Source organism: Cervus canadensis, chromosome 1, assembly GCF_019320065.1.
Source record: "Cervus canadensis isolate Bull #8, Minnesota chromosome 1, ASM1932006v1, whole genome shotgun sequence".
NCBI lineage: Eukaryota > Metazoa > Chordata > Mammalia > Artiodactyla > Cervidae > Cervus > Cervus canadensis.
Genome location: NC_057386.1, coordinates 49,077,235 through 49,601,327, shown reverse-complemented (window position 1 = coordinate 49,601,327; position 524,093 = coordinate 49,077,235). Strand labels below are relative to the sequence as shown.

General features: G+C 38.6%; 10 protein-coding genes, 1 long non-coding RNA gene and 2 pseudogenes across 38 annotated transcripts; 6 read left to right on the top strand and 7 right to left on the bottom strand.

Annotated features, from left to right (window-relative positions):
- Window positions 1–36,777: 36,777 nt before the first annotated feature.
- DHX40 (DEAH-box helicase 40) lies at window positions 36,778–82,332 on the top strand. 3 transcript variants are annotated; one of them, XM_043482451.1, is made up of 18 exons: window positions 36,778–37,030; window positions 37,886–38,053; window positions 39,444–39,589; window positions 41,007–41,126; window positions 41,329–41,556; window positions 41,780–41,846; window positions 42,761–42,892; window positions 52,775–52,874; window positions 55,104–55,190; window positions 55,328–55,510; window positions 59,879–59,959; window positions 60,579–60,736; window positions 73,723–73,837; window positions 74,766–74,874; window positions 75,543–75,637; window positions 79,135–79,204; window positions 79,523–79,751; window positions 81,049–82,332. In XM_043482451.1, exons 1-18 carry the CDS (start codon window positions 36,919–36,921, stop codon window positions 81,186–81,188), a joined length of 2,340 nt encoding a protein of 779 aa, XP_043338386.1. In that variant the 5' UTR covers window positions 36,778–36,918; the 3' UTR covers window positions 81,189–82,332. The 3 variants fall into 3 exon arrangements, with proteins under 3 accessions (XP_043338386.1, XP_043338394.1, XP_043338401.1); XM_043482459.1 differs by having other exon boundaries at window positions 36,796–36,970; XM_043482466.1 differs by lacking the exon at window positions 55,328–55,510 and having other exon boundaries at window positions 36,796–37,030.
- Window positions 61,976–89,136, top strand: LOC122450318 (60S ribosomal protein L7a-like). Of its 2 annotated transcripts, XM_043482605.1 has the most exons (3): window positions 61,976–61,980; window positions 70,426–70,430; window positions 88,251–89,136. In XM_043482605.1, exon 3 carries the CDS (start codon window positions 88,260–88,262, stop codon window positions 89,058–89,060), a length of 801 nt encoding a protein of 266 aa, XP_043338540.1. In that variant the 5' UTR covers window positions 61,976–61,980; window positions 70,426–70,430; window positions 88,251–88,259; the 3' UTR covers window positions 89,061–89,136. The 2 variants fall into 2 exon arrangements, with proteins under 2 accessions (XP_043338540.1, XP_043338530.1); XM_043482595.1 differs by lacking the exons at window positions 61,976–61,980; window positions 70,426–70,430 and adding an exon at window positions 70,023–70,029 and having other exon boundaries at window positions 88,240–89,136.
- A 7,222-nt stretch (window positions 89,137–96,358) lies between these two features.
- CLTC (clathrin heavy chain) lies at window positions 96,359–162,842 on the top strand. 3 transcript variants are annotated; one of them, XM_043482435.1, is made up of 32 exons: window positions 96,361–96,745; window positions 117,057–117,264; window positions 119,916–120,184; window positions 120,700–120,861; window positions 123,261–123,374; window positions 123,769–123,942; window positions 126,689–126,886; window positions 127,598–127,798; window positions 129,826–129,978; window positions 130,538–130,660; window positions 131,499–131,636; window positions 131,891–132,055; window positions 132,193–132,373; window positions 133,732–133,895; window positions 138,536–138,661; window positions 139,287–139,429; window positions 141,760–141,994; window positions 144,411–144,533; window positions 145,561–145,706; window positions 145,939–146,122; window positions 146,318–146,510; window positions 146,957–147,114; window positions 147,317–147,481; window positions 147,608–147,715; window positions 147,811–147,978; window positions 148,111–148,260; window positions 148,351–148,482; window positions 148,591–148,701; window positions 149,635–149,805; window positions 150,178–150,399; window positions 155,296–155,371; window positions 162,675–162,842. In XM_043482435.1, the coding sequence occupies exons 1-32, from the start codon at window positions 96,704–96,706 to the stop codon at window positions 162,707–162,709; spliced, it is 4,938 nt and encodes a 1,645-aa protein (XP_043338370.1). In that variant the 5' UTR covers window positions 96,361–96,703; the 3' UTR covers window positions 162,710–162,842. The 3 variants fall into 3 exon arrangements, with proteins under 3 accessions (XP_043338377.1, XP_043338370.1, XP_043338362.1); XM_043482427.1 differs by lacking the exon at window positions 162,675–162,842 and adding an exon at window positions 157,394–158,431 and having other exon boundaries at window positions 96,366–96,745; XM_043482442.1 differs by lacking the exons at window positions 155,296–155,371; window positions 162,675–162,842 and adding an exon at window positions 151,644–154,766 and having other exon boundaries at window positions 96,359–96,745.
- On the bottom strand, window positions 111,085–111,449 carry LOC122450359 (60S ribosomal protein L37-like). The gene has a single exon (XM_043482661.1). The coding sequence runs from the start codon at window positions 111,434–111,436 to the stop codon at window positions 111,143–111,145; it is 294 nt and encodes a 97-aa protein (XP_043338596.1). The 5' UTR covers window positions 111,437–111,449; the 3' UTR covers window positions 111,085–111,142.
- On the bottom strand, window positions 162,753–172,651 carry PTRH2 (peptidyl-tRNA hydrolase 2). Of its 4 annotated transcripts, XM_043482624.1 has the most exons (3): window positions 172,501–172,647; window positions 168,825–168,879; window positions 162,753–163,381 (listed from the first exon to the last, which is right to left on the bottom strand). In XM_043482624.1, the coding sequence occupies exon 3, from the start codon at window positions 163,379–163,381 to the stop codon at window positions 162,842–162,844; it is 540 nt and encodes a 179-aa protein (XP_043338559.1). In that variant the 5' UTR covers window positions 168,825–168,879; window positions 172,501–172,647; the 3' UTR covers window positions 162,753–162,841. The 4 variants fall into 4 exon arrangements, with proteins under 4 accessions (XP_043338559.1, XP_043338572.1, XP_043338564.1 ...); XM_043482637.1 differs by lacking the exon at window positions 168,825–168,879 and having other exon boundaries at window positions 172,510–172,651; XM_043482629.1 differs by lacking the exon at window positions 168,825–168,879 and having other exon boundaries at window positions 172,501–172,638.
- Window positions 172,652–172,744: 93 nt separating this feature from the next.
- VMP1 (vacuole membrane protein 1) lies at window positions 172,745–291,331 on the top strand. 5 transcript variants are annotated; one of them, XM_043482566.1, is made up of 13 exons: window positions 172,778–172,883; window positions 174,509–174,586; window positions 188,516–188,617; window positions 192,558–192,693; window positions 193,836–193,926; window positions 195,304–195,414; window positions 218,247–218,414; window positions 229,968–230,099; window positions 259,865–259,945; window positions 263,817–263,933; window positions 270,332–270,393; window positions 289,328–289,430; window positions 290,501–291,331. In XM_043482566.1, the coding sequence occupies exons 3-13, from the start codon at window positions 188,542–188,544 to the stop codon at window positions 290,642–290,644; spliced, it is 1,221 nt and encodes a 406-aa protein (XP_043338501.1). In that variant the 5' UTR covers window positions 172,778–172,883; window positions 174,509–174,586; window positions 188,516–188,541; the 3' UTR covers window positions 290,645–291,331. The 5 variants fall into 5 exon arrangements, with proteins under 5 accessions (XP_043338517.1, XP_043338493.1, XP_043338501.1 ...); XM_043482582.1 differs by lacking the exon at window positions 174,509–174,586 and having other exon boundaries at window positions 172,745–172,883; XM_043482558.1 differs by lacking the exon at window positions 174,509–174,586 and having other exon boundaries at window positions 172,747–172,887.
- Window positions 239,579–240,302, bottom strand: LOC122450329 (annotated as a pseudogene).
- A 14,333-nt stretch (window positions 291,332–305,664) lies between the features above and the next one.
- Window positions 305,665–328,311, bottom strand: TUBD1 (tubulin delta 1). Of its 9 annotated transcripts, none has more exons than XM_043482491.1 (9): window positions 328,230–328,311; window positions 327,006–327,222; window positions 325,108–325,255; window positions 323,296–323,512; window positions 321,868–322,099; window positions 317,732–317,896; window positions 310,073–310,213; window positions 308,172–308,355; window positions 305,665–306,355 (listed from the first exon to the last, which is right to left on the bottom strand). In XM_043482491.1, exons 2-9 carry the CDS (start codon window positions 327,175–327,177, stop codon window positions 306,253–306,255), a joined length of 1,362 nt encoding a protein of 453 aa, XP_043338426.1. In that variant the 5' UTR covers window positions 327,178–327,222; window positions 328,230–328,311; the 3' UTR covers window positions 305,665–306,252. The 9 variants fall into 9 exon arrangements, with proteins under 9 accessions (XP_043338426.1, XP_043338458.1, XP_043338421.1 ...); XM_043482523.1 differs by having other exon boundaries at window positions 327,006–327,178; window positions 328,230–328,274; XM_043482486.1 differs by lacking the exon at window positions 328,230–328,311 and adding an exon at window positions 328,045–328,217.
- Window positions 328,312–328,455: 144 nt separating this feature from the next.
- On the top strand, window positions 328,456–367,019 carry RPS6KB1 (ribosomal protein S6 kinase B1). 5 transcript variants are annotated; one of them, XM_043482331.1, is made up of 16 exons: window positions 328,462–328,678; window positions 336,351–336,400; window positions 337,424–337,544; window positions 339,096–339,164; window positions 348,757–348,904; window positions 351,020–351,077; window positions 351,263–351,337; window positions 352,518–352,618; window positions 354,397–354,487; window positions 354,669–354,759; window positions 355,321–355,428; window positions 355,766–355,828; window positions 356,023–356,100; window positions 359,305–359,412; window positions 362,175–362,287; window positions 363,205–367,019. In XM_043482331.1, exons 1-16 carry the CDS (start codon window positions 328,538–328,540, stop codon window positions 363,440–363,442), a joined length of 1,653 nt encoding a protein of 550 aa, XP_043338266.1. In that variant the 5' UTR covers window positions 328,462–328,537; the 3' UTR covers window positions 363,443–367,019. The 5 variants fall into 5 exon arrangements, with proteins under 5 accessions (XP_043338298.1, XP_043338266.1, XP_043338275.1 ...); XM_043482348.1 differs by lacking the exon at window positions 328,462–328,678 and adding an exon at window positions 329,224–329,322; XM_043482340.1 differs by lacking the exon at window positions 351,263–351,337 and having other exon boundaries at window positions 328,464–328,678.
- Window positions 355,631–355,780, top strand: LOC122425882 (annotated as a pseudogene).
- A 1,798-nt stretch (window positions 367,020–368,817) lies between the features above and the next one.
- On the bottom strand, window positions 368,818–379,451 carry RNFT1 (ring finger protein, transmembrane 1). 4 transcript variants are annotated; one of them, XM_043482380.1, is made up of 9 exons: window positions 379,314–379,451; window positions 377,639–378,090; window positions 377,370–377,446; window positions 376,156–376,256; window positions 374,506–374,659; window positions 373,604–373,762; window positions 372,872–372,937; window positions 370,463–370,564; window positions 368,818–369,689 (listed from the first exon to the last, which is right to left on the bottom strand). In XM_043482380.1, exons 2-9 carry the CDS (start codon window positions 378,039–378,041, stop codon window positions 369,555–369,557), a joined length of 1,197 nt encoding a protein of 398 aa, XP_043338315.1. In that variant the 5' UTR covers window positions 378,042–378,090; window positions 379,314–379,451; the 3' UTR covers window positions 368,818–369,554. The 4 variants fall into 4 exon arrangements, with proteins under 4 accessions (XP_043338315.1, XP_043338308.1, XP_043338324.1 ...); XM_043482373.1 differs by lacking the exon at window positions 379,314–379,451 and adding an exon at window positions 378,748–379,301; XM_043482389.1 differs by lacking the exon at window positions 379,314–379,451 and adding an exon at window positions 378,737–379,300.
- A 4,234-nt stretch (window positions 379,452–383,685) lies between these two features.
- LOC122450197 lies at window positions 383,686–395,547 on the bottom strand. Its single transcript, XR_006272076.1, has 3 exons — window positions 395,510–395,547; window positions 388,574–388,653; window positions 383,686–383,767 (listed from the first exon to the last, which is right to left on the bottom strand). It is a non-coding gene; the product is annotated as an uncharacterized LOC122450197 (long non-coding RNA).
- A 44,029-nt stretch (window positions 395,548–439,576) lies between these two features.
- On the bottom strand, window positions 439,577–440,475 carry LOC122450190 (SAP domain-containing ribonucleoprotein). Its single transcript, XM_043482410.1, has one exon. The coding sequence runs from the start codon at window positions 440,457–440,459 to the stop codon at window positions 439,827–439,829; it is 633 nt and encodes a 210-aa protein (XP_043338345.1). The 5' UTR covers window positions 440,460–440,475; the 3' UTR covers window positions 439,577–439,826.
- Between the last annotated feature and the right edge of the window lie 83,618 nt (window positions 440,476–524,093).

The following is a 524,093-nucleotide window of genomic DNA, read 5'->3' as shown; positions in this document are numbered from 1 at the left end:
AGATAAATGCAAATCTCGAATTATTTCTATCCACATGTGCCCCCCACATCGTACTAATATTTGGTGGCCATGATATTCTGACAGTCTCTGATTCTTGAAATCAAGTGTGGACTCTTCCTCTTTTTAAAAAAGTATCTCTCTTCTGCCACTGCGTTTTATCATTCTTTTTGGCTGCACTGGGTCTTCCTTGCTGTGCGTGGGTTTTCTCTGCTTGCGGCAAGCAGGGCCTATGTTCTTCAGTGCCGTGTGCAGGCTTCTCATTGCAGTGGCTTCTTCCGTTGCTGAGCACAAGCAGCAGACACATGGACCTAGCTGCCCCACAGCGTATGGAATCTTCCTGGGCCAGGGATCAAACCCAAGCCAGAGTCTCATCTTATCCTTAACCACCAGGGAAAGTCCTCTGCGACTCTAATACAGCTCTGGGACTTGATCTGACCAAAACACATTCTATTCCTTTTGCTTAGTAAGTCATCTTTCCTTGAATCTGTCAGAACCTGCCTGACTTCCAGCCTCCCTATCTTCCCTCTCCCCACAGACCCCAACCATCTGGCCTCTAAAATAAACCTCGGCGTCTGGAAGGCATCCTACCAATGGTCCAGGGACCTGGCACATCAAGTCGTACTTACCGTTAGACCAGCTCTGACTGCGTGCTTTAACTGGGCTTCTGACTTGTCCAAGGCCACATTTTCTGGCTATCAGTTCTAGACTGGTTATCAGTTCTACATCTCTGTCTGTTTCCTGGGCCTGAATCCTTGACTTAGAAACTTGTTGGGAACCTCTCTCTAGATCTGGAGACTTTGCTTTGATCTCAATCACTCCCTCCCCATTCTTCTCATCCCAGGGACTGGGTCCTCACTGTTGATCTGAAACAGATTGCCAGATATTTCTCCAGCAAAGATGCGTGTATGTTGGGTCAGCAGAGAATTACAGTTCAGGGTCTACAACCACGGTGAGCCATGTGCAAGTTCCTACAGAGCCAGGGAAGGAGAATACTTTTATAGAGGGAAAAACGGACAGTGAGAGTCAGTTTTCCATAGCCCACAGCTTTTCGCTGGCTGAGTCCTTGCCAGGAAAGAAGTTTTTTTTCTTCCTGTTGGACTCTGCTCTCCGCACAGGATGTGAGAGCTTCCTCATTCTGGCCTCTCAACAGGTTTCTGTTTATTATTTTTTTTCAGCACCATGACCTTACCATGAACACCTGACAGATAGGTGACTCTCGGTATTTGGAGAGCTATGTAGAGAAGCATTAAACATCTACCATCTGAGACCTTCCAACTTCTTCGTCTTGGGCCCATGCTTTCCTGGACTATAGCCTGCTGTCTCTTACTGAGGCTTCCAGAAAGTTCCAGCCTCTTCTGCTCATTTGTTGTTCTTCAGTTGCTCAGTTGTATCCAACTCTGCAACCCCATGGACTGCAGCATGCCAGGCTTCCCTGTCCTTCACTGTCTCCTGGAGTTTGCTCAAACTCAAGTCCATTGAGTCAATGATGCCATCCAACCATCCCATCCTGTGTCGCTCTGTCTATTGGTCCCTTTCTATGCCTATTTTACCTCAGCGGGGGGAACCCACTTACAGCCCTTCTCTACATCTCTGAGGAGAGCAAGGTGATTTCCTGTCCTGCTGCATTTTCTCAATACCTTAAGTTTCACTTCATGAAAAAGCTACTCGTTAAGAAGAGTAATTTAATTGGATGCTTGGAGAAGACAGCCAAGCTGGATTGTAGGAATTTTTATACTTCTTTTGTGCTATGTTCATAAAAAGAATTTATCCTTAACTTCCCTTACCATTCTAGATTTTGTTGTTTTTGTCTCTCCATCACCTTTAGTGTTGGGGAACAGACTCTTCCCATTTCTTAGGACTTGGAGTCACAAAATTCTGACAGCCTTTGTCTCAAAGGTTAACCCAGGACCAGGACCTTGCCATGAACTAACCAGGATCACTTTCTTCCCCTGATTGGCCAACCAGAGAGGTTGGCCATACCAGAAGGGTTGGCCAGCCTTTTCCCTAGGATTTGATGTGTACAGATTATTTTTCAAATTATTTATTATTTGTTTATGGCTCTGCTGGGTCCTCGTTGCTGTGTGGGCTTTTCTCTAGTTGCGGTGCTCGGGCTCCTCATCGTGGTGGCTTCTCTTGTTTCAGAGCGCAGGATCTAGGAGGGCAGGCTTCAGTGGTTGTGGCACGGGGACTCACGCTGTGCACGGGGAAGCCCTGACGTGTGCAGTTGTGGAGAGAAAGGTGGAGGAGTTGTGCTGTGACGTAGCCTGGGGCTGCTGGAGCCGTCTTCCCCACCACATAAAGAAAGGCACCCAGAATGAAGGTATGAAACCAAGATGTGAAGATACAAAGTCAGGGAATGAGCCAAGCCAAGCAGAAATGAGAAACGAGAGAAATTTCTAACTAACACACTCTCTCGTTTTTCCCAAGATGTGAACCAGTGAGCGGCTTTTTATTTTTGTTTTAGCTGGTTTGAGTTGAATTTTTGTCCTTATAATTAAGAGTCCCCACTAAGAGAAGTTTACTTGAAGATATTCACATATCTAACCAAAATCCATCTGCTGGAGTCCTGGGGGCTAATCTCTCCCCTATCTTCCCCTTCAAGTTCTAACCCAATGGAGAGGAGATGTAGGGAGAATTCTTCCTTATAAACTGTGCCGGGGGTTCCCTGGCAGTCCAGTCATTAGGACTCAGCGCTTTCACTACCACAGGCTTGGGTTTGATCCTTGGCTGGCGAACTAAGATCCCACAAGCTTTGAGGCACAGTTAATAATAACAGTAATATTAATAAACTGTGTTGATATAATGTGGCTTCAGTCTGAGGCTAAATTAGGGCTAATCTCAATTCCCCGAGTTCCTCTAGGCCCGTCAACCCATCTTTAGGGAGAGTGGGTCTGCAAGGAAGACACTCCCTTTACTGGCTTTGGGTCGACCTGCCTCAGAAATCCTGTCACCTGTAGGACAGAAAGTGAGAGTCGCTCAGTCGTGTCCGCCTCTGCGAGTCCATGGACTACAGAGTCCATGGAATTCTCCAGGCCAGACTACTGGAGTGGGTAGTGTATCCCTTCTCCAGGGGATCTTCCCGACCCAGGAATCGAACCGGGGTCTCCTGAGCTGCAGGCAGATTCTTTGCCAGCTGAGCTATGTAGAACAGAGAGCATAACAAACACAGCTGATGGTGAAGCTTCTGAACTCCCTTTTCATGCAGCGCTCCTGTCTCCAGTGGCTTGTCTTGATGTCACTAATTACATCAGTCACTCTTACTTGGTGCAGAAAAGGATGGTGCCCTCAGGGAACCAACCTCTACAGAAATCTTTCTTCCTCTGGAATGTGAAGGAGAGTCAGTCCCCTTCTTGGGTCCTTCTGTCCCTTCCTTAGCATCTCACGCTAGCTCCTCCCACATCATTAGGGCTGTGCCTCAGTCGCTTAGTCACGTCCGACTTTCTGTGGCCCGCCAGTCTACTCTGTCCATGGAATTTTCCACGCAGGAATATTGGAGTATGACAGAAAACCACAAAATTATGTAGCAGTTATCTTTCAATTATAAAAAAAAAAAAAAGGAATACTGGCGTGTGTTGCCATTTCCTACTCCAGGGGATCTTCCTGACCCAGGGATTGAACCTTCGTCTCTCGCATCTCCTGCATTGGCAGGCAGATTCTTTACCACTAGTGCCAACTGGGAAGCCCATATCATTCAAAGTACCTTTGTTTAAAACAATATATTTATTTATTTGGTAGCATTGGGTCTTATTTGTGGCTTGTGGGCTCCAAGGCTCCAGGCTCAGTAGCTGCGGAGTAAGGGCTTACTGGCCTCTCGGCATGTGAGATCCTAGTTTCTCAACCACCTATCGAACCTGTGTCCCCTGCATTGGAAGGTGGATTCTTAACCACGGGACCACCAGGGGAGTACCTCATTCACAGTACTTTACCCTCAGGGGTTGGCATAAAGCTCAGGATGGAACAATCAGAGTTGGTCCCTGGACTTTCTGAACTGAATGGAACTTTCTATGCCCCCTTCCTCAGATAACACCACCTTCAAAGTCACTCTCCTTTCTCCGGGTCTTCGTACAAGCTCTCCCTTCAAATGGAATGCTTTTCACTGTCATCTCACTTAAATAGCCTTTTGTCTTTTTTTGAGGCCTCTGATGAAATAAAAGTCACATTTTAGGGCAAGAAAAGAAAAATTTAAACATAAGATTTTTCTCTGACCGCCTGGGCCTCCTCCCTCCCCTTTGTGTATGTTGTGTGTCTGCATTTACCAGATCTCCTGCGGAGATAACATTCCTTCTTCATCTTGTAAAGGGTCCTAATGACCCATGACTTGCTTGGTACCTGCAGATCCAGATTGTGTAAACTGTCAACATGTCTTTTGATGTTTAACTTTTTGTCTCGCAAATGTATAACTGGGTTTTGACCTCTACTAGGTAAAACAGTCCTCAGAGCTTTCTGAAAGATTGTCTGTCTCCCAGATTGGCTCGAATAAAATTTTCCATTCTTTTCTTAGATTGACTGTTGATTCATTTTTTTCCCTCAACATGTCAAATATGACTTGCTCAACTTAAAGATGAGCTCCTCAAAGAGGTTTTCCTGACAGTTCTGTTGAAACTAGCTCTCTCTCAGGAATTCCCTGGCTGTCCAGTGGCTGGGACTCTGCGTTCCCCTTGCCAGAGCTCAGGTTTGATCCTCGGTCAAGGAACTAAGATCCCACAAGCTGTAAAAAAAGAAGCTAGGACTCCCACTGTGAGCTCCATCTCACCTCCTTATTCTACAACAGCAAAATGGTCACTGTGTTTACGTATATGCTGATGTCAGAAAGTATTACGTATAAGCTGATGTCAGAAAGTAGAATATATTTACAACTAAAAAATGAGATAAAGACGTACTTTGAAATATCTTTTAAAAATACACTATAAGAGAAAAATTGGGGAGGGAGATTCAAGAGGGAGGGCACATATGTATACCTATGGCTGATTCATGTTGATATATGGCAGAAACCAACATGATATTGTAAAGCAATTAGCCTTCAATTTAAAATGAATAATTTTTTTTAAAAAAGAGGGGAAAAATTATCCCAAACCTGGATTGGGGAGATGTTGCATTCCTGATAAAATGCTTAAGGAGTTTTCTGAAATGTAACTGGTTAGGACTTACTCTGGAAAAACCAATCACCTGTCCATTTAACTGAGTAGAGTGACCTAAATGAACATTCTTTTATCCTCAATCTATAGGCTTCCTGGGCTTCCCTTGTGGCTCAGCTGTTAAAGAATCTACCTGCAATGTGGGAGACTTGGGTTCGATCCCTGGGTTGGGAAGATCCCCTGGAGAAGGGAAAGGCTACCTACTCCAGTATTCTGGCCTGGAGAATTTCATGGACATGGGTTTGCAAAGATTCGGACACGACTGAGCAAATTTCACACTTCACATGGGCTTCCCAGGTGGCGCTAGTGGTAAAAAAAAAAAACCCACCTGCCAATGCAGGAGACGATTTAGTACATACACAAAATTAATTAACTGATTTTCCTATAAAACAAATAACATCTTATAGTATCTTTACTTGCTATATTTGTTCATAACTTGTTTCTAGTCTTTACCTCGAACTAGACCATAAGGTATTCAACTAAGCGCCAATAGGTCAGAGACCAGATGTATATTACTTATCTCCAGGAACAATTAGCATACTACCAGGCAAATAGTAGGAGCTGCCAGGATATTTGTTAAATATCAGACATAAGTGAGTGAGTAAAATTTTAATGTGTGCCCATTTACAGACTGGGCACATTTAAACAAAACTTAGTGTGACTCTCGTCTTTTCAAGACAAGTTATCCCAAAATGTGGCCCCTTGTTGTTTAGTTGCTAAGCCATGTCCTACTTTCCATGACCCCACAGACTGTAGTCCACCAGGCTCCTCCGTCCATGGGATTCTCCATGCAAGAATACTGGAGTGGGCTGCCATGTCTTCCTCCAGGGGATCTTCCTCCCAACCCAGGGATCAAACCTGGGTCTCTTAGGTCTCCTGCATGGGCAGGCAAGTTCTTTACCACTAGTGCCAACTGGGAAGCCCTTGACATGCTGAATATTTTAAGTTGAAGGAGTTTGAGAAAAACAGCAGAAGCAGGAAGGTCACGCTGATCTTCTTCTTGCCCTTCTCCCCTGAAGTGGGTTATAAAAGCCTCAGGTGAGAGGTGCCCTCCTTGTGCCTGGAGGAAAGAATCATTCTTATCTCTTGAGACAAGTGGATCTGAAGAAGAATCCTGACAGACAGGACTTGCTAAGTTTCCCTCAGTTTACAACACTTGCCTCACGCTCCTTATTTTATCATACTTCTTCCTAACTGCCCATCTCTTCCTATTTCTAAAGGGGAACAGGTGGCCCTCTTTTGGCATCTGCAGTTTGCATCCCTACCTCCTCAGTAGGTACTCTAAAGAAAGGCTTTTCATAATTAATAGAAGATGGGAGAAAGGAGGGAATGGCAAATAACTAGACATTTTTCTTTTTCATATTCCTTCTGTTTGAAATTGCACAAGGTGAGGAATTGAGTGTGCAATACCACAGAGAAAATGCTAAAGTATAAAGCCTGCTCCTCAGAGGCCTGCAGGGACAATCCTTTGTGCCCAAACAGATTGTCAATTGGGCACCAAAAGGATTCAGTGATTTGTCTTGGCTTTTGTTCCTCATTAGTGCCAAAGTGGCTAGTTGTAAGTCACTGACACCTCAACAGGAAAGGCTTCTCCATGTAACTGTTAGGAAACCATCAGCCAAAACCTTCTGCCCTGGCCAGGTGTGATAATAATCGCTTGCATGAGCTATCTCACAACGGGGGGTCCCGATGAGGAACACAGAACTGACACAAGCTGCTGCCAAGCAGAAGAATTCGGGAGGGTTTGTAAAAAGGAGGGAGGAGATGCCAGCTTATAATATGTCCTGCCAACCTCCCAGAAACCCTCGAGCTGGAAACCATCTTGACTGAGAGAGGTCCGCGCTACCAGGAAGGCCCTGGAATTGGACCAAATATGGGCCCAGGCAAGATGACTGGGCAGAGGTAACTGGAAAGACTAACCTCACCACCAGGAACCCTGAGACTGTGAGCAGGCAGAGCAGTTCCCTGGGCTCCCTTCCCCTGCTGCTCGCCACTTGAGCACCCCTTTCTAATAAAGTCTTTTGCATTGCCAGGATGTGTGTCTCCTAGGACACACATTTCTGAGTGTTAGACAAGAGCCCACGCTCAGTAACATAACTTCTAAAAGAATGCATTGCAAGTGACCTTTGTATGATTTCTAACTCACTTACTGCTCTCTCATTTAAGATGTCTTTTATTCTCTTCTAGATTGCAGCCATGAAATTAAAAGACGTTTACTCCTTGGAAGGAAAGTTATGACCAACCTAGACAGCATATTAAAAAGCAGAGACATTACCTTGTCAACAAAGGTCCGTCTAGTCAAGGCTATGGTTTTTCCAGTAGTCATGTATGGATGTGAGAGTTGGGCCATAAAGAAAGCTGAGTGCCGAAGAATTGATGCTTTTGAACTGTGGTGTTGGGGAAGACTCTTCAGAGTCCCTTGGACTGCAAGGACAGCCAACCAGTCCAACCTAAGGGAGATCAGTCCTGAATGTTTATTGGAAGGACTGATGCTGAAGCTGAAACTCCAGTATTTTGGCCACTTGATGCAAAGAACTGACTCATTGGGAAAGACCCTGATGCTGAGAAAGATTGAGGGCAGGAGGAGAAGGGGACGACAGAGGATGAGATGGTTGGATGGTATCACCAACTCAATGGACATGAGTTTGGGTCCACTCCATAAACTCCGGGAGTTGGTGATGGACAGGGAGGCCTGGCATGCTGCGGTTCACAGGGTCACAAGGAGTCGGACAGGACTGAGCGACTAAATGGAACTGAGATGCAACTTTATCAAAAAAAAAAATGTGTTGCTAAATCCTTCATTAGGTCTAGTAAGTGTTTGAGATGCAATAGGCCTCCTGGCATGTCTTCCTTCCTTTTGCCAATGAGGGTTTCCAATTACACAAATGTGGGTCTAAGGACACTGGAGAAGAGATTTTCAGCCTTGCACAATTCAGGCAAATGTTTAATGTCCAACCAAAGAGCTAATTCTACACAGGACAAAAATAGATGGAAATGGGTTATTTGTGGTTCAGCATGGCTTGCTTTTTGACAGCACATAACTGATTTCATTTTTATATCCTGCTCTCTTCTGTACAATGACTTAGAAATATAGAAATTTTCAAGAGTATCTGTTATTCTCAGTGGCACAAAATGGATATTTAAAAGAGCCTAAATGGAAAATAGAATGCAATTCACTATACTGCTGCTTTCAATATAATGTGAATCTTTTTTTTTTTTTAAGACACATACTGTTTTTTTCACCAATCATGAAAGAAATATATATTTATTGTGAATAAATATCTATCTATCTATAAAATATATGAAATAAAAATCATCAGTAATCCAAAACCCCAAAAGTAATGACTATTGACTTTTGGGGAGATTTTCTTTCAGTCTTCTTTCTACAGATAAGATCCATGTCAAGGGCATGAGACCTATGCAGTCACACAGTACTCATGTTCAGAAGAATCCTACCTTTGGCTTAAGACTCGTTGCTATCTTGGAATTATTAATGATTTTTGAACAAAGGGTTTCTGCTTTTTCATTTTGTACTGGGCCCTGCAAATGATGCAGCCTGTCCAGTCAATAGATTTTCATGCACACACACACACACTGATTATATACATATATATTACATGCATATCATGCTTCCCTGGTGGCTCAGAAGGTAAAGAATCCACCTACAATGCAGGAGACTCGGGTTTGATCCCTCAGTTGGGAAGATCCCCAAGAGAAGGGAGTGGCAGCCCACTCCAGTGTTCTTGCCTGGAGAATCCCATGGACAGAGGTGCCTGGCGGGCTACAATCCATGGGATCACAAAGGGTTGGACCTGACTGAGTGATAAGTATACAACATGCATATATACAATATATTTATTAATCTGTCAAAATATTTATAAACATTTTAAAATATTCACATAATATTTCATAATATGGAAACAATTTCTTATTTATGTTCCTATTTTTGGTACCTAGATTGTATAAAATTTTGTACTGTTATAAATAATGATGAAGAACATCTTTTCATATTATTTTAAAATATATTTCTAACTATTTCCTTAAAATAACATCCCAGAAGTAAAACTGAAGATTTGAATATTTTGGAACTTTGAATTAAAATTGCCAAGTAGCTTTCCAGAAAGATTACTATTACTATCCAAGTATAAGCAACTCTCCTTCATACCCTCAGCAGCAAAAAAATATTATTATTAAGAAATATTTGGTAATTGAATAAGCTAAAATATTATCCAGTTACCTTAATTTCTATTTCTTTGACTACTAGAAAAGGAAGTTTTAAACAGTATATATTAGTCATTTTTATTTATTTTTTTGGAATTGCCCCAGAATGCAAACTTCTCGAGGACAAAGGTCCTCGTGTCCTCCCACTTCTGCTTTATCTCCCACCTCTCCCTTCCTCCTCATCCCCGCTGTATACTCTCAGCTCCAACTGCACTGAATTTTATTCATTTCCGAGAAGTTGTCATGCTTTCTCTTCCTTCTGCCCCTCTAAACATTCTACATATGATTTCTGGACATCTTTTCCTGTAATTCTCTTTCTGGCTAGCCTCTATTTGTCTTCAGCTCTCAACTTAAACACAATTTCCCTTGAAAACCTCCCTTGAATCTCTAATTAGATTGGGTACGCCAACTAGAGACCAAACCTGCACTTCTTTCTTTCTTTTAATTTTGGCCAGACAGCTCAGCTTTCAGGATCTTAGTTCCCCAACCAGAGATTGAACCCATGCCCTCTGCAGTGGAAGTGTGGGGGCTTAATCACTGAACCACCAGGGAAGTCCTTTCTTCTAAACTTCTTATATTGGAATAATTTTAAATTTATAGAAGAGCTTGCAAAGCTAGTATAGAGTTCCCATATACTCTTCACCCAGCTTCTCTTAATAATAACATCTGGTATGTCTGGCAAAACTAAAACATGAAAACAGATAAGATACTATTAATTAAACTACAGACTAATTTTTTCACTAATATTCTTTTTCTGTTCCACGGTCCAATCTAGGAGACCATATTGCATTTAGTCATCACTTCTTTTTTAGTCTGCTGTACTTACATTTTAGTACTTAGTATATCTTATTCCAGTTGCTTCCCTTCTAGAATTTACATTCTATGAGAACAGGGACTATGTATCTTTCACCATTGTATCCCCATTTCTTAGTATTCATTGTAAGTAGAATATGACTGAGTATATGACTGAGTATAAAGCAAGACTTTTCTTAGAGAATCTCTCAAAAAAGGGAAAGCACCATCCACTTACGTTCTTACAAAATCTCTCATATTGTGGGACATTTTCTCAATTATTTTACTCAAAACCATACAACAGGGTTCAAGGAACACACATCAGCCTGAAACGACCTTATTAAATGCTAGAGGCTTAGAGATCTTCTGTTGGGATCAGGAAAAATGAAGGTAAAGACATTTTAAAACATTTAGTTATCTGCATTTTGGAGGTTGTGACCTCACTGTTGTGAGGCTGCATGTCCTTATAAACAAGGCTTTTAAAAGGGGGTGGGGTGGGGAGAAAAGGAGATGGAGACTGAGGGACAAAGACTTATTATAAAGTTCACTGTCAAAAGCTTTTGCAGCTATTCAAAGGAGGGAGTGGAGCACTGCTCTGATCAGAACTGCTGTCTCAAAAAACAAAAAAACAAAACCTGCTATCTCGGAGGCTTCCCTGGTGGTCCAGTGGCTAAGATTCCAAGGCAGGGGGCTTGCGTTCAATCCCTGGCCAGGGAACTAGATCCCACATGCTACAAGTAAGAGTTCGAATGCTGCAACTAAAGATCACACATGCTGCAGTGAATACTGAAGATTCTGTATGCCTCAACTAAGACCCGGTGCAGCCAAATAAGTAAATAATTAATTAATTAAAGAACCAAAACTTACTGTCTCCTGCCTGGAACTGCTACAATAGCCTCCTAAATGATGTCTCCTGAACTCTCTCTGGGCAACTACAATTGGCTCTCCATCAACGTCCAGAGTGATTTTTTAAAAATTCAAGTCCTGCAATAGTTTTCCAATTGATCTTTGAATAAAGATCAAAATCCTTAATGATCTACAAATCCTTGAGCACTCACTCTCCTGCCTCCCTCTAGCCTGCAAATCTCAGCTTCAAGCCTCACTTCCCGGATCTTGTCTGTCCTCCAGTATATGCTCTCGGCCTTCAGCTGAGCTTTTCTTAATAGCCCTTGTGAGAGTTATAGTTGTAAGTATAAACTCTGTGAGAGCAAGAGTTAGGTCAATTTTTTCTCATTTTTATATTTCCAACATCTAGCAAAGTACATGGCATAGGTAATCTGAATCACTTGAAATTAGTTGAAAAAGTGAATGAGCTCCTTCTGTAACAGTGAGTTATCTATACAGAGGTCTAAAAGAGGAACCTTTAATGTTTGTACTTTTCAGTTTCTGGGCACCCAGATGTTACTCTGAGTTTTGACATCATAAGAAATGACCATCTAACCCGGCAACAACCTTTCAATTTGATGATTCTGGGATCAAACACCTGTCCGGCTTAAGTAAAATCTTATTTGTAGATCCTCATTTTTAGATGTCTTAGCAATCAAGATAATAATCAGTAACCGATATATGCTGCCTAATTCTTTGAGAAATCTTTCATCTCTACTTAATTTCAATCTGATATTTACCACATGAGAATTTCCCCCCCGAAGCCCTCTCGGCCAGGGTTGTTTTTTCAGATATTCCAAATTCTTCCCCTAGCTAAGGACTTTTCAGGTGTCCTAAGAATGAGGTCTCACTTTCCAGCACTTGTAGCTGACACAGAGAAGGAACATAACTCTGTGCAGCATGCATTTCATGAAATCTCCTCGGAAAGCAGTTTTGCTTCTCTGACTGATTCAGTTCCATAACTTATGTACCTCTTCTAAGTTTGAGGAGTAGTCACCAGACAGTTGTGTAGAAGGAACTGTCAACTCTTTGTATTTCATATAACCTATGTGGGAGGTAAAACTGAATTAACAACAACTGTATCTCCCAGGGGTACAATGCTCTGTGCAATGTGCTTGGACAAAGTTATCAGAAGTTGTGTCTTGCTCAGAGAAGCCACAATGCTCTATCTCCGTCAGGCTATTTCTTTACTCACTGGCCACAGGCTTGACCCAGAGCTCCAGTCCTAAAGAACTCTCTACATTCCCTAAATGCCCCAGGCACATCTTTTTTCTCCTTCTTCCTGAAGGTCATCATAGTCGTCTTTTCAAAAGATCATAGAAATTTTTAAAAAGCCTCCCTTCCAGGGGAATTTACGAGAGAATGGATAGATGTATTTGTATGGCTGAGTCTCTTTGCTGTCTAGCTGAAACTATCATAACATTGTTAACTGGCTATACTCCAATATAAAAAAAAAGTGTAAAAAGTAAAGAAATAATTTAAAAACCTTCTCTTTTTTTCCATAACGATTATCATCCTGCATGGTAATAAATATTTTATTTGTTCCCAGAATTTGTCTACTTACTCACACTAAAATGCATTTTCCTTAAGGCGGGAATGTCTGTTTGCTTTATTCACTATTGTAGTCCTAGTACTTAGAAAAGTGCTTAACACATAGTAGGTGCTTAATCAATATCTGTTCATAAAATTGATGATGCCCAATCAATATAATAAAGAACATTTAAGATTAACTAAATCGTGCATAGGGTTTCATGCAGTTGTTCATTTCAAATTGTCAGACAAAATTCTCCAAGTTAAAATACACACACAACAACAACAACAGCCCATTACTTTGGGGAGTATATATACACGTGGAAGAAATGAGGTGCAGAATTAGGGACGTCAGACTAGAAGCACCACTGAGGAGTGAGAACTTGAGGCTAGTCTAGGTATAGTTATATATCACACATGCAGGTGGGGCCTTGGTTGCTAGAAATAATTGCCCTGAATAATTTCTGGAAGTTTCTGCCACTCCGGATCTGCTTATCTCCACTGTCCCCAGGGCTCAGCCACCTGGCTTGCTTCCTTGCCAGAGAGGTTAGAAGATGATAGCAGAATCAGTGTTTATGGGAATGGGGCGAGGTAGCTTCCCGGGATGAGGACTGGGTTGCAACAGCGGTTTCAGGAACCTGGTTCCACCTAGTTGGACCTGTGCAGGCTCTGGCTTTCCCAGGGTTTTCTTGGAGAAGCAGGTAACTCAGGAAATGCACGGGATTGTCTGCCCCTCTTTCTTGCCTTCCAACAGATAGTTCTGAGGCCCATACATCCTCTCCAGAGAGGTCCCACGTGACCGAGCAACCAGTTGTGTCTCTATGAGAAGCTACGGCCCTCTGCTCCTTACTCTTCCTTCCCTGGAACTGCATTCATCTTCCCTCTCCACCCATACCCTATGTGCAATAAAAATGAGCTCGCTAAAGAGGCTCTTGATAAGGTGAAGGAGGAGAATGAAAAGGCTGGCTTAAAATTCAACATTCAGAAAACTGAGATCATGGCATCCGGTCCCTTTACTTCACGGCAAATAGATGGGGAAACAATGGAAACAGTAAGAGACTTCTTGGGCTCCAAAATCACTGCAGATAGTGACTGCAGCCACAAAATTAAAAGATTCTTGTTCCTTGGAAGAAAAGCTATGACAAATCTAGACATCGTATTAAAAAGCAGAGATAACACTTTGCCAACAAAGGTCTGTCTAGTCAAAGCTATGGTTTTGGCCGTAGTCATGTACAAATGTGAGAATTGGACCATAGAGAAAGCTGAGCGCCAAAGAATTGATGCTTTCGAACTGTGGTGTTGGAGAAGACTCTTGAGAGTCCCTTGGGCTGCAAGGGGATCAAATCAGTCAATCCTAAAGGAAATCATCCCTGAATATTCATTGGAAGGACTGATGCTGAAGCTAAAGCTCCAATACTTTGGCCACCTGAAGCAAAGAACCGACTCATTTGAAAAGACCCTGATGCTGGGAAAGACTGAAGGCAGGAGGAGAAGAGGGCGACAGAGGATGAGATGGTTGGATGGTATCATCAACTCAACGGACATAAGTTTGAGCAAACTCCAGGAGATAGTGAAGGACAGAGAAGCCTGGCGTGCTGCAGTCCACGGGGTCTCAAACAGTCGGCCACGACTGAGCCGCTGAACAACAAAGCTTTGTCTCAGGCTAGAAAACCCAGGCTAGGGCATAAAGAAGAGGGGGCATTTGTCACAACTCAGTTTCAAAAACATTACACTAAATCAAGACATATCTTAGCTTTCAAATTCTTCTCTCATGTGTCTTATGGCAAAGAAAGTGTGTTTTTTCTTCAAAATATTGATAGTTAAAATAGTACTATCTAGGGGCTTCAATGGTGGTTCAGTGATTAAGACTCCAAAATTCCACTGTAGGAATATGGGTTTGAACCCCATTTGGGGAAGTTCTGCATGCCACAAGGTACAACCAAGAAAAAAACCCATACATACATATGTGTGTGTGTGTGTGTATATATATATAGAGAGAGAGAGAGAGAGAGAAAGTGAGATACATGAGAGAATATATTTTTAAAAATTCAATTCAGTTCAGTCTCTCAGTTGTGTCCGACTCTTGCAACCCCATGGAGGGCAGCACACCAGGCCTCCCCGTCCATCACCAACTCCCGGAGCTTACTCAAACTCATGTTCATCGAGTCGGTGATGCCATCCAACCATCTCATCCTCTGTTGTCCCCTTCTCCTCCTGCCTTCAGTCTTTCCCAGCATCAGGGTCTTTTCAAATGAGTCGGCTCTTTGCATCAGGTGGCCAAAGTACTGGAGTTTCAACTTCAGCATCAGTCCTTCCAATGAATATTCAGAACTGATTTCCTTTAGTATGGACTGGTTGGATCTCCTTGCAGTCCAAGGGACTCTCAAGAGTCTTCTTCAACACCACAGTTCAAAAGCATCAATTATTTGGTGCTCGTCTTTCTTTATGGTCCAACTCTTACATCCATACATGACTACTGGAAAAACCATAGCTTTGACTAGACAGACCTTTGTTGGTAAAGTAATGCCACTGCTTTTTAATATGCTGTCTAGGTTGGTCATAGCTTTTCTCCAAGGAGCAAGCATCTTTTAATGTCATGGCTACAGTCACCATCTGCAGTGATTTTGGACCCCCTCCAAAAAAACTCTCTCAGTGTTTCCATTGTTTCCTCATCTATTTGCCATGAAGTGATGGAACCAGATGCCAAGATCTTAGTTTTTTTGAAGGTTGAGTTTTAAGCCAGTTTTTTCACTTTCCTCTTTCACTTTCATCAAGAGGCTCTTTAGTTCTTCGCTTTCTGCCATAAGGGTGGTGTCATCTGTGTATCTGAGGTTATTGATATTTCCCCTGGAAATCTTGATTTCACCTTGTGCTTCATCCAGTCCAGCATTTCTCATGATGTACTCTGCATATAAGTTAAATAAGCAGGGTGACAATATACAGCCTTGACATACTCCTTTCCCTATTTGGAACCAGTCTGTTGTTCCATGTCCAGTTCTAACTGTTGCTTCTTGACCTACATACATATTTCTCAGGAGACAGGTAAGGTGGTCTGGTATTCCCATCTTTTAAAGAATTTTCCAGTTTGTTGTGATCTACACAGTCAAAGGCTTTGGCGTAATCAGAAGCAGAAGCAGATGTTTTTCTGGTATTTCTTTGCTTTTTCGATGATCCAGCAGATGTTGGCAATTTGATCTCCGGTTCCTCTGTCTTTTCTAAATCCAGCTTGAACATCTGGAAGTTCTTGGTTCATGTACTGTTGAAGCCTGGTTTGGAGAATTTTGAGCATTACTTTGCTAGCGTGTGAGATAAGTGAAATTGTGTGGTAGTTTGAACATTCTTTGGCATTGCCTTTCTTTGGGATTGGAATTTTAAAAAATTTTTAAATTACTATCTAGCAAAAGCCAAATAATCATAAAGTAAAAAATTGGTAGAATTTCAAGTGAAGACTGAAAGACATGAAGACGTGTTATTGTTGTCAGAAAAACTTGTCTAAAAATTTATTCATTCACTCAACAAAGAGTATAAAGCACTAATGTAGGCGCTGGAGATAACAAGTGCTGCAGTAGTGAACAAGACGTATGGACCCTTTTTCTGAAAGGAGCTTAAATACCTCTGAAAGAGACAAATGACAGACAAATAAGAAATACTTAATATAGTCTTTGACAACGCAATGTCAAGTGGTAATAAATGATATGAAGAAAAATAAAGAGCAGAAGATGGATAGAGTGATGAAATGTTCTTTTGGGGAGCATGGTTCGAGAAGGCCTCTCTGTGAAGGAAACCTAAGCTGAGACTTTCATGAAGTCAGAGAAGGATCCTTAGGGAAGTCCAAGGACTAGCACCCAGCTCTGCACACTCATAAGACATTTGTTGGATTAGCGTTTTTTTTTTTTAATTTTTGGCTGCACTGCGAGGCATGTGGGAGCAGGGATTGAACCCAAGCCCCCTACATTAGAAGTGCAGAGTCTTAAATAACTGAACCACCAGGGAAGTCTCAAGCTTTGAACTGAGAATAAATAATCAGAGTAAGGGAAAGAGAAAAGCTTTTGCCTTTCCTTTTTATCTCAAAATCGTGCAAGTCTGAACCTCTCCTAAATTCCTCTTGGTGGCTGGTGGTACTTTTTAAATTAATCAATATCAAAAATCGAAGCTACACCACTGCAAGATCGGTTCTAATCTATTCTAGCTCCATTATTATTATTTATTTATTCATGTACCTCATATGCATATAAAATGGTATATACTTTGAAAGCAAAGTCTATATTCTTCCAGCATTACATTCCCTGAAATATCTAGTGTGGTGCCTATCACAGAGTCAGTAAAAACCTATTTGTTGAAGTTAAATTTTTTTTTTTATTATCGTAAGTACTTCTGGGGACAAAAGCATCAGACTTCTTGAAATTCCTAAATCACAAATAAGTGTTTAGCCTCCTTGAAACTATTTATGCATGCCCTGATTAAAAAAAAAAAAAAAAAATGTGTGGCCTTGGACAGTTTACCTAACCTCTCCTCATGCAAGAATTTTAAGATTTTTTTTTAAGGTGGACCATTTTTAAAGTCTTTATTGAATGTATTATAATATTGCTTCTGTTTTCTGTTTTGGTTTTTTGGCTGTGAGGCATGTGGGATCTTATCTCCCCAATTAGGGATTGAACACGAACCCCCTCCATTGGAAGGAAAAGTCTTAACCACTGCACTGCCAGGGAAGTCCTTGGCGCAAGAATTTTAAAAAGAACATAAATCATCTAGTATAGGATCAAACACATGGTAGTACTTAATAAATTGTTGGAAACCAAGAAATAAGGAATTTTCAGGGTTGATCTGGATCAGGTTATTTGATCATGTAAAGAATGTGCTAGTTTTTTGTTAACAGCATTTATTATTCGTTATTTCCAATAATGAAATCGTGGTATTCTCACAAGACTCATTCTTCAATCAGCTTTACTGAGACATAATTTATATACAATAAAATTAATCAATTTTCAGTGTATGTACAGTCTTTAATGAATCAATACAGTTATGTAATCAACCCCACAATTAATATGTAGAATATTAACATCACTGTAAAATGTTCCCTTATACCCCCTTTGCAAGAAGTTCTATCTTTCTAACCCTCAGATCTGGCCACCATGATTTATTTTCATCAAAAGATACTTTTAATTTATTAAGCAAATATTTATGAAGGCTTTCTATTTGGAAGTCCTTGAGCAAAATACTTCATAGAATACAAAGTAAGATAGTTTGTGTCCTTAAATAGCTTAACATCTGGTCTAGTTTTATGCAATTTTGAGATTACTTGTCTACAAATAAGATGATACTAAGTTTCCACATGTATTATGGAACAGGTAACTTCATGAATGCCACTAATTATAATTTCTTTAGAAAAGGCACACATTCATGATTGCATGATGACCTAGATTACCATTTAAAAGTAAGCAGTTTTTAAAATTAAATAACATGCATTTTGGAAAAAAGTAGAACAATCCTAAGTGCACAACTTGATCTTTCCAGGTTATTTAATGTCAGCCTAGACCAGCTCTCTGACCAACACAGTAAAAAGGCAACATCCTGAAGCCTTTCGGTTTAGATAGAATTATTACATCGTTGAAAAAAAAGAGAAAGAGATAAGAGAAAAATGTTCTGCAAAGGCTCACAAAGAATTGTGGGGATAAGTAGTGAGAAAATGGATGGCCCATTAAAATTCATGAGGAAATGCCAGTTAAATTCCATGAATAACAAAGCGATTATTATGCCGGATCAGGTTTTCCTTTCATCATTACAGAAAGACACAAAATCATTATTGTGATCTGCCATGTGGTTTTCCTTTGTTGTTAGATGCTGGGACTGGCCTCTTAAATGTTTCCTGTTACCCAGGGGAACGGCCACAGTGGTGACGAACAGTGGCCGAAGCGCACATGGCTTTCTGTGGCTCTAACTGTCCATGCATTTAAAAAGACGAGCAGGATGGCTGGGTGGGCATTTTCTTGTGATCACAAGAACTGAGTCTGTCCTCAAACTTAGCGCCCTTTGCTTCACGCTTTACACCTGCCAGTTGCAGAATAGCTGAAGCTGGTGTTTGCGTTTGGAACCTCCTTATAGCCAATACAATGGGGACTGCAGTTAATTTCAGACATGCTAATGCAAGTGAATTGAGGAAGGGTATTAACATCAGGAGAAAAAACAATCTGAAAAATAAACCTTTAAAATGTGTATCAGTTCAGTTCAGTTCAGTTCAGTGGCTCAGTCGTGTCTAACTCTTTGCGAAAGATGTGTATAGTGGGGCCAAAAATGTATCCACAATGTAATTCCAACATGCAAAAAAAAAAAAAAAAAATGTTGCTCTTTATCTTCTCTGATGGACCGAATTTTTCCTGTAAACTTCTATACTGGGAGGGGGAAAACAACAACAACAAAAAAGACCCAAACTTTGAGCTTGTCAATTCTAGGCACCTTCCTTTTTTTTTTTTTTTCGGTTAAAAAAAATAGTCACTGTTTTTTTTTGGCCCCGCCACTAGAAGTGCAGGATCTTAGTTCTCCAACTGTACCCTCTGCAGTGAAAGCTCTGAGTCTTAACCACTGAACTGCCAAGGAATTCCCATAAATAGTTACTTTTGAATAATACATTTTCTTTTGGGTAGGTGCAAAAATCTTTCACATTTCTTTCCCCTTAACCTTGCTTCTCTTCCAAATAGTGTGTCTGGATGTACAGAAGGATTTGTGACCTTGTGGTGGGGAGGAGAGGAGAGGCCTCAGATCTCCCTGTGGGCTCAGGATGCAGATTTGTCCCTGGGGCAGAATGGCGCCTCTGTGGACTGGTGGCCATCGAGGGCCCCTTTGAGATGTGGCCAGTATTACATGGTCTTTGGGCAGTGTGCTGGTATCATCACTGGGTCTTCGGGTTAGGCCATTTGCCCTACACACTACAGCCTCTTAATTGTCCTAGACTCATCCTCATTTCTGTGCTCTCTCACCAGGATCCACTGCAGGTCACATCAGAGCCAGGACCACCGCTTCAGGCTGATCCATCCACCCACTTCTCCGTGTCATTGCTGAACAATCCACTGTATCAGCTCTTGTGTGTTGTTCTAAGTCGCTTCAGTCATTCCCGACTATGCACTCTAGCGTGCCAGGCAACTCTGTCCATGGGATTCTCCAGGCAAGAATACTGGAGTGGGTTGCCATACCCTCCTCCAGGTTATCTGCCCAACCCAGGGATTGAATCCAGATCTCCCGCGTTGCAGATGAATTCTTTAGTGTCTGAGCCACCAGGGAAGCCCATATCAGCTCTTAAGCTGAGTCAAAAAGAAGCGGGGCATGAGCCCTTTCACAAAGCCCTTTCGCTTTCTCCTCAAGCTGTCTAACATATCATCCTCCTCTAGAAAGTTGTCCAGAAGAAAGGCACCAGAACACAGGGGTCTAACTCTCCTTTCCGCTTTCAGAGCCAACATTCACCGTCCACTCTCTGTCTCTAAACAGAATTTCTCTATATCCTCCTGCTTCACTAGAAGGAGGTGGGCACTGAATGTCTCCATCTTAACGGCAGACAGGGGTGATCCTAACAGTGTAAATATCTTCCTCTGCAAGACAACCAGGAACTGGGGATTTACAAGATGTTTATTTTCCTCCCAATATTATTCCAATTTCTTTTTGAAGGAGCATGGCAAATGCTCCCTAATTATATAAGCTATCAGTTCAGTTCAGTTCAGTCACTCAGTCATGTCCGACTCTTTGTGACCCCATGGACTGCAGCACGCCAGGCCTCTCTGTCCATCACCAACTCCTGGAGTCCACTTAAATTCATGTCCATCATGTCGGTGATGCCATCCAACCATCTCATCCTCTGTCGTCCCCTTCTCCCGCCTTCAATCTTTCCCAGCATCAGGGTCCTTTCCCATCAGGGTTCTTCGCATCAGGTGGCCAAAGTACTGGAGTTTCAGCTTCAGCATCAGTCCTTCCAATGAATATTCAGGACTGATCTCCTTTAGGACGGACCGGTTGGATCTCCTTGCAGTCCAAGGGACTCTCAAGAGTCTTCTCCAACACCACATTTCAAAAGCATCAATTATTTGGTGCTTGGCTTTCTTTATGGTCCAACTCTCACATCTATACATGACTACTGGAAAAACCATAGCTTTGACTAGACGGACATTTGTTGGTAAAGTAATGCCTCTGCTTTTTAATATGCTGTCTAGGTTGGTCATAGTCTTTCTTCCAAAGAGCAAGCGTCTTTTAATTTCATGGCTGCAGTCACCATCTGCAGTGATTTCAGAGCCCAAAAACATAAAGTCTGCCACTGTTTCCACTGTTTCCCCATCTATTTGCCAGGAAGTAATGGGACTGGATGCCGTGATCTTTGTTTTCTGAATGTTGAGTTTTAAGCCAACTTTTTCACTCTCCTTCACTTTCATCAAGAGGCTCTTTTAGTTCTTCTTCCCTTTCTGCCATAAAGGTGGTGTCATCTGCGTATCTGAGGTTATTGATATTTCTCCTGGCAATCTTGATTCCAGCTTGTGCTTCATCCAGCCCAGCATTTTGCATGATGTACTCTGCCTATAGGATAAATAAGCAGAGTGATAACATACAGCCTTGACGTATTCCTTTCCCAATTTGGAACCAGTCTGTTGTTCTACGTCCAATTCCAACTGTTGCTTCTTGACCTGCATACAGATTTCTCAGGAGGCCGGTAAGGTGGTCTGGTATTCCCATCTCTTTAAGAATTATCCAGTTTGCTGTGATCCACACAGTCAAAGGCTTTGGCATAGTCAATAAAGCAAAAGTAGATGTTTTTCTGGAACTCTCTTGCTCTTTCTATGATCCAGCGAATGTTGGCAATTTGATCTCTGGTGCCTCTGCCTTTTCTAAACCCAGCTAAAACATCTGGAAGTTCACAGTTCATGTACTGTTGAAGCCTGGTTTGGAAAATTTTGAGCATTACTTTGCTAGCATGTGAGATGAATGCAGTTATGTGGTAGTTTGAGTATTCTTTGGCATTGCCTCTCTTTGGGATTGGAATGAAAACGGACATTTTCCAGTCCTATGGCCACTGCTGAGTTTTCCAGATTTGCTGGCATATTGAGTGCAGCACTTTCACAGCATCATCTTTCAGGATTTGAAATAGCTCAACTGGAATTCCATCAACTCCACCAGCTTTGTTCGTTAGTGTTAAAAAATTTTATGACCATGGAAGAGAGGAAAAAGAAATTTGTGATTTCATATTTTAGGCTGTTCGTTATTTAGACCTTTGAGGAAAATAGAATTTCAAAATGACTTTCAAAAATTTTCCAATTTGAAGCTTGAGATAGAGTGCATTCTTGTTCTTATTTGGAGAACTTTAACTCCATTTCTTTTTCATGTGGTCCTTTCCTCTCCTCTCTGTCTTTTCCAGATTCATTTAATTCTTCCAACAACAAAAGACTTACAGTTGCCTTGAATCTATGGATAGTTAGAAAAACAAATCATGGACACACCAAAGTTCCCATAGGAAGTGTGTACCTTACCTTTTGTATGCTTCGATTTCTTCTCTTCCTTTGAAAACTACTAAATATTGGTGAGAGGAGTGTTTTGGATGGTTTGTAATATGTACAGAAATACAGCCTTGGATCTCAAGGATCTTCTGCCTTCAGCTTCTCTGCGGTAGAGGGTCAAAGAGATAACCAGGAATGTGATATGGTACATTGTCTTTCCTATAAGCTGTGCTTACAACGACGTGGAAAAGACACTTTTGCAGTCTCCCTCCATGTTCTCATAACCAGTAAGATGTTTATAAATAATTATTTATTTGCACAAATAGGCGTATTTATAGAGATATTCCTGAGATGCTTTGAGAGTTTTTAATGTAAATAGTTCAGATACATAGAAAAGCAAGGAAAATAATAAACGTCTATGTTGTCGTTGTTCAGCTGCGAAGTTGTGTCTGACTCTTTTGAGACCCCATGGACTGTAGCCCGCTAGGCTCCTTCTGTCCATGAGATTTCACAGGTAAGAACACTGGAGTGGGTGGCCACTTCCTTCTCCAGGGGATCTTCCTGACCCAGGGATCGAACTATGTACTTAACAGCAAATCTTAACATGTTGCCATATTAGTTTCAGATTCTTTTAAGAAAAATAAAAATTACTAATATAGTTAAAGCAATCATTTCATCATCTCATTTCCTTCCCTACTTTACCACAGGTAACCAGTGTCCAGAAGTCAGTATGCATCCCTTGTTTTTTGTTTAATATTTTACTATACAGGTGTGGGTCCATAAGCAATGTTATTATTTTTTTGTGTTTAAAATGTTATTGAGACGGTTTCATGCTGTATTTAAACCTTTTTTTGTATCATGCTATAAGTGTGCTTTTGCAACCTCACTAATATAGAGTTTATTTCTACTATCTTATTTTGCATGTTCTATTCGTGTTTTTACTTTCTTTTCTGTACTTCCTCGCCTTCTATTAAGTTTTTATTTTTCCTTCACTTCTACTGGCTTGGACATTGCATATTAAAAAACATTAACCTTTATTTGCTATGGGAATAAAAAGAACTTTCTCTGGTAAACAGATAGGATTTCAGACTTATTTACATAATCATTTATGTGATACAGAAAAAGTATCAGAAAACAAACTGTGCTATTTTCTTAGAGGCTTACACATTTTGAAATACATCTTTTCTTCACTGTAATTATACAAAAGCTTTAAACTTTCGTTTTGTTTATTTTTTCCTTGGAGTCTTTCTCTTTTGGTTAGAAGTTCATGGTTGTCAAGTATATTTTCTTCATAATAGCAAAACTAACAAGAACTTAAGTTTGCTTCTCTTTCATATTTATATAACAATATATACCTTCTTTTTATTAATTCAGTGTTTACCCTTAAACTTATAACATGCACACTCAACCAGTCTAAGATATTGTCAGCCTCTTTCGAACAATATACAATCTGAGAAGCATCAATTCTCCGATCATTCATGTTATTATAGTAATTTGATTTCACCTTTTCAAAAACCCTCTCAACTTAGAAATAAGCATCTATATTCCTTTTAAATACTCAATTTAATTTAGATTTACCAATATGTTTTACTAACTTTTCTGTCCACAGTTATTACTTATAGTGAATGTCTCTTCCTGGTTTCATTTTCCTTCATAACGAAGTACAGACTTGAGCATATTTTAAGCAGCAATGAATTACTGTTAAACTATTTTAATATTTGTCTGAATGTACATTAACTTCAGTCTCACTTTCAAATGATACTTTGAGTATAGACTTCTTGACTATTTTTCCTTAACCATGTGGTGATCCCTGCCATTCTATTGTTTTATCTCTGTTTTATTGATGAGAAATCTGCTGATAATGTATTATTGTTCCCTTGTAAGAAATGTTTTTCATCTTGTTGCTTTTAAGATTTCCTCTCTTTCAGTTTTGTTCTATGTTTCACTTTGTTTAGGTGAAACATATGATATATGTTTCATATAAAACATGTTTCATCAATATTTGTATGTTTCATATGAAAATAAATGATTTTTTTTTCTTGCTTGAGCCTCAGTGATTACCTACTCATATATCGCTTCTTTTTTGTATTTTGTTTATTCTATCACTAGGGAGCTCCTTTTCAACAGCTACTGAGTGTTTGGGATTTCCCTGGCGGTCCAGTGGTTAAGAATCTGCCTCCCAAGGCAGGGGATGCAGGTTCCATCCCTGGTTGGGGAACTGAGCCTGCGCGTCACAATGAAGAGCTCGTACAGACAAAATTTAAAAAAGCAAATTAAATAAAAATAAATATATAAAAAATGCATAGGGTCTTTCATTCTAGCCTCGTATCTCTTAATTTCTTTTTCATATTTTCTATCTCTTAATTATGTGATTTCTTAAGCTCTATCTTCTACTTTATAATTTTCTCTTGACTTGCTTAAACTGTCCTTGTGCCTTTTAATGTCAAAGAAATACATTTTTAATTTTTTAATGCAATGTTACTATTTTTACAAATCTACCTGTTTGCTTTTATCATGTTCTCTTCTTTCATTATGGTTCTATTTTTTAAATCGTTTAATAATTTAAAACATTTATTTTATACTTTCAGGTTTTCCTGTTATTTCTAGTTCTTGAGACACTTTTCCTGTTTGTTGGGTTTCCCAATCTCTCTCCTGATGGTATGTTTCTTCATGTGATGTGTAATTTTTTGTTGTGAGCTCCTCATATTAGGGGATGTTTACTCTATGGAAATTCCTTGCACCTGAAAGGGTCCTCACAGAAGACCATCCCCACAGAACAGTTTTTAATTTTCTAGTAGATCTGCATTCCCCATTGGTTTTTGGCATCTAGGGATTTTTCTCTTTCTAATATTTTATCAAGCATCTGTAAGCTTTTTTTTCCATAAGGTAAGACTGGATCATTCAAATTTAATGCACTAGGTTGCTGGAAATTCCATGTAGTCAAAAAGATGGATTTTCTCTCTAATTTACAATTATGTAAAAGAGACATGGCTAACTTAATGTAAAGTAAAAATTACACATATGTGCAAAGTCTTATAACTATCAACTAAAATCTCATCATTTTAGTAATCCCTAGATTATTATTTTTTTTTAGTAATCCCTAGATTATTAAATTAGATTTGTTTCCTTTGTCTAAATTGTATTTCCTTTGTGTATATTTATTTTGTGACGAGATTTGTAAAGTCTCTAGACAGAGCTTGATGGCAAAGTAATGTCTCTGCTTTTTAGTTGCCTAGGTTGGTCATAGCGTTTCTTCCAAAGAGCAAGTGTCTTTTAATTTCATGGCTGCAATCACCATTTGCAGTGATTTTGGAGCCCAAGAAAAGAAAGTCTGTCACTGTTTCCATTGTTTCCCCATCTATTTGCCATGAAGTGATGGGGCCAGATGCCAGGATCTTAGCTTTCTGAATGTTGAGTGTTAAGCCAGTTTTTTCACTCTCCTCTTTCATTTTCATCAAGAGGCTCTTTATTTCCTCTTAGCTTTCTGCCATAAGGGTGGTGTCATCTGCATATCTGAGGTTATTGATATTTCTCCCGGCAATCTTGATTCCAGCTTGTGCTTCCTTCAGCCCAGCATTTCTCATGATGTACTCTGCATACAAGTTAAATAAGCAGTGTGACAATATACAACCTTGATGTACTCCTTTCCCTATTTGGAACCAGTCTGTTGTTCCATGTCCAGTTCTAACTGTTGCTTCTTGACCTGCATGCAGATTTCTCAGGAGGCAGGTAAGGTGGTCTAGTATTCCCATCTCTTTAAGAATTTTCCACAGTTTGTTGTGATCCACACAGTCAAAGACTTTGGCGTAGTCAATAAAGCAGAAGTAGATGTTTTTCTGGAACTGTCTTGCTTTTTCTGTGATCCAATGGATGTTGGCAATGCAAAAGTAGGAAGTCAAGAGTTACCTGGAGTAACAGGCAAGTTTGGCCTTGGAGTAAAAATGAAGCAGGGCCAAGGTTAACAGTTTTGCCAAGAGAATGCACTGATCATAGCAAACACCTTCTTCCAACAACACGAGAGACTACAAATGGACATCACCAGATGGTCAATACCAAAATCAGATTGATTACATTCTTTGCAGCCAAAGATGGAGAAGCTCTGTATACGGTCAGAAAAAACAAGACCAAGATCTGACTGTGGCTCAGATCATGAATTCCTTATTGGAGAATTCAGACTTAAATTGAAGAAAGTAGGGAAAACCACTAGACCATTCAGGTATGACCTAAATCAAATCCCTTAAGATTATACAGTGGAAGTGACAAGTAGATTCAAGGGATTAGATCTGATAGAGTGCCTGAAGAACTATGGATGGAGGTTTGTGACATTTAATAGGAGGCGGTGATCAAGACCATCCCCAAGAAAAAGAAATGGAAAAAGGCAAATTTCATGTAATAGGTAGTAAAGCCCTGAAGATGAAGCCTATTGTTACAGCACATATGTAAATTTAACAAATAGAAATAAAGTTAGTAACACGTTCGACAAGGAGGGCACGAACAGTTGGCCGAAAGAGCAATGGTATGAGATATGCAAAGCTGTACCCTGGACTTTACACTGCCTCTGTCTAGCTGTGTGGCTGAGGGCAAGTCACTGGCGCTTGTAAGGTCCTGGTCTCCTCATCTCTAAAGGGAGGTTGGGTGGGGCTGGTACCCTCTACATTTAAAAGTCCATAAATCTAGATAGTGCAGAGAGAAAATTCTGACACTGCTAAATAGCATGAACTGGGACAGAAACTCCGAGACAGAAACTGCTCTTTTCATTTATTTTTTTCCAGTTTTTCCTTTTTTCATTCATTTAGATTTCACATATAAGGGATATCATACAGTATTTTTCATTCTCTACTTGACTTACCTTATTTAGCCTAATGTCCTCAAGGTCCATCCATGCTGGCAAACATCTTATTTTTTTTTTTATTGAAGCATAGTATACAAAGTGTAGTATAACACAAGTATACAATATTGTGTTAATTACGTTGTACAGCAAAGTGACTCAGTAATCATGTGCTCAGTCGTGTCTGACCCTTTGTGACCCCATGGATTGTAGCTCACCAGGCTCCTCTGTCCACGGGGATTCTTCAGGCAAAAATACTGGTGTGGGTTGCCATGCCCTCCTCCAGGGGCTCTTCCCAACCCAGGGATCAAACCCAGGTCTTCCGCCTGGCAGATGGATTCTTTACCATCTGAGCCACCCGGGGAAGCCCATTCAGTTATACATATATACATACATTCTTTTTCATATTCTTTTCCATTGTGACTTAACACAGGATCAAGAATACAGTTCCCTGTGCCATGCAATAGGACCTTGTTGTTTGTCTACACTGCTCTTTTTAGATAGTATGTAATAATTGGAAAATAAAGTGAAAAAATTGAAAAACAAAAAGTTGAAAAAATTTCTCAAACGGAACCTATCACGGATTTTAACTGCATAATTTAAAAGTGTAAATCTCTACTTCTGCTACATTTTTCTCCCATGAAGAAATGATGCTTGAATAATCGGACATCTATATGAAAAAATAAAACCTTGACTTCCCTAGTGTTCCAGTGGTTTAGAATCCACTGGACAAGGGACATGGGTTTCATCCCTGGTCTGGGGCGATCCCACATGCCACAGGGCAGCTAAGCCCAAGTGCGCGCCACAACTACTGAAGCCCGCACCCTCTAGGGCCCATGTGCCACAGCTTCTAAGCCCAAGTATCTAGAGTCCGTGCTCTGCAATAAGAGACACCCCTGCTCACCACAACCAGAGGAAGCCCACTCACAGCAATGAAGACCCAGTGCAACCAATATTCAAATAATTGATTAAAATTTTAAAAAGAACCTGACCCATATCTTACACAAAGATCAATTTCAAAATGGATTATAAACCGAACTACATAACCTACAACTATAAAAACTCTAGAAGAAAACACATGAGAAAATCTTTGTGACCTTGGATGAAGCAAAGACTTCTTAGATACCACACCAAAAGTGCACACACACACAAATTTGGTAAATTGAACTCTATCAAAATTAAACACTTCTCTCTGAAAGATACAATTAACAAAATCAAAAGGCAAGCCAAAGATTAGGTAAAAATGTTTGCAAAGCATATATCTGATCAAGGACTTGAATCCAGAATCCATAAGGAATTCTCAAAACTTAATAATAAAATAAGTAACCTCTCCCTCCCATACACCAGTGGGCAAAAGATTTGAACAGATATTTCACCAAAGAAGATACACAGACTATAAAGAAATACATAAAATATTGTCAATATCATTCCATAGAGATATGCAAGTTACAACCACAATGACATCTGACTACTACCTATTAGAATGGTAAAACAAACAAACAATCAAATTGATGATATCAAGTCCTAGAAAGAATGGAAAGCAACTGGAATTCTCATATATGGCTGGTAGAAGTGCAAAATGGATCAGTCACTTTGGAAAAACGGTTGGCAGTTTCTTGTAAACATACATTATCATTTGACCTAGCAATTCCATTCCTATATATATAGGAATGGAAAAAATATAATTATTTCCATTATATAATGGAAAAAACAAAAATATAAGGACATTCAAAAATATGCATGCCAATGTTTATGGTGACTTTGTGCATAATCACCAAAAACTGGAAACAACATAAATTTCCTGAGTTAATGAACTGATAAATTGTGATACATCCATAGATCAAAATACTACTCAACAATAAAAAGGATTACATTATTAATACACACTACAACTGTATTCAACTATAGCTGAATCTTAAGGTAATTATGCTGAATGAAAGAAGTCAGACTAGAAAAGAGTACATACTGTATGATTCCATTGATATAATATTTTGGAATAGGCAAAACTATAGAGGCAGAAAACAAGTGGTTGCCAGCATGCAGAGGTGAAGGAAGTGACTGACCCACAGACGAGCACAAGGGAATTTCTTAGAATAATGTAACTATCTTATATCTTTACTATAATGGTGGTTATATACCATATGCACTCATCAAAAAATGCATACAGCTATACACCAAAAGAGTTTACCTGGTGGCTCCAAGGTAAAGAATCCACCTGCAATGCAGGAGATGAGGGTTCGATCCCTGGGTGGGGAAGATCCAATTGAGGAGGGCATGGCAACCCACTCCAGTATTTCTGCCTGGAGAATCCCATGGACAGAGGAGCTTGGTGGGCGACAGTTCACAGGGCTGCAAAGAGTCAGACACGACTAAAGTGACTGAGCATGCGGGCATGTATACACTAAAAATAATACTTTTTACCATGAAGAAATTAGGGCTCAATAAAATCTACCACATCCCCAAAGTCTTATACACAGGCTCTATCACAGATTTTAATGGTCATGTTTAAGAAGTATAATTCCTCTCTTTCTCCTATGAAAAAATTGTATCATAACTGAGAAATCAATGAGGACAATAAAACTTTAAAAGTTAGAATGTAAAATACTTGTGATACAAAATCTCTGTGCTTTGGAATAAGTAATATTAAATATGTACAGTATTTAAATGTTTACTTATGTTAGCAATTTCAATCTTTTTTACTTTTTGATTTTGTGAGTTGAATGTGAATAAAAGGTTTTGCTTTTGTTTTCTTCCTAGAGATATAGTACTGTTTCATTTTTTTCTTCAAATAATGTTGATGCTGGAGTTTCTCAAATAAACCCAGCTTGCCACCTTCAGGCAAGTGAAAGATTTACAGAGACGATCACCAGAGATAAAACATTAATTTCGCAGATTTCTCAATCATCCATAATTAATAATATCTTGGTCACCCTATTAGTGTCTTTGTGAGATTTCCTCTATCCAAAATCTTTCCCTGGAATTTACTGAAATCTTTCCAACTTTCAAAGCTCAGCTCAAATAGCATTAACTCCAAAAAATTTCTGATCACTCTAGCTAGTTTTTCCTCCTGTAATTATTTATCTCGTATGTGTATTTTAAGAGATTATACACATAATCTCTTATGTGTATTTTATGCCTCTGTATGGCTATTAAGAAGGGTGAATAATATGGCTGTGCTTTATAATACTTATTGAATGAACACACGAATGAATGAACAGAAAGAGTACTCTGAGCTTTTTTTAAAAATGTGTTTATTTATTTTTGACTGTGTTGGGTCTCAGTGGTGGCACGCAGGATCTTCATTGTGGTGTGTAGACTCCAGTTGTGGCACATGAACATGTGGGATCTTAGTTCCCCAACCAGGGACTGAACCTCCGTCTCCTGCATTGGAAGGCGGATTCTGAACCACTGGACCACCAGGGAAGTCCCTCACTGAGCTTTTGTTTCAAAGAGCTCCTGTTGTATTGATAGAATAATGGGAATGCCACATACTCATGCACGATTATTACATGTGTGTGTAAAGTATCAATTTTCATTGACAATGACTAAATGTGTCACAAGTTTTATTAGCCTCTCTATGAAATAAAATTTAAAACAAATTTCTCTGGCCATACCACACAGCATGTGGCAAGTTAGTTCCCCAACCAGGGATCAAACTCTTAATCCCTGCATTGGAAGCACAGGGTCTTAAAGACTACCAGGGAAGTCCTGCAATTAAATATTATTATTGATGAATGATTAATGACTGCTTGGTAAGTGGCCTCATGATACTTATCAAATCTTAATATATGTCCACTGAAAAAAGAACAAGGAAGAGAAGAAAGTAGGATGATGATGTTTTTTTACTTTTGAACTGAAGGGTTTGGTTCAGTTCAGTTCAGTCGCTCAGTCATGTCTGACTCTTTGCGACCCCATGGACTGCAGCCTGCCAGGCCTCCCTGTCCATCACCAACTCTCAGAGTTTACTCAGACTCATGTCCATTGAGTCGGTGATGCCATCCAACCATTTCATCCTCTGTCATCCCCTTCTCTCGCCTTCAATCTTTCCCAGCATCAGGGTCTATAAGTTCAATGGTATGGCCATCTAACTGTTTTCCTCCAAGTGCCTAAATCACTAACATCTACAGGAATGTTAATAGAATATATAACAGTGGCATAGGGTCCACTACCTCACTCATAGGAAAATTCTCTATTGTTTCTGTCTAACTCTGCCTGGTTTAGGGAGTAAGGTTCTTCTTCATGTCTCCATTCCCTGCAAAACATACAAGCTTCCCTCTCACTTTCCAGGCCTACATGCATCAGGACTGCTAAGTGACTAACTGGTCATAGTTTTGGCTTTTAACTTATTTTTAAAAGAGGAATGGTCCATACTTCAGGTGGCTCATCTTGAATGCCTGCTACTAGGACTTTCTAGTGAAAGATCCTCTTTCTCTTGGTTACTTTGAGGGCTCCTTATTCCTTCAATCAGTTCTTCCTTTCTCCTTACATTCTCTCTTCTCTCTGACCTCTTGAAGCTCAGTCTTACCTGCCTGAGAAAAGCAATAACCAGTTCTTCCAGCATGCACAGAAAGCTCTGATCTAGGCCTCTAGGTCAGCTGTGTACTTATATCTTTGTTTCTTCTCTGGTGAGGACTGGAGCAGAAGAAAAGTCTGGTTTACAAGAAAGACAGAAATAAAGGAGAGAGACACAGAGGAACAATCAGATTCATATTTGGGGATACAAATTTGTCACAAATGCAGATGTATTACACCTACTTTGATTACAAGTTTGTTCTCCCTCTTCTAGTCCTGCCTTCATTCTCAAGACGTGAACGTACTTTTTCTCCCTCATCACGACCTCTGTGTTTCAAGTCTCCTAAACACCTTGTAATTATACCCCCAACAATTTCAGTGACCGTGAATCATCACACATACACTGTATCAGCAGCATCTTTTTCTGATTATTTTCTCTCCTTTCATTTACCTTACTTGATTCTAATCAAACATCTCCAAGTGCATTAAGTACATTTTTCAGTGTTCTCTCTAATTCTTTCCCCACCCACTTACAGTCTGGCTCTTATCTACTTCTCTTTACCAAAACAACTGTTGGTTTGGTCAAATTCATGGATTAAAAAAAAATCCATGGACTTTGACACTATCGATCACTTTCTTTCTTAACTTTCTGTTGTGATTAACATTCAACATGTTGCCATTTGGCTGGTGTTTTGACTTTCTGGATTTTACTGTATTAATATCTGTGATAATTTTTCTTTCTATACCACTTGTTTCTTTTAAATTATAATCATGGTTCTCTACTCTCGTTTCTTTCTTAAAAGGATTTAAAAATTGTGTGTGTGTGTGTGTACGTGTGTGTGTTAGTTGCTCAGTCCTGTCTGACTCTCTGCGACCCCATGGACTACAGCCCTCCAGGCCCTTCTGTCCATGGGATTCTCCAGGCAAGAATACTGGAGCGGGCTGCCATTTCCTTCTCCAATTTAAAAATTAGATTCCATTTTTGTAAGTCTTTTTTTCCCCCTGCACTAAGGATTGAACCTGAGCCCTCTGCAGCAGAAGTGTGGGGTCTTAACCACTGAGCGCCAGGGAAATCCCTGTAAATATTGAATACTGAGGCTCCTTCCTGTCTTTTGAATGCTCAGAAGTACATTGTATGGATTCAAGAACATTTTGACAGACTGCTTATGAATCAATAGCAGCAAGGTGCAAGTCACACTTCTCACACTTTTTGGAATATTATTTCCTTCAGGTTTTTCTTGTGAGCCAAAGATAACAGGAAGTAGAGTCAATGTTGTTGGGAATGCTGACTTTTCTTTGCAGATTCAACCCATGTATTTTCTATTTTCAATCTGTACTGGTATCTTACTTGCCATTATAATTTGTAAACTCACTGAGCAGGAAATAACTGTTGATCTTTCAATACGAAATAACCCTGACCACATGGTTATTAATGGTAACATTTTTTTTTTTTTTTTTTGGTAACATGTTTTAAATGGCCTTGGTTTTAAAATCAATAGTGTTAAACAACATTTGAGCTTTTTCCTTTTTCTTATTCTTGGCTTGCAGGTTTTATTCTGGATCCTCTCATTAGGTGATTCTCATGTGAGAATGAAATAATATTATAATAGTTGATTTACAAACATTGGAAGAAAATATATTAGCCACCAAGATTTAGGTAATTCCATCTCCCATTACAGTATAATGGTTATTAGTGTGGCTTTGAAACCTAGTGCTATTACCTCTTTGTTTTGTTATCTTGGGCAAATATGTGAGCCTTGATTCCCATATATGAAAATTAGTGATAATTACTTTCATGGGTTTTTGTGAAGAATAAATGAAAAAATTTATATTATACGTTTGACTGCTAAGTGCTCAATAAATGGTAACTGTCATTGGTCTGAGATGATTCTGCTCATTTTCTTAGAAAGTGACTATTTTCTTAAAAAGATTTATTTCCTCATGGCTGCACTGGGTCTTTGCTGCTGCAAGTGGGCTTTCTCCAGCTGCGGTGAGTGAGGGCTTCTCTCTAGTTGCTGTGTGTGGGCTTCCCACGGCAATGGTTTCTCTTACTGAGGAGCATGGGCTCCAGGCTCTTGGGCTTCAGTGGTTGCAGTCACAGGTTCTAGAACACAGGCTCAGTAGTTGTGGCACGTGGGCCTACTTGTCCTGAGGTATGTGATCCTCCCGGATCAGTGATGGGACCTGTGTCCCCTGCACTGGCAGGCAGATTCTTTACCACTGAGTCACCAGTGCAACAAACAGATCATTCTGTCCTTTTTGAGATTGCACCTAAGTCAAAATCACTGCAGATGGTGATTGCAGCCATGAAATTAAAAGATGCTTACTCCTTGGAAGGAAAGTTATGACCAACCTAGACAGCTTATTAAAAAGCAGAGACATTACATTGCCAACAAAGGTCCATCTAGTCAAGGCTATGGTTTTTCCAGTGGTCATGTATGGATGTGAGAGTTGGACTGTGAGGAAAGCTGAGCACCAAAAAATTGACGCTTTTGAACTATGGTGTTGGAGAAGACTCTTGAGAGTCCCTTGGACTGCAAGGAGATCCAACCAGTCCATCCTAAAGGAGATCAGTCCTGGGTGTTCATTGGAAGGACTGATGCTGAAGCCGAAACTCTAATACTTTGGTCACCTCATGCGAAGAGTTGACTCATTGGAAAAGACCCTGATGCTGGGAGGGATTGGGGGCAGGAGGAGAAGGGGACGACAGAGGATGAGATGGCTGGATGGCATCATCGACTTGATGGGCATGAGTTTGAGTAAACTCCGGGAGTTTGTGATGGACAGGGAAGCCTGGCGTGCTGTGATTCACTGGGTCGCAAAGAGTTGGACACGACTGAGCGGCTGAACTGAACTGAACTGAACTGCATTTTGTACTCTTTTGTTGACTACGAGTACTACTCCATTTCTTCTAAGGGATTCTTGCCTGCAGTAGTAGACACAATGGTCATCTGAATTAAATTCACCCAATCCGGGTGAGTCACCATAGAGAAGGCTGAGCACCAAAGAACGGATGCTTTAGAACTATGGTTCTAGAGAAGACTCCTGAGAGTCCCTTGGACTGCAAGGAGATCAAACCAGTCAATCCTAAAGGAAATCAATCCTGAATATTCATTGGAAGGACTGATGCTGAAGCTGAAGTTCCAATACTTTGGCCACCTGATGTGAAGAGCCGACCCATTAGAAAAGACCCTGATGCTGGGAAGGATTAGAAGGCAGGAGGAGAATGGGACCACAGAGGATGAGATGGTTGGATGGCATCACTGATTCGATAGACATGAGTTTGAGCAAGCTGTGGGAGTTGGTGATGGAGAGGAAGGCCTGGTGTGCTGCAGTCCATGGGGGTCTCAGAGAGGTAGACACAACTGAGGGACTTAAAAACACCATCACCAGGGAAGCCCCAAAAGTGACTTATCATGCCCTGTATTCACCAATACCTTGCCTATACTACAAATGTATTTTTGCTTTTTTGTGGTTTCTTTGATTTGTGATAGTTTAAATTTCTAGCAGAATATAGGATGTTAGGAGATTCCTTTAATGGATGAGAGAAACCTGGGATGTCCTTCTACAGATTTATTCCTGTAGAACTCAGGTTTGGAGATACAAAGTTATTAGAAAGTTGCTCTCACTCAAAATCTGATAAACTTGCATTTTAGGAGATGTTTATCAGTCCCATTTAAGAGGAGTTGGTTTACATATATTTTTCATGAGTATAGCAAAATCTTAAGGTCCAATGACATCTTTTGAAGCCTAGTCAGATAGGAGAGTAGTGACCTCTAGTTAATGTAAAGTGATAATTTGAGTTGTCTTCGGCAGTAAGTACTGGTTAAGTCTTTTTCCAGTGGTCATGTATGGATGTGAGAGTTGGACTGTGAGGAAAGCTGAGCACCAAAAAATTGACGCTTTTGAACTATGGTTTGGAGAAGACTCTTGAGAGTCCCTTGGACTGCAAGGAGATCCAACCAGTCCATCCTAAAGGAGATCAGTCCTGGGTGTTCATTGGAAGGACTGATGCTGAAGCTGAAACTCCAATACTTTGGTCACCTCACGCGAAGAGTTGACTCATTGGAAAAGACCCTGATGCTGGGAGGGGTTGGTGGCAGGAGGAGAAGGGGACGACAGAGGATGAGATGGCTGGATGGCATCATCGACTTGATGGGCATGAGTTTGAGTAAACTCCGGGAGTTTGTGATGGACAGGGAGGCCTGGCGTGCTGTGATTCATGGGGTCGCAAAGAGTCGGACACGACTGATCGACTGAACTGAACTGACCGGTTAAGTCTAACAGCAGGAAGAGTTGGAAAGTCCAAGAAATAATCTTCTTGCACAGCTTTTGTTACAATTGATGCCACTTACAAAATTGCAAGTTTCTATAACAGAAAGACCTGCTTCACAAAGTACCTATGCTGAAAAAGTTACCCCACCTCAATCGTTGTATATGTGTCTAACTTTTCAGTTCTTGTGGTTTCCAAGGAATCAACAACCATTAAAATGAGCTCAGGGGACTTCCCTGACAATCCAGTGGTTTAGACCCCTGGATTCCAGGGCAGGGGGCACCGGTTTCATCCCTGGTTGCTGAACTAAGATCACACAAGATGCCCGTGGTGCAGCAAAATAAATAAATGAGATTAACGTCTCTGGAAATCAAATTATTCATCCAACCATCCAGCAATTTCAAAAAATATTGACAGCCCACTTTGAAACACTTTGCTGGGTCGAGTGTATCACAGTTTTCTAAAGCTGCTGCCCTGCGTCTAGCTGGGGGAAAGGAGAAGGAAATACACACGTAAATATAATTTAACATGCGGGGTCCTATGTATGTTCACAGGGTCCCCGATGAACAGCGTGGGGAGCCTAATTTTTGACACTACAGAACAAGAAGTTCAGGCGTGTCACTCAAACCCGTGTGCATTTGCAAGACATTTCAGGACGAGCAATTGTGGCTCAGCTCGTAAAGGATCCGCCCGCAATGCGGGAGACCTGGGTTCGATCCCTGGGTTGGGAAGATTCCCCTGGAGAAGGGAACGGCTAACCAGTCCAGTATCCTGGCCTGGAGAATTCCATGCCTGTATAGTCCCTGGGGTCGCAAAGAGTCGGACACCACTGAGCGACTTTCACTGAAGGTGAGAATATTGTGGAATGCCGAACGCTAGGAAAGATTTCAGCTCCTGACAAAGGGTCACATCACGCTAGGTGTGTGAAGGTTGGATGCGTCTGCAGCGACCACTGATTCAAAAAAGGCGTCTCCCGGTCCTTTTGCGCACAAGCGGAGACCCTAGACCGGGCCCTCCCGGACATCGGGGCAGGCTTTGCGCGCGGAACCGCAGCGCACGCAGGCGGCGGGCGGGAAACACCCGGGGGACAGCGCTCCGCTTGGCGCCCGGGCGGGAGGGCTCCTCGCGCCACGTCATCGGGCGGTTCCCCCTCCCTTCGCCCCAGTCGCACGCGCGGAAGTAAACACCGCGACGTCATCAGGGCGCGTCTTCGCCTCTCCCCGCCCATCTCCCCAGGACCGGTGGACGTGCTCACCTCCGCTCGGGGCCAGGTCTATGTCCCGGTTTCCCGCCGTCGCGGGCAGGGCGCCAAGGCGACAGGAGGAAGGTGAGCGTTCGAGAGACCTCCAGGAAGAGCGGCCTTCGGCAGGTTCCGTCGCGGACAGAGGTGCGGTCCGCGGGACTCCGCGGAGGCCAGCGGGAGTGGTAGCACGGGGCTTTGGAGGGGAGGTGGGGGGGGTGAAAGTCCTCCTGAGACAGGCGGAGAAGAGGAGGCTGCAGGCTGCAGCCTTCCTGTCACCCTCCACGCCGGAGGCGAACTTTGCGTCCAGAGAGCCACTTTGGACTGGAGAGGGGCGGTCCCAGACCTAAGTTGGGCGAAAACCCTGCTGGGGGGCAAAAAAGTGCACCCCAACGCCGGGACGCGTCCTGCTCTTAAATAGGCTCAGAAAGCCTTTGTTCTCTACCCACCCGTTCCCCCTCCCACCCCTCCGCCCCTCCGCCGGGCCGCCAGCCTGCCTTTGGGTACGGTATGAAGGGAGCCAGTTTCCAGGAGCCAGTTTCCATGGTTACCCACCACTTGGCCTTCTGGGATATCAGTCACTCTGAACGGGGACCTAACTTGAACCGTGAATCAGAAGCAAATACAGGTGGCTTTTCGTTCAGCTGAGAGTTTTTCTGCCCTGTTCCAGTTTTGGGGTCTATTATTTAATAAAATTGGGTTTTGTGCTTCTGGATAGGTATACCTGCAAATATATTGCCTTGTGCTAGGCTTACTTTGTCAGATACTTCGAGTCATGCATTAAGAAATGCTCAAGTTGATCTCACTAAAAAGTTGCTCCGAGCTTAGAAACACTCGCTCGCAAATGGGATGTAAGGGATTTCACCGAGAAGTCATGGGTTGATTCTTTCCAACCCTAAAATTCTATTGTCATTCTCTTTTTCAGTTTTGGGAAATTGAGATATCTTTACAGGCCTTTTAATTGTACATCCCCCGCCCCCCCGCCCCGCCCTGTCATTACAGAAGAGAAAGGATGCACATCACAGGAGGGAGGAACTACTCCAACTTTTCCCATTCAGAAACAAAGAAAAAAGCTTATTCAAGCTGTGAAGGACAATTCATTCCTTATTGTTACTGGAAATACAGGAAGTGGTAAAACAACTCAACTCCCAAAATATCTATATGAAGCAGGTAATTTTATTCTGGGATGATATTGGGAGCATTTAAAAAAATATCCTTTTAAAAGCTAATAGGACTTTGTATTACATAAATGCCTATCATTTGTTTTACAGTCCGATTCTTCTCTTGGCACACTGTCCTTGTATATTTCCCTTTTTTTTATAGTCTTATTTCAGATTCAGGAATTAGTTGAAATGGCATTTTCAGTTACCATAATAATTCCAAATAGAATTATAGGTAGATATTGATTCTCTGCTGTAGAGTAGGTTGTCTTGCAGTAGACTGTTGAACGTTGGGTATTGAAATGATTTTCAGGGGAAGGGATATATTGATATCTGTTGCTGACATTACTATTTCTGGGTTCTTTTTCCAGAGTGATATCAGATAACTGTCTTTTCCTTGATTTTCCCAACACCAAGCCAGCTAACAAATTACCCTTACAGTGTCTTTCCTTTCAATATGGTAAAACTTTATATCATTAGGTTGGTATACAGCAAAATTATGTTGGATATTAATAAAAATTTCTTAGCTTACATATTAACTTACTCTGATAAATCAGGTCTTTTAAGATGCTATCTGTTGGGCTTCCCTGGTGGCTCAGTGGTAAAGAAGCTGCCTGCCAAACAAGAGACATGGATTGAATCCCTGGTCTGGGAAGATCCCACATGCAGTGGAACTGCTAAGCATGTGCCACAACTATTGAACCCTTGCCCTAGAGCCCAGGAGCCGCAACTCCTGAAGCCCTCACACCCTAGAGCTTGAAACGAGAAGCCCATATACAGCAACTGGAGAGGCGTCCCTGTCGCTGAAACTAGAGAAAAGCCACGCAGCAATGAAGACTCAGCACAACCAAAAATAAATAAATAAATAAATAATTTTTTTAGAAAGATGCTGTTAAGACATACCACTGTTTTACATCCTATTAGTAAAGGAAAAAATACCATCAGTTATAAGATGCATTTCGCTTTCAGGGATACTAAAATGGTAGAACCTGTGAAAAGTGGTATATTTAAGCTTCTGTGGAAAAAGTAAATCTATTTTAGGAAGTGTGTGGAATTTTACGTCTTCCTAGAGGTTAAAAATTCTTGGCTTATTCTTTAGAGTAAATCTTAAGACTGAAATTGGAAAAAATCTAATTAAAATATGTACATTTAAATGGTTGTTAATATGTATTCTTATGTATGTGAGAATGGTTATTATATATATGTGTATGGTTATTGATATATACTCTTATTTTTAATTAATACTTAAATTTCCATGGTGCAAATGTAAGACAATGTGTTATTAATTTTGCAGAGTTTTCTTTTAGAAACTCTTGAACAGTTTGTATCGATTGAGCAGAAGCAGTTTAATGGGAATCAGTGGTTAACATTTTTGTGTTTTTCACCTCTGAATTTGGTAGGGTTTTCACAACATGGTATGATTGGTGTGACCCAGCCACGAAAAGTAGCTGCCATATCTGTTGCTCAGAGGGTTGCTGAAGAAATGAAATGCACATTGGGATCCAAAGTAGGATACCAAGTTCGTTTTGATGATTGCAGCTCCAAGGTACCAAAGTTCTGTTTGTGTTTAGTTAAGTAGTGTAAAGTTATAGAAAGAGTGGGAAAAGTTATGGAAGATTTTGACTTCAAAATTTCATTTGCATTTTAAAGAAACAAAGCCTCAGATTAGAATTAATTTGTATTGCCCATTATTAATGTCTTGTCCTGGGTGCCTTCCCTTTTCTCCTTTTCTCCCTTCTCAATTAGTTTTGTGACAGTTGTGTTGATTTTTTCATAGGATTCCCTTGTGCATTTTAGCTGTAACAGTTCTTGACATGTAACTTACATTTGTGTTCTTTGAAAAGACATTTTATTGTAGTAATATATACATAAAATAAGGTTTACCATTTTTAGTATTTTCAGATCACATTTAGGTAAACATGCAATGGCATTAAGTACATTCATAGTGTTTTGTAACCGTTACCACTCTCTATATTTTCTGAATATTTTCACCATCCCAAACAACAGTGCTGTATCTCCACATTCCCATCTCCCCCACCTCCAGAAGTCCCTGGTACCATCTTTTCTGCTTTACATCTCTATGCATTTCTATATACTTAAAATGTGGGATCATGCAATGTTGTGTCCTTTGTGTGGCTTATTTCATTTAGCTAATATTTTCAAGATTCATCCATATTATATGGTTGAATTCTTGAAGTCAGTGGAAAAATGACAGTTAACAAACTTATTGAGCAAATATTTGTTGAGCATCTTCTGTATTTACGGTAATAGTTCATAGCCACAATTTATATCCCCTCAGGATTTCTGAATCCTGAACCAGATGCAAAATAATCCCTGATTTGCTTATGGTCCCTAATAGGAATGGCTAGCAATAGTGGCACAGAATAACTCCCCAAAATACTGTCTTTGCATTCCTGGTGGTCCCTGCTGAGATTTTTGTTTTCTCCTTGCCTTGTTTTACAGATAGCTCGGGTTGTTGACTCCTTTTCTCACCTTCTTTTAATGCTAGTTGGCTGATCCTATTTTTGTTATAGGAAAATGGTCAGGGAGGAGTAGCATAAGAATGGTGCCGCCTTCCTTTTTTTCCTAAGTTCTCTAAAACAGCAGCTGAGACGGGGGCGAATCCCATGTCATTCTTGTTTCCCACAGCTTGCTCACCAGAGGTCACTGCGTTGTCTTAACCACTTTCCACTGACTTCATTGTATTTCCTTATTGTTGCTTTATCCCAGAACATTCCCCTTAGTTTTCCTGCCTGTGTAGGTCACAAGTTTCGTAATTTACCATCCATGTTATTAAAATATATTATTAGGCTATTTTATGTACTCTTTTATTTAGTCAGATTAATTTGATCCCTTGATGTCTGTACATTTGAGGGGAAAAATTTAATTTGCAGAACAGGAGTGCATTTCTGTGATTTTTATTTTTATGTGTATGTTAATATACTCTGCTGTTTGAACATTAGGAAACAGCAATCAAATACATGACTGATGGATGTTTACTGAAACATATTCTGGGAGATCCAAATCTTAGCAAGTTCAGTGTCATTATTTTGGATGAAGCCCATGAGAGAACTCTAACTACAGTGAGTATTTAACTTTATTGCTTATTTATTAGATAGTTTTATTTCTTTGGGGGTAGCTTTGTACCGTACAGTGAATTGCCTTCCCTTCCTTACATTTTAGTCGATTAAAATATGAATCCTTTGATTAAGGAGAGCAAAATCCTTAAAATAAGTTGGTTGTTATGTACACTTGTGACTTATTAGAAATTTACTTTTCTTTCAGGACATCTTATTTGGTTTATTGAAGAAGCTATTTCAGGAGAAGTCTCCCAACAGGAAGGAGCATTTAAAGGTCGTAGTGATGTCAGCAACAATGGAATTAGCCAAGCTGTCTGCATTCTTTGGAAATTGTCCAATATTTGATATACCCGGAAGGCTTTATCCAGTCAGAGAAAAATTCTGCAATTTGATTGGTCCACGAGATAGAGAAAATACTGCATACATTCAAGCGGTATTACTTGGCATCCTTTTTATGTCTTTTCTGTATCTGTGATTCTAGTTGACTGAGTAGTTTGATAATTCATTTTTTCTCTAGTATTTTAGCAGCAACCTTCATAGGTCCTAGGACTTTTGAGAATCAGATTTAATTTTTCTGTGGACCTGAGGGAGGTGGTGGTAGTGGTGGTGGGGACTTTATCTCCACTAGCACTTTATGCTTGTGTTTCTTGCCCTAGATTGTGAAAGTGACCATGGATATCCATTTGAATGAAATGGCTGGAGACATCTTGGTTTTTCTGACTGGTGAGCATTCAGTACCAGGTTTAAAAACGAGGGGAATATAGCACCACACTACTGTGTACTTTTGTTGGAAAATCTAGGCTCTACTCATTTTATCCTAGCCTTTTATGGTTATCTGAGTAGTTGTAGATGTTGTATCTTTTATTGGATATGTAAGATAATTCTACACTGCCCTGAAAACCACAAGTCTCCTTAGTAAACATATGTAAAATACACTGACCTTTTAGTAGGAAGATACTAAATGGTAAAATATTAATATTTTTATTACCGTATATAGAACTGTTAACCACTAAACAGTCCTGGATCTGAATGACTAATTTCATTATTTCAAAAGACATCCTACTGGCTGCTTTCTTCTTTGAGTGGTGGGATGGTACTGTGTGGTAGCAGTGCATAAGATGTGGAATCTGTGTCTCATAGGCATGCTTTTTTGGATCAAAAATAGAATAGTTAAATCTCAGACTGGTGTGATTCTTCAAGTAGCAGCATTCTGCTAACAGATCTGAGTCATTTCATGGCTCACCTCCTACACTGCCTGTACTAATGTCAGAAGTGAGACATTGTAACAATCTCTTAGCCTTTTTAAGGAATTTTAAGTATTTTTAACATCAAATGCAGTATCCCCTATGGTAATGATTAACTTTATTGACTCTTCTTCAAATACCATGTTAGCAAGATGAAAGACTTGATGACTGTAAATGTTTTTATTTCTTTAGAGATTTAAATTCCTTGGAAACTGGGATTTCTTGTATTTTTAATTTTATGTTGGGATTGGCTACAACTTGTGTTCATCTACTTTAGATCAAATGAGATATTTAAAATATGCAAAACTAACATAAATCTAGAAGGGTTTTTCTTTTTCATTCTTAAATAATTTTGCTGTTCAGTTGCTGACATATTTTCTCCCCTCATTTCAGGTCAGTTTGAAATCGAAAAAAGTTGTGAGTTACTTTTTCAGATGGCAGAATCTGTTGATTATGATTATGATGTCCAAGATACCACTCTAGATGGCTTGTTAATATTGCCCTGTTATGGATCTATGACAACAGGTAATTCCTCACTAGAACAGAAAATTTGATTTTTAAAGAACTTTATATTGAATAATCTATTGGATAATCACATGTTTACAGATACAGTGTGCAGACAGTAAGTGTTTAGGTCAAAGAATTTCACAAAGTGAACTCACCTTTGTAACCAACAGCCCAGATTAGGAAGTAGTGTTTGGAGAATCATCCTGCATCCCTTGAGAGACATATTGAAGCCTTTTCACATTCACTTTTCCAAGACTTTGGTCATCTATCCCCCTTACTGTTGTTAAGAGAGGTCTGTGTCCTCTCCCAGCAAAACAAAAATATTGTCATTAATTTTTTGAAATGAGGGCTATAATTCCTTGATAGTAGTACCATAAATCAAATCTAATTTGCCACTGCCACAGAATTTCTAGGAATCTTGTATATCCAGACATAACAGAGAGAGTGGATTGTTTTCTTTTTATGTAGCCACGCATGCTAATATACTTTTCAAGTATGATGTAGTTCTTTTTTAAGTTCAGAGAGCAAATTCTAACTCTGATCATTCTATTTGTTCATAATAAATGTTACTGAATGAGGTTTAGAATTTGTTTTGTATAACTATTGTATTATGGAATTTGACTTGTAATACAAAAGGGAAGTTAACCTGTAGTCTCCTATTTGGACTTTGACTGGGATTAGCATTTATGTAATGCAAACAAGCATTTGAATGTTTTTATATTCTATGTGTAGTTTTGTATTTGTTGAGTAGGTGGTTCTTATCTGTATATTAACAAAAGCAGTTCAGAAATGTATGTGTTGGTAAATAACCATAGACATACCATTTTAGAAATTCCTTTTGTGATGGTATTGGGCCCTCGCACTTAACATTGACATCTATTTTAGATTATTACATCTTGAAGGGAATTCGTAGGGTCATTGTTAGGTATTTAATTTGTTTTATTATTTTGGAGATTTTATCTACTAATTCTTTTATAATTTACTTTGTAATTGATAAGATAATTCAAAACCTGGTATAGTTGCTTTGTGTTAATTGTTAATAATACATACATACTTCTTCCGTATAAAGTAAAGAAGTCATTCTTTCCATCTTATTGCCACATTGAAAATAATTGTTCTTTATCTGCCATTGCTTCTTGCTTATCTTCCTGAGATTCAGTTTTTATACTATTAAAGCTTGCTAGTGACCTGTTCCTCAAATCTCATGGCATTTTTCTATCAGTTTTATTTTGATTTTGGGTTCATAATAAGTCTCCTTAAATGCTGTTGTGTAGGATAGTTATTTGGTTCTTCTGACCACTATTTCCATAAGTCTGTTGCCTTACCACCCTCCCTGGCTTTTGTTCCCCTCTGAATATGACTATTTTCTGAGGTTTCTTCCTTAGCTTGCTATTTTCTTAGAATTCTCTGTTTTGGAGAGGTTGGCTTCTAGGATTCACCTGTCACTTCTTTGTGATGACTCCTGAAAGCTGTCTGTAGTTCAGTCTCCTGCACTCCAGGCCTCCTGGGTCTCACAACGCTTTCTGATGTGTTCATCATCTCCTAGATCATACAGTCCAAGCGCGTGGCAACTCCTACAGGTTTTCTTTTGCCTTTATCTTCACCAGAGCCTTCGTTTTTCTTCTTTTTTCCCTCATTGCCATTAGAATTGGGATCCTCAGTTTGCTTTCCTGGGTTGTTAACACATCCAGCTAACTGATTTTCCCTGATTTAATTTGCCGTCCTACCTGCTGTGGTAAATACAATCTTCCAGAAGCACAGCTCTGATTGTGTCGGTCTCCTGTTCAGTACCTCCAGTCATTTCCTATTGCCAACTGAATTAAAATGCCAGCTTAATAACTTGGCGTTCATTTTCCTTCCAATATGACTTTAGCCAGCTTTCAGCCTTAAATCCCAGTGTATGTGATTTTCTTTGTTGGTGTGTATCAGTTCACTTCAGTTGCTCAGTTGTGTCCGACTCTTTGCGACCCCGTGGACTACAGCACTCCAGGCTTCCCTGGCTTTATCACCAACTGCCGGAGTTTACTCAAACTCATGTCCATCGTGTCGGTGATGCCATCCAACCGTCTCATCCTCTGTTGTCCCCCTCACCTCCTGCCTTCAATCTTCCCCAGCATCAGGGTCTTTTCCAGTGAGTCAGTTCTTCCAATCAGGTGGCCAGAGTATTGGAGCTTCAGCATCAGTCCTTCCAATGAACATTCAAGACTGATTTCCTTTAGAAAATCAGTGACTGGTTGGACCTCCTTGTAGTCCAAGGGACTCTCAAGAGTCTTCTCCAACACCACAGTTCAAAAGCATCAATTCTTCAGCACTCAGCTTTCTTTATAGTCCAGCTCTCACATCCATTGACTACTGGAAAAACCATAGCTTTGACTAGATGGACCTTTGTTGGTAAAGTAATGTGTCTGCTTTTTAATATGCTGTTTAGGTTGGTCAGAGCCTTTCTTCCTAGGAGCAAGCGTCTTTTAATTTCATGGCTGCAGTCACCATCTGCAGTGATTTTGGAGCCCCCAAAAAATAAAGTCTCTGTTTCCATTGTTTGCCCATCTATTTCCCATGAAGTGATGGGACCAGATGCCTTGATCTTAGTTTTCTGAATATTGAGCTTTAAGCCAACTTTTTCACTCTCCTCTTTCACTTTCATCAAGAGGCTCTTTAGTTCTTCTTCGCTCTCTGCCATCAGGGTGGTGTCATCTGCATATCTAAGGTTATTGATATTTCTCCTGGCAATCTTGATTCCAGTTGGCATATATAGGTAAATGGTAAAGATGTGAAATTGGGTTTGAGTAGAGCCATTACTGAAGGGTTTTGTTTATTTATTTTAGTTCCCTTCTGGTTCCAGGGCACTGTAAGGTGAGCTACTGGTGATCCATTATGATCATAACCATATTTATTGTAGCAGTTTATGACAGTGCAAAGAGGCATTCAGATGGAGCCAATGAGGTACTGAGTAATGGGTGAGATGGAGTTTGATGAAGTAGAGAGACAGTAGCAGGTTCCTGGGATCTAAGGCTTTCTTTATAAGCCTAGTAAATACAACATAGTGCTTAGTTTCTTTGTTATTGCTACTTTGGGTTGTGGGGAGAGACCTTAATACAATGTTATTTCTTTTATTTCCTATTAGCCTGAGGAACAGAAAGTTTGCATTTGGGAGTGAGGAGAGGGAAGAAGGGTTTCCTGCCTGTAGCCTGGAGTGAGGGGTTTCCATAGGTTTAGTGATGAGGTAGACATTATGAGGTGGATATTTTATATTTGCTCTTAACTTCTGAGCTAGCCGTGAGTGTGGCTGTTTTAAAGTGACATCTTTAAATATCTCCCTGCTTGACATAAAAAATTCTCATCTGTCAAATGTGAAGAGGTGCTGAGGTGTTCCTTCTACTACCAGGTCATACGACCCTGCTCACTGGGCTGAACTCCCCCTGACCCCCACCCCTTGTGGTGTTCACTCAGGCTCAAAATGTAAGAGCTATTTTTGATTTCTTTTCCTCTGGCAACATTTTTGTGATTTTGTGTTTGCTCCTTCCTGAACTTGAACTCTTGCTTTCCCTTTTATTCTCCCCCCTCACTGTTCGAAATTCTGCTATTTTGTTTCACAAGTGCAGCCAACTCCATAAAAACCCTTCCTGCTTTCCCTCCTCACAGCTGGCTTTTATCTCTTCTTTGTTTGAACCTCATTGTGCTTTACTGTACCTCTTGTGGCATTTAACACATTTAACTTGTGTTACGATTGTTTCATCCCCTCTATGAGATTGTGAACTTCCTGAGGACAAGTACTCTGTATTGAAAAAGTCCTAACTAAATGTTTGTTAAATTGAGTTCCAGGTTTTTCACTTTCTGCTTGATATTCTGTTATATAAATGTCTTGTACCAAACTCAAGAATAAGAACCTTATTCTTGTTTCTCTCAAACCTTTTCTCTCTTTTTACTTCCTCCTTTTTGTTCAGGTCTTGCATTCCTTCATGTTTGTTGTGCATTTAGGGAAAGCTAAGTGAAGTTGCCCAGTCGTGTCCGACTCTGCGACCCCATGGACTATAGCCCACCAGGCACCTCAGTCCATGGAATTTTCCAGGCAAGAGTACTGGAGTGGGTTGCCATTTCCTTCTCCAGGTAGGGAAAGCTAAACCCCTACTAAAATTTATGAACTGAAGTATACTTATTGCTTCATAAGTGACAATTATTTGCATTGAATTAGGCATTTTTAGCACTGAAGTAATTCTCTAATTCAGTGCAGAAACCTTTTGTGGAGGGTGGGAATCTTAGATTTTTTTTTTAAGTATTAAAAGCCATGGCTGTTTTTCTAGAAAAATGCACATATACCCGTATATATATATATGTATATATATATGCATAATCAGATTTCTTTATCTTACAGATAGAGGCTAAGTGCTGTTCCTGAGGTCACATGGTGAATCTACATTTGGTTACTGGTTATTTATTCAGTAGTGGAGGATCTAACAGTACATGTGTTTCCGCAATAGATGAAGAAAAGGAGAGGAATTTTACCTTGGGATGGTGTACAACATTTTAAAAGAGGAGAAACTGCTCATTTAGATTATTGCATACATCCCAAAATAGTTTTTTCTCTTCTGCTTACAAAACAGAGATACTACTTGCAATATGTCGAGTACCAACTGTCTAGGATAGTTTCCTTAAATGTTAAGATTAAAGATGTGGGGGAATAAGGCTAGTGAGTTTCACATAAAATCTTTTAGTCTATGTGTTTTCTCCCCAAATGAAAAATTTTATCTTATCTTAGAAAGAAATACATACTTTTTTAAAACAATAAAATCATCAAAGCAAGAAAAATAAACTTAGGTGCCACCAACATGATTAAGTGATAATCACTATTAATATTTTGAGGTATATTGTTCTGACTTTTTTTTGTTGTTGTTCTGACCTTTTTATTTATACATTTAGATATGTTTTATTGTTTAGATTTTTTTTTTTTTTAAGAAAAATGGGTTGATTTTACATATGCTCCTTTGTTTTTCTTTTCTGCCCTTTGTAGAAGTTTTAAAAGTACAGAAAAGTACCCAAAAAATGCATTTTCCACTATGCAGAATTAACCTAGATGGTTTCTCTCTTAAAGAAAAATTACTCAATTGAGGGAAAATGATACAGTTTGATTATAACGAATTCAAGCAGTGTACAAAATTACAAAGGTAAACTTAAAGAAATCACCTCAAACTCCATCCAGAAATAACCATCTTTAACATTAGAAAGAACATTATTCAGATCTGTGTGTGTGTGTGTGTGTGTACGTGTGTACATATAGAAGGATAAGTAAGTAGGTAGGCTGAAAGAAATACTTTTCAAGAGTGAGATTATACTATTAGTTGCTTTTTTAGAAAGTAATTTTGCTTGAATTTACTTGAAGGAATTGTTAACTTTTAACTTCAAGTAAATCTTTACCATGAGATAATATTTTATAATAAAAGATTGCTCTCAGTTTAAAAAAATGAAAAATATTAAGCTGAAGTTAATATCTTCCTTCTAGACTATATTTGGTGCTTACTTTGGCAGCACATATGCTAAAATTAGACAATATTTGATTGGAGATCTTATCTATTGCCTGATTTGAAAGATGAAGACTTAAGTACTTATATTCTTCTATATCCTCCCCTTCTGATTTTTGTCAGTTATTTTTACATTGTTCAGATGTATCCAGTGTTTATCATCAATCCTTTTACCATGATTTTTCCATTCCTAAACTACTTTTGATTGATTTTAGATTGGGTAGATTTGGTAGATTTTAACCTTTTTTTTTTCTTCTTCTTAATAGAAGGGATCCTGGGTGTTTTTGTTTTTGTTTTTTTGTAGTTCTTTTGTTTAAGAATATCAGGTTTTTGCCTTTATACTTGAGCTACATCTTGGCTGGGTTTTATGTTCTTGGGTTACACTTTCTTTTCCTTAGAACTTGGTAGACAGACGTTGTCCAGTTGTCTTCTGACATTGAGTGTTGCTGCGGAGAAGTCTGAGGCCAACCTGATTTTTTTCCCCCTCCTTGTAAGTGATTTGTTTTATCTGTCTGATTGCTTGAAATTTCCTATTTTTATCCTTAAAGTTCAATAGTTTCATTTAGAATATTTTTTTGGTGTTGGGTGTTTTATAGTAAAAATTTCCTGGAATTTTATGTGCTTTTTAAAAAAATCAACTTTTCATACAGTAAACTATGCCCGTTTAAAGTGTACAGTTTCATGATTTTTGAGAAATGTACATATCTGTGTAGGAGCTTCCTAGGTGGCTCAGTGGTAAAGAATCCATCTGCCAGTGCAAAACATGCAGGAGACGTGGGTTCAGCCCCTGGGTCGGGAAGACCCCCTGGAGGAGAAAACGGCACCCACTCCGGTACTTCTGCCTGGAAAGTCCCATGGACAGAGTCTGGTGGCTGCAGCCGATGGGGTTGCAAGGAGTCAGACACGACTTAGCAATTGAGTACACATGCACACATATCTGTTAACTACCACCAAAACCATGATAAAGTGGTTAATCTTTTGATCTGCAATTTTAATTATCATGTTAGAGTGCCTCTCTTCCATATATTTTAGCTTCCTTCCAGTTACTTTATCTTTTCAACTGCATTTACTGATTATCTCAAGCCTTTTCTCTGTGTCAGAAGTTTGATTTTCAGCTGTGTTAGTGAGGATTCTCAAGATATTTTTGATGCACCCAAAAATGACTTCCAGTGGGGGTAGAGTTTGAGCTGAACAGTGTTGTACTACTTTTATTTTGTTCCAGAATCATTTTAACCCCTTTGATTAACAGTTTCCGTTTATAGCTCTGTGTTCCTTTTATACACATTTTCTCTCTGTTTCTCTTATCTCACACACACACACACACATTATCTTTCAAACATGTTTCTGCTTTAGGAACAATTTGAAACAAATTTTATGAGGATGTTTCAGTTGGCCTTAACATATAATGTGGAACATACCTGTATCTTAGGAATGTTAAAGAGTGTTAAGTGGTCTAGCCTCAGTATCTTTATTTCATGGTAGATTTTGGAACATCTTTCTGCCTTTTTGCCAATCCTCCCTCCTCGCCTGTTAATTTACATCCTGGTACCTTATTAGGTGGGCTTACCTGGTGGCTCAGTGGTAAATAGCCAGGTGGAGGAGACATGGTAAAGAGCCAGTGTGAGAGGTGCAAGAAATGAAGATTTGATCCCTGGGTCGGGAAGATCCCCTGGAGGAGGGCATGGCAACCCACTCCAGTATTCTTGCCTGGAAAATTCCATGGACAGAGGAGTCTGGTGGGCTACAGTTCATGGGGTAGCAAAGAGTCAGACACGACTGAGGAACTAAGCTTGCACGCAGTGAAAGTATTGTTTCCCCTTTTCTTTGTGGAAACTGAGAATGTGCTTTAAGATACATGTATTTAACTTTCCCCCCCAACCTTTACAAAGAGACATAAAATTGGCATGTGTATACTTATGGAATATGGTGTTAAAGTATATGGGTGAAATGTAAATGTGAAACAAACCTGAGTCTTGTCAAAATAGCAGGTTAAGAATTTTTTAATTGACTAGTGAACAGTGATAAACTGAAATCTTGCTTGAATTCAAGACTAAAATTAGGTACTTTTAGAAATGAGTTAATTGAAAAACAGAGTTGATCATAAATATGTTCAGAATGGACATTTCTAATTTATGTAAACTTTTATGGTAATGTGAAACTTTAAAAGTAGAAGGATCTCTATTATTTATACCATGCATTTTAAAATTTATCAATTCATTGAACTTTATTGAGCACTTTCTGTGGTCCAGGCATTTTAGGTACTGGGGTGGGAGGGGAGTGGTATGTCTTGAATAAGAGAAAGTCCTTGTTCTTACAGAGCTACATTATAGTAGAAGACATAGACAGCAGATAAATGTGTTAACATATAATGTGAAATACTGGGTAGTGTGTGACTCATTTGAACTATCTGGAAGAAATGAGCTGCCTAAATCTAAGAAACACCTGAAAAATAATTTTTATCACTTATGTGTAAGTTGCCTTTCTAGCACTTTTTTAACTTAAGTTAATTTCAGAATGATGTAGAAGAGCAGTAATACTTGACTTGGTTTTAAACTTGCCTGTCTGTATGTGGATCTTGGGCAAGCCACTTGACTTCTCTTTAGTTCTCATCCATAAAATGAGATGGTTGGCCTAGTACATGATTTTAAAACTGCTTGTCTGTGTCATACCTTTTCTCCTTTGTGAGAGTTCAACTTTGGTCTGTTTTATATATTGGGAATACCTGGATCTTTGTAAGATTTTATTTGGAAACACGTTTTGTACTTTATTGAAAAATAGGTTTGGTTAAGATTTCCTTGGCTGCTGAGGAGAGAACAACTTGAAGTTGCTCAAGTAAAAAAAATTTTCTAAATGAATGTGGGTATATCTTGTGGAAATCAAATGCAACCAGGCATTTAAATTTTTTTTCTTTTTACAGTATATGTATATACTTAACTGTTCAGTATAAATATATATGTTAAAATATGTATATATACAGATACAAATACAAATTTATATATACAAATATAAATACATATGCTGATAATTTCTTTTCATATGCCGGTAGATTGACTTGTGTACTCCTTGGAGTGACCACTCCTGATTTGTGGAGATCACTGAAATAGACAACCTACCCAAATCTCTTGCTTGACCCCTCGAGCTTTAGTGACCTTTTCCTTCATCCCACCATGACCACTCATTTGAAAACTTAGCATTGTAGACTTTGTCAGTATCATCATTTCTGACCTCAGTTTTAAGCATCTTTCTGATGATTACTTCCTGTTTCTGCCAATTCACTCTTCGAATTTAGCAATTTTCAGAATGCGTCAAGACTGTTAACAGTTTTCACTTATCTCCTTTTACCTATGCTGTTATCGTTTCCTTGCAAACAGTAACTCTCTTCTATTCTGTTCTCTGCTTAACCAGGCAAGAGGGCAAGTCTGGCCAAATCCATCTTTCTACTTGTTTTGTACCATGTCTCTTAAGCCTTGGAGATTGCCACGCACCCAGAAATACCCTCTTGTGAACTGTTACAGATGATTCATTCTTTCTTCTCTTTAGACTAGCTTTCCTCTGTTATATTAGTCACTTCCCTATGGTTCACAAGTTAATTTTTCCTCTTTGCAAGAGACTGGCCTAATCAAATTGAGCATATCTCGGATCTTATTCCAAGAGATTCAAAGGAGAATGAGAACTGGTCCAGTTGGAGAGAGGTTTATCCTTGGCACCATAAACTATGGCCAGAGGAGCAAAGTTACTCTAACCATGACTGCTGGGGCCCACCCTTCAGAATGCATGGGTAGTGAAAATCAGGATGGTGTTACTTGTTTAGAGATGGAGTCATCTGAAAAAGGAGAAGGAAATGGCAACCCACTCCAGCATTCTTGCCTGGAGAATCCCAGGGACAGGAAGCCTGGTGGGCTGCCGTCTATGGGGTCACATAGAGTCGGACACGACTGAGGCAACTTAGCAGCAGCAGCAGCATCTGAAAAAGTAAAAACGGATTAACCTTAGTTAATCAGTCTTTAAAGGTAGAAAGGTTCTTAATCTGTATGCGTGGGTGGGTGTTAGAGAGCCCCCAGGCATCCTGGTATTGTTAGAAAATTTTCGTGTATGTGTGCATATGTGACTTTTAATGGAGACGAGGCCCACAGTTTTTAAAGTCTCGAAGGGAGCTATGACCTACTGCTGTGGGGTTTATTTTAGCAATAATAATCTGGTTCCATGGATCTAGATATCTTAATAGTAAAAGATGAGTAAAGAAATAGTTCTTGCTATTGTATTTTTAATTCAAGATAATTAAAGAGGTGAAGAAAACAACTTCTAATGGAAAGGAGTTTTTCAGAACTTGAGTTTGATCACATGCATGTTGTGAATTATTCTTTTCTTTTCATATATATTTTAGATCAACAGAGAAGAATATTTTTGCCACCTCCACCTGGAATTAGAAAATGTGTCATATCCACCAATATTTCTGCAACATCTTTGACAATAGATGGAATCAGGTATAACTTTTAAAATTCCTTTTAAAGCCAAGGAAGCCACTTAGTTAATTATAAAATATTAAGTTTGTGTCTCTGTGCCCTCCACCAGTTCCCCTCTCACCTACTTAACCTGTAATCACCCATTTTTGGTAATTATTGTTTGCTCTGAATAGGAAATGGAGTAGGAAGTGCATATAGTATTTCTGTTGATACTTTTAAATACTTGTACTTGGCAACTTGTAGCTTTCTCTTCCCAAATGTAAGATTTTGTGTAATGTTTCAAGGATTTCTTTAAGTGGGAGGCCAAACCTGTTTTTCTGTGTTCCTGTTACCAGCGTATACCCAAAATGATCTGATATTCCCTTCTGACCTGTCAGCTCCACTTCATATAGTTAGCTTTGTAAATCCAAGTGTTTATCTGGAGGTACTGTTTCTTGCTTTTCAGCTTTTTGTGAAATGAACTTTATATTTCAGTGTAATCAATGATGCCATCAAACTTTTGAGAAATTTTGTAGAGAAACACTTGGAAATTTTAAGTCTAGACCGATAGCTAAACGAGAAATTCTTTTAGACCTTTGAGCCACATTCCTTCTGGATGCTTATCTTTTAGCCAGCATATTTTATGTCCTTAACTAAGTCTGTCTCTGCCACAGGATGACTACCTGCCCCAAAGATTCTGTATGTTTCTTTTGGGTAAAATGGTCATCTAGATCTAAGAGGAAGTTTAATTTCCTCTGCTTCTCTCCTTAACTTTAAAAATAATGGTTTCACTAAGGGCTTAGGTGAGCATTTCTCTTGAGTAAATTAATCTGTAATTTTTTGTTTCCAGCCAAGGCAATAGTCATGAAATAGCATCTTTCAGAATGTTCCCTTAGTGAATGATAGACTTAGTACTATTCCTGACTTAGTTTTTTACCTGACTTGTTCTCCATTTAATTGGCTTAAAGTGGTGTTGTTAAAGGGTAAATGGAGTTAATTCTGAACCTGTTAGAATGATTTAGAGCTGATTTTCAAGTTTTTCATTTGTGGTTGTTGTTTACTCACTAAATGCATGTCTGACTCTTGCGACCCCATGGACTGTAGTTCGTCAGGCTCCTCTGTCCATGGGATTTTCCAGGTAAGAATACTGGAAGTGAGTTGCCATTTCCTTCTCCAGGGGATCTTCCCCACCCAGGGGCTGAACCTGCTTCTCCTGCATTGGCTGATGGAACTTTACCACTGAGCCACTAGGAAAGCCCTTGTTTTCTATGGGACAGCATAAGATTTACATTGAAAAGTGGGTAATAAAGTAGTATTTATTCTATATACAGTGTGGTGCAACCACCACCTCTATCTCATCCTAAAGATAAATAAATCTTTATTTTCATCACCCCCAAATAAAACTATATACTTGTCGTTGCCCACTTATGCCTCCACCCTAGCCCTTGGCAGCCACCACTTAATGAATACCCTATGTTCGATATTTCATATAAATGGAGTCATACAGCATGTGATCTTTTGTGCCTGGCTTCTTCCACTCAGCATGTTTTTTGAGGTTCATCCGTGGTGTAGCATATATTAGTACTTCATGCTTTTTTATAGCTGAATAGCATTCTGTTATATGTGTAGACCATAATTTGTTCACCCTTTCATCTCTTAGTGGTTAATGAGCATTTATGCTGTTTCTACCTTTTGGCCCTTATAGTGCCAGTGTAGAGCACTATGAATATATGTCTGCAAGTATTTGTTGAGTGGGCTTCACAGGTGGCTCAGTGGTAAAGAATTTGCCTGCTAGTGCAGGAGACGTGGGTTTGATCGTGGAGTGGGGAAGATCTCCTGGAGGAGGAAATGGCAACCCACTCCAGTGTTCTTACTTGGGAAATCCCATGGACAGAGGAGCCTGACGGGCTACAATCCACAGGGTCCCAAAGAGTGGGACACGACTGAGCACACACACGTGCAGTTTGTTGAGTACTTGTGTTCAGTTCTTCTGAGTGTATTCCTAGGAATGGAGAGTTTGAGTCATATTGTAATTCTACATTTAAAGTTCTGAGGACCCACCAAACCATTTTCCACATTGGCTGAACCATTTTACATTTCCAGTAGCAGTGGAACCAGTAGAGTTCCAGTTTCTTCACTTTCAGGTTTTACCCTTAACTGAAAAGTTGTTGTGTAGTTTTTAGTTTGATAGAAAAGAAGTACCCAAAGTGGTTAAAATTAGCAAGTCTTTCCATATTTTCTAGAAACTTAACTTTTTTCCATGCTCCTTAGATACGTGGTGGACGGTGGCTTTGTGAAGCAGTTAAATCACAACCCCAGGTTAGGATTGGACATCCTAGAGGTGGTTCCAATTTCAAAGTAAGTCTCTGTGTTAAGCCTTTTTGTTCAAAGAGCAGTTCATTAGATAATTTCTAATTGTTTTGAGAAAGAAAATGAATTACTTAGAAAAAAAATCACAGACGTTTTGGGGACTTTTTGTTGTTTTTTCCCTAAAGGAGCGAGGCGTTACAGCGAAGTGGCCGAGCTGGTAGGACTTCCTCAGGAAAATGCTTTCGGATCTATAGTAAAGATTTTTGGAACCAGTGTATGCCTGACCATGTGATCCCTGAGATTAAGAGAACTAGTTTGACATCTGTAGTTCTGACCTTAAAGTGCCTTGCCATACATGATGTAATAAGGTATGTAGACAACTTGAAAAAAAAGAAAAATTTGTTAGGGAGTCAGGTTTTTCCTCTGAAATTTTTTTGAAGTATTTGACACGTATAGCCCTCCATTTCAAGGTTTAACCAAACCCAAATAAAAGTTTTCTTTCCCTTGCTTTACCGGGATTTGATCCCTTGCTCATATTTTAACCTTGGCTTAATGGAGTGTTTCAGACTGATGTTTATTTGGATCATTTAGTGACCACTGTTTATCTGTAATGAAAGGTATAAAATGACCTTAATTCCACTTAGAAAGTGTTGTGTTTTATTTTTGGAGGGATTAGCATTTTTTATGTAGTCAGCATGGTACCAAGTACCATGAGAGGGGAATACTCTTTAGTAGGTTTTGCTTTCGCTAAGCTTAAATTCTAATGGGGAAATGAGATTTAGACACGAAGCAAAGAATAGAACAACTGTTAAATTTTAGTTAAATGTTGAACTATATAATTAGTATAGGACAGAATATTGTAGGGCCTTGAAATTTTATCATTATAAAATTTATGGTAGAAGAAATAGTGAAAGAAGAGTATTATCTTTGTCTTAATTTTGTTTTTAATTGCCTGGGGATGTTGAAGTGTCAGGAACTTAGGGAGAAGATGACTGCATTCTTTTCTGTTTTTCATGTATTCTTTAAATTCATAATAAGGGAAATAGTTACTAGATGCATCCAGATATGTTTTATATACTCTTGGAAAGCCATCTGAAATTGATTTTTTTTTAATAACACCAGAGTTATTGTAACACCAGAGATTTTCTAGATGAGAATAAAAATCCTAGAAAGAAGAAAGCAGATATATAAAATTGTTTTCATAAATGATACCTATGAGAAAGGCCATTTTAAAGAAATCTAATTGACCAAACAGATGAACTCAGATTGAAAATATTTATAAAGGCTAACAGAGCAGCATATAACCAAGAATAAATATATATTAGAAAAATAGAAACTATAATTACTCAATATCATCTGCACTGAATTATTTTTCCATCTTAAGTTTTAAGATTTAGAAAGTACTGAAAATTCTTAAAATGCTAGAGACCAAAAAAGACTTCTTTCCCCTCCCCTCTTTCTTTTTACTTGTAGTTTTATTGTGATATAATTGACATACAGCACTGTAAGTTTAAGGCATACAGCATGACTTAGATACATTGTGAAATGATCACCACAGTAGGTTTAGTGAACATCCATCATTTCATACAGGTGAAATATTAAAGAAATAGAAAAAAAATTTTTTTTCCTCACGTTGAGAATTCTTTCATATATAACATACAGCAGTGTTAATTATTTACCATGTTCTATCTCCCTGCAACAGAGAACCAGAATTTGAAATAGATGGTATAGTATTCATAGGTAACAAAAGAAAGTGGAGCTTTCGTTGTTACTGAGCTTCCCCATTCTCCTCCATCAAGGATGATTTTAGGGACTTTCCTGGTGGGTAACACAGTGGATAAGAACCTGCCTGCCAGTGCAGGGGACACAGGTTCAATCCCTGGTCTGGGAAGATTGCACATGTCATGGCGCACCTAAGCCAATGCGCCACAACTGCTGAGCCCACATGCCTCAACTGCTGAAGCTGGACACTCTAGGACCCGCGAGCCGCAAATACTGAACCTGTGAGCCGCACCCGCTGCGCCTGTGAGCTGCAGCTGCTGGAGCTCGCACGCCTCGAGCCTGTTCTGTTCAACCAGAGAAGCCCCTGCCATGAGAAGCCAGCACGACAGCGAAGAGGAGCCCCTGCTTGCGGCAACTGAAGAAAGCCCGAGTGCAGCAACGAAGACAGGACAGCCAAAATAAACGAATAAATGAAAATTTTTAATAAAGAATGATTTTAAAACTGAAAAGAGAAGAACAAGTCTAGATAGGAAGGGATGATGACTAGCATGGATTAGAAAATACTGAGAGAAACCCTAACAACCATAGATGAGGTTGTCTTGAGGCTTTAGACATTATTTCCACAATACTAAAAGAACTTGCAGATATAATGTCAGAGGTACTATAGGTCATCTCTGAGAAACTATGCAGAACAGGTTACCAGAAAATTGTGAGAAACTAAAAAAATAAATTTTCCATTTAAGAAAAGGGCAGGTTTTAGAAATAGCTGCCTGGTAAGCTTTACATTGATTCTTAGCAAATTCTACCATTGTTTATTGGAAAATGGTTTAAGAGAATGTAATGTTGATTTGTAATCATCGGTGTGAATCTAAATGAATCACAAAGAATACGTCCTCAAACCATTCCCTTTTCAATTTGAAGACAGGACCATTCACATAACAGATGCAAGAAGTGATTGAATGATAACCTGATGTCTCTTGTTTTCAACACAGTATTTAACAAGATTACATTTGACATCTTTGTGAATAAGAATATGACAGTACTGCTGAATTAGGGTATAGTCACCAAATAGCCAAACCCAGAAAGTATTGATTAATTTTTCACCAAGCCTTGATGGGGGTTTTATTGGTAGTATGCTGAATTTCACTTTTTCCTGATAAGCATTTTTAATGAAAATATTAAATAATCATATTAAAATCATGATTTCCAGATTTTTTGTAAAAATTTGCATACCTAATAGGTAGAAGATTAACACTGAGACTTAGAATGGTCTCATAGGCCAGAACCTTGGGCAAAAATCACCAAGGTAAAAGTCTGAAAGGATACATCTAAAATCCTATGTTTTGATTGCACATTAAAGAAGTTCAGTGTGGAAAAGATCTTAAGTTATCTGATCACCACAAATTTAACATGAGTTTGCAGTTATTCTGTTTAAAAATTTAAAAAAACCCTACCGCATAAACTCTGATTATTAATAGACTGCAGTGTCCAGATGATTGGGAATTATAGCATTCCTCTTCAGTATTGGTCACTGTACATTTGTAATTCAGTTTTGCATGTTATCATGTTTTATGAGGAGTTTGACAAACTAGATTGTTTCTAAAAAAAAGCTAATTATGTATGATGGGTTTCTTAGAAACCAGAGAATACAAGGAGAGTTTGACAGAATTGGTACTTGATATAATCAAGGGGAGAAATAATTGTACTCTTAACAAATCTAAAATGGCTCTTATGTAGATGAGGAAGCTGACTAGTTTGGTATTGCTCTAGGATTGGGGTCACAAAATCTGGTCCAGGCTCACTGGTGGTTTTTGTAAATAAAGTTTTATTGGGACACAGCCATGCCCTTTCATTTATGTATGGCTGCTTTTGCTTTAGCAGTAGAGTTGAGTGGTTGTGACAGAGACCATATGGCCTGTAAAACCTAAAATATTTACTGTCTTGCCTTTAAAAAGTGGCTTCCCTTATAGCTCAGTTGGCCTTTAGAAAGTTCTTGCTAACTCTTGCTCTAGCAGATAACTGGACTCGTTGATACAAGTTGTAGGAAAGCTGACTATAGAACAGTCAACCAGATTTTTGTTTATTTATATTGAAATAGAACTGTCAATCCTGGAATGGACTTTTTTTGTGTAAGATATTGGACCTTTTCCAAAGTGAGAAATTGGAGTGGATAATTTATCATCTCAAAACTAATGTCGGGAAAAATAATCCAGTGCCGATAATATTAAGTAATTATTGTCCTGGTGGGCAGGTGTATATTCACCTTGGTTATATGTTTCCGTGCTGTCCTTTGTGAATATTGTTTTTTTCCATATTTGAAGAAATAATTATCTTCAAGTGTAAAATAGATCCCATGCTCTAGAGGGATCTCTCAATAGTCATACTGACCTTTGTGAATACTGTTAATTGTCTTATGTTACTTAATGATAGTGTGGTATGTAAGAGAATGTCCTTACTTTCAGGGGACATACTCTGAAATATTTGGGGGTAAATTGGCATTGTATTTACAGTCTGTTTGCAGACAGTTCAAGAGAAAATAAGTCCATACATATCCATACAGACAAGCAAATTGGTAAAGTTAATTGAAGCTATTTATCATTGTATCAAAAACCATTTTGAGGTACTATTAAATAATTTGTAATTTTTTAGCCACTTTCAGTTAATTCTTCACTGTTTTTTTAAATTGTAATAAAAATTACAGACTGCAGAACAGAATAGACGATATTGGCTATGAAGAACCTTTGTTAAGATAAGTAGAGAGGAATCGTGAGAGTATTGTAGCTAAGGGGGAATCAAAAAAAAGGGCTTCTTGAATTAAATAGAAGAGTGATTCAGAAAAAATTTCCTCCTTTGTCGAATGCTGATTACCATCATAGAATGCTAAAAAGAAAAGAGATAGAAAAGAAAACTTGAAAAACAGAAGGAAAACCTTTTAAAGAAATTTTCAAATCTGTATAAAATCTTGCCATGTTCAAGGAATGAAGTCTCATTTTATGTATCACTTAAACACACAGGTTCCCCTATTTGGATCCACCTAACGAAAGACTTATTTTGGAAGCTCTTAAACAGCTTTACCAGTGTGACGCCATTGACAGGTAAACAACAAAAACCCTCAGAACAAACTGACCACAGCAGATGTGAATCTCGCTCTCTTTTAAAGGTTCTTAATACTTTCCTTTATCATCAGAAAGTGATTTGTTTGCATTGAATGGATTGTTTTCCCTGAAATTAGAATTTGTTCTCAGTCTTCCCTCACCACAATTCTGAAGTTACACCATAAACCTGTTTTTGTTTAGTATTGGTAGCGTGTAACACGTAATTTCTGAGTACCATTTGCATTGCCAGGCATCGTGCTGGGCACATCAAAATAATGAGCGAGCCAGAGTCCTCGTTCTCATGGCTCTGTGATGGGAGAAGATGTGGTAATTATCACTGTCTCATATCCTTAAGGACGTTTTCCACGCTTCTGTAGCATTGTGTGTCTGTTACTGTATTACCTCATCCTGCCTTGTTGTTTAGTTTGTTGGCTAGATGGGCCCTGGAGAGCAAGGAATTTTACCATCTTTATGCTTCTCTTATCAATGTCCACAGTGTCATATTCCTTATATTGAATTGAATTTCTAGAGGTAATTTAAAGTAGTCTAAATGTGTGTGTACATTTCACTTGTACTCTTTGAAGGCAGAAAGACTTAAGAACTTTTTCTTTCCATTAAGGAGTGGCCATGTGACCAGATTAGGTTTGTCTATGGTAGAGTTTCCTCTCCCTCCACATCTGACATGTGCAGTAATAAAGGCTGCTTCTCTTGACTGTGAAGATCTCCTGCTTCCAATAGCAGCAATGTTGTCTGTGGAAAATGTCTTCATTAGACCTGGTAAGAAATTTATTGATGAATTTTTTTAATTAATAAATTTTATTTTTTAGAGCAATTTTAGGTTTATAGAAAAATTGAGGGAAAGTACAAACACAGAGTTTTCCCTATTATTAACATTTTTCACTAGCATGGTACGTTTGTTATAATTAAAGAACCAATATTGATACATTATTATTACTGAAGAGTTTGGTGTTTGTGTTGTAAATTCTGTAGGTTTTGACAGATCTGTTTAATGACACATAGTCACCGTCAGAATATTGTGCAGAAGAGTTGCATTGCCTTAAACGTTTCCTGTGTTCCACCTAGTCACTAGTCACTCCTATATCCTTTCCTCCAAGCCCTTAGCAGCCACTGATCTTTTTTTTTGCCTTTTCCAATATAGTCAACTATATATTCTGACTATACAGATTCCTGTATTCCTGTGCTGGAAAATATTCCTTCCGATACCTTTTCAGATTGACTTCCTCAACAGTGTGCTTTTGTGGCTCCTCCATGTCTTTTGATGGCCTGATAGCTCATTTCTGTTTTTGGCAGGAGCACATAGACTTTCTCCAGTCATAGCACATGGAGCTTCTCTAGTTGCAGTGCGTGGACGTGGTTGCCTCCTGGCATGTGGGACCTTAGTTCCCTGACTGGTCTCGAAGCCATGTCCCCAGTGTTGGAAGGTGGACTCTTAACCACTGGACCTCCAGGGACGTCCCTGCTCATTTCCTTTCGTTGATGAATAACATTCTATTGTGTGGAGTTTGTTTATCCATTTTGCTATGGAAAGACATCTTGGTTGCTTTCAAGTTTTGACAATTACAGATAAAGCTGCTATAAACATTTGTGTGCAGGTTTATGTGTGAACATTGATTTTCAACTTACTGCCAAATTATATGATAAGACTATGTTTATATTGGTAAGAAAGTGCCAAACTATCTTCCAAAGTGTTTGCCATATTGCACTCCCACCAGCAGCGAGCCTGAGATTCCTGTTGCTCTACATTCTCAACAGCTTTTTGTGTTGGCATTGTTTTGGGATTTTGGCCATTCTAATAGTTGTGTAGTGGTATTTCATTGTGGTTTTAATTTGTAGATCCCTGATGACATATGATGTTAGTCATCTTTTCATGTGCTCATTTGCCATTTGTTTATCTTCTTTGGTGAGATATCTGTTCTGGTCTTTTTAAGTCGGATTGTTTGTTTCCTTGTGTGTATGTTCAGTTGCTCAATCATGTCCCACTCTTTGCGACCCCTTGGACTGTAGCCCACCAGGCTCCTCTGTCCAAGGAATTTTCCAGGCAGAATTACTGGAGCAGGTTGCCATTTCCTACTCTAGGGATCTTCCCAACCCAGGGATCAAACCTTTGTCTCTTGCATCTCCTGCACTGGCAGGCGGATTCTTTACCACGGCACCACTTGGGAAGTCCTTTGTTTTCTAATTGTTGGGTTTTAAGAGTTCATTTTATGTTTTGGATAACGGTTCTTAATCAGGTGTGTCTTTTGCAAATATTTTTCCCAGTCTGTGACTTGTTTTCTCATTCTCTTGACTTTGTCTTTCACAGAGCAAAAGTTTTTAATTTTAATGAAGTCCAGTTTATCAGTGGTTTCTTTGATGAGTCATGCCTTTGTGTTATATCTGAAAAATCATCACTGTGCCTGAGTTCATGTAGATTTTCTCCTATGTCATCTTCTAGGAACTGATGTCCTTTTGTTCCAGCCCCATTTGTTCGAAAGACTTCTTTCTCCATTGTAACACTTTCTCCTTTGTTAGAGGTCCTTTGAGTGAATTTGTGTGCGTCTGTTTCTGGGCCATGTCTTCTCTTCCACTGATTTGTTTTTCTATACTTCTGTGAATAGCACACTGTCTTGATTAGTGAAGCTTATAGTAACTCTTGAACCTAGATAGGGTTATCTCTCCAGCTTTCTTCTTCCCCTTCCTTCAACGTTGTTTTAACTATTCTGGGTCTTTTCCCTTTTCACATAAATTTTAGAACTAGTTTGTTGATATCCACAAAATAACTTTCTGAGACTTTAATTGAGATTATATTGAGTCTATAGATCAAATTGGAAAGAAGTGACATCTTGACAGTATTGTCTTCCTACCCGTGTATGTGGAATATCTGTTTATTTAGATCTCCGGTAATTCACTGAACATTTTTTTTTTTTATTACTGAACATATTTTCATTACCGTATATCTAGCCCTACAGGACATGAAACTGAAGATAAACGATTTTTTCATTTTGTTATTCTTTAACTTAGTTTTTTGAAGTATAGGGGGTATATAACGATCCTGGCTGAGAGTTAATTTCCTTTAACTCGTAAAGGAAGATAGTATGGTGAACCTTTGCCTTGTTATAGTACATTAGTAATATATTAACTTTTTTTTCTCCATGATCAAAAGAAATGGTAGTTCAACCCTTAAACCCTTAGAGAAAGGATTATTTTAAGGTTTTCAAGTCTTTAGACTTCTGCTTCTTTCCTTCTTAGCGTGTCAATATGGGACACAACTTAGTTCCTCATATGTAAGCTTTGCTGTCTTCTACTGTGTGTGTGTGGAGAGGGGAGGCACAACTTTCTTTTCTTTTCAAGGAGCTTCTGAATTGATAGTCTATCTTGCCTGCAACCAAGACTAACAGTAGTGTGCTATTTCACTGGCCATATCACTTTATGGCTTTCAGTGTTGGTTCCAGATTGGTTTATTATTGTGATGATTATAATGGAGGATAAATTTTTGTATGAAAATACTCTGTAGTCCAGTCAATGTTCTACTTATACCAAATAGATTGCAGTGTAGTATTGGTTTTTTTAGGGTGAGTTTATATGTGTGTGTGTGTGTGTGTGAAGGATAGGGAAGCCTGGTGTGCTGCAGTCCATGGAGCTGCAAAGAGTCAGACATGACTTAGTGACTGAACAGCATGTATATATATTTATATGTTTATATATTATTTGTGCTATTTACATTCATGTTATATTATGTATACATATATATGCACACACATGTGTATATTATTTAATTATACTATTAACATTTATTTTATGTTGTTTATTTGTATATACATATATGTACACACATATTTATATATGTATCATACTATTTACATTTATATGTATTTATTTGTATATACATATATGTATACATCTATATTTTATATATATTTATTTATGTATACATACATGCACACAGACACACACATCTATAATTATTTTATATATATATATTATTTGTGTATACGTATATTCAAACACACACACACATATTGTTTATTTGGCTGTCCCGAATCTTAGTTGTGGCACATGGGATCTTTTAGTTGCAGAGTGTGGGATCTAGTTCCCTGAGCAGGGATCAAACCTGGGTCCTTTGCATTGGGAGTATGGCATCTTAGCCACTGGACCACCAGTGTAAAGTCCCTGCAGTGTAGTTTTTTTAAGTATCAGAATTTTGATTCTAATAGTATCCTAATTGCAGTTTTTTTTTTTTCCCTAGTGAAATACTATATGCAGTAAATAAGGTTGGCTGGCTTTCGTTAGGTAGTATCAAAGCTAATAATACTCTTTTTAAAAACTATTACAGAGTATTGAAGTGGGAGTCAAGAGATCAGGATTCTAGACTGTTGGTCTGGTTTTTCTGGATTTCATTTTTCATTTGGAAAACCAGGGAGTTAGATTGAGGTGATCCAACTCTAACAGAAATGTTGAAAGAGTCGTACCTTTTATATAGTTTCAGCAAGTTTTTAACATTCTGCATTTGCTTTATTATTCTCTTTCTTTCTCTGCGCATGTGTGAAGTGAAAGTCACTCAGTCCTGTCTGACTCTTGCGACCCCATGGACTATGCCCATGGAATTCTCCAGGCCAGAATACTGGAGTGGGTAGCCTATCCCTTCTCCAGCGGATCTTCCCAACCCAGGAGTCGAACTGGGGTCTCCTGCATTGCAGGCAGATTCTTTACCAACTGAGCGATCAGGGAAGCCCTTAAAAGTGAAAGTTACTCAGTCGCAACTCTTTGCGGCCCCATGGCCTACACAGTCATGGAATTCTCCAGGCCAAGAATACTAAAGTGAGTAGCTTGTTCCCTTCTTCAGGGCATCTTCCCAACCCAGGGATCGAACCCAGGTCTCCCGCACTGCAGACGGATTCTTTACCAGCTGAGCCACCAGGGAAGCCCTGCTTGTGTACATATATATATTTATAAGTATTTATAAATATGCATTTTATTTCTTTTTCTGAATCATTTGAGACTAAATTGGAAACATTGTGCTCCCTTACCACAAAATATTTACATGTAATTTACTAAGAACACAGGCAAACTCTTATTTAACCACAGCACATTTATCAAAATTAGGAAAATTAACATTGATACCTGATGCAATACTATTATCTATTCCAGAGTTCATATTCAAGTTGTTCATTGTCCCTAAAACATACAGAAGTGGTTTTAGAATCACTAAGCTATACCATGGTGAAAGGCAGTCCTATATAACTAGAGTTCAATATTTGCTTATAGTTTTTCACTTCTTTTTTAAATTTTTATTGTTTATTGTTTTTTTTTTTTGTTTTATTTTTCTCTTTATTCTTCTTTCCTTTTTTTTTTTTATTTTGAGGTAAAATTTGCATGTAGTGAAAAGTATAAATGCTATGTCTGTAATTCAGTGAATTTGTGAAATACATTTACTAATGTAACCCACACTCCTGTCAAGGTCTGGTTTTATCACTCCAGAAAATTCTGTCAGTGCTCCTTATCAGATTCCATCCCACCTTCTTGCAGCCAGCCACTTTTCTGATTTTTTTCAGGTTACTTTTGCCTTTTCTGAAACTTCATGTAAATAAAATTATATAGTATGTGCTTTTTTGTGTTTGACTTTTTTTGGTCAACATATTATATGTGAGATTCATCCATATTTTTGTATATGCTTTTTGTATCAATGCTTTTTTTTTTATTGTTGACTAGTATCCTGTTGCGTACTACAGTTGGTTTATCCATTATCCTGTTGATAGACATTTGAATTGTTTCTTGTTTGGTGCTATTTATGAAAGCAGCTATTTTGAAAATTCTTATGCAAGTATTTTGTAGATATATATTTTTTATTTATCTTAGGTAAACACCTAAGAAATTGCCAACTCTTTTCCTGGAGTGGCTATACCATTTAAAAATCATATCAGTAGTGTTTGAAAGCGCAGCTTTTACTACATGTCCACTTAACATTTTGTTCCCAGTCATTTCTTTTTTTGCATTCTGTTACATATTAGTGATACCTCTTTGTGTTTTTGGTTTGTATATTCCTAATGACTAATATTTTGAGCACTTTTCCATGTGAGTGTTTATCTCTCTTTTGAAGTCTCTACTATGGTCTTTTGCCCATGTTTTAAACTTTTTAAAGTGTATTGAATCTGGGAGTTCTTTATTCTAGACTCAAGTTATTTGTTAGGTATGAGTTTGTACATATTTTTTTCCCAGTCTGTGGGTTTTTGGTTTCACTTTTCTTTTTTTTTACTTTTTATTTTGTATTGGGGTATAGCTTGATTAACAAATGTTGTGATAGCTACAGGTGAACGGTGAAGGGACTCAGTCATCCATACACATGTATCCATTCTCCTGCAGTCTGTTTGCTTTCTTAACAGTGTCTTTTGATGAGAGGTTTTGAATTTTGATAAAGTCTTAGTACATCAATTTTTTATGTGTGGTTATTGCTTTCTGCATGGTAAGAAATGTTTTCCTATCCCAAGATAGTAAAAGTATGCTTCTCTCTCATATCTCTATTGATTATTTGATCTAGAAGCTTTTTAGTGTCTAGCGATTAAGTTTAGGACAGTGATCCATCTGAAATTAAGTTTTGTATACGGTATGAGGTAGGGGTCTAGATTACTTTTTTTCCTGTGACTATCCACTTGTTCCAGCACATTTGTTGAAAAGATTTACCTTCCCCCATTGAATTGCTTTAGCACCTTTGTTAAAAAATCTGTGGAAGGTGTATGTGTGGTAGTCTATTTCTGGACTTTATTTTATTCCATTATCTATTTGTCAATCTTTATGTCATTTTTCAACTTTGTATAATTACGTAGCTTGTGGTAAATTTTGAAATCACTATTGTTTTGGTCATTCTATATTTTTTGCATCTCCGTATAAGTTTTAAAAATCAGCATATTAGTTTCTTCAGCATAAGCCTGCTAAGAATTTTGATAGGGATTGTGTTGAACCCTTTGCTGGCTTTTTGCCGTTTCTTAATATATCCTTGCTCTAGGGATTATAATACACATCTTTAATTTAAAATTTACTCAAAGTTAATATTTTATTGCTTCATGTGAAATGTAAGAAACCTTGGGATTGTTTAGTTCCACTTATTCCTCCATCATTTGTGCTATTGTTGTCATATATGTTATATTTACATACATTATAAACCTCACAATACAGTAGTATAACTTTTCCCTTAAGCCTTCATATATCTTTGAAAGAAGTCAAGAGAAGAAGAGAAAATTTGTTTCCATAGCTAGAAGTAAAATTCTGGGTTTTTAAATTCTTATTTAGAACCTCTATTTGTGATAGACTGTTGATTCTTAGTTTTGTAGCCCTTCAGGTTGTTCAGGTCTTAGGTTTTGATTATATGTTCTTTGTTTTTTCTTTTTTATTAAGTCCTTGAGGTGGTTTTTGGTATCTTGAAGGCTTTTAGTTGGGTTTAGCAACAACTTTATCACAGTTTAGCAACTTCAGGAAAGGAGGGACTTCCCTTTGCTTGCCTAATATTTGACCTAAGATATCTATGAACATAGGACAGTCTAATTCTTTAGAATATTGAGATAATAGCCAGTAGGAATGTCTTGTATTCTGTGCTTTGATGGGAAATTCTTGAGTAAGTTTTGCTTTTATGAAGCACTTGATGTCGGTGATGTTAATGGATATAAAGAATGAATTACCTAGAAAGCCCTCAACACAGAGATTTATCAGTGTTTTTAAATTCCAAACAATGAAAGTATAACTGTAAAGCAGTGGCCTTGTCTATTGTCTTTTCAGACTCAGGATTAGGTTTTATTAGGTTTAGCTGGGCATCTGCACAGTCTTCCAGAACATCAGGACAACCTCTGATTTTTTGGTAGGTTTCTCTGATCTTTCTGTTAAACATTTGGGTGGTCTCATATATGACAATTCCATAAGTAATATCGTATTCAGTGGTGAAAAGCTGAAAGCATTTCCTCTAAAACAGGTGCAAAACATGGATGCTCACTCTAGCCACTTCTGTTTAACATAGTACTGAAAGTCTGAGCCACAGCAGTCAGACACAAAAAAAGAAATAAAAGGTATCCAAATTGGAAAGAAGTAAAACTTAATCACTGTAGATGACATGATACTATACACAGAAAACTCTAAAATCTCTGCCAAAAAATTATTAGAACTAATAGTGAATTCAGTAAAGTTGTAGGATATATGATTAATATTCAGAAATCTGTTGATTTTCTATGCACATGAACTATCAGAGAAAGCAAGAAAGTAATCTATTTTGAATTACATCAAAAAGAATAAAATATCTGTTAATAAATTTAATCAAAGAAATGAAAGACTTATACTCTGAAGACTTTAAATTATTGAGGAAGGAAATTAAAGATAATATAAAGAAAGGGGATGATATCTCATGTTCCTGGGTTAGAAGAATTAATATTGTTAAAAAGTACACACTACTCAAAGCAATCTATGGATTTAATATAAGCCCTTTTAAAATACCTGTGACACTTCACAGAACTAGAGCAAATAATCCTAAAATCCATATGGCATCATGAAAGACCCTGTATTGCCAAAGCAGTCTTAAGAAAAAAGAACAGAGCTAAAGATGTCACACTCCTTAACTTCAGAGTGTACTACAAAGCTGCGGTAATCAAACAGCCTGGTATTGGCACACACACACACAAACCAGACACTTAGATCATTGAAACAGAGTAGAGAGCCCAGAAGTAAAGCTATATACTTACGGTTCATTAATCTGTGACAAAGGAGGCAAGAATATGCAATGGAGAAAAGACAGTCTTCTTTAGTAAATGGTGCTGGGAAAACTAGACAGCTACATACATACATGTGGACTGTATGAAAAAGAATGTATAAAGGAATGAAATTAGAATGTTTTCTCACTCCATGTGTAAAAATAAAGTAAAAATGGATTAAAGACCTGAAAGGAAGACCTGAAACCAAGCAGAGCACTCTTTAACATATATTGTAGCAATATTTTTTTGGATCTGTCTCCTACGGCAAAGAAAAAATACACACACACACACACAAGAATATATTTATCTTGGGCATAAAAAAGAATGAAATTCTGCCATTTGCAACAACGTGGATGAAGTCAGACAGAGAAAGACAGATGCTCTGTTATCACTTATATGTGGAACCTATAAAAAAGAAAATAGTGTGTTATTTGCTCAGTTGTGTCCAACTCTTTGTGACCCTGTAGCCTGCCAGGCTCCTCTGTCCGTGGGATTCTCCAGGCAAGAATCCTGGAGTGGGTTGCCCTTGCCTTCTGGGGTCGTCATGACTCAGGGATCGAACACAGATCTCCTGCATTGTAGGCATATTCTTTACCATCTGAGTTACCACATATGCATTTATGTAAATAAGAGAAACAGACTTACAGAGACAGAGAAAGAAATAATGATTACCAGTGAGGAGAGGGAAGCAGGGGCAGGTAAGTTTGGGATATAGGAGTAAGAGATACAGACTACTATGTTTAAAATAAATAAGCAAAAATGATATATTTTATTGCACAGGGAAATATAGCCATTATTTTGTAATAGCTTTAAATGAAGTATTTGTTCAGTTAGTCATGTCCGACTCTGCGACCCCACGGACTGTAGCACACCAGGCTTCCCTGTCCTTCACCATCTCCTGGAGCTTACTCAAACTCATGTTCATCAAGTCAGTGATGCCATCCAACCATCTCATCCTCTGTTGTCCCCTTCTCCTCCTGCCTTCTATCTTTCTCAGCATCAGTGTCTTTTCCAGTGAGTCAGCTCTTCACATCAGGTGGCCACACTATTGGAGCTTCAGCTTCAGCATCAGTCCTTCCAGTGAATATTCAGGATTGATTTCCTTGAGGATTGACTGGTTTGATCTCCTTGCAGTCCAAGGGACTCTCAAGTCTTATCCAACATTATATTATTAATATAAAGTATAATAGTAAAATAGTAAAAATATTGAATCACTATATTATTGTTCATCTGAAACTGATATAATATTGTAAATCAACTATACTTCAATAAAAGCCATTTTTAAAGTCTGGCTGCTCTGCTTCAGTTTTTGCTGGCCTGCCTCTATTGGTATTACACCAAGCTGTTAGTCTCCCCAGGTTGCTAGCTGATTGATCTGTTGTTTTTGACAGTGTCCTGGAGCACAAATTGCTACATAGGCTGATCTAAATAAAGTTAGACACCTTGGCAGGGGCATTCCTTGGCATCATCCAAATCTCATTCCTTGAGGCAACAATTGCTATCAGTTTCTTATTCATACTTAGAGAGACACTCTTCTTATATGCACATATGTGGCTTAGGCTTAATTTTTAAACCTAGGTCATCAAGAAGTTCAGCTGCTACAAAATGCAGCTTCAGCTTTTGAGCATGTAACTTGCTGTGATCTTGTTACATCCCAAAATATGTATTTGTTGTCCAGTTGCTTTCAAGTGCATATATAGTCTTTATAGGTTAAGCAGTTCTTTCTGGCTTGGGTCTTAGTCTTTGTAGATCACCCAATTTAGTTTATTGTATCTGCTCTGCTTAGACGCTCAGTTGTGTCTGACTCCTTGCGACCCCATGGACTGCAGCCCACCAGGCTCCTCTGTCTGTGGGATTCTTCTGGCAAGAGTACTGGAGGAGGTGCCATTTCCTCCTTCTGGCCCAGGGATCAAACCCACAGCTCTTCCGTCTCCTGCATTGGCAGGCGGATTCTTTACCACTAGTACCACCTGGGAAGCCCAGTTTATTATACTTACTGGTAAAACTGGCTAGTGTTTTCAGATCTAACGTTGAATGAAGATTTTTAAACATCAAAATGATGCCATCAAAATGTTGATGCCATCAACATTTTTAGTAATCTCTCTCTTGCTATAGTAAGCTGTGTACGCAATGTCTGCTAGTATAGATATTGCTTTAGAAGTCAAACAATGGAGTGAGGGCTCTTAAATGTTTTTAAGATGGTAAACAGCATTCCCTTAAAATGGAACAAATTTAAAATAACATTGTGTTGGTTTTAAATTTTTAAAAAATATTTTAACTGTGATATATTTAGAGATAAGTGGTACTTTATTACAGCCTTACTCCAGTGCTTCTGCTCTGAGGATTGTTGTTATTGAAACTCTTTCTATGTAATAGTTTTGTTTTCTGGTTGATTGTGTATAGAAAAGTATTGAATTATCTTCCCAAAGGAAGAAGTTAAGCTGATACAGTCTACAGTCTTGTTTTGCTGCTTCAGTTCCTTGTTTATGGTTTTTACTTCAGAGCATTATTTGTCTGAGGTAAAACTGATAATAGAATTTCATCTGGGGAAAGAAAAAAAATTAAAATGACAAGTCTACTGGGAAAGTAATTAAAGTTAGATAGTCAAACTGTTGTTCAGTCAGAGGATAAACTGGCTGAGACTGTCGGAACTGTGTGTGATAATGGTATTTTTACTTTTCTACATTTCCTGAGTTTACTTTGGGACTTCTGTCAGTTTTAATTTTAATTAATTAGGTTGTTTCTGAGGGAAGAGTTAAGGAAAAGAAAGAAAAATATGCTCTATATTTTCTCTTGGCTTTGAGAATAACGGGGCAGAGAGACAGAGAAGGTAGTAGCTGTGTGGGAAGGACAGCCTGAAAAGCAGGGGGCTCTGTGCATGTTTTAAAGTGTGAGCAGGCAGCCACCATGAGCAACAGAGGTCCAACACTGACCATGCAGAGTCAATCATCACAAAGTGTAAACTGAGTTTAGAATTGTAACCACTAAAATTTATTGTCCAACTTGTTTTCACCCCAAGGACTGTAACCTCCTCTGTCCGTGGGATTCTCCAGGCAAGAATACTAGAGTGGGTAGCCATGCCCTTCTCCAGGGGATCTTCCTGACCCCTGATCAAACCGGGGTCTACTGCATTGCAGGCAGAATCTTTATCATCTGACCCATTTGGGAAGTCCTTACTGTAGTTACTCTGACATTTTAATAAGAAATAGTAAGCCGTTTGTGTGAATAATCGTGGTAGGTGTTACAGCCAAACTGAATGTTTCTAGGGTCAGGTGAAGTCAGAGAAGGGAAGAATTGAACCATAAAGAGGCTTCTCTGAGGCTTCATGGCGCAGAAGTCCGAGGCAGCAGGGACTCTATGTTTATGTAGCAGGGGGTACCACCGTTCGAGGATGTCGGAGCCCCTGGTTGATAGGTAAGCTTGTCTCTCAGTGCTGGAGCCAACACATAGTTAATGCCTTATTTTAGTGCATTTTGTCCTTTGGCATAGTACCTTTAGATACTGTTAGATAAAATAGATACTATTAGATAATTAGACAAAATTAGATATTTCAGCTTAAAAAATCAATACTCATGACTGATTCAAGAGATGAGCGTTGTGTCTTTACCTTGACAGGACCATTTGTGTGGTCTGTGATAAATCATGTTTGCTTTGCTTTTGTCTCTAGCTGCTTCCTTCAGTTGTTACCCAGGTTACTTAGGTGGAAACTACTTAAAACCTGGGATGGAAGACTTTATATCATTGTGAGTGTTTTGTTTAATCAGATTGCATTCTTCCTAATACCAGGAACTGATGCTTTGCAGATTCACATTGTAGTCTGTGTAAGTGCTACTCCCTAGAATTCGGCAACATGGGGCCTCTGTTCAAGCTAGCTGTGGTGGGTATAATAGGAGCTGTGGCTCGATGTTGTGCATTGAAGGAAGGAGCCCTAGGAAATTTTGAGGAAAAAAAAATGTGGCCAGGGGACTCCGAAAGATTAGCCTGGGTAAAGTGCTATGTGGGGAATTTGGGCAATCAGAGAACATATAATTCCTGAGTGGGATTGGGTCAAAGTCACTAACAGATAAATCTCAGAAACATAAGGGTGAGCAAAAGAAACCAGACACATAAAGTACATTTATATAAAGTTTAAAAACAAATAAACCCTTTCATTGGGGTTAAAAGTCTGAATATGGTTATCCTTGTGGAAGGGACTGAGTAGTTATTGAAAGGAGAGTGAAGAAGGGGCTCTGGGATGCTGGTAATATTCTGCTTGTTGATCTGTCTGTTGAGTACATTGGTATGTTGGATTTGTGAATATTCATTGAGCAGTACACTTAGAACCTGTGTAGTTTTCTGTATGCATAATATTCTTCAGTATAAAATTACAAGAGAAAAGTTTGTAGTATTTCAGTTTTACATGTGTGATGGTCCTGTCTAATTGTCTATAATTAGGAATTGGATAAATAGGGGTGGGTTAAATTGTGTTATATCCTTATACCCCTGAGAAATACAATGTAGGTATGTTTGAGAATGAATAGTTATTAACTTATTAACTTATTATTAAATAAATAAAAGAAGTTATCAGAAGAAACTTAAGAAGAAAATAAATCATCATACACAATGCTTGTATGTATATATGTAGAAAATATCTTAAAGGACACATACTAAATAGTTAACAGTGGTTAGCCCTGAGGATTGACTTGTGGATAATGTGACAAAGTGGGGAACATTGAACTTCTACTTTTTTTTTTAATATGAACATGGGTTACTCTTACGGTAAAAACAAATAGTAAATTCTAAATACTCTTTTAAAGGTAAATCGATTAAGAGAAGTAATGTTGCTGTTCTGGCAAAAAGTCTCCAGAGTGTGATTAAAGAGGAAAAGGAATTGTGGGAGTAGTTAGAGGTTCACACTCCCCCACCAAAGAGTTAATGCCATTCTCCTTTATTCTACCTCAGAGGGTGAGGCAGATTTCAATAAGCTTGAATAAACTAAGCGAAGAAAGAGACTTGATGTAAAGTGGAACTAAACTTCCTTTCCAACTGTCGTTTTAGTTGATCCAGAGTACCAGAAGGAAGCAGAGCAGAGACACCGCGAGTTGGCAGCTAAAGCTGGAGGATTTAATGACTTTGCAACTTTAGCCGTCATCTTTGAACAGTGCAAATCAAGGTATGTGAGATAGTTCTTTGAACTGGAGAGCCTTAGTTTGAAATATAGCTTCAGTAAGAATATGACTTCAGACAGTAAGTTTCAGTGGGGATTATACTGACCTCAATGTATTTTTGTGAACATTAGTGAGATTTCTCTGTGAGGTGACTGTGACCGTCATTTATTGTGTCTTTCTTCTCTCCTTAACCTTTCCTGAAAACTGACCTCATAGAATTTTGGTTCTGTATAACTAGCTTAGATGAGAAAATTATTGGATATTTGTTAAAGCATATATGTATAAAAAGAAATCTATTTACAAGTTATTTTAATTCACTTAGAGGTGTATTAATTTGTTTTTTCATATTCCTTAAAGTGTTTTCTTATTAATTGGACAGGTCTCATAAAAGAGCGGAGAAGGCAATGGCAACCCACTCCAGTACTCTTGCCTGGAAAATCCCACGGGCAGAGGAGCCTGGTGGGCTGCAGTCCATGGGGTCGCGAAGAGTCGGACATGACTGAGCGACTTCACTTTCACTTTTCACTTTCATGCACTGGAGAAGGAAATGGCAACCCACTCCAGTACTCTTGCCTGGAAAATCCCATGGATGGAAGAGCCTGGTAGGCTGCAGTCCGTGGGGTCGCAAAGCGTCGGACACGACTGAGTGACTTCACTTTCACTTTTCACTTTCATGCATTGGAGAAGGGAATAGCAACCCACTCCAGTGTTCTTGCCTGGAGAATCCCAGGGACGGTGGAGCCTGGAGGGCTGCCGTCTATGGGGCCGCACAGAGTCGACACGACTGAAGTGACTTAGCAGTAGCCAGCAGCAGCAGCATAAAAGAGCTGACAGTTGCTTATCTGTTTCTAGTTGTATAATAGAAATGAGAATGTTGGACTGTCTTTCGCTTATGAAAGATACTTTTGATACACCAGTATTTTTGTGTTGCAGTGGAGCTCCAGCTTCATGGTGCCAGAAACATTGGATTCATTGGAGGTGCTTATTTTCTGCATTTCGTGTTGAAGCTCAACTCAGAGAACTGATCAGGAAGCTTAAACAGGTGATTGCTGTGATTTTTTTTTTTCTCTTGAGTGGCATTTTGGCAAGGCCTTCTGAGTTCTCTCCCCAAAACCACGTGTATTATAAGGTGTAGGAACAGGTACTGACCCTGTGCACACAACTCTGTTGTCCCTTATCCTTTTGGGAGGCTCTTTTCCTGGCCTTGGGTAATTTCCTCACATTCATGTGCTTGTCAGTTCTCAGCTGAACTCTTGAAGTCCTCCTGTATATCTCCAGGGTCCTCTGCAGATCACTTCTTTGCTGAACTTTGGCTGGGAATTCTAGCCATCCTGGTCTCTCTGGATTCTCAGCTCTGTCTGTTTAACTCAGGGAGTTCTCCAGGTTTCACTCCAGTGTTTCCTTTCCTCCACCTTGGTCCAGAATCTCTCTCAAGGTTGACTGTAGGCTGGAACAGTTGTTGGGGTTAATTCATTTTTTTCCTTCATTTATTTCTCAGACACCATTGCCCTTCATATAGTGCTTTGGAAATCATTATTTCACTTGTTTTGTCCATTTTTTTGGTTGTTTGAAGCAGAAGGGTAAATCTGGTCCCTCATATTCCATATCTGCCAGAAACAGAAGTCTTTAGAAATTTGGAGTTTTCAAACCAAAAGATTGTTTCAAATTGTTCTGTGAGACTTAACCACTATACATTTATTCTGTCAATAGCAAAGTGATTTCCCAAGAGAGACCTTTGAAGGCCCTAAACATGAAGTCCTGCGAAGATGTCTTTGTGCGGGTTATTTCAAAAATGTAGCTCGAAGGTAAGCACTAGGAGCTTGAGAGACGGATAGAGAAATATAACTGTATTTGATGACCATATTGAACTATTTAATGTTAAAGAAAGTTTGATTTAAGCTCTGTGATTATGATGACATCAGTTACAGTGAGCCTTCTCATAACTGTCAGCTCTGCAGGGGAAACTGCGGTGGCTGAGAGTGGGATACTGAAACGCACGTGGGGAGGAGGGAGTCTGTAGGACCGCTGTCCAGCTTGGGGTATTAGTGCCCAAGTTGAGGGACAGTGGTTCTCTTGCAGAGGAGTGACTCTTTGTGGAGTGTGAAAGCCAAATAGGTTGAGGATGGCGTCCCTGATGAAGGATGGTTTGGTGTGGACTGTCAGTTCTTGAGCAAGATTGGGCAAGGTAGTCACATGGGAGTTGTTTGGTTGTTTGAATGTCAGAGTCTGAGTGGAGGAAGGACATCTTTGTGGGGAAAGGGGTAAGAGTGGTGGTGATGGGAGATTCGTTATATACGGAGGAGTTGATCACGTAATTGAATACATTAAAGTAAATGGTGAAGGGAGTTAGAAATACTAAAAGAAAACAGGAATGAGCCCTGTGGTATTGATTGAAATTTTAGATATTACAGTTTTTAATACAGTTAAGTGGATGGATAGATACTGTAATAAAAAATAGGTGTTACTCTGTGTGTGAGTGTGTATGATATGTATTTGTGTGTCTGTAAATATTTATGTAAGCTAACTATGAGATGGACTAGGAGCAATAACTATAATAGCAATGAATATACTTTGTGCCCAGATGTTGTTTTTTTATTTTTGGCTGTGTCAGGTCTTAGATTTGTCACTTGTGATCTTTGTTGGATCACGCAGGATCTTTCATCGTGGCACATGGACAGACTCTCTAGTTGTGGCATTCAGGCCCAGCAGTTGCAGCCCGTGGGCTCAGTTGCTCCACAGGAATATATGTAAAGTTTTATAGGAAACCAGTTGTAACAATTAAGCTAAGGTTTTATTCTGATGAGTTTTTGGAATAACCTTTATGTAGGGAAGTACAGAAGAGGATAAGAATTTAACATTAACAGGAATTAGGAAAATTATAGATGAACTGTTCTAATTATCATATATTAGAATAGTGAAAATTATTTATACCTTTGAAAGGAGATGTAATATAATAAATGTAAAGAATGCTGTATTTAAGTCCAAAGACCTATGTTTGGGACTTGCTTTCACCATGTATTAGCTCTTTGATCTTGAGAAAGCTACCTTGAGAAATGTGGTATCTCAGTTCCCCTGACAGGGATCAGACCCATGTCCCCTTCACTGCATGGCTGATTCTTAACCACTGGACCACCAGAGAAGTCCCTCTGCACAGATTTTGACTTGGAACAACCATCTGCCACATAAAGGACCTTTGGAGAAATGGGTCTGGGAAAGTACACAATAAGCCCAAAACATCTTATTTTACCTGTAAGCAAAGTGGTCATCAGTGAAGGCGGAGGCCATGTGACCAAGTACATAGGAGCCAGTTTGAACAGGCCCAGGCTGATCAAAGATGGGATATTTTGACATTCGTAATACTGATAGTAATGGATTGAATAAAATGTGAAATCCTGGGCCTATAATCATATAAATTAATGAATGAATAAATTAGAAGTTTAATGACAAATGGAATTATTTACAGAGTTCAGCACCTCTTCAGAAAATTCTTGTTAATTACAAAGGGAAAAAGTAACTCCTCAGTGAAGAAGCCTGGCAGATGTTACCTAAATCAGACAATTAAAGTGAACATCAGAAATGAAGTAAATCAAAATCTTGTTCCTCCTGATAGGATGTAATGAAAACAGAGCATCTCTTCTGTGATATTCCTGCCACAGATCTGTAACCTGAGTCAAATCGTCTTAAAACAGATAAAATCAAATTGAGGGACATACTGCAAAATAACTAGCCTGTAATCCTTAAAGGTGTCAAGATCGTGAAGGTCAAAGCTAGACTAGGGGGTGTTTTCCAGAATGAAGGAGACTAAAGGACCATAAAAAGTAAAGGCAATACATGATTTCTGAACTGGGTCCTTTTGCTATAAAGGATATTGTTAGGACATTTGATAAAACTTCAGTGGGTCCTGAGAATTAGATCCTAGTAATGTATCAGTGGAGATCCAACCAGTCCATCCTAAAGGAGATCAATCCTGGGTGTTCATTGGAAGGACTGATGCTGAAGCTGAAACTCCAGTACTTTGGCCACCTGATGCGAAGAGTTGACTCATTGGAAAAGACCCTGATGCTGGGAGGGATTGGGGGCAGGAGGAAGAGGGGACGACAGAGGATGAGATGGCTGGATGGCATCACCGACTCGATGGGCGTGAGTTTGAGTCAACTCCGGAAGTTGGTGATGGACAGGGAGGCCTGGCGTGCTGCAATTCATGGGGTCGCAAAGAGTTGGGCACGACTGAGCAACTGAACTGAACTGAATGTATCAGTGTTAATTCCTGGTTTTGATGGTTTTATGATGGTTATGTATGAGAATATTCTTGATTATAGGAAACGCACACTCAGGTATTTGGGGATGATGAAGCATAAGATTGGTGACTAACTTTCAAATTATTCAAGTGAAAAGATTTTTGTACTGTCCAAATATGGACTATGTAGATATATATACAAATAATTATAATGCAGTCTGACCTGGGTTATAATAGGAATATACATGTAAAGTTTTATAGGTAATCAGTTGTGTGATTAAGCTAAGGTTTTATTCTGATAAGCTTTTGGAATATGGAATAACCTTTATGTAGGAAGTATAGAAGAGGGTAAGAATTTATAAAGTTAATAGGAATTAGAAAAATTATATAAAGAAAAGAAAGAAAAATTATAGATGAACTGTTCTAATTGTCTATTTTAGAATGGTGAAAATGATTTATACCTTTGAAAGGGGTTGTAGTATAATACAATGTAAAGAATACTGTATTTATGTCCAAAGACCTATGTTTGGGGCTCGCTTTCACCATACATTAGCTCTTTGCCCTTGAGAAAGCTATCTAATTTATTTGAATCTCAGTTTTGATCTTTGAATAAAGTACCTGGCTGTCAAAACTAGTAGGTTTATTTGATGCTTCATTGTGAAAGCATTTTGGAAATTCTAAAGCACAAATACAATATTATTGTTAATATTACTACTTACCAACCAGAAAGTTTTGTACTTAAGTAAAATGACTATAATAAGTTGTCTCATTAGTTTTTTTTTTGGCTGCACTGCATTGCTTCAGGGATTTTAGTTCCCTGACCAGGGATCAAATGCAGGCCCTCGGCAGTGAGATCACAGAGTCTTTAGCACTGGACCACCAGGGAATTCCCTGAATCGTTAGTTTTAAGATAAATTGGTAGAGAAGTTACAGTGACAGTTCAATATAAACCTCTCCACATAGTACTCCTTGTAGTAGGACATATACTTTTTCATTGTTAGTGCTCTACTCATTTAATTGTTTTTACTGTTCTTGTCTTTGATCCTTTGGTTTTTCGGTTCTTAGGTCTGTTGGGAGAACATTTTGCACAATGGATGGGCGTGGAAGCCCAGTTCACATTCATCCTTCCTCAGCAGTAAGTACCTTAATTTTTACTAATAGGAAGAAATTTCTTCCTTTTGTAAAGGAAGCTGTATAAATTTCTTCCTTTTGTAAAGATGTAGAAATAAGTAATATACAGATGTCTTCTACTTTTTTTCTGAAAAAAGAGATGTGAGGATATGTTTAGCATATATCTATATTACATAAAGGTGTTGGTCGATGTGTGCCTCTTGTTTGATTGAAGAATATAGAAATTAACTCAGAAAACTTTAGGCTGTTAATGTTTGGTTGGTCTAATCTGGAATAAGGCAGGTTATTGAGTTGTCATCCTTAAACAAATTCTTTTGTGTAGCTTCATGAACAGGAAACCAAACTTGAATGGATCATTTTTCATGAGGTATTAGTTACCACCAAAGTCTATGCAAGAATTGTGTGTCCAATTCGTTATGAATGGGTGAGAGACTTGCTACCCAAGTTGCATGAACTTAATGCACATGATTTGAGCAGTGTGGCCCGACGTGAAGTGAGAGAAGATGCGCGAAGGAGGTGGACCAATAAGGAAAATGTAAAGCACCGGAAGGGTGAGTGAATCACTTGTTCTAGAGCATAGGTGTCCAAATTCTCATATAGTTGCAGAAATGCTGTCACAGAGCTTAGGTTCCGGCTCTGTCTCCTCAGAAAAGCAAACAGTTGTCATGAGCCTCAGACGTACTTTGACTTCCTTCTTTCCTTCCAGTTAGTCATGTTTTTCTTAACCCCTTTGTCCAGGAGCATTATTAATAATATCTATTGAACTTTTGCCATGTGCTAACAACTTATGTAACCCCATTAAATTTCCACAATAACTATATGAAGTAACTACATATCCCTACTGTATGGATGAGGAAATACTTAGCAGTGTACAATAATTTGCTGAAAATCTCAAAGCTAATATTTGGTGAATCTGGATTTTGAATCCAGGAAATCTGATTCTGTGGCCTCTACTCAACCATTACGCCATACTGCTTGCCAGTAGTGCTTTACTATTTCATTTAAAAATTTTGTGAAATATTACCTCAGAACATTTTTTTTTCCCCAAGAGATTTTTTTTTTTTTTCTTAAAATGTTAGGCCCCTAGTTGCAGTAGTTAATATTACTACTCATCAACCAGAAAGCTTTGTACTTAACTATAAAATGACTAAGTCATCTCATTAGTTTTTGCTTTTTTGGACCATTTCCTTCAGGAGGCATAAACAGTTGTGGTAGTGAACTAGGGCAGAAAGGTTAATTCTCAGCTCACATGTAAAAAAAGCTTTTCAGCAAAACTGTTTGAGGCTGATGGAACAAATTGCATCATCCTTATTTAACATCAGTGGGAAGCAGAATGGGGGGAGTTTCCCCAAGATGACAGCAGTGTCGCTGGCAGTGCTAGCTGCTCGGTGCTTGGTCGCAGTGTCTAAATGCTCTGTGGGCTCGCTCACGGCTCAGTGCTAAAGAACCTGCCTGCCAATGCGGGAGATGGGGGTTTGATCCCTGGGTCAGGAAGATCCTCCTGGAAAAGGAAATGGCAACCCACTCCAGTATTCTTGCCTGGGAAATCCCATGGACAGAGGAGCCTGGTGGGGTTGCAAGAGAGTCAGACATGACTTAGCAACTAAACAACAGCAACCGTAATAACTGCACTACTTGCTTGAATTAGGGTCAATTTTTCTGACTTCTCAGGCCTCTATACTCTTATTTTTAACCAGAGACTTTATATCATTTCCTTTTAAAGGGCAAAATTTAATTTCCTCTTTCCCCCAGCTAAACATTAAAAAACCAGAGCATCTCTTTCTCTTAACATTTCTAATACCAAACTCAAAACTAAAATTTTATTGGATTAATTTGTAATGTTTTCAGATGGAATATCCAAAGAAGTCCTAAAGAAAATGCAAAGAAGAAATGATGATAAATCCATATCAGATGCACGTGCTCGTTTCCTCGAGCGGAAGCAGCAGAGGTCCCAGGATCACGGTGACACATTGAAGGAAACAGGCTAAGCAGTGAACCCTCCAATTCAGGAAGCAGGAAAAACAGCCAGAAACATGTTTCTTCTCTGCCGTTTATGCCAGACAGCACTACCAAGAGGAAGTGGTCAGCAGCTGTTTTTAAGCATACTAGTTAAAAGCAAATCAGAGCTCATCGGTACCAATAAATGGAATTTTCCAAGAAAAAATTGAGTTGCCATTGTCATAGGCAATTATATATGAAACCAATGAAAGACAATATATGTGGTATTTTCCTCACTTCAGTTTTGCTGGCCTTAACTGGTATCAAATGCTGTCAATGAGATATTTTCAAAGAACATTGAATTGTATTTAATCAGTGTGTATTCCATTTGCATTGAAGCATTAAAAATTATTTTCCTTAAATCTCTTTAAGGCCTTCTTGTTGCTAATAGAGTAGTATTATATCAGGTTATCAGGTTTGTGACCATTTCCTTCCGAAGGCTAAACATAAGAGGTTTTTACTCAGCAATACTTAGATGTCTAACCGTTTAATTGCTACAGAGCTTTATAGATATTTAGAGAAAATACTTAATCAATTAGTAAATAAGAAAATTGCCTATGGCAAGATTCTTTGTTGAATTAATATTAATCCTTAAGTTGACTTTTCTGGAATTATACAAATTCCTTTTTATATAAAAGTATATTGTTTAAAACAGTAGCTATAGCCATTAACCAAAGGACAGATGATATATATATGGTCTTTTTTTAGCTGTCCCTACGTACTTGTATCAGCACCACATATGTAAATGTGACAGTCTTTCAAACAGCCCTTCCACCTGGCCTATTGTCTTGCCTCCAGCTGCTTGGATAGGACCATTTAAACATTTATTATGCTGATCTTGAAATGGGATTTTCAAAGCAGCTAACTGTACATCACCAGTGTTTCAAATTGGAACCTTGAGGCTAGTTAGTATCACACTCAGACACACTCAGCACTTGCCCACTCTGTTGTTCACTGCCTTGTATTCTAGTTATTTGTGTATTTGTCTGTCTCCCCCACTAGATTATACGCTCCTTGTGGGCAGGGACTATGTCTTTTTCATCTTTGTATCTTTCATGGCACCTAACACAGTGCTTTGCACATAGTAGTCATTCAATGTCTGTTAAATAAAGCTATTAGTGTTCAAATTCAAAAGGTATCATAATGTGTTTTTTGTTATTTTTCGGTAAAATTTAAGAATGTAAAATTTTTATAGAGAACAGTCTTTTGCAGTTCTTTCCTTTGGCATGTAAACATTTCTTCTGTTCAGTATTAGAATCTTGAAGCCTTTATTGAAAAAAATCACATGAGGACCCAAATCCATGTTTGTTCTTGAAGTAAGGTGAGTGGTAATGGTTTCGTGGAACATTCTCAGCACTGTTAATTGGTCGTTTTGAATCTGCAGTGCTGAAGACACTGTTTCAGCATATTAGCCCTGTCATTTTCTCTTCCCAGGCATATGTATCAGTGTATTCCTTTGATGTGGGGATGTACGTGGATTCTTGGAATGAAAGCTCTTTACTTCAGTAAATTATTACTAAGCACACATTCTAAATCTATAGTGCATATCTATAATTTCATCAGTTTTCCCAGTAATGTTCTTTATAGCATTTTCCCCTAGTTGAGGATCCAGTCAAGAAGCATGTATTGTATTTAATATTCTTTAATATGGAAAAGGTGTCTTCTGTTTTTCTTCATCTTTCACATTTAACCTTTTTAAAAATTGAAGTGTAGAGAACTTGGGATTAAGAGATATACACTACTATACATAAGAGATAAACAATAAGGACATGCTGTATAGCACAGGGAACTATATTCAGTACCTTACAACAACCTATAATAACTGTACTCAGCATCTTATAATAACCTATAATGGAAAGGAATCTTAAAAAGTACATATGTGTGTATGTATATATAACTTAGTTACACCTGAGACATTATAAATCAACTACAGTTTAAAAGATAATTGAGAAAATAAACTGAAGTACAGTTAACCTATAACCCTGTTATTTCCAGGTAACATAGTGATTTGGTATTTCTGTACATTACAAAATGATCATCACAATAAGTCTAGTTACCATCTGTCAGCATACACAGATATTACAATATTATTGACTATATTCCCCATGCTGTACATTTCATCCCAAGATTCATTTATTTTTTACCTGTGAAGGTAACAAACCTGAAGATTGTATCTCTTCATCTCTGTCACCTATTTCACTCATCCCCCTACTCCTTCTCCTCTGCCAACCACCTGTTTATTCTCTGTATCTATGACTGTTTCTGTTTTGTTATGTTTAGTTTTTCAGGTTCCACGTAGAAGTAAAATCATATAATATTTGTTGATCTCTGACTTACCTTAATACCCTCTAGATCCATTCATGTTATTGCAAATGGCAAGGTTTCATTTTTTTTAATGACTAATATGCCATTGTAAATATTTGTATCACATCTTCTTTATCCGTTCATCCATCAATGGATACTTAGGTTGCTTCCATATCTTGGCTGTTGTAAACCATGCTGTGGTGAACATAGGGATGCATATATCTTTTAGAATTAGTGTCTTTGTTTTCTTCAGAAAATACCCAGAAGTGGAATTGCTAGGTCTTATGGCAGTTCAATTTTTAATTTTTGAGGAAACTCTTTAGTGTTTTCCGTAATGGCTGTGCCAACTTACATTCCCGCCAACATTGTAAGAGGGTTCCCTTTTCTCCATGTCCTTTCCTACATGTATTTGTTGTCTTTCACACTTAACATATTTGAATAACATTTTTGACATTTTTTAATAATACAGGTTAGTTATTTTATACGATAGAATGTCCTCAGTTTGGATTTCCCTAATGTTTCCTCATGGTTTTGCATTTGTTACTGGAATTCCACATAGGTGATACAGTATCTTTCCCAAGGCATCAAATCTGGAGGTATATGGTATTTGCCCCTTATTGGTGATACTAATTTTGATTAATTGGTTAGAGTGGTTTTTTTATTTCTTCAGTCTAGTTACTCTTATAATTAATAAGTAGTTTGTGGGAAGAATACTTTAAAATTACATGAAATGGCCTGTTCCTCATAAATTATTAACTCTCTGAATTTATCAGCTGATGATTCTTGCCTGAATCAGTTATATTCTTAAGGTTGCAGAATGGTGCTTTTTTTCCTAACTGCTTCATATACAAATGGTCCTTGAACAACATGGGTTTGAAATGCGTGGGTTCTGTTATACACTGCTTAGTTGCTCAGTCATGTCTAACTCTTTCTGACCCCAGGGACTGTAGCCTGCCAGAATCCTCTGTCCATGGGATTCTCCAGGAAAGAATATTGGAGTGGGTTGCCATGCCCTCCTCCAGGGGATCTTTTCAACCCAGGAATCGAACTGGGGTCTCCTGCATTGCAGGTGGCTTCTTTACCAGCTGAGCTACCAGGGAACCTGTTATACACAAGGTTTTTTTGTTTTTTCCAATTAATACCTAGTAGAGCCATGAAATTAAAAGACGCTTACTCCTTGGAAGGAAAGTTATGACCAACCTAGATAGCATATTAAAAAGCAGAGACATTACTTTGCCAACAAAGGTCTGTCTAGTCAAGACTGTGGTTTTTCCAGTGGTCATGTATGGATGTGAGAGTTGGACTGTGAAAAAAGCTGAGCACTGAAGAATTGATGCTTTTGAACTGTGGTGTTGGAGAAGACTCTTGAGAGCCCCTTGGACTGCAAGGAGATCCAACCAGTCCATCCTAAAGGAGATCAGTCCCGGGTGTTCATTGGAAGGACTGATGCTGAAGCTGAAACTCCAATACTTTGGTCACCTCATGTGAAGAGTTGACTCATTGGAAAAGACCCTGATGCTGGGAGGGATTGGGGGCAGGAGGAGAAGGGGACGACAGAGGATGAGATGGCTGGATGGCATCACCGACTTGATGGACATGAGTTTGAGTAATCTCCGGGAGTTGGTGATGGACAGGGAGGCCTGGCGTGCTAAGATTCATGGGGCCGCAAAAAACTGAACTGAGAGTATTGAATAATACATGTGTTCACTGAATCTGAGGATGTGGAACCACTGATATGGAGGGCTGACTGTAAAGTTATATGAGGATTTTCAACTGCAGGGAGGGTGGGCACCCCAGATCATAGAGGTCTTGAAGGGTCAACTGTATTTATTTAATGGCATTACTTTGTAAGGAAGAACTTTCCTTGAGGTAAGAATTTCCAATAAACACTTGGGTGCCAAAAACAGCATAAATCAAGGCAGAATTAGAAAACTCAGGAGATATCTGAGAGGGGTGGCAAACAGTCTTACTTTATTTGGTACATTGAGTATGTGTGTGCATATGTGTATGTGTATATATGTGTGTATATATATATATATATATATATATAAATATATAAAAGAGTAATAGGCTGAAAATATTGAAGACAGATTATGGAAGGCTTTGGAAGCCAAATTATGGAATTTGGACTTACTTGGTACTATATGGGCTTCCCTGGTGGCTCAGCTGGTAAAGAACCCACCTGCAGTGTGGGAGACCTGGGTTCAGTCCCTGGGTTGGGAAGATCCCCTGGAGAAGGGAACAGCTACCCACTCCAGTTCTGGCCTGGAGTATTCCATGGACTACAGTCCATGGGGGTCACAAAGAGTCAGACATGACTGAGCAGCTTTCACTTTGGTACTATATATGAATTTATTGGCAGGGAATGACATCATTACATCTTTGAGGTAATTGTGACAATGGTATTGATAAGAAAAACAGATTTCTACTGAGAGGGCTGTGAGAGAAGTATGAGAGGAATTTTGAATCTAGTTAAGGTGGAAAGAGTCTTGGAGGAAAGGTTGTGGTTACGGAAAAATTTGTTCTTGAAAGAGGGACAGACATTTCTCTAAAGAACACATACAGATGGCTAACAAACACATGAAAAGATGCTCAACATCGCTCATTATTAGAGAAATGCAAATCAAAACTGCAATGAGATATTAACTCATACCAGTCAGAATGGCCATCATCAAAAAGTCTACAAACAAATGCTGGAGACAGTGTGGAGAAAAGGGAATGTTCTTGCACTGTTGGTGGGAATATAAATTGATAACAGCCACTATGGAAGACGGTATGGAGATTCCTTAAAAAACTAGAAATAAATCCACCATATGACCCAGCAATCCCACTCCTAGGCATATACCCTGAGGAAACCAAAACTGAAAAAGACATGTATCCCATTGTTCATTGCAGCACTATTTACAATAGCTAGAATATGGAAGCAACCTAGATGTCCATCCACAGATGAATGGATAAAGAAGTTGTGGTACATATACACAATGGAGTATTACTCAGCCATAAAAAGGAACATATTTGAGTTGGTTCTAATGAGCTGGATGAACCTAGAGCCTATTGTACAGGGTGAAATAAGTCAGAAAGAGAAGGATGAATATCATACACTAACGCTTATATACGGAATCTAGAGAGATGGTACCAAAGAATTTATTTGCAGAGGCCTCAAACAGGCTCTGTGTCAACCTAGAGGGGTGTGACTGGGAGGGAGGTTCAAGAGGGAAGGAATGTATGTATACTTACCTATGGCTGACTCGTTATGGTTTGACAGAAAACAACAAAATTCTGTAAAGCAATGATCTTTCCATTAAAAAATTTAAAAAATGAGGATTCACCTATAAATTACTGGATAAAGTAAATGAAGATGAATGTTATCATAGAAATATGGGCAAAGAAGATGGTCAGTCATTTTGTAAAAGGAAACACGGTCAATAAATCAAACACTGAGTCTTACTAGAAATTCGGGAAATGCAGTTGAAAATGAGATCCCATTCTTTTCCATCATATTGGCAACAATTAATATGCCTGCAAAGTGTTGGCATAGGATAAATTGCTCTTAATTTAGAGGACATATTAGCAATATTTAGTAAAATTGAAGATGTGCACAACCTGTGATGCAGCAAGCCCAACTTTAAATTTATATCCTAGGAACTCTCTGAGAGTAGATAACCTAATTATGTTTCTAGTAAAATTTGACTCCTATAGATTTAGAATCAGTTTGATGATTTATGTTACATAGTTATTAAAATATTTCTAGTAGTAAAAAGCTGAAAATTACATACATAGCTATCAATAGGGAAATGTTTAAGTAAACTGTGATATGTTCTTATGGTCGAATTCTTTACATCACTGGAAGTGATTTTTGAGACTCTTGTTGCCTAACAGGTGTTACCTAAAGTGTTGCCTAACACTTTACATTCCTAATAGCAATGTAGTGAAGTACCTTTCTTACTGTACTGTATGAATGTGATCCCTCAAAAATATCCTTGTAAAACAGACAAGAAAGTGCCTCATTATCATCTTAATTTACATATTTAGATATTCTGCTCTTTTTTCTTAGTTTTAACTTGTCTACAAGAAATGAAATTAATAAAATTAACCAATATGAATTTGATAGGGCCAGATAAGATAGTATTTAACTTCCAAGGCATACAGTCTGTTGCAGCTACTATGCTATTGTAATATACAAGCAGCCATGGACAGTACATAAACAGATACGGCTGTGTTCCAGTAAAGCTTTATGGACAATGAAGTTTGAATCTCATGTAATTTTTGCATATCAGGAAATAGTCTTTTGATTTCATTTTTTTTACCACTTGCACTTTATTCCAGAAAAGCTGCTTTTCATAAGCCCATTCTGACTCAAATTATTTTAATTGAAAGAAAAGAACTTAATTTCATGAAATACTAAGGGGTTTTTTGGTTTTCACTTTTTTAAAAATTTATTTTTGGCCATGCCATGCAGCTTGTGGGATCTCAGTTTCCTGACCAGGGATCAAACCTGGGCCATAGCAGTGAAAGCGCCAAATTCTAACCACTGGACCACCAAGGAATTCCCAATTTTTCTTTATAGCAGACCTGACAGAATTGAACACGGACCACCAAGGAATTCCCAACTTTTCTTTATAGCAGACCTGACAGGATTGAATGCAGCAGGAGTTTAATTTGTTACAAAAACTTTGTTATCTTTATTCTCCCAAAGATTTTCAAAGTAACCTGTATTACTTTAAAGGAAACCTGAAGCTCTACGCCAGCCCTTCAAGATGCCAAAGGGAAAGAAGGCCAAGGGGAAGAAGGTAGCCCCGGCCCCGGCCGTGGTGAAGAAGCAGGAGGCCAAGAAGGTGGTCAACCCCCTGTTCAAGAAGAGGCCCAAGAATTTTGGCATTGGACAGGACATCCAACCCAAGAGGGACCTCACCCGCTTTGTCAAATGGCCCCGCTACATCCGGCTGCAGCGGCAAAGGGCTATTCTCTATAAGCGGCTGAAGGTGCCTCCTGCAATTAACCAATTCACCCAGGCCTTGGACCGACAAACAGCTACTCAACTGCTTAAGCTGGCCCACAAGTACAGACCAGAGACAAAGCAGGAGAAGAAGCAGAGGCTGCTGGCCCGCGCTGAGAAGAAAGCCGCCGGCAAAGGCGACGTCCCCACCAAGAGGCCACCTGTCCTTAGAGCAGGGGTCAACACTGTCACCACCCTGGTGGAGAACAAGAAGGCTCAGCTGGTGGTGATCGCTCACGATGTGGATCCCATCGAGCTCGTGGTCTTCCTGCCTGCCCTGTGCCGCAAGATGGGGGTTCCCTACTGCATCATCAAGGGCAAGGCCCGGCTGGAGCGCCTGGTCCACAGGAAGACATGCACCACCGTGGCCTTCACACAAGTCAACTCGGAGGACAAGAGTGCTCTGGCTAAGCTGGTGGAAGCCATCAGAACCAATTACAACGACAGATACGATGAGATCCGTCGTCACTGGGGAGGCAATGTCCTGGGGCCGAAGTCAGTGGCTCGCATTGCCAAGCTGGAAAAGGCTAAGGCCAAAGAACTGGCCACCAAGCTGGGCTGAGTGTACACTATTGAGTTTTCTGTACTGTACATAAAAGTAATAAAAAGGCTGCTTCAGCTGGTATCAAGAAAAAAAATAAATAAATAAAAAAATAAAGGAAACCTGAAAATACAAATAATACAGAACTCTAATGAAGCTTTGAAGATTTTTCAAAATAATCAATTATTTTACTTGTCCAGATAAATTCTAACATGTTTCTTAATCTAATATTCCTTGGTGCTCAGCTAAATCGTAAGAAGTAAGATGGGATAACCCAGAATATAACCTAACACCCAATGTGGTGCTTTTTGTATGTGGTTGATATTTATAAATGATGTGCTAACTCCAAGGTAAGTTGGCCTGGGCTTCAAATTAAATAGGTATTACAGTCGATAAATGCTATAGTAGCTTAAGTAAGGCAAATAGATTTTAAGGTGCATTTTTAAGTAAGGGTTGGACTTGAACAAAAAAGGAGACAGAATTTGTGTGGTTGGAGAGAGGAATAAGGGATAAACAATGGAAAGATGATCAGTTTCACCTTGAGAAGGGCTTTTTTGAAGGGTTTTGAGGTTTCCAATTCTGTAACTTGGGTTAAGATTAGATAGGTCATATGAATGATAATTTGAGTGCTACTCATTCTTACAGATAGGAAAATCTGAAAGTCAGCTTGGCCTGGAGTTTTCTTTTTACAGCATGCAGCACTTATAGACTGCTGTTTTGTGCTAGTTTGCTACTCCATCTAGTTCCCATTCAAGAAATGGAATTTTTAAGGCCTTTGCAGTAATGAGTATAATCTCATCTCTACATCTGATCTGATGGCTTAGCTTGATAGTCCCCAAATATGGAGACATGAAGGACTATTCATCCGGTTAGTTTTTATTCTCACCCTGTGGAAGCTTGAGTCACCAACTTTATATATTGATTTAGTTCAGTCACTCAGTAGTGTCTGACTCTTTGTGACCCCATGAACCCCAGCATGCCAGGCCTCCCTGTTCATCACCAGCTCCTGGAGTCCACCCAAACCCATGATTGGCCTAACCCAAAGAGACTGTTTTCATGCCTTTTGGTGCTAATAGGATTGGCTTAGAAAAGAAAAATAAAATTTAAATCAGTAAATATGATGTAGGAAAAAAATTTAAGTTGGCATATTTTTCATTACTGGAGTGTTACAGAATGAATAATAATTATATGTGTGTATACTGTACAACATTAAACTCAGTTATTTGGAATATGAGCAACAAAAGGAAGTAAACAAGTTTTGGGTTTATTTTACCTAATGCATTTTTACCACCATGACACATCGAGGTTTAAGGCATTTAAAAGAGTAATTTCTAGTGTGTTCTACATTTGGTACATATTCAGATCAGGCTACATTTGCAAGAGTACTATATGTATCACTTCACAGTGATGAACCTGAGCTCTTTAAGCTTCAGAATTGATTTCCCCATTTAAAAAAGGTTTTTAAAAACCTTTTCAGGGTCTTCCCTGGTGGTCCAGTGGCTAAGACTCTGCGCTCCCAATGTAGGGGGCTCAGGTTTGATCCCTGGTCAGGGAACAAGATACCACATGCCGCAACTAAAGATCCTATATGCCTGAACTAAAAAAAGATCCCATGTGCTGCAACTAAGACCCAGTGCAGCCAAATAAAGCCTTTTAACATTTTTTAAAAATTATTTTTAACTGTGCTGGGTCTTCATTGCCAAGCACTTTTCCCTAGTCGCAGCAAGCAGGGGCTACTCTAGTTGTGGTGTGCAAGGCTCTCGTTGCGCTGGCTTTTCTTGTGGTGCATGGGCTCAGGAAGGAGTTGCAGTTCCCTAGTTCTAGAGCACAGGCTCGATATTGTGGCTCATGGGCTCATGGGCTCATGTGGCTCCATGGCATGTGGGATCCTCTATGTCTTCTGCATTAGCAGGTGGATTCTCTTATCACTGAGCCACCAGGGAAGCCCCTTAACATTATTTTTCATTGTTATATACTGAAGGGTTTAGTAACTAAGTAAGTCCTGTTTCCTTGACTTTTCCTTGACTTTGAGTTAGCCAAAACTTTACCAAATGTCAGTCCTTAATATTCTCTTCTGAGGATGAGTTCATTATAATACCATAACAAGGCTGCAAGGCTGGGAAAGGTCAGTTTTCATGCCAATCCCAAAGAAGGGCAATGTCAAAGAATGTTCAAACTACAATTGTGCTCATTTCACATGCTAGCAAGGTGATGCTCAAAATCCTTCAAGCTCGACTTCAACAGTACATGAACCAAGAACTTCCAGATGTACAAACTGGATTTAGAAAAGGCACAGGAACCAGCTGTAAAATCGCCAGCATCCGTCAGATCATAGAGAAAGCAAGAGAATTCCAGAAAAACACCTGCTTCATTGACTACTCTAAAGCCTCTGACTCTGCTTTAGTGTGTTAGTCACTCAGTTGTGTCCAGCTCTCTGTGACCCCATGGACTGTAGCCCGCCAAGCTCCTTTATCCATGGAATTCTCCAGGCAAGAATACTAGAGTGGGTAACCATTCCTTTCTCCAGGGGGTCTTCCCAACCCACGGATCAAACCCTGGTCTCCTACATTTGCAGGCAGATTCTTTACCATCTGAGCCTGTGTGGATCACAAAAAATTGTGGGAAATTCTTATAGAGATGAGAATATCAGATTACTTATCTCCTGAGAAATCTGTATGCAGGTCAAGAAACAAGTTAGAACCAGACATGGAACAACGGACTGGTTCAAAATTGGGAAAGGAGTACTTCAAAGCTGTATATTGTCACCCTGCTTATTTAACTTCTATGCAGAGTACATCATGCAAAATGCCACGCTGGATGAATCACATTGCCACGAGAAATATCAAAACCTCAGATATACAGATGATACCACTCTAATGGTAGAAAGCAAAGAGGAACTAAAGAGCCTCTTGATGAAAGAAGAGAGTGGAAAAGTGGCTTAAAACTCAACATTCTGGCATTGGGTCCCATCACTTCATGGCAAACAGATGGGAAAAAAAGTGGAAACAGTGACAGATTTTATTTTCTTGGGCTCCAAAATCACTGCAGATGGAGACTGCAGCCATGAAATTTTAAAAGACATTGCTCCTTGGAAGAAAAGTTATGACAAACCTAGATAGCATATTAAAAAGCAGAGACATCACTTTGCCTACAAAGGTTTGTGTAGTCAAAGCTATGTTTTTTTACAGTAGTCATGTATGCTTGTGAGAGTTAGACCATAAAGAAGGCTGAGTCTTGAAGAATTGGTACTTTCGAATTGTGGTGCTGGAGAAGATTCTTGAGAGCCTCTTGGACAGCAAGGAGATTAAGCCAGTTAATCCTAAAGGAAATCAACCCTGAATATTCATTAGAAGGACTGATGCTGAAACTCCAATATTTTGGCCACCTGATGCAAAAAGCTGATTCACTGGAATCGGCTCTGATACTGGGAAAGATTGAGGGCAGGAGGAGAAGGTGACAGAGGATGAGATGGTTGGATGGCATCACCAATGCATTGGGCAAGAGTCTGAACAAACTCTTGGAGATTGTGAAGGACAGGGAATCCTGGCATGCTGCAGTCCATCGGGTTGCAGAGTCAGACACAACTTAGTGACTGAGCAGCAACAGCAGGGCTGCCTCCTGCATTGCTACTTGCAGAACTATCCCTGGAGTGTAACAGAATTTTAAAAGTAGTAGAACATGTTTGTGGGTCATACCCTGCTTTGGAAACAGTAACTCCAGGAGGTGAAAGGAGACAGTTGTACACATTTAGAAGGGGCTGGAGAGGGGGGAAGCCCACAACAATCATTCCCACCCCTGCATCTGTAGATCTTAAGCTTCTTTTTAACTTTTGTTTTTCCAAGTGAAAAGGAGGTTGTGACACAGTATCTGACTTTGTTGATCAGTAGTGTTGGTGCTATTCTGGGTTTTTCTGTCCCCAAAGCTTTGTGTATCACTATATTTGAACCAACTTTTCTGAGCTGACTTTTTAAGGTAATGTTCTGAGCTACTTCATTCCTCTGCTGGAATCTGATTTAACCTTTAGAAAACTTGGGAGGGGCCTAAAATATGCTAGACTCCAGATTGTATTCCCACAGGGCTAGACTTGACTGCTTACTTGGAACATGGTTGCTCCTGATGCAGAATATTCACTTCAGATCTTATTGCCATCCATGATACATTATAAAACTTGTCTATATAAATCAGATTTAGGACAGGCCTGGGCAGTGAGTGATAACTGAATATATGTTAAGATCCATTTTATACTAAAATAATGCCATCAAAGTTTTGTCTTGCTTTATAAATATCGTTTTGGGTGACTTGTTCAGGATCAAAACAAAGCGGGCACTGATAACTGAGTCATTTATTGGCCTTTGATATGCTCTTTAATCCTGCTGGAATTCATAGCAGTGGTCCTAGGGGGCTGAGATGTTTCTCAAAGCTGCTGTTTAAATGGCAAAACCACTTATCTTACTTAGGTAATGCTAAAGTATATCCTTCTTGATTTCATTAAAATCTGAATTTAAAATATTTGGTTCAGTGGGTTAAGTTTAAACTTCTGCTTCAAAATTAATCTCTTAATGTCCGAGAAATGCTTTATTTGTCGCTTCTGCAATGCAGTTAGTTCATGCTATTTTTAAAAGGTCAAGTTAAAAGGTATGGGCCTTAAATCCACCATTGCTTGCAGATGAAAAACTACAGAGGAATCCTACAAGGAAGTTTTTCTGATGTGTCATTCTCACTGATTATATATATATATATATATATATCGGTGTAACACAGGTCCTGGCATAATATTCAGGAGACAAAGTTTTCTTGTGTAGGTTTTGAGAAACTGGCACTCCTCAAGATAGCAGAGCAACAATGTAGTTTTTGCTATTTGCACTTGGTATAACTCAAAACAAGTACCTACTATTGAATATTCTGCTAAAAATACCTTCAAACTCAAAAGTATTTGACTATTTTATTAACATTGCTGCTACCTTGCTAAAACACTGGATTTCTGAAATCAAAAGCCATGACAATAACATTTATAGTCTTATTAAAAGACTTTGTTATAGTTTGATAACCTTATAAACCAGATAACAGATGTTGTTTTTCTCCCCCTATCTTCTCTAACTTAAGGTAGTGCCTGAAAACAAAGCCATTTAGTTACTGCTCAGGTAACCGTTAACAGTGACTCAGCCTCTAGGGCTTATAAACAAAGTATTGATAACCTTTTGTCCTGCTTCTACACATTAACAAGAACAGTGTACTACCATAAAAAGTTCTTTCATTACCTCAGCCAAACATCATTAGTCTTTAAAAGGCACAGATTTGGGCTTTGGTGTTTTTTTTTTTAATGTTTATCATCTAGTACATTTTTTTTCTCTTGAAAAATTCTAGATTTACTGAAGGATACAGTGTTCAAAATGAGCTGGTATAATGTAAATGATTGTGAAAACAAGGCATTCATTTCTGTGCGTGATGACACAGCACTCACTTTAACAATCTCAGTGCACTTTTGGTTACACATTCCACACCAAATATCCAAGCTAAAATCCATTGCTTTGTGGATTCTAACCGTATATTTAAAATTAGAGGTCTGAAAATGCAAGACTGTTATTAATAAAATTTTGGTCTCCGATTCATATCATAGCTCATTTGTATCCCGGATTCTGAGACTGGAAATATAAATTGATTCAAGTTACTGCTTTAACTGTATAATAGAGCAGCAACACCTTTAGATCTTTAATTTAAAATTTGCATACTTCCAAAAGATTCAAAGCAGCTCGTGTTTAAACTGGTTATTAGAAAGGTCATTTCAAATGCCACAGAATACAGAACATCTTCAAGTATTTAGCTTAACAAAACATAATGAAACTTTGCCAAGCATAAATATTCACTCTGATGACATGGTGGTGGGGCTTTTCTTTGCAGAATAGTCTCTGTCTGCAATTTTAACTGCCAAAGATTCTTGTCTCATCCTCAGTATGTGAGATATACTTTGGGGACAATATTAAAAGCAATTTAAATGATTAAGCAAATTTCTCTTAAGTAAAACTGCTTGACACACAAAATTACTGTCTACCTAATAGGGGTTTTATGTTTAACTGAAAAGGGCACTAAAAATAATTAACGTGTACCTGAATAGTTCCTCAAGATCTTTCTGGAAAAAGTTACATCTCTCTTAAAATGAACGGCACAGAACGAAAATTCTTTTATCCTTTACTGTATCTGTGCTGTTATGAAATATCATTATAGCTTATACTTTAGCAATAGAGTACTGGGAAGGTTATTAACCGATACTGAATACCGTAGACAGCTTTACGCAGAGAGAAGACACGATGCTTCAGCTTTGAGGTACTGGCATTCCCAAACACTGTTAACTTACACTGTTAAGGTGGTCCCACTGAAACACACCGCTAATAGTTAATCTCTTTCTCCAAGAGCGTATTTTAGCCACACTGAGAAAAAACCCAACTTTAACCTAAACCTTTGAGCCTCATTATTTGACATGGCTGGAAAAAAAGTCCTCCTGCTACAATTTCAGTCCTATTCTTGAGCGTATTTAGGACACTCAAAATCTCCAGCAAATTACTAGGCTACATTCATAAACACGTCTGCCAAAATGTCCGCAGAAACGTTAAGAAAGGCCATCACAAGGCCTATTTGAGATACCTCATCAATGGCCTTCACCGCCCTTTGAGTCAATTGTTTAACATCCGAAGAGACTATTAGCTCTGCTAGAAGCCAAGCGTCAGCTTCTCCAACCGTCAGAAGGGCAGAGAGGATTTTAAACCCCATTTCAATGCCCCCTCTTTGGGATGTAACCACCACCCACCCACCACACGGAACCGGGCGGGGGAGGAGGGCAGCAGCCTACTGCCAAGACCGCTCTGCAGGGAGGCCGTTTCCCTGAGTCACCGAGAGGGCGGGAGGCTGGGCCCATCTGCCCATGCCACGTCCTCTTCGTAAGGGACTCGATTTAAACAGACAGGGCACACAGGGGAAGGCAGCAGCACCGCCATTCCTCAAGGCGGCCCAACAGCCACCTCATTCCCAGGAGACGCCGCACTTCCCCAGAACTCGCTCTGCATTCTGGCAGCGACCAGCCGACCTTTCCCGACCAGCGTCACGTGCACCCGGAAGTACGTGGGTGGGACCTTAAGCGCCCACGGAAATGACGTTGCTCGCCCTTAGTCGCATGATGTGGCAAAATGCAAAAAAAGGTGGTGGAGGGGGAGGGAAAAGCAGGCGGCTGGGGAAAGTGATGAGGCAAAAAAAGTAGTCCCTTCGATGCCTCTATTTATTGCCTTGTCGCAGCCGTCAGCGAGTCCCTCGGCGCACTGCGTCCCGAATTCCTGCGCTCCGCGGTGCCGCGGCACTCCGTGGAGGGGTACATAAGGCGGAGGGGGGGTGAAGTGACTGGGGCGGAGTTCTGTTGCCGGGATCCCTCCGCAGGGCTCAGCCGTTTCCGGAGTCTGCGCTGCGCCCGGTTCCGCCATTGCGGCTCTCCCGGACCCTGGAGCCTCCGCCCCCGACCTGAGCTCTTTCGTCTGCCTGCCAGTTTCCTGCGTCCCCGGAGACTCTCCTGCTGAGCCCAGCCTCCCCCCTCCCCCTTCTCCTCCTCTCCTTGGAGAGCCCGGGCAGCCACTGCCCCGCAGCCCCAGTGACAGGAGGAGACCATACCCCGCGACAGCGCCATGGCCCAGATTCTGCCAATTCGTTTTCAGGAGCATCTTCAGGTGCGGTGGGCCGGGGCTCGTGAGGGCTGTGGAGACGAGGGAGGTCGGAAGGAAGAAGCGGGAGTCTGAGTCCAAGCCAAAAAGAGTAGAAGGGGGGGGGGTATAGGTTCCTGAGGTAGGCGGAGGACGGGGCACTATCTCCGAAAGCTTAAAGGGTTAAATGATTGATGTGGGGCTTGGGTGGCAAGGAAGCGAGTCGAGATCCGTGGGGGAGCGAGGCCACGCTGGGGTTTGAAGACCTCTCTGTCTTCGCTTCCTGGATGGCAAGGACTGCGCATGATAAACCCTTCCACCCCCCGGTTTTATTCAGTTCATTCATTTGGGTTCGTGGAGCCGGGGACGGGGGGAGTTGTACGGTGGTGGTGATCTCCCGCGTTTCTTCCGGAGCAGGAATTCTCTTCTCCTAAGCCAGCGCAGGGCTGTCACTTCTCATTGCTCTCTCTCTTTACCCTTTTCCCCCATCGTGCCTGCACCTAGGAGTTGTGGCGCGGGTGGGTTGGGGAGGAGCAAGCTTTTTTCCTTCCTCCCTCTGCGCCTCTCAGAGGGAAAGGCACCTTCCCCGGGGGTGGGGGAACGACAGCAGCTCCTCTCTTGTCTTGCCCAAGGCAATAGGAACAGGGAAGGTCACTGAAGGAAAAGGAGGAGGATAGAATGGGGGAATGTATTTATCAGGGTGGTGTCAATTTCAGAGTGCGTTGCGGGGGTGGGGATCAAGGTTCCTAGGGGGACTCGCCTTTTTTCACTTTCTTGATTTCTCTGCGAATGGTGCAGCTTTGATCCCCTCTGTGGTTCTAGAAAACAGAAAGGAGTTGTCCAGAGGTGATCGTGGGGTCTGCCGGAGGTTAGCAGGTAGTTGGCTTGGCGTGAGTACCTCCCTCAGGATTGCAAGGAATTGAATGAACCCTGGGGATACAGCACACTTGCCCTGAGATATGCAGGGTTATTTGGTCTGTAATTGGCTGCCTTTAGTAGGTTCTAGAGTTCTTCCCCATGGTGCAGTATCCTGTAGGCAGCAGACTGTCTTATCTGGCAGCTTGCCCATGGCGGGCCCAGGCAGGTGATCATTGGAGGACTTGACTGAATTAAGTCGTCTTTTGAGCTTCTGATTTTCCTGGTTCACCAATCCTTGTTTTACTTAGGCTGAAATAAATTTATTCATAAAGTATGTTTTCTTTCCAGTTACATCCTTAAAGAGTCCTGCCTCCCCTCAGTCATTTGAAGGACTAATTCGTAATGACAAGAGATGCCAGTGGTTTGACATGACACTAACACTAGTGATCTACTAGACACTTTACCATGAAATGCTATTTATTTTCTGCCATTGTTATAACGTATATAAAGGCTTCTTGCTATTAGATTTAATAGTCTGGCTGTCAACATAATTTCGTTTTTTACAGGTTATCACCTTTGCTTGCATCAGCAAGACTTCTTTTCCTTTGTCTTGAAATATAATGAGTAATCTTTACTCAAAAAAATGAGTTAAGTAATGTACTTTTGTTCAGTCATTTTTGGTTTTCATAACTCATGCAATGCAATAGAACACTATTTGACAGAAGGTCAAGAAACATTAAGTGACAGAATGGACCCAGAAATTATTGTTCATGCTCCATCAAAATTTTTGTTGCTGTGGTTACTACTGTTGAATGTGAAGGGTTAGGAAAATAATGTTTTTGAGTATGAAGGGAAAACACACCCTTGTCCTCACACTGAACTGCTTCTGGAAAATAATCTTCCTGCAGACAAAAGTATGTAAAATCATACACAAGAAAAGCAGTTAACAATTGCTGTTTGCTTTACAAAACAGAGGTATATCCCACTAGTAAATCTTGTTTCTTGACTAGTGGTAGTTTGAGCAATAGTTTTTTCTTTTCTATTAATGAAGAAACAAGATTATTGAATAACTCCAAAGGTTGTACTCCAACCTTGTCACTAATTGAAGACACATTTAATATAGGTCTCCTTTCTAAGTGGTTCATAGTTTTTGCAAATACTTGAGTGAAGCCATCTTCTCAACTACTTTGAAGAGTTGAGTGTAAAGTAGCTATGCAAATACACTTAAAGAATTCAGTCTTTCAATTTCTGGAGTAGTATATATAGCCCATGCCTAAGCTTAAGCTTGCTATGGTGATTATATACTCTAGCTGAAAATGATTAATTGTTCAGAGCCCCAATCACCAGCCTCTTTTAGAATAATATAATTCCTGACTTTTCATTTTTATTCATTCCCTTTATAAAAATTAATAAGGATTATTTTAATTGGCATCTTAGGTCTTTGACCTCTGAGCCTCTGCCAGTTTGCAAAATCTTTCTGAAACAATAATTGGGAACAAAAATTGAGGAACTTGAGTGTAGCATTAACCTGTGAAAGTGTCAAAGGGTGAACTTGAAATGAATTTATACTAACTACTTGGACCAACCGAAGGGTCTGTCATCAAGGGCTTAGAACTACATCAAATGAACATTAATATTTTAAGTTACAAAGTTTTTTTTTTTTTTTCTTTTTTAAGATGTTTAGGCCGATAGCAGTGAACAGATGAGTGTCTATTTGAACAAGATTTTGTTAGAATTGCAGGTTCTGAAAAAAATCCTAGGCTGTGTATAGAGTTGTCTGCAATCATCATTTCTTAGCTCATTTAGTATCTTTATGCTGATTGACACATTCTGCTGTATTCCCAGGTTCTTTGGGTCTGAATTAAAAATCTCCCAAACCTGTTCTTTTCCCTTTGATCCATAAATGCAGGCATGGAATGTGTTGTGAATTCAGTGGTGGGGGTTCTTGATAATGGTTATTTTGATTTGCAAAGAGAAAGCAGTGCTGAGTTACTGGGGTATGTCATATGCTTAACTCTACCACCTGGAAGAGTCATACTGCCTAGAATTATGTGGCAGTCTACTCTAGGCCACGTTTAAGGTGTATCAGGTTTTTCCGTATTTTCCTAATGGTCAATTTACTCAGCTTGTAAAGGGGTGTGGCTAATTCTAGGGAATGTGCTTTCACTCTGTTTAGGAAATAATTTAAGACATAAAATGCTATGTGTGTAGAATCACAGTCTTTTTCATTTTGGTGTGGAGTGAAGTACATGATTTCAAGAACCTTAACCTATATAATATTTGAATTATATTTAACAAGATGTTTTCCTGTCATGGTTACTGTGTGGCTTTAACTTTTTGAAAGCTACTCTCCAATGGAACTTTCTTCCATGATGAAAATTTATACTAGCTACAAAGGCATATTGAGCACTTGAAATGTTACTATTATGTCTGAGGGACTAAATTTTTACTTCTTTTCAGTTAGTGTAAATGTCAGTAGCTACGTGAAGCTATTAACGAGGACATTGGACTGCACAATTGCAGGCAATACTGATGTGCTTCGTAAGAGTGAAGATTTATTTGGTCACCCATATTTATATGTCTGGAACATTTAAAATTATTTATTTACTTTACTGCTTTGAGTCTTCGTTGTAGAATGCAGGCTTAGTTGCCCTGCAGCATGTGGGATCTTGGTTCCTGGGCCAGGGGTTGAACCCATGTCCCCTGCATTGGAAGGCGGATTCTTAACTACTAGTCTCTCAGGGAAGTCCCTTGGACATTGTGTTAGCTAACGCTTATTAATACAGAGTGTTGGTTGAATACTGTCTCTTTTGGGAAGTGGTGATGATGGACAGTGACTAGTGAATGGAAGGAGCAGCACTTGTAAGAGTCTGTTGTGTCCTATGAATGTAGTGGGTGCTTCCATGTCTTCCCTTAATATCTTAAACAGCTGGAGAGAGACTTAAACTCGTGCCCAAAGGAATACTGCAGAGTGAGATTTAAATCTAGGTCTTCTGACACTAAATATTTCAAAGAAAAACAATGATTGGCGTTGAGATGAGAAGTTATGCAGTATCCTGGTGTGCCTTTTTTTTTCTGTTGGACTTTGGTCTGAGAAGTGATTTCTCTACTGATTTAATGTGTGGTTAATGATGTGGTGTAGTAGACAGAGCAGGGGTTTGGAGGGTGTTGAGATCAGTGCCATCCAATAGAAAAATACAAGCCATATCTGATTTTCCAGTGGCCATATTAAAAGTAAAAAACAGGTAAAATTAATTTTAATGTTTTGTTTAACTCAGTGGACCCCAAGTGTTATTATTTCAATGTGTAATCAGTATAAATCTTTCAGGTGAGATACTTTTTATTCCTTTTTTGGGGGTACTGAATTTTCAAAATCTGATAGGTGTTTTATACTTCGAGCACATCTCAGCATTCATAAAGTTATAGTTGGAAAAACAGGTTTGCATATATAGGTTGTTCCAAACATAAGTTTGTCATAATTGACTTGATTATCTGTTACTGTTTAATTTTAATTAACTTAATATTGAAAATAAATTCAGTCACAGTGACCACATTTCAGGTGCTCAGAACTGCATGTGGCTTGTGGAATATGGCTGGAGTATTAGAGAAGCAGGTTAAGACTCGCCTTTTGCTCCTTTTTCTCTGTAGAATAGGTGTACTACCTCACAGAGTTATCGTGAAGGTCTGTCATGTATGTGAAAGTCCTTGGTGTATCACTGGAAGGTATTCATTGTCAGCTGTATAATTTCTGTCCAGTCTATTCTATTCAGACACCTCTCAGCCAGTGACACATATTTGTAGACTTAATACCTAGATTTTTGTGGTTTATAAATATTTGGTACTCAACCTGAAATTTGAATATTTACTATACATCAACAGTTACCTTACACTAAGGACAAAGTGGTGAACAGAACTGACTGCAGCTTGCATTGACTAGTTCGCAGAGGCTGTCCACATGTAATTGTAACCATGGTTGTTACTGAATGTTTGATACAGTGCAGGGTTTAATACAAATAGTAGTAGGACACAAAATTGATTCTGCTCTGAAACTACCCAAAAGAAAGAAGTTTGTACATTAATCATTTATTGTATCCCGTGAGTGCTCACATGTGCCATTGGTACATCTTTCATTAGTGTCCCTTGGTCAGATAGATGAGACTCCTAATAAACCACATCTGATAAAATGCCCACCTGGAATGCCAGTCAGGCCTTTGTTGGTGTTGTTTATTTGTCCTTATATAAAATGATAGTGCAGAAATGTGTGTTTGCTTAGATAGGAAATGAGATCTTAGTCCTTCATATTAGAAAGAGGCTATTTTTAAAAATTTATTTACATAGCTGTGCTTAAGCTACTTCATAAAATCAAATTGTAAGCCATAGCAAAGTTTAGAGCTCTAGATGTCTCCTCCCCACCCACCCCCCACTTCTTGGCCAAGCGCCTGAGGCTAATGCTCTTAACTATGGGGGGGTGGCAGGAGGCCTGGATCTGAATGTATTCTGCAAAATCCATCTGTCAGACTTAGATTTTTGTCCCTTCTTTTGTTTTACAAAAGACGTAATTTAAGATAGTTTATTCTGTTTTAGAGGGTGTAACAATTCATCAAATCTTAATTGTCCTGAAATCTACAAGATCAAAAATGGACCATTAGAGTTATTTGAACACCTATGGTGTGTCAGGAACTCTGCTAAATATTTTACCTTTATGATCTCATTTGATGAGCAAGAACATCCCTTCAGGTAGGTAGGGTTAGCCTTATTTTGCTGATGGGGAAAATAGAAGTTCATAGCAGTTAACCTATAGAGTCGCACACAGTGAGTGGGAGCTTAGACTTTAATATTTGCTCTTTCATTGTGGCATGTTGCCTCACTTGGTGACTGATATGTATGCTTTGTATTTGTGCTGCGGTGGTCTTTGTATACATTCTACTATTCTACTAGTAGGTTGTTTTTAGGTCAGTAGTTTTTATATTAAGAGAAAAGTAGGGGCCAGGTGAACCAACATCTGATTTTCTGTGCCTTTAAACAGTTATTTAGCTGAGGTTTTTAAAGGACCTTATCCAGGTTCCTGGTAAAAAGTTGTGCAGAATGATTGGGATCAGGTTAACTTGTAATATCCAAGAATTATCCATATCCCTTTCATAAGGCTGAACTTCTCAAATTTCTCTTTCTTTCCTTAATGACTGGAGAGTGAATGTGTTCCAGTCTGAAGCCACTTGTGAAAGCAGGAAACTTCTGCTTTACTATATTATTCATGTTTTTGTGTTTATTCTAGTGTAAAACTGGAGTGGAACTCAAGGAAGACTGCTGTGCTTGGGGAGGGGGGCGGGGAACATGGGAGTAGAGCACGCTCGTTCAGGTTGAGTAGCATAACCGGAGATGGGAAAGGGGTTAGAGATTCGTAGGATTGGGCTCCGGACGCAGAATATTAATTTTATTTATTTAATTTTATAAAAATTATAAAAAATTTATAAAAATTAATTTTATTAATTTATTAATTACTGCCAGTAATATTAATACTTCCTGTTCTGAATCATTGGGTAAGTAAGGGCTTTTCTTTAAGTTCTGAAGTACAGCAGATTTTATTATTTATTTATTTATGGTCGTGCCTTGAAGCATGTGGGATCTTTAGTTCCCCTACCTGTAAAAAAAGCTGAGCACCAAAGAATTGATGCTTTTGAACTGTGGTGTTGGAGAAGACTCTTGAGAGTCCCTTGGACTGCAGGGAGATCCAACCAGTCCATCTTAAAGGAAATCAGTCCTGAGTATTCGTTGGAAGGACTGATGCTGAAGCTGAAACTTCAGTACTTTGGCTACCTGATGCGAAGAACTGACTCACTGGAAAAGACCCTGATGCTGGGAAAGATTGAAGGCAGGAGGAGAAGGGGACGATAGAAGATGAGATGGTTGGATGGCATCACCGACTCAATGGACATGAATTTGAGTAAACTCTTGGAGTTGATGATGGGGAAGCCTGGCATGCTGCCGTCCATGGGGGTTGCAAACATGGAGTCGGACACGGCTGAGTGACTGAACTGAACCTGTGCAGGGATCAAACCTATGCCTCCTGCAGTGGAAGCTTGGATCTTAACCACCGGACTGGCATGGAAGTCCCCTGAAGTACAGCAGATTTTAAAGCCTGTTTTTGAAAGAGTAGGAACTGGGTCCATTGAAACCATTTTGTCACATTAAAATTTTTTAATTATGCAATATACCATTGTGGAAAATGCCTCAGATGTTTAATCCAAGCTCTGTCTTATTAGCTTTCCTCAACTTCCTCATTTATTAAATAATTAAAATAATACTTTTTGGCAGTTGTTAAGTTAGACTATAGTATGTGTTTGTATTTATATCATCATGCTTAGCCCATACAGATACTCAAATATTCATCCTTAGCCCTATGCTGGAGGGCCTCTTCATCCAGTAGAGCTGAACATATATGCTATGTGAGAGGGGAAAAAATGCCCATTTAGTGAGTTATTGAAGCCAGGCTCTTGGAGTTATACCAGACTCTCCTCCTCCTCCTTGTTTTCATCCAGTCCATTTCTGAAATAGGGAAGGAAGAATTCGAGGTCCTGGGGGTTGCAGTTTTTAATGACCCTTGAAATCATGTGAAATGAAAAATGAGAATTGGATTGAAAGTTGCTTTCATCTATTTCTGACCAACTGCTTATCAGAAAGAGGGCTTAAAAATGACTATTGTGGACAGAGGGAGGCAAAAGACTATCCATGTATGCTCAGCTTGACAAACTGACTTTGGGTAGATCTCATTATTTGAAAGATTAATAATTAGGGAAGACAACTGGTAGGCAGAAGATGGTTTACAAAATCCATCTCTTTCCCAGTTCCCTATAATATTTTACATTCTCTCCTACTGAACTGTGCAAATCTATGGCAGGTTTCTTTTTTAAACCATAAAATATTCCTCTGGAAAGAGTTTCCTTACATAAACAGTCTTACCAAGTACTCATATTACTGAGTCCTTTCACAGTTGCTTCTGTTTGAATTGAATATTACAACACCATTCAGTGAAGGCTACCATGGACTTGAAATCAGCTGCATTGGTAAGAGGTAACACCTAATAATTATTCTTCTCTGTATTGCCTCACAATTAAAACTGTCTGATGTTGTAAGCAAACATTTTAAATACTGCTTGAAAACCAGTCCATTAGGGAGATGTTTCTGGAGATTATAATCCAAAAAGAAGTATAAAACAACTCCTGATACATAAAAAGAAATTAGAGGCATGTTATATAAATTTCCCATGATTGCACCATAATGAATTTTTTAAAAGCACTGTGATGGAATGGAGATGACTTTTCTACTGCTAATGAAGACTCTGTTGTGTGACACATGGGTTTGAAGAGTTTAGATGGTTTCTGAAATGTGAAGAGTAGAAAGTCATTTCCAAGTTACTTTATACTTTTAAATGTCTATAAACTTAAAGTCAAATGACTACTTGAATTATATATTAAGCACATCTAAAGTTAAAATTAACCATTTTAAAACGAACAATATAATGGTATTTAGTATGTTCACAGTATTTTGTAGCTGATCACCTGTATCTAGTTCCAAAGTGTTTCATTAAACTGAAAGGAAACCTCATATCCATTAAGCTGTCTCCTTCCTCCCATCCCCCAAAACCATTAATATGCTTTGTCTCTGAATTTATCTATAAATGGAATCATACAGTCTGTGATCTTGTGTGTCTAACCTCCTTTGCTCAGCATACTGTTTGAGGTTTAGCCGTGTAGTATGTATTAGTTTAAGTACTTCATTCTTTTATGGCTGAATAATACTCCTTTGAATGGATATACCACATTTTATTTTTCCTGTCATCAACTGATGAACATGTGTTCTTTCTACCTGTTGACTGTTGTGAATAGTGCTACTATGAACATTAATGTACAAGTTTTTGTTTGAATACCTATATTTAGTTGTTTTGAATATATACTGAGGAGTGGAATTGTTCGGTCATATGGTAACTCAGCAGTGTGGGAGACTGGGGTTTGATCCCTGAATCGGGAAGATCCCCTGGAGAAGGAAATGGCAACCCACCCCAGTATTCCTGCCTGGAGAATTCCATGGACAGAGGAGCCTGGAGGGCTACAGTCCATGGGGTCAGAAAGAGTCAGGCATGACCGAGTGACTGACACTGTGACACTGTGATAAACTCTGTGTTTTAACTTTTTGAGGGGCCACCCAGCTTTTTCACAGCAGCTACACCATTTTACATCCCCATCAGCCACGTATGAGGGTTCCAGTATTTCCACATTCTCTCCAACAGTTATCAAAAGCTTTTTTGGATGACCAGGGAATAGTCTGCTTGGGAAAATGAATACCCTGTTTAGTGTTTTTATTTCTGTGTGTTCTCTTCCAATCTTTGTAGTTCTGCCCTCCATTAAATTGTGTGTTCTGCTTTAGATTGCATTTCCATTTTTTCTGAGATACTACCTGTAACCATCACCTGGAACCAGTCTTTGGTAGCATTCAGTTATTTTGTGCCAGCTAAATGGCATTTATACAGGAAAGGGCAAAACCCTGGGCAGTCAGATATATCTGCAAGATTTGGGGTATAAAAATTTCCCTGTATTTCCCTGCAGCTTGATTAGAATTAATATGTGATATTTCATCAAATTATTGGGTTATTTTAAAGAATGAGTCACATATAAGGTTTGAAATTTTCCAGTTAGCTGGCTACAAGTAGGAAAAATTCTTTGAATCTCCTGATAGTTTACCAAAGCTAGTAGCCTTACAGTTCCTGTCTGCAACTATGGTTCCTTCCTGAAAATATCACTTAAACAGTTTGGCATGAGTGACCAGAGTTAAAAAAAAAAAAACAACTCCTGAGAATGATTGCTTCAGAGATTTATATGGAGTAGAAACAATTGTATATGTTAAGTATGGAGTCCACAAGGGCATTTTTATTTGTTGCTTAAAATGTGTGAAGTACATAGAAAACACTGGCTGCTATACTGTTGATGAAAGAACTAGAGGAATGCTGCGTTTTCAGCATTTTTAAAATTTCCTATAGAAAACAGCAATTGCGGTTTTTGACGTTGTGCTAGTTTCCTGGAAAGGCTCAGCAGTTAACTACTGTCAGCATTTTCTTCACTGTGATTAATGGCGGTGAAGGTAGAGGATGTTTGGAGCTTTTAAAGGAAGTCATGCTGAGTGAAATCCTTGGGTAGGAAGTTAACCAGATCTTCAAGCACTTAAAACTATCAGTATTGGGTGACATCCAAGTATCAACAGGACTAAAATTGTTGACTTCTTTCCTCTGTAGCAGTGAAGTAAATAAAGACTTATTAAGTCTTTATCAAGATACAAGATTCAGGGACTTCCTTCTCTGTCTCGTGGTTAAGAGTGCGCTTCCCCTGCAGGGGGTGAGGGTTCCATTCTTGGTGGGGGAACTAGAATCCTGCAAGCCACATGGTGCACCTCCCCCTCCCCCAAAAAGCTGCATGATTCACTTACAGAAAATGTAACTGAAGTAGGACTATACCGGAGAGCAGGCACAAAAACTGCCTTGTCTGAAATACAGTATCTGTGCGTGTTTCCTTTACATTCTATTAAGATGAAACAAGGAGGAAGGAACCGGAAAGTGTAAAGCCAAGCACTAATTGTGAAACATAATCCATAATAATGCTGTCATAAACACAAAATTTAATATATTTTGATCTTCAGCTGATTCAGCTGATAAATGAGTTGTGTTCTGAGCTTACTAGTCATTCATTAGGAAGCAGACTCCCCGGGTGTGCTTATAAAGAAGCCTGTTTCCAGTGAATGTTCCTGTCTGATCAAATGTAGGAAGTGCTGGTTGAAATTAGTAGACACAAAGCACATTTGTCATTCTTTAAATTGTATGACATTTGTAGGCATAGACACAGTTGTGATTGATTGCTTAGACGGACGTTGTGCTGATGGAGAGTGTCATTTTTAGCTAGTCAAAGAATTGGACGTGGAAAAAGTAGTCTGGTTTTAGTTGGTTGAATTGTCTTATGGCAGAATTTTCTGCCCTTTTTAATACATGTATACTATTGGATTAAATATAGACATAGTCCATTTGGTTCCTTTAACAACGTTTTCATAGTTAGATCACTAATGTATTCTAATAGATGCTGACTCATCGTCAGTGGATTTCCTGATTTCCTTGATACGTGAAGAATTTCCAAGCTTTCTTTAGTGACAAGAATTTTGAAAAAAAGTGATTCCCACATTGGCCCTCGCTATGTAATGTTAGTAGCATGACATCAGAGCTAATCTGTTTTAGAATCGTTTGTCATGATACCATGGTCCCAGAGTTAAATAGCTGTAAAAGGATAGACATCTCTAAAACAAATGTGCCCCCATGCCATTCTAAGAGCTTGTGTGCTTAGTCTCTCAGTCGTGTCTGACTCTTGGCGACCCCATGGACTGTGGCCCGCCAGGCTTCTCTGTTCATGGGGATTCTCCAGGCAAGAATACTGGATAGGTTGCCATGCCCCCCTTGAGGAGATCTTCCCAACCCAGGGATCAAACCCACGTCTCCCGCATTGCACGTGGATTCTTCACCGTCTGAGCCACCAGGGAAGCTCTAAGAGCTTCCCATTTATTAAATTGCTTAAATAAACCTTTTATACGGCACCTAATCATGCCTTGCTCCCCCTCATACAGGGATAGACGCTTTCTCTTTTCTGTTTGCCACGTGGACAGTTAAATCAAGTATAGTTTCAAAACCAAGACTGGAAAATCAAAGCTTAAAGTGTTAAAAACTGGTGAGCATTTAACTTGGATTTCTGAATCTAATATTGCTGAAGTTAAAAAATTTGACCACATTTCTTTGATATTAATACAGTCTCTTTCAGAGTCAACATTTTTTAAATTGAGGATTCATCTTACAGTTGTACTCTTCTTTCCCCAAAAGCTTTTTGACATTGATGAGCATCTTAAAAATTGAGGCAGTGGTAGTTTTATCAGGCACAGAGATGGGCTTATCTTTTCCCCTGTTCTCTGAAGAAATTACATCAGTCCCTTTTAACCTGGGCCTTAGTTATTTGAATGTTTAGTGCTTTCTTAAAAGGCACCCAGAGTGAGGTGGTCTCTTCCTTGGACTTGTGGTAGCTTTGAACTTTGTAGACTTTTTCCGCTTAAGCCTCCTGCAGCTACCTGGACTCTGAGCCCTGCAAGTTGTAATTTTTTTCCTGCTTCTCCTTGTCTTGTCTGCAATCCTTATCTAGGGTGAGTGTGTCTTTTTGCCAGCTGTCCTTTATATTTTGCCAGATTTTAATTTAAAAGAAGTTCTCCCTTTCTCCTTGTTGGACTCGCAAGAAAAACTTCTGAAAACAGTGCTCTGCAGTAGAACTGTGCAATAATGGAAATATTCTACATTGTGTGCTTTCCACTATGGTAGTCACATGTGGCAGTTGAGTGCTTGAAATGAGATCAGTGTGACTGAGAAACTGAATTTTAAATTTTATTTACTAAGCAAAAGTAAATGGCTACATGTGGCCATATTGGACAGTGTAGCAAACCTCTCGGTTCTGATTGGGCAGATGTTATTCAGCTCCTTCACAGAGCAAAATCAAACCAGATGAATGGTTTGATTTTCATCTCTGCCTTTTGAAGTTATGGTCTTCCTTCCTGCCCTGCAGGTAAACTGTCCCAATAAAGTCTAATCCTTATAGCTTCAATTTAATTTTCAAGTTCTGTAATCTATAAGAGCATAGATTCATCCCTCTTTTAAAGCTTCAAAAAATAATAAATTTGCATATTTTCGTAATACTGGTAAGAGCATATACCCAAGTCATCTAGATTTTTAATGCTATTTTGCTGTATTTGTTTTAATTAAACATTTTTTAAAATTTAGGCTATTACAATGTTTCATAAATATTCCAGTATGCATGCATCTTTAGAAAATAAAAGCTTTTTATAATCATGGTATCATTATAGTATCCTAATAGTTAACAATTCCTCAGTGTTCTGAAAACCAATCCATATTCAGATTTCCCTTATTGTCCCTAAATGTTTGGTTCGTTTAAAGCAGGATCCATGCAAGATCTGTATGTTGCCTTCAGTTATGACTCTTGTAAAAAACATTCTAATTCTTACAGAGTTTGAGATTTACAGAAAAGTCGAAGAATGGTACAAAGATTCTTTGCACACTTTACCCAGATTTGTCAGTTCTTGGTTTTTTTTGTTACATTTGATTTATCCTCTCTCAGTACATTTTTTTTTTAACTGAACTGTTTGAAAGTGGTTTGTAGATATGATGCCTCTTGCCACTACATACTCCAGTGTGTGTTTAATAAGAATGACCAAATGGTCTTATACAGCCATGCTGCAGTGATTGAGGTGAAGAATTTGACAGACTACTGTTATCTCAGGCTCAGTTCAGATTTCATCAGTTGTTCCAGTAATGTTCTTTGTAAGAAAATTCAGGATTATGAATGAGTTGTCCTGTCTCTTTAAAAGAATACAGGTCATTTTTTTGTGGCATGTTCCTCAGTTTGCGTTTGTCTGATGTGTCTTCATGGTTGAATTCAGGTTGTATAGTTTGGCCGGAATACTACAGGAGTGATGTGTTCTTTGTAATGCTTCACATTGGGAAGCACATGCTATCGTTTTGACTCATTGCTAGTTATGTTAACTTTTGTCACAACCCTTTGATGAGGGTTGGGCCTAACAGTTTTCTTCACCATGTATCTCCTTTTCCCTTTGTAATAAGTGTTTTGTGGGGAGGTATTTTGAGACACTGCAAATACTTGTTGTTCCTCAAAATTTCATCTGTTTTTGTATCCATTGATGATTTTTGTCTGAATCAATTATTGTGTTGATTGCAAAAGACTGACTTTTAAAGAATTCCATCAGTCTTTTACCATTTTTAAGTTAGCTTTCTTTTGCAAGGAACAACTTCTCCTTTTTTGTTTATATTAGTGCAGAATCCTGGGTTTCATAAGTCCTTTAATCTGTAGTTATCCTGAAAAGTAATTAGCCATATATAATTAGTAAAGGAATGTTGTCCTTTTGTGTAAGAATATTTGAGCCTTTAGAACTGAGAGGCAGAAATGGCAGAGACTTTCATTCTTTAAGAAAGTTTTTTTATTTGAGGAGCTACAGTTTACTTGGGTAAATGGATCTGAAATAGTGGGGCATGGGCAGGTTAGGAAAAATTGGGAAATTTTGGTTTTGGAAATGTTTTGGGGGTTGGGGGCAGTGTGTGCGTGTCTCTCTGAACCAGATAGCTTCAACTCTTTGGCACACTAAGGGAGGAAGACTGTTCCTGCTTTCCACTTCACCTGTTTCTTAGCCTTGAGGTCTTTAGGGTAAAGAGAGTTATTGCTCCTGACCTTATGCCTTCTGTTTGCATTAGCTTCCCTGGCTTGCTCCCTAAACAAAGGTTTAGGAGACATATTTACCAGGTTTGCTAGAAAGCCTTAGTAGTACTGTTCCATGGTGCTCTTAAAAATAAGAATTGAAATAAAATTGGGGTTACTTGGCATGGATATGTTACATGATTCCATGTTACGTGATTTTTTTTTTTTTTTTTTAAAGCCAGAACATTTATTGCGCGACTAATTGTTGAAATCCTTAGGATGAACTGGATGCTGCAACAACCGCTTGCTTGGGTTTAGGTGTTGTTCCTTCACAGAATCCATGCCTGAATCTGCGGTATACAATTTTTAGGTGCCTCATTCGACCAGTCCTGGTGGTATTAAGTCTTTTAGCTTTAGCACTCCAATTATACTTTCTCTTTCGCTTGGCAGGGTAGCCACACTTGCCACAGGTCGACTTCTGAAGGTGATAGGCCTTAGAGCCACAGCGGCGGCACAGCGAGTGCGTCTTATTCCGACGCTTTCCAAACGGTGACATTCCCTTCGTCATCTTGCTTCTGCCGCCGAGACCAAAGAGTGTTCTGTGATTTTGAAGATTCTGGTCTCTGCCTGACTTTTAGTTCGGTAAATTAAAGAGCAAAATTGGACATTTTAAAGAGTAATTTCCTTTTCTCAAAAGAAAAAACAAACATGCAGTGTCTAGTTAAGCATGGAGAGACTAGTAATCTTTTTATCAGTAGTTCAGAGAAATTCACACCCAGAGTCTTAGCCAACTTCTAGCACAGCTGAATTAAACAGATAAAATGCAAATTCAAAAAAAGCTAATCTTGAGCTGGCCAGAGTACTCATGTGTTATATGTACTAGTAGTGTCTATTGAGGCTTTACTATGTTCTGAAAGCACTTCAATTAAATCCTCACAATTGTGGGAAATGTACTATGATCTCAGATGTTTCAGATGAAGAAATGATAGATATACAGAGATAACTGATTTACCTTTGGTCATTTATGTGGCAAAACTAGGGCTAAACCCAGACATTTTGGCTCCTATGATGAATCCACAGAACTGATTCTGGATGGCATTTGTAGTTTATAATCAGAGTTATACATTTGTACAGTAATTGTCTATTTGAATGAAGAACCTTCTGTGTTCTCTGGATTGTGGGGAATCTGAAATTTTTTTTTTCACTACAAAACTAAGAATGCAGTGTCTTTTTTCCCCTTGGTGTGTTAATCCAAATTGGGGGGAGAGGGGAGAAGGAAAAGGAAACAGGTCTGTGTCATCTGTAAAATATAATCCAGGGCATCCAGAGTGTTGGGTGTGCTGATTAACAGTAAATCTGTTTACAGTCAACCCTCCTCTCCGTGTCTGTGGTTTCCCACACTTATAAAGGACTTAACCAGCATCTGTGGGTTTTTGATGTCTGCCAGGGCACCTGGAACCAGTCCCCAGTGGGTAGCCAGGGATGGATGACTACTTATTTTTTAGAATCTGAACTAGATTTAAATGTCAAGTCTTAAACAGTAGTGCCACTTACAGACTAGTATGCAGAATCTAGCCTGGAAACTAAACAAATGGCAAAGTTTGGGTGGCTTTCTTCAAAAGGGAGCGATGGATAGTTGTGTGCTTTTGTGCATGTACCATTAGTGGTTTGTTTTTTTTCCTAAGGGAGACTAGTGTTTCTTTTTAAGGGAAACTGGAGGAATATATATATGTATATATATTTTTTTCCATCTGTGCATAGGATGTCTAAGATGGAAAAGTGTCCCTAATTGCTGGCGGGAGAGAGGTATTACTGGAAACATGGAGTGAGTGACTTTTAATAGTAGTTATACCCTTTTGTATAGGATGAATGGTCATATGCATGTCACAACTATTCAAAAAGAAAGCAATCCATTTTCTTGGACTGAAGGGTATTGACTCCATATCCTTATTTTATAAATAATTATAAAATAATAAAAATTATTTGAAGTTTAAAAAAGATACTTTATTATAGAAACTTCCAAATATATCCCAAAATAGAATATTCCCAACTTCAACAGTTGAGAGTCCCTTGGACACTAAAGAGATCAAACCAGTCAATCCTGAAGGAAATGAACCCTGAATGTTCATTGGAAGGACTGAAGCTGAGGCTCTAATAGAGTTAAGCCACCTGATGGGAAGAGCTGACTCATCGGAAAAAACCCTGATTCTGGGAAAGATTGGGGGGCAGAAGGAGAAAGGGGTGACAGAAGACATGATGGTTGGATGGCATCACTGACTCAGTGGACGGGAGTTTGAGCAAACTCCAGGAGATAGTGAAGGACAAAAGGGAAGCCTGGCATGCTACAGTCCATGGGGTCGCAGAGAGTCCAGCACAGCTTAGCGAATGAACAACAAACAACTTCAAAAGTGGCAATATTTTGCCAGTTGAGAGGATTAAAAAATGTGGACAGAGTTTGAGTATTATTTTGTATTCTCTGAAAACAGCTGCAAGTATGGAGACGCTTAATATTAATATGTTCTCTGAATTTATTAATGATTTGTTCCACAGTCTGTGATTCAGTTTCTGTGGTATATATATATACCATTAGACCTTTATAACTGACGAGAATATTTTATGGCTAGTATATGGTGTTTTGAAAATGAAACCTGTTTAAAAACATTATAGTGTTTTGGGTTTTGCTTTTTGTCTGCACTGTGCAGTTTGTGGGACCCTAGTTTCCTGACCAGGGATCAAACCTGGGCTTGCAGCAGTGGAAGTGTGGAGCCCTAGCCATTGGACCGCCAGGAATTCCCTTCATTGTATTTTAAAGTTTTAATCTATACAGATATTATTAGACACAGATATGTAGTATGATAACCCTTTTATGTGACCCCATTGTGAGAGTGCATCTAACCCAGAATTGCTTTGGGATGTTTTTCTTTTTAATATGCCCTTGGAAAATATGGGAAGAATGGGTGAGTGTTCTGGGTATTCTCACTGAGAAGTATCAGCAGTAAGGAAAAATTCTTACTGACCTTATTTGAAGAGAAGGGAGAAAAAGTAACTTTAAAAAAAATAAATTTATTTTCATTGGAGGCTAATTACTTTACAATATTGTAGTGGTTTTGCCATGCATTGATACGAATCCGCCACAGGTGTACGTGTGTTCCCCATCCTGAACCCCCCTCCCAAATAACTTTCTGTTACCTGATTGGAATAGGTCACTTATCCTAACAACTGGGAGAGGTTTTTTAGGAAGGAGCAGTTTCCTGTTTAGTTGTGTAAATGGGCATTACTTAAGTATGCTTCTTAAAACGTTTAAATGTGTAGATTGGTGAGGATTTGCCACCTACTTCTTATTTAATTTTGTTTTTTTTTTTAAATAAAGTGTAAATCTTTCATATGGAGTACATTCTTGATAGAGAAGGTTAAAAAATAAATATACACAGCTTTCTTGGTAGAATGTGTTTAATGAGAAAAAAAAGTAAAAGTACTACATAGATTGAGAAGTATCAGGAACTGCCCCCACTTTGCACCAAATCTTTGCTTTTTCTGCAAATAAAACAGTTCTGAGGCTGAAGGTCTCTGCTGGCTTTTGAAGACATTTCTTGCTGCATTTATCTGGAGATCTGGTAGAGAATAAAAAACACGTGTTTCTTGACTTACCATTTTCCCTCTTTATTATCTCATAGTGTTTTCTTAACAATTGTCTTCTACCTAACTTTTATGTGGACAGATAAAAAGGAATCTCTTAGAATCATTTAGTTCAATGTGTTTGTGGTTTGCATCCTTGTTATAATTTTACTGTTTGACTAGCACTGTTTTATTTTTACTTTCTCAGACACTGTAGGATTTAAGCTATGACAGCTGAGACTCAAAAAATTGCCTTTGGTGAATGCTTGGTAGTAACTTAGAAGCCTAGAATTCTTTGAAAGAGTAGTTTAGAAGATAACTTGTTGCTTATGTATATGGTTCTGGGAGCTCTAGGATCTACTGAAATATTTTTTTAATTGGTGGAAAGGTAACTCTCAAACTTGAGCCTGAGGACTGGTCTACTCTGAGATAAAGATGTATCCACCTCTTAGGAAATTAGACAGCCTGGTTTGCACAAGTCCTCCCTTAACCCCCACCACAAGTTCCCTTCATGGATTGTTGAGGACCACTTCTTTTTATCTTCCTCCATTAGTTCTGAAACTGAATGTCACTAAAAGTTAGGAAGAAATGAAAATTGGTAATTCATAAAGTTTTGTTGTAACCAAACTCACTTGTAAGTTACGTATCTCACAGCTTGTATACTTGCCTTGTGCTACAGCATATACTTGAGCTTGTACAACTAGTTAATCTTCCACTTTATTACCATGTTTGTGTTAATAGTTAGACAATTGCTTGGTTCCTTACCCTAGTATTCAGTGACAAAGTTACTGTAACTTTACTTTATCACTGTACCTGCAGTCATTGAGGTGTAAGAGGGAAGTGAAGGTACAATGTAGTCTCTTAATCTTACGTTGTATTCTTTTGAGATCCTGGACTGGTTATAGTTAAGCTCTATTAGCAGAAGAGTTTGACAAAATAATTTGTGTAAAAGACAGTTACCTTTAGGGTTTCCCAGGTGGCTCAGCAGTAAAGAATCCACCTGCCAATGAAAGAGACATGGGTTCAATCCCTGGGTCAGGAAGATCCCCTGGAGTAGGAAAGGGCAGCCCACTCCAGTATCTTGCCTGGATTCCATGGACAGAGGAGGAGCCTGGTGGGCTGCACTCCGTGGGGTCGCACAGAGTTGGACAGGACTGAGTGAGCATGCATGTACAGTTACCTTGGCTCAGCTGGTCCAGAAGAGAGTAGTGACAGTGATTTTTCTTTTCCCATGCTTTTAAATTTTTGTATTTTGTTCTGTGTGAATTTGTTACCTGTTGGAGGAAAAAAATAAAACCTTTAGGCTGGTGAAAGCTAAGAACGCCTTCAGGTAGCCTTTGAGTGGTCGTCTATTATACTACATTTAGTCACCTAGAGAAATGACCCATTCTGATAGAAATCTCCTTCTCCTCTTCTTCTCACTTACATATTTAACTAGTTTTCAAAGACGTGTCATCTTTAGATCTTGTATATTTGCTTAGCAAATTAATAGCTTCTGTGTCCACAAAGCAAGTCTGCTTCCATTGTTTTCCTTAAGTAGTTTCCATTCAGTAGACTCCATTCAGGACTCTTCCCAGGGCACTTGTAGCTTACCAGCCTAGCCCATACTTGCGTCTGTGATCGATCTTCTCCAAAAGCCTTTCATGCATAATCTCTGTTCCCAGTGCTACAGGAGCACTTAGAATTCCCTTAGCAGACCACACTTTTTTTTTTTAAGTTATTTATTTAGCTGTTTGGGGTCTTAGTAGCAGCACAGGGGCTTAGTTGCCCCACAGCATGTGGGATCTTAGTTTTCCAACCAGGGCTCTAACCAGCGTCCCCTACATTGAAAGGCAGTTTCTTAACCAGTGGACCACCAGGGAAGCCGCAGCAGACCACACTTTCATATTTCTAGGCCTTAATATGTGCTCATCCTTCTGTGGTGTATTCTCTAGTCTACTTCTGTTGAACACATTCACTCCCTTGCCTGTAGGCTTCCTTTGACTGGCTCTCTCTTACATATCTTTGTTTTGGCACTTTTTGCAAAGTATTGTAACTTACTTGTCTGCTCTGGCTGATCCAAGTTTCTTTAGACCAAGAACCCTGTGAAATTTTTAACTCTCTCATTTTATGGTATAATTTATCAATAATTTTCAGTTTCCTGAAGTCCAGTACATATGATCAAGTAACTACTAAATGCTAAAGGGGATCAGAGAGGACAGATCCAATAGTTCAGAGATCCCAAACCAAGAAACATTGATTACCTCAGGTTCCTTGACCCGTTAAAGGCTACCTCTCAGATGTAGCTCTTCCCTTTATATCTGTCTGTTCTACCTCTTAGTTGTAACCAGATGGTTATACCTCTCAAGTTACAACTGCAGGATTATAACAAAACAATTGAATGCCATACTTGTTGGAAGAGAGAAAGTCCATTATATTAATTGCCTCATTTGAATCCACGTAATGGAGTTGTCAGTGTTGACCTTGAAGTAGTAATAGTTAGAGGATTTGTATTGATGACAGCACATGAATATCAAGTCTTTCTAATTCACTTTGTAGCATGATTAATATTTTTTGTTTTTTTTTTCCCTCAGCTCCAGAACCTGGGTATAAACCCAGCAAACATTGGCTTCAGTACCTTGACTATGGAGTCAGACAAATTCATCTGCATTAGAGAGAAAGTAGGAGAGCAGGCCCAGGTGGTAATTATTGATATGAATGACCCAAGTAATCCAATTCGAAGACCAATTTCAGCAGACAGCGCCATCATGAATCCAGCCAGCAAAGTAATTGCACTAAAAGGTATAAACAGACTGTGTTTTTTTCTTAAAACTTTTCCTGTAGGAGTTTATTCAAATACAGTAATTAGGATCTTTTTTTTTTAGTATATTAAGTTTGGTTAAATAGATTTGCAAAATTAAAGCTGTTACTGTGTTTGATTTTTTTAACTATTTTCATGACTGACTTGGCATAATTCTGTGAGCTGTCTTACTTTCTACTCATAAATATACTTGGAAAATTTTAAGATTTAGATTAAATAAATTTAAGCTTTATACCTATGGTGTGGTAAGAGTATATTGAAAACGTAACCCCATTTACAGAAGACACAAGAAATTAGTGATTGGTTTTCTAGAGTAAAACATACTTTACTAATATTAGCAACTAAACATTGCAGAATTTTGCTGTGGTGATAAACTTGCTCTTCATTCTGTGTCTTTTTTATACATCAGGTTTGTGTTACATTTAAATTAACAAATTCTAAAACTGGCTTGAACTTATACTAGTTTTTAAAAGTGTGTGTGTATATGTACGTGGGTATTAACTTTTTGGAATCAATGGTGTTAGTTTATTCAGACTTAACTTTTTAATTGTTATAGTAGGGAACTAACTCTACAACCTGTCAGTCCAAACAGAGTTCGAGACCCTCATACTTTCTGGGAGTCTTACGTTAATTTTTTTCCTTTGAACTCTAGACTGAAAGTAGAATTGACTATTTAAAACAGACTCTTAAGAGAGCTAGGTAACAAACTATCTGAACTTGAAAGAGACATTTAATTGCCTGTTTTTTGGTTTGTTGCTTTTCTTCTTGGTAGGAGGAGGAAGTGTTCAGATTCTTAGTAATTTCTTGGTAAATTTGTGGGTGACTTGTTCCAGGTGCTGAAGTATTTAAATAGACTTGTTTTTTCCACATGATTTATATTTTGTGTTTAGTAGTAACACTGTTTGGAAATTAAATTGGTTGGGCGAGGGATGGAGTGGAAAGCATATTCAAATAAGTCACTGTTACATCTCCAAGATAGAAGTTGATCTCATCTCTGGGAAGGATGGTCCAGATATTACCTGGGATACTTGTTTTGTGGCAGTAGTCTGTTATTTGTAGTACATATTTAAGGTAGTAAGTTCCCTTCAGCCTCATTAAAGAATTTAAATTCAACTGCTTAACAGCTCTCATCCCTCTATTAAAAGGCCATCGTTTTAATTTTCTCATAATTCTTTTCTATTTTTAATGTTATTGTTATTTTATCACATTTCTTAATGCTTTCTTATGTGTGCAGATGGTGAGTTTTCTTAAATTAGATTGTATTAGTTATTGTCCTGTTCTATAAAAAGAATAAATTGAAAAAGTTTTCAGAGCCCCATACAGTAATACTATTATAGATTTGTGCCTGTATGTCTGCACTACACAGTTAAGCTGTCAACCCTTGCCCTCCTCCCCAAAACACCCCATGTACATGTGCTCCGACCTCTTTCACATAAAGAATAAAACATGGAATTAACTAGGGGTTGGGGAAGAAACAAAGAAAGTTAAGTCATTCCCAAATATGGCTTCCTTCTGAATCCAGTTTCAATTCCCTTGGTTTCTTTTTATAAACAGGACCATAACTCTCACAATTGTTCAAGTCTGGTTGTGGTTTACATATTGTGTGGGATGGGATAACATTCTTCATTTTATGAAAGAAGTTTTTACCCATGTAGTAATTAAGGAGGGTTGTGGTACAAAGCTGTATGTTTTGTGTCCCGTCCCATCCCTCTCTCCACCCCCACTCCCTTACTAGCTTATAATTTTTGTTCTTCAGGAGCCAAATTCTTTGAGGCTCAGGAATGGAGTTTTCCTTAGTCTCTAAGGACTAATATGAATTAGACAGCCTAGTGTTAGTTGTGGGCTTTGATCTCTGTTAAGTTAAAGCAGATCACTTTTTGGATTGTGATGGGTCTCAAATTATAAGTAGAAACCTTTGCATCTGACTCAATGAACTCTTAACATTCACAGCAAATTTCATCCATGTTTGCTGTTTTAACTGGTTGAAGCTTGAATTCTGGTCTTAACTCTAGTATATTAACATCTGAAACTGCCCTCCTCTGTCTCCCTCTCCTTTTCTGTAGCACCGCTACCTTCCCTTTGTATCTTAACCCAACATCATGTAGCATGCACCTCTGTCGGGTGTTACGATACACGGTAGAGTTGAAGTAGGTCCTCTTCCAAAGAAGTTTCCACAAGATCTATTTGAATGGGGGATGGCTGCTTCTTAAAAAGTAGGCGTTTTCCCCATGTGCTTGAATCAGATTTGTTTTTTCTGTGTACCAACCATTAAGTTTATGGGTAAGCATTCTTAATTAAGTATGAAGGTTACAACTTGTTTTTCATCATTAAGAGAGCTGTTCATTTTTAGTTGGGATTTAGAACTCTTTGGAAGTCATACTGTCTGTTTAAAATGTGTTTATTAGAGGTGATAGTTTTTGCTTCACGTTTAGGTGTAGGTTGCTCAGTCTCAGCTCTTCAGTGGTTGCAGCTCTGTCAGTGTGACTTTTGTAGATGTTATTAGTCTCACGCTAGAACCATTTTGTTTGGAAGTTAACAGATTTTGTTGCAGAGATAGTCTGATTTAGCTAGATACTAATTTATCCTGAGCTTTGCTTTCTTAGTGATTCATAATTCTTTCTTTTGTTTTTAGCTGGGAAAACTCTCCAGATATTTAACATTGAAATGAAAAGTAAAATGAAGGCCCATACCATGACTGATGATGTCACCTTCTGGAAATGGATCTCTTTGAATACGGTTGCCCTTGTCACGGATAATGCAGTTTATCATTGGAGCATGGAAGGAGAGTCGCAGCCGGTGAAAATGTTTGATCGCCACTCGAGCCTCGCAGGGTGCCAGATTATCAATTATCGAACCGATGCAAAGCAAAAGTGGTTACTTCTGACTGGCATATCTGCACAGGTAACATTTTTCTAGTTTTTAATAAAGAAAAGGTCTAGAGAATTTATGTGCTTGGAATGTAGTTTATTTTGAAATTGGATCTTCTTTGCCAATCTGACTCCCCCCCCCCTTTTTTTTTAAATGAAATAAAAGTTGCTGGTTTAATGCCCTTATACTGTCATACAGTTTTTTTTTAGGTCTTCTCTGTGGGTTGAGGGAGTGAGTTCGAGTGATTTGGAATTTATTGTGGATATTTACTGCAGAATGAGTACTCCTGTATCTTTCTTTTTTTAAAAAAAGATAGTGTAAAGAAATGGTTGTATGTGAGGCTCATTTTAAACATTCATGTTAAGCTTTAATAAGAGAATGTTTGCAACTAAATTTTAAATTAAGAAGTATCAAATCTACATTGAGAGAAAAGGAATTGTAAATCCTTCTAAAGATGATAAACTATTTTAATTATTTCACTAATTATTGTATTTGGAAGTTACTGGTTCTTTGGGACCCCAAACTTTATTCTGCTTGATCTTTTGTAGCAAAATCGTGTGGTAGGAGCTATGCAGTTATATTCCGTAGATAGGAAAGTGTCTCAGCCCATTGAAGGACACGCGGCTAGCTTCGCACAGTTTAAGATGGAAGGCAATGCAGAAGAGTCAACGTTGTTTTGTTTTGCAGTACGGGGTCAAGCGGGAGGGAAGGTGAGTTTTGCCTTTGGAAATTGTTTTAATGAGAATTTTCCTTTTGTCTTTCTGTTACTAATTAATTTGTTATCTGATTTCAAAATAGTCCTCTCTCTTTCTTGTTAATTTGTTTTTAACATTCAGATTTGTGGTGACTTACTTTGTTTAAATTATGTTTCTGGTGATACTTGTCTAAAGTGAATGTTTCTTAAGCAACTTGTTTGTATCTGCTGTTTATAGACTTTATTTCATTGTCTTTACCAAAGGCTTTCCTGTGCATTAAGAATCACTAGGGTGACTAAAATATACATTTGTGTGCCTTCCATCTAGAGAGTCTGATTCAGTAAGTGGAGCTCATAATGTGCATTTTAAATGCTGTAGATGACTAGATAGAGTGGACCACGATTTCAGTACCGTTGCCTTATATCAGAGCTTCTCAACCCTGACTGTCCGTTGAAATCCCTTGGACAAGTTGAAGTGCTTTGTAGGGTTCTTAGTTGCAGACAACAGAAACAGGGTATGGTTGATTAGAGCATAAAGTTTAATAATGAAAGTACAGTGGGTAGTTTGCATTTGCTAAGAAGCTTTAGAACCAAGCAGGGAGAATTAGGAGGAATAAGAGAGAGTGGGCAGCAGCCAGAAGCCCTGGCGCAGAGCTCTGAGGCCCTGCTGCTGCTGCGATTGCACTGCTGGATGCTCGCTTGGCCTGACTGCCCCTGGAAACATGGTCTGACTGCTCTTCTCATCACCACAGCAGATTCTCTGAAGTCTTAATATATTTCCCATGCTAAGTAGTTTTAAAAAACCAAGATAGAGAGTGCTTAAAATACAGTAACCAGTAACCTGGGCGGGAACATACGTACAGAGGTAGAGTTCTCCTAAAATTTCAGAGTAATAATCCCTAAACCAAGGAATGTTCCTACCAGCCTCTCAATAGGCCAAGGATAGAAAATAAAATTCAGATGCTTAGATCTGAATTGGTGAATTTTAAACAAAAAATCCATAGGCATTAGAAATTAGATGCATTAATTAAGACAGAAGGCTCTGACATTTTTTGATAGGTCCTCCTAAGAAAAAACCTTGTATATAATTTTTATAGTATCAGAAAACCAGTTTATAGGTTCTTGAGCCTACTTGATGTATTGTGCTATATGTTTTATAGTCGGCCATGGTTTTTTGAGGGAAGACAATTTTTTCAGTATGGCTAGTTATCCTAATTAAGGATGAGACCCTGTAACTTTCATATGGTTATCTATCTTGGAAACTTGAGTTACTTGTTGTGTAAGTCCATTCCTCACATGACTGAGCAGAACACATGGTACTCTTCCATTGACAGCATGAGCTCCCTCTCGCCATTGCTCACTGATGTGCAGCATCAGACGTTTTAAACCAGAATGTTCTCATCCAGATTTCTGAGGTGTATGTGATTAGAGAGACTACTCACGTTGGGTGTATACTTACTTGTAGTTAGAGTAGGTGTGGGCAAAGGGTTAGATTTCTATTTGGAAAATTTAATTATAATCGAAAGCCATGAGAATGCCTTTTTGTGGGTATTGTTTTACCATTCTTAATTTAAGGTAGATTGAGATGTAGTTGAGCTATTCAGCTGACTTTTTAAAATTGTTATCTTAAAGTAATGCATTTTATTCATGGAAAACTGCAAAGACAGTACAGACACATCCCGTGCTCTGTTCCTAGTTTACCTTAATGGTTATGTCTTACATAGCTGTTCAGTACATTTGACAGACCAGAAATTGACATTGTTATAATTACATAATTGTGTCATTTTGTCACGTACAGATTCAAGATACATACTATTCCATTACTACAAAGATTGCCTTCTTGCTACCCCTTTATAGTAACAACCACTTACTGCTCGCTCGCCATCTCTAACCCCTGAAAATCTCTAATTTACTCTCATTTCTGGAATTTTTTTTTTTTTTTAATTTATTTTTTTTATTATTATTATTTTTTTTCCAGTGGGTTTTGTCATACATTGATATGAATCAGCCATGGATTTACATGTATTCCCAATCCCGATCCCCCCTCCCACCTCCCTCTCCACCCGATTCCTCTGGGTCTTCCCAGTGCACCAGGCCGGAGCACTTGTCTCATGCATCCCACCTGGGCCATTTCTGGAATTTTGTCTCCACAAGAATGCTTTATAAGTAGAATCATATAGTATGTGATCTTATGAAGAGTAGCTATTCTTTCATGTGTTTCCACTGGACACTGTGTCTGAAAGTTCATTTTATTTTTTTGAAAGTTCATTTTATTACCGAGGAGTGTTCCATGGTATGGTTGTTACCATATAGTTTAATGTTCACCTATTGTAGGACATTTGGTTGTTTTCACAAATAAAGCTGCTATGGTCCTTTTTAGCAGTTGATCATAAGTTTTACTTTTCTCTTGAACAGTTACATATCATTGAAGTTGGCACACCACCGACCGGGAACCAGCCGTTTCCAAAGAAGGCAGTGGATGTTTTCTTTCCTCCAGAAGCACAGAATGACTTTCCGGTTGCGATGCAGGTATTTTAAGCAAAACAAAGGAACTTAAAAATTTGTCCTCTAAACACAAGTAATTAAAAAAATTCTACTGACAGTATAATTTAAGTGGTGCCTTTACTCAGAAATAGTGAAACTTTGTAAAGTAATACTCTTTTATGTAATATATAGACTGGGTTATCCTAGGTTCTTCAAAATTATGTTTTCTCTTTTATACTTATTAATATATTTGTGTTTTATGTAAGAGCTTGGGACATTGCATATTTGAATCTGCAATAAAAATGAAGAAACCATAAATACTGGTTTTTAAAGCCTGTTGTCAAAATCCTAGAATTTTACCATCTCTAAAATGGAATGGGACTAAATTTTCTGATTGTAGGTTCATTATTTTACTGAAGTATTTATTTTCTTTATACAGATCAGTGAAAAGCATGATGTAGTATTCTTGATTACGAAGTATGGTTACATCCACCTCTATGACCTTGAGACTGGTACCTGCATCTACATGAACAGAATCAGTGGAGAAACGATCTTTGTCACCGCACCTCATGAAGCCACAGCGGGAATAATTGGAGTAAACAGAAAGGGACAGGTAAGGGCACCTTCAAAACCCAGCTGGGTCGTCAAGAAAAGAGCGCTTATGCGGTTATCCTTTTTCCAAAAAGTAAATGGTAATTTTGGATGTCAGAAAATAATGTATGTCTAAAAATACAGAAGCATATATATATTATATACTACTGTATACTCTACAATCTCTCTTTAACACTATCTCAGAGAGAGGACTATTTGGCATACAGTATAGCCACCTAAGGATTGTGTTTGTGTCTCTATTACCAAGAGAAGTGGCTCTTCATGCAAAGAAATTGATAGGGTGACATCTGACGGATTGTATACTTTCTTTTGGCTGCACCCCAGGGCTTGTGGGGTCTCAGTTGCTTAACCAGAGATTGAACCCAGGCTCCAGTAGTGGCGAGTCCTAGGGCTGGACCACCAGGGAATTCCCAGGCTGTATACTTTTTATAGGGGTTTTCTTCCTATGTCTTTTTTCTCACCTCTTTAATTATTACTGAATGTTTAATGTGGGAAGGTGATATGTTACAGTGGCTATGATAGGTTTAGTGGGATACTTGAAAAGTTACCCAATTAGCTGTTCTGACTTGTCATATTTGACAAACCTCCTCATACCACCTAATCCAAGTGATCTTTTTTTCTGTGTTTTAGTGTTTTAATGTAATTTAAAATATTATACCTGGAAGTATCTTTTTCCCTTAAAAAAAATGATTAAATGTTACTAACCTCTCCTTTTGTTTGTTTTCCTCCAAATTAGTGTTTTTCCTCAATGGTAAATGAAAGCAAATAGGTTTTTTGTTTTTTTTTCTCCTTTATTCTATTAATTTTCAGAACATAGTATGTATCTGAAGAAAGAAATACTGTAGAGAAAGGGAGTCTCTCCCTACTTACCCATCCTCTCCATCAGTGCCACACCTGGTTAGGTGCTTCTGCTTTATGTTCCTAGATCTTAGGGAGCCCTCCTTGTGGCACTTACCACAGTGAGTTACAGTTGCTTGCTTAACTAGTTCGTCGCTGTTCTTCCTCAGGAAAGGGGCTTTTCTTTGTTTAATTGTATTTCTGCATTAGTCAGTGTCTGGCACAAAAGCTACTTTAAAAATTCAGTAGCATTCATTTATTGAGTTGCATGTGCCTCTCTTGGAAAAATCAGGAATGAATGTGTCTTTTGGTGAACTCGATTACTGATAATTTTATAATCATAAAGTTGTTAAACCAGGGATAACTGTTTTAGCTAAAATATCCTGAAAAATTTACCATTATATATTTAACATTCATAACTTTGATTATTGATTGTTTCCCTTCCCTTCTCTCCATAAGTTTTCTTTGCCAGCTGGTTTGAATAAGATGAATGTTCACAGTAACCTATAGGGCTCAGGGCTTTACTCTTTTGATCAGAGCCAACTATAGCTGGACCCAACCCAGTGCCTTGAAGGAACGAGTATGATTTCTGTGGGTTGCAAAATTAAAAGTGATCAAGATGACAGTCTGAACTTGGTAGAACTGAATACTTTAGAAGATACAAGAACCTTTTTTTCCCCCTGTACGTCTTAAGTACTGGTTTCTAGAACTATGCTAATACAATCTAAAAATGGGATAAAGATAAAACTATGAATTTGGCATTTGGGGAAGGCTACGGAAAGTACAGTTAGAAGTGGGTTTGTTCATCTTCATTATTTTTCCTAGGAAGTAGTATTAAAGATGAAAATGGAAATAACTATAAAAAGAAAGAATTCTTCCTTTTAAAAAAAGATGTCTTAATATGGGGTAGAGTGTCACATTGCAGATATAGAATGACCTAAGCTTTGGAAGATGGGGGTCAGATCTGTAGAAATGAAAGACTTATGGAGGTTAAAATTTCATTTTCCTCAAAGGGAATAATAGAACAGGCAAATAGATACTACTTGTTTGGTTATTGAGTTCTCATTTATTTAACAAATATTAAGCATTTACTTTGTGTTCAACACTGCCTGGTGCTAAAAATACAATTAAAGACAAAGATAAGTTCCTTTCTTTATGTGGAATAGTGACTGAGACACACTCAAATGAGAAATAATGGTATGAGAACTGGTCATTATGGGGAATAGAAGTAGTTTATAAGCTGGGGTGTATACCCAGATCTGGTGTTGGGGAGAGGAATGGATGCATGATGAAGGACTCCTTTTCTCTTTGGCAATTGACAGGAATTCAGCTTTTAAGCAAATAGATTGGCATTCTGTGACAGTGACTTACTAGGGGGACTGAGGGTAGGTAATTAATTGTTCTTCAAAAAGAAGCAATTAAGAGTTGCTCTTTGCTGGTGCTGCATTTATTAAGCATTTACTGTATACCTTGCAGTATATAAGGTGTGTGAGGATTCAGTGTCCTTTCCCTCCTTGAGTATATAACCTGAACTCTGGGAATGTAAATGTAATTAAAATTACTGAAAAGTCAGAGTTAAGAGGAATGTATCTTCAACTTCTTCCAGGCGAGCCTATGCCATGTTAAGAATGGATGGTAGCAAAGCAATTGGAGTTTGGACTGTATGAGATAGGGAGTTGTTTATATTACAAGACAGCTCTATTTTAGGAATCCCCAATTGGTTTAGTAGCACCCCTTAGTCTTCTCTTTTCTGCCCTCTTTTTTCTTCTTTTTTTTTTTTTTGTGTCAGCAAGAAAGCAGCTATCACAGTTTTATTACTTTGTCACTCAGTAGTCATCAGCATTAAACATATTTAGTATCTGATGCTCACGTGAACACATCGCAGCTGTTCATTAGATCTTAAATTGCAGGTTCTCTCAGTATGTGTGGAAGAAGAAAACATAATCCCTTATATCACCAATGTCCTACAAAATCCTGATTTGGCTCTGAGAATGGCTGTACGTAACAACTTAGCTGGTGCTGAAGAACTCTTTGCCCGGAAATTTAATGCTCTTTTTGCCCAAGGAAATTACTCAGAGGCAGCAAAGGTGGCTGCTAATGCACCAAAGGTAAGTAGTCATGAAAATGAAAATTGCCATGTTTGGATTGATGCCAGTGTGCTCTGTTTCTAATACTGGTACAAGTGGAACCAGCTTCCCACAGAGAAATGAGACTTTTTTAAGGATATGTTTTCCTGTAGAATGAGTTACTTCTAGATTAGTTACTTTTCTATGCTCTAGATTTGGTTAAAACAGACTGTTAGAATGATGTGTAGATCTAACAGGCTCTGATTTACATAGATGTAATAATGTTTACTTAGTTGGATCTTATGATAACTACTGATTTTATATCCTAAAGATTAAACAGATCTTGTTCAATTCATGGTATGAAGAGTTGTCTGAACTTGACCTGAATTTATCCTCATCATTTTTGTGTTATGTTGGATTAATACCTGAATTAATACCTTACTCCCTGACTGGTAATGAAATTTTTACTTAACCTAATGTGAACCTGGAATAATAGTTAGTTGTAACTATCCTCTTACACACTAGCATTATGATTAGGTTGGTATGTTTCTGATTCAGAATAATCTCATAACATTGAACCAGAAGTGTGATAGACATTGCCTGAATCTTTACCATTCAACATGTTGAAAAGTTGAGATTTGGTTTCAGTAGATGGAATCATGCCTTTAAAATTGACTTAACAGATCCATGGAGTTATTACGGTGATACTGAATCATCTTTAAAAGGAGTCCTTAACATTTCTGTTTCTTAAAGGGAATTCTTCGTACCCCAGACACCATCCGTCGGTTCCAGAGTGTTCCAGCTCAGCCAGGTCAAACTTCACCCCTACTTCAGTACTTTGGAATCCTTTTGGACCAGGGTCAGCTAAATAAATATGAATCCTTAGAACTGTGTAGGCCTGTACTTCAGCAGGGGCGGAAACAGCTTTTGGAGAAGTGGTTAAAAGAAGATAAGGTATATTAACTTACGTTAACATATTTTCACTTTGATTAAATACCACTTTAGCAAGTTAAAAACACAGGCTGTGCCAGAACATCTCCATCCATGAGTCATTGTTTGTAGGAATGGTGAAAGAATAGACCCTGCATGAGATTCATAGACGTGTTTTTTTTTGAAAATGGGTTTTTTTTTGTGGCATGTTGAGGGTAGCATATCTTTATTTTAAAAGGGAATCCAGGATTACTTGCTTGGTGGTTAAGCTTAGCATGAGACACTGCATGTTCATATTTGTCAACATGTATAAACTCATGAGGACCTAAGAATGTATTCCTGTTTCTCACATCCCACACTTGGGATGCCCAGTAGTTTCAGCCATACAACGTTGTATCTTTTCTTTTAGAACTTCCCAAGTTACAAAATTGTGGTATCAAATGCCAGTAACCGGTTTAGATGTGCAAGGGAAATAAATATGTTATATACAAAGTTGAATTGGTTAACAAGACAACAGGACTGTCTGATTAGCAGTGATATAGATTCCCAAAGTCATTTCACAGAATATTAACTGGCGTTACATGAAAAAATATTTAACTTAGTAGTTTCTTGAAGTTATTTAAATATGAATATTTGAAAACTGTTGTTAACCAGCTTTCTTTACTGTGGGATTTCTCTATCCATTTTATATTTGCTCAGTAGTTACGAGTTTCTTTTCACATAGAGCATCTAATAGTATTATGTTTTCTAGTGTATATTATGGAAAATGTCACCTATTTGTAAGAAAACTAATGAGTTTAAACAACCCATTAGTGATATTATTGCTTTCATACCACTATAGAAAGTCTTTCTCCACAAAGTGGCAATATTGAATTGTCATGTCTTAGGTCAATGTCAAGAACTGAGGTGGTACTATTTTATAGCACTCTGGGTTGTGAATAACTTTTAATGTTACACCTTTCAGCTTTAGTGTATGTTGGTAGTATTTCTACATTACCAATGCTAAGTCCTTGTTTCTTGACCCAGCTTCTGTCAGTCTTAGAGGATACTGGAGGATAGAACTTCAGAGTTGGGATGCTTGGACAGGAGTCTGCTGAAGACTGGTTACTAGCCACATAGTACTTGAGGTCCGTCCTAATTGTTTTAAGATAAGGGAGGATGAGAACAGCCAAGGTAACTGAGTTGACCAATATAACAATGTAAGAGCTTTTTGGGTATCATTACCTATTTTGGTGAATGGTCATGTAGGATTCATTTGTGGTAAAAAGGACCACTGGTCAACTCTTCATTAGTGTGTTCAGTTGAGAGGGTATAGACTGATAGAACGTCTCATTATTCAGTGATAAGCGCTATTCTTTTGACATACTCATAAAATAGGAAGTCAACTCTAGTGTGTAAAGCAAAGCTCCTTTAGAGAAGCGGTTTTTCAGATTGAGCAGCTTAGGCAGATTGAATGGCACAGAGGAGTGTGTACCACCTTAAAATTCTAAAATTTTTATCTGCTTGACCTTGTGAAATTAGTGTCCTGCTTTACAACTTTAAATCCAAAAGTCAAGAAGATAATGAAGCTTAGGTCCTACAGATTATTCCCTAATTTTAAAGTGGTCTTTATGGTAAACCTCAGCTGGCTTTTTGAATATCAGATTTTCATTTGATAGCATTACATTAGGAGCTGGATTATTCTTGTAAAACTGAGACCATCTGGGGCTGATACCTGAATATTCTTAATAGGGAGAAGTACAAGATTCTGCTTCTTAAATATTTATACGCCTAACAAGATAGTTGATAGAATCTGTACATGTGAAGTCTTGGTGGGTTTTTATCCTTAAGTAGAATGTAGAATGTGTGGAGAATTCTACTGAGACTCTGCTCTGAATTCAAAATCAGGAGTCTTTATAACCATAACTCCTGCATATTTATAATACATTTGGGGACAACTGGGTGACTAAATGCCTGTCATATTAGTTCTTATTTATAGTGGAAGTAGTAACAACTGCTTATTTATAAAGTAGCTCATGGATTACTAAACAGTCTCTTTTCCCTTTGGACAGCTGGAATGTTCTGAAGAACTAGGAGACCTGGTGAAATCTGTGGACCCTACATTGGCACTTAGTGTGTACTTAAGGGCTAACGTTCCAAATAAAGTCATTCAGTGCTTTGCAGAAACAGGTCAAGTCCAGAAGATTGTTTTATATGCTAAAAAAGTGAGTTCAATGAAACAAATTCTGAACATAAATTCATTAAAACATTAAGAGAGAAATTATCCTATAGTCACTCTCAGTTTTAATAGTAAACTTCCTTAAATTTTTATGATTACTTGGGAAAATATAAAGTACTAGTATGGTTCTCATTTACATTCAAAAATGGAGACAGTTACTCTTGCATGGCATTTAGAATTTAAACTGCTAGGACATATTTAACCTGTTAGAACAAGTTTTTTCATGTTCAATGAGACTGAATAAGCTGATTATAAAAATTTATAGCTATTTGTTCAAATATATTATCACCAAGATCAAATTGAATTGAGCATCTGTTAAAACTGAATTTGTACTTTCACCAGTAGTTCTGTAGTAAGAAGATTCTATTGTAGAAGCAGCATTTATTTCCCGTGGGGGTGGGGGGCGGTGCCCACTGCTTTTGGTTTGTTTTTGTTCTGTGATTTCTTCTTTTAAAATTCATTATTGGAGTATAGTTGTGAAAAAGCCTTTAAATAATACAAAAATGGAACTCTGCAGCAGGGCTTACATTTTTGTCTGTTTTTAGGTTGGATATACTCCAGACTGGATCTTTCTGCTGAGAAATGTTATGCGTATCAGTCCAGATCAGGGGCAGCAGTTTGCTCAAATGTTAGTTCAGGATGAAGAACCTCTTGCTGATATCACCCAGGTAAACAATTTAAAATGTATCTTGTAGAAGTTAATTTATGTAGAGAATGGTGGGGGGGGAGCATCTGAGTTTAAACAACCTGGAGAAGAACAGGTTAACTTTTTTATTTGTAGAAATTAAAGCTATGTTTATTTATTTACATGGATAAATTTCAACTATGTTACCCAAGAAAAGCAAATTGTAGAAGAATGGACAGTAAGATGCCATCTATATATATAGCTTTAAAGCATGCAAAACAAATCCCACCTCATTTAGAGTGATGTATGTATTAAAGATGTGAAAAATATAGGTATAATAAAACACCAAGGCTAGTCTCTGCCACTTGGTGAAGGGAGAGAGAAAATGCATATATGAAGTGGGAATCAAGGACTCTTTCATTTTTATGCTTTTGTGTATTTTAAACAGTTCATCAGGGACTTCCCTGGTGGTCCAGTGGTTAGGAGTCATGCTTCCACTGCATGGGGTACAGATTCAGTCTTCGGTGAGGGAACTGAAGTCCCGCGTGCCGTGTGGTGTGGCATGCACGTGTGCATCAGTCAATCAATCATCAAAATTTTAAATCTTGCAGTTTATATTCTGCTACTATATAGTATCTTGAAATATTTTATGGTTGTTTTTAGTAGAACTAAAGTAACTGTGGAAGATAAAACTTCTTGTTAAATCACGAGGTTATGTTATCTAAATAATATTCTTTAAATCTGGGATTTGATCTGGTAGTGTTTTATATATGAAGAAAGAGATAATGTTTAATTTCCTTTCACTTACCTAGATTGTCAACAGTATCATAAAGTAGTGTTTAAGTATCTTAAAACAGTTTCCCTTACATCTTTTTTTGCAGATTGTCGATGTGTTTATGGAATACAATCTAATTCAGCAGTGTACTGCATTCTTGCTTGATGCGCTGAAGAATAATCGCCCATCTGAAGGTCCTTTACAGACGAGGTTGCTTGAGATGAACCTTATGCATGCACCTCAGGTATGTGTTTTCATGCATTTTATAGCATGTTTCCGTCAACTGTTTTTCTACAGCTGTTATTCCGAGCTTCTTAGATTAAGTTATTTGAAGCTACTGGGATACCCATTCCTGATTTTAGAAAATTTGGCTAAAATGCTCTTTGTAACTTTCTCTCCTTTATCAGTCCAGTATTGGATCTTAAGGTGTAATTTGGATATGGAATTACTGATACAGGTGGAGTGGTAAGATAAACTCATCCTTTTATGGTTTTCTAGGTTGCAGATGCTATTCTGGGCAATCAGATGTTCACGCATTATGACCGGGCTCACATCGCTCAGCTGTGTGAAAAGGCCGGCCTCCTGCAGCGCGCGTTAGAACATTTCACTGACTTGTATGATATCAAGCGTGCGGTTGTTCACACCCATCTTCTTAACCCTGAGGTATTTCAGTGTCTTACCTATTAGTTACCATTACCATTTGGTATACCGAAAATGTGTTTGTGTAACCGAATGATAGTAATTTTATACCACCATTAGATTTAATATTATTTCATTTACTTATTTATTTTGTCCTCTAGTGGTTAGTAAATTACTTTGGGTCCTTATCAGTGGAAGACTCCCTGGAATGTCTCAGGGCCATGCTGTCTGCCAATATTCGTCAGAATCTACAGATCTGTGTACAAGTGGCTTCTAAGTATCACGAACAACTGTCCACTCAGTCTCTGATTGAACTTTTTGAATCTTTCAAGAGTTTTGAAGGTAATTAAAAGTTCGAGTCATTTTAAATAACTTAAGGTAGCCAAGAGGGCTATAGGTCATAGTTTATTAATGGTCATAGGCTATTGGAAATTCTTTCTACAAGTTTATTTTGATGGAATATTTTAAGTTTTATTGTCAATGAATACAGTCAGGCATCGTCTGTGTCAGATTCTAGGGTCATGAAGTGAATGACTGTCTGCATGGATACATTGTAGGTCAATTAAAGGCAGAATCTTAACTACAGATATGTGTAGTAGCTTTGGCATATTTGAATAAGATGAAAATACTAATGATTGGGTATATAATGATCATGTTTATATTGTCTGACTCTTGTAATGGCAAATGATTCTAGCCGAGGAAGTTTTGTGACTTGTCCCTGTAGCAGGCTGGATAATTTGTTGAGTTGGAGGGTACATTGTTGTATGCCTGCAGGATATTTGGCAGAATTGCTGGCTTCAGTTCAGTAAATGCCAGAAGCATCAGCTCCACCAGTTGTGACCACTGAAAATGTCTCCTGGGAAGAAAACCATTTCGTCCACAGCTGAGAACCACTGCTGTACTGAGCACTAATGTGATCACTCTCAGTGGCCTTTAGGTTCATTAGCTAAACATCTGGTCTCTGCTTAACTTTTCCTCCCTCTTTTTGTAGGACTACTCTAGACAGAGGACTAAGAGAGTTCTACATAATTTTCTTAATTTTTTCAGTTCTTATATGTTAACTGTGTGCTACATTTATACTGTTCATTCAGTACATAGCCACCAGCCGCATGTAGCTGTGTAAATAAAAGTATTAAAATTGAACGCAGTTAAAACTTTAGTTCTTCAGTCACACTAGCAACGTTTCAGGTGCTCAGTAGCCACATCTGGTTAGTGGCTGCTATGTTAGATAGTGCTGGTCTTAATAGAGTATTTGCATCACTGCAGAAAAGCCTGTTGAACAGCACTGCATTAAATTCTTTTTAAGCTACTTTTGTGTGTTTTCTGTTAACTGCATATGTAAAAGCACCTGCTGTAGTGGACTTTATTCAAAATTTCTGATCTGAAATATGCTGTGGTAATTAGTTTTGATATTAAGTAGCTGTCTCCTATTTCTCAACCACCATTAGTAGAAAACATTGAATTTTCTGTTCTGTAGGGTATAAATCCATTTATTGAACTGATTAGTGGATTATTTAATATGGAGCTTTTTCAGCAACTAGATTTTATTTGGGAGTGGAGTGTTCAGTATAACAGTGTTTTGTTTGCTTGTTTTTTAAATTTTGGTATAATTGACATAATATTTTTTAATTGCTTAAGTATTTTTTTAGGTCTGTTCTCAGAAGTACACCTGTGCTTAATGTCAATTATTTTTTTTTAAGGTCTTTTTTATTTTTTGGGATCCATTGTTAACTTTAGTCAAGACCCAGATGTGCACTTTAAATATATTCAGGCAGCTTGCAAGACTGGGCAGATCAAAGAAGTAGAAAGAATCTGCAGAGAAAGCAACTGCTATGATCCTGAGCGAGTCAAGAATTTTCTCAAGGTAAGTGGTTTTGAGTAGTGCATTTTCTAGTTGGTTTGAAGATCAGCAGTCCTGCAAGGGTTTGCTCATAGTTAAAAAAATTTTTTTCCCTAAAAGTGAAATTCTTAGAATCTCAAAATTGTGTACTGAATGATTTCTTCCAAATTTCATACTCTGTGGTTTCCTTTGAAATAAGGAAGGAAATTGGTAAGTAATATTTAAGAATGACCATCTGTTTAAGTGAAGAGAAAAAAATCACTATCTTTAAGGAATTTCCTTTCTTTCACTTTAATTTTAGAAGAAAATTTTTGTTAAGTGATTGGAGACAGTGTTATTTTAGAATATCATTTAGGCACTTTTTGAATATTAAGGTCAGCTTGCCCTCTGTGTTCTTTTAAGGGGCCTGTGTATGCAAAGGGTTCCACTGTGTAAAGGAAATAGGTTTTTCTCTGTCATTAGCCCAATTCTAGAAATTAAATATTAAATTAAATATTAATCATGCACAATTTATAAATTGAAGGCACAGTCAAACAGAAAAACTACAGCTTTGTGACACACAAATTTGGTTATGGAGAAGTAGAACTGCTTGTGTTGGAGTGAAGAATAATAGTTTAAAGATTCTTAGGTCTTTAAGGCATACCTAAGGGCAGTTTATTTTATTTAATGTTTAGCTTTGTCATACCTATTAATTACTTTGTGGGGAAAATAAAACTTTAACGTTGGCAGTCATTTATAAAAATTAGGAAATTACAGAACATTCAGATCCCCCCAATACATATATTTATATACTTTTAGTTCAGTTCAGTTGCTCAGTCGTGTCTGACTCTTTGCAGCTCTGTGGACTGTAGCACACCAGGCTTCTCTGTGCATTACCAACTCCTGGAGCTTGCTGAAACTCATGTCCATCGAATTGGTGATGCCATCCAACCATCTCATCCTCTGTTGTCCCCTTCTCCTCCTGCCTTCAATCTTTCCCACCATCAGGGTCTTTTCCAGTGAGTCAGCTCTTCGCCTCAGGTGGCCAAAGTATTGGAGCTTCAACTTCAGCATCAGTCCTTCCAATAAATATTCAGGACTGATTTCCTTTAGGATAGACTGGTTTGACCTCCTTGTAGTCCAAGGGACTCTCAAGAGCCTTCTCCAACACCGCAGTTCAAAAGCATCACCTTTATACTTATATTTAAAATATGTTAAATGAGTTCAAAGATTATATATAAAGTTCTTAAGTATTTTTTCTTTTGAAAGAATTTTAGATTGAAACTAAAACCAAAATATTCATTGTGTGAGTTAGTAGGGAAAAGTAGGCTTTTCGTACTCCTACAGTGATCATTTTTAGATAATCTATAGTTGTATTAACTGATTCTTCTTTTGAAGAACTTAATACCTAGATTAAATAGCTAAACCCTTAGGAGTTTTAGTGTAATGATGTAAATTGCTGAAGTTGCCTTATATTTTAGATTAAAAGATAAACATTCCCCCAAAAGTATAATGTCTAGGCCATCATGAATATTCTGAAGAACCTGGCTAGTATGATATGTGTGAACCCAAGACTTCCTGGTGTCAGAAAAAAAACATCCAAATGAGAAAGATTTGATACTCTATGCTTGACCTAGTGTACCTATAGTACCTGTCAGTTTCTCCTTTGAGTATCAACACTGTATCCTTTTTTAAAAAGTGCTACCAGATCTTACTGATTTTGTTTTTATTAAGCTCTCAGTCTTTATGCTTCAATTGTAATTTCTTTAGCATTGAGTTGTAATATTTGAGTTACCATATATATGTAAAGCAGGACTAAGTTAACTATTTTCACCTAATTATGATCTTGACCTTCAAAGAAAAACTGTTGAAACTAGGATGTGGCTGTCTTACCTTTCTTAGCCCATGAGATCTAATTAGATGAGGAATCCTCCCTCCATGCTTGTGAATTGTGTGCAAATCTAATAGAGGAGAGTAGGTGTGAATTACGGGCTTTTGAACCAGTCAGACCTGGTTCAAATTCTCTCCTTTCTATAATGAGCTGTTTATTCCTTCAGTAAATGTCTAGCTGTTACCTCAGGCAAATTAACGAAGGTGTCTCAGCCTTGGTTTCCCCAGCCACAAGCTGTGTTTGTCAGGTACCTGGTATGCCACAGGTGTTCAAGTGATAACTGTGGTTAATAAGCTGTGTTGGTGGCCTTGAAAATAAGGTATTATCAACCTTTCTGGCAGGCAAGTTTTGTTTCTTTTTGGTTTTAAGTTATTCCTGACTCAAACGAATTTTAATTCCCGCCCAAGTTAGAGGAAAAACCTAATCTCTTATTTAATAATTGGAGATGGGAGTTCAGTGCTAAGATGCTACTGTTGGATATTCAGCCTAATGAGAATGAACATAGTGGACCATTTACTCACTTTCCTTACTGATCTGCTGTTTGTAGCTACATGCTACATCTCATCATCACTGGTATTCAGCTTCATTTTGGAGGTACTAGTTGTATTATAATTGACTGGTGTTGTATGTAAACTGTGATAATAAAAATACTTCTCTGAATCTAATCTTGAATATTAGACAAGTGCCAGGTATATGCTAGCCACCAGGAGAACAAAGAGTGATAGAATATGAACTCTTCCTTTATAGTAGCCTGTAAGCAGGATGAAATTCTGTCATTAGCGTTATTTGGCTCATGCCCTAAACTTGTGGAACTCTCGTCTCGTACAGAAAACATAAAACTGTCCTTCAGACCCGTGCCTCTTGCTGCTTTTGATCTTACTTTCCGTTTTTTTCCTTTTCCTGGTTTTGTTTCAGCCTCACTGGCCTGCTTGCTGTTCCTGTAACTCCCCAAAACCTCTCCTGTCCCAGGGCCTTTGCTTGCCCTTTCCCATTTTCCTCGCAGACCTTCCTGACCTGCTTTTGTACCTTCTTAGAGATTTCTAACAAAATGTCACGAGGAAGGATGTCTCTGATTACCCTCCTTCTATCTAAAATAAAACCTGTCCATCCTCACTATCCCCTTATCTTGTTCTCTTTTTCATTATAACACTTAACATTGTCTCTTCCTACCAGAATGTAAGTCTCTTTGGGGAATGTTTACTTTGTCCCCTTATATATATAGCTCCAAACTTTGTGTTTAAGAAAACCTGAATTTGTTTATATAGTTGCCATTTTGATCCTAACATCTCTAATCATAGTATCTAAGGAGCAACCTTTAAGTAAAATTTTAAAATGTTAATAGCATTATTTTTATATATGAAATCATATGCCAATTTTAGGCAATTGAGAATGTATCCCAGTTTTTCTACTTTTTTCAAATTAAAGAAAATTAAAATTTTCTTTCCCAATACAAATAAGTTATCTCTCGCAGCAGAAATCTTAAACATTCATGCATGAGACTAGAATACCTAAGTAATCTTGGATTACTTGCGAAGTATGTTTTCTCCCTAAGTGGTAAAATACTGTAGGTAATACTTTATATGTATAGTAAACAAGATAATGATTAGTGTGTTGATGTTTGTTTTGTAGGAGAAACCTGCCCTATTAAAAAATCTTCTGCATAGGTAGATCAAACACTCTTTTTAGAAATGATTGTAGCAGCTGTTAGTACAGAGTTTCCATGGTGCTAAAGGACTTTCCTTGATGTAAAAAATCTGCAGCTGGACTTCAACTTCAGATTTACAGCCATTTTGATTTTTTTATTACTATTTTACAGGATTTCTTACAACTCCAAGGTTTAGTGTTCCCTGAACACTTCGTAGACCAATCTTCAAATTATTTATAATTGGGTGGCTTATATGTGCTAGACTTAGGAATTTTATTCTAATCTTGCAGATAATGTTCTTAGTGGCTGTCATTGAGGAAAGTCTTGTCCTGCTTAGTTCTCCTTTAGTAGACTGTCATAGAGGAATCATTTATTGAGAAATGTTTCACTGTGTGTAAATGAATTCCTGATGGAACCTGTTGTTTTTTGTGCTGTACCTAATGTCTATGGAATATAACAGGACATGTATCAGGTAAATGCCCAGTACAGGTGTTAACCTACCTGTCTATAACATCTGTGTCAGTCTGTAAGTAGGATTATAGCTTGGTATTTGTAATGGTAAAAGCAGTTAGCAATTTAAAGATGACTTAAGTGCTTTTTATTTTATAAACCTTTTTTTTGTTTGTTTTTTTTAAATAGCAACACGTGGTGTATTTAAATTCATGGCAGTCACCATCATGCTGCTCCTTGTAGGATTTATTATAACAGTATTAGAAGCTGGCCATATAGATTGGAATGGGGAGGGGTTTTCTAAAAAGTCATCAGTCTGCAGCAAATGTGAGCCATATATGCCTAATTTTGACAATGTGAATCTAACTCTTAAAGCAACTACAAATTCAGTTGCTACTATTAATGAAATTCCCGGTGTGATGATTTTATATCCTGAGTGCCACTGGAGGCTTATAAATCTTATTACTCTTTTGTTGTAAAGGGTATATATGGGAAGGTATTTTGCTGTGACTCTGGATATTACTTCATAAAAATTTATGGAAACTGAGTTGGACCCTCTCCAACTGTTGGGACATTTCTTTCTTTAGAAAAAGAATCAAGTTTATGTGAGCCTTTCCCACAAGTGTGGAACCTATATCTCATTTTACACTGATAACCTCACAGAAGAAGAAAATTAAGGTTTCTTTTTTCTCCCCCCAGGAAGCGAAGCTAACAGATCAATTACCACTTATCATTGTATGCGATCGATTTGACTTTGTCCATGATTTGGTGCTCTATTTATATAGAAATAATCTCCAGAAGTATATAGAGATATATGTACAGAAGGTAAGTAAAACTTAGATAACTTGAAAATATAATCTTATAGATTTTACTTCTCACACTGGACATCTTCATCCTTTTGAAACCCTGTGTGCAGTAAGAGTGGTGTGCTACAGTGGCTTTCAAATTTTTTTCCCCAGCGGAATCCTTTCTTGGATTAAAATATTACATGCATTCCAAGTATGTAAAACAGAACAGAACTGCAGTAGTTGAAAAATTGAGTGGCCTACGCCCTACTTATCTTATAGTCTCTGAGGTATCCATGTCAGGCCATAGGCTCCAAATCACATTATTAAAACCATCTTAAATAAAGGTATTAGAAACTGAGCATTCTAACTCCAGAAATAGAAGGGCAGTTTTGCTATGATGGAGGTCTTTTTACCAGATAATATTTTCAGTCATTCTGTTCCTTTCACTTCTTTGGACTTATTTCTCCTTAGGAGTAACCAAGGCAGACTTCCTACTAAATGCCTTTGTCTAGTTTCAAATTTAGAACCCGTTTATTACTGAATTTTAAAACTGAGGTTGAAGAGGAAAATGCGTTTTTTTTGCATTTTGCCTTTTTTTTTTTTAAAGAACTCTTCAGTTTTGTTTCTTAGTAACATAATGACATTCTTTTTTTAAACCATAGGTGAATCCAAGTCGACTTCCTGTGGTTATTGGGGGATTACTTGATGTTGATTGCTCTGAAGATGTCATTAAAAACTTGATTCTTGTTGTAAGAGGTCAATTCTCTACTGATGAGCTTGTTGCTGAGGTTGAAAAAAGAAACAGGTGTAGTACTGTTTTAATCTTCACAAGTAGGATAAATTATTAGTCCCTCCTAGCATGGTATTAAATAGAAGTATAACCTGTTAGTTGCCTACAACTACTCAGTACTCATGGATCTTAATGCCCTAGAGATACCTAATTTAGAAGTGATAAGCTAGCTGTAACTTGCTCTATATGGCTGTCATATAGAATATCTGTTAATCTAGTCGTTCACCTTTTTTATTAATTAATTTTAATTGGATTTAATTTAATTTCTGTACAGTACTGTGGTCTTTGCCGTATGTCGACATGACTCACCCATGGGTGCACATGCGTCTCCCCTTCCTGACCCCCACCCCTTCCCCACCTCATCCCTCTGGCTTGTCCCAGAGCACCAGCTTTGAGTGGCCTGGTTCATGCATTGAACTTGCCCTGGTCGTCTATTTTACATATGGTAATATACATGCTTCAATGCTGTTCTGTCAAATCATCCCACCCTTGTATTTTCCCACAGAGTCCCAAAGTCTGTTCTTTACATCTTGTGTCTCTTTTGCTGCCTTGCATATAGCATCTTTACTGTCTTTCTAAATTCGATATATATGCATTAATATACTGTTTTGGTGTTTCTCTCTGTGACTTACTTAACTCTGTATAATAGGCTCCAGTTTCATCTACCTCATTAGAACTGGCTCAAATGAATTCTTTTTTAGAGCTGAATAATATTCCATTGTGCATATGTACCACAACTTCCTCATCTGTTCGTCTGCCAGTGGACATCTAGGTTGCTTCCATGTCCTAGCTTCGGTAAATAGTGCTGCAGTGAACATTGGAGCACATGTGTCTCAGTTCTGGTTTCCTCGGTGTGCATGCCCAGCAGTGGGATTGCTGGGTCAATCTCCACACTGTTAACCCATAGTGGCTGTACCAGTTTGCATTCCTATCAGCAGTGTAAGAGGGTTCCCTTTTCTCCACACCCTCTCCGGCATTTATTATTTGTAGGCTTTTTGATGGCGGCCATTCTAACCAGTGTGAGATGATGCCTCACTATGGTTTTGATTTGCATTTCTCTAGTAATGAGCCTTCACCTTTTTGCATGTTTATAACTACATTAAGTCAAACCACATAGCTATGTGTTTTTAATGTAAGCTATGTAAAAAGCCTCTTAGGTATGATACCTAGTAACTAATTCCTCTCTGATAAATATCAAGTATGACAAGAGAAAAGCATTCCCTGTGTAACTCTGGGTTAAACTTGTTTTTAAGTTGAACCTTGATAATGAGTTAGGAATTTCCAGTAGAACAGAACATAGTGTGAGTGCTTCTGATACTTATATCATGAAGTCTTTTTTTAGCCAGGACATTTTGTGTTCACAAAGTGCTGACGTAGTAAATGAGGTTAGTGGGAAGTAATGAGGTTAAGTAGGAAGTTCCTCTCTAGCAATGAAACCATCTCAAGATAATTTTAACCTGGCTTGGTACAAGTGTTCTACTAATGGTAATCACAGAATTTATATCTAAATGTTTCAGAAAATGTTTTAAAAATTCTGCATTTAAGGACAATGGAGATGTAGAATATACTACTGATTTTTATGTTTTTAAAGCTTGAGACTGATTTAAAGTGATTATTGTTGTATAGTTGCTAAATTGTATCCAACTCTTTTGTGACAGCATGGACTATATATAGCCTGCCACCTCTTTCCATGGATTTCCTGTAACTCTTTAACATGTTATTTAAACCATGGTAAGAGTGTTGGTCATCTGGACCATTGGAACATAAGCTATAACTTAGCAAAACCATGGCCCTTCGTGGAGTGATTGATCTTATGACTGCTAGAATTTTAAAACTAGAGCTTCTGAAGTTACCAGATTTTGTTCCCAGTGTGTGTTTAGGGTACTGCTTCTTTTGGCTATACGTAATGTCACATGTTAATTGTGGTAAAATTAAGAGGAACCTGAGATAGTGTGGCTTGTTTTCTCATACCACACATCTCTGTCTGCCTCCTAAACAACATGACTCAAAAGTCCAGCGATTTGCCCCATATAAAAAAGAATAATCTGTGAATCTGTAGTCTCTTCTCTCTATATCCTGTCTAGATAATGTAGCAGATAGGTCTGGGAGAGTATGAAAGACAGTCTTATACCTGTGTGACGTTGGACAAATCCTTTAACCATCTCTGAGTCTTAATTTCCCAGTTTCTGATAGGAATGTTGAAAATTCAAAATAGGGTGTGGGAAAGCACTTTATAGACCATAAGGTACTCACATAGCATGTCAAAAGTGTGCTATTTGTAATATAGTATGTGTATATGTGAGTTTTTTGTGTGTTTCTTTTCCTGTTTTATTTTTTTTTACTAGATTGAAACTGCTTCTGCCTTGGCTGGAGGCCAGAATTCATGAGGGCTGTGAAGAGCCTGCTACTCACAATGCATTAGCCAAAATCTACATAGACAGTAATAACAATCCAGAGAGGTTTCTTCGGGAAAATCCTTACTATGACAGTCGTGTTGTTGGAAAGTATTGTGAGAAGAGAGATCCACATCTGGCCTGTGTTGCTTACGAGCGTGGCCAGTGTGATCTGGAGCTTATCAATGTGAGTACTGCCGGCTGAATGCATATAGAGAAGATAGCATTTTTATTTTATTTTATTATTATTTTTTTTAAATATTAATTTATGTTGTGGCTGTGTTGGGTCTGAGCTGTGGCATGTGGGATCTTCCTTGTGTCATGGGGGATCTTTCATTACGGCACGTGGATTCTCTATTTGTGGTGCAAGAGCTCAGTAGTTGTAGCACACAGGCTGAGTTGCTCTGTGGCATGTGGGATCGTAGTTCCCTGACCAGGGATTGAATCCATGTCCTTTGCATTGCAAGGCAGATTCTTAACCACTGGACTGTCAGGGAAGTCCCAAGATAGCATTTTTCAAACCTGTTATATAATGTTAGACTAGTGAATTTTGAGAGTTTCAGAGTGGTTTTAGGTGATACGGTGCATTTTTTGGTTTGGAAGATAACATGCTTTTTTTTTTTTTTGGATACGTGCTTTTTTTAAAAAAACTTTGCTGATAATTATGAATTTAAACTGGCCAAAGTAGTTGATTAAGTTTATATTCACCCACTGACATTTACGCCTCCTGGTTTTATCACTTATGTTTTCATACACTTATATGTACACACACGTATATGTTTTTTACATATATGTGTATATGTAAAGGCACATCTAAACTTTTAACCTTATGAGAATAAATTGCATACCTCATGGCCTTATAACCCTTCAGTGTATATTTCCTAGGAATAAGGGTATTCTCTTTCATGACCACATTATGGATAGCAACCTCAGTCAATCTGACATCAGCAGAATACTGTTAAAAATCTGTTTCATTCTGGTTTTGTCAATTGACCTGAGAGTCTAATTTTCCCTTTAGCCTAGAATTACATACTGCTTGTATGTGTCATATCTTTCATGTCTCTTTTAACCTGAAACAATTTTTCAGCCTTTCTTTGTCTTTTATTGACAGGCATAATTGTAAAAATAGTCTTTTTCTCTTTTTTTTAATTGAAAGTAAAATTCACATAACATTAGCCATTTGAAAGTGAATAATTCAGTGGCAGTTAGCACATTTACAGTGTTGGGCAATCACTTTATCTCTCTTGTTCAGAGTTCTTGTTCCGAGTCTTCATCACCACTCGAGGAAATCCAGCATTCACTGAGCAGTTGCTCCACATTCCCCGCCTCCTTCCAGCCCCTGACAGCTTCCAGACTGCCTTCTGTCTCTGTGCTCTCACCTGTTCTGAATATTTCTTATTAGTGAAACATCTCTTAAAAAAAAAAACAGAATGTTGTTCGCTTTGAATTTCTCTTATTATTCCTCCTGATTAAATTTAGATTGTATGTTTCCATGCAAAATGCATTACTTAAGTGATGTTTCTCTTATGCTGTAACATGCAAAAGCACCCGATGGCCTTTAGTCCTTCATTTTGGGGGTCACTTTTTATCAAGTTGTCAGCTTCTCCATTGTAGAAATAAATTTCCCCTTACAGATGTGTTTCCCCTTGCAGATATGAAGTAGTCTGTGAGGAGACAGTTAAGACCATGCGAGTATCCTACTGTGTGTGTCCCCGCTCCCAGTTTTGAATCTGTTAATTCTTACTAAGCTATTCTTAATGTGTTGGTTGCAAAATGACAGTTTTCCAACTTCATCACTTTCTCCACATTTATCAGTTAGCATGTGTATTTTCGTGCACTTACGAGTTCTGTGGGTTAATAATTCATGGTTTTGATTTTCAGATTATCCCCGTTTCGGCTGATAGAAATCCCATCAACCTACCTCTCATGCCTTTGTGTCATGATCTCATTGCTCTTGAGCACATCTTGTTTCCTGGCCCAGCAAGTTATATCATGCTCATTTTATACCCTCTCCTGCCGTGGATCATTCATTGTTTTGAAGAACTTTGATTTTCTTTAGTGGGAAGTGCCATTAGAAACCCAGATCTAGACTCTAGGGTGTATTTCCTTCTAGGGTCTTTGAGTGATGAGAGCTGGGAAAGAATGCATCTGTGAACATTCAAATTCATATACGTATGAACATATGTATGCATATACACATGGGAAAATAAACATTGAAAGAAAGCTCTGAAGATGGACTAGCCTTACCAGATGTTGAAGCACATTACAAAACCTCTATAATTAAAAATTGCATCCTGGTGCATGAATACACAGGCCAATAGAGTAAGATATAAAGTCCAAATATAGATCCAACATCAGGGTGCTTTTTAAAAGCCTTCAAAAATTAATAACTGTGTTTTTTCTGTTAATTGAATTTTAATAAGAAAAATATGGTTGTGACTTCCTAAAGATTACATGTAGATGTAGTGGATTTTTTTTGTTTTTTTTTTGGTATAAAACACTAAATAGGGTATAATGATAGGATATAACCTTTTAAAGTTAAAGTCAGTCTATAGAAAGCTTTTATTTTTTACCTTGAAATTAATCTTTAATTTCTCATTTAGGTCTGCAATGAGAATTCCCTCTTCAAAAGTCTTTCTCGCTATCTGGTACGGCGGAAGGACCCAGAATTGTGGGGTAGTGTGCTGCTGGAAAGCAATCCTTACAGGAGACCCCTCATTGATCAGGTAAAATTTGCAAATGCATTCAAGGCTCATCTTTTTAACTATAAATAAAACCTTTTCCCTCATCATATACCAAATATACTCAAATGGATCATATTTAACTGTGAGAGATGGCAGTAAAAAATAGAAGAAAATAAAGATTACACTAAAATGTATGTACAAAAATGTTAACGAAAATGAAGTGTATCTTCTCCAAGAAAATACTTCCCCGAGGAGAGAATTTAATTACATAAGACTCCCTCAATTCATCAATAGCTAAAAGGATAACAGTAAATTAGACATTTAATAAAATTAGTAAGAATTACTGTTACAAATATCTGAGAAGTAACTAAATTGATTGGAAACATTCAAAAGAATGGTAAATCAGCAAAGGATAAAGACGAGTGAATGATCTAGTAGATAAATGTTAAGTAAGTCTCAATAGTAAGCAAAGAAGATTCGAGTCTATAACTATATAAAAATTGAAAACATTTTTTAAAACCTTAAAAATTGAAGGTTGTTAATATTTCTTAAATTATTAATGGAAGTATAAATATGGAAGAGAGTAAATTGAAGAATATTAATTTTTCATTCCTCTCCTAGGAAGAATTTCTAAGGAAAAATACCAAATTGATACAAAGCTTCTTAGAGCCAGTACTCACTGATGCATCTGGGAGCCATGCAAATAGCCATAAATAGAGGAATTACTGAGTATATAATGCCACATGTATATGGTTGAACTTTATGTGGCCATTAAAGTGATAATGAGGAGTGGTTATTAGGGATAATTTTTAGTCAGGGAAAAGATAGAAATTACACAAGTAGGATGATTCTCCCCCCTGCCCCACCCTCAACAAAAAAATTGGAAGTACATGTTACGGATATATGTGGACTTACGTAGAAGGATCTTTGGGTGGTAAATTAAAGGTATTTTATCTCATTCCTTCTTCTCGACCTATTTCATTTTCTACTGAGAGGCCAGCTTGTTATTAGATAATATCACCAAAACCGCCTGGACTCTCAGTGCTTATTCTTTGTATATCCTCTGCAGGTTGTACAGACAGCCTTGTCTGAAACTCAGGACCCTGAGGAAGTGTCAGTAACTGTCAAGGCCTTTATGACAGCAGACCTTCCTAATGAACTCATTGAACTGCTGGAGAAAATTGTCCTTGATAACTCTGTATTCAGTGAACACAGGTATGCTATGAGAGGGGTTTCCTGGCTCTTTATAGTCAGTCTTTAATTATGGCCTGTCAGTTTGGGAAAGGAACAAAGAGACAAATGTTAGAGAATGTTGCCTTAATTCTCACTCTTTTAATACCCTCTTGTGACCCTCCCTCCTAAGACAAAATACTTAATAGCTACAGTATTTATTCGTTAAGACTAATGAGCTTTTCAAATACTACATTCAAATCTTTCTTTCTTAAAGAAACCTGCAAAACCTCCTCATCCTCACTGCAATCAAGGCTGACCGTACCCGTGTTATGGAGTACATTAACCGCTTGGATAATTATGATGCCCCAGATATTGCCAACATCGCCATCAGCAATGAGCTCTTTGAAGAAGCATTTGCCATTTTCCGGAAATTTGATGTCAATACCTCAGCAGTACAGGTAAACCTTCACATTACCCGAGCTGATTTCCTAAATGTAATGCCTTCTCTTGGTTCAGTATATGCATTGTCCTCTGAGAAAGGGCATAATTTATTGCTGTGATAATAGAAGAGCAATAAAATCCTAACCATTTAAATGTAATTGCTATGTGGTAAGATTCATTGTTCTATAACTGATGAAGAATTGGTTGCCTAGGTCTTAATCGAACATATTGGAAACTTGGATCGGGCCTATGAGTTTGCTGAACGCTGCAATGAACCGGCAGTCTGGAGTCAGCTTGCAAAAGCCCAGTTGCAGAAAGGAATGGTGAAAGAAGCCATTGATTCTTATATCAAAGCAGATGATCCTTCATCGTACATGGAAGTTGTTCAGGCCGCCAATACTAGTGGTATGACTTCTCACCTTTATGTGTTTGCCAGAAAATGTGCCTAAGCTGAACATTAAGTTTTACATCGTCCTCCATTGTGTTGGAGCTAGAGACTGTCTGGTGTTGTGCCCTCCTCCTTAGTGCAGATAAAGAGAGGCTGTGTTCTGTGAACTTAAAAGCTCTATGGGGAAGTTTAATTTTCTGTTTTGAAGTCTCATTAAATTCTGATCTAGTTCTAATCTGATAACTTTAAGGAGAAGAGGGATTCAGCTTTTCATTTGGTCAGTAATAATACAGAGGCATTAATAGAAGTTTCACTATTTTGATACCTTTCACAGTTTACATTTGTTATTCTCTCTACTGTTTCTTTGAAAAGGAAATTAATAGCAGTTCTCATTTACTTCAACGAGAAGATTGATGTTGGTATGTTAGTGTTTGGATTTATTCATTTGTTTTTCTGTACCTAGGAAACTGGGAAGAGCTAGTGAAGTACTTGCAGATGGCCCGCAAGAAGGCTCGTGAGTCCTATGTGGAGACAGAATTGATCTTTGCACTGGCTAAAACAAACCGCCTGGCAGAGTTGGAAGAGTTCATCAATGGGCCAAATAATGCTCATATCCAGCAAGTGAGTTTCTCATTCAGATTTTTTTCTTTTTAAGGAGTGTAAAAATAGTTGGGCAACTTTACTAGCATATTAGGATCAACATATGACAACTGAAAGTTTCTAAGGAAAAATCTTACTGGGAAGATGTTTCTTCATATTAAGTCCTAACTTTGGAAAGAAGACTGAGTTTTGGCTTACTGAAAATGGTTTGTGTTTTTTTCAGGTTGGTGACCGTTGTTACGATGAAAAAATGTATGATGCTGCTAAGTTGTTGTACAATAATGTTTCCAATTTTGGACGCTTGGCATCTACTCTGGTTCACCTGGGTGAATATCAGGCAGCTGTTGATGGAGCTAGGAAAGCCAACAGTACTCGAACATGGAAAGAGGTAATCTAAATGACAGTTTGATTGATGAATTAAGATGCTATTTAGGAATATTCTTTAAACTGATTAATTGAATTAACCAGCAATGTTACACTTGAGTTCACATAATTGAAATTTTTTAAATTGTAGGTCTGCTTTGCCTGTGTAGATGGGAAGGAGTTCCGTCTCGCTCAGATGTGTGGGCTTCACATTGTAGTACATGCAGACGAGTTGGAGGAACTTATCAACTACTATCAGGTAGTGCACTGAAGTCTTTTGTGTTAACTTTTATGTTAACTGAGATCTTTTGCCACTGATATTCTCATCTTTAATTGCATTTTTCTCTTATTTAGGATCGTGGGTATTTTGAAGAGCTGATAACCATGTTGGAAGCAGCACTGGGACTTGAGCGAGCTCACATGGGGATGTTCACCGAATTAGCTATTCTGTATTCTAAGTTTAAGCCACAGAAAATGAGGGAGCACCTGGAGCTGTTCTGGTCCAGAGTGAATATTCCTAAGGTAACTAACCTTTCATTGTAAGGCAACTCCATAGCTAAAACTAATACTTCAGTTTTCATTAAAAAATTTATTTTTTGCTATTAACTAGAATTAGAGACCCATATCTAAAGCAATTAAATCTTCCTTGTGCAGGTGCTAAGAGCTGCAGAACAAGCCCATCTTTGGGCAGAATTGGTGTTTTTGTATGACAAATATGAAGAATATGATAATGCCATAATTACCATGATGAATCATCCGACTGATGCATGGAAAGAAGGGCAGTTCAAAGACATCATTACCAAGGTGTGTTACCTTCTTTAGAAGATAGTCTTTAGAAGGAGGAAGCTCATGAGGAAATAACTCTACCTTATGTATGGATTTTTGCTGTCTTAGGTTGCCAATGTGGAGCTATACTACAGAGCAATACAATTCTACTTAGAATTCAAGCCACTGTTGTTAAATGATTTGCTGATGGTGCTGTCTCCACGGTTGGATCATACTCGTGCAGTCAATTATTTCAGCAAGGTAATAATTTTTAAAACCTCAAAAATTCATAGCAAGAAACTAAGACATTCTTGGATAACTTTGTCCATTAGCAATGTACTACATTTGTAACACACCCTTATTTTAAAGGTTAAACAGCTACCACTGGTGAAACCCTATTTGCGTTCAGTTCAGAACCACAACAACAAATCTGTGAATGAATCACTGAACAACCTCTTTATTACAGAAGAAGATTATCAGGTAAAACATGTTGGTTCTTGCACGTATTCTCAAAATTTACAATTCTCATAATTGTAAAGTTGGTATATTTTGCAGTTAAAAAAGTCTATCATCCCTTAGTACTGTAAGCAGTAGGTACTTGTATGCCTTGGATCTAAATTTTGTGAGGTTTTCAGGATTGATAAATCTGATGTCTCCTAATTAAATGCCAAGTTTGCAGAGTCCAAGTTAATGCTTTAGAAAAATACTATGGTTACTTCATCTGTAAACATCTATATTGTAGATTGAGTTGAAAAAGTCTTTGATCTCTTAAACTAGTTCATAAACCTTATATGGTATTAACTCTTTCATTCACTTGTTTTTCTTGCCCAATAGCTTATCAGTACCTGTCTTTTAGTAAACTTCGCTTTGTGAAGAATTTTGCAAAAACGTAGAAGTTAAGGTTAAGCTAAATTGCCTTTTCTTTCTTTTCCTGTCAACATGGTTTTCTTTCAGGTGCAGATCCCATGGTGATCTCTATGACTGAATACCATGTTGAATTGTATCAGGAGTTTCCCTAGGGCATAAAATCTTGCCCTCCGAATTACAAATCTTACCAGTTTCATAACCATTCAAGTTAGTCCTTGACACTGAAAACCTTGGAGAAAATTGTTCCCTTAGAAATTTTGTAGTGCCTTCAAGGACCTTATTGTTAAACAATTAGATTGAGGAATGTTGATACTTGCTCATAGTACAACTTTATGGTTTGATTCTTGAATCTAGGCTGTCTTAATTACAATAATGGCTGATTGATCAAGTTGTATTAAACATATTTATCATGCAAGATACTGATCACATTACATGCAGTCAGTCATATACAGTAATGGCTCATTGATCAAGAATGATGGAACATAAAATTTAAACTAAAATGAAATATTGGTTTGGCATTTCAATGGCTTTGTTTTATTTTTTAAGGCTCTGAGAACATCGATAGATGCTTATGACAACTTTGACAATATCTCACTTGCTCAGCGTTTGGAAAAGCATGAACTCATTGAGTTCAGAAGAATTGCTGCTTACCTCTTCAAAGGCAATAATCGCTGGAAACAGAGTGTAGAGCTGTGCAAGAAAGATAGCCTGTACAAGGTGAAGAAAGATAGTGGGGTGGGGCCATTAAGCCAAGTACTAGATGATCTGTGTGAGTCCTAAGATGGCATATTAGAAGTGATTATGGTCTATAAAGGTATTAGTTTTTGCAAATACTATTTGCAAATTGCCTTTAAGCTCCCAGTTGAGATGATAATTACGTCAGTTTCTTAATGTTAGAGGCTGTTGTATGCTTATGTCAGACCTCTCTGTTAAAAAAAGAATGCTTTCCTCTGTCTTTTCCTTTTCTTTCAGGGAATCCTTAATTTAAATGATATAACTGAGAGTTTTTTTTCCCCTGTTGTGTTATTTAGTTTACCAGTTCATCATATTTGAATTTAATGTTTGACTTTCTTCCTTTCCTTTAAATAGGATGCAATGCAGTATGCCTCTGAATCTAAAGATACTGAATTGGCTGAAGAGCTCCTACAGTGGTTTTTGCAGGAAGAAAAAAGAGAGTGCTTTGGAGCGTGTCTCTTTACTTGTTATGATCTTTTAAGGCCAGATGTTGTCCTGGAAACTGCGTGGAGGCACAATATCATGGATTTTGCCATGCCCTATTTCATCCAAGTAATGAAGGAATATTTGACAAAGGTAATGGCACCTCTGAGAACTAATTATCTTGAGGATATGTAAAATTCCATGTATAGACTTTTTGTTTTCAAATGTTTTCTCTAGTAGAATTAATTTAGTTGATCATAAAATATTCCTATTCTCCAGTAATTTTTAATACCTGATAAGTGACATTGAATGGAAAGGTAACTCAGACATATCTTGGCAAAATGTTTACACTCAGAATACCACAGAATGTATTTCTGAAGGGCAGATAGTATTATGTCCATGTTGTATGGGTTTTTGTTTTTGTTTTTTTAACGTTTGATAGAAACATTTTTTGTCAAAATAATGTCTTCCTCAAATCAATTCTTGTAACTCAGATGACCATTACTTAGTAGTATAGATTCCCTTCTCTTTGGTTGGTTCTTGACTTTAATATGTATGCCTGTTTCCCATGGGAAAGCTGCATCTGTATTCTTAATGTCCTGTTAATCTTCTCAATATTTTGATAGTTTAACCCCTTATTAAAAAATATTATAGGAGGTTAACAATTAATGACACATTTCCTAAAAGTGCATTAAACAAGCTGGGGGTATAATCATCTTATAAAATTAACTTATTCTTCTTAGTATCTGTTTTTGATGTTAGGATGTTTTTACCCTGTCCTGCTGTGGAACATTTTAAAATGGTCCTAAAGGATCCATTTTGTCAAAGCAGAACATGCTTATTAAAGTCAGTTTTGCATCTGATCTTTTCAGCATGTCTGAGTTAAGGCGGGTGTCGGGGTGGGAGGTGCACTACCAACAAGCCCCAGAATAACTGAGTGTTTCCTTGGGCTACCATCTAATTAGGTATCGTGTTAAGTTACAGCTTTTTTGAGAATTAACATTTTTCTTTGTAGAAACTGCTTAAATCCAGTGTAACAGGAGAAAGAAACTTGCCTTATTATCTTAGCCATAGATGAGAATAGCTTCTTTTATGCATAATGCCAACTTGTGAGGCCTGGCTCTAAGCTGCTGTTAACCGAAGTGCTGTAAATTTTACTAGCGATTAAGCTGCTTTCTTTCACACTTGACTTTAGCATAAATTCTTCTGCAATAAGCTCTGAAGTTAAAAAAAAATTGAGTTTTGCTTCCAGTATGCCCTTTATTTTCACTTCTCTCATACCTTTTTTTAGTGGTTAGATGTTTCTCCCCTAAACCTTTGTTGCTGATTCTACCTTTTTATGCTCAATATGGAATTTGATTTTTTTTCTAAGCTGCACCTTCTGAATTCCTTTGCAGGTTGATGCAATAAAGGAAAAGGTGAAAGTTGATTCTTTTCCATCTTTAAGTCTGGAGGACTAAGTCTAAGGAATTTGCATGATTTTTTTTCCTTCCTTTTCTACACTGCTGCTTCTGCTTTTTCCCCCAATAAATTTTCACTAAAGCCTCTGCAAGTCCCTTAAAATATAACTATTATAGAGCTCTAGGACATTAGTAGATGTTTGCTACTAATCGGCTAATAGGCTTTAGGAAGGGCAGGAGGCTTATCAGTAGTTGGTTCACAGTCTCTCTTAAATATATTATTAAAAACTGAGCATGTTGAGTTTCCATATTAATTCCAAAGTTTCAGGAAATTTCTCTTCCCTGTCAGGGTATCTGGACCATAATAGGATTTTTCTCAATACTCTAAGTAAATTTAAACAGCCTCTGGTATTATTTTGTGAGTGTGCCTGACAGTTGTTGAATTTAAATATGTATATACATGCCCTAAAAGGCTTTTTGCGGGGTGTGGTTTTTTTTTTGGGGGGGGGCGGGTATTTGAAGGACTGTGATCCAGTTTCTGATCTCTTGATTCTTACTAATTTTTTGCTGAAAGTAGATACAAGAGATACTAGCTGCTTCCGAAGAGACTTTCCTCATGTTTCTCCAGGTGTCCAGTTCTTATGGTGCTAGTTCATTTTCAAGAGGAATCAAAACTTTTTAAATCATCAGATTAGCTTGCTATAATTGTTGCTAAGCAACATGGGTTATTTCTGTAAAATATGAAACCGGTTTAACTTCTGCTTTCTATAATAAGGTACATCTCTGAAGCTCCAAATTCGCTGTTACTCATCCCTTTGGCTTGTCCAAAGTCAAATTTAGGCACCTTTTGGTTGCTGCTTCCTTCATTGGCTTGTCTCTGTCCCAGTATAAATGAAACAAACTTATAAACTTATGTCTGGTATCAAATTGTGGTGAGAAAAGGGTGGGAAGGTAAAGGACAGTTAAAGCAATTTAAAATAATTTGGAGGGGGGACAGTACTTTGGAATTATGTTGAACCAAACTGGAGTCACCATTGGAACTTAGGGCAAACCTGAGTAAAATGCATTGTGTGTGAGGCCCTTCAGCAGCTAGTAAGCAAGGCAGTTAGAAAGCGTGTGTGTGAAAAATAGGTAATTGAACTGCAGTGTTATGCGTTGTTTTAAATCAAGCATGTACAACAGTCATTGCAATTACATCATACTACTTTTGAAACTCTGAAAGCATTGCTGTGGGCTGTGTGTGTTTCTTGAGAGCCTGTATAGCAACAGTCATCTTCAGATCTCACTTCTTGCTTCAGTACTTTTGCCTTTTTTTCATGCACACATACACCAAAATAACTGACTGCATGTTAAACTTTTCCTCTGCAGCATATTGCAGTCTTTGTGGAAAAGCCTTTTACATTATCGTGAATTTTCAATAGTACAAATGGAACTGAACTCAGTGACATGTTTACCTGTAATTTTTCTTTTTTAATCTAAGGATCAGAAACTTTTGTTACAGCTCTTAACAAAAGCTTGTGTTCATAAAAGCCTTCTTTGCTTTTCTGTTTGGAGGAGTCCAAATTGGGTCATTGGAAACAATAATTGGATATTGCTGTGCCAGAGGCTGTCCCATTAAATAGAAAAATCAATTTTTGCTTAGCTCCATGCTCCTCCTTCACAGTTGTTCCTTTTTGTTTTGTCTGTATGCCCAACCTGCCTATGTCTGTGCCTGGGCATTATGACATTGCTAGCTCTTCTGAATCTTTAACATACTTCTGTCTTCAACATCCGACTCATACATTAACTTTTAAACATATGTTCACTTTAGAATCTTTTCCTTGAAAGTCTGGCAATGTATTATGCAGTGGGTTTTTTTTTGTTGTTTGATTTTTCTTCTTAGAAGTTATTAATGTACACTCATCCATGTACTTTTTAAAAATAACTTCTTTAGCTCACTCTTGGATACTTAGCAAAACCCCATCTGACTGTCCTTGGTGTCACAGATTGTATTTTAAATTAGCTGTAGTGATTTTTGTTTTTAAGTTTGGGTGCCAAACAGTGTTTCTTGTGGTACTTACATTCCATAGTAGTCTTTAATTTGAAAGTGGGGGTAATTTTAACACGTGAGCCCTTAGGTTATAAAATTTTAAAAACGAAATACAGAAGCAAACTAATAACCCATCTTCCTAGGTAGAAAAACCACATTTTATCTGAAGGTGTCTAGAGTCTGACTCATATTACTTTTCTCACATTTTGCTCTCTGACAAATTAGGGTGGATTAGACCCACATTGAAGATACTCACTATAAAACAATTAAAATACATGTAAAATACTGTCCTAACCTTAATGGCCTGTGTAGGATTGAAACACTGTTTTTTAAATAGTTGCAAATAGAAACTAGGTGCTGCTTTAACCTTTCCCGGACCAAGTCTTTAAAGCCTTTTCACTAAAGTCCTGCGTGTCTCTTGTGAGTGATTTTTCACTATTTGCCTTTTTGAAGGACATGCAGTGAACACTCATAAAAAAGTTCTATCCTGCACTCTTGCCTCCCCATCTCAGCACCCTTAGGACTTTGAAACCCTCTAGTAATAGATAAAATTGAAATCTGAAATTTAGTTTACATCAAGTGTAATGATATACCAACAACAAGACTATATAGTCTAAAAGACAGATAAAGCACAGTTTAATAGTCAAATGGAAGTGGTATGGTGGAGATTTCCTAGTCTGTGTCCTGCTGCCATCCTCCCTAATCCTTCACAGAATTCCAGATTCAAACTGTGCTAATCCTAGAAGGAGCTTTGTAGATTTTCTTATTCAGCTGACTAACTATATAGACAAGGAAATTTGAGGGTCAGTGCAGTGGTTTGCCAGGGTCACGCAACTAGTTAGGGAAGGATCTGTGTATTCCAGCTCTTTTCTTTCACTAATATGTTTGGACTCCTCTAGAGTATTATTTCTGTCTGATACTATCCACTTTTATTTAGAATAGCTAGTATATAACAGTCATTTACTTCTTGGGCTTAATTAAAAGCTAAACATTTCTTTCTCAAAGAAGTTGGGGGAAAATCAGGCATTCTTGGTTACTTAGAAAACAGAGCATTAACACATGCAGCCTGTCTTTATATAAAAAAGATTAAATATGGAGCCACTTGAATCTTAAACTTCAGCCCACACATAATCAGTATTGACAGAAGCTCTGCACAGTTGGCAAAAAAGATAGTTGGTTCTGCAAATGTACTTATCCAGTCACAAGACTTGTTTCACTTTTTTGAATACCATTTCCTTTGGGGAAGGAAGTCTTGCCCAGTCATGAGTTCATCGTTATCTTTAATAGGGCTAAAACTTCATCAGAGAAAGTGGTTCCTTCTGGTTATCTCCCTCCCTCAGGCTGGCTGCATCCTAGCATGCCCAGTTGTAGCCTGGCGTGAGCTTTTATGGCATTTATAAATCCCTCCTTCCTGAGGGTTTATAATGACAGTGCTAAAAATCACCTTGACTGAAGTATGAACATTGCCATTGAATTTGAAGGGGCCTGAGAATGTTCTTTCTACTCTAGTCTGTTTTATTTTGACAAAATTTAACATACTAAGGCTTTTCCACTTTCTGCCATAAACCTAGGTTTATAATACTTTTGAGGTTCTAATTACCATTACGTGTTTTTCTCTAGGTGGATAAATTAGATGCTTCAGAATCACTGAGAAAAGAGGAAGAACAAGCTACGGAGACACAACCTATTGTTTATGGTAATCTCTTTCTCTGCTTAACCTCAGAAGTACTGTAGACAAACGGTTCATTCTAAAGTGCCAAAGGCTAAGTAAGTTAAGGAATAAGTCTCTACTGTCATTTTTTTCTGAAAACAACCTTAGAGCAGGCATTGACCTTATTCACTAAGATAATTTTAAATGCAAAGATAATCTCAAAAAACAGTTACTTGAGATCAGAACCTGATTTATCTATTGCCTGATCACTGATTGCCTATTCATGAGTTACTGACAAAGAATTATTGGTGAACTCAAATTTCAAAAAGATGCCATAGTCATCTTAAGTATGCTTTACAGAAGGAGTACATCTCTTTAAATTCTGACTGAAACTGATAACTGAATAGTTCCCATTTGAAGATTTTCCAGAGAGGATCTTCAGACTCTGAATATTTAAGGCAATTTAATGTTTTCTTACATGTGCCTTTCTGAAGTCCTTCCCCTTTCTGTTTCTCTTGGTGAACAGAGTGATTTGAGTAGTGAGTTTGAAGGGTGTAGGTTACAGCACTTTAACCAGGTGGTGTTGGGAGGAAGGTATACAATTACAACCACTGTATCTCAGCCTGCTAAAGGAGATGACAGTAAACAAATCTCTTGTGGCATTATCTCCAGTTTTTACTTCACATGAAAAGGACTTTGGGAATTTAGAGGACAGGGTCGTTTTGATAAAGTTGGAGAACATAAAGTAGATTCTTAGAGATGGGAACAAGATGTTTGACACATTTGTGATAAGAAACAGGGTGGGGGGAATAATTGTGGGAAGCTACTGAATTTGGCTTACCTTCAGGGTGTTTAAATGGATAGTCCTGCAGTTGAAAATGGAGTTGAGCTAAAGACAGTTGTTGACAGTGCCGCCTTCTCAGCACTCCACCCCCTGTACCACCCCCACGTACCCGCACACACCCCGGTCCTGGCCCACTGGCTGTGGAGAAGCATGATGTGAGAACGGCTCTGGCACTTTGTCAGGCAGCTCCCTCCTACCCCCCATTGCCTTGAAGTTCTCTGCTCTTTATTAGAGATTTGCACGCTCTTGCGGTTTTTCCTTATTGTTCTTGTCTTCTCATTATTCCATTGTGATACAAAGAAACTGAGAAGCTTAATGAAAAAATAACATGCTTATGTTGTTTAGGAAGAAAAAGTGGGGTTGAAATTTCAAGGGAGATGTCAGTATCTAAAGTTAGAAGTGCTTTTTTTAACAAACTGCTGGTTCTTGAAGAGTTTATTCACTGAAGGCAGTTTGGGTTTTTATTCACCAAAGGAGAGACATTAGGTCACTTGTGGGAGAAATACTACTCTGGATTTACATTAGAGAGGGAGATTAAGAGTACTTCTTTTGCAGGAGGTGGGGAGAGGTGCTAGGTATGTTCTTCTATTTAGCCAGTTTCTCCACAGATTGGTTCCTCTGTACAGTAACTTTAAACTTCATGAGAGTGTTAGCTTAGTATTTGAAAGAGGTTGTATCCTCTAATGTATTTCACACCTAGTGCATATTTGAATATGCTTTAACTTTTTCTTTTTTTGGTACTGGATACTTGGTCTTGTTACCACTTAGACACGTCTAAACTAAGAATTTAAATCTTAACTTTAAGAAGTTCAGTTGTGTTAAATGTGTAGCTTAAAAAGTTGTTTTCCTGTGCTAATTATATTGTCACCAGATAAAATGTGCAAACACCATGTGGTAGTGATAGGCTTATTGCTGAATGTCTTGCCCTAGCATGTCGAGCATGCATGTGCATATTGCTTTACATGACATATGAAGTAACATAATTACTTTTATAGCTCTGGCCCTTGGCCCTGCATGGTTTTTGTTGGCTTTTTAGGCAGGACCCTTCCTAGGGTGACTGCCATGCTAAAATTGAGACAGTCAGTCAGAGTGCCTCCCCCCGAAATTCATTCTGAGTTGTGGTTATGCTGCTCGAGTCGGGAGTCAGGTGTGATCGTCCTGCAGTGCTAACAGTCTCTCCGCCTCCTCGCCCCCGCCCCGCTCCCCTCTCTTCTCTTCTGTAGGCCAGCCCCAGTTGATGCTGACAGCAGGACCCAGCGTTGCAGTCCCTCCCCAGGCGCCGTTTGGTTATGGGTACACTGCACCAGCCTATGGGCAGCCACAGCCTGGCTTTGGGTACAGCATGTGAGGCGGAACGCTGATCCTGTGGTCGCCTATTTTCGTACCGAAACATCGTCTCTACCCGCTCTCAGTTTATAACAGGGGAAAACAGGCACATGTTCTTGTAACCTTTATTTCATGAAGGACTACTTTTTGTTTCTAACTATAAACTCGGATCACCTATGTTAAAAGCTTATTTCACATTCCATATCATTTTAGAATTTATTTTCAAAGGGGAATAGTTTCAATGTTTTATTCACTTGGGCTTTTCTTCTTCCCCCCTCCTTCTTTGAAGAACTGCTTAATACTCAATCTATTGTGAAGAACCTGATTTGCACTCTGTAGTGTTTAAAGAAAAAAAATAACTCTAATATTGAATCTCTTAAATTTAGTGTATGTAAACAGCTTACAGTATGTATTGTCTAAATGCATTTAAATCTTTTATTCCAAGAAAAGCTAAAGCAAAAATACTGGTATATGACCATGCAAGACTGTCAATGCCAACAAAGACAACACTAACGAGCATATCCTCCATGGGATCGCAGTGCTCTCCAAATTGTTTGAAAAATGCATTACAGACAACTTGCCTGACTTCTAAATGAGCATAAAAGGCCCTCTAACCTATGCAGGTTTCCTCATGACGCATATAGAAGACGCGCGTGTGTTTCTGCTCACTTCACATGTAACAGGTGCCCTTACGTTGTGCTTGTATCCTGTGCTTTTCTGTGGGACCATTCCATTCAGGAACGGAGCACCATGATTCCAGTCTGTGTGTATTTACTAACCCTTCCCTGAGGTTTGTGTATGTTGGATATTGTGGTGTTTTAGATCACTGAGTGTACAGAAGAAAGAATTCAAACAAAATATTGCTGTTCTTCAGTTTTGTTTGTGGAATTTGAAATTACTCAAATTTAAAATAAATTACTGGACTGTGGAAATAACATGGAGAATGGCAGTTTTACTTAAATCTCTCTTAAACACAAGAACCATTTCATACTGGATACTAAGGTAGTGTAGAGAGAAGAGGGGTTGGGACATGTGAAAACACTGCATCACACTGTGCATTCCAGTAGTTCGTGAGGTCCATGCAGAGGTCAGAAAAACCCATCAGTGCTGACGTGGGCTACCTCCATCATTTTAACCAGGCAGCACTTCAGCTGTTTAAGCATTTCGTTCAGATGAAGAGATCATGGATGGTAAATTATATTAACTTGAAATAAGAATGTATAAGCACATAGTCAACATGCTGTTCTTCACCATGAATTGTAAAGGTCTTCAAATTATGAATATTTTAAGTTGATTTTTTTTAAACCAGTGTTTGAATTCAAGTTTTTTTGTGTATGACTTGAGAATGTTACCCTAAATTCATTTCACAGTTAATTCTCAGTAGAGCTAGAGAGCCCCCACCTAGCTTTGTATTGCTTTAAAGTCGAGTCATTGACCATAAACTCCACAGAAGTGCTTTTTTAAACCTTAGAACTCCTGTCTTCCTCCCCCTACCACCTATATTCCTATAGCAAATTACAGTATTAGTTGGAAAAATCCCTTTTCGTTTTTTAGTTTGTCTTAGGGACCATCTTGCTGCTCAGGTCCTGGGCATACTGGTGTTTCTCCTGGGTCTCTGCCCTCTTTCTTCATGTTTATCAACATCAAGAGGGAGAAGAATAATGGTCCCTGGGAGCTCCTTTTCAGAATCAAGATTTGGTCTCCTAGACATACTTAGAATCAACTGGTATTTATCAACGGAATTTTTCTCTTTTCCCTTCCCTAATAGAAACAAGTTAAAATTCTTCAGTAAAGGTTTTCTTACAGCATAGTTAAGAATTGTTTTTAAAAAACTTTAACCTGGTGCTATGTCTGTGATACCGAGTTGCCACTTAAACCATCCATAATAATGGGCTATAGTAGAGAGAGAAACTGCAGCAGTGTATTACTTAGGCTTAAATTGAGAGCAAGCTGAACTTCTGAGCTTGTTCCCTCACATGTATGTTAACACCATGAATGTTTTTCAGGATTATTTGGAGACGTGTTTAAATCACAAAACAGGTAGCTCAATACTGGGCAGTAGTATTGAGGGCTGTACAAGAAGAGACAGAATGAATTAGTAATAAACTATAAGGGATCTTCCATAACTTTCCTCTGAATAGGATGATGGTCGATGGTCTAACAGAAGGAACTAAAAATAAGAGTTGTTGCCACTCTAAAAGTAACTAAAAGAGAAGGGAAGAATGGGAAAGATTAATAGGAAACTTTCGAGGTAAATATGTTTTCAATGATCCTCCTCCCTAGTATCCAAATGTAGACATCATACCAAAAAAAGGTGGCAATTGTTGACAATCATTTCAACACAGACATTGGTATGATAGCAAGAGGTTGGTCTCTATGTAAGGCTGCTCATGCAGATATCTCACTGTGGTGGTTCTCAAACTTTTTCTTAGGATCTGTCTATAATCAAAAATAAGCAATTTTTTGTGAAGATGTAAAGCTATTTTTATTCATAGATGACCTAATCTTGTATGAAGCAAATCCTAAGCAATGTTTTTATAAAAATAACTCTTTAAAAAGCTTGTTTAGCAAGGTCTCAAAATTAAAAGAGCAAAAAAACCAATATGAAATTTTGCAAAACAAGAATCAAGAATTAACTGGTGATAAATTTAACATAAGGTAACTACAAAATCATGCTGAAAGAAACCGAAGATTAAAACAAATGGAGAGAGAAAACACATTCATGATTCAGAACTTGTGAGATGCCAGTTTTCACCAAAAATACCTATAAAGTTGATGTCATTTTTGTCGGTATCATAAAAGGCTCCCCCGCCATAAATTCACATAAATATGAAAGTGAAAAAACCTAGAATAACCAGCTCAATTTTGAAAAAGAATAAAAGATTTTAAACTCCCTGATTTAGAAGTGTACTATAAAGTAACCATATTCAAATTATTGATGATCCCAAAGAGCACTAGTTTATGTGGGATTGTATCTATTCCTCCTTACTTAACTATTATTAATAGTTAAAACAACTTTTTAAAACTGTTAACCCATTTAAATGACACTAATAAGCATTGCATGTTAACGTAAGCAATAATAACGTGAGCATGTGTCCCCAAAAGTCAAGCAAGAATGAATGGCATTGTGCTATTTTTTACAACTCTCTTTTGAACAGAGACTCTTCTATATTCAAAAACTTGGCCTCATACAGCTATTTAGTTAGGAAAGGAAAAGAGTATTTTTTGGCCACAGAGGATGTGGGATCTTGGTGCTTTGACCAGGGATTGAACTGGTCTCCTGCACTGGAAGGCAGATTTAATAACCTTTCCACACACTTGTGATTAGTTGAAATGTGGACTCTGAAACCATGAAAATGAATCTTTTGTAGTTTATATCTGCTGAACATCTAGATCTGGATAACTAGATTGTGTCAGTTGTTTTTCAAGTGAAAATGTTTGATGACAAAAGCAGCTAGTTCAGCTCAGGACTCAGCCACACAAGTCTTTTTTTTCCTTAAGATGACAGTTATACTTCAGTGTGCACCAGTAGTGTTTGATGTTACAGAGAATATTAAAGACTAAACAGTCAAGGGTCAAATTTAATAAATTTTTTTACTGCTTCATCAAGGACATTAAGCTTTTTAAATTAAATGTAGGGCAGTGACAACTACAATGACTGCTTGTACAGATCGGTGCCCCTGTCTTGATTTGTGAAAGGTGCCAGCAGTATTACCCACCCTTGCTTTTTTATCATCACTGCAAATGTCAAAACAATGGAAAAGAATGAGTATCAGGAAAATTGTTTTGACCCCTTGCAGGTGTCTTTAGAGACCCCAGGGTTCTCTGCTTTGTGAACCATGAAATAAAATTATGAACCTTACAAACTAAATAGCAAAGTACAGGTGAGCTAGAAAACATGTTTCCTTAACTACCAGTGTTTGTATACTATTCTTTCTAGTAGATATGCCATGATTTACCTCAATTACATTGTCAGCCAGAGCAGCTGGGAATGCACTGTCTTTGAACCTGGAACCATCAATCTCTGAGGCAAGCCTCAGAAATTATCTGAAGTGGAATCACACATTTAGGATTGAGTTCTCTTCAACTCAGTTACATGCTGTTGCATCACTTTGGAAACCAGTATAAACATTCTGTTTAGAAACAGTTGCTACTGTGGCATCATTCACAGTTGCGATTTCTTCTGTGCTGTCAGATACCAGTGTAAAAGGCTGACCAACTGGAGCCTCTCAGCCTGGCTGCAGGAGTCTCTAGTGTTCTGCCCAGACGCCACTGACCGTAGACCTTGCGGTTGTGCTACATCGCTGCTTATGTTGAAGTTAACAACTAATTAATGCTAATTGTTGAAGTTAACCATGGTGAGTTGCAATCAATATGTGCCTGTTACCAAAATAATCTCCCTGACATCGAAGTTCTTAGGAATATTACTGTCAGAATCCCCCCAAAGGAAGCTTTCAAGACAAATGGCTTTTTGCAAAAAAAGGAGATCAGGAAGCTATGTGGCTCTCGGGAGGTGGGAACCTTCATATTCTGGGCAGCTGGTAATTATTTGGATTATGTCATGCTGAATGTATAAAGATCAAAAGGGAGATAAATAGTTGAATTGTCCAGTTCCTTAAGTTCTAGGTAAAGAAAATACTGGGATGTCACGATGATAAGTAACAGCCACTGCACAATTACCATGAATTTCTACATGGGCCCATAACCACCTTCAAGGTCCAGGCGAGTCACTTCACAAGCCTCAGTGCCCTCACTGTCAGGAAAGGGGTGGACTGGAGAGCTGGGACCACTGCGGAGAACTTTCGAACTTTCTCCGGCGTGGGCGAGGGAGTGAGCATGACACATGGCACGGGGGTTGGGTGAGCGCTGGGAAAACCTCAGCTTTGGGACGACGCCACAAGGTTAGATTTTAAATACTCAAAAACTGAGGTAAGGAAAAACCAACTGCAGTTTAAATTAGGAATACCCGAGAACCCCTGATCCTCCAAGGAGGACAGCAACATAGTCTTTTGGAAGAAAACCTAGTAACACACAAAGGGGCCTAATCACTGACAGGAAATGTTTCCCACCTCTAGGCCAATTTTATTGTGATCTGTGCCTCTCATCTTAAACATTTCTTGTTTCAGCACTCATCACTTGAATCACCAGGACTATTAACCAAACTTTTTTTTTTTTTAGCCCAAGATAACTCTGTAACCAGGCCAAGTACATGACAGAAGAACACGTGAATGGAATTTCATCTCAAGAATACTTAGCTGGGGGAAGATATTCAGCTTTTATTGTTAGAATTTGACAGTTTCAAACACTTGTGGTGGTGGGACCACCATCATGATACAAAATTACACCTAGTAAAGTTTTAGGTGACCGGTGACCTTGTCAATTAGGTCCGCTGGTCCTGGTCCAATTCCTAAAACAGTTCGAGAGCCTGGTGCAATCTGAGTACGTCCTGCATCTTGGATTAAACTTACAGTCAGTCCCAGCACTTTTGCATGGGTCAGTAATTCAACCAGAGTTTCTTCATCAGGAGCTTTGACTACCACTTTGGGCTGGCCACAGTATTCCCATTCTTTGAGTAACTCAGGGTTTCTCCTTTGAATTTGCTTGTAGGCAGAAACAGCAGCATGAGAGCACTGGGCAGCCACCTTTCCTTTTCCCATCTTTAAGTCATTTCGAACCACAAGAATCATTTTGTACTCCCCACTCTCTCCGAGGATGCTTGCTTCCGTCTCAGCGCCAGCATCTGTCTCCCTCACCGAGCTCTTGGGGAGCATTCCAAAGCGCACTCGGAGGCCCCAGCCCAGGCACACGCCACAGGCAACTCCGGCAGCCAAGCTAAGTGCACCAGGATTAGTCAAATACTCCATGACCAGGGATCTGGAGATCATCTGAGAGGAAAAGAAAGCAGTCATTATCAAGGGAGGGAAAGTTAGTTACACGTTTATCAGACACAACACCCTGACAGTATATAAGCAGCAGTACTTTAATTCATCCAGAAAAAAGGCAAAATATGTTTTGGATCTTGGGCAGGTACTGTTTTTTTCTCCCCTGGGTACTAGAAAAAATTCAAGAATACAGGCAAAGCAGTTTAGGTCATTTTGAATCTCAATGTGAGGAGTACATTTCTCAGATGTAACAGCTCTCCTCCTCAGTCTTTGCTAAGTCTTGTGGAGAAAGGAAATGTTCTGTTTTACCAAAATGCCTAAAGTATCTAAAAGAACCAGGAGTAACTCACTCTTTTCTGAAATATAGTGCTTATTCACTTGTGTCTTCAATAATGCAGTAGTTCTTAATGTACCAACCCCTCAGACAAGTTCCTGGTTGTCATAGCAACGGGCCTGGAGTGATGTGGGCTGCTGACGTTTACTGACCCTGGCACGGAAAGCTGAAAGCCTCACACGTGAATATTGGTGCCCCTGGACATTACTGTAGGTGAAAACCTTAGCCTCTGAGCCTAGACCCCAGTGTCACCTTGCATATGAATGCAAAGTACTTTTTGCATAGTTTTAAAACACACTGAATTTACCAGTAGTACAACCATCATAAAAAACAAAGGAAGATGCTCCTTCATCCTTTATTACTTTAGAAATTCCTATTACCCCAGCAAAGCTGTTCATGGTGTCTGAATCATCAATAAAGCATTTACATAAGTCTACATCTGAGGCTGTTGGATTCAATATACTTCAGTGTATAGGTATAAACAGTCATCAGTTTCTTCCAGCGGAATACATGGTATCTATGCATTTATGAAGTACATCATGTTTGCAGAACTTACACGTGGTGCCCTTGGGATTCCACAGTGTATAATCTACGTGGCACAGGTGGCAGTCCTGGGAATTCATACTTTATCATAAATTTTTTAAAAATCCTCATTTAAGTTAAAATTAGGACGTTGAAATTATATTGTAGGCAAAGTGTGCAATGTTATCAAATATTTTAAAGACTGTACAGGGATGTTAGACTTGACTGGCTGCTTTGGGTCTCAGCTACATCGTCTGGGATCCTGGGTGGCTGCACACAGGCTTAGTTGCCCCACAGCATGTGGGGTCTTAGTTCCTGACCAGGGATCGAACCCGCGTCCCCGCACTGCAAGGTCGGTTCTTAACCACTGGACCACCAGGGAAATCCTCATTTTTGAGATGTAATTCACATACTATAAAATTCACCTTTTTAAAGTGTACAATTCAGTGTTTTTAACATATCTACAATATTGTGCAACCACTGCCACTATCTAATTTCAGAACACTTTCATTTTCCCCAAAGAAACCCCTGTAACCGTTAGCACTCACTTCTCATTTCTCCTTCCCCTAGTCTCTGGTAACCACTAATCTTGTCTTTATGGATTTACTTATTCTGGACACTCGTATAAATCAAACCATACAAAAGGTGGCTTCTTGTTTCAGGGTTCTATCATCCAGCATAATATTTTCAAGGTTCATCCATGTTGTACCATGTATCAATACCTCATTCCTTTTTTACTGATGAACAATATTCCATTGAATGGGTATACCACATTATTTATCTATTCATCAGTTGAAGGACATTTGGGCTGTTTCTACCTTTTGGCTATTATGAATAATGCTGCTATACATACAAACTTTTCTGTGGACATTTGTTTTCATTTGTTTTGGGTTTTACCTAGAAGTCTAATTGGTGGGTCTAATATGGCAACTCTGTAACTTGGAGGAACCACCAAACTATTTTCTAAAATGCCTATACCATTTTACATTTGTTACAAATTTTATTTTTTTAAAAGTGTGTGTTGGGCCCGCAGTAGGGTTGAGAACCACTTCTCCAGTGCCTTATGACTCAAGTCTCTAATTCAGAAACAAAAATTCAATGCCTTTGCAAACAGAGCTTCATATAAGTCATGGCTGCCTCCAGATCTCAAAGGAGTGGACCTGGAAACAGGAAATGGTTCCTTGGAGGAAGATAGTTTGTACAAAAGTCAAACTGGAGTTGAGAAGAGGGAGACTGATATTTAAGTTGCAGCAAAACACAGCAGGATTGCAGCGGTGACGGCTGAGCTCATTCCAACTGTAGGACTGTGGAGCAATGTTGAAAACATGCTTAGGATTAATGATGATGGATAATGGTACCATACCTACCAGCCAATCTTCTCCAGCAGTACTTAGCAGCCTGAGTTTAGGTAAAAACACAGAAGGGATAACTTAATACTTCACAGAGAAAGTAGAAGCCGAAAGACTAAAACCACCTAATCACTGCCTCCAAACGTATAACTAAATCTGCCGCACTCATATTCTTCCTTCATCTTCCCCTTTATAACAGATGGCTGGATTTATCCAAGTTTGAATTCTACTAAGAGTGAGCATGGAGACACAAGGGCATAAGGGAAGTTGGGGTGAGAGCAAGAATGTTTGCAATGACAGGCCATGAGAAAGGAAGTAAGGACAGGAAGGTGACAGGGGATATCCACATGCTATTAAGAATAGGTATGACGGAAGTGAGCTGGAAAGGCAGTTGGCCGAGGTTAGAGAGAGATGTCTGGGTTTTTGAGTTTGGAAATAGAACATTATAAGGTGATACAAAGTCCAGAGTGTTGCTACAGGAATAGGTATGTGCAGTACAGTCAAAAGGGTGTCATTAAGTGCATCTGCTTTCTTCTTTTATTTTTATGCCTCCTTCATCCCACAGATATTAACTGTGCTCTAGAATCTAGGGGAATAGAGGAGAAACAGTCCCTTCATGCACAGAGCTTACATTCTGGTAGTGGTTTTGAGATGACCCAATCCTAATTTTGAATCTCTTATTTTTTAAAAGAAAATTTGGCCATGCCATGTGGCATGCAGGAATCTTAGTTAATCAAGGATCAAAGCTGTGCCCCCTGCAGTTGAAGCCTGGTGTCTTAACCACTGACTGCCAGGGAAGTCCCTCTTTCATTTTATTTTAGTAAGACTTCATGTTGTCATAACTCAAAGCTTCAGTGGTATTTTGAAGGTATTGTGTTATTTGATCCACATAACCGTAAGAGGTCAGCATTCTTTCTATATATTGAAAATGAGGAAATGAAGGCAAAGAGAAGTTAAAAAAAAAAACAAAACAAAAACACAAATGTCTGCTGGCTTCCTTTGTGCCAGACACATACCCTGTTAGACTGGGAGTATAGTGATGAACAACACTGGCCACTGACAGTTCCCAGATAAGTGGAGGAGAGACAACGACATGTCTGGCAATGTTATGAAAAGATGGTAGGGGAGTATATGAAGTGCTTTAGCTCAGTTTAGGAGGTCAGGGAAGGCCACCTTGAGGAAATATTTAAAATGCAACAAAGGATCAGTAAGAAGACAGAATGAGGAAAGATCATTTCAGGCGGAAGGAACACCAAGTAGGAAAGCCAGAGGAGAGAAATATGGTGTGCAAGTGACCTGAAAGTGGTCTAGACATCCCGAAGATGGAAGGGGAGAGCGGCAGAGGAAAAAACAAGAAAGAAGGGCAGGAGGCAGATTGCAAAAGGCCTCCTAAGCCATGTTTGGCAGCTTGGAATTCTAGGGACGATGAGACACTGCTGCAGGGAAATGATTTTTGTTTTCTAAAAGATCACCTGGGACTTTGGTATAAAGAAGGAATTAGAAGCTGGCAAGATTAGATACAGGGGATTGCTATAATGTTATAAAGTTATAACATTTATAATGTTATAATAGCAGTTCAGTTCAGTTGCTCAGTCGTGTCCAACTCTTTGCGACCCCATGAATTGCAGCACGCCAGGCCTCCCTGTCCATCACCAACTCCCAAAGTTTACTCAAACTCATGTCCATCAAGTTGGTGATGCCACCAGCCATCTCATCCTCTGTCGTGCCCTTCTCCTCCTGCCCCCAATCCCTCCCAGCATCAGGGTCTTTTCCAATGAGTCAACTCTTCGCATGAGGTGACCAAAGTATTGGAGTTTCAGCTTCAGCATCAGTCCTTCCAATGAACACCCAGGACTGATCTCCTTTAGGATGGACTGGTTGGATCTCCTTACAGTTTGAGGGACTCTCAAGAGTCTTCTCCAACACCACAGTTCAAAAGCATCCATTTTTCGGCGCTCAGCTTTCTTCACTCTCACATCCATACATGACCACTGGAAAAACCATAGCCTTGACTAAATGGACCTTTGTTGGCAAAGTAATGTCTCTGCTTTTTAATATGCTATCTAGGTTGGTCATAACTTTCCTTTCAAGGAGTAGAAAGTGAAGTCGCTCAGTCGTGTCCGACACTTTGAGACCCCATGGACTGTAGCCCACCAGGCTCCTCAGTCCATGGAATCTTCCAGGCAAGAGTACTGGAGTGGGCTGCCATTTCCTTCTCCATCTTCCCAACCCAGGGATTGAAGCCGGGTCTCCCGCACTGCAGACTCTTTACCATATGAGCCACCAGGGAAGCCCAAGCAGTAAGTGTCTTTTAATTTCATGGCTGGTAGTAACTGCTAAATATTTTGCTATATATTAGGTATTGACACTCTACATGAACTGTCTCCTTCAGTGTTCCCAACCCTGAAGTCCTTTGTAAATATGTAATTATTATCCCCATTTTTCAGATGTGAAAATTGGCAGACAGAGAATATGTCACTCATCCAAGTTCACAAAGCTAGTAAGTGGCAGCCTGACTCCAGAACCTGTGTTCTTAACACTATTCTACATTGCCTTTCTCAGTAGTCTAGATGAGATGACAGTCAGACAGCAGTGGTGACAACAGGAAAGGAAAGAAGTGGCGGAAGCACACCTCTATAAATTGGTGATTCACTGGAAGTCTGGTGACAGAAGAAAGGGAGAAGTTTAGAACAACACCTAGATTTGAACAAATGGAGACTGGGGTATACTCTTTACTGATGAAAAGAGCAGGTGTGAGAGTAAAAGACACTGAAATGTTTTAAATATATTGTATCAGATTTGACCAAATGACATCCTGGTTGAGATGTCCAGGATAAAGAAAAAGACATGTCATTTTAGAGGTCAGAAGATAAGTGTAAGCTAGAAACACATGTTTAAAAGAACTTAACATGTTGACTTAAGGCTGATAAGCAGATAAGGTCACCGGGTCAAGCATACAGAGGGAAGAAAGGAACCCTGAGGAAACAGGTATCAGGGATAAGAGGAGAGTGATAAAGAGTGACAAAGAGGGTCATAAACCGTCAGGTCTTCAGCGCCTAGTTTCAGTCCTCTTTCACAACTGTGCCTAAAATGATCACAGGGCTCTACTGACAGCACTTTATGGCTCTAGATGCCTTAGCAGACACACACACACACACACAAGAATTAAAAAAATTCTTATCAGAACCCACAGTATCTCATAATATTTATCTCTATCATTTAGTTACTATATGATGCTTACAGATCAGCAGAACTTCTTTATGATAATCTCACCACCACTTTATGGCTCTGGATGCCTTGGCAGACACACACACACACACACAAAAGAATTAAAAAAATTCTTATCAGAACCCACATTATCTCATACGGCATCTATCATTTAGTTACTATATGATGCTTACAGATCAGCAGAACTTCTTTATGATAATCTAACCACCAGACTACAAATAGAACAAATATTCAATTATATAAAAATACATATATACAAACTCCTATGTCAAAGAATTAGAAGGATTTTCAGCACCAATTACTAGGTTGCAAAATAACAAATATTCCACATACCAGACTCAGGTACTATCTGGAGAAAGACACTACATACAGAGGACCTATTGTGTGTTGAATAGCAAGCTAAAAACCCTTTACTTCCATTATTGTTTTTATGAAAATAAGATGATAATACCAGCCTCTCTTCAAAGATGAGAAAAATAATGATCAGAGAAGTTGCTTATCCACAGCAACAAAACTAATAAGAGCAGTATAAAATATACTCATCTAAAAGGTCATGGTGGAAAGTTTCTCATTTTCTCACCTTTATTTAAAAAGATATACCAATAAGAGTCACCATAAATAGAAAGCAGAAAAAGTTCCAGAAAGAACCAAGTTTGTTTATTGCTTCTGTCCCTAATCTTATGAAGTCCCTAATTCCAAAATGCTGAGCCTAATGCTAACATCTCTGTTCTTTTACTCTCCTATCAGCCTGATCAGATCATCATCTAACCCATAAAAGGTGTTTCAGGCTGTCCCCCTTTCTGCATATTATAAACATTTATCAATAAACCCAGTGCTTGAAACTAAGGTAAACTATTTTTAGCCTCATCTCTATTGTCCCAGGCAATGATGGCATTGCAAAAGGAACACGTCCTATAAGACCCTCCTCTTGGTGCCTTCCAATGGCCAGATTAAACCCCTCTCACCAATGCCTGTGATTTCTATTACCTCTTGAACCACGCTCCACCCGCTAATCCTGTTCCACTGGCAACTGCCCCTTGGCCTTTTCCAACCTAAAAATCCATCCTCTTGTACTCTTGAACCACTGCCTCACTTTTCCTCTTCCCTTCGTCTTTAAATTTCTTCAGTTACCTGCCCGCCTTTCCCATTCGACTGAAACTGCTAAAGAATTAAGACACTACCTAGCTGCCGCTTTTTAGGCCTCATCTTGAGTTTTCTGCACCATTCACTGATAACTTTTCTTTAAACCTTCTTCCCTTGAATTCTTTAACACAACATTCACCCTATTATCATCCTACCTTTCTGACACCTTTTCCCCATTATCTTTCTGTTTGCTGCTGATGTGTGTATTAGCCAAGCTTACACATTTCACCCTCTTTTCAGTCTCTACCTATGTTGTCATATATAACAACCATTAGCCAAATGCAGTTATTTAAACTTAATTAAAACTAAATAAAAATTCAGTTTTTAAGTTACATATGGCCACATTTCCAACGCTCAATAGCTCAACAACTTAGAAGTGGCTAGGAGCTTCCCTGATGGTCCAGTGGACCACAAGCATGTAGACCCCAGACCAGCTGGGACCCGAAGGTCGATGATGCTGACTTCCACTTACCGCACCGCCAACCCATCAGAACAATGGCCAAGAGCTGGTCATGCCCCCTTTGAATAGTTACTATAAAACCTCTATCTTCCCCAAGTGGGGACTCCTGGTTTTGAGGGCCTGCTGTGTCCCTCTGCCTGGCAAACAATAAAGCTATTCTTTTCTACTTAAAAAAGAGTCCACCTTTCAATGTAGGGGACACGGGTTTGATCCCTGGTCAGGGAACGAAGATCCCACATATAGCTAAATGACTTTTTTAAGTGCCTAAGCTCCACTCTGAGTTAGCAAGACATTGAACATTTTCATGACTGCAGAAAGTTCTATTTGACAGGGCTGGTTTATATATCCTCTTTCCATTCAATCAATCAATATTTTCTGAGAGCCTATTGTGCACAGTTTTGGACCCTGGAGATAGAACTCTGAACAAAACAAAATCCTGCTCTTTGTGGAGCTAACATTCTAGTAGGAGAAGATAGACAATAAATAAATAGTTTGTCAAATGAACAATCTCACTTATTCCTCAAACAATAGATGCTGAGGATTCTTACAGCCTCTCTTGGGCTCCACACTTGAACTTCCAGTTTCTGCTAGATTTTACCACTTAGATGTCTATGAAGTGGTCTATACTGAACTCAGTATTTTTCCTTCCCTCTCAAACTTCCTGTAATCTTTCCATATTCTTCATTTTGTCCTAGTATATCTGCCATTATAATTAATTGTACTTATAAATCACAAATCTGATTTGTAATTTCTCTGTAATCTATAATTTCTCTGCTCAAAAATCACTGGATAAGCATCTAAGGAATAAGGAAACCAAGTCCTCCTAATACTCAGTCCCCTTACCAAGTTTATGATTAATCTCTCTATCCAAAACTTTATTCTCTCTCTTGTCTGCTGTGACCTCAATCCTGCGTAACTGACACTAATCAACCAGAGCTGATGACTAAAATTGCTGTTGTCAATACACTGTCAATATAGTCAAACTGCAGACATCACCTACAACTCAGGTTGTTTCTCCCGGGCAAGATGAGTTAACACACCCTCATGCCACGGACCACCTGGCCAGAGAAGAATTATAAACCAGAGACATCCTGACTCCTGAAACTACAATTATGAAAAAAATCACAGAGTTCAATAGAAACCAACAAAACATTGTAACGCAATTATCCTCCAATTTAAAAAAAAAAGTCACAGAAATGTCAAAAAATGATTAGTTCCAGCCTCTTTGTTCTCTCCTTAAAAAAATAAAACCCTAGCTGAACAGCCAATTGGAGTGGATTTGAGGATTGTCTGCCAGTCCCTTGCTTAGAGCCCTGAAATAAACGTGCTTTTTCTTCACCACAACCCAGTGTCAACAGACTGGTTTTCGTTACGAGTTGCACAAGTGGACTCAAGTTCGGTGGGGTAACAATAAAATATAAATCCCTTATCAGAAATTCAAAGAATACACAATTTGGTTTCAACCTACTTTATCCTTCTAACCTAATCTGCTACATAGTCTACTATTCAGTCACACCAAATTACCAGGTGTTTTCAAGCAGCAATCTCTCCCTGAAATAATTTTCTCCACTTAAAACACAAAAACGTCCTGGAGCAATCACACATAACCACTGTAGCGCATATTCGCGACATTTAGTACAGTGCCTGAGGTAAAATGTTCAAGGATTATAGATTTCTTTATGTTCGTGGGACACAGCGCGGCAACTTTTCCATCATATTCTTAGAAGTCTTTTCTTTCCTCCTAGCACTGGACAACTTGCTACGATGTGGGTCTTCAAAACTCAGCAGAGTGTGAGGCCTGCTCGGTAATTTCTCACTCGGAGCGAGGGCATCGATGCTCCCCGACCGGAGGAGCCCTTGACCGGGAACTAAAATTTTGGGCCCTTCCCCTCCCCAGCAGCTAGGTCCTTTCTTTCAAAAGACGACTGGCCAAACCGGAAGAGTGGCTCCAGGGGCCACTTGGGTGGAAGACAGTTCAGAAAGGAGATGAGAGTGAGGGGGTGATTTCTTATAGAATGAAACAGTAATAAACACTCCAACTGGAGGGTCAAGAAGAACATCCCTCTCCTGGGAGAGGCCGACCTACCAAGCGCACCTCTCCGCCGCCTCACTGGCGCCTTCGCGTTCTTCAGTTCTGGGTACCGAACTCGCCGCTCTCACGCGAGTTACCTCTTCCGGGGTATCTCGACAACAACTTCCGGATCAAGAACGGCGACGAGAACAGTCGTTCTTCCTTTGGCCCCGCCCACAGGTCCCTAACCCAGACCCGAACTGAAATCCCGCGACGACCCGCTGAGGTGGCCCAAAGGAGAGGGGAACGTTTTCTTTTGGAGGCGGTCTCCCGCGGGGGGAAACGGACCGGAAGTGACGCGAGCGAGTTCCTGTTGGCCGGAGCCCAGCGGCGGGTGTGAGAGTCGGTCGGGAGTCGCTTTCAGGATCCCCAGATCCGAGAAGCCGGAGTGAGAGCGGGTAGGTAAGCGAGCGCGGGGAACTGGGGACGGACGCCTGAGACGATCCTCAGAGCTCGACTTCTTCTGCGCCCAGACGGTGCAGATGTAGGGCACCGTGATTCGACTGCCAGTAGTGTTGTAGAGCGCTGCTGACTCTGCCTCAGCCTGACAATATCTAAATTATTTGGGACACCTCCCGGTGATTGGCCACTGGTAAGCTGAACCCATGCACTGAACTCCCGACCATTCCCCTCATCGCGGTGGGATCGGAAGCCGTCCTGAGCTTCTGTAGAGTACCCAGCCCCTCTTCGTCTCTGGGAGTCTAGAACCTTAGAGTAAATCTAAGATCTCCCCTGCTGATGACCAAGCTGTTTCTCGGGATTTGTCAGTGGGGTTCTCGTTCTCCCAACCACTACCCCTTGATTCCATCATCTATTCATTTCTGAACACAATTCAGACGTGTGAGTGCCTTCTAAAGCGTTGGTGGCCAAGGGAATGGGGCCTCCCTCCGTAGATCTCTGGCAGAGGACCTTCACGTTATTTCCCACTTCCATGAAGAATAGCGTTCTCTGCCTTTTCCAAATCCCTGACCGCCTGTATTTCTTTACGGTGGGGGTATTTGCGATAAAACATGAAGGTTAGCTACATCTCTAATAAACTTCCAGGAAGCCATATGTGACCCTATGTCACACTGCTTGAGAGTTATTTGTGACCTCCAGTAAGTTTTGCACTGTTTTTTTTGTTTGTTTTCCTGAAAATTCATACCAAAAAAATCTCATAATATATAAGCTGTGGCACTGATACCTGTCTTGACAACATAGCTCCTTTTCCTAACTTTAATGTCTTTCACCTCTCCTTTAGAGCTTGTCAAAAAATTTGTAGACAGATTGCACTGATCCTTTGGAGGAGTTTGTACAAGTATTTCTAATGTTATAGAGAATTTGATGTTCTGACTGCTTACTACCTATTAATTGTATTGTCATCAGCCCTGATTTTAGTTGTGTATTCTTAGCATAAATGATAATAGTAAGAAACTGATATTTACTAGGCAGCATTCTATGCATTATGGATTATGTTTTTATTGACCTTTGGAAGAGGTAGTGGGTCCCAGACATATGAGGCCAATTTATATAGGTGTGAAATGACTCTACAGTAGAGATTTTTGTATTACACTTCTTTGCCCATATTGTTTTAAAACGTTGAAGCATTTTTTTTTTCCTTTGAGGACTATAGCCTACCTGATTAGCATAATTTAATTCCTGTGATTAACATTCCAGAATAACCAAATTTCTGAAAGACTTCAATAAGTGATTTAATGTGCCTTTTAGCAATTTAATATCTTATAGCTAGTTTAATCAGTTTGTTTTTATTTTATATATTTTTTCTTGTTTATATTTTTCTTCTTTTTGAGTTAAAAATTTTTTTCACAGTTGTCTGAAATCAGGTGACAAGATTTTTGAGATGTGGAATTATATAAATTAGATGTTACCATTTTTAACAGCTGTTAAATTTGCTTTTTGACTTGACACTGCTAAACCTGGTCTTATATTCTTTTTGTTCAGTCCAGTTATTCAGGGACTGATTATCCAGATTTACTCACTTTCCAACTTCTTCCTGAGTTTGGTTTGAATTATCACTTTTTAGGATTGCAAAGATCATTAAACTTTAAATCAGAAGACCTACAGTGGAGTCTGGGCTCTAACACTTACTGAGCGTAGGTTGGTAAGTTACCTAACTTTCTAAACTGACCTGAATTGTGTTGATTAAAACACTGCTTACTTCACAGATTGGCACAATGATTAAGTGAGATAGTAAATGTGAAATCACTATAGATGACAATATAGTGATACTGTTATTTTACTCTGAAAGCAGAAAATATATCAGTGGAGAATACTGTTAACTTTGATCATTTCAGAATTTGATGTTTTGTATTATTAAGTATGTCTCTTCTCTGAAAATTTTATCACATACTTTTGTGAGATGATCTTTGCCCTCCTTTTGAACGCAATAAAAGCTAGCCAGGAGTAGTTGAAACTGTAATCTACTGTATTAGTCACCTTGGTTAATAAGTCGGTGACTTGAAAATGAGTTTAGTTTTGCATTTGGGAGTTTAAATTTGATCTTTTTTGGCCATCAGGTACTGTCACTTAAAAATTTACAAGTGTAGAGGAAGTTGAACTTTTGGGTGCTTACATGTAGTTAACTAAAGCCTTACGTTATTTCACTGAAACTTATTGAAAGCAATGTTTAGAATGAGATGCAACCTCTGTGAACACATAGTTGGATTCTTCTCATTTAACAGAGGAGAAAATTAGGGCCCAGAAACAGTCAGTAATTGGCTTGCCTGAGGTCATATGGCTTAGGTAGTGCCAGAACCTGAACTGGAAATGAGGTCCCAAGTGTTCTTTCTTTCTGCTGAGGTTGTCTCCAGGCATCTTTATTTGGTTTGGCAATATTTCCTGGCGTGCACGAAAATGGTTTCTTATGTACTAAAGGGATCTATATGTGTGAATACATTTTTTTCCCCTTTTTAGCTGATTTAGTCTTGTAAATTCTAGGAAAACAAAAACTATGCTTGGCAAGATTTGCAGTGGAGTGGCATAAAGAAAGGAAAAATTTAGTTCTGTTCTTCAGAATAGTTACTCTTGAGTTCATGCTTCACTACTATCGGATATCAAGGTGTCTTCTTTCTGGCAAGTGGAAAAGACAGAAGATCTTTGTAACACATGTCTCTACTTGAGTGAGTGTTCTTGCTAATGAGTAGGAGGAAGCTGTATTAATTTCTTTGCTCCTGATAAAAAAATTTCCCCAAGCTGTTTATAATTTCAGTGTAATTATTTCATTCTGGGTAAAGAGCCACTGTAGAAGAGTTAATTTTTTGTCCTGTTAATAATCTTTTTGCTTCCGTTGATTTCGCCAAACTTATTTAGTCTCTTAACTATAATTTAAAGAGTTTGTCAGTGTTCCAGAAATGAAAAAATCTTTTCAGTAGGTCATTGTGGTGTTTTCTCTTATTCTTGAGGTTCATTAATAAAATCTTCGTCTTTATAGATTTCCCTGGAAGGACTGCATAAATAGTGTTGAGAGCCTAGGCTTTGAATTTAGATGGCCTTTGTTCAAATTCCACATCTACTACTGGGTAACCCTTAGGCTAATTACTTAACCTCTTATTATCTCAGTTTACTCCTAGATACTGAGGTTAGTACATACCTTTATTGTTAGGGTTAATTGAGTAAAGTTTAAGTAAAGCCTTAGAAAAGCCGGCCAGATAGTTAACCAGAGTTGTTATGTCATTGTGTGGTCTACTGAGCAGTTGCTAAGAATGTTTTCCCAACCCTCTTTGGAAAGCATATCTTTGTGTTGCTGCTTACTTGGTTATTGTTACCTCATTATTAATGAAGTTTCAATAAATATATACATGTATATATTCACATTTCATGAATATCTTACAACATATGTAGGATTCTTAGCCAAATGAGTTGTTCTTGTAGGGCATTACCTCAACTTTTTTGTGTTATTAACAGTTTACATTATATGTGTAAGCTATAACACAGACTTTGAGAATTGAAATTTGGGGGTTTGATGCTTAATGATGTCTTGTAGCACTTACTTTCTTTGCATGAGAAGATCATTTTGCAGTATCTCTTGCCATATCCGTCCATTCATCCAATCAGTGAACAAACACCTTATGTCTTAAGCTTTTTACCAAATTCTGGGGAAAACAGTGGGAAACAAAAACTAATAGATATTTTAGTTAGGAACCCTATAGAGAAAAAAATACAAAAATGAAAGGATAAGCACAGTGTAATACATGTTATGAAGGAAACAAACAAGGATTTGAGAGAGAGTTAATGTGGATATGTCCTTGTTTAAGACTAGCAGGGTACACCAAGAATATAGTGATGTGAGATGAGGTAGGAAACATTCAGGGTCCAGATTATGTAGAGGTTTGTAGACTATGGAAATGAGTTTGGATTTGATTTTTAGTGTAATTAGCACTAGTCTTTCTACAGTTTCAAGTAGGAGAGGAGTATGATTTATAAGCAGTTTATTCTTGCTCGTATGTGAAAGATGAATTGAAGGGGCAAGAGTAGAAATGGAGAGAGACATTGAGTCCATTGCAGTAGTCCAAGTGAGAGTTGAAAATGGCCTGGATCAGAGTGGATGTAAAAACATGGAGAGCACAGTGGGTGGACACTAGATATATATGGAGTAGGACTTGGTCTTGGATGTGAGGGGTAAGGAATTGAGAAGAGTCAGGGATGACTGTTCTTCTGGATTTAGTAACTGGGTGGATGGTTGTGCCAAGTACTGGGAGAGGAAAGGTTTGGGAAGGACCAGGTTTATTACAAGAAAGGGGATGGAGAGGGAGAAGAAAGTACATGTTAAATCTGAGGTGATTAGGATTCATGCAAATTCTGCCATTAGGTATACAAATCTAGAGGTAAGGATGAGAAATACAAATTTCCATACAAAGGAATGCAAGTAAAGAGTGATAAATTGTTGGATTACAGAATGGTCACAAATTCTTTTCATCATTATATGCATACCCCTCAACAATATGATTTTTACTTCTAGAGCCTGTTATTCCACCCCTTGTCTCTGTACTTGACTATGTGATTTACTCTGGGCAAAGGGACATCAGGAAACATGACCACAAGGAGAGACTTGAAAAGCACTTGGACATCGGGGCCGGTCTTCTCGTAATGTTCTAATGAACCCGGAGCCCACCGCGTGAAGAAGGGCCCAGGCTAACCTGCTGGGGTGTGGACAACTGGTTGGAGCATCCAACTTAGACCAGCCCAGCTCTAGAGCCAAGCTAGCCCAGACCAGAACTGCCCAATCTAACTCACAGAACCATGAGAAATAGTAAATGACTTTTTTCTTTTAAGTTGCTAAGTTTTGGAGCTCAGTTGTTTAAGCACCTGCAAAAGTCAGTGGATATACAAAATTGTAAATCAACTATACGTCAATAAAACATTTTTTAAGACGATAATGGATGCAATTGATACCTCACTATGATCTTGGTGTTTTTATGTGTGTATTTAAATTTATTTATTTACTTATTTTGGCTGTGCTGATCCTTGTTGCTGCACATGGGCCTTCCCCAGCTGCAGGGAGTGGAGGCTTCTCTTGTGGTGCACAGACTCCCGATGAGTGGGCTTCAGTAGTTGTGGCATGGGGGCTTAGTTGCTCTGCAGCATATGGGGTCTTCCCGGACCATGCATCAAACCCTGCATTGGCAGGCAGATTTTTAACCACTGAACCACCAGAGAAGTCCCTTGGTTTATATTTTTTGATTATCAGTGAGGTCAGGTAGATCCTCTGTGATGAAATACCTCTTCATGCCTTTTGCCTATTTCAGCTTTGTAGCGTTATTTGTCTTTTTCTTAATAATGTAAAATTCTGTGTGTACTCTGGCTACTAGTTCTTTTCAGTTATATGTTCCTCTGGTTTGTGGTCTCATTAAGATACCTTGTGATGAATTTTAAGTTTAATTTCAAGTTGTCCAGTTTATCAGTCTTTTTCTTTATAGTTAGCTCTTTTGTGTGTCTCAGGAAATCCTTCCCTACCCCAAGGCAGAAAGGAATTTATGTTTTCTTCTACAAGTTTTGATTCTTGACTTTTAAATCTTCAGTCCATTTGGAATTGAATTTTGTGCATGGTTCAAAGTGGGATCCAGATTTTCTTTTCTTTTATGGATAATCACTTTGAATAGTCTCTTCTTTTCCCACTAATCTGTCTTGCCATTTCTGTCATGTAGAGTTCCAAATATACAAGAATCTTTTTTAAAATTTTTATCTGTTTGTTTATTCATTTATTTTTGGTTGTGCTGAATCTTGGTTGCTACATGGGCTTTCTCTAGTTGCTGCCACTGGGGGCTACTCTTCTTTGTGGTGCGTGGGCTTCTCATTGCAGCGTCTTCCCTTGTTGTGGAGCACAGGCTCTAGGCTCATGGGCTTCAGTAGTTGTGGCTTCTAGGCCCTAGAGTGTAGGCCTGGTAGTTGTAGCGCATGGGCGTAGCTGCTCCTCTGCGTGTAAAATCTTCCCAGACCAGAGACTGAACCCACGTCCCCTGCATTGGCAGGCGGAGTCTCATCTGCTGTACCACCAGGAAAGTCCAACAAAAATCTTTGGAGAAGCCATCTTTTCTGTTTCTTGGTCAGTTTGTCTGTCTCCATGCCTGTAAAACACATCTTCATTGTTTATTACTCTAACGTATGTATAGAAAGATAGATATACTCTGGATATAAGAACTTCGTCAGATATATATATTGCAAGTATTTTCTCTCATTCTGTGGCTGACCTTTTTTTTAACTGTGTTTCAGAGAACAAAAGTTTTTAAACTTGATGAAGTCCAGTTTATACATTTTTTGTCTTATGGTTCATGCTTTTTAAATCCTAAGAAATATCTATCTACCCCAAGACTGCCAACATTTTTTGTTTTTGTTTTTTTCTTTTTAGAAGCTTTATAGTTTTAGTTCCTATGTTTAGATCTGTGATTCATTTCAAATCAGTTGATCATATGAGAATAAGGGTCAATGTTCATTTCTTTTATAAGAATATTCAGTTGAGTGGCTATTCCTTTCACCATTAAATTGCCTTGTACTTTTGTTGAAAATTAATTGACCCTATGTATGTGGGTCTGTTTCTGTATTCTCTACTCTGTTCCATTAATTTACATCTGTCCTTTTGCCAAAGCCACACTGTCATGAATACTGTAGCTTTGTAGTAAAGCAAGTCTTGAAATCAATTAGTGCAAGTCTTCCACTTCTGTTGTTTACCAAATTGTTTTAGCTAGTCTAAATTCTGTGTACTTCTATATAATTTTGAATCCATTTGTCACATTGAATTTTTTTGAAAGCCTGCTTAAGTTTTTGTTTGAGATTGCATTAAAGCTATACATCAGTTTGAGGGAAATTGACATAGTAACAATATTGAGTCTTCCTAATGGTGAGCATGATACATGGTTTCCCATTTATTTAGATCCTCTGTGATTTATTTTTAAAACCTTTTTAGAATGGGTCTTTAAAACCTTTAGAAATTTTGTCAAACTTACCTCTAAGTATTTTAGATGCTATTATATATGCACTTTTGAAAATTTTAACTTTCTGTTTATTCCAAGTATATAATATTGATTTTGACTTTTTCTCCTGTGACTATGCTAAATTCACTTATTAATTCCAGTAGTTTGGAGCATTTTTCAGTTTTCTCTTATTTTGACCCAAGTTATTTAGAATTGTGTGCATTAGCTGCTAAATATGTGCAAATCTTATATTTTTGTTGCTAAAGTTTGACATAATTTCTGGGTTGAGAATGTGGCCTATGATGCCCATTGTTTAGAATTTTTTGTGACTTATTTCTTAGCTTAATAATCATAAGTGGTTTATGAAAAAAATCTATATTTTCTAATTGTCATATGCTGAATCTTGTGCATATCTGCCCCCCCCATATTTTATTTCTTAATTTTGTGGTTAAAATCTTCTGTCTTACTGGATGTTTTGTTCTTGTTTTTTTGTTTGTTTGAAATATCAGTAATTAATAGTTGTTTTGAAACCTCCCAATATAATGTTGCATTTATTCTATCTCTGTGTATCTTTAACCTATTTTTATGTTATAAGTTTTGGTGCTATATTCTTTTAGGTGAATTCAGTCTGTTTATAAATCACAAATTTTAGAATTATCTTGATTAAAGCCTTCATTTTGATATAAATAATCTGAAGCATGTACCCTTGTCATTTGAAAATATTCTGTGACTTAACTTTTCATATTAATGACTTGTATAGAGTAGCTTATGTTTCTTCCTCAGGCATTTAGGGGCAATAAAATAGTGAGGTCTGTTAAGCAATCAGAATGTAAAGTTTTGTCAAAGAAATATACAAACAGTAATAACCTACAGATGAGTCAGTTTGAATAATGAGAAGCAATAGAGCTTAGTGTTCTCTTAATTCTAATAATGGGGAACATTTATAAATGCTAGGACAAGCTAAACCTTTGAGCCTTTTTTTTTTTGGGGGGGGGTCTTTTTTTTCCCCAGAATTCATTGGTGAGAATTGAAAATACTGTCATTTGACTGTTTTGTGTAGTAGAAGAAATTGAATTTGGGCTTGAGAAAGTGAGGTCAAACTCTTACCTTGTCATTTATATGCTGCTGAGTTGCTCTTTGGGGCCCTTGGAGCCCTCAATTTCTGATTTGTAGAAGGCAAGTGTAAAAATGACTGTTTCCTACAAAACGTTGTTAGTAGATTAGCTACTCTTTATGCAACCTATATATCACTGTACAGAAGTAGTTATTATTATAGAAATCCAAAACCCTGGCCTTAGTCTGAGTAGGATTTGTAGACTACTAGAATAGGAAGAAAATTATGGCAGTCTCTTATTCTACGTGCCTAATAATTGGATGAGGAAAGGGAGAGTCAGGGTGAGAAATGACATTCTGAAGGTCTCTCAGCAGAGTCTCCCAAATCTAGACTGTTACTCCTTTAATTATCTTAATTCTTGACCTTACTCGTACTCTCCATCTTTTTGGTGAAAATGTTTTGCTAAGATTGCATTGGTTATAAAAAACTGAATGAACATTTAGAAATAGGTTGAGAGAAAGTGAAAAATGGGATTTTTAGGTTATAATTTTACAAGTTATGCATTTTGCCTATGAAGACAAAATTGTGTTTTTACACCCAAAACCTATCAGACTTGCAAAAAGGGAGTTCCTAAAGTGTTTTTCAGATTGTATTTATTTTGTTTTAATTTGGATTTTTACTTAAAATTTAGTTAAAAATTAGACCTGGAGCAGTGGCCTTTTTCAACAATTAGAAGACTTTGATGAGTTGCCTATACTTTACATTTCGCTTCATTAAGTTGAGGGATATTTTAGGACAGAAAAATATACTTATAACCTGCTAACCCATTATTAGGAGATTTATTGACATTCTGAATGATTTTAAATTGTTAACTAACTTGGGATTTTAATTTTTTTAATTTCCCCAAACTTTAGAAAGTTAGATTCAAGGAATGTTTTTCATATATTCTCATTCAAATTGTGAATTTTCAGAGAACAGATTGTTGAACTGTCACTACCATGTGATGGATACTCTGGTTTGGAGTCAGATGGTCTGATAATCACTCTGATACTGTGCATGGTGTTGGAATTATCTTGGCCTTTCTGCTCCTATACAAACAGAAAACTGTGTCAGAATCTCACTGGTCAAGATGTATTACTCTTCACTTACAGTATTTATTTATTACGTTTCCAAGAAGAAATTGCAGTTTCTTAACCTGTTTTTTAGGGAAGTCTATAACTATTTTGGAATGGTCTGTGACTGAATATACTAAATAATCCAACCAAGGGCATACACTCTAAAAGCAAAAAAGTTTACCAAGAGATGTAATACTCTCAAGTTGGCTGTCTGTGTGCCTTGTATGAGAAACACTGTAGTTTTATTGAGAAAGCTGACTTAATATTTTTGTGAGAAAGTAGAATCATGTGGATAGATGGTTTTCTTAAAAGGAGGTATGTTCATTTTATTTTGGAATTCAGTGACGAAGAAAATTGTTTCCTTTTTATTTTCATCTTGGTAAATTCTCCAGTGAGTCTTGTGTCACTCAGTAAGTTGTATTTTCATGACATCCTCCAGTGTTTTTTGTGTCACTTTGGGGAACTCACAGTAATTTAGTTTGACATTGTTTTTGCATTACAAGTGTAGCTAATGTTTAAAATGAATGGAGCATTATAGTCTTAGTACACTGGATGCACAGCCTACAAAGAACCTTTGTGAGCTGATTTTAGCAGTTTTCTGAGCAACAGAAACAAAAAACTCCACATATTTTAATATCAACCTTAGGTTTTAAGTGTGCTTCAGCTGTATTTAAAATCTACTAGTTACAGCCTTTTAAAGCATTTCTTGTATCTAGATATATTTTCACAGTGAAAATTTTTAGATATTTGAGTTAATCTGCTTTCGTATTTTTGTCTTCTCATCCCATCCATAGACCTGTAGAGTTTATTTCAACAATTTTATTCTTAGAAACAAAACTAACTTCAATGCATGCCATTCAAATTGATATTATAACAGTCTCTGTGCAAGGCTACATTGAATGTCAGGAACACGTCTATCTGCTAGGTTCCTTTTTGAGGAGATTTCAGTCTTTTAAACAGGCTAGTAATACTTTGGGTTTATTCCCACATCCAGGGATCTGACTGACAATATTTAGTAACATTTTCAGAATTTGTGCTACTTCATTAAACTGAAAAGTGGCTCTCCTTAAAAATGTTTATTTCATCTTTACCTCGATACATTGGCTAGAGCTTTTTTGTTGTTGTTCAGCCACCCAGTCGTGTCCTACTCTTTGCGACCCCATGGACTGCAGAAAGCCAGGCCTCTCGGTCCCTCACCATCTCCCGAAGTTTACCCAAGTTCATGTCCATTGCATCAGTGGTGCCATACAGTTATCTCATCCTCTGATGCTCTCTTCTCCTTCTGCCTTCAATCTTTCCGAGCCTCAGGGACTTTTCCGATGAGTCAGCTGTTTGCATCAGATGACCAAAATATGGAAGTTTCAATTTCAGCATCAGTCCTTCCAACAAGTATTCAGGGTTTATTTCCCTGAAGATTGACTGGGTTGATCTCCTTGCTGGCCAAGGGACTCTCAGGAGACTTTTCCAGCACCATAGTTCAAAGGCATCAATTCTTCGGTCCTCTGTTTTCTTTACCAGCTTCTTTACCAGCTCTCACAACTGTATGTGACCACTGGGAAGACCATAGCCTTGACTATACATACGAACCTTTGTTGGCAGAGTATTGTCTCTGCTTTTCAACACACTGTCTAGGTTTGTCATAGTTTTCTTGCCAAGAAGCAAACGTCTTCTTTTTTATCCTATAATGATTTTTTTTTTTTCCTATAATGATTTTTAACAGATTGTCCTTTTGGTACTTTTCAAAGTGGTTGCATTGATGAAAAATAATTCATTTTTGTTATCTAGCATAACAAACCAAGATCTTTCTGTCGATGCTTCTGTAAAAATCAGTCGTGCAGGCTCTTGAATAGTATAGAAATATGGAAAACAAGTGCCTATAAATGAATACTCAGGCAGTATTGACTATGGTTGTTTTTGAAAAATTGAGACATTCCTGGAAAGGATGTAGAGAAGCTAACATTAAGTACCTGCTGTGTGCCAGCCAGACGCTGTGCAGGACAATTATATATAATTTTTCTTAAAGTAGAGAAAATAAATGAGAGTCCCCAGAGCAACACGAAGAACATTTAAGGATGACATGAAAATAGGAATGGGGATATTTTACAAATAAACTCAAATGCAAAAGCTTAAATTACTTACCCAAGGTTATACAACTAGTAAGCGATGTTGGTAGGATTTTTTTTTTAGCTCCAAGGGAATAAAGCTATTTTCAGGTGGGAAGGAGAACAGAATTAGAGTAGCATGGATGCATTCGGTCTTGAAGTGTGGAGTACAGGTGAAATGCTGCTTGCCCTGATTTGGCCTCAGATCAGTCGAGACATATTGGCAGCTTTGGGGCACTGAGTTAATGTTCTCAGTTCTGGAGGCTGGAAGTCCAAAATTAAGGTGCCAACTCTCTTCTTGGCTGGTGCATGGCTGTCTTCTTTCTTTGTCCTCACATGGCATTTCCTTTTTATGCATACAGAGAGAGGTCTCTGGTGTCTCTTTTCTCCTCTTCTAAGGACACCAGATCTATCTGATTAGGGTCCCACCCTTAGGACCTCATTTAACCTTAATTACTTGCTTAAAAGCCCCAACTATAATATAAATACAGTCACTTTGGGGATTAGAGCTTCAGCATATAAGAGGGGGGGAGGTACAATTCAGCCCATAATTAGCATATTCTCTTCTTCTGTAAGTGTGTAATTCTGTCCTTATGTAATTGAGTAATTATGGCATAAGAAATATATATTTGGTCTTTGTCCCAATTCCAGGCACAAAGCTCCCAAATCCCTTGTTATTTTCCTGAGTGATGTAAGTGAAAGGAGCACCTTTTATTCTAATGAGGCAACTTTTGTTGGGCCCGTTGTTACCTCCAGAGTGGGGAGAAGTCACCAGAAAAACCTAGAGGTGATTAGAGGGTTTGAACTTTCAGCCTCGTCTCCCAACCTCTAGTAGGGAAGTGGGGCTAGAGGTTGGCAAAAGTTTTTCAAAAACTGCTTTTTAAACTGTGAATTTATTTTGTTTGTAAAGAAGCAGACAAATTAAAATAACTTAGTCTCTTATGTTACTTCTTACAAAACAAAATTCCAGACTTTTTTTCTAGAGAATTTTTTGAGTAGGAAATGTCAGTGGACTGTTTTCTTTTTTAGCATATTGTGTAAGAACACATTATTTGCTCAAGTAAAAGTTCCTCTTGAAATGTCTTGTAAAACATCTTTGAGTGGTTGCATAATACCATTGTTATTAAGTAAGAACTTAAACAGACCCAAGTTGTTTTGAATAAAACTTTGTCTCTCAAAGGTGATACCATGGGTAAGAGTAAGACTGGGGAAATGAGTTATTGATATTTTGTAGGGGGAAAGGTTTTAGAGTTTTCCTTCATAACACATCAGCTCTTTTGTCTTCTTACATCTTTGCATCACAAATTAATTAAATGTTCTTTATTGTGATGTAGGTGAATAGCTGTTCATCTCGAAAATGAATTGCCTGCAGAATTTGGCTGAATATGAGTTTGCAGTTTTAAGTATTTACAGAACTTATATATGAATGGTTAGAAGATGGAAAATCTTTAACTTCCTAGTGAATGATTGGAAGATGGAAAATCTTTAACTTCTTTATTATATGGTTCATTTAAGATATATTCAGTTAATTTTATTAATAAAACCAGAAAGTATGATTTGTGGAATGCATTGTATTTTGTAAACCTATTGTGATGCTTTGATCATACAGATTTTCACAAATTATCTTCATATTTTTTTGTAATTGCTTGTCTTTGAAATCATCGTCACAGAAGTATGACTTAAGTTTACAGAATCAAGTTTCAACTTCCATGACTACTATGAATGTATTGCCCTCTGAGCTCCCATACTTTATCCTGTACTTTCTGTCTCCTTATTGTCGGGGGAGTTTGTAATTTCCTCAGTTCTGTCTTGTCGCAACAAAAATTTGAAGCTACTAGACGGACCAGCATTACAGCCCTTGGACGGACCAGTGTTACAGCTCAGTTTTATTTACAAAGCAAAGGAAAATACATCCTTGAGGCGTGAGGGCATGCCAACCCAAAAGACATGAAGAGAAGAGAGGCCCCGGCCCAATTTTGGCTCCTCTTTTTATATGTTTTTTCTCCTCCTCCTAGGCCTTCCGTGTGTAAATTCGGACTAGCCTGGAGTGCTGTTTGTTTTACCTGAGGTCCTCACTCCGGTTTTCCGACCTTCCTTTGTTCTGTTTTCACAAGCTTTTCCCTTCTTTGTCTTTAAAGTAAAGTCGCTCAGTGGTGTCTGACTCTTTGTGACCCCATGGACTGTAGCCTACCAGGCTCCTCTGTCCATGGGATTTTCCAGGTGAGAGTACTGGGGTGGGTTGCCATTTCCTTCTCCAGGGGATCTTCCTGACCCAGGGATCGAACCTGGGTCTCCAGCATTGCAGACAGATGCTTTACCATCTGAGCCACCAGGGAAGCCTTTAGCCACCGCCATTTTGGACTCCTTTTTCCTATTCTAACTACCTAACATTATCATCATTGTAACTGGCATATATTGAGTGCCTATGAAAGATGAGACAATATTAGTATTTTATGTACCTTATTTTATTTAATCCTGAGTACCCTTTGTGTTATCTCTGTTTTACAAATTAAAGAAACTGATATACAGAGAGATGTAAAAACTTGCCAAAGCTTAAAATAGATACTGGGAAGTTTGGATTTGAATCCAGTTGTTAGATTCCAAAACCTGTTTTCTTTCTGCTAAGGTATTTACTGTATATCTGTTTCATTGTTTTATGTTATAATTGAAGTCTTATGTTCATCTGGTTTCCCTACCAGACTAAGACCTGCTGGAGGATAAGAATCTTGTGTTATTCACATTTGTGTCTTCAGTGGCCATTACTGACCCCAGAACTTTTATACTGAGTGTTGAATGAAAAGCACTGATGTAACCTATGTGGTAGGCATGAGGCCTGTGCTATGAAGTACTTTTCTCTCACATAGACAGTTGCTAAGTTTACTGCTTCATATACCTCCCCGTTTGGTGTATTGCCATTTATGTTTATATGCACGCTAGCATGCCCAAATACACACTCCTTCATTGTCATCAATCCTGTGGATGTGAGAATTTTTGTTCTCCTTTTGTAGATCCAAAGAAGCAAGATCTAGAAAAAAATGAGTTACTTAAAATCACGCAACTAGTTAGTAGCAAATCTGGTGTGCAAATCCAGATTTTAGACTCACAGTCCTCTGCTTCAGGCTCTCCATCTGTGCTGAGGAAAATCTATGCTTTATTTCCTGATATGTTAATTTGTTTATTGAAAAATGAAGGCAACAAAAAAAGGTGTCCAGAAATGGATTGTGTCTAAAAGAAGAAACCTTCTGTTGGGGTAATGAATGTAGGCTTTTTCTTCAGCCTCTATAGTCTTACATTTGTTTTCCTTTATGAAGCCTAAAGTATAGTTGGAATTTTAGTCAAGGGATAAAATAGTTCTAACTAACAAACTATAGGAAGATTGAACCCATGACTACGTCATATTCTCATCAGCTGAGTCTAAATCTAGCAGGACTCAGGGCACACGCAGAGGACGCAGCACTGAGACTTTGAAGTGATGCACATTTTGAGTAGCAAGGTTTGCTTTACTGGCACCTGAAAGAGTGATACAGGCACAGGTGATCTGGTGTTTTTGTGTCAAATGATTACATCAGCACAGTTTATATGTTGTAAGATAGAGATTTTAAGTAAAAAATTTACATCTGTACTCGTAATATGAAGTGTGATATAACGAGTACACTTAAATATTTACTCACTCTCGGCTGCCTGAGGTCTCAGTTGGGGCCCACAGGCTCAGTAGTTAGGCAGGGCGCGTGGGACCTCAGTCCCTGACCAGGGACCGGAACCATGTCCCCTGCATTGGAAGGCGGATTCTTAATCACCGCACCACCAGGCAAGTCCCTAAAGAGTACATTCAACTTATCTTAAACATTTAAAATTTTCACCTTCTATGCCTGTACTTTTTTTTTCTTTCAGTAGAATTACTTGCTAAATATAATTAATCTTGGATCTGTTGTCAACATTTTTAACATGTTTGATAATGTAATCCTTTTTTTTTTTTTAAGTAATGCCAAAAGACTGAAAGATTGGTAAAATTTGAGTAGATAGTGTGTACGGTATTAATGAATTAGAAAGACTTTAGACATAAGTTACCTGTTTGAAGGTGCTAGTATTTTATAACCTTCTGTGGACCAATCGCCTGCAAATTTTAATCTGGAAAAGCATTGGGATAGCTGTTTGAAAAAGGATTGCAACAACATGTCTTTCATATTTTTAATACTTCTATTAGACTTTATACAGATTATTAAATCTTGATTATAACAGAAAAAGTTAAGGTGTCAGCACATTGAGATAGCAGGTGGGGATTCAGTGTCATTCAGCCACAGAAACAAAGCAGGAATATGTAACATACCACTGGATTTTATTTTGTTTTCTTAGCTCCTCAAGAGTTTCTGATCTATGAAATGGCAGAGAATGGAAAAAATTGTGACCAGAGACGTGTAGCAATGAACAAGGAACAATATAATGGAAACTTCACAGGTAAAGGATGGTGGTTTGAAGGGAGAAGATCTATGGGTTTAAACGATATCCTTTTCATTGGAATAAAATAGAAATATATTATATCTAATATGCATTATCTTTTGTTAATAAAATAATATGTAAAATACATAAAATTCTTATAAGTCTTGTAAAAGATTATCTTTTGTTTCATCTTCATAGTAAATTAAATTGTGGCTGTATAAGGGCCTATAAGGTGATTTTTCACAGTGATAGCAGAAGCAGCTTGGTCATAGTCACATCAGCAGTGTTCTAGATACAAAATTATTGCTTTTTAATCTTACGATGTGGTAATATTTATTTGACTTTGTTTGCCATTCAGTTGTATCATGCTATTTTGTAACCTTAGAAATAGATTAAAATTTATTTATTCTGCTAATTGTAGTTTTTATAATTATCCAAAAAGTCAGAATGTGATTATTGTGGATTTCTTTTCAAATTTTAGTTTGAGACAAGTAAATTTGTATTTTAATTGAATTAGGTATTTGTGGTAAATTTCAGTATATATGACTCTTATTTATACATTTACTCTAAAAATTACAGTTATCATTTCTATAGATGATTTAAGAACTTTCCTTTATGTGTTTAAAAGAAAGTGAAAGGTTTTCCTTTTCTGTTAATTGTAATGATTTTCTTTTTAACTTGATCATGACATCTCAAACACATTGCAAATAATATCAGTATTTCAGCAGAGTAATAATTATATCATAGAAATCTTCTACTGGAAGGACTGCAAGCTTTCTGAAGTAGTAGTTCCCATCTGTTCATTTTGATCACTAAGTTGCTTTGCAGAATGTGTTTGCAGCACTTAACTGACTTTTGGGTTACTTTGGTTGTCAATACATTTTGTGTCATTTCACCAGGAGTCTCAGGATTCAGAGATAGTCATTGCATGTGCCATAGTCTCGTCCCATTCGGAGCTTTTACATGTCATTTTTTCATTCCTTTCAGCAAGCACATACATTTGTATATTCTTCTACTATTGCCTACACCTTTGGAGTTTAAAATTAATGTGAGAATGACACAGTACTGTTCTGTTCCATGGTGTGCATTTGTTTGGGATTTTTAACTCACTATTTTCTAGAGATTGTACATGAAGAACTTACTCTTTTTTATTATTTGTTTGTTTGGGGCTGCACTAGGACTTCGTTGCTGCGTTCGGGCTTGCTCGTCATGGCGGTTCACAGGCTCCTTATTGCTGTGGCTTCTCTTGTGGAGCACAGGCTCAGTAGTTGGGGCCCACGTGCTTCATTGCTCCGCAGCATGTGGGGTCTTCCCAGACCAGGGCTTGAACCGGAGTCCCCTGCTTTGGCAGGTGGATTCTTATTCACTGAACCACCAGGGAAGTCCCAAGAGCTTATTCTTTATTATGGCTGTCTAGTGTTCTATTGTTCAGGTATAACATATTTTAATCACTCCTCCGTCTTATTAAAGCAGATAACACTGCACTGAGTAAACTTGTACAAAAGTCATTTCTCCTTACACCTAATCATTCTCCTAAGTAGAATTATTGAGTGACAGTTCAGTTCAGTTCAGTCGCTCAGTCGTGTCTGACTCCTTGCGATCCCATGGACTGCAGCACGCCAGGCCTCCCTGTCCATCACCAACTCCTAGAGTTTACCCAAACTCATCTCCATTGAGTCAGTGATGCCATCCAACCATCTCGTCCTCGGTCATCCCCTTCTCCTCCCATCTTCAATCTTTCCCAGCATCAGGGCCTTTTCCAATGAGTCAGCTGTTCGCATCAGGTGGCCAAAGTATCGGAGTTTCAGCTTTAACATCAGTCCTTCCAGTGAAGACTCAGGACTGATCTCCTTTGGGATGGACTGGTTGGATCTCCTTGCAGTCCAAGGGACTCTCAAGAGTCTTCTCTAACACCACAGTTCAAAAGCATCAGTTCTTCAGCACTCAGCTTTCTTTATGGTCCAACTCTCACATCCATACATGACTTCTGGAAAAAGCATAGCCTTGACTAGACAGACCTTTGTTGACAAAGTAATGTCTAGGTTGGTCATAACTTTGCTTCCAAGTAGCAACCATCTTTTAATTTTATGGCTGCAATCACCATCTGCAGTGATTTTGGAGCCCCCAAAAATAAAGTCTGCCACCGTTTCTACTGTTTCCCCATCTATTTGCCATGAAGTGATGGAACCAGATGCCGTGATCTTATTTTTCTGAATGTTGAGTTTTAAGCCAACTCTTTTACTCTCCTCTTTCAGTTTCATCAAGAGGCTCTTTAGTTCTTCTTCACTTTCTGCCATAAGGGAGGTGTCATCTGCATACCTGAGGTTATTGATATTTCTCCCGGCAGTCTTGATTCCAGCTTGTGCTTCTAGCCCAGCGTTTCTCATGATGTACTCTGCATATAAGTTAAATAAGTAGGGTGACAATATATAGCCTTGACGTACTCCTTTTCCTATTTGGAACCAGTCTGTTGTTCCATGTCCAGTTCTTACTGTTGCTTCTTGACCTGCATACAGATTTCTCAAGAGACAGGTCAGATGGTCTGGTATTCCCATCTCTTTCAGAATTTTCCACAGTTTGTTGTGATCCACACAGTTAAAGGCTTTGGTGTAGTCAATAAAGCAGAAATAGATGTTTTCCTGGAATTCTCTTACTTTTTCTATGATCCAACAGATGTTGGCAATTTGATCTCTGGTTCCTCTGCCTTTTCTAAAACCAGCTTGAACATCTGGAAGTTTATGATTCATGTATTGTTGAAGCCTAGCTTGGAGAATTTTGAGCATTACTTTGCTAGCATGTGAGATGAGTGCAATTGTGCAGTAGTTTGAGCATCCTTTGGCATTGCCTTTCTTAGGGATTGGAATGAAAACTGACCTTTTCCAGTCCTGTGGCCACTGCTGAGTTTTCCAAATTTGCTGGCATATTGAGTGCAGCACTTTCACAGCATCATTTTTTAGGATTTGAAATAGCTCAACTGGAGAGTATGTGCATTTATAATTTTGAGAGATGATGCCAAGAGATTTACTACTATTTACAAGAATAAGTAACCTTAATTGCACATATATATACATGTGTTAACTCATTTAATCTTTAACAAGACCCTAAAAAGTAAGTTCTATTTTTATCTTTATTTTAGAGAAGAGAAAACTGAGGCACAGAAAGGTTAACTCGCTTTGACCAGTAGGTGGCAGAGCCAGGGTTTGATGTCCCTTCACAAAGTTTTTTTAGAGCAGAACCTGCTGGTCTTCCCTGATAGCTCAGATGGTAAAGAATCTGCCTGCAATGCAGGAGACCTGGGTTCAGTCCCTGAGTTGGGAAGATCCCCTTTCTTGCCTGGAGCATTCTGTGGACATAAGAGCTTAGCAGGCTATATGGTCCATGGGATCGCAGGGTTGGATGTGACTGACCAACGCTACTAGTTGGCCTTCACATTTTGAGCTCTAAATCACTTTGCTCTATGATATGATGCCAAACTGCCCTTCATAGAAAGTGGACTAATTCAGTATTCCAGTAATGTATGGGCTTCCCAGGTGGCTCAGGTGGTAAAGTGTCTGCCTGCAATGTTGGAGACCCGGGTTCAATCCCTGGGTCAGGAAAATCCCCTGGAGAAGGAAATGGCAACCCACTCTAGTCCTGTTGCCTAGAAAATTCTATGGACGGAGGAGCCTGGTAGGCTACAGTCCATAGGGTCGCAATGAGTTGGACATGACTGAGCGACTTCACTTTCACTTTCAGTAATGTATAAGAGAAACTTGTGTCCTGACTCTAAAATAATTCCAAAAATAATGGTAAGAGAAGAACAGCAGGACATAGCCTAGACTTGGCACAGTATGAATCAGGTTGTTTGCTTTTGAGGTTTCTATGCAGTCGTTCAAACGTGGGATGGGAAGATAGGTGAGTTTTGAGAGTGACTGGGAAAAGTAGCATCCTGTTTTAACTTCTGCACTAATGTTTTCAGACCCCTCTTCAGTGAATGAAAAGAAGAGGAGGGATAGAGAAGAAAGACAGAATATTGTCCTGTGGAGGCAGCCACTCATTACCTTGCAGTATTTTTCTCTGGAAACCCTAGTAATCTTGAAGGAATGGACCTCAAAGTAAGGAGTCTTCCATTAACTTTTATATAAACTGTTATTTACTAATTCTGGAAGTCTTCAGCAATCTCCTGTTCCTGCCACCTGCTCTATCAAAATGGATTAATTAAATTTAGAATGTTATAGGAACATATTTATTTTCCTCTTTATATGTAGTTTGAAGAAAAATAGATTAGGGAACCTTACTGCTATTTGTTCACTGGATTATTAGAGTTGACCATTGTCTCCTATTGAATCCTTTATGCAAAGGAGAACCCTAACAACGAAAAGTTTTTTTTTCTGGCTTTACCTTCAGGAGCAATCAGGCCTGTGTATGTTAGATACACTGATTCTTTAGCAGGTCAAGGTTCAGGATACGTGGCACTACTGATAGTTTGATCCAATGAAAAGGACTCTGCCATGGAGATTGTGTTCTATCTTTAAATTTAGTACTTGTAAGCCCTGTTTCTGATATCATAAAGAGCAAGTTGAACTTTTAATTGCCTTAATCATTTTCTGGTTTACCTTTCCAAGATATCTGTAATAATACTTACATTTTTATTGTAATTCCGGTTTATAAAGTATTTTGTAACACTTTTTAGTTCATTTGATCCTTCTAGCAATTCTGTGAAGAAGGTAAAATAAGTATATGATCATTATGATTTTAAAAACAAGGAACAGAATCAGATTAGTTGAGTGTCTTACTCTAAGTGCAATACTTCAGAGACTCTGATCCACGTCCTCTGACTAAAGGCTAATGCCCTATCCAGTACATACTCTTTCAAGTTCGTTTCTAGTTGGAGGATAATAGCTTTACAGTGCTGTGTTGGTTTCTGCCATACAACAGCATGAATCAGCTAGAGGTATACATATATCCTCTTTGTCCCGTCCCACTTAGAGGTTGGAGTATATAAAAGTAATTTGGGGGTATGGGGAGGGCTGCAGTGGGGTTTGCAGTAAGAAATTAGATTCTGTACCCATGTTATCTTGTTTATTCTCTTCTGTCCATCAAGAGACTGTAGTCTTTAAGAACAAAAGAGCTCAGTCCACCAAGAACCACTTCTAAACCTGAGCTAAAAAACTTCGTTAAGTGAGAAATGTCTTGAGAGTGATGAATCCTAAAAATGAGACTGTGATGTATCTCATTTTTTTGTTTTGCTTTTAAGATTATGGCATCGTCAAAGCATTGTGGTGTCTTTTTTACTGCTGCTTGCTGTGCTTACAGCTATGTATTATGTTGAAGGAGCACATCAACAGGTAAGGGGTCCAGCACTATGCTTGTTCCCTCCCTGATCCCAGGCGGTTTCAGAATGGAACTGTTTGGGTTTTGTTGTGGGTTTTGTTGATTTTTAAAAAAATTTATATCATAAGTGGTATCTTAATGTTTTATTTTTAAGGCCAAATATTTAAAATATTCTTGTGGTAGTTCATGGCTGCTTAGTATTTATATTTGGTATATATCATTACTTTTTACCTTTAAGGATTTAAAGGTAACTTTCCAGGCAATGTTTAGTCAAGGCAGCATGAATTCTTTAATCACTACCAAAGTCTTCATATTTTCTATACTGTGACCTATCAAAGCTCATATATCATCCTAGATTGAAAGTTCGGTTTTATATGTATAAAGTGGGGAGAAGTTCGCTTGCCTGTTGTCTGTAAGTCCAGCATAAATGAAGGGAAAATAGGACATTTTGTTAATAACTTTTGTTAAATAGCAAAATATTCATGTATTCTGGTAGGAAATAGTTCTAAAATGGTACCATTTCACATGTTAGAGCAGCTTACCTCTATGTTCATCAAAATGCCGATGGTGATTATCTTTGGTAGGGTGGAGATTATGGGTGATAGTTGTTTTTTACTTTATGTATTTCTACTTGTCTGTAATAAACATATATTACTTATATAATATTACTTATAAATATTACTTATAAAATTAGGAAACAATAAATGGCATTAAAAGGAGTGGGGTGAAGCTGTTTGCTTCCAATCAGAGAAGTTTTTATACATGTAAGTGCAGGTTTTAAATATATTTTAAAGAAATCTGTGTGTGCTATTAAGAGTTTCCAGGGAACCGGCTTGATGGATTTACTGTCCAATATGAGCATCTAAACTCTGGAAATCTTCCAAGTCTGTATCCCAGTGGGCTGCAGTTTGCTTTTACTTGTAAAGCATCTTGGTCTTAAATATATAAAAATAATTTTATGTACATTTTTTTACTAGGATCAACAAGAATAAGTTCTGGTTCCAAATATTATATAAATAACCACCCGTCTCTTACCACTGTATATTATCATGCTTTTTTAAACAAAATTTGTGAAACTTTTAAGTGTCTTTAAAATTTTTATTCTCATAGTTATCAGCAATTTGCATATTTCCTACAAATGTCATTGTAATAGTAGGACTTTTAAAATGTAGAAATGAGCTTTATTCCAATCATATGATTTTTTTTTTTTCGGTCATCTCTGCTACCACATGTTAGAGGAATTAGGTCTCTTTAAGGAGCCTTGAATCTTAATACTTTCTTCCTATTGGGAACTTAGTTTTTTGTTTTTTTTTTAGTTGTAGTTGATAAATACATTTCTGCTTAAGAATTCTGATTTTGTTTTTTATCACCTTATCGCTTTTGTTTTTCAGTATGTGCAACGTATAGAGAAACAGTTTCTTTTGTATGCCTACTGGATAGGCTTAGGAATTTTGTCTTCTGTTGGGCTTGGAACAGGGCTGCACACCTTTCTGCTTTATCTGGTAAGATTATCTTTTAATAATCAACATTGAAAGAGATTATGTTTTAATTTGTGCTTACACTACAGAAGTTAAAATTCTAAGGTTTTTATTTGAATATCTTTGTGTTTTATATTTCTTTGAGCCCCTTTTTGGGGGGTAGTGGGCAAGAATACCAGAGTGGGTTGCCATTCCCTTCTCCAGGAGATCTTCCTGACCCACGGATCGAACCCAGGTCTCCTGCACTGTAGGCAGACGCTTTACCGTCTGAGCCCCAATCAGTGCTTTAGGTTTGATTCGGAACTCTGTTTTGGTTTTCCTTTTGAGTTGAGAATTTAAAAAGAGAAGGGGGGCGGAAAGCCTTAGGCAAATGAGATTGTTTACTTATATTAATTCAGCCAGGAAACGTTTTTTCTGTTGAGATTTCGGAATACTGTTTCTCTTGCTTGTGCAGTTACATTGTAATAGTTGAAGTTATTTAGTTGTAGGAAATTCCATGTAAGGGTTAGAATTGACTTGGACAGTAACTTTCTGTGTTAATAGCAAATGAGAAATGGTGTCTTCCCTCACATTCTCAGATAACGGTGTACACAACTGGGTAGTTATTTTGGTATTCTTATTGAATGCAATTAATGAAGTATTATGTGTGTAGAACTGATGCTTTCTTAAACTCTTTTAAATTAAAATATAAAATGTACCCTTCCTAAAAAATATATATATATTTTTACTTAGTTGAAATTAGAGAAATGAAAGAGAGGTTTTTGCTTTGGACACTGGCAAATATAATGAAATAATGGCAGAGCTAAGACTAGGGGGTGACAAGCGTAACATCGAGGGCACAGAATTTATATAGTTACTTTTAGGGTCATAGAAATGTGGGGCTCATGAGTGAAGGCCTCATTAAATTTGTGCCCTGGATGTCTCTCTTGTTTCACTCTCTTCCTGTCTCTGAATAATGTATTGAAAACAATTTCATATTTGAAAACAGCTTGCTCTTGATGGAGAAGACAGTTGAAAAGTTGTCATAGCAGTACTGATTGCTAAATAGAGTTCAGCAGTGCAAACACTTCCAATCTCTATGCTTCAATGAATTCATTTCTGAAGCAAGTATGATAAATATTAGGAAATGAGTATTCAGAAGGCTGCTTAACTAATGGTCTGAAGCCTAAGAATTAATCTATAATATATAAGTTCTGTGAGTTTATGGGAATTTTAAAACATGGAATTTTAGAATTCTGTTCATGACTGCTTGTCGATTTTAACCCAGATAGAAACATAAATCCTAGATAAGTGATCATATCAGTGTTTCTTTAATTATTCTAGAAATATAATGCTATACTAGAGGTTGAGGCAGAGGAGGAAAGAAGAAAATACCAGTTACCTTTCTATTCTTTTCTAGACCTGTCCTCTTAGATTCCTTGGGAAGAACAGATTAAGGAACTCATTAGTTGCATTTGATTAATTTGGAAGTATTTATAAAGCAACCCAGCTAGCAGATTCTACTGAATCTTAAAAGGGATTCTAACGAAGCTTATAAATCCCATAATAAGTAAGAGTAAGAAAAATTTGAAACTTAGAGGTTTCACGTTTTCTGTTTCTTTTCATATCCTTGAGAAACTTTTATAAAATGGCATTTATAAACTGTCTTGTTGTGAAAACATTATTGTTTTAGTTCCATTGATTCATGTAACCAGTAAAGGATTTAAAACATACAAATAAGCATTTATTACAACATGTATTTGAGTGAAAAGTCAAATCTTTGTTTCTGTAAACTGAGTAGTTATTTCTGCCCTTGATCACAGTGCAGGGTTAAGGGAATGTAGTTAAATTTTTTCCACAAGTTTAGAAGGAATTCTGCAAAAACTATCTGAAGGGAAGTATCACTCTCTCATTACTCTTAGTGCCATGTATATTATTTCTAGTTAAGCAAATGTGGAGATAAAGTCAAGGAACATCTGGAACTGTGTTGCATTATACATAAAAACCATATAAAAACATTGTGGCATTATCATTGCTGATAATAAACTGGCATCCAGATGGATCAGACCATGTTTTTCAGCATTAGATTAATTTGACTTTTGTTATTTGTCAGTAGCATTTAGAGTTACTTTTAAGTGCCCTAAAAGCAAAATAACCAGATCTGCATTTTTGTTGTTCAGTCGCTCAGTCACATCTGACTCTTTGCGATTCCATGAACGGCAGCACACCAGGCTTCCCTTTCTTCATTATCACCCAGAGTTTGCTCAGACTCATGTCCATTAAGTTAGTGATGTCATGCAACTATCTCATCCTCTGTCGCCCCCTTCTCCTCCTGCTCTCAATCTTTCACAGCATCAGGGTCTTTTCCAATGAGAAAGCTCTTCACGTCATGTGGCTGAAGTATTGAAACTTCAGCTTTAGTATTAGTCATTCCAGTGAATAATCAGGGTTTATTTCCCTTAGGATTGACTGGTTGAATCTCCTTGCAGTCCAAGGGACTCTGAAGAGTCTTCTCCAACACCACAGTCCAAAAGCATCAATTCTTCAGTGCTCAACCTTCTTTATGGTCCAACTCACATCCATACTTGACTACTGGAAAAACCATAGCTTTGACTATATGGAGCTTTGTTGGCAAAGTGATGTCTCTGCTTTTTAATACACTGCCTAGGTTTGTCATAGCTTTTCTTCCAAGGAGCCAGCGTCTTTTAATTTCATGGCTGCAGTCACTGTCCACAGTGATTTTGGAGCCCAAGGAAAGAAAGTCTGTCACTGTTTCCATTGTTTCCCCATCTGTTTGCCATGAAGTGATGGGACTGGATGCCATGCTCTTCATTTTTTTAATGCTGAGTTTTAAGCCAGAGTTTTCACTCTCCTCTTTCCCTTTCACCAAGGGCTCTTTAAGTTCCTCTTCGCTTTCTGCTATTAGGGTGGGGTCGTCTGCATATATGAGGTTGTTGATATTTCTTCCAGCAATCTTGATTCCAGCTTGTGCTTCACCCCGCCTGGAATTTCTTATGATGTACTCTGCATAGAAGTAAAATTAAGCAGGATGACAATATACAGCCTTGTCCCAGTTTTGAACCAGTCCATTGCTCCGTGTACAGTTCTGTTACTTCTTGACCTGCATACAGGTTTCTCAAGAGGCAGGTAAGGTGGGCTGGTATTCCCATCTCTAAGAATTTTCCACAGTTTGTTATGATCCACACATTTAAGGCTTTGGCTGTGATCCACACAGTCAAAGGCTTTTGCGTAGTCAATGAAGCAGAAGTAGATGTTTTTCTGGAATTCCCTTGCTTTTTCTATGATCCAACAGATGTTGGCAATTGGATCTCTGGCCTCTCTGCCTTTCCTAAATCCAGCTTGTACATCTGGAAGTTCTTGGTTCATGTACTGTTGAAGCCTAGCTTGAAAAATTTTGAGCATTACCTTGCTAGCATGTGAAAATAGCAATTATGTGGCAATTATGTGGTAGTTTGAACATTCTTTGGCATTGCCTTTCTTTGGGATTGGAATGAAAACTGACCTTTTCCATTTCTGTGGCCACTGTTGAGTTTTCCAAATTTGCTGTCATATTGAGTGCAACACTTCAACAGGATTATCTTTTAGGGTTTTGACTGACTCAGCTGGAATTCCATCATTTCCACTAGCTTTGTTCATAGTAAAGCTTCCTAAGTTCCACTTCACTTCACACTCCAGGATATCTGGTGTGACCACACCTTCATGATTAATCTTGATCATTAAAACTGTTTTTGTACAGTTGAGGAACCAATATTGATGCATTACTAACTAAAGCCAATTGTTTATATTAGAGTTCACTCTGTGTTTTATATAGTTTTATAGGTTTTGGCAAGACCTTAATGTTATACATTCTCCATTACAGTATCACAGAATAGCTTCACTCTCCTAAAAATACCCTGTGCTATACCTGTTTATTCCTACCCTTCTCATTCTCCCTACTCACAGACCCTAAGAAAACACTAATCTTTTACTCTTTCTGTAAGTTTTGATTTTGTTCGTATAGTTGGGATTACACAGTATGAGTCTTTTTCTGCTTGACTTCTTTCACTTAGCAATATGGGTGAAAAGTTCCTCCATTGTCTTCATGACTTGATACCTCAGTTCTTTATTTTTTTGGGGGCCATGCCCCACTTCATGTGGGATCTTAATTCCCCAACCAAGGATCAAACCCACACCCACTGCATTGGAAGCACAAAGTCCCCTGGATCACTGGGAAGTGCCAATATCTCATTTTTTTTTTAATTCCCAAATAATATTCCATTTCCTGGGTGTACCACCACAATTTGTTTATCCATTCATGTATTGAAGATCATCATGGTTATTTCCAGGTTATAACCATTATGAATAAAGCTGCTATAAATATTCATGTGCAGAGTTTTGGATATATATATATATATATAAGAATTCAGCTCATTTGGGTAAATGACTAGGGACATGATCTATAGATCATGTATATTAATTGGTGATACATAGGAAAGTAATCAACTTTTGTATATTAACCTTATATTGTGCAACCTTAGTAGTTTCAGGACTTTGTTGATTCTTTAGGGTTTTCTATGTAAAATAATCTTGTCATCTGCAAATAGTTTTGTTTTTTCCTTCTCAGTCTGTGTACCCTTTCATTTTTCCCCCTTGTCTTTAATTGCATCAGCTCCGTCTGATGTTGAATTGGAGTGGTGGCAGGGAAATCCCCTTGTTCCCAACCTTAGCGAGGAAGCCTCTAGTCTCTCACCATGAAGCTACATATCATGTTAGCTACAGGTTTTTGTTGGTGTTCTTTATCAAGTTGATGAAACTCACTTCTGTTCCTAGTTTGTTGTGAGTTGTGTGTGTGTGTCTGAGAGTTTTTTTTGTTTGTTTTTTTTTATCATGAATCAGGGAGGATTTGGTCAGGAGAACACTTTTTTAGATAGTAGTGATCAAAAATGGATGAAAGGTCAATATAGCAAATTCAGAATGAGAAATCTTAAAGAGCAATATATTAATGTTAAAAATATAAAGAGGTACCCAGAATATGCCATTTCAGTTTGACCAGATTATCTTTAGTTCTTAAATTTGTTAGTTCTTAAACATAGAATTCCTTCCAGAATTCCTTAGGTTTAATAGGGAAAATGAAGAAAAACAAGTATTTGGAAAAAATAATTTTCTGAGAAGTCAAACAAAAGGAAGATAAAAGATGTCACTGGTTTTTGTTTATTTTTAATTACCTGATTGGGATGAAAGTCAGATTCCAAGAAGTTAACTACAGCTGTTTCTACTACTACTACCAAAAATGGCAAACATTGTCATCATTATTGTCATCAGAGTAATACTAACTGAAGTCAATTCTGTTGTTTTTTATCTATATTTGGTATTCATTTTTGTGAGGAGATGTTGCATCCTCATCCTGTTGAACTCCAGCCAGGTGGTTTGCTTTCATCAATGAAATGTGAGCATAACTGATAGATCTTGCTTCCTGATGGAAGTTTCAAGGTTTGTCATGGTGTGTTTCACCTGGAGCCCAAGTCTCTGACTACGGTGAGCAGATTCACTTTGCTAGCCTCTGATGGATATGTAGAGTAAGGGAGATAGAAACTTAGTTGTCTTAAGCTACTGAGAGTTGGGGGCTATTTGTTATTTTAACCTGTCCTGACCAATAGACTAACATTTATTGAATGTTTACCACATGCTAGACTCTGTGCTCAGCTCTTTACCTGAATTATTTCATGTAGTCCTTCTAAGGGCCAAGGTAGTCAATAAACAATAGTGTAGCAAATGTGTAGTAAGAAAATGTCATCAGTAAGTACAGACTATGCATTTGTGAACTTTGGCAGTTATGGAGAAAAATAGCCAGGAAACTAGAGGCAAAGCAGTATCAGATAAAAGTTTAAGAATCTGAACTCTTATTATTTAAAAAGTGATTCAAAATAATCTATGATTAGATTTTTAATGTTTTCATGGTGGTAATGGTTGACACAGTTTTTTCCTTATAGATCATCATTCCTTTTGTTTTATATTTGTGAAATGTGATTGTATCTGGAAAGTCCTAATTACATCTTTGATTTATGAGCCTTCACATAATCCTCACTTAAGGAGATGTGATGTTAACGTTTTCATGCCATATATTTTTATGCTGATGGAATAGGCACCCTTTCCATGTGCCCTTCAGTCAAGAGAACAATTGACTATAATAGGAGAGAAGTTTGGTCAGAAATATGACCCTTCTTTTGACAACAGTTACAGCAAGGGACTTCCCTGGCAGTCTAATGGTTAAGGCGCTGTCCTCCCAGTGCTGGGGGTATGGGTTCAGTCCCTGGTTAGGGACCTAAGATCCCACATGCTTCTTAGCCAAAAAGGAAAACATAAAACAGAAGCAATATGGTAACAAATTCAGTAGAGATTTTTAAAACTGTCCACATGAAAAACTTAAAGAAAATAATAATTTATAGTAAAATAGGTGAAAAAGAAACTGAGTTTAACAGAGAAAAAATTTAGTTCATTCTTGATCATGGTTCTCTTTACTGGAAATTATGATTTTAAAGTGAAATAGGAAAGTTCTTCCTGCATACACAAAATTTCTCAATTAGGTTCTTCCCAGTATGGAAGTTACCTCTTTTGGAAGTAATCATTTAGTTAATTATAACTCACTGTTTAACTCAATGATGATCTAAAAATGTTACTTTATTTCCTAAAATATTATTTACCTACATATCTGCCTTTAAAATGGAAAATTTTTCTTGATTTTTAAGTTTATCATTCAGCAATTTCATTTATAGTTTTTAGTTACAATTGAAAGTTATAACTTAATTCAGATGTTCTAGAAATTCTCATCATTTCTTTTTTTTTTCATCTTTTTTTTTTCATCATTTCTTTAAGCATTAGAAGTAAGACTAGTTGCTTGATTAAATGTTAAAATTAATGAAAATCAACCAGGAAAAATGACTTGTTTGGCCTACTGTCAAATTTTGTAAATTGATTTGGGAGCAGTAGAAATCTTGAGGTTTGCTGAGAACAGGTATGTAACCACAGAGGAAAAGTTAGATATTGTTTATGCAGAGGGCTTCCCTGGTGGCTCAGCGGGTAAAGAATCTGTCTGCATTGTTTATGCAGAAATAGTGATTGTTAAACAGAGAGGAAGAGATTGAAGGGAAAAATGAATAGGTTCCTTCTCAAGGCTCATGGGAAGTTGGTTGGGCCTCTAGGTTAGTTGAGGGGCTTCCCAGGTGGCACTCATTAAAGAATCCACCTCCCTGTGCAGGAGAGGTAAGAGACATGGGTTTGATTCCTGGGTTGGGTAGATCCCCTGGAGGAAGGCGTGGAAACCTACTCCAGTAACCTTGCCTGGAAAATCCTCGGGACAGTGGAGCCTGGCGGGTTGCAGAGAGTCGGGCACAGCTGAAACAACTTAGCGTGGCACAGCTTGGCTGGGTTAGTTGGTTCGTTCCATTAATTCTAAGAGTCAACAAATGGGTTTCAGGAGGTCTTTTAATTTCCTGAACACTGTACTTGCTATATATCTTCATAACTGTGCATCTTTCTGGGAGAAAGGACCTATAGTGTTAGATTCTCCAGACTGTAACCCATGCAAGGTTAAGAACCACTCTTCTAGGACTTTTTTTCTATCTATGGCTATATTAGTTTGCCACTAGGTGGCATTGCTAATACAACCAATATACTATTCTGTATTTGCAGGTTCTAGGTAAATATGAAACCCTCAAATAGATTAGAGGCATATTCTATTTTTTTCTGTATTTATGGCTGCATAGTACCAGTTAATGCATGTGAATGAAAATGGTTTTTTTTAATAATTTTACACATTCATTAATTAGTTAAGCAGTTATTAGACTTTCTTTTCATTGTCATATATGTTTACATGTAGAACATACTCCTGTGGCATGCCCAGTTTCAGGTACAATGCCTTAATTCTTTTTCTTTATTATTTAAAAATATGCAAGTCATGGAGGTTGATTTTGTTACAGGACTAACATATTCCTATCATGGGAGGTAGGTAATAGGGCATAATCAGAGCTGGGTTTCAATGCATGGTCCAATATTACTAACTCTGTGATATTTGGCAAATATCTTAACTTTTTAAGCCTCAGTTTATTCAGCTGTAAATGGGAATGATAATAATAGTACCTATCTCATAAGGCTATTTGGAGGAGTAAATGAAATAAGACATGTATACTTTTCAGTTCAGTGGCTAGTATATATAAGGTGCCCAGTGAATGTTAAGTGACTATCATCATTATTATTATTATTATTATCATTAGTCGTACTCTGTTTTTATTTTTAAAACACTCCTTTTCAGACATTGTTTGGAACCGGTCAAATATATGCCCTGATAAACCTGCAGGCTTGGCTTTGGGGCCCTGAAAGGCCATAGTTTAAATGTAAGGATGAATATCATACAAATCAGCCCATACAGAGGCTGAAGCTCAGGTGTAAATTTTAAGTCTAGAGGAAAATAAAGTCATCCTAGGCGTCACATTATATTAAAAAAATAATAAGTCAGACACTCAATCCAAAGTAATCAGATATCGAGGAAACAATATAATTTAGTCAAAACAAGAAATAATAGAAATAGATCCACAGGGTATCTGTTTAATAAGGTTAGTAGGCGTGTACCTTAATCCAAAATCAGTGTGTTTCAAAGAAGTAAAATACAAGTTAGAATATTTTACCAGAGGTTGAAAACTTTAAAGGAGAGCAAGTGGAAATTTTGAATTAAAAGAATAGTATCTAAAATTAAGAACTCAGTTGATGGACTTCAACAGACCACAGCTAAGACAGGATTAATTGATCAGAGAAAAGTATCTAGATCAAAAAAGGAGAGATGGAGGAAAAATACCTACTGTCTTCACAGGAACTTTAGTAAGACTGATTTGTCATAGCTTTTGTTGAAAAAAGTCAGCTGACAGTGGGATATCTTTAGATGGCTTAAAGAAAATAACTGCCAACAGATGATACTCAAAAGTGACCTGTGAACAGTATTAAATAAAGATATTTTCAGAAAAACAGAAACAGTTTGCCACTAGCAAACATGCTGTAAAGGAAATAGTAAAAAGTGTTCTTTGAATAAATGGAAGGAAAGTAATTCTACATTGAAGCACAGAGATTGAGGAACGAATAAAGATTAAGAAAAGGATGTGTGTATGTATATATATATATATATATAAAAGTAGGTGCTCATGCTCAGTCACAAAGGCGTGTCCAACTCTTTGCAATCCCGTGGACTGTAGCTTGCCAGGCCTTTCTCTCCATGGGATTTCCCAGACAAGAATACTGGAGTAGGTTGCCGTTTCCTTCTCCAGGGGATCTTCCTGACCCAGTGATTGAACCCACTACCTGTGCCTGAAATAATTTATTAAGATGCTTGCTTTACGCACTTTTTTCATCTGCTCTTTTGTTTTAGAATTTTATAGTCATTTTGCATAAGTACACCTGTAGTAGCTGACTGTTTCATGAACTTGATGTCTATTTCATGAGCTGATTTTGCCTGGCAAGTAGCGCAAGTTTACTGATTTCATTGATTTACTTTTTAATAAGTAATGTGTGTGTGTGTGTGTGTGTGTGTGCGCGCGCATGTGTGCACGCGCACAGCTCAGACACTCGGTCGTGCCTGACTCTTTGCGAGCCCATGGGCTGTAGCTCACCAGGCTCCTTTGTCTACGGCATTTTCCAGGCAAGAATACTGGAGTGGGTTGCCATTTCCTGCTCCAGGGTATCTTCCTGACTCAGGAACTGAACCTGCATATCTTGAGTCTGCTTCATAGGCAGGTGGATTCTTTACAACTAGCACCACCTGGGAAGCCCCTTTTATAAGTAGATCAGAAGTCAGAAGAGCTTCTGTGGCGAGTAGATTTTTCTAAGATCACGTCTTCTAAGCCCTCTTCTCTTACATACTAATTTCCAGAAATCCGTTAACAAATTTATTTTAGTCTTAGCATGTATGTAGCAGGTTTCCTTTCAGGTGATTCAGAACTTGAGTGCTTATTTACTAGTGGAAATAATGCCCAGAGTAAAAACAGCTTAATAAAGAGAACGTGACTACTGTTAACTTCTTTGATGTATCTCTGTGTTTGAATGTGTCAGAATTTTCACCTTAGTAATGATTTGACCCAAGGGACGACGACAGCCCAGGGGCAGCACTTTTGCTGTAAAGGGGCCAAATAGTAAATGTTTTAGGCTTTGCAGGCCATGCAAAATCCCTTTTGTAACTCCTCTGATCTGTCATGGTAATAGGAAAGCATCCAGGGACAGTATGTAGGAATGAATGTGACTGTTTTCCAGTCAGTCTTTATTCAAAAAAACAAATAGCAGACTGGGTTTAATCCACAGGCTGTAGTTTGCTAACCCTGGCTCTAATTCATGGGATGACTGTAGTACACCAGAAGAAGCATGTTGAACTTGGGAGCGTTAGTGAACTAACCACTCTCTAAGGATTTTTACATGACGTGTTATGCTTTTGATTTCTCCACTTGCCAAAAAAGGATTTCTTCTCTCTTCCAGGTCATAACAGTAGACTTAACATGATGTTTTGGAAGAGAATATAGTTGTGCAAGTGCTTGAGTGGTCTGGAAGACCATCAAGGGGTTAAAAAAAAAAAACAACTTTTCATGAAGAGAAAAGTAAAAGAATTTCTTCCAGTTGAGCTGCCTGATGACAACAAAATTTAGTTCTAATCTCATGTTTGAAATCATTGATGTGTGCAGAACCAGTCTGTTGTAAAAATACAACCTTTACAACACTGCAATCATTTTGAGAAATAAATAATTTTTGAATTACATTTAGATTGTTACAAATAATTGGGAGAAGCGATAAGGTAATTTCAGTAGCCACATTAGAATTATTTCCCATTACTAGAATATATGATTCGTCATTTTGTAAACAACCAGGTTAAAAGCAGGAACATTGGAACTTGATAATGAGAAGTATATCTCAGACATGCTCCTTATATGCATGTACATTATTGTTCCTAAAGTTGTAAGACAAGGTGATTTAACAACTGCCAGGTGGCTCAGTGGTAAAGAATCCGCCTGCCAATGTAGGAGACCCAGGTTCAATCCCTGGGTTGGGAAGATTCCCTGGAGTAGGAAACAGTAACCTACTTCAGTATTCTTGCCTGGGAACTGCTGTGGACAGAGGAGTCTGGCAGGCTACAGTCCATAGAGTCACAAAAGAGTTGGACAGGAGATAGTGACAAACAGCAACAACAAACTGCGTATGCAATTCATGATTATAAAGTCTGTTCTGTTTAACAATAACAAAGAGAGTGAGTCCTTCAGCAAGAATCTACAAATAATGTGTACACAGACAGTTTGGACACTAGGTGGAGCAGTTTCCTGGAGAAAGGTTTACCAAGCCCTATGTTCCTTTCAAAACAACTCCACCTCTTAGACAAAGAACTCTGAGAACAAAAACTATCAACTATCACCTTAAAATTTTTAAAGACTCTCAAATATTGAGCTGTAAATAGAAGGCTGAATGTATTGTACAAAATGCCTTTTCTCTTTGGCATCTATTTTAACCATTGAATTCCCTCACCTTTGGGAATCAAAATGGGAGGGATTTTCACATTAGAACTGTCTTATTTAGATGGCAGTTGGTACATAGAAAAGTTTGAAAGCTATTTAGTTACATTGTAAAGTAGATCAGATTTTATAAAAAGATATACCATCAGGTCATTATCATCTGAATGGTATTTATGAGTCAGTTGTGTTGAAAGACCATTTTAGATTAAGAATATCAGTTTTAGATAAAGATTGGTAAAAATCAGTGAATGTCAAGAGTGTTTTAAGTACCATGAGAAACCATGGCCATAAAACTGTAAGTTTAGAATGTGGTTATCAGATAAGATAATAAGATAAATGAATAAAGAATTCTACTTAAAAACATAAAGACCATTTTAATAAGAAAAATTGGGGCTCTTTGTTATGTAGTAAATACAAGGAAAGTAAGTAGTGAGATATTTGCCCCTGTATAAAATTCAAAAGTCTGATTTTGCCTTAAAGTTTAGTGTTATTTCATCACTAATGTGTGGTAAAAATTGTACATTTTAAAAAACCCAAGATCTTGATTACTATCAAGTGTTTATAGAACATCTCTGTCTGTAGCACCCTGTTTTCTTTTCTTTTCTTTTTTTTTCTTTTTAAGTCGCTCAGTCGTGTCCGACTCTTTGCGACCCCATGGACTGTAGCCTGCCAGGCTCCTCCCTCCATGGGATTCTCCAGGCAAGAGTACTGGAGTGGATTGCCATTTCCTTCTCCAGGGAGCACCCTGTTTTCTTTAGTGAATAAGTACTTCATAGTTTGTATATAGTACTTTATCATACTCTTTTATATGTATACATATAAAGCCTTTCTGATACTTTTTGACTCTTGGCTATTTATTGCCTAAAGAAAATGTTATTTGAAAAAGTGTGTGGATATGGGTTGAAGTGAAATAGTGAAGCAGTTTCAATAAGAGAACTATTGTAGTAATCGTTTAATGCCATGAGCTGGAATAATTCTTTTAAAAATTGTTAGCCAACCTCTTCACATTTTTTCCTGCTTGACTTCTGATGATTGCTCCATGGCTTACCTATCTATCCCTCTGTAAGACAAAAAAGGGAAGAAATTGCCAAAAGGAAGGTTCTAGTGTGACCTAATATTGCTCTGTATAGGTATAATGACTCTGGCTATAAGTATGCAGTGACTCAGGGCTCTTGCGGGAAGACCATCAGGCCCTTCTTAGAAAAGATCTGTTTGCCCTTTTTTTGATGAGGGCATGATCAGCTCTTCTCCTCGTCTTTCCCCAAGGAATGACTCATGTATTAACTCTTAAGAGTATCACCACATCAAAAGTAGAAACCCGGATCTCCAGGACAGGGCTGGGTTTTCACCAAACCCAGAAGGATATGCACAGACTGACTGACTTCCTGCCCTGAAGTCACTATCTATTAATGTGCGCTTAAATGAAAGCTAGTAAGATTCAGTTAACCTGAAATCTGTTCTTTTGGGTATGTATTTTAGACAATTTATAAGCTTTTTAAAAGTTCTCTTTATAAATACATTGTCCATTCCTCCTGAATATTAAATCAACTTTATGGTCAAAATTGTTTAGGCTTAGAGAAGAAAAGTGAAACATACCTTTACTTATGGATTGATTTAATATAATAAAAATGACTTTCAAGACAGGTCCTTATAACCTAGAGCCTGAACTATAGAGTTTACACATTTTCATTTTGGTTATTTTATACTTATCATAACACTTTTACTACATAACCTCATTACATTACTCTGTTACTTAGGTTGAACAGGCATTATTATTATTAATCAGGCTTTTCATCAAATGAGGAATATGAGATAGAAGTCTGAGTACATCTAGTTAAGTTACTAACAGATTTTTGGAAAACTAAAATCCACATTAACTAATGGCCAGATTACTGCTTCCTTACATACTGTAGCACCTTCTATAGGGAGAGAATAGGGGCTTAATTTATAAACTCTTCTTCATAGAGAAAAGCCCCACAAACACTAGTTAAACCTCTCAGTGTCCATTTGGAGTCAACAGTTTTATGCTCTAGCCTTCTAGAGTTATTTGTTGTCCACCATAACCTTAGGTAAAGTTGTTTTCTGACTACAATGAGAAAAGCAATGATTAAAAGAATTTGAAGAGTAGAATTCCTGTTTGTAAAAGCATTTCTAAACTCCCCTGAAAGTTGGACTTAAAGAAAACAAAGGTTTTGCAAGTCATACAGACAACCATTTGTCATCTCTTTTCATTTATCACCCAGATATTCCTAATGAATCACATTCCAGACTAACCACTGACTCCTTTTGTTCCCCTGTGAAGGAGAGTGGCAAACAAATGTTTTCCCAGTGAATCAGCACAGAATTCTTGATTTTATTACCTTTGCCCTAAACTTTCCAGACAAAACTAATTGGAAATTTTGCCTTTGGGATCACACTTGACTTCTGTGTATGGATGATGGATTAGGCTATGAATTGACATTACAGATGTTATACAAACAACTCCAGTCTTTAGGAATGTTTTATCAGTTCTGAGGGAGCTGCCTGGAGTGGAAGAATGTCTGTCTGTCTGCTCATCTTCCTTAAAAAAACTCATACATACACATACTACACTCTTCTTTGGCGGGGACAGCCCCCCAGCTGCGCAGCATGTGGGAACTTAGTTCTTCAACCAGGGATCAAATCCAGACCTCCTACATTGGAATCTCTGAGTCTTAACTACTGGCCCTCCAGGGAAGTCCCCGTACTACGCTATTATTGTGATATCATATTTGTCATCTTGGTTGATAAAAAAGCTTGGCTAAATTAGGCTTACAATTAACTAATACGATCATTTTAGGTTTTCACTTTTTCAAAAATGTCTCTGGAAAAAAGGGCTCCCAAAGGAACCAAACAGAGTTAAAAATCCAGCAAACACTTTTCTTTAAATGGAGCAACAATACATAGACTAGTTTTTGTCATTTACTAATTTGTGTCTGTGGCACCAGGATTGCTCTCTCAGGACTTATATAGGTACTGCTTTATCAGGGCACTGCTTTGAACTCCTCACTACCAGCTTAGGATATTTTTTGTGTGTTATAATTTCAGGAATGCTCATTTTACCTCTAGGATAATTTTTTTTTAATTCTAAATTTCTATTAATTTGATAGAGCTAATAGTATATTTACTATTCCTGAAAGAATGTAAATTATAGAAGTGTAACTTGTAAAATTTATCTTAAAAGAATGTTTTAAGTTAAAATACTTTTCCTGCAAATACCTGTATCTGCTCTTGTTAGAAATACTGTCTCCTCCCCAACCCCCCACCCACCCCCAAGCTAACTGTGGTCTTACTCTCACCCAGACATCCTCTAGCCTGGCCAAGCACTACATCTTTTTATCCTGGACAGAGCAAAATTATTCCACTATCAAAACTTTGGAAAATATAGTGTAATCAGCTCATGAGACTAAGATATATGAGGCTTTGAACTGAAGCAAAACCAGATGTTCAATATGTCACAAAGAACTGAACCGTCTTGTTGAGCTGACTTCACTTAGAATGACTATGTTGAAGTAACCACCCACCCCAAAAAAGGACCCTAAGAACCTGTTACTCTGATGAGAGTGTAACTTTTCCTCCCAATCATAAAAGTTGACCTTCGGATCATTAAAGGGAACCTCCATTGGCAGTAATTAGGAACTCTCAGAGGCAGTTAGTGAATGTTACTAGTGACCTGGTTGCTAGCTAGGAAATTTATAGAGCTTCCTGTGCTGGGGAATAACAGCCTGTGCTGTATATAGCTGTTTAACTTCCTTTGATTACCACTACATAGATTTAAGGACACTGTCCTTAAATAGAAAAATTAACTTTTGAGGACTATCATTTGCTACTTTTCTTTAAGGAGTGCTGCTTGTATTACCTTGTCTCATGGTACATTCTTTTAAATGTGCTGAGACTCACTTTGTACCACAGTGTGTGATCTCTCTTGGTGACTCTTTCATGTATACTTGAAAAGAATATGTATTTGGCTATTTTGGGGTATAGTGTTCCATGTTGTTCAAGTTTTCTGTGTTCGTTCTGGTTTTCAGTTTGTTTATTCTATCAACTAAAAAGAAGGGTGTTGAAAATTCAACTCTAATTGTAGCTATGTCTTTATTTCTCATTTTAGTTCTGTTAGTTTTTGCTTTATATATTTTGACATGCTGTTACTAGGTGCATACACATTTAGGATTTTCTGTCTTCCTGAGAATTAGGCTTTTTATCATTATGAAATGTCCTTATTCATCTCTAGTAAAATAATGTACCCTCTCCTGAGATCTGCTTAGTCTCTTATAAATGTAGAATACTCCCATCTTTTGTATGATTATTTTTACACAGTTTATCTTTTTGCATTGCTTTACTTTTGGATCTGGATATTTTAAATGGGCTTTTTGTAGAGAGCATATACTGAGGTCTTGCTTTTTAATTCAGACTGACACTCTCTGCGTTTTCATTTGTATATTTGGCACATTTGCAATTAATCTAGTTGTCAGTATGGTTAAGTCTACCTTTAAACTGCTGGTCCCCACCTGTTTTTTATTCTTTTCTTACCTTCTTTTGAAATAAGTATTATTTTTAGGATATATAATATAACCACATTATAATATTATACTCCCTTTTCTCCCTCCCATACTTTTTACTGTTGTTGTCTTATATTTGCTGTGTTGTATATGCTGCAGTCCATAGGGTTGCAAAGAGTTGGAGATGACTGAGCAACTGAACTGTCTTATATTTTACTTCTGCATGTGTCTTACGTGTGTGCTTGTGTGCGTGGTCATGTCTGACTCTGTGTGACCCTGTGGACCGTAGCCCACCAGGCTCCTCTCTCCATGGGGTTTTCCAGGCAAGAATACTGGAGTGAGTTGCCATTTCCTCCTCCAGGGGATCTTCCCCACCCAGGGATAGAACTCATGTCTCCTCATCTCTTGCCTTGGCAGGCAGATTCTTTATGGCTCAGCCACCAGGAAAGTCCGATACACATCATGGTTTTTGCTTTAAACAACTAGTTATTTTTTTTAAGAGATTTTAAAATGAGGAAAAATGGTGTTCTCTCTTTCCAATGCTTTTCACTCCTTTGTGTACATTAAAGTTTACATCTGCTATTACTTTTCTTCTGAGAACTTCCTTTAACATTTATTGTAGTGCAGATCTCCTGGAACAAATTCTTTTGGCTTTTGTCTATCTGAAAATGTTATTAATTCACCTTTATTTTTGAAATATATTTTCCCTTAGTTCTAGATTCACAGATTTCTTTTTCCCTTTCAGCACTTTAGAGAAGTAATTCTATTGGTTTTTGGTTTGTTTCTGATGAGAAGCCCTATCTGTATTTCCCTGTAGATGACTCAGTCATACCTTGGAAATATAGTGGGTTTGGTTCCAGAGCACAAGCAAATATGGTGATAAAGCAAGACACAAATTTTTTGGTTTCTCAGTGCATCTAAAAGTTATGTTTACTATATATTTTACTCTATTACATGTCTAAAAAATATATACATACCTTAATTAAATAATAATGCTGTGGGAAAAATAGAGCCAATAAATTTGCTTAACACAAGATTGCCACAAACCTTTAATTTGTAAAGATTACAGTATCTGCAAAGTGCAGTGAAGCATGATATGCCTCTATAATGTGTTATTTTTATCCCCTCTGCTTTTAAGATTTTCTTGATATTGCTGAATTATAGAATTTGATTATGATGTGATTATGATGATTTTCAGCAATTTGATTGTGTTTTATTTTATGTTGATCCTGACTGAGGTTTGTTGAATTTTTTAAATCTGTGAGTTGATGAGTTGATATTTTTCAGCATATCTTGAAAATATTTGGCCACCCCTTTGCCAACATGCACACATGCGCTCACACACACACTTTCCCCTCTCTTTCTGGAATTCCAGTTACATATATATTAGACTGTTTGGTATTATTCCACAGGTTACTGAGGTTCACTTCTCCATAGCCTTTACTCTCTGTGTCCTTCGGTTCACATATTTTCTATTGCCTTGTCTTCAAGTTCTCTAATATTTGTCCTGTGGTATCTAATCTGTTGACTATCCAGTGAATTTTTCTATTCAGATATTACATTTTCAGCTCTAGAAGTTCCATTTTATTATTTTTATACTTGTATTTCTTCCTGCATTGTGTTTATGTTTTCCTTTAAATCAGGGATCAGCAAACTATTTCTGTAAATGTCCAAATAATAAAAGTTTTAGACTTCATAGACCACAGCGTCTCGGTCAGGGCTGCTCCATGTTACCCCTGAAGCAGAGAATTAGCCAGAGATGATATGTATAGCCATGGATACATGGTTACCTTCTTTGAAACTCTGTAAAACTAGTGGTAGGCTGAATTTGGCCCCTGGGCTAAAACTTGCCTGTTATTGCTTTAAATCTTTGAACATATTGGGTTGGCCAGAAAGTTCATTCAAATTTTTCCATAACATAACAGAGAAACCGAGACAAACTTTTTGTCCCACCTAATCTTTTTAAGGCCTTGTCTGCTAATTCCATTATATCTAACATTCTGGGTCTGTTTCTGTTTCTTCAGGTTATGGGTCATATTTTCCAAACTGTTTCACATATCTAGCTATTAAGTTGTTGATTGTTTGGATTTTGTCATCATCCTTTACAGAGTATCAGTTTTTTTGTTTTGCAGGGCACTAAGTTACTAGTGGGCTGACTTGGTCCATTTAAGTCTTTTTAAAACCTCTATTATGATATATTTAGCTTTTACTAGGCTTTTTGCAAGATCATCCCTGAATGCTAAGTCTTTCCACTCTAGCTCACTGAAGTTCAGGTGTTTCCCAGCCCTGGGTGAAGGCTAAGAATTGTCCAGCTTCTTTTCTCACTAATTGTACTTTGCCTGGTCTTATAGAATCTCATCGTAGTATGCAATGCAGCTTGGTGTGCTGGAGTCTCAGGGGGACCCCCATACACAAATGGAGAGTCCTTTCTCTGCATTAGGTATTCTGCCCCACAGATTTCAACCACTCAGCGCCCCCAAACTCAAATTTTCTTCTCTATGCGGCAGTACTACCCTGCTTTTCTTAGGGTCTTCCTCTTTGGACAACAGATTTTATTATTTTTATTCTTTATTTTACTTCTTGGCTGCACTGGGTGTCCGTTGCTTTGTGCGGGCTTTCTCTAGCTTTGGGGAGCAGGGGCTACTCTCTAGTTGCGTTGCGCAGCTTCTCATTGCACTGGCTTCTCTTGCCGCGCAGCAGAGGCTCTGGGCTTGCAGGCTTCAGTGATTGCAGCACTCGGTCTCAGTAGTTGGCATACAGGCCTAGCTGCTCTGTGGCATGTGGGATACTCCTGGACCAGGGGACCTGTATCCCCTGCATTGGCAGGCCAGTTCCTATCCACTGCACCTCCAGGGAAGTCCCATGGAATATGAATTTTTAAAAAAGTGTTTTTTATTTGGCTGCCTCAAGTCTTAGTTGTGGCATACAGGATCATTTTGTTGTGTTGGGGGGGCTCCAGAGCGTACAGGCTCAGTCGTTGCAGCGCCCAGGTTTAGTTGCTCTGCATCATGTGGCATCTTAGTTCCTCGATCAGGAATTGAACTCAGGACCCTGGCATTGGAAGCCCAGAGTCCTAACCACTGGACCACCAGGGAAGTCCCCTGGAACTGTGGATTTTGCTGCAGACACACAGTGTGTCTACATCTGGAAAGCCAGAGTCATCACAGGGCTTCTGCATTTGTATCCCTTTTCTCAGCAGTCCAGAACGTACCACCGTACGGCCTGTGGTACAGTGTCTGAAAAGAATTGTTCCATGTATTTTGTAGGGTTTCCAGTTGTTTCGTGTAGGAGTGAACATCTGTTCCAGTCACTTCATGGTATAAGGCAGAAAACCCTCAGCCACAGGCTAGAATCTCTAGCCCATGCATATCAATACTTGCCCACTCACATGAGAGCTGGAACCGCCTGCTCGGTACATAGTATTACCTTTATGTTTTGCGGTGAATCTTTCCAACTAGCCTTTGCTGCTTATACTATAGCTTTTTGTCTTTATCCCTCATTTCTTCATCTAGTATGGCTTAAATGTGATTCTTTTATGTTTAATAACATTGTAGTAAATTGTAGGTTTTAAAAAATTGACTTAAAAGGTAATTTAATATGTGCAACTGTTAAAATTCTCTTAGTCAAAATGATCATCTTTTGATTTTGTGTTTGGATTCTTCATGTAATATTTATTTCAGTCAAGTCCATTATATTTAGGAACTATTAACTTGTAATGTTAAAAAGAACTGTTGAGGCTTGCTGTCATTTAACATAGCTTAAACTAAAATGTTGAGGTACAGGCTCAATAGGCTCTTGAGAATAAGCTACGGACCAGAAGCTGAGTTACTCATGTTCATTTTGTCTGGGAACCACCACATCTGCCACTGAGGCTGAGTAATCATGACTTATTAGTGTGGTTATGGAAAGTATATATCAATTTAATTGTGTGAACCGTCCTTTCTTTAGGGAAAATAGTCTCACCAGATTGCTGAAAATTTTCCCTTTTTAGAATCACTTAAAATTAAAACTGTGAATAAGTCTTTTATCTTGTTGAATGACCTGTTTAATCAGTTGGGGTGCATATTTTATTTATATTTCTGGAATAGAAATGTAGTTTTTTCCTTCCTCTGTATCCCAGAAATCTCATTATTTTAGTGTCTAAGTTCAAGTTTTGTTCTCCTAGAGTTCGTTTCTAGAGGACAGTTGTGTAGGGATATCATGAACAAACTCTTGAATTTCTTTTGTTTTGCCTTAAGTAGTATCACATTTCTCTTTCGTGTTTTCACATGTAAAAGTGGAAGTTAACAGGTTTTTTTTTTAATTGCGTCTGATGCTTATCTGTAAGTGTACAACAAGAAATTTTTCACTAATTATTCAGTTCCTCTGAATTCTACAAACTTTAGTTTGTGTGTGTGTGTGTGTGTGTAGGATCACAAAATAATTCTTTTTTCTCCAACTGTGAAATATCTTTTATGCACATAATAATATTCAGAGAAACAGCTGTAGATTTCGTGATTAATCACAGCTTCTCAAAAAAAAATACCATTCCTTTTTAAAAGAGTCTATAATTATTTTTATACTTATTATTACTGTTTATAGTTTTCTGTGAATTAAAACTCAAGAAAAAGAGGAACAGACTAAAAATTCACATAGGTTTCTTTTTGGCTCAGAGGAAAACTTTATAGTTAATTGATTCAGTGCCAAGTGTAGGCCTTCTTTTTATAGATTTTTATTTGAACGCGAAGTGCCCCTGCATTTAGGGGGAAATGGAGGTTAGATTTATGAATATCTTTCTTTTTCGTATTACATGCAACAAAAAAATTTGCTTAATATCACCTTTTATTTTGATAGCAACAGGAGTTCTTTAATGTTTTATTCTCATTGCTACATCTTATTCAGTTTGTCTTTGAACCACAAATTCTTTTACCATATGGTTTAAAAACACTTTCTTAAATCCAAAGATCACTTACTGTATGTGTGTCTATATATACATCCGTATGTGTGTGTATAATTTTTTCTACAAATACAGTATTTTTCTTTATAACAGTGAATGGTAATACTTTCTGAGGGCTTACTATATGCCCAGCACTAATTCAAGTATATTTATATAAATTGACTAATTGAAACCTCACAGTATCCCCAGAATGTAGGTCCTGAAGGTGTTTTATCATTACCATTTTATAGATGAGGAAAGCAAGACTTAGTAAGAGGCAGAGGCCAGAACCTGAGTCAGAACATCTGGCTGTAGAAGTTATGCTTATGGCAATAGTATGTTTTTTGTTTTTTTTTTTCATTTATTTTTATTAGTTGGAGGCTAATTACTTCACAACGTTGCAGTTGGTTTTGTCATACATTGACATGAAGGCAATAGTATGTTTTAAAGTGAATACTGGCATCATGTATGTTAGAGCAACATGTTAAGAGTGTCCAGCTTCTAGAGCTTACACTTATGAGAACCTTGGAAATTAGCAATAGATTTTATTGACAGCTTGATTGTATTTAGGGTTTTTTAATTTTGAAACTAGATAAAGCCATCAAATGAATCGGTAATTCTTTTGCCTTGCTAAAGAGTAGGTTAAGTGATTTTTCTGAGGTTGCTTATTTTCTGACCCTTAATAGACTATAAGAACCTACTTGAAACCCTAAAGGAACTTGTTTAAAACATACACGTTCCCATGTCCACTTATTGAATCAATTTATGCTTAGGGGACCCAGGAATTTATATTTTTAACAAAGCCCCTTGTTGATTATTATGCAGATACCTCATATTGGCACACATGTTCATTTGAGAACCATTGTATTTAAACCTTTATCACACATCTAAACATTAATTCATTTTAATCTAATATTATTAATTTATAATGTTTCAAAATAAAGGTACAAAGCAGCACAAAATCTTCCATAGAAAAAATTACTTTGAAAGAAAAATTCATTGGTACTGGTTGCACACTTTTATTTTTCTTTTAAATCTCAGTGAGAAAGATAAGTAAGGTAGTTACTTCATCAACTATTGTTTTTTGAAATATAGTTAGTTTATAACACTGTGTTAGTCTCAAGTGTACAGCAGAGTGATTCAGTTACATACGTGTATGTATGTACTTTTTCAGAGTCTCTTCCATTGTAGGTGATTGAAAGATACTGAATATAGTTTCCTGGGCTATACAGCATGTCCTTGTTTACATGTTTTATATATAGTAGTGTATATATGTTAATCTCAAACTCTTAATTTCCGCACCTCCCCCCCCCCCACTATTCCCTTTGGTAAACATAAGTTTATTTTTCTGTGTCTGCATCAACTTTTTTACGTAAGGAAAAAAGTAGTATTCTCAAAGTATGCCTAAAAGAGTAGGGGCACAGGAGGTTTTTTACATGTCTTATAAATGACATGTATGGATAAATAAAATAAGAATCAAGTGAGAAATCATGGTTTCCAGAGACTCGTGTTAGGGAAAGGAGGTTGACTACAAAAGGACACAAGGGAACTCTTTGCCTTGATGGAAATGCTGTGTATCTGTACCCTGATTAGTGATGGTTATATGACTAAATATAATTGTCAAAACTTAGCCTGAACTACAGATCTAAAAAAATTACTCTTACTATATGTAAATTATACCCCCATAAATTTGAAATTGGTTTTTTAAAAAGTAAACCTTGAAGAGATTCTGGGAGTGATTATTTTTTCAAATTATCAGTTGCATCTTGAAATACTTGGGTCAATTCTTGTTCTTTAAAAGCTGACATTTTTCTATTAATGTGTAGTGATTAAGGTAACATTAAAAATAACATCATGATAATTTCTTTTTCTTTAACATTTCTCATCAAAGTTTTCTCATATTTTTTTTTGTAGGGTCCACATATAGCTTCAGTTACATTAGCTGCTTATGAGTGCAATTCAGTTAATTTCCCTGAACCACCTTATCCTGATCAGATTATTTGCCCAGATGAAGAGGGCACTGAAGGAGCCATTTCTTTATGGAGCATCATCTCAAAAGTTAGGATTGAGGCCTGCATGTGGGTAAGATGTCCGTTTTCATGCTTACCTAAAATTAACCTCACTGTCTTGATTCTTTGTACCTTGTTGAAATTGAATCCAAACATATACCAATTCAGTAAATAATTAATTCGTAAAGTCACCAACTACCTAACTTCCGTGGAAAAGAAATCTCTAGAGCTTCTCTTCGGAGAAGACAATGGTAACCCACTCCAGTACTCTTGCCTGGAAAATCCCATGGACGAAGGGGCCTGGTAGGCTGCAGTCCATGGGGTTGCGAAGAGTCAGACACGACTGAGTGACTTCACTTTCACTTTTCACTTTCACACATTGGAGAAGGAAATGGCAACCCACTCCAGTGTTCTTGCCTGGAGAATCCCAGGGACAGGGGAGCCTGGTGGGCTGCCGTCTGTGGGGTCGCACAGAGTCGGACACGACTGAAGTGACTTAGCAGCAGCAGCAGAGCCTCTCTTTGTAAATAACATGCAGAAGGAAGGCAGGAAACTATAGGTACCACCAAGTATTGATGCCAAGGAGACAATAGCAGGGAAAAGGAATATAAATGATGCAAATGTATTACTTTATAAAGTTTTACTGATGTTTATAAAATTTGATAAACAACGTAGCAAATGGTTACATATCAGTCCAAATTTGGTAAGTATTATATGTCTCTCTCTTAGATTTAAATACTCTGTGTTTAGTTTTAGAAGATTCATTTCATTTTCTGAATTGTTGTAATACTAAAGGTCAGACATTTCTTCATAAACTAAGCTTTACTGTATTTGAGATGAGATCAAACTATATGATGATTTTACTTTCGGTAGTATCAATTATTCTTTTTATGGCTTGGTTAATATATTTTGGGAAATTTTGAACTACATGATCAATGGTAAATGTATTTTAATCTATATCCACACAAAGCATTTTTTATATGCCTAAATTCATTCAGGTGTCTGTCATTGAGGAATAGTTCAGTTGCTAAAGACTTCTTATTGCCACTTGAATTATTTTTTAATTTATTATTTGGAATTATTAAGTTTTATGTTCCCTGTAACTTTTTTCCCTTAACAGTTTCTTACAAAATAGAAAATGTGAAACACATCTCTTAAATGTCTTAATTAAAGTGAAGATGAATACAGTGCCCACAGGAGAGGCAGTTTTGAAACACATTCAAATGTTAGAGATTACGCTGTGCTTTAAAAGAATTAAAAGGGAAATGCCATATATTGAATTTGTTGAATATGAAAAACAGGAAAAATTGTCATATTTCCTGTTACTGTCTTAAAAATACTGGAAACAAATTCATTGTACTAGTTGCATATGTTTTATAAATTTCATCACATTAGTCCTTTGATGAAAAGCTGTTAATAAAATAACTAGTTACTTGGAACATGCTAGAGAGGGTATATGTATATAAACTTCAGTTTTCTGTTTTTCTTTTGTTCTTTCAAAATGATTTATGTGGCTCAATTAGCACTAATGCCAACAAAGAAATTTTTATCCCAGCTGGCACTGCCTCTTCCAAATTCCTATGGTGCATACTATCTGAAGCGCTCATTTGGCCTGGCTCCATGAATGCCTCAAATTACTTAAATTGGCTGGTGTAGTGGCTTACTTCCCCAAATAAATTTTTAGCTTCTCAGAAAAATTCAGACTGTACCTTAAATTAAATGTATTAACCCTCACAGCAGTCAGCATTAGGCTTTGCTTATAGTTTTACAAGAATGTCAAAAAACGCTGATTAATTGTGTTTGTTTGTTCTTCATATTCCCTTCTTTGAAGCTGTCTTTTGTGACAAAAAATGTAGCACATATCAAGTTATGTTTAAATTGGTTTCTATTGTTTTCACCATTTATAAGGACAGTCCTTTTAACAAAAAGTGCTAGGAAAACTGAATATGGTTATTGTTGTTTAGTCCCTTACTTCGTGTCCAACTCTTTGTAACCTCTGCACTGAATACAGAGGTTATATATATGGACAGCTGCTCCTCTGTCCATGGGATTTCCCAGCAAGAATACTGGGATGGGTTGCCATTTCCTTCTCCAGGGGATCTTCCTGACCCAGGGATCAAACCCATGTCTCCTACATTGGCAGGCGGATTCTTTACCACTGAGGCACCAGGGAAGCCCAGGGAAAACTGAATATCCACATGCAAAGAGAGAGATTGGATCGTTACCTTATACCATATGTAAAAATTAACTCAAAAGTCATCAAAGACCTAAACTTAGTTCAAACTCTAAGACACTTAGAAGGAAATATCGAGACAAATCTGCATAATGATTGGGCAGTGGTTTCTTAAATAAGACACTGAAAGTAGAGGCCACAAGAGAAAGAAAATAGATAAATTAAACTTTGCTAAAATTAAAACCTCTTGTACAGTATCAAGAGAGTGAAAAGAGAACCCACAAAAAGGAGGAAAATGTTTATAAGTCATATATCAGATAAGGATTTAATATTCAGGATGTATAAAGAACTATGCAACTCAGCAATAAGAAGACTAACAACCCAATTAAAAAATGGGCAAAGGACTTGAATAAACACTTCTCCAAGGAAAAGATACAAATATCTAAGAAGTTCACAAATTCTCAACATCATTAGTTGTTGGGGAAATGCAAATCCAACAATAAGGGATTACCTCTTCGCATGTATTAGGATGGCTATTATTCTTTTAAAAAGAATAATGAGTATTGGTGAAGATGTGGAGAAATTGGAACACTCCTAGGTTGCTGGTGGGAATGTGAAGTGATTCAGCTGCTATGAAAAAGAGTTTGGTGGTTTCTCAAAAATGTAAACATAGAATTACTCTGTGGCCCTCCTCTAATGTAAATACCCCAAAGAACTGAAAACCAGGACTCAGATATAACTATAGAAACTTGTAGTTGACTGTTAAGCAACATTATTCATATTATCAGAAAGGTAAGCCATGAAATTAAAAGATGCTTACTCCTTGGAAGGAAAGTTATGAATGACCTAGACAGCATATTAAAAAGCAGCGACATTACTTTGTCAACAAAGCTCCGTCTAGTCAAGGCTATGGTTTTTCCAATAGTCATGTATGGATGTGAGAGTTGGACTGTAAAGAAAGCTGAGCGCCGAAGAATTGATGCTTTTGACTGTGGTGTTGGAGAAGACTCTTGAGAGTCCCTTAGACTGCAAGGAGATCCAACCAATCCATCCTAAAGGAGATCAGTCCTGAGTGTTCATTGGAAGGACTGATGCTGAAGCTGAAACTCCAGTACTTTGGCCACCTGATGTGAAGAACAGACTGATTTGAAAAGACCCTGATCTTGGGAAAGATTGAAGGCGGGAGAGAAGGGGACGACAGAATGAGATGGTTGGATGGCATCACCGACTCAATGGACGTGAGTTTGAGTAAACTCTGGGAGTTTGTGATGGACAGGGAGGCCTGGCGTGCTGCGGTTCATGGGGTCTCAAAGAGTAGGACACAATTGAGCAGCTGAACTGAACCCTCAATAGATGAATGGATAAACAAAGTGTGGTATATACACAGAATATTACTCAGCCATGAAAAGGAATGAGGTTCTTATACATGCTACAATATAGATGAACCTTGAAAACATGAAAACATGGTAAATAAAATAATCTAGACATAGAAAGATATTGTATGATTCCACTTAAATCAACTGTCAAGAGAATTCAGATTTGTTATAAAGACACAAAAATAGATTTGGGGGGACTTCACTTGTGGTCCAGTGGTTAAGAATCTGCCTGCCAATGCAAGGGATGTGGGTTTGAGCCCTGGTCTAGGAAGATCCCACATGCCATGGAGCAACCTAAGCCAACGTGCTGCAACAACTGAGCATACATGCTAAAACTGCTGCAGCCCACAGGCCTAGAATCCGTGCTCTTAAATTAGAGAAACCACCTCAGTGAGAAGCACATGTGCTGCAACAGAGAGTAACCTCTGCTTGCCACAACTAGAAAAGGCCCATCAGAGCAATGAAGACCCATTGCAGCCAAAAATTAAATAAATATTAATAATTAGTTAATTTAAAAATAAGCTCCATGACGGGGTAGTTTTTTTTTGTTTTTGTTTTTTTTTTTAAGTAGATTTGAGGTTACCAGCATTGTGGGGAATGAGAAGTTAATGCTTAATGAATAACAGTTTCCATTTGGATGAAGAAAACTACTGGAAATATTTTTTATATTTTATCCTTTCATAAAATTGATCTCATTTGTGTTCACATCCATATTTTTAATTTCATTATAAATATAGTAAATCAGTAAAATCCTTGAAATATGTATGTATGAAATATGTACTTCCAGTTATAAAAATCAGTGGCAACCTCACTTTCAGTCTGTTCATATATAAGTCTTTGGAGCACATTAAAATGAATTGTTTGGTGTTGCTGATCAGTGGCTTACCGTTTTCAGTTTGTATCTTTCTGATATTTCACAATTTGTTGGTATCACTAGTGTTCAGTTCAGTTCAGTCGCTCATTTGTGTCTGACTCTTTACAGCCCCATGGACTGCAGCACGCCAGGCCTCCCTGTTAATGCCCAACTCCTGGAGTTTACTCAAACTCACGTCCATTGAGTCGGTGATGCCATCCAGCCATCTCATCCTCTGTCATCCCATTCTCCTCCCACCTTCAATCTTTCCCAGCATCGGGGTCTTTTTTACTGAGTCAGTTCTTCGCATCAGGTGGCCAAAGTATTAGAGTTTCAGCTTCAGCATCAGTCCTTCCAATGAATATTCAGGACTGATTTCCTTTAGGATGGACTGGTTGGATCTCCTTGCAGTCCAAAGGACTCTCAAGAGTCTTCTCCAACACCGCAGTTCAGAAGCATCAATTCTTTGGCACTCAACTTTCTTTCTAGTCCAACTATCATATCCATACATGACTGCTGGAAAAACCACAGCCTTGACTGGACGAACCTTTGTTGGCAAAGTGATGTCTCTGCTTTTTAATATGCTGTCTAGGTTGGTCATAGCTTTTCTTCCAAGGAACAAGCGTCTTTTAATTTCATGGCTGCAGTCATCATCTGCAGTGACGTTGGGGCCCCCCAAAAATAAAGTCTGTCATGGTTTCCATTGTTTCCCCATCTATTTGCTATGAAGTGATAGGACCAGATGCCATGATCTTCATTTTCTGAGTATTGAGTTTAAAGCAAACTTTTTCACTTTCCTCTTTCACTTTCATCAAGAGGCTCTTTAGTTCTTCTTCGCTTTCTGCCATAAGTGTGGTGTCATCTGCATATCTGAGGTTATTGATATTTCTCCCAGCAATCTTGATTCCAGCTTGCGCTTCATACAGCCGAGCATTTCTCATGATGTACTCTGCATATAAGTTAAATAAGCAGAGTGACAATATAAAGCCTTGACGTACACCTTTCCCGATTTGGAACCCGTCTGTTGTTGCATGTCCAGTTCTAACTGTTGCTTCTTGACATGCATACAGATTTCTCAGGAGGCAGGTCAAGTGGTCTGGTATTCCTGTCTCTTTAAGAATTTTCCACAGTTTGTTGTGATCCACACAGTCAAAGGCTTTGGCATAGTCAATAAAGCAGAAGTAGATGTTTTTCTGGAACTCTCTTGCTTTTCCAATAATTCAACGGATGTTGGCAATTTGATCTCTGGTTCTTCTCCCTTTTCTAAATCTAGGTTTAACATTTGGAAGTTCACGGTTCACATATTGCTGAAGCCTGGCTTGGAGAATTTTGAGCATTACTTTATTAGCGTGTGAGATGAGCACAATTGTGCGGTAGTTTGAGCATTCTTTGGCATTGCCTTTCTTAGGGATTGGAATGAAAACTGACTTTTTCCAGTCCTGTGGCCATTGCTGAGTTTTCCAAATTTGCTGGCATATTGAGTGCAGCACTTTCACAGCATCAACTTTTCCGATTTGAAATAGCTCAACTGGAATTCCATCACCGCCACTAGCTTTGTTCATAGTGATGCTTCCTAAGACCCACTTGACTTCGCATTCCAGGATGTCTGGCTCTAGGTCAGTGATCACCCCATCGTGATTATCTGGGTTGTGAAGATCTTGTTTGCGTAGTTCTTCTGTGTATTTTTGCCCCCTCTTAATATCTTCTGTTTCTGTTTGGTCCATACCATTTCTGTCCTTTATTGTGCCCATCTTTGCATGAAATGTTCCCTTGGTATCTCTAATTTTCTTGAAGAGATCTCTAGTCTTTACCATTCTATTGTTTTCCTCTGTTTTTTTGCAATGATCACAGAGGAAGGCTTTCTTATCTCTCCTTGCTATTCTTGGAACTCTACATTCAAATGGTTATATCTTTCCTTTTCTCCTTTGCTTTTCGCTTCTCTCCTTTTCACAGCTATTTGTAAGGCCTCCTCAGACAACAGTTTCTCCTTTTTGCATTTCTTTTTCTTGAGGATGGTCTTGATCACTGCCTCCTGTGCAGTGTCACGAACTTCTGTCCATAGTTCTTCAAGTACTTGGTCTATCAGATCTAATCCCTTGAATCTATTTGTCACTTCCCCTATATAATTGTAAGGGATTTGATTTAGGTCATACCTGAATGGTCTAGTGGTTTTCCCCACTTTCTTCAATTTAAGTCTGAATTTGGCAATAAGGTGTTCATAATTTAAGCCACAATCAACTCCAGTCTTATTTTTGCTGACTGTATAGAGCTTCTCCATCTTTGCCTGCAAAAAATATAATCTGTCAAACTGATTTCAGTATTGACCATCTGGTGATGTCTATGTGTAGAGTCTTCTCTTGTGTTGGAAGAGGGTGTTTGCTATGACCAGTGTATTCTTTCGGCAAAATTCTATTAGCCTTTGCCCTGCTTCATTCTGTACTCCAAGGCCAATTTGCCTGTTACTGTAGGTATTTCTTGACTTTCTACTTTTGCATTCCAGCCCCCTATAATGAAAAGGACATCTTTTGGGGATGTTAGTTCTAGAAGGTCTTATAGGTCTTCATAGAACCATTCAATTTCAGCTTCTTCAGCATTACTGGTCAGGGCATAGACTTGGATTACTGTGATATTGAATGGTTTGCCTTGGAAGCGAACAGAGATCATTCTGTCGTCTTTGAGATTGCATCCAAGTACTGCATTTCAAACTCTTGTTGACTATGATGGCTGTTCCATTTATTCTAAGGGATTCTTGCCCACGGTAGTAGATTTAATGGTCATCTGAGTTAAATTCACCCATTCTCTGTAATGCTCCATACGTTTTCTTTTCATTTATTATTTCAAATTCCATTAATAGTTATTAAGCTTCCAAGTGTTGGAAATTCACAGTGAATGAAACTTATGGAGCTTTATATTCTGCTGCTGCTGCTAAGTCGCTTCAGTCGTGTCCGACTCTGTGCGACCCCGCAGACGGCAGCCCACCAGGCTCCCCCATCCCTGGGATTCTCCAGGCAAGAACACTGGAGTGGGTTGCCGTTTCCTTCTCCAATGTGTGAAAGTGAAAAGTGAAAGTGAAGTCACTCAGTCGTGTCTGACTGCTAGTGACCCCATGGACTGCAGCCTACCAGGCTCCTCCGTCCATGGGATTTTCCAGGCAAGAGTACTGGAGTGTGTTGCCATTGCCTTCTCCTTTATATTCTAATAAGGGAAATAGTTATGGGAAAATGCATATATATGTATTGTGGGAAAATTATATAAGTATTTAAACTAATTGTGATAAATGCTATGAAGGAGAAATCTTTTGCATAGTACAAAGATTTTTCCTCGTCTGTGATTCAGGGGACATCTCCATGGAGAGCAATGTTTCAGGGAATATCTAAAGATATGCTCTGTCTCTCAGTCCTACCAGTGGCCTGCTACCTGATTTTACTCCTTAAAGATAACAAGGTATAAAGTGAGGAGGTGTAAATTCATTTATTTGTTAATTCATGGTTTTGTTTTTGGAGTTTTTTTTCCTATTGTAGTAAAATATACGTAACAGGTTACGTACACAATTTACTGGCATTAAGTACACTCACAGTGTTGTTTAACCATCACCAATATCTACTTCCAGAACTTTTTTGTCATCCCCAAACAGGAACTCTGCACCCATTAAACAATAACTCCTCATTCCCAACTCTCCCCAGCCCCTGGTAATTTTGAACTTTCTGCCTCTATGAAATTGCCAATTCTTTCTTGTTACCCCATGTAAATGGAATCACATAGAATCACACATGTAAGCCATGTCTGGCTTACATCAGTTAGCATAATGTTTTCAAGTTTCATCTATGTTGGAGCGTGTATCAGAACTTCATTCCATCCTGAAGTCATTTTAAAACTGACCTTAAGGGAAACTGGAAGCACATTTTCTCTCTCTTTTTGTTTGTAAAACAGTCTGATAATTTTACTAGAATTGGTATAATTTTTTTAAACATTGCTGTAAAAACCTTAAATTTCTCAGTGGTTCCAAGTTACCCTCCAAACTTGGCTTTTAACCTCTATTTCATGTTTGTAGTAGATAGAATATTTAACAGAAAAATGACTTTGTTTTTTAAAGATTATTAACATACCGATAATACCAAGCTACCATTACTTCTGAGTCATCAGCATATATAAAATTTTCTACTCCCAGATTTTTAGCATTAAACTTATAATTCCTAACACAGAAAAGCAAGATGCTCGTAATTTACTTGTGATTCCACTTGACAAAACTTTTTGAAAGTACAAAAATTCAGAATTTTTCTCCTCCTAAAAATCTTTTTGTAAAGTTGATACTCCATGAAGTTATTGTGTTTCTCTATTGGTTTTGCATATGTTGTGCATATTAAACTCTTCTTCAATTCAAGAAACAGGAACTTCAAGATAATAAATTGATATACAGTCAAAAATTTTTAGAAGATTTTCTGAATTATTGCTTGACTAAATACCACTTGTCTTTCTTTTGCAATAGGAAGCCGGTCATTTCTTCCCCTTAATTAAACTTAGGCTGACAGTTTATAGTGTTCCACAGTTTAGTTTTGTTTTTTCATGTTGATTTTGCAAGAATTATAAAATTGTTTGTAAGAATCATGAAATTATGGAACTTTGGTATCCAACTTCTGTGTTTAGAATATAATGTGTCTTGAGAGGACCTGTCTGGAAGACTATGTTTCCTTTTTACTTATATGCATAAAAAGTAGAATACTAACTTTTGATCACCATCTCCTTGCTAATATGGGAAAACATGAACAGAATTAAAATATAACAATGAAAATGATTAACTAAATATAAAATAGTTTGTAGGTCTTAATTTCATTTCAGTTCATTATTACTTACTTTTAATTTTAAGAAAATTTGCAGTGAGTTTGAATCATATGATTGTTTTCAGAACTATTGAACATTTGAGAAGAAGAGAAGTTCATGTTTTGAATAAAATGTTGCAATTAACTTTTCTTCTTACTTTTTGTCTTAAAAAATTTAAGTATAGGAAGTTATATAATTAATTCAATATACTATCACCTAGCTTTCACTAGTGGCTACCCAGCTTTCCCAGCTTTCATTTGTGGCTAATACTGTTTTATCTAGACACTTCCTCACTCAACTCACAATTATCTTGAAGCATATCCCAGGTAATATAGCATATTTTATCTGTAAATATCAACCTTAGGACTTCAAAAACATTGTCACACCTAAGAGAGTTTAGAAATAGCCTCTTTAAATCTGTTATCCAATTAGAGTTCAAATTTTTTTGATTGTTTCTTTTTCTTTTCAATATCTTTGTATTGGTTGATGAAACTGGATTGTTTGTCAAATATAGTTTTCCATGGTCTGAATTATACTGTTTGTATTCCAGTTAGTGTTATTTAAATATATTTATCTGCTTTCTGTGAATTGATAGCTGGGTTGAGAGACATGGGGGAAAATTATTTTTTTGCAGGAATATACTTTATCGTCTAATGTATTCTGTCACATAGTGCAATAATGTCTGGCTGTCTATCTGTTTATATTAACACCATTATTATATAAGTCCATTATTTTCCTGGGGTTTATAAAATGGGGGGCTTTCCAGTTGCATCATTTTTTCTTTGGTTAATGACTGGAATACTTTTGTAAAGAGAAACTTCTCCTTATCATCAATTTGGTTACCCTGAGTTATATTCCATACAGATAAGACAGGATAAATAATTGACTGTTTCTCTTCCGATTTTTAAAATAATTAGTTCCCTAACATCCTCCAGAGGAGGCGAAATTAACTTTTCTTGTTTCAAAGAATATAATTTATGCTTTCTTCCAGTACCCTTCTCTGTGTATGTCTCTCCCCTTTCTCTGTTCTTTAACTAGATATTTAACTAGTCTTATTCTTTTGGCACTTAATTATATTCTTTTGCTAACTCTTGGCTCGCATGTAGATAATGCAGTTAAACTTGGAAATCGTTGATTTTACACACTGGAGTATAACACTGTGATCACGGGATGCTTGAATTTGGTACAGTTCCTTGAGGATTCTTATCAACGCATTAGCAGGCAGAGCCATAGGACAGAGCAAACAAAAAGTCCTGAAGTTGCTTCTGAAAACTACTGAAGCATTTTCATTCACTATGATCCAGGGCAGAGAAGGGTGGCTCAAAGTTAAGAATTTTCCTGGGTACTCTGGGTCTCTTGCATTATCTATCCTGTATTTAAGCCATTTAAGTTCAAACCAAGTTCCTGATTCTTTTACCTTTGTTTTCATCCTTATATCCTAAGACGATTGGAAGAAAAAAAAATTCTCTTCAAAAACAAGAATCCACAAAGTGACTGAAATATGACTCACTCAATGTCCTGAGGAAATCAACATTTTTCCTGTGGTGAAAATTTATCCATCCTAATGTTGAGATTTCAGGGGGCTTCCTGACCACAGTTTGTTAACTTTGCACAAAAAAAAGTTGTATTCGGATTAAAGCAACATCCTAAATACAAGAAGATTTCCTAGAAAATATACATCTAAGAGCTATACTATCAAGTGCTCATTAGCAAATCATTTGAAAAGGGGAGGAAGACTGACAAAATTAACAGCGTATGAACATATATTTTTGTATAAATTTTTAAAAATGAGGGGTTATAACAATTTCAGATAAAACTAGTGATTGCCAGTGAGGAGAGGGAAGAGGGGAAGAAGGGAACAAGATAGCCATAGTGGGTTAAGAGGTACAAACTACTGTGTATAAAATAAATAAGCTACAAGAAAAATAGGCCAATACTTTATAATAACTTTAAATAGAATGTAATCTATGAAAATTTTGAACCACTGTGTTTTACACTTGAAACTAAATTTATAAATCAGCTATACTTCAATTAAAAAAACATTTCAAAAGTCTAGAAAACTGTGAGCTATTTCTAAAATTAAAATGAAGAGACATATAAAAATAAGAACACAGGATATAAATAGAGATGCTAGAGAACTAACTAATATTAATTTAGTGTCTGCAGTGTACCCAGGATTGCCTGAGAATTTTAGGTATGCTATCTATCTGGTCAGGCGTTGCATAGATCCGTATTAAGGTCAGGCAGGATTCAAACTCATGTCCTCCTGATCATGTAGCATGTCTTTTCCTTCCTAATATGTACATCTTAACATGCTTTTGGTGATATTGAAAATTAAAGGTTTAATCTGCTTTGCGTCACTGTGTTGAGAAAATCTCATGTAAGTGTTCTGTTCTTTTTACATAGGGTATCGGTACAGCAATTGGAGAGCTACCTCCATATTTCATGGCCAGGGCAGCTCGCCTCTCAGGTGCTGAACCAGATGATGAAGAGTATCAGGAATTTGAAGAAATGCTGGAACATGCAGAGACTGCACAAGTAAGATCAATGGGGAAAAAATAGCTAATTATCCCTTAAACAGATTATGATTAAGGTAAAAATTTTAATAGTTTTTCTGAGGAACAAAACTGCCAGTGTAAAAAAAGAAATCATACATGGTTTAGGGTAAAATATTTAGAAAAGCTGAATCATAAAAAATAATTGTAGAGGCTTCCCTGGTGGTCCGGTGATTAAGACTCTGCCTTAAAATGCAAGGGACGTGGGTTCAATCCCTGGTAGGGGAGCTAAGATATCACATGCTGAGGAGAGCAACTAAGCCTGTGCACTACAACTAGAAATAGCCCTGTGCTGCAATGAAGACCCACCACAGCCAAAAAAAAAGATTATAATCATGATCTTAGAATAGGGAAAGAGTCAACAAGACAACTCAGACTAAATCAAGATAAATTCATGTAGCCAGTGAGATTAAAGAACTGAAACATTATTTGTCCATTATGTGTTTATAAGTCTTACTGAGCAGACCACTGAATAAATAAGGGGGATAAATAGGTGGACCACTTATGAGCCCAGAATAGTAGAACTGCCTAATTAATTTTTTGAAAAATAATAGTTTACCATGTTTAGAGGAAACATAATTCCCCAATGAAAAAGGGAGAATTAAGATAAACTTACCCACTGTTGTGGGGAAAAAAGGCCGAGGCCTTTGACACCTGAGCAAAAACTGTCCATCAACCTGTATCTTCGTGTTTCTAGGTTGGTGCGGATGTAATCATGATTTTGGACCATGAATTTTGAATCATTATAACTAGGCTCAGACACATCATTATTATTCAAAATAGGAACCATTACAATCAATACATTTTTGCCAATGAGAAACAAGTTTGTTTATTCCTGTAGCTTTAAAATCCATGCTTCGGGATTCAGCGAACTCTTGGAAAGCATTTTCTGCCTCCTGCCGGTCATGAAAGCATTTCCCTGCAGATGTTGTTGAAATGCTTGAAGAAGCGGTAGTCAGTTGCTGAGAGGTCAGGTGAAAATGGCTGATGAGGCAAAACTTCATGAGGCAGCTTTGTAGAAAGCTGCAGATCTAGAAATGGTTTGTTGTTGTTGTTCAGTCACTAAATCGTGTCCAGCTCTTTGTGGTGTCATGAATTGCAGCATGCCAGGCTCCCCTGTCCTTCACTGTCTCCCTGAGTTTGCTCAGATTTGTATCTGTTGAGTCAGTGGTGCCACCCAACCATCTCATTCTCTGTCACCCCCTTCTCCAGTTATGGATATGTTTGGTGGTGAAAGTAAAGTCCAGTGATTTAAACAACAGTATTGCATAGGAAGCTGGAATGTTAGGTCCATGAATCAAGGTAAATTGGACATGGTCAAGCAGGAGATGATGAGTGAACATTGACATTTTAGGGATCAGTGAACTAAAATGGACGGAAATGGGCAGATTTAATTCAGATGACCATTTTATCTGCTGCTGTGGGCATGAATCCCTTAGAAGAAATGGAGCCCTCATAGTCAACAAGAGTCCAAAATGGAGTAGTTGGATGCAGTCTCAAAAACGACAGAATGATTCCGTTTGTTTCCAAGGCAAACCATTCAACATCACAGTAATCCAAGTCTATGCCCCAACCGCTAATGAGGAAGAAGCTGAATAGTTCTATGAAGACCTACAAGACCTTCTAGAACTAACACCAAAAAAAGATGTCCTTTTCATCATAGGGGACTGGAATGCAAAAGTAGAAAGTCAAGAGATCCTTGAGTAACAGGCAAGTTTGACCTTGGAGTACAAATTGAAGCAGGACAAAGGCTAACAGAAGTTTTCCGAGAGAACACACTGGTCGTAGAAGTCGTTAACTTCCCTAATTTTACATGCTTAGAAGTAAAGCTGGAACCAGAACTCAGAATGGCAGCATCGCTAGTAAATTCCATTTACTGAAATGATGTCCATAGATGGTTGAGTATCCCCATTTGTGGTAACTGATACCTCTGTCCTTTGTGACACTAATTAGATGTCATTTAACATACCAAAACCTTTTTATCTATATAAAATCAGCAAGTTGAAGTCAAATCATTTTTTTCACTTCTATAGTTTCTTCAGTCTCTTCTTTCTACCAGTTTTGTGAAACACTTCTCAGCATCACTTTCCACTTGGTAACACAAATTAATTTATCAACTCTGTTTTTTTCTTGGGGTCATCTCTCTGGATTCCTGCATGCTCCTACTCCAGTCTGTATTTGGTGGGGTTTTTTTAAATTTCAAAAACCCTCTGCACTACTGTTCTTCTCCTGATTTGGATCCCTTATCTTCCCCTTTTTTGATTTTGTTGTTTAGTTGCTAAGTCTTGTCCAACTCTTTTGGGACCTCATGGTCTGTACCAGCTCCTCTGTCCGTGGGATTTCCCAGGCAAAAATACTGGAGTGGGTTACCATTTCCTTCTCCAGGGGACCTTCCTGACCCAGGGATCAAACCTGGGTCTCCTGCATTGAGGAGAATTCTTTACCGCCGAATCTACCAGGGAAGCCCAATGCCATGCTGAGCCCTCTCTAGTTAGTCTTTTTGGTCGTTTTGGTTTTTTCTCTAGAAGCTTTTAGATTCGTTATCTGAGATAGGGTCTTTTTTTTTTTTTTTTTTTAATCAGAACTCGGGTTTTATTATTCTTTTATTTTTTGGCTGGGCTGGGTGTTCATTGCTGTACCTGGGCTTTTCTGGTTTTGCACAGGCCTCTCGTTGCAGAGCCCAGGCCGTAGGGCATGCAGCCGTCAGTAGTTGCAGCTCAGCGACTCAGTTGCTGTGGTGCATGGGCTTTAGTTGCCCCGAGGCATGTGGAATCTTCCCAGACCAGGGATCAAACCTGTGTCCCCTGCATTGACCTGCATACTCCCAACCACTGGGCCTCTAGGGAAGTCTGAGTTATGGTCTTTTTAAAATTTATTCAGCTAGGCACTCAGGAAACTTGTCAGCCTTGTGTCCTCTAGTTTTGGGAAACTTTCTTGTATTTTTTGTGTGTCAATTTACCATCTTTAGTCTCTACTCTTACTTTCTGGAATTATTTTTTGATATTGGGATCTATAGCCTATCTTTAATTTTTCTTTATAATTTTCCTCCTAATATTTATCTCATTTGACTTTGTATCCAATTTCTTCAACTTTTCTTCTATAATCTAATATTAAAATGTTTTTCCATTGTCATATATTTATTTTCAAAAAGCAATTTGTATTATACTTCCCCCAAAATGGCTTATCTTTTTGAAGATATTTAGTTTCTTCAAGTTTTCAGTACGCTGGGCATTTTTTTTTTCCCTTTGTCTGTTCTGTTTCCTGTTGGAAGCTTTCCCCAAAGCCTGGTGAGCCTTCTTTTTCTATTTATATTATATATAAAAATAAAGTACATAAAGCTGAATGGGAACTTTGTATGTTGAGGCAAGGTACAGGAGTGGCAGGCCACCTGGTTTATTGGAACCTCTGTGTATCAGTTCCTATCCATCTTTCCTTTGGGATAGTTCAGTTTTTCTAGTGATGGGTCTTCTCTATTTTCTTGCCTAGGGATTATAAACCTTGCTGCTGACATTCTAAAGCTAAGCTATGAAGGCAGGTTAGAAGTCTTCATTTACTTAGTAGACTTTCACTTAACCTACTTTGTGGTAAGTCTGACTGTGCCTGCACAAACAGGTCCTGAGTCTAGAAGCTTTGGTTTTCTTTGTTTAGGGACTACAGTTGATGTGTTCTTTAGGACTAGGGCAGGAAGGTGTCTCACAGTGCTAAGTACTGTTTATACAGTCTCCTTGTTTTCAGCCCTGTCCTCGTTTCTTCTGCAGTTCTGATGCTGATCCATTGTGGAGTTCTGTAGTATTGATACAAATCACTTTGCTTCTTTTCCCTGTCTTTCACTGCAAGCTCTCAGATACAATATTTTCTTCCCATCTGCCCCTGTCTTAATTAATTAATGCTAGTTTCATCAAAGACAGAGTTCAGTGTTTCTGTTTGGAGTTATTATTGAGATAAAAGGTGCTCCAGTTATCTATTGCTGAGTATACAAACCACCCCAGTATTTAGTGATTTGAAACAAGAATAGCTTATATTGCTTACAGCTGTGCAATTTGACTGTAAGCTGTGCTTACAGTCAAGCAATAGCTTGACTATCAGTTAAAGTATCTGCTTCCAAGATGGTTTACTTATATAACTGGTAAGTTGATTCTGGCTGTTGGTTTGGAGTTCAGTTGGACATTTGGTTTAGGACCTCAAGTTATTCTCCATGGGGCTTCTTGGATTTCCTCACGTCATGGCACCTGAGTTCTGGCGAGTGTTGTGAAAGATGCAGATTTTCTTGTGACATAACCTTGGGAATCCTAGTCACTTTGCCACATTGTGTTGGTGCAAAGTAGGTCACTAAAGCCAGTGCAGATTCAGAAAGGGAAATTAGACCCACCTCTCAATTCGAGGAGTAAGCAAAGAATTTGCAGTTGTCTTTAACCTCCCACCGGGGCAAAGGTCTTATTTGGTCGTCTTGACATAGAAAGCTTACTGGACAAACTAGAATTTCTCTAGGAGGGAGAATGAGGTGATAATTGATCTTGACGTCATATAATATGAGCAATTGTAGAAAAGGAATTTAGACATGTTTCCTAGAAAGAGGGAAGTGATGAGCCTGTCGGATAACAAAAAGTTGTCTCTCCTGTGGCAGGAGGATATACTCATGTGAGAAACTGTAAAGCTTCATCTTACAATTAGCCAGTGAAAGCTTATTGAGGCCCACATTGGCTCAATTTTTTTTTTCACATTGGCTCAATTTTAAAAATTCTTGTGAGTTTTAATTGTGTACAAATGGTATTGCTATTTCCAAAAAGAATGAGTTCCTTGTCTCACTCTATGTGATACCTTTATGGATCACTGCATAGCAACTCCCTGCATTGAGTAGAACATAAGCTGGATAAGTCATTTCATTCTTCACATTTTTTTGATACTTGGGTTGTAAATAATGCATTCTGTAAATTTGTTACCATCTAAGAGCTCAACTTCCAAAAACTCACATCTTCTAGAATTTGATGAAGTAAATCATGCTTCATCTTATTCATATAATTTGAGCTGTTAAAGACTTTTGCATCTTGAAGACTCTACATCTTTATCTACCATTAGCATCGTAATCTTTTTCCTACATCTCTTATGACCATAATTATTTTTGATTACTTTAGAATAGATCTTCTCTAATTCTACTTTGTTTTGAGTTGTACACAACAGTTCTGATGGGCATGAGGTTTAACTGTTTTTGTCCTATAAAGCCAATAATTAGCATCACTATTTTAGGGTATACTATGTATTTCTTATTCCCTAATTTCATACTTGCTTGTATTAAAAACTCAAGTAAACAAAATATATACTTCTGTTTCATGTTCTTTAGTGAGAAATTTGAGCAAGCTCCCAGAGATAATGGAAGACAGAGGAGCCTGGCGTCGTGCAGTCCATGGGGTCACAAAGAGTCAGACAAAACTTAGCGACTGTACAGCATCAGAAATTATATACTCTTTATGAACATTTTATTTAAAATTTATATCCCGAATTATAGTTAACGTCTAGTTAACTATAGTTAACATCCCATACATAGTTAACATATGTAAGCTAGAAATAATAAGTAAAATAGTGTGATAAAAGTAACTCATCCCTAACAATTTTGTCATCTTCCCTATCAATTTTCTTTCCATTAATTTCATAAGAATCTATCTATAAGACACTTGAATGAAGTGCCTCAAGACAGCCATGATGCAGAAAATATTTTGCCCGATTTGAATAGGAAACACTCAGGAATCTCAGAGCCAATACTCAAACCAATTTTCTGACTTTGAGATTAGCGCTTTGTTTACTGTAAGCCAACATAGCAACATTTTCATCCAGGTTAATGCAACAAAAAATGAAGAATTTATTAAAATTTTTTTTCTTCCTGCTACATTTGATTTTTCTTTTATTTCCTTTAATTGCCTTTTTTACCGGTATCCATCCGTTTTGTGACTTTTAGTATAGGTTTCAGTGTATAGGTGTATCTATCCCTACATACTTCTTGCCAGGTTTAGATAAGGGGTTTTATGAGGTTTTTAACTTTTTTTTAAATGCTTATTTGTTTATTTATTTGTGTCTGTGCTGGGTCTGCATTGCTGCACAGGTTTTTCTCTTGTTGTGTAAAGTGGGGTCTACTCTCCAGTTGTGGCAAGAAGCTTCTCATGCCCGTGGCCTCTCTCGTTGCTGAGCACAGGCTCTAGGGTGCAAGGGCTTTTGTAGTTGCAGCTCCTGGGCTCTTGAACACAGGCTCAGTACTTGGGGGTGCATGGGCTCAGCTGCCCCGCGACATGTGGGATCTTCCCAGATCAGGGATCAAACCCGGGTCTCCTACATTGGTAGGTGAATTCTTTACCACTGAGCCAGGAGGGAATCCCAACTTTTATTTATTTTGTGGGTGAAGGAATAGTTGGGGTGGGGGTTGTTGCCAGTTTTCCACATTTTAAATTGGCTGAGAGTAGTAATGTTTTAATTCATGAGTCACAGAAGAGTTTTGTAAAATAAGTTTGTCAGATATAAGGTTTTTGTTTTTGTTTGTTCACACTTAACACTGTGGAATATTACTGTATCCAAGTAAGATACTTCAGTTGTTTTGATACACTTTTGGAATACATCCTTGTGTTTGTTTTTTATTTTCAATATGCAAATAAATTTACGACAGTTTTGTCACTTTATTTCTTAATCAGTGATGTTGCAAACATTTTTTATGTTTTTAGTAACAAAGTTGTCTTAAGCTCATTACTTCTGTTATTATTTCCAGGTTTGCATATTTTCATATTGTGTCAAGGCTTATAGATTGACACATTCCAGAAGTATTAAAAATAAAAAGTGCAAACCCACACACACCTACTCCCCAAAGTAGGATAATAACCACCATACTCTAGACTATTTTCTTTGTATGGATAACTTTTTTTTAATAAAAACTAAAATCATATGATATGTATTAGTCTTAGGTTCTTTTTCAACATATATATCATAATACCTTTAATGCTGATTTTTAAAATTGTGTTCTTATTACAAAGTGATTATATACAACTTATTGTAGAAAATTGATATTTGTATACTTTCAAAGTATCTTTTCATCCTTCCTTCTTTTTCTTGTAAATATTTGTAGGTGAATCATATTCTATCTATTATTTTGACTTGTTTTTAATATAAAAATATTGTGAACATTTTTCAGTGTCATCAACTTATTTTCCACATCTTTGTTTTTTTTTAATAATTTTCTTTTTGACTGCAAAGTATGTTTATTGTATAAAATTTTGAAACTACAGAAAAACAAAAAAAGAAAAAAAACACCTTTGTCTAACTGATTAGTTTACCTTTTTTTTTTTGTATTTAGTGTATTTTTCATTTTCCTATTGATTGACATTTTTAAGGTGATTCTTTTTGTCATATGCTGCCAGTAATTTTTCCATATTGTTTATTGTGTGTTTTACCATATTTTGCTTTTTAGATAAAGAAGTTTACATTTTTATCTTTATTCCATTACCTTAGATGTTTCCTTTTGGAGTTAGGCCTAAAATTACCTTCCTGAACCCTTATGATTATGATATTCCGGTGCATTTCCTTTTAGTCCTTTTATGGTTTTATTCTTTTACTTTTAAATCTTTTATGTATTAAAGTATTTTTACCTATCATATAATACAGGAACCTAAATTTCTCTTTTTCAAGTCATTACCTATTTGTGTATTGTTCTGACACTGTTTTCCCAGTGATTTTAACATGATAGTTTTCTCTTAGGTTTTGTTGTTATAAATTGAATATTATATTTTTGTAGATAGTTGTTAATGGTATATAAAAAGATACTAGATTTTTATTTGGTAATCTATAATCCTAACATCTTTTTAGCTATAGTTCATCGATTGGGATTTGAAAGTTTTTATAGTAATCAGTTTCATAAAGATCCAAAAGTTTATCTGACTTTGGTGCTGGAATTTCTTCATAGATGGTCTTCTGTAAAACCCCCAACTTGACAAGGTCAATAAAATACTAAAAAGTTGGATCAACTGTAGCTAGAGTAGCAAATCAGGTAAAATAGCAAATTAAGTAAAATGAAATGAGGTGGGAAATGTGTTTTTTATTTTTGAAGGTAAAGCCCTTTGGTAGAATTAAGTTTATCAGCAGGAAGTATGAAAAAAAACCTTGGCTGTCATTGCTTTACGTGTGTTCTCCAGCTCTGTTAAAGGATGTATATGCTTTTACTAGGAAATTGTTTCTAGGTAACAATTTTAAAGCTAAGTATTTACTTAAATTCCAGTTTTGACTGATGGTTGGATTTTGTTCTATAGGTATCTGGGGCAGGAAAAAGATTATTAATGCATTTATTTAAATTCTGATTCTTTATGGTACCTACTTTATTTTTGTGACCCAAGAGTGAGATTAGACAGTGTTTTTCCACTAAGCTGACTTCCTTTTGCCCTTGGCTTCCTATCATGTTTTTACTAGATGTCTGTGGGAGGTAGACATGAATGAATGTAGCTTCCTATGACCTTGAACAATTCTAGCATCATTTATGAAAGTTAGGTCTAGAGAGCTGTTTATGTGCCTTGTGAACTATTTCATGCAAGGTTTAATTATTCTCTTTATGATTTTTCTCCTTTGTTCTGTTAATGATATCACCATCCTCATAATCACTTGGAGTCAAAATCTAAGTCTTCTGATGCCACCCTCACCTCCCATGTCCAGTATCGTTCAAAGCCTGTTGATTCTACTTATTGCCACAGTATCTTCAAATCTGTCCTCTCTTTTCCCTTACTGCTGCTGGTTCATGCGTTTATCACCTTTCCCCTGAACATTTCTAGTGACTCTCTAATAGATCTCCTCTTCCAGCTCTGTTTTCCCCAATCTATTTCCAAATAAAGCAGCAAAAATAATTTTCTGAAAAATACCTCTGGTCGTGAAACTTTGCTGCTCAATAATCTTCCCATTCAGGTTGTAGTCTGACCTGACTGATAAGAAGGCCTCAGGATTCTGAGAAATGGGGTGATCCTTAGCTCAGTCACATATTGCTGCATAGCTATCCAGGCCAGCGTTTCCTGGATCAGCCCAAAGTTGTGAATTTTCTCCCTGAACGGTACAATTAGCAGCATTATCCACCTGGAAGAGGGCACATGTTTTAAAAAAAAAAAAAAAAATCTTCCCATTCCCTGGAAATCATCTCTTGCTATATCTTTCTTATGTCACTTTCAGCCTTCTTTTAGAACTACTTTTAGTCTTTTCTCTTCTTACCCAGGAGCTTATAAACTCCATGAGAGGAGACCACAAAAGAAGTGTGTATTTTTGGCAGCACCTGCATGGTCTTGCACATACTACTCAAGTGGTAGATTCTTTGAATGAACTAGAAATATCAGTTAAGAGAGAAAATGTACAATTAGATGAAACATATTCATTTAATATTCATACTTTTTTTATTAGCATCACAAATAAGATTTTTTATTGTCACTCTTACAAGTCTGAATTTTATACAGATTTCTAGACTGGTAACTGATATCCATCAGCTTGTTCAACTTTAGCCCCTGTCTCTTTCCCAGCCACTTTTCCAAAATTACTACCTTCATCATGAAACATGAGTTTTCTCAATTCAAACTTGGGAAAAAAGCATTTTTACTTTTCTAACAAAGACATCATAGAGCAGATAAATAGATTGGCAAGCATTTTCCATGTCTTTTCCAAAGCTGTCTGGAGTCAGTATTGACAAGTTCTTGCAAGTCATCCTCTGGTTTTGGCAGATCCGTCGGTGCTGAGTGTGAGGTTTTCCAAATCTGGTTTTTGTGCTTTTTAGTAAAACCAACAAAGCATAGATGAAGCTCATTACCATCGGTAGTCTTGACATCAACATGAACTTTATTCATGGGCTCCCATTTTTTTTTTGACCATGGGACACATTTTGTCACAAGCAGGACCCATGCTATGAAAATTAACCAATTTTTGCTCTAAACATCCTCAGTAATTAGCTTGAATTTTCTAAATGCAGCTTCATCATTCTGCAGATTAGCTAAGCTCAATTCAGTAACATGACCCTTGTTGTCCAATGCAATTTTGGTTCCTTAAGTTCTCATGACCACTTTTTCCAACATTTTTATATTGGACATAGTTGGTGCTTTGACATTATTCCAGTTTTTCTTAGAACATGGATCAACCACTAGTCTCCCTTTTTGCTACCTTTTGTAAGGTGCTTGTTCTTGCAGACTGCCATGTTGCTGCTCAGCCAAAGGGGAACATTTAGTCTTACTCCACCACAGAATAAAATATAAAATATTTTTCAACACAGAAATCCTCTTACATAAAAAAGATTTGTTTTCCATCTTTGAGTTTAATAATCATCTGATTACAAAGCACTATAGAATTTAAAGAATGTTTCATTTAAAAAAAATTTTATCTGAGGACTTCCCTGGTGGTCCAAAGATTCCACACTTCCACCGCAGGGGGTCATGAATTTGTCTGTGGTGCAGCCAAAAAAAAGTCATCAGAAAGCAAGAGTTGAAGATGATATAGTAGACATCATTAAGTTAAATGACATAATTTTTAATTCACATTTAGTAAAACAAAGCTTGTAAAGTTCTGTGCTTTAGGGAAAAAAATGAAGGCTATTGTGGTGACTTGTTTATTCTATAAGCTGCATAACCAAAGGAAAGAAAAATTAAAGACATTTGGAATAAAAGAGTTTTAGAAAAAGATAAAGTAACTTACTTGCTTCATGTACCCTAAAAGGTTAGGTCTGTCAGGGTTATTGAAGTAATGGGGAATGGGAACATGGGGGTGATTGTGGTATTTCTGTGTTTAAAACTTACACAATAGGGTGGGAATGTTGTTCATATTTACTTAGAAGAACGTGGTTTGAACAAGTTTGCTTTCCTAAATGACATCTGTCCAAGTGACCTAGCTACTTGGATTCTTTTTCTCAAGATATTAAGTTGCTGACTGTGAAAGTTACCGCTTCTTATTACTCCTGTCACTGTAGAAAATTGAGAAGTGAGTTAGAAATAAGAAATTTAAATTTCTTAGAACTTCATCTTTAAAAGAATACAGTATTCCCCTCCATATTTATCATGGTTAGCTTGTCTTTTTATTGGGTATAATTCGTGAGTCTACATCACCTTAGATTAAGTAGTTCCTCAAAAGCTGTTTTGTAATTTCTGGATTTGATTTTATTTTAAACAGAAGCTTTTCTTAGTTTCTGTTTAAGACAGCAGTATTTAAATTAATTAATACTTGCCACTTACACTTAGTCTGATTTATTGAAACTAAGTCCCCAAGTTAAGTTTAAATATTGATATCTTTTACTAGTGTGTATTAACTATATTTGAGGCTAAAAATACCCTTTTTTGACTTAATAAAATCTATATCCTATTCAGAAATTTCAGGTTATTTACATTATTTTATTTAGTGAAAACACATAACTTAAGAACCAAAAAAGCTCATCAGTTGTAATATTCTTTTTTTAAATACTGAGTAATATCTTTTTTTTATACTGAAGTATAGTTGAGTTACAGTGTTTCAGTGTACAGCAAAGTGATTTAGTTGTGTGTGTGTGTGTGTGTGTGTACATATACTTTTTTAGATTCTTTTCCATTGTAGGTCATTACAAGATACTGAGTATAGTGTAGTCAGTTAACATCCTCTCAAAGCACAAGGTGGTAATTAAAGGGTTTTTAATTTTACTTTTTTTTGCTAATGATAGAATATATGTTTGATCATTTGAGGTTAGAGACAATGGGAAAGCATTTAATAATGATTATTTACACACTCACTGAAGTGCCTTAACATTCCTTTGATGCCGTTTTTTTGTTAAGCACGTTTTCCTATGAAGTGTTTGTAGTTGCACAGACCATGTCAATGCCTGCTGGTTCTTCCCTCTGTAAAGTATCTGTTCTTTTATAATATGTACAGAGATTTATGAGAGACTTCATGGTGTGGATGATCAGAAACCCAACAGGACTCATTTTCATATAATTTTGTGCCAGTTGAACACTCGGGGTGTCGGTTGTTGCTGGGACCTGTTTTTGACTCTGTTGAACCTTTACTGGCTGTGGTTTGTCTGGCCATCACATGACTTCTCTGAAAATTCCCCCTCCCCTTCATTTCCAGTAAACTGTTTGAGTAGGAGTGAGTCAGAGTGAAACCAGCTTCCCTGTAACCACAGGGCTTGTTGAAGAATTTGTCAACGTGGACTCGGGAGGGTTTGCATTAAGCTTTGCAGTAACTGCTATGGTTTGTGTTGCGTCAGGAGTTCCACAGAAAAGTTTCCTGCTTTCAAGATCCCTTGCTTGTTTGCAAAGGGTTAAACTGATCAACTTTACCATAATAAACATTAGAGACACATGTTAAACCCATTTATTTTATCATTTAAAGGCTGTGTCAAAGCTACCAAGGCTTATTGTAGTTTCTCTTTTCAGAATCAACCAACCACACCCAACAACGTTAAGTTTATGAAAAGGCAGGCCTGCTAGATCTTCTTTCAGAACTGGCTCATGATTTTACCACTAAGTACCATCAAGATTAAGCAATTCCAAGTGGTCTCTTTTGAAGGATTCTGTTGCAGGATATTGCAACTACTAGCACAGTTAGCTTTTGGTACATAAAGGTCACTTACATTTGGTTCAACAAGAAAAGGTAGCACTTAAAATAGTTATGTAGTTGTAGTTTTTAAGCACATGTAGCATAGTTATGGTGGAATTCTTAATGCCTCATTTTATTTACTTTCTTGGGAAGGTTTCACTTTATTTTGAATTCTTCTCTCTCCATTCCACTCCCAGACTTTCGATCTTTCTTGCTTTTCTGACTCTTCTGTTTCTTTAACCCATTCTTAGAGTGGTATTAACAGGAAAGAGAGTTGCAGTTTGACACAAACTGCCGAATGAATGGCCACTGGGAAACCTGTCTGCTCATTGTGCATTCCTAAATCCGTTTGTTTTTACCCGTTCATTTCTGTATTTAATCACTTCATTTTGGGCAGACTTTTATTTTAAAGATAAATTTAATAAACACATTTAAATTAAACCTCCTAAAAATCATTTTTATTCTGCTTACCCTTTTTTGGTAACAAAATCAATTTAGGGAAAAGAACATGATAGAAAATTTTGAGCTAATTATTTCTCTCAGGAAAGACTACTACAGAATAATGGAAGTTTAAAATTGTTTATATTCTCGAAGAGAAACATTTGTTTTGAAGATCAGGCAATTCTAGTTGAAATTAGATTATTTAAAAATGAAAATAGAGGTTAACACAGTCATTTTCAAAGTACGATGAGTAATGTTTAAGATTTTTCTTGTTAGTTTGCTTTAAACACTGGAGAAAAATATAATTTTGTTATATGTCTGCTTTGTTCTTCTCATTTGCACACCTGTTTACAGATATGGGGTGGGGGGACAAGCAGTGAACAGGCGTTAGGTTACCTTTGTTAAACTAATTTAAAGCTTTTATTCAGGTTTGTATTTCAAAGACCTTTTGTAAAGTGCCTTTAGAAAGGCCCCTTTCATTGAAACTTGGACCGACGGACTTCATGTATATTGTGCTTTTGCTCATGGGTTTGCAAATCAGTAATACACTAAATACAAACCCACCCTCTGTTGTATCTGCTGAATGCTCCTAGGGGTTCTGGCCTAAGATCAGAGTCAATTCAAGACATGGACTGCTCATTTCCTATTTCAAAAGGTGTTTTTGTTTCTAATTGGTCAAGGTTCTTGGTTTATCATAATAGATCTGTAGTTCTCTCTTGCTGAGTATTTAAGGAAATTTTTCTTGGTAGAGTGTTCTTCCCATTTTCCTGTCTTGGGCCTTATAATGTAACACCATGACTATCCTGCTCTTAAACTAGAGTTATGTGGACGTGGGCATGGTCATTAATTCATTTCTCCCCTCAAAAGTAGGCATGTACTATATAGACTTGCTTATCCACATTCCCTGATAAGGGTCTTCATCCAATAATTTATCAAAACTTACAAAAACTTATATTTTTACTACCTCTTGAGGTAAAGATATCAGTAAGTTTATAGGCTGTTATTTAAGTCTGTGCTTCTGTTAGTTTGTTTTAAATTTCCCTCTTTCAAGTTATAAAGGGTGCCACCCTCATTCTAGTATTGTAAGTTTTTTTAAAAAAAACACTTCCCTTTTCCTCTTTTCATAAATTTTCATCCTTTTTTCATAACTTAGAAATGTCAGTTACCTTTTCAGCCTTTCTAGAGAAAATAATTGTTTATTTTTTGTATCTAATATCCCCAAAACTCTTTGATCATTTTAATTCCCTGAGGTATCTTTATCTAATTCTTTTATATCTTTTCTAACATGAAGTTGTCAGAGCTGCACATGATTTTTTACTGTTAATATATTTGTGTATTTTCAGATTTCTACAACTGCAGAACTGTTTGGCAATGCATTTTGCTAATTTTTAAAATAAATTGTTTACTTTAATAAACTATTTACTTGGGAGACCACTCTCAGTTCCCTTTCCTTTGTTCATAACTTAAAACTTTCATAATCCATCATTTTGTATGTAAATAATCCATAAATATGTTATCCTACTGTTGTCTGCTTTGAAACCTACCTGCCATGTTTCCTCCTCCTCAAGTTTATTGCCATGATTTTGGCACTTCCTACCGTAAAATTCTAATTTCAATTATAGATTGGGAACTTAAGCTCTGTTCCTTTTTCCAGGACCATTTATAAACTTGTTTAGTGGGATGATTGGTTCTGTCTTAGGAAAGAATCCTACTGTTTGCATTTTCATCATGGTGATGATCCCATTTATGTTTATCCTTTGTTTTCAGTCTTTAAATTTCCTGTCCCTGACAGCTTTGTAAATTCTGTACTGACCTGGTTTTCATAGCTTTGCATGTTTAAGTTCATCTCAACCATTTTTACTTTTTTCTTTTTCATTCACAGACTCATATTCTTGTTCTTACATACACAGCAGATTGTCATATGATTTTTGTTTTTTAAATTCCAGTTTGAATCTGGAAATAAAAGTTATTTATTAGTTACTTGCAACCAAAATACAATCAATTATAAATGCTAAAAATAGAGGGTGATTTTTCCCTCTCTAGCATCAAATAAGATTTGGTAAATACCCTTTCTGGTGAGACATGAGGAGATCACATGAGGAGATACTGGCTTCAGACAGGAAAAAGAGAAGAAAAGAAAAATGCATTACTTGTGTAATGTGTCATTTCTAATAAATCTTGCATACTCAGACATTTTCCCTGAATGTCTAGAGCCCTGTTGTTCTTCTTGGGCGACTGTTCATTGTTATTTCAAATAGAGGCCAGCAGGCACTGATAGGAGTGGATGCCTGCCTGCCCGCCTGCCTTCCTAAAAATCACCATACAGTTTCTTTTCAACAGAAATCTAAGCAGGGATAGAGAGAGGAAAAGAAAGCAGCAGATACTGGCCAGTTTTACTGCTAGTAACTTGGACTACGTTATTGTTGTTCAGTAACTAAGTCAGGTCTGATTCTTTGCGACGCCATGGACTGCAGTACGCCAGTCTTCTCTGTTCTTCACTATCTCCCAGAGTTTGCTCAAATTCATATCCATTGAGTCCACTGATGCCATCTAACCATCTCATCCTCTGCCACCCCCTTTTCCTTTTTCCTTCAGTCTTTCCCAGCATCAGGATCTTTTCCAGTGAGTCACCTCTTCACACAAAGTATTGGAGCTTCAGCTTCAGCATCAATCCTTCCAGTGAATAGTCAGGGTTGATTCCTTTAGGATTGACTGGCTTGATTTTGAAGACTCTGAAGAGTCTTCTCCAGCACCACAATTCGAAAGCATCAGTTCTTTGGCGTTCAGCCTTCTTTATGGTACAACTCTCATATCCGTACATGGCTACTAGGAAACCATAGCTTTGACTATACAGACCTTTGTTGGCAAAGTGATGTCTTTGCTTTTTAATATGCTGGCTAGGTTTGTCATAGCTTTCCTTCCAAGGAGCAAGCATCTTTTAATTTCATGGCTAGAGTCACCATCTACAGTGATTTTGGAGCCTACGATAATAAAATCTGTCACTGCTTCCACTTTTTCCCCTTCTATTTGCCATGAAGTGATAGGACTGGAAGGAAAAAGCTCTGAATGGTTACCTGAACCTTCCAAAAAAGGTTCTCTACTTTTTATCTGAAAATGTTAACAAATGCTGAGGGTAAGCCCCTAAGAAAGCCTCCTTACTTCTTCCATCTCTTCTTCCTCCTAGACCACCCAGTAGTTGATTTGTGAGTTTTAAGATAAGTGGGCTTCCCTGATGGTTCAGATGGTAAAGGGTCTGCCTGCCACACGGAAGACCCAGGTTCAATCCCTGGGTCGGGAAGATCCCCTGGAGAAGGAAATGGCAACCCACTCCAGTACTCTTGCCTGGAAAATCCTATGGGTGGAGGAGCCTGGTAGGCTACAGTCCATGGGGTCACAAATAGTTGGACATGACTGAGAGACTTCACTTTTACTTTTAAGATAAGTAATAATGCTATGGTGACCATTACAGGTGTAAATAACTAAAAAATTTCCTCTTATTTTCTGGAGACAAGAATATGTTGCTTAAGAACTGGTATTCAGAAATAGTAATCTCATCTAACATTACCCTTTTTTCATGGAATATTTGGTAAACCAGTTGGTTGTACAGGGCAGATTTGATAGATTTTCAGTTCTTAGTGCATTTCCTTCCTTCCCTCCTTCCTGTTTTATAGCCCTCTTCCTTCCTTGATATTGCTATGTTGCTCCTCTCTTTTTGAAATTAGAAACTAATTGAAAGCCTCTTATTCCCTTACTTGTTACGTTGTGCTTGAACTGAGCTCACATAGTCTCTGAGTAAGAAATTGGACAAGATATTTTATTTCATCCAGTCTCAGGTTTTGGGGGGCTTCTCAGGGGCTTCCCTAGTGGCTCAGACGGTAAAGAATCCGCCTGCAATGCGGTAGACCTGGGTTCGATCCCTGGGTTGGAAAGATCCCCTGAAGGAAGGCATGGCAATGCACTCCAGTATTCTTGCCTGGAGAATCCCCCTGGACAGAGGAGCTTGGCAGGCTACAGTCCATGGGGCCACAGAGAGTCAGATGCAACTGAGCACACACAGGTAGCGCCAGGGTAAAGAACCTGCCTGCCAGCACAGGAGACATAAAAGACGCAGGTTCCATCCCTACGTCAGGAAGATTCCTCAGGAGAAGAAATGGCACCCCACTCCCGAATTCTTGCCTGGAGAATCCCATGGACAGAGGAACCTGGCAGGCTACAGTCCATAGAATCATACAGAGTTGGACATGACTGAAGTGACTTGGCGCACACGCGTGCAGGTTTTTTCCCTTGATAGTAATATCAGTGTAAACAGTTTTGTCCCATAATCAGTTTTATCTCTAAATTATCATGGTGATAGATATTATTTATCATAATTTTGCAGAAAAGATGAAGAAATTGTGGCTAATGGAAGTTTGGAAATGACTTAATTGGTGCTCTATCATTTGTTGCTGCATTAAGTCCGTAGAATTGGTGTTCGTATATTCTGTTTAAGCACTTTTTTTTGTTTTTCATGCTTTCCTAGCCATTGTAGGCTTCCGGAGTCTTCATTTCTTTCCGCATTTCTGCCAGTTGCAACCCACCACCCCATATACACACTAGATTATTTCTCTATCTCTCAAGGGAAAAAAACTTGCTGGAACTTTCTTCCCCTACATTCTTAGCCTGGCTGATTCCCTCACCTCCGTTAGGTTTTTAATCAAAGATCACCTTTTCGCCTCAGTCCTTCTTCAGCTGTCATATTTAAAATTACAACTTGCCTGCCACCCCGTTCTTTGGTTTTTCTCCTCCCATTAGACTGTGAGCTCGGTGAGGATCCAGATTATCAGTTTAATTCCGTGTATCTGTTGCTCCATGCGTTTGGCATGTACTAAACGTTTGTTGAATTAATGGTTAAACAGTGTCCTCATCTTTACTACACTGCATGCATATACTGTGTGTGTGTGTGTGTGTGTGTGTGTGTGTATATATATATATATAAAGGTATATATATGCATATTTTATAAATTATATATATAATGTACATTTATATATACATATATAAATGATAGAACTAAACAACATAGTTGGTGTTCTGTCGTTTGATGTTGCATATATTTCATATATATTTGAGATATATATATATATTTAGTTACCAGCACTAATGGGTTGAATTTAATTGCTTTTAAATAAGAATTTTGGTTTTTTAAAAAGATTCTAATTTTGTCTTCTAAAATTCTGTATGAGTAATAAAAACTACATGTATTTTTCCCAAAACTCAGCATTTAAAGCTTTTCTTCTCTTTTCGTGTTTGAATTTATTCAACCTTAATATGTTTGTGTTATCAAAGCTCCTGATTACCACAGATTCATTAGGATCATCTGTTCAGTTCAGTTCAGTTCCGTCCAGTCACTCAGTCATGTCTGACTCTTTGCGACCCCATGGACTGCAGCATGCCAGGACTTCCTGTCCATTACCAACTCTCGGAGTTTACCAAAACTCATGTTCAAGTTCATATTACAAATGACATTGATTGTACCTAGAGCCTATGCATGTGTAACTGAAATAATGAAATAATGAAACAGACTTAGTGACTAAACAGCAGTTTACTTACACCACATGTATTTATCTCACATTTTTATTCTGTTCATTATAAGACGATGCTATTTGTGACCCACTAAGTTTTCACAGTATGCAATCTCATAAAACCTCATTAAATAATAGAAACATATGAATATGAATAGTAAAAATATCTGAATTTTCAGATTTCTATGTGGATCAGGTTTTTAGTACTTACTAAATTTAGCTCGTTGCCAAAATAAATGTTTCTTACTGTTTCAAAAAATACACAGATCTTCTTTGTGTTCATTTTTAGACATGACTTCATAGATTTTGATTAAAAAAACAAAATTTTTATGTTTATATTTTTATATGCAATACCCCCATTTTTGAAGGCGAAAAGATGGCCTATATGTTCAGTTTTGTTTTTAACATGTCAGAGAGAAGAAAGCCATATCACGTTTTTAGATAGTGACAGAAGCAAGCAATAGATAATTCTAGTTAGAGAATCCAATACTGTTTTATAACCATTATTATTTTTTTTTTAAAGCATTTTATTGATTGATTTATCTGGCTGTGCTGGGTCTTCACTGCGGCACGCAGGATCTTAGCTGCAGTATGCAAACTGTTAGTTGCAGCATGTGGGATCCAGTTCCCTGACCAGGGATCAAACCCGGGCCCCCTGCATTGGGAGTTCAGAGTCTTAGCCACTGGACTACCAGGGAAGTCCCTATAACCATTATTTTTAACTTCCTAAAAATTTCATCTACTGGCTGGGATACGAAGAAGATAAATGTTTATTCATTACATATTGGAATACACAGATTTCTCATATTTGTCATTTACAGATTTTTGCCCCACTTCAGAACTGTCTAAGGAACCATTAGTTCCTTTTTGCTTTTTCCTTCTTTTTAACTGCTGAATTCTTACGTTTTTTTAATTGAGATATAATTAACATCTAACACTGTGTTAGTTTTAGGTGTACAGCATAATGACCTGATACATGTATATGCTGCAAAATTATTACCACAGTAAGTTTTATTAATATCCATTACCACATATTGTTACAGAAAGTTTTTTCTTTTGAAAAACTTTTAAGATCTAGTCTCTTAATAACTTTCAAATATACAATACAGTCCTATTAACGAGAATCACCATGCTATAAGTCCCCAGAACTTAATTTATCTTTTAACTGGAAGTTTGTACCTTTTGACCACATATTCTCATTTCACCCACCCTCCATTATTCTGTGTCTGGCAGTCACCAGCCTGGTTTTCTGTATCTGTGATGTCAGGATCTTTATTTAGATTGCACATATAAGTGAGATAATTTAGTACTGTCTTTTTTATGACTAATATTAATGTGTATGTCTGTCTATCTATCATATCCCTCATTTTCTTTATCCATTCATCCATCAGTAAGGCATCTAGGTTGTTTCCATGTCTTGGCTATTGTAATAATGCTGCCATAAACTGGGGGCGGTGCGGGGGGTTGCAGATATTTTTTTCAAGAGAGTGATTTCGTTTCTTTTGGACCAAAACCCAGAAATGAAATTGTTGGATCATATGGTAGTTTTAATTTTAATTTGTTTTGTTACCTACATACTGGTTGGTGGCTCAGACTGTAAAGTGTCTGCCTACAATGTGGGAGATCCAGTTTCAATCCCTGGGTGGGGAAGATCTCCTGGAGAAGGAAATGGCAACCCACTCCATTATTCTTGCAAGGAATATCCCATGGACAGAGGAGCCTTGTAGGCTACAGTACGTGGGGTCATGAAGAGTCAGACACGACTTCATGACTTCACTTTCACTTTTCATACTGGTTGTAGCAATTTACATTCATACCAACAGTCACCATCTTTTTCTCCACATCTTTGCCAACACATTATCTCTTGTCTCTTTTATGATAGCCATTCTAACTGTTGTGAGATGTTATCTCATTATGGTTTTGATTTCCCTGGTGATTAGTGATGTGGAACAACTTTTCCTGTACCTATGGGCCATATGTGTCTCTTTTTGGAAAAGTATATGTTCGTATCCTCTACCTATTTTTTAATTAGATTTTCTTTTCTGTCGAATTGTATGAGTTCCTTATACGTTTTGGATATTAACTCCTTATTAGGTACATAGTTTGCAGATATTTTCTCCCAGTCGGTAGGTTGACTTTTCTTGTTGCTGATGAAAGAGGAAAAAAATCTTTGCTAAGACCAAAATCAGGGGGCTTACCCGCTATGTTTACTTCTAGGAAGAGTTTTATGGTTTCAAATCATCTGGTCTAGTGTTTAATCCATTTTGAATTGATTTTTGCACGTGATGTAAGATAGGGGTCCAGTTCGATTCTTTTATGTGTAGCTATCTTTTTTTTTTCCAATTCCATTTATTGAAGAAACTGTTCTTTCCCCATTGTATATGCTTGGCTCCTTTGTCATAAATAATTGATCATATATATGAGGGTTTATTTCTGGGCTCTCTGCTTTTCTATTGACCTATGTGTCAGTTTTTAAGCCAATATCACATGCTTTGTAATACAGTTTGGAATCAGAAAACATGATGGCTCCAGCTTTGTTCATCTTTGCCAAGATTGCTTTGGCTATTCTGGATCTTCTGTCATTCCATACAAATTTGAAGATTGTTTCTGTTTCTGTGAAAAATGCTTTTGGAATTTTATTTGGGATTACATTGATTCTGTCGATTGCTTTGAGTGGTTAGACATTTTAACAATATTTTTCCAATCCTTGAGTGTATCATGTCTTTCTAATTTCTTTCCTCAGTATGCAAGTTTTCCACTTCCTTGGTTAAATATATTCCTAGGTTTTTAATTCTTTTTTGGTGTAACTGTAAATGCATATATTTCCTTAATTTCTTTTTCTGATAGTTCACTATTGGTGTATAGAAGCACACTAGCTTTATTTATCTGTCTAACTTTGGCCATGCTGGGTCTTTGTTGCTGCCCGGGCTTTTCTCTTTCTTCTAGTTGTCATGAGTGGGACCTGTTCTCTAGTTGCAGTGCTCAGGCTTCTCACTGCGGGCACTTCCCTTGTTGCAGAGCACAGGCAGGAGTTGCAGCACCGTGGGCCCAGCAGCTGCGGCTCGCAGGGTCTAGAGCACAGACTCAATATTTGTGGCACTTGGCTTAGTTGCTCCACGGCAGGTGGGATCTTCCCAGATCAGGAATCAAACCTGTGTCTCCTGCATTGGCAGGCAGATTCTTTACCACTGAGCCACCATGGAAGTCCCCACAATAGATGTTTGTATATTGATTTTTTTTTTTATCCTCCAACTTGATTGAATTAGTTGATTAGTTCTAACAGTTTTTTGCTGAAGTATTTAGGGTTTTCTGTATATAATATATCATCTGCAAACAGATACGGCTTTATTTTTTCATTTTCCATTTGAATAAAAATGGTAAGAGTGGACATCCTGTCTTGTTCCTGAATTTAGAGGAAAAGCTTTCAGTTTTTCACAAGACTATATTAGCTGATGCCTTGCCGTACTAGATTCCTTCTCTACCCCCTTTTTGAGAATTTGTATGATGAATGGATGTTGGATTTAGTCAAATGCTTTTCTGCAGCTGTGAGATGATCGTGTGGTACATCACAATTTGCAGATGTTGTTTAGTCACTAAGTCGTGTCCTACTCTTTTGCAACCCCATGAACTGTGGCCCTCCAGGCTCCTCTGTCCATGGAATTTCTCAGGCAAATATACTGGGGTGGGTTGCCATTTGCTTCTCTAGGGGGTCTTTTGACCTAGGGATCAAACCCGTGTCTCCTGCATTAGCAGACAGATTCTTTGCCACTGAGCCACCAGGGAAGCCATCTAAATCCCATTTGATCATGGTGAATAACCCTTCTAATGTGTTGTTGAATTCAGTTTGCTATTTTTAAAGGATTTTTGTATCTATGTTCATCAGGGATATTGGCCTATAATTTTCTATATTTGTAGTGTCCTTGTCTGGTTTTGATTTGGGGGTAATGCTGGTCTCTTGAAATGGAGTTGGAAGTGATTCCTCCTTTTCAGATTTTTGGAAGCATTTGAGAAGATTGGTGTTAGTTCTTTAAATATTTGATAGAATTCACCGGTGAAACCATCTGGTGCTGGACTTTACTTTGTTGTGAGGTTTTTGATTACTAATTCAATCTCCTTACTAGTAATTAGTCTGTTCACATTTTCTATTTCCTCATGATTCAGTGTTGGTCAGTTGTAGGTTTCTAGAAATTTATCCATTTCTCTGTAGATTGTTCAGTTTTTCAGCATGTCATTGTTCATAGTAGTCTCATGATCCTTAGTATTTATGTGGTATCAGCTGTGTCTCCTCTTTTCATTTTTTCTTTTATTTCTATAAGTCCTCTCTTTTTTTTCTTGGTGAATCTAATGAAACTTTTGTCTAATTTATTATCTTTTCAAAAAATCTTGTAGTTTCATTGAGTTTTCTATTGTTTTTCTAGTGTATTTTATTTACTTCCACTATGACTTTATTTCCTCCCTTCTAACTTTGGACTTTGTTCTATGTGCTCTCATTCCTTCAGGTATAAAGTTAGATGTTTGAGATCTTATTTCTTAATGTATTAATTTATCACTGTCAGTTTTTATCTTGAAATTGCTTTTGCTGCATCCCATAAATTTTGTGTTTCCAATTTTTTGTGTCAAGACAATATTTTTATTTCACTTTTAAGTACCTTGACCCATTGATTGTTCAATAGCATGTGGTTAAATCTTCACATATTTGTGAATTTTCCAATTTTCTTCTTGAAATTGATTTTTCCTTTCATACCATTGAGGCCAGAAGGGAATACTGATATGATTTCAGTCTTCTTAAATTTATTAATACTTACCTTATGTTCTAATATATGATCTGTCCTGGATAATGTTCCATGTGTGCTGAAGAACAATGTATATTCTGCTGCTTTGGAATGGATTATTCTGTAAATATGTCCATTAAGTCCAGCTTGTCTTACATGTCATTTAATTCCAATGTTTCCTTATTGATTTTCAGTTTGGATTCTCTATCCATTGGTAAAAGTGGAATATTAGAGTCACCTTCTATTGTATTGGTGTCTATTTCTCCATTTAGGTATATAAATACTGCTTTTTTACTTTGGTATCTCTTAGTTCACTATAACCTTGTGGGTCTCATGGACACAAAGCCTGTTGACTTTCAAAGCTAGATGTTGGCGGGGCCCATCCATCAGGTGGAACTCTTAAAACTTAGAGCATCAGATGTGGGCTTGTGGGGAGCCAACCCTTTGACTCTCCGGAAGAAATGGGAGTTGTGAGTTCAGTTCAGTGTGTTCATGGGAGGAGATGAGTTCAGGAGCCTTCTATGTTGGTATCTTGAATGAGAACTCCTATTGTCTAATCTCCTGTTAAAACTTCTAAATCTCCATAAATTATTTTTAGAATGAAGTTTCTTTGCATTTTTGAAATGTGTTTATGTGATACATTCTGTTTGCGTGATTATAGAATTTTACCCTAATTTCCAATTTAAACAGAAATTCTTGTTGTCATCTCTGGCTTAATAATGTAAAATCTATAAATTGGATATTGAGGGCTTCCCCAGTGGTCTAGTGGTTAAGAATCTGCCTGCCAGTGCAGGGACATGGGTTCGATCCCTGGTCTGGGAGGATGCCACATGCCACGGAGCAGCTAAGCCCATGTGCCTACTGAGCCCGCACTGTAGAGCCCATGAGCCCCAGCTACTGAAGCCCACACACCTAGTGCCCATGCTTCGAAACAAGAGAAGGCCCTGCTCTCCGCAGCTGGAGAAAGCCTGTGTGCAGCAATGAAGACTCAGGACAACCAAAAATTTAAAAAAGTAAATAAATCTTTTTTTTTAAAAAATTGGATATTGGAACTTTCATTTTTGAAAGTAATTGAACCGTTCTTTTCTGATCACTTTTTTGGGGAAAATGTGTTGTATTTTATAATCCAGCATCCTATAGGTACTGAATTTAAAATTATTAATTAGTTTCCATTATTGCAATCACTTTATTTCATCAAGTTAATTCCCCTACTTCTTGTAATTCTAGAGTTTATTTCCTAACAATCTTCATATTGCTAGTTTGTGTGAGTCCATTATAATTCAAAAACAAAATAGGTAATATGTGACTCCTTTGAAATTATACTTCATTTAAAGGAGACCTACCTATTCAAATATTGCAATATTTAATCATATCAGTTACATTAATAATATTGTTGAGGGTGTCAACACTGAAATGAAATGTTCACTTTGCATTTAATAAATTAATGATTCATATCTGTATGTGAAAGAGCTCAGAAAGAGTCCTGATAACAGGAAATTGCAGTTACCAAACATTTTATTCTGTTTTTAAGAGGAGAAAGATTCTAAAATTATGAGTTGTGTTTCATTCTAATTTCTGTGAAGATGATAATTAATTATACCCATTAATTATGTTGTTTACCACATGTAATATTATTTCATTGTAGAAAATACTTAATTATATGGTTATTAGTATCTTAACAAGTTAATATTTCAGAATTATTGTCCATGATGCTGAAACAACTTAAAATATTAAGTCATTATTACTGTCTCAACTCCGTTTCTGGTTAATACAGAATAATAACATGATACAATATATTTGAATAGAACACAGAAATTAGCAAGTCATTTTTAGATGCCAAAAGAACTTCACAAATGCAGTTTATTTTAACACAAATTCCTCTTATAACAAGAAATTATTAGACAATAAGCAGTTGCTCTGTGAATTTTAATATGAACTGTGGAGCCAATTCAGTGTCACACCCAAGAAGAGTATTAACTCAGCAGAAGTTTTAACATATATTAAAAAGCCATTGATTTATAAAACTGCTGACCAGTTACCTCACATTGATGGTGATAGATCAGCTCAAACTAACATAAGCTGTTAACCAAATACATATTTATCTCTAGTAATATTGCATTCATTTAACATGTTAGGGATTTTCTGTTGCTTTTAAGGAAATCTTAGAATTTAATGTGATCCCTTATCATGAGAGTGAAAAGGTTTACTGTTACCACTTGAAGATAAATATTATTGCAAATATTTAAATCTAAGTCAACCTCTTCAAAAGTTAATATTTTGCAATCTAATTATAATTAGCTATATAAATTTCTCTTATCTTCATCATAAATATTTCTTAGGAAAAATTATGAAACAAAAGTACTACAGAAATATTCACACTGGAAAACATTGTCTGCTTTTCTTTATTAATCCTCGAAATCTCAGTGGTTAAGTACTTATTATAACTTCTCTTTGTCTTGTCTTCTGTAATCAGTGGGAAAATGTTCCTAGTGTCTCTCGTTCTTACTTTTAGAAGTATGATAATCACTGTCAGTGAGAGTGGGAAAGATAATTTTATTTACTTGTATTTTGTTTATTCTAAAAAGTAGAAAGTGATCTATGATTGCTAACTGTGAATGCATACTACTTATTTAGGTAAAGCTAGAGGATGAAACTGAGCTCTTGGGCACTAAAATTGTGAAATACATAAATGTTGTGAAATGTGAATCCAGAGAAATGAAACTGTTAAAAGGAATTTGGTTTTAGTTGTACAGGTTTTTTTTTTTATGAAGAAAGACAGTTGAGGAAGTAATCAAATTGAACTTGCTACACTGTTCCCACAAACACAAGAAAAAAGATTAAAATGAAGTATTAATTTCCTTTGATATTTAACTTTAATGTTGAAAACCTAACATATTGATTTGTTAAACTTTTCCTTTAAATGATTGTTGTTTATTATGGTACACATTTTTTCTTGGCTAGTTTATGTATTGGCCTAAACCAAATAGCAAATTTTGTTTGAAATTGTTCTTTTAAACGTTAGTGAAAGAGGGTTTTTTTGCTGAGTGTGTGTGTGTCAGTTGGGTTCATATTCTAATATTTTATCTACAGTACATTTCTCTCTCTTTAAAAGAGAACACAAATAGAAATATTTTAATGTGTAGAAAATGTTACTTTTACATCATTAGAAAGCTATCAGATTATGCAAATAGTAAAGTATTGAAGTTGTTCAAAGATAAAAACTTCTAAAACTGCAGAGCAGCAAACAAAAGCATAAAACTGCATTTAATGTGTAGGACATTTTAGACAGTTTTAAAATGTTTTTAATAAATGTGTTAACAAAGCCTTCAAAGCCATACCAGTAAGTTTTGAATATGACTTTAAAAGTGAAATAAGTTTAAAATAAAAGCAACAAAATATAGTTATGTTTATGAAATCTAAACATGAGTTAATTTACCATTGTAAAATATTTCAGATTTGGTACAGATACTAGTATAATGCTTCCTTGAGTTTGTTTTCACTACTCTGGCAAGGAAAAACAAAATTCTGCCTCGAGCTGTATGCTCCTGCTGTTGGTTTCTTGTAATGAAAGTAATTGTGCAGACTTGCTGGTTTAATTTAAATAAAATTTTATGGGTTATTTAATATATAAATGTAATTTTAATTCCGAGAATATTGTGAAAGACGTGGAAAATAAATTAATAGGAACTGAAAGTAGCATGGTCATTCTCTGTGTGTGTATGTGTGTGTGTGTGTGTGTAACACATAATAAGATTTATGAAATCTGTTTTCAGTAGATGACTTTCAGACTTCTTAAAAAGTAAAGCTCCCTGTTAAAAAGGCACTTAACTTATTTTCATTGTGAGACATGCCAGCTAAAAGTTAATTTGAAAAAGAAGAAAGAGAGAGAGTAAAGGGAGCTTTCTATTTCACTGATTTGGGCAGAGTGACCCTTTTCCTTCAAATAAAGATTCTTGAAGTGCTCTTAAGGGTAACTCATGATGAGCTCCCGGGCATCCAAAAGGACAGGGAGTCTATTTTCCTTTGTTTTTATCTAATTTCTGATGAGTAAAGAGATGCTGTCAAGGGATAAAATAGCTCCTTACTTTCAGGATGGTTTTTTTTTTTTTCCCCCCAGGATGTTTTTTAAAACATGATTACTTGAACTTATGAAGGCTTAAAAATTGTATTATTTTGTGTGTTAGTTGATCTGCATAATGTTAAATATTTTCTCCTCTATGTAACCAACTAATATAATTATACCTGTTTTCTAATTTAAGTGTGTGTATGTGTATCTCTATAGTAGAAAAATAACATAAGTTTAAAATAATGGCACTATCATACTCACTTGCTTTAAATAAATGCAAAATTCTAAAGCCTTGAAATTAACATAAAGGGAAATAGGACAGCAAACCTTTCAAATTCAATGCTTTGTTGATCTTGTCTACACCATTTTACGCAAAAAATGAATTTTTTGTAACTTTGTATATTGAGGATTGCATAAATTCTGTGGTAGAAAAATGTTCCTATATTAATCTGACTTGGAAGATAGGTTTATAAAAACTTTTGTGGTTTTTAAAATAAAATTTGTATAGTTTTTGTTTTCTTTGTTTTACTCTTTCTTCACAGGTGAATACCATCTTTCACTAAAGTAGATTTGCTATGACGATATCAAGAGTTGTAAAGAAAGACATTTTCCTGAATTTATATTTTTAACACTTGGGCTATAGTAATTAAAATTTTATAACTAATTTATAATCTAATAGTATTGTTTGGTATATTTAAAACTCAAAACATTACTATTAATTATGGCCAGTTTAGTGCTTTTATGAGTTACAAATTTAGTAATTTGTGAATTATGTAAGTTATTCAAAACAAATGGAAGTGTAACTTGTTTTTAATGTTAATAGGAAAACTGATTTCATTATATGTCCCTAAACAGTTTTTAAATCAATAAAATCAGTATTTCACACTTAATGCAATAAATGTTAATTTAAGAAAAAATTAAACCTTCAGTTAGAAATTTTTTAAGAAATGCAAAGAACTTTTTGCTGTGGTAATTCAGTTGTTTAAAAATATTAAATCTGAAACAATTTATTTGCTGAAATAGTAAGCCTAATCTGAAAAGAAAAATTCTGTCTTTGAAAATAAGTTGTAAAATTACAAAATTGCATTGTAGAATTTAATGATTAACTTTGAGAGCCTGTATGTTTGAACTTGAAAGTATTTGTATTAATTGCTAACATCTTTAAAAATATATATTATTGCTTTAATTGCTTTGACTTTCTCACCACCCTCAATAAGTAAGTAGGAGGAAGGTCTTCTTTTTCTTTTTAATTTCAGTATTCACTGTTGTAGTCATTTGATAGAACTGTTCAACATAATATTTTGGGTTAAAGTGGGTTTGGTGTGTTTGTTTTTTTAAGTCAGAATCCACAAATGCTTTAAACCCTATTCCTATCCTATTCTATCATTTATATTATGAATATTCTATAAGATTATTGAGAAAAAATAAATAAATATAATTTTAGCATGCACATGCTAGAAGAAGAGTGTGGAATAAACTAGCCAGCCAAATGTATGTTTCAGTCTGGGAGATGACATGGTGAAATAAAAAGAGCACTGATTTTAGAGTCTGAAGAATCTGCTCTACTTGCACCCCAGGATTACTGAAAGGCTTGAGCCTTTTCAGTAAAATGTTTGTGAAAACAATTTTTATTTCTAGCACAAACTTTGCAGTGTAGGACATTATTTGTTTTGGGGGTAATGAATGCGAAGTTACGGCCACATAACTTTTTTTCCATCTTCTGGCTAGTGATCAGTAGGGATGTCTTCGTTTTCTGTCTTGGAAAATTCTTTGATTTCCTACCCTGATATTAATCAGGGAGTAAGTCTTGTGAATTATTAAAGGAACGAGAAAGAGATAAGTGGTAAACTAGCATTTCCAAAAAAATGGGTTGGTTTATGGTTGGTTTATAACATTTTGTTCATCTCTAGATAATCCAAAGAGAACCAAAAAAATGCAGTAACAGTGTTTTAGCTTATTCTTGAAATGTATTATAAGTTTAAGGTTGTGTAGTTAATATTTTATCAAGATTTTATTCACATGTTTTTCAGTGTAACCTGTAATTTTTTTTTAATATCATCTTATTAAATGAATCACTGCTTTCAGATTATTAGACATTTAATATTATAAACTGTAAAGAGCCATCTTTCCTTCTTCCTTCTACTTTTCATTAATTTTTTTTAGTTAATTTTTATTGGAGTAAATTACACAGTTGTGTTAGGTTCTACTGCTCAGGAAAATGAATCAACCATACATATGCATATATAACCTTCTTTTGGAGGAATTGGGAGTTTGGGATTGACACATATACATTATTGATACTGTGTATAAAATAGACAACTGAGGGGACCATTAATGTTTTGACATCCTCCTTTTATACAGGATTTCGCCTCCCGGGCTAAACTGGCAGTTCAAAATCTAGTACAGAAGGTTGGATTTTTTGGAATTTTGGCCTGTGCTTCAGTAAGTAAATTATATTTAAACAGTGAATTTATATTTTGATTCAATTTGTTTTTAAAGATGTATGAATTTTTAAAAAGTTTTCACTTTTAATGAGTATGTAATTTTAGTAATCATTCATCTTACTCATCAAATGAGCTGTTTTCTGTTGGTTAGGTTTCTATCTTATTTACTGACTTGTAAGCATTTCATCCTGCCATGATGACTTCAAACCTAAGTGGCTTGATTCAATAAGAAAAAAGAGACAAAATCCATCCTTCCCATAAAGAATATATAGTGAAGTGCATTTAAGCAAATAACAATGACTTCATTCTTTTCAGAGTTATAGATAGGTACTCCTTTTCCAAAGCCTCAGGCATATAGTTATAAGGAAAAATTCATATAAAACCTCCTTAAGTGACTGTAATACCTAGCTTGGTAGTTGAAACATCTGTGGCAAGATTAAGGGCATCTATGACTACAGTGAACTAAGAAACTGTTTGTGTCAAACTATTTGTGTCTCACACAGGAAACTTTAAAAAAAAAAAAAAAACTTAATGTCTCAAATGGCAAATTTGTGAAATTGACAATCCTTGGTGAGTTGATGTTTATCCTGGTCCTTTTCTAATTTAATAGAAACAGTTATATTTGAAATGAAGCATTTTGATCTAAGTTTTCTTTGGTAGTTTGTACAAAATTCTTGATAGTTCAGTGGTAGATTTGGCCAGAATAACTAGATGCATCTAGTTAATATGATAAAAGTTGCAATTATCAGTAAAATTCAGAAGATTATCTGCTGGTACATAGTTTCCTTATCCATTATGTATTAGAATATGAATATATCTGAGTACCCTCTTTCCCACCCTAGCAAAGTAAATACCCATAAAGGGAAGACATTTGGTGCCAAAATTTAAAGGAAATCAACCTTGAATATTCATCAGAAGGACTGTTGCTGAGGCTCCAATACTTTGGCCACATGATGCGAAGAGCCAAGTCACTGGAAAAGACCCTGATGCTGGGAAAGCTTGAAGGCAAAAGGAGAAGGGAGCGGCAGAGGATTAGATGGTTAGATAGCATCACTCACTGAATGGACATGAATTTGAGCAAACTCCAGGAGATAGTAGAGGACAACACAAAGGAGCTTGGCACACTACATCTGTGGGGTTGCAAAGAGTCAGACATGATAGCAACTGGAGAACAGCAACAACCAATCAACATTCTAGAGATACTCTAAAATATACATGTGCCTCTGTTACTACCTTTTAACCCTGGCAGTACTTGAAATTTTCATCATCTAACTTCTCTTTTTATTGGAGAAGCTCTTTATCATAATATTGACAAATATTTGAGCAATGTATAGGTATGTTGTAGTGTGATGTAGTGAGATGAGAACTGGTTTTGGAGTCAGGCTTTCTTAGGTTCCTAAACCAGAGTTTCCTCTTAGCTATGTAATTTCAGTCAGTTTACTCTCTTTGAGCCCTAGTTTTCTAATTTTGGGACTTCCCTGATAGCTCAGTTGATAAAGAATCCACCTCTAATGCAGGAGACCCCAGTTCAATTCCTGGGTTGGGAAGATCCGCTGGAGAAGGGAGAGGCTACCCACTCCAATATTCTTGGGCTCTCCTTGTGGCTCAGCTGGTAAAGAATCCACCTGCAATGTGGGAGACCTGGGCTCAATCCCAGCAGATCTTCCCCTGGGTTGGGAAGATCCCCTGGAGAAGGGAAAGGCTACTCACTCCAGTGTTGTGACCTGAAGAATTCCATGGGCTGTATAGTCCATGGGGTCGCAAAGAGTCAGCAACTAAGTGACTAAGCGACTTTCACATTTCTAATTTTTAAAACAGGGCATCGAGACACTCATTACTTAAATGAGGATTTTGTCAGTTCAGCCGCTCAGTCGTGTCTGACTCTTTGCAGCCCCATGAGGATTTAAGATAATATGTGAACTGTCACAGTGCCCATCCATTTTTTACTGTTATTCATCAGCTTTGTATCCACCCCGAGTGCTTGGACAAAGAAGTGAAAGCTGTATTTCCTTTTCTAAAGGATCCAGAAATCTAGTGAGGGAGATGGTGCTAAGTGAAAGGTATTGTGGAAGCCCAGCAGTATGGGATTAAACTGAGAGGCCTAAACGGTGATAATGTCCTTAGTTTAGAAGCTGAGAGAATAGTGTGGGAGCCATGTTGCTTGGGTTGAGAGCCTGCTTTGCCGCCACTGATACTGAACACATTGCTTGACCTGTCTGTCTCACTTTTCTTATCTATAAAATGGATGTCATATCATATGACATTGTTTGGGAAATTGAGTTGATGTAGAAATCCTAGAAAAGCACCTAACAATTCAGTAAGAGTTAGCTTTCATCATTCCTGGGGAAAATACAAGTACCTTCAATTTATTGAAGCAAAAAATATTTATTCTTTGGCATTCATCTATACCTGTGTCTTCCCTGCTAAAATTCCACTTTCTATGCTAGGCAATCTTCTTTATTTTTGACTAGGAATAGTCAATTTTTAACATAAATTAATAGATCAGTTTGACCCTCTAGGAGCTTTTTACTAGGAAATTAATATGTATATTAAAGTATTAAAAGTATATATACTTGATTTAAGGTAAGGTAAGTAAAGGGTAAGGTAAGGAGAAGTTTATTAATTAGTAATTTTGTTGTTAACATTTAAACTAAGATAAACAAAGCTAGCTGAGGGAAAATCTCAAAGCTATATAATAGTTCTTTTTATTCTAATCTTCCTTTCTGTGTATTAGGTTAACAATTGAAAAAAAGTAAATAACATGCCTTTGTAACAACAAACATTGATTATTCTCTTCTGAGAGTATCCAACATACAGCTTCTAATTTTTATCCACTCTGATTTGCATATCTTATATACTTTAATTTCCATTTCAGTATGAGGTAGAGCCTGATAATAAAGGGGATCTATTAAAATTTTAATTCATAGAATTATGAGAGTCATATGAGGAAATAAAAGAAATGACAGTTGTAAGGATGTGGAAGTGATACAATTATTAAATGGTTGTAAGACATGAAATTACAGAAAGCATTTAAATTTGGATAAGAAAAATTGTATTATTTGAATATTTTTTAACAAAAGAATACTTGAATTCTGATTTAGTTATGGCATTGTTTTTAAAAGAACATACATAACAAATATCTTTTAAGCAATTGGGCTTTTCTTTGAAAGTACAAACTTGAAATTATATAAATTAATTAGCTTAGAAATGGTTCCACCAACAGACACAAGGACAAGAGTACTTCTTTGGGAGAAGAATGGATGAAGTGCTCAAAAACAGCTTGTGGTTTCTTTGCATTTTTGCATGAAATTGTCTTTTAGCATTCTTGAAATGTGGGAATGTTCAGGAAAGGTATTTGTTGTGAATCACTTCTTTGTCTGGGACTGAGTATTCACAACATCTGTATCTGTGCTCTTGTGTTTCCACACTTGATTTTTCCCTAGAATAAATCACATGGCCCTGTGGCCTTGGGCTGTCATAAAGTAAAATACAAATAGTTAATTTTTTTATGTTGAAAAATGAAAGCACATCCACCTGTAAATGTATTTGTGAATTTACAAGAATGTTTTCTATAGATGTGAGCACTTTCCAGATAATCTTATTTCAAGCCAAAGATTTTAGGACCCTAATAACTACGGAAATAATCTTGAGGCTTTTTCTTCATTTATACCTCACTGCCGTCCAGTGGTCAAGTATCTACTGAATGGGATTAAATTCCAGACAATCTAGCACTGATCAGGGAATCCATACCTCTCTTTGAAGTGGTAGACAAGGATTAATGCATAATTCCACACCCCTATAGGTAGTAAAATTAAACTGATTTTGGATTATATATGGACGTTTCATTTTATTTTTTCTCTTTTGAATAGATTCCAAATCCTTTGTTTGATCTGGCTGGAATAACATGTGGACACTTTCTTGTACCTTTTTGGACTTTCTTTGGTGCAACCCTGATTGGAAAAGCAATAATTAAAATGCATATCCAGGTAATTATACCCTTTGACTCCCTGCTCAATGATGATGAACCCATTAAAAGGCACTGAAAACATATTCCCCTTGCTCTTTCCAAGACAAATTGTTCGGATTTTGAGTTCTGCTTCTTGGTGGGTTGCTATTCAGACCCAGAACATCACTGAAGATTACTGAACTGAGGGTGGTTTTTCCCTTCTTCTGTTGGAAAATTACGCCCCTTGTTCCTCCTTGTTTCCTTTCTTTGCTTCTTTCTTCCTCTGTCCCTTCCTTTCTCTCTCTCTCTATTTCACTTTTGCCTTCTGAAACTTTTAATCTAAGACTTTTACCAAACAAAAACTGTTCTTGAGCTGAGGAAGTATTCTCTTTCATTAATTCTACTTTTCTTTCACATATTCTATATATAACACTTCCTCTCAAGGCACTAATATCCTTTACAAAATACCAGCCAGGTGTTAGTGTGGAGAATGGAGAAGAAAGTGGGCCCTGAGGAGGTGAAGAGATGTGGGTTTTGGTTAGAGAAGTGAGAATCTGCTAGTCTCAAAGCCACTCTTAACGTAATCTTTAGGATAAGGGTGTGGGGGTGTGTGTGTGGGGGGGGCGGTGTGGGTGTGTGGGTGTGTGTGTGTACAAGAGCAGAGAAAAGAGACCAAGGACTTAAATGAAAGGAAATTAATATATGCTTCTAAGACTTTGATATGAATTGATAGGAGTAGTATAAAAGGCAAATCCTACTGGAATAAAATAAAGTTAACATTGAAAAGAATGTCTTAATTAATGAGGCTTGCAAGGAAGCATTCACCAGGGGAAAGGCAAGAACAGTGAGTAATGTCTTCAACCATGGTCTGATTCCATAATAATTGAAAGGACTTCTATCCCCCAAGTTTCTACTCACCACCTCTCTACCTCCAGTTCTTAAAAGAGGAGAAGAAAAAGGAAGACTTGAGGGACTTCACTAGCGGTCCATTGGTTAAGAATCCACCTGGCCATGCAGGGGGAGCAGGTTCAATCCCTGGTTGGGGGGCAAGTAAGCCCACACACCTGCAACTAGAGAGTTTGTAAACCATGATGAAGATCCCATCTGCCACAGCTAAGACCTGAGGCAGCCAAATAGATAAATAAAGTATTATTATTATTATTATTTTTTCTTTTAAAAAAAGGAAAACTTGAGCTGCTTCTGCCTGCCCATTTTCTAATACTAGATTTTGGTGTTTAGGGTGAGCTTATTGAGCTTGTCTTCTAATCCTGCCATGATAATCACTTAAAATTTCAAGACTTTATTTTTCCTCCTTCAAGGAATGTAGTTTCTCCTACTTAAGTAAGTGTGTTGTTCAAGATGATGGGTTTTTAAATACTGGAATGCTAGTTATTTGGTAAAGATTTAAAATACTATAATAGGATTTTTCTAATAATAAAATCATTTAGCTTTTTTAAGTCCTTTGAGAGTGTTAATACTTAAGGAATGATAACAGATTCTTTTCATTCCCTTTATAATAGCATCTTCTCTAGGAATCCATAAACTTTATATATTCTTCTTTATGAATTATACTAACTTTCTATAAAATACAGTAAAATATATTATGCTAAAAGTACCCTATAGTTATAGAGTGTTTAACATTCTCAGTTTTTTTCAAGTTATGATAATAATGCTTAATTTTTTAATATAGTGCTTCACACTTTAAAGTACTTAATGTATGCCATCTGATTTAATTCTTACAATCCTGGGAAAGAGAAATTACTACTCCCATTTTGTAATTATCAAACTTAGAGAAGGAAGTAGGTAATGGTTGCCTAAAAGAGTAACCGCTGGAATTGAACCTGAGTCTTTCGGCTTCAACTTCATTGTTCTTTCCATTCTTTTGCTTTGTCTTAACTGTAATTTATTTATATGATCACAAAAACTGAAATGTTTAAGGCCTGTTATTTGTTAGGACCTATGCCAAGCAGTTTGCATTGGTTATCTCAGAACAATCCTGTGATGTGGTTACTATCCACATTTCATAGATGGGAGGGCTTAGAATTCAAACCAGACTCTAAAGTCAAAGCTCATTCATTCCCTGTATCTATGAGGAAGCAAAGAAAGAATGCTAAAATCCCATCTGTGTTTCTGAAAGGAAAAAAAATCTGAGTTCCTTCACTAAACTGAGACCACAGGATACGTTTGTTGTATTCCGTTGTATCAGAGAGACATACTTTCTAAAGGCATGTCACTTGATGTGCATCCAGATGTAGCTCAGGGCCACAAACTTTTCTCATTCCTTGGGTAAGCAGTATTAGTGAGTAATATAAACATTACAAGTCTTTCTAAAACAATAGGGCAGACACACTACACACAGACTTTTCTGTAATCTGATAGTAAACTCTTCTGGTCCTCTTCTCTTTTTTCCTCAGTTTAAACTAGACAACTTCCCTTGATATATATTGTTACTTTTATTTATATCTTGCTATCTGTTAAACATCCCCTAAAAGAAATCAACCCACCTGATAATGTTAATTAAGGATTTCTCTTTCTACTGGACACGTTCAATTCTTGTACCTGTATACAGTACCTTAGAAATATTTCTGTTCTCCTAAATGATGAAGAAGTCAACATGCTCATATAATATTTCATGTACCATATAATTTACTTAGCATGTGTGTTATTTATTGCCTCTCAACTTTCTCCCTACCACCACATGCACACATACTGAAATATAAGCTCTGTGAGGACAGTTTTTTGTTTCTTGGCTCTCCAAGGTATTCTAGTGCCTAGAATAGCATCTGGCATGTAGTCAGCACTCAGTAAATATTTAATATATGATTCAGCCTATGATTCTTCTTTCCAAAATCTGGAGGAATCTTCTTTTGCAGATGTATAGTTTCTTCTTTGTTCTGTTGGTGCCATTAGTTCCCTACACTCATATCTTTTTTTTGCTTTTCTACTCTATCCTTATTTTCTTTGTACCTATGGTTGAGTGGGCTCTTTGGGGATCTGTGCCTTTTTTTTTATTTGGTAGAATCCTCATTCAGACCTCAAGCATGAATGTGATTCTGAGACATATGTTCTTAAGTGTCTTGTCCAGCACAGTGAATTTTCAAACTGTTATATATAAAAAGAAAGTCTTTGTTTTGTTTTCAAGAAATGAAATTGTGCAATTATCCTGGCATTGGCTAATTTTGAATGTTAGGAAATGATGGTAGGGAAAACACGTGGTGTAATCACTGAGAGCAAATCATTAGCTCTGTTTTTTAGTAAAAGATCTATAGCTCTAAGTAACTGGCTTTTAGTATGGATACTTAGAAGAGTCCCATATATTAATGCTTTTCTCACTAAATGATCTACAGTAATTGTCTAATTAGCTTCATAATCTTCATACACCATTTGTATAGGATTTATAAATCACCATCCATCTTCTAACTGTTGGATATCTATACGTGCTTACTTTTTTCATAAGATAAGAAATATCTTTTTCACATTAATAGATACCTAAGTGAAGTGAAAGTTGCTCAGTTGTGTCTGACTTTTTGCGACCCCTGGACTATACATTCCATGGAATTCTCCAGCCAGAAAACTGGAGTGGGTAGCTGTTCTCTTCTCAAGAGGATCTTCCTAACCCAGGGATCAAACCCAGGTCTCCTACATTGCAGGAGGATTCTTTACCAGCTGAGCCACCAGGGAAGCCCGATAGATACCTAAACAAATACCAAAAAGGACTATGAACTTATTTTTCTAGTCTTATTTCTTTCTCACATATCCAGCTGTGCAGCTGGCAGTGTCTTTGTTAACCCTAAGACATTGATTAAGAAAATATCATTGCCTGATTAATCTTCTACCTGAAATAATAAGCTTTAGTCTGAATTAACCACTTTCCTGAGATGCTCAGTGGATGGCTAACATGATGTTATTTATTTTTATTTCACTTCCCTCCCATTTAGTTATATAGGCTATAGTTATTATTTAATACACAGTAACAAAGCAATGGAGTTAGATTTTAGGAATTAGAAGAATTTAGAATTACCCGTATTTATTCAGAGAATTGGACTTCCCTGGTGACTCAGTGGTAGAGAACCCACCTGCCAATGCAGGAGACTCGGGTTTGATCTCTGGCTCAGGAAGATCCCCTGGAGAAGGAAGTGGCAGCCTGCTCTAGTGGTCCCACCTGGGAGACCCCATGAGCAGAGGAGCCTGGTGGGCTACAGTTCATGGGGTAGCAGAAGAGTCAGACATCACTTAGCGACTAAACCTCAACAACAACAATTCAGAGAATTATTATAAGTCCTTTAAAGCTAAGTTTTAATATCATTTTCTAGAATCTCAAATTAGTTGTACTTATGTGACCTTTTCTTTCTTTCTGTGAACTTCTGTAATACATTGTTTTTACTGCTGAGGCCTTTATAGTTTATCATCATACGTATTATTTTTTGTACTTAATCATCTTTCTACTATATATCAGAAAATTTGTAAATTTCTTCAGCATATTAAAGAAGTATTCTTCCCATCTTTGTGTTGCCTGAAAGTCTTATTAATGCTTACATTATCCATAGTAATTACTTTTTGTAATATTTGCTGAGTTGAAAATATTTGCTACCTGTAAGCCTAAAGGCATCTTTCCTTATGAGTTAAGTAAGGTATCAGTATCTTAATGAAGAATGCCTCAGTAACACCAAACAGAAAATTACCCAGAATCTGATGGAGAGCTGATTCATTTGAAAAGACCCTGATGCTGGGAGAGATTGAGGGCAGGAGGAGAAGGGGACGACAGAGGATGAGATGGTTGGATGGCATCACCGACACAGTGAACATTGGTTTGGGTGGACTCCGGGAGTTGGTGATGGACAGGGAGGCCTGGTGTGCTGCAGTCCATGGGGTCAGCACCATTTTTCTAGATACCGTAGATGTGCATTAGTATACTATATTTGTTGGCTGAGTAATAATCCATTGTATAAATGTACCACATCCTCTTTATTCAGATTGCTTCCATGTCCTGGCTATTGTAAATAGTGCTGCAGTGAGCATTGGGGTACATGTGTCTCTTTGAATTATGGTTTTCTCAGTTTATATGCCCTGTAGTGGGATTACTGGGTCATTTGGTAGTTTTATTTTCAGTTTTTTAAGAAACCTCTATACTCTTCTCCATAGTGATTGTATTAATTTACTTTTCCACCAATAGTGCAAGAGGGTTCCCTTTTCTCTACATCCTCTCCAGCATTTATTGTTTGTAGATATTTTTTTTGAAGGTGGCCATTCTGACAAGTGTGAAGTGATACCTCATTGTAGTTCGATTTGCATTTCTCTAATAATGAGCAGTGTTGAGCGTCTTTTCAGGTATTTGTTGGTCATCTGTATGTCTTCTTTGGAGAAATGTTTGTTTAGGTCTCCCGCCCATTTTTTTTACTGGGTTGTTTGTGTTTTTGATATTGGGCTGCATGAGCTTGTATATTTTGGAGATTAATCCTTTGTCAGTTGCTTCCTTTGCAAATATTTTCTCCCATTCTGAGAGCTGTCTTTTCATCTTGTTTATGGTTTCCTTTGCTGTGCAAGAGCTTTTTAAGTTTAATTAGGTCCCATTTGTTTAATTTTGTTTTCATTACCCTAGGAGGTCAAGAAGGACCTTGCTGCCATTTATGTCAGTGTGTTCTGCCTGTTTTCCTCTAAGAGTTTTAGTATCTGGCCTTACATTTAGATCTTTAATCCACTTATAGTTTATTTTTTGTATGGTGTTAGGAAGTGTTCTAATTTCATCCTTTTACCTGTAGCTGTCCAGTCTTCCCAGCACCGTTTATTGAAGAAACTTTGTTCTCCATTGTATATTCTTGCTTCTTTCTTAAGGACAAGGTGACCTCGGTGTGTGAGGTTAATCTCTGGTCTTTCTGTCCTCTTCCACTGATCTGTATTTTTGTTTTTGTCGCAGTACCATACCGTCTTGATTACTGTTTCTTTGCAGTGTAGTCTGAAGTCAGGGAGCTTGATTTCTCTAGCTTTGTATTCTTTCTCAAGATTGCTTTGTCTATTCAAGTTCTTTTGTAAAAACTTTCCATAAAGGATATGGAAGATCCTCTGTATTAGATTTAGCCCAGACACCTGTCATCAAACTGATCAACTTTAATTTCAGTGATGGAGGCCATGTGGGAACCCATGCCTTCAGTTGCATACACCATTCTAAAACACATAGAACATGTGGATCATGCACCCAGCCTTGGGTTTCATGACTCATATTTTTCCCTCAGACATAGTCATGTATCCTGGCAAGATGAGAACTGTGCTTAAGGAAAAACATCTTTAAAATACAAAGTAGGTCGCATTTAAGAGCGTTTTAAATTGCAGTTAGAAGCAGCATGGTTACCTTTTTAGACTGTTATCAGAATTGTGAATTTATATTGGTTTTTTTTTTTATGATAAGAGAAATATTTATTTTAACCGGCATTTTCTTTACAGAAAATCTTCGTTATCGTAACATTCAGCAAACACATAGTGGAGCAGATGGTGGCTTTCATTGGGTGAGTAATTCTTTAAGGACTAATAATATCATCATGGTTTGAATGAGAGGAGAGGTATAAAAAAGAATTATTGGTATAGAATTTTTGTGGTAGCTCTTTATTTTTTGAGTAGGAAAAATCTTTTGCCCCATTATTAGTTAAAATGAAGATAAACCTCTTACAGTAGGAAATGATGAAGCTCAGATTATCCTTGTTTAATTCTGAGCCAAACATGTATCAAGTCATATAATTCTTGATTTAAAAGAAGCTTTGCAGTTTGAGACTTGCCTCTCCAAAGAAATATGAAATTCTCTTTAGTACAAGACATGTGTATATCGTTAAGAGTTTAACGGTGCTTTGGGACAATGCTATGACTTTCAGCCAAAATTGGATGCCAGATACACAGTTGTATTTCATTTGTATATAATCTTACATAAAATATTAATATTTCATTAAGTAAGGCTTGATAAGATATCAAAATATGTGTTATGAATCTATTACTTCATTAGAGAAAAATTAGGCCGTTTTAAAAGGCTATCCGAAGCTTTTATATGTATGTCTAAATGAGTAACAACAGTTTTAACATATGCTTTAAATGACAGTGTCACAAATTTTTGGAATTTACTTTGATAAAACGGTATGGAAAGGACTGTTTGGTTAATCAAATTAATGTCAGCTTGAATGTGAATCCTGCCAGATAGTAAATGAGCCCTTTTTTTTCAATATATGATTTTCTTTTTTTATTCAGTGTTTGTGAGTAAGAGGTTTTCTTTTCATTTAATAGCATAAATGTCCTATGCTGGTGGGTTAGTGGGTAAGTGTTAAATTGTGTTTAAAAAGTGTCAAGTTGAAGTGCTCTTTATGTAGTTTAATACAAATCTTTATCCTAAAACCTTTTATTAAAAAAAAACTTTATGAAAAATTTTGCTATTGAAAAATTGCCACTTGATAGTGAGTTCATGAATAATAGTTGTATTTTTCTTTGGACCATTCATTGTATATTATTTACCCTTTTCTGTGTATGGTATGTTCTATGATAAAACAGTTCTTAAAATTTTCTACTTAGGTATTAATATAGCAATTGAGGAAAAACATATTCTTGAGAATATACTCAGTAGAGTCAACCATTAATTTTATTACTTCCTACACTTCTGATTAGAAATATAGATTATGTTTTGTAAATTAAATTTTATTTACTCCAGTTTTTTGTTGCCTGAATTCTTACTTATAAAGTGGTTTTTAAATCACATTATGTCACATTCAAAAAGAAAGAAGGAATATTCTTGTCCCTTTTTTGAAATATGAAGATGACATTTCATCCTTTCCTAGAGACTATTGTGCCAACTTGAGAGAATTCTGAAGAACATACAGGACTACCACACAAACCCACACGTTGTAGGAACGACTGTGCATGCAGCACAGGACATTCTTTCTCCTCTTTTCATACTGAACATGTATAGAAGGAAGTTTTCCAGCTACTTCTACATCCTCACCACTAGTGCCTTCTGTTTCCCCACCCTTTAGAGTTTCTAAGAAGTTACATTAGTTAGCTACCTGTCTCAAACACGCATAGCCAGTTTCATTTCCTTCCAGTCTATCTGTCATACTGCAGTTAGTAACCTTTTAAAAATCATGTCTGACCTTGTCACCACCACTGTCTTCACTCCCTGCTTCTTCCTTTTCTTGAAAGCCTTCATTTGTTTTCCCCCTCGTTTTTTTCAAAAAAATGTTTAATTGAAGTATAGTTGGTTTACATTGTTGTGCTGATCTCCTCTGTACAGAAGAGTGACTCAGTTATACACATGTATATACATTCTTTTTAAATATTTTCCATCATGGTTTATCACAGGATATCCATATAGTCCCTCTGTGCTAGGCAGTAGGATCTTGTTATTTTCCCCTTTCATTCTTACGGTAAAGCTAAAACTCCTTACCATGGTCTCTGTAGCCCTGAATGATCTGTCCCCTGTAGTTTTCTCTGCTTGAGTCTCCCATGACTGGTCTTTGCTCGTGTTTTTCCCCTTGCCCTGTTCAGGGTTTCTCAACCTTGACACTATTGACGTGTTAGGCCAGATGATTTTTTGTTGCTGGGGACTGCCCTGTGCGTTGTAAGATGTTTAGCTGCATCCTTGTCCTCTACTCACTAGATGCCTCTGGTATCTCCCAGTTGTGACAATCAAAACTATCCCCAGACATTGTCACATGTTCCCTGACAAGTAGTAACTGCCAGTGTCACCACCAGTCCCTCTGAGAGCTACTCGCCTAGATAATATCCTTTAGATTTCAGCTACTATGTTCACAAACGCATCTTCCTTGACTGGGTCACAATTACCCTTTTCCCTAGGGACCTCTTTTCTCAGCAGTACGTAGTGCATGCACTGACAGTTGCATTTTTATATTCATGTTTGAAGGGTGTATGATTACTGTCCTTTTGCAACTAACCTGTAAGCTTCTTAATGGCAGAGGCCATGCTTATTTTTGTCCGCTGTTGTGTCCACAGCACCTGGCATCTTGATTGACACATAGCAGGTTCTTAATAAATATCTGGTGAATAAATGAACACATGGTGTCCAAATAAAGATCTGGCCAATAGGAATTAGCAAATGATTTGTGTAGCCCAGATTCTTATGTTTCCCCAGCCTTTGGAGTTTCTGAGAAGTTACATTAGTTATCTGTAATAAATAGCAATATGAGATTTCCCTGGGGATCCAGTGGTTAAGACTGTACTTCCAATGCAGGGGGCACAGATTTGATCCCTGGTCAGGGAACTAAGGTCCCATTAAGTGTGGTCAAAAAATAAAATTACAGTAAGTACCCATAAAAGTGTTTTTAAGCTAGACCAATATACTCAAGTGAGAATTTCTTATTCCTTATATTTTTCAAAATCAATAGTCCCTTCCCTTGACGGTCTCCTCTAGCACAGCCCCTAAAAAACAATAATAATTCCAGTGATTCCTCTTAAAGATGATTTGCATAAAGTTATTCTGAGATATTCAAGGCCTCCTGGAATGGGTGGTAGTTTGGTTTGCTTTTGCATGGATCATATTTTAAAAGCGATTTGCAGGACACTTGTTAGAATGTCCTGATAGCATCATTTCCCCCTAGCACTGTCTGTAGGGATTATCCATCAACTTGTTTTCCAGATAAAATGTTAAACAGTATAAACAATTAGACCTAGCAGTATAGTAATTCTTTATTACCAGATGGTAATGGGTATCTTTATGATCTTTGTAATAACTTTTATCTTTTAATCGAATTCTCCAGTTAAGGTTGACAAGGTTTGTTTTCCTACATTTTGAAGTAGGAAATGCTATACAAGGATTCAGGTGATAATTAATAAATAATATCCCCAAGCCTAGACTGAAAATTAACTTAAACCAGGAGAATGAATTTTTAGTAGACCTAAGTCTCTTATTTTATATAATAATAAACAGCTTAGCAGTTTATTTCAGAAAAGGAAAGGAGACAATTAAAGAAATTAATTTAAAAAAAAAAAAAAAGGAAAGGAGAACAGCCAAATTGATTCCATAGACTCATTGAACTAAACTGAAAATACTGCATGTAATTTGCCATAGAAATATTCTCCTTTCTTAGTTCTCCCTCTTCACACTGTTAATACTATAAATGTTTGTGTGTGTGTGTGTGTGTGTATGGTAAATCATCAAACTAAACTAGTGAAGTTTGGAATATAGCACTTTGAAGGATATTTAAAACTTCAGTTCAGTTCAGTCCCTCAGTTGTGTGTGACTCTCTGCAACCCCATAGACTGCAGCACGCAGGCATCCCTGTCGATCGCCAACTTCCAGATTTAGTCAAACTCATGTCCATTGAGTCGGTGATGGCATCCAACCATCTCATCCTCTGTTGTCCCCTTCTCCTCCTGCCTTCAGTCTTTCCCAGCATCAGAGTCTTTTCAAATGAGTCTGTTCTTTATATCAGGTGGCCAAAGTATTGGAGTTTCAGCTTCAACATCAGTCCTTCCAATGAACATTCAGGACTGATTTCCTTTAGGATGGACTGGTTGGACCTCCTTGCAGTCCAAGGGACTCTCAAGGGTCTTCTAAAACATCACAGTTCAAAAGCATCAATTCTTCGGTGCTTAGCTTTCTTTATAGTCCAAGTCTCACATCCGTACATGACTACTGGAAAAACCATAGACTTGACTAGGTGGACCTTTGTTGGCAAAGTAATGTCTGTGCTTTTTAATATGCTGTCTAGGTTGGTCATAACTTTCCTTCCAAGGAGCAAGCATCTTTTAATTTCATGGCTGCAGTCACCATCTGCAGTGATTTTGGAGTCCCCAAAAATAAAGTTTGTCACTGTTTCTACTGTTTCCCCATCTATTTGCCATTAAGGGATGGGACCAGATGCCATGATCTTAGTTTTCTGAATGTTGAGTTTTAAGCCAACTTTTTCACTGTCCTCTTTCACTTTCATCAAGAGGCTGTTTAGTTCTTCTTCACTTTCTGCCATAAGGGTGGTGTCATCTGCATATCTGAGGTTATTGCTATTTCTCCCAGCAATCTTGATTCCAGCTTGTTGTGCTTCTTCCAGCCCAGCATTTCTCATGATGTACTCTGCATATAAGTTAAATAAGCAGGGTGACAATATACAGCCTTGACATACTCCTTTCCCAATTTGGAACCAGTCTGTTGTTCCATGTCCAGTTCTAACTGTTGCTTCTTGACCTGCATACAGATTTCTCAAGAGGCAGGTCAGATGGTCTGGTATTCCCATCTCTTTCAGAATTTTCCACAGTTTGTTGTGATCCAAACAGTCAAAGGCTTTGGCGTAGTAAGTAAAGCAGAAATAGTTGTTTTTCTGGAACTCTCTTGCTTTTCTGATAATCCAAAGGATGTTGGCAATTTGATCTCTGCCTTTTCTAAATCCAGCTTGAACATCTGGAAGTTCACGGTTCACATACTGTTGAAGCCTGGCTTGGAGAATTTTGAGCATTACTTTACTAGCGTGTGAGACGAGTGCAATTGTGCAGTAGTTTGAGCATTCTTTGGCATTGCCTTTCTTAGGGATTGGAATGAAAACGGACCTTTTCCAGTCCTGTGGCCATTGCTGAGTTTTCCAAATTTGCTGGCATATTGAGTGCAGCACTTTCACAGCATTATCTTTTAGGATTTGAAATAGCTCAGCTGGAATTCCATCACCGCCACTAGCTTTGTTCATAGTGATGCTTCCTAAGACCTGCTTGACTTCACATTCCAAGATGTCTGGCTTTAGGTCAGTGATCATCCCATCGTGATTATCTGGGTCATGAAGATCTTTTTTTCATAGTTCTTCTGTATATTCTTGCCACCTTTTCTTAATATCTTTTTCTTCTGTTAGGTCCATACCATTTCTGTCCTTTAATGTGCCCATCTTTGCATGAAATGTTCCCTTGGTATCTCTAATTTTCTTGAAGAGGTCTCTAGTCTTTCCCATTCTGTTGTTTCCCTCTATTTCTTTGCATTGATCACTGAGGCAAGGTTTCTTATCTCTCCTTGCTATTCTTTGGAACTCTGCATTCAGATGGTGTATCTTTGCTTTTCTCCTTTGCCTTTAGCTTCTCTTCTTTTCACAGCTATTTGTAAGGCTTCCTCAGACAACTGTTTTGCCTTTTTCCATTTCTTTTTCTTGAGGATGGTCTTGATCACTGCCTCCTGTGAAATGTCACGAATGTCTGTCCATAGCTCTTCAAGCACTCTATCAGATCTAATCCTTTGAATCTATTTGTTACTTCCACTGTGTAATCGTAAGGGATCTGATTTAGGTCATACCTGAATGGTCTAGTGGTTTTCCCCACTTTTTTCAATAAGTCTGAATTTGGCAATAAGGAGTTCATGATCTGAGCCACAGTCAGCTCCCGGTCTTGTTTTTGCTGACTGTATAAAGCTTCTCCTTCTTTGGATGCAAATAATATAATCAGTCTGATTTCAGTGCTGACTATCTGGTGATGATGTCCATGTGTGGAGTCCTCTCTTGTGTTGTTGGAAGAGGGTGTTTGCTATGACCAGTGTGTTCTCTTGGCAAAATTCTATTAGCCTTTACCCTGCTTCATTCTGTACTCCAAGGCCAAATTTGCCTGTTACTCCAGGTGTTTCTTGACTTCCTACTTTTGCCTTCCAGTCCCCTATAATGAAAAGGACATCTTTTTGGGGTGTTAGTTCGGACTCTTGTTGACTGTGAGGGCTACTCCATTTATTCTAAGGGATTCTTGCCCACAGTAGTAGATATAATGGTCATCTGAGTTAAATTCACCCGTTCCAATCCGTTTTAGTTCACTGATTTGTAAAATGTCAACATTCACTCTTGCCATCACCTGTTTGACCACTTCCAATTTGCCTTGGTTCATGGACCTAACATTCCAGGCTCCTATGCAATATTGCTGTTCACAGCATCGGACTTTACTTCCATCACCAGTCACATCCACAACTGGTTGTTGTTTTTGCTTTGGCTCCGTCTCTTCATTCTTTCTGGAGTTATTTCTCCACTGATCTCCAGTAGCATATTAGGCACCTACCGACTTGGGGAGTTAATCTTTCAGTGTCCTATCTTTTTGCCTTTTCATATTTTTAGTGGGGTTCTCAAGGCAAGAATACTGAAATGGTTTGCTGTTCCCTTCTCCAGTGGACCATGTTTTGAACCATATTTAAAACTGTGTACCTAAAATTAAGGGAGTGATGAATTATCATGGTAGAGTAAAAATCAAAAGAAAAAATCAAAACAAAGTCAGCAACAGTTCAAATATAAAATTATGAGATACTAAAGCCAAGGAAGCATGAAAAATGAATCCTGAGAGTAAGGACAGCTATGGAATAAAATGTAAAAAGAACAGATGGGCTTTGGGCAAAACAAATCCAAGTTTGAATATAAACCCTGACACAGGCTGCTTATTTAATTCCTCTGTTTCCACTTGTAATTGCTGTTCTTTCAAACAGTGTTTCTTTGAGTAGCATTTCTTCCCCAGTCTCAGGAGACAACTGGTAATCTTTCCAACTTGCAGTCAAAATGTGAAATGTCCTATCTCAAAATACCCTACATGTAGTTGAAATGCACTCGTGTCAGTGATTCAAAATTCTAAGGCATGTGGATTTTAAAAATGCCTTTCCTCTCCATTTTTATGTTGCCTGTTTTCCCCTCTTGTTTTCCGAGGTTTCTGCTGACTGTAAACAGAAAGGTCAGGTATTAGGTGACTGTTTTGTGTGCTCTCAGGAAAGATTGAGGAAGGCCTCCTTCTCCTAGAGGGCTTCCCTGGTGGCTCAGAGGTTAAAGCATCTGCCTGTAATTCAGGAGGCCTGGGTTCAATCCCTGGGTTGGGATGATCCCCCGGAGAAGGAAATGGCAACCCACTGCAATATTCTTGCCTGGAGAATCCCATGGACGGAGGAGTCTGGTGGGCTACAGTCTACGGGGTCGCATAGAGTCGCACACGACTGAGCAACTTCACTTTCACTTTCACTTTACTTCTCCTAAAGAAAGTACCCATTTCTTTACTCTCTGATCAGTAAAACGCCTTTTACCAGGACAAAGTTTTTCATCAAAGAGTTTACAAGTAATTCTTGAGAGTACTATTTATTAAACACCGTGAACACACTTCAAACAGAATTGTGGTTACTGTTTAGTTCCAATTGCAGTCCTATGTGATCAGTATTTTCCTTTCTTTTATTGATAAGGATGTGGACTCAGAGTGGCTATAAATAACTCATATAATTTTTTATTTTAGTCTTTTTAACTTAATGAAATGTGTGTCAGACTATATGTAATCTTTGGAGACTTTCTGCTTACTGTTACGGTGCTGACATGACTGTGCCGCTGCGATGGTTCATTTTGGGCCCCCCACTAAGGGGGCGCCCACAGCCTCGCTCTCAGGGCGTGGGTCTCTGCCTTGCTTCTCACTGAGCAGTTTCTCTGCTCTCCCACCTGCTGTGCTGTGTCTCTGGTAATACACTCTGTACCTGAAAAAAAAAATAGAAATTGTTCATTTTGACCATTATATATTATCCCATTAGGTAATTATTCATCCACTCTCCCATTGATAAACATTTGGAATGTTTCTTTTTTTTTTTTTTTTCTGCTTTGAACAAAAGCATTTGAGAAATGCTTCTGTGCGCATTTCTCAGGGCAAGATAGGTGAGCAAGTAGTAGAGCCTAGAGTATGATTAAAGGGATAACACGGAAGCAGGAGAAGATGGACAAAAGGGAGATTGGACATAGGCAAGATAACTCTTAGTTTTGATAAGTTAGTTTTGCCTGGGGTCAAATTTTGTCCAGGCAGGTGCACCTGTGGCCTGTCATGTCCGGCTCCTCACCTCCCCAGGTGGCACGGAAATAATCATTTAGAGTTGACAGTTACATCTCTGGTGGTGAGAGTTCTTGTCAGTTTTATACAGCTTTGAATGCTATACTGATGGCTGAAAGAAATATCCCTTCCCCAAATGGCTTCTAGTCTTAGTGTAACTATGAAATGGCCCAGCTACATAATAAGTATGCCTTTGACCTGTGTGGTATTTTTAGTATAGTATGTCATGGTAGGACAGTCCTAAGGTCCCAGAGAGAATGTAAGCCCTACCTCCAAAACTTATTGTAATTTTAAGGGTAAATAATTCCCCTCCCTTGACCGGAAAGAATAATTTGTAGATTTATTTCTTGCACAGTTCTAGAAAGTTACTATTAGCATCAGTAGGCTTAGAGAAAGATGTCCCTGTTATCTACTCCTAAATCAAAGGGTTTATCTAGTTATATATGAAAATGTGAACAGATAGAATGTCAATAACATATTCTGAAAGGTTAGGAAAAGATAATAGCCTTGAAAAAGCCTTTTGGTTTATGGTATTTTTGTCAAGAGGACAGAGAAAGTTTCTGAAAAAAGATTAAGCATGTAATGGATTTTTTTTCACTCTCTTGTATCCTAAGTTGTTGTAAGTCAGGGGACAGAACCAGGGAACTTTGGAGCTTCAAAGGCCTTACATTTGTTACAGTCTTTTTTTTTTTTTTTTTTTAAATTAAGATTTTAAACTTAATTTTTATTTAATTTTAGATTTTCTCCAGTGAGAGACCTGGACCTATTTCTTAAAGAGCCTGACCGAAGTCTAACTTTAAAATCATGATTAAGATGATATGTTCCGGTATTCTCACAAATAGAGGATGAGAATTCCCAGAAAATAACATCAAGAGTATGACTCGTAACAAACCATAAGCAGATCATTGGCTCATTGTTCGGTTGCCAGGGTCTTATTGGAAGACAAAGTCCCCAGTTTCATCACACAAGAAAGTTTCCATAATTCAGTCATTGAACTCGGGGGATGGGGTTGACTGGAGCAGGGACTCTTTACCAGATACAGAATGTTCCATGCTCTGCTGTCTCCTATTTCTGAGTTAACTTGACATTTGACCTCAGAGTCGGACTTGCCTGTGGCAAGAGAGATCATTTTAACCAGAGTAATTAAGTGCTTGAATCTTAATGTTGTTTCTTGTTCCTCACTCTGTGACAGGTGGTCAGAATGAGCTGTGTTGGCCTGGACTTTTTCTTCTACAGAAAAAAAAATCTGTCCTTTCATTTTAAAATATAATGGTTTGCATACTCAGTTCTATTTGACTTGTTTTGATCATTGTAAGATAATCAGAAAAAGTTATGGAAGTGTGGGACACAAATAATTGTATTAACCGGAAGAGGATACAGAGACTTTTAAGACCCCAGCTGCTGAGACTCAGTTGTACATGCTGACTTTAATATATATAACTTCTGTACTTTAGGTAGAAAGCTCCTTCCTTTTCATGTCCTCTTCCTGTAGTTTATCTTCTCTTTTGATTCTTAACTCCTTTGTATTTTTGTTTTAGATACAGGGAGGCAGGATAGTGAAAGGTTAAAGCAAGATCTCTGGAGTTAGACTGTAAAGTGAGAAATGGACATTGTATCAGGAAGTTAATATTAACCATAATTAGAGCATTTCAGTAGAATGAGGAAAACTGAAACCCAGTTATATCAGACTACATTGTGGGTAAAGAAAAAGTCAGGCCAGGGTCACACCTGACACATTTTTTAATGTTCTGTAAATATTTGTTGACTAGTTGAATTCATTTATTCATTATTAGGGGAGACCTCTGTATATTTTAGGTTGAGGGAAATAATCTAGTAAAAAGCTAGAGATGGAAAATGCAAATGAAAAAAAAAGGAAGGACATGGGTTGGATATTAGCATTTAGTAAGAACTCTGTGCCAGATGCTTTTCATATTTTTATGAAACTGCATAATAAAATCTATAGGGTATTATCACTGGCTTCATGGGAAACTGAAACATATTCAAATTCATGTAAATAGTAAGAAATGTAAGGAGATAGGATCAAAAGCCTGAGTGGATTGGTTTATCCTCCTTAACCACTTCTTCCTTCAAGGCTGGCATGAAGATTTCCAAATCTTTTGAGGCAGAGAAGAGGGACATTGAGATAGCTCTGTGGAAGGCAGTGAGGAAATCTGCTTGAAGTTGGATATTTGGACGAGAGAGCTGGTTTCCAAAGGCTGCCTCATGTGACAAGAAGCCGGCATGAGTTCTTTCTACCCGGTCTCCTTGTTCACACTTGTATCAACCTAGCACTGCTGAAACTTGGTGCTACCCGTGTTATTTTGAGAAACCTACTGGGGTTTGTACTATAGGTTTAAATACGTTTCCCCCTGTTCATCCTCTAATCACTCTTCTGGATGAAGTTCATTGAGGTCAGAGATCCTGGCTTTTCTTTTTGAGGTTATCTACTGCATTTAGTGATTTTCTGCCTGATGGTTGGAGTAACTAGATTTTTCTTGATGAGATTAAATTCCTGTCAATATTGTCACTTTTTTTTTAATCCATTTACCATCATGATATAAAGGCCAGTGAGGTTCCATGCTATTTCACCTTAAGTTTAAAATTCCACAAACTATTCTGTATTCTTGACCTTTGGATCTGTGGGTTCCTGTTGCTGATTTCTTTTCTTTCTTAGAACCCAGTGGGTCGTTTAGCCAGCCACAGATGAATTTGTCACCATATAAAGCTACCATCAGTCTGTCATTTTCTGTAACTGAAATCAGTTGATTTTTAAAAGGGTTTTGTTTGGCAGCCAATCACTTTACTTGGTTCTCATAGACCACTTCTTTAGCTCTGGCCTCATTCATTAACATAAATGCCTGTTTGGCTTCTGTTGCTCAAGTCTACATTCTGAAATGAGGTTTGTTTTCAAAAGCTTCCCTTTAATGATAGCGTATTTCAAAGAGTAGCTGCTAATTGTAAGGAGGTATTACTTTCATTCTGATTCTCATAGAAAACAATTCCAAATGTTCAAAAGCAAGTGCAATTGCCAATTACTTTTTTTGAAAGACGCTGGTGATAGAAATACGCTGTGAGGCAATAGAAACCATACACCTGATGTTTCTGAATAAAGCAGTGGTCTTCCTTCTACACAGCAGCTAAGAAACTGACGGTGTCATATGTTTATAATTCTACTCAGCACACAATAGGCTAACTTGAGTACAAAAGAGGTTTTAATAATTTGAAAGGGGCACAGCTGTGAATGAAACTCAAGATGTTTTAATCCCAAATCCTGAGGTTGAATCACAACGAATTTTAGATGGTGCCAGAGACTATCAACTCAAACTTGTGTATATGAGAAATCCCTAGATTTTAACATTTTCATTTCAGTCACCTAGGATTTCGGGATCTCAAGTTTTACTAGGTTAAATATAAGTTGATTTGCTGCTGACACCAGTTCGTTTACTTGTCATATTCCTGGGTTAATGGGTTAATTAGGGATCAATTTGTTTCTCTTTTTCTTTCTCTAATCTCTGAGGACTAGAAGGCTATAAATATTAATAAATGTTAGCATAATGGCCTTTGGCTTCTTCAGAAAGATTGTTTGATGAACTATCTCCCCTCTGCCTTGCCTGCTTCGTCTCCTGAGCAGTCTACCTTGGGAGGAAAGACAGGGTTTGGGGTTTTGTTTTTTTTTTCCTTTTTTGTATTTTTGTTTTTTTTTGTTTTCATTTGTAGGGCGATCTATCATTGTTGAATCAGGCTAGCAGTCTGAGATCCATTCTGAGTCACTATGAATAGAGTTCTAGTACTGGTCGGGCCCCAGGGAAACTGGTGGTTAAATACTGTGAGAATCTTTATCAGACAGGAAATGACAACTCATTAAAATACTAACCGTTAAGCCTGTTTAGATCCTGGCCTCACTGCCAGGCGGGGGCGGGGGTGACGGGGGATGGTTATGGAGGAGTGTTGTTCAATTCTACTGCGTTTGACTAAAATGTGCACATTTCTTAAAAGAATTACTTATAAGACTGTTATCAAGAAAGGGACTTGCTAGTCCACCTTGTCACTGAACTTCTGCTTTCCTGTCATTGCCTCTTTTGTTCAGAAGACAGATCAGCATGTAACGGAGGTGGGGTATGGATGGGCTTTTATTTCATCCCTGAAAATATATCCTACTAGTACCTTAATTGGGCTTTCCTGGTGGCTCAGACAGTAAAGAATCCGCCTGCAAAGCAGGAGACCTGGGTTCCATGCCCGGGTCAGGAAGATCCTCTGGAGGAGGGCATGGCAACCCGCTCCAGTATTCTTGCCTGGAGAATCCCTGTGGACAGAGGAGCCTGGTGGGCTATAGTCTAGGGGGTCGCAAAGAGTCGGACACCACTGAGCGACTAAGCACAGCACAGTACCTTAATTATAATATTTAACCTCTTTAGCAGAAGAGTCTGTAGCTTCAGTCTAGAAGAGTCTGTTTAGGACTCCTCAGCTCCCAGGCCAAATCTCAACTGATAGGGGAATTCTCTGGAGTCAGAGGATAAATTTGATTTATTGATTTACATAGAGTGATTCTCACTTAATCAATAAAATTCTAAAAACTCTAATACTCATTTAAAGCATAAATATAAGTTTAACTGTGGGCACAAATCTCAGTTTCTTGAGGTCTGACTGTCTAGGTTCTTAAAGGCCCTCTTTACAGTGGTCTATAAGAGCCACTCTAAAGCATGGAAGGGCAAGCGAAAAGAGACCCTTGGTCTGGATCTTTGTAGAAATAGCTTTCTTTTTTTCTCTAATATGTTACCTAACAATTTTACATTGAGTTGGTCTGCTAACTAAACCTTAAGATATTTTGACCTTTTGGGAACAGATATAGATTTTATATATATATTTGTATAGGTACTTGTGTATATATATATTTGTATATGTGTGTGTATATATGTATGTGTGTGTGTATACACGTATGTATGTATGTATATAGTATTTGTACCCCTTGCAGTTTAGTTCCCTGGTCTAAACCAGTGGTGTCCACCATTGGAGTGGGACTAAAATAGAACTTCTATTTATATTTATTTTCATCTTTGTCATTTCCTTTCTTTGTCTGTTTTTGTAATGTAAACAGCATTATTATGGTTATACAAAGATATAATTATGGCTATACATCCATGGAGGATGTATACATCAGTCTGATTGGCACTCCCTCAATCCATATGTCAGAAGATCACAAATTAGATATTACAAGTACAGGGTAGGAGTGGTGGTGTTTAGTTGCTAAGTTGCGTTTGAATCTTTGCAACCCCATGGACTGTAGCCCACCAGGCTCCTCTGTCTGGGATTTTCCAGGCAAGAATACTGGAGTGAGTTGCTATTATCCTCCTCCAGGGGATCTTCCTGACCTAGGGATCGAACCTGCATCTCCTGTATCGGCAGGCGGATTCTTTAGCACTGAGCCACCAGGGAAGCCCAGGCTAAGAGTAGGAGTTCTCAGTACTAAAGGGGCTTACAGGGGGCACGCTGCAATTTATTTGTTTTTTCTGTGCCCCATTAATCAGGAATATTTGCTAAAGATAGCATGAAAGTCATCATAATGAGACATTTTAAATTGTTTAATGCTTCATCTATATTTTATCCTTTTAAATTTGTATTTATACATTTTACTCTTTGCATGAGTAATATCCATATATCAGAAATGTTCACAGACCATTGGTCTAGGCTTCTCTGCCTTTAAAAGCTGCTTGGTGCTGTCAAAAAACAGGCTACTTCAAAAGACCATTATGCTGTCTGAATTGTAGCAGCAGTAGACTTGATTAAACTCTTCTTTTCCCTTTCTTTTAATAGTACCCCTGAACTGTATCTTCTAAAATCATTTTCTCACATTCATAAGCTTTCAGTGGTTTAACCAATCACACCCTGAGAATGTTATTTAGATGTTCTAATTAATCATCAGAGGAATGTTAAATAAATTAGCCTCAAAGTACTGCACAAATAGTGAAATAAAGGTTTAAAGAAATGTTTCTTAATTTTAAAACATTTAAAAACTTTTTTTTTTCCCTAGGAATGACAAAGGTTTATTGCCCTTTAGCCTTACTTGGAATCCATGTCAGGCAGTTTCTAGTATATTGGAAAGCCAATGATATGACATACACAATCACATCAATGCTAAGGTCTTCAAAAAAAAGTGGTTAAGAAAGAAGCGCTTATATTAGAACTTTACTTAATTATACCTGTTTAATTCCCTTAGGCATTTCAACTGCGTAACCTTCACATGGGCACTGTATAAATAGAGCTAAACAAGACAAATCAATTTTTTATAAGTTTATGTTACTCTTGTGTTACTAAGCACTGTGCCCCAGGTTTATGATGGCACTTAATAATAATTATAGTTTAAAAAAAAAAACAACACATCTGGCTGGAAAAATCCAAGAAGAACCCTGGACAGGAAGATTTCAGGTCTTTTAATAGTGAGTGCTAGTTTGATGACTATGTTCATGATGGAAAAGACATTCAAAGTAAATCAAATGATATGTTTTTTACATCTCGTGAACCAGTTTGTTTGAAAGTAACACAGTTTGAAGGGAGTTCCTTGAAAACCGAATAACAATGACCTATGAATTTTTGGAATGGGTGTATATGCTCATAACCAACCAACAAGTGAAAATGTAAGCATTGTGAAAAACCAGAGTAATCACATCACCCACTCTATGCAACCTCTGCCAATTGTGATGCTTCCTCTGGAAGATTTTTCTGGCTTTTTGTGGGAACACAGTGCAGACCTTTGTTTATAATGAGTTGATATGGGCAGAGTTTAAGATACAGATTTCTTATAAGTGATTCCAAAAACGGAGTTACATACGCTTTAAAAACTAGAGAAAAATAATAGATTTTGTTTGTATATTGATCATGGCCCTTGACAGAATTTTGCCGAGAAGTTTGTCTTGTTTCTGTTTTAACTTATAGTTAGGTATATAAGCATGCAGAATATTGTTCCCATGAAACTCCTTTTGAACTCTGGGTGGGTTTAGACTTCTGTGGATTTCTTTTCTCCTCCTCTCCTGTTTGCATTTTCTGAGGATTTCTTTCTTTCTTTATTAAGTTCAAAAATTGTCATTTAAATAATTTGTTGGAAATTTGTTTCTTCATGATTATACTACCTGAAAAGTGTTTTTGTATGTCAAGAAATAAATATCAACATATTACTGTCCACACAGCTTTTTTTTTTTACCCACCATGTTGAAGGTCTACAGCAAGGAAAAGTGGATGAGATTAATTTTATTCTTGCTTTTGTTTTCCCTTCTTTTTTCTTAAAGGCTTTGTCACCTAGAGAAAATGGCTGTTTACAAGGCTAGTTTAAGTATATTTAAATACAGACACTGACGGGAAAATACTGCTGAATAACTCTGACACTTTGAATTCAGTCAGCACCTAACTGCAGCGTCTCACCCGCCCACCGTGGGTGAGAGGCGAGCCCTCAGCCAGGTGCATAAGGTGCTCGGAACTTAATGGCTTTCAGAAAAGGCGTTTGAGTTATTTCCTAAACCAACGATAAAAAGACACTAAACTGTGTTGCAAGTTATTCCTCCCTCCTTTCTTCATGCGTGTACCTTAAATTAATCCTGAATGTCAGAATGGACTCTTTTTTTTTTTTTCTTTTTCCTAGAATGGGCTCTTACTTCTGCTGCTTGAAAATAACTTGAGGGATGAGGTCATGGGGATGGCATTCTTGTTTTCCTTAAATGCATGTTAAGAGTAAAAGCTATAATTTCAGTTTTTATCTAGTCCATTACTTAAAGAGCTTTAGTGTTAATTTAGAAAACTCTAGTATAAGAGTGCTTTGTATAAGCTGAGGCATGTGTGACCTAAGCCATTGTTTATAGACATAAAAAAATTAAAATAAAACTAAGATTTTGAGGCATATATTTAAAAACTTGAGGACTTGACTAAAATTCATTATGTAACATGTATTACCTAGATTTCAATAGGTTAACTTTTTATATTTATTTGGATCATGTGGCACTTATTCATAATAGTTTTGGTCAAAATGTTGCTATAAAAGACTTCTAACTTCTTTCTATTTTCAAGTGTTTCTAGTCTCTTATGAAAAACTGACTCTCCCATTCCACCACCCAAAACTCTAAAGCATGTAATAACATAGCACCTTGAAAAATTAACCTCTTCATTAGTCTAGGAAAATTCTTTGAAAGTTACACATCATGTAAACATATATTCTCTATCAGCTAAAAGAGTAGCCCTTAATGGACTTATAATGGCAAATCACTTATGCTTTTCAGTTATTTTGAAAGGAATTTAGAATGATTGTTGCTAGTGCCTTCCTCATTTCCCTCAACAACAGCAGAGTAGAACCTTTCTAACATTGGGTCTTGATTCTTAATTTTCTCTTTAAATAATGACTTGACCTGGAGCCCAAGAATGATTTGAGGAAAACTGTAAGCCATAGTTTTGCTTAACTTTGGTCTGAAGTTAGAGGTCTGAAGAAACAAAAGTTGTTTCTTGTACATCCTAGCTGTTCAAAGAAGCCTACAATCATTTCAATCTCACTAAATAAGTTTTTTTCTTAACTAGCCACCCTTGGGAGTTTAAAATGATGATATAAGGTATTGTTATTAAGGGTGAAAGAATAAATTTCTGGGCGTCCCCTGTTGGTCAGTGGTTAGGACTTGGCACCTTCACTGCAGTGGAGCCAGGTTCAGCCCTTGATCAGGGAACCAAGATCCTGCAAACTGTGCAGCAGCCAAAAAACCCAAAAGGAATCAATTTCTGAAGGAAAGTTCTTAAAAATCTGCAATCTTCAAAGCCAGTCTCCTTATGCATTTATTTTATTGGATTTTTTTATATTTCTGTGGTTTATTTCAAGTATAAGTGGATGAGCTATTTGCATTCTTTTATGCATTATATAAAGAACTACCCAAGGAAAATCTTTCTTTTAAAGAGAAAGTTTGTACTATTGTTGCTCCCTTGTAGAAAAACCATTACTGAAAAACAGCAGCAGAGCTCAGAGACAGCTCTTCTGGTTTACCACGCTCACGTGAGGCCACATAGACGTCTGTGCAAGGGGAGGAGGCTTCTCCGTCTTTGAGGTCTGTCTTATGGGTCTTTTGGAATCATCCGTGCAGTCATTGCCTCTACTACATATATCTCTTCAGGCCTTTTTACACATCTTTCAGTATTCCTTAAAGGACTTTTTAAACAACTTCACCCCACACTGGTCTTTCTTTTCTCCCTTCAGTTTCTTTGGAGTGTGTCTTCTCTACCAAAAAATTGAGAAATTTATTACTGATTTATAAATTCTGTTGTTCGCAAATGAGTTCACGTGTGTGTGTGTGTGTGTGTGTGTGTGTGTGTGTGTGTGTACGTGAGTACGTTTTGAATCCATATAATAATGATTTGAGTTCTTGGACGTAGACCACTTCTTGCAGTTTTAGTCTCTCCCCATAGCACCAATTACAGTTTGGATATAAAATAAGGACTCTATTAAGGGCTTGTTGGTTGATCATTAACAGGATCAAGGAAAAGTGTCAGCCAGGAGTATGTATTTGTTACCCTCTGGTAAATATAGTAGCAAGAAATTTCTCTTCTGTACTGCTTTTTATTAGAGAAAGCAGCAACTGAAATTGTTCTAGAAAAAAGGTGGTGACATTAATACTTAAAGAAGAGAACTTTAGGCACTGTTGCACATGAAATACCCTTTGCTGGCCCCAGGAAAATGACTGGGCTCGTTTAGCTTTCAGCCCTGTTATGACAGATGAGAAAATAGAGGGTATAGAAAGTAGAGATGTTTGGTTTTCTAAGTCGCCCCAAGTTACCGTTTTTTTAAAATGCCTGCAAGCATTTCTAAATCGGGAGCCCGGTGACTACAGTTGCCAAACCGGTTTAACAGCACTGCCTGCACACATTCTAGGTGAGAGGGAGCTCTGAGCCCATAAACTTATCAGAGATCACTATCCCAGTCATCTCAGAACAAGTTGTTTAGTAATGTTGTGTAGTTTCTGTGCAAGCCATCCACCATAAACCACGACGTGATTCAAGGTTCATAGTTCCTTCTTTGTTCCTTTGTTAATCACTGACTTCTGACTAGTGGGAGGTGCCTCCCAAATTTGCTAATGCATTCTTTTTGGATAAGGATGACGCACAGATTGTCCTAATAAGGACTTGGTTTGAGAAAGGACCGCCTCCTCTGAGAAGATGGGACAAGTCAGTGAGAGGGCGGGCAGTTTCTTTTTCAACCAGGGATGACACAAGCATAAGTCATTTCCTTATTAATCGGTTCAAACCAGTTCTTACAGGAACTGGTGGTGATAAATGTGAGACTTCTCAGAAGTCATTCATTTTGCTCTTTGTACCACACCAGTGTGCAGCGCCGGCGGAGCTCGCCTCACTCTGAGAACTAACTCTTCTACTGGAAGGGACTCTCAGCTCCTATTTCCTTCTTAAACATGTTGGTGGGAGACAGTTGTCTTCTGTAAGGGGTTGGGAAAGGATGAATATTTATCCATTGGGAACAGTTCACAGGATTTCGCCACCTCTGCTGATTGTTGTTGGGTTTTTTTCCTCTTTCTGTCTAATCCCTGCTTTTTTGAGTCAAGGCGGTAAGTGGATTTTCCTTTAACATTCTTTCCTGCTTTTCTTCCCAAATGTGTCTTTTTTCCTGGGGTTATTGTACCATGCCTCCAGTGCTGTCCCCGGCATAGGTCCATCTCTGCAGAAGCCATTCCAGGAATACCTGGAGGCCCAGCGGCAGAAGCTTCACCACAGAAGCGAAATGGGCACACCGCAGGTGAGACTTTTCCCTGGTTTTCTTCTCTTTCCCACCCCCACAGTTTCAGGCTGCAGTTACATTCGCAGCACTCACTGGCATTTTTAGGCGAATAGAGTGAGGTTTGTCAGGCTCAGTAGAAGTCTGAAGCTCTGTGTACTTCCTACTGGCAAATGTGTCTTTGTCTAAAGCAGAAAAATGTAACTTCTGTTTTGTATTGCTCCCCAAAACAAGTATTGGGCTAATGGAAAATAATGGATATGTTATGTAGGATGAGTTATTACCTTGATCTACAATGACTTATTTATAAGTAGCAAGTATACTTTCCAAGTAGATTAGAAAGTTAAGATTTATAGCATAACAAAGTATTGGATTTAATGAGTTCATTTGAATATCTATTTTTGCTCTCTTTTTCTTTTCATTGATGGGAAAAATAATTTTTAAAAAAAAATATAAACTAAAGCTGTTAACATAACTGAACTTAAAAACTTTAAACTAAACCTGCCTTTTGTATAAACAGTTCTGTAGCAAAGAAAGGAAATGACTAGAAGAGGATGAGTAAGCAATAACCTGAAATGGGGAACTTGAAGGAAGCATAGGGTTATTTTTGTTGTTTGGTTGGTTTTTTTAATGGCCTTACAACTCTTTATGTGGCCCTTTGCTGCCCTCAGTTGACCAAACATAACTCCAGAAATAGATAACATTTATATTTTAAAAGCTGCTCCTAATATTGGAACAAGAAATATATAAAACTATCTTGACACTACTCTCTACAGGTATCCCCATGATGACTTCAGATAGTAGAATTTAATCAAAGACTTTATGTAGTGAAAGACAAGAAATGACCTCACACCCCATTCTGAACTGTATTCAACATTGACTTTAACAAAGTGAAACCTTAATAACTGGGGGTAAGAAGAAGGCCTGAATGTAGATTTCAGGGTAGCTGAAGAGAGAAGACTTTTCATTTTTAATTGTTTATTAGGTTATAACCTCCAAGTTCTCATTACTTTCGTTAAAACATAGTAGTTGTTTTTACAACCAAACTAATGAAGCATTTCTCGTGGGTTGTTCTGCCTTTCTTCCTGCAGGGAGAAAACTGGTTGTCCTGGATGTTTGAGAAGTTGGTTGTTGTAATGGTGTGTTACTTCATCCTGTCCATCATTAACTCCATGGCACAAAGTTATGCCAAACGAATCCAGCAGCGGTTGGACCCAAAGGAGAAAACCAAATAAGCAGGAAAAGGTTTTAACTGCAGAAATTAAAATGGAAGGGTTCTGCCTTAAAGTGGGAGGACTCCAGATCAGGAAGGAAAATTCCCTTTTCCAACCTGTATCAGTTTTTATTTTTTTTCCCCCCTGAAAGCAGTTTAGTCCACATCTTGCACTGACATACTTTTCCTTTGTTAAGGTAAGGTATCCACCCTCGGTTCAATCCAAGTTGTATTTTATTAGGGTGGAATGTGATGTTGAGCAGCAAAGTTAACAGAAACTGGCCTTCTGTTTGTTACTTTCAAAGGCCCACGTGGTACAATTAAAGAATTCCAAACACCATCCCCCAAAAAAGAATTCCTAAGTATGTTAAATATTTCAAGCTTTTTAGGCTTGTCAAATATGACTTCTTTGTTTTTCTAAGTCATCAAAAGTGTATATAAATTATACTAGATTGGATAACAGTCTTGCATGTCTATCATGGTAAAATTTAATATGCCATCCTGCCCAACCCTTCCTCTCCCACCTTCGAAAAAAGGCCATTTTATGATGCATTGCACACCCTCTTGGGAAACTGATCTTTCAATTTTGAGACAGTATAAGGAAAATCTTGTTGGTGTCTCACAAATGAGCTGACACCATTTTTTATTCTGTATATTTAGAATGAAGTCATGAAAAAACTTTATAAATACATCTTTGATCATTCCAAAATTGTGTCCATTTTCTTGAGCGTTTTTTTTTTTTTTTTTTTAACTTCCTTTTGGCTTCTACCAACTAAATTCAGCCTTGCCATATCCATCACAGCCAGTGTCTCTTACGCCTTCATTTATTTGCATGAAAGGGCCACCACCAAGGCGTTTTTTGGTTGGGTTGAAATTGGGCAGCTGGCTACACACTGCTGAAAGGGCACCTTAGGTACTGATGTATGGAGGGGACTTACTGGTTTGTGAAAACAGGAGAGATGATAGTATATAAAACAAAGGACATGGAGAGAAAAATAACCTGTTTTAAAATAAAAACAAGCTTTCTCATAGCAATTAATTTTTTTTTTTTGCAATTAGTTTTTAACTCAGTACGTATTCTGATTTTAGCAGACAGAAATTTACTTTTATTTATAACCTAATTTTCTTTCCTTTTTTTCGTGTTTGTTCTTATGTGATTTTTCCTTCTGGATGTTTCTGGTTGAACTTGGTCATTTTATTTTGCTCAGGGCGGGGTGGGGGGGGCATGGTGATAAATAGTCTCACTTTTCTCCTTTAGGAAAGTTGGTACTGACATTATGTTGAGTGTAGAATTGAGTTTAAATCTCAACAGGCCAGAAATGCCTGGTTTGTTTGATCAAATCCTGCCTGAATGTCTGCTTGTTTTGCCTACCGTCGTGACATCTCCATGGCTGTACCACCTTGTCGGGTAGCTTATCAGACTGATGTTGACTGTTGAATCTCATGGCAACAGCAGTCGATGGGCTGTCTGACATTTTGGTATCTTTCATCTGACCATCCATATCAAATGTTCCCATTCAAACATTACCCAGCACCATGTTTTATGGTTAAAAGAATTGGTCCTTAGGTCTAGTGGCACTTTGACTCTTTTATGCCATAATACTGTATCAAGAGGATTTTATGCAAAAGTGGGATAGTCTATGTGTGATCAAAACTAAATAAAGGACAAGCAACCTGTCTTGTGAGTTTTGGAAAGGTTACTTCTTAACCATCTTTTACCCCCTACCTGGAAACTTTCTAGTGGTAGTTACTTGAAAAGCGGTATCCAGACGGTTTCAATAAACTCACATTAACTGTTACAGTTTTTTAGATTCTTTAGGGTTCATGTAAGTCTCTAAGTTGGCTTCCCGTTGTCTTTCATCACCTTCACCTGCATTTTATTTGGTGTTTGTCTGAAGAAAGGAAGGAGGAAAGCAAATCTGATTTGTACTGTTTGTACTAGATTTTGGGATTTGTTGATAAATTTATTTTGGGGTAAAGTATTAGAAAGCCTTGTTCCTTAGGCTGAAGGTCTAAGTGATTATAATACATTTGACTTGTGATGGTGGCTTGTTCACTCTTGCAAATGAATTTGCTCGGAAAACAAATGAAGAGCAGCTCTCCTCCTTCCCTGTGCTGCGGTTCAGGTGTGGCATGCTCAGGTGATCCTGCCGAATTCCAGCTGGGGCCGCGTGCTACCCTTCTGTTCCTGCGGTTGGTTGGTTCCTTTCTTTAATCCACCAAAGCGGACACAGACAACACGATCCCAAAGACACGCCTAGTTAATTCCAGCTGATTGGAGACCAGAAAATTTGTAAATGGATGGTTTGATGTTCCTGCAAATAAAAAAAAAGGGCCGGGAGTTCTCTTGATTCCATCTCTGTTTTGTTTAAGTCTCTTCTGTGCCTTAAATATCTGCAGCATCTTATCTGCCTCAATTCAGTGAATGTCAAGCAATGACAATACAAGGCAACGTGTTAAGGTGTATACACAAGTACTGAGGAGCACCTCCCTTCAAACAACGCCATGTAGGAGCATGCAGTGTTTTCTGTATTCTCTGTATAACCATAACCCAGAGTATAGAGCTTAGAGCAAAGAGTTTTATTTTCATTTGTATAATGGCCTCTGTATCTGTTCTCTAAAAGTCCAGAAAAAGACAAGGCTGGAAGTGATGTTTCTGAAATACACTGGTGTATTAGGGATATAGAGGAGCGTGTGCTCCTTACAAACAAGCTCAGCCTGTGTTCGCAGTGTGCTCTGCTGTCTAGCTCTGGGAGGACAGCTTGAGGCTTGTTACTCAAAGCGATCCAGTAAGTACAAATTATGCAAGAAGCTAGATAAAACAACTAACTGCCCTCTTATAAACTGGGGTGAACTGTGTTTGACTGACCCATATGTAAAGAACTCATGAGTCCCCAATCTTTTTAGCATCAAAAAACCTTTCCATATGTTTTGAAACCCATGTGCTTAGTCTGTTAACAGTGGTTTAGATTTCTGCCTCTAACATAATGTGACCTGGAGAAAGTTTTTTAACTCAGCCTTGATTTCATCTATAAAAATAGAGATTATATATAGCCCGGTTGTCCTAAAGATTACATCAGATAAAATGTAAAGAAGCTGTTAATGTTAGTATGTTAGCAATTTTTTAATTCATCAAAGACAGTGTTTGCTACACATGTGAGAATTTTACAACAGTGCATTCGCTCACTTCAAAAATAGGATTTTAAATGCTGTCTATATATGTCCCCTTGTTTGGGAGTAAATATGCTCTGTCTAAAAAACTTAGTAACTAAATCCAGTATACAAATTAATAGAGAAAAGCAGAAATTAATGAACTAGTGACTTGATTAGTAATACCAAAACCTTCTCAAATCTAGAAATAGGCCTCCAGGTCTCGTCTTCTGAGATGGCCCACACTTTGGCTTGGAGTGTGTTTCTCCCATGGCGGCTCTCGCCTTTTGAGACTGACTGCATTGTCTGTGATGTGCATCTCTAAGTAAATCCGCTTCTTACCTATCAAAAGGTTGGGGGGGAGGGAACTAGTCTAATTAAGGTACAAAGCACAGATACACAAAATTTACTATGAATAACTGAAAATTCTTGTCTAACCTTGGAAAAAGAAGGGTCACTTAGTTGAGTCTGACTGCGAGCCTGTGGACTGGAGCCCGCCAGGCTCCTCTGACCATGGAATTCCCCAAGCAGGAATACTGGAGTGGGTAGCCGTTTCCTTCTCCAGGGCATCTTCCTGACCCAGGGATTGAACCCAGATCTCCTGCATTGCAGGCAGATTCTTTACCATCTAAGCTACCAGGGTCTAACTGTACCAGCTTTAAATGTTGACATTTTCTAATTTGTTATAAAGATAGTTAATGCTAAAAAGTCTAGAAGGTAGATAAAGAAAAAGGGAATGGTCAGCTTTTAATAACTTTATTGGTAACACTCCATCTATGATATCCAGTGAGATTTGCTAAGTATCAAGAGATTTTAAACAGTAAAAGGAAATTCTGATTTGGTAGCCTGCCAGGTCTTCCCCAATAGACCTGAAAGTCCCATTCCTGTTAGAAAAACACACGAGGGGGACTTCCCTGGCAGTCCGGTGGTTGGGACTACATGCCCCCACCGCAGGAGGTGTGGGTTCAATCCCTGGTTGGGAACGGAGATCCCACAGGGCGCACGCACGACACAACCAAACAGTAGAAAAGAGGAAAACGCAAGAGTGGTTTATTCTATTGATAAATAGTTATTAGTGTGCTCCCAGAAGGTTAAGACAACCTAAGCAGTTTTAGTGGCCATTTTTGAAAGCCAAGTAACATTCCACCTCTAACTGGCATGATCAAAGCGTCTTTGGTAGTCCCAAAACATAGTAAATGAAATGCTACACAGAACTGCGGCCTGTGAACTGTTTTGTTCCTTTATTCTCAAAGACAACAAGAAAAGAGAGCACATGATGTTCTTCAAAATTCTAAAAGCAATGGAGTCATTTGTGTCTGGTAGTCAGGGGCTGGGGCTCCTGGCCCCTCCCTTTCCAGCAAGGCCAAGAGGTCACTTGAGGTAATGTCTCTGCCTGGAGAATGAGGGCTTGAACTGCAGCAAATAACCTGCATGTATTTGCATACTGAACCAGAACTCACAAGAGGGATTATAACAAAAACCTGCTCTGGACAGCTGCTTACTCATTGCCTTTAGAGTTGTGCGGCGCTGGGGCAGGCAGGTGCCAGCTGTTTGCTCACTCTGTTTGACCTACTAGCCTTCCACGGTTTGCTGTGTGGGTGTTGATGCTACTAAAAAAAAAAAAAAAGTTGTTTTACATGGCCCCCGCTCTCCCCGTACACCCTGGATTCATTTGAGGTCTGAGATAGTAGACTCTGTAGTTGGGATGCCGGCCCAAACTGTGGCCCAGAGAGAGTGAGTCAGTTCTGAGTGGCTGGCTGAGTCTCGGAACAGAAATGAAACGCAACTTAGAGGCTTTGTCAGCCAAATCCACAAATGTGTGGCTTTTTGAAGCATCGGACATCTGCTCTTCTTAATTTAAAATAAACCTTTTTAAAAAGCACAGAGTTACTTGGCGCCTTGTTCCTTTGTGTCAGCAGCAGTTGCTGCTGTAACTCGGTAAAGCCTCAAATCAGAGTTAGAAAATTTGGCATCTTTCAGGGCACACCTCAGAGACGAAGTGGAGCTGAATTGCTTGGGGAAGGGAAGAGATGATTTTACAGCACACGGTCTGTTTGGAAATCCCCTTCTGGGGTAATCAGCCCAGGTGTTCAGCCCGCTTGTTAACCATTTCCAAATGACTCAAAGGACATAAAGGGAAGGCTTGGACACACTCCAGCAGTATTTCTGCAGTGTTAGAATCTGTTTGCGTTGGAAACCACATTCCTGAATTCTTGAGGGGTAGGCTCTGGCTTTTTCTGGGTATCCTTGGCTGAGAGGGACCCCTGGGCCACCTATCTAAGCTAACAGTCCCAGCCTTCTGAGTTTCCAGGGAGGAGTGTGGACAGCTTGCTTTGATGGCCTTCCACCCAGAGCCCTTTGGGGAAAAGCCTTGTTTATTCAAGGAGGCCTCTGCCGGCCACTTTTCTCTCCCCCCACCCCACCTAATTCCAAACGTCATTTCCCTTTGTTGCCATTTATCCCCCTTTAGGGAACAGCATGAGCAGCTTTTTCCTCCAGGCCACTTGTGACTGACCCAGCCTGACAGCATTGCTTAATTGTGTCCCCGTCTGTTTCTGACGGAGGGAAAAATTGTTTTTGTGGAGTGAGGCAGTTTGGGATTTGCAAAGAGGGATGGGTTCCGCCTTTCCCCGAAGGTGGGGAATGGCTGTTCAGATTACTCTTGTCTTCCTCTGGCTCCTCACCAGGCAGCAAAGAACAGCTTGGGTTCAGTTCTCCCAGCAGGAAGTGCTGAAGCCCAATGCTCCATGTCATCAGAGAACCCTGTTGTCCTCGACCTCCTTTTACAACTTAAAAAGATGAAAGCCAAAAATGATGAGAGAAGGATTTTTTCTGCCTTTCATTTCTGAGGGCGCTTCCTAATGTCTTGAGAATCGCTTTCACTTGAAAGACTGTCCTAAGCCTCTTATAGCTGCTGAGCTTTCTCTACCGAACCTCACGTGGTTTGGCCCCACTCCTGAGACTCTTGAGATGCCTCTTCTCCCTTCTGCCCTTTGCACAGCCTCCCTTCCACTCCCGTGTCCCCTCCAGTGTGTTCCTTGTACACAGCCCCACACCAGCAGCAGTCAAGCTTGGCTCCCAGCGACCTCCTCTGATGTGCCCTGCACCAGGAAGCACAGTGGATTTATGGTGACTTTGATCATGATGGCTTGCTTGCTTGCTTTGTGCCAGGCAGGGCTTTCAGTGTCGTTTTACATTATTGTATTTAATCATTAAATCCTTCCAACAGCCCCATGAGGAAATAAAGGCAGAGAAGTTCAGTGATTTGCTGGAGGCAGCAAGGAAGTAGAGCAAGAATTAAACCTAGGTGTTCTGGCTGGCTCTTAGCCACTCAGTTCCGTGGAAAAGTCCAGTGCAAAAGTCCAAGTGTCTGCTTGCTTGTTTCATCTTGTGATCACAAGGTAGGTGATGGGAAAAGTGAGATAGCAGAAAATCAAGGCCATAGCCCCAGAGAGTTTGGTATTTAACCAGATGAGCATTCTTTGCTTTGCGCGCCCCTGTAGCAGCTCCACTCTTAGCCATCCTGTGTGGGCAGGTTTCCAGAATGATGTTTGCTATGATTATGATTACAAAGCAGTCTGTACAAAAGGTACACACCTTTTTTCTTTTTCGAAGCACTGTCACATCTTGAGTTTTATTTGATCTTCATAACAACCCTATGAAATAGGGCCAGTAGTAGTATTAGCCACATGGAGGGGAAAAGATTTTTTTTTTCACTTTAATCTCTCCTGGTTTAAGATACAGTAGGGAGGAGACAAAGTGTTAAAAAGAGATCTCCCTTCAAGAGCTTACAGTCTTCTTGGGGGTTATGCAAATATGCAGTTAACTACAAATGTAGAGGAAGATGGAGGCCTTAAGAAAAAAAAAAAAAACTGGGAAGAGGAAGAGAATTGCTGACCAGGAAGGATCAGAAAAGGTTGCATGACGATGTGTGTGGCATTTGAATTTCCAAGTAGGGGTGGGGTGAGGTGGGGTGAGGGGAAAGCCCCGGGAGAGACACCAGGAAGCACCAGTGAGGGGGTTGTGTTGAGGGTGGGTAGAATAAACAAGACCCAAGACCAAGAAAGCTTCAACCTCTGTTATTCTCTCCCTAGCTTCATTTTGTTTCCTTTAAAGTACGTACATAAAATACACATCTATTGACTTGGCCCAAAAGTAGGTTTGGGTTTTCCCATATTTTTTTTAATGTACTATCTTACCCATTGTTTTAACAAGCTGTTATTTAACTTGGGCCGTGCTGGCGCCTTGCTGCCGGGTGTGGCCTCGGTCTGGGTGCGGGAGCGGGGGCTGCTTGCCTCCGCACTGTTCCTTTGTTGCAGAGCACGGGCTCAGCCATCGCAGCTCATGCGCTTGGTCGCCCCGCAGCACGTGGACTCTTCCCGGATCAGGGACTGAACCTGTGCCTCCTGCACTGACAGGCAGATTCCCAACCGCCAGAGCACCAGGGAAGGCTGGGTTTGCCCATATGACTGTACAAAAACACCCGAAGGAACTTTCTGGCCAGCCCAGTGGTTGGTCTGTGTCCTCCTCTTCACTGTCTCCTCCAACTGGACCCCGAAGCCCCAGCAGGGCAGACACTGCTGTGTTCTCCTTTGTAAGTTCAGAGCCAAGCAGAGGGTAGGTTCATGCTGAGTGTTTGCCAAATGTATCGCGATAACCTGGGTGAAGCATTAGCGGAGATCCAAAGCAGGCAGGAGATGCTACCTAAGTAAAATCCACATAAAGAGGAAGTAAAAGACAGAGTAAACATGAAGGAACCAGGGAACTCTGAGCAGACAGCAATAATTATTGATCATTGAGCCAGGGATATATTAATAGGAGGAGGATCAAGTTGGAGGGAGAGAGTCACTGTTCTGTTTTGAACATATGAAGGGAAGACACCAATAGAAAAGTGGGACCTTGTATAGGAATATATACAGTTTTCCCAACTCCCCAATTCCTAGTGAGTGAGCCATCCACAGACCACTCCCTGTCAGGGAATAAACTTGACTTTTTCAGAGAATCCTCTAGAACAGGGGTCCCCAACCTCTGGGATCTGATGCCTGATGATCTGAGGAGGAGCTGACGTAATAATAACAGAAATGAAGTGCACAATAAGTGTAAATGCACTTGAATCATCCCCAAACTATCCCCACCCCTCAACCCCACCTCATCAATCCGCGGAAAAATTGTCTTCCGTGAGAACCAGTCCCTGGTGCCAAAATGCTGGGGACCGCGGTTGCAGAGTGGTATGTATGTCCACTGTACTTTGCTGTAGGTGATCATCGAAGCCGCCCCATGCTATGTGGCGCCATTGTGAAAGAATGGCCCTGTGACTGGGCCTTAGAGCCACAGGAAACTGCTTTAAAATTCCTCCCCACAGTTGTATCCTGCTGGCTTCCCCCGTGGCTCCTCCCTCCTAGATCCGGGAGGATGGTAATTCCTGGAGAGATCGTCTGTCTTTATAAGGAGAAAAGTTTGGCAATGTGATTTCCTGTATATTTCTACCAGAGTCCAAGATTCCAGCAGTGCGCGCCTAGACAGCAGTGGCAGCCACCTAGAACCCAGATGCCATTAGTATTCCCAAGTAAGCGGGAGGGCATCCTCCCAGCCGCCTCTGCCAAGCCAAAAAGTCAGAATCATGGCTTTATTACACCTTCTAGAGCGTGTGGTAAAGGCAGCTTTCCATTTGGCTGCTTCAGTGCTGGGGTTGTTTACACGCTTCAGTAAATGAGTTATGCTTATTGAAGTTGGCTTGGGTAGGAGTTCAGAATCAATGACATATGACCACAGTCATACCACTCACCGGGAGCACCAGAGTTCAGAAGGAGAGATTTACTGTGTCATAATCCTTGGGTAGAGAAGAGGGGCACAGAACTTGAGTATTCTGCTCTCAGGAGGGTGCACAGTTTTTGAAGCCTGGGAGAATTGGGGTGTGACTGTTCCTGGCTTTTGGAGGGAAGCAGATGAAATGAGATACCTATCTGGCAAAAGCATGGGTGTGCAAGTGCTTTGCACAATTTTAGAAGACAAAAAAAGGAAGCTGCAAAATAGGACTTGTAGAAAAATGTAAGATCAAAGAAATTTGCAGATGTTCTGCATGTCCTTCAAACATAAAGAATCTGAGCATTAAAAAAAAAAAAAAAGAATCTGAGCATAAAAGACATGCCTGGTCTCTGCAAGGAGGAGATAAAAGATTCTTTCATACATAAATGATTTCTGACTTTATACAGTTTTTTTTTTTCAGGCTGCTCCCAGACTTTGTGTTTGATATATTTACTAGCCTCCCATCCAGTGGGCAGTGTTCGTTAGAAGAACATGGTGAGACAGTAGGACCCCAAAGTCTTTCATTTCTCCCTCCTCTGCGCCTGACTCAACCTGGGGCATCCTGGCATTCCTACTCCCTATTTCTGTGATAGTTCAGAATGATGAGGCCAATTACTACTTCCACCCCTTGTTGCTGGCTTCTGATTCGTTTGACTTATCCCTCTGTTCTTCAAACTATCTCCAGGTCTTAACATCCTTTTAAAAATAATTTGAGTTATTTTATGTTTGTGTTGGATGTTTATAACTTTGTTTAAAAAAAAAAAAATGCAAGGGAGACATCCCTGGTGGTCCAGTGATTAAGAATCTACTAGCCAATGCAGGAGACCCTGGTTCGATTCCTGGCTTGGGAAGATCCCCTGGAGAATGGATAGGCCACCCACTTCAGTATTCTTGGGCTTTCCTGGTTGCTCAGATGGTAAACAATTCACCTGCAGTGTGGGAGACCTGGGTTCAATCCCTGGGTTGGGAAGATCCCCCGGAGGAGGGCATGGCAACTCACTCCAGCATTCTTGCCTGTAGAATCCCATGGACAGATGAGCCTGTGTGAGCTACAGCCCACAGGGTTGCAAAGAGATGGACATGACTGAAGTGAGCATGCACATACAGGAGCCCAGAGATGGAATTTAGATTTTAGACCAGGACTTGCAAGCCAAGGCACTTTTTCACTCTCTTAATATGGTGTTTGAATTTATATTGCCTTAAGTGGCTTCTACTGATATAAGATGACTTCAGAAACAAAATATTTTCAATTCTATTTCCAGGTCCTTAGTTGCATCTAATAGCTGTGAGATCTGTTGCTAATATGGGACCTTTAATGGGTTTTATTGTTTGTCTGTAGTTTTGCAGCTTTATGTCTCTTCCAGAGTTTGTTAGACATTTGTATTATACTCTGTTCAGTAAACAGAGAGTATCTACATGAGCCAGGCATAGATTGTGCCGCAAGAAATACACCAAATGGTGAACTCCGTAAGGGGAGGAGGCAGGTTTACCTCATTTTAAAATTTCCTCATCTTTGCACAGTCTTCCCTTGCAGGTGTTCGATGGATGTTTGTTGAATTAAGCTCATATCCTGCCTCTTTCATGCTGGTCACATGAGCCGAGCTTAAGCAAAGGCCTCTTTTTTACAAAAGGAAATTCCCACCTTTCTGCCTCCTGTCATGTTTCTCTTCCTATCTTGTTCCCATGAACTCTCACCTAGTAAGGACAAGCTTTGTTCAACTCCAGTTTCTACAATTCCCAGGATTTTGCTCCTGAAATGTCTAGAATAGCCCTCTCCAACAGAAATATTATGCAAGCCAAATATCTAATTTTTAAAATTTTAGTACCTGCACTTTAAAATATGGAAAGATTAAATATAAAAAGAAACAGGTATTATACCAATTTGGATAATTTATTTAACCTATTGTGTCCAAAATATCATTTACACAGTTTAAAATATTAATCCTTTACATGATTTTACTAATATTATCTTCAAAATCCAGCATGTATTTTATACTTACTAACCACATGTGTCTAATGGCTATCTTATTGGACAGCAAATGTTGGAAAAAAAGATCGCGCGAAAACCTGAGTTTTTGTGTACTTACCATGTAAATAATTAAACCCAAATAGGACAAGAGAAACCATGAAAGTGTCCATTGTATTGGCTCCATCATTGGCAAAGGAAATAAATTCAAGTAAGACAGGATTATTTGCTAAGTGACACGTAGTTTAGCTTGCTGTTTCTCTTTATACTGTTCTTTTTTTCTTTTGGCTGCACTGCTGTGGCTTCCAGGCCCTTAATCCCCCAACCAGGGGTTGAACCCAGGCCCTTTGCCTGCAAAAGTGCAGAGTCCTAACCACTGGACCATCAGGGAACTCCCTATGCTATTTGTGTAAGTTATTCTTGGATTTTTTTTCTTTATCATTAGGTAAAATCCGTAATTCGAAAACCATCGAGTCTTTTTTAAACGCTTGTAAACTATTAGCAGTTCTTTGGGATCATCATCATCATTTCTCTGACCTTCCTTTTCATCTCTTTTTTGCATCACTTGCTCCCTAGAGCCTAAATGATTAGGCTCTTCTATCTTTTCCCTCCTCTCCCTTGAAGCCATATCTTCTCCAACACTGACCTGACACTGTGTTCTCTGGAAACTTAAAATATTTACATTGTTTTTCTTAACATTCCTGCTAGTGGGACATGGGATTTCATTTACTAATAAGGCTGACATTGCTTCATCTGAGACATTTCAGAGTGTAGGAATAAGAAGATATCTAGTTAAAAATATAAAGCCAGATTTTTTACGCTCACATTCCTAAAACCCATAGGAAACAATGTGATTGATATAGATGAGCAAATATCTCTTAAATAACTGTTATTATTTGCCAAAAATGACAAGTTGGTGGACAAAACCATATTTGGAAGGTAGGTGGAAGTACAAGAAAGGGTTGGCTGCCAAACCCTGGGCTCATGGGGAGAGAATAGCAGGATGGGAACATATGGAGCATGTTTTAAGACAAAATTTGGACAGGAATGCAAGTGTGATAAACATGGTGGTCAGGAGAAGAATCACTGGTATGTACACTGCAGAGCAGTCTACAGCGCCAGTGAGGAGATGTTCCAGACAAACCAAAAGCCTAGACTAGCGGTCCCGGTTCATTGTTCTTTACCTTGTACCACAGCTTCCCTGTTTAAAGAAAAAAAAACTGAATGTGGACATGGGAAAGATGTTTGTGTGCTGTGTTCTCGGTCGCTCAGTCGTGTCTGACTCTGTGACCCCGTGCACTGTAGCCCGCCAGGCTCCTCTGTCCATGGGATTTCCCAGGCAAGAATACTGGAGTGGGTTGCCAGTTCCTCCTCCAGGGGATCTTCCCGGCCCAGGGATCAAACCCGTGTCTCCTGCATGTCCTGCACTGGTGGATTCTTTACCACTGAGCCACCTGGGAAGCCCTGGGCAAAATAGTAAGCAATAATTAGGAAGCTAGAATTGTAGCTCCAGATACGGAAAGAGACTTAGCTACATTGTAAGCTTCTTCATTTAGACTTTGTGGTATTGGTCCACATATCCTTAACATTTGTGCAGTGCCTGGCACTGAATGGATACTGGCTGGATGAATGAATGGACTGAAAGCAGTGAACGGTGGGCACACTTCCTGAGTTCTGAGGGACAGGTTAAAGAAGAGAGAAAGGTGTTGCTAATATTGGTAAGGTGTTGTGGGGGAGCCCTCAAAGATCGAAGCAAGAGAGAATGAATGGGAAGAAACAGGTTCTACTGCTTAAAGAGTTAGTTCTTTTTTTTTCTCCCCCATTTATTTTTATTAGTTGGAGGCTAATTACTTTACAACATTGTAGTGGTTCTTGCCATACATTGACATGAATCAGCCATGGATTTACATGTGTTCCCCATCCCGATCCCCCCCTCCCACCTTCCTCTCCATCCCATCCCTCTGGGTCTTCCCAGTGCACCAGCCCTGAGCACTTGTCTCATGCATCCAACCTGGGCTGGTGATCTGTTTCACCCTTGATAGTATACTTGTTTCAATGCTGTTCTCTCAGATCATCCCACCCTTGCCTTCTCCCACAGAGTCTAAACGTCTGTTCTGTACATCTGTGTCAAAGAGTTAGTTCTTAAGAAAAGCACAAATGGAGAAGAGTGAAAAGGCTTGATTAAAATAAGAAGTAGGCCTGACTTTATACTGCACTCACTGCCTACAGGGGTACCTCTTGGCTCTGTGGGATAATGTCTGAGTGACACATAGTATATCAGTTACTCAGTAATCTAAGAAATTACATGTTCAGGGACTTCCCTCGTGGTCTGGTGGCTAAAACTCATCACTCCCCAGTGCAGGGGGCCCAGGTTCTATTCCTGGTCAGGGAACTAGATCCCTCACGCTGCAACTAAAATTCTGCAAGCCACAACAAAGATCGAAGATCCTGAGCAGCAGAGCTAAGATCCAGTTCAGCCAAATGAATAAATAAATATTTCTTTAAAAAAGAAATTACATATTTGGAGCTTGTGGATGTCTCTGCCCAGGAAGTTATGATTCCATCGTTGACTTAGCTGATTGGTCATTTTGTTGTTGTTTAGTCGCTAAGTGGTGTCTGACTCTTTTGCGACTCCATGGACTGCAGCCCACCAGGCTCCTCTGTCCATGGGACTCGCCAGGCAGGAATCCTGGAGTGGGCTGCCATGCCCTCCTCCAGACCTTTCTAATACCAGCCCTTATTTTGAAGCTCTGGCATCAACTTTTTGGTTCATTTTTAAGTTATCACAACTCTAATAGCAAAAACTTTACATTATTCAAACTAGATAAGAAAAAAAATTGTTCATGTAAACATTTAAAACAATTTCACACATATTTAGGTATCCACACCTACCAAATGATGCAGTTGTTTATTAAAAAATAATGTACATAAAAAAAGTTCAACTCACATAAATGAGTGAACCCAGGGCTCTAATTGGAGTTAACCTCCAATAGTCACCTGCCATTGAGTCCATGAGTTGGCAAATTAGAAATACATTTGTTCCCACTGGTACTTTATGCTTTCTTTTCTCAAATATAAAATGCTTTCAACTTATGACTTTCTTTAAGCTTAACTTGGCAAAGTTCCTCAGAACCAGCTTACCCCCTACTGAGGTATAATTCAGTTACAGAGCTTCATTAAGGCTGGTTTGGTTTGGGAAACTGTTTCAGTGTTTGGGATCTCTGCAATGCTAAATTATTACTTTTAACTTTATCTTGTAAAAATTATGATCTAATTATTTTTAAGTACTCTTGGTTAACAAAACACAGCAGTGGGTGTGCCTTTTAGCAGATGAAGAGACCACTTTTTACATTCCTTCGAAATAAGATATGGTTCAGTATTTTAAATCATAGCAACAGTTGATAAGAAAAACAGCAAAAAGGTAATCATTTCCATATGGAAAGAGAAGGAAGAAACCAGTGAATCTGTGAACTGTCATTTTTCCATATAAAAATAAGTCACCACTGGTAGACTTGGCAGAAAGGGCAAGTGTTCCTATTTGTTTCCCATTTTACATTTGTTAACACATTGCATGTGATGTGTTTTATTGAAATAAGCCATTCCCCTCAAACTCAGCTGGCAATTTCCAAATGTGTTTTGTCCTAAATGAGGCCAACATCTATATGTGTCAAGTTCATCTAGCACAGTATTTCCTTGTAGCTCAGATGGTTAAGAATATGCCTGCAATCAGGAAACTCGGGTTTGATCCCTGGGTTGGGAAGATTCCCCTGGAGAAGGGAATGGCAACCCACTCCAGTATTCTTGCCTGGAGAATCACATGGACAGAGGAGCCTGGAGGGCCACAGTCTGTGGGGTTGCAAAGAGTCGGACACGACTGAGTGATTAGCAATAGTAATATATTAGTATTTCCTTGGTGATAAATTTTATCAACTTAGTGACATTTTGGTGAAAGCTCTCACCCCTTTTACTGAAAAGAATATACTTTGATGTATATTACCTTATAATTAACCTTCTTCCACACCAGCTAAATACCTGTCAGTACTTTTAAAACACTGAGCAAAATCGATTTCTGCTCTGGCATTCTAGGATGTAAAAGAAAAAATTTTCTGATGCCCAATTTCAGAAAAGCAAACCAAGTAAACAGTTGCTTATTTACTTTTTGTACTTAAGCATGATACATTTATTAACAAAATACTGACATTTATTTTTAAATAGCTGCTTAAAGTGGAAAATCTTACCCTGTTATCGAATAAAATATTCAGAGACCTTCACATCATAGCATTTGACAACAGCTCCCTCTTGTGGTCCAAAACATTCATTTCAAAGATGAATATAAATACAGAATTGCAATTTCTTAACTTAAAATTGTGCTACGAAAGTTTAGCTCATATTTACTGAATGCTTTTTGGAATAAAGAGGGAAGTTTCCTTTTCTGATAGTTTCAAAGTTGTAACATCTCAGCAAAGTGTTCCCAAAGTTCTTTAAAGAAGCACCAATTTTTTTTCTTACAAAGGAAAATATCAAGTAGATGTTTTAATTGAAAACATGAAAGGTTTTCCTCCTTTTCTGTGGCTATAGTATGAAGAAGGAATCAGCATTTGACTCTGTAGCATTAGCAGACTGGAATTTTAAAACCTTATAGAGAAAGTAGTATTGCAAGTATTTTAGTCCAAAATTGACTTAAGGTAATTTTTCCCCTTGGTTCAAAATCAGAGGTTGCAGTAACTAGCAATAACCTGTTCTAATAACGTGAAACTGTCCAAAAAATCCTCTTCTTCAATTCCAAATTTTGTGTACTGATGAAGGTAGGCTCTGGTGAAAGAAACAGAAAATATGAAATAAAAATCTCAGGCAACTGAATAATTCAAAATCAAATAATAAACCTTTCGTAGCTCATGAACATCTGAACATGGCAAACTCTCTTAAAAGACTTATCTTTGCTTCAATGTTTACTCCAAAAGTTAGCAAACTTTCAAAGTTTATGTCAAGCTCCGTATATTCAAGAGAGTGACAATAAAAGGCACATAGGAGGGGAATTCCCTGGCGGTCCAGTGGTTAGGGCAGCTTCCCAGTTGACTCAATGGTAAAAAGTCTGCCTGTCAATGCAGGAGATGCAAGAGACATGAGTTAGATCCCTGGGCTGGGAAGATTCCCTGGAGGAGGAAATAGCAATCTGCTCCAGTATTCTTGTCGGGAAAATCCCATGGACAGAGGAGCCTGATGGGCTACAGTCCCTGAGGTCATGAAGAATTGGACAGGACTGGGCACGGATGCACGCATGTCAGTGGTTAGGACTCAGAGCCAGGGCCTGCATTTAATCCCTGGCTGGGGAACTATTATTAAGAAACCTGCAAGCTGCCAGGTGTAGCTAAAAAAAAAAAAAAAAAAAGACAGCACATAGGGAAAAAAAAGCGTGTTCAGATTTGGGTGTCTACCCAGCACATATTCAACACCCTAGAGGAGATGACTGGGTTCAGTATAAACTCTTAAGAAGTGCCTGGGAAGTCTTATCTAAGGTGTAAAACTGGAGAGACATACGGATCCAGTTCTAGGAATGAAATGAAGCCTCCTGAGTGTTTTTTCAGACAACACTTAATTTGCACTTATGCCAGGTGATCCTGTTAATAGCCCCAGCCCCTCAAAATGTTCTGCAGAAGGAGAAATCATATTAAAAAGAATGTCAAGGGCAGACATGAATTCATTGGTGAAAACAGCTGCTACCATTTACTTGCAGTGGGATGGGAACTAGACCAGAACTATACAGAAAGTGCATAGTCCTGAGGAGCTGGGGTTTGGGGAATGGCCATGCACAGGAGGGGAGACCCTTGGGAATCCTGGCCAATCAAAGTACAGGCTCATCCAGTCATCTGAGGAGTTCTGCTCTCACATTAAGTAACTGTGGCAGAGGTCAGGGAACCCGCTAACACATTCTTCACACCAAGCAGACATTTCATAGTATCAGGTGGAGCTGAACTTGCTATATCCTTCTTACTGAGCAAGATAAGGATCTCTTCCATTCTCAAGGATCTTATTTTGGAAAAATACTATGGAACAGTTCTTGGGCATTTACTAGTCAGGCACTGGACTAGGTGTTTTTTTTTACATTTTTATCTCATTTTAACCTTCACCACATATATCCTGTCTTTTGGCTCCATCGTACAGGAAAGGAAATGAAGCCAGAAGAACATGTTCAAAGTTTCATACCTACAAAGTGCTTACTCCATGGCACAGACTGAATGTGTTCCCTCCAAATTTACACATTGCAATCCTAACTCTCAAGGTACTGACATTAGGAGGTAAGGCCTTTGGGACTGAGATTCGGTCACCACGGTGGAGCCCTCGTGAATGCAGTGAGAGGCCCATGGAGCTCCTTTGCCTCTGCTGCCAGCTGAGGACACGGCAAAAAGACATCATCTATAAACCACGAAGTGGGTCACTGGACATCAGATCTGCCGGGACCTTAATCTTGGACTTCCCAGCCTTCAGAAATAAACTTCTGTGGTTTATAAGTCACCCACTTTATGCTATTTTTGTTATAGCAGCCCAAACAGGCTAAGACACTCCAGAATCTGCCTAGCAGTTATCTGCCTAAGGTTAGGAAAGGTTTGTAGATTTCTTTTGTACTTACCTTGAAGCAAACATATTCCATGCTTTACCCACAATCATATCAAGTGGTTTTACTAAGGACTGGCTATTGCTGACCAAGGCTGCAGACTTCTCATATTTCCTAAAGGCTCGCTGGGTTTTCCACACATTGAAAGCGTGAAGAGGCTCTAACCAGGAAGTATAGAGAGCTGGATCTTTAAATGCTCCTAGAGTAAAACAACAAGCCATTGTTTATATCACAAATCATCAATTTTGGCAACAAATTAAGAAACAGATACTTTCTTTTCCATTTCACCAGAAGTCTTTTGTATTGCCTTTTAAAACTAGCTTTTTATATTGCTTTTGGATAAATGATCCATGTTCATCATCATTTAAAAAAATCACACTGTTCAGAAAAGTATTAAGAAGAAAATTTAAGTCAACTCAACAGCTAAAATGTCACCACCCAGAAATAATGACTATGAACAGTCTGCTGACCCTCGCTTATACTGGAATTTTACATGCATGCTCTTATATGATTTGCATTTTTCATCCACCAATATGTTGTGAACCTCTTTTCCATGTCAATAAATATCACTCATATTTTTAAAAGCTTCTATGAACATATCATCATTTACTTAACACACTTCCTACTGCTGGGCATTTAGTTGTTCCCACATTTCTGTCAGTGTGAAAGATACTGCAATGAGTATCTTTGAAAGAACACCTCTATGTACCTACATCATTTCCTGTGGGCAAATCTTTAAAAGTTAATTACATGTCCTTTTATTAATTCTTATTTTAAAATCTAAAATGAAGAATATGAAGAAAGTAGCCCATCTGATTGACTTGAAACAATCTCTTCTTAATTATTACCGGTTTTTTATTTAAGGGTATTATAGGGGCTTCCCTCGTGGCTCAGTGGTAGGGAATCTGCCTCCCAGTGGAGGAGACATAGGAGACACCGGTTCGACCCCTGGTTTGGGAAGATCCCCTGGAGAAGGGAATGGCGACCCACCCCAGCATTCTAGCCTGGGAAATCCCAGGGACAGAGGAGCCTGGTGGGCTACAGTCTATGGGATCACAAAAAGTCAGACACAACTGGGGGACTAAACAACCACACAGGATGAGCCTGACGTTCTTTATATCACAGCTCCCACCGTGCCGTACCAAGCCATACCAAGTCATGTCCAACTCAGTCGAAGGGATATAAACACAAGTGTGGGGTGTGACCCTTGCAGGACCAGGCCTGCCCTTCTTTGCTTATTCCTACGTGATCTGATGGCTGAAGCTCTAACAGATGTCTCAGACTAAGCTTGAAGCCACGACGTGAGAATGACAAAGCAACCAGATTCAGGAAGAAAGAATTAAAACTTGTCTCTTATTTACACCACTTCCATTTTGCTGTCTGGTCACATACTGGTACAGGGGTTACGTTTTGCTACTAAAACAGAGTTTTTATTTTTCCTTTCTTTAATAGAATGAATTTGGGGGACTGGCATTGACATATAACTGGTGAGAACATACGTACAGCACAGAGAACTCTCTTCAATGCTCTGCAGTGACCTAAAGGGGAAGGAAATCCAAAAACAGAGGGTATGTATGGAAGGCCGATTCACTTTTCTGCATATCTAAAACTAACATTGTAAAGAAACTATACTCCAATAAAAATTAATTTAAAAAAAAATTCCAAGAGATACAGGAAAAAAAAAAAAAAAGAATAAATTTGGGGGGAATTCCCTGGTGGTTCAGTGGTTAGGGCTGTGAGCTCTCACTGCCAAGGGTGTGGGTTCGATCCGTGGCCAGGGAACTAAAGATCCCACAAGCCACGTGGTGAGGCCAGAAGAATAAGTTCAGGGACTTCTTTTTTAAAAAAAGAAAAATCATGTGTACCATGAACATCTTCAAAATGTGCATTTTAATTTTCACCTTAACTTTGCTCACCCACATCCGCACTGTGTACATCTTTCCCACGAAGGATGACCAAGTTAGCGATGGAAGTGTTAAAATGCGTCTCTTTGTTGACAGACATTTTACCAAGAGGAGGAAGTCCTGATAAAGGTGGCCGAACCTGCCAATCAATACCTACCAAGAGAAAAAAAAAAGAGATTTTACAAATGGCCTTGACCAAGAACAGAGAAATGTAAGATGATATATGTAGTATTTTATAGAAATTTCCATTTGATAAGTACAAGTTGTGGGGGTGGCATTCTGCTAAAAATTTAAACATTTTTATCTGGTTGACCTAAAGTAATTCAGACTATTCAATTCTGAGACAGGCATGAAATAACTCTTCACTGAATATTAAAGGATGGCAGCTACAAAGGATGGAATTCTACACTGCAATAAAAAGAAACTGACTATGGATAAATCTCAGAGGCGTGATGCTAAGTGAAGCAAGTTTGACTCAAAAGGTTACGTACTGTTTGAGTCCATTTATAGGACTTTCCTGGGCTTCAAAATCACTGCAGATGGTGACTGCAGCCATGAAATTAAAAGACACTTGCTTCTTGGAAGAAAAGCTACGGCCAACCTAGACAGCACATTAAAAAGCAGAGACATTACTTTGACGACAAAGGTCCATATACTCTTAAGCTATGGTTTTTCCAGTGGTCATGTATAGATGTGAGAGTTGGACTATAAAGAAAGCTGAGCGCCAAAGAATTGATGCTTTTTAACTGTGGAGTTGGAGAAGACTCTTGAGAGTCCCTTGGACTACAAGGAGATCCAACCAGTCCATCCTAAAGGAAATCAGTCCTGAATATTCACTGGAAGGACTGATGCTAACGCTGAAACTCCAATACTTCGGCCACCTGATGCGAAGAACTGACTCATTGGAAAAGACCCTGAGGCTGGGAAAGATTGAAGGCAGGAGGAGAAGGGGACAGCAGAGGATGAGATGGTTGAATGGCATCACCGACTCGATGGACATGAATCTGAGTAAGCTTTGAGAGTTGGTGATGGACAGGGTAGCCTGGCGTGCTGCAGTCCATGGGGTCGCAAAGAGTCGGACACCACTGAGAGACTGAACTGAACTAACAGGACCATCTAGAAAAGGCAAAACCATAGGAATAAAATTCAGATCAACAGTTGCTAGGGGACTGGGGTGGAGAAAAGAGACTGTCTACAAAGGAGTGTGAAGAGACTTTTTGGAGCGTGGAAATACTCTGTCTCAATTGTGATGATGGTTACATGGTATTAAGTACGTCAAAACTCCTGGAACTATCCACCTAGAAAGAGTGAACTTCATTCTACATGTCTCTGTGAATAAACAAACAACATAGAAAAACGTTAAGGGAAGTAGAAATGCAAAGCAAAAATAGGATTGAAAACTGACTAGTCAAAGGGAAATATTAAGAAAATACTCTTAAATTATACATAAGATAGGGAAAAATTTCAGTGTGCAGTAAGTCTGATTTCCAGCAAAAGAAATTTCAGACAAAAAAACTACTGCATACTGAAAAACAGGCCAGCTTAAAAATCTGGAAAGATGTTTGAACAAACATTTCACCAAAGAAGATAAACAAATGGCTAATAACCACATGAAAAGATGCTCGACATCACTGTCATTAGGAAAATGCTGACTGAAACCACAAGGAGACACAAGTTCACAGCATCTAGTATGGCTAAGTCATTGGCTCTTAACTGGCTTTGCAACCATGTGAAGCACATCTCCCTTTGACTCCTGCTCAAGGAATGTTGCTAAACTTGTCTGTTAGTCATGACGACTGCCTCTTTCCTATCCTACCAGGAAACTAAAGGTTAGCTTTCTGGAGAGGACAGGATTGAGTGTCTATAGTCTCAGAACACCAGGTAGAGGTAAGGGCATGGTACATACCGAAACTAGAGAGATCAGGTGAAACCCAGGATAACCATGGTCCCCCGCGCCTCTCAAGAACACTAGGGCTTTGTTTTTTTGTTTGTTTGTTTTTCATTTATTTTTATTAGTTGGAGACTAATTACTTTACAATATTGTAGTGGTTTTTGCTATACATTGACTTGAATCAGCCATGGATTTACATGTGTTCCCCATCCTGATCCCGGCTCCTGCCTCCCTCCCCATCTGATCCCTCTGGGTCTTCCCAGTGCACCAGCCCTGAGCACTTGTCTCATGCATCCAACCTGGACTGGTGATCAAGATCACTAGGGCTTTGGCTAAACCCTCTGAGCAGAATATCTAACAGAGCAGATAAGCAAATAGAATATCCAGTATGACAGACATACACGGGCTAGAGGGCAAAAAAAAAACTAGACTGAAGCAGGTCAGAAGGCTCTGGTAAAGATTTCTCTAGGAAGATGAAACTGATAGAATATTTGAATACAGGCAGACCTTGGAGATTTTGCATGCTTGGTTCCAACCACCACAATAAAGTCAATTATCCCAAATTAAAAGACACTTGCTCCTTGGAAGATAAACTATGGCAAACCTAGACAGCATATTAAAAAGCAGAGACATTACTTGACTGACAAAGGTCCATATAGTCTAAGCTATCATTTGTCCAGTAGTCATGTATGAATGTGACAGTTGGACCATAAAGAAGGCTGAGTGCCGAAGAACTGATGCTTTTGAACTGTGATGTCGGGGAAGACTGTTGAGAGTCCCCGGAGACTTCTCCCCTGCAAGAAGATCCAACCAGTCCATCCTAAAGGAAATCAGTCCTGAATATTCATTGGAAGGACTGATGCTGAAGCTGAAGCTCCAATACTCTGGCCACCTGATGCAAAGAGCTGACTCATTGGAAAAGACCCTGATGCTGGGAGATTGAGGGCAGGAGCAGAAGGGGATGACAGAGGATGAGACGGTTGGATGGCATCACCGACTCAATGGACGTGGGTTTGAGCAAGTTCCAGGAGATGGTGAAGGACAGGAGCGCTTGGTGTGCTGCAGTCCATGGGGTCGCAAGTGTCAGACACTACAGAGAGACTGAACAACAATCCCCACAAAGCATGTCACACCAGTATTTTTTCATTTCCCAGAGCATATAAAGGTTATGTTTATACTGTAATCTATCAATTGTGCAATAGCACTGTTTCTAAAAAAAAACAGCGTACAGACTGTAACTTAAAAGTACTTTATTAGTGCTAAAAAATACTGTCATCTGAACTTTCAAGTTATAATCTTTATTTTTAACTTGAAAGTTGTTTTTCAATGGTAACGTCAAAGGGACTGTCCTGGTGGTCCAGGTTGAGAGTCCACCTGCTGATCCCTGGTCTGGAAGGATCCCACATGCTGCAAGGTAGCTGAACCTGTGAGCTGCAACTCCTGAGCCCACAATGTAGGGCCCGTGCTCCACAACAAGAGGAGTCACCGCAATGAGAAGCCCGGGCACCACAGCTAGAGAGGAGCCTCTGCCGCCACAACTAGAGAAAGCCTGTACGCAGCAACACAGGTCCAACACAGCCAAAATAAATAAATAGGGGTTTTTTTTAAAAAAAACAAAAAACATGATGACATTAAAAAAAATAGTAATATCAAAGATTACAGATCACCATAACAAATATAATAAGAAGAAGGTGTGAAATACTGTGAGAATTGCCAAAACATGCCACAGAGACGTGAAGTGAGCAAACGCCGCTGGAAAAATGGTGCCAACAGATTTGCTAGATGAAGGGTGGCCACAAACCTCCAATCTGCCAAAGAACACAATATCTGCAAAGTGCAATAAAACAAGGTATGCCTGATACCAAGAAAAAACAGTTCAGACAAGTAGTGAAACAGGGCTGAATAATTGACAGGTACATAGAAAAACTAAGCAAACAAGAAAACAAGGCAATCATTAACTCCAAAGAAAACAAAAAAAAATTATACAGGAAGGGAAAAGTAATCATAGGATGCTCTGTTGCTCAGCTGTGAATAGCATTTACTTGATCATGATAGTATAAAACTGAGTATCGCTTTAACCCAATGAGGACACTTACTACTGTATCAGAAGGATAAGGAGACAGAGGGTATTTCAGGGCTTAGGGTCCAGTGTTAGAAAAAAGCTAAATCCTAACCCTCCATGGTGGGAAGTAAATAGGTCATAAATAAATAAAAAGTCTACAAATGGCAATAAATAGATAAAAACAATAACAGAAAGAACAAAGGAGTTTTGAGAGACAGTTACCTTTAACAAGGAGACAAAGAAGGTTATGGACTAAGAATTTTAACAACCAGCTTCATAGAATTAATTCACTCTTTAGGTACATATAAGAAGTTATGGAGAAAAAAAAAGGAGTTATGGCTCATATATGGTAGAAAACTATGCAGCTACTAAAAAGAACAAGGCATGTCTAAATGAATGAATTGAAATAAAGGCTACAAAATACTACATTGAAAAAAGCAGAACAAAATAATACATATAATGTGATGTTAGTTTTATTTTTGTAAAGTGTGTTTACATATATATGCCCTTAGAACTTCGACTCTCATGTGAATTCACTAATGCAAACTAGCAAAAATAAATCAACTAATAAAATTTTAAAATACTGTAAGTAAAACTTAAAAGTAAGTAAAATTATAATTTAGCTTGGTTCAGAGGGCCAAGCAAAAAGCTGTGGAAAATTCTTCCCAGGCCTAACGGTTTAATCAAGAAATGCCTGCGTCTACCCTACTGAATCCTTATGGACCAATGACTCCTGTGTTCCTTCCATGCCCCGCTTCTTGAAAAGCAGTGTCTACCAGTTATCCTCCACCTGTTCCAGCAGGGTCTGTAGGGAGTAGGGCGTACTTAGAGAGCTAGACTCAGGAAATCTCACCTGAGGAACATAAATCCACACCTGGACCTGCTTTTAGATGACAAGATTCTGAATTTTAGGCTGATGGGCTAAAGGAATGTGCTAACAGGCTGATGTGCTAACTCTGGAGGACCTGAGACAGGTTAAGTATGTTCTGCAAATGGGAGGACACGATTCATTAGGTGACACAGGGTGGAAGCCAGCTTCCAACATCAACTCCTGTGCATTCAGGCTCTTGCAGGGTCTTCTCCCCATGGGACAGGGTTGACCTTAATAACCAAAAAGATGATGCAAAATGATGGTATGTGGCTTCCAAAGCTAGGTCATAAGAGACACTAACTTCTGCCTTGCTCCTTCCTGGGTCACTCATCCTTCCTGTTCTGAGGACATGGAAAAAGATACATTGCTGAAGGTGATACTGATGGGGTTGATCTTCACACAGAGCATTCCGATACCGTATGAGGAGTTTTAAAACTATATTCTTCAACATGGTTAGTGACATAAATACATTTATTCGTATATTTACTTTGGTCACCTGATGTGAAGAGACAACTCATTGGAAAAGACCCTGATGCTGGGAAAGATTGAAGGCAGGAGGAGAAGGGGATGACAGAGGATGAGATGGTTGGATGGCATCACCGACTCAATGGACCTGAGTTTGAGCAAGCTCCAGGAGATGCTCAAACATCTGGTGTGCTGCAGTCCATGGGGTCACAAGGTGTCGGACAAAACTGAGTGGCTGAACGACAAAAATTTATAGGAAAACATTTAAATGTTCAAAATTCATATCTATAACTGAAAAAATGTTGACACTCTAAATCCCCATATGGGAAAATGACTAAACAAACAGTGGTTTATTGACCCGAGAGGGCCCAGAGTCCCACGTCATAAGCTACCCTGAGGTACACTGTGTTCCTTGGTAACAGGTATTGCCAGAAAAACAGGTCCTGTGGCCAAAAAGTTTCCGAAGCATTACTTCAGATGTGAACTTTCTACTTATCTCCAACCCTCAGGCACTATGATCTAAAATCCATAAGGTATTACAAGTAAACGTAGAGGAAATCCACTCTCATAGTACTGAAACCTAACTGATTGTAATCTGTGGTAAAATACACGCTTCCAAAATTGTACACAGTAGTGACTTCTAGTTAAATGTGACAATCTGAACATACCAGTTTACTCCTCAAATCTCACTAATGACAGAGGAATTTTTTTAAAAGACACGAAAAAAAATGGAAAGAAGATAGTGGTGACAGAATTTTCGAAGCTGGAAAGCAAAGGAACCAGTGGTTTCTGACGTAGCAAACACTGAGACTTCTGCCCACAGTGAAGGTTCTAGAAGCTGACCAAGCGCTTGTAGAAGAGGAAGAGGTGGGAGGATTAGTTAAAAACCTGTATGAGAAGCAGTGAGGGCTCCAGACCCTTCCCCAGCCCCTGCCGTAGGCGGGCTGCCCCCCTCCATCTTGGAAGGGGGTTTCTACTCAGTAAAGGCTAAACCTCTGAAAAGACAGCAATAAACACCCCAGATAAAGATCTCTGCAGTCATAAAGTTTACAGTGTCATGAGATAAAAGATCCACACTAAGGAATTCCAGAATGTTAGAAACAAAGAGAAAATCCTAAAAGATACAAGAGAGAATGAAACAGGATTGGAAATCAGACTGAAGTGGGACTGCTCAGCTGCAACACTGGAAGCTGGAAGATTACAGAGCAACGCTTTCAAGACACTGAGTAAAAATGATTTCCAGCCTCAAATCCTGTACCTGGCCGAATGATCAATCAAATAGAAAAGCAGGATAATGACATCTGCAGCCTTAAAATGCTTACCTTCCCTGTACTCTTTCTTACAAAGCTCATGGAGGGCACTGTCCACATGAGGGAATGAGCCCAGAAAGAGGAAGATTTGGAATCTAGGAACCGGGCTAGAATATAGGAGGCAGAGAGGCCACTGCTGGCTGCTTCCCAAGCCTGCAGAGTAACCAGTGCAGACTGAAGGCAGACGGGCTCTGGAGGGGACATTGCTAAGAAGAGAATCGAAGTAATAACATTGCCTGATGGGTTGGCTGAGAAGGGTTTCATTTTTATGGAAAAGTTTAGGGGTAGATTCGTAATAGGTACAAAGAGTTATCAACCAAATAATTATTAACTCTAGGAGGAAAAAATAAACGGTACATGAAATAAAATGTAATCTGTGTATGTAGTACATGGCTCAACTGTGAATATAATATACATAGCAAAAATAATACAAACACTGAGAACTTATTTTAACTAGACTGGGAGACGAGAGGGAAGGTGTGTGTAGAGGGTATAAGAAGATTTAATTCTCAGTTTTATGCTAGGAAGGCAGAGGCTATCTAAGCCTGGAAAATAAAACAAATAACAGAATAAGGAAGATGTTTAGAAATGGAGGCCAATTCCAGAAAGAACATCTCAGATCACTGACAGCAGTGCCCGCTGGGCTGTGGGCAAGTGGAGAATAGGCTGTCCTCTTCCCCGTTATAAATTCATACTGGGCAATGACTTGACTTTTTAAAAAATTTAAGATATACTTTACATACAATGTGACATACAGATTCAAATATACACTTAAATGAGTTCTGACAACTTGATTTTTTTTTTAAAAAACTACATTCATATATTACTTTGATAAAAATAAAATAAAAATAATTGTCACACTCATCTGAATTTTTTTTTTTTTTTTTTTGAGAAATGAAACTGTGAAGTGATTAAGAAATCTTCCCAGGATATTCTGGTGAGTTTTTGTAGGAGCTTCCCAGATCAGAAGAAGGCACTATTATTTCAACCTGCCCATGCCAGTTTATATTGGGAACTTCAGTACAGGCATTTTTCCCAGTTTGTGGGTGCATATTTTTAAAATACCCTTTACCTTCTTCCATTTTCGCATTAGAAACGAGCATCTGTCTCAAATGCTTGAGGAGGCCAGCCCAAGTAAACGTGCTGTATGCCAGTGAATTCTCAGACATTTGAGGAATGTTACGAACACCCAGCATCTTGAATTCTGGATGGGGAACTAAATTCTCCATTAAGTCTCCTGCAAAGAAAAAAAATCTGAATTCAATTCTTAAATTCCATGTTATTTCCGCTGGCTCATATACAACATGATTGGATGGCTCGGGGGGACCAAATGTGTTTTCTGCTCCAAGGCTAAAACTGCTTAAATTTCAAAATATAAATTCAATTTCAGAGACAATATGTATGAATGCTTGATTAATGCTAATGCTTAATCAACTAATGCTTGGTTTTGGCACCTATTTTAGCATGAATGAAAAAAAACACACTTTGCCAAAAGGAAACAATAATTTTTTTTAGTTAAGAACTGGGAAATGTGAATGAAATATTTAGCTAAACTTCAGGAAAACAAAGTAAGCATTAGAGGTAGTATAATTTTATTGTCATTCTGTGTTCACTAAGTGCCCCCTTAGAAATTTTCTTAGATCTCTTATTTATTTGGTTAAATGATAATCAGAACCTCTTAACATTAAACTCTACTTGGAAAGAAGACAGGATTAGTAATTCTTGAACACAGGAATATGTCTATCTTTAGAACCTAATATTTGTAATGAAAGAGAATGAAGGAGAAAGGTTACTTTGTTTTTCACTCAGAGCTTACTTATTTTAAAAATGTTTTTATCTTTTTGATATAACGTATATATATTTTATATATTTATAGAAAATACTTTTTTCTAAAGGAGAAAGAAAAATCTTTTACCATAACATGAAATTTAAATCTTATGGGGACTTCCCTGGTAGTCCAGTGGCTAAGACTCCATGCTCCCAGTGTGGGGGGACTGGGTTTAACCCCTGGTCAGCAAACTTGATCCCACATGCGGCAACTAAAGATCCCACATGCCACAATGAAGATCGAAGATTCTGCGTGCCACAACTAAGAGTCTGCACAGCCACATAAAGAAATAATACTAAAGAATACATTTTATGATAACGTGGAATACAAACTCATAGCCTATGTCCTAATGTTAAGAACAAATTCCGACACAAACATCTATAAAATGTTGCACAAATTGATCTTATGGCTAGTGGCATTTCCTCTAAATACAAGAAGACTTTTCTGTAAAGTAGCTAGAGCTGAATTCTATCACATAGCACGTACAACAAAAAACAATCAGCAAACAATTCCTGAACTCTAACGCACAGATTATTAAAAATCTGCGTTTCCCTCCAGCTTTCTTGCTCACCTCGTCTCGTCTTAACCATTCTTGGCCTTGTCAAACTCTTGAGTTTGTGTCCCCACAAACTCCCAAACTGAAATCCTTTCCTCCAAGGTGATGGCTTTAAGGAGGCGATGGGGCCTTTGGGAGGTGAAGTCTCTTTATCAAAGAGACCCCAGAGAGGTCTCTTGTCCCTTGTGCCATGTGAGGACACAGTGAGCAGATGGCCACCTGTGAAGATGGCTTCCAATCAGCTCTCCATAGGCAGTCCAGCGGATTTTTCACAAGGTCCTTTTGCTCGATGTTTCCTCTTTAAAAATCACTTCCTGCTTCCCTCCTTCACCTCTACTGAAACCTTACTCATCCTTTAGGATCCAATTCAAGTGATAATTTTTTTTTTCATGCCAACAACCTCCTTAAAATCCCCTGCTCTTAGAATAATGAGGCGGCCTTTACACGCTTACAGGGACCTCCTAGGTCGGCCCCTGCTCGCTGCCCGAGCCTCAGGTGTCAGTCATCCCCTGCCCCACTCTCTGCGCTCCAGTGACGCTGGAGTTCTCTCTGTTCTTAAAGGGCCATGCTTCCTTCTGCCACAGGGCCTTTGCATGAGCTATTCCTGTCTCCCTCCCTTGGCTTAGTTAACTCCAAGTCTTCATTCAGCTTTGTGCTCACGTGTTAACTTCCTCAAGGGCTGACTTCTTTGCCTCATCAGCCTGAGTCTGGTTCCTTCGTGACACATTCTCTTGGGTCTGTACTCCTTTCCTTCAGAGCACTTAACTCAGTTTTTAATTACACCTTCTTGGCATAATTGTTTAGTGTGAACACAACGTCTATATTGGTTCCTCACTGGATCCCCAACATTTAGCATAGTGTCTGGCACATAGCAGGAAGTCAGTAAATACTGGTTGAATGAACAGATGTGCCATATGGTAAGTACTGTGGAATGCACAGAAATTAACAAGACACATGTCGCCAAGGAAGTTGCAAATTAGTGGGGACTACAAGACATGCACATGATGGACTCCTCCATGGAAACACATGACACTAATTACAGTGGCGGCATCTGGGAGGGGTCAGCAGGTGACTTACTTTTGATTGCATATTCTTTTGTACTCCTTGAATAAATATGCGTGTTTGTGTCTGTAACTCTTAAAGATAAGCAAACACACTTAAAGAAATAATAAAGGCGAAAAACATTAAGTAACATAAAAGAGATACAGAATACAGTACAGGGGTAAAGAACTCGCCTGCCAATGCAGGAGATCTAAGAGCTGTGGGTTCGATCCCTGGGTCGGGAAGATCTCCTAGAGGAGGGCTTGGCAACCCACTCCAGTATTCGTGCCTGGAGAATCCCATGGACAGAGGAGCCTAGCAGGCTACAGTCCATAGGGTTGCAAAGAGTTGGATATGACTGAAGTGAGCATGCACACACAGGAGTTCAGAGGTGGAGGGTTACTTTAGGTAAAGGTCTCAGTAGAAAAGCTTTATGAAAAATTATCACTTGGGACTTCCCTGGTGGTCTAGTGGCTAAGACTCCACACTTCCAATGCAGGGAGTCGGGGTTCAGTTCCCGGCCAGGGAACTGCACTAAAGATCCTGCATGCCTCAACTAAGACCCGGGGCAGCCAAATAAACAGTAGAGAAGAAAAAAAAAATTATCACTTGAATTGGATCCTAAAGGATGAGTAAGGTTTCAGTAGAGGTGAAGGAGGGAAGCAGGAAGTGATTTTTAAAGAGGAAACATCGAGCAAAAGGACCAAAGCAGGAAAGTTCCAGACTGAAGACAGAAGTGGAGACAGGATGAAAAGCAAGTGCAGAATCTATGCAGAGGAGGCAGAAGGTGACGAAAATGGAAAGTTAAGACTCAGGGCAGAATGTGGAGGCCAGGCTAAGGAATTATGGCAAATCCGGCAGGTAATGCGTGAGCCACAGAATGAGGGTTGAGTAGAATACAAGGATGAGATCCGTGCCTCGGGGAGCCTCACTGGGGTCAGTGTGTGAGGTGGACTGATGCCGGGGCGGGGGGTGGGGGGGAGGCAGGCAACAGGAAGGGAAGCAGGGTTAGGACCACCTTAAGCCAGGGATGTCCATGTAGCTGCGAGCTTCTGTTTTTATGAAACAGAGACAGAGAGAAAGAGAGAGAGGCAGAGATTGAGAAGAAAAAGAACTTTGTATTCAGGGGGAGCATGCAGTATCAGTTAAGAGATGCTGACCAAGTGATCCAATGTCAGAGAGACAGGGAAGTGGGAAAGAATGCAGACAGCTGGGAGAGATGGCACCAACAGGTCTGAGCATATGATGAGATAAGAGGACAGGGGGAGAAATTCAGGCGACAGGAATGGGGGAAGTGCGGGAGGGAAGGCAAGCCGGGGGAAAATGATGAGTCCGTTCAGAGCATGCTAAATTTGAAGAAGCAGATGCAACTAAGAAAATTGGGATAGGCAACTATTTGGGAAAGAGGGTAGGACTGAGAGGTATAGATTCCCAGGTCCTTTGCATCTGGAGGGTTTGAATGGATAACGCACCACTTGACAAATAAGCTGAAAAAAGAGTGGTGGGTTTTATTACAGAGTGGTGAAAATGATGGTTGTGCCACTCTGTGAATATGGGTGAGTTGTATGGTATGTGAATTATATCTCAAAGTTATTTTTTAAAATAGGGAAGAAAAAAAAAGAAAAAGAAGAGAAAGGGTCCTGAAGAATGGAATCAGTGGAAGGTTCTGAAATGAGGGAGATGTGAGTATATCTTTAGATAGAGGGGAGAGCCAGAGAAGAACAGCTTTGAGGCTTTCACAACATCAGACTTCTCTACAAATAACCCACAGGGGCACAAATACCTAGTGGATTTCTCCTGTAGTGAAATGAGCCTTCCCTGGAGTAAGTAGGCTGGAACACACTTCCCAGCTGATGTGCGAGGACTTGATTTATATCACAGAAGGAGATCTGCTTGATATTCATCAGCTTCGCACAGATCTTATGAACAGCATCATTCTCATGAACAAGGAGGGCGTCTGAAGATCGGTACAAGTGAGAAAGTGTCAAAATGGAGTTGTAGTTCTGAACAATAACCTGGAGAGGAAAAGTCCACAAATAAGAAAGGTAGGAGAAGGACTTCCCTGGTAGTCCACTGGCTAAGACTCCACGTTCTCAATGCGGGGGGCCAGGGTTCAAGCCCTGGTCAGGGAACTAGATCCCACATGCTTAGCCACAGCTAAGATCTGGAGCAGCCAAATAAATAAATACTGAAGAAAAAAAAAAAAACTGTAGGAGAGAATAGCGATTAAGAGGGCATTCTGCTGCTAAGTCACTTTAGTCGTGTCTGATTCTGTGTGACCCCATAGACGGCAGCCCACCAGGCTCCGCCATCCCTGGGATTCTCCAGGCAAGAACACTGCAGTGGGTTGCCATTTCCTTCTCCAATGCGTGAAAGTGAAGTCGCTCAGTCGTGCCCGACTCTTGGCGACCCCATGGACTGCAACCTACCAGGCTCCTCTATCCATGGGATTTTCCAGGCAAGAATACCGGAGTGGGGTGCCATTGCCTTCTCCGAAGAGGACATCCTACCTAGGTTCAAATCCTGGCTCTTCCACTTTCTAGCTATATGATCTTAGATAAGTTACATAATCTCTCTATGTCTCAGTTTCCTCATTTGTAAAACGGGGATAATAATTATACCAGCCTCTTAAGAGTTATAAGAATTAATGACAGAATACCAGTAAAGCACTTGGAATAGTGCCCTGTGTATAGTAAGGCTTCAGTAAATGATGACTATACTATTACTATCAATATTACTATCATACTTTCTACACCATTTCCTCCTGTGACTTATTTCATCTCCATTTTATTATTTCTCCTACTAGGCTGATCTACGGCAAATTGGCCTACATAGAAATGTCCTTTCGATGGAAAGAAATGAAAATTCTTTGAAGGTTGGCAATGGCAGGATGAGGTCAAGGTCCCTGCTTTACAGGCAGTAGCCAGAAGGACTGACCCAGGAATGGGTTTCTGAGAGAAGATGCACAGTTTTCTTCTTTGGAATATTTATAAATAAGGACACCTCATTTGCTTGGGAAAGTTTAAACAAAGTTACATGAATTGTTTATGAAAGTACCATACTGTATACTCACTCCTGACACAGTAACTTAACATTTCCAAAGAAAGGATGAGAGAGATCTTTTACGTACATTTGTTTTGACTGCAAAGAATACAAAACAGAAATTTTTTAATTGATACCTTTTTAAATTGATGAATAGGACTGTTCATACCTCACCAGTTCCATAAGGCCATATAATCTGATTCATTTTCAAAGCACTTGAGTACTGATCTTGTAAGTTCTGAGTAACGAAGGTTCCTAGCCCGGATCCGGTGCCTCCAGCCATACTCATTATGATGAAAAAGCCACTCAAAGAATCGCATTTCTCCACTTCCTTCTGGATTAGGTTCATTATAGATTCTTTATGCCTGGGTCCATGAACAGAGTATCTATGCAGTGCAAAACAAACATCTTTCAATTTAACCAGAGAGATGGATTGCAGAGGAAGGTACAGGAGAGAAAAGGCTTTCTAAACCTATGGAAGTGAACTACCTCTCATGAGACATACAGGTACCCTGAGTGACCAAATTTTATATACACAAGTTAAGGGGACTTCCTTGGTAGTCCAGTGGTTAAGATTCTGTGCTCCCAAAGTAGGGGGCACAGGTTGGATCCCTGGTTGGAGAACTAAGATCTTGTATGCAAAGCAGAATGGCCTAAAGATAACAACAATAATAAGATGCACACACACAAAAAATGAAAAAATAGAAGAAAAAAATAATAAGATATGCAAGTCACACATTTTTAAAAGTGAATAGGACTGTTAGGAGAGTAAATTTACTGGGCATAGATAATTCTCTTTAATAGGCTATTCCTTTGGCTAGAATTACCAGGTGGTTCTAAAGACTCAGTTCCATTCAGTTCAGTCACTCAGTCGTGTCTGACTCTTTGCAACCCCATGGATTGCCGCATGCCAGGCTTCCTTGTCCATCACCAACTACCGGATTTCCTCAAACTCATGTCCATCAAGTCAGTGATGCCATCCAACCATCTCATCCTCTGTCATCCCCTTCTCCTCCCACCTTCAATCTTTCCGAGCATCAGGGTCTTTTCCAACGAGTCAGTTCTTTGCATCAGGTGGCCAAAGTATTGGAGTTTCAGCTTCAACATCAGTCCTTCCAATGAATATTCAGGACTGATTTCCTTTAGGATGGACTAGTTGGATCTCCTTGGAGCCCAAGGGACTCTCAAGAGTCTTCTCCAACACAATTCAAAAGCATCAATTCTTCGGTGCTTAGCTTTCTTTATAGTCCAACTTTAACATCCATACATGACTACTGGAAAAACCATAGCTTTGACTAGACAGACCTTTGTTGGTAAAGTAATGTGTCGGCTTTTTAATATGCTGTCTAGCTTGGTCATAACTTTTCTTCCAAGGAGCAGGCGTCTTTTAATTTCATGGCTGCAGTCACCATCTGCAGTGATTTTGGAGCCCAAGAAAATAAAGTCAACCACTGTTTCCACTATTTCCCCATCTATTTGCCATTAAGTGATGGGACCAGATGCCATGATCTTAGTTTTCTGAATGTTGAGTTTTAAGCCAACTTTTTCACTGTCCTCTTTCACTTTCATCAAGAGGCTCTTTAGTTCTTTGCTTTCTGCCAAACGGGTGGTGTCATCTGCATATCTGAGGTTATTGATATTTCTCCCAGCAATCTTGATTCCAGCTTGTGCTTCATCCAGCCTGAAATTTCACATGATGTACTCTGCATATAAATAAGCAGAGTGACAACATATAGCCTTGACAAACTCTTTTGTCGATTTGGAACCAGTCTGTTATTCCAACCCACTCCAGTATTTTTGCCTGGGAAATCCCATAGACAGAGGAACCTGGTGGGCTACCACCCATGGGGTTGCAAAAGAGTCAGACACAATTAAGTGGCTAAAGAACAACGTTTAGTATATCAACTGTGCAGTTATAACTACACTATTAATCAACTGTGCAGCTGTATCTAAACTGAAAAGCTTGAGGAATTATTCTTACCCATAGGCCCAGTTGTTTCCGGAACCTTGTTTTTGACAGAAGCATGAATGCTGGCCATATTTCCACCAGCCAGAACGGGCAGCCTTTGACAGTGTTTGATTGATAACCTTAGGTTCCATGTCAACAAGGACAGCACGAGCAACTGGAACTAGAGAGGGAAAGAAAGATCAAAAGAAAAATAATGCATATAATCTTATTTGGGGTAACTCAGAGCATAAACTTCTCTAAATTAAAAAAATAAAAAAATGCAAAGACTGAGAATAGATAGATCTGCCAATTCTGCTTAGAAACTGAGGTGGGCAGCAGCAGGTATATGCAGATGGTTCACAATGCCCAGCATTCTGCTAGGCAGGGTGAATAAATATGGGCTAAAATGATGACTGGCTCAAGTTGACAAACATCTGTTGAGTGCTTATAATGTGCTATGTACTGTGCTAAAAACACAGAGATGACAACAGTATCAATCCAGCCCAAGGAGAAGCAGGGAGGAAGTAAAACACATCAACATTTAATCATGAAGTGATGTGACAGGACCCAGAACAAATCCACACTAGCAGAGGAGCATATTCAGAAGTACAAAATACCAAGGGCACAAAAAGCATCTCAGGATTATTGAAGCACAAGATGGAGAAAGGGGGTGTAGGAAATGATGATGAAAAGCAGGCAGGGCTCAGATATTAGAAGTCCTAATATACAATGCTAAAAACCTTGAAACTTGTTTTTCAGGCAATGAGGAACTACTGAAAACGTTCAAGTACGAAAGGAATAGTCATATGTCTTTTTTTTAAATGTCAGATGTCTTTATTATTTTTTAAACAGCTTTTTACTACATTTATTTCTTTACTTATTGTTAAGTAAGTTTAAGTTAAGTACTTCTTATTAAGTAAGTAGGCAAGGCATGTGGGATTGTAGTTTCCCAACCAAGGATAGAACTAGCACTCCCTGCAGTAGAAGTGTAAAGTTTTAACCACTGGACCACCAGGGAAGCCCCTCAGATGTCTTTTTGAATACAGCAGTGTGGAGGACAGATGCAATAGACACAAGAGACCAGGCAGGGAAACTCAGAAGGAGTGTCTTGAAATAATCCAGATGAGGAAGGACAAGAGCCAGAACTAAGGCAATCATAGCGAAGATGGAAAGGGGAGAGGAGTTTCAAGGGACATGTAGGAGATAAACTAAGCAGATCTGAACGTGGGCAGGAAGAACAAAGTTTTAAGGGAAAAACAATGCATGCCCTTGGGAATGGAGATGTGGAGTTTGAGGTACACACGAGAGACACAGGTGATGTTCACTCATCAGTCTGTAGCTTGGAAGAGATGCTAGGCTACAGATTTGAGAGTAACCAGTGTAAAAGATGGAGCAACATTTGAGAGTCACTGAACTTGCCCAGAGAGAACTATACAAGTGAGGAAGACGCTGAGCTGCAACCACTAGAAAAGAAAAGTTCAGTGACTGAGAAAAATTAGTCTCAAGGAGGGAGTTTTATAGCTAATGTTATCAAATCTGGTAGAGAAGTTAAGTGAATTAACAAAAAGAAAAACAGTTACTGGCTCTAGTAATTAGGAGATCACTGGGAATTTTTCATGGGACAGCTTCAGTGGTATTGTAAAGCAGAAGTAGGATTATAATTGGTAAAGAGGGTTCTCCTTTGAGAATCTTAGATGAGAAGGAAGGAAAAGAGCTACAGTCAAGAGTTAAGTTTTATTTGGTCGGTTGGGTTTAGATTGGCAAGATCTGAGCAAGCTCATGGCCTGAGGACAAGATGTCACTGGAGAGGGAAAGCGTAACACAAAAACAAAGGGCTGAGAACAAAATCATTCTGCTGCAAGAAGGAGGGGATTCAGACACCATGTGCAGGGCCTGGCCTTAAAGAGATTGGTTATGTGGACCACACATACCTCCATTTTCCTCCTCACTGAAGAACCTTTCTTTGCAAGATGCTTGATATGCCTCATTCTCCCTTTTAGAGCAGAGTCCTCCAGGACAGTGTGAGTCATTAAATAAAACATCAAACACTTCAAAACCAATCTGATTGCCACACTGACCAAGCTGCACTGTTACTATTGACATGCTGAGAAACAAAACAAAACAAACCCCTTTGAAAAAGCGAGCAACCTGTAATAGAAAAAATATGGTCTTAGAGAACCAGCACATTACTAACAAAGAACAAAATATGTTAACACACATCAATAAAAATATATAATTTGCAAATACTATATATAGACAAAATAGCTACGTTGTTTAAGGAGCCAATCATTCAAGGAAATTGTTCTTTTTCTCTATATGGTTTTGGGATTTGGGACTGCTGTACCCAAATCCATTCATACACAGCTCAATAGTTTCCAAAATCTCACGTGTAACCGCAATTTTCTAAGCATGCGTTTAAAACAAACAAAACAAAGTGAATTCTGATTGAAGTAATTCATAGTATCCACTTCACACCAAAGGGACATAGAAAATGCAGAGGTGAGCTCAACGGCAGCACATTTAATTAACATTAATTTTCTCGCTTCTAAATAATTACTTTCTCTCTCCACCAATCAACTTTCTGTACTGGTAAATACATAACACTTACAAGAAAGTCTTTGTATTTAGCTCAGATAAGACAGCAAGGAAGACGAGGCTTGGAGGGAAAAAAAGGAGAAATAGTAGAGCAAGTAACCACTATTTTTAACAATGAAAAGAGACAGTTTTTGGTAAACACCTTACCACGGGGTCTGTGCAGCATTGGAAGGAGCCGTGGCTTGTAAGCCAGACTCTATACTTACAATCATCAAACAACTCTGCAAAATTGGTATCATTATTTTTCTTTTATAGATAAGGAAACCGAGGCTGTGAAAGGTCAGTGACTTTCGCAAGGCCACTGAGCTGATAAAGAGCAAAGCCAAGTTCTGCCTTTCTACACCTCCCCAGGAGCTCCCCATTAACCCCACTCACTGGTAACCCCAGGACCAGCCGTTTCTGCCCGGTTCAAGCTTCACGGGGGCAACATTTTCCTAATGCGCAGGCTCACTTTCGATACCGAAAAAACTACAGAGAACGAATGCGCATGTTCCACATACGAGCAGATTTGCTGTGGTTTTCTGCCCCCTCCCCACCCCCCATTCAGAAAGGTTAATTACGCATGTTCAATTTATCAACTTCAGACACGGCACGCATGCTCACTGTTCCTCGGGCTTTCGCTGACTCTGCGCATGATCTAGCTTCCAAGCGAGGCTTCGGAAGCGCTTCTGCGCATGCTTCCGCCAGTACCTGGCCCAGGCGGCGGCACTGCGCATGTCCGTTGCCCAAGCTCGGCTTCACGGAGTCCTGTGCGCATGCCTCGGTGCCGAACTTGAGGAGCCAGTCTGGGGCCTAGGCGCAGACGCACTGAGCCCCAGCGGCCGGTGATGGCGGCAGCGGCGGCAGTGGCTGCGGCGGGTCCGGGCCCATGAGGCGACGACGGAGGCGGGACGGTTTCTACCCAGCGCCGGACTTCCGAGACAGGGAAGCTGAGGACATGGCAGGGGTGTTTGACATAGACCTGGACCAGCCGGAGGACGCGGGCTCTGAGGATGAGCTGGAGGAGGGGGTGAGGCCCGGGGTCCCCGGGGGTGGGGGGGGGGGCGCCCGAGGTGACAGGGCTGGGGCGGCGGCGCGGGCCCGGGAAAGCCCGGCGCGTCCGAGGGCGCGGAGACCCGGGGGGCGGGGGGCGCGAGTCGTTCCCGGAGATCCAGGAGGAAACGAGGCGCCGCGCGGCCCGGAGCGGGGCACCGGGCGGGGAGGACCTGGCCCTCAGGTGTGAGGCCGCTGCTGGCCTTGCAGGTGCCGATCACGCCCCTCGCCCCGGATGAGCGCAGCCGGGAGCAGCCCTTGGAGGGGACGGGGAAGGGCGCGCGCGGCGGACTTGCCCGGAGCCCCGGGACCTGAGTGTGCGGGGCGCGCGTGCTGCAAGCGTGTGCGTGTGCGGGGGGGGAGGGGGACTGCGTTTGCTGGGTGTCCCATAAGTGCAGGTGAAGCGCGGAAGGGTGTCCCTTCGACTGTAAGATCTCAAGTGTTGCGTCTTCAGACGTCCCACAACCACCTCTCTTCTCGGCCTGTCGCTTCTCTCCTAGGAAGCGCTCAGCTGTTAGAAGTGACAGCTGAAAACTTCTGTCGGGAGTAGCGCTGCCGCTGCAGTTACAGCCACCAGGAGTTTTATTTCGGGAGCAAGGGGGCTCTGCTGCATCTTCCAGGGTTTGTTTGTTTGCTTTTTTTTTTTTTAATTTTGAAAACCCCTTCCGTGTGACTAAAAAATAATTTATAACGACACACGGCATTTGTAACTTACTTTTCCCTTAGTTGCAGATGTCTCTATTTTTTTCGAAATACTTGATGTAATTTCGGGGTGGAAAAAAACCAACCTTGACAGCTGTGATTTGGCTTGCCAAAAATAAATTGCTTGAACTGAGACTTGTGAATGGTGGTGTGAGGGCTTTCCTTGCTGTAATTTAGGGTGCTAAATTTAGAATTGTTTTTCCTAAATGCAAAGCTCGGTTTTACTTTTGCCGTCTTAGTTATTCTTTATCCCAGATAAATTTATTGCAAAATCACAAGTTGTACCTGACGTTCACAAATAGTGTTGTCATGCTAAATCACTGATTCTGGGGCAAGTGACCATCAGTGATAACCTCATGGTAATTTAGATTGTAAATTCTATTGTCTAGATGAGTACATGGGTTTATGACTTAAGTCAGATGTTTGCTCTAACTACTAAAGGGGCCTCCCTTCCCCCCGCCCCCCCATCTCCTCCCTCTGGCAAGTAAGCTGTTTCCTGCTTGTTGACAGAAGATGCTATATACCTTAAATACTTTAGGAAAATAGGTTTTATAGAACAGAAATGCTCTGCTCATCAGTTGAGTCTAAATCAAAATCAGGCGGTGTGGGCAGTGTGGAAGGTGGGTGTTGAGATACATACTTTTTTTTTTTTTTTTGGTGGCTGCACAGCATAGCTAGTGGAATCTTAGTTCCCCAACCAGGGATTGAACCCAAGCCCTGGCAGTGAAAGTGCCAAATCCTAACCACTGGACCGCTAGGGAATTCCCCGATGTATATTTTTCAGTATGCTTGCATATGGAATTTCAGTTAGCCTCTTAATGGAACAAATATGGGATTACTTTCATTACATGTAACATACTCTCATCAGTTATATTGGCTCCATATGGCAGTGGTTTGGGAGCGAAGCAGGGGAGGAAATGATAAGAAGGGTGCTTTATATCAGTAAAGTCTTCACCAGTTGAACTGATAGAATTTCCAGACCTTGGGTTTATTATGAGCTGAAAGTAAAATACTGTATTAAGATTCTTGCTATGAACTAGGACCCCTCTTGGATGTTTGTTCTGCTGGGTACAGGCAAATAGGATTTTGAGCAGGTGTGGAAGAAGAGGTCAGAGAAATTGGTGGAAATAGGAAAGAGGAGGAAATATGACTACTACCCTAGGGAGAGGAGCTTTAATTACAAAGGTAATTAAAGAGGATTTTGAGGAAGAGGCTTTAGCAAAATATATCTAACTTAGCAATGCTTTTGGAGTTGAAAATGCTTCTTTTGAGTGTGTTGTTCAAAGAGATGCAAGATGAACAAGCAAAGAGTTGGAGTGGAATTGGGTTGACCACCCAAGGAGATTCAGTGACATCTATAGGTTTCTCTATAGGTTTTAAAATTCTGAAAAATGAGAGAAATTTAGATTCTTAGAAAATCTGACTACTGTGAATTTCCAATAATAGAATCCTGTCTATTTGTGAATTTATATCCTTTAGAGTGTCCATCCATCAGGTGCTCAGTCGTGTCCAACTCTTGGTGACACTGTGGACTGTAGCCCACCAGGCTTCTCTGTCCACAGGATTCCCAGGCAAGAAATCCTGCCAATTTCCTCCTTCAGGGGATCTTCTCAACCCAGGGATCTAACCGGAGTCTTCTGCATCTCCTGTATTGCAGGCGGATTCTTTACCCCTGAGCCACTGGGGAAGCACCCATCCTTTAGTACACAGGCTTTTAAAACATTGGTGCATATCAGAGTAGCCTCACATCCTCATTTTATAGAAAAGAAACTGAGGCATCAACCAGGGATATGATTGCCCAAGACCACAGAGATAACTAGTGGTAGTATCTTCTGATGCAGTTCAGTAAGCTTCATTGCACAGCTTCTCCACTGCATGTACTAGTCTTGTTTGTGATGTACCTGTTTGTGGTGTGTCAGAGTGAATTCAGATCCTTCCAGCCACGCTCACTGGTTGCAGGATCTCAAGTAAATTGCTTAATCTCTCAGACTAAAGATTCAGAAAAAAGACTTTTTTCTTCTCCATAAACTGAAGATTATATGAGATAGAGTGTATCAAGTACTCTCAAAATATCCTGGCACATTATGTAGTTAGCTGGTTTATGGAAATAGAGCTTGTCAGTGTTAACTGATTGCCAAGAAACCAATCATTCAAGTTTACCCTCATCTACCCATAAAGACAATAATAAATGCAGTTATACTAGAGGTACTGCATTTTTAGAACAGGCGTCTATTTCTTTCCTTCCTTGCTTTCTTTCTCTTTGTCAGTGGTCCTATTTAGAAATACATCCCCCCCTTTTTAATTTTTTTGGTTTTGGCCGTGCTGGGTCTTCGCTGCTGCGTGCGGGCTTCTCTAGCTGTGAAAGCAGGGGCTGCTCTCTGGTTGCGGTGCACGGGCCCGAGGCACAGGGCTTCCGTGGTTGTGGCGTGTGGGCATGTGGACTCTTCCCAGACCAGGGATTGAACTTGTGTCCCCTGCATTGGCAGGCAGATTCTTAACCACTGGACCACCAGGGAAGTCCTAGAGATACCTACTTTTTAGGTATGTTACACTGAGTGAATCTGTATTGGTAAATATATGTATTTATAGTAAATAGATGTATTTACATAGCACAGTTAATTTTTCAGTGACTAAAAGATGAGAATTAGTGAGTTTTAAATACTATATTAAAACCAGTGGTTGAAAGGGTTTTTGTTTTTCTGTTTCATTGGTGATAATATAACTTGGGAACAGAGTTGAAACTAAGGGAAAGTTTTCCTTTAGAAATTTTCATTAGATTATGAAAATGTTGGAAACCTCTGCTTTCTGTGAAGACACAGGTTAAAAGAGTAAATGAAAATTGTTAATACAACTTAAAAAAATCATGAATTTTTACTCTGCTGGTTCAAAATTTGAAATAGAGACTTACTGCCGAATTTCAGTTGGGTTAAGTAGATTTTTATTGAGCAAAAAGTTTTTAAAATTTTTAGTGTTTTGAAAAATAGTGCTATATAGATAGTATGTATTCAGATGTTCATGATTATTAATATCTCAATATCTTGCATTTTATTAGATACTTACTATAATGTACTTTTAAATAGCCCAGTATTTGAGGCCAGATTTACTTCTTTCCCCGAGATTACTGAACCTTATTTTGTAAGGAAGTATCTGTGAAAAGCCAGGCAAGTGGATAAATGATTTAATGAATATTTAGATTAAGGATATTTTTCACCCATTCTGTAACAATTTATTTAAAAATTTTTTAACAGTTTATTTAAATTTTTATAAAATTGAGACTTAAGGCATATTAACTTGAATTTATATCTGATTTTAATTTAAAACTTTGCAAATAGTCATTCTGATGGGCTAGTTTGAAACAGTTATCTTGTACAGAACCTTATTGTTTAGTCACTAAGTCCTGCGTCCAGCTCTTTTGTGACCCCATGGACTGCAGCCCACCTGGCTCCTGCGTCCATGGAATTCTCCAGATAAAAATGCTGGAGTGGGTTGCCATTTTCTCCTCAAGGGGGGAGGATTCTTCACCCCTGAGCCACAGTGAGAATTCTACTTTGTCAATTGTAGTGGCACATACACAAAAAAACCTTAGATGGGTCATAAAGCTTAAGGCAGAAAAAAAAAAAATCTGAGTAAAGTTTCCTGTGAAGGATAACCGTCAGTATGTTCTGTAGAATAGCTTGGTGTTTTCTGGTGTTAGACATCTAGATACCATTGAGTAGCAGAAAAAAATTGTGCCTCAAAATGCGTGTGCTCCAGAGTTAACGGTAGGAAGTTCTAAGCCCAGATGCAGGTGGTAAGACAGGCCTGGCTGACTCCGGAAATGAAACATAGCCGCGGGGCATGTGGCTTCTTTCTAGGTGGCTTCAAAGTCATAGTTCAGTGTTAATTACTCTGTAGTCTTTAATTTAGAATTAAGTAAAGTGAATATTAAAGATAAAACAATTATATAATACCAATTTTATTGAAGTTGGCCTTTTGTCTTTAAAGTGAAGTCATCATAGGTGATTGTATGAAGCACCAGAGAACCCCCCCCACCCCCAAAAAAAATCCTTTAAGGATAACCACCCCTGCCTGCCCCTCCCACACAAAAGAAACTGTATCAAGTTGAAACTGCAAGTATTTTTTTCCCCTTGATACCGCACCTCCCCAACCCTCTACCCCATTTGCTTGGATCTAGTCATGAGACATATATCCTTGGTGTTAGACTTCATCCTGAGTTGTTTACACCGAGAGCAAGTTCTGACTAAAACACTTGTTTTGAGAGGGCATTTGACCCCCCCATTGTGTAAGAATACTGTCCGTTTTCTTTGTGTATCATGACTGTGTACTGGTATCTTTGAAGAAAGATGAGTTCACCTAAATATTTATTGAACTATTCCAAAATTCTTAATAAAAACTTTAAAACTTCTAATTTTTTAGTGCCTATGATAGAAATTGAGAGTTCATAATCAGACTGTATTTAAGAATACTCATTTTAAAGCTATATTTTAGAATACTAATAACTGAGTTTCTGCTGCCAGGTTATATTTTATTTTATTTTATTTATTTATTTATTTATTTTTTGCCAGGTTATATTTTAGAGTTCAGTGACTTTTAGTATATTTATAGAGTTATACAGTCATCACCATAATTTAGTTTTAGCACATTTCTGTCGCCTTCAACAGAAATTCTGGACCCATTCACAGTCTCTCCTCACTGCCATCCCCAGCTCTCAGCAGCCACTAGTCTACTTCCCATACCTGTAAATTTGCCTTTTCTGGAGCGTCCATGTAAGTGGACTTATATAATATGTGGCCTTTTGTGTTTGGCTTCTTTCATGTAAGTTAATGATTTGAGGATCATCTTTGTTGTAGTCAGTATTAGTATCGGGCTTTCCTGGTAGCACAGACGGTAAAGCATCTGCCTACAGTGCGGGAGACCCGGGTTCGATCCCTGGATCAGAAAGATCCCCTGGAGAACGAAATGGCAGCCCACTCCAATATTCTTGCCTGGGAAATCCCATGGACAGAGGAGCCTGGTGGGCTGCAGTCCATGGGGTCGCAGAGTCGGACACGACTGAGCGACTTCACATTCACTGTACTTTCACTTTCACTTTGTTGTAGGATATATCAGTGTTTCATTCCTTTTTATAGCCAGATAGTATTCCATTGTTAGGGTCAACAACATTTATCATTTCACTAGTTGATGTTCATTTGAGTCGTTTCCATTTTGGGGCTATTGTAAATAATGCTGCTATGAACATTTATGCCTGAGTCTTTGTGGAACATGTTATTTTCATTTTTCTTGGGTAGATACCAAGGAATAGATTTGCTGGATCATATGGTAAGTCTATGTTTAATATTTGAAGAAACTGCCTAACTTTTCCAAAGTGGTTATACCATTTTACATTGCTGCCAGTAGTGTATGAGGGTTACAGTTTCTCTGCATCCTTGCCAAACTTGGGGTTTTTTTTTGTTTTTTTTTTTTGTCTTTTTAATTGTAGCTATCCTAGTTGATATGAAGTGACATCTCAATATAGTTTTGGCTTGCACTTCCCTAAGGGCTCATGATATTGAACATACTTTCATGTGACTTTTGGCCACTTACCTCCTTTATGGAAATGCCTGTTCAGATCCTAACCTATTTTTTTTGAAGTGTGTTGCTTATTTTTTTATTATTGAGTTGTAGAAGTTCTTTATATGTTCTTATTTTATGGATTGTGAAGATTACTCTCTCCTAGTTCTTCTAGGAATGTTATGATTTATAGTTTTAGTTCTTACATTTAGGTCTGTGACCCATTTTTACGCATGGTGTGAAGGTAAGGATCCAAAGTTAATCTTCGCATGTGGATATGCAATTGTCCCGAACTGTCATTTATTGAAACAAGTCTCTTTCCCATTGAATTTTCTTAGCATCTTTGTCAAAAATCAGTTGACCATAAATGGAAGGGTTTATTCTGGGCTCTCATTTCTATGTCTTTGATTTATATTTCTATCCTTATGCCAGTACCACACTGCATTAATTGCTGTTGCTTCATAGTACATTTTGAAATCAGGACATGTAAGTCCCCCAACTTTGTTCTCCTTTTTCAAGATTGTTTTGCACCCGCTCCCACCTCCTGCCCTTGGTTTTCTCAGTGAATTTTAGGATAACCTTGGCACTTTCTGCAAGGAAGGGCCCAGGCGTTTTTAAAAGATTGAGTTGAATCTGTAAACCAATTTGTTTAGCATCGCCATCTTAACAATATTGTCATCTGATCCATGAACATGGAATGTCTTTTGATTTATTTAGGTCTTTTAAAATTTCTTTTAAGTATTTTATTCTAGTGGTGTCACTGTGAGTGGAGTTATCTTAATTTCATTTTGAATTGTTCATTTTGCTAGTGTATAGAGAGTTAAGTTTTGCACTCATTTATACTATGGTCAGAATGAATGTTTGGCCAGTATGACTCCACACAATTTGAGAGTGTGGTTTAACTGTTTTGCTTTGATCAGCCATATCATTCATGACAATATCTTAGAATGACTGTGGTAACCTTAAGCTTAGTTAGGTTGCAGTTACATAAGGTTTCTAGCGTTATGTTAGTCTTATTGTCAAAAGCATGTCAGAATAACTTTTTATAAGTCATTTGATTAACTCAGAATGCAGTACCTTTAGTTTCATAAAATACAGAATAACATATTTTGAATACATGTAATTTTTGAAGGAGAAATCACCTGGGTTTGTTTGTAGATCATTGATGAGTAGCATCTATAGCTTAGTTGTCACATAAAATTAAAAGTGAAATCCCCTTAATATTGTTTGTGTGCTTTACTTTGTTCATCACCACATATACCTGTTAATAAAGTATTTGAGAATTTGTAAGCTGATTTCTTTCATTCATTCTCCTTCAGTAATGGGGTGAAGCATTAAATTTTTAAATTTCTTGTTTATGGGATTATTTATTTTTAAAACTTTAACATATTTTTCAGGGTCAGTTAAATGAAAGCATGGACCATGGGGGAGTTGGACCATATGAACTGTAAGTATATTTGAAAATGTTTCACTGTGCTGTCTTTTTTTAATTTAGGTTATATCAGCTCCAGTTTACAGGCATCATGTGATTTTAATAACCTGTTCTTAAGTATATAGTCATATACAGAGACTTGGTTTATTGGGCTTGGCACCAATATGAAAACATATCTGGGGTTTTGAGATCATGTATGGATTTTGAGAAGAAGATTATTAAAATTCAGAGTATTCTGAATATGAGTCTTGAGTGTGTAAAAGATTTTTATTAGTTTAATATGGAGAACTACCTTTTCCTACTGAACAATAAAAATTTTAGAAATGCTCTCCAAATCAAACGCTTATTGTTTTGCTTGTAATGTGTCATCTAAACAGAGATTTGTGCATTCTTATGTCATTCTGGGAAAGCTTCATTAGTTGAATAAGGTGTTTAATCTGCTCCGTATCCCACCTTCAAGTAAAAAGCCTTGGATTGTGGGGAAGCTGAGATGATCACTCATAGAAAGCATTTAAATGACAGATAAATTGCCACCCTTTTGGGGACCTTTAAATTAAGCATATATGGAAAGATGCATGCTTATAATTTATTAACAAGAATTTTTAGCTGACAACTTGAATTAATTGGGTACTGTCAGAAAGTGCTCAGATTTTCTGCTGAAGTTGCCAAGTACAGTTGGATAATATCTAACCTCAGACATTTTGAATAAACTAAATGAATAACTAGAAGACTTTTTTCCTTTGTCAGCGTAATAAACTTGTTCTAATTCATCTTAGTTTGGGAGTACTTGATGCTTATGAAAATCAATAATCAGTAGCACATTCTGTAAACAAGCAGATCAGCAGACAGTTCTCAAGCCACCCTAATCTTGACCTACCATGTCTTCGAATCATTAGTTAACTTAGAGCACAGATACTAAATTTGCTATCTTGTACTTTTTTCCTTTTACTTAATTGGAGTATAATTCTCATTCTAACAGTACGCTGAAAGTAATTTAACTTCTCGCAAATTTACTTTTGGTTTTGCTTTTCTCCCCAGTGGCATGGAGCATTGTGAGAAATTTGAAATCTCAGAAACTAGTGTGAACAGAGGGCCAGAAAAAATCAGACCAGAATGTTTTGAGCTACTTCGAGTACTTGGTAAAGGGGGCTATGGAAAGGTAGGAAGTATTTTGAAATGAGAGCTGTTTTTGTCTGTCTTGGGTAGATTAATGTTACCCCCTGTTTCCAGCTGTCTTCTTCAGTCTTTGCAAGCTCTCAGCAAAGGACATGATCATTTAACCTGATATTATTTGAGCAATGTATAGAAGCTCTCCTCCTCTTACCACCATTCACATAAAAGCCTGGCACTTTGTGGGTACTCAGTCAACATTTGTAGAATAAATAAATAGGCAGCTGGGCTAGGCAGTATCTGTTATTAGTGGGTTCATTTCTTCCTTTTGCTAAATGGTACCGACTATAGGTATTCTTTTAAAAAACAAACTACTCCTTACTTTCAAGAGGCATGGCTCATTAGATTGGTATCTGTTACTGAGACCTTAATCTAAATTGATTTTCTTTGACTTGCAGTATTCGGAGCAATAGAGTTAGGGAAGCTGAAGAATTTAAGAGAGGAGAAGAAAAATGAAGAACATCTTTTGGTTTCATAGTTTTGCCAGAAGCTTTCTAATTTAAGACCTCGCCTTTGAGTGTTCTGTTCAAGAAAATTTGGACATTCTCTTTGCCATTCTTTGCCATTCAAAGACAGAGTTTGGGTAACATAGTAGTTAAGATTAAGCTTGAGAACTATTTATGCTATTGTGTAGTGTTCATTTTTGCGAAACATGGCATTTTTAGTTTATTCTTAGGCTTCAGGACACATTTTCATATGTTTTTATCATCGTGAATGTATAACACATGCACTGTGAATCTCATATTTTAGCTGTTGCATGAAAGGATATTATGGCTAATCATTTTAAGGTGTAAGTAATTCCTGTCAAATATTATTAAATAGTTATATGTGAGGCATCTCTGAAAATTTATGAGCTATTTTATAATTTCTGTGTGTCTAGGAAACATAATGATAGTTTTTTCTATGCAAACTTGGATTTTATAAAGTAACATGGAGTGCTTGTTATAAGAGTGCTTATTATTAGATGGTCATTGCCCAACTTTGCCACCAGATGTCAGCAGACTAAATAGGAAGGTTCTGTGTTGTATGACAGTTTTCACTGCTAAGGACTTCCTGGGTAGCTCAGCTGGTTAAGAATCCTCCTGCAATACAGGAGAACCCAGTTCAAATCCTGGGAAGTGAAGATCCCCTAAGGGTCACGCTACCCACTCCAGTTTTCTTGGGCTTCTCTGGTGGCTCAGACAGTATAAGAATTTGCCTGCAATGTGGGAGACCTGGGTTGGGAAGATCCCCTGGAGGAGGGCATGGCAACCCACTCCAGTATTCTTGCCTGGAGAATCCCCAAGAACAGAGAAGCCAGGTGGGTTACAGTCCGTGGGGTCGCAAAGAGTCGGGACACGACTGAGTGACTAAGCACACTGCTAAATCTTGAATGTCGTCTGGCTCTTGTAGCTCATCGTTTATGTACACGGTACTTCACGGTGCTAGTTTCTGTAAGAATATAGACTGCTGTATCATTGCTTCATATTCGTAGGAATTAAGGGACTATGACTTACCGTAGTTTAGCTTTTAATAACACACACTTTTGTTTTTCATCCAGGTTTTTCAAGTACGAAAAGTAACAGGAGCAAATACCGGGAAAATATTTGCCATGAAGGTGCTTAAAAAGGTGATTTCTCTTTTCCCCCTCAACTATATTCTTAATTGCTATAAAATCCATATTTTGGTCTAAACTTCTCAGTTAAAAATTGTATTTCTACCACAATTATAAGTCCTCTTGGAATATGGGGTACATTTTATCATTCTTACTCCTGTTTTATTCTGCTTGGTTACTTGGTGAGGGTGCAGAGGAGATTGTTTCAGTTCTCCTCTGAGGTTAACTCTTTTCTCCCTTTGTTCAGGTCTCTGTATTTCTAAGTAATAAGCATGTTCTGCTGTGACTTAATTCAGTAGTTTTAGAATTACAAACTGACTTCCTATTTTATTCTTTTTTACTTCTTTCTTCCTTTTTCCCATCCTCATCTGGCATCATTTTCTTTCATTCTACTGTTGTCTTCTCAAATCTTCCATCAGCTCTGTAAAACACCTTTCAGGCCAGTGTTCCATGATCACACTTATTAGATAAGTAACTAGTTCCGTTTATTTTCCTAGAGCCATCCCAGAGGAACCTTCTGTCCCCTGTTCTCACCTGTACTGATCTTGTTCTTGGCATAGCTGTCATTACTCGACTTCCCCTTCACTACTACAGTCCTTGAAATCCTCCTAACTCCTTCAGTGTTGGATCCTTTGTTTCTTGGATCCCAGATGTTCTTTTTTCTTAGTTTATGTCCTGTTCCCTTGCTTTGGTGACCATTTACTGGTGGATTTCCTGAGAAACTGAATGAAGGTGAATTTGATATTCCAAATTTTTGCAGTGATGTGTCTTGCTTTGATTCTTATTATTTATTTTTACTGTTTCAGTCTTAAAAGTTTTCAGTCTTCTAGCTCTAGGGAATTTTCTTTTATGATCTTTTTGATAATTTTCCCCTTGTTGTTTTCTTCTCTTAAAATTGCGTTTACTTGGGTGTTGGACCTCCTAGACTGATCATTTATTTTTTTTCCTTTCCACTTGTCCATTTCTTTATCTTTTTGTTTACTTTCTAAGGTTTTCCTAGAAATTTATTTTCTAATCATTTTTAAAATTTAATGTGTTTATTTGGCTTTGCTGTGTGGCTTGTGGGATTTCATTAATAGTTGCCCGACCAGGAATCTAGTCCAGGCCCCTGGCAGTGCAAATGCAGAGTCTTAATCCCTGGACCACCAAGGAATTCCCTTACTGATTTTTTTAAAACTATCATATTTGTAATTCCCCAAAGCTCTTTCTGTTGTTTTTTCTTTGTATACCTATCTATTTTGTGAGTACAGTATCTTCTTTTATTCCTCTGAGACATTTTAATTATAAATTCTTTGAAATATTCTTTTGTTTCATGGATGTGTCTCTTTTCTAAGTGCCTATTTTCTTTGACTTTGATTTAGCGTTTTGTTGCCATGTTAGGGGCCTTCTTTAGATGTCTGGTATCCTTGAAGAGTGGAACTCTGAGAAGCTGATCAGAAACTGTGTATGTGTAGCCTTCATTGTGCAGTCATGAGATTAGCTGGCAATTGACTAAGAACTTCTAAATGTTAGCATCTAAAGGTCTTTTTTCTGGTATGGATCAATCCGTGCTGGGAAAGATCCTCTATTCTTTTGCCTAGAAAAAGCATTCTGGGACTGGATGACAGACAGGAGATGGAGATCTGACCTTTCAACATCAGATTTTTACTAAAATCACGCTTGTTTTGTTTTTAACTTTATTGATGTATTGTTGCTTTACAATGTTGTGTTAATTTCTGCTGCACAGCACAGTGATTCACTTACACACACACGCATGTTCTTTTTCATCCATTGTGGTTTGTCACATGGCATTTATTATAGTTCCCTATGCTATATGGTAGGTCTTTGCTGTTTATCTAGCCTCTGTGTACTAGTTTGCATCTGCTAATCCCAAACTCCCAAACCTTCCCTCTACCTTCCCCAACCCCAGCTCCAAGTGTATTTGCTTTGTGCGTCTGTTTCTGTTTTGTAGATAGGTTTATTTGTTGTATTTTAGATAATGTAAGTGATATCATGTGGTATTTTGTCTTTCTCTTTCTGACTTACTTTGCTTAATATGGTAATATCTAGCTCCATCTATGTTGCTGCAGATAGCGTTATTTTGGTCTTTTTTATGGCTGAGTAACAAAGTCAAGTTTTTACTTCAGCACTCTACTCTGTATCTGATCATTCACTCTTTTTTTTTCTTTTCTGGAGACTACATCTCTCCAAGTGGTAGTTCCTGGCTGGTTACTGTAGATATGGAAATCTTGCTGATCTATCTGTTCCTTACAGAGACTTTCAGATCAGGACCTTCAAATCGTCCTATTTTCATCCCTCCACCTTCTGCCTTCTGTAGTCCTTAATGATTCTATATTTTTTCCCCATTTCTTTCCTTTTATTTTTACTTCTAATTTTTGAACATTACTAAGGATTTATCTGGTGCGTCAGATGGTAAAGAATCTGCCTGCCCGCAGGAGACCCAGGGTCTGGAAAATCCTCTGAAGAAGGGAATGGCTACCCACTCCCAGTATTCTCGCCTAGAAAATTCCATGGATAGAGGAGACTGGTAGGGTCACAAAGAGTCAGACAGGACTGAGTGACTAACACTAACTGTTCAGGGCTTTATAGATAGATTCAACTTTTTTTGAGTTACGCCTCTTTCCAGGCATTTAGGTTTGCTCATACCCCAGTATACTAAGTTATTCACAACTGCTTTATCCCCACTCTGTTTTCACCTTTTGAGACGCAGAGTTACATGCGTTTCTTTGTTTTATTAACCTTGGATTGTGTATGTTTGGTTTCTTGTTCTTTTGGTTTAGGATTGATTTCTGAAAAGATCTCACTGTCTTAAAAGCTTAGTAGAAAACTATATAAAGACAATCAAAATGACTTTTTAAAAAAATACAGTGTTTATATATCATCCTGTTTGCTTCCCTGATTTTTACTTAAGCAGTACAAATGACTTCTTAATTTAAAAACTGAGGAACAAATACTGTGACCACGGTTTTATTGGTGATTGTCTTAAAGAAGCAGTTTAGGCATTTTCAACTTCAGTTTCTGCGTCAGTAAGCCAGAATTAATCTGCTCTCTGGCTTTCCCGTTGGAATCATTTGAGATTATGGATAAAGTATTTTAAGTCTAAAATTGGAGACAGTATAAATAATATTTGTTCTTGCAGTGTTGAAAGAAGTACTGGTCAGGTTTCTTAGAATAATCCATTCCTTTTGATGAATGCCTGATAATCAGGGCTGAGCAAAATTAGTCATAATTACATCTTAAGTGTCTGGCACAGATATCTTTAATGGAAAGAAGAGGGGTTTTTTTTTCCCCACTGATGGTAAGTGGGTGTGGAATAATATATTGGGAAGTCCATAGACGTAACTGCTGCTGTTTGTCAGGCTTCCTTTTTGTGCCCAGGCATGGAAGACCTAACTTGCTTTGCCTCTTCTTTTATTCATTCGTTCTCACTGTTTGGTTTTTCTTTCCCTAAACCTGGCTAGAGAATCACACACTGTCTCATTCTTTCCTTGCTGTTCCTGAAAACAAGCTAGGGTTAGGTCCAAGGTTTTCATTCCTAAATCCCTAGGTAAAGATAGCTGTGTTCTCCCTTTGGGTTTCTTCTTTTGATTTTGTTATCCCTGGAAGCAGAGAGTACTGACCCTCTTAACCTGCTGCTGCTACTGCTAAGTCACGTCAGCCATGTCCGACTCTGTGTGACCTCATAGTCGGCAGCCCAACAGGCTCCTCTGTCCCTGGGATTCTCCAGGGAAGAACACTGGAGTGGGTTGCCATTTCCTTCTCCAATGCATGAAAGTGAAAGTGACATCGTGTCCGACTCTTAGCGACTCCATGGACTGTAGCCCACCAGGCTCCTCTGTCCATGGGATTCTCCAGGCAAGAGTACTGGAGCGGGTTGCCATTGCCTTCTCTGCTCTTGGCCTGAGTATGTGGTAAAAATTTACCTCTTTCTAACCTTAAAGATAAAATCATAAACCAGATGTTCTCTTGTTTTAAATGAGTTGCTTACATCTAAATAATTCGTCTGGATTTATCAGTTCTCCTGGGCTTGTTTACTCATTATGAGAAGGGTAGAATGTTGAGGAATAGACTGTTTCCAACAACTGTCTCTCTGTCCTACCAGTTGCATCAAAAATGTGTACTCTGGAAGCAAAATATTGTTGCCCATGTCATTAGTTTAGCTCACATTGTAAACTTTAGAACCTTGGCGCTAAAGGCTTGTAGTTCACAGATTGGTTCTGTTTCTTTCATTCCTTCTTTTATTGAACCAGCTGAGAATCTGTAGTGTGCCAGGCATTTTGCTAGACACTAGGATTTAGCACTTCAAATGAACGTAATCTCTGTTCTCACTCTGCTTACTGTGTAATTCAAGGGAAGAACTGATAAGTGTATCCTTATAATTTCTACTCTAGTCAAAACTTTCCCACTTTGAGGATTAAGCTTATACTAATTTCTTAGTGTTTATCAGTCGTTTTTTCCCACTCTCAAGTCTTATTGTCCTGGGTGTCTTCTATGTCCTTGTATTAAATAAGTAATCAATTGCCTAGCCTTCTAATTCCTCATTGATCCCAAATCCATCAGTGTTCACCTCCACTTCACATCGCCAGGCCCCATAGTTGTATCGTCCTCTTCTGAAACACTGGACTAAAAACACTTCCTTATCCCTATAGTGCTCCTGGTTTGGCCTTTTTGTGCTTTGACCTTTCTGTTTTTTTCTTCAAGTTCTTAGTCCCTTTTTAATTTCACCTTATACCTAATCTAGCCTAATCAACATGCTCTGCCACGTCAGTCACCTGCTATCCCTGGTTGACCTTATCCTCCAGAACGCTCTAATCAGTTTATTTGTTAATACTCCTTTATTCCTGTATCTCAGTCATTGAACATCACAGGCAGAAATCACACAAACTTTTTTTTTAATCACACAAACTTTAAATTGCTACTGGGAAAAATTCATAGTCCCCAGCTCACGTAGACCCTCAGAACCCACCAAAGGCTCCTAGCCAACCCCTTCCATTCTCTACAGCTAGTAGAGCCTTCACTGTTAGTCCAGCTGTTCGTTTTTAGCAAACTGCCTCTCTCCCTAATTGAGGCTGCCAGATACGATTGCCTCCAACTTTCTTACCCTAATACCGTATTGTCTGCATTTTCACCTGTCTTCACTTCACTCTCTCCAGGCTTAGTGGGAGATGCTTCCTCTTTTCCAAGGCTAAACCCTCTCTTTATGTTTGGATCCCATCTCTTTCTGCCTGTTTAGGGTCTTTTCTCTGTCACTTCTCACTCTTTCTCCGTCCTCTATCTTCACTTCATTCTCTGTTTAAATATATTCATGTCTTTGGCATATTTAGAAAACAAATCCTTTCTTCACTCGAGGTCTAACATAGCTTCCAGTCTCTGCCTTTCATAGACTAATTTCTTAAAAAGTCATGTTTTAATTATCTTTTTTACTCACTGTTTTTGAACTTACAACTCTATTATTTTGATGAAACTTTTTCCCTTTGTCACCAGGGATCTCCTAATTGCTGGATCCAATAGTCTTTCCTTAACTCATCCTCAATTTACCTCTCTGTTGCACTGAAGCTGTTGACCACAGCATTTTGAGACTACACTCCCTTGACTTGTGTGATTCTTTTGTGATTTTTCTTTCCTAATTCTTCATCTTATCTTCTTGGTGTCTTGCTTCTCAGACTTTCTCAAAATTACTTATTTAAAAAATTCAAACTTCCTGAACAGTTAAAAAATAACACATCTTTGAAGTTTTTCAAACTTTGCAAAGAGTTGTGAGAACAGTATAGTGATCACCATTGTTAACTTTGCCTTATTTTCTTTGTCTGCTGCTCCCTTTCTGTCTCCTCTCTCTGTATGTACACATATGTGTATTCAAAGTTTTTGTTTTTTTGCTATACAAATTGAAAGTTATTTGCAGATACGGCGCTTTGCCTTTAAAATCTCTAGTGTGTATCTCTTAAGAATAGAGCATTTTCATACATAACCACAATGTAATTATCACATTTGGGAAGTTTAATATTGGTATACAATTCTGTTTTCCTGATACATTGTCTATAGTCAAACTTCCCCAGGTATGTCAGTAATAGCCTTTACAGCTATTTTTTGTTTTCATATCCAGGATTTAGTGAAGGATCACACGTTACATCGAGTAGTCTTATGTCTTCAGCTTCTTTTACTTTAGAGTCCTGTGTCTTTAGTTTCTTTTGCTTTAGTTTCCTTTACTTTTTTGTCTTTCATGACACTAACATTTTTTGAAGACTCTGGGCCAGTCATTTTGCAGAGTGACCCTGATTTGGATATGTTTCATTATTTCCTTATGAAAAACGCTTAAATTTTAAATTTAAGTTAAATGCTTTCTGCAGGAATATTTTACATGAGTGTTGTGTCCTTAGGAAGCTCATAAAGTTAGTCTGTCTCATTATTTGGTGAGTTTGATCATTTGGCTAAGGTGGTATCCACAGAATTTCCCATTCTACAGATGCCTTTTTCCCTCTGTAATTAAAAAGTATCTATGGAATGAAAGTTAGAGATTGTGCTAATATTCCATCCTAATAATCTTCTACACCCAATGGTTTTATTATCCATCATTTCTTAGCCAAATCAGATAATACTCTGGTGATTATAAAGTGGAGACTTTTCTGTTGTATCATTTTTTCTCTGTTAGTTGTCATTTTTCTGTAAAGAAGAGCTTTTCATATATTTTTTTTAATTTTTAAAACCACTTTTATTTATTTATTTTTTGGCTGCACTGGGCTTTCTCTAGTTGTGGCGAGCGAGGGCTCCTCTCCAGTTGCACTGCGCGGGCTTCTTATTGCGGTGGCTTCTCGTGGAGCACGGGCTCTAGGCTCAGGGACTTCAGTAGTTGCAGCTTGTGGGCTCTAGAGCATACACGCTTCAGTAGTTGTGGTGACAGGTTTAGCTGTGTGCTGGCATATGGTGTCTTCCTGGAAATCCGTGTCCAAATCTCTATCCCCTGCATTGGCAGGCGGGTTCTCAACCATGGACCATTAGCGAAGTGACAAAGTTTAGTGTTTTAAAACAGTATGGACTACTTTTTTCATAGTGTTATCCATCTCTTTCATTATTCAAATTTTGGTCTGAAAATTTTCCCAGATTGTTCTGGAGCGAGCTCTTTTAAGAAGGCTTCTGTGTCCTTTTAGCGCATCCCCATTAATTTCGGAGTACTTCCTTCCTGCTCCAGGTTTCCCTGGCATGTTCCCTAACCCTGGCCTGGCACCATCTATTTTTCCATGGAGCCCTGGTTTCTTTGGTAGAGAAACCAAGATCTGAGTTCCAAGCTATGGTCTTTGCCACTGAAGTCTTATTCTTCTGGCTCTTTCAGAACAGAGCTAGGAAGTTTTGTTTTTGTTTTAAATCATGGCTTCACATTGATAGTCCTAATTTCAGTCCAATTCTTTAGGGTTCTTTTTTCTTCAGTCTACATTTGAATCTCTTTTTCCACATTGAGAAAAGCCTGATAACAAGATCAATACATTTACTCATTTACTTAGTGGTACAATATATGCTAATAGTTTGAGAATTATAATATCAATAGTACTAGTAGTAGCTACAAGCCTACTAAGTGTGGTTTAAGATTTCCTTGTAATTTTTGTTATGCTTACATATATGTTACTTAAGAATGTGCAGTGTAAAGTTATTTAAATATCTTTTTTCTCTTTTTGTGGTAAAATTATCAAAGAATCAGATCGGCCAAAAAGTTCACTTGGTTTTTTGTACTATTGTATGGAAAAACCCAGATGAACTTTTTGGCCAACCTAATAAAAGTCAATTAAATTTATGTATCTCTCCTGTACTCAGTTTTATTTGCCTCCCCTATCCTTGTTGATTTATTTTTTTTTTAATGTATAAAACATTATCATGGCTCAGAATTCAAGATCTCCATTTTATAATCACCATATGATATTTGATTCAGGTAAGAAGAGAAATAAATGATAAAACTATTAAGGTTTTGCTTAAAATTCCCATTTCTTTTCCTGCCTTCCCACTGTTGTTAGCTTTTTTTTTTTTTTTGGATAGGTTTCTTGTTGGGATTTTATTTTATTTTATGTTCTTGACCACACCACACAGCACGTAGGATCTTAGTTCCCTGACTGGGGATTGAACCCAGGACCTTGGCAGTGAGAACTAGACTGTCAGGGGATACCCTTTCGTTAATGTTTGACTTATCTTAGTTGTGCTTATTGCATAAGGATGTACATACTATTATATTTTTATTTTCCTCTTTTACACAAAAGGTAGCATACTGTGTGTACTGCTGTGCCATATATGTTCTTTTGCACCTTGCTTTCACAGATATATTCCTTGTTCTTTTTTAAAAAAATATTTATTATTTTTCTTTCTTTATTTGGCTGCGGTCTTAGGTGCAGCATGCAGGGTTTTTAGTTGTGGCATGTGGGATCTAGTTCCCTGACCAGGGATTGAACCCATGCCCCTGCATTGGGAGTGCAGAGTCTTAGCCACTGGACCACCAGGGAAGTCCCCCTCATTCTTTTCATTGCTTTATAGGGTTTTCATTCACTATCCTATGCTTAGGCATTTAGATAGTTTCTAATGTTTCACTTTTACAAATATTGATGATATTCCAACCTATAACCTTGTGTACATGCTTTTTCATGTCCAAAACAATGTATCATTTCCCCAAAACTTTCTTCTTTGTTTCCATTTCCTCAGTGACACTATTAGTTACACAGAAACCATGGTATCATTCTTCTCATATCTCATTAGTCAGGAAGTGCTAATGATGCACTTTTACCCTTTTTTTTTTTTCCCCACCTTCATTTTCTTAGTTACAGGTTTTACTTCTTGCCTACTTTCCTAGCCTCCTAACAGATGTTGTTTCTTCCCTAAAACTTCACACTGCTACTTGAGCTGTCTTTCTTAAAGACAAGGGTTATTCATTTACCTTACCGCAAGATTTCTTCTCAGCCTCTAAGAATTTAATTAAGATGCCTTTCCTCGATGCCCAGGCTTTCCATTTCCTGGCCTCCACCTATATCTCCAGCCTAATACATCTCCTAACTGCTTCTAACCATGCTGAACTACTTAGTGGATCCTCTCAACACGCTCTGTCCTGTCAGGTCACTTTTGCATTGGGAGTGCCTTTTTTTTCCCCACTTTCCACGTTTTATCTTAATAGCTTTTTATGATACAGCTCAGGCATACCACCTACAGGAAGACCTCTGGCTGTCACGCCGAGTTCTGCTGCCACCATAGCACCTGGTGCCTAGCTCCGTGGCTCATCTCTCTTCCCTGGGGCTTTGGGCTCCTATGGGCTGGAGGCTCCTGTTAATTCTGCTTTCTTGTTAAGAGCCTAGAAAAGAGTAGACATTCAAAAAAGTTAGTGAATATCTGAATAAACTTGATCTGTTTACGTGAAAACAAATTATTTAGGTTTTCATTTACATGTTTACTGCAGAAAAATCCAAACAGTGCAGATGTATATAAGAGGCGAATGTCTTCCGTTTCCCCTGTCTCAGGCTCTAGTGAGAACTAAGATTCATAGTTTAATGTTGGCGAGAAAAAGCACAAAATAGATTTTCCCGATCCTATAGGATAAAAATGTCTACTATTTTGTTCTTATAGATCATCTCTTTTCCTTTAGGCAATGATAGTAAGAAATGCTAAAGATACAGCTCATACAAAAGCAGAACGGAATATTCTGGAGGAAGTAAAGCATCCTTTCATTGTGGATTTAATTTATGCCTTTCAGACCGGTGGAAAACTCTACCTCATCCTTGAGTATCTCAGCGGTCAGTACACAGTTTGGTGTAATTATTTGCATTAGCTCCAGAAACTTGTTCAAAACATTATTTTTCAATAGAACAATGCTTTTTCCCAGTGTGACCAAATAGTTCTTAAAATCAACAAGTACATTAACATAAGGAATTCACATGGGACCAGATGTTTCTTTTTGTAGACAAATATGAAGAAAACTTTAAAGGTTGTCTTTTTTCTTCATCTGTAATGTTTTATCTTAACTCTCTTGTAATCAGTTAACAAAATAACAAAAACTTAATGGATAGCCATCAAATTGACTGCACTTGGGTAAGATAATAAAATTCAAATAAACCACTAACTGAAATGGAAAATTGAGTGTTGTTTAAGGTAATGAGTATTTTTGGTATTGCATCTTTAAACAGAAGTGTTTTTTATTTAATGTAATTCTACAGATAGATTTTGCATTTTTACATTGGAAATCCCCCACTCATTCCAGGACTTACCCCTTCCTAGGAATTGTGGCATCCCATAGCATTTTTAGATCACAGGTATCTATTTCCAGCAAACACACTTGAGTTTTCTGAAAAGCAGATTTCACAATAGCCTGTAACATGGAATAGAAAGCTGCATAATTTAATAACTTTTTTGTGATTGTTACCATTTTTTCTTGTAACTTTATTTTAACATAGTTTCAGACTTACACAAAAAAGATGCAGCAATAGGACAAAGAATTCCCACCTACTATTCACCTAGATTCCCCAAGTATTATCATTTTACCACAGTTGTTTTGTTTCATCATTCTTTTTTCTCCCTCTCTGTATCTGTATATATGCAGGTGTGTATATAGATATATATACATAAATGTGTTTATAGATATCTATACACACACATGTGTATATATATTCATAATTTTTTCTGAACTGTTTAAGAGAGTGTTGCAGACTTGATTTCCCTTTATCCCTAAATATTTCAGTATATTTTTCTGAAATTAACCACAGTATCTTACATAACTATACTAAAATTATCAAAATAGGAAATTAACATTGATAGCAGTAATCTCTTTCCTTAGTTTCCTTTAATCTGAAACAGTTCCTAAGTCTTTCTTTGTCTTTCATGACCTTGACAGTTTTGAAGGTGCAGTCTAGTTTGTAGAGTGCATCAGTTTGGGCTTATCTGGTGTTTCCTCAGGGTTAGACTCAGGGTACGCACTTCTGGGAGGACCATTGAAGTGACGTCCTTTCCAACTCTGTGTATCGGAGCAAGAAGTACATAAGATTTGTTTCTTTGTTCCTTTACTGTTGATTTTAACTTTGATCATACATACAAGGTGGTGAATTTTTTTGTTTTTTTGTTTTTTTTTGGTGAAGTTTTTCCTTTTTTAATTAACAAGTATCTTGAGGAGATACTTTGAAATTATTCAAATATCTCATCTCTCATCAAGCTTTCACATACAGTTTTAGCATCCATTGATTCTTGCCTGAAACAATTAACTATGATTGCCAAGTGATTTTTCTTATTCCATCATGCCTCCTTCATTTATTATTTGGCATTCTACTGTAACAAAGAGCTTTCTGTTCTCCCCCATTATAAAACAGAAATTTATCTATTCTTTTATTTAAATCATTGTGGACCCATGGATTCTAAGATTATTTAGTAAGCTATAACATTTTGTTAACATTGTAACATTGTTTATTTTGATAATCAAATCATGCCATACTATTTACCTAAGACTTTGACAAATTCATTCCGTCTTAGAGTTCTAAAAATGTGGAATGTGGGCATTTACTAATTTGCAAGGATGGTTTAATTACATATTAACATTTTTCTACTTACCGGTAAAATGTTAGAGAAGCTTGAATCAAGATTTTTTTTAACCTCAAGTCTGAAATCTGTTGTAAATATTTTGAAGTTTAAATGTAAAAGCTAGAATTCCCAAACTTGTGTATTTCACATAAGAAGAACACTGCTAAAAATGGAATCCTGAGGACTTAGTTTTAAACCTATAATTTTTAGGATCTGTTTTTTATTTTTAAAGGGTTGATGTCTTTTAATTATGGTTAAGAGGAAAGCACAAACCCTCTCATTAGAAGTGGATTGTTGGAAATAAAGATTGTTGTATTTCTAATGTCTTTTTCTTTTCTTTACAGGAGGAGAATTATTTATGCAGTTAGAAAGAGAAGGAATATTTATGGAAGACACAGCCTGGTAAGTGAAATTTTTGTGGTTTTATGAATTCAGGTAATAATTCCTATAATTAAAAGCAAAGTCCTGTTCCCACTGTGGGCAGCCAGTAAATTGTTCTGGAGCCAGTCAGTCACTCAGGACTCAATGGGGAGAAGCAGCTTTGGGCTTGGCAGCTATTAGAGATCACATCATTCCTTTGCCCCCAGGCCTTGGGTGGAACGTTCTTCACACCAGTTCCTAACAGAACCATTCTCACTGGGGCTTTCCATTTCCTTGAATTGGTAAGCTGCCTGCCTTGGCTCTGGGTGAGTGTGGTTTTCCAGTGAAACTTTTATGTGTGGACCCATGGAAAGTATCAGAAATCATCTCCTTTTTTTTGTAGACTTTCCAGTTCCCAAGGTGCTGTCGTAGGGAGGTGATAAGTCTGCACACATCATCTGTGGATTGATTCAGTGGCCAGGATGGGATCTACCCTTCTATTTCTTAAGATGGCATCTGCTTCAAATTAAAAATATACTTACCCTTTTGTGAGATGACAGTACTGGGTAACAATAAATCAGTTTATCCTACACATTAATTGAATAGAAAACACTTAAATGTTTTTTTCTACCTTAATTACCAAACTGCATTCCATTGTTTAATTTCAGGCCTTTTCTAACACAGAAGCTGCATTTAAGAGCCTTAGGGATGAAGTGCCCTTTTTTGGAGGAGGCTCTCTGAGCCGTGTTGGAGGCTGTGTTTGTGGTCCTGCTGGCTGTGAAACTGCCTCAGTTCTCTAGGACACACCCTCTCCATCCTGGAGTAATCTGCAGGATTGCAGCATTGTTATGCAGCCAGTATTGCAGTGCCTTGTGCTTTTCGAATCCAGACAGGGTTGACTCAGCCCTTTATTCTTTTGAGGTAGATAAATTTGAGTGTCACACAATTTATAGTTGTGGGCTGGCTGGCAAGAGGGAGGGCAGAAACTGTGGGCATGAGCTGTATATAAATATGCAGCTGTATTAAGTAAGGGATGAGTGGGCTTTTAAGGGTCAGGTTTTAAGGTGTTTTTTAAACTAAGGCTTGATCTCGGAGAATAATGAAGTTCCTATTTCCTATGGAATTTAAAAATTGGGGGTGGGTGGGAGAAATTTGCTTTGATCTGAATGACTATTGGCCCAGTTCCCACATAGACAGAACAAAACATGACCAGTGACAGTTTGGCATAATCTGGACGACTTTGCAGTTTTAGCAAGATGTTTTATTGATGAAATAAAACATTTTATAGTTTCACTAAACAAGTGAAACATAAATGTCTCCATGCGTTTTGGCAGCAGCCTATGCCATCTCTCTTCCCCATACCCACCCCCACTAATTTGGTCTTTGGTGCATGTCTATTTCTTTCAAGGAATTTTGCTCCAAACATAAACTGCTTTGAGTGGATTATTCTTTTTAATTTTATTAAATCACTTTTGTTTCCAGCTTTTACTTGGCAGAAATCTCCATGGCTTTGGGGCATTTACATCAGAAGGGGATCATCTACAGAGACCTGAAGCCGGAGAATATCATGCTTAATCACCAAGGTGGAGATATACTGTAAACAGTTCTATAGTAAATAATCATCTTAAAATCTTCCCACACAGGTTCATGGTCATTTTCAAAGCCCCATATTCATGTGTCTGTTACTATATGTTCCTCCCTCAGAATTTATAGCATCATGATGCTTGTATTTACGGTTAATGAGATTAAAAAGAGTTGAGGATAACTGGCCACTCAACTCCCTTTTCTAGTTTAACCTTTACTCTTTATAGCTTGTCATTCTTTTGAAATCCTTACATAAAGTGTGGTGAGCCAAAAGCCAGTCCAAATATTAATTTTGGTTTGTTTCTTAAGTTGGAAAGTGAATCTTAACTTTATAAATTGAGTTTTCTTTAATGATGAAAATACAGAAATATTAGAAACAATGTTTTTATGATAAATTCTATTAATGCTATATAAAAGAGAAGGAGATTAGAACTGAACCAAACTATTTGATTATACTTTGGAAATAAAATGTTTAGTAGGCATCAGTTTATCCTTGCTGTCTGTCTGTAACAAATGTAAGAATCAGACAAACTAATATTCTCTACAGCTGTGGGTACAGCAGAGTGAGCCTTGATTGTAACTGCATGTCGCTACAGACAGTTCAGCTTACGTGAGGGTAACCTGGGCTGGGGAGACTTGGCAGTTCACTCACATCCCAGAGGAGCAGCCAGCCAGTCCGGCATCCAGGGGCTAGTGGCAGCTGCTGATCCTTAGGTGTCTATCAAATGATGCAAGAGGTAGTTAGCTCTCGTACAGAAAATGGCTTATGGACAACCGATGCCAGAATAAATGTTTCAGATTGTGGGGTTTTTTCTCTTTTCTTCTCCCCCTCTCCCTTTTTTTTTGGAGAAATGCTGTATTTAACCACGTTTGTCGTGGATATCTGTGTATCTTCCTTTCTCCCAGTTTTGTCCTCATTGCCCCAAATTTAGATTCTGAATTCTAAAGACAAGGGATAGAATAGGAATGTGATTAGTTAACTTCTTTGATCCATAACCTAGGTGTATCAGGTATTTCTGTGAAAATGTCATATTTCTTCTTCTATGTCAGAGTAAAGTACACATTTACATGTGAGTTTATTTATAGTCCATTGCCTTTTCTCGAAATAAATTTGGAATAGTAGGGTCCCTGGGGTTGCTGAACTGCTGGATAACTAATGACAGGTCAGTAGGACTAAACTTGAACTGAAGTGTTCTTTGTATAAGGTGATGAGTTTTTTACTTTCTGGATCAGAAATGATGGTTCCATGCTATGTAGAAATTTCATTTCTTTTTCCAAACTGCATTGGCAGAGTAAGCTGACTTGTTATAGTGACTAAGACTGTTTTAAGAACTGTTAGGTCACAGTTCATGGTGATAAAAGCAATATATTTGAAGTACAGTGTCACACCTTTGTTTAAAGCATGCAGAAGATTTTTTTTTAGGGTCTGTATACTTAATCCAGACTTCATCAAGCTTTTCCAGGACTTACTTGCCCAGGATGGTAAAGGATTTTTGGTATAAATAAAGCTGGAGCCTTAGACAAGCTGTTTTGCCTTTTTCTCTTATTTATTTTCCCACAAGATAGATTATATCACTGGCAAAGGTAATTTTGCCTTACCCTTCATGAATTAGCATCCTTATTTTTGGATGGAACATTGATAGTTCTTGATCTCAAAAAATGAATTGAAGGCAGAAAAATTAAAATGGAAGGGTAGATTATTGTCTCGTATGAAAACATTTAAACACTGCACGTACTTAGAATTCTCAGAATAACCATCTTTAATCTTTCATTCTAGGTCACGTCAAACTAACAGATTTTGGACTATGCAAAGAATCTATTCATGACGGAACAGTCACACACACATTTTGTGGAACAATAGAATACATGTGAGCTGCATGTTGAAAGAAATATTACTGGTTTGGGGGCAAGAGCTAACTTTAACCTGGTTTAAGGAATAAGTGTGCTGAATTTTCTGTTGCACTATTTGATTCTCTATCTTGTAGAAATTTTGATTCAGATGATATGCAACTAGTGGGTTTTTTAGGTGTATTATTTTTATCTTTGTAGGGCCCCTGAGATCTTGATGAGAAGTGGCCACAACCGTGCTGTGGATTGGTGGAGTTTGGGAGCATTAATGTATGACATGCTGACTGGAGCAGTAGGTGCACAGTTAAAAGCTGCATGTATTATGGTCTGTGCTGAGTGGTTACAGAGTCATTACAGGAAGAGATGTTGCCTATGCTTTTGGAAAATGTTACCCATGAAATTATTTATTTTTCAATGAAGTTATTTTTAAAAATCTAACACTAGCAATATTTTATTAGTGGTATTATGGGCCTCTGTACTTTTAGAAGTATTTTCATCTATACTTTTAGAAGTATTTTCATTTAGATGATCTGTGTCATGTCCTGTGGTCCTATGAATCAGAGGCAGAACAAGTATTGCCCTTATTTTATAGATGGACAAAGTGAAGCATAAAATCAAGTGGCTCATACATTATCACACCAGGCTAATGGTAGAAAACCAGTTCCTTCCAGGACATTGCTTTATCTCTGTGCCATTGCTTAAAAACTACAGCTCTGTAGCGGTCAGTCATCCCACATCAGAGCATACATTTCTGATCTCTGTGTAACTGACTAATTCAGGAAATGGATAATTCTGTTATTTAAAATTTGATATTCTTTCCATGCTAATTTTTCTTACTGTCTTCTATTCTTAGCCCCCGTTCACTGGGGAGAATAGAAAGAAAACAATTGACAAAATCCTCAAATGTAAACTCAATTTGCCTCCCTACCTCACGCAAGAAGCCAGAGATCTGCTTAAAAAGGTAGGATTCTAAAATTAGCACTCAACTACTAGGATTTAAATAGACAGAACTGAATATACATTTTGAATATAGAATCATACACAGATGTTGACAAAAAAGCCTACAGTTTTTGCCTTCAAAGTACAAATATGTTTATTTAAAGACTCTTTTCTTTTTATTCCCAGACAGTGTTTGGAAGTAATTAACAAAGCATATGTTCTCTCTCGCTTCTCGGCCTTTTGGCTAAGATCAAGTGTAGTAGCATATGTTCTCAAGGCAAAATAGACCTGCAAATTCTATAAAGAAAAATAATCAATTTGATTAAGTTCATCAGTGTTTTTCTTTTCCTTCCTAAAAGCTGCTGAAAAGAAATGCTGCTTCTCGTCTTGGAGCTGGTCCTGGGGATGCTGGAGAAGTTCAAGTAGGGACTGGCATGTTTGGTGGTTTGAGGGGAAGAGAATGCCAATTTTATATATTTGTGAAGGTTATATGTAGTTGCTCATAAGTGTATCTTATTTTGTGATTGGTAACTTCAAATAGTCTGTTAATTTGTCAATCCAGTGAAGTCTGTTCCCCTTAATCTTTCTTCTGCTTTTTTGTTTCATTTTTTCCCAGGCTCATCCATTCTTCAGACATATTAACTGGGAAGAACTGCTGGCTCGGAAGGTGGAGCCCCCCTTCAAACCTCTTTTGGTGTGTATTCATGAAAGCATGTAATTTGAGAGACCTGGTACTTTTTTAGAATAAAATCTCAGACCAGTTAGTAATATTTATTAATGATACGAAAATCTTTGGCCCATCAATTTGTATTCTGCGCAGTCTTTTAAGGAACTACATTAGCAATTAATGACTGTATTAACTGGTTTTAAGTTGGTTGCCTAAGATAATTAAATAGCTTAAGTAATTGGGACTTTTAGTTTTCTTGCTTTGTTTTGTTTTGCGTAACTCAGCCCATTTTGAATTTGCTTTCATATAGCAAGGTATCATAAACTAGGTGGCTTAAACAGAAATTTACTGTGTTACAGTTCTGGAGGCTAGAAGTTCAACATTCAAGGTATTGTCAGGGTTGGTTGTTGCTGTAGGCTGTGAGAGACTGTTTCATACTTATCTGTTAGCCTTTGCTGGTTTGCTGGCAATCCTTGGCATTTCTTGGCTTGTAGGTACATCATCCTATCTTTGCCTTCATGTTCATGTGGCATTATCCTTGTGTGTAGTTCTGCATCCAAATTTTCTGTTTTTGTAAGGACACCAGTCCTATTGGATTAGGATCCCTCCCTACTCCAGTATGATCTTACCTTAACTAGTTACCTCTGTGACGGACTTCATTCCAAACAAGGTTACATTCTGAGGTCCTGGGGTTAGAACTTCATCATATGAATGTTGGAGGGACACCATTCAAACCATAACAATACGTTTATAAGTGAATGAGTTAGTGTTTCTTCCTTTTTCCCACCTCAAGAATTTGAGAAAAGATGGTTTCATTTTCTGTTTCTTGAAGCGGAGGAAAAGGAGTAGGCTAACGATGATGGTTATTTGGTCCTAGGAGCACAGGGGTTGCTTGCTTTAAAATTTCAACATATTTTAAAATTTAAAACTTGAACATAACTATCAGGGTGTAAAACCCTCATGTACCAACTGCCCAGCTTCAAAAATTATCAAGTCATCTTGTTTAAACATAAACATAACTACCATGCTATCATCATAACTAAAAAGCTAACGATTTTCCCAGTTGTTTTTTTTTCCCCCTGTTGTTTTGATTCAGTAAGGAGTCAGTCAAGACCTGTATAGGTTGATTACTGTGCTTCTTAAGTCTCTCCATCCATAGATCAGTTCACTTCAGTCCCTCAGTCGTGTCCGACTCTTTGTGTCCCATGGACTGTAGCATGTCAGATTTCCCTGTCCCATCACCAACTCCCGGAGCTTGCTCAGACTCATGTCTATCGAGTCAGTGATGCCATCCAACTGTCTCATCCTCTGTCTTCTTTTCCTCCTGCCTTCAATCTTGCCCAGCATCAGGGTCTTTTCCAGTGAGACAGTTCTTCGCATCAGGTGGCCACAGTATTGGAATTTCAGCTTCAGCAATCAGTCCTTGCAAAGAACATTCAGGACTGATTTCCTTTAGGATTGACCAGTTTGATCTCCTTGCAGTCCAAGGGACTCTCAAGAGTCTTCTCCAACGCCACAGTTCAAAAGCATCAATTCTTCGGTGCTCAGCTTGCTTTATGGTCCAACTCTCACATCCATACATGACTACTGGAAAAACCATCGCTTTGACTAGACAGACCTGATATCTCCTCTCAATTCCTCCTTTGAGGACTTACTAAAGAAACTTTACTATTTGTCCTGTGCAGTTCCTCCTATTTTGATTTTGCTGGTTTTAACTCCATGGTGTGTCCTCAGCCATGTTCACCTGTTCCTCATATTTCTGAAAACTGATAGTATAGATTTAGTTTAGATCTGATTCAGGTTAAATTTTTGGTGCTGTATATTTTGATCAGAAGATATAATATGTACTTAAACATTTCAGTTTAAGTTATTTAAATTACACGTTCAGTTCAGTTCAATTCAGTCGTGTCCAACTCTCTGCGACCCCGTGAATCGCAGCACGCCAGGCCTCCCTGTCCACCACCAACTCCCGGAGTTAGTGATGTTAATGGTCATTAATCATTGCCTGGTTCTCAGCCAGGGTTGATTTGGCAATGTCAGAGACAAGCTGTCATAACTTAGGGAGGGGCGCTACTGAGGCTTATGGGTAGAGGCCAGAGATGCTGTTAAACACCCTGTAATGCACTGGACAGCCTCCTGCAACAAGAGTCATCAGGTCCAAAATGTCAGTAGTGCTAAGGCTGAGAATCTAGAGCCTAGTTAGTTCCAAGATTTTGTTAAGGGTTTGCAGATTGTCCTATTCTAATAATCATTATTCATTCTTTATTAGGTGTAACTGTCCTGTGAAAAGATCAGGACAATCAGTTGTTTGGTTACCTGAGGCACAGTTTATATAGAAAAGGCAGGATAAATGTTTTCTTTCCCAGTTCTTGAAATAATGAATTAGTTCCCTGGCATCTTCCAAAACTGACTGATGAATTATGGGATTTTTTTTTTTTACTACAGTTATGAATTCATGATGTTTAACATATTTGAGTATTAATTCATTGCAGTTATTTTTATTGACGTTCAGCTTTTTCCATCTTTAGACATCTTTTCCATCCTGTTGGTTCCCAAGTTCTGTTTCCTTTTTTTTTTGCTACACTGTGCAGCATATGGAATCTTACTTCCCCAACCAGGGATTGAACCTGTGCCGCTGGCAGTGGGAGCGCAGAGTCTTAACCACTGGATCACCAGGGAAGTCCTGGTTCCTGAGTTCTTTTGACACAACCACGAGTCTGATGTTGTACAGAGAGAGGAAACAGATCGGGTAGTCAGATTTAGGTGATAATATTCCTTCACAAGAGAATATACTTAGGCAGAGCAGAATATTATTCTTGCTCCTAAAGAAATTTAAAGGAATGAAACAAGCTATGGGAAGAATCTTTTAACTAGAGCACGTTACTTTGTGTTTAAACTCTGCTTCAAGCTTTTTACAGCTTTGCCAATTGTGCAAATTGTCTCTAAAAAGGGATTTAACCACTGGGCTAGGCACACTGAAGCTTTGTGAGAGGGGATGATTGATACTCAGATTTTTAATAGAAATGATAACTAAAGATGTCATTTGACCTTTGATACTTTCTAGTTGTATTTATTTTTCAATCTGTGCCTGCTCAGGTTATTCTGCTCTTATTACAGTCAAACCCTGAGAAAAGAGCTTTATCTGGAGCCTTCTCTAATGCATGTAATGCATTTGATTGTTACGTATAATACAGTCTGTTCACCATTTTCTAATCGTTTTTTTTTATAAAGCAATCGGAAGAGGATGTGAGTCAGTTTGATTCCAAGTTTACACGTCAGACACCTGTTGACAGCCCAGATGACTCAGCTCTTAGTGAAAGTGCCAACCAGGTCTTCCTGGTAAGTGAAAGACTCCCGTGCAGCCATGGGAAATTTAAATATGAGGATGGGCCCTTTTCAATAAGAAAGTTAGAATGTAGATACCCTGAGTTGCTTTTTTTAAGTTATCCCCTTATGACTTATTGATGAGTAATTGATGTTGCATAACTCAACATTCCATTTTAGCGATTAGAGTCAGAGTATATGATTCATTTTTTGAATAGGCCACTGACTTAAAATGTTTGGCTCAGCATCCTAACTGAAAGCCACACAGCCATAGCAGTAGGAGAAGAAGGGCTGATAGTAACTATTTTTTCCTGAAACAGCTAAAGATTTTTATCTGTAGGGGATTTTTAACCTGTTGATTTTAAATATTTGACATCAAAATACATTGCTTCATGTGTGATTGTAAGCAAATTAACCCTAAGGAGGAAGTATCTGTATTGATTTATACTTTGTCTCCTCAGATAGGAAACCAGAACTTCTAGATTTTGATCAACAGAAATGATAGATTTATATCTGATGACCATCATTGCATATTATTTGCCTAGTGCTTATTTTATTACTATAAGTACATGTCATTTGTTTCCTTTGTCATTTGTCATTATCCTTTATCATTTCTTTTTGGACTATCTCTAGGGAGAGTAGAACATGGGAAAAGTAATCATTTGGAAATTTTTTCTCCCTTGTTTACGAGTTCACAGGATTTGTCATTAACTTGATTCTCAAATCACAATGTAACACAGTATTGTATCTTTTGGGGTGGAGGGTCAATTCTGAAGTTAGCATGGAACACAGAAATCGTGTAAAATAACACTTAAATCACCATAGTACAGTATGCTTTTGAGTAAATAGCATTGAATAGTAACAATTCTATAAATGTATGATTATATAGTAGTATAGGAATATAAATGAAAAATATAATTTTATAGAATTTTAATTACTTAAGAAGGAAGATGAATATCTACATGATTTACAAAATTACTGTATTCTCCCTTAGTAAAATCTCTCATTTAGGGGAGTAGGCATGATTCATTTTCATGCTGTTGTTGCTTTCTTTTTTTTCTCTCATTATGTGGAGTTTTCTTTTCTACTGATATGGAATTTATACCTTTGATTCAACATACAGACCTTTTCTTCAGTTGAGTGTTATGGAGTTTTAGCTAGTTTGACAATTTTTTCCCCCATTAAAAAGTCTAGAAACATCTTACCTTGCTACAAAGAAATCCAAAGTTGTGGTGGCAGAAGTTATGGAGCTAAGCTTTCATTCTGAGTTGTTGCACTTCTCTTAATTATTTAAATTGAACAACTAATGAACACAAGAACAATTCATTTTTAGGTGGTAGCCAGAATTCTGTACACAAAGATCTCTTAAGATTAATTTAAAATAGTAACAGCCCACTTATCTGGGGATTGTGACTGTAGTAACTGCAGTTCAGTTAGTATTTTTTTATTGAAAGATAATTGCTTTACATTATTGTGTTGGTTTCTGTCATATAACAATGCAAATCAGCCATAATTATATATAGATAATCCTCTCTCTCTCAGCTTCCCCTCCCTCTCCCATCCCACCCCTCTGTCGTCACGGAGGGCCAGTCTGGGCTCCCTGTGTTACTCAGCAGCTTCCCACTAGCTATCTGTTTCACCCATGATAGTGTGTATATGTCAGTGCTACTGTCTACCTTCTCCTTCCCCTGCTGTATGCACAAGTCCATTCTCTACATCTGAGTCTCCATTCCTTCCCTACAAATAGGTTCATCTGTACTATTTTTCTAGATTCCATAGGATAATTGCCTTATAATACTGTGTTGATTTCTGCCATACAAAGTGTAAGTGTGTGTGTGTGTGTGTATGTATGTGTGTGTGTGTATATATATATATATATATACCCTCTCTCTTGAGCCTCCCTCCCACCCACCCTCTAGTAGTTTAAAGCCTAATAGAATTAAAGGATATTCAAAGATGATTAAGGCAGAGTCTGGTCCTCTTGGTAGTTAAGCTTCAGCCCACTAGAATATATGTGGAAATGGCCTTGGTGGTCCACATGTAGCTGTCACAAAGTATATGCTCTATAGAATTGCACCTCACTCTTCAGGACTTCACCCAAAGCCTTATTGAGTCTTTTTATAATAAGTCAAATGCCTGCTTGTAGGTCACAAGGATAGGAAGATAGGTATAGGATTAACTGTTAAAGGGATGAACATTAACAGCGAGATTAATGATAGCTGGTAACCTAATAGCCAGGTCCAAGAAAGAACTAAAGCTAACAAACTGCATTATTGCCTGTTAACAGTTAATAGCTTTCACAATGTTGGCCCTTACTTGTCAGGAAAATCCAAATCTATTCAATCATTGGCATAAAACCAGAAAGACCATATATGCCAAGTTAGAGAATTTTATTTTTATTTCAGCCTAATGAGAAACTCTTTGGGGGATGAGAATATTAGTTGCTTATATGTATGTGGCTAGAAACAGAATTTCTCTGCATTTCTCTTGGTATTTAACATCTTAATGTAGAGCCTGTACTTTTCCTGTTTTGTTCTACTTCTTTTAATACAGTGAAATTTTGTCTGCTGGCCTTTGGGGTTCAATATAATTCTGTTGTCTTGGGGGCTATGCCTCTAGAAATGGCTGGAAGGAAGGTAATGGGTGTGAAATGAAATTGAGGAGGTTGAAGAGTAATCACATTGGTGATTTTAGGTGTACATCATCATCTTGGTGTGTCAGAGACTGAGCAACCACATTTTCTCGACATTCTGTAGTCCACTGTTACTATCTTTCAGGGTTTTACATATGTGGCTCCATCTGTACTTGAAAGCGTAAAAGAAAAGTTTTCCTTTGAACCAAAAATCCGATCCCCTCGAAGATTTATTGGCAGCCCACGAACACCTGTCAGGTATTCAGACTTTATTATTTTTTAATCTAGAAGAAAGCGCATTGTTTAAGAAATTTATGCCAAATTACATAAATGGAAAGTCTGTCATCCTATTTGGTTGGCGTAAGCACGACATCTCTACCTTCTTATATTGCAAGTGATCCATCTGTGACTAATCAGTGAGAAAATGCTATATAGCTTAACTTCCCTCCTGAAAGTAAGCTGCTGCACCGCAAAGTGTCCTCTTTAACCATTTGTTCAACATTTATTATGCGCCAGGGGTTGTGCTGTGTGCTGGGGACACATGATTATGACAGGAATTGTCCTTGTCCTGATGAAGCTTACAATTTAGTGAGAGAGTCAAAACAAACAAAGAAGGAAATACAAAAAATATGTAATTACAAGTAGTGCCAAATGCTATGTGAAAAAAAAATGTGTTAGTAGAATGCAAAAAATAACACGGGGGCGCCTAATCATGAAAGAGCTAGCCATACGAAACAGAGAGGTACAGGGGTGTTACAGGTAGAAGAAGGCACATGCAGAAGTTCTCAAGGAGGAAAAACTTGGCTGCCTTCTTGGAAATGAAAGGGCGGTCAACATTCCTGAACTGTGGTGAGTGAGGAAGGGAATGACAAAGGTTTGGAGAAATATTTTAAATGAAATGAGAAGCTGTTTTAAGTGGGGGAGTAAAATGATGTTTTTTTTTTCCCCTAAGTATCATTGATGGTTTTATGAGGGCAAGTGTGGAGGTTAAGAGACCAGTTAGAAAGGTAACAATTAGTCTAGGGGAGAGATGGCTCAACTTCTGCCTCTGTGCCAATCCATACAAAAAGGAAATTGAAAAAAAATCACATGACCCCACTCGCTTTAAATGTAAGGGAAATGTTTCTTGTTGAGATAGTACTTGAGACAAATGATAGCTCTTCCTTGTCTTAAAGCCCAGTCAAATTTTCTCCTGGGGATTTCTGGGGAAGAGGTGCTTCAGCCAGCACGGCAAATCCGCAGACGCCTGTGGAATACCCGATGGAGACAAGTGGGATAGAGCAGATGGACGTGACGATGAGCGGGGAGGCTTCAGCACCGCTTCCAATACGACAGCCAAACTCCGGACCGTACAAAAAGCAAGCTTTTCCCATGATCTCCAAACGACCAGAGCACCTGCGTATGAATCTATGACAAAACAATGCTTTTAATGAATTGAAGGCAAAAAAGGTGGGGAGGGGATGTGTGAGCATCCTGCAGGGTGAAACAGGAAGACTCAAAATGACAGTCTTGAAGAGTCAGTGTCATGACATAGAACACTTTTGACAGAGGAAAATTAAACATGGATTTTAAAAAATCAATCATGGTGCAAAAAAACTTAAGTGAAAATAGTATTGCGGAATTCTTAGGCACATCAATTATTGATTCCTAGCGACGTCGTCTCAACCTATCAAGGATTTTCATGTTGATGGCTTGAAACTGACAGTATTAAGGGTAGGATGTTGCTTCTGAATCACTGTTGAGTTCTGATCGTGTCGAAGAAGGGTTCTCCTTCCATTAGGCAAAGTATGAATTTGCCTATAATACTTGCAACTAAGGACAAATTAGCATGCAAGCTTGGTTAAACTTTCCAGCAACATGGAATCAAAGACGAAAAAAACTTATCAATTGATGTTTTACGTGCAACAACCTGAATCTTTTTTTTATATAAATATATATTTTTCAAATAGATTTTTGATTCAGCTCATTATGGAAAACATCCCAAACTTTAAAAATACGAAATTATTGGTTGGTGTGAAGAAAGCCAGACAACTTCTGTTTCTTCTCTTGGTGAAATAAAAATGCATATGAATCATTGTTAACCACAGCTGTGGCTCGTTTGAGGGATTGGGGTGGACTTGGGGTTTATTTTCAGTAACCCAGCTGCAATACCTATCTGTAATACTAGGATAAAAAAAAAAGAAGAATCTACTTAATCATTTCTATTTGCAGTACTGTTATGTGCTAAGCTTAACTGGAAGCCTTGGAATGGGCATAAGTTGTATGTCCTTCATTTCATCCTTATCCTGGGCCTGCATTGCACTGGAAAAATACCGCCACCTTATACCAGTATTTAGTTCAAGATGTCAAACGTGTTCAGCCCGTGGCTGAAGGACAGAAGCGAGTCAGGATAAAATGCATATCGTGGGGCGGCAGAGTGAGAGGAGGGAAATCCAGGGGAAGAGGGTGTTGCCATGGTCCACTCTCTTGTGTCTAATGTCTTTACAGCAATTTGGTAAGGTTTTAAGTTTTACTTCTTTTTACTGTTTTTGCTGTCTACCTTCCTTATATTTCTTCCTCAACGGTTTTAAAAGGAAAAAAGATGTTTTTTTTCTCCTATATTGGGGCTACATTTTTTGATTATAAAAATATTTGATGGCCTTTTGATGAATGTCTTCCACAGTGAATAAAACTTAGTGGCTTAATTTAGGAAACATGCTAACAAGACACTATGTTTTTGCAGTTGTAACAAAGGCTACATAAGTGATTCACAGGTACAAAGAATAAAAATAAAGGTAACTTTACCTTTCTTAAATACTTCCTGCCTTAAAGAGAGCATTTCCATGACTGTAGATGGTGAAAGGGTTTAATATCTGCAGAGCTTTATAAAAATATATTTCAGTGCATACTGGTATAATAGATGATCATGCAGTTGCAGTTGAGTCTTATCACCTCCTTTTGTTTGTCTTTTATAATGTCTTCAGTCTGAGTGCGCAAAGTCAATTTGTAATATTTTGCAACCCTACAGTTTTTTTAAATAGATGCTGCTTGCTATGTTCTCCAGACCTTTTTGAGCCATAGGATCCAAGCCATAAAATTATTTATGCATGTTGAATTCAACCAGAAAAGAGACAAGCTTTGCTTAAACGGCAATTCAAGTGAGATAAGATGAAATCCTATGACATTAAGCAAATGAAAAACCATGAAAAATGATTGGAAATACACTTTTTCAATTGTGGCAATAAACAATTGATAACAGCTCATCTTTGGACAGAAAGTTTTTTGGTTTTTTTTTTTTAAATCCCTCCCTCTAGACCCCCTCTTCCCTATTGCAGCAGTGTACTGAATTTATAACTGTAGCTAGTAATGAGAAGCTACAATAATGAGGGCAGAAATTGTACTTAAAGTGCAGGTCTTTACTATGTCTAAAAAAAACAGAACCCAAAAAGCTATGGTGATAGATACAGGCTTCATTTCAGACTGTAAATGACTTGTCCTACTCTGACACTTGTTTCAAATATGTTTACTATTAATATTGTGTTGACTGCCTGACCAAATTCCAGTTAAAGTTTTACACCACAGTATTCCTCCTCAGTCCTATTTGCTAGTAACATTTGCATTGTGATTGCCTGGCTGTAACCACCCCACAGTTAAACCATTTTCATAATTAGTACTGCCAGCAGTAGTGGCAAGCACTGTAACTTCCTGCATAAAAAGCATTAATTTCATACCTACCATCCATACAAATAACAGCTTTTCAAACTGTAAACATTAAGTGAAGTTAATTTTCTATACTGTGGCAGGTTTATTGAGAAATTTGTTTCATAAATGGGTATCCCTACTATGACTGTGAAAACTTGTCAAGTGCCACGTTAGTGTCACAGACAGAAAGCACACACCTATGCAATATGGCTTACCTTATATTTATTTGTAAAAAACCCAAGCATAGTTTAAAATATATGTCAATAATACTAGTCTTTTGAGTTTCTGAAAGGGTTCTTTATTATTCCAGGTAAGTGTATAAAGAGATTTAAGTGTTTTTCTTTCATCACTTATTTTCTTTAAAATCAGCTATTTACAGGATATTTTTTTATTTTATACATGCTGTTTTTTAATTAAAATATAATCACTGAGAACTGAAGTTTACTAATTTTGATTTTATAAGGTTTGTAGCATTATAATAAACTGGGATTTATAAACCAGCTGTGATTAACAATGTAAAGTATTAATTCTTGAACCAGATTTTTAGGAAAATTGTTATTTCTTTTTCTCCTTTATGGTCTTAACTAATTTGAATCCTTCAAGAATTTTTCCATACTATTTTTTGAGATAGAAGGTAATGGGGGTGGGGGGGGAAGAATGCATGTATGGTACTCCATAAATTCAACATTCTTTAAGAAATACATGATTATAAATAAACTGCATCCAAGCCTTGGATTTTATATTTAAAATAGGACCTAACTATTTTGGTTATTCAGTCATGTGGTTCCTAGCTTATAAGGGCTAGATCTAAGATTATTCTAATGGGAAATGTTGAATTTATGAAGAATGGATTTTGAGGCTCTGAAAATGGTTAATTTCTGAAATATAAACATCAATGTCCAAACATCTACCTTTTTTCCATAGGAGTAGACGCTAGCAAGCTGGACAAAATAATCATAAAGTATTTGTCCCACCATGACCTGTGGTCTGTGGCTGACTGATACAAAATTCTTCGTGTGTGATTCTTAATTTACCACTACAGCACAAGTATTATCTCAGTGGATTATCTGAAGTAACATTTGAAACATGGGTTCATCTGTGTTTGCTCTTTTAAAACTTTTTTTTTTTCCCTACCCCAAGTTGGCTTTGCATCTATCAGAGTAAATAAATTCTTCAGCTGCCTTATTAGGAGTGCTTTGAGGGTAACACCTTTTCTGCTTTTCATCTTGTGTTTACTGTATTAAAGTATTTGATTTCAGATTGAATGAATGTAAATAGAAATTAAATGAAAATTTGAATGAACATAAAATAGAAGTGATTTTTTTATTATTATCATTATCACCCTAAGATGAAAGAAATAACTATCAGATACACAAATGGTTTCAATAATTCTTCCCATTCATATGCTAGATGTGTTCAGATTCTCATATTTAATAAACTATATATATGTAAAGAATAACAGTTGTAAAAATTGCTTTTGTGGAGAAACTGAAGGAACAAATTTGTAACAAGTTTTAGTACTGATTTTATTAGGTGTTAAACATCTGTGATTTCCAAGTTCTGTCAAAATAGTAGAATGTGATTGGTTGCTTAAAAAAAGTTCCTGTGAAAAATTATGTGAAAGCCAGCTTCACATAAAAACACTGAAAGACAGTTTTTTCAGCCACGTTTGCCAACTTCATTATTTGATGTGTATGCACAAAATAACTTAGTGGACAAATCTGTTTTTAACTAATATCTCAATATATCTGCTGTAAGATGGGTGTTTTGTGTAAACCATCTCTTATTTATGAGGTAATTCAATCACATTTGCCAATATAGTTTCTCTATAGAAGTTCTCAAATGGACTTTTTTTATAAAACAGTAGTGACTCTTGATGTTGATAAAAGTCTTTTAGAGAGTATGGTCTAAACTCACAGAATAAAGGGGTTCTAATTCCCGTTTTTGAGCTGAAGGAATAAAAGTGCAGAAATGCCTCCAGTTCCTTAGTGCTATCAGTGGACAACACAGCGCTCCTGCTACATCTCCCTCCTCCTCAGTTCATACGTGAAGTGCTTTCCACTGTCCACCACCGTCTTTTGTTATTCAATCATATTCAGAAACAAAGCTGTCCATATGGCCATAGGGTAAGTAGGTATTGTGTTAGGGCTAAAGTAACCCATGCGGTAAGATGTTACTCTTATGTTTTTACCAAGAAGTCAGCATATTTTTTACACCCAAATTCTAATCTCAAATTGCCTTTCTTAACTCATCCCTTGCTGTATACCCAAATAACAACTATTGGCTTCATCACAAAATTAGGAAGGTGATTTAAAGCCAAGTAAGCTTGTTTTTTTTTAATATTTGCAGTGGTTCTCAAAGTAGATAACATAGTTAAAAGTACATCATCCTGAATGAACAGAAATAGTTGTACTTATAACCTAGCAGGGGAAAAAGTTAGGTTTTCTAATGTCCTTTTGTCAGTTTGGGTAGCCATGAGGCATGAAAATGACTTAACCTGTATCTGGTTGGTCACTATCCTTATTAATCCATGTTGGTGTATTCTTTGTCTTACCAGCGTTGTAAATTTGTTGAAAATTTCTGCCTCTACCCCCTAAATTCTCCTCACCACTGTCTTTTTTCCTTGTATGCAAACTGATAGATGGTAAATGAGAAAATAAGTAGAGGCCTCACATCAAGAAGTAGATAATAACCAGTCCTTGACTTGGTACAGATCTTGATTCCCTCATGAGGTTTCAAGGGGAGACAGGAACCGCCTCTTTCCCTTTGCATCACCCTGCACAAATACCTGTAGGCAAACAAACCACTCTCCAAAGTTTCATTGGCCTGTGTACAAGCTTTAATCTCCCAAGTAATGATTCAAGCATGAGGTTTCAAAACTCTTCTAGAGAAGCTAGTATAAGGGAAGTTCTTTTTTAACAAAAATTTTTGGGCCAGGTGGCATGCAGGACCTTAGTTCCCCAACCAGGGTTTGAACCCACACCACCTGGATTAGAAGCGCAGAGTCTTAACCACGGACCATCAGGGAAGACCTAGGGAATTCTTTTCAAACAAATGAGTTGGTCTTATTTGTCACACTATTCAAATCATCACTGAAACCAGCTGTATGTAATCCATGTGAATTATTTTAATAGTTAATTCTAGAAAGTCCATGGCACTATACAAAAAGCAAAATCATGAACATTAAAGCTGAGGGCAAGATTGTATGTATTACGTCCACAAAGAAAAGGAATTTGTCATTTATTCTCAATGACTGCTAATCATACGTGGGGAAGAGAATAACACAATACTAAAATGTTTCATCCTCAGTAAATTAGTCTTCCTTAGAAAATTCTGATTGTACAGGTAAAATATAGCATTTATAGCTTTCATTTAAAAATACAAGTTTTAGGAAAAATTTAGGATTTTTAGAATGAGAATTATAAAAGTCAATGCTAAAGAAAATTCTACTTTCAGGTAATGTGTATCTTAAAATATTGTGAAAAATACTCTTTATTCTGAAAACAGTGTCTGGAAAGAATACCTGAATTCCTCTAAAACCACTAGTTGTCATTTTGGTAACATTAACAAGAAAACACATTTACAATGTAACACTGTCATCATAGGTCAAATAAGGACAGAATAAATGCTGCATATGCATTAGGCTGAACACTACTTACATAATATAGGATCTTTCATTTCATATTTTGATAAATGGACTACACACTTAACTATAATACTCTAAAGCCATTTGGGAACATTTTCCTTAACTTCCAGCCCTGAAAACCCATTCTAATGTCTTTACCAGTAGTCACTGTAACCAAATAAAATTAGTGTTTTGAGGCCTCAACATTAAGTTGAAAACCTAGTATACTTGAAGGTGTGATGAAGTGGCGCCATCTCTCCACTTGTTGACGTGGTCTGAGATCACAGTTCTGCACAGCGGACAGGTCTTCTCTCTGTTAAACCACAAGGTGATGCACTCTTCACAAAATATATGCTGTAAGGGAATTAAGAACTCGGTTTTATAGCTGGTAACATTTTAACTTTACATGCATCACATTGCAGAAAAAGTTCATTTTACAAGTGAGACAACAAAGTATAACATTCAAGAACACAAAGAGCAGTGTTAGTGGCAGAGACAAGTATTCTGACTCGTCCTACCATTTAACCACCTTTAATAAAATACAAGTTATATTTAGGTGATGACTTTAAGATCAAGGATAATGACTAAAAGGAGATGAGGCTCAGTCCCTGGTTGGGAAGATCCTCTGGGGAAGGAGACAGCAGCCCACACCCGTCTTGCCTGGGAGACCCCACATGCAGAGGAGCCTGGCTGGCGGCAGTCCACCGGGTTGCAAAAGATGCAGACACAGCTTTGCGACCAAACGACAACATGACTAACAGCTTAATACAGTCTTTTGAGAGTTATAGGAATAAAATAACAGGAAATGGCCTTATACAAGCCAATAACATGCTGGTATTCTTAAAAGACTAGTATTCCATTATTAAAAATTATCTGTTTTCCAGTCACTTTGGTATCCTGTCTGCAATCCCTTCATACACTCTTCTACATAAAAATCATTAGAACATAAGGGACAAAACTTAGCTAACCTACCAAACCCCCAATCACAAATAAGAAATTCATAGTATGTGCCCTGAATGCTACTTTCTGCTAAACAAGATACATATTTTTTCCTGAAAATTAACATAAATGTGACTTTTGCAAGTTCAGAGAAGTGCTGTATTAAGGTTGCTTAAAAATAGAGTTACCTGACAGATGAGAAGAATTGGCTTTTGAAATTCAGCTTGACATATTGAACAAATATCATCCATGTCTGAACACTGTCTTTTGCTGGCAGGGACTCCATAACTCTATATAAAGATAAGAAGGTTCTGTTCCTCAAATACATAATAGGTGATACTGTATTTCTCAAATCTCCAAGGAACTAGGCATTTGAAAACTTTCCCAAAGGATATAAACATTTCAAAGCTGATCTATGTATGCAGAATCATGTCTGCATCAAGGTGAACTCATTACATTATACATAATAGAATCTTGGAAGATTGTTAGATTCATTGGATTCCCAAATAATGATAGTGCTTCAAATTCAAATGGTTTAAGAGACTAAGCAATGTGAAATATAACTAAGCATTATGCAATCTATATTCATGTACTATGTGACCCAGTATTGCCAAGTTGAGCCCACTTACTACCTATGACACTGGCTTAAAGTCAATTCTGAGCCTGGTTGGCTGAATGTAACTCATGTAGAGACTGATTTAGATTTCTGTACTCCACATTGGAGACTGACTGAATAGGTCCAGAAATACTAAAAGGTAACCCAGAAATCTAATTTTTGAAAGCTTTCCACGTGAGTTCAATATGAAGAAGGTTTGGGGACCACTAGACAGTGTCCTGCCACTAAATCTAAAAATAATTTTAATTATCTTTATCACAAAAACCAGCATTTAGTGCTAGTAAAGAATGATAAAATTTTACAAAAGAACTAATTGCAAAACATCACTTGGGTAGCGCTCTACTGTCAAAACTCAACACAAATCTTTGAATTTCCTTTTCGAAAGCCCTAAAAAAAGTTTCTGATCTTGTTAAGATCTTATAACTTCCTTACATATTCAGTAGAATTTAGTCATTAACTGGGTATGACAAAATATTATAAATGAGATCATCTTTCTGTAGAAATGATGTGGAAAAGGTAGCTGAGGAAAAGAACACCCAAGTTTCAGTCATAGTCATGAGACCAAAAGCGTGACATGACTTAGCAACCTGAGGCTATGATCTAAACTTACTTTCGAAGGTTAACAAAATCAAAACTCAAAGGATATAAATTGAAAATTAAGATTTTTTTGAGATCAGTGATGTTAAAGATTCTAGAAATAAGATACTGATGGATGATCTTGATGCCAATTTCCCTTCAGCAAATGTCATTTAGCAGAGTACACCGCACGTGTGCATGCTGACAAGCTTTTATTTTTAAAACAGCACTCTTGTCCGGCACAATGCAGACCCCCTTCAGGTGAAAATATCCTGATGACAATTGCCATTTCAAGGGCAACATTAAGGAAGATGAGAATCTCAAGAATAAAACAGAGTGTTGATGACTGTGATTAATGCTTCATGGAGAAAGAATACCAAAGGCATTTCAGCTCAAGCTCTATTCGGTTAATTGCTACGGCAGAAGCCTAGTACAAACATAATCAATTGATTATGTACTCAATGGCTAAATTCAAAAGCTAAAGTCTGGATTTTATCTTTTTAGAGAAAGAGGTCTGAATAGGATGCAGTGAAACTTGTTACTATGTTACTATCTTAGGGAAAGGGTGCCCTGGCCAGTTAGTTTAGTCCACTTCATTGGTAAAATCCTGTTGTTTTTTCAAACATAAATTATTAGATTGGCATTCTTGTAAGTCAGAGTCTCCTGAGTCCTGACCACTTAATTGCTGAAATACCTAATGGACTATAACTGAGAATCAAACTCTGAAATCTGGTGATCACACTAACATACTGAGAACCTCTGAGGCTAATAAATAGCAAATGAGCCATTATCATTTGAGCTATGACAGACACCCTTTCTCTGCAGTTTGTTACATCAGTAGAATCATTGATGTATAATAAAGTTATAACTGACAGTGGAATCTCTATTTAAAATTTTATTTTTTGTTAAGTTTACTGATACTGTCAAGAACTTATTTGTGCATATGGAATTCAGTATTGGGGAAATTTTTCCAGTAAGAAAATTCCAAGGGACATGATTTTTGGTAGTAAGCTTTCTTATACACAATAAATTATAAGCACTTTAACAGAAGCTGAACAGGAGTTAATGAAAACACACAAAACCACTAATTGTGGATTAAAAGAGGAACAAAAGTTCATATGATTTTTGAGGGAATGTTTATAAATGGGTTAAAAATGTCAGACAATTTGAAAGGGCAAGAGGCACACTCAAATACATAATTACTTTATCAACCATCAGGTGTTGTCAATGCACAAGAAACGGGTCACAGAAATAAAACCTCTTTATCATCATAACCCCAAGTGCCAAAGTACTAGACGTATTTCAAACAATCATGTAATATAAGTCTGCATTTGTAAAACTGCTGGACTAAAACAATTTTATAATGAAGAAAGGTAAAACGTTTCCTATGATAAAAAATACTTACTGGTCGTGTAACAAATATTCGCAAAACCCGTCTGAAAGTTCTCAGGTGTCCAAAAAAGTCCAGAAGCTGAAAGGGAAAATAAGTCCTAATTCATTAATTCAAAGAGCCATCCTCTGTTAAACTTAGAGGTCAATGCTAATATCAAATATTGCTATTAGCAATGCTCATTGCACATCACAACTAATCATTTCATTCTAAATATATTTAAAGTCCAATTATGGGATATTTTACTCAACTTATCAATTTCAGCCAACTTGTAACCAAAATGAAGTACATCTGAATGCCCAGAGTTACAACTGGGTCAAGACAAATACATACTTAACTAAATCAAAGGCAAGGCAAGTTTACCTGGTTCACATGTCCTTAACATATTTAAAGTTTCATAAAGTGACTAAGTTGAGGGGACAGGACAAGATTACTCCACTAGTTTGAGAATTATGTACCTGACAGATGCTACTGATGGGGGTGGGTATGTTCTCTTCTACTCATTCTCTCCCTTAGATACTCCATGCTACATGGAGGTCCACTCCCCCAGTAAAATCTGAGAACCACTGGATTAAGGTAAAGATATCTATTTCCTTTTCTGCATTTCTAAGTATAGAATCTGCCATTTATTTCAAACTAGTGATATGAAGATAAACTATAAAACAGAGACAAAATCAGTTATAGGTAAAATCTGTAAACATTATTACATGAATCATTATAAATGACAAAATTTATTATGTTACCTACTTTTAGTATGAGGTAGAGTAAAGCCAGCAATATCCCAAGACTCCATCTAGTTACATTACCAAACTCCCCATAGCTTATAAGGTAACGAAACCAAACTGGTATGGGAACAAAAGTTCGGTAATACTGACATAATTCTTCTAAAAGCATATACCAATAACCCTAAAAAGGAAGAAAAAAGAAAACAGAGCCAACAAAGCTACTTATATACACAGCACAAATACTCCATATTGGACTGAGAACATCACGAGTATATGGCACAATAACACAACTATAAAATTAGTATTCATAATGATAATGGTTATGACTGACAACCTCAACTTGGTTCTTCGATGTTACAGTCACTGGTTTGTTTTCAAAAAATTTCTAGAGAGTGACAGTGAAAATGTTTTACATACAATAAAATATCTTCCTGACTACAAAAATTTAAAGTTTTAACTGAATATGAAAAAACACCAAATAGCTGCATATAGTCAGTTATCAATTATCAATAAATAATGCCCTGGAGGAAAAGAGAAGTATAAATGTAAATATTTTCCTATATATGATGTGGGGACTGATTTTTAGATTATTCCAAAGCAAGTATAATTGATTTTATTGGAATAGATACTTTGTTTCAATAGGTGTGAGATAACATAATTAGGTTATTGAGCAAACTGGAAAATTATAAAAAGAATCATTTAAGACTAAATGGATGAGATGGTTGGATGGCATCACTGACTCAATGGACTTGGGTTTGGGTAGACTCCAGGAGTTGGTGATGGACAGGGAGGCCTGGCGTGCTGTGGTTCATGGGGTCGCAGAGTCAGACATGTCGCAGAGTCAGTCGCAGAGCGACTGAAATGAACTGAAGCACTGATATGGTTTCCTAACATCTTTCCAATAAAACATAATTAGATTCTTACCTTGGATTTAAAAGGCATGATGAAAGAAGGCACCAATAAAATAAGGCATTTTACGCCCATGAAGAAGAATTTCAGAATGAAGTCTGTAATTCCAACAACCCAAAGAACTTCCCAGAAGCTTGAATAGTCCAAAGTAGGATTTAAAAAAATTAAGCTACCAAGAGAAGAGAAACACAAAACTAGTAAGCAACATAAAAAGATAAAAACATCAAAACTTACTAAAAGCAACATAAAAAGATAAAAGTGCTGACAGGGGTTCTAAATTTGCTACCAAATAATGTGTAAAAAATCTGAGTTTGACAAGATGCTAGAGTTTACGTAAACAGATTATTTTGGTTATTTTAAAGAGACTTTTTAAATGCTTGAATTTCACATCTTTCCTCCTTAAAGAAAACGAAGAGTCTTCCTAACTTGTCATGATTGACATCCTCTAACCTGTAATCTAAAAAATTCACAGATAATAGATATCTGTCCTTCTCTCCTTAACCAACTCGAGTCAGGATTCTCATCCCTCCTTTCCAGTGAACTGCTTCTGTCAAGATCATCAACTTCCTCCCTCTTGCTAAATCTGAAGGTCACTTTCCCCCCTTCCCTCCTCAAAGTATCTTCTGCCTAGACTTCTAACACCACACTCTTCTAGATGCCCTCATATGGTCTAGTTGTTCTTAATGATTGCTTCTTAAGTCTCCTTTGCTGCTACTCCTCTGGCTAATTGTGGACACTGTCCAGTCCTAGGCCCTCGGTCTATGCTTTCCTTCCCTGGTTCGTCTTGTCAAGTTCCATGTTTTTAAAATATCCACCATGTGCTGCTAACACCAAAATTTACAGCTCTAACCTATACTCTGAGCTTATGACAAATAACTATGATCATTTTAACAGTTCTACATGGCCTCTCAAACTTAACATGTTCAAAACAAAATTACTGATTTTCCTTCAAGACCACTTCCTTCCCCAGTCTTTCCTAGCCCAGTAAATGGCACCACCATCCAGCCAGTTGCTTAGACTAAAAACCCCAGGCATCACCCTTGATTCTTCCCCTCACCCACCCACCCAATTCGAGTGGTATCAGCTACACCTACAAACTATATCCCAGATTTGTCCACATCTCTCCAACACCACTGAAACTCAGATTTCTAGTTATCTGATTAAAGCTGAAAATTCAGAACACTTCCATCTGACATGGAAACTTATCAACTACTGTTCTTTAGCAAGTTTTCTTCTAGAAACAAATATCAAGTGTTCTCATCACATATACACCCAAGATGGTAACTAAGGGAGGTGATGGATATATTAACTTGACTGTGGTAATCATTTCACAATGTATACATATATCAAAACATGTATATTTTAAATATATACAATTTTTATTTGTCAAAAATAAAAAAGGTCACCAACAACAACCTAATATTTAGTAACTTGATTACATAGGTAAAAATTTTAGTATCAAAAATTATTGAGCACCTGCTATGAGGCAAGGCATTGGGTATAAAACATGAATAAATCACTTTAAGCGTACTATCCTGGAACTAGACAAATACGTAAAAATTGAATTCCAAAAGTAAGTATGTGCAAGTAAAATATATGTAAAGTGCTATGGAATATAATGATTATATAAAAAAAATGTGATTGTGCACTTGGGCCTCTAATTACCTGTAATAAAGTGACTGAGAATGAAAGGTGTAATATAAAAGAACAGAAGATCCTGCTAAGAATACCAGTAACCAAGCACACTGAATCTTTGAGCACCTTTCCTGAAAAATAAATAATTTTATAATTCATTACTTTGAATTATGCCAGAATTTTAAATATCATTTAACTATTTTACTTTAATGACTAATTTATTAACTTAAAATGTTTAATAGATTAATTTATCTTAATAAAAATATAGAGTATTTGTTAAATTGTACATATCATTCTATTTTATATAGCTTTAATGAACAAAACAACACAAATTTAAACAGATTTTTAAAATACAAGTTTCCTCATTGTGTAACAACATTACCTATGTTTCAAAGCCAAATCTTCTACAAACTGACATAAAGAACCCACCTAAATGAAAACTTTACTTCTGCAGCTCCCTATATTTGCCTTCCTGACAAAACAGGCGTGTAGAAAATGCATTAAGTTATCAGGGTTTATAATTTTAAAAATTCTCATACAATTCAGTAAGAATAATTTGTTTTTAATCTGTTTTATAATTAAGTTTTAATTACTAGTTTAATTAAGTTTTACTAGTTTTAAACCCTAAATTAAATTTTTATGGTTTGATAGGTTGTAACTACAAATATTCAGGTCAAAATATATGATTCTTTACACAGATATAACCCTTTAAAGTTGCTTGAAGGTGAAATTTTATAAACTAATCCTGTTTTCCCAATAATTTACAAGAATAGGACTCTGACAATTATTAAGAAAAAACTTCTTGGGATTTAGTTTTCTTTGAATAAGAGAAACCTAAATAATTCAATACCCATTTGTTCAATGTACACTTTTAAGTATTTTAAATCTAGAGTACAATGGCTAAAGTTTTAAATAATGGTTATATTACTTAGTATAGTCAAATTAACTTAAAACATGAAGGCACTTGACAAATCAGACCATATTGTGATGTTTAGGTTTTAATCATTCTGTCTAGTTTTTATTTATCAGGAACCCAACATACAAAGAAAATACGGTGAAACAATTCAGTATTAGGACAAATCATTTATTCCAGGTCATTTAGATAACATTTAATATATTATGGATGTCACATTACACCTATTTAAATTTATCAAACTATCTTAATTCCTATTTCTCTCAAAAATGAGCATATAATTCTACAGGGAGAAACATTTAATGATTTTTTAGTTGCTGGTTATACTTACTCTTAGAAAAACCTGATTTACAATGCTTTTGTTTGCATATATAAAAGTTGTAAGCAGCCCAATTCCAAGAGAAATTCCTGTTAGAAAATAAGGTCCAGTTAATTGAAATTAAAAAAAAAAAAGAGCTAACACAATGACATGATTTTAAAGGAAGCATATACAATTTTAAAAGCTAACAAAATAAGAAACTGAAATACATGAAGTAGATTACCAATAGAGAATTAGCTGAATATAGCAATGAAACAACTCAATGCTTTATCATACCCTACCTGTTATATGCTGCATAACAAGTTTGACACCCAGAATCAAAATATATGGAAGACTCTTCTGCAACCACTTGAAGAGATACCGGAATTCTGAGAAGGAGCTGCTACCATGATCTCCATACTCCGTGTCGCTATCATCAGGTTGCCTGGCTTCGTTGTGGGAGTGGCTCCGTAAGCGACTATGGACACATCCATGCGTACAGCTGTGGACACCTGACCTTGTATTTCTGGAGCTTGGATTTTCAGCACATTCTTTAGGTAGGGAGCTTATCTGGATATGAACATCTCCAGAATAAAGACAGGAAGCTTCTCCTGTCAGTCTTGTTTGGACACACTGGGAGGCTGAGGCATTCTCACTGCCTGCAGCTCCTGAAGGGCTGTGCAGTTGACTACAGTTGGCTTGCATGGCCCTTGAATACTTGTTCTGTGATTTCTTTGCTTCAGGGCTCTGTCTCCTAAAAAATCAAAGAGCAGAAACTATTCTAAGTGAACAGTTAAGTACAGGCAATATGTGGCTCACCAGGAACTGTTTATTCGCTAAAGGAGAGGCTGGTAATCACAGCAGATGAGTTATTTTCAGGTTATCTAGCACTGGTCACTAGACTCCTCCTTCCTCCCCACTGACGCGAAGGCTCTGCTGCCCTGAGCAAACTACCTTTCAGGGAACATCTACTACAGAAAAAGCTGTGCTTCAGATGCCTCCAGTTCTCTGACAGAAGGAACTGGCAAAATACTCAAAGTATGGGTGCCCAGCAGATGTTAATAGTACTCATTCATACTAGAACACTCAGTACATTTACTCCGCTCAACTAGAAGAGTCAATCTGTTTTTTTAATGCCTACATGGGCTAGGAAGAAAACGTCAAATCTTAACTCCGTATTAAGCAGCATCATGCGTAACTAATACTAAAAATAAACATTTCAATTCGGTGACTTACAAATTTCCTTTTATGCTGAAACAGCTTTCCCGAAGCTAAGAAAAGTTTCCAATAATAATTAACACCAAGAAATATTACCCTTCCCTGCCCCCCTCAAAAATATCTTTAAAATAAGACACTTTGGGAGTCACCGCTAAACGACTATTCTGAATAAGGATAATTACGTAGTCTGCACATTATAAATGAGACTCTGGAGGGGTGGGAAGTCCGGAAAGAAAACATCGGCATCCAAAGATCCCTAAAGGACGAGTGTGGGTGGCCGTCAGAATCCAGTTGACGAAAAGCAGAGCCTTCCTGCCGTTTCCGTATGAGGAAGCTGGGGTTAACCTCGGGGCATGTTCCGTGTCATTCTATTTCATTTCTAGGTCTGAATTTTTTTTTTTTTTTTCAGTGACTGTTGGGCGGTTTGGTTTTTAGTGCTCTTCACCGAAGGCTTTCACCGATGCTCCAACGCCACGACTGCCATTTATTTCCTCCAATCTCTGGAGACACACACGCCGGATGGGTCAGTTTCAGCGTCTTTTTCCATAAATAAAACCAGAGAACCCTCCCACTTCCCTTCAAGCATGAAGCAAGAAAGGGGAGAGAAAGGGAAGAAAAGTCAAATGCAAACGGCTCTTCCGGAATCTCCAGGACAGATTTTTCCACCCACGTTCGAGCTTCGCGTGCCTCTGTTATTCTCCCCAGAGCCCATTTCGCCGCGGTCCCTCGCCTCCTTCGCCCGCTTCCCCCAGGCCTGACCTCTCATGACGATGAGCGGACCAAGGCCCAGGCAGCGACGGCAGGAACAGCGGGAAACGCCGTCTCGAGGCCTTCGGTCAGAGCCATCACCTTCAGACCCCGTCGCAGGAAACTCTGGCACAGCTCGGCGGCGGCGCGCGCGCTCCCGGACGTCCTCACGTGCGCGCGCCCCGCCCCCGCGCGACGCGCCGAGGGCCGGGCTGCGACGGCGGGGCGGGGCGGAGGCCCCGGGTGGGTGTGGGCTGTGAAGAGAGGCGTGCGGCGGAGGACCGACCGCGGGCGTCGGCGTTAAACAATAAGCGTACGTGCGTCTGTTTGGAGCCTCCAGAACCTGCCCTCGAGGGAGGAGCCTGCAGTTGGGGGCGGGCCTGGTCTCGCCCGGCTCGCCTGGCCTCTGGAGGCTGCTCTGCCCTTTGGTCGCGCTTGGCTCGCGTCCGGCGAAGCGTGAGGTGGAAGAGCCACGTCGGCGAGGGTCTGCGCGGCTCTGAGAGGGCGGGACGGGGCGGGAGCGTTCTGGTGTCGGCCACCTCAGCTGACCCACTTGTGGCCGGTCGGTGAAGTTGTAACTGAACTGGGTTTTTGTTACATTCCTAAAGTTGCTCTGTGAGAACGAGGCCCTGGCGAAACCTGAGGAGATAAGGAGCAGAGAGAAGTGGGGGATGGTTTGGGAGAGAAGGGGTGGTGTAAGTATCAATAGAAGTTAAGAGTTTAAAAACCCTGTGGGGTGTAGAGAACGCTGTACTATGTTCGCGGTAATTGTTAACCTACAACTGTTTTAAAGTAAAAGATTTATTAAGGAAAACTTTAAACGAAAGAAACAAAAAAAACGTTGCCTCTTGTTCCCGAGCCAGAATGTATTCTAAATGATATTTAATTGTATTCCATGAATCTGCCCCATTCGCGACAACTAACCAATAGCCTTTTTGCTTTGAACCTTAAGTTTTTTACCTTTAATTTCTAGAAGTTGACGTCAAGTAAATCTTGGTGGTGTTTCTATAGGTCTTGAAATTAAATATTCCATGCCACTGGTGAGCTGTTCAGTCTTTCCTCACTAGAGGGTAAATTTCATACATACAAGCACATGTCATGAATTGAAAATCTAGTGGAAAAAGTGATACTTTTTTTTGTTTGTTTGTTTGGTCTCGATTTAAATGGGGTCTCTGATTTAAAACCATTTAAAACCATTCACAGCATGGCTCAGAGGATAAAGAATCTGCCTGCAGTTGAAGAGACCCAGGTTGGATTCCTGGGTGGGAAAGATTCCCTGGAAAAGGGAATGGCCACCCACTCCAGAATTCTTGCCTGGGAAATCCCATGGAGAGAGGAGCCTGGTGGGACAATCCATGGGTTGGCAGAGAGTCTGACACGACTGACCCACTAACACGCACACCTTACACAACAGCTTTGCCCAAGTTAGTTTGATGGTGTGTGAGTTTTGAGGCTCCTTAATCATGAAATTGTGTGCACCTTATTTCTCGTGTATCAAGAGTACAGCTGAATTCACTATTTTTTTAACCTGAATTAACCACTTTGAAGATATGCTTAAATCAGATTATTTTTATTACCAAATCATTTCTTTTGGTTAAAAAGGCATTCCCCCTACTCCCCACAAGAGGTATTAAATCTGCTTCCGGTTGCCAATTAATATATTGCTAGATATTTTTGTTTGTTTTGGTTTTTGTTTTCTGTTTGTTTTTTGATATATGGCTCCATGAACTTCACAAAGTCTTCATGACAAATTAGGTTTCTTTTTCAGAAAGTCTTAGTCTGTTTGAGCTGCAGTAAGAATATAGCCTGGATGGCTTATAAACAACAAGTTTATTTCTCACAGTTCAAGAGGCTGGGAAGTTCAAGATCAAGGTGTCAGCAGATTTGGTGTCTGGTGAGTTCCTGGTTCCTGGATTATAGATAGTTTTGTCTCTGGCTGTGTCCTTACATGGTGGGAAGGTGGTGGAGCTTTGGAAACTCTTTTATAAGAGCACTAATCACCTTCATGAGAGCCCTTTGATAATGCTTTAATTATCTACTGCCACCTCTTTATACTATCACATTGTGGATAAGGTTTCAACATAGGAATTTTGTGGGAGACACAAGAATTAGGTCTGTAGCAAAGGCTGAAGTCAAGCTCTGAGTTATAATGAATTTTTAAAGAAACTTATTTATGTAGTATACTATATCATTCCTACTACACCATGGATATTTTTATTTTAAACTTTAACATTTATGAGAATTTAGGAAAACTGAAAAAATAGACTCACATAATCCAGCTACGACCACAATGAGGCATCAATATGCTTTAGTACAGTGATAATTTTAGTACATTTGCAAATTTAGTACATTTATATACCTTAATATAATGTTTAAATTCTCATTTTAACATATAATTTATTGAAGGTATGCTAGTTCATATTGAAAGTTTTGGTATACTTGAAACTGCATTCCACTCAACTTGACTAAAAAGTAACATTGAAGAAGAGTATTGAGTTAATGACAAGATTTGACAGTGACAGACTTATCTGATAAATTTTCTTTCCACTGTCATCTAGAATGTTGGAAATGGACATTTTAATTGATAAATACTCCAAAACATTTGTTGAGTACTAACTGTCAAGAATTATAGTAGATTGTTGGAGACCTAGACATTAAAAAAGACATAATCCCCATCCCAAAGTGAAATATGTGGTTAGACAGGTCTTCAAGCAAGTAATTATAGTGTATTGGAATAAACACTATAATTGAAGGTTGTGTGAGGTACAGTGGATGCAAGAAGTGGGAGCATTTAACTTTACCAAGCAAGAAATGCCTTATTAAATCTGTGATATTTAAGATGAACATTGAACTTTCCTGGCAGTCCAATGGTTAGGACTCTGTGCTTCCATTGCAGGGGCCATGGGTTCATCCCCTGGTCAGGGAACTAAGATCCCATATGCAGCATTGTGTGGCCAAAGACAAAAAAGTTGCAGATTGAAGATGAAGTTGAAGTTTACCAGGATGTAAGTAGTAGTAGGACATTTCAGATGAAAGCAATATGTGTAAAGTCATGGTATTGTAATTTCATAAGAATTGAGGGACTTGTTTTTTTGTTTCTGAAAGAGTAGGGTACATATGAGGGAAAAGTAAGAGTAAATAGGGGCTAGAAAATGAAAGATTTTGCGGGTCTCACTTAGGAATTTACTTTATAGTTTATTCACATGGCCAAAGAGAAGCTATTAAGTTTCAAGCAGCAGAGTTATGTGGCCAGATTTGTATTTTTCCAGAAAATTCCCACGCTAATAACTTGCAGCAATGCAAGCTCAATTGGGAGGCTGCTACAGGTAGTAGAGTAGGACATGAGAAGGTCTTGAACTTCTCAGTGAAGTGGGATTCTAGAGGAAGAATGAGTATGGAGAGAGAAGGAGATAGAATCAATCGGATTAAGGGTGGTAGATAGTTACACTTCTCTTCTCGAGCTAGTTTTCCATACCTACCAGCACCCATATCCTTGGGTAGGCTTTTTGCGGGCTAACTCATGCGACTTATTCTGGCTACTGAGATACTGGGATGAAAGCAATTGTAATTCAGCAGAGGCTTGCAAAACGTTTGCATGTTGGGACTTGCCCTCTTATTGCTGGCAACTCTTCTACCACCATGTAATCAAATTAGGGCTAGCCTCCTAGAAGATGAAGGACCACTTGAAGAGAGTCCACAGGTGTCTCAACCATCTTGGCCTCCTCAGTTGTGGCCCCAGACACACGTATGAGAGCATCCTAGGCCTTCTAACCCCAACTAAGATGATTCAGACCAGAAAAATCAGCCAGTCAACCCACAGAATCACAGGAAATAATAAATATTTTGTTTTAAGCCTCCAGATTCAGAGCAGTTTGTTTCATAATAAAAGTTAACTGATATCCTAAGTGACCAAGTAGATGTGAAGTGGGAAAGAAGTGTAAGATGAATCCCCTTTTTGTAGCTTGGGTGGATGGATAAATCAATTGGAATGCTATAAATATGAGAACAAGTATAAATATTAGCGGAGAAGGCAATGGCACCCCACTCCAGTACTCTTGCCTGGAAAATCCCATGGACAGAGGAGCCTGGTAGGCTACAGTCCATGGGGTTGCAAAGAGTCAGACATGACTGAGTGACTTCACTTTCACTTTTCACTTTCATGTACTGGAGAAGGAAATGGCAGCCCACTCCAGTGTTCTTGCCTGGAGAATCCCAGGGGCGGGAGCCTGGTGGGCTGCCATCTATGGGGTCACACAGAGTTGGACACGACTGACATGACTTAGCAGCAGCAGCATAAATGTTAGAATGAGTCATAGATCATATTACTAAAAAGAATAGGATATGCATTTTTTTTTTAAATAAAAGTTTGGAGGGATAACAATACCTTCAACTTTGAAGTACTCAACCTTAGGAATCCATGGGACTCCTAAGGTGAAGATATCCAGTTGGCAGTTGAATATAAAGACCTGGAGATAGAAAATTTGGAGTAAAAGCTGTAGCTGTGAATAACATTCTCATTTATTAGTTTTTGAAGCTCTTTTCCTTGGTATTTTAGACAGTGTTGACTACAAATAGAGACAACCTCTTCCTTTTCAGTCTGTGTGTCTTTCTTCATCGTTTTTGCTGTAACTTTCATCACATGTTGAATAGGAAGGGTTCATGAATATTCATTAACCCTGAGTATTCATTGGGAGGACTGATGCTGAAGCTGAAACTCCAGTACTTTGGCCACCTGATGTGAAGAACTGACTCATTGGAAAAGACCCTGATGCTGGGAAAGATTGAAGGCAGGAGGAGAAGGGAACAACAGAGGATGAGATGGTTGGATGGCATCACCGACTCAATGGACATGAGTTTGAGTAAACTCCAGGAGTTGGCGATGGACAGGGAGGCCTGGCGTGCTGCAGTCCTTGGGGTCACAGTGGTTGGACACGACTGAGTGACTGAACTGAACTGAGGAAGGGTTAGAGTTTATTGATTTTAGGGGGAAGACATTCAATCTTTCACTATTGTGTTAGCTATAGTTTTTCTTTTGTACATATTAATGCCATTTTTCAGGTTCGATGAGTTCCCTTATTTTCCTAGTTTAATAAAAATTTTTATCCTGAATAGATACTGAATTTTGTCCAATGCTTTCCCACCTTTATTGAGAAATCATCTGGTTTTTCTTCTTTAGTCTGTTAATATGGTAGATTATGCCAATTAATTTTTTTCTTTTTGGCTCTGTCGCATGGCTTGCAGGATCTTAGTTCTCTGATCGGGGCTAAAACCTGGCCACGGCAATGAAAAGGTCAAGTTCTAACCACTGGACCACCAGGAAATTCCCTCACCTAACTTTTAAATGTTGAGCCAGACCCTTCATTTTCAGAATAAACCCCACTAGGTTGAAGTGTATTATTATTATTATTTTACATATTGCATTCCATTTGCTAATATTTTGTGGTGTATTTTTGCATGTATGTTTATAGGAGATACTGCTTTTCTGATGTCTGTCTGGCTTTGGTAATTAAGTCATGCTGGCCTGATTTGGAGATGTCTCCTGTTCTATTCTCAGAAAGATTGTATGGAATTAGTATTATTTCTTCATCAATGATTTGGTAGAATTTGCCAGTGAAGTCCGCCAGACTAAAATTTTCTTAATGGAATAATTTTTAAACTACAGATTTAATTTCTTTAATAGATATAGAATTGTTCATGTTATATATTTCTTCTAGTTTGCTAGTTTGTACCTATGAATGAACTGGTATAAAATTGTTTGTAATATTCCCTTATTATCTTTTAAATATTTGTAGTGTCTGTGATTATATTAGCTTTCATTCCTGAGTTTTGTAATGTATCTTCTTTGTTTTTTTTTGGGGGGGGTGCAGTATAGGTAGAAGTTTATAGGTTTTATTGATAAATTCAAGAAATTCATTTATTTTGGTTTTATTTACTTTTCTCTGTTGTTTTCCTGTTTTAATGTTATTGATTTCTGCTCTTCATTATTTTCTTTCTTCTGTTTGTTTCAGATTTAATTTGCTCTCTTTTATCTGGACTATAAAGGTGAAAGGTTAGATCATTCATTTGAGATCTTTATTTTTTTCCATTTTAAGCGTATGATTTTATACATTTCCTCTAAGCACTAGTTTGGCTGAATCGCATGAATTTTGATTTGTTGTATTTTTATTTTAAGTCAGTTCAAAATATTTTCTAATTTCCCTTATGACTTCTTTGATCCCCATGGTTTCTTTAGAAGTGTGTTGTTTAATTTCCAAATACTTGTGACTTTTCCAGATATCTATTATTGATTTCTAATTTAATTCGAATATAGTCAGAGAGCATGCCCTTCATGATTTCAGTTCTTTGAAATTTGTATTATGACCTAGCATATCATATGTCTGGATGAATATTCCAGGTGCACTTGAAAAGAATTAGTATTTTGCTATTCTTGGGTAGACTGTTCTGTAAATGCCTTATTAGGTCAAAGTTGGTTGATAGTGTTGTTCAGGTCTTCTCAATTTTTGCTGATTTTCTGTTCTAACCACTGCTAAGAGAAGTATTGAAGTCTCCAAGAATAATTAGGAATTTATAGTAGCTGTGTGAATAAGAAATATATATTTGGTCTCTGCCCCTGCTTTTTAACACAAAGCTTCTAAAACCCTTGTAATTTCCTAAGCAGTGGAGATGATAGGAGCATCTTACATAGAGATCCTAAACCCCCTGGAATGTTCTGAGTGACAGGAGCTGCTTTTGTTCTAATGAGTTGACTCTTGGTGGGCTTCTGGAGAGCTTCAGGATGGAAGCTGGTCACCAGAAATACAAAGCCATGATATAAAGCTTGGAATTTTCAGGCCTGCCCTCCATCTTTAGGAGAAGGGAGAGGGGATGGAGACTGAGGTAATGATTGATCCTGCCTACATAATGAAGCTTCCATAAAAATCCCTAAACTGTGGGGTTTACAGAGCTTCTAATTGGTGACACTTGCATGCTAGGGCATAGGTATATTCCAGCTTTATGGGGGCAGATGCTTCTACACATGGAACCTTGGTAGACTGTACACTGTGTAACTCTTGATCCTTTACAATATCTTTTATAAAAAACCAGTCACCATAAGTAAATATTTTCATGAGTTTTATGAGCCATTCTAGCAAATTATTAAGCCTGAGGGAGTGGTTATGGAAAGCCCTGACTTTGTAGCCAAGTTATAAAAACGTGGGTACCCTAGGGACCCATTACTTGTGAGTGCCATCTAAATTAAGGACAGTCTTGTGGGACTGAGCCCTTAAGTCTGTGGAGTCTGACCCTACCCAGAGTAGAATTGAATTAAATTATAGGGCATCCACTTGCTATCCAGAGAGCTGAAAAATTAGTTGATTTGGTGAAAAAAAAACCCCAAAAACCACATGCTTGCTTTCAGAAGTATTCTGTGGGTAGAGGAATAGTTTTCCTTTAGTTGGTGTCAAAGAAATGGGATTTGCAAGAATGCTCCTGTCTCAAGGAAACATAGGAAACATGTAGTTTGTGAAAAGAAGGGATGAAAGGATGAGGAATGGAGAAACTTTGATCCCTGGATGGCTACCTAGCCACCCACGGTATGAAACTTCAGCTGCACTGCAGTTACTAAAGGTAAAAATTACCAATGGAATTTAGCAGTGGCAGTAGATTCCAACTCCTGAAAAGTTGGCTTATTGGATCTGTAAGGAAATGTGAAATAATAAGAAGCATGCCAACTATATAATCCCTTTGTTATTGGTATCTGTAATAGCCAAAATGGAATAAAGTTTTGGGTCAGGCCTTGTTGCTGGACCTAACTCTGATTTTGGTTGGTGTGAACTTTAGTCACTAGTCTCAATGCTTCCCTCAAAGAGAAAAATTAAGCCAGAGCAAGAGAAATTACCTCTAATATCTCTCATTGCCAAGAAGGTAGTCAACACAGGGGTTTCAGAAACTCCTGAAACCAAGGGGTTTAATGTGAAGGAGCTGTCTTTTTGTAGATTAGTATCATCAGCTTTCTGAAAAACCTTTACTGAAATGGATAGTGAGAATAGATAAATTAGGAGCAGTATCTTTGGCTTTAAGTGTTACAGCATAGAAGAGTTTGTTTGGGCTGATATAGGACTGGAAGCTCACTATTGGCTCACAGATGGCTGGCTGTACATGATCCAGACACACAGCACATTATTCTGGAAGCAACAACCAGCACCATAGACTGGACAAAAGCCACCATAAAGTGTGTTTATTCTGAGAAGGGGAACCACCCAGCTCCCCCTATAATCACCAAGTAGAACACCACAGATGAAGCCGCTGGTATGCTTTGTATACAAGCCATGTGGGCTGGCTTTATATTAACTGGGTTATTCATTCACTGAATATGCCCGTTACTCAGGTATGGTAGGTGCTGTGATTAAGGGGGCCCCTGTCATATAGGCACCCCATATCACTTTTACTGATGCAGAATCAAAACAACAGTTTGAGAAGTCCTATCAGATTAGCCATCTCAGCTTCCCAGGACAGGTCTTACTGAAACCAAGATCATTAGAGCAGGTAACAAGAAAATGGGGGAGAGACAGAGGGAGAATCAAAGGACTTGTCTTAGCAGAGTGGAAGTCTATGTGTTGTTGAGAAATAGGATGAATGTGGTGGGCAATTGATGATGCTGAAATAAGAGGGTTGATGCAGCACTATCAAAGTTGGGTGAACCAGTGAACCAAGGGGACCCACTGCTAGTCCCCCAACATTAAAAGGCCCCAAACAAGTCTGCTCTAGTTATCTTCATTTAGAAGGATGTAAAAAACCAGAAGGCATAAATTACACTGAGAAACCTTAGCCAGAATTGCCTAGGGTGATGGTTAGATAGGTTAACCAAAGTAAGGATTTACCAAGGGGCCAAGGTCTTCTGGCCAGACCCCCAAAGCTCTATGCACTTGTGTGGGTAAAGTGGTCAGGTCTAGAGATATTTCTGAGACTTCCTTACAACAGAACCCCATGCGCTGTGGTATGGAAATCCATTTATAAAATGCTAATTTTGACTTTAATCAGATTGAGAAATTATAGAAATAGAAGAGTTGATAAGATTTTAAAATTAGGTTTTGGGTAAAGAAATTGTGTCTCCTTTATCTGAATGTTTTATGGGAAAGAATATTATGTTTGACTGGGGAATGTCTCCCCTTGCTGTTGTTTTAAAACCAGAATCTGTTGATGAAGTCATAAAACAGGCTACAGCTAGGAGTGTCAGCATTGGTGGGGTTAAGGTGAAAGTTTGAAGAATATTTTGAAGTGGTTGGGTCTCTTACCTGGCTTATGTTATGATGATGAACCTTGTATTTAGGGAACATTTCGCCTTGTATTTAGGGAACATTTCGCCATTGTAAACCTGGAACAAATGTAAATCTGCCTTTGAAGCAATATTATTTTGTTAAATGGAAACCAATTAGATCGCCTGAGTTCAAACTACATAGAGTACGAACTGGAGTGCTGACATGGACAAATTCTCTGTGTAATAGCTGTGTAAGGAGTATAGACTGGGCTTATTGCAAAAGCCCATGTGCACTTCCCAGCATTGAGTACTAGGACTTTAGTTTAGAGAATTGCTATCTGAGGGGCAATTACTAGCTTGCTATCAGACATTAATTAAAACAGCCCATATGACTGAAGGATAGAAAATAATCTTGAAACCTGAACTTACTATGATGGTTTTGGTTGGCATCAGAAAAGCACTTTGTCAGGGAAGGCAATACCCAGAAGAGTTCCATAATAACATGGAAATGGTTTATATAGCATCATGCTATCTGTGGAATGCAAGGATCATGTACTCATGAGCAGGGAACCTCTTTTCCCCTAGGACTGACTTTGAAACTTTATAAAGAGCTGCCAGATTGTGTTATCACTTGAACAGTGCCCTGTAAACAGCTCTCAACTGATTATCATATGTGAAACAGATCGCCAGTCCAGGTTCGAAGTATGAGACAGGGTGCTCAGGGCTGGTGCACTGGGATGACCCTGAGGGATAGGATGGGGAGGGAGGGGGGTTCAGGATGGGGAACACATGTACACCCATGGCTGATTCATGTCAATGTATGGCAAAAACAACTACAATATTGTAAAGTAATTAACCTCCAATTAAATAAATTAATAAAGACATATTACCAATTATAATGTTCAGGACTTATTTCTATCAAGATTCAAACTGAAAAAAATGAGATAAAGATTTTGTGACGTTTAAAAGGAGGCAGGGATCAAGACCATCCCCATGGAAAAGAAATGCAAAAAGGCAAACTGGTTGTCTGAGGAGGCCTTACAAATAGCTGTGAAAAGAAGAGAATCGAAAAGCAAAGGAGAAAAGGAAAGATATTCCCGTTTGAATGCAGAGTTCCAAAGAATAGCCAGGAGAGATAAGAAAGCCTTCCTCAGCGATCAGTGCAAAGAAATAGAGGAAAACAACAGAATGGGAAAGACTAGAGATCTCTTCAAGAAAATTAGAGATATCAAGGGAACATTTCAGGCAAAGATGGGTTCGATAAAGGACAAAAATGGTATGGACCTAACAGAAGCAGAAGATATTAAGAAGAGGTAGCAAGAATACTCAGAAGAACTGTACAAAAAAGATCTTCATGACCCAGATAATCATGATGGTGTGATCACTTACCTAGAGCCAGACATCCTGGAATGTGAAGTCAAGTGGGCCTTAGAAAGCATCACTATGAACAAAGCTAGTGGATGTGATGGAATTCCAGTTGAGCTATTTCAAATCCTGAAAGATGATGCTGTGAAAGTGCTGCACTCCATATGCCAGCAAATTTGGAAAACTCAGCAGTGGCCACAGGACTGGAAAAGGTCAGTTTTCATTCCAATCCCTAAGAATGCTCAAACTATTGCACAATTGCACTCATCTCACATGCTAGTAAAGTAATGCTCAAAATTCTCCAAGCCAGGCTTCAGCAATATGTGAACCGTGAACTTCCAGATGTTCAAGCTGGTTTTAGAAAAGTCTGAGGAACCAGAGATCAAATTGCCGATACCCACTGGATCATCAAAAAAGCAAGAGAGTTCCAGAAAAACATCTACTTCTGCTTTATTGACTACACCAAAGCCTTCAACTGTGTGGATCACAATAAACTGTGGAAAATTCTGAAAGAGATGGGACTCCAGCTAAACCAGACCACCTGACCTGCCTCTTGAGAAACCTGTATGCAGGTCAGGAAGCAACAGAACTGGACGTGGAACAACAGACTGGTTCCAAATAGGAAAAGGAGTACGTCAAGGCTGTATATTGTCACCCTGCTTATTTAACTTCTATGCAGAGTGCATCATGAGAAACACTGGGCTGGAAGAAGCACAAGCTGGAATCAAGATTGCTGGGAGAAATATCAATAACCTCAGATATGCAGATAACACCACCCTTATGGCAGAGAGTGAAGAGGAATTGAAAAGCCTCTTGATGAAAATGAAAGAGGAGAGTGAAAAAGTTGGCTTAAAGCTTAACATTCAGAAAACTAAGATCATGGCATCTGGTCCCATCACCTCATGGAAACAGATGAGGAGACAGTGGAAACAGTGTCAGACTTTATTTTATGGGGCTCCAAAATCACTGCAGATGGTGACTGCAGCCATGAAATTAAAAGACGCTTACTCCTTGGAAGGAAAGTTATGACCAACCTAGATAGCATGTTAAAAAGCAGAGACATTACTTTGCCAACAAAGGTCCGTCTGGTCAAGGCTATGGTTTTTCCAGTGGTCATGGATGGATGTGAGAGTTGGACTGTGAAGGAAGCTGAGCGCCAAAAAGTTGATGCTTTTGAACTGTGGTGTTGGAGAAGACTCTTGAGAGTCCCTTGGACTGCAAGGAGTTCCAATTAGTCCATCCTAAAGGAGATCAGTCCTGGGTGTTCATTGGACGGACTGATGCTAAAGCTGAAACTCCAATACTTCGGCCACCTCATGCGAAGAGTTAACTCATTGGAAAAGACCCTGATGCTGGGAGGGATTGGGGGCAGGAGGAGAAAGGGACAACAGAGGATGAGATGGCTGGATGGCATCACCAACTCAATGGGCATGAGTTTGAGTAAACTTCGGGAGTTGGTGATGGACAGGGAGGCCTGGCGTGCTGCGATTCATGGGGTCACAAAGAGTCGGACATGACTGAGCGACTGAACTGAACTGAACTAAAACAAATTTGAACATTGGCTGGGGAAAAAAAATGAGCTGCTTGGTTTATAGATGGCAGTTGTAATATAAACAGATAACCACCCTGATCAAAGGCCACTGCTCTGATCAAAGAGAGTAAAAACAAATCAGCAGGATGGGCTGAATTGCATGCTGTTTTCCTAGCAGTGGTGGAAATTGAACAATGATAAAAGCCCCTATGTTTTGGTCTTTACCAACTTATGAATGGTGGCCAATGAAGGTCAGTGGAGACCCGATCTATTAAAGGGATGCCTGTATAGGGCACCTCTGTGGGAATCACTATGGACATTTGAGGGGTACATTGAACCTAGGTCTCCTGCACTGCAGTTAGATTCTTTACCATCTGAGCCACTAGGGAAGCTGTTAGGGTATGTCAATACTTATCAGAAGAACCCCCTTCCTGGACATTTTGAATTTTCTTTGTGTTTATGATACTCCAGGTCCTATGAAAGTCATCTGAATCATGTTGACTTCTCTTGTTTTTTTTAGCACCCAGTCATCCATTGGATTGAGACTGTAAAGTCTATCTTGTCCTTTCCTTCCCCCACCCCTCCAGCATGGGTTGCAGTGTCAGGACAGTTTTGTCCTTCCTCTATGCTACTCAGGGATTAATCTCAGACTTGTGCTTTGCATCATGTGGTTTAGGGACTTGCTACTTGTGCTACTCTGGAGTGTACCTCCAAAATGAGTCCTAGACATATGCTGGTTCATAAACAGAAATAGAACCCTTTTTCGCGTTCTCTTCTCTCTTGGATACTCCTCAACTTCCTGCCCTGTACTGTAGCTAGAATAATGGGGTTTCTTAAGGAACTGAAGTTGCCTGTGCCACAGCAAGAGGAAACCAGAGAGAAAAAAAATGGGGATTTCTCTCCCACAACTCTTTGGAACCCCAGGGACCTGTTTTCTTAGTCCTCTGTCTACAAAGACAGGGTTTTTCTAGGAGTTTTAGTTGCCCATGCTGCCACTGTGACAGCTTCACTTGGGCACTCATCCTTAAGTAAAACACACACACACATATGCATACACACACAAAAGGAGAAACTCCTGTATGGGCCCCTTCTCCAGTTTTGACTCTTCCTGAATATTGCTTACGTTTATTTGTTTTGTTCAGGCAGTTGCTTTTTGTATTTTATCCAGAGTATTTAGTTATAATTAGCAGTTAGGACAAGCTTTATTGGACTATGCCTTCTTGGCTGGCACTGGAATCTCTAAATATGTATTTCTTAAATTAGGCATTTAATGTCTGTCTCTTCTATTACATGCATTGTCAGCAGGGACTATTTTGGCTTTGTGTATTACTGTATCGTTATGCCTAATATAGTTCTTGGCATATGCTAAATAGCCAATAGATATTTATTTAATAAGTGAGTGAATGGACCATTTTCAGACCAAATCTTATTTGATGTTTTTTGCAGCATTCTACACTAAGGATTGTTCTCACCTGGATTCTTTCTTGCCTAGGCTTCCGTATTACTATATTCTACTGGTTTCCCCCTTCTCTAGTATTTTTTTATAGGCAAGTTGCTACATCTTTGTGATTCTTACAGGTTCAGAAAATGCTTGTAAAAGGGGGACACCTACATAGTCAGCCCACAGAGGCATAGGTACAACCTTAGTAATAAAGGCTCAATCATCATTTCATCATCCTAGAACAGAGTAGGTATGTGTTAATTATGTGGTGACATACCTTTGCTCAACAGATTTTCCAACTTGGGGATCTGGCAAAGGGACTGAAAACTCCCAGGGAATTTGACTTCAGGGCCAGTGGGATTTCATTACAGAACTTGCACAGGACTGGGGAAACACTCTTGGAGGGCACAAACAACTTTGTATGCACAGGACCCAGGAGAAAGGAGCAGTGATCCCACAAGAGACTGAGCCAGACTTGCCTGAGTGTTCGGGAGTCTCAGGTGGAGGCATGGGTCAATAGTGGCCTGCCGCAGGGTTAGGGACACTGAATACAACAGTCCTGGGAGCCACAGGGTGTGCTGACGTAAGTGTTTTTGAAGGAGGTCTCCATTACCACCATTACCCCTACCGTAGTTTGGCCTCTCAGGCCAAACTACAGAGGGGGAACACAGCCCCACCCATCAAGAGAAAATTGGATTAAAGATTTACTGAGTTTGGCCCTGCCCATCAGAGCAAGACAGATTCCCTCACAGCCAGTCCCTCCCATCAGGAAGCTTCCACAAGCCTCTTATCCTTATCCATGAGAGGGCAGACAGAATGAAAAATACAATCACAGGAAACTAACCAAACTGGTCACATGGATCACAGCCTTACCTAACTCAGTGAAACTATGAGCCAGGCCATCTAGGGCCACCCAAGATGGACCATGGTGCAGAGTTCTGACAAAACATGGTCCGCTGGAAAAAGGAATGAAAAACAACTTCAGAATTCTTTTCCAGTGCTGTGGCCACTGCTGAGTTTTCCAAATTTGCTGGCATATTAGCAGCAGCATCTTTAGGATTTGAAATAGCTCAGCTGGAATTCCATCACCTCCACTAGCATTGTTCATGGTGATGCTTCCTAAGGCCCACTTGACTTCGCATTCCAGAAAGTCTTATCAATATGCTTGCCTTGAGAACCCCATGAACAGTATGAAAAGGCAAAAATAATGACACTGAAGATAAAGTCCCAGGTCAGCAGGTGCCCAATATGCTACTGGAGAAATAACTGCAGAAAGCATGAAGAGGCAGAGCCAAAGCAAAAACAACACCCAGTTGTGGATGTGACTGGTGATGGAAGTAAAGTCTGATGCTGTAAAGAACAATATTGTATAGGAACCTGGAATGTTAGGTCCATGACTCAAGGTAAATTGGAAGTAGTCAAACAGGAGATGGCAAGAGTGAACAGTGACATTTTAGGAACTAAAATGGGCCAGAATGGGTGAATTTATTTCAAATGACCATTATATCTATGACTGTGGGCAAGAATCCTTTAGAAGAAATGAAGTAGCCCTCATAGTCAACAAAAGAAAAGAGTGAAATGCAGTACTTGGGTACATCTAAAAAATGATAGGATGATCTCTGTTTGTTTCCAAGGCAAATGATTCAGTATCACAGTAATCCAAGTCTATGCCCCAACCACTAATGCTGAAGAAGCTGTAGTTGAATGGTTCTATAGAGACCTACAAAACCTTCTAGAACACCAAAAAAAGATGTCCTTTTCATCTATAGGGAACTGGAATACAAAAGTAGAAAGTCAAGAGATACCTGGAGTAACAGGCAAGTTTGGCCTTGGAGTACAAAATGAAGCAGGGCTAACAGAGTTTTGCCAAGAGAACACACTGCTCATAGCAAACACCCTCTTTCAACAACACAAGAGACGATATCACCAGACAGTCAATACCGAAATCAGATTGGTTATATTCTTTGCAGCTGAAAATGAAAAAGCTCTATACAGTCAGCAAAAACAAGACCAGGATCTGACTGTGGCTCGAATCATGAACTCCTTATTGCCAAATTCAGACTTAAATTGAAGAAAGTAGGGAAAACCACTAGACCATTCAGGTATGACCTAAATCAAATCCCTTATGATTATGCAGTGGAAGTGAAAAATAGATTCAAAGGATTAAATCTGATAGAGTGCCAGAAGAACTGGGGATGGAGGTTTGTAACATTGTACAGGAGGGGGTAATCAAAATCATCCCCAAGAATAAGAAATGCAAAAAGGCAAAATGATTGTCTGAGGAGGCCTTACAAATAGCTGAGAAAAGAAGAGAAGTGAAAGACAAAGAAGAGGAGAGATACATCCATCTGAATGCAGAGTTCCAAAGAATAGTAAGGAGAGATAAGAAAGCCTTCCTCAGTGATCAATGCAAAGAAATAGAGGGAAACAATAGAATGGGAAAGACTGGCGATTTCTTCAAGCAAATTAGAGATACCAAGGGAACATTTCATGCAAAGATGGGCACAATAAAGGACAGAAACACTATGGACCTAACAGAAGCAGAAGATATTAAGAAGAGTTGGGAAGAATACACAGAAGAGCTATACAAAACAGATTTTAATGACCCATATAACCACCAATGTGTGATCACTCACCTAGAGCCAGACATCCTGGAGTGTGAAGTCAAGTGGGCCTTAGGAAGCATCACTATGAACAAAGCTAGTGGAGGTGATGGAATTCCAGCTGAGCTATTTCAAATCCTAAAATATCCTGTGAAAGTGCTGCACTCAATATGCCATCAAATTTGGAAAACTCAGCTGTGGCCACAGGACTGGAAAAGGTCAGTCTCCATCCCAATCCCAAAGAAAGGCAATGCCAAAGAATGTTCAAACTACCACAGAATTGTACTCATCTCACACACTAGCAAAGTAATGCTCAATATTCTCTAAGCTAGGCTTCAGCAGTATGTGAATTGTGAACTTCCAGATGTTCAAGCTGGATTTAGAAAAGGCAGAGGAACCAGAGCAAATTGCCAACATCCATTGGATCATATAAAAAGCAAGAGAATTCCAGAAAAACATCTGCTTCAGGTTTATTGACTACATCAAAGCCTTTGACTGTGTAGATCACAACAAACTGTGGAAAATTCTTCAAGCAATGGGAATACCAGACCACCTTACCTGCCTCTGAGAAATCTGTTTGCAGGTCCAGAAGCAATAGTTAGAACCGGACATGGGCAACAGACTGGTTCCAAATTGGGAAAAGAGTACGTCAAGGCTGTATTTTGTCACCGTGCTTATTTAACTTATATGCAGAGTACATCATGTGAGATGCCAGGCTGGGTGAAGCACAAGCTGCAATCAACATTTCCAGGAGAAATATCAATAACCTCAAGGATGCTGATGACAAAACTACCTTTATGGCAGAAAGTGGAGAGGAACTAAAGAGCCTCTTGATGAAAGCAGAGTGAAAAAGCTGACTTAAAACTCAACATTCAAAAAATGAAGATCTTGCCATCCAGTCCCATCACTTCATGGCAAATAGATGAGGAAAATATGGAAACAGCGAGAGACTTTATTTTCTTGGGCTTCAAAATCACTGCAGATGGTGACTGCAGCCATGAGATTAAAAGATGCTTGCTCCTTGAAAATCTATGATTGACCTAGACAGGGTATTTAAAAACAGAGACTTTACTTTGCCAACAAAGGTCCGTCTAGTCAAAGCTGTGGTTTTTCCAGTAGTCTTGTATGGATGTGAGAGCTGGACCATGAAGAAAGCTGAGCACCGAAGAACTGATGCTTTTGAACTGTGGTGTTGGAGAAGACTCTTGAGAGTCCCTTGAACTGCAAGGAGATCCAGCCAGCCCATCCTAAAGGAGATCAGTCCAGAATATTTATTGGAAGGACTGATGCTGAAGCTGAAATTCCAGTACTTTGGCCACCTGATGTGAAAAACTGACTCATTGGAAAAGACCCTGATGCTGGGAAAGATTGAAGGCCGGAGGAGAAGGGGACAACAGAGGATGAGATGGTTGGATGGCATCACCGACTCAATGAACATGAGTTTGAGCAAGGTCCGGGAGTTGTTGATGGACAGGGAAGCCTGGTGTGCTGCAGCCCATGGGCTCGCAAAGAGTCGGACACGAATGAGCAACTGAAGTGAACTGATACCTTTGCTGTCCTCTTGTTACCTGTTATTAGGTCCTCTACTCTTTCCCCCTACTTGTCTAGCTTATTCTTGCTTTCCTATACATATTCTTCATGCATTCTCAGTCACTTCAATCGTGTCTGACTCTGCGACCCCATGCACTGTAGCCTCTCAGGCTACTCTGTCCATGGGATTCTCCAGACAAGAATACTGGAGTGGGTTGCCGTACCCTCCTCCAAGGGATCTTCCTGATGCAGAAATCAAACCAGCATCTCCTGGATCTAATGCATCATTGAAAGTGGATTCTTTACCCACTAAGCCACCAGGGAGTCCCTAAAGTAATTATCAAAAACATGGTCTGTAGTGCCAAACTCCCTGAATTCAGGGACATATTCAGGACAAATTGCTTAACCTTACTCTTTCTTCATTTTCACATCATAATGGGCTATTGTAAGGAATTTTTACCTATTTATTTACATAATTGTGAACATTATACACATACATAGACATTTATATACATAAATAGCATGTATGTCCACATACATATATACACACTCCATGTATAGCACTTTAGTCTAAGAACATGTTAAGCACTGTACATCTTAGTTATCTTTACAAATTAAACTTAATACTCTTCCTTAAATGTATACCAGTTCTAGATCTTTTCTCATAGAAGAGTATTAAAATTTATTTAAATGTTTATGTATCATAATTATATATTTTTTCATTTTGTAAATAGATTTCTTGAAAGAGCTGTTTGCTCAAGAAAAGAAATTCTCAATTTGTTCACATCCAGAATGAATAGATCAATTTGAAATATTCTTCATAAAATGGCTATAGGAAGCAGCAGTGCTAAGAAACATGAATTTATGAACATAGCTACCTGCTTTTTTCCTTTCAGTTTGATTTAAATTTAATATCCTCCAACAATGGAAAATGATTTGCGGTAAAGAAATGAACTGGAAGAAATAGGAAAATGGAAGCAAGATGTCATTTCTTTTTACTATCCAACAGATTTACCATCTGCTTTAAAATGATGTTGACCATTTACAGTAAATGAAACAAAATGCTTTTTAAAATAATGTAACACTTTAAACTATTTTTACTACCAAACTTTCCCTCCCCAGTGAACACATTCATCTTACTGAGCAAAGGTTTATTTAAGCTACACTTACATCTATGTTGTTTTTAGCTCATTTCCTTTTTAAAAAAGCAATTGGTGAATTTATTTCCCAGTTTAGCTGTTATAATAAAATATAAAAGGCATTTCTGTTTTGGCCTCAAGTATAACATTATCAAAAGCTATGAGAGTTACAGCAGAATATAGGACAGCATAAAATTAGAAACTGCTGGTGTTTCCTTAGCAGCAGTTACTGCACTTGCAATTTTCCCCCTCTTGCTACCAGCAGAAATCTGAAAGTCATCTCTGTGTACCAGACAACAAACCCAAAGTGTGTTTTTTTGAACAGTAGCTTTACTGAGATATTATTCACATAACTTGCAATTTACCCTTCTGAAGTATACAATTCAGTGGGTTTTAGGGTAGTCACAGAGTAACCATCATTATAAACTTAGAATATATGCTCTACTGCAAAACAAAACCCAGTGCCCATTAATAGTCACTCCTCATTCCCCCATCTGCCCTTCCACTAGCAACCACTAATCTACCTTCTGTCTCTGTGGATTTGCCTATTATCAGTTCAGTTCAGTCGCTCAGTCGTGTTCAACTCTGCAACCAAATGGGCTGCAGCACGCCAGGCTTCCCTGTCCATCACCAACTCCCGGAGCTTACTCAAACTCATGTCCCATCGAGTCGGTGATGCCATCCAACCATCTCACCCTCTGTCCTTCCCTTCTCCTGACTTCTCCTCTTTTCCAGCATCCGGGTCTTTTCAAATGAGTCGGTTCTTCGTATCAGGTGGCCAAAGTACTGGAGTTTCCGTTTCTGCTTCAGTCCTTCCAATGAACACCCAGGACTGATTTCCTTTCGAATTGACTGGTTGAATTTCCTTGCAGTCCAAGGGACTCTCAAGAGTCTTCTCCAACCCCACAATTCAAAAGCATCAGTTCTTCGGTGCTCAGCTTTCTTTATGGTCCAACTCTCACACCCATACATGACTACTGGAAAAACCATAGCTTTGACTAGATGGACTTTTGTTGGCAAAGTAATGTCTCTGCTTTTTAATATACTGTCGAGGTTGGTCATAACTTTTCTTCCAAGGAGCAATTGTCTCTTAATTTCATGGCTGCAGTCACCATCTTCAGTGATTTTGGAGCCCCCCAAAATAAAGTCTATCACTGTTTCCATGGTTTCCCAATCTATTTGCCATGAAGTGGTGGAACCGGATGCCATGATCTTAGTTTTCTGAATGTTGAGTTTTAAGCCAACTTTTTGCCTATTACAGACTTTTCATATAAATGGAATCATAGAATATGTGTCTTTTGTGACAACTTCTTTCACTTGGTACAATGTTTTCAAGGTTTATCCATGTCAAAGCCTGTATCAGTACTTCGTTCCTGTTTGTTGCCCAGTAATATTCAATCATATGGATATACCAATATGTTTATCCATTCACCATCCAATGGATATTTGAGTTGTTTCCCACTTGTTGACTGTTAGGAATAAATTATGCTATTAACATTCACATAGAAGTTTTTATATTGGACATAAATTTGCATTTTTTTCTTGAGTACATATATAGCAGTGGAATTAGTTACGTGGTAATTCTGTTTAACTTTTTGAGGAACTACCAGACTATTTTACAAAGTGGATGTACTGTTTTACATCCTCACCAGCAGTGGATGAGTGTTCCAATTTTTTCACATCCTTTCCAACACTTGTTATTATCTCTTTGTTTGTAACCATCCTAATGGAAGTGAAGTGGAATCTTACTGTGGTTTTGATTTGCATTACTCTGATGGCTAATGATGTTGAACATTTTTTCATATCCATTATCATCCGTTTGTATGTCTCTTTTGCAGAAACATCTTTTCAGACACTCTTTAAAAATTGGGTTTTTTGTCTTCTTGTTATTGAATTAAAAAATTTTTAATTGTTACTGAATTTAGTATATTCTGGATACAAGTTCCATATCAGATATATGACTTGCAAATGTTTTCTCCTATTCTGTAGGTTGTCTTTCACTTTTTTAATGTTGTTCTTTTTTTTGGCTGAACCACGTGCAGCATGTGGGATGTAGGATCTTAATTCTGTGACTAGGGATAGAACCCATGCCCCCTGCAGTGGACGTACATAGTCTTAACCAATGGATCACCAAGGAAGTCCCTTCTTGATGATATTTTTGAAGCATTAACATTTTAATTTTATTGTAAAGCAATTATCCTTCAATTAAAAATAAATCTAAACTTTTTTTTTCTAATTTTGATAAAGCCCTATTAATTTTTTTTTTCCTTTGGTTGCTTGTACTATTTAATGTCATATCTTAGAAACCATCCCCTACTCCCAAGGTTCATGAAAATTTACTTCTATTTTTTTCCTAAGAGTTTTGCAGGTTTAGCTCTTGCATGAGGTCTGTGATCCTTTTTGAGTTAATTTTTATATATGGCGTGAAAAAGGAGTTCAAATTAATTTTTTACACATGGATATCCATTTTATTGAAAGACTGTCTTTTTCCCATTGAATTTTCTTGACATCTTTGTTGAAAATCAGTTGTCCATAAGTTTAAGACTTTATTTCTGGCTCTAATTCTATTCTATTTTCTGTATGTCTGTTCTTATACCTGTAACACACTGTTATGATTGCTGTAGCTGGCTGGTATGTTTTAAAATCAGGAAGTTTTGGTCCTCCAACTTTTGTCTTCTTTTTCAAGACTGTTTTGGCTATTTTGTGTCCTTTCATTTCTATATGAATTTTAAGATCAGCTTGACAATTCCTAAAATTATGTGTAGCTTTCATACCTTTATCTATTCATTTAAATATATCCTTGAAAACACATTTTTTATTTTTACACAAAATTACAACAATTATTTTTTCTGCAACTTTTTTCTTTCCCCCAATATTTTATTATGAAAAATTTTAAGTGTAGAGATTAGTTGAAAGAATAGTACAGTAAGTACCCATATACCCTCCTCCTACCTCCCAGTTTATATTCTATAGGTAACATTTTGGTATATTCATGTTATCATGTAACTAACCATTCCTAGCCATAACCAACTAGTCCATCTTCTATCAAATCATCTTACTATTTTGTGCATTTCAAATCAAATTGCATAAAAAAACAAAGCAAATTGTATATATTCTCAGTATGCTTCACCTTTAAAGACTTCACCTTATGGATTGTTAACTAGGGTTCAATTTTTCTACAATTTTTAAATGTAAAGTGAAATGCACAAATCTTAAGTATACATTCTGGTGAGTTTGACATATATACATTTACCTGTGTAATTTTAACCTTTATCAAGATACAGAACGTTTTCATAACTCTAAAACATAACTCCCTCTCTTAGTCAATTCCTGTCCTTAACCAATGTTGAAAGCAATCACTGTTTTTTCACCATAGATTTAGTTGTTATAGAACCTTATACTCTTTTTTTTTTTTTAGAACCTTATACCCTTGTACAAGGTTTCTTTCACTCAGCATAATGCTTTTGAGATTCATTTACTTTTCAATTATTCATAATCTTTGAGATTCATTCATTCTATTGTATGAATCAATAGTTTTTGTTTTGTTTTTTGCTAAATATAACATCCATTGTATGGATGCCCCACAGTTTATTTCTCCTTTTTCCTGTGGATGAACAAATTTCCACTTATCTATTTCACTAAAAAGTTCTGATAACTGGCTTTTGTTTACATCAGAGTTATAATTATTATAATAGTAATATAGTAATGATCATCTGGAAGCTTTGTAAATGTGGAAGTACTTTTTAAATTAAATAAATGCTTTTTTCAGAGTCTTCAAGTAACATATACTAGAGATTATGCAAACTTGTTCAGTTGCCAAGTCATGTCTGACTCTGTGACCCCATGGACCACAGCACGCCAGGCCTCCCTATCCCTTACCATCGCCTGAAGTCTGCCCAAGTTCATCCATTGAATCAGTGATGCCATCCAACCATCTCATCCTCTGTTGCCCTCTTCTCCTTCTGCCTTCAATCTTTCCCAGCATCAGGGTATTTTCCAATGAGTTGGCTCTTCACATCAGGTAGCCAAAGTACTGAAGCATAAGCTTTAGCATCAATCCTTCCAATGAATATTCAGGGGTGATTTCCTTTAGGATTGACTGGTTTCATACTCTTGCTGTCGAAGAGACTCTCAGGAGTCTTTTCCAGAACCACAGTTTGAAGGCATCAATTCTTCAGCACTCTGCCTTCTTTATGGTCTACTTCTCACATCCATACGTGACTACTGGAAAGACCATAGCCTTGACTATACGGACCTTTGTTGGCAAAGTGATGTCTCTGCTTTTTAATGCACTGTCTAGGTTTATCATAGCTTTCCTTTTAAGAAGCAATCATCTATTTTCATGCCTGCAGTCACCATCCACAGTGACTTCAGAGCTCAAGAAGAGGAATCTGTCACGCTTACTCCTTTCCCCTTTCTGTTTGCCATGAAGTGATGGGCAGGATGCCATGATCTTAGTTTTTTCAATATTGAATTTTTAGCCTGCTTTTTCACTCTCCTCTTCCACCCTCATCAAGAAGCTCTTTAGTTCTTCATTTTCTGCCATTAAAGTGATACCATCTGCATATTTGAGGTTGTTGATATTTCTCCTGGCAATCTTGATTCCAGCTTGTAACTCATCTAGCCCTGCATTTCGCATGATATGCTCTGCATATAAATTAAATAAACAGGGTGATAATATACAACCTTGATGTACTCCTTTTCCTATTTGGAACCAATCTGTTTTGTCCATGTCCAGTTCTAACTGTTAGAACTTTAGCATGGGTGAGGCTTTAGCGTAGTCATTGCAGTTGTATTCATTTTCCACAAAGGACTAAAATTTAAATCTGAAATAGCAGAGGAGTCTTATTGACCTCCCTAACTATATTGCTTTGTCTTCCTTTACAGCAACAGAGCTTCTCAAACTTTCACATTTATATGAATAACCCCAGTCACCAGGGGGTCTTGTTAAAAATGCATCTTCTGATTTGGTAAGTTTGGGGTAGAGCCCATAATTCAGCATTTCTAATAAGCTTCCAGGTTATACCAATGATTCTCATCCATGGAATAGCAAATATCTCTAGCCAAAATGTACTGCTTACCTTTCTATGAATCCATCATAAATTCCCGTTTCCATTCCTATGTATGTGTGTGTGCTAAGTCACATCAGTCGTCGTGTCTGACTCTTTGCAACCCTGTGGATTGTAGCCTGCCAGCCTCCTCTGTCCATGGGATTCTCCAGGCAAGAATATTGAAATGGATTTCAAAGCCCTCCTCCAGAGGATCTTCCTGACCCAGGGATTGAAACTCAGTCTCTTCTGTCTCCTGCATTGGCACACATGTTCTTTACCACTAGCGCCATTTGGGATGGCACTAGTGGTAAGGTAAATATAAGTATGTTTATATTGTGTTACTCAAAATATAAGTGTCTTTAAAATATTCAAAGTCTGAAAGGAAAAGAACCCTTAAAGCAAGAATAGGACATTATGAAAAAAGAACAAGCAGATTTTTAAAGGAATTAAGTATTCTATAAATGAAAAACATTTTCATTAAAGTTAAAAAATAAAACTTTAATAGAAGGGGTTAAATCTTCTCCAGTTACTTTCTTCATAGTAGGAAGATGGCTTCCAGCAACAGCTAAAACTGCAATTTCCTTGTTTATGTCCCATAGGACATAAAAACTTCTCTAACCATAGAATAAAAATCTTTCCCAGGACTTCCCTGGTGGTCCTGGTGGAGTCTGCTTGCCAATGTGGGGGACGTGGATTCGCTCCCTGGTCCCGGAGGATCCCACATTCAGTGGGGCAACTGGGCCAGGGTGCCACAGCTCCTGAGCCTGTACCCTAGAGCCCATGAGCTGCAGCTACTGAAGCCCGTGTGCCTGGGGCTCATGCTTCACAGCAAGAGAAGCCACCGCAGTGAAAGGTCTTGCCCCACAACAAAGTGTAGCCCTTGCTCGCTGCAACTCGAGAAAGCCTGCCTGCTCAGTGAAGACCCAGTGCAGCCAAAACTAAGTAAATAGTTAATTAATTAAAAAATCTTTCCTTGTAGTGTAATTGGTTTAATACACAGTTGATAGGGAAATGCCATGCATAGCAATAGGATGGATCATCTTTCCCTCAGTTAGTGTGTTCCCTGGGAGAAAGGAGTGAGTACATGAACGAGTAAGTTTTCTTTTAGGAGGAAAAGTAGAGGAATGAGTGCTTGGTATGCAACTAATAATGCCTCTATCATGAATAGGCAAATTTCAGATTCAATGAAATATTTTTTTTCAATAAAAATTTTGAAAGTTGTTTAACATCATGCTAGAATACAAATGGAAAACAGGAAAAAAAAAACAAAAACCTAACTGCAATCGTTCTATATACATTTGTCTTCCTTTGCATTTGCTGGGATTATTTCATTGCATGTTAAAGAATACCCAGCTTAAACTGGCTTTAGTTGTAAACAAAGATTTTATTGAAAGCTAATGGAGTCACAGATAGAAAAATAATGCTGAAGGCAGAGTAAAAATACAGATCAACCTCTGAAAAAACTGGAACCAAGAGTGTAAAAGTCATGAGAGCTCACTTTCTATCTCTGTTCTGCTCCTTTCTGAGCGATTTTCTTTTCTGTCTCTACAGATTGACTGCCTTTGCTTCCATATTCCATCCAAAGGGAAGCAAGGATGCTGATAGCTCCAGGATTTTTTTACTTATAGCTTCAGCAGCTGCTGGATAGAGACTGACTCAACTCCTTGGATTCAAAGCCCATATAATCTTGGGTGTGCTCTGATCCACCCAGATGCCCACTTCTAGAATTAATTATGGCCAGGGGTACAAAGTTACATTTTTCAAGATGGTTGCTCCCAGGAAAACAATGTGGAAGCTAGTCAAATAATACTATAGATGTCCTATAAACTGATGACAAAAGGTTTAGGATATTCAGTATCTTCATATTGATTGATTGATTTTCACTCAGTCGTGTCTGACTCTCTGAGACCCCGTCTGACTCTCTGAGACCCTGTGGACTGTAGCCTACCAGGCTCCTCCATTCATGAGATTCTCCAGGCAAGAATACTGGAGTGGGTTGCCATTTCCTTCTCCAGGCCATCTTCCCGACTCAGGGATCGAACCCAGGTCTCCCACATTGCAGGCAGATGCTTTAACCTCTGAGCCACCAGGGAAGCCCACTTTGTAGCCATCTTCATATTATGTCCCCCATAAAAAAATGACACTGCGTAAGTAGGGCAGAAAATTAGGAAATAGCACTTTTTGTTACCAAGTAACATTAGGTTTCTAAGTGGCAAGCTAATCCCATGTATTTCATTCCTCAGTAGAATAGTAATTGGAAGTAGGAGAGTTACCTTACTTGGAATAAGAAGGAAGGCGCACCAAAGGTCTCCCATGCTCAAAAATATTTCCCACACATTCTGTAAGTTAAAAATTGTTATGGCTTAGAAAGCCCAGAGATAAATCCACGAACCTATGGACACCTTATCTTTGACAAAGGAGGCAAGGATATACAATGGAAAAAAGACAACCTCTTTAACAAGTGGTGCTGGGAAAACTGGTCAACCACTTGTAAAAGAATGAAACTAGAACACTTTCTAACACCATACACAAAAATAAACTCAAAATGGATTAAAGATCTAAATGTAAGACCAGAAACTATAAAACTCCTAGAGGAGAACATAGGCAAAACACTCTCCAACATAAATCACAGCAACATCCTCTATGACCCACCTCCCAGAATATTGGAAATAAAAGCAAAACTAAACAAATGGGACCTAATGAAACTTAAAAGCTTTTGCACTACAAAGGAAACTATAAGCAAGGTGAAAAGACAGCCCTCAGATTGGGAGAAAATAATAGCAAATGAAGAAACAGACAAAGGATTAATCTCAAAAATATACAAGCAACTCCTGAAGCTCAATTCCAGAAAAATAAATGACCCAATCAAAAAATGGGCCAAAGAACTAAACAGACATTTCTCCAAAGAAGACATACAGATGGCTAACAAACACATGAAAAGATGCTCAACATCACTCATTATCAGAGAAATGCAAATCAAAACCACAATGAGGTACCATTACACGCCAGTCAGGATGGCTGCTATCCAAAAGTCTACAAGCAATAAATGCTGGAGAGGGTGTGGAGAAAAGGGAACCCTCTTACACTGTTGGTGGGAATGCAAACTAGTACAGCCGCTATGGAAAACAGTGTGGAGATTTCTTAAAAAACTGGAAATAGAACTGCCACATGACCCAGCAATCCCACTTCTGGGCATACACACTGAGGAAACCAGATCTGAAAGAGACACGTGCACCCCAATGTTCATCGCAGCACTGTTTATAATAGCCAGGACATGGAAGCAACCTAGATGCCCATCAGCAGATGAATGGATAAGGAAGCTGTGGTACATATACACCATGGAATATTACTCAGCCGTTACAAAGAATTCATTTGAATCAGTCCTAATGAGATGGATGAAACTGGAGCCCCTTATACAGAGTGAAGTAAGCCAGAAAGATAAAGAACATTACAGCATACTAACACATATATATGGAATTTAGAAAGATGGTAATGATAACCCTATATGCAAAACAGAAAAAGAGACACAGAAGTACAGAACAGACTTTTGAACTCTGTGGGAGAAGGTGAGGGTGGGATATTTCGAAAGAACAGCATGTATATTATCTATAGTGAAACAGATCACCAGCCCAGGTTGGATGCATGAGACAAGTGCTCCGGCCTGGTGCACTGGGAAGACCCAGAGGAATCGGGTGGAGAGGGAGGTGGGAGGGGGGATCAGGATGGGGAATACGTGTAACTCCATGGCTGATTCATGTCAGTGTATGACAAAACCCACTGAAATGTTGTGAAGTAATTAGCCTCCAACTAATAAAAAAAAAAAAAATTGTTATGGCTTAAAAGTTAAAAAATGAGTCTTTGCCTATCAGAGCTGATACTTAATAAATATTTAGTATGAGGAATTAAGTATTTCAAATCAATATTTATTTTACATAAAAATGTAACTTTTAAAATTGTAAAAAAATAATATGTGTAAAGTTTAAGAAATAAAAATAGTGCAAAAAGATCTCTATTAAAAAGTAAAATTCTTCATCTTGAAAGTAATCTTGGTTAGGAGCCATTGATGTGTTCCTTTTTATTTCATTGTTTTTAGTTTATTTTATGCTTTGTGATTAACTTTAAAAAATAATTTTATAATTAACATACCTTTATTATTTTTTAATTAACATACCTTTAAAATGAAGCTAAACATTATAAGAATGTATAAAGAATATAATCTGCTTTTCCTTCCAACCTCAATTGGCTGGCAAAGCAATTTTAACAACTTGGGTTACATCCTTCCATCCCATTCTGCATACTGATGTACACTTATATGTCTTTTCTGTTAAAAAGGAATTGAGGAGGTAGCTGTGGAGAGACTCAACATTTGAGTCTGTGGTAATCTAGCCACACGTAACTATTGAACACTTGAAATGTAGCTAGTCAGAATTAAATTATGCTGAAGTATGAAATAGATGCCAGATTTCTAAGAGTTAGTTTAAAAAAAAGAATGTGAAATACCTAACAAATAATTTTTATTGATTACACATACAGTGATAATATTTGGGGTATATTAGGTTAAATAAAATAGATTATTAAAATTTTGTCTATCTTCTTTTAATGTAGCTATAAAAGCTTAAAATTACATATGTGGCTCACATTACCTTTATATTGGGTACGGTGGCTCTGAACTAATAGATGAAGATTCTAACACTCTAATAATTGCATAATAGTTGGTAACAGGGATGTGAAACAATTGATTCATCTTTTCCCATTGATTATATCCAAAGTTTTGTAGCTCATTTTGTTTGTGTTTCACTACTGTATCAAATATTTTTTTTTCCTGTGAAGCAAATCATCTAAATTAGTGACTTAAAACAACAAATATTTATTATTTCTTAGAATTCTGAGAGTTGGCTGGTCAGTTCTCATCTGGGCCAGCTTAGCTGGAACTGGAGGGTTTAGAATGGCCTCACTCACATATCTGGAGCCTCAGCTAGGGTGGTTTCCAGGGTCTTCTCCACATGATCTCTCATCCTCCAGGAGGCTGGTCCTATCTGCAGGAAAGAGCAAGCTCCAATGTGTAATTACTTTTTAAAACATGTTTTAAAATTTTAAAATAATTTTATTTATTTATTTATGGCTGTGCTGGGTGTTCTTTGCTGCTCAGCCTTTTTCTGTAGTTGCAGTGAGTGGGGGCTACTCTCTAGCTGTGGCGAGCAGGCTTCTCATTGCAGTGGCTTCTCTTGTTGGAGAGCATAGTCTTCAGGGTGCTCCAGCTTCAGAAGTTGCAGCACATGGGCTCAGTAGTTGCAGCTCCCAGGCTCTGGAGCACAGGCTCAATAGTTGCTGGGCTTAGTTGGGCTTAGTTGCTCCATGGCATATGGGATCCTCCTGGACCAAGGACCAAAGATGCAGGACCATCTCCTGCATTAGCAGGTGAATTCTTCATCACTGAGCCAAGAGGGAAATCCTGCAATTGCTTTTAAACTTCCATTTGTGCCATAGTTGTACCATCCCATTGGTGGAAGAAAGTCACCAAGTCCAGGATTCAAGTAGAGAAGTAGACTTTAACTCTCAGTGGAAGGAACAGCAAATCACGCTGCAAAAAGGACAAGCATACCAGGAATCATGAATAAATTAAAGGCAGTTACTATGATATGATAGCCATGATAAGAAATACCGAATGTGGTGGGAATGCAAACTAGTACAGCCACTATGGAGAACAGTGTGGAGATTTCTTAAAAAACTGGAAATAGAACTGCCATATGACCCAGCAATACCACTTGTGGGCATACACACCGAGGAAACCAGATCTGAAAGAGACACGTGCACCCCAATGTTCATCGCAGCACTGTTTATAATAGCCAGGACATGGAAGCAACCTAGATGCCCATCAGCAGATGAATGGATAAGGAAGCTGTGGTACATATACACCATGGAATATTACTCAGCCGTTAAAAAGAATTCATTTGAATCAGTTCTAATGAGATGGATGAAACTGGAGCCCATTATACAGAGTGAAGTAAGCCAGAAAGATAAAGAACATTACAGCATACTAACACATTTATATGGAATTTAGAAAGATGGTAATGATAACCCTATATGCAAAACAGAAAAAGAGACACAGAATTACAGAACAGACTTTTGGACTCTGTGGGAGAAGGTGAGGGTGGGATGTTTCAAAAGAACAACATGTATACTATCTATGGTGAAACAGATCACCAGCCCAGGTTGGATGCATGAGACAAGTGCTCCGGCCTGGTGCACTGGGAAGACCCAGAGGAATCGGGTGGAGAGGGAGGTGGGAGGGGGGATCGGGATGGGGAATACATGTAACTCCATGGCTGATTCATGTCAGTGTATGACAAAACCCACTTCAATATTGTAAAATAATTAGCCTCCAATTAATAAAATAAATGAAAAAAAAAAACCTCAATGTCATCAATGTATTTATCTTGCATTTTGAGGCCTTTATTTCTGTAGGATAGATTCCTTAAAACCGAGACTGTTAGTTGAAATATTTTCCAAGTTTGTTGAAGCAATTTATATTCCTACCAGCATGTATGAATTTCCTTTACTCAGTACCAGATATTATCACACTTTATGGTTCTTGGAAATCAGTGATAAATGATAACTTATTCTTGTTTTTATTTGCATTTCCTGACTAGTGAGGCTGAGCATTTATTCATATTTTTATTGAATGTTTGAATTTCCTCTTTTGCACCATGCCTATTGTATCCCTTTTCCATTTTTTCTACTGGTCATTTGTTTCTAATTAGTCTGTAGACACTTTTTGAATGCTAGGGACTGTAACTCATATGTTATTAATATAAATATTTTCCCAGTCAATTGTTTGTTTTGATTTTATTTATGCTTTCATGATAGAAAAAACTTAATATGCAAGTAGTGAAGCTGTCCTTTCAATTCTTCTCCCCTGCCCCTGGTAATCTCTCTATTTATTTTAATGTCTTAAGTTTTTTTTTATTGATGTATAGTTTATTTACAGTGTTGTGTTAATTTTTGCTATACAGCAGAGTGATTCAATTATACATATATTTACATTTAAAAATACCCTTTTCCATTATAGTTATCTCAGAATATTTAATATAGTTTCCTGTGCTATAGAATGGAACCTTGTTGCTTATCCATTCTATACATAATAGTTTGTATCTGCTAACCACAAACTCCCATTCCACTCTTCTCCCACCTCGCTAGGCAACCACAGGTCTGTTCTCTATGTCTGTGAGTCTGTTTCTGCTTCATAGATAGGTTTATTTGTGTTGTATTTTTAGATTCCATATGTGAGTGATATCATATGGTGTTTTTTTCTCTCTGTGACTTACTTCACTTAGTGTGATAATATCTAATTCCATCTAGATTGCAGCAAATGGCATTATTTCCTTCTTTTCATGGTTGAGTAATATTCCAATTTGTGTATGTGTGTATTTTTATGTGTATATATATATGTATATATGTGTGTGTGTGTGTGTGTGTGTGTATATATATATATATATATATCACATCTTCTTTATCCATTCATCTGTCAATGGACATTTAGGTAGTTGCCATGTCTTGGCTATTATGAATAGTGCTGTTGTAAACATAGGGGTGCAAGTATCTTTTTGATTTAGAGTTTTGGATATATGCCTGGGAGTAGGATTGTGGGATCATATGGTAATTCTATTTTTAGTTTTTTGAGGAATCTCCATACTGTTTTCCATGAGGCTGCACCAGTGATTCTTCTTAATTAAAGCCTCCCCCCCACACCTCCATATTTTTATCATTTTTTATGTAGATATATAAGTCACTTGAAGCTCATCTATGTACATGATATGATATAGATGCTGAGTTAACAGAATTTTCATTCAACTATGCATAAAATAATCCTTGCTAAAATGTTTTCATCAGATAGGGTTTTTTTTTAATGTGACATAAAGAATGGAAGTAAAAAGTCAGTACTGGTGTGTGGCTCTAACATGCCATCAAAGATCTAGGCTGCTTCTCACTTTCTGTTCGATAATCATTAGATTATGATTTTCTTTCTTAATACAGTTTCTATACTCTAAGCATCACATTTATGTAATAGGAAGAATTTTTCAGGGAAAAGGGTAAGAGGCAAGTTCTTTTTTTTTTTTTAATCAAAAAACAATAGCTTTCCTGGAAGTTCTACCCATTAGATTTCTAATTATGTCTCAGTGATTTAGGTCATACTTGGATGGTCTAGTGGTTTTCCCTACTTTCTTCAATTTAAGTCTGAATTTTGCATTAAGGAGTTCATGGTCGGAGCCACAGTCAGATTCCGGTTTTGTTTTTTGCCGACTGTATAGAGCATCTCCATCTTTGGCTGCAAAGAATATAATCAGTCTGATTTCGGTATTGACCATCTGGTGATGTCCATGTGTAGAGTCATCTCTTGTGTTGTTGGAAGAGGGTGTTTGCCATGACCAGTGAGTTCTGTTGGCAAAACTCTGTTAGCCTTTGCCCTGCTTCATTTTGTACTCCAAGGCCAAACTTGCCCATTACTCCAGGTATCTCTTGACTTTCTACTTTTTGCATTCTAGATCCTTATGATGAAAAAGACATCTTTTTTTGGTGTTAGTTCTAGAAGTATTGCAGATCATCATAGAACCATTCAACTTCAGCTTCTTCAGCATTAGTGGTTGGGTCATAGACTCAGATTACTGTGATATTGAATGGTTTCCCTTAAAAATGAATAGACATCATTCTGTTATTTTTGAGATTGCACCCAAGTACTGCGTTTTGGACTCTTTTTTTTACTATGATGACTACTCCATTTCTTTTAAGGGATTCTTGCCCATAGCAGTAGATATAATGGTCATCTGAATTAAATTCACCCATTCTGTGAATTTAATTCTGTGAATTAGAACAATGCTGTGAATTAGTTCACTCATTCCTAAAATGTCAATATTCACTTTTGCCATCTCCTGTTTGACCACTTCCAATTTACCTTGATTCATGAACCTAACATTTCAGGTTCCTATGCAATATTGTTCTTTACAGCATCCAACTTTACTTCCATCACCAGTCACATCCACAACTGGGTGTTGCTTTTGCTTTGACTCTACCTCATCATTCATTCTGGGGCTGTTTCTCCACTCTTCTCCAGTAACATATCTGGCACCCACTGACCTGGGGAGTTCATCTTTCAGTGTCCTATCTTTTTGCCTTTTCATACTGTTCATGGGGTTCTCAAGGCAAGCTTGCTGATAAGACAAAGTGCCTTTAGAACTATGGACAGAAATTCGTGACATGGTACAGGAAAGTCAAAGTGAAAGCTGCTCAGTCATGTATGACTCTTTGCAACCCCATGGACTAACAGTCCATGGAATTCTCCAGGCCAGAATACTGGAGGGGATAGCCTTTCCCTTCTCCAGGCGATCTTCCCAACCCAGGGATTGAACCCAGGTTTCCCTCATTGCAGGCGCATTCCTTACCAGCTGAGCCACAAGGGAAGCTGAAGAATACTGGAGTGGGTAGCCTGTCCATTCTCCAGTGGATCTTCCTGACCCAGGAATCGAACTGGGGTCTCCTGCATTGCAGGCGGATTCCTTACCAACTGAGTTATGAGGGAAGCCCATTGTACAGGAGGTGGTGATTGAAACCATCACCAAGAAAAAGAAATGCAAAGAGGCAGAACGGTTGTCTGAGAAGGCCTTACATATAGCTGAGAAAAGAAGAGAAGCAAAAGGCAAAGGAGAAACGGAAAGATATATCCATCTGAAAGCAGAGTTCCAAAGAACAGCAAGGACCAATAAGAAAGCCTTCCTAAGTGATCATAAATAGGAAAACATTAGAATGGGAAAGACTAGAGATCTCATCAAATTAGAGATACCAAGGGAACATTTCATACAAAGATGGCCACAATAAAGAATAGAAATGCTATGGACCTAACAGAAGCAGAAGATACTAAGAAGAGGTAGCAAGAATACACAGAAGAGCTATACAAAAAAGATCTTAAGACCCATATAACCACCATGGTGTGATCACTCACCTAGAGCCAGACATCCTGGAGTGTGAAGTCAAGTGGGCCTTAGGAAGCATCACTATGAACAAAGCTAGGGAGGTGACAGAATTTCAGCTGAGCTATTTCAAATCCTAAAATATGATGCTATGAAAGTGCTGCACTTAGGCCAGCAAATTTTGAAAACATAGCAGTGGCCACAGGAATGGAAAAGGTCAGTATTCATTCCAATTCCAAAGAAAGGGAATGGCAAGGAATGATCAAACTACCGCACAATTGCACTCTCCTCACATGCTAGCAAAGTAATGATCAAAATTCTCCAAAGTAGGTTTCAACAGTACGTGAACTGAGAACTTCCAGATGTTCAAGCTGGATTTAGAAAAGGCAGAGGAACCAGAGATCAAATTGCCAACATCCGCTGGATCATGGAAAAAGCAAGAGAATTCTTAAAAAACCCTCTACTTCTGCTTTATTGACTATGCCAAAGCCTTTGACTGTGTGGATCACAACAAACTGTGGAAAATTCTTCGAGAGATGGGAATACCAGACTACATTACCTGCTTCCTGAGAAATCTATATGCAGGTCAAGAAGCAACGGCTAGAATCGGACACGGAACAATGGACTGGTTCCAAATTGGGAAAGGAGTATGTCAAGGCTGTATATTGTCACCCTCCTTATTTAACTTATATGCAGAGTACATCATGTGAAATGCCAGGCTGGATGAAGCACAAGCTGCAATCAAGATTGCTGGGAGAAATATCAATAACCTCAGATAAGCAGATGACACCACACTTATGGCAGAAAGTGAAGAAGTAGCAAAGAGTCTCTTGATGAATGTGAAAGAGGAGAGTGAAAAAGTTGGCTTAAAACTCAACATTCAGAAAACTAAGATCATGGCATCTGGTCCCATCACTTCATGGCAGATAGATGGGGAAACCATGGAAACAGTGACAGACTTTATTTTGGGGGGCTCCAAAATCACTGCAGATGGTGACTGCAGCCATGAGATTTAAAAGACACTTGCTCCTTGGAAGAAAAGTTATGACCAACCTAGACAGCATATTAAAAAGCAGAGACATTACTTTACCAACAAAGGTCTGTCTAGTCAAAACTATGGTTTTTCCAGTAGTCATGTATGGATGTGAGAGTTGGACTATAAAGAAAGCTGAGTGTCAAAGAATTGGTCCTTTTGAATTGTGGTGTTGGAGAAGACTCTTGAGCGTCCCTTAGACAGCAAGGAGACTCAACCTGTCCTTCCTAAAGGAAATCAGTCCTGAATATTCATTGGAAGGACTGATGCTGAAGCTGAAACTCCCAATACTTTGGCCACCTGATGCAAAGAACTGACTCACTAGAAAAGACCCTCATGCTGGGCAAGATGAAGGTGGGAGGAGAAGGGGACAACAGAGGATGAGATGGTTGGATGGCATCACTGACTCGATGGACATGAGTTTGAGTAAGCTCTGGGAGTTGGTGATGGACAGGGAAGCCTGGTGTGCTGTAGTACATGGGGTTGCAAAGAATTGGACACGACTGAGTGACTGAACTGAACTGAACTGAGGGAGTTGAACAGTTGACTGAACACACTGCTAGCCTAAACAAAATCAGGGTTCTAAATGGAATTCGTATTGCAGCTATCAGTTTCTGCCATAAGAAATAGGTTTATTTTCTTCCAAATATATACTCAGTTATTCCAGCACCATATAATATGTAAACCATCTTGATTCTTTTATAGATTCTCCTATATAGTTTAATCAATTTTGGACTCTCCATACTTTCCACTGATTATTTTTCTATTCCTGTGCCAATAATATACGGTTTTGTTTACTATAGCTTCGTTTTAAGTTGAATTGTGATAAGACATTTCTCCCTTCACTGGTGTGAAATACTCTTGATTAGTCTCAGGTATTCTTCCACATGAATGTTAGTGTTATTGCCCAATAAAGTCAATGTATCAATCAGTATATTATTGATGTAAAATCATTATATTCTGACTGGATTTGTATGCATATGTTGGTTAAAAATAAATGTATTCTGTTTGGATTGCTAATTTGGGAATAATTGACATCTTTATGATTTTAATCCTTCTTATTCAAGAAGATGATATATTTTTTTCTAAGTAGTATTTTCATGTCATTTTGAAAGGTCTAAGTTTTTATTTTTATGCAGCCAAAATGTATAAAATTTTTTTCTTTATACAATCTGAATTTGGTAACACATGCTTGAAAAGGCCTTTTCCACTCCAAGATTATAAAAATATTCATCCATGTTCCCCTCAGTATTTTTATGCTTTCATATTTTATCTTTAAATTTTGATACATATGGACTTTATTTTGGCATAAAGTAATGATTCAGCTTTAAAAAAGTCTAACCAGTTGTCTCATTACATTTATTGAATAAGTCATCTTTCTCCCACTGATCTGGAATGCTAACTTTTATCATATATTGGGTTCAGTGTATATTTGGGTCCAGATTTCTTTTTGCCATTTGTCCTGTTTCTATTCTAATACAGTAAATATTCAGCCTCTTTAGAGAGCTGGGTGATTTTACCAAGATGATTAACCTTTAATTCCCTGTGAAATCAATATTTTTCTTCCTAGCAAAGATTATTTCTCCTGTGTTTGAATTTGGCAGAGAAGCCGCTTTTCCTTTCCCCAGGGACAGCAGCTAGTCTTCGTTACCTTAGAGTAGGGATGAACATCTATATTAGAGGACACACATGAGTTCTGAGGTATTTTAATGTTATTAATTCAGAAACCAAGGATGCCTGCGTCCCCTTGCCCCTTTGGTGTCCCAGACTGAGGAATTTTAGGGAGCTACATGCAAGGATGAGAATATAATAACTTTCTCTGGGGAGATATTATGTCAGCTATTTCTTCTTTCTCCAAAACTAGTTGTTTTGAAGGAGACCCAAGGGAACCTCAGTAAGAGGTGGGAAGGAATAGAGACCTGAGTCAGGAAGAAGATTCAGATAAGGCCCAGTAAGTGCCTTGAATTCTGACCAGTCATGTTAACCACTCCTCCTAAGAGCTTATGGGCCCAGGAAGGCCTTTTGGGGTCAGTAGCATGAGGAGATGGAGCAGAAGTGTTCCCTTCCCCTAAAATCTGCAAAAGTAAACCATATACCTCCAGTGTAACCAAAATGTCCCAGAATTGAAATGTTAAGATGAGGTTGGTAGTAGTTGTGGTAGGAGCCAGTGTCCCCTTAGTCTTTTTGTGTTCTCAATCTATGCATTTTCACAACTTTTACAAAGCCCAGCGCCTTAGAATTTCTCACTAAAAACTTCAATAATTACCTTTAGGGTAATTGACCTCCTAGTTGTGAGTATCTTCCACAGTCTCTCTGAAAATATTATTACTTCGGGATCTTTTTTGAGGTAGTTTTTTGATGCCATAATTCTAGGTTGACAGTTACTTTCTTCTCAGACTTTAAAGATATTATTCCACTGTCTTCTGGCTTCTATTATTGCCATTGAGAAATGTCCTGTTATTTTCATTTGTTCCTTTGTAGGTAAGTTGTATTTTACTCTAGCTGTTTTAGGATCTTTTTCTTACCTTTGGTTTTACAATGATGTGTCTTGGCATGGATTTCTTTTTATTTAGAGTGGGATTCATTTAGTTTCTTCAAACTCAGGATTTGAATTTCATCAATTCTAGAAGATTCTCAGTCATAATTTTTTGAATATGACCTCTCCTCTGTTCTGTCCATTTTCTCCTTCTGGTGCCAGATGCACATTGGACCTTTGCACTTTATCATCTATGACCAATAATTTCTCTTTCATCTTTCCATTTCTTTGTCTCTGTGGTATATTTGGAGCTTCCCTGGTGGCTCAGTCAGTGAAGAATCTGCCTGCAATGCAGGAGACCTGTGTTCGATCCCTGGGTTGGGAAGATCCCCTGAAGAAGGAAATGGTAACCCACTCCAGTATTCTTGCATGGGAAATCCCATGGACAAAGAAGCCTGGTGGGTTACAGCCCATGGGAGTTGCAAGAGTCAGACATAACTTAGCAACTAAACCACAACCACCACCACAATGGTATATTCTAGATAACTTCTTTGGGACTGTCTTATAGATCACTAATTATTCTGCTGTTTAATCTTTCCATTGATTTTATATTTTTAAATATTATATTTTTGTTTCAAAAATTCTGTTTGGTTTTCTAATCACCACCCACTCTCGTGCCTTTTTTTTCTTTCTTTCTTTTTTTTGACTGTGCAGCAGGATCTCAATTTCTTGATCAGAGATTAAACCCAGGCCTTGGCAGTGAAAACACTAAATCCTAACCAGTAGATCACCAGGGAGCTCCCATTGTCAGGCTATTCTAACCTTGAAGTTCCCCAAATGTTGACAGTAGTTAAAGTTGGTTGATGGGTATGCGGAGGATTCACTATGCTTTTTTAAATCTACTTTTGATGTGTTAAATAATTTCCATGATGTTTAAAAATTGGAGAGGAAGTGTATGTCATCAAACTTGCAAAGGTTGGAGATAACTGAATAATAGGCCACATGAAACCATGGAAATTTACATTGGAACTTGGAGAAGACAGAATTGTGGGACATGGAACTTTTCTTGGAATACCATGGCAGATTCTGAGTGGATAGAGGACAGCAGGAAGGGGGGCTGTAATATGTTGTTCATCGTTGTTCAGTTGCCAAGTCATGTCCAACTCTTTACAACCCCAAGGACAGCAGCACGCTGGACTTCCCTGTCCCTCACCATCTCCTGAAGTTTGCCCAAGTTCATGCCCACTGAATCAGTGATGCCATCCAACCATCTCATCCTCTGTTGCCCTCTTCTCCTTCTGCCTTCAATCTTTCCCAGCATCAGGGTCTTTTCCAATGAGTCAGCTCTTTACATCAGGAGGCCAAAGTATTGGAGCTTCAGCTTTAGCATCCGTCCTTCCAATGAATATTCAGGGTTAACTTCTTTTAGGATTGATTGGTTTAATCTCCTTGCTGTCCAAAGGACTCTCAAGAGTCTTCTCCACACCACAGTTTGAAAACATCAATTCTTCGGCACTCTGCCTTCTTTATGGTCCAACTCTCACATCCATACGTGACTACTGGAAAGACCACAGCCTTGACTATACAGACCTTTGTTGGCAAAGTGATGTCTCTGTTTTTTAGTGCACTGTCTAGGTTTGTCATAGTTTTCCTTCCAAGAAGCAGTCATCTTCTAACTTCATGACTGCAGTCACCATCCTCAGTGATTTTAGAGCCTAAGAAGAGGAAATCTGTCCCCTGTATGTGGGATATGTGATTTGTGGGTCTATTCAATTTTCTACAGGGCCTAGAATCAGATAATCACCTCATATACTATAATATGTACCTTTGAACATCATATGTTTGCTGGTGTTATGAGTTTCAGGGATTTAGGAAAGGTGTAATGCTGGCTTCTGCTGGGTTAGTATAATTGCTCCATTCTGGCTAATCTAGAATAGTTAATCTGACCTCTTGACTTAACTGGTATCCACAGCCAATGTGTGCCCTGCCTGACATTGACTAAGGTAAAGAAGGTAAGAGGCAGTGAGGAAAATAATAGTTCAGACTTCTTTTCTTAGGTACCATAATTCTCTCTTCCCACGTTCTCTCCTGTCATGAAACTTTGAAGAAAATTTTTAATTAAAAAAAGTTAGAGTAGTAGTAGAGCCTCACATTCAAAGATCTTCTATACACAAGGCAACGCCTAAAATATGTCGTTGGAATCACCAAGGTTTTTCTTTCAAACGTTTTAACAACATTTCTCTGTTTTAAAAGTTGTGGTTACGTATGTCATGTTATTAGATCTTTAAAGAAACCCTCTTGGGTGAGGCGTTTATTACTAAGTCATTTTATAAAAGGAGAAAAAAACAGTACCTTTTGCTTTACTTTAGTAAATTCAGGTTCCTCAGTTTGACATCTCATTCCTGGCACATAGTGGGGGCCCTCAATAAATACTTGTTGTGTAAGTGCCATATAAAATATTGTTGGATTTATGAGATTTTTTTATTTTATATACAGTTCCAAAAAAATGAAATTCTCTTTTGGCATTGGCATCCTCAAATATAGTCTTTTTGAGTAGGAAGAAGTCTCTTTGCAATGATTTAGACAAGTAAATTTTTATTTGGAAAAACTGAGTTAGAATTGGTTCCTTGAGCTGTTATCCACCCTCCAAAAATGTATAGTCAGGCTATCATATATAATTGACAACTTAATTGGCTACAGCTTTTCATTAAGGTATGATAATAAAATCATATTATAGTGAAAAACTTATCTTAGAAGTTTTAAGGAAAAAAATTCAAGTTATTAACATTTGAACTGGGGCAAATAATAACTCCATTACTTTAGAATAAAATTTGGCATATGAAAAGTTTGATAATGAACTGTAGTAGGATTAATCACACTCTTCAGCATTTGCTGAGTGATACTTGAAGCTATTATAAATGGGAAATAAATTATAATTGTATTGCTGCTGAGATTACTATCTTTCTCAGAAATCTGAAACATTACAGCAAAGGCACACATGAGGGCACTCTAATCAGTCAGAACTGGAAGTGCGTAAGTATCTGTTACCAGGAATGAGAATTTAAAGAAGTCAAAACCACTTCTACACTTTTCAGATGGAAAAACTAATGCACAAAGAGATTGTGAGTCTAGTGCCCTATTCCTTAGAGTAAATAAATTGAGTATTCAACTTTTTAAAAAAATTGTACAGCAGTCCTTTGTCAGTGAATTTGTGCTAGAGAATTTTGACTCTTACCTTGGCAATACTTTATTTAAAATCTTTACCCATGGCATGATATAATGTATCTGTGAGATGTAACAGTTAAAATATTTATTTTTATGAATTTTTGCTCCACAGAATGTTAATTGTGCTTTTTTTTATGGGTTAAAGCTCAACTGATTTCTTTGGTTATGATCCTTAGTCTTTTCCCCATCTCTGATTTGTTCCTAGATTGTTCTTTGGCTTTCATATAAATATAGAGGCTAGAGGAATTGCTGTAGTAGTTAATAGAACATGAAAGAGACAGCATGGAAAGTTGCCTCTCTTTTGGAAGATCAGTGACTCTTTCACTGTAGAGACACAGCAGGCACAGGTGCCCCTCAGTGAGAGAGCTGAAAGAGTAAACATTATGACCCCACCTTCCTTCCCACTCTGATCTCCTGCCTGGGTTCGCTGTTGGCCAAACTCAGCCAAAGCCTGAGAACCCTTTTGATGTGGTCTGTTAGATCAGCCTCTATGGGCAGAGCACATAATGGAGAAGAATGGAGAGTGAATCTGGAAGGATAAATAGAAGACATGTCAGCTTTAACAGCATCGTCTTTTAGGCTTTGAAATAGCTCAACTGAAATTCCACCACCTCCACTAGCTTTGTTCCTACTGATGCTTCCTAAGGCCCACTTGACTTTGCATTCCAGGATGTCTGGCTCTAGTTCAGTGATCACACCATCCTGGTTATCTGGGTCATGAAGATCTTTTTTGTGCTTCTGTGTATTCTTGCCACCTCTTCTTAATATCTTCTGCTTCTGTTAGGTCCATAGCGTTTCTGTCCTTTGTTATGCCCATGAAATGTTCCCTTGGTATCTCTAATTTGCTTGAAGAGATCTCTAGTCTGTCCCATTCTATTGTTCTCCTCTATGTCTTTGCATTGATCTCTTAGGAAGGCTTTTTTGTCTCTCCTTGCTATTCTTTGGAACTCTGCATTCAAATAGGTATATCTTTCCTTTTCTCCTTTGCCTTTAGCTTCTCTTCTTTTCTCAGCTATTTGTAAGGCCTCCTCAGACAACCATTTTGCCTTTTTTGCATTTCTTTTCCTTGGGGATGGTCTTGATCACTGCCTCCTGTACAATGTCGCAAACCTCTGTCCATAGTTCTTCAGATACTCTATCAGATCTAATCCCTTGAATCTATTTCTCACTTCCACTGTGTTAAATTAAGGGATTTGATTTAGGTCATATCTGAATGGTCTAGTGGCTTTCCCTACTTTCTTCGATTTAAGTATGAATTTGGCAGTAAGGAGTTCATGATCTGAGCCATAGTCAGCTCCCGGTCTTGTTTTTGCTGACTCTATAGAGCTTCTCCATCATTGGCTGCAAAATCAATCTGATTTTGATATTGACCATCTGGTGATGTCTATGTATAGAGTCATCTCTTGTGTTGTTGGAAGAGGGTGTTTGCTATGACTGGTGTGTTCTCTTGACAAAACTCTGTTAACCTTTGCCCTGCTTCATTTTGTACTCCAAGGCCAAACTTGCCTGTTACTCCAGGTATCTCTTGACTTTCTACTTTTGCATTCCAGTTCCTTATGATGAAAGGGACATCTTTTTTTGGTGTTAGTTCTAGAAGGTCTTGTGGGTCTTCATAGAACTGTTCAACTTCAGCTTCTTCAGCGTTACTGGTCAGGATTACTGTGATATTGAATGGTTTGCCCTGGAAACAGAGATCATTCTGTCACTTTTGAGATTGCATCCAAGTACTGCATTTTGGGCTCTTTTATTGACTCTGAGGGCTACTCCATTTCTTTTAAGAAACTCTTGCCCACAATAGTGGATATAATGGTCATCTGAGTTAGATTTGCCCATTCCAGTCCATCTTAGTTCACTCTTGCCATCTCCTGTTTGACCATTTCCAATTTACCTTGATTCATGGACCTAACATTCCAGGTTCCTATGCAATATTGTTCTTTACAGCATTAGACTTTACTTCCATCACCAGTCACATCCACAACTGGGTGATGCTTTTGCTTTCGCTCTACCTCTATTCTTTCTGGAGTTATTTCTCCACTCTTCTCCAGTAGCATAGTGGGCATCTGCCGACCTGGGGAGTTCGTCTTTCAGTGTCATGTCTTTTTGCCTTTTCACACTGTTCATGGAGTTCTCAAGGCAAGAATATCGAAGTGGTTTGTCACTCCCTCCTCCAGTGGACTACATTTTGTCAGAACTCTCCACCATGACCCGTCTGTCTTGGGTGGCCCTACATGGCATGGCTTGTAGTTTCATTGAGTTAGACAAGGCTGTGGTCCATATGATCAGTTTGATTAGTAGTCGCATATGGCTGTGAGAGTTGGATGTGTGGAGAGTTGGATGTGTGGAGAGTAGGTGTGTATGGATGTGAGAGTCATGTATGGATGTTTCCAGTAGTCATGAATTGATATGATAGTTGGACTAGAAAGAAAGCTGAGCACCGAAGAACTGATGCTTTTGAACTGTGGTGTTGGAGAAGACTCTTGAGAGTCCCTTGGGCTGCAAGGAGGTCCAACCAGTCCATCCTAAAGGAAGTCAGTCCTGAATGTTCATTGGAAGGACTGATGCTGAAGCTGAAACTCCAATACTTTGGCCACCTGATGCAAAGAGCCAACTCATTAGAAAAGAGCCTGATGCTGGGCAAGATTGAAGGTAGGAGGAGAAGGGGACAACAGAGGATAAGATGGTTGGATGGCATCACTGATTTGATGGACATGAGTTTGAGCAAACTCCAGGAGTTGGTGATGGACAGGGAAGCCTCACGTGCTGCAATCCATGGGGTTGCAAAGAGTCAGACATGACTGAGCGACTGAACTGAACTGATGTTAACTGCTGTATTTGTAGCACCTAGAACATTGTGAGACATAATTTTTTTGACATATATAATCAAGGTTTTTAAAAAAAATTTATTGGAGTATAGCTGGATTTACAATGTTATGTTAGTTTCAGGTGCATAGCAAAGTGAACCAGTTATACACATATCCATATATATCCATTCTTTTTTTAGATTCTTTTTCCATATAGACCATTAAAGAGTACTGAATAGAGCTCCATATGCCATATGTATGTTCTTCTTAGTTATCTATTTTATATATAGCAGTGTATATATGTCAATACCAATCTCCCAACTTATCCCTCCCCACTTAATGTAACAGCTTTATTAAAGTATAAGTCATGTATCAAACAACTGACCCATTTAAAGTGTGTAATTCAATGGGTTTTAGTAGACTCACATTATTAAGAGCTGTGCAACTGTTATTATAATTAATTTTAGAACATTTCCTCGCCCTCAGGAGGAAACCCCATGTCCATTACTTGTCACTCCTATTTTGTCCATACTCTGGCCCTGGGAAACCACTAATCTACTTTCTGTCTCTATAGGATTTGCCTATTCTGGATATTTCGTATAAATAGAATCTTAAAATGGATAATATTTTTTTTATAGGGGAAATAAAATCTTTTTAAAAAATTTATTTTGATTGGAGGATAATTATAGTACTGTGATGGTTTTAATCTTTTGTGACTGGTTTCTTTGGCTTGGCATATTTTCAGGGTTCATCCATATTGTAGCATGTGTCAATATTTCATCCCTTTTTATTGCTCAATAATATTACATTATGTGAATATATTGCATTTTATGTATTCAGTCATCAGATGATGGGTATTTGAATTGTTTCTGCTTTTTGGCTACTATGAATAATGCTGCTATGAACATTTGTTTTTAAGTTTTTGTGTGGACATGTTTTCATTTCTCTTGGAAATATGCCTAGAAGTGGAATTGATGGATCATATGGTGACTACTGGGGCTTCCCAGGTGGTGCTAGAGGTAAAGAATCTGCCTGCCAATGCAGGAGAAGTAAGAGACGCGGGTTCAATCCTTGGGTTCAGAAGATCCCCTGGAAGAGAGCATGGCAGCCCACTCCACTATTCTTGCCTGGAGAATCCCATGGACAGAGGAGCCAGGCAAGCTACAGTCCATGGGATTGCAAAGAGTCAGACATGACTGAAGTGACTTAGTACGCATGGTATACATTTAACATTTTGAGGAACCGCCAGACTGTTTTCAAAGCAAAAGTACCATTTTACGTTCCCACCAGCAATGTATTAGGGTTCCAGTTTCCCCACACCTTTCCAACACTTATTATTATCTTTTCTGTTATAGCCGTCCTAGTGAATGTGAAGTGGTATCTTACTGTGGTTTTGATTTATATTTGCCTGATGGCCAATCATATTGAGTATCTTTTCATGTGCTTTAGGCCATTTGTATATTTTCTTTGAAGAAATGTCTGTTCAGATCTTCTGCTTATTCTTATACAGCATTAGTTTTTTCTTTTTAAAATGAACTTTTAGGTGTTCTTTATATAATCTAGATACAAATCCATTATAAATATGTGATTTAAAAATATTTTCCCCATATATTTGTGAGTTGTCACAAAAGTTTTTAATTTTTATAAAGTTTAGTTTATCTGTTTTTCCTTTTGTCTCTTGTGTTTTGATATCATATCTAAGAAAACTTTGCCAGACCTAAGAGCACAAAGATTTACTCCTGTATTTTTTACTTTATCTGTTTTGGCTGCTATAACAAAAATATCATAAAAACAAGAGAAACTTCTGCATGGCTGATAACAACAGAAATTTATTTCTCATTCTTCTATAGTCTGTGAAGGCCAAGATTAAGATGCTGGCAAATTTGTTATCTGATGAGGACCTATTTCCTGATTCATAGACTGCTGTCTCTTGCTGTATCCTCAGATGGCAGAAAGGGCAAGGGAGCTCTCTGGGGTCTCATTATAAGGGCACTAATTCCATTTATGAGGGCTTCATCTTCATCACCTGGTCACTTCCCAAAGGTTCACTTCTAAATACCATCACTTTGGATGTTGAGATTTGGCATATGAATTTCAAGGGATCCAGACATTCAGTCTATTGCAGTTTTCTTTTGTGAATTTTACAGTTTCAACTGTCATATCTAGGTCTATGATCCATTTTGAGTAAATTTTACACATAGAAATTTTAATAAATATTGCTGAATAAATAGCATTGTTGCATTTAAACTACTCTTTATAGCCACTCTTGGTGAGGATATCTGAGAAATATCCTCACCAACACAGTATTTTTGAGAATGTAAGTTATGATAACCTTTTTGGAGAACTCTTTGACAGTATGTATAAGTTTCTAGTGCATATACCCTCTGATTCAGTAATTTCACTTCTAAGAATTTATCTTACAAATATATGGTAGAGGTGCTCTTAATCAGTCTCCACTTAAACAACTTAACTCACCAGAGTAATCAACACTGTAGTTCTCTCTTGAAAGTACACACTAACTAAAGTATACTCTAATTGCCATCCGAAAGCCCACAGTCCACTGAACTCTACACTGAAAAAAGCTGAAATGGGAAATTGTAAACCTTATGTTTTGGCAGTGGTTTATGCAAGACACATGATATAAAATTATACATGATCAGTGAAACTCATTCTCCAAATAAAAGACCCTGACTATTTGTCAAAATATTAGAGAAGAACATATTTACTATGTGTCTTAAGTTAATATAAAGCATTTAAAACATGTTGTATCAATTTTTACATTTTCCTTGAATTGATTAACCAACCACTGTCCCCAATAGGGTTAGATGAGATGGCTTCTACTCTACTCATTCAAGACTATTCATTGTAGCATTACATAAAACAGCAAAAATTTGGAAATAACCAAATGTTATAAATTATGAAACACTTATGTAATGAAATGCTAAGTGACTATAAAACATGATGTAGATATATTTATACTGACATCAACAGATGTTTAACACATATTAAGTGAAAAAAAGAAATTATAAAGCAGAATGTATAATAATCTTATTTTTATTAATATAACTAAAACAACTGTTCCTATAATAAAGCCACACATATATGATAAGGAAAGAATGTTAAATTATGACTACTTTCCATTGCTACTCCTGCCCTCCTTATCTTTCTAAGAAAGAAAGGTCCTTGATTTACTTGACTAATTACCTAATAATGGGATCAGTTTGACTGAAAACTAGAAAAGCCTGCAGACTACTTGAGAAAAGAAAAGGGAAAAAAAAAAAAAAAAGAAAAGGGAAGCATAAAAGACGTGGAGGAGCAAGGAGGTTTATGAAAAGGTGACTGTGAATTTGGAAGAAGAGACCATGTGAGAGAGAGAAAGCAGTTTTGTGAAGTGGAGGAAAAGTAAAGTGAACATTTTGGAAATTTTATAATGATATAATTTTCATGTTATTTCTTTTCACAAAGGTGCACTGAAGCTCTCTGTTGCTCACCTAGGCTTTTGGAGTTGGTGTTGTGTTTTTTAAACCTAGATAGACATCGATTTCATATATGGATAGAAAAAATATCAGGAAAAATCTTACCATATCACTGGTAGTGATAATCTCTGGGGAGATAATTTTGTGGGGGAATTTTCATTTTCTTTATTGCATGTTTCTTTAAGTGTCAATGTTCTGTAATGAGCATGCATTCCCTTAGTTAATAGGAAGCAAAATATAAAACTGTGGGGTTTGTTCCCTTATCTCAGGGCAAAAGGTGAAAGTAGTGAAATAAAAATGACTTAATTCTGTCCAGGGTTTTTATATCAACGCTTTCCCACTGATAATATTAAAACAACCAGCTGCCTTTATGTTTTATTTTTTGATTGAGGTATAGTTGATTTACAATATTATATGTATCAAGTATACAGCATACTTATGCATAATTGTAAAGGTTATACTCCATGTATAGTTATAAAATATTGGATATATTCCCTTTGTTGTAAAATATATCCTTGTCCACTGTCTTTATTTTTGAAGGTATTGACTAAACTTAATTTTCATTACAGATATTTGCTCAACCACTGTAGCACTTGGAATTGTTAGCTGTGTAAAGGATGAGCGTGTGTGTGTGTGTGTGTGTGTGTGTATGCATGCACACACATAACCACATATTGTTAAATAATTTAAAAATAATTTATTTGTTTATTTTTGATTGCTCTGAGTCTCCTTTGCTACACTTGGGCTTTCTCCAGTTGCAGTGAGCGGAGGAGACTCCTCACTGCAGTGCGTGGGCTTCTCGTTGTGGTGGTTTCTCTTATTGCAGAGCACAGGCTTTCAGCACATGAGTTTCCGTAGTTGCAGCACATGGTCCCAGTACTTGTGGCTTGCGGGCCCTAGAGAGTGTTGGCTTCAGTATTTATGGCACATGGGCTTAATTGTTCTGCAGCATGTGAGATCTTCCCAGACCAGCAATTGAACCCGTGTCCCCTGAATTGGCAGGCAGATTCTTACCACTGTACCACCAAGAAAGTCCTATTGAACAATTTTTATCAACTTTAGTTCATAAATATTTTCAAACAGTTTCAATGACTGCTTGTTCATATATGATTTTTTTCTTCTTTTTAAAATAAACTAACTTCAGAGAAGTTTTAGGGTCACAGCAAGATTGAGAGGAAGGTATTGATATTTCCTCTGCACTCACTCCCCTGCATATGCATAGCCATCCCCATTATCAATATCACCCACCAGAGTAGTACATTTGTTACAACTGATGAACCTATACTGACACATCATTATCATCCAGGCTTCATAATTTGCATTAGGATGCACTCTTGGTATTGCACATTCTGTGGGTTTGGACAAATGTGTAATGACATGTGTCCACCATGCTTGTTTGTGTGCTCCGTCCCTGTCATGTCTGACTTTTTGCAACCCTACAGTCTGTATGTAGCCCACCAGGCTCCTCTGTCACCAGGCAAGAATACTGGGTAGCCACTTCCTCCTCCAGGGGATCTTCCTAATAGAAGGATTGAACCTGTGTCTCCTGATTGGCAGGCGGATTCTTTACCACTGAGCCACATGAGAAGCTTGCTATACCCACCATATGTTATCGTATAATGTAGTTTTACTGCCCTTAAAATCCTCTGCGTTCCTACTAATCATCCTTCTCTCCAGGCTGCCTAGTCCATCCTGGACTAAACTAACGGAGTATTTATGGGTCCAACAGGATATGGGAACAAAGGAAAGTTATTCATGAGTGTGAACATGATTATCAGGCATAGGCCTGAGAGACAGCCTAATGTCAGCAAAAAGAGCCAGCAGACCCAAAGAAGTCCGAAGCAGGAAGGCATCTCAATACCTAGCAGGGCCCAGGTAGGAATGAACACGTCAGCTTGAATAGATGACAACTAGAAGCCCCAACATCATGTCCATCTCTGGAATTTAGGAATTCCAGAAAAGGAAGGAGAGGGACATTCTGCATTCACTGAGGTTTAAGTTCCTGCCCATTAGGCAGAATGGGAGTTTAAAATAGGAATTAAATGTAGTGATATAAAAATCAAGTTAACTTCATGTACTTCTAAGTTAAAGTCTGAAATCTATAAAAATCTAAATATGCTGCCAATGTCTTACTAGAATGTTTCGAAATGTAGTTTCTTGCATCTGAAAAGCTTTAGGCTACCTTCCAAACATCATGACTAGAAAAAAGGTGTCATTGTCCTTGATTCTGAGGACATATTACATAAGGAGTAGATGTATTAACCATACCTGTTTAGAATTAAAATAGTACCTTGATATATACTCAGCAAAAATGTGTACTTATATTCACTAAAAGATATGCTCCAGAATATTCATAGCAGCATTATTTGTAATAGCTCAAATCTAGAACCTAACCAAATGCCCTCTGACAGTATAATGGAAAAATAAATTGTGGTATGTTTAAAAAATGAAACAGTTTGTAACAGTGAGAAGGAGCAAGTTATTTATGACAGCATGACTACATTTCACAAATCTAAACCGGGTGGAAGAAGCCATTCACAGAAGTATGAACGTATTATCTCATTTATATCAAGTATAGATGCAGGAAAAACTATCAGTCAACTGTCAGGATAGTAGTTACCTTGGGGTGTGTGGTGGCTGGTGAGTAGAAGTGAGACTGAATGGTGCTTCTGGGGAGTTCGTAGCATTCTATTTCTTGATCTGGTAGAGTATATATGGATGTGTTTGTTTTGTGAAAATTCATTCAGTTGTACTTATATATGCCTTTAAGAAGTACTGTAGCTCTCATGTACTTGTTCTTCCTTTTGTCCCTCAACTGTGCAGTTTCTAGTTTATGATTTGTCAAAAAAGCAGAGAGTCAGGTAAAGAAAAGTTAAGCCCTGAAAAATGGGATGATCAAAATTTTAAATTTTTTTCTTTTTTACACTGATAGATATTTTCTTGTACTTAAAAGATGATTGCTCAAAATAGTAGAGTAATTTTGGAAGGACTCCTGAATTTGAAAGAAAACTACATTTTGGAATACCTAGTACTTAAGATGATTTCCATGTGAGGATGCTAAGGAGTCTAAACTTGCTTTATGAAGATGGACTTTCTTGAACAGCACCACTTAGATAATTCAGCATTCAGAGCATCAATGAAAACTTAGCACTTTAAATCTGGCTGGATTGTAGATAGAGACTGTCATGTTAGATTTAGTACAACTGTAGAATTAATACTCAAAAACCCCATGCTGCACAGTTTTCCCATATGCTACATAAAAATGCTATATAGTTTCTCACTCACAAGCTGCTATATTAGAGTGCTAGCTGATTTTATGCCTTCAACTTGCTTAATGTTTTCACTTATAAACAACCGAATTTTAAGCCACATTGGTCAAACAATCTATTGCAAAATAATTTAGAGTAAAACTATAATAAATTTATACAAAGTATTGATTTAACATTTATTTTCAAACTATGAAAGTCAATGAACCATAAATCTGTAAATAAATTGGTGAAGCAAAAGACATAAATGACGAAAAATTGGTCACTGTGTTGTGTATGTTTTTTTTAGATGGCTACATAGGGGAAATATATGGGAGGAAGCTTCATAAAATTTAAAATTAGTAACATAAAAATAACATAATGCACAAAGAAGTAGACTGTCTCAACAAAATTGTGAAGAAAACCACCCAGGAATCTGGTTCATAATCTTGACATACTGGCTTCACCATTCTATTGAATGATACCCCGCAAAGGAAAGCATCTTCACACTCTTCTGCTTCCAAAAATTTTTGGAGGCAGACAGTTAGAGTCTATTTAATTCTTAGAATATCATGTTTCTGTTTGTGTGCATATGTTTGAATACCCTTACTATTTAAAAGACCACATTGAAGACATCACCTTGGCCCCCAGTGGATGTTTGAATCCACTCTACTACGTGCTTTAAACACTCAGCCTGGATTTGATCACCTGCAGTGTTGGAAACTCACTACCTTCAATACATTTTGGTCCATTTGTTCTAGCCTTGACTGGTTCCTTAGGGATTATGGCAATGCCAGTTTAGTCCCATTTTGTCAGATTAAACCTTTTTTTCTAAAAAAACCTTTGAAATCCAATTTCAGTGGTGTCAACTGGGCGCAAGAGAGACCAAACAAGAGAGTCACAGTGTTAATGAAGATACACCATCATCATTGCTTAGGAAAACAGGAAGTCCTTCATTTTGACACATTTAATTGATAGTTGCTGTCTTCATGAAATATTATTAGTGTGGAAATAAAAGACAGGGTTTTCATTTGGAAATTGTTATAACGAAGTACATTCCCATTAAAAATTTCTGAGATCCACCCTGATTGGACTAGTTTAGGTTTAGTTCGTGTGCCTACCACTGACCCAGGGGCCAGGCGAATGGGACTGCTAGGCCTGGTCGTGTGCTGTAGCTGTCGGGTGGTGTGCTGTCGGATCACGTTGACTGTGACAGGGTGAGCAGTGAGTCACAGAGGACGCTGAGGCCGCGGCCAGGTCTGCTGCGAGTGCCGTGCAGGCTGTGGGCCCCTCACACAGGCTGCAGTGTGACTGGCACCACCGTGGAGTCCTGTGATGCATGGCCTATGCAGCTCTATGCAGGACCCTGGCTGTGACCTGGAAAAGGAATTATTGTTATGCTGGAGAAGCAAATTACAAATGTCCACTGTTCTGATTAACTATATTTGAATATCTGTTTGTTCCCAAAAGGCTTAATTAAGAGGGTACTTATTTTTTTAAATGTAAAAATTATTTTTTAAAGTTGACAATGCAGTCTTAATAATAATAGAACAATGAATTTATAAGCAGGATAATTCTGTAATTTTATTCACTCTGCCTCATATGTATTCAAACAAATGTTTAAATAAACATCTTGTCTAGCATGTGGTTATTTTGTGAGAGTCATGATTTTTCCCGAAAGTTAAGAGGATACTTAATGATCCTCAATCTTATCTGGTCTATTTATGTATTCTGTCTCTGCAACAGTGGTTTTCAGTTCTTTTTTTCTCCTGTTACAATATAACCAAGAATGGTTTTCATGTAAGTGCATACCTAGGTTACATAAATTCTGAAGTGTGTTCTTGAACTCTTACTTGTTCGAACTCCTTTGTTGCTCACTCAAGAAAGCACACCTGTGGTCTCTTGAGCAACATAGGAAAAGAGAGGCATGGACCTGATTGTGTGTGCTCTGTTCATGGCGATGTGACTTCCTCCCCTCCTCATAGCAAGCCAGGTAAAATGGGAAATGCTTAGAGGATCTCTTGTAAACTGTTTTGAGGGATACCTGCAAGAAGGAATGACAGGCATTTTGGTATCCTGAATGTCCATATATCTGCTTAGGCCGCACACCTGATCTATCACCTGTGCCTATCTAAGCGAGTGACTTCCCTCGTGGCTCAGATGGCAAAGAATCTTCCTGCAATGCAGGAGACTTGGGTTTGATTTCTGGGTCAGAAAGGTCCCCTGGACAAGCAAATGGCAACCCACTCCAGTATTCTCGTCTGGGAAATCTCATGGACAGAGGAGCCTGGCGGGATACAGTCCGTGGGGTTGCCAAGAGTCAGACGCAACTGAGTGACTAACACTTTCTCTTCACACAGACATACAGAGTCAGAAATTGCAGGAACGGTGCCCAGCAAGCTGTGGTTTAACAAGCCTTCTAGGTGAACTTAATACACACAGAAGTTTGAGAACTTAAAGCAATGCTTCTTGAACTTTATCTTTTGGCTGTGCCCTGGGGCATGTGGGATCTTAGTTCCCCAACCAGAGATCCAGTGAACCTGCGCTCCCTGCATTGGAAGCAGGGAGTCTCAACCACTGGGTCACCAGGGAAGTTCCAGTGCTTCTTGAACTTTAATATGCATAATTATCACATGGAGATCTTATTAAATACAGATTCTGGTTAATAGACATACTGATGCAATGGTTACATTCAGATCGCCTCTTCAAGACTGACACTCCCAGGAACCTCTCTGGGAATTGCCTTCAGTCAAAGCGAGCCACCTCATGCAAAGTCATGCCCCCTTCCAAGGGGTAGCCTGCATCCAGTGGCTGGTTGACATGCAGAAATAAAAGTCCTATCCCTTTTCCTCAAGGCAGAGAGCCCTCACGGCAATCTCTGATCTCTAGACATCCCTGTAGAGTCAGCTGAAGCCTCTCTTGCTTCATAGTTCAACTTCTCCCACTTCACAAGCCTGCTTTCCTCACCTCTCATAGGTGTTGTTCCCTACATAGAGTTGCCAGGTTTAGCAAATATAAATGCAGAACACCCAGGTATATTTAAATTTCAGATAAACAAAAATAATATTTAATATAGTGAAGTAAAAGTGAAAGTTGCTCAGTCGTGTCCAACCCTGTGACCCCATGAACTGTAGCCCGCCAGGCTCCTCTGTCCATGGAATTCTCCAGGCAAGAGTACTGGAGTGGGTTGCCATTCCCTTCTTCCCAACCCAGGGATTGAACCCAAGTCTTCTGCACTGCATGTGGATTCTTTACCGTCTGAGCCACCAGGGAAGCCCAATATTTAAAATAAGCACGTCCCCAGTATTGCATTGTTTATTGTTTATCTGAAATTCAAACTTAACTGGGCACCCTGTATTTTATCTGGCAACACGATCCCTGTAGCCCTACCAAATAAACTTCCTGCATGTAAATCTCAGAGTCTCAGAGTCTGTTTCCCAGGGATCCTAATTGACAAAATGACAGTTAATCAAGTAACAGTTTGTTTCTGGAGATACTTGGAAAAGCAGACTGGAATGGGATTTTGGAGCTGTTTCACCCAACAACTGGCTTACAATGAAGACCTGATCACAGGTGTAGATATTGACCCTTGCCAAGTGGTTGTGGTATAATCGTGAAAACTCTGCCTGTGGGAAACTGGGATAGAAGACCAGTGGAAGGGGATGCTCTGGAGGGTTCTTTGAGAGTTCCAAGGGATGTAATTGACTTTGGAATTGGATAACTATTTCTCCAGTCTATTAATGCATTATAGAAAGACGATGAAAGGCTGAGGGTCATTAACGACCTATATACGTTGAAGTGTGAAACCAGAGACCCTCCTTGCCAGCATATAAAGAGGCACTAATCATTTGGAGGCCAGAAAAGACTGAGGAACAGAACCAGGACTTAAAAGTAGCAGAATCCAAAGAAAATTGGGTTTTCTGTCATGTCAGTTCTATTATACCAAGGTCAGGAACCTGACTGGGAAGAAGTAGTACCCTGAGATGTAGGATGAGAGTTTATATCAATGAGTCTATATATGAATTCAAGATCCTCTGGGTCAAAGCATTAAAAATTCTCCTGAATCCTCTGAGCTTCCAGAAGTAGCCTACTCCTCTCTGTTAGCGGCTAGCATTCCCCTGCCCTCCCCTTCATTTTTTTTTTTTTAATTTTATTTATTTTAAATTGAAAGCTGCTCTGAAAACCCTGGCAGTCATAGGAGGGGCAAGGTAGGCAACTAGTTTGGGAGGGTGGGCTGGTTTTTTGCCAAAAGCCTGGGTAGAGTGGTCTGGATCACATGGCAGCCTCCTGAGTGGGACCCCAAAGTATCTCCCTTGTGCGAGGATCCCTGGATTTGCCCCAGCCCCACCCTCTCTTCAACCGTATGGATGGCAGAAGGAAGATCAGAACATACAGCCCACCTATGACTGGAGAGGATAACCTGTCATCTGGCTTTGTGGAGAAGGTTCCACCTTGTGCTTGCAGTATATTATCTTTACCATGTGCTAGGATATCACATTTACAAGGGGAAAAAATGTAAAATACTTGAATGAGATTGTATTATAATATTAATATTATTGACAGTATCTGCTTTCCAGGCTGAAGTGATTCATTCATTATTCTAGTCCTGCTTCAGTTATTTATAATTTGTGGTAATTATGCTTTTCTTTCTAATATAAAAATGTATAAAAATAAAAACTTGAAAAGGCAAACAAAAAAAAAAGAATACTGGAGTGGGTTGCCATGGCCTTCTACAGAGGCTCTTCCTGATTCAGGGATTGGAACCCATGTCTCCTGTGGCTCCTGCATTGCAGGTGGATTCTTTACCACTAAGCCACAGGGAAGCCCCCTAGATTCCATATGCATTATTACACAATACTTGTTCTTCTCTTTCTGACTTACTTCACTCTGTATAAGAGGCTCTAGGTTCATCCACCTCACTTAAACTAACTCAGATTCATTTGTGTTTTTGGCTAAGTAATATTCTATTGTACACATGTACCACAACTTCACCCATTCATCTGTCGATGGACATCTAGGTTGCTTCCATGTCCTGGCTATTTTAAATAGGGCTGGGGTCGCACAGAGTCAGACACGATTGAAGCGACTTAGCAGCAGCAGCAGTGAACATTGGGGTACATATGTCTTTTAGAATTGTGGTTTTCTCAGGGTATATACAAGCTTTCCAGGTGGCACTAGTGGTAAAGAACCCACCTGCCAATGCAGGAGACACAAGAGATTCAGGTTCAGTCCCTGGGTCGGGAAGATCCCCTGGAGGAGGACATGGCAACCCACTCCAGTGATCTTGCCTGGAGAATCCCATGGACTAAATTCCAAAAAATTGGATTGTTTGTTTCTTTGATATCAAGTTGTATGAGCTGTTTATGTATTTTTGGATATCAATCAAAATGACATGGCCAAAATTTGTTGGCCATGTCATTTGCAAATATTTTCTCTATTAGAGCTGCTTTTGCTGTATCCCACAAATTTTGGAAAGTTGTATTTACATATTTTATCTATCTCAAGGTATTTTCTGATTTTCCCTTTGATATCATCACTGACTCATTGGTTTTTTAGTAGCATATTGTTTAGTTTCTATATGTTTATTCTATTTCCATTTTTCTTATTATAGTTGACTTCTAGTTTCATACTATTGTGGTTGGAAAAGATGCTTTTTATAATTTCTATCCTCTTAAATTTGTTGAGACTTGTTTTGTGACCTAATATGTGATCTACCCTGCAGAACATTCCAGGTGGGCTTGAAAAAAATGTATCTTCTGGGGTTTTTTTGGATGTACTGTCCTGTACATATAAATTGTGGTCTGTTGTGTTGTTTAAGATCTCTGTTGCCTTATTAATTTTCTGTCTGGATGATTTGTCCATTAATGTCAATGGGGTATAAATGTCTCCTATTATTGTATTATTTTCAATTTCTCCCTTTATCTCTTAGTATATGCTTTATATATTTAGTTGTTCCTATATTAAGTACATATATATTAATGAATGTAATATCCTCAATTTTTATTGATTCTTTTATTATTATATAATTCTCTTCTTTGTCTTTTGCTATAGCCTCTGTTTTAAAGTCCATTTTGTCTGACCTGAAGGTTTTTTTTTTTTTTTTAATCCAACCAGCCACTCTGTGTCTTTTGATCAGAGCATTTAGTTCATTGACATTTAAAATAATTGCTTATAGGTATGTAATTATTGCCATTTTATTACTTGTTTTCTGCTTGTTTTTGTAGTTCTTGTCTGTTTATTTCTTTTGTTCTCTTGTGGTTTGATGATTTTCTTTAGTAGTATTTTGTTTTGTTTTGTTTTTCTATATCTATTGTAGGTTTTTGTTTCATGGTTACCATGAGGTTCATATAGGTTGACCCATTATTATATATACTTGTTTTAAACTGGTAGTCATTTAAGATCAAACACATTCTAAAAAACCTACATTTTGTGTTTTTGATATCATGTTTTACATCTTCATATGTATCCCTTAACTGTTTATTGTAGTTAAAGTTGCTTTTAAACTTTTAATCCACATACTGGCTTATTTAAATTGTCTTCAGTCCTTACTATGTATTTGCCTTTCCTAGTGGAATTTTCTTTTTTATAGATTCTTACTTCTTTTCCATTTAGAGAAGACCCTTCAACATTTCTTTTAGAGTAGGCTTGATATTGATGAGTTCTTTTAATTTTTGCTTATCTGAGTTCTTTATTTCTCCATCTAGTCCAAATGGTAATCTTGCTGGGAGAGTGTCCTAGGTTGCAAGACCTTCCCTTTCAGTAGGGATATATCACACCACTTCCTTCTGCTTGAGTTGGCACTGGGCGTAAGGCTGGACTTCCTCTCTGCTCACTGGTCATCACTGCCCTCTCAGGGAAGGATCTGAGCCCAGATTGTTGGAGCAGAAGCCCTGAGGGTTGGACTTGAGCTAGCGCTGTTCCCTTTAAGTGTGGGCTTTTCCCCTCTCCCTGTATCAGGACCTTTGCCCCAGAGGAGGGGAGTACCGAGGCAAGGGGGGCCCATACCCATACAGAGGTCCAGTGTGCTGCCTGGACCTCAGTCAGGCAGAGCCCTTAGTAGACAGAGCCCTTAGTCAGATCTTTTCCCTGAGTATGGGAACCCCAGGGTAAGTGCCTCACCGTGGCATGGAGGGAATGGAGCCAGAGTGTTTGCTGGCACATGCTGGGGCACCTGGGGAGGTGGTCATGGAAAACGCCGCAGCCACTAGGGCAGACCTCTTGCTCCCCTGCCTTTGGGGCTGGCCAATGCATGTGTGCTCCTCATGAGCAGAGTCCAGGCTTCTCCAGAATTTCTCTCCATCCAGTGGTCCTCCAACAAGCCAAAGGGACTTGTTTCCTTCAAGTAGGACCTCCAGACTGGGATTCCCAGTCTGTGGCTTGACTCACCTGGGCAGGTGTCAGCCCATCCAATCTCCTTTCTCCTGTGAGTCCCCTCCTAGGGGCACAGATCCAGACTTGATCACAGTTCGTCCATTCCTACCTGACTACATGTGTATCCTTCTTACAGTCTTGGTTATATGGGAGAACTCCTGCCAGTTTCCAGTTAGTCATCAGTGATAACTGTTCCACATGTAGATGTATTTTTTATGCATTTGTGTGGAGAGGTGAGCTTCACATCCTCTTACTGCACCATCTTGATCTCTCGATCACTTTTTGAATAGCAAGACCTTAGACTAATATTAGACAGCTTCATTACTTGCACCTAAAACTATTTCTAATTGAAACAATAACTTGCTAACTTTTGACAATGTATTCTGGCTCCCCAGTATGAAAGAAAAGGATTTAGCTTATTTATAACTACCTGTATTTTCTTTTTCTCAGCAATGGTCCAGTTATTTCTGAATCTCAGACCTCTTCAGGACATACTGACTTCTTCCTCATCAGTATCCCCTAGTGCATATTCTTGCTACATCCTCCTTTGCTTTGCTTCATCAATCAGTAACATTTCTCCAGTTGCTTTTTGTCTTGCAGAAATATAAGGAAATTTCTTGTTTGATAATGACTCCTAATTCATAGTAGAATAGTAGCTGTCCCCCAGCATCCACTTCCTTAGTAATAGAATTCCCAATTTTTAAGTGGATATGTGGCCACCCAGAATAAAGTTTATATCTGTCATTCTTTCCACAGCTCGCTACAGCGCTATGAATAAATTTTGGCCAAAAGGATATAAATGAAAGTGTTCTTTCACTAAGAAACATCCTCAAAAGGAAGGCACATCCTTCTTCATCCTTTCCATCTTCCTGTTGGCAGTGTTGTTAAATATTTGCTGGCTGTAATTCAAGCAGTCATTTTGGACCATAAGGTGATCTTGGGAATAGAAACAAGGATGAGCAAAAAATGAGGAGTCTGAGGTCCCTAACACTAGGCTGACCACTTCTGGCCTTCTGGAACATAATAGAGAAATAAACTATCTTATTTAAGACACTATTATTTTAGATTTTTCTGTTATTCAAAATGAACTTAATCCCAAATTACAGAGCTGCTCTAGCCTTCACTGTCTTTATTGTTGTACTTTTAATACCTTTTTCTCCTTTGCTCATATGGTGTAGCATGGGACCTTAGTTCCCCAACCAGCATTCAGACCCACACTCCTGCATTGGAAGCACAGAGTCTGAACCACTAGACTGCCAGGGAAGTCCTTTAATACCCTTTTTTTAAAAAAAAAAAAAATTCCTTTACTATCATTTTAGAGACTATTAAGAAGGGAAAGATTCAAACTCATGGGTCTGATCCTGAATCTGGACTCTAGATCATTCCTTAAGACAATTAGATATAAGAACAGCATTAAAATGTCTGTGAGGGAATTCAAATAAAAGAAAAAGAATCATCTACCCTATGGCCATCCCACCACCTCACAAATTCTCTTTCTCTGGTTCCCTTTCCAGGTTTCCAGATTTAATCACAATTTTATACTTTATTTTTTCTATTTATCATCAGCATTTTCATAAGCTATATACTGCTTCTAATTATGATTTTAACTATGTATAGTTTATTAAGTATATGTATCATAATTGATTTAACCCTTCCTCTACTTCTGTTTATTAAAATAATTTCTTAGGTGTGGGATTACCAAATCCAAAGATTTGAACATTTCTATGGTTATTGAAGTGTATTATCAAATTGTAACTCCAAGGGACTTTCCTGGTGGCCCAGTTGTTAAGACTCTACACTTGCAATGCAGTAGGCCTGGGTCGAATCCCTGTTCAGGGAATTAAGATCCAACAAGATGTGCAGTACAGCAAAAAAAAGAAAAGGAAAGAAATTGTAACTCCAGTACAGACTGAATTCAGGTAAATGAAGGGGAATGAATTCAGATAGGATAAGAGCCGGGGTAATGTTGAGATAGTCACGTGTGCCTACTAAGTCGCTTCAGTCATGTCTGACTCTTTGTCACATCTATGGACTGTAGCCCACCAGGCTCCACTGCCCATGAGATTCTCCAGGCAAGAATACTGGAGTGGGTTGTCATGCCCTCCTCCAGGAGATCTTCCTGACCGAGGGATCAAACCCAAATCCTCTGCAATGAGGCAGATTCTTTACCACTGAACTACCAGGGGAGCTGTCTCTCCCCTCTTCATCACCCTAAAGTACATGAGACAGCTGGATCCCTTAGATCTTCTCTTGGTAGCTTGTTGTTTAGTCACTAATTCGTGTCTGACTCTTTTGCAGTCCCATGGACTGTAGCCCACCAGGCTCCTCTGTCCACTGCGTTTCCCAGGCAAGAATACTGGAGTGAGTTGCCATTTCCTTCTCCATGAGATAGTCATAGTCCATTGAATATTCAGGGACAGTGATTGTAATAGAGTTTGAGTAGTGAGTGGTGTAAGTGTGGATAACTAAGGTCCCATGCTGAGATCTGATGGTGGAATGCCAACCTGAAGGGAATTGGGACTTTATTCTGCAGGGCAGTGGGAAGCCTGTAAAGATTCACAAAATGACAATGAAATTTTATAATGATGTTTGGATGAATTGTAAGGAAGGAGTTGAGAGAGAAAATATGAGGTGAGGAGGGAATAGGGATATATGGAGACTGCTTTGAAATTATTGCAGTATTCCAGAAATGAGAGGAGACGACTGATCACACAGGAAGTGGAATGAAAACCTTCCAAGTTAATAGTGGCAGATTAGTTGGGCTTGATGTGTCTTTTCTCTATTGTTTTTTTTTTTTTTTCTATTTTTTTTATTAACAAGCAAAATAATAATTAAAAAACAACAACACAACAACAAAAACCTTAAAGTTGGAACTGCAATAAGTCAAACTGCTGCTGGAGTTCACAGATGTACCTGGGGTACATGCTCCCTCACTGCAAGGCAGGACCTAGGCACGTGACTGTGCACTTAGGTATACAGGGGACCAGGGAGAGTCAACGAGGTGGCAACACTGGAGAAGAGGAAGCATCACAAGCTTTTCATCAGGCAATTCCAAAGCGCTCTGCTCTTTTCCTCTTCTTTGCCTCTGTATCCTCTGTGGTTCCTGTTCCAACTGAACTTGTGACAATCCCAAATCGCTCCTTCCTCTTTTTCAGCTTTTCGTCATCCTCCGACTTTCTGGAGATTGAAGAGACATTCAAACCAAACCTTTGAGCTCTTTCTTTTAGCTTATCCAGGTTAACCATAGGCTTGGTGTCAGACGACAGACCTTTTGATGGAACTGGAGAAATCCCAAATCTAGCTGCCCGGGCAGCTTTCTTACTCTCCAAACTCACAGGTACATTGAATCGTTCAGCTCTCTTCTGCATCCTCTCAGTCTGTGGTATTTCAGATGTAATTTTTACCACTTTTTTCTCTGCTGCCACATCCACAGTTTTTTCAGGAGGTTCTTCCTCTTTGACAGGCAGTTCTAAGGGCTTTGGTTCTTCTTCCTCTGTTTCATCCCCCAGTACATCTTCTTCATTTGCCTCCTCTTCAGCATGCTCTTCAAGATATGCCTGGAGCCTGTTGATGAGATCTTGTTTTATTCCCTTGGTCTCCAAACCACGAGCGAGACACTCCTGCTTTAGTTCAGCAAGCTTCAGCTTATGAAGCTCCACCGTCTCAGTCGCCATCTTGTTACCCCTCTTCTCTATTGTTTTTGAAAAGGCTCAAATAAATTTTAAAATTTCTGTACAGACTAAAAAAAAAAATTGGCAATGATAGTGTAAACTTTAAAATGAAAGCTTATGTGTCAAAATAATAGATTCTTTTCTTATTGCATCATGATTTGATTGAACTGGAAGCTGTCAGTGACACTCTTTTGAACCTTCGAATGTCTAAGAACAGAGGGAATACTGATTGTCCTCTACCATCTGTTTCATCATCTGCCTGTGCCCCAGGATGAAGGGGTTGTACTGGTCAGAAAAACAGTCATATCCCAAACACAAAGGAATGACCGCTCCCTAGGAAAGCTAATAGAATTGGGGAAGGAGTGGCTAAAGGAGACTTTAGCCATAATTCTATTGTTTTAAAAAAATCTTTTTTATTTTGTATTAGAGTATAGCCAATTAACAATGTTGTGATAGTTTCAGATGGACAGCAAAGGGACTCAGCCATACATATTTCTGTATACATTCTCCCCCATCCAGGCTGCCGCATAACAGTGAGCAGAGTTCCGCATGCTATACAGTAGGTCCTTGTTGATTATTCATTTTAAATATAGCAATGTGTACTTTAAATATAACAATGTATAGCAATATGCATCCCAAACCCCCATCCCTTCCTCCCATCCTTTCCCCCAGCAACCATAAGTTTGTTCTCCGAGTCTGTGAATCTGTTTCTGTCTTGTAAACAAGTTCATTTGTATCATTTCTTTTTAGATTCTGCTTATAAGGAATGTTATATATTTCTCCTTCTTTGTCTGACTTACTTCATTCAGTATGACAATCTCTAGGGCCAGCCATGTTGCTGCAAATGGCATTATTTCCTTCTTTTTTTTTACGGCTGAAAATAATCCATTGTATATATGTACTATTTCTTCTTTATCCTTTCCTCTGTCGATGGACAGTTAGGTTGCTTCCACGTCTTCTTCCACGTTCCAGCCATAATACTAATGTTTGCTTTTATACATAGAAAATCTATTTCAATATCAGTTATATAATTAGAAATAGTGGGTTAAACAAACCCATAAGCACCTGAGTACATTGTACTACGTTTCTTACTAATCTTTAGCCTTTATTTACTTTGTCACTAGTGATCCTTTGCTGATTTTCTTCAGTTCAGTTCAGTTTAGTCGCTCAGTTGTGTCTAACTCTGCAACCCCATGAATCGCAACTGATTTTCTTAGTAGGCTTGAATAGAATTCTGTTTTCTAACTCATCTTAAATACTTATCTCAGAGTAATGTCCTTTTCAAGGTTCGTGTAGAAACTTCGGGACTTGAGGCAATTCTACCACAAAAACATCTATCCTGGCTTGCCCTGTCATAGTCACTACCCTTCAAGTGACCCTGTTTGGAACTGGGCTAAGTAATGAGCTGTTCTGCCTCAGGTTCCACTTCTTGTTCCTTCCCTCTTTCTTCTTCATGGTCCTATGAGAGTGTCTGCCCACAAGCAGCCTCTGAGCAAAGAGAGCCCTTCAGGGACGAGTCAGCTACCCCAGCTATTGGTTTATCATTCAGCAAAGAATCACCACTTTAGCAATCAGTAGTCTGCCTCTGAGAGAGCAACTTAAAAAGGTCTTAATTTAAAAAAGAAAAAAAAAATCTTAATTTAATCCAGAAACCTTTTTTTTTTTTTTTTCTGAAATGGTCAACATGTCTAGGAGAATAAATGCTGTCTTTAAGAGAAAATCCAATATTTAAGCCCAAAACAGCATTTCAGAACAAACCCATATAACATATTTTTATTACAATTCACAAAGAAGAGAACAAAAAAGAGTTGGGTTTAGGTCTAGGTTTGCTAAAAGGAAAGTTATGTTACATTGCTTCAGTCATGTCTGACTCTTTGCAGCCTCATGGACTATAGCTGGCCAGGCTCCTTTGTCCATGGTATTCTCCAGGCCAAGAATACTGGAGGGGGTTGCTATTTCCTTCTCCAGAGGATCTTCCCGACCCAGGACCTTCTTAAAATATAGATTATATATCAAAACATGTTATTAGAGATTACCTTCCTTCGGGATCTTTAAAAATAGAATAGACAATCACTCCTCATGAATGATTTAGCTGCAGACCTGCTTGGAAGCAAGAACTGAAGTAAATGCTGTCCTGCTGTCTCTTGTAGTTTGTCTAATCTGTGATTTCTAACAACCCTTATCCCTCGCCACTGACTGTATCCCAGGTCATCATGGCGTGACAGAGATATGGAAATTGATGAGAAGTAGATGCTGGTGGTGACACCACAAGAACTGAGAAGAAATTATGACAATACTCTGTCAGTCCACCAACTGAGCAGTTAGCATAAGCTGGACTGTATGGCATAATCCTTCAGTTATTTCTAGAATCTTGATCACTCAATCAATCCATTCTTGAAAAAATGACGGAAAATAGTTATCCCACCCAAGGAGATGTGATAAAGCTGTGATTCCAATCTGAGCATAATATTGATCAGAACACAACAATGATATTCTTTCCTTCATATTCCTCCATGATGTCCAGTTCTTGTTCAAAGTCCAATACATACGACATTGTTTTTAAAAAAGTGGTTCATGGTGTACATTTATTGGAAATTCTGTAGAATACATATAATCGGCATAAATCTCCTAATATGAATTAGTTTTTCAAGAAATGTATCTTTCTTCATTATTCTGCAACTTAATTTCTCTCTCTCTTTTTAGTATCATTCTGCCAAGCGACCTCCTGCCTTACATGGTGCCCCAGTGTCAGGGTGGAAATGGGTGGTGCCTCATCCTTGTTCATCAGGCTATGCTCACGTCTGTTGGAGTGTACCACATCCTGTTCACCTCCCCTGACTTTGGCCCAAGGGCTTGTTCCGTCGTCTCTCTTCCTGACTGCAGAGCCTCTCTGGATAACTCTCTTTCCCGCTTCCATGCTCCCTCACCATTCTTAGACTGCAGAAAACTAGGTGGGGTGTCTAAGCTCCTGCCCCAAGTCTGTGTTACTCTCAGCTGTGTGGAGAGCATTTTGCGTCTCTCCACACCACAGAGACCCAAGGCATGCTGCGAGGCGGCCCCTTCCCACGTGCCAAGGCACAGGTGTTTCCCGTGTGCCCTCACCGTCTGGGTGAGGAGGACTCTGGTATCTTGAAGCCTTCTTGGGCTCTGTCTGGGGATGCACCACAGGTCTCCTCTACCCTTGTTTCCTCACGCCACATTGGATAAATTGGAGAAGGACCTTGAACTCTTTCTTAGGAACTCACCAGTGTCTAAACCTGCTTTCCTTCTGATTTTCTCTTTTCATCTTCTAGTTCAAGTAAACTTTATTCAGTCTCGGACTTCCCTGGTGGCTCAGGTGGTAAAGAATCTGCCTGCAGTGTAGGAGACCCATGAATTGATCCCTGGGCTGGGAAGATCCCCTGGAAAAGGAAATGACAACCCATTCCAGTATTCTTGCCTGGAGAATTCCATGGGCAGAGGAGCCTGGCAGGCTACAGTCCTTGAGGCCACAAAGTGTTTGACTTGACTGAGTAACTAACACTACTACTAATTTAGCCTCGGAGGTGTGGGACCTCAGATCTTCCAAACTATCCGTGCTCAGAGATTTTGGGTTTGTCATATTTGAAAATGTTTTCTGCTGTAACAGCCTTTCCCCAAGGTAATCAGTGCTTCACAGTATAGCTTTCATTGAAGATATAAATGAACTAGCAGGAATTAGAAACATATCTGTAAATATATCAAAATATGGTGCCACTATACTGACTGCTATAAAAGAGATTTAATGACAAGAGGCAATGAGAGCTGGAAGATTTCAGTGCCAGGTAAGAAGTAGAGCATCTCCCACCCTGTGCCTCTCTCTCTTTCTCTGGCAAAGCGTAAAAAGCACCTAGTTATTTCTTTTGGTTCAGCCTGATTTTATCTATTACTGCACTTTCAAGCAGGTATCTATTACTACATAAGTCAAAGTCTACTTGATTGGCATCTGGAAAGCCCTCTCCCTGGAAAAGGAGAGATATTTCTCTGCTACTTCAGGGTTTGAGTTAGAACTTAATCCTACTAAACCTTGGGTGGGGAGGGGGTCCCTCAGTGGGTGCATGATGGCTGCCCACGTACCCTCAGATAAGAAAACTGGCAAGAAAAAGTAGAAATAAATGAATCTCCTCTACCTTGGAAATTAGCTCTTTTCAACAGATTGTGTTAGCACTTGGAATCACTGCCTTAACTACTAAAATTGATTAAATTAGCAGCTCTGTATTTTGCCAAGATTTTTATAGGCTTTTCTCCCCCTTCTCAACAAATTAAAACCTGGCTTGGAGGGGAGTATAGTAGACTGGAGACATTTCTCCTCCTGTTGCTGGATGCTGGTGTAGCAAGCTTTTGACAGTTTTTAAAGAAAAAAATTTACTTCTTGATTACTCTTCCTTATGTGTCTTATATCAGGACTGCAGCATGGGTGTGTGGGAGGAAAACTAATGTAACATTGAAGGGTTTAATAAATATTTGTAATTTGGGGTTTTTAAATCATTGATTCACAGAAGTCTATTATTATTATAAAAAATAGAATTGTTTCATTTCAAAGGTAATGCTAGATCTTTGGTAATATGTTATGAGTTGAATAAAATATTCCACATTATAAATGTCAGACCTAGTGCAATGTAACAGATTTAAAGCAGCATTTTTAATTTGTCATAAAATATAATAACTGCTAACAATCATACTCACTGCCCAAAATGATAACACTCTCCAAAGTCTAGAAAAGATACAGTATTTAACTTAAATAATGCAACAATAGGATGTGGTAGAATGATGAAGAAATATGTATTATGATGTTCAAAGTGATATTATAACCTCAACTTTCAATTCAACTGAAACACATATTTTTACTAAATTCTGTACTAACAACTTTGAAAGTATGCATTTTTGCTTGTGTTATAATTGGAAGTGAAAATAGGACACACACATGATATATAGATATAGATATAATGATCATAGCAATGTTTTTTAAAACTGTGCATGAATAAAAGCCCAAAAGGCAATGCAGTGAAGTATTGTTAATGGTTGTCTTTTATAAACACGATTTTTAAATTTCTTCCTCCTTTCTGACACTCTCAAAATCTTCGTTAACAAGGATGTTCCTTTTGTTGGCCAAATGAATTAAAACTTCTTTGTTTAAAGCATTTATGTTGATCATTTGTGTTTATTAAGTACACTATTTTGTTTCTTTATGCTCCTCATGATGGTTTGGAAAAGTGGTATAAGCAAGAATTAAATGCTAACGTGGTCGCTGAGATGCATCATCTTCTCCACACAGTGTTACCAGGAAGCAGGTATCAGAACAAGGATCAAACACACTTTGGTCTTCAAAGTAATAAAGACACTGAATAGTCATAATTTCAGTGTAACTCTCCTCCCTCTGTGACTAGATAGATGGCTTTGCCTTTGAACTGACCACTGTAAAGATCCAGGTGTGTAAATGCTCAGATCTTTCTAAGGTTGACAACTGCTTCCCTTCACATTTCATTTTACGTAATGATTTCAATGTAGGAATGTCATGGTGTAAAGTGGTAGGGAAATATAAGGTGCTAAAATAAGGCAAAGCACTGTAGTTAAAAGGCTATGAGAGAAAAAGGCTATGGAGTTGCCTGTTGATTGCGGAGGTTTCTGCAGATTTTATCTATACATTGAGTGAATCCTACTGATGGGGAAGGCAATAGAACCTGAACAACAAGGATCAAAAGGAGAGAATGTCTTTGATCATCTGTTTGACTGAAAGTAGTAGTTACAATTTACTTGAGTATTTTGTAGGTGCTAAAAACTCATCCAAAATAACTTTCTCATCTGCTTTTAATGCAGCTGTCAGCATTGGTTTGTACAAAAAATTTGTTTAAGAGTCTAGGAAAACAGGAAAATGCATACCTTATAATTTCCCTACCACTGTTTCTTTAGGCTTTATTCTTTCCCAGCCCTGTTCTCTAAGAAGGATCACTATTTTATTAAACTTGTATTGAGAGCCGTAGGGGCGATCCCTAGGTTATGATCTCTCTCAAAGACTGTCTTTAAAATGTTATAAACAAATTATATAAATGAATCTGTAAAGATTGTTTCATTGTTTCCCTGTCAGAGAAGAGACCTTGGGTAATCATTTAAGAAGTTAAATGAAAGAAAGATCCAATGTATACAAGATGTAGAGGAGAAATCACAAAAATATAGGTTTCCGGAGCAGAATGAGCCTTGATGGGTACCCCACCTAAGAGTGTTCAAAATATGATATAGCTCTGAAGCCTTCTAGAAAAGACTCCCACCTGTTTTTTTGCACTAACAGCTTTGCACCTGACAGGGTCTGTGTGCTAGGTCCAACTGACTAGGGCAGCATGGAGAAGAAGATGGGCTGGAATATTGGCTAGAGGGGAAGATCCCTAGGTCTGGAACATGGTCAAAAGTGGATAATGATCTCCACGTTCTGGCAGATCAGAAATAGCCAGCAGGTGCTGGGTATAACAGCCTGCTTCTGAGAAAACCTAGGTAAGTCAGTCGGGACTAGGTAGTTGGATGTGTAGGGGTGGAACCAAGAGTAAAGAAATGGCAAAGAGTTGGACAGTGGGTCTCCCTGTAAGAAGGATTCTAAGAGACCTGGTAGCCAGACAGGGATGGAGAGTTGGAATGGATAGACAAAGACAAAATCAGGATCAGTTCCTCTATTGTTATTGTGCAGTTGCTAAGTTGTATCCAACTCTTTGCAACCCCGTGGACTGCCACACACCAGGTTTCCCTGTCCTTCACTATCTCCTAGAGTTTGCTCAAACTTATGAACATTGAGTCAGTGATGCCATCCAACCATCTTATCCTCTGTCACCTCCTTCTCCCTCCTGCCTTCAATCTTTTCCAGCATCAGGTTCTCTTCGCATCAGGTGGGCCAAAGTATTGGAGCTTCAGCATCAGTCCTTCCAATGAATATTCAGGGTTGATTTTCTTTCAGATTGTCTGGTTTGATCTCTTTGCTGTTCAAGGGACTCACAGTTCCTCTATAAAAGGGTGATAATAATAAAATCAAAATCACTCTCAGCATATTGTTGAAAGAATTAAATGAGGTGATGCCTGGAGAAAAATAACTCACCAGGTAACCAAAAATAGATCCAGATCAAGAAAGAGCATAAAAGAAATAGGCAAAGTAGATCCTCAGAGTGGATGCCCAGGACTCTGAATGGTTTTCATGTGTCCAAGTTTTCTAATTAGCGCTCCTTCTCATTTCTGGTATCTCAGAGCCTTTAGAGACTGGAGCCTTTCCTGTCCTACCTTCCAGCTAATCCCAACTCTACAGAAGTATCATTTCATTACCACAACTAAAGTCAGGTTCTACATGACAAAGCTATGTCTGCAGCCCCCAAATAATGTTATCAATGGAAATTTGTTTTCCTCTGCTTAGCATTATCTCCTCATAGGGAAATAATCTTTTAGGCAAGTAAAATTTCATACCTGATCCTAGATTCTCAAAGCCAAAGGGATCATAAAAGATAAAATAATCCAACACAATACCTGAACCATCTATAACATCCTTGTATTTGTTGTCTATTGCTGCATAACAAATTACCCCAATATTGTTGACTTAAAACACAAGTACTATCTCAGTTTCAGAGCATCAGGAATCCTGGAGTGGGTGGTATTGCTAGATCACATAGTAATTCTATGTTTTACCTTTTGAGGAACTGCCAGACTGTTTTAAAGTGGATGAACCATGTGGAATTCCCAACAATAGTGTATAAGGATTTTAGGTTCTCTACATCCTCATCAATATTACCTGTTTTTTGACTCACATCATGATTGGTATTAGTGGTATCTCACTGCAATTTAACTTGCATTTTCTAAATGACTGATTTTTGAGAATCCCTGTTTTCTGAAAATGCCTACATAATGTTGAACATCCCCTAATGATGAGCATCTTTTCTTTTGCTCTTAACTATTTGTATATTTTTGGAGAAACATCTATTCAGATCTTTATTTTTAGTTGGGTTATTGGCCTTTTTTCCCCCTTCTTTTAAAACTCTCTTAACAACTTTCATATATAGCATACGGCAGTGTTAATTATTAGGTTGATGCAAAAGTAATTGTAGTTTTGCATTGTTGAGCTTTGCTTTTGTTATTGGAACATATTCTTAAATAAATGTGGTTGTGTTATACATCATTTTAATGTACATCTCTCTATGTTCTTTTTTTTTTTTTTTTGGTAATGACATTACTTGTGTTTATTTTACATTTATTTTAGACTAAGGAAATGTTAGACAAAAAGCAAATTTGAGCAATTTTCTTACTCAAGTTCAAAATTGGTTGTGAAGCAGTGGAGACACCTCACAACATCAACAATGCATTTGGCCCAGGAACTGCTAACACATGCACAGTGCAGTGGTGGTTCAAGAGGTTTTGCAAAGGAGAGGAGAGCCCTGAAGGTGAGGAGTGCAGTGACCGGCCATCAGAACTTGACAACCACCAGTTGAGAGCCATCATTGGAAGCCGATCCTCTTATAACTACACGAGAACTTGCTGAAGAACTAAATGTCAACCATTCTACGGTCATTTGGCATTTGAAGCAAATTGGAAAAATGAAAAAGCTTGATAAGTTGGTGCCTTGTGAACTGACCACAAAGCAAAACAATCATCATTTGGAAGTATCATCTTCTCTTATTTTATGCAATATCAATGAACCATTTCTCAATCAGGATTGTGATGTGCAACAAAAAGTGCGAAGTGTGATGGCTTCTACGACAGCTGGTGATGACTAGCTCAGTAACTGGACCGAGAAGAAGCTCCAAAGTACTTCCCCAAGCCAAACTTGCACCAAAAGAATGTCATCATAGCTGTTTGGTGGTCTGCTGCCAGTCTGATCCAGTACAGCTTTCCAAATCCCAGTGAAATTATTACATCTGAGAAGTATGCTCAGCAAATCAATGAGATTCACTGAAAACTGCAACGCCTGCAGCCAGCATTGGTCAACAGAAAGGGCCCAATTCTTCTGCACGACAATGCCTAACTGCACGTCCCACAGCCAGTGCTTCAAGAGTTGAACGAATTGGGCTGTGTGGTTTTGCCTCATCCTCCATATTCACCTGATCTCTCATCTTCAAACATCTCGACAACTTTGCAGTGAAAATGTTTCCACTACCAGCAGGAGGCAGAAAATGCTTTCCAAGAGTTCGTCAAATCCCAAAGCACAGATTTTTATGCTACAGGAATAAACAAACTTAATTCTTGTTGGCAAAAATGTGTTGATTGTAATGGTTCCTATTTTGATTAATAAAGATGTGTTTGAGCCTAGTTATAATGATTTAAAATTCATGATCTGAAACCACAGTTACTTTTGTACCCACCTAATAATCATTTTGTACATTCTATCCCTAGTGCTTATTTATCTTTATACCTTTCAACTGCCTTCATCCAATTTTTCCCTCCCCCATCCCTATTAGTCTTTTTATCATTGAGTTGTAAGCGTTTCTTAACATATATCATATACTAGTCCATTATCAGATATGTGATTCACAAATGTTTTCTCCCACTCTGTGGGTTGTCTTTTTCTTGATGGTATCTTTTGGAGCACAGAAGTTTTTAATTTTTGTGAAGTCCAACTTACCTATTTGTTTTTGTCAGTTGTGCTTTTGGTGTCATGTCTAAGATGGCTCTGTCTAACTCCAAATCACAAAGACTTATTCTGTATTTTCTTCTAAGAGTTTAATAGTTTTCGCACTTACATTTAGGTCTATAATCTATTTGAGTTGATTTTTGTGTGTGGTGTGGGGAAGGGATCCAACTTGATTCTTTTGCATGCTGATATTCAGTGGTTCCAACACCATTTGTTGAAAGACTTATTTATCCATTTTAAAATTTAGATTATTTTGTGTAAATATTAATAATACCTAAAATTTGTTGAGCACTATGTATGTGCTAAACACTGTTCCAAGGTTTTATGTATGTTACCTTATTTAATTAACCCTTACAGTAATTCCAAAGGGACTTTATCTCTCACAAGAGCTTCGCTTGTTTCTCAGGAGGTAAAGAATTCGCCTGCAATGTGGGAGACCCAGATTCTATCCCTGGGTTGGGAAGATCCCCTGGAGAAGAAAATGGCAACCCAATCCAGTATTCTTGCCTGAAAATCCCATGGACAGAGGAACCTGGTGGGCTACAGTGCTTGGGGTCACAAAGAGTAGGACACGACTGAGTGACTACCACTCATCTCCCTATGAGGCAATGATTGGGGAGATGAGTATGGAGAGAAGGAAGCTGAATGTTAATTGCTTCTCAGTGACAGAAAGAAGAACTGGAAGAAGGTAAACCTAACTCTTTTATTCTCTTCCTTGCTTTTAATACTAGCAGCAGTGACTAGATTCCCTGATACGGATGCAATAATATTAAGGGAAAAGCGAAAGACAGGGGATCTATTCAAATTCTGTCTTGCTGCTTTCTCCAGGAAAGGTGATAAGATGTTTAGGAGACAAGCAATGGTGGTGGTGATGCTTAGAGAATACTGTATGATGTCACTGAGTTTAAAACTTTTGGCCCAGAGCGATTATAGCTAAGAATGAAAGATCTTGCAGATGTAATAACTCTGTTGTTGGCATCATTTTCATTGAAATATGAATAACATGTTCTGGAACTCAAGACTTGCTGTTTTTCAAAATGAATCAGGTGCTCAATTCTGTCAGTCCTAGAAAACAGCTTGGCAGCTAGTGCAGACAATATCCTAGAATGTCTTTTAAAATGGATGGTTTGTCAGGGGCTCTGTATGAACCTAGAGGGGTGGGATGGGGAGGGAGATGGGAAGGAGATTCAAGTGGGGACATATGTATACCTATGGCTGATCCATGTTGAGGTTTGAGAGAAAACAGCAAAATTCTGTAAAGCAATTATACTTCAATAAAAAATAAATTAATTTTTTTTAAAAAGTGGATGGTTTGTGATTATTTAGGAAGAGAAGAGGTGACAAATAGGAGATACCATGGGTTTGATTTCAGGTGGCCTCAGCCTGCAATGACTTGGAGCAAGGCTTGGGTTCTGAACCAGAAATTGAGGCCAGGTCACGGTGGTGAAGGCACCAGATCGTAGCCACTAGACCCAGTGGTCAGTGACAAGGACCCTGGCCCTTCAGTTCAGTTCAGTTCAGTTGGTCAGTCGTGCCTGACTCTTTGAGAACCCATGGACTGCAGCCTGCCAGGCCTCCCTGTCCATCACCAACTCCAGGAGTTTATTCAAACTCATGTCCATTGAGTTGGTGATGCCATCCAACCATGTCATCCTCTGTCATCCCCTTCTCCTTCCGCCTTCAATCTTTCCCTGCATCCAGGTCTTTTCAAATGAATCAGCTGTTTGCATCAGGTGGCCAAAGTACTGGAGTTTCAGCTTCAGCATCAGTCCTTCCAATGAATATTCAGGACTGATCTCCTTTAGGATGGACTGGTTGGATCTCCAACACCACAGTTCAAAAGCATCAGTTCTTTGGTGCTCAGCTTTCTTTATAGTCCAACTCTCATATCCATACATGACTACTCAAAAAACCATAGCTTTGACTAGACAGACCTTTGTTGGCAAAGTAATGTCTCTGCTTTTTAATACGCTGTCTAGGTTGGTCATAACTTTTCTTCCAAGGAGCAAGCATCTTTTAATTTCTTCAATCACCATGGCTGCAATCACATGGCTGCAATCACCATCTGAAAAAACCCCTGGCCCTTTGGCTTTGCAGAAAAGAATTTCCACAAAGACAGAAAGTATTAAAGCATGTAAAGTATTTATTAGAAGGAAAAAGAGTACAATACGTGTGGATAGACACACAGGCAGTCTCAGAGGGAGAGTCCCTGAGTTGCTGAGTTGTGCTCTCATGGTAGCTTGAATTACTTTTATGGGGTGTTTCTTCCAGGTTTCCTTTGGCCATTCATTCTGATTTGCCTGGTTCACAGTCTGTATTTGTTATATCTCAGGATCCTCCCATGTGTGCACATGCATCTCTTAGCCAAGATGGATCCTACTGAAAAGGCATCTGGATAGAGCATCCCTTGACATGACTCCCTTTTGCCCCCAAGGAAACTTTTCTGCGCATGTATGGTCAGGGAGGTCTCCTGACTTTGGGAACCAGAAATATGTGGTCTGTGCAGGGTCCAGCCTCCTCCCTTAATTGTCCTGCTATTCCTGTCTTGGAGTTTTAGTCAATAGAGAATGAATCTCCAGTTGCTTTACCCTGGGGGGTGGTCCATGTGCTTCCTGCCTCAGGTTCACTATTCAAGTTGACATTAATTTGTTCAGTTCAGTCGCTCAGTCGTGTCCGACTCTTTGCGACCCCATAAACCACAGTACGCCAGGCCTCCCTGTCCATCACCAACTCCCGGAGTTCTCCCAAACCCATGTCCATTGAGTCGGTGATGCCATCCAACCATCTCATCCTCTGTCATCCCCTTCTCCTCCTGCCCTCAATCTTTCCCAGAATCAGGGTCTTTTCAAAGGAGTCAGTTCTTCGCATCAGGTGGCCAAAGTATTGGAGTTTCAGCTTCAGCATCAGTCCGTCCAATGAATATTCAGGACTGAGTTCCTTTAAGATGGACTGGTTGGATCTCCTTGCAGTCCAAGGGACTCTCAAGAGTCTTCTCCAACACCACAGTTCAAAAGCATCAGTTATTCGGTGCTCAGTTTTCTTTATAGTCCAACACTCATATCCATACAGTGACCACTGGAAAAACCATAGCCTTAACTAGACAGACCTTTGTTGACAAAGTAATGTCTCTGCTTTTTAATATGCTGTCTAGGTTGGTCATAACTTTCCTTCCAAGGAGTAAGCGTCTTTTAATTTCATGACTGCAATCATCATTTGCAGTGATATGGGAGCCCAGAAAAATAAAGTCAACCACTGTTTCCACTGTTTCCCCATCTGTTTGCCATGAAGTGATGGGACCAGATGCTATGGTCTTAGTTTTCTGAATGTTGAGCTTTAAGTCAACTTTTTCACTCTCCTCTTTCACTTTCATCAAGAGGCTCTTTAGTTCATCTTCACTTTCTGCCATAAGGGTGGTGTCATCGGCATATCTGAGGATATTGATATTTCTCCCAGCAATCTTCATTCCAGCTTGTGCTTCCTCCAGCCCAGCATTTCTCATGAAGCAGTCTGCATATAAGTTAAATAAGGGTGACAATATACAGCCTTGACGTACTCCTTTTCCTATTTGGACCCAGTCTGTTGTTCCATGTCCAGTTCTAACTGTTGCTTCCTGACCTGCATACAGGTTTCTCAAGAGGCAGGTCAGGTGGTCTGGTATGCCTATCTCTTTCAGAATTTTCCATAGTTCATTGTGATCCACACAGTCAAAGGCTTTGGCGTAGTCAATAAAGCAGAAATAGATGTTTTTCTGGAACTCTCTTGCTTTTTCGATGATCCAGCGGATGTTGGCAATTTGATCTCTGGTTCCTCTGCCTTTTCTAAAACCAGCTAGTAATCCTCTATTTGTATATGTACAATAATGTGTAATAGTTAACAGTAACAGCTCTCCATAAATTATATTTTCAGGTTGAAAAACAATATTTTAAATTGACATTGTGTGTTCAGTCACTTCAGTCATGTCTGACTCTTTACGACCCTATGGACTGTGGCCCCCAGGCTCCTCCGTCCATAGGATTCTCCAGGCAAGAAATACCGGAAGGGGTTGCTGTGCCCTCCTCCGGGGATCTTCCCTACCCAGGGATCAAACCCGAGTCTCCTGCATTGCAGGCGGATTCTTTACTGCTGAGCCACTAGGGAAGCCCCAAGATTGACATTAGTAACTTGTTATTGTTGCTCAGTCGTGTTGGACTCTTTGCAACCCCATGGACTGCAGCACGTCAGGCTTCCCTGTCCTTCACTGTCTCCCGGAGTTTGCTCAAACTCATGTCCATTGAGTCAGTGATGCCATCTCACCATCTCATCCTCTGTTGCCTGCTTCTCTTCCTGCCCTCAATCTTTCCCAGCATCAAGGTCTTTTCCAATGAGTCAGCTCTTCATATCATGGTTGCCAAAGTATTGGAGCTTCAGCTTCAGCATCAGTCCTTCCAATGAATATCCAGGAATGATTTTCCTTTACGATGACTAGCTTGATCTCCTTGCTACCCAAGGGAATCTCAAGAGTCTTCTCCAGCACCAGAGTTCAAAAGCATTAATCCTTTGGCACTCAGACTTTTTTAGTAATTTGAAGAAGTAGTAATTCTTTTCTAACAATAACCTGACACTTTGAAGTTGAATAAGGTTTAGAAAAAGATTTTATTTCTATGTATCACTGCATTTCCTTGTTGACCTGATTAATTATATCTGTTCTGTTTACATAAGAACATATTTTAGAGTAAAACTCAATTTAATGAATAAACAAATTTTTTTTCATTTATTTTTATTAGTTGGAGGCTAATTACTTTACAATATTGTAGTGGTTTTTGCCATACATTGACATGAATCAGCCATGGATTTACATGTGTTCCCCATCCTGAACCCCCCTCCCACCTCCCTCCCCATCCCATCCCTCTGGGTCATCCCAGTGCACCAGCCCGGAGCACTTGTCTCATGCATCCAACCTGGACTGGCGATCAGTTTCACACTTGATAATATACATGTTTTGATGCTGTTCTCTCAGATCATCCCACCCTTGCCTTCTCCCACAGAGTCCAAAAGTCTGTTCTATACATCTGTGTCTCTTTTTCTGTCTTGCATATAGGGTTATCATTACCATCTTTTTAAATTCTCTATATATGCATTATTATACTGTATTGGTGTTTATCTTTCTGGCTTACTTCACTCTGTATAATGGGCTCCAGTTTTATCCATCTCATTAGAACTGATTCAAATGTATTCTTTTTAATGGCTGAGTAATATTCCATTGTGTATATGTACCACAGCTTTCTAACAAACTTATTATGATGTAATTACTTTTGTAAGTTGCATGTTTTAAAAGTCAAAAATTAAAAAAAAAGAAAAAAAAGAAAAAAAAAAGTCAAAAATTAGAATGTGGGTTGCAAACTATTCTACTTGTAGCCTCAGGGAGGTTTGGCTTATAGTTCTGTAATTTTGTTTGGTTTAAAGCTAAACATGCATTAATATGGAGTGCAAGATTTACAATTGGAGTCATTTCATATGAATAAAGCAAAGTTTTATTAAACAAAGTTTTGTTTAAGACGGGGAAAGGGGGAAGAAAGGCATCTCTAAGTGAAAGGAATTTCTGATTAGGCTTCATATTTCCCCACACATAAACATTATATATATTATTTATGGACATAAGGTGTGGATGTAAATATGGATAGTATGAATACAAGTAGAAGTAGTACAGAAGTATGCATGGAAGTAATATAAGTTAACTTTAGGATTGTGATTATCTCTGGAGAAACGGGAAAGACGAAGGGAGAATTTAGAGCTTTAGTTTTGGCTGTAGTATTTCACTTCTAAGAAGAGTGAGAAAGAGAGTGGGTTTCTCTTTTTATTTTCTTTATGTTTGAAATATTTCACTAATCGAAAATTTGAAAATGAAAAACAGAAAAGCTGCTTAATTCTGATTACTTTTCTAAAGGATCAAAGTGTTTACCTCCTGTTGACTTGAAAATATGGTTTAAAAAGGCTTAAAGGGTACCCAGGGGTTTGATTTTTATAATCTTAGTATATACTAAAAAAACAACAGCTCCCATTGTTAAGCACATGCAGTGAGCCAGGCACTATGCAGGATGCTTTAAGTGGGCTCTCTACTGCTCTGACAGTAACTGTGTGAAGAAGCTATTTCTTTCATTCCCATTTAACAGATGGCAAGGTGAACTATGGTTCCAATCCATTACTGGTGATAAAATATGCTAAGTGAAAATTCAGACTCCCAAATGTCAAGTTAAATATCCCAAAGATCATATCTCATGTAATAATTTTCTTTTTCCCAAGAGGTATCTCTGCATTTTAGCATGTTTACTTGAGAAAAATTTAAAATAAAATATGGACATGGAAAAAGAAGATAAAAATTGCCTATAATTTCAGTATCACCTATAGAAAATTACTGCTAGATCTTGATAAGTGCCCTTTCATGTGTTTTCCAGGAATAAATTTGTGTGAACTTTCAAATGTTTTGAGAAAGAACTATATCAGAAATTTCTCTATTAGTATTGCTTCATGCCATATTACATAGAATAAAATTTTAAATTTCCTTTTATTCCATATATGTCTATATTTTTAAAAGCAAAGTTTAAAACTGAAAAAATTTATTTACAAAATTTATACAACATATATAAAAAGAACAAGATAGGCTGCTTTTAAAAACAATCCTGGCATTTATTATAATGATGTTTCTAATTCAAAGACGAAGCGGACGATTGCTATATTATAAAAGGCCAGTAAATTGTGGGATCAATAATCAAGATGTTACCTATTGTGGATAACTTATTTCGAAGGACAGATGGCTCTTCATTTTAAGAAAAAAAGGAAAATGGCTATATAAAATATGAAAACCAATACTTCTAAATTTTAAATTTCTGTCATGCAGTTGAATCTAGAATGCTCAAAAAGGAAAGCAGAAGTTAAATTGAGAAAAGGTACAACTTATATATTGTTTCTAAGTCCTTTTAGGTATTTTATGTTTTCCCAAATTCTTTGATTAACTCAAGAAATATAACATGAAGCTTATCGTGACATCTTTCTGCTCTTCATTCCTGGAGAATATTCCCATGGGAAATGAAAGTTTCATTCAGTTCAGTTCAGTCGCTCAGTTGTGTCCAACTCTTTGCATCCCATGGACTGCAGCATGCCAGGCTTCCCTGTCCTTCACCAACTCCTGGAGCTTGCTCAAACTCATGGCCATCGAGTCGGTGATGCCATCCAACCATCTCATCCTCTGTTGTCCTCTTCTCGTCCTGCCTTCAATCTTTCCCAGTATCAGGGTCTTTTCCAATGAGTCAGTTCTTCACATCAGGTGGCCAAAGTATTGGAGTTTCAGCTTCAACATCAGTCCTTCCAATGAATATTCAAGACTGATTTCCTTTAGGATGGACTGGTTGGATCCCCTTGTAGTCCAACGGACTCTGAAGAGTCTTCTTCAGCACCACTCAGACATTATTTGTGTTATGTTTCATGGAAGGAAACATTGATTTCTATTTTATTTCCCAATTTTTTTAATCATGGGAAAATAGATATAACAAAATTTACTATCATAACTGTTTTTAAGTGTATAGTGCTGAGGCATTAAATGCAGTGATACTGTTGTGTGGCCATCACCACCATCCATCTCCAGAACTCTTTCATCTCAAAGGCACAACTTAAACAGTAACTCTCTATGCCCTCCTCCCCTGCTGCTGCTGCTGCTAAGTCGCTTCAGTCGTGTCCATCTCTGTGCGACCCCATAGACAGCAGCCCACCAGGCTCCTCTGTCCCTGGGATTTTCCAGGTAAGAACACTGGAGTGGGTTGCCATTTCCTTCTCCAATGCATGAAAGTGAGAAATGAAAGTGAAGTCACTCAGTTGTGTCTGACTCTTAGTGACCCCATGAACTGTAGCCCACCAGGCTCCTCCATCCATGGGATTCTCCAGGCAAGAACACCGGAGTGGGTTGCCATTTCCTTCTCCAGTGCATGAAAGTGAAAAGTGAAAGTGAAGTCTCTCAGTCGTGTCCGACTCTTAGTGACCCCATGAACTGTAGCCCACCAGGCTCCTCCATCCATGGGATTCTCCAGGCAAGAACACTGGAGTGGGTTGCCATTGCCTTCTCCACCTCCTCCCCTGAGCCCCTAGTAACTGCCACTCTACTTTCCGACTGTATGAATTTGACTAGGCTAGGTATCTCACATAAGTGAAAGCATACAGATTACAGTATTTGTCTTTTTGTGACTGGCATATTTTACTTAGCAAAATGTCGTCAAGGTTCACCCATGTTATAGCATATGTCAGAATTTCCTTCCTTTTAAAGGCTGAAGACATACCATATAGCACATTTTGCTTATCCACTCATCTGTTGATAGACACTTGGGTTGCTTTTATGTGTTAGCTATTGTGAATAATGCTGCTGTGAACATGGGTGTACAGATACCTCTTTAAGACCTTGCTTTCGATTCTTTCGGTTATATACTCTGAGCTGGAATGGCAAGTCACTTGGTAATTCTATTTTACTTTTTTTGAAGAACTTCCATACCATTTTCCATAGCGGCTGTACCATTTAATATCCCCATCAACAATGCATGAATGTTCCAATTTCCCCGTATCCCTGCCAGCACTTTTTTTTTTTTAATTGTAGTCACTCTAATAGGTAGGATCTTCCCTGTAACTTAGACGGTAAGGAATTTGCCTGCAATGCAGGAGACCTGGGTTCAATCCCTGGGTCTGGAAGATCCTCTGGAGAAGGGAATGGCAATCCACATGACTGAGCAAGTAACACTACACTACACTTTTCTAATAGGTATGAGGTAACTCTCTGTAGTTTTGATCTATATTTCCCCAATGATTAGTAATTTTGAATATTTTTTCATGTCCCTATTAGCTATTTATATATCTTCTTTAGAGAAATATCCACTGAAATCCTTTGTCCATTTCTTGTTGTTAGTGGTGACTTTTAGGAATTCTCTATATATTCTGGATATTAATCCTTTATCAGACATGATTTACAAATATTTTCTGTCATTCTTTGGGTTGATTTTGTACTGTCTTAATTGTATATTTTCAATTAAAAGATAAATGTAAAACACTTTTAATTTTTATGAAGTTGAATTTGTCTATTTTTCCTTTGTTGCCCATGCCTTTAGTGTCATATCTAAGAAACCACTGTCAAGTCAAATGTTGTGAAGATTTTATCCCATGTTTTCTTCTGTTTTACAATTTTACTTCTTGCATTTAGGTCACATATCCATTTGAGGTTAGGTTTTTGTACATGGTGATAGATAAGGATCCAACTTTATTCTTTTACATGTGGATATCCAGTTGTTCTATCCATTATTAAGAGTGAGATACTGAACTCCAACGATTATTGTAGAACTATCGATTTCGCCTTTCAATTCTGTCAGTCTTTGCTTCATATATTTTGATGGTCTGTTATTAGGTGCATGAATCTTTATAATTGTAATATATTCTTGTTATGTTAATATATAATGTTCTTCTTTATCTCTTTTAAGTTTTTTGGTTTAAAATCTGTTTTGTCTCATATAAGTATAGCCATTTTACTATTGCATGAATTTTCTTTTCCATCTTTTCACTTTGAACCTGATTATGTCTTTGGACCTAAGGTGAGTCTTTTAGACAGCATATGGTTGGATCATGTGTTTTTATCCATTTTGCCAATCTGTCTTTTGACTGGAGAATTTACTCTATTTACATTTAAACTAACTACTGATAAGGAGGGATTTACTTAGGTCGTTTTGCTATTTGTAATTTTTATGCCTTATAGCTTTTTGGCCCCTCATTTCTTACATTACTGTCTTCTTTTGTGTTTAGTTTTACTTTTTTGTGATGAAATATTTAAATTTATTTACCATTTCCTTTTTTGTAAACTCTTTGTGGTTACCATGGGGATTACATTTAACATCCTTGAACTATAGTTATAACACTCTAATTTGAATTTATACCAGCTTATCTTCAATAACATACAAAATTTCTTCTCCTTTAACAGCTCCATCATTACCTCATTCAGTATTGATGTCACAAAATCACACCTTTATACATTGTGTGTCTAAAAAATGTTAATATTTAAATATATCAGTCTCTTAAATTGTGTAGAAAACAAAAAGTGAAGTTATGCAAAAATACCAACTTTCATAATTGCCCACGTGCTCACTCCCTTTACTGAGATCTTTATTTATATACTTAGTTTTGGCTGCCCAGGGTCTCCACTGCTGCTTGGGCTTTCTCTGGTTGCAGTGAGCGGGGGCTACCCTGTGGCCTTCTCATTGCGGTGGCTTCTCTTGGGGCAGATCAGGGACTCTAGGCACACAGGATTCAGTAGCTGTGGCATGTGGGCTGAGGTGCTCCACAACATGTGGAATCTTCTCGCAGCAGGGATGCAACCCATGTCCTATGCATTGGCAGGCAGATTCTTAACCACTCAACCACCAGGAAGTTTGAGATCTTTATTTCTTCATACAGCTTTGAGTCGCTGTCTAGTGTCTTTGTTTCAACCTGCAGGATTCCTTTTATTATTTCTTGCAGGATGGTCTAATGGTCATAAATTCCCCCTAGTTTCTGCTTACTTAGAAATATCTTTATTTTCCCCTCACTTTTGAAGGTCAGTTTTGCCAAATATAAGCTATTGGTTGGCAGTTTCTTTTTCTAGCACTTTGAATATATCACCCCACTGCTTTCTGGCTTCCAAAATTTCTGATGAGAAATCTGCTAGTTATCTTACTGATCCCTGCTAGTTATCTTTCAAGATTCCCTTGTATGTGACAAGTTGCTTCCTCACTGCTTTCAGAATTCCCTCTTTGGCTTTGGACAGTTTGCTTATAATATATCCTGGTGTTTGTCTCTCTGAGCTCATCTGGGGGTTCAGTGAGCTTCTTGGATGTTTATATTCATGTATCTCATGAAATTTGAGAAGGTTAGATCCATTATTTTTTTCAAATATTCTCTCTGCCTTTTAAATCTTTCTCTTCCCTTTTTGGACTCCCATGATGTGTTATGTCAGTCCCCTTGATGGTGTCCCACAGTTCCCTTAGACTCTCTTCACTTCAACCTTTTTTCTTTCTGTTTCTCAGATTCAGTAATTTCCATTGTCCTTCTTAAAGTCTGCTGGTTCTTTCTTCTGCCTGCTCAAATCTACCTTTGAATCTTTGTAGTGAACTTTTCATTTCAATTATTGTACTTTCAGCTCCAGAATTTCTTTATGGGTTCTTTTGATGTTTCTAATATCTTTTCTGATGTTTATATTTTGTTTGTACATTGTTTTATTTTCTATTGAAGTATAATTAGCATGTAATATTATATTAGTTTCGGGAGCAGCATAATGATTTGGTATTTATATATACTGAGAGATGATCCTGATGTTAAATCTAGGTACCGTTTAGTTACCATAGAAAATTACAAAAAATTTCTTTTTCTTGTGCTGTGAATTTTTAAATTCTGGTTTTTAGTTTTTTGATTTTTGTTGACTCTCTTTGTGCCAAAGTGAGGTATAAACTTAAGGTCTTCTCAGGTCTCCTCTGAGCCTGGGCCTTCTCTTGGCCATGCAAGGTGACTTTCTAATTTTTCCTGCATATGTGGTTGCTTTTGAATATCCTAGTCTGGCCCTTTAGATCTCTTGAAAATCAATTCACTTCCAGTGTGGGGCTTACAACAAGGAATGCGGGGTATGCAACAACAATGGCCGCAGCTTCTTTATCTGCACCTGTGTGACTCTTGCTCAGTCGCTCAGTCGTGTCTGACTCTTTGCAACCCCATGGACTGCAGGACACCAGTCCTCCCTGTCCACTCCCACCTCCCAGAGCCCGCCCAAACCCATGTCCACCGAATTGATGATGCCATCCAACCAACTCATCCTCTGTTGCCCCCTTCTTCTCCTGCCCTCAATCTTTCCCAGCATCAGCTGATTGCATCCGGTGGGCAAAGTATTGGAGCTTCAGCATCAGTCCTTCCAATGAATATTCAGGGTTGATTTCTCTGAGGACTGGTTTAATCTCTCTGCTGTCCAAGAGACTCTCAAAAGTCTTCTCCTGCGCCACAGTTCGAAAGCATCAATTCTCAGCACTCACCCTTCTTTATGGTACAACTCTCACATCCATACGTAACTACTGGAAAAACCATAGCTTTGACTAGACAGACCTTTGTCGGCAAACTAATATCTCTGCTTTTTAATATGCTGTCTAGAAGCAGCAATCAAGCGAGTAAAGCACAGAACCCTGGTATTTGGAAGTCAGGGTTCTTTTTGCCCACTCTAGCTTCTGCAAGCTATGTGCAGGCTGCTTCAGGAACACATGCATATCTGCCTATAGTGGGGCTGAGGTGTGGGGATGCTTAGCTACTACTGTGATAAGAGCTGAAATTGACTGAAATTAAGCACAATTTACCATTCAGCTTTCCTCTGGAAATTGTGAGCCTTTGATAGACTCCAGAGTTCCAAAATTACATCAGACTGGTTCTGCTAGTTATTATTGTTGTCTAGGTGGGGAGACAGATTTCTGGTGCTTTCTCTACTCTGCCATCTTCCCAGAATCCTTTTTCTTTCTTTTATTTTTTAAAGCTACTGAGTGCTTACTATATGCCAGGCACTGTTCTAAACATCCAGTAAGGGCTTCCTTGGTGGCTCAGGGGTGAAGAATCCGCCTGCAGTGCAGGAGACATGGGTTTAATCCCTGGTTTAGGACAATCCCCTGGAGAAGGAAATGGCAACCCACTCCGGTATTATTGCCCGGAAAACTCCAAGGACAGAGGAGCCTGGTGTGCCACAGTCCATGGGGTTGCAAAAGTTGTACATGACTTAGCAACTAAACATTTAGTAGTTTACTGTTGGGGCTTCCCTAGTGGCTCTGATGGTAAAGAATTGCCTGCCGTGCCAGAAGCTGCTTGCAGTGCAGGAGATGTGGGTTAGATCCCTGGGTCAGGCAGATTCCCTAGAGAAGAAAATGGCAACTCACTCCAGTGTTCTTTCTGAGAAAATCCCATGGACCGAGGAGTCTGTCAGGCTACCCACCATGGGGTTGCAAGAGTTGGACATGACTTAGTGACTAAACCACCAACCAGTTTACTATAGCTTTTTTTCTCATTTGAATAAATATATTCTTTTACACCTAATTTTGTATTTGTAACTCTCCATTATTTTTGTTAAAGAGGATTCCCAAAATTTTATGGATTTCAGGATACACAAAGATTGAATCTTCCCCTTCTGTGGCATCAAGAAAATAACATGATTTAGGGCTTCCCTGGTGGCTCAGTGGTGATCTGCCTGCCAATGCAGGAGACACAAGTTCGATTCCTGGTCAGGGAAGATTCTACATACTTTCTAGCAACTAACAAGAGAATACGTACCACGATGAGAATCCAACGCACTGCAGCTAGAAAGTAACCCCTGCTCACTGCAATCAGAGAAAAGCCCGCGCAGCAATTAAGTCCCAGCGCAGCCAGAAATAAAAATAAATAAAAATTATTTTTGAAAAAAGAAAGTGACATGCTTTAATTCAAAATGATGCCTAAATTGTCTGATCTTCAATGAAGCCCCTGATTTTCATTTTTGCTTCTTAGACACATTATTATCCCTATCCCACCTTTTGCCAGTAGGAAAGTGTTACAACAAGATCTGGAAGGCGAGCTCACTGAAACACATCACCTTTTGCCTGCTTTATGCTGTGCTCACTCACTTCAGTCGTGTCTGACTCTTTGCGGCCCTACGGACCGTAGCCTGCGAGGCTCCTCTGTCCGTGGGATTCTCCAGGCAAGAATACTGGAGTGAGTTGCCATGCCTTTCTCCAGGGGATCTTCCTGACCCAGGGATCAAACCCACATCTCTTACATCTCCTGCACTGGCGGGCAGGTTTTTTTTTTTTTACCACTAGCGCCACCTAGGAAGCCCTAGAGTAAATCTCTAGGGTTGCCAGAAGTAGCAAATAAAAATACAGAATTCCCAGTTAAATTTGAATTTCAAATAAATATTACATGGGACATACTAAAAAAAAAAGTTTATCTGAAAATTTGATTTAAGTGTCAACCTTTATCTGGCAACTCTGAATTTCTCAAAAATAGTCCCTCCAGGACAGGAATTAAATTTTGTTCATCTTTTTGTAGAACTAGAACAGTTTCTCAGATCAATGTTAGTGGTGTAGAATACTAACATCAGTGGCTTCTCTTAACCTTTTCTGGGAAAGAAAAATCTAGTGCAACTTGTGGATCCTCTTCCCAGAAAAATGCACAGGAACAAAACACTTTGCACACAATTTCAGAGCCCTAAGGCCCAACTTGTAAACTGTCTCTGCCCTCCCCGCAACCCGACTCCTTATGTAGAGCTCCTTGTTTGTCAATTTTATGATTTAGGAAGTACTTTTATCTTCACAACAGTCTTATAATAAAACTATCCCATTTTGTAGATGAAGAAACTGAGATGTGGGTTCAAAAACACTGCATGCCCAGTAATGATGATGAGTTCATGATTAAATGGACTTAGTGGACTTCAATGCAATCTTTCCTATTTCAATTCATGGGCTCTTTGCACTGTGCTAACCTGCCTCACAAGTCTTCCTTCTTAAAATATTCTGATTTCTACCAGTATGTTGTTTTGTTTTTTGTTTTTGGCCATGCCATACAGCTTGCAGGATGTTAGTTCCCTGACGAGAGAATGAACCCGGGCCCACAGCAGTGAAAAGTGCTCTGGGTTCTAACCACTGAACCACCACAGCGTCCCCTCTACCAGGGTTTGTGTGTGAGAGTCAGAGTGGAAGTCTGAGAAGGGCGTTTGGATGAGGAGTCCTAGGTATTAGCCTTAGTGCCTTCTCTAAGAAGCTGTTTGACTGGCTCTGGTTTCCAGGCAGCCCACTCTCATCCTTTCTAGGGAACGTACTTCCTTTTTGCTTAATAAAACTCTTGCTACTTAAAACTGCAGAAAAAACAAACAAAAAAAGAAGCCATAGAACTTTGACTAAACACTTTACCTTTCTGGGCCTTAGCTTATCTATCTGTACAATGAAGAACCTGGACAATATTCTCTGAGAAGCACTAGTATTCTGTGATTCTAAAGGGCCCTTCTAATTGTCCAAATTTTCCTGGTAACCAAAATAAAAACTACTTTTTATTATTTTTTTATTTACTCCAACCCTCTAAGGTACAGGGATTACAGATGTAGGAATTTGAAGTTGAAAAGGTTTAGGAGACATATGAACTTGTTCTACTTGGGTGGAGGAGGGGTGTTCCAGGAACTATGGTTTAAAGTATTCTGTCTCAACCCAGTCAAGGCATGAAGGGAGTCTCTAGGCACGGAAGAATGAGGTGAACCCCGTTGTGCAGATCCTGGGTTTGTAGGGAGAGAAGAGCATTGCTTGAAGTAAGTTCTGGGCTTTGCCTGAAGTAAGTATCATCACACTTTGGTTCAGCTTGAGGGAGAAACAGCCTAAGTGCTGGGAGATCCCACTCTGATCATCAGCCCTGCTCAGCTGTCATCAGCTACTTTACATGGAGCAAAGGACTTGGAGCCACTTGTACTTGGAAGTACTTTCCCCACTTCTGGATTTAAAGGGAAGCTCTTTCTTTGAAGATCAAGGGAGGAGAGTCCTGGATTCTATTCCCTGGTACCTAAAAGAGCAGCTAACTAAATTCCTGTGCCAATGGCTGTATTTTCTTCCCTTACATGGGTTCAACATGCTTGAGCCTAATAAACATTTGATACCTCATGGGATCCTAACTAACATGTGTGTGCTCAGTTGCTCAGTCATACCCAATTCTTTGCAACCCCATGGACTAGAGCCTGCCAGGCTCCCCTGTCCATGGAATTTTCCAGGCAAGAATATCCCCTGGAGTGCCATTTCCTACTCCAGGGGATATTCCTGACCCAGGGATTGAACCCATGTCTCTTGCGTCTCCTGCACTGGCAGGCGGATTCTTTACCACTGTGCCACCTGGGAAACCCCCTAACTATTAAAAATAACTTTATGTCAAAATAATGTGTCAAGGACGTTCCTAGTGGTCCAGTGGTTAAGACGCCACACTTCCACTGCAGGAGGTGGGAGTTCAGTCCCTGGCTGGGGAGGTTTCACATGCTGTGTGGTACGGCTGATAATAATAATAACATGTCAAGAAATATCTTGGCCGTTACCTTAGTGGGTTTTCCAATTTGGGAATACTTCTAAGAAATTCTTAAAAACCAAATTGTTTTGCCTCACCTTCGTGATGGTGAAATTGTCAAAATCAGAAGATGCCTTTCCAAAGAAAGAACACAGCATGTGTAAGAAATCAGAGACCTTAGCATGGTGAATCTAAGGGAAGAAGGAGCCTTCCGTTTTCTTCTCTTCCTCCTCCCAGACAAACTTCATCCCTGGAGGTACCCACAGGTCACCTCCTCTGTGATGCCTTACCCATTCCATTCCTATTTCAGGGAAAGTTTGAGACACAGAGTATTCCTGACAGACTAATATTAATAATTTGCTGCCTCTTCAGAACACTTCACTTAAAAATATTTATTCAATGTCTATTAGGTGGGGTTAGGGAGAAACCAATATTTTTTATTATTATATTAATAAAGAGGTTCTACTACTCCCACTGTGTGAAGTAGAGCCAACATTCTGGAAGAAAAGAAATCTCATTTTTCTGTGATTCTTGTTCTCATTTCTATTTTCTTTTGCAATTTACTGAATCAGACTACTTGGGAGACATACCAAAGAATTTAAAATTTAGGCTTTGTTCAACAATTTAAAATTCATTCCAGAAAAAACAGCTTGGTGCTATGCATGACTTGATTTCAGAATTTCAGTTGACTTCATCTGCAGCTGCTCATGGCAAAACTCATCAACAGACATAGGTCAGCTCTAGAGAGATCTTTGGTTTTTTATTTCCATGTGAACGTATTATCTTTGGTGGAAGCAAAACCAAATTATCTTTCACCAGGAGGTTAAGGAGTTCCGCACAGAAACCTGAGTTAATTAGCACATTTCTGGTTTTTGTGGCATCCTGTACTGTGCCTAGTACCTGGATCTCTCATTCCTCCGTCCAGCCCTGTCCCTCAACAGACCGGAACTATGTGCTCCCTCTGGCTTTCCACAGCCCTCTACCTTGCCTTGATTAGAGATAATGTTCATCACGTGATTTGTAATTGTTTTTGCATCTTTGTCCTCTGTTAGACTGTGAGCTTGCTTAGGTCAGAGACTATGTCATCTTCACGACACCTAGTGAGCCCTCAACAAGTGAATGAGTAAATGCCATAACCAACTAAGATAGAAGAACAGGCACCAGGACTACAAGTGGGACATCTGAGGTCTCACTGGGCAGAGCCTTCTATATGATAGTCAGAAACCCTGAGCAGGCTTATGTTGCCAAACGTTCAAAGGTTTTAGTCACCCACTGGCTCTTTTTTGTGTGTTCAGGGTCCACCCTAAGCAATCACCATCTCGTAATTTGATAAAAAACAAAATTGATTGTAATCCAGATACTGACTAATCCAGACAGACTAATATCCAGACAGACAGATCTTTACATATATTTCTTATTAAATTATCATAACACCCCTATGAGATAGATGTTATTAGTCTCTAATTTATAAGTTAAATAACTAAATTCAGAAAGACTTAATAAGCTCATAATCTCCAAGCCAGGAAGAGTTGGAATGGGCCTTTGAATCCACCCCTGCCTTCTGGTTCCACTATAACTCCTGTTACAGTTACATATCACATATCTCACTATGGATCTGAAAGGAACAAGGAACACTCAAATTAGAATATCATAATATGATATTCAAGAAATCAGAGACCAATTGTTTCCAGCCTCAGCCCCGAAACTGAAATACAGTAATGCTAGACATAAAAATCTATTTCGATTTTCCCTCAAGGAATCTTCCTCTCTTATCCACATAGTGAGCATTAACAATTAATGGGAAGTGCTTTCCAAACCATCTAACATCATTCTTAATATTTATGATGCCCACGAAACACACAAACATCTGTTCTGTAGAGTGATAGCTATTGAAGGATACTTAAGTGCCAAGTACTCTCATTCATGTAGATGAGTCAAAGCTTTAAGCGGTTGCCCCTCTGGAGAAATCTAAATAGCAAGGATTCCAAGAAGATGGGAAGATTATTTTAGACTCCACTCATCTTAAGGAGTATTAGTTCATTTCATTATGGACAAAAGCATACAGTAATTTTAAATGGAATACAGTTATATTTAAATGGTTGACATGATCTTTCATATTGGGGATGACCGAAATGCACTCTAAAGCTGAAGTAAAGATTTCTCTTTGAGAAATAAAATTAGAACACTCAAAAAGTTCTTTTGATGGGTTCAATCATCCTTTAGCAGGAATGATGTATCTAAGAAATCCTCTGTTAAAGTAAGACTGAAGAGTTGGGCACACCCCAGATCCAACCAAGGTGGCTCAGAGAGCAGGGCTGGCTTAAAGTAATTACTAAGAAAGAAAGTCTTGTACTCTGCTTGTAAAGAGAAAATGTTTATGGAAGGCAGTGGTCAGCTTGGACTTCTGATAGCAGAATTGATCAGTGGAGCCCATACCTTCACAGGAACTTCCTATTTGACACTAAATAAATAACTATTTGTGGTTTCGTGTACATATATATATGTGCATGTGTTAAGTCACTTCAGTTGTGGCTGACTCTTTGTGATCCCATGGACTGTAGCCCACCAGGCTCCTCTGTCCATGGGATTCTCCAGGCAAGAATACTGGAGGAGGTTGCTATGCCGTCCTCCAGGGGACCTTCCAGACTCAGGGATCGAACCTGCATCTCTTATGTCTCCTGCATTGGCAGGCGGGTTCTTTACCACTAGCGCCACATGTATACAACACACACACACACACACACTTGTACAAACAAGTACTGCTACCTAGCCTTTCCCAGCTGACAATTCTTAAAATTGCAACAAACACAAGATTAACCTAGCAGCAACAACAATATTGGCAACTAACAATTGTTGAGTTAGTTATCAAATGTCAGGTATACTTCTAAAGCTCTACTTATGAATTACCTATTGAGTGTTCACAGCAAGCCCTTGAAGTAAAAGAAAAACCTAATGCCCGCGGAGATTCCGTAATATGTGCCACATCACGTGCTACTGAGTAGAGGAGCCTAAATTCTAACCTAGGTAGGCTGTAGGCATTCTTAACCACTGGTTGGGGTTGAGGGAACGGGGTAAACAACATAAATAAATTTAAATTAGATGTTCAAGCAGAGTTTCTTTTGTTCTTTAGATTGCAAGATACAAAACAAACTACTTTATACAAAAGAATAAAATGTTGAGTGAGGCTCACTGTAAGCCTAATAAGGTAGTCTTCTCCCATAACATTTTGCATTTAAATCTGTTGTTGCATTTACTGCCCTGTATTATCATTCTCTATGCTCATTGTAATGATCCCACTTGATCCCAACAACTGTATTTTTTCCCTTTTATTTACTACTATATTCTTTTTTTTTTTTTACTACTATATTCTTTGTACAAAGAACAGTGTCTGACAAATGATAGGTACTGAAGAAATATTTGTTCAGATTAAAAGTAGGGTTGAGGACACTGGACAGCAACAGGAGTATTAGTTGATTAATAGTTAAATTAGAAACAAAAGTCAGCCAGATGTTATCAGAAGTGAAAATTCGGGAACAGAGTTTATTCCCTATTCTTCACCCTACCCATTGTATCTTGCCTCTGTAATTTTTGGCATAAATATTCCATTTTCATTTTTTAAAACAGCCTCCCTTTGCTGGTGTATAATTTCTGCTCCCTCATAATTTTGACTTTTGTAAACTCTGGACAGCCTTCCTATGAGTCTTCCACACTAATGCTGCAAACTGTCTCCTGACTCCGGATAAGTCGGAACTCTTCAAGTTCTGAGCCCGCTGCAGACTCAATACTTACTCATTTAGAATTTCAGGAGAAAGATACGGATTGGTTTAACTTAGGTCACGAGTTCTCCAATTGTCCAATAAGCTGAGGCTGGGATGTTACCCATCAAAGATGGCTGTATAGGCTTGGCTTTTTGTCAAAAAGACAAGTTTTTCTGAAGATTGTGGGCTGGGTGTGTGTGCACCCCTAAAATAGGTCTCCTGCAAAGGTCAACCTGATATTTCTTTTGTTTTGAAATGTAGACAGTTTTTAAAACCATCAAGGAGTATATTCTAAATTGCAAAGAAAATTTATAGTCATACATTGACTGTATTTTAATAGAATTTCTATGGGCTGCCGGCTGCCATTTTCCAGTTGCTCACATTTTCATTTTTGTTCTTTGAGTGCTTAAGAAACACAGATGTATTTTCTTTCTTGCCATGCAATGAAAATGTTCTATTTTGATATGGTATGTGTTAGTCATAGTGTTTGCATTTTCTTTATGATATCAAGAAGTTAATCTGTTCCACTTTTTCTAGCTAGTGTAGTTAAGAGCTTTTGATGGTTGCTTGTGATAATTGCATTATGATTTTCACCCTCTTCTGTTTTTGACTACATAATTTCTGAAGCATTAAGAGAATTGCCTGAAATTTTACTTGTAGTTCTTGATTTAATACCCGTGCTGAAGAGCCCTAGATTGCCCTTAATTTACAAATGAATTCCAAAAGATCACTTCTAAGTCAGTTTGAAACTGAAACACATTCTCCTAGTGTTCCACAAGAGGTTACTTAACCTATAATATATTCACTCAGTTATTCATTCCCTTAGGAGCCACCATTTTCCTGGCACTGTGTTAAACAACCGTGGGTGCAAAAGGAAAGAAACAGATATGGTCCCTGTCCCCATGAAGCTTATAATCTGTGGGAGGAGCACAAATTGGCAGACAATTACACTAAGGCTAATAGTAACAGCTAACCCTGTTTGTCTGGTGTATAAGAGTTCTCCAAAAACATTCATGGATGTGTGATTCAATAGGTTAAAACTGACTAATTTATATTCATCATATCATTTAATCATCACAATTCTCTGAAGACTTAACCTTTTAAAATCTCTAATCATAACTAAACTGGTTAGTAATTCCTACTCAAAAAGACAAATTTACAGTGGATATATTTTTCAACCTTTATTGATATAGAATATATATAGAGAGAAGTGTGCATATTGCAAATACAACTCAGTGCATGTTCACAAACTGAACACACTGATCAAGAAAACAACTTTTTCAGCAAGCCAGGACCTTCCTTGTGCCTCATTACAGCCACTACACCCTCAGAGATAAAGGATATTATTTAAAAATTAAAATAGTCATTTAATAATGCTGGTAGTCATTTAATAATGCATCTGAGAAGAAAGAAAAATTTAAGTAAATCCTAATTTGTCCATTTGGAATTCAATAAAATGTGTTACTAAACTCGTTTATCTTATTAGTTATGATTAGATTTATCTGTACAGATTAAAAATTCAAAATAACAATGGCTTAAGCAAGGCCATTCATTTATTTTTCATTTGAAAGAGGTTTAAAAGGAGATATTTAGGGATGATTTGGCAGCCCAACAGTTTTCAGACCCCAGGTTTCTTCTTTTTTTAACATTGATTTTTATTTATATATGCCAGGCTATGCAAGACCTTTTAGTTGCAGCATGCAGGTTCTTTAGTTGCAGGCATGTGAACTCTTAGTTGCAGCTTGTGAGATCTAGTTCCTTGACCAGAGATTGCTCCCAGGCCCTCTGCATTGGGAGCGCGGAGTCTCAGCCACTGGACCACCAGGGAAGTCCCAATGCCAGGTTTCTTCTATTTTACAGGTCAGCCATTCTACTACATAGCTAGTGATGGTCCAAGATGGCTATTGGAAATCTGACTATCATGTCTATAATCCAGACAGGAAAAGGAAGAAGGGCAAAAGGACTCTACCTCCCAGCTGACTAAGTTTGCCTTTAAGGAGTCTGTCCCTAAGTCCCACATCATATTTCTGCTTTTACCTAATTGTCCAGAATTTAGTCATGAGGTCACATGGTTTTAAGGGAAGTTGAGTTTTTAGCTGGGTAGATCGATACCTCCAACAATATAAGGGTTCTGTTAGTAAAGAAGAAGGAGAGAGCATATTTGGGGTAGACAACCACTAGTGTCTCTTATAGTTATGTTAGTTTTCATTATAATTACTTATCATACATCAGATGGTCTAGCAAAAATTTTCCTCCTGGGAAGGAAAAAAATGGAAACTTAAGGGTCATGTTTAAGAAAATGAGAGATGAGAGTTCAAAGAAAGTTCATTTACTATATAACACGATCTTTTAGCCAGATTTAATTTCTTGCTGGAGGCTCTGGAAGCCTCTCTGGGCCTGAGTCTCACCGGTAGAATGTAGAGATATACCTTTCCTCTAATTACAGCACAGAGTCATGGTAAGAAAATTTCTCTAAAACACTGTGTATGTGTCTGTGTCTGTGTGGTGTGTGTGTGTGGTTTAGGCACTGGCTAGAAAAATTCAAACTGATAATTTTCAGTTCTCACAGGCATACTTTCTTTTTCAAGTTTAGTATTTGGAGATCAGGAAATTGATAAGTATTACAGTAGAACCTGGCTTATTATATGGATTTGTAACTAGAACATGTTAGGTCTTGCTTCCCACAAGAAAAACTACTTACATAAAAATGCTAATGCACCATGATTAGAAGGCAGGTGCCACTCTCATCTCCCCCCCTTTGTTTTTTACCATGTCATTTTAGTTTTTACCATGTTATTAATGTTGGGCTCAGTTCCACGAAGAGTCCTCCCCAGGGCTAGGTGAGACTGGAAGCAAGTTGTACTTTGAGGCTTTCTTGTTTATCAGTTTTATTTATTTATTGGCTGCATGTGCAGCATGCAAGATCTTAGTTCCCCGACCAGGGATCGAGCCTGTGCTTCCTACATTGGGAGCTTGGTCTCTTAACCACTGGACTACCAGGGACATCCCCTTGTGTACCACTTTTGAACAGGTGAAATCTGGTTAGAGAAGCCTCATGGGCACTCTGTACTAGTAGAGTTAAGGATGTAAATAAGCATCAGGAGGCTCAGGAGGTAGAAAGGGAGATCAATAGCTGCCAAAAGAGCATGTCTCTAAAGAAATGTTGTCCTGAATTAACTAGGAGATGGCACCGGGAAGCGAGAGTGAGAGATGAGAATTTCTACAGAGAGAGAGAATGGAGAAGGGGAGGGGAGGGCTAGAGGGAGGTTCCCAAGTAGGCAAGAGAGTTTTAGTGAGCATATGCAGGACCCCAAACTTCAGGAGACCGGCAGGGTACTGGAGCAAGGGCCAAGCGGCTGATTCAGTGGACATGATGGAGTACCTGCCGTATCAAAGACACCATACTAGGAGCCATGGGGGATACAGATTTATTTATTTTTCTTAATATATGTATATATATTGTACTGAAGTATAGTTGACTTAATGTTTCAGGTACACAGCAAGGTGACTCAGTTATACATGTACACATATTTATTTTTGAAGGGGACACAGATTTAAATTAGACATGGATCCAGCTCAAAGAGTGCTATTGGTCACCATCCTCTGTCAAGAGAGATAAGGTATTTGCTTAAAGTATGCCACAAAGTTCAAGGTGATCAACATTATAAAAGAGGAGTAAATGATGTGTTCGAGAAGTTCAGAGGAGGGGGGTAACTGAAAGGATGACAAAGTGAAGTAAGGAAGGGAGAGGGGACTGTAGAGATTTGAGGAGACATGTCTCGAGTTGAATCTTGAAGGCTGAGCAAGAAGAATAGGATTTTGTTTGTTTGTTTTTAGAGAAAGCAGGCAAAATACATTTTGCAAGTTGCCATTACTGTTTTTTGACATGTGGGATCTTTTTTTTTTTTAAATTTTAAAATTTATTTATTTGGCTCTGCCAGGTCTTAGCTGCAACATGTGAACTGTTAGTTGCAGCATTTGGGATCTTAGTTCCTTGACCAGGAATCAAAGCTGCACCCCCTGCATTGGAAGGGTAGAGTCTTATCTGCTGGACCACCAGGGAAGCCCTAGGGGGATAGGGTTCTTAAATGTAAGAAGAATAGAGTTCTTGGCAATGGGAAGATGGATCTAAGAGACACAGGGGAGCTGTGAAGAAGGTGGGGCTAAGAGGCTTGGCAAAATTCTATTGTCCTACAGAGCATAGGTGGGCACCCAGGACCTTATAATGGAAAATCCATTCTGTGGAATAGTCTCTGATATGAGAGCAAGGAAAATACATGCTCTTTCCCTCAGTCTAGAGTTTCTAATTTTCTCCTATTCCTGCCATACCTCGACTTCGCCTTCTGTGTCTGCTGCTGTCATCACAAAGAGACTTAGGGACACTCTGTTCTTTGACCTTTCAACCTAGATGGAGTAGCTGCAGACACAGCTGGAGAAGGTGGAGAGAGACATGGGTGAAAAGAAAGGGGGAGAAAAGAAAGGATGATGATTACAACAGTGGTTCCTTTATAACAAACTTGGTGGATTTTCTAGATTCTCTTGCTTTGTACCTTTGAAACCCTTCCTGAGGAATAATTTCCTCTAAGGTGCAGCAGAAAATACATTCTTCTCAGTTCAGTTCAGTTCAGTCCCTCAGTCGTGTCTGACTCTGCGACCCCATGGACTGTAGCCTGTTAGGCTTCCCTGTCCATCACCAACTCCCAGAGCTTACTCAAACTCATGTCCGTCGAGTCAGTGATGCCATTCTTCTCAAGTGCATATGAAACATTTTCCATCATATATTGGGCCACAAAACAGTCTTAATAAGTTTAAGAAGACTGAAATCATATTAAGCATATTATCTGTAATCATGCTATAATGGTATAAAACTAGAAATCAATAACAGGAAAATTCACAAGTACGTGGAAATGAAACATCATACTCCTGAACAACCAATGGGTCAAAGAAGAAATAAAGAGGGAAATAAAAAAAAATTGAGACAAACAAAAATGAAAACACAATATATCAAAACTTGCTGGATACAGCAAAAGCATTCTAAGAGGGGAGTTCATAGCAATAAGTGCCTACACTTTTTTAAAAACATCTCAAATAAACAACCTACCTTATCCCTCAGTAAACTGGAAAAAGAACAAGCTAATCTCAAAATTAGCAGAAGGAGGGGAAAAAATAAAGATTAGAATAAATATAAATGAAATAGATAGTTATTACCAACCTAGACAGCATATTAAAAAGCAGAGACATTACTTTGCCAACAAAAGTTCATCTAGTCAAAGCTATGGTTTTTCCAGTGGTCATGTATGGATGTGAGAGTTGGACTATAAAGAAAGCTGAGCGCCAAAGAATTGATGCTTTTGAACTGTGGTGTTGGAGAAGACTCTTGAGAGTCCCTTGGACTGCAAGGAGATCCAACCAGTCCATCCTAAAGTAAATCAGCCCTGGGTGTTCATTGGAAGGACTGATGCTGAAGCTGAAACTCCAATATTTTGACCACCTGATGCGAAGAGCTGACTCCTTTGAAAAGACCCTGATGCTGGGAAAGATTGAGGGCAGGAGGAGAAGCGGACGACAGAGGGTGAGATGGTTGGATGGCATCACCGACTGAATGGATGTGGGTTTGGGTGAACTCTGGGAGCTGGTGATGGACAGGGAGGCCTGGGGTGCTGCGGTTTGTGGGGTCGCAAAGGGTCGGACACGACTGAGCAACTGAACTGAACTGAAATGAAATAAAGACTAGAAGGGCAATAGAAAAGATCTATGAAACTGAGTTGGTTTTTGAAAAGATAAACAAAATTGACAAATCTTGGTTAGCTAACCTAACCAACCAAGATAAAAAAGAGGAATCAAATAGATAAAATTATAAATGAAAAGGGGAACTTTGAACTGATACCACAGAAATAAAAAGGATCATGGGACCCTACCAACAATTGCATGCTGACAAATTGGACAACTTAGAAGAAGTGGATAAATTCCTAGAAACATAAAACTGCCAAGATTGAGTCAGTTTAGAAAATCTGAACAGATCTTTAATGAGTAAGGAGATTGACGTGGTAATCAAAAATCTCTGAGGAAAGCCGGGGACCAGATGGCTTCACAGGTGAAATTCACCAGCCATTTAAAAAAGAATTAATACCAATTCTTCTCAAACCCTTCCCCAAAATTGCAAACTCACTTGATGAGGCCAGCATTACCCTGATACCAAAGCCAGATAAGGGCACTTTTCTAAGTGAAAAGAAAATTACAGGCCAAAATCTCTGGTGAACATAGATGAAAATATCCTCAACAAAATACTTGGCAAAGCAAATTGAACAGTACATTAAAAGCATCTTTCTCCAGGATCAAGTGGGACTTCTGAGAATCCAATTTTAAATTCTTCTCCATGTGATTATCTAGTTTCCCCAGTACCATTTATTACAGGAGAAAGAAGCCCAGCAACAACTTTCACCAAGCTCCTCTGTTAACAGCCTTGTCAAGGGAGATTTGGAAGGTAGAAGGGAAGCAGAAGCCGTTATTGTTTCCCCCAACATCAAAGGCATGTGGGCCTTGGGACTTCCCTGGTGGTGCAGTGGTTAAGATTTGGCCTTCCAATGCAGGGGGTGTGTATTCAATCCCTGTTTGGGGACCTAAGATCCCATATCCTCATGGTCCAAAATCCAAAACAGTAAAACTGTAGCCAATTCAATAAAGACTTTTAAAAATTTTGTTAAAGGCACATGATCTCAAGAGATAGCTAAATGAAGTTTTATAGTGGCCTCTGGGTGTCTACCTAAATTCCCTCTTCCTTGGCTATGCAGGCAGCTGAGATAACTTTTGAGAGTTCTTTATTTCCTCAGATTATTGGTGGTTTTTCCCTGCACTTTGTTCCCCCAACCCTTTCCAAAGAGTTATAAGCCTTCTATTCCCCATATTAAATGTCCTCCTACCTGAAACACCTACAGTGGTTTCTGTCTTCTTAGTATATCCTGATTGATACACCTAATGAAATGGAAACTTTCAGTAGAACCTAAGTATTTTAGGAAAAGAGATTTATATTCTCTGCACACCTGAATTTGTGGTTGAGATACATACACGCATACTCACTTCACCATTAGCAGCTGAATGATGGATCTTTAATTAACAGCAATGCCTCCTCTTCTATCTCCCCACTCTTTTGATTCACTGACTAAATCCAATCAAATCCTGAAATCCAAAAGAACGGGGTTTAGGAAAAGTGCCATTTCTGAATCCTAGATATAACTGTATTTCAAATGAGCAAAATTTTGTTTCATACTTGCTTTCATTTCTTTTCCATGTTTTCTTTAGCCTGGGTCTTTACCCATTTGCTAAGTCTGTACCACATTCTTGCCATGTTTCATCTTTTCTCTTCTGGCCCAGCTCTCCATTTATTGCTACTAATCCAACTCTACAAATGACTAAGCAACTCTCCAATCACCCCAGCATGCAGATGTTGGGAGTAAAAATTAGGAAAGACATAGTCCCTGTTCCAAGGAACTTACAGGGTATTTTGAAACATTATATGTGATTTCAATCCTGATGTTACTAGAATGTTATTAATAGTTACAAAATGTACACTCTTTAAAAGACTCTTTCAAAACATAGAATTAGATATGGAGAGACTGTAATCCATAGATTTACAACTCGACTGAACTCTTGCACATCAGGTTAATTTAAAGCATGCCCACTTGGCTATTAGTGAGCAGTTCTTAATGGAAAGGAGTTGCATCAATTGATTTATTATACAGAGGGCAAGATCCAAGCTGTCACTGATTTGTATCTAAATCTGATTCCCAAAGGGTATCCAGGTGAAAGAATCACTTTTCAGATGAAAGAGGACAATTTTAAAGAACACATGATGGAGTCATAAGTACTTATGTTAGCCTGAGGCAAGCAAAGTTTATGTACTACTCTTTTTGAATATTTATTCATTCTATGAGTGGTTTAAATTAGTACTTTCACTCAAAGCCCCAAAGGCATTATGTTTTCAGCAAAACTAATAATCACTTCCTGATAACACTAACTGACTTATGTATGTTTTTCTTCTTATCTTGCTGTTGAGAGAAGGAAGTCATAATGCTAAGCATCTGGTTTCAGTATTAGACTTCAAAGAAAGAGTTATAACCCATCTTGCAGAGAACTGGTATACTGAATCCTTTTACTCTTTTAATTTACCTGCTAAATCTAGTTGCACAGTGTAACCTGTGGACCACCCAGATAAGAAGGGGCCGCCTTCAGTGATGGATGCTCTTTACTTGGGTATTCTTATTGAGCCCCAAAATCTTGTTTTCAAAAGTCAGCCAGAATTTGGCTGGTTCAGGTACCATTTTTTAACAAAAAGATTCTTAACTTCATGACATCAGTAACTTATCAGAAGGATTAGATAGATTTTGTTGTTGTTGTTTAGTCTCTCTCATATAGGACTCTTTTTTGATCCCATGGATTGTAGTTTGCCAGGCTCCTCTGTCCATGAGGGTACTGGAGTGGGTTGCCATGTCATTCTCCAGGGGATCTTCCTGACCCAGGGATTGAACCCTCATCTCCTCGTCTCCTGCATTGCAGGCAGATTCTTTACCGCTGAGCCATCTAGAAAGACCAGGTAGGTAGCTAGAGCAGCATAAATATGTGTATTAGCACTCTTGATGAAGGTAACTGAAACCAACTTGAAGTAGCTTGGTGCTAAAGAGGGAATTTATTATATTTGCTAAAGGTCATCTCAAGCTGGAAGACAGCCAGGTTTCAGGAAGCAAGTGGCATTGGACACAGGGGAATTGTTAAGATTCTGGCTCTCTTGTAATCTGCTCTCTGCACAATTTGATTTTTCTCTTCATAGATCAAATTTTATGCTATAGAGTTTTACTTTTGTTGTTGTTTTGTTTGATTGTTTTAAACTTGGGGAATCATAAAGGCCTCTGGACAGATGCCTTGCAAGTGTCAAAGTCTACTTTATGTTCACAAACATTTAAAAAATAAATTTATATTGTTTATTTATCTATTTATTCTTGACTGCACTGGGCCTTCATTTAGGGCTGTGAGCTCTGTGTGAGGACTGTTCTCTGGCTGCCCCGTGTGGGCTTCTCTTATTGTGGAGCAGAGGACGTGGGTGTGCAGGCTCCAGCAGTTGTGGTGCACAGGTGGAGTTGTCCCACTATACATGGCTTCTTCCTGGACCAGAGAGCGAACCCATGTCCCCTGCATTGGCAGGCAGATTCTTAAGCACTGGACCACCAGGGAAGTCCTCACAAACATTTAAACCACTGAATATCACTTTTAAAAACTTTACAAAAGGTATAAGGAGTGCTTGAGACCTGGCATGTTAGTAAATACAGATTCAATAGGGATGCATTTTAAGAGCTTATCTTAATTACTTATGGGAAAAATCCTTTTTACTTTTTCAGGAAATTATAGTATTAATTTCAGATTGTATTCCTAATCAAATGAGTGAAAAATTATACAGAAATCTTTTAAATTATGCCTTCCAATTCATAACACATTAAACCTATTAAACCACTAAGCTGGCTTACATATATTAAAGCAAATTAATCTCATTTTTCATTTAAAAAAATTGCATGTATTATGTGTACTAGAGCCTTTCCTGTACTGAGAGAGTGTGAGATGTTAAGATTTTTTGGGTGCAATTCTTAAAGGTAGATCAAGTTTATGGACTTCGATTAGGGAAAGACAGTATAGTCCTTTATTGTTGCCTTAAACACAGACACCTATACAAAACAAGTAAAACAATGTTAGTGACAACTCAAAGATACTTTAATGATAATCATAAATTATTAAGATATGCAGGAAATATAGAGAATAGGAGAAATAATTAAAATTAATCTAGTGATTTTGAATTTATATAAGGGCTGAAAAATAAAACAATATCGTGAATCATTTCAAAGAGTTCTTTCTCTTAAGATATAGTATGAAAATATCAAACAATTTTGATTTTGCTTTCTTATTGTTAATTACTGTTTTTGGCTTGGGCACTTTCCAAACATTCTGAAAAATGTTTAAATAGCAGCAAACATATTTGCGTAAAGTTGGCTAAAAAAAGCAATTAGAACTTGATTAATACGTAAATTTAGTCCCATACAAATACATCTATATCGAGTTTGTTGAGTAAATCTCTCTTGCTGCAATAGAAACCTAGGTGCATTTATTTACTTTAAAATTGAGCAAACCGATTCATGAAAATTTTGATCTGAGAAAGTGAATTTGCAATCCGACTACCATAAAAAAGTTTTTCATTTGTTATTGACTTAATTCCATGACATCAAACACAAAATGAAACTAGCTTCTTATGATATAGTTATCTTAAAAACATATTTTTCCCATGTAGAAATCTTTCCTTACTATCTGGAATACAAAGTTAAAGACACCCACATAAATCATGTGAATAAAACACCTCTTATAAGAGCTGTGTGAAAAGACTGCTCCATTTGGAGAGAACACACAAGACCAGGAATTTAAAATCCCATGCCAGGAATGACTTCCATCATTGTCTTCCACTAACTATGTAGGAAGCCTTTTTGAGATTCACTACAAAAATTTGGCAGTTAAACTCTAGAGGCTAATTATATTTCTCAACCATCAGTCAGAAGGATTAACCAGTGGCTTTTAAATATACATTGTAAAAATCCAGTTAAAAATTAGCCCTTTGGCAATTTATTTTATTTTATTGATATTTTTAATATCATGTGACATTTGGTGCATACCAAAGAGTAGAAGTAACATGTCTAAATATAATGACGCATGCCTGTTACCGACCACCCAGTGTAAGAACCAGGACGTTGTCTTTGCCTTTGCTGCATGTGCTTCTGCCTATCCTATTCTTCTGTTCTACCTCCTAAGTACTCTGTATTTTCCTGTTTTGGTCTGTTCAGGCTGCTATAACAAAATACCATAGACAAGATGACTTGAAAGCAACAGAAATTTTTTCTCATGGTAATGGAAGCTGGATGTCAAAAAATCAGGGGGCCCACATGGTTAGCTTCCATGTCTGGTGAAAGCCTAATTCCCAGTTCATAATCAACCATCTCTTCACAGTAACCTCACATGGGGGAAGAGGCTAGGGAGCTCTGTGAGGCTTCTTTTGTTGTCGCTTAGTTGCTCAGTTGTGTCCAATTCTTTGCAACCCCATGAACTGCAGATTGCCAGGCTTCCTTGTCCTTCACTGTCTCCTGGAATTTGCTCAAACTCATGATCATTGAGTCGATGACTCATGGCCATCCAACTGTCTCATCCTCTGTTGCCCCCTTCTCCTCCTGCCCTCAATCTTTCCCAGCATCAGAGTCTTTTCCAATGAATCAGCTCCTTGTATCGGGTGGCCAAAGTATTGGAGCTTTAGCATCAGTCCTTCCAATGAATATTCAGGGTTGATTTCCTTTAGGATTGACTGGTTTGATCTCCTTGCAGTCCACGGGACTCTTAAAGAGTCTTCTCCTGCACCACAGTTAGAAAGCATCAATTCTTTGGTGCTCAGCCTTCTTTATGGTCCAACTTTCACATCCATACATGACTACTGGAAAAACCATAGCTTCGACCATATGGACCTTTGTCAGCATAGTGATGTCTTTGCTTTTTAATACAATGTCTAGGTTTGTCATAGCTTTTCTTCCAAGGAGCAAGCATCTTTTAATTTCATGGCTGCAGTCACTGTCCGCAGTGATTTTGGAGCCCAAGAAAATGAAGTCTGTCACTGTTTTCATTTTCCCCCCATGAAATGATGGGACTAGATGCCATGATCTTCTTTTTTTGAATGTTGAGTTTCAAGCCAGCTTTTTCACTCTCCTCTTTCACCTTCATCAAGAGGCTCTTTAGTTCCTCTTCACTTTCTGTCATAGGGTGGTGTCATCTGCATATCTGAGGTTATTGATATTTCTTCTGGCAATCTTTATTCCCACTTGATCTTCATCCAACCCAACATTTCTCATGATGTACTCTGCAATAAGTTAACCTGCCAGGCTCCTCTGTCCATGGGGATTCTCCAGGCAGGAATACTGGAGTACGTTGCCAGTTCCTCCTCCAAGGAATCCTCCCAACCCAGGGATCGAACACGTCTCTCTTAGGTCTCCTGCACTGGCAAGTGGGTTCTTTACCACTAGGGCCCTTTACCACTGGCAGGCCCCTCTCACGATCTAGTCACCTTCCAAAGACCCCACCTCATGATACCATCATATTAGGCATTGGATTTTAACGTAGGAGTTGGGAGGTGGGCAAAAACATTCAGACTATGGCAATTACTCTCTTGCTTTTAATCATGTATATGTATTCCTAAGCAATGTATTACTTAGCTTTCTTTGTGAACCTTATAAAAGTGATATTCTGTATATAGCTTTCTGCCACCTGCTTTTTTTACCCAGTGTTATGTTTCTGATTCATCCTAAGATTATGTTCTAAGATTCATATGCTGTTGCATATGGCTGAAGCAGGGCTTTATGACCTACTTTTTCCACTCATTCTTGTGTTTCTAAGCTACATCCTTGTTGCTATGTATCTGAGTGACCTTGGGCTTTCTCCCTGAGCCAGAGTTTTATTACCTTAAAATATAAGCAGTAATAGTAACTACTATGCAGGGTTGTTGTGAGAACCAATAAATTACTGTTTTACCTCCTTCTAAAAACAAAGCCTTCTGATAGTTTACTGTTTTCTCCTTGTAGGAGCCCTGCCTTCTTTTCCTCTGGGATTTTTAAGGTCTTCGCTATCAGTATCACACCAGTTCATCATCCCAGTATGTCTAGGTGTGGATTTCTCTTTATTTTTTTCTAAAGCTTTATTTTTAGAAATATTTATTGATTTATTTGGTTGTGTTGGTCTTAGCTGCATCACGGGGGTCTTTCCTCCCAAGGGCTCAGTGGCTCAGTAGTTGCCATGTGTGGGCTCAGTTGCCCCAGGGCATGTGGAATCTTAGTTCCCTGACCAGGGTTCAAACCTGCGTCCTCTGATTTGAAAGGTGGATTCTTAACCACTGGACCACCAGGGAAGCCCGGATTTATCTTTATTTATCATGCTTGATCTATCCTGTGCTTTATCTACAGATTTGTCTTTAATCAGTTCAGAAAAGTTCTTGGCCATTATCTTTTTCAATATTGCCTTTCTCCTAGTCTCTCTATTCTTTTCTTCTAGAACTTTGATTAGACATATATTGAACCTTGTTCTATCCTCTCTTTTAAGTCCTCTCATATTTTCTGTCTCCTATGATCTCTGTGCTGTATTCTAAGTAGTTTACTCAGATATGGTTTCCAGGTTATTAATACCGTATTTAGCTGTTTTTGTTCTGTTTTTAACAGATTCACTGAGTTGTTAATTTCTCCTATTGGTCAAAAAGTTCTGTTTTTTAACTAATCATTTTGGTCATTTTAATAGTCTCTTGTCTCTTAATCTGTTTAATTCCATATTTGATTTCTTTAAATGGCTCATAAACTTTATTTGTAAATGACAATTCCAGTTCCAGCTCTTCAGTTCTTATCAGTTTATTTTTTGTTGTTTTCTGTTGATCCTAACTCATGGTAGTTTATGCATTGGTGATTTTTTTTGACAACTCATATTTTATTGAACTTAATTTATGGAAACCCAAGGACCCAAATTGGGAGGGAATTTCCTCCAGAGAGTACTTGCATTTAATTCTAAGGGAGTGGTGTGGGAAGCAATTGATCAGGGATCTCTGAAGCTCCTCTTGCAGAACCAGGCTCAAAGGAGGAATCTCAGGTGTAATTCCGACACCTTGCAGTGTGCCCTCACGCGTCGTCTCCTCGTCCTGGACTGCTGTCGGCATTTGAACATGGCAACTCTGGCTCTTAGGTTCACTTATCACCTCCTGTTCTTATTTGAGTTCACTTTTGTTTTTCCCTCTTTGACCTCTTTCATGAACCCCAGAAAAACTTACTTTCAAGTGCTTTCTAGTTTTGATTCAAATCAGGTTTAATTCTCTCTTCAGCTTATTTAGCTTTCCCGGTTGCCAGAAATAGATGTCTATATACAACATTTCTAGCTGAGTAACAATTCTTGGATGAAAGATGTGGAGGATTCTCCCATTAGTATAATATTAAGCCCCTCCTTTCACTAAAGTCCCTGTCACAGAACATAAGTTCTGTGCAGAAGGAATACTCAGTTGAAAGACTTCCTTGGTGATCCAGTGGTTAAGAATTTGCCTTACCAATGCAGGCGACACGGGTTCAGTCCCTGGTCCAGGAAGATTCCATATGCTGTGGGGCAAATAAGCCTATGAGCCACAACTACTGAGCCCGAGTGCTCTAGACCCCGTGCAGTGCAACAAGAGACACCATCACAATGAGAAGCCTGTGCATCCCAATTGGAGAGTAGCCCCCACCCGCCACCACTAGAGGAAGTCCATGAGCAGCAGCGAAGACCCAGTGCAGCCAAAAATAAGAACAAAGAAAGAAAGCACACATGTGAATTATCGTCTGTGTTGAGAAAAATCACTTATCCTGGATGCATTATTTAACCTCTCTGTTTCCATTTGTTGTACTGTCAAATGGGGACATACTAACTACCGTGTGGGTGTACTCAGTTGTGTCCAACTCACTGCTATCCCGTGGACTGTAGCCCGCCAGGCTCCTTTGTCCTCGGGATTTCCTAGGCAAGAATACTGGAGTGGGTTTCCTCCTCCAGGGCATCTTCCTGACCTAGGGGTCGTACCTGTGTCTCTTGGGTCTCCTGCATTGGTACACGGGTTCTTTACCACTAGTGCCACCTAGGAAGCCCTAGGAATGGGATTAGTATTTACCAGCACATGGTGTGTTGGTCACTCAGTCGTGTCTGACTTTTGCAACCCCATGGACTGAGGCCCACCAGGGTCCTCTGTACATGAAATTCAACAGGCAGGAATACTGGAGTGTGTTGCTGTTCCCTTCTCCAGGGGATCTTCCCGACCCAGGGATCAAACCCAGGTCTTCTGCATCGCAGGCAGATTTTTTACCATCTGAGCCACCAGGGACGCCACTTGCCACCATATCTTCCCACAAGTGGTAAGGAGAAAATGAGACTCTGTGCTGAGAAACAAACAAGCAAACAAAAAAACCTTGAAAAATAATGAAGTAAGAAACAAAACACAATGTTAATAATAGTAGCTACCATTTATTGAGCACTTCCTGTGTTTAGCAATTTGCTAAGCTCTTTATAAAACTCTCATTGGCTCCTTACAGCAACCCAATAAAATAGATGCTAATGTCCTGACATAAGAGTTGAGGACCTTAAGACTCAGAAAAACTAGAAGTATAAGATGATGGTACTGTTATTTAGGAGCTCCTTACTTTCATCATGAAATGATCCAGTTCAAAAAGAGAGCGGATAATTCCTCAAGGTAAGTTAAGCACTACCATATCTCAATTTTCTGGACTGTTTTCCTCTCACTTAATGAGAAGTATTTTGCAAGGATGTATGCCCGTCGAGATGCCTGCAATGTTAAAACTTCCAGCCTGAAGAAGTGATGTATTTTTGATAAAAGCAACTTAAGCTATGAAGACTCCATTGCAATTTGTACAGCTGTGTAATCGACACTACTAAGAGGCAAGTTAATATGTTATTCTACTCACAGAACAGCAGTTTGATTCCTATGACTTCTTGGCACATCTGTTTGGGATATAAATCCTAAGCAGACTGAGCAGTCACTTTCTAAATCTTCAAAATGCTTTACTAAGCAAAGTCTTTAGTGTGGTTAAGGGGAAAAAAAATTAATGGACTCCCAAGTGAATGGAGTAGTCTCGCTCACAGCAGAGTGTTTGGGGTAGGTGCAGGCAGACTGGGAACTTGAAGAAGGTGCAGTCCGGGGTAGAGGATGGCACACAAGCCTGAAAGCACCAGAAGGTGAACTCTCTTGCCAGCTTGAGATAATTAATGGAAATAGGTTGCCCATGTTTGCAACATGTTTAATTTTTCTTATTGGCAAGAGTTCAAATTATATGTAAGTGGGCTTGATTAGAGATGCCAATTATTACTGGCCTTCTCAGATCAGTTTCTAATAAAATCCCTACACACTGCCCTTACTGAGTGGTCAGTGGACCACATGACCGTGACCATGGCTACTTGGACACCTGACCATAAACTATATCCAGTGACATATGCCTCATGTACTTTGGTTTAAAAGGAGAGAAAAAGTGAAATCCTCTCTCTCAGGAACCTACAATAAGAGACACAAAGGAGAGCTGCAGTTTGGTATATCCTGGAACTGGAAGGCCATCAGAGTACGGGGCCTAGAGTGGCCACTTTTGTAGACAGGTACAAGATGAGTCAGTGAAGAAGGCTGGTCCAGAGAGACTGGTGCTGATTCACTGAGAGGTCAGAGAGCCCTGAGAGATGACGGAGTGTCCGTTGCTTACTGTAGTTTTGCTACACTTCCACTGTACAGGCCTCTTCCTGAGGCCTGGTGGTTCAAGTTACTTAAATTTTAGTGCATATATATGTTTTTTCTATTGTTATTCAGTTGCTAAGTTGTATTTCACTCTTTCCAACCCTATGAACTGCAGCACGCCAGACTTCCCTGTTCTTCACTATTTCCCAGAGTTTGCTGAAACTCATGTCCATTGAGTAGGTGATGCCATCCAACCATCTCCTCTTCTGTTACCCCCTTATCCTCCTACCCTCTATCTTCCCCAGCATCAGGGTCTTTTCCAGTGAGTCAGCTCTTTGCATCAGGTGACCAAAGTATTAGAGCTTCTATAATCCCTCCTTTCGACCTGTGTCTTAGTGATGACTAATTTATCTCTAGTAACTTGACTCAATCTCTGTTTCTTGTAACCAAACCAACCCAGCATGGATCAGACATCACTGTTCTGTTTAATGCTATCCTGGGTGTTAATACTTAGATGATCTTCAAAAGTACCCTACTTGTTTCCTGTTTAAATAGGACTCCTGCATTGCAAGTGGCAAAAAGCCACATCAAACTGGCTGAAAAGGGGGGATTTTTATGGGAAGAACTGAAGTATCTGGTGAAACAACCTAAGTCTGGAGAAGAACAAGGATACTCCTGAGCCTCAGGGACAACAGGCACCGAGGACTCAAGCCCTGCTGGAACTCTAGCTCTGCTTCTTATCTCTGCCTCTTGCCTTTTTAAAATTCTTTCTTCTTGCTGCAGACTAAGGTCCTCTACATGATAGAAAACATATCTCTGAGCATCCCAGTTGTGTACAGAGCTATATGGTTTAGTGGTTAAGGAGCATGGGCCCCAAGTCAGGTATGATCGTTTTGAATCCAAACTTAGCCATCAACTAGCAGGGAGTGTTTTTTTTTTTTTTTTTAACTTTTATGGTTTTTTAAAAGTTATTTATTTATTTATTTTTGGCTGTGCTGGGTCTTTGTTGCAGCACATGGGCTTTCTCTAGGTGCAGTGAGCAGGGGCTACTCTCTAGTTGTGGCGCTCAGACTTCTCATTGCGGTGGCCCCTCTTGTTGCAGAGCACAGGCTCCGTATGTAGGCTCAGCAGTTTTGGCTCATGGGCTCTAGAGCGTGAGCTTAGTAGTTGTGGCTCACAGGCTTAGTTGCTCCACGGCATGTGGGATCTTAGTTCCTGGACTAGGGACTGAACCCATATTCCCCTCATTGACAGGTGGATTTTTCCACCAGGGAAGTCCCTAGCAGGGAGATCTTGACCTTTAAGCTTAACCTTGACTTCTGCACAACCTCTCTAAGCCTCTGTTTCCTCCTCTGTAAAATGGAGATTAAAAATAGGTACCCATCTCCCAGCATTGTTGTGAAGATTATGTCTGATAATGTATGTAAAGCATTTAGCTCAGCATCTGGCAGTCAATTAACTTAGTTCTTATTATTACTTCCCTGCCAAATGCAAAACCAGAAAAGGCTTTTCCTTTGAGAAGGTAGATCTTAGCATCTGATACAAATGCATTTACAGGAAAAAGAAAAGCAAGGTCTTTGGTAAATTTCTCCATCAGCAAGTTGGAGGACGTTGAATTGCAAGGGACCAGTCAGAAGTAAGGTTTGCCAAGATCTGACAGTAGATTCTAAAAGCAGCTCTTTTTAACTGTCACTGGGGGGCCCTAACAGGCCCGGGGATTCTCAAGTAGGACCTCGCTCTGAAACTCACTGCCAGTCAAGGCGCAGTCATCCATGACCACCGGAGGGTGCCAGATCGTCAGCAGAGGGAGCGGGCCCAGGCAGTTTGGCTGACCTCGGAGGCTGTTCTTGGAGAATAAACCAAGAGAAGGAAAGAGGGCCAATAAAGAAGTCTGTGCCTTACTGCCTTAATGGGGGCACCATGCCAGCTGGAGACTCTGGAAACCTGGGCCGGGAAAACCCAGAGCCTCAGGAAATCTCTGCACGAGCTTGGACTGAGTTGAAGGCTCACACAACCAAGTCTCAAAGAGAGCAGGCTGGAAACCCAGGGAACTGTTGAAACATCAAGACAAGAGGATTGTGAGAGATTAAGAGTCAGATTTGAGTTTAAGCGCCTTCACAGAAGGCAAAGACCAAGATCAAGACCAGGATGGAGCCTGAAGATATGACCTAAGGCAAAGTCAGAGGAGGGCAGGAGCATTGAGGCTGCTGTCTGAGTGGGGTCTGCAGAAACTCTCAAACCAGTTCAGGGTAAACTGTCAGAGTGATTATTTCAGTCTTAATAAATGCTGCTAATTAGTTCAATCATGCTCCAAGATTATAAATATTAAAACACAAAGTTATTTAATATATAATTATCTAATATATGGGCTTCCCAGGTGGCGCTAGTGGTAAAGAACTCATCTGCCAGTGCAGCAGTGGTAAGAGACATGAGTTCAATCCCTGGGTCAAGAAGATGCCCTGGAGGAGGACATGGGAACACACCCCAGTATTCTTGACTGGAGAATCTGTGGACAAAGGAGCCTGGCAAGCTACAGTCCATAGGATCGCAAAGAGTCGGACACGACTGAAGCAACTTTGTGCTCCATGAGAAAATTCATTTCAGGATACAGCTAGAAAAAAAAAGTGCTGCCAGTCAGAAGTCCAGAGGCAATTTAAAAGACAACATTTACTGGGCTTCAAAAATATGAGAAAGATAGAAAGTATAAGTAAAACAAAAGTAATTTGTACTCCCTCAATTTTAGTTGGTCTTTTATTCTTATTTTAAATATATACTTTATGAGTATATTCATTTTGATATTCTGCCTTTTACACCTACCATCAGTTTACAAGTATCTTTCTGTGTAACAAAATTATTCTTAATGACTGCATATGGGAACCATGAATTTCATGTGGATGTACCATAAATTACTTTTACACACTTTCACTCTTACTGAATATTTAGATTGTTTTCAATTATAAATTATGCTATGATGGATATCTTTTGTGCATAAAACTGTGTTCACATTTCTGATTATTTCCTGAGAAGCTATTCTGGAAAATAGTTATTGGTTCAAAGAGTCTGAGTGTTTTAAGTCTCTTTAAGTCTGTTTTACAGACATTTTGGCCAAATCTACATTATCTCTACATTCTCACCAGCACTGAGTGTTGTTTACTTAAGTATTAATAATATGGTCTTTGATAAACAATACTGATAGAACTGTAAATTTTAAAATATTTTTAGTCACTTGAATCAATATTACATCTGTCATGAATTATCTTTTATGTCTTATATTTATTCTTCTAAATTTGGAAGGACTTCCCTAGCAGTCCAGTGGTTAAGACTCCCCTTCCACAGCAGGTGGCTTGGACTTGATCCCTGAATGGGGAACTAAGATCCCACAAGCCACATGATGCAACTGAAAAGGAAAAGAGAAACAAAAAATATTTGGATAGCAGTGTTCTTCTTATGCATTTATTTAAATAAAACATAATAAAGATTTTAAGAGACCCCCTGGTGGTCCAGTGGTTAAGAACCTGTGCTTCCAAAGCAATGGGTTCAGGTTCTATCTTTGGCTGGGAAACTAGGATTCCACATTCCATGCAGCAAAAAGTTGGCATAAAGTAATTGCAAAACATAAAGGCAACAAATTTTAACTGTAGGAGCAAAATCTGTATTTAAAAAATATAAATAAATAAAAATTTTAAAAAACAAATACTTTAAAGTATGTTAACCTTTTGTCCTATTAACAAATGGCATTTATTTTTATTGTGATACCTTGCTTTATTTCTTTTATGTAATTGAATTCATTTGTTAATTTGGCATTTCCTCTATTGATTTAATGATTATAAAGTTTTTCCTTATCTAAGAGATGAGGTAAATATTCTCATCTTTTCATCTTATTGTATTTTCATTTAGTATTTTAAGATTTTATCTTATATTTAACACTTGAAATTAGCAGGATTTCCTTTTGAGAAGTGATGTAAGGTGAGAATCAGTGTACCTTGTGTGGTGTGTGTGTTATTCTGTCAGTCATGTCCGATTCTGTGCGACCCCATGGACTGTAACCCACCAGGTTCCTATGTCCAGGGAATTCTCCAGGCAAGAATACTGAAGTGGACTGCTATTCCCTTCTCCAGGGGATCTTCCCCACCGAAAGACTGAACCCAGGCCTCCCGCATTGCAGGCAGATTCTTTACCATCTGACCTGATAGTAAAGCAAAGTACTTGTGACAGGGCTCTCCTCTTATGAAACACAGCCACTGGTCCTGGTGAAGGAGCTTCATGGCATTCAGGGTCTCCCTGACTTATTCCCTTAGTCCCATGAGCATCAGACACTGAATTGCTTCTGTTAGTTGTAGCCGCAGGAGGATTTCCAAAGTTTTCTCTGCTCCCTGGTACTTTGAAGTAGGGAACCCATTTGGCTGTTTCACTCCCTAGTTTATTTATTTATTTATTTATTTTGTTTTTTTCATTTATTTTTATTAGTTGGAGGCTAATTACTTTACAATATTGTAGTGGGTTTTGTCATACATTGACATGAATCAGCCATGGAGTTACATGTATTCCCCATCCCGATCACTCCCTAGTTTAAAAGAGATAGTAAAATCAGAATACTCAAAGAAAGGGGTTCATTTGGATCTGTCTCAGCTGCTCCAGGCTCCAGTGGTCCAAGCACATTTTCACAGGATACTGGATACCTGTATCCAGCTTGAAGCTGTCAAACCTCTGAGGTAGCAGTGACAATAAATGATTCCCACTCTTAAATCAGAGAGTTGATATGAACCAGGCCAGCTTCTTCCATATGTATTGATTGTTGCCAGAGCCATGGCTCTCTTCTATTTGGGAAATATGGCCCTCACAGCATTTTTTTTTAAATGTATTTATTTATTTAGTCTACGGTGGGTCTTTTGTTGCTCTTGGGCTTTCTCTAGCTGTGGCGAGTGGGGCTATTCTAGCTGCAGTGTGCGGGCTTATTGCGGTGGCTTCTCCCGTTGTGGGGCACGAGCTCGGGCGCATGTGCAGACTTTGGTAGCTGTGGCTTGCAGTCTCAGGAGTTGCAGCTTGCGGCTCTAGGGCTTGGGCTCAGTTGTCACTGCACTTTCAAAGGCATTGGTTTCAATGGTGTAGAGCTGTTTGGATCATAGTAAATCAAAGTTGGGAAGGAGACAAGCAAGTCTTTAGCTGCTAGAGTGCTTTTATCTAACTCTGGATCCAAAGGAAACTTTTTCTTCCTTTTAAGAAGGTTAATTTTGGTCCAGGAAAGGCAGAGGCCTGTGAGAATTCCAGGAATAACTCAATACCTTTGGTGAACCCAGCTGAGTAGAAAGTACAAGGCCACCTCATGGACAACCAGGGGATCTCTAACACAATTCTTAGAGTTGGCCTGGAGTTAGTCAGCCTGCTACTGCCAATGGTCAAAGAATCTGGTTTGCGGGCTTATGTCAGATTGGGGAAGTATCTCATGAGATTGTGCAGAAAGAGCATGACCTCCAGGAAGTCATACAAGTTGCTGTTTATGAATGACTAAGACAACGCATAGGCAACATAGCAATGCCACGCATTTAAGACTTAATCGTAGGCAGTCTTTCTTTCATTTTCCTTCCAGATCAAGGAGAAGTTGCAGGTTCCTTAAAAGTTTTTATTTTCTAAAGACCTATGCCGGATGTCAGAGATCAGTAGGAGCAGTTAGTGATCTCAAATAGGTGATTTGTAGAAGTTGTGGTAATTCTACAGAGGCACAATTCCCTATTTATTACAAAAGACGCTGGGACTGGGATGAAGGAGGCAAAGAGACTGATGAAACTGTCACAAAAGGGAGGTGGCCAGTTACACCTGCTGACTGAAGGTCTCTGACTCTAACTCTGAAGGACACTGGATCTGTTGAATGGTCCCACTAACGTTACAGTAAGAAAGTTCTTATATTTCTGTATCTAAAAACCACCTTCCTGGGACTTCCCTGGTGGTCCAGGGGCTGAGACTCTGTGCTTCCAATGTAGGGGGCCTGGGGCCAATACCTAATTAGGGAGCTAGATCCCACATACCACAACCAAGAGTTCACATGCCTCAACTAAAAGATCCAGCCTACGGCACCTACGACAGGGCGCAGCCAAATAAATATGTAAGTACTTTTAAGAATTAATAAAAATAGTAAAGCCACTTTTGTGGAAGTCCCATGCTTATCCAGAATCCTGGAAACCGAGATCATGGGTGAGATCTGACTTGGCTGGGAGCTGATGTGATGGGAGGCACAGGCTATAATGATGGCAGAAATATGACCATGGGGAGAGGGAATGGGTTTTCTGGGATGTGGTAGGCTCATAGGCTTCCAGTCAGAGCCAGAAATCCAGGGACAACGTGTACATCGAATGTCGCCAGTTCCTCCCCATGGTGCAGTGGCTTTTATCAGGCAGGAGAGAGACCAGCTAGACCAGAGAAAGCTGTCTGACCCCCTTGAATCCACCGCTGTTTCTTCTTCTTCTTCTTCTTCTTTTTTTAATGTGGCCGGTTTTGGCTATTGATATAATTTTTATTTATTTATTTATTGGCCGTGCTGGGTCTTCACTGTCGCACTTGGGTTTTCTCTAGTTGCAGTGAGCAGGGACTACTCTTCATTAAGGAGTGCGGGCTTGTCGTTGAAATGGCTTATCTTGTTGCATAGCACAGGTTCTAGGTGTGCCGGCTTCAGTAGTTGCAACTTGCAGGTTCTAGAGCGTGGGCTCAGTAACTGTGGCACACGAGCTTAGTTGCCCTGCAGCATGTAGAATCTTCCTGGACCAGGGGTCGAACCCACATCCCCTGCATTGGCAGGTGGATTCTTAAGCACTGGACTACCATGGAAGGCCTCCATCTTTGTTTCAATCCGAAGATTGTAACCCACAAACCTGTGTTCCACTGACATGTGAAAAATCCCTCTGTGAACCTAAAGACTAGGCTAGGTGTAGACTGAGGTCCAGCAGACTTGTAGTGGGATGAATGGGACCTGTTTGAACCAGGCTCAATAGATAAAGTAGCCTGCTCTGTTTTAGACAAGCCCAGCCACCCAGCCTGCTAGTCGTGAAACAAATAGAAAATGTCAACTAGTTGAGTTGAAACATAGACCTCACTTTATTTGGCCAACTGTTTGGTTTAATTAACAGACACACTTCCAGACACATTTTGTCTCAGTTGTTATTTTTAATTTAACGATGAATCTTAATTCAGCCCTTCTAAAGGAACGGCACTGCAACTTGCCTGTTATCCTAAACATCTTTCTATTAATGTAAATAAATATATTTATTTCTATAAATAAGCAAGATAAAAGCCATGGTTACTACTGAATACCGCTCTTCTAATTATTATGTCACCATGATATATAGCATAGTGGGAAGTTGGTAATTGGTAACCTGCTCCCAGGATGATGTTTTTTGCTTTGTTTTGTTTGGGGGGGTTTCTTTATTTTTTAGCTGCACTGGTCTTTCACGCAGCACATGAGCTCTTCACTCCCGCATGCTGGGCTAGAGCACCCAGGCTTCAGGAGCCGTGGCGCTCGGGCTCAGCTGTCCCACAGCATGTGGGACCTTCGTTCCCGGAACAAGGATTGAACCCACGTCAGTCCATGGGGTTGCAAAGAGTCAGACACAACCGAGCGACTTTCACTCCCACTCCACTCCAGCCTTGGCAGGCAGATTCTTAGCCACTGAACCACCAGGGAAGTCCCGGGACAATGTTTATGTTAGCCGTCTCTTTATCCGCTCACCTTGGCCTTCCGAGGTAAAGTAGAGCCCATTACTTCTCAACGACACGAGGCATCATTTTTGCAGGCGGGAGACACCCACCTAAGCACCGGCAGTCCCGTTGCACTAGTCTTGAATGCACCAGCGCTTTCCATTAGTGGCTTCTGCAGCTCTCCAGGGTCAAATTTGAATCCTCAGCACTTCTGGTTGCCAGAACCACCATGGGACGTTGTCTTCCACCGCTGAGCCTGGGAGTTTTTATTTTTTGTGGTAGGCACTTTCTTTAACAATGTATGACAATGTATAAGGTCTCACCCAGCTCTGCCACACAAGGGGACTCACAGATGAGCCTCTGTGTTGCAGATGTTTTTGGAGGTGGGGCAAGATGCCAAGATGGCCACCATCTAAGGACAGGTAGGAAGTCCCCACAGGCCTGGCTTAGCTGATGTTCAGCTGGACGGGTCTATCCCGAAGGCACAATCAGCCTGACACAAAGACCGAGGTGGTCCAGACGATGAGGCAGGTGGTTCAACAGCGAGGCAGCCAGCAGAGGTGCAGGTACACTGTGTGCCTGCCTAGACATAATGCTTCCTAGTGCCTTTTATCAAACCCAGTTTGATCGAATGGCAATCCCTGCTTCTCCTCTGTGGGGCTGGAACTTGAGAGGTAATAAAAAGGTTTCCTACAATTACAACTTTTATAGCCAACAAGCAAGATGTTTTGCCTACAGAGAAATGATAGCTCTGTTTTTAGACCCTCAAAATACCATATGGATCCTTCAGTTTTCAGTTCTCTAAGTGAGCTCCCCAAGTGAGACTATTTGTGTGCACTCCTCTGTAGCGCACTCAGGAATCTCTCACACCACTTCTCTGATGAAATGATGGCTTGGGGTGTCTATCCGGAGATGTGCAAGTGAGGTCCCTAGTGTGACAGAGTTTAAGTGTTGGCTTGTGATATGGTATGCAAATATGTGTTAGTCGCTCAGTCATGTCTGACTCTTTGCAACCCCATGGTCTGTAGCCCACCAGGCTCCTCTGTCCATGGGATTCTTCAGGCAAGAATATTGGAGTAGGTCGCCATTCCCTTCTTCAGGGGATCTTCCCAACCCAGGGATCAAACCCAGGTCTTCTGCATTGCAGGCAGATTCTTTACCAGCTGAGTCACAAGGGAAACGAGTACAAATATGAGGCTCCATATTGTGCTTGGGAGGCTTCCCTGGTCCATGGGGTTGCAAAGAGTAGGACATGACTGAGTGACTAAGCATAGCAGTGTGCAGGATACGTGGTGGGGTTGGGACTATTTCAGTAGAGATGAATTACTTGGAATTTCAGTTTGATTCCTATAGTAATAGAAAGCGACTCATCTGCCCTCCACCACATATGGGGCCATTCTGATAAGATTCAGCACTGTGGGAATAAGATCAAGAGCCCTGAGGACTCCCAGGGCTGAGGCATATGTTACTGGTACTAGAACTCTAAAAGCACTTTCACATAGAAGTACCGTTATAAATGTGGTCAGAGTCTTTAGCATTATTAGTACAATATTTAGTTACATTAGGGTTCTGTAAGTTTTTGTGGACTGGCTTGGGGCAGAGACACAATTTGCCATATTGTTTCTATAGGAAAACTTGTTCCCAGTTCCAGACAACAACCCAACAAATAAACTAATAAGGTGGGAATTTCGTATTTTAAGGCTTTTCACTGGTAAACACAGTAGATGCATAAGGCTTTTGTGAACTTACAGCCTGTGGTCTCAGATATTGGCTCTGAGCCCAGAAGCCCTCCTCTGCCCCTATGTCCTCTCTCTGCTGACCATTGTGATTGAATTCCTCATAGCCTCAAGAGTCCATCAGCCAGTGTTGTCCCTGTCTTCAGACCCACCTGCAGGCATTCCACTAAGGTCAAAGCTGAGTACAGTTGGCCCCCATATTGACCAGTTCTGCATCCGAGGATACAGAGGCCGACTATGGGACTCCAGCATCCATGGATTTTGATATCTGCAGAGGGGCTTGACACCAGTTCTCCCACAAATACTGAGGGCTGACTGTGCCTTTAATCCTAAATTTTTAAATGAAAATATTTCAGAATTACAAAAAGGTAAAAAGAATAATGCACCCTAATGTACCCATCTTCAGAAACAAAGTATCACCTATAGCAGGGGTCCCACTTTCTGGGATCTAATGTCTGATGATCCAAGGTGAAGCTGATGTCATAATAATAGAGTGCACAATGTAAGGTGTTTGAGGGCTTCCCTGGTGGCTCAGTGGTAAGGAATCCACCTGCCAGTGCAGGAGACGCAGGTTCGATCCCTGATCCTGGAAGATCCTACATTCCATGGAGTAACGAAGCCCATGCACCACAACTATTGAGCCGGTGCTCATAGATTCACCAGGGAACCACAAATACAGAGCCCATGTGCTGTAACTACTGAAGCCTGTGTGCCCTAAAGCCTGTGCTCCACAACAAGAGAAGCCACCAAATGAGAAGCCCATTCACCTCAACTAGAGAGTAGCCCCAGCTTGCCGCAAATAGAGAAAAGACCATCAGCAACAAAGACCTAGCACAGCCAAAACTATATCAATAAATAAAATAAAAGTATAAAACAATGTAATGCACTTGAATCATCCCCAAATCACCCCCCTCTGCACCCCCCGAGGTCCATGGAAAAATCGTCTTCCACAAAACTGGTCCCTGGTGACAAAAATTTGGGGACTGCTGACCTATACAGTTGAAGCCCCTATAGCCTGTCCCTGGTCTCATCTTATCCTGGCCCTAATCCAGGGATTTGGAAATGGGGATCCAACCCCTGTTATAAAGGTCTCAATTTTAGGAGGTGGAGAAAACAGTCAATATATGTGAGGCTCATGTGTCAGAAGGAGGCAGGGAAGGCAGTCCGGGAAGAATCAGTATAGGGTGTCACATGAGCTAGATTTGTGTGGCCCGGAAGATGGTCTATGTCTGGAATCAAGGCCAGGAAATCAGTAACCATAGAAAAGGGTGGTCAAGAATGAAAAAGTCTCATCAGAGAGGCCATCTCTCTGAGTTCAACATTTCTAGGCTCCAGGAACAGGGCAATGTTAGATGAAAGTCCATTCACTCGCTCAGTCATTCATTCAGTTATTCATCCAATAAATCAGTCCCTGTGTCTAGGTCACAAACATTAGAGGAGGGATATATAATCAAGAACAAAAAAAGTGGCCCTGTTGTGCAGAAACTTCGATTAAAAGAGGACAGGACAAGGACTTCCCTGGTGGTCCAGTGGTTAAGGATCTGCCTTCCAGTGCAAGGCTCGCAGGTTCCATCCCTGGTCAAGGAACTAAGATCCCACGTGTGGTAGGGCAACTAAACCCCCTTGCTGCTGCAACCAGAGAGCCGCAGCTATGAGCCTGCACACTCTAAGAACCCTTGCTCTGCAACCAGAGAAGCTCACCACAACTAGGGAAAGTCCGCACACAGCAATGAAGGCCCAGTGTAACCGAAATAAAAAAGAAAGAATCCAGAATGTAGCTTCTTAGGGAGGGAGCAGAGGGTTTGGTGGCACAGTGAGGGTCTAAGAGATGTTCTGGGGGCAAAGGAAGAGGATGAGAACAGCGGAGGGGAGAAATTCAGATTCAGTGGGTGAGGATGAATCAGGTGCAGACAGAGGTCTGGAATGAAGGAGTTCAGACACTGGACCAACGGGACCTCTGTCCCCTTATGGTTACAGGTCCTCCACTCTAGATACCACCTGCCTGACAGATGGACTCCAGAAACCACACTCGAATGCCCACAGTCTGCTTCTGCTTCTCTTTAACCCCCACCAGACATTTATTTGTGTCCTTAGGACTGCTGTCTACTGGTGAACAAACGCTCCTACTTCCTCAGCTTCTTTTCAGGACGCGTTTTGGAGGACCATTCCGGCTCACCAAGACCTTCGTCCCACCTCTCCTCCCCCATCACGGTGACTCCTCCGGCCCCCTCCGCCCTGCTCACAGAGAGCTACAGTTCATTTCTGTTCCTGCAATGAGAGACCTCGCTGATCTCCCACCACCTTCTAGCCTGAACTGAAACCTGGCTTTCCCCTGAGGTTACCACTTCCCCTGCAGTCCTTTCAAGTAGAAGCTATTTATTCCTCCTTGCCCCACACAGAGAGGCGCTAGCAACATTCTTGTAGCTCCTGAAGCTAGAAATTGAGCAACTTCTCCTCTCTTCTAGTTTGAAAACCCTGCCCCACTGAGGTCCTGCCATTCAACTAGCCACCTTCTCTGCTGTCATCTACCAACCTGGTTACACCCTCAACGTTTTGTTAAATGCCCGGCTCATTTCTTCATCCTCTGGGGAGAGATTTTGCTGACTTTGTGAAACACCCACTCACTGGCCCAGCTTCTTCATAACTTCTCGACCTTTCAGACTCAATGTCTTCACTTCCAGTCTACTTTCATGCCTCCTGTGGCCACACCCTGAACTTTGTCACCACCGGTACAGTGCCACCATGGAAAATGCAAACTCTCTATCACTATGACTACCCATCCAGCTCTCTCCTCTAACGCAACCTGATGAATTCAGGCCTCTACAAATTTTCAGCTATGTTTTCAGCTTATTGGGTAAATCTTTTCACTTGTTTCTCATTAGCTTTCCCTTTCATATCCAGCAATTATTAGAAACCATCACTATTCTTCCCCAGCTCTTCACGATCAGGTGAAACTTTATTTATTAATTTACTCATTAATACTATTAAACAAATATTTATTGCGTACCTACTATGTGCTAGGCACTGTGGCTACAATGGCACAGCTTTACCAGTGAGGAGCTCAGAGTCAAGACGGAAGCCAATCCCATAATCACACATGTAATCACAAACCAGGATAAGACACTGGGGTGAGGGAGCAGAGCCAGGGTGTAGAACAGAGAATTTCAGGAAGAAGAAACAGAATGAGGAAGTTCCCCAGTGGTCCAGTGGTTAAGACTCCGTGCTTCCCTTGTAGGAGACATGGGTTTGATCCCTGGTGGGGAAATTAAGATCTGACATGCCTCATAGTGAAAAAAAAAAAAAGGAAAGAAAATGTATTGAACTGAATAAAAATGAAAATATAACATATCAACTTTAAAGAATTATTTTTTTAAAAAAAGAAGTTTGCCAGTTTAAAAAGAAAAAAGAAACAGAATGAGTGAAACTCTGAGACAGAATGAAGTGTGGTTTGAGGAAATGAAACAAACAAACAAAAAAACCTTATATGGTTGGAGTCGGAAAATTAGAGAGTGGTGCAAGGTGAGGCTGAGTGAGAGCAGCGACAGGGTAAGATCTGTATTTTGAAAAGACCACTGTCAAGGAGTGAATAGGTGGAGCCCAGGGGCTTTTTAGGGCAGTGACACTGTTCTGCATGAAACTGTAACGGTGGATATATGACAATATGCATTTGTCGAAACCCATTGAACTGTATCATACAGTGAGTCCCAATGAACTATGGGCTTTAATTAATAATAGTGTTTTAACATTGGGAGGCTACCCACTCCAGTATTCTTGGGCTTCCCTTGTGGCTCAGCTGGTAAAGAATCCGCCTGCAGTGCTGGAGACCTGGATTTGATCCCTGGGTTAGGAAGATCCCCTGGAGAAGGGAAAGGGTTCCCACTCCAGTATTTTGGCCCAGCGAATTCCATGGACTGTAGAGTTCACGGGGTCACAAAGAGTCAGACATGACTGAGCAACTTTCACTTTCATCAATTGCTAGAAGTGTATCTCACAAATGCAGGATCTTAATAATGGGGAAAACTGAGGATAGAGTAGAAAGGGGTATAAGAGAACTCTCTGCACTATGTGCTCAGGTTTTGTAAACTGAAAACTGCTCTAAGAGATAAGACCTACTAAATAACAAAAAATAAACATAGGGAAGGAGGAAGACCACTGATGGCTGTGAGGAAAGTAGACTGGAGAGAGGAGATGTGGGCAAACCATGAGAAAGATGTCTCAGAAGTCCAGGCAAGGCAAGACGATACCTCAGACCAGAGTGGTGATAGAGAAAAAGGAAAGAAATGGAGAGAAGAGGGTATTGACAAGACTTGGTGTTCAGTTGAATATAGGTTGGGGATCAAGGGCACCTGGGATTTCTGTCTTGCCCAACTTATTGGTTGAATAGTGTCACTTGATGACTAAATGAGACTCTAGGACTAGTTTCTTGACGCTGTTACTATTGGCTAAGAAACCATTGAACACGTAGATTCTAACCATTGAACACATAGATTCTAAGTATGCTTGTAAATGTGATGCTCACACAAAAGTCATTTCATTGCCTGCTTTTCAGCTCTGTGATCATTCCTTGCCAGACCTTGTTTAATAGGGAAGTCATCCTATGAGTCCTGTTCTTGTTTTAACTATTGATTGAAGTAGACAAGGTTACTTGGCTTTTTCTGGGCCTTAATATGTACACCAGTAACACAAGAAAGCTGAACCACATGGCCTCTGAAGCTTGGTACAGAGCTGAGTGGGGCATACCAGTGGTCTCTCACAGTCAGATTTCTTCCAGATACTGACACGTTCTTCCTGCCTGTCTTTCCCCAACCCCTGGGGCTCCACAGTGAATGCTGATAAAGCCTATTTGTTGGTCATTGTTCTGCTCCTGGCAGAGTTGCAGGTACTGGATTCTTGATTCTCTTAATTCCAGGAGTGTGACTAGGTCTGCATGAACCACCGTAACCTCGAGCAACTATGGACCAACATCAAATACTTGTCTCTAAGTCAAGTTTGGGACACAGTCCCAGATGGTCCCAGAAGAACTTTAGTCCTCTGTGTGTTTTCATTTCAAAATCAAGCCTATCTTCTGACAGCAGAACAAATGTGCCAACATCCTGTTCCAAAAACCAAAATACACAGACTCCAAGGAACCACCAGCCCTTTAGTCAATCTGCCTTCTAGAGAATGCTCTTACCATTCAATACCCCTGGGTTTACCTTCTTTTCAGCCACAATAATGACATAGCACAGCACCTCTAACTGACTGAGTCATGCCAACTTTGTCGCTAACCCATAATCAGCAATGTAAGGGGCTGCCCCTCAGTCTAAATTCTCCATGTAAACTCCTATCTATGGGTTCCTACAGGGGAACTCAAGATCATATGCTATAGTTGTGGCCATGATGCCTTTGCATATCATGGCTTGTCTTTAAAAAAAGAAAAAGTCATTGAAGAGATTCACTGGCAGCCCAGTGGTTAGGACTCTGCACTTCCAATGCAGGGGTATGGGTTTGATCCCAGGTTGCAGAACTAAGATCTCCAAGATAAGATAAAATAAAGTACTTCATTGAAAACTACTTAAAGTAAACACAATGACATAAGTTTGGCATGGAAAACCAGCACTCTGTTGAAACCTTTGGCTTGCATGCTCAGTCACTTCAGTCGTGTCTGACTCTTTACAACCCCGTGGCCTGCCAGGCTACTCCATCCATGGGATTCCCCAGGCAAGAATCCTGGAGTGGGTTGCCATTCCCTTCACTTAGGCTCAGACTAAGGACTGTCTCAGAGGATCCAAAGACCTAGTGCTCCTGCCACTTCTTCCCGGCAGCCCTGAGAAGCACACCTAGTGGAAACTATCACTGATGTATCCCTACCTTCCTGCAAGGAATGTGGCAGTGTTTCCCTGTGCCTCGCTCTGGTCCTGATTTGAGTGATGAACCCTGCCCTGTGTTATGTTCAGATTACTCCTGCCCTCTGCCCTGTTTCTTCCTCAGAGTCCCTGAATGAAATAAGTGCCCTCTAACTTTCCATCTCATGAATGAGAAAGCTCCCTATGGATGAAATCCTTCCACATTTAGATTACTGCTCTGGCGTGAAAGCTTATCCCCCAGTGGTAAACATGTTAATTCTATATAATGTCTGCTACACTATAATTTCTTCCTTCTGTAGAAAGCTTATTAGTTTTAGTTAAACTGTAGGTTGCTGGACAGGCACTGTATTAATTGTCCTTGGTCAAAAGCCAACCCTGTCAGCTCTGTCTGGGGGGAAGGGGCGTGACTTAGTGATAAACATAACAGCCTCTTGCTGCTCCTGAAGGCAGCCAGTTAGCCCACAGCGTTTCCAACAACCGATCCCAAGGCCTGGTTTCAACAAAGAAGCCGAGGCAATTAGAATAGACCTGAAGCACTTCTGTGATTATCTGATTAGTGTCTCTCTTTCTGACTAAATAATAAACTGCATGGGAGTGCATAGTATGTGGCTCACAGGTATTTTTCAAATGAATGAATAAAGCTGAAAGGATTCAGAGAAGTTGGGGAAGTCAGGAGGAGACTTGAATGAGTCAGTGCTTTGACTATGTCAGGTTTTGAGTAACCTAAGTTATGAGTAAGCAGAACCTATAATGCAGAAGAGACGCACAGACTAGATGGTAAGAAAACCAGGCAGTAGTGAGTGGGGAGTGTGGCAGACACACAGGGAGTAGCTGAGTCACTTAAAAGTAAAGGTTCACAAAATCTGCAGCTGAGGTCTTAGAACTGCCTTGAATCCATAGCCACCCTCCTATTCCTGTTCTTCCTGACCTTGATGGCTCATCCTTCCCTGCGTTTCCATAAATATCTGTCTTTATAATAAGCCATCTGTTAGTAAAGGTAACTTGAGTGAATTGCCCCTTGTTGGGAGTCCCAGCTTTAGGGAGCCTGAAGATAACACATGACAGCCGAAGAATTATTATTTTTCCCATGAAGCACTTTATCCTTTTCTGTGGCCATCACACATGAAAGTGTCCTCACATACTTGAATTCAGAGTGGAAACAGTTGAGGCTTAGTCTACAACTCCTGCCATCCTTATTTTTTTACCCCACATTTTAAGAAAACACTCTTATCACACTTGACCTAGGATAGCCAGATTTGCTTGGCCACATCAGCATTTTAAGGTTGAAGATTAGAGGAATTCCAGTTGAGCTATTTCAAATCCTAAAAGATGATATCGTTAAAGTGCTGCACTCAATATGTCACCAAATTTGGAAAACTGAGCAGTGGCCATAGGACTGGAGAAGGTCAGTTTTCATTCCAATCCCAAAGAAAGTCAATGCCAAAGAATGTTCAAACTACCATACAGTTGTGCTTATTTCACATGCTAGCAAGATAATGCTTAAAATCCTTCAAGCAAGCTTCAATAGTAGGTGAACCAAGAACTTCCAGATATACAAGCTGGATTTAGAAAAGGCAGAGAAACCAGAGATCAAATTGCCAACATTTGTTGGATCATAGAAAGAGCAAGAGAATTCCAGAAAAACATCTACTTCTGCTTCAACTATGCCAAAGCCTTTGACTGTGTGGATCACCACAAATTGGACAATTCTTAAAGTGATAGGAATACCAGACGACCTTACCTGCCTCTTGAGAAACCAGTGTGTAAGTCAAGGAGCAACATTTATTTATTTTTTTATTTTTTTTAAGGAGCAACATTTAGAACCAGACATGGAACAATAGCTCAAAATTGGGAAAGGAGTACGATAAGGCTATATATTGTCACTCTGCTTATTTAACTTATATGCAGAGTACATTATGTGTAATACTAGGTTGGATGAATCACAAGCTGGAATCAAGATTGCCGGGAGAAATATGAACAACCTCAGATATGCAGATGATACCACTAATGGCAGAAAGCAAAACGGAACTATTAATAAAGAGCCTCTTAATGAGGGTGAAAGAGGAGAGTGAAAAAGCTGGCTTGAAACTCAACATTTGAAAAACTAAGATCATGGCATCTGGTCCCATCACTTCATGGCAAATAGAAGGGGAAAAAGTGGAAACAGATTGTATTTTCTTGGGCTCCGAAATCACTGCAGATGGTGACTGTAGCCATGAAATTAAAAGACGCTTGCTCCTTGGAAGAAAAACCAAGACAAACCTAGACAGCATATTAAAAAGCAGAGACGTTACTTTGCCGACAAAGGTCCACCTAGTCAAAGCTATAGTTTTTCCTGTAGTCCTGTACAGATGTTAGAGGTGGACCATAATGAAGGCTAAGCGCTGAAGAATTGATGCTTTTGAATTGTGGTGCTGGAGAAGACTCTTGAGTCCCTTGGGCTCTAAGGAGATCAAACAAGTCAGTCCTAAAGGAAATCAATATTCATTGGAAGGATGCTGAAGCTAAAGCTCCAATACTTTGGCCACGATGTGAAGAACCAACTCATTGAAAAAGACCCTGATGCTGGGAAAGATTGAAGGCAAAAGGAGAAGGGAGTGGCAGAGGATGAAATGGCTAGGTAGCATCACTGACTCAATAGACATGAATTTGAGCAAAGTCTGGGAGATAGTGGAGGATATAACAACCTGTCATGCTACAGTCCAGGGGGTTGTAAAGAGTCAGACACAACTTAGTGACTGCACAACAACAAAAACCTTGGTGTTCCAGTGGCTAGGACTCTACTCTTCCAACGCAGGGGACCTGGGTTTGATCCCTGGTCAGGGAACTAGATCCCACACACCACAACTAAGAGTTTGCACTGCAACCAAGACTTGGCATAGCCAAATAAATAAATGCATAAATATTTTTAAAAAGAGATCAGGAGGAAATAGTAAGTATTATTTTGGAATAATATTTATGAGGAGTTGTGAAGATCATTTTTACTATATTATTGATAATTACTGCTTGATTATTATGAGTCACCAACTGGTTAATTGGACCACCATGCTGTCAATTATCCCCATGGTCCTGAGCTTTTTTAAAGAAAATATTTATTTATTTGCACTGGATCTTAGTTGTTGCATGCAGAATCTTTAGTTGTGGCATGCAGGATCTAGTTCCCTGACCAGGGATGGAACCCAAGCCTCCTGCATTGGAGGTATGGAGTCTTAGACACTGGACCAACAGGGAAGTCCTCTGAGCCATTTCTTCTGCCTGTATATATGGGTTTTTATTGCTGCTATAACAATTTACCACACCTCTAGTGGCTTTGTTATTGTTCAGTTGCTCAGTCATGTTTGGCTCTTTGTGACCCCGGGGACTACAGCACATCAGGCTTCCCTTCACTATCTCTGGGAATTTGCTGAAACTCATGTCCACTGAGTTGATGACGCCAACCAACCATCTCATCCTCTATTACCCCCTTCTCCTCCTGCCCTCAATCTTTTCTACCATCAGGGTCTTTTCCAATAAGTGTTTAGTGGTTTAAACAACAGAAATTTATTGTCTTAACAGCTCTGGACATTAGAAGTTCAACACGTGCCCCTCTGGACTAACATCAAGATATCATCAGGGCTTCTTTCCTTTCTGGAGACCTTAGGGAAGAATCTGTTTCCTAGCCTTTTCCCACTTTATAGAATGCCTGCATTCCTTGGCTCATGGTACCCTTCTTCCATTTTCAAAGCCAGTAATGGTGAGTTGAGGCCTGTTTACATCACATCTCTCTTACCCTCCAAAGGCACATATCCCTCTGACTGACCTCATGTGGAAAAGGTTTGCAGCTTTTAAGTTCTCACTTGATTATCCTGAGCCCACCTAGATAGTCCAGAATAATCTTCCTTGGAATACAATAATAATCTCAAGATTGCTAACCTCAATCATATTGTCTACCAAGTGAGGTAACCCATTCAAGATATTCACATGTTACAGGGATTAGGACATGGCCATTTTAAAAAATACTTATTTTTGTTTATTTATTTCACAGTGCCAGGTCTTAGCTGTGGCACACAGAATCTTTAGCTGTGGCATGTGCATTCCAGTTCCCTGACCAGGGGTTAAACCCTTCATTGGGAGCACAGAGTCACAGTGATGACCTCCAGGGAAGTCCCAGGACACAGACATTTTTTGTTGTTGTTGTTCTGTTGATTCTTTTTTTTTTTTTTTCTTTATTTTAATTGGAGGCTAATTACTTTACAAAATTGTGGTGGTTTTTGCCATACATTCACATGAATTAGCCATGGGTGTACATGTGTTCCCCATCCTAAGCCCCCCTCCCACCTCCCTCCCCATCCCATCCCTCAGGGTCAGCCCAGTGCACCAGCCCGGAGCACCCTGTCTCATGCATTGAACCTGGACTGGCAATCTATTTCACATATGATAATATACATGTTTCAATGCTATTCTCTCAAATCATCCCACCCTTGCCTTCTCCTGCAGAGTCCAAAAGTCTGTTCTTTACATCTGTGTCTCTTTTGCTGTCTCGCATATAGGGTCATCGTTACCACCTTTCTAAATTCCATTTATATGCATTAATATACTGTATTGGTGTTTTTCTTTCTGACTTACTTTGCTCTGTATAATAGGCTCCAATTTCATCCACCTCATTAGAACTGATTCAAATGCATTCTTTTTAATAGCTGAGTAATATTCCATTGTGTAAATGTACCACAGCTTTCTTATCAATGTCTGCCGATGGACATCTAGGTTGCTACAGTTATTCTGCAGTTACACACTGTAGTTACATATTCTTTTATGCTTTATTATCTCTATTTTATAGTTGGAGAAACAGAGTGGTTAAATAATTTGTGCAATGTCACATAGATGTTAAGTGGTAAAGCTGAAATTCAAGCTAAATTTTTCAGACATGAAAACCCATGCACTTCCACTATATCACTTGGCCTTCCAAATTTTCTGTGGAACTTAGCTTATCCATATAAAAATTGATATACCACCACCCTGATTCTTTCAGGAGCTTTAAGACTGACTTTCCTGGACTCTTTAAAGATATACTTGGTGGTACACATCTTAAAAAAAAAATGTTTCTAGACAATACCTTCCTTATTTCTCCACTGAGGTGTAAAACCAGGAAAACTATTAAACACACTAAGTATTTCCCTCAGAAATAGATCATGGATATTTCTGCCAGTTAAACAGGAAGGTTGTGGACCTGAGGACTGCCCCTGGGGATTTACTGATCAGATTCATGGTTCAATCAAGTGCTCTCTCTTTTTTTTTTTTAATATTTATTTGGCTGCTTCAGGTCTTAATTTCAGCAGTAGGATCTTCAAACTTCATTGTGGCATGCAGGATCTTTAGTTGCAGCATGTGGAATCTATTTCCCCGAGCAGGGATCGAACCCAGGCCCCCTGCATTAGGAGTGCGGAGTCTTAGCCACTGGACCACCAGGGAAATCCCTAAGTCCTCTCTTTCCATCAGTGACACTCAGATACACCTGCCTCCAAGAAGCCAGTGAAGGCAGCACTGAAATACTTTTCCAGAGAGGGATGTCAAGCCTCACCCTCGCTCTTAACCATGCAGTCACTATCACCAGCAAGATTACAGACCAGGCTCACTACAGATGCTTCTCACCAAGGTGAGAGATCTATCATGGCTGCTGAGGCTAAGGGAGCATGTGGTCCTTCTCTGTGTGGACCCACGTGTATTGAGAGTCCTTCTCTGCCGGGTCTGGGTACTGTATGTTCTGTTTCCAACTCTGCCTTTTCCACATTTCCCCTGACCCACTGTGACACACCAGCTGTTTGACTGATCAACAGCTCTCCTCCCTGCAGAGTGTTTGCATGTACTTTGGTCATCATATCTTGTTCTGCCCTCTGATATTTATTTACTCACTCTTGATTTCTGTCGATTAATTGGCCTTTGTCTTATTGCTCCTCAAACCCTTGGCATTTCTTGTTTGCTGCCTTGTTCTCTCATACCCTGGGCCTGCTGCCACATTCAACATGAGGACTGTGTCCTTCAGAATTCTCTGTGGGTAGACTGACCATAGGGGCTTAGGTGGTACAGAGGTAAAGAATCCCCCTGCCAAGCAGGAGACGTGGGTTCCATCCCTGGGTTTGGAAGATCCCCTGGAGTAGGAAATGGCCACCAACTCCAGTATTCTTGCCTGGAGAATCTTGCCTGGCTTGGAAAGGTCAAGTAACTTGTCCAAAGTCTCCTCACTAGTGGATGATAGGAAGATCCAGGATTTCAACTCCATTTTGTCAGTTTCCAAAATGTAGATTTCCACTACCCTTGATTGTGGTTGTCAGTTCATATCTTAGTTTGCAACATTTTAAGAAGTGCAGTTAGTCAGTTCACCTCAGTCACTCAGTCGTGACCAACTCTTTATGACCCGGTATACTGCAGCACGCCAGGCCTCCCTGTCCATCACCAACTCCTGGAGTCTACCCAAACTCATGTCCATTGAGTCAGTGATGCCATCCAACCATCTCATCCTCTGTCGTCCCCTTCTCCTCCCGCCATCAACCTTTCCCAGCATCAAGGGCTTTTCAAATGAGTCAGTTTTTTGCATCAGGTGGCCAAAATACTGGAGTTTCAGCTTCAGCATCAGTCCTTCCAGTGAACACCCAGGACTGATTTCCTTTAGGATGGACTGGTTGAATCTCCTTGCAGTCCAAGGGACTCTCAAGAGTCTTTTCCAACCCCACAATTCAAAAGCATCAGTTCTTCGGTGCTCAGCTTTCTTTATGGTCCAACTCTCACACCCATACATGACTACTGGAAAAACCATAGCTTTGACTAGATGGACTTTTGTTGGCAAAGTAATGTCTCTGCTTTTTAATATACTGTCGAGGTTGGTCATAACTTTTCTCCCAAGAAGCAAGCATCTTTTAATTTCACGGCTGCAGTCACCATCTGCAGTGATTTTTGGACCCCCCAAAAATAAAGTCTGTCACTGTTTACACTGTTTCCCCATCTATTTGCCATGATGGGTTGGGACCGGATTCCATAATCTTAGTTTTCTGAATGCTGAGGGTTAAGCCAACTTTTTCACTCTCCTCTTTCACTTTCATTATGAGGTTCTTTAGTACTCTTTCTGCCATAAGGGTGGTATCATCTGCATATCTGAGGTTATTGATATTTCTCCTGGCAATCTTGATTCCAGCTTGTGCTTCATCTGGTCCAGCGTTTCTCATGATGTACTCTGCAAATAAGTTAAATAAGCAGGGTAACAATATACAGTCTTAACATACTCTTTCTCGATTTGGAATCAGTCTGTTGTTCCATGTCCAGTTCTAACTGTTGCTTCCTGACCTGCATACAGATTTCTCGGGAGGCAGGTCAGGTGGTCTGGTATTCCCATCTCTTTCAGAATTTTCCACAGTTTGTTGTGATCCACACAGTCAAAGGGTGTGGCATAGGCAATAAAGCAGAAGTAGATGTTTTTCTGGAACTCTCTTGCTTTTTTGATGATCCAACCGATGTTGGCAGTTTGATCTCTGGTCCCTCTGCCTTCTCTAAATCCAGCTTGAACATCTGGAAATTCATGGTTCACGTACGGTTGAAGCCTGGCTTGGAGAATTTTGAGCATTACTTTTAGGAAAGAGAATATCAACCAGGGACTTCCCCAATGGCTCAGGAGTAAAGAATTGGCCTACAATGCAGGAGATAAAGAGTTTGATCCCTGGGTCAGGAAGATCCCCTGGAGAAGGGAATGGCTGGCTACTCACTCCAGTATTTTTGCCTGGAGAATTTCATGGACAGAGGAGCCTGGCAGGCTACAGTCCATGGGGTCGCAAAGAGATGGACACAACTGAGTATGCACGCACACAATATCAAATAGCCAGGTAAGCAGCAAGAAATACCATAGGGAAGAAAAACAACAACGGGAATTTTGATTACCCTCTGCTGATAAGATAAAATGGAACAAAGGTGGCTGAGTAGGGTAGCATCCTAGGGAGACCCAGATAGAGTGCCCAGTCCCTTCACTGTTCTAGAGGAGTACCAAGGTATGGAATCAGTGTGGATAAGAAAACAAGGGGAGCCAATGAATAAGTAGAAGCAAAGGGGAAAGAAAGGACGATAGCCTGGAGGAATTCCCAGCATGGAAGCAGATATCAGTGGACTTTGTTACAAGGCTTCCATGTCAGCCGGCACAGATTTGCCAAGTACAATAACACAGTCTGAAAGGGAACAGACTGGAACAGGGACAGTATATGGTGGCTCCAGCAGCAAAGAAATGATCTTGAGTTCTGAAGCAACTGGCTTGCTTGGTTCTTTCTATCAAGGTTCTCCCACCTCTTAGAAGGTGACGGTCACTGAAGAATTGGGGAATGGTTGATCTGGGACAGGTCAGGAGGTTGTTGGCTATGTGTATAATTTCTCGCCTAAGATAGTGGGGAATGCCCATGTCATAGAAGCCAGCAGAACTGAGAAATAGTCAAGGAATCAAAATCCTGGAAGCTAGAAGGAGAGTCTGGAGGGAAGATGCGAATGAAGGATGTCACCCAAAGAACCCCAGAAAGGGAGGCTGGGTAGAACAGTGGAAAGACTGTAGCATTTTTGTGTAGAATAGCTAAGCCCTGTTCTTTTCTAGAACAGTTATTTCCTAATCCATTGAGACTGTAAAGGCCCTATAGACAGCCTGTGGTAGCTCATCTCCATACGAATTTTCTACCAAATCCGCTTGCCCTGATGGTCTCCATTTCTATCCCATTGAACTGTACCTAGCCTCTGCTGCTCAGCATGTTTCTTTGGCCAAGTACTTCATTAAGATAATCTTCTTGGTCCTCCATTCCAGTTTCGACCCTTGACCGTGTCCAGATTTGCTATGGCTCCATGTTCTGCAGCCTGTCTTATCCTGTCAACCTGGTTGATTCATCCCAGAACACCACGCGGAAGCCCTCTTAGAGCTGGGCCTGCAGTGATGCTCCTTCCATTCCACCTGGGAACCTGTAGAGTGTTGCCATACCACTGACCATGTCCTGCTAAACATTGAGATGTTCAGGGACTTCGCTGGTGATCCAGTGGCTAAGACTCCACACTCCCAATACAGGGGGCTCAGTTTTGAGCCCAGTCAGGGAGCTAGATCCCATATGCTGCAGCTGAGAGTTTATATGCCATGACTAAAAAAAAAAAAAATCCCACATGCAGCAACAAAGATCCCATGTGCCACAGCTAAGACCTGGTGTAGCCAAATAAATAAATAAATACTAAAAAAAAGAATCATGATATTCAGTTGGGGGAAATGTTTCCATTACGGCAAAGGAATCCATAGATTTTTTTTTTTAGGTTAATAGGAATAGCTAGGTTTTCCAAAATGACAAGTAATACAAGAAAACCCCTTTACCCCACTGCTAACCTTGAGTATCCTTTATACTTACATTTTCAGAACAAAACAAGGAAAAATTTTCTTCCTGTCACTCACTTTATGCACAGATACCGTGTACAGGAAAACACATGAGTCTTAAGTGTACAGCTGGATGGATTTTTGCAAAGTGAACACACTGGTTTAATCAGTCCCCAGATTAAGAAACAAAATGTTATCAGCATCCAGTCCTCTCATATCCCCACCTGATTACCCCTCCCCGTATGGTAACCACTTTTCTGACTTCTAACCACACTGATCAGTTTTTTCAGCTTTAGAATTTCATATAAGTGGAATATATGTTATGTATTCTTTTGTATGTGACTTTTTTGAGTCAACATTATATCTGGAAGATTCGTCCATGTTGTTATGTATAGCAGTAGTTTGTTCTTTTTCATTATTTTATAGTGTATTATATGAATATACTATTCTTTGTTCATTCTACTGCTATTGGACATTTGGATTGCTATTGGACATTTGGACATTCTATTGCTATTATGAATCATCCTGCTATGAGCATCTTTGTACATATCTTTTGATAAACATATGTTAGGAATATTATCAAGTAGTAGAACACAATATTGTACATGTGTTCGATTTTAGTAGATATTGCTAAACATTTGTTGTAACCAAGGATTTTTTTTTTTTTAATCCCTCTTAAATCCTTGGGAGCCAGAAGGAAAGTGGTGCAGAAGCAAGCAGATAGAAATGGGGCTGGCAGGGACTTCTGTGGTCCAGGGGCTAAGACTCCAAGCTCCCAATGCAGGGGGTCCAGGTTCAACCCCTGGTGAGGGAACTAGATCCCACATACAGCAACTAAAGAACCCACATGCCACAACAAGGATCGAAGATCCCACATGTGGCAATTACTAAGACCTGGTGCAGCCAAATAAATAAGATAAATACATACATAAACATTATTTAAAAAAAAAGAAAGAAAGACATTTGACTGCAGTGCCAGCAAGTGCAAGTTAAAAGCAACTCTTCCCTCTCCTTTGTCATTGTTTTTTTGGTCAGGTAGTTTTCTTTCCAAAGGCACAGAACTTAGAAAATGGATGCCATCCAGGTGCAGTTGGCAGGTTGAATTCTGCAATACTAGAGCTTAGTATGAAGAGTCTCAGCTAAGCTAATATAGGATACCAAGCCGGAGAGGAGTTAGAACAACTGAAAACTGGGCAAGAGGTCAAAGTCCAAGCGGCCTGAAGGAGAAAGTAGAGTCCCGTGAAGAAGGGTTGACACAACATGTTGGTGTGTAGGGTCAAGAATCCAGGATGAGCAGAGAAAGAACAGCAGGGGAAGAGTTGGTCATGTGCGTTCCATGACTGACTTTTCTACACCAGCCTGGCATTGAATGAGAATGATCAGTTGAGTTTAAAGAAGTGAAAAAGACAAAACAAGACAAAGTAATCTCATCCTACTGAAAACCAAAGCTGAGTAAGCCTTGTCTGGAAATGTCTTGTGAGGATAATTGCAAACTTCTGGGAACTTGAATGGAGAATGTGGGGGTGGAACAAGTATAGAGTTTTCTGTCAGAGATGTAGTGTTTGTGTAACACACATCTCTCCAGGCCACTCCAGTTTGATGGTACAACTGGATAATATAGAGAGAAGCAGCCTCCACGGGGGGATTGCTGGAATCGCAAGTCCCCTCCGTATCTCTCAAGGATCTGCGGGGGGAGGGGACATCTCACATGCATTTCTGAGTGGCCGTTCACTGACTCATGTCACTAACCACGGCTGGCGTGTAGCCACCTCTCTGCTGAAGCAGAGAGAGATGCCTTCCTCCCACCTGGTTCCATAATTAGGCCACAAGAAAGGGTGATTTGGGGGCCCTGTTTCCTTGGGTGCCTTTAACGGTACAGCACTTTCATTTGACTTTGTTTTTCACTTGAACGAAAAACTGAGATGGCGAAGTGAGTGACTTCACAATGTGCCCTACTCAGAAGTCATCTCTCCTTATTGACCTCCCCAACCCACTCCTGTAATTCCTAATGTTATAGAATAATGCTGACATATGTGTAATAATATTAATATATAAGAATTCCTAATAATATTTACTAGCTGTGTAACCTGAAGCAAGTTACTCAATCTCTCTAATATTTAACTTTCTCATGGGTAATATAGCAAGAAAAAGACCTACCTTTCAGAGTTACTGTGAGAATTACATGAGATAATATGTAAAGAGCCCAGGGAAGGGGATACTTCCATCATGTCTTTCTTATCACCCTTGGTGTTCTCCTGCCCCCACGAGAGGAGTGACCAGTCTGGTGGGTTAGATTCCTAACCAGGCCGTTTTCCCCAGCAGTTAAGGTCATGCACGATGTGTTGGATCGTGCACGGGGTATGGTGCCCTCCGGGTTCTTCTCCCATTGCCCCCCTGGGACTGAGTGACACTCCAACCCAGGCGTGCTCTCAGGCTCAGAGAGAGAAGACAGCTAGTCTGCAGTAAAACTGTGCAGCCTGGCTCAGCCAGTGTCCATTTCGATTAGGCAGGATCCTAGCCGTCCTGGTGGTCACATACTTTTAATTTTGCCCACGGAAAAGGCCCTGTAAGCACCCAGTTCTAGGCACGTGACCTTAGATTACCTTATCAGACTGTGCAAGCTTAGCTAAAATTCAGGTGTTGGTCTTCTTCTGCAACTGTCTCCTGTGGATAATTCTCTCTCCAGATCAAAAGGGTAGGGGCAGGCATGGCTGCAGTCTAAGGTAAGATTTTGGTATTCTTAAGCTTCTTTAAGAACACCAGAACCCCACCTTGATTCTGGTGTTCTTAACCAATGGGACTCGAATCTGACCATAACCTTTAACAGTAATAATATTAGTAGTGTTTTGGTTATCTATGACTGCTTACTAAACCACTGCAAAGTGTGGTGGCTTAAAACAAGTCTTTTTTTATTTTTTAATTTCTCATGATTATGTGAGTTGACAGGTTGGGGCTCTGCTGGTCAGTTCTGCTGTTCTCACTTGGGTCTCTCACATGGCTGTAGTCAGATGGCAGCTAGGGCTGAAACCTCCAGGATGGCTTCACTCCTGGGTCTGACACCTTGTCAGGGGTGTCTGGAAGGCTAGACACAACAATGGATGTTGGCAAGGCAAGACCTCACTTTCTCACCATGTAAACCCAGGGCTTCTCCGTCTCCATGTGGACTTATCAAATGGTGCTCAGGGCTTCTGAAAGAAGGAAAGTAGAAGCTACCAGACATTCTTAAAGCTAAGAGCTGACTCATTGGGAAAGACCCTGATGCTGGGAAAGATTGAGGGCAGGAGGAGAAGGGAGAGACAGAGGATGAGATGGTTGGAAGGCATCAGCGACTCAATGGACATGAGTTTGAGCAAATTCCAGGAGACAGGGTAGGACAGGAAAGTCTGGTGTGCTGCAATCCATGGAATCACAAAGAGTCAGACACGACTTAGCGACTGAACAACAACAAAGGCTTGGGAAAGACACAATGTCACTTCTGCCATTACTATTCTTTAAAACAGGACACAGGGACTTCCCTGGTGTTCCAGTGGTTAAGACTTCGCTTTCCAATGCAGGGGGTGCAGGTTCAATCCCTGGTCAGGAAGCTGAGATCCCACATGCCTGGAGGCAAAATATATATATATATATAAAACAGAAGCAATGCTGTAACAACAAATTCAATAAAGACTTTAAATATGATCCACACATTAAAAAAAAAAAAAGTCCCCTGATTCAAGGGGAAGGACTAAATAAAGGTATAAACATTAGTAAGTATGGTTGATTGGGGGTCATCAATATAACTGACTTTCATAAGAAATATTAGTATCAATTTCATTTGCAGTCTCTGAATTCAGTAAATCTACACCAGGATTTACCTCTCTTTTGATTCAGGATAAGTCTTTCCTTTGTGGTACACTCTCCACAAAGCGTTTCCTGAGAGATGGAGGTATTAGTGTATGTATGCATACTAAGTCACTTCACTTGTGTCCGACTCTTTCCAACCCTTTGGACTGTATCCCTCCAGGCTTCTCTATCCATGGGATTCTCCAGGCAAGAACACTGGAGTGGGTTGCCATGCCAGCCTCCAGGGGACTTCCCGACCCAGGGATCGATCCCACATCTGTTGTGTTTCATGCACTGGCATGTGGGTTCTTCACCACTAACACCACCTGGGATGCCCTATAGGACTGGTTATATACCCCAACATATCCAGACACTATCCTTTGTACATGGTTTAATTTACAGTCATGCAAATAAAGCCTCTGTTGACACATCCTCTCAAATTTGACCTCATAGGGTTGTGTAGAGGATTAAATAATATCACTTATGTAAATTGCTTGGCACTGTGTGTCAGTGAGAACTCAATGATGATAATTATTATTTTATTATTACCAGGCTCCCTAATGTATTGGGCTGGCCTTGGTAAAAAATGTAATGAGATGACTTTGAGAAGTCACAATTTGCCAGGGCATCTGAGTGATGAATATCCAAGAAATCAGGTAAAATTGTTAACCTGAGAAAATGGGGACAGAACAGGTTATCAGCTGCCCACATGGAAGATGAAAAGAGAATCCACAAGTGCAGGAAGTGCCAGAAAAACAACAACAAGAAAAAATAGAAATAGTCTGAGGTCAGATGAATGGGAGGAAGAAATTTAGAGGCGAGATATCAGAACAAAAGGAAGAACCATATATAAACCACATTTATTTCTTAGTCAGCAATAGGCCCCTAACAGGCGATAAGAGTGAAAAGTGAAAGTCACTCAGTCTTGTCTGACTCTTTGAGACCCCCTGGACTATACAGTCCATGGAATTCTCCAGGCCTGAATACTGGAATGGGTAGCCTTTCCCTTCTGCAGGGGATCTTCCCAGCCCAGGAGTCAAACCAGGGTCTCCTGCATTGCAGACAGATTCTTTACCAACTGAGCTATTATAAGGACAAGCTAATAGAGATTGCCTGGAGAGGGGAATGAGATGAGGAGCTGCCAGGAGCCAGCTTGCAAGAAAGATAGAGCCAGGTACTGATTAGACCGAGAGACCAGTGGGACCCACGTTTCCTTTGGAGTGGTATCAACTTTTCAACACAACCAATTATGGAGGACCCAGACAGTGAAAGGCAAAGGGGAAAAACAGTCCTTGGAAGGTAATAAATCAGTTCTGTCCAGAGTGAGGAACCTGAGCCAGTCAAAACAGCTTTGGTCTCATCATGATTACAGTGTTAGCATTTAGTCAGTTTATAACTCACTATCTAGAAATTTCCTTTTCCCACATCTGTTACTCTAGTTTTCTTCTTAGTTCTCCTAGAAAAACAAAAACAAGAGCTAATAATCCCCATTTGAGAACAAAGAGATTAAGTAAGATTTAAGTAAAGTCATAGGGGTAGAAAGCATTTTATAGACTTATAAGTACACTACAAATGTGAAATGCTATTATTTTTCAGGGAAGTAGATTCAAGTGTCACTCAGAGAGGGAGTGTGTTAGAGCCCCATGACTGAGGTGAGCAGTTCTAAAGACAGTGGGGGGTTGTAAAAACCACAGAGAGACGGGAGTAAAACCTTTGCTAATTATAGACCTTCTGAGCCCCACTCCAATACTCACCCCCCCAAACTCACCTCTGTCCCTTCTCTCAACAGCTTTGAGAGAGAAAGTGCTTGGTATTATTTACATTCAACTAAGTTTGTGAACTGAAGTTGCAAGGAAAAAGACAGTGAGTACTTAACCACTGTATTAAGTTAATTAACAAATATCTAGACACAGGTAATTCAGAAAGAAGTGCTGAGAGTAAAGCGTAAATAGTCATCGCTCCTAGTTTCATTTGTACCAGAGAAAGAAGAATTTCTGAACAGAAGGGTAGCAAAGTTTATGGGGAAATACCCATATTTTCAGTATATTTTCATATATTCAGTAGTGGGCTGAAAGGAGGGCAGTCATAGCGATGGTTAGATAGGAGGGTCTTGTCGGGGCTTTTGGTGCTAAGTTAGCCTGAAGCTGCAAAGCCACAGAAATATATCAGGAAAGATGTGTGACTTTGTCTATAAGATTCAATATAAATTTCACATATTCTTTAATTCAGCAAGTATTTGTTGAGTATTTATACAGATGGTACTATCTGTCCTCATGGAACTTATATTCTGGAGGGTGAGGCAGAAAATGAAATAATACATAAACAAATATTTAAATAAATTTTCAGGGAATGATAAATTCTATGAAGATAATTAATTTGGGAAAGGGGATGGAGAATAATCGTGTACTCACAGCATATTTGTTTCCTCTACACTCAGCACAGGAAGGCACATTCTGCTTCTATACTCCCTCCCTTGTTTTCATGTGTGACGCACACCATTGCCTGATTTTATTTACTTACTTAACTTTGGCTGCACTGGGTCTTCCTTGCTTGGGCCTCTCGTTGAGGTGACTTCTCTCTTGCAGAGCATCAGGCTCTAGGGCGCTCAGGCTTCAGTAGTTGTAACACCAGGCTTAGAAGCTCTGCAGCATGTGGGATCTTCTCTGCCCAGGGGTCAAACCGTGCCCCCTTCATTGGCAGCTGAATTCTTAACCACTGGACCACCAGGGGAGTCATTGCCTGGTTCAAAATGCTACTTTTATCTTGACACTTTTCTACTCCAAAACCTTCAGTGACTTCCTATTGCCTTTTTTAAGAAACTAAGTTTAAAATAGTGTATCTATTTATAGCTGAATCTTCTTTATTGATTAATATTATTTTTTCTCCTAGGCCTTACTAAAGACATGTGGTATCCTTTTAATGTTATTATTAACCTCAGCAACCTTACAGGAAAGAAGGTAATAAATAGTAAACTACATTTATGACACTCCAAATCACCAAATGCCAGCAAATGAATGGCCTGGGAAGTCAGTTGAGATCAACTCCTTCATTTCACAGGTGAGAAAACAAGCAAATAAATTGCTCACACCTGGATGCCCAGCCAAGTGAGGCCCTGTTAGAACTAGAACTCAGCCCTTCTTTTTATTTTATTTATTTCTTTTTGGCTGTGTCGGATCTTCGTTGCAGCATCCAGGCAACAAGCGAATAAACCCATGTCCCTTGCTTTAGAAGGCAGATTCTTAACCAGGGAAGTCCTGAACCCACCTCTTCTGATTCCCACTTTCCTTTCCATTACACTACATCATACATACAAACATACATTTCTACATGCTCTGATCAGAGCACACATGCTATATTGTGTCTCCTCTGTTTATATGGGCTTCCCTTGTGGCTCAGATGGTAAAAAATCTGCCTGCAATATGGGAGACCTGGGTTTTTACTCCGTGTCCACATTTTCATGTATGGTCATTAAGCTAGGTTCTTGTCATCTGGGAGAGCTACGTGGCATTCTATCATATCCATATAGGCTATGGTCCTTAAAGAATCATTTTGAGTTGCCCCCCTAAAAGAAAATTAGCCTATACTAATACTTTGTATAAACTGTTTTTAATAATATAATATCTGTAGCTTCTTCACAAATTAAGTTTTAAAAAAAATCATGTATTCTTAATCTGATTTACTTATTTTTTTTTCTAAAAGTGGGAATGCTGATTTTGTGTTTTTTCTAAGTGCCATTTGTATTTAAGTTTTTTACAGTATATAAAAAGGTCAAAGTGTAAATATATACAAAGTACAAAATTGTTTTGCATTGAAAAGTATCAAACTTATTTACTAAGGATTCAAAATGTGTACATATTTACGTTCCTGATTATTCTTTGTAATTCATCTCTTTGATCATGGTATTCTGCTTTTGAATATACAAAAAAGGGTTTTGGAACATATTATCCTTCTGCACCTTCCATCTGGAAAAGAGAAAGAAAGAGTCTTACAAAGGTGAATACCTCCAAAGTTCATTCAGTACTTCTCAAAATGTCTCCAGATTTACGTCTTTGGGAAAATTAAGCTGACTGATAAGCTAATGACCATTTTGTGGTGTTGCAGTATCCTATTTTTCTTGAAAGTCATTACTGTAAGAAAACACAAATTTTAAAAATTTCTAGTCCATATTTAAATTGGGTATTGAATGGGCTGCTTTTCATCCAGTGAAAACTTTAAAGAGCAACACACTCATAAATTGAGCTTTTTAATTATTGTTGTTTTTATAGTTCTCTCATTTCAATATTTGAAAATCACTAGTCACAGATGCTGCATAGTTGGCCATGACTGAGTGATTAAAACTTTACATTCATAGATGCTATGGAGTAGGTAGCTAGGAGTAGGTAAGAGCTGAAGACTAGAAAGAACTCTTGGGTAGCATTGCTTGCCCAACTTGTCTTGTTGTTCTTTGGTTGTGTGTTTTTTTTTTTTTTTTTTAATAATTTCTGGCTGCGTTGGGTCTTTCTTGAAGCATGCAGGCTTTCTCTAGCTGTAGTGCACAGGCTTCTCTATTTCCAGCATGTGGGCTTAGTTGCCCCGCATGTGAGGTCTTAGTTTCCCTGACCAGGAATCAAACCTGCATCCCCTGCATTGCAAGGCAGATTCTCAACCACTGGACCACCAGGGAAGTCCCCCAAATTGTTAATAATAACTATCATTCACTGAGCCCTTACTCTAATTGACATTGTGCTGAACATTATGACTATATTATATCAAAAGCTATGGTTTTTCCAATGGTCATGTATGAATGTGAGAGTTGGACCATAAAGAAGGCTGAGTGCCAAAGAACTGATGCTTTCAAACTGTGGTGCTGGAGAAGATTCTTGGGAGTCCCTTGAATTGCAAGGAGATCAAACCAGTGAGTCCTAAAGGAAATTAGTCCTGAATATTCATTGGAAGGACTGATGCTGACGCTGAAGCTCCAATACTTTGGCCACCTGATTTGAAACACCGCTTCTTTGGAAAAGACCCTGAGGATGGGAAAGATCGAAGGCAGGAAGAGAAGGGGATGATAGAGGAGAAGATGGTTGGATGCATCACCGACTCTGTGGACATGAATTTGAGCAAACTCCAGAGATAATGAAGGACAGGGAAGCCTGGCATGCTGCAGTCCATGGGGTTGCAAAGAGTCAGACAGGACTGAGCGACTGAATAGCAACATTTCTGTGTAACATATTATCCTGAAACTTAGCTGTTTAAAACTGCCACCAGGGCTTCCCTGGTGGTCCAGTGGTTAAGAGTCCATCTTGCAATGCTGGGGATACTGGTTCGGTCCCTGGACTGGGAAGATCCCACATGCCTCAAGGCAACTAAGCCTGTGCAGCGCAGCTACTGAGCCGATAATTAGGAAGAGAATAGGCGTCTTTGCTGAAAAGCAATATTTAAATGGTAGTGTATTTAAGTTACCTATTTGGGCAAACCAAATTATCTTTAAACTTTAGGTAACTAATAGAGATGTTGCTACCTGAAAGTGAGATTCAGCCATAACAAAATCCTTAGATACATAAGTAACTTTGGAACAGACAATAAATTTTGGGGAGAGTGTTAGTGAAAGGCTATGGTACCTTGAAGAAACTGTTAATATAACCATCACAATTTTTGATATGCTGCAGGTGAAGCCTTGCAAAAAATGAGGTAACTGTTATTGAAAACTGGAGGGAAGGCAATCCTTAATATATAGTGCAAAAAGTTAAGTAACACTGTTGCCTGCAGTAACCAAAATGCAGAAAATGTGACTAAGGAACTGGGTGGTCTAGCCAAGGAGATCTGCAAGCAAAGGTTTCCTTTTGTTGCTTATAGTAAATGTGAGAGCAGAGAGGTAAACTAAAGGACAAAGTGTTAACAGTTTAAACAAAAGGCAAACAGAATTTGATGTTTTTGAGAATTCTCAGCCTCTCTCAACAGTGTGTGTTCAGTCACTAAATTGTGTCCGACTCTTTGCGACCCTATAAACTGCAGCACATCAGGCTTCCCTGTCCTTCACTATCTCTCAGAGTTTGCTCAAACTCATGTCCATTGAGTTGGTGATGCTATCTAACCATCTCACCCTCTGCCGCCCCCTTCTCATTTTGCCTTCAATCTTTCCCAGAATCAGGGTATTTCCCAATGAGTCGGCTCTTCTCATCAAGTGGTCAAAGTACTGGAGCTTCAGCTTCAGCATCAATCCTTCCAAGGAATATTCAGGACTGATTTCTTTTAGGATTGACTGGTTTGATCTCTTAGCAGTCCAAAGGACTTTCAAGAGTTCTCTATCACCACAGTTTGAAAACATCAATTCTTCAGCACTTAGCCTTCTTTATGGCCCAACTCTCACATCCATACATGACTACTGGAAAAACCATAGCTTTGACTATATGGACCTTTGCCAGTAAAGTGATGTCTTTGCTTTTTAATATGCTGTCTAGGTTTGCCATAGTTTTCCTTCCAAGGAGCAAGCGTCTTTTAATTTCATATGGTAAACAATGCTAAAATTAAGATGTACCTTCTGAGCTACAAATCCAGGGCATTGTTAGTAAAACATGGTCTTAAGACAAAGCAAAGAGTGTGATTGTAAAATCTTTTCCTAAACTCTCAGAAAGATTGAAGGCTGTGCATCAGAATACTGCTTGGTCCTCTAAGAAGATTAAAGGTGTCTCACACAGTCTCTCAGTAAAATGATTAAGGACCTAGGAAGTATTAAGGGCATTGTCTGTCAGTCATCTCATCAGAAGCCCAAGGTAGAGAATAACTTATCTGAAAGATATTTGTAGGTGTGACTTTTATCTAATGGAGTGGGCCCTAATAACATTCATGTAAGACTCATAGCATTTAAAAAATAAATACTTATGCAGAAACATTGCCACCGTGGGCTGAAAGGGATATAGAAAGCAAAGTGAGAAGAACCCTTTGGACCCTCAAAGTTCCACTGGCAAGAAGTAGGCTGAGAAAACTTCTCAGCAGTAAACATGGGCTATCTTTCATTATAAAAGTGTGTGTCGGGGGATGACTCAGGGGTCAGAACCAAGACTCCAGAACATGGATCTGAGAGCCAGGGAGAATTACTCCCAGGTTTTGAGACTCAATTAAGGTTTGTTCAACATTTGTTCAGCTGGATTTCAGAACGATAATGGGCCAGTGACTCCTATGTGCCTGCCATCTTCCCTCTCTGTGAATAGGATTGTCGGTAACAGTTACCCTGTTACACCTGACTCACTGCTGTGCGTTGGGTATATGGAGGAGCGCATAAGTTGTCATTTAGTTTCACGGGGGGAGAGGAACTATATTCAAGGAGCTATATTTAAGGAACTACACTCAAGGAGCCTCAAGGAGTGATGAGGAGATGTTAGATTTCAAGCTGACACTATGATGACATGAGACTTTTGATGACTTGGGGAGGAAGTGAGTGTATTTTGCATGTGGGAGGAACATGAATCACGGGACCGGAGGATGGACTGTGGTAGCCAGCCTCCAAGGTAGCTCTCAATTATCCTTGCCTCCTGGTATTCACACCCTTGTGTAGCCCCTCCCCCAAACACACACACACTCTATCACAGTTGGTCTATGTGAGCAACATCATGTGCCAGAAATGATGTATGTTACTTCTGAGATTAGGTTATTAAAAAGACTTCAGCTTCCATCCTGGTCTCTCTCTCTCTCCATCTCCATCCCTTGGATAACTCCCTATTGGAGAAGCAAGCTGCCACGTTGTATATAGCTCTAAGGAGAAGGCCACCTGAAAGAATACTCAAGCCTCTGGCCAACGGCCAGCTAGAAGCTATGTCCTGCCAACAACCATGTGAGTCAACTAGGAAATCAATCCTCCAGCCGTACGCTAGCCTTGAGATGACTGCAGCTCCAGCCAGTATCTTGACTGCAACCTCATGAGAGACCATGAGCCAGAACCACCTGGTTAAGTCCCTCTCAGATTATTAAACTTCAGGAACTGGGCAAGATAACGAAATGTTTGTTGTTTTAAGCTGTGAAGTTTCAAGGTAATTTATTATGCAGCAGAGGATAACAAACACACCAGCCCAAGAGCCAGGACTTCCCAGCACAAACCGAGACCACCAAGGGAGGGGCTGTCCATCTGCAGTTGGAGTCACCAAGAAAGATGCAGACACTGCCTGAAGCACAAGGAGAAGGAAAGACCTGCTCTCTCCACGGCCCCTACGTCTCACCTCTGCCTCCATTGGCCAAACCAAACCACAAGGAAATCGATAAGGGAGCCTGAAAAGTGTCATTTGCAAGCAGCAACCTCTTGCAATACAGAACAGGGCAGAGGAAGAAAAGGAAATTAATCTGAAAACAAATAGGCGAATTTCCAGCACAGCCAAGGACCTTTTTCACGTGGAATTCTCAATACACTCTTCAGAAACATGACCTCAAACAGTTTGGGAAATAATGGCCTAAATGGGTCTTCCCCAAATCTCTGCAAGCTCAAATCTTAGACAGCAATTATTATCCACTTTATTTGATTTGCTTATTTATTTTTGGCTGCACTGGGTCTTCATTGCTGTGTGACGGCTTTCTCTAGTTATGGCAAGCAGGGGTTGATCTCTGGTTGCAGTGGTTGGGGTTAGTGTGGTGGTTTCTCTTGTTGCAGAGCACAGGCTCTAGGGCGTGTAGGCTTCAGTGGTTGTGGCTTAATTGGGGTTTAGTTTCTTCTCCACATGTGGAATCTTCCCGGACCAGGGATCAAACCTGTGTTTTAACCATTGAACCACCAGGTAAGCCCTTATCCACTTGAATGCAGAGTCTTTCTCTGCTAACCTTTTGTTCCTTATTACCTGGGGTAGCTTCATCTCCTTTCAATTCTGCAACATTTAATCTATACCCATTTTAGGTATTTTCAAACACAACTTATAATTATTTAGTGCATGTCTTATTGTCTGAGATTAATAAGCTTCTTGAGGATCAGATCTGTTTCTAATATACTCTTGCATCTTGCCCCAACATCATAACACGTAGTACAGAAGAACCTTGCTCATAGTAAATATCAGTAGGTATTAAGTGAATGAATAAGTGAATGTCAAAGTCAGTGGTAGAAATGGTATAAAAGCGTTACCTTCTTCTGTATTACTAGCAATATTAAATCCCTCTTGGTTCTTAGAACCAAGACATTCTAGAATAATCTTCCTATTTTCTTGGCTGGTTACATCCTTTGAACTCCTTTGAGCCCTTTCTTGGGTGAAGAGAACAATAATATTGCAAACCGGTTTGTAGCTTGCCAGGAATAATTATCCTGTGAGACCAAAGTCCTGCCTGGAACCTTTTAACAGAAGGAGCAGGTTCAGTAAACTGCACTTGTTTCCTCTCTCAACTTTGAGAGAAATCATCTGCTCAGTAAGAAAAGCGTGCTCAGCATTTTGCAAAAGTGATTTCCTCTACTTCCCTGTTTCCTTGCCGATGCCTTAATAGAGGGAATAAATGTGAAACAGAAAGCATGTTTTCAGA

Bases quoted from the DNA above. Each gene is read 5' to 3' on its own strand.
- RNFT1 (XM_043482373.1), bottom strand. From the start codon at position 378,800: ATGCCGATGTTTTCTTTCCGGACTTCCCACCCCTCCAGAGTCTCATTT. The intron at 378,091-378,747 runs GTGCAGACTACG...TTGATTTTTTAG, and splicing joins TCCAGAGTCTCATTTATAAT to GAGACAGAGCCCTGAAGCAA. The intron at 373,763-374,505 runs GTAAGAATCTAA...CTTCCTTTTTAG, and splicing joins TCATGCCTTTTAAATCCAAG to GGTTATTGGTATATGCTTTT.
- PTRH2 (XM_043482637.1), bottom strand. From the start codon at position 163,381: ATGATCTCCAGATCCCTGGTCATGGAGTATTTGACTAATCCTGGTGCA.
- RPS6KB1 (XM_043482331.1), top strand. From the start codon at position 328,538: ATGAGGCGACGACGGAGGCGGGACGGTTTCTACCCAGCGCCGGACTTC. The intron at 354,760-355,320 runs GTAGGTGCACAG...TTCTATTCTTAG, and splicing joins ATGACATGCTGACTGGAGCA to CCCCCGTTCACTGGGGAGAA. The intron at 362,288-363,204 runs GTATTCAGACTT...CTTGTCTTAAAG, and splicing joins AGCCCACGAACACCTGTCAG to CCCAGTCAAATTTTCTCCTG.
- LOC122450359 (XM_043482661.1), bottom strand. From the start codon at position 111,436: ATGACGAAGGGAATGTCACCGTTTGGAAAGCGTCGGAATAAGACGCAC.
- DHX40 (XM_043482451.1), top strand. From the start codon at position 36,919: ATGTCCCGGTTTCCCGCCGTCGCGGGCAGGGCGCCAAGGCGACAGGAG. The intron at 41,127-41,328 runs GTGAGTATTTAA...CTTTTCTTTCAG, and splicing joins ATGAGAGAACTCTAACTACA to GACATCTTATTTGGTTTATT. The intron at 55,511-59,878 runs GTATGTAGACAA...TTAAACACACAG, and splicing joins GCCATACATGATGTAATAAG to GTTCCCCTATTTGGATCCAC.
- TUBD1 (XM_043482478.1), bottom strand. From the start codon at position 328,031: ATGGGGAGCTCCTGGGGAGGTGTAGAAAGGCAGAACTTGGCTTTGCTC. The intron at 327,223-327,875 runs GTAAGTATAGAG...TTTCTATTACAG, and splicing joins TGCAGAGTTGTTTGATGATT to GTTGCTCGCTTTTTCAAAGG. The intron at 322,100-323,295 runs GTATGAACAGTC...TTTCCTCTCCAG, and splicing joins GGCCTTATGGAACTGGTGAG to GTTATTGTTCAGAACTACAA.
- CLTC (XM_043482427.1), top strand. From the start codon at position 96,704: ATGGCCCAGATTCTGCCAATTCGTTTTCAGGAGCATCTTCAG. The intron at 129,979-130,537 runs GTGAGTTCAATG...GTCTGTTTTTAG, and splicing joins TTGTTTTATATGCTAAAAAA to GTTGGATATACTCCAGACTG. The intron at 148,261-148,350 runs GTGTGTTACCTT...TTGCTGTCTTAG, and splicing joins TCAAAGACATCATTACCAAG to GTTGCCAATGTGGAGCTATA.
- LOC122450190 (XM_043482410.1), bottom strand. From the start codon at position 440,459: ATGGCGACTGAGACGGTGGAGCTTCATAAGCTGAAGCTTGCTGAACTA.
- VMP1 (XM_043482582.1), top strand. From the start codon at position 188,542: ATGGCAGAGAATGGAAAAAATTGTGACCAGAGACGTGTAGCAATGAAC. The intron at 259,946-263,816 runs GTAAGTAAATTA...TCTTTTGAATAG, and splicing joins GAATTTTGGCCTGTGCTTCA to ATTCCAAATCCTTTGTTTGA. The intron at 289,431-290,500 runs GTGAGACTTTTC...TTCTTCCTGCAG, and splicing joins GCGAAATGGGCACACCGCAG to GGAGAAAACTGGTTGTCCTG.
- LOC122450318 (XM_043482605.1), top strand. From the start codon at position 88,260: ATGCCAAAGGGAAAGAAGGCCAAGGGGAAGAAGGTAGCCCCGGCCCCG.